At 38.8% G+C, this 497653-nt stretch overlaps 1 protein-coding gene across 3 annotated transcripts; it reads left to right on the forward strand.

Annotated features, from left to right (window-relative positions):
- Positions 1 to 47583: 47583 nt before the first annotated feature.
- Positions 47584 to 486249, forward strand: SGCD (sarcoglycan delta). 3 transcript variants are annotated; one of them, XM_017960078.3, is made up of 9 exons: positions 47586 to 48586; positions 50892 to 50937; positions 65046 to 65234; positions 240842 to 240943; positions 324353 to 324440; positions 330066 to 330185; positions 375602 to 375674; positions 474614 to 474737; positions 476540 to 479651. In XM_017960078.3, exons 2-9 carry the CDS (start codon positions 50935 to 50937, stop codon positions 476711 to 476713), a joined length of 873 nt encoding a protein of 290 aa, XP_017815567.1. In that variant the 5' UTR covers positions 47586 to 48586; positions 50892 to 50934; the 3' UTR covers positions 476714 to 479651. The 3 variants fall into 3 exon arrangements, with proteins under 3 accessions (XP_009207734.2, XP_017815567.1, XP_021795926.1); XM_009209470.4 differs by lacking the exon at positions 50892 to 50937 and having other exon boundaries at positions 47584 to 48586; positions 476540 to 486249; XM_021940234.2 differs by lacking the exons at positions 47586 to 48586; positions 50892 to 50937; positions 65046 to 65234 and adding an exon at positions 113804 to 116673 and having other exon boundaries at positions 476540 to 479655.
- Positions 486250 to 497653: the final 11404 nt, after the last annotated feature.

Here is a 497653-nt window from a genome sequence, read left to right on the forward strand (position 1 = left end):
CCAGTAGCCCTTTAGTGCTGCAGGAATAAGGAAGCATTTAAAAACTGCATTCCTCAGATTTCCATGTACAACATTTCCCTGTATGTTTTTAAACAAATACATATATAACTATGTATAGATCTACTAATATTTCCTTTTTTTTTTTTTTTGAGACGGAGTTTCGCTCTGTCGCCCAGGCTGGAGTGCAGTGGCACGATCTCAGTTCACTGCAAGCTCCGCCTCCCAGGTTCGTGCCATTCTCCTGCCTCAGCCTCCAGAGTAGCTGGGACTACAGGCACCTGCCACCACACCCAGCTAATTTTTTGTATTTTTAGTAGAGATGGGGTTTCACCATGTTAGCCAGGATGGTCTTGATCTCCTGACCTGGTGATCCACCTGTCTCGGCCTCCCAAAGTGCTGGGATTACAGGCATGAACTACTGTGCCTGGCCTACTATATCTTCTTAATGGTGACATAGTTTTAATTTATTCTTCATGCATTCAACACATATTTATTATATACCCTTTATGTACCCCATACTGTTCTGGAAACAAGGTCTCTGCACTCATGGAACTTATAAGCTCTCTGTTATGAAAACAGACTATAAGTACATTTTAAAATGTGTAGGAAAATATGTATAAATAATAAAAATGTATACCACATCAGTTAGCAAAATTTATAATAATATTGATATAGTAATAATCCAAAGCATAAATGTACCAAAATTTACATAACATCCCTCTAATGATAAACATTTAGGTTGTTTTCAGATTTTTGCTTTTAAACCACAAAATGATGAGCATCCTTGTGGCTGCCTCTTTTCTTTCATATGCAAATGCGTTACTGTGAAAGAACTTCATAAAGTTTCACAGTGGTGGATTTTATTATTGGTAGGAAATATTCACATACCCGATGGTTATTTGGACTATGAAATGTAAGGCCTTGCCAGGCTGTGAGACTTAGTTCTAATTCCAAGATTGAATATCTTGAGGAATTTCAGACCAGTGGTTAAAGGGATGGAGAGTGAGATGGGTCCCAGTGCTGGGCGTGCCCGGCAAGACTTACCTGTCCCTCTGCCCCAGGAGGATGTCTTCACCAAAATTCAAGGAGGCTCCTTTCCCTCTTAACAGCTTCCCCTGCTTCTTCCTTTCTCCTTCTTCCTGCTATTATTAACGGCGGGCTGGCAGCAGTGCAGGCAATGTTATTGTTACCTTTCTTGGCCCTTGTCATATTTTATTCCGGAGCTTGAGGTTTTGCCGATTGTTAGCAGCTAACAGGTATAAAAATAGCCCACCTGTAATGAAGGACATAAAAATGCAAAGAGGGTTGTGGGCTCACAGAGCTGGCAGGTTAATCTTTGCAGGATTTACTGTAGAGTATTGACCACAGCATAATAAAACTTGGGTGAGTAAAAGAGGGACAGAAGAGAGCACTTCGATGACAAATGATAGATCAGTTTACCCTTCAGAGAGGTGGGAAAGAGACTGAGTAGGTTTGCAATCAAACTCTCATTTATTCTCTGCCTCTACCTTAAAAAGGAGCAGGCTGGATTTTATTTTCTTTGGAGTAATGAGGTTGTTTTTGCCTCAGTGAATAATGTTTTGCTTTATAGGCAAACTAGCCTTTCCCATTATGCTTAAGAGACTTAAAGGTAATGGAAGATTGAGGAGTAATTGATCATTAATATCTCCAACTATTTGTATCTCATGCTTGCTATGGGTGTGTTGCTGAGTTGTCGACAGACATAAACAAGACATATGATCCCTGATCTCATGAAACTGAAGGTCTGATCTGAGAAATGGACATTATGCATACAATTTTATAAGTAGTAAAGGAAGCACTGAATGGAAATATGTGTTATAAGGGGAAACAATAGGTTGCTGTAAACGAAAAAAGGGGAGGGAGCTTCAGATTGTGTTGTAAGGAAAGGTGATGCTTGAGCTGGAACTTAAAGATGAGAAGAAGCCAATCATGTGGAAATAAGAACATTTTGGCAGAGGAAGAATATATATCAAGGTCCTGAGACAGAAGAGAAACTGAAAGAAGGTCAGTGTGACTGGTGTATAGTGAGCAAGAGATAACGTGATTATATGTAGGCTGTGACCTGATTCTGGAGGGTTTTGAACCATGGTAAGAGCCTTGGGCATGTTCTAAAGGAGTACGACGTTATTGAAGAGTGTGAGGAAAAAGACTAACATGATCAGAATTAGGTATTTTTCAAGGTTCCTCTGGTTACTCTTGCTTGCACTGATTGAAGTGAGACAAGGATAGATACAAGGAAACTACTTGGAAAGGTATCGCTGAACAAGAGACGCTGATGACTCAATCTAGAAGGGTGGTAGAGGACTCGGAAACAAATAAGTTCAACTCAAGATAATTGTTTTTTCCCCAGAAAAAATCAAGGTGACTCGATGATGGATTGAAAGTCAGAAGTAAATAGGAGGAAGGCTTTGTGAAATGTGGAACTCAAATCACTGTGATTTCAGTGAAGTAATTCACAATGCAGTCATTTTGAGGCAGGTTCACAAGTACTTTTCAAACCTATCCTCTTGGAAATTATAGGATGCTTTTTTTTTTTTAAATTTATTTATTATTATTATACTTTAAGTTGTAGGGTACATGTGCATAACATGCAGGTTTGTTACATATGTATACTTGTGCCATGTTGGTCTGCTGCACCCATCAACTCATCATTTACATCAGGTATAACTCCCAATGCAATCCCTCCCCCCTCCCCCCTCCCCATGATAGGCCCCGGTGTGTGATGTTCCCCTTCCTGAGTCCAAGTGATCTCATTGTTCAGTTCCCACCTATGAGTGAGAACATGCGGTGTTTGGTTTTCTGTTATGAAAAAATGCTCATCATCACTGGCCATCAGAGAAATGCAAATCAAAACCACAATGAGATACCATCTCACACCAGTTAGAATGGCGATCATTAAAAAGTCAGGAAACAACAGGTGCTGGAGAGGATGTGGAGAAATAGGAACACTTTTACACTGTTGGTGGGATTGTAAACTAGTTCAACCATTATGGAAAACAGTATGGCGATTCCTCAAGGATCTAGAACTAGATGTACCATATGACCCAGCCATCCCATTACTGGGGATATACCCAAAGGATTATAAATTATGCTGCTATAAAGACACATGCACACGTATGTTTATTGCAGCACTATTCACAATAGCAAAGACTTGGAATCAACCCAAATGTCCATCAGTGACAGACTGGATTAAGAAAATGTGGCACATATACACCATGGAATACTATGCAGCCATAAAAAAGGATGAGTTTGCATCCTTTGTAGGGACATGGATGCAGCTGGAAACCATCATTCTTAGGATGCTTTTTTAAATTTACCTTTGTCATTGCAGTGTAACTGCGGGACGCGCTACATAACATAGTTAACTCTTCAAAAGTTATCAATGATACAGACCCAGTGTTTTCCTCCAGGGTTTCCTTCCATGTGTCCTTCCATGGTCTCTTTGGCATTTGGAAAAATGGCTTGCCATAGGAGGGACTGAATTTCCATTTTGCAGACTACCAAGTATTTATGTTCCAGGTATAAATTAGATCAGTGGTTTTCAAATGAAAGCAATGTTGTCTTCCAGGCGATGTCTAGCAATGTCTGGAGTTGATTATCACAACTGGAGAGGTGTTAATGGCATCTAGTGGGTAGAGGCCAGGAATGCTACTAAACATCCTGTAGTACACAGGACAGCCCTCACAACAAAGAATTGTTCAGTCCAAAATTTCAGTTGTGCCAAAGACTAGAAAAACTGAACTAGAAGAATGTTTACTGCCTTTGTGTTCTGCATGTGGCTGGAGAGAACTTGAGCTTGATCTGTGTTTATAGTCTGTTATGGGCAGGGTAGGAAGCACAAAAAAAAAATCTTAAGTTCTTTGTTGTAGGTTTCTGATAACAGTGTTCAATACTATAAAATTTACACTGTAAATTTTAAAAATTACATGTGAGAAATCAAATACAGAGCTGTAGACTATGAACAGAAATCTAAATATTCAATTTAATGGCTTGTATTTCAAATTTAGATCATGTGTTAGGAAGCCTATCTATTGGGTTTATACCCAATAGATACCACCTCTAATTTCTCCCGAATTGGATCTTTACTTCCTCCCTACTTGTTAATGTGACTTCATGGGAAATACTCAGAACGACCCTATGATGAAATGAACAAAGTGCATGAATAGACAGTTCAAAAAGAAGAAATATGTGAAACTCACAAACATGTAAAGTCTATTCAAAAACTTCTCATAACCACCAAAATGTGTTCCTCTTTTTGGGAGGAACAGTGGGTTGGGAAAAGTATTGGAAGAGTAGAAGTATCCTCGAGACATTTTTCCCTTTTTTGGTGTGTGAGTAAGAACTGTACCATGCTGTTTTCGAAGTCATATTCCTGGAGAGTAGGAAGTTATAAAGTGATGAGAATAAAGAAAGGCCCCTTTCTACATGACTCCCCTACACATGTGAATCTCCAAAAAGCTCCACAGAGGTGAGTATAGTTTTGTACAACATTCAGGCAAAATAATACCCATACAGCATCAAGTTGTGATGGCTATCCCAGAAATAATTTACATAGGAATTTCCAACGCTCTGTGAAATGTTTGGAGCATAAGTTGTATACTAATGAGTACTATTGAAACACACATACAAACGCACACACAGACACACAAACATATGTGTGGGTTTTTTTTCTTGTCTCCCTCATTTCTAAAAATAGCTTACTATGGATGCATTGTCTAGTCTTTCTCTTTTCCCAAATAAGATGTTGCATTGACCAATATGTGCCAATTTCAACAGTCTGCATTTTTGCTGTGTTTTAATGATAATTAAAAAGCAAAAAGTCTCATTGGCCAACAACTGGCAATAGTGTCATGCCCCTAGTTTGCTTCTTGTAACGCTGAGAATTGCTCATCCAACAGATTGGGTTTTCCACAGCACTGTATTAATAGGCATCCAATGCCATTGTCAGTGGAAACCCATAGAGTGTGTCTGATTTCAGAATAATGCACATGCAAAACAATGTGCAATTAGAATGGGAACTTTTAAAACATTCACCTACAGGATCAGGCTGGAAAGTGCCTAGCAATTTTAGGAATTCTTCCTGAGCCACAGAGACTTTTGAATATTTTATGTATCAGAAGACTTCCTAATGGCATTTTTGTTTCCTGGTTTTCAAGTTGACGTTTATTCAATCTAATGGGAAGCCAGATTTTAGGAAATATTTCTTCTCTCTTTGGGTTCTGCAATTACGCAGGGCAAAGAAGAAACAGTTTTAATGCTCCACTGGATATTTACAGTTGGATGATATTTTTCTTGTTCAGGGGCTGAATATACCCTGGTGTGCTGTTTTAAAAATCAATCATAGATACATTTACATAGTTAGTACAAGCACAGGCAGTCCACAGAGGGGGACCATTTCAGTGTTGGGGAAATAAGAATTAAGAATAGAATTCCTACCAGCAACACTTTAGACCCAATTTCTACCCATTTTTCCTTTAATGCAGAGAATTTTTTATAGTGCATTAGTTTTCCCACTGCATTGTATTAATTGGAATAAAAGTCATTATTAGAGCAAACCCATAGAGCGAGGTTGCTTAATTAGGAGGCAGTTCCTAGAATTAAAGACATAGACTTTCATAAAAACCCAATATAGTATAACAAAGTGAAATTTTAACCAATTAACTTACATCTATACAACATTAAGCAGACGTTGATTGAGTACATACAGAATTCAAGGGACTATCTAGGTGATGTTTATATAGACATAAATGAGAGGGAAAGGAAAAGGAATTTACATGTTGGTATTTTTGAAAGTGTTATGTTTAAGAATATAAGTACTGGGTTCCAATTCTACCACATTCATTTAGGGATTAGATTACTAATTTAACTATCATAAGCCTTAGTTCCTGTTTTGTGTCCCCCTCTCTCATCACCCCACCCCCCCACCAAATAAAACATATCTGGATACTGACTTCTTACATCTCTTTGTGATAATGAGGATCAAGAAACAATGTGGACAAATTTTATGGATGGAATGCAAGGAATGACGATCCCAGAGGATTTTGGGCACTGTTAGCAGGGTCGATGAGAGGGTGTCCTGTGTGCATGTGTATGGAAAGCGGGGAGTGGTAGTCATGGAAAAGAAGGTTAGGAACAACATCATGCTCACTTATTTTTTCAACAAATAATTATTGAGGCACCTGCCAGGTGCTAATTCCTACTCCAGAGGAAGGGATGTGATAGTGAACAAAATATATCTCTTCCTCTTCTGCCAAGAAAAAACTTTCATGAATCTTATATTCTGGTGGAGGAAAGGTCTGACCAAAAAATGCATATATAAAACATATAAAATATCAGGTGTAAATAATAAAGTAGGATGAGATGGAGTGTGTATGTGTGCCTTCTAATTTAAATTCAGAGGTTAGCTCTAACTTCAGGCATGGTTAGATCCAGGAAATGATAAAATGATGTCATCAACACTTTTTATTTCTCCATCTGATGCTTGATTTTCTCATTCCACCATAGGCCCTCTCACTATAGTAACTCCAAGAGTTCCAGGCTTATATTTTCACAGAGCTAGTGATTTCAGTGGATAAATTCTGTTTTCCACATGAACCCGGGAGGTGGAGCTTGCACTGAGCTGAGATCGCGCCACTGCACTCCAGCCTGGGGGACAGACAAACAAACAAACAAACGAACAAACAAACTTATGTTCTCCAGTAGTTTTAACATACATCTGAAATGTTAAGTCTTGTTAGTGTGATGCAGGTCAACTCCATAACATGAACCAATCACTGGTGGAGAGAATATGTTGATAGACTAGGCCTGGGTCATGTGAGCATTTCAGGCACCAAAGGGTTCTCCAAGTGGAAATGCAAATTCTCCTACTAGATTATGGCAGAATAAGTGTTTGGAAAGCAGAAGCAACAGACATCTAATACACTTTAACTTGTTCATCCTGATTTTATTTTCTGATGCAATGCAAAATAGAGTTGTAGTGTTTGCATTACTTGTGTAGGGGGAAAGGGTTGTTTATCTTTAAGAGCATTGTATCCCTCGCAGCAGAGTCGCTGTGAAGTGGTAGGCACTCAAATAGTTGTACTAAATAAATGAGTGAGAAAATGAATGAATGTGTGGTTTTGAAACCTGATTGCGGGTGACCTGGTTAAATAATATTTTCAACCACTGGTAGCATAACGAAATTGTAAAGCATTTGTGTGTATTTCACTGCCTTACAGTGTGAATAAAGAAACATGGCTCAACCAGTTGTAATATGGTTAGATGCTCTTCGATCCTTAATTGAATAATTACTGGTGTGAATGTGTTTTCCTTTACTCTGATTACCTACATGTGGTCTATATGTAGTCTTAAAAATTCTTCTTTATAAAGGAAAAGTGAATTTCCTTCTATTAGGTTGGTGCAAAAGTAATTGCAGTTTTTGCCATGACTTTCCATTTAATATCAAAGAGAAATGTTGGCATTATCTGTCTACACTGTCTGTGATATTCCATTGAATATTTATAATGTAATATATGCATTTTAGTTTAATAAAAATACATGATCCAACCAGTAAATACCTTATGAAAAGGAAATACATTTTTGATTATTTCCATACAAGAATTTCATGGCTGAAATTCTTAGCTGTGTTTACTGTACTTCAGAAATGATTCCAGGTGATTAAATTAGTGTTGTTAGAAAGATGAAAAGGAACACTTTTTATTATGTCTAATAAACTCTCCAGGCCTTTAGTTCTTAAATTATTCCCCAGAGAACTTCATATATAATAAATATATCATAAGGAGGTTTAACTAATGAGAAACAAAATCACAGATGGTGGTTGTAGAGGAGAATGGGCAGGGTTTCTCCATGACTGTAGTCTATTAAAGAGAGAGTGATCAGTATTGGTCCATAGAAAGAGCCACACAAGCAATTTCATTCATAAATTGCAGTTGGAAACTGGAAAACTGAGTTGCTTTCCTTGCCCCAATTTGAACTGTACTCTGGTGTAACTCCATTATGCACAGATCAGTCACACCCAGAATGGTAACACTGAAGTTTAACCATATTTCTGCCAGTCTTCTTTAATATTTCTTGACACTTATTCTGCCATCCATTGCTTATAGTATATTTTTCCAGAAATTTACCATGGGGCAGAAACTGTGATGAGCATTTTATTACACCGTCCCCTACTGTTGCGATCTCTGCTAATATTGTGACATTCTTTAACTGTGTTGTCTGCAGGAACCATTGCCCAGTGCATTCTTCCTTAGAAGTAGTATTTGCATTTTAACAGTGGTTTGGTGTCCTAACTTAGTAGTTCTCAAATTTGAGGATGTACCAAAATCACCTGGAGGACTTGCTAAAACAAATTTCTGGACCTCTTCCTAGAGTTCTGACTCAGTAGATCAGGGGTTATGCCCAAGAATTTTTAACCAATTCTCAGGAGAGGCTGATGGTGGTAGATCACATGTGGAGAAGCAGTGTTCAACCTCAGAATACAAGATTATGCTGAATATCTGTTTGCCATTGAGGAGAGTTAGAGGTAGAGTGAAAAGTGCTGAGCTCTCCCCAGTTCTTTCATTTAGGGACTAGGTTGCTAAGTTAACTATTCTCAGCTTTGCTTTCTTGAATTGTCAATCTGTGTATGTGCATGGGTGACTTCTTAGGGATTTTGTGGAAATTAAAGTCAAGAAAGGATATGAGATACTTTGGAGAACTGTTAGTATTATCTGGAAGAAAAGTACTGAAAATAATTAAAAGAGCCCATAGAATGCTGAGATAGGGTCAGTCAGGGTGTCTGTCGGAAAGTGGATGGTAATAAGGAGGGAAATTAGGCAAAGGATGGTCTCTTTTTGATCCTTCATTTATTCAACAAATATTATTGATTGCTCTGTATTAATGGACAGATACAGTTGTGAATAAGAGAGACAAAAACCCATGCTTTCAGAGGGTTTACATTCTAAAAGGGAAATACAGACAACAAAGAGGGTAAACAAATAGCACATTCAGTGGTAACAAGTGTTATGAGGGCTTGGGTGTATGAAGGAAGCAATTTTAATTTATACCTAGTACATGGGCTATTATAATAATCAAAATAGCAGTTTTCAAAATTTGCTGTGCAACATAATCTCTGGTGGAAACTTGATCAGAATACAGAATCTCATACTCCACTCCTAGATATTCTTATTCAGCAGATCTGGAAGGGAGCCTGAGAGTTACCCTTTTGACTGAGAGATAGCTCTGATGCAAACAGCTTTCTGGGATTCACTGGGAAATAGTAAACTAGTGGGTGTTAAGAAGGTTTAGAAATGTCGCTAGAGAGAGTTAGGTTAGAAAGGAGCATGAAACTGAAGGAACAGAAACCAGGAGAAAAAATGAGGACTGAAATCCCAATAGAGAGATGTACTGAAAAGCTAAGGCAGTGCATCAGAGTGGAAAGGAATAGATGGTAGGTTAGAGTGACCCAGGTTTGATTCTGGATTCTGACTCTTCCTCATCAGTTAGGTGGCCCTAGGCATGCAACTCAGCTTGGAACTTTAGTTCCGTTTCTCTCTCTCTCTGTGTGTGTGTGTGTGTGTGTGCGCGCGCACGTGCGCGTGCGCACATGCACACTTGCATGTATATATATTCATCCATACACATACTTTTTGCTGACATTGTTTTAAAGGTTAGAGATAGGCTGGGCATGGTGTCTCTCACCTGTAATCCCAGCACTTTGGGAGGCTAAGTCGGGAGGATTGCTTGACCCCAGAAATTTGAGGCTGCAGTGAACTATGATCACACCAGTACACTCCAGCCTGAATGACAAAGTGAGCCTCTGTCTCAAAAACAAACAAAGAAAACAGCTAGAGATAGAAAACATATGCCAAGTGCCAGGTACTGCGTCTGGACAAAATATAGCAATGATAGCGATCTTTATTTGCAGTCATATGCAGTTGAGTTAGAATACATTCTCAAAACGTTATATGAGGACTAAGAGAACCTAAAAACATAGAAGTTGCTCAAAGAGAATCTTGACACTTTCCATGTTCTTCAGAATGTCTTTTGAATGTAGGCATATGCCAGGAAAATTTTCATGTCAGAAAACAGTTTGAAAATAGTCAATTTGGTAGAACTCTCGGGAGCTTTTCTGCCACTGAATTCTCTTTCTCTGTGTTTTGTGAGTACTTGTCAAAGACATAAGGAAATCAATAGTTCTGAGGCCATCATTTGGCACATAAAATATCTAACATAGTGGAACTAAGAGTTTTTACATTATTTTATTTGTACCATAAGGGCCACTTTCTCTTCCCAATTGAATCCCAGGATGGATGAAACATTTCTTTGCCTGCCTGAAATTAACTTTATTTGGCATCCTTTCTGGCTTTTGTTGCCTATTCTGAATGTTTATGTTTTTACAATAAGCATTATATGATACCCTTAAGAGCATCCATCATCATGTTCGGTATTTGTCCAAAAGAGAACCAACTAGGCTTTTTATTCCTGAGACTGAACGGAATCTCCAACATAGTGAAAAAAAAAAATTAGAATGGCAATCTCAGTGTGTTAGTGGTTTCATGGGACTGAAGGTCAGAAGAAATGCTCTTAGTTCTTTCCTACAGATGAATAAATGACAAATTTGGACTTTTAAATAAACATGTTTTTAGCTCGATTTTTCTTTTCCTGACATTTTTCAGATATCCAGCATTTGTTCCAAGTAATCTGTTTTGTGCTTTGATTCTAACTGTAAGAATGTTACTGCCTGATTATGTCCATAGGATCTAGACACTGGCCCCTTGGGTCCCACTTTCTGACTTTACACCATTGGTTTTTAAAGTGACATGTCCGTTTTTTTTTTTTATCCTGCAAAAAAGGATAAAATGCAGGGAATTATTTTTTGTCCCCATGGCCTTCTAGCACAGAATTTGGCACATTATTGGCATTAGGTAAATTATTTGATTAAATTTCACTGATTAAAACAAGGAATTAGAATCCTTGTTAGCTCATCTATTTCCTCTGCAATGGAATTTTCCTGAATGTGTTCTACAGAAGATTAGTCCTATAAAGTTCTCTGTTAAAGAGGAGTTTGTGGTCATATAAGTTTTAAAAATACTGTGTGTATCGATCCCTTCATGGGTATTCATAGTACACAGTGGATACAAAGCTCTGAAAAAAAAATTAGCATTTAGGATCCTATTTAACATCATATAATTAGTTAGCTTCCCAAACAAAATTGATCAGGCAACCCCTTATTTTTACTTTAATTTTTATTTTATTTTATTTTAAGTTCCAGGATACACGTGCAGGATGTACAGGTTTGTTACATAGGTAAACGTGTGCCATGGTGGTTTGCTCCCTTACCAACTCATCACCTAGGTATTAAGCCCCACATGCATTAGCTATTTATCCTGGGCTCTCCCTCCACCCCTCACCACCCACAGGCCCCGTTGTTTGTTGTTCCCCTCTCTGTGTCCATGTGTTCTCATTGTTCAGTTCCCACTACATCCAAGCAACCTCTTTCTATTGCTTCTTTTTTTTTGCTTTGTCTGTGAGAACTCTTTGAGAAACCCTGCTCTACCACACTTGAGCACCACAGTCAATTTTTTAATATTATGTTTAATTTTTTAAAGACAAGGTCTAGGTTTTGTTGCTCAGGCTCGTCGCTAACCCCTGGCTTCAAGCAATCCTCCCGCCCTAGTCTCCTAAGTAGCCAGGATTACAGGTGTGAGCCACCCTGCCTGGCTGCAGTTCAATTCAGTATATGTTTTCTGAGAACCTACTGTATGCAAAGTAGTATGAATGTCTAGTCTCTAGAATTTCCCCATCTTTATATATAGGTGATAATACTGAGTTATATGGAATCAAGTGCTGATTTCATGTGCTGTAAAACAAATGTGATTGATAAAGAAGAAAGACCATCTTATAGGCAGGGGCAATTAGAGAATGGTTGAATACTGGAAAGGTTTTTAAATGGGTTTTGAAAAATGGAAAAGGCTTTGTACATTAATATCAATGATGATAATAATAGCAAACAGTGCTAGGTACTGTGGTGAGAGTGCTATGGGTCTTTTGATCTCTCCAACTACCCTAAACATAGGTACTATTATGACCTGTATTTTACAGTGAAGAACACTGAGACAGAGAAAGCTTAAATAATTTCCCAGGTATGTGGCTGGAAGTGAAGGATGTGAACTTGGGAAGGCTAACACCAAAGCCCATGTTCTCAACTACTGTGCTAAGCAAGACAGTTCCACAGTGGTCATTATGTTCATAAGTTAACTGCATCTGTGATCATTGCCTAGTTACTCCCTAGTATCTTTTTCAAGAAGTAAGAAAGATTGCTCAAGGATCTGAGTTCCAGTGCTGCTCCAACACTTACCCAGCAGTGTAGATTTTGCAAGGTACTTACCGTCTCTGAGTCCTAGTGTTCTTACTTCTGAAACAGGTAGGTTGGCAGTATCTGCCCCATGAGGTCCTGGTAAGAAATGAAAAGTTGCACATAAAGTGTTGAACATAGTTCCTGGTACATATTAAATGTACAATATATAGTGGTTGGCTGTGAGAAAGTTTTAAATTTTAGATTTTACATAAAGCGGCATCTAATTTTGCAGAAATTAAATTCTTCACTGGTTTGATAGGTATACCTCTTCTTTATCCATATGATTTACCCTTTCTTTTTAAAATAAGGTTCTGAGATGAATACAAAAAAAAATGGAAATGAATTTAAGTAAATATCCCTCTGTAATCCCTGAACACATCTGACTTCACGTTTATTTTGATCCATAAATCCAGAATCACAGACTTGTCTGTAAAGGGTCAAATAGTAAATTTTAGGCTTTGTTGGACATAGTGGCCCTGTTGCAAACTACAGTCTTCCTTCCGTATCAATAGGATAATAGTTCTAGGACCCCTGTGGATAACATAATCTGAGGATGCCCAGGTCTTAGAGCTGGCCCTTGACATCCGCACGTTCCGCATCTGCAGGTAAGGACAGGCCATTGGTAGGCCAATGGTAGTGACTCTGCCATTGTAATACAAAAGCAGCCAAAGATGGTATTGAGTTGGTTCAGTGGGTACAAACATATGGTTAGACAGAAGGTACAAGTTGTAATGTTCAATAGCAGAGTAGGATGACTGTACTTCGCAATACTGTATTGTATATTTCAAAACAGCTAGAAGAGAGAACTTGAATTGTTCCCAAAACAAAAAAATATTTGATACTCAAGGTGATAGACACCGCAAATACTCTGTCTTGGTCATTTTACATGCTATGCATATAAAAAAACAACCAGATGTACCCCATAAATATGTAAAATATGATGTATCACTAAAAATAAATAAAAGAATAAATGAATAAAATGGGCATAACTGTGTTCCAATAAAATGTCTTTACAAAAACAGGCAACAGGCCAGACAGTTTGGTTCACAGACAGCTTTATCAACCCTTAGTCTAGAAAAACAAACATTTTCATTAAAATTTATCCCATACTTGTCTATTTGGTTATTCATTGATTTAACTGTTTTCCTTGTGGTAAAATATCCACAACATAATATTTACTATCTTAATCTTTTTTTTCCTACTCTCTGAGAAGAAGGGAGAAACTGGCTTTTCTCACAAAACTTGCCTTTTTGTTAAATGCCTTTACTCTCTTGATTTTTTTTCCTTATATACTATTGTTATTATCTTTTTAAGTTGACAAATAAAAATTGTATGTATTTATGGTATACAACATGATGCTTTGAAATATACATACATTGTGGAGCTAAATAACATATGCATTATCTTATATGCTTACCATTTATTTGCAGTGGGAACACTTAAAATCTCTTAGCAATTTTCAAATATATAATGCATTGCATTAACGATTTGTACAGTAGATCTTTTGAACTTATTCCTCCTGTTTAACTGAAATTTTGTACTCTTTGAAAAACATCTTCCCAACCCCACCCTAACCACTAGTAACCACCATTCTACTCTCTGCTTCTATGACTGACTTTTTTAGATTCTGTGTATAAGTGAAATCTGCAGTATTTATTTTTCTGTGTCTGACTTATTTCACTTAACATCAGGTCCTCCAGTTTCTATCTTAACCATTTTTAAGTGTACACTTCACTGATATTAAGTACATTTAAATTATTACGAAAGCATCACTACCACTCGCCTCCACAGCTCCTTTCATCTTGCAAAACTCAAACTCTATACCTGTTAAACAGTAATTTCACCTGCCCCCCAGGCCCTGGCAACCATCATTGTACTTTCTATCCCTATAATTTTGACTAAGTACCTCGAACAAGTGGGATCTTACGTATTTGCTTTTTTGTGACTGGCATGTATTTAGCATAATGTCCTCCAGGTTTATTCAGGTTGTAGCATATATCAGAATTTCTTTCCTTTGAAGGCTGAATACTAATTCCATTGTATGGATACCCACATTTGTTATCCTTAAATGTGGTTGCTTCCACATTCTAGCTATTGTAAACAATGCTGCTATAAAACATTGGTGTATTAATATCTCTTCAAGACTCTGCTTTCAATTACTTTTTGAGTATATACCCAGAAGTAGAATTGCTGGATTATATGATCACTTAATTTTTAAGTTTCTGATAAACCACCATACTATTTTCCACAGTGGGATGTTCTGTTTTAGATTCCCACAGGCAGTATACGATTCCAGTTTCTACACATCCTTGCTAACACTATTTATTTTCTCTTTTGCTGACAGTAGACATCCTAATGGGTTTGAGATGGAATCTTATTGTAGTTATAATTTGCATTTCCCTAATGATACTATTTGGGGCATCTTTTCATATGCTTATTGGTTGTTTGTTATCTTCTTTGGAGAAATGTCTGTTTATGGAAGTCTGTTCCCCAATTTTGAGTTACTTTGTTTATTTTTAAGTTACTGAGTTTTAGAAGTTCTCTCTATATTCTGAATATTAATCCTTTATCAGAAATATGATTTAGATGTATTTCCTCCCATTCTGAGAGTTGCCTTTTTTTTTTCTGTTTTTTAGAAGTGGGATCTTGTTATGTTGCATAGGCTGAAGTGCAGTGGCTATTCAGAAGGCACGATGATCATAGCGCACTGCAACCTCAAACTCCTAGGCTCAAGTGATCCTTCTGCCTCAGTTTTCCAAACAGCTGAAACTACAGGTGTACAATGCCATACCTGGCTTTGTGGGTTGCCTTTTGACTCTGTTGATAGTGTTTTTCAATGCACAAAATTTTAAAATGTTCATGAAGTTACATTTGTCTGTTTTTTGTTTTTTTCTTTTCTTGCCTTTGCCTTTGGTGTCATATCCAAGAAAGCATTGCCAATTTCAAGGTTGTAAAGCTTTTGTTCTATGTTTTCTTCTAAGAGTTTTATAGCTTTAGCTCCTGCATGTAGGTGTTTGATCCATTTTGAATTACTTTTTGTATATGTGTTATGGAGGGGCCAGCTTCATTCTTTTGCATGTGGATGTCCAGTTTCCTCAGCACCATTTGTTGAAATGATTGTGTCTTCCCCATTAAATAATATTGAAATCTTTGTCAAAAATCATTTTCCCATATATGTGATGGTTTTTTTATTCTATTTTATTCCATTGGTCTATATATCTGTATTTATGCCTTTACCATATTGTTTTGATTATTGAGGCTTGGTAGTAAGATGTGAAATCAGGACATGTGAGTCCTTTAGCTTTCTTCTTCCCTTTCAGGATTGTTTTGGCTCTTCAGCCTCCCTTGAGGTTCCATATGAATTCTAGCATAAATTTTTCTATTTCTGCAAGAAACAAAGAAAGAAAAGAAAAGAAAAAAAGAAAAGAAAAGAAAAAGATATTCTTGAAATTTTGATGGGGATTGCATTAAATCTGTAGATCACTTTGAATAGTATTGACATCTTAACAATATTAAATCTTCCAATCCAGGAACATGAGTTGTGTTTCCATTTATTTATGTCTTTTTAAATTTCTTTCAGAATTGATTTGTAGTTTTCATTGTAGAAATATTTTACCTCTTTGGTTAAATCATTTTGAAGTGTTTTTTTTTCTTTTGATGTTATTTTAAATGGAATTGTTGGTATTGTTTTCTTTCATTTTTGAATTGCCATTTAAGTGCATAAAATTGCGAATGATTTTTGCATGTCGACTTTGTATTGTTTTACTTTATTGAATTTATTGTTAGTTATAACAGAGATTTTTTGGTGGACTATTTGGGTTTTCTACATATAAATCATATTTGTGAACAGAGATAATTTTATTTCTCCCTTTCAAATTTAGATGCCAGCTGGGCACAATCGCTCATTCTTGTAATCCCAGCATTTCAGGAGGCCAAGGCAAGAGGATCACTTGAGGCCTGGAGTTCAAGACTAGCCTGGTCAACATAGAGACCAAATCTAAAAAAAAAAAAAAAAAAGCAAAATAAATTTGAATACCTTTTATTTTCTTTCCTTGCCCAATTGCTCTGGTTGTGACTTCCAGTTCCATGTGAAATAAAAGTAGTGAAAGCAAGTCTTCTTGCCTTGATTCTGATCTTATAGAAAAAGCTTTTGTTCTTTTACCGTTGAGTATGATATTCACTGTGGGTTTTTCATATGTCTTTTGTGATGTTGAGATAGTTTCCTTCTATTTTTAGCTTATTGCATGTTTCTGTGATAAAAGGGTGTTGAATTTTGTCAAATGCTTTTTATGTATCAGTTGAGGTGATCATGTGGTTCCTCCTGCCTTCATTCTGTTAATATGTTATATCAAATTGTTGAATTTTGATATGCTAGATCATCCTTGTATTCCAGGAATAAATCCCACTTGGCCATGGTTTATAATCTTTATGATATACTTTTGAATTTGGTTTGCTAGTATTTTGTTGATAGTTTTTGCATTAATATTCGTAAGGAATAATTATCTGTAGTTTTATTGTAGTGTTTGTCTGTCTTCCATATTAGGCCAATGCTGACCACACAGATTAAGTTAGGGAATGTTCCCTCTTCTTCAGTTTTTTGACAAAAAGTTGAAAAGGATTGCTATTAGTTCTTTAAATGTTTGATAGCATTCCCCCAATGAAGCCATCAGGTTCATGGCTTTTCTTTGTCTGGAAATTTTGATTATTGATCCAGTCTCCTCACTAGTTATACATCTATTCAGATTTTCTGTTTCTGCCTGGTTTAATCTTGGTAGGTTTTGTGTTTCTGGGATTTTGTCCATTTTCTATAAGTCATCTAATTTGTTGGTGTACAATTGCTTATAGTATTCTCTTTTTTATTTCCGTGGCATTAGTATGTACTACTTTTGTTTTTATTTTAGAAATTTGAGTCCTTTTTTGCTTAGTCTATCTTGCTAAAGAGTTGTCAATTTTGTTGATCTTTTTGAAGAACCACCTCTTGATTTCACAGATGTTCTGTATTGTGTTTCTTTTCTCTATTTCATTTTTTCTTTGCTCTAATTTTTATTATATCCTTCCTTCTGCTATCCTTGGGTCTCCTTTATTCTCTTTCTAGTTTCTTAAATCATAAGACACTGTATTTTTCTTCCATTTGGTCTGGAGGACTCTCACAGGAGAAGTGGCTATGAACTCTCACCCTGCACTGACTGGGATCTAGGGGATTTGCTCATGGATGATTACAATGTGCTTTTCATGGAATACTTCTTTATCCTAGCAGATGGCCTAATGCATAAATGTTTGACCATGGCCTGCTGTTCCTCACAGGAAAATTGTTTGTACTGGCACACACAATATTAGCTTATTTAACCTGCATCTAGTTTATTCCTACCAAAATATCCACTCTCTAGGAGAGGCCTGATGAGGAAAGAAGCTAATTTGGGATGTGTCAGTCAGGTGACAACCAGAAGAAGCAACTCAACGAATCACGTAAAATAACAAAAGCAGTGTATTACTTACAAATCCCAGCTAGAGCATGCCTCGCAGGGCCAGTGGGAAAAGGGAACCTTCTAAGACATGAATATTAAATCGGAGGATAGGAAGCAAGAGAGAGAAAACGGGACCTGCGAGCCAGAGCCTCTGTTGGGGTCTAAGGCATTGCTCAAACTGATTTCTCATGGGGCATACTAATTGGTGAGTTTAGAGCAAGCAGGCACAAGTTCTGTGGAGTCCCACTGTGATGGAAAGGTGATCACTCACATATTTTCATAGTCCACTCAGAATGTGGGGGTCAGTGGAGAAGGTCAAGTGAGTTGTACGTAGCTGTCCCATGGGGAGGTGGATGTATAAGGCAGACATCTGTATCTATCACCTTGAGGAATTGGAAGGAGGCAGAGAACTAGAAACAGTGTCAAAGGTGACCAATTCTTGATTCTTGTATAAGACAGTCCAATTTATATTCAAAATGGATGTTGAGGCACCATAAATTGTAGGAATTTACTGCATACATTTAGGTTGTCAATAGAAGATCTTTTTTGTTTTCTAATATAAGCATTTATAGCTATAAATATACCCCTTAACACTGCTTTCACTGTGTCCCATAAGTTTTGGTATATTGTTTTTTCAATCTTATTTGTCTCTAAGTGTTTTCTAATGCCTCTTGTGATTTACTCTTTCATCTGTTGCTTGTTTAAAAGAATGTTGTCTAATATTCACAAACTTGTGAATTTTTCAGTTTTCCTTCTGTTGTTGAATTCCAATTTAATCCTGTTGCAGTCACAGAAGATACTTTGTATTATATGCATTGTTTTAAATCTAATGAGTCTTAATTTGTGGCATAACATATGGTTTATCCTGGAAAATGTTGGAGGAGCATTTGAGAGAAACGTGTATTCTGTTAAATCTAGTTAGTTTAGTGTGTTGTTCAAGTCCTATATTTTCTTATTATCTTCGGTCTAGTTCTGTCCATTACTGAGAGTGGGAAATGTCTACTTCTCCCTTCACTGTTTTCAATTTTTGCTGCGTATGTACACACATACACACTATATATGATATATGAACATTTATATGTACATATATACACACACTATAATATACACGTACACACACTATATAGTTTTTAAATTTTTAATTTTATGTATGTATAGCATATATATAGGATATATTAGATATTTTGATACAGGCATGCAAAGCATAATAATTACATCAGGGTAAATGGGGTATTCATCACCTCAAGAATTAATCATTTATTTGTGTTACAAACATTCCACTTATACTCTCTTAGTTATTTTTAAATATGCAATAAATTGCTGACTGTAGTCACCCTGTTGTGCTATCAAATACTAGATCTTATTAATTCTATCTAACTATATTTTTGTGCTCAGTAGCTATCCCCTGCCCACTCCCAACCCCACAATTACCCTTCCCAGACTCTGGTAACCATCCTTCTACTCTGTCTCTACAAGTTCAATTGTTTTAGTTTTTAGCTTGCCCAAATGAGTGAAAATATGCAAAGTTTGTCTTTCTTTGTGTGGCTTATTTCACTTAATATAATATCCTCCAGGTCCATCCATGTCACAAATGACAGGATCTTATCTTTTTTACGGTTGAATAGTACTCTGTTGTGTACATGTACCACACTTTCTTTATCCATTCATCTGTTGATGTACATTTAGGTTGCTTCCAAGGCTTGGATATTGTGAATAGTGCCGAAGTATCTCTCTCTTTAAAATACTAATTTCATTTCCTTTGGATAAATACCCAGTAGTCAGATTGCTGGATCATATGGTAATTATATCTTTAAATTTTTGAGGAACATCCATACTATTCTTCAGAGTGGTTGTACTCATTTACATTCCCACCAACAGTGTACAAGGGTTCCCTTTTCTCCATATCCATATCCTTACCAGCATTCATTATGGCCTATCTTTTGGATAAAAACCATTCTAACTAGGGTGAGATGATATTTCATTGTAGTTTTGATTTGCATTTCTCTGATGATCAGTGATATCGAGCACCTTTTCATATACCTATTTGCCATTTGTTAAGTCTTTTTTTCTTTTCCTTTCTTTTTTTTTTTTTTTTGTTGGAGACAGAGACAGAGTTTCGCTCTTGTTGCCCAGGCTGGAGTGCAATGGCGTGATCTTGGTTCATTGCAACCTCTGCCTCCCAGGTTCAAGCAATTCTCCTGCCTCAGCCTCCTGTGTAGCTGGGATTACAGTCACCCGCTACCTTCCCTGGTTAATTGTTTTTTTTTTATTTATTTATTTATTTATTTATTTATTTATTTATTTATTTTGAGACAGAGTCTCGTTCTGTTGCCCAGGCTGGAGTGCGGTGGCATGATCTCAGCTCACTGCAAGCTCTGCCTCCCATGTTCACGCCATTCTCCTGCCTCAGCCTCCTGAGTAGCTGGGACTACAGGCACCCGCCACCACTCATGGCTATTTTTTTTTTGTATGTTTTTTTAGTAGAGATGGGGTTTCACTGTGTTAGCCAGGATGGTCTTGATCTCCTGACCTCGTGATCTGCCAGGCTTGGCCTTCCAATGTGCTGGGATTACAGGCATGAGCCACCGTGCCTGGCCAAGTTTTTTTGTATTTTTAGTGGAAACAAGGTTTCACCATGTTGGCCAGGCTGGTCTCGAACTCCTGACCTCAGGTGATCCATCCACCTCAGCCTCCCAAAGTGCTGGGATTACAGGTGTGAGCTACCACACCTGGCCCATTTTTTAAGTCGTCCTTTGAGAAATGTCTATTCAGATCTTTTGCTCATTTTTAATTAGATTATTAGATATTTTCCTATAGAGGTATTTGAGCTCCTTATACATTTGGGTTATTAATCCCTTTTCAGGTGGCTAGATTGCAAATTTTTTCTTTCATTCTTTGAGTTGCTTCTTTACTTTATTGTTTATTTTGACATGCAGAGACTTTTTAACTTGATGAGATTGCACTTGTAGTTTTGCTTTGGTTGCCCGTGCATGTGGGGTATTACTTAAGAAATCTTTGCCCAGACCAATGTCCTGGAGATTTTCTCCAAAGATTTTTAAAATTAGTTTCATGTTTGAGGCCTTAAATTTAAGTCATTAATCCATTTTGATTTTATTATTGTATATTGCAAGAGATACAGATCTAGTTTCATTTTTCCGCATAGAGATATCCAGTTTTCCCAGCACCATTTATTGAAGAGACTGTCCTTTCCCCAGTGTATGTTCTTGGCGCCTTTTTTGAAAGTGAGTTCACTATAGATACATGGATTTATTTTGGGGTCCTATGTGCTGTTCCACTTGTCTGTGTATCTGTTTTTATGCCAGTACCATGGCAATTTGGTTACCATAGCTCTGTGGTATCATTTGAAGTCAGGTTCTTATAGTTTTGTTCTTTTGGCTTAGGAGAGCTTTGGCTGTTTCTGGGTCTTTTGTAGTTCCATATAAATTTTAAGATTTTTTTTTTCTATTTCTTTGAAGAATGTCATTGGTATTTTGATGAGGAATTGCATTGAATCTCTAGCTTGTTTTGGGTAGTATGGACATTTTAACAATATTGATTGTTCCAATTCACAAACATGGAAATATTTTTTCCATTTTGTGTATGTCTTCCTCAATTTATTACATCAGTGTTTTATAGTTTTCATTATAGAAATCTTTCACTTTTTTGGTTAAGCTTACTCCTAGGTGTCTTATTTTATTTGTAGTTGTAAATTGGGTTGCTTTCTTGATTTGTTTTTCAGGCTGTTCATTGTTGGCATGTGAAAATACTACTGATTTTTGTATGTTGATTGTATATCCTGTAACTTTAATGCATTTGTTATCAGTTCTAATCTTTTGTTGGTGGAGTCTTTAGGTGTTTCCAAATATAAGATCATATAATATACAACCAGGATAATTGGACTTCCTTTCCAATCTGGAAGCCCTTTATTTCTTTCTCTTGTCTGGTTGCTCTAGCTAGGACTTCCAGTACTATGTTGAATAACAGTGGTAAAAGTGGGTATCCTTGTCGTGTTCCTTATCTTGGAGGAAAGGTTTTCAGTTTTTTCCCCATTCAGTATAATACTACCTGAGGGTCTATTGTATATGTCTTTTATTGTGTTGAGATATTTCTTCTATCCTCAGGTTTTTTAGAATTTTTATGATAAAGGGATGTTGAATTTTATCACATCTTTATTCAGCATCAACTAAAATGATTTAAGATACATCATTAGATTATTTACTTTAAGTGTTTCCTTTTATTTATTTTTTTTGTAGGCACTTACAGCTGTAAACTTTCCTTTTAGTACTAGTACTGCTTTTGCTGTATCCCATGTGCATTGGTATATTTTGTTTCCATTATTTGTTTCAAGAAATTTTTCAGTTTCCCTCTGTAATCTCTTTATTGACCCACTCATCGTTTAGGAGCATATTGTTTAATTTACCTGTGTTTGCGTAGTTTCCAAAATTCCTCTTGTTATTGACTTCCAGTTTTATTCTTTTGTTGTCAGAGAAGATATTATTTCTATTTTTTGGAATGTTTTCAGACTTGTTTTGTGGCCTAACATATGGGCTATCCTTGAGAATGATCCACGTGGTGAAGAGAAGAATGTGAATTCTGCAACCTTTGGATGGAATGTTCTGTAAATATCTATTAGGGCCATTTGATATATAGTTCAGTTTAAGTCCAGAGTTCTTTATTTGATTTTATGTCTGGATGATCTCCCCAATGCTGAAATGGTGGTGTTGAAATCTCCAGCTATTCTTGTATTGGGAGCTCTCTGTCTCTTTAGTTCTAATATTATTTGCTTTGTATATCTGAGTGTTCCCTTGTTGGGTGCATATAAATTTTCAATTGTTATATCCTGTTGCTGAATTGATCCCTTTATCATTATATAATCTTTGTCTCTTTTTATAGTTTTTATCTTGTAATCTATTTTGTTTGATATAAGTATAGGTACTCCTGCTCTCTTTTGATTTCTATTGGCATAGCATATCTTTTTCCATCCCTCTGTTTTCAATCTATGTGTATCTTTATAGGTGGAGTGTGTTTCTTGTAGGCAACGTATCATTGAGTCTTGTTTTTAAATCTATTTAGCCACCCTATGTCTTTTGATTGGACAGTCTATTCCATTTATATTCAATGTTGTTATTAATAAGTAAGGACTTGCTACTGCCATTTTGTTAATTTATTTTCTAGTTCTATTGTGGTCTTCTCTTACTCCCTTCTTTCTTTCCCTTCTTCCTTTTAGTGAAGAAGATTTTCTCTGGTGGTGATTTTAAATGGTTTACTTTTAATTTTTTTGTCTGTATTGTGGGTTTTTATATTTGAGATTACAATGAGGCTTGCACATAATAAGTTTAACCCATTATTTTAAACTGCTGACTACTTAACAATTGCTATAAAAAGAATCAAATAAACTAACAAAGAGAAAACTAGTAAAAACTGTATGCTTTAACTTTCCCACTCCCCTGCTTTATAACCTTTGTTGTTTCTCTTTGTATCTTATTATACTGTCTATGTTTTGAAAAGTTAATGTAGTTATTATTTTTGATATGTTCATCTTCGTCTTTTTACTCAAGATTTAGTAGTTTAAATACCTCAATTACAGGGGTTATAATAGTCTGTATTTGTCTGTGTGCTTACACTTACCAGTGAGTTTTGCACTGTCACATGTTTTCTTATTGCTAATTAATACCTTTGTCTTTCAGATTGAAGAACTCTCTTTAGCCTTTCTTGTAAGATAGATCTGGTGTTGATAAAATTCCTCAGCTTTTGTTTGCCTGGGAAAGTATTTCTCTTTCATGTTTGAAAGATGTTTTCACTGGATATGCTATTCTAGGATAGAAGGTTTTTTTTTTCGTCAGCACTTTACATATGTCATGTCACTCTTTTCTGGCCTATAAGGTTTTCACTGAGAGAAGTCTTCTGTCAGATATATTGAAGCTCCTTTGTATGTTATCTGTTTTGTTCGCTGTTTTTGGAATCGTTTCTTAATCCTTGACCTTTGGAAGTTTGATTATAAAATGCCTTGAGGTAGTCTTCTTTGGGTTAAACCTGCTTGAGGTTCTATAACCCTCTTGTACTTGAATATTGATAACTTTCCCTAGATTTGGAACATTCTGCTATTATCTCTTTGAATAAACTTTCTACTGGTATCTTTTTCTCTACCTCCTTTAAGGCCAATAACTCTTAGATTTGCCCTTTTAAGGCTACTTCCTGTATCTTGTAGGTATGCTTCATTCCTTTTTATTCTTTTTTCTTTTGTCTCCTCTGACTATACATTTTCAAGTAGCCTGTCTTCAAACTCACTATTCTGCTTGATCAATTCTGTTGTTGAGAGACTGATGCATTCTTCAGTACTTCAACTGAATTTTCAGCTCCAACATTTCTGTTTGATTTTTAAAAATCATTTTAATCTCTCTCTTACATTTATCTGCTAGGACTCTGAATTTCTTCTATGTTTTATCTTGAATTACTTTAAGTCTCCTCAAAAAAGGTATTTTTGTATTCTCTGAGAAGTCACATATATCTGTCACTCCTAGATTGGCCCACTAGTGCCTTCTTTATTTTGTTTAGTCAGGTCATGTTTTCCTGGATGGTATTTGTTGCTGGTGGATGTTTGTTGATATTTGTGCATTAAATATGTAGATATTAGATATTTATTATAGTCTGGACTTACTTGTCCTTATCATTCTTGGGAAGGATTTCCAAGTATTTAAGAGGAATTCAGTATTATAATCTAAATCTTTGGTCACTGAAGCTGACTTGTAGAGGTACCACCTTGGTGGTCTTGGGTTATATCTGGGAGAATTCCCTGTATTACCAACTTGTTCTCTTCTCTTACTTTCTCCTAGACAAATAAGAGTCTCTCTTTTCATGCGGAGCTTCCTGGAGCTGGGGGCGAGGTTATACAAGCACCATTGTGGCCACCACCACTGGGACTGTGCTGGGTCAGACCCAAAGTCAGCATAGCACTAGGTCTTACCCAAGGCCTGCAGCAACCACTGCCTGTCTGCCAAGGACCAAGCATTCTTCAGTCAGCAGTTGGAAAATTCAGCCAGACTTTTGTCCTTCCCTCAGGGCAGTTAGATCCTCCAACCCTCCAGCCTAGGACATGTCCAGGAATGCCATCTGGGTGGTAGGGTCTGGAGTTAGAGATTTTAGGACTCTACTTGGTGCTCCATTCTGTTGCAGCTTAGCTGGCACCCAAGCATCAAGACAAAGTCCTTCCCATTCTTCCCTCTCTTTTCCATAAGCAGAGGACTCTCTTCCCATGGCCACCACTGTCCCAGGCCCCTAGTGATTGCTACTGGGCTACCACTGATGTTCACTATAGGCCCAAAGGTTCTTTAGTCAGCTTGTGGTAAATGCTACCAGGTCTGGGTCTCTCCCTTCAAGGAATTGGGCTCACCTCTAACCAAGGATGGTTCCAGAAATGCCACTTAGGAGCCACAGCTTAGAATCTGGGACCCCAGGACCCCACTTGGTAATCTACCCCACTGTGGCTAATCTGGTTCCCAAGCTGGAAGACAAAGTCTCCTTTACTCTTTTCTTTCCTCAAGCAGAAGGAGTCTCTCCTCATGGTCACCATAGCTGGTAATGTGCTGGGTCACACCTCAAACCAGCACAGCCCTAGGTCTTACCTGAGGCCCTTAGCCACTGAGGTTCATTCATGGCCCATGGGCTCATTAGTCAGCAAGTGATGAATCCTATCAGGACTAGTAGGATTCCCAGGGAAGCAGCTTCCATTATGGCCTAGGGTGTGTCTAGATATGTCATTCTGGAGCCAGGGCCTGCAACGGGGGCCTCAGGATTCTACTTGGTAACCTATTTTAAGGGCTGTGGTTGCACTAGTATCTAAGTTGCAAGGCAAAGTCCTCTTTACTGTTTCCTCTTTTCTCCTCAAGCAGAAGGAAGGAGTCTCTTCTAGAAACGTGAGTTGTACTGCCTATGGTTAGGGGAGGAGTGACACAAGCACTCCCTTGGCTGCCTCGGCTGGTGTCTCACTAGGTCATAGGCATCCAAAATTCACTGGCTCTGAGCTCAGCAAAGCATGAGTACTTGCACAGGAATTGCAGTCCTTGTGGCCTAGACTGCCTTTCAAGTTTACTTTGGACCACAGAGCACTTTAGCCCACAGTGGTGGGCTAGGCAGAATTCAGGTTGTGACTGCTGAGATGGGTGACTTCCCTCTGGCTAGTCTAAATGCTCCCTCTGTTGTCACCCACTGAGTTCTGCTTTATGTTGCTTTTCGCTGTGACAAGTTAGTTGATCCAGTTTGTGTCCCCACCCAAATATCATCCTATATTCTCATGTATTGTGGAAGGAACCCAGTGGGAGGCAATTGAATCATGGGGACAGGTCTTTCCCACGGTGTTCTTGTAATACAAAATAAGTCTCATTAGATCTGATGGTTCTATAAAGGGGAGTTTCCCTGCAAAAGCTCTCTCTTTGCCTATTGCCATCCGTGTAAGATGTGACTTGCTCCTCCTTGCCTTCCACCATGATTATGAGGCTTCCCCAGCCATGTGGAACTGTAAGTCCATTAAACCTTTTTCTTTTGTAAATTGCCCAGTCTCAGGTATGTCTTTATCAGCAGTGTGAAAATGAATTAATACAGTAAATTGATGCCAGCAGAGTGGGGCACTACTGATAAGATACCTGAAAATGGGGAAAAGACTTTGGAACTGGGTAACAGGCAGAGGTTGGAACAGTTTGGAAGACTCAGAAGAAGACAGAAAAATGTGGGAAAGTTTGGAACCTCCTATAGACTTGTTGAATGGGTTTGACAAAAATGCTGACAGTGATATGAGCAATAAGGTCCAGTCTGAAGTGGTCTCAGATGGAGATGAGGAGCTTGTTGGGAGGTGGAGCAAAGATGACTCTTGTTATGTTTTAGCAAAGAGACTGGTTGCATTTTGCCCCTGCCCTAGAGATTTTTGAAACTTTGAACTTGAGAGAGACGATTTAAGGTATTTGACAGAAGAAATTTCTAAGCAGTAAAGCATTCAAGAAGTGACTTGGGTGCTGTTAAATGCATTCAGTTTTATAAGGGAAGCAGATCATAAAAGTTCAGAAAATTTGCAGCCTCACAATGCAATAGAAAAGAAAATCCCATTTCCTGAGGAGACATTCAAGCCAGCTGCAGAAATTTGCTTAAGTAATGAGGAGCCAAATGTTAATCCCCAAGACAATGGGGAAAATATCTCTAGGGCATGTCAGAGGTCTTCAAGGCATTCCCTCCCATCACAGGTCAGGAGGTCTAGGAGAAAAAAGTAATTTCATGGGCTGGGCCCAGGGTGTCTGTGCTGTGTGCAGCGTGGAGACTTGGTGTCCTGCATCCCAGCCACTCCAGCCATGGCTGAAAGGGGCCGACATAGAGCTTGGGCCATGCCTTCAGAGGGTGCAAGTCTCAAGCCTTGGCAGCTTCCATGTGAGGCAGCTTCCATGCACCTGCACAGAAGTCAATAATTGAGGTTTGGGAACCTCTAACTAGATTTCAGAGGATGTATAGAAATGCCTGGATACCCAGGCAGAAGTTTGCTGCAGGGGTGGGGTCCTCATGGAGAACCTCTGTTAGGGCAGTGCAGAAGGGAAATGTGGGGTCAGAGGCCCCACACAGAGGCCCTACTGAGGCACCACCTATTGGAGCTGTGAGAAGAGCACCATCATTCTCCAGACCCCAGAATGGTAGATCCACCAACAGCTTGCATCATGGAAAAGCACCTGGAAAAGCCACACACTCAATGCTAGCCCATGAAAGCAGTCAGGAGGGAAGCTGCATGCTCTAAAACTACAGGGTGGATCTGCCCAAGACCATGGGAACCCACCTCTTGCATCAGCATGATCCAGATACAAGACATGGAGTCAAAGGGGAGAGATCATTTTGGAGCTTCAAAATGTGACTGTCCTGCTGGATTTTGGACTTGTATGGGACATGCAGCCCCTTTGTTTTGGCCAATTTCTCCCATTTGGAATGGCTGTATTTACCCAATGCCTGCACCCCCATTGTATCTAGGAAGTAACTAACTTACTTTTGATTTTACAGGCTCATAGGCACAAGGGACTTGCCTTGTCTCAGATGAGATGTTGGACTGTGGACTTTTGAGTTAATGCTGAAATGAGTTAAGACTTTAAGGGACTGTTGGGAAGGCATGATTCATTTTGAAATGTAAGGACATGATATTTTGGAGGCACCGGGGGTGGAAAGATATGGTTTGGCTGTGTCACCACCCATATCTCATCTTGAATTCCCATGTATTGTGGGAGATACCTGGTGGGAGGTAACTGAATCATGGGGGGCAGGTCTTTCCCATGCTGTTCTCATGATAGTGAATGAGTCTCATAAGATCTGTTGGTTCCATAAGGGGGATAGTTTCCCTGCACAAGCTCTCTGTTTGCTTGTTGCCCTCCATGTATGATGTGACTTGTTCCTCCTTGCCTTCTGCCATGATTGTGGGGCTTCCCCAGCCACGGGGAACTGTAAGTCCATTAATCCTTTTTCTTTTGTAAATTTCCCAGTATCGCGTATGTCTTTATCAGCAGCATGAGAAGGTACTAATATAGTAATGCTGTGTTCTATACAAAGTCTCACCATCAATGCATTCTGTCTCCCCCAAGCACACAGATTTTTCCTCCATGCCATATGGCCATTGCTAGGAAGATGGTAGAGGGATGGTGTCAACAATTCAAGACTATTTTTTATAGCTTCTTCAGTGCCTCCCTTCTTGCTATTATGTTAAAACCAGGTACTGTGATCACTTGATTTTTGGTTCTTGTGAAGGTACTTTCTTGTGTGGACAATTGTTCAGTTTCATGTTCCTTTGTGGCAGGAATGATCACCAGAGGGTTATATTTGGCTATCTTGCTCTGTCTCCTTTCCTATGCTTCACATATTTTAATAGGCTATTTTTGGGCACATAAATTTTTATAATCATCATGTCTTCTTGCTGTATTGAAACTTTTATTAATATGTAATTGCATTTGTGTTTTGTGAATTTTTTTGAATTAAAATCCATTTTTTCTGATATTAATACAACCACCTGTGGTCTCTTTTGGTTGCTATTTGCATAAAATATAAGTTTTCTTTTCTTTTTCTTTCTTTCTTTCTTTTTTTTTTTTTTTTTTTTTGAGTTAGAATCTCACTCTGTTGACCAGGCTAGAGTGGTGCAGTGGCACGAACACAGGTAACTGCAGCCTCAACTTCCTGGGCCCAAGCAATCCTTCCATCTCAGCCTCCCAAGTAGCTGGAACTATAGGTGTGTGCCAACATGCCCAGCTAAAATTTTTTTTTCGTATTTTTTGTAGAGACAGAGTTTCACCATGTTGCCTAGGCTAGTCTTGAACTTGGGCTCAAGTGATCCATACACCTTGGCCTCCAAAAGTGCTGCACAGATGTGAACCACTGTGCCTAGAAAATTTTCTGTCTTTAAAATGTCTTTGAATGTCAAGTGTGTATCTTAGACAGCATATCATTAGATCAGATATTTAAATCCATTCTGCCAATCTGTCTTTTCTATTAGAGAATTTAATTCATTTACATTTCAAGTAATTACTGATAAGCAGACACTTTGGTCTTTCTTGTCTGTATTCATTTTAACTTTTTTTTTTTTTTTGTCTCATTACCTGAATTTGTGTCTTCTTTTGTGTTTAACTGATTTTTTAAAAATGGTAAAACTATACTTAGATTTCTTTCTCATTTCTTTTCATGTTATTCTTTAACTATTTGGTTTATAGTTATCATGGGAATTACATTTAACCTCTTAATGTTATAACATTCCTATTTTAATTTATACCAGGTTAACTTCAATAACACAAACAAGTCTGCTACTTTAACAGTTCTGCCCCCCACTCTTTCAGCTGTTGATGTAACAAAATTATATATTTTCAGTTTGTGTGTTTAAGAAACATAAACTAATAATCTTTTAATGCGTTAGTCTATTAAACTGTATAAAATGTGGAGCGAAAAACAAATGTTACAATAACACTAGCTTTTATACTAACTTTTTAAAAAATGTATTATTTTCTTAAATCATGTAGGAAACAAAAAGTGAAGTTACATACCATTTTTACAATAGTACCAACTTTCCTAATTTCCCTTGTATTTACCTTTACTAAGAACTTTATTTCTTTATATGCTGTATTAGTCCATTTTCACACTGCTATAAAGAATTTTCTGAGACTAATTCAAAACGAAAAGAGGTTTAATTGACTCATAGTTCTGCATGGTTGGGGAGGTCTCAGAAAACTTACAATTGTGACAGAAGACAAAGGAAAAGCAAGGCATGTCTTACATGATGGCAGGAGAGAAAGAGAGCAAAGGGGGAAGTGCCATGCTTTTAATCCATCAGGTCTCATGAAAAGTCACTCACTATCAAGAGAACAGCATGGGGACAATCCACACCCATGATCCCATCACCTCCCACCAGGTCCCTCACCTGACATGGGGGGATTACAATTTGAGATGAGATTTGCATGGGGACACAGAATCGAACCATATTGTAGGCCTTCAGTGTCCTTTCATTTCAGCTTGCAGAATTCCCTTTTATATTTTTTACAGAGCTGGTCCAGTGATAATGAAATTGCTCAGCTTTTGTTTATCTGGGAAAATTGTAATTTTTTTCTCACTTTTAAGTTACAGATTTGTAAAATATTAGATACTTAGGTGACAGTATTTTTTATTTTATTTTAGCACTGAATGTATCAGCCCACTAATTTTTGATGAGAAAGTTGCTAATAATTTTATTGAGAATCCCTTGTATGTGGTACATTACTTCTCTGTGGTTGCATTCAAAATTCTCTTTCCCTTTGGCTTTTGACAGTTTGATTATTATTTGTCTCTGTGTGTGTCTCTTTGAGGTTATCTTCTTGGGTTCATTGAGCTTCATGAATGTTTGTGTTAATGTTTTTCATCAAATTTGGGAATATTTCAGCCACCATTTCTTCAAGTATGTTTTCTGTCCTGTGCTCTCTCTTTTTTCCATCTAGAAAATGATGCATATATTTATCTGTTTGATGATGTCCCACAGATTTCTTAGGTTCTGTTGATATTTCTTCAATTATTTTTTCTTTCTGTGCCTCAGACTTGATCATTTTTATTGGTAAAGTCTATTGCTTATATTTTCTTCAAAATTGCTGATTCTTTCTTCTGCCCGCTTAAATCTGCCTTTTAAATTCTCTAGTGAATTTTTCATTTCAGGTATTATACATTTCAGTTTCAATTTTATTTTGGCTTCAAGTTTTCTGTATTTTTATTAATATTTCTATTTTGTTCATACCTAATTTCCTTGACTTTCATTACATCTTCCTTTAGGTATTTGAGCTTTTTTTTTTGAGACAGAGTCTCACACTGTTGCCCAGGCTGGAGTGCAGTGGCGTGATCTTGGCTCACTGCAACCTCTGCCTCCTGGGTTCATACGATTCTCCTGCCTCAGCCTCCCGAGTAGCTGGGATTACAGGCATACTTCATCACACCTGGCTAATTTTTTTGTATTTTTAGTAGGGACAGGGTTTCCCCGTGTTGGCCAGATTGATCTAGAACTCCTGACCTCGTGATCCACCTGCCTCGGCCTCCCAAAGTCCTGGGATTATAGGCGTGAGCCACCACACCCCACCCGATCCTTGAGTATCTTTAAGACAGTTGTTTTAAAGTCTTTGTCTAGTAGATCTGCCATCTGGTCTTTTTTTTAGTGATATTTTCTGTTGTTGTTGTTGTTGTTGTTTTTCTTTCTTTCAAACGGACCACACTTCCCTGTTTCATTGTATTTCGTATAATTTTTTGTTGAAAAATGAACATTTGAATCTAATAATGAGGCAAATCTGGAAATCAGATTCTCTTCCTCAGGGTTTGCTGCCTTGTTGTTATTGTTTTGCTTTAATTATTACAGGCTATTTTTGTGCCTAGTATTAGCATTAGGTGTCAACTTAAGGTCTTCTAAAGTAATTTCTGAGCCTGCAAATTTACCTGGGCATGCATAATGACTTTCTGTATCCTCCCATATATACAGTTGCTTTTGAATTTGAATGTCCTAGTCTTTAATGCTGGACTCCCAAGAGTAGGAAAATAAAAAGAAATATAAAGTTGATGGTGAGGCGCTGGTCCTTTACATCCCTTGGAAGTCACTTTTGTCAGAGGAAGAAGAGCTTGCAAAACTGGAGGGATGTGCAACAGTTGCTGCTATATTTTTTTCTGCATCACTGTGATGCTAGTCAGAACACAGGTTTCTAGATATTTGGAAGACAGGATCCTTTTTGCCTATCCTGGTTCCTGAAAGCTGTGTGCAAGCTACTCCATGAGCATCTTGCCAGTGTCCTGAGCAGTCAGGGAATGGGTAGCTGCTACTGTGTTAAGAGCTGAAATTGATCAAAATTAACCACAGTTTACTGTTCAACCCTTCCCTGGAAGTAGCAAGCCTTTAGTAGACTCCAAAATAATTACATCAGATAGATTCTTTCAGTGAAATTATTGTCTAGTTGAGGAGAAAAATTTCTGGTGCTTCTTACCTTACCATCTTCCCATAATCATCTCTCTCTATGTGTGTGTGTGTGTGTGTGTGTGTGTGTGTGTCTGTCTGTGTGTGTGTGTGTGAATGAACAGATTATTTGAGTGCTTGGTATGTTTTAGACACTCACTATGCAATCCAGTGTTCAAAAATGAGAGAGAGAGAGAGACAATATTCTTGCTCTCATGAAATTTCACTTCCCTGGGAAGAAACAAACATATAAAAAAGTTACAAAACTAATTACTTGTAATTCTGCAGAGGAGTACAGGGTTTTGGAAAGCAAACCAGGGGACACACATAGTGAATGGCGAGACAGGAAGCTTCCCAGAAGTGTCTTGTAGTGTCAACCAGGTAAAGAGGAGCAGTAAAAACTTCTAGTTAGAGGGAACAGCATCTGTGAAAGCCCTAACATCAGAAGAAACTTGGTGAGTTGAAGAGGTGAATAAACACAGAGTTGTGTTAAAGGTGGATGAAATTCAGGATGAAAAAATGTTTTATACCAACTATAAAGTGGTTTATACCAACTATAAAATGGTTTTTCTAAGAAATGTTTTCCTTTCTCTCCAATTCTCTAACACCTGCTATTTTACCACTCCCTGCTTGAGACTAGATTCCCTGCTGTCTTAAAATCTGTCACTTCATATGAAGTTTTGCAATCCTAGCCGTAGCCATGGTATGAAAGACTCAATGTCACCATGAGATAGTGTAGTTATTGACCCTGAACAGGAGTGGTCATTTGATTAGGCACACAATTAGCTAGGAGACTATGTTTTTTTAATATCCTTAATTTTTTCCGTATTGCATTGGTTAGAAATCTAATTGGTTTACTAAAATGGTACACATATATAGAAGTAAATCTGTTCTAAAAATTATCAAATAAAAATATGTCTTATACTATCATAGAATACAGTATCTTAGAATGAGAGTCCTACAAAGACCTTAAGATATGACCCACTTGAATATGTTCTTCAGCAATGTCTTAGGGATCTACACAGAGGAGGGGAGGAGCTGGGTTTAGGGCAGGGCTCTGTGCTCCACTACCCTTCTCTACCAGCAGAGTTCTAATCATATTGGGTTTCTGTATTTAAGTTCTATACAATGTCAATATCAGTTGAAAAATGATTTTTCTTTCATAAAAAATTTGAAAACCCCTCATCTAATATCACAGTTTTACTCAATGTTGTGCTAGACCCAGCTCTTACCCATTGATGGAAACAAAATGAGCTTATTTCTTCTCTGCTCCATGTTTGCTGACATCATGTTAGTTATTTGAAGTTAGCAAATGCTACAGACAGGGCTTTTATTTTTTTATTCTTTTCTTGAGAGCCAGTTTATCGACCTATAGTTACAAATGAATGTGAAGTAACAGTTCCATGCCATAGCTAGCTAAGGGCATGAGTAGGAAAAGAGCACAGATCTTCTGACCCTGTTTCTAGAGCTGTTTCTGAGATACCCAATATCATAGGAAGGTGAATTAAATTTGCACATGTTGCATGCCTACATGTACCAAAGGCACTTATGTAGGTTAGGTAGTTTTATTCTCACAAAGACTCTGAGAAGTTAGAATACTGTCTCCATTTTTCAGGTGTAGACACTAGTCAGAACAGAAATTTTTTGGTCCCAAAACATTTATTTATTGAGTGGAAGGACCACAGTTCTCAGATACATAGAGCCAGCTTTTTCCCTTCTACCATACTGACATCTATTTTGTGACCTTGATTCTCACTTCATTGAACACAAATTTCTTTACTGATATACTTAGAAAAAGGTAATCCTTAGCTACCACATAGGGATTCTAAAACCCAAGTGAAACACTGTGTGTGTGAATGCATTTTATAAATTACAAAGTGCTATTAAAATTACATTAGTCTATTAGTCATATAAAATATTAAATCATGATACCACTCTGCCTCAATTTCATATTCATTAATAGCAATGAGAAGCAGTTTAGCATAGCAATTAAGGACACAGACGTCGTCATCAGACAGACTTGAGTTGGATCCCATCTTTATCTCTTACCCACTATTCCACTATGTGATTTGGGGCAGCTATGTAACCTCTCTGTACCTCAGTTTCCTCATTTATAAGATGGAGATAATTCTAAAACCTAACTCATAGAATTTTTGTAAAGATTAAATAATACATGAAAAGCACTTAACATGGTGCCAGGTGAAGCATTAGCTCTTAAGAAAATTAATTGGAATTAGAATCATTATCTTATTCACTGCACTCACTTAACCAGCCCCATAAGAAAATTGTCTCAGCTCGCTATTTCTTACAGACACTGGCTAGATGACTGTTCTTTTATTTTTTAACCAACTTTGAGCTTAATTTGTTTACAAAGCCCTTGAGAGTACTTCTCTTTCAATCCATACTTGCTTTTTTTTTTTTTTTCTGACTTTCTTTCTTCTCTCATCTTCTCTAAGCCATCTGTCCCAGAACTGTGGAAATCTAGCTTTGTCCCTCATGGCTTAAGCATTTTCTTTGCCTCCTCTTTCTTCTTTTCCCTCTGCCTTCCCATCTTCCTTGAGAATTTGTTGACTGACCTCACATCCATTTAACAAATAATGATGAGTTAATGATTCATAGTGCTTGAAGTTTCATATGTTAAGAAAAAAACTATCTTTCATCTTAAAAGCTATGAAGACATTTCTCTTAAATTTTAAAAGATTCAGATTTAAAAGATAATTTTAAAGTGATACATAATTTATATTTGATTTCTCACCCTTTTTTGTTTTCTATTTCTTTATTTTTTGTGCTTTTTCTCTAGAAGTAGTTGTCTACATCGTTTTTGATTCTGTGTGTGTGAGATAAAGAGAGATACTGTCATTAAAGCAGCTAGTACACAGTGAATACTTAGTAAATGTTGGCTGCTATGGTTATATGTAAATATTATGCTGATAAAGACAGTGTGTGCATCTTCTCCAATTCTAACCACAAAACATTATATCCATAAGGGTAAAGTCTCCTGAAATAAATCTAAGTACCTCTGAATGTCTGTGGGAAATCCAATTTAAGGTAGTAAAGCTATCTGAGTCTTAATAGCTGAAGGAGGTTGTTACTTAAATGGCTAGTTTGTTGGTTCATAACATTTTAGGGTACTAGGATCATAGTCTGCTAAAGTGGTAGATATCTCCAATAAGTAAATGCCAGTAACAACTTATTCATTAGTAAATGTAGACTCCACAATTGGAATTTTAGATTTCACTACTAATGTATAAATTAGTCTGGAATTTATAAATGTTGTTCATTTTAACTTCCTGAAAATATGCATAAAAATGCAGCACAGGCCGTGACATCTACTTTTTTTCAATTAAGTATTTGGGCATCTTTTCTATTGTCACCTTTTGATACGTCCTGAAAATCTTAGCCCACAACTCCTGAAAATCTTCAGAAATTGCAATTCTATGATCATTGAATTGGTGATAAGATGGTTCATGATCCCTATAGTTACTCACAACGAAGAGCAAACAGTGCTCAGGGAAAAAGCCAGTTTAGTCAAAAATATAAAATTAATGAAATATAAACAAAAGGCCAAATTTATAGGAGGCTCACTGTATTGATGAGATTTATTCCAGTTGAACTTTAAGGATGTGATATTCAAGGCTATACTAATCAATATAGCAGTTTAAACATTTTCTGTCTCCAGAAACTTAGTCTATAAAGACTAAACCTGAGAATAAAATTTAGATGTAAGCTACATTGGTTGGTAAGCACTTTAGGTATTTAGGCAGGGCATAAATTAAATTAAAAATTTAAGATTAAGATTTATGAATCAAAATTAACTATAATATAGATATTGCATTGTAGTAAACTGTCTATTCTACTAGTATTGTAATTACCAACGCCATCCCTTTGGGTACAGTTTTCAGGTCTTCTGTCCATCCCTTATTCCATCATCTAACAATTATTATAGTGTCTACTCCAGTCTAGGCAGTATGCCAGGTGTTGGTGAACACAGATGAACAGAACAGACACAGTGCATTGTTCTCAAGAGCTGACAGTCTAGCTGTATATTCAGATAACTAAGTGATAACAATAAATAATGGCAAGTAGTATGAAAGGAAAATTATAAGATTTTGGTAGAGAACATAGCAGAGGACTTAACATAGAACTGGGTAAAGAGAGAAGAGAGGGAAGAGAAGTCTTATGGAAGAAGGAACCTGACAACTATTTCCTTCAGCAGTTATACAGGAGGCATAAGGTGCATTCCATACACTGCTTTATAATTCATATGAGTAAGATTATGGATTTTTTCAGTTGCATTACTTTTGTTCCTAGATTCATTGAGGTATGATTGATAATTAAATGTGGTAGATAATTAAAGTGTGCAATGTAGTGATTTGATGATTTGATGTATGTGTATGTTGAGAAATAATCACCACAATCAATCTAATTAACATAGCCATTACCTCACATAGTTACCATTTTGTGTGTGTGTGTGTGGTGGGTACACTTGAAATCTCTCTTAGCAAATTCCAAGGACACAATGCATTATTATTAATTACAGTTACCATGTTGACCATTAAGTCTCCAATACCTATTCATTTTGTAAGTGATTATTTGTACTGTTTCACCAACATCTCTCCTTATACCCTATCTACAACCTCCTTGTAACCACCATTCTACTCTCTGTTACTTTGAGACTGAATTTTGTTTTTTAGATTCCACATGTAAGTAGAATCATGCAGTATTTGTCTTTCTGTGTCTGGCTTGTTTCACTTAACATAATATCCTTCAGATTTATCCAGGTTATCTCAAATGGCAGCAGGATTTACCTTGTTTTGAAGGCTGAATAGTGTTGTACTATGTGTATCAATCACATTTTCTTTAACTACTCATCGGTTGATGGATGCTTAAGTCATTTTCATTTTGTGACTATTATGAATAATGCTGCAAAGAACATGGGAGGGTAAGCATCACTTGAAGATAGCGATCTTTCCTTTGGATGTATACATAGAAGTGAGTTTGTTGGATCATCTGATAGTTCTATTTATATATTTTTTAGGAATCCCATGCTGTTTTTAATAATGATCACACCAATTTACTTTACTATCAGCAATAGGGGTTCTCTTTTCTGTACATCCTTGCCAATGCATGTTTTTTTGTTTTGTTTTTTGTCTTTTTGATAGTAGCCATCCTAACAGATGTGAGATATCTCATTGTGCTTTTGATTTGGATATCCCTCATAAGTGACAACTTTGAGTACCTTTTCATATACCTGTTAGCCATTTGTATGTCTTTGGGAAAATATTTATTCATATCTTTGTCCGTTTTTATTCAGGTTTTTTTCCTTATCAAGTTTTATGAGTTCTTAAATATTTTGGATATTAACCCCTTATCAAATACATGGTTCTCTAGCCAGAGCAATTAAGGAAGAAAAAAAGTCATCCAAGTCAGAAAGGAAGAAGTAAAACTGTCTCTGTTTGTAGAGTATATTATTTTATACATAAAAAGCCCTGAAGACTTCATCAAAAAAACTGCTAGAACTAATAAATGAATTTTGTGAAGTTACAGGATACAAAGTCAACATACAAAAATCAGATGAGTTTCTTTACACTAATAGCAAACTATCCAAAAAAGAAATCAGAAAAACAGTTCCCTAACATCAAAAATATAACTAGAAATAAATTTAACCAAGAAACTGCAAGATCTATACACTGAAAACTATAAAACATTGATGAATGAAATTGAAGAAGACATAATTAGATAGAAAATAGCCTATGTTCATAAATTGGAAGAATTAATATTGTCAAAATGTCCATATTACCCAGAGTGATTTACAGATTAAATTCAATCCCTACCAAAATTTCAATGGTATTTTTTATAAGAATAGAAACACACAAAAATAATAGGAATCACAAAAGACCTCAAATAACTAAAACAATCTTGAGCAAGCAGAACAAAGTTGGAGGCAGCACACTTCCTGATTTCAAATTATATTATAAAGATGTAATCAAAACAGTATGGTACTTGCATAAACACAGACACATAAGCCACATAGAACAGAATAGTGAGCCCAGAAATAAACCCATCTGTTTGATGTGTGGTCAACTATTTTTTAACAAAGATGCCAAGATTACATAATGGAGAAAGGATAGCCTCTTCAATAAATGGTATTGGAAAGTTCACACTTTATCCTGTGAGAGATAGGAACTAAGAGTGAAACCAAAACTGTCTAAAGATTGAAGAGTACATTGTCAAAGAGCTAAATGAGGGCGATTGGAGGCAGACAGTAAATGATTGTCCAACCCAGATGATTGATAATAGAGGCCTGGATTCAATTAGTTTTAAGAGAGGATCCATTGAAGAATTGTTATTGAACATTGTTTTCTTACTTAAGAAATAAACTAGAATGACATAGTTTTGCTATCTAGAGTTACAATGAGTCTGGCCTGTAAATGTACTCTCTAAATCATAAGAATTAATTGTGGTAATTAAGTCACTGGAAAAATGGCAAAAATAAGGATAGAATTTGGTGGGCTTTGAGTGTAAACACTTGCTACCAAATCATACCTGTTCTGAATCCATTTAAATATCAACTAATGGGGTGGCTCACAAAATAGATAATTTAGTAATATCTGCTAATATTTGAACATTTGCCATGTAAGAGCACAATGAGCACTCGATGCATGTTTGCTATGGTTATGTATGTAAGAGCCACTTTTACTGAGATTATTTTGTTAAGGGCTTGCATAACCATAGGAGACGGCTGCTGTCCTACTTTACAGAGGAGAACTCAGGGATAAGAGAATTTAATAACAGGATCTTCTTCTGTTGAAGAAGACGATAATCTAGACTGCCAAATTCCACACCATGGCCAAGAAATTCTAACTTCTACAAATCACAAACATGATGGCAATTTCAAAAGTTTTGCCTTACACAGTTTTCCATAACTGAATGTTAAGAATACCTTCAGGTTAATGGTGTTAAAACTAAAAGGCTGTGAGTTTCAAAATATATAAAGTATTCACATGATGTGTTGAAATGCAGTGAACTTCAAAAATCTTTCCAAAACCCCAAATATAGTTTTCCAGTGTGGAAACGTTCTATGTTTTGATTTTGCTCTTAAAAAGCAGAAATTGTATTGATACTAATCATGTCACTACAAACTGATGTTTGACTTCACCTTTTACGTTGAGCTCTAATACTGCTGTGGCTCTTCTAATAATAGAATCTTTAAAGTGTTTCTTTAGGATAAAATATTGATGTATGATAAGATCTTAGTGAGAGAGGATGAATGAAGTGGCTCAGAACCCATGATCTCTTATAAATGTGACAAATGTCATGGGTAAAGAATTGACCCATTTATCTAACTGTAAACTCCTGCCAATTCATTATTCTATATGCTATGTCTGGGAATTTGAAGATATTATAGTAGTTATTTATGAGCAAGTCCCTTTCCTTGGAGTTCTCACAGAATGTCTTTCACAAGTTCAGTGAAGAGACTTAGAAAGCTGATTCTATCAACTCAGCAAGAGAGGTTCTATCTCAATGATAGACACACATTAACCAACTTCATGAGATTTATGTCTAAATTAGAAATACCAATTTTTAAATTTAGCATGAGAAATAGTATCACATGCATAGGAATAGCTAAATCTTCTCTCCCCCTAAGAAGATCTACGCAACAAGAAGGAACATAATGAAAAGGATAATTAATGCATTTAAACTCAGAAAAAGGAGTGTTAGCTAAAAAGGATTCTTTAATGGCAGCAGGCTAAGTCAGCCCAACAGGTATAATTTTGTCAGGGGTACTAGAGACAGTGAAGGTCCTCCCCACAAAGTCTTGTTAAGTACCTTGAGGGTAAGGACCCTGTTTTGTATCTATCATATCTCCAATCCCTGGAACAAATCAACCACTCACTAAACATGAGGAGAGTTCATTGGCTAAGACTCTTTTATTCAGTGCTTGAATGAACTCTTCCTACTTTTTTATGGCTCTCATTTCTTCTATGTATCCATGAATGACCTGTTTTTTTTTTTTTTTTTTGGAGATAAAGTCTTACTCTGTCACCCAGGCTGGATGGAGTGCAGTGGTGTGATCTTGGCTCACTGCAACCTCTACCTCTTGGGTTCAAGTGATTCTCCTGCCTCAGCCTCCTGAGTAGCTGGGATTACAAGCATGTGCCTCCTCGCCTGGCTCATTTTTGTATTTTTAGTAGAAATGGGGTTTCACTATGTTGGCCGGGCTGGTCTCAAACTCCTGACCTCAGCTGATCTGCCTGCCTCGGCCTCCAAAAGTGCTGGAATTACAGGCATGAACCACTGCATCTGGCCTCATGGATGACCTCTTGAATGCCACATTCTTTCATTAGGTGTGCCAGCATAGTTAAGTTGGAGTCTGATATGCTCATCAAGTAGCCAATCTGTCTCTTTATGCTTTTATATTTCTGTTTTTGTCCATTTCTTCCTGCTTTTTGGCGGGAAGAAGCAGGGCATACCAATAAAGCCCCTAAGTGTATTTTACATGAAATATGTTTCTTTGTATCTATTATATCAGCACTCCATCCTAAGATACGATACAATGCAGCTTAGCCAGATTGGCCCAGTCTGTTGCTTCTAACAATTTCTGCTAATTACGAGAGATGAGGCTCAGGATGTTAAAACTGTGTTGAAGTTGATCAAAATGGAAGCCTTGGGGAAAATACCTTACATTAAACCCTACAATCCACTGAAGATACAGGAATGTGTTTCTTCAATTCATTCCAGCAGATATTTAATGAGCACTTGATCTGTTAAGTGCAGGGTTAAAGGCAAATGAGACAAGTTTTACCTGCCTTTACTTGGAATAACATTCTATTTTTGGACTCATGTTTTAATTTTTTAATAGCCTTATCTATTTACATTTAGTTTTTATTAACTTACTACTTAGGAATCCTAAAAAGGACTTCCTCATTGCTTAAGAAGAAGTAAGGAGAGATGTAGGTAACCAGATAATACATCTTGAAACACAAATTGTATTTTAGGAAGTGAAGTCCCAGCAGAAATTTCCCCTAGTGAGTGAAGAGGTGATATAGCGAATCATCTCCTAGAATCAAAATCTTTGCCTTACGAGGCAGCTAGGTATCAGAAAATGGGAATCTTTTGCCCAATTCCTCTATTATCTATCTGTGTGATTTTGACCATATCACGTCTTCTTTTCAGTTTTCAGTTGTCTCATGCAAGTAATGAAAAGGTTGGACTTGATGAAATATCATTTCCTTTTACATCAGAATATGCCACAGCTCACCATCTGAGAGATTTAAAATTATATAAAGTTATTTTCTCTGCAATCCATTGCAGAAAGGATATCAGGAATTACTAGCAATGTTCATTATTCATGAAATAATATTTATGAAGCAACTATTATGTGCTAGGCACTGTGCTAGTTGTGGATTTGCTCAATTATGCTTCTCTCACATATCTAATAAACCCCTTCTAAAGATTAAATCATTTGAAATGTATAATGCTGAATTATTTGTCTTTAATAGCCTTTGACATGTATATGTGTGTGTGTGCACAATTATTGGGTTTTAGGGTTGGATTTTGAGGCTTGGCCTTTAGCATCAACCAGCACTCCCCATTCAAGAAGTTTACCATTAGCTTGGAATTCCTGCAGCCAACAGTTGTCTCTTGTACCACTGAGCACTGATATGATAGTAAAAATAAAGATGAGTGATGCTATGCATTTTTTAAGCACAGGTCTTATTTATTTCTGCCTATTATGGAGTGCCTATCATGTAGTCTAGCCTCCTTTTATTGATCCATAAATTTTATTTCCAAATAAAAATGTGATATTTCAAGAGCTTACTTACATAAGCTATAATGCAGTGAGAAATTATGGACCAGAATGAACGTTAAAAGAACTGATCAGTGTTTTTCACTGAAAAGAAACAGAGTACATGGAGCCATGTATTCGGCTCTATCAGTATTTGCTTCGTGCTCTTTAATTAATTTCTTTTAAAAAGGTATGTTTGCCATACATTTCATTACTAATCACATTAAACTAATTATCAAATGTATGAGTTCCTTCTGAAAGTAATGACTTAGCTTGAGAATCCCTCATTGTATACCATGTATATATTTGAATTTCCAAACCCGAAGATGACTTCAGTTTAGACACTGTGTCTGGCCAATAGAGATATTCTCAAAATGTTTGGGTCACTGTTTTGTCCCCGAGCCAAACTTCCTGGTCCAGATTCCTTCCATAGAAATGTCTCTTCAAAGTCAGTCAGATAATTTTGCCCTTGGCCGTGGAAAAGTAGCATTGGATTTACTCTGTTTTGAAGAGCCAAAGCAGAGTGAGTGTCATTTCCCATCAGGCATTATTTACGAAATGAACTCTCAGATGAAAGATTGGCATCGTGTTACTGCCCTAATCATCTGCCATTAGTTTAAGTCTAACTCAACTGTTTTGGGCTTTCATAGAATAAATAAATACTGTTTCTGTCCTTTGCCTAAATATTGCCTCATAATATTTCTGAAAAACAAATTTAAAAAATAAAACCTTCTCTGGGCAAGATACTGAAGTGAGTCTTTGGTATTTTGTCATCCATAATTCACCTGATACTTTAATCTACCCACCACCTTTACTCAATTTCCTAATAACCCTACTCAGCTGCTCTGGTAAGGTGGCGGTGACCCCTTCTTTTTGCCTCCAGGGTTGTTATGGAGCCAAATAGGACCAACTTGAGGACACCATTCTCCTGGTCACAGAGATTTGTTCTGGGATGAATGAGCATGTGACTCAATCTGGAAAAGATCTATTTTCCTAGGGAAAGTGAGCATGTGACTACCAGTGGGTGTCTTACCACCCAAAGGAGAGAGCAAAACTGTGGGTGAAGCCAAGAGAAGCATACAGAAGAAGAGGGAGATAGAGTCTTGATTACATTTCAGCTGTTACTCCCAGTCCTGCCTTCACATCCACTTCTTGGCTTTATAATTTTATGATTGAGTACATCTCTACCCCCATCCTATTTTTTCCTTAGGCTAATTTGAATGAGTTCCGTCTGCTGTAACCAAAAGGGTCCTGATGATCGCCTCTTTTCAGGCTTTTGCTGTAACTGCTCTGTGCCTCTCTCTGTATGACCTTACTGTGTTACCTCAAACTACCCCACCCTCCACCCCAAGTCAGTGGCATAACAGACCACACTCCCTATATTCACAGCCTCGCTGGTATTTCAGGCCTTACAGATTTTGCCTGACGACTGACTTGCTAATATCGCACAAGTCCTTTGGATAAATGTACAAATGGCTTATTAGTTTTTGAGATTGTTTACATCTTATGAGACAAGCTAGTTTGCTAGTACAATACAATGTTTTAACAGGTCACAAGGAATAAATGAAATCTAAAAAGTCAAGATATAGAAAGTTGGGTTATATGCATGTTCCTGTACTTGAATTTTTTAAAAACCTGTATTCACTTACTTAAAAATATCTATTGTGTACTTCCTACAAACTAGGTATGGTGTAAGGAATAGGATACAACCTGGGGAAAGTAGGCCAGGTCTCTGCCCTCATGGAGAATACTGTCTCTCAGGAAAGATTAACATGATCAGATAAAAATACAAAGATGTATCTACAACTAAAATAGGTGCTAGTCTCTAGGCTTCTATAACAGGGGACTGTTGGGTCTGAGGGTTCAGGGAGAAATAAATTCTAGAGGAAGTGATAATGGAGGTTAAATTTAAAAGCTGAGTAAGAGTTAACTGCATGAACACAGAGTGAGGGCAATTTCTAGGAAACAGTAATATCTGTCCAGAAGGTGAGAACAGCTTTTCTTCAATCTCCTAAAGTGGAAAGATACATGATTTATTTGAAGACTTAGAAGAATGAGGGAGTGGCAGCAGGTGAGGCTATAGAAGGTGTGAGGGACCACTTGAGGATTGCTGCTGTCCCCTTTCAAGCAGTGGTCAGCCATTTAAAGATTTGAGGTCAAAGAGCGCCACAATCAGGTTTATGTTTTAAAAGATCCTGTAACTTAGTAATTCTTAAGTCTGGCTCACATTGGAATCATCTGAGGAGATTAAAAAATACTGTTGCCTGGTGGCCATCTGATTCTAATAGAATAAAAACCTCTGGGGTGGGACCCTGGTGCTAGACAGCTTAAAAGCTACCCCAGGTGATTCTAACATAAATCTAGGCTTGAAAATCATCGACGTAAATAGTGTGGGAGATGAGGTTAGAACTAGCACCTGTCATAGAGTGGGCCACACTGACATGACTCAGTATAACTCCAGGTTCTTGCCTCTAAACCTAACACGTTCATGGATTGCATCAACAGAAGTATAGCTTCTGAATGAGAGAGGGAGTTCTTCCTGCTCTCTTTGCGTTAGACCCAGTGTACCTGCAAAGTTTGTTCACTTCTCAGCACCACACTCAAGGAGGAAATTAAGGAAACTGAAATATTCCCAGAAAAAAAAGCCATCCAGGTGACAAAGGGAATCTAAACCACAATGGAGAGAAGTAGTTCAGTAGCTCCAGATATGTTTAATCTACAGTCAAAATATCCTTTGAAAAGGATAATGTAGGAATCTCAGTTTTCAAGTAAGTCAAAAGATGTTATTTATTCAATGGGCAAAAATGAGGGTCTACTATATACCCATCCTAGACATTGGAAAAATGGCAGAAAAATGAAGTAGACAAAAATCCTTGCCCTCATGGAGCTTATGTTCAAGTGAAGATTGAAGTTTTCTGGTTCATATGATCTTCAATATCATAATTTTTAACCGACTTCTGTGATTAGCAACTATAGAATATGTTATAGGGAGACATATTTTAGTTGTAATTTTAGAACATTAAAAGTGGAAATCTGTGAGAAGCAAAGAGGTCACCATGTATGGAAGGATTCTAGCAGGAACAGCCATTGCAGAAGGGATTCAGGAATCTAATGGTAAGAATAAAAAGTGTAATAGGAAGCAGACTGATGAGGAGTCCTTTGCAAAACTGAGAACCAAGTAGTCCTATCGTATTAAATACTGGCAGTGCTTACATAGTTTGAGCATTTACTGTGTGCCATGCATTTTGCTAAGTGCTTATCACACAATATCTCACGTAGTACTCATAACACTCATATAGGTGGAAAGAATAAAACTGTCAAATTATAATTTTTAAAAAGTTAAAAACGTGACGTATAAATATGAAATGAATATGTCAGATATTTTACTTGACTCCTTAATTAGTAGGGGAATTGGTGTGATGGTAAGACTGGTTCCAAGAACATTTGAAGAGCTTGGTATTTATAGGTTTGTTAACAAAGGGATGCTAGCAGAGATTGCTACGTTAGAAACAAGACTGGTAATGTCCTGGGGGGCAATAAATCATCACATTTGAGGTTATTTTCTCTACTGGAAAGAAATTATTTGCATCTTTATCAGATAAAAGTCTCCAAGTTAACATGTACCTGTAATAAATCTGGAAACGTTTTTCAATAGCAAACTAATTTCAACAAATGACATTCCCTTTAAATACTTCTTGAGAGGGCCTGTTAAATAATTCCCACATATGATATTGGGGAAAAAAAAAAAAAAGACTACATTTTGGCTTTATTTTTCAAGTTTTGCATAATGTTTCTTAACCTTAGAAGAATTAATACATTTTCAGGATTTTCTAGCTAGCAGTAATAAAGCTGGGTTTCAAACTGAGATCTCTCCAGATGCCCACACTGAAATGAGCCATGTAACAAGTCTTTCGGGAGACATGAGGGCAGGGTTTGTGAATCCTATCAGCATTGTTTGGTTAGGGCTAAGCATCAGCTTGAGTTTTTTTTTTTTAATTGATTACCAGAACATTCCAAATTAACTTCTTCAACTATTTAAAACTTATTTTTCCCCCAAAAGAAGCAGGGCATAAAACGTGAATAATAAACAATAAGCGGTTCATTAGCCATTTGCTACCACTGGCTCTAAGACAAAAGCTGTGGAACCCCATGTAGAAATCTGATTCTTTAGAATTTGTAGCAGCTATTTTCTCCGAAAGATTTCTTCCTCAACTTGTGGGATTGTATTTTGCTGTTGTTGTTCATTTAGGACTTTGCCATTTCCAAACATGGACATTGTAATTGTTAATAGTCTTCTATTTATGGAATGATAATTTTGAGCTCTTAAGGTATAAAGACAAAGGCCAGTTCTCTAGAATGACACTTTGTTCAGCCTCGTGTAACTGACTGCAGATTTGATCTTGCTGTTTTTCTTTTCTGTGAATTAATCTCAAGGAAAGACTTCAGTGTTATGTTTAGGGAATAAATGGAAAGTAGTGGTGTGGCTGGCTTAATGTTCCAATAAGGCTTCAGGACAGTTCTCCAAGTTTAAGGTGATAGGCCCCTATTACATAAAGTTAAAGCAGCAGAAAACTAGCCACTCAAATACTTTATTCTAGAACTCACACTAGATGGGAGAGTACAACTTTGCTTTTAGGTTAGAGAAAAGGTTTGGCTTTTGCTCCATTAAAAAAAAAAAAAAAACAAAATGTATTTATAGGCAGTCATAAACGCTTTACACAGATTATCTCACTGAATCCATAATAATTCTGTCGATAGATTCTATTATTGTTCCCATTTCACAGATGAGGAAACAGATCGAGAGAGGTTAAGCAAGCTGACCAGGGTTTATAGCCAGTAAGATGCAGAGCTATGATTAGACCCAGGCTATCTGATTAGAAGGCTAGGTGATATCACCTTCCCAAATTATGCTGCAGTAGAGAAAGCACACAGAAAAAGAGAGCACCAATCCCATTTCCAGCTTCAGCTCTGGTATTAACTGTCTTTCAAACTCTGCACAAGTCATCTCATTTGTCTGGGCCTCTACTTCCCTCTGTAAAATGAAGGGTAGAAACAATTTGGATTGGATGATCTCTGGAGTGTCTTCCAACTCCAAAGATCTGATTCTGTAATTGCATCTTGGCCTTAGATGTGCACACACACCTCCCCACACTGCCCCCCCCCCCCACCCCACTACTTGCCGAGGTGAAAATCTAATCCTGCTGAAAGCACCCACTGTAATTTGATGCTAAACTCAAGACCCCTGAATCCTATTACTTACAACATCCCCTCAAGAACATACAACAGTTAAACTCTGGCAAGCCAGTTCTTTAGAATAAGTTGCCAATGGGATGTGATTTTTGGAAGTAAAATGTTAATAGCAAAACAGAAAAAAGAAACAGTTCAAAACAAATGTTCCTGTCTCTTTAAATCACCTCTTTTCTATAATGTTACCTTGACAACTTAGTCTGGCTCTTTAGATATGGGGGTTTTTCAGTGTGGGAGGAGAGGGGTGTCCTCCTCCTGTTTTGAGGTTGCATGGAAAGGGAAAATGTCAAAGGCAGAGCACCAAATCCAGCAGAATGTACACAGGGCATCATGAGGGAGTGTCATCCAGAAATACTCACAGGTGTACAGAATTAGGACGCATTCTGATTCAAAGTACATTCTTTTCTGTTTTCCATAACCATAACACACATTGCAACAGCCTATAAAATGTTACATTTTTGGACCAGCACTTTTACAGAGCAGAGAGCAACAAAAGTGCCTGAAAAATAATTGCATTATTTTTAGTTGCTGTAGCAAAAGATGTACATATCAGGTTGAGGGGACAGCTCCGAAGAACTGTACCAGTGTGGAAATGCTAAAAATATTGCTCCCCCTCCAGCAATTGAAATTTTGAGCAAAGACTTAGGAAGCGGCAGGTAGGGAGATCAAATTAGAATTTACATCTCTCAGCTGTAATAAGCTTGTTATCAGGACTGGCAAGAGCTCAGGGGGCTGACAGGGGTCAGCTGGGGACTCAAGGGTAAGGAGCAAGTGAAAAAGGAGCAGTGTTGAGCAGAAGAAAGAGAGGACTTATCTCCAGTATCTAGCACTACAGAGCAGAGGCTGTGTGGAGAATGGCTGAAAAATCAGAATTGGTTGTAGAAGCAGTTTTCTTTCTGGTTGTGAGTATGAGCCCGGCAGACACCATGAGCGCTGTTGCAGGGGAGTGAGCCGGTGCTTGACACATGTGTTTCCCATTGATAACTGGAGACAGCCCAGTAGCTGTGAGTCGGTCTGACAAAGTCATATTGAAGTACGGAGTACGGTTTCAAAGCAGTCAGAAAAAGAACGGGAATGCTGTTCAGGAAATTCTTCAGGCATGGGCAGGGACTTGGCTGCAGTTCTGCAGTTGGAAAATCTGACTGGGGCAGCTTCTGAGCACAGGCTGGGCCTGCTCACACTCAGCGGGCCGAGTGGCCACCTCCTTCAGAGCTGCTCAGCACGCCCTGGGATCACGGGCGGTTTTCATCGGCCGGTTTGTGAAACGGACAAGAGAGGTAGGGTACTGTTCAGTTCTTGCGTTTGCAAGCGTCTGTTCACTTTCTAAGCTGTCTGTCTGCTATGTTTGCAGCCACTCCGAGTTTTTAGTGTGTGCATGTGTGTGTGTGTGAATTAGCAAGTTAGAACTCGGTCATGTAAACAATTGGCGTGGGGCTCCAATCTGTGCGTTTCCCCCTTTAAGGTCTGATTTTCAGCAGGGCAGAGACTTTTTTTGAAAGTTAGGATTTAGCTGGCAACATTATTGTGTAAAGAGAAGTATGTGAATTCCTTATGCTGTCACCCTGCTCCAACCATCTGTAACTTTTCCTTTCTGCGTGGAAGGGCCGTTCACTGGCAAGGAAGATAATTTTAGATGAAACTGTGTGCTTCGCTTCACAAGAGTTTTAACGGGGAGGTTTTTTGTAGTTTTTTTTTTTTTTTTTTTTACATAGCAGAAAATGGCTCTCATTTAGGAGGGAATCAGAGTTTGAAGTTTCTACGTTGGATGACACTTTCAGAGTGTCGAAACAGATATGTGTGTATGGATTTCTAAAATCTTTTCTATAGGAGTTTGACTGTCATTATCTGGGATTTGACTGTCAGTGATATATTTGCCTAGAAGTATGCTGGATCAACGTTTGTAATTCTGTTTCTATAATCATTTCTAATTTTCTCACTTGAAGTAATTTGCAGTTTTACTCTCAAAAATACTTCTGTATTTTAGGAAACATAGATAATAAAAAAGTAACAGAAAATGGCAGTTTACTCAAAATACTTCTTAAAGGACAGAGACATAATGGTGTGAATTTTATTTCATTGATTGCTTGGTCTTAGTTTGCACCTTACTGAAAAAGAGCTTTTTATAAAAATCAAAGTTTTGAAAATTTTCAGCACAACAGGGGTCTCAGTTTTCTTCCTCAGTTTTGGTGCTTCCTTATCAACTCTATTGCAATACAGATATTCTCTCATTGGAAAGCTATACCTTGTTTTAAGTACAGCATTTAGAAAACACACAGTACAATGTCATTGCATTTGAGAGACTGGTTCGGCCCAAAGCCAAGCTAAACCTTACAACTGCTTTACGATTACTAGCGCAGCAATCTGTGACAACATTGGTTTTTTCCGAAGGGGGCTTGGCGAAGAGTGTAGTTGGGGAGATGGGCGAATGAATGGAATCTTGGATACTTCTTGAGTAGCTGAGGAGTGACTAGACCTCTTAGGGTAGATCTCTGTGACAACAGGTGTGCATTTACTTGTGTCCTACAATCTTTAAACAAGTAGCTAATAGAAGAGCCTGAGGTTAATGCTGAAAGAAAAGTGGAGAGCCAGCGTTTCTCATTGCTTCTTCTTCATAGGACCTAGAATGAGAAGGCACACATTCTGTCCTATTGGTAGAAGGTCAGGATTTTCAGCCAGCAATTTTCTTTTTTCTTCCACAGTGTTGTACTTGGAGGAGGGAACTGGGACAGGACTGGCAGCAGGATATCTTTATTCTAAGAGATGGCTCATGAACATTTTCTTTTATTAATTTCATGCTTGTATTGGGGTGGTGTGGGGAGGGTTTGGGGACCTCAGGACTTGAGGAAAGGAAGGGGGTGTAGTTAGAAGTCAGGATGGACTGTGACCTTATTTTTTTTCTCCTAAAGTGCCTAATGAGTGAGAAAAATGCCAAGACAGATTAGGAACTGCTGTGAACCACAGCCAAGCCCACTGCCAATGAAAAAGGGAGCCTTCCATGAGCTCGGGTGTCATACTCCTCTATATTTAGCGTGCATCAAGCATTGAGCAGAAGAGGCGTGAAATAGCAACTCCAGGTTGCAGGATTATAAAGAGCAGTGCCTGAAACTTGGTAGAAACTCTATAGTTTCTCTCTTTTTTAGAAGTAAAGTAGGGAAAAGTCAAGCTCCCTTTGACATCTGAAGAGAAAAAGTAAGCAGCAGAAGGGAGAAGGATACAGAGGAAGAAATCCAGGGCAGAGGTGGAGGCAGTGAAGGGCGAGGAATGGCCACACCACAAACTGGGCAGTGAGAGTGCAGGGAGGAGCCCTCGGCACAGGAATGAAACACACATATTAGAAACAGCCAAAGCCACCAGGCACTGATTTGTTGGACTGAAAGTGTGCAGATACTCGGTGGCCTTGGTGAAGAGAATTCTTTTAGCCACTTCACCACAGGAGACTGCATGGTCAGCCTGCCCTGCCTTCTGGAAGTAATCAGAAAGCACATTTTGTAAGAATGGCATTGCCTGAGGGTTCAGATTTCCTAGGCAAGGAGGGGGCAGGCTCTTAAGGCCTTATTTTTAACCCATATTTGTTCCTTGCAGAGACATTACTGCCGGGAGTGTTGAGTGAAGGGACCAGGTGGAGATGGTGAGTAATTCCCGGGAGCAAAGCTTGTTCAAGGCCCTGCCCATGGTCATTTTATTATTAACATAAACTTTCGAAAGAGAGAACAAAGTGTTATATATGCCTTATCCTGATGAAGACATGTGTTTAATTTTACTTTTTTATTTTAAAAAATCTCCAGGCCGGGCACAGTGACTCATGCCTGTAATCCCAGAACTTTGGGAGGCTGAGGCAGGTGGATCACGAGGTCAGGAGATCGAGACCATCCTGGCTAACGTGGTGAAACCCCATCTATACTAAAAATACCAAAAATTAGCCAGTTGTGGTGGTGGGCACCTGTAGTCCCAGCTACTCGGGAGGCTGAGGCAGGAGAAAAGCATGAACCCAGGAGGCGGAGCTTGCAGGAGCCGAGATGGCGCCACTGCACTCCAGCCTGGGTGACAGAGCAAGAGTCCATCTCAAAAAAAACTCCAAGGGCATATACTACATTGTTGATTGTACATGTGTTGAGCTTCCCAAATCCAAAAATCTGAACTCTGAAACGTTCCAAAATTTAAAATTTTTTGAGCACTGACATGGTGCTCAAAGGAATTATTTATTGGAACATTTCAGATTTTGTATTTTCAGATTTGGAATGTTCAATTGTAAGTATAATGCAAATATTCCAAAATCCAAAAAATCTGACGTCAGAAACACTTCTGGTTTCAAGCATCTTGGATAGTTTCCTAAGCCACGTCTGAGGAACGTGCTGGTACTAGGAGCAGAAGTGGGGTTGAGAGAGGGAGGAAAGGTAGAGGTGGTCAGAAATCTTAGCTCAGGTTTGGCTCCATTCATCTTCAGATCTCAGATTTCCCATCTGTAAGATGATCTGATACCTCTGAATTGTTTTCTGTTTTCACAACCTATGATTTTTGTAATTCTGAGGCTCTTCCTTTTCTTTAAGAATAACTCTTAGTCTGTCTCCCTTAAGGGTGGGCATCTTGAGTCATTTCACCCATTTCTCCAACTTTTGCTGCTCTCTTTCTTTACTCTTCTCTGAACATATTTCAGTGAGCCTTCTCCTGACAAAAACTATGGCTCATTGAACTCAACTTAGTCATCTGAACAATGCACATCCATGGTAAGGACTTCACACATCTGTTAACCAAAAAGGAAGAGGGTGATTGTAGGGAGAGGAAGCACAGCAAGAAAGAAAAAAAAAACGGAAGGGGATATCATCTTGCTGTGGAAGAAAAGTGGTTATATTGTGAACTGAGCTCAGGGTCTGCCTCAAACGCAGACTGGGGTCCTGGCTGTGTGGCCGTAGGCAAGTTACATCATCTCCAAAATGTGTCCCGATTTCCTAATGTCTAAAATAGACATGACAATAGTATCTGCCTCATAGTGTGTTGTGAGATTGTACAGATAATGCACTTAGCATTGTCCTTTGCACACAGTAAGCACTTAAATATGTCAAATATATTAATACATATAGTTAAGATGAACTGAGATAGCACCAGGCAAATCGACAAAGAGTGAAGAAGGTAGATCGAGGTAAAAATGAAGAGTTCAGACAATCAACAAAGGAGAGGATGTTTTACTCTGAATTGTCTGGGTTACTTTTCCTATGTTGCCCAAATTTCTCTAGAGATTCCACATTTCCCTTTGTTTCACTTTTCTTGCCACACAAAAAGGTCTTCATTATTGTTTCAAATTCCTGTTGCAGAGCGTGAACTGCCTCATATAAAGGAAACCGTGTAAGCTGTAGCCTCTGACCTGCCTCTCAGACAGGTCTGTAGGACTGGGGAGGAGCATGTCACCATGGTTCACTTAGTGTATAAATCCTGTGAGATTAGTTTGCTAAGAAAGCTTTGTTGGAGGTTGTATTAATGGAGCTCAGGATGTGTAGGAGGATATGGATGCAATCACTTTATTCTTCTTTTTCCCCGATAAAGCAATGGCACCTATTAGAGCAAGCACAATTCCCTGATAAAAACTATATTACCAGGGATTAGAAACTCCTTCCTTGCTCAGACCACTTTTCCTTGCCAGTGTGATAGGATCAGACTGTCTTGTGAGCACCTTGACTTCCAAATAATATATTGTGAATGCCTGGAAACCCTGCTGTTACTTGCTGGAGTTGACGTATTCAGCCACCAAAACGATTCTTTGAGTTCAGAGTAAATAAATATCAGGGTAAGCTCCTCTCTCTAAATGAATCACTCGACAAGATCTTGTACTAACCCTCATTGGGGTTGTGGTATTGGCACTGCGTATTCAATGAAAGAAGATTGCTCCAGGGTAAGGACAGCGGGGAACAGAGCCACACTGTGTTCCTTTCATTCCTATTGTTACCTATGGTTGACTTCTCTTCTCTCTCGTGTTCTATAATCTTTCTAGCCCTTTCCTTCTATTTCTTTATTGGATTCCATTCACCCTCGCAAGTTTCTTTTTGTTATTTGTTCAGTGTGTGTTTACCAAAGTACTTATCTGCTTCCCTCAGGGGTCAGGAATATTGATAATAGGCCAGTGTCTGGACAGCATAATTTTTACCAGGTAATGAGAAAGATTAACTCATTGGGTTATGTAGCTAATATCTGTTTATTTTACTAGAAGTAAACTATACCTCAATAGACATACATACGTATATACATATCTACATGAAAGCATGCAAAGTGCTTAGAAAAATGCATGCTGTTTAGCTATTTTTATCATGCTTGTTTCCAGAAACTTTGATTAAAAAACAAACAAACAAAAAAACATAAAATGACCAAAAATGAGATGAGCATTTCCTTTCAGACCACAGGTTTCATTGCAAGCATTTGAGAGCACAGGTAATAGCTAAAGATTCTTGCCAAACATAATTGTCAACGGAGAATCTACTGGATCAATTCTAATTTTATGAAACTATTGAATCACTATAGAAGGATGTGCCTAATTTGTTGTAACTGCTTTTCATGATGCTGTAAAAATGTAGAGGTTTTAGAGACATATCAAGCATGGTTTATGACCTGGGACACAACACCTGTACTTAGAGTAACTTGCACTCTGACTGGAATACAGTAGTCACTCAATAGGTATTCAATAATGTGTCTTAAAATCAATATCCGTATTGAAAACTTCTAGCTAATACAGTCACAAAAATATTGTTTTCATTAGTAATCACATTGTTATAATCAATTATTCACATCTATCTAGAAGCATTGAATATAAGAAATGAACGAACAGATTTTCCAGCCAAACTCTCTGGGTTCAAATGCTTGCTATGCCTTTAACAAGCAAAGAGATTTGGGGTAGATTACTTAACCACTCTTTCTCATTGGCTCAACTGTAAAAATGGAAATGATTGTGAGACAGGTTATATGTCTGTGAGGATTAAATACATGTAGAACAATTATATGTCTGTGAGGATTAAATACATGTAGAACAATGTAGAACAATGTAGAACAATGACTAGTACATAGTACCATTATACAAGTGTTTGTCATTTATGTGTGCTTTCTTTATGTTAGAAAAGTGATTTATTTTTATTTTATTTTATTTTATTTTTTCTTTTGCAATTTGTCTCTAAGTATTGCTCAAAAAATCTGTGTGTAGATGGTTGGTGAAAGTAATGTGAAACCAGGAGTTCAAGCGGAAAAGACAGAAACCTGGAATTTATGGGAAACATTGGTTTTCAGTTTAGCTGACTTTGGTTTTGTTACTGCCTTACTCTGTGACCTTGATTAAGTCATTTCACCTCCCTGAACTTTGTTTTACCATCTGTTAAATAAGGATTTGGATTTTATATTGTCCATGTTCCCTTTAGGCCTTGTGTGTCACTCTCTGATCTCAAGTGTTTGAGTCATGTTCATTATTATTTTATTACACAGCTTGGTCCCCAAGCCACAGAAGAGCTGTAGTTGCTTGACTCCTATTGTCATTATCTGGTTCTGGTGGGAATCATCCATGGGGTTTTAGAAAGCACCGACCTTGTACAACACCAAGTAGCTGGTTTGCTGAGAGAATCTGCCACTACTATTAAGAAAGCTAACCATAGAAGTGGCCATGATGGGGTAGACATAGCATCCTTTCCATATGAAAATGGCACCATTATATCTGCGATCAGATGTTTGAGATTATTTTTCCTGCCCAAGGGCATTCAGTTCGCATATTCTTTTCTGGTCCTCACCTTGCAACATCAAGGACCAGGCTAGTTTTACGTAGAGCCAAACCTTCAACAATTCTTGCAATGCCTTCAAGTCTTTGTTCAACTATAGCCTTTTCCATGAGGTCAACCTTTCCTATGCTTTTAAATATTGAGCCTGCTGTATTCCCCAACCCCTGGTACTGCTGGTCTATTTTTTTTGTGCCTTTTTTTTTTTTTTTTTTAGGAGGTGGGACTTTTCCTCATAGCATTCATCTCCTTGTGACATAAGTATAGTATTCTCTGGTGTTTATGTTTGTTTTCTGTCTCCCCATCACTACCTCTTTCCACCACTATGAGATCAGAACTCTTTGTTCTTGCTCATTGATGTATCCCAGATGCCTTGAACAGCATCAGGGGAGGAACTGAAGGACAGTACATATTTGCAGGTGGTGGCAGCGTTTCAAATGCATTTCACACTGAATATGTGTCTATGGTAATTCTAAATACCTTACTTTGTATTCAGGAAAAGTTAAATCTTTGCCTCAGCCTATGAGTAATGGAGAGAAAACCGGGCCTCAGTTTAAGTTCAGACCCTAACCAACTTACTAGCTAGGGGTCTTTGAGAATACTCTTGCATTCCTTAGGACTTTAGTTTCTTCATTTATGAAATGGTTTTAATTATATTGATCTCCCATAGTGTTGCAGGAATGTATGCACTTGTGTATCTGCTAATTCCTGGTAGAAATATGCATGTGTGTTTCACAAGTATATCTGCCTGAAAGCACCTCAACTAGTACCTCATACATCTGCATCATCTAATATCTTTTGGTTCATCAGAGATAAATATTTTAAACTTAAATACAAGGTATATTACAATTTGTGTGGCATCTTGATAATATTTATTTAAAAACTATACATACACACTTTGACCTGGCAATCTGGTTTCTCAGGACTTGTCTGAGAGGTGTATTTGGACCTTTGTGAAACGTGTATGCTCTATGTCTATGGCTTTCAATAATACTTATATCCTAGAGTCTTAAAGATTCATGTCCCGAAGCCCAGTCTTCCTTCCTCTTGAAGTCCAAATTCGTTTCCAAGTGTCATTGTAGTGATCTGGTTTATCTGTCTCCTTATCATTACCTCTTCCATCTCTTTGGAATCTCATGTGCCTTCAACATTGACACACCTGTCTCTTCCGCCATCATTCCCCTGCACACTCCATCCCCCTTCTGCCCTCCAAGCCTTCTATCCTCATGTTGTTCCCCATGGGGTACCCTTGTGCAACTGGCTGCTTATGCTGAAACCTTGGGGTTCTCCTTGACTGCTGTCCTTTTCGACACCTCTTGTCTCAAGCCACAGAATCCTATTAGCTCTGCTTTCCCACAAGATTCCAAATACGGCAACTCCCCACCTTCTCACCCACTTGTCTGTAGGCCTGGGCCACTGTCACCTCTCTGAAGACGATTGCAGTAGTCACGGGCCCCTGTTCTCTACACTTCATTCTCGCTCCTACAGCCCATTCCCTAGAGAACACTAGAGTGATCCTGAAGTGAAAATCTGATCATGCCATTTCCATGCCTAGGTTCTGCAGTGGTTACTGTTGCTTTCTGTATCATACCTGAGGTTTTTACTGTGGCTCTAAGCTTCCACTTCTTTCCCCTTCTGCCTGTGCCCAGGCTTATTTTCAAACATCCTCCTCTGGTCCACTCTGATCTAGCCACACTGTCGTCCTCGCCTGCCGAGCGAGCTCCTGCCTCAGGGCCTTTGCACTTGCTGGTCCAGTTTCCTCCGACTGAAATGTTTCCCCAGACATCCTCATGCTTTACTCTCTTGCTTCTTCTTGTTTTGTTCTTAGATCTCTCTGGGATGGACAGGATTTCCCCAACCATCCCTTAAACAGGAGCTCCTTAACACCTCAGCACTGTTCCCTTCTGCTGCTTTCTATGTTTTCTTCACAAGACTGATTTCCAAGAGCAAGTAGAAAAAGTCACATGTTCATTATGATAGGTAACAAAAAATGACTGGAAACAACCTCACTGTTTGTCTCTGAGCTGGTTAAGTTAAATATCATAGATCCATACCATTTAAAACAGTGTTTTTTTTTTAAATTTTATGTTTTTATGGGACTATCACTTAGTTAAGTGGACCAAGTTAGATTTAGAACATTATGTAAAATATGCTCTTGTTTGTGTAAAAAAATATATATAAACGTGCGCATGCACTGAACATCTATATTGAATAGAGCCTGAATATGTATTAAGCATTTCTATAAGGATAAGAAATAAGTTGATAATACTGGTTGCCTCAGTGCAGGGAGGCTGAAAGTATGAATGAGAGAATTGTTTAACTGCATGTTCTTTGATTCTTTTAAATACATGCACTTGTTGAATTTGTGAGGTATTACATATTTTAGCTAAGAATTGGAATGTATAACTATTAAGTTAATCTGAATAGTTGTATAAAAAGAAACTGCCATTCCGCCATTCCCGGGCTAGTTCACATAAATAGGTGCTTGCTTTTCTGGATGAATTTTGTAAGAAATGTTGTTACCTCAAAACTAAAAGTGATGAATTTGTTACCATTGTCTAAATTGTGCCAAACATTTGTGATCCAAGACTAATGCCTGATGTGGATGACCGAATAAAAAACCTTGAAAGCAAATAGTTTTAAATCAGAGACCTAAAAACTCATATGGCTAATGGATGACTATTTCTGTACCAGGATGATCCAAAATGACTCAGATTCCACAACAAACTCTGGAAACCGTAATGAGTCTTTGAGGGAACCTATGCCTACTATTTATATAAACTGGTTACAATTTCATAGTTACATAATTCATGTTTACTTTTAAATTCACCAAATTTTAACCTGTAGCATCACCAAAAAAAATAAAAACTTACTTGATTTGCATCACTTGTCTTATTCTTAAATTAGATAATGTAGCCATCAGTCTTGCTGTATTTTTCTCTACTCCTTGTTAGAACCTGGGAGGTTCCCCACCTCTTTCTACAAACTCACCTCTCACCCTCTCCTCTGAGCTCATTCAATCCAACTCTTGAGCTTGAGTTCTTCAGGCCATAGTGCTTGCTCTGTCTTCTGCTGAAAGCTTGCCTCCACCCCCAGGTATCATCTTAATTGTCTCCTTATCAGAATGACCTTCCATAACCAGAGTGAGTCACCTTCTATTCTCTCTTACAGGTACCTCTTTGTTTCTTCCTAGCACCTGACTTTAGTTCTAGGGGTTTCATTATTGTCCATTATTGTTTATTGTCCATCTCTCCTTAAAATATGAGCTTGATGAAAGCAGAATATGATCATTTTCATCCTTTTCAAGGCCTCTATCTCTAGGACCTACTGACGTATATAGTAGATATCAAAATACATAAATATTTTACTGTTGAAAAACAGATTGGGATTGGAATTTTTTTTTTTTTGAAGGTCAACTCTGTACTTGGCCATGTCTTTCCCTGACAGTGCATAACTGAACAGAGAACTGCACTCATAGTACCCACCCCCATAAATTCCTTTATGGAACAAGAGATTATGAAGCCTTGTTCCATAATGTTGGACAAGCAGAATCGAACATTAGTAAAATGCCTGCCAGTGCCCCTTCTTGTTCTCAGCTCTGCTTTATAGTAGAGTTGATCATGGCCCATACAATTTTACAGGCCCAAAAGAAAGATCATTAGGAAACTTGATGGCATTGATGTGTTTTTAGGAAGTTTACTGGGTTTTTTGTTGTTGTTTGTTTACAAATCATCCCTGAAAACATAATGCATTTTTGCACAGCAAATGGGTAATGTAGATACTGTAATTATTTCCAGGGGGCAAAAAAGGAAAACATTTGTTGTTCTCCTGAAGAAGAGCCCTGTGGGAACAAAGATGCAAACAAAAAGTGACCACTTCAACAGTATTAGACTAGAGTATGTGCTTAGCCTCACAAAGCGGACCAGTGGTGGATGCTCCTGCCCCCACGACCCTTTTTCATCTCTATATCTTCTCGATGACCTGTAAGAGGAGCAATAATAGATTTTCACAGTAGCCATTTGAGTCTTACCAAGTATAGGAAGGAAAGTCAGCATGGTATAAAATTAATACCACTTGCATCTGATCAGAGCAGTTTCTCTGTTAAGATATTAAAGACTTGTCGAAGATGTCAGACTCATCACTTTGAAGCTCATGTAGCTTCCTTGATTAGATGGACAATGGCTACGTCCAGGTATCACGTAGGCTGGGCCTGGTTCAAAGATCTCTGTGACAGCTTCACAGTGGGTGAGATTTGTATAAAGGTAGGAGGCTCCTCAGACTGGTGTTGAGCCCTGATGAGGCTACTGGAGATGGCTGTATAGTCATCACAGAGTCACTGAGTTGTTGGTGGTGGCTGAAGTGGTAGAAGTTACACAGGGCCACACAGCCTCGAAGGAGGTTCTTCACAAGCCCAAGTCCGAGTCAACCCTTGAGATTGCTACGTTAAATTAATGTCAAGCCTTGACTCTGTAATGCTATGCAATCCCAGGTAGGAACATTTGCAGTCCCAGGTAGGAACATTTGAATGCCTGAGACCATGAGGTTACAGCTCTCCAAAGTATGCTTTAGTAATATGACCATTCAGAATGACCTTCTTGGGAAACTGTACATCTAAAATATTTGACAACTATTTAATTAATTAATGATTGTGGGCAGTTATATTATATAACATTGTCTTGTCTTTTGGTAGTTTCTTCCTATCCAATGGTAAAACAATAGGAAGTTTTACTGTATTCATTCTTTGGGAAATATAATCCTCTTACATTTTGTGTGCAAGAAACAGATGATCCTTAAGTCAAATGGATTTGTTTATAAACAGGTCAGCACTGAAAATAGCCTTATGAAGGAGTAATGCTTTGGATTTAAGCCTGCTTAGCATTAGTATAATTGTATGTGTCTTTGGAAAAATGAAGCGGTATAAGTTTTTACTTCTTCTGATATAACTATTTACTGATTACTAGAGAATACACTTTACTGTTTAATGTTGGCTTGATTTTTATTCATTTATTCATTGAACAAATGTACATTCATTCACTGAACAAATGTATTTGGCTAAAAAATACATTTGCTTTATTTCCTTTAAAACAAACATGACAATAAGGTGAATCACACAAATATTTGGATTTCACAGTTCAGATAAAGTTTATCTTTATACTGTAGTGTACTATTGTGCAATAGCATTATATCTAAAAATATACACCATAACTTAAAAATACCTTACTGCTAAAAACAACTGGGATAAGAAAAAGCTAAAAATATTAGGAATACAAACAAGTTAACTACATGAATATGTACTTATAATGAGAAAGGAAATTAAATTATTAATTTTTAAAAGACATCACAAAATCAGGAAGGATAATATTGCTAATTAACTGCTTCATATACTTTTTCTGTACTTTTTGGTTGTATAGCCTTTAATTGTCTCTTCATATGACAATTATATGCCATTGTTACTTTCTGTATAGACAATGGAAAGATAATTATTTTTATGGCAATTTTGACAAAACTTTCAAAATACTGGTGGTTGTAATGTAGAATACACACAACTTTACACAGAGATATACATGGTATACATAACCTACAAACCCAAGTATTCTGGTTAATTTTATTTTCCATAATTCCCATACAAAATAAAACACGTATGGAACATTTATGATTATGTATGCCAAATTCAATATATTCTTGACAGATCATTTGTTTTGATGAGGCATCAATGACAGTTGAATTCTACATTTGAAATTTTACATATCTGATGATTATCAAATATACTTTTGACTAGCTTCTGTCTTTTCTACTACCCATGTATTTCTGTTGCTGGCCATTGTAGGTCATGTTTACATTGCATCGTGTCCTTTGGTCCTGTTCCTTCATGTCACCATGCTTGGTGAATTGGAGCTATGGGTGGAAGGAATTTTCCTAGAAGACATTCCTACACCAGGAGATCTAGCAGTAATGTACCTCTACCGGGAAGTACTGCAAACTATGTAAATATATTCTGCATTCAAACTATATGAACCACTAAGCCAGCTTCTTCTTGGATCTCCAAAATGCATGTAAATCCTCCAGAGCTAACACGAGGGGAAGCCAGAGTAGAAAAAGATAGAGTTTAGCGAGTTGCAATGAAAACATCTTTTAAAATTTTTATATCTTTATATTAAAAATTTTTAAAGATATTTAAAATTTTTAACTTAAATTGTATGACCATTGTCATGTTTTACTGGGACCTCTCCTGGGGCCTTCAAAGGCCTGGGGCCTGCCCGAGTGAGGAATTAAAATTTTCACTTCAATTCCCTGGACAGTAAATTTGTTCCAGGAAGGAATAAGAAGAATGATAGATTGGAGATTGTCATTCGTCTTTGTTTTTATCTTTCAACATGTTTTAATTTTTGATTAGAAAAATGAATGTACTCAGCATATCTAAATTTCCCTTTCCATGCAGGATTCTTTATAACAGATGTATCCATTACCATATGTTTGCATGGAAAGGCCTCCTATTATAATTCTTTGTAGAAAAGTGTTCATCCCCTTCACTGTTTCTTTCTTATGTATTTTAATGAGTTGGAGACTGGAGTATTCTGTTCCATGGGACTCATTAAAGGGGGTGTGGTAGAGATGACATGCAATAAGTCACTATACCATGCAGCAAAAGATCCAAGTTATAATCCCTGCTCAGCTTCTAATTTGCTGTATGACTTGAAAGGGAGCTGCTTCCTCCGGGTCTTGAGTTTCACAGCTGGTCAATTTTGTGTTGGTCAAAATTAGTAGTTCCAGGAGCAAAGGATTCTGCGGAGATGCCTCAAGGGTAACCAGACCCTGCTTTAAGCAGAGGAACTCTGCTTTTTTTTTTTTTTTTTTTTTTTTTTTTTGCTATTTTACACACTAGAGTTTCTTTCAAGACTTTGTCTTACAATGATTACCCTTTGAAAAATTGAAAGCCATTTTTTAGATGTCCCAACTGTTTAGAATCTCCTGGGAGATTTTTCACAATGTTTCACCCTGAGCTCCAGATTCTGATAATGGAGCTCAAAATCTGTACCATATTTGTTCAGTTTCTTTTGAGTTTTGATGCATAATTAGGGTTGAGTGGCATTATTCTAGACCAATGGCATGCAATCCTGTCGACTCTTAGAATTACCTGGGGAAGCTTTAATAAATACTGATGCCTGGGTGCTACCTCTGTGATTGTTACTTAACCTGAGTACAGATGTGTGTTTTTTAAATTTAATTTACTTATTTATTTTTTGAGACAAAGTCTTCACTCTGTTGCCCAGGCTGGAGTGCAGTGGTACAATCTTGGCTCACTGCAACCTCTGCCTCCCAGGTTGAAGCAATTCTCCCTGCCTCAGCCTCCTGAGTAGCTGGGATTTCAGGTGCCCGCCACCATGCCCAGCTAATTTTTGTAGTTTTAGTAGAAACGGAGTTTTACCATGTTGGCCAGGCTGGTCTCAAACTCCTGACCTCAAGCGATCTTCCTGCCTTGGCCTCTCAAAATGCTGGGATTACAGGTATGAGCCACCGTACCCAGCTGAGTACAAATGTTTTTAACAGCTCCATCAGTAACTCTGATGTATGTCCAGGGCTGAGAACCCTTAGTCAAAAAATCACTGCATTCTGCCAAGTTCTACCAGTATGTGTACAAAAACAAGAAATCACAAGCATGCTATCTATACCTCCATCCTCTTATAAACATTTATTGAACATGTCGTTTCCATTTTATAACTATGTTTATGTAATGACACCATCGGTTGGGTTGAATGACAGAGAAAAGTCAACTGGCATAGTAGCAATATCACCAGCTTCTGCACACTTATTTGTAAAGAATTTCTCACTGTTTCTCTTGCCTATGAGAATTCCAGATTATTGTTCAAGACCTCACCCTGCCATAAATCCTTTAGCCCTGAACAAGCAGGTTAACTTCTCTAATCCTAATTTGGCTCATTCACAATTAGTTGATAAATATCAAAGGAAATTGCACACGTGATTCTAAGATTCTGTGATCATTTTCTTATTTCACAGAATATGATTTGATAGAAAATAAAAATCTAATTTCTTTCAGGCTTATAAAGCATTCTTTTCACTTTTATTTGATCTTCATGTTTAAAAAGGCCAGTGATTGATGACTGTGTTGTGTTCCCATCTCCTTATAACACATCCCTGATCTGCAGAGGAATTATCAGAAGCTGAGATTTAAAACTGAGATCCTCTTACACCACAAAGCTCACTGCCTGGCTGAGAACCCAGTGCTTTGGGAGCCTGAAGTGAAAATTTGCAAGTATACAAACAAGAACCTGCCCATGGTATTTAGCTTGAACCTTTATATACCCCCAGACAGCAGCAGAGCTAGTAGCAGATGGGAAATCATTCATTGGGTCAGCATTTATGCATTCTGTTTTCCATTCAATCATTCCACACAAATATTCCAACAAGTACTCATACTAGGTACTGATTTCGGCGCTAGGGTATGTGTTTCGAAAGAGACAGATGCCGTGTAGGCCTTCATGGAGCATTTCAGTTAGCCATAAGGAAGAATTCACTCAGTTTTTCAAATGGAATTCCACTGATGCCTAACGGCCATGAGTTCTCTATGGGATTTTTAGATTTTATGTGTCCATTTTAATGATTATCTAAAAACCAAAAAATAATCATATTCTGAACCATCTGGAAGATATCCTAATAACCAAGGATGTGATTTTAGCGCCCTCATTTTGGTTTTCATTATGGCCACTTTGGCACCACATATTACTAATTTATTACTATTGGCTGAGAAGAAAATAAATGGAGTAGGTCTTATTTGTAGGGAATGCAGTGTGTTTACATGACAGCCAAATGTAGTAAAAATAAGGGCTGTACCATTATCTGAATGGAGATAGGCAGTGGGTTATCACATGGCTTATGACAGAGTAGAGATGCTGTGCTCAGGAGACCTTGTGCCAGAGCCCTTGGTACCACATTTATGTGATGTAGTTTAAGGCAAATCATCCTTTATAGTACTTTGTTATTTTCCAGTTTGAGTGATAGGTATTTTCTAGCTTCATTTATATTTAATTTTAAATTTTGTTTTGGTTTTAGAATTGGATAGAAGTGATATGTTTATCTACATTTGTGTTGGCACTTAATTAGTAATTCTAGGATAAAGATAATTTGTGTCAACAGCAGGGACTTGGGAAATCTTCCTTATTCTAAAGGGCATCAACATATTACTTTATAATACATTGACAAATATTTTTCTAATTTCTCTCTCTCTACTGTGCTTAGCATTTAACTAGTTCATCCTCTCATTAGCCTATGAACTAATGTTCACATTTTACTGGACTTTGACCCTCCTTTATGCTTCTTAAATAAGTTGCATAATGATTAGAATTGCCTACCTCAAAAAGACTAACTCAGTGGATAGTTAGGTATTTACTAGACTATCACTTGTTGAAGATTCCCAAATCAAGTGGGATTCCAGCTGTGTGTCTGCAAGGACCCCTTTTAAATCGGAAATAGAGGAGCAGTCAAAGCTGCCACTGTTGCCACTGACTGGCAATACAGAATGACTGCATTCGAAATTTCTTAACCCCCCAAATAAACTGCCTGAATAATATTTTTATATTACTAAGGTGGACTGCTGGGGTTACCTTATTTTCTTCAGTCATTCTAAATTTTTCCTTCAGTTTGGTAGGTCTTTGAGCATCTCCACCACAAAGATGTTGGAATTCTGAGTTGGAATTTGGAAAACGGCCTCCTAGGAGTCCCTTTCTGCCCAGTATGTGTGTGGCTGTGGCTGTATCAGTGCACATCAGAAGTCATGGCTGTGTTAAATGAGAAGCCTCAAGCTAGCATCCAGAGAAGCCACTTCTGTCCAGAGGAAACAGATTTTTAGAGTTGTCGGAGGGTGTAAATGTAGACAGCAGCCAGCCATATCTCTTCATCAGTTGATTTTTTTTCCTTTATTTTTTTTCTCTTCTCTCAGCAGTTTAACGTGAGTGCTTCTGTCTCGCCTCATTTATTTCAGATGCCTCAGGAACAGTACACTCACCACCGGAGCACCATGCCTGGCTCCGAGGGGCCACAGGTGTACAAGGTGGGGATTTACGGCTGGCGGAAACGATGCCTGTATTTCTTTGTCCTGCTCCTCATGATTTTAATACTGGTGAACTTGGCCATGACCATCTGGATTCTCAAAGTCATGAACTTCACAATTGTAAGTAAAACCATCTAGGTTTGTTTAGCTCTCTTTGGGGAGGGGAAGCTTGGGGCAAGATGATGAAGGAATGTGGAAAAGTGATGTTATTACAGTAGGACTCAAAAGATCTGTAACCTCGTGTTTTGGTGAAAGAGCATTTCTGTTCAGATCAAATATGGGTATTGACTTCTATCTAATCTCAATTCTTCAGGGACTAGTAATCCAACTTAGAGATATTTCCCTCCTTTGGAATCTCCTGTGTGTTATCCCTCCATTTTAATAACAGTTTCTGTAGCCTGTAGCTTTCAAGCACTTTGATTAAATAATAAAGAAATAGAGAATAAATTTGAAGTATTAAATTTTCACCAATTGTAGTGATTATAAAACATTTTTTGAAGTAGAGAGTTGAAACATTTGAGTAAAATTGTACTGTGAGCATTATCTATCTAAAAATTTTAACTATTTATGCTTGATTATCCATCACTCTGGTTAGTTACGAATATCCTCAATTTTTCGGAGGATGATCCTCTTTGCCACTGGTCTGGGTAAGACAGAAATTAGAGGAATGTAGCTGTGGTTCATTTTTTTTTTTAAGAATTGAGGTTTATGTGTCTTCAGTAAAACTCTTGCTATTGGTGTTTGGGGTCCCTGTACGGACTGGACATTTACTGTTGTAGTTCAAATGAAAAAATCCTGGAAAAATGACTTTTGGAGTTATTTAGAGGTTTTATACCTAGAAATTCTGATCTATACTAGCAATGTAAGTAGTCTTAACTCATTAATGAGGAAATACTGGGCAGCAGTCTGCTGTATTGAGCATAACTTCCTTTCTTGTTCTGATGTCAAAAGTAAGTAATATAGATTGGCAATACAAATAACTCCCAGGTCAGGCACATTGGCTCATGCCTAAATTCCAGCACTTTGGGAGACTGAGTCAGGAGGATCACTTGAGGCCAGGAGTTCAAGATCAGTCTGGGAAACATAGCAAGACCTCATCTTTGCAACCAAGCAACAAATAACAAACCAGAAAACAAACCACATCACAAACAAATAGGACAACCCTCTTGTTTGGTAAATAAACATGACCTTTACAAAGTAACAGTAAAGTTTTCATGTGACAATCCCAAATATCATAGTGGATATTTGCGTTTTCTAAATTACAAAATTCATTTTTATCCTTGACAACCTATGCATAGTCACACTTTCTTGCCTTTGCTCATACATTTTCTTCTGTTTAGAGTGCTTTTCTCTGTCTTCCCTGTCTGGTAAAACTTGTCTTGATATACCTGTGGTTCCATTTATGTATCTCTTATTATATTTACCACTCCAGATAATAATTTTTACACGTATTTCCCAGACAAACTGAACTTTGAGAAAGGCAAAGCCTGCGTCTTTTCTGTGTGTGGCTTTGTCCATCACTCATGCTAGGGTTTCTTGGTGCTTGACTTAATTAGGACTCTATAAACCAAGGTTACAGATATTGCTTCAGGCCTCAGAATGGCTCACTTTTTAGTATTCGTGGTAAGAGTTAGGAAACTATAAAAACAAAAAAATTACCTTGATGTTACAAATTTCTATCTTGAGGGGAGAAAATAATTCAATTCTTTCTAAAAACATTTTCTTTATGTATGTATGTATTTATGTATAGGCAGGGTCTCGCTTTTTCACGGAGGCTGGAGGACAGTGGTACGATCATAGCTCACTGCAGCCATGGACTTCTGGGCTCAACCAATCCTCCCATCTCAATCTCCCAAGTAGCTAGAACTACAGACACACACCGTCATGCTTGACTAATTTTTAAATTGTTTATAGAGATAGGTGTCTCACTATGTGGCCCAGGCTGGTCTCAAACTCCTGGCCTCAAGCAGTTCTCCTACCTCAGCCTCCTACAGTGCTGGGATTAGAAGCATGAGATATCACGCCCAGCTAAGAGTTCAGTTCTTTTAAAAAATGCAGAAAATCTTCTATATTGCAGTAGTAACTTTGGAAGATTATATGGTCAGTTTCCATGGGGTTGTAGGCATCCAAGGTAATAGTTCTAAAGTATTAGAGCACATTAGCTTCTGTTTCTGAGTTAGACTCAATCAATACTTCTCAACTTGGACTTTACTTTTTTTTTTTTTTTTTTTTTTTGAGATGGAGTCTCACTCTGTTGCCCAGGTTAGAGTGCAGTGGCATGATCTCGGCTCACTGCCAGCTCCCCCTCCCGGGTTCATGCCATTCTCCTGCCTCAGCCTCCTCAGTAGCTGGGACTACAGGCGTCTGCCACCACGTCCAGCTAATTTTTTTTTTGTATTTTTAGTAGACATGGGGTTTCACCATGTTAGCCAGGATGGTCTTGATCTCCTGACCTCGTAATTTGCCTACCTTGGCCTCCCAAAGTGCTGGGATTACAGATGTGAACCACCGCGCCCGGCCTGGACTTTACTTTCTTTAAAGACAAGCAGAATTCAGAGAAATGTTTAAGCAAGAGAGCAAGATGTAATCAGATTTACATTCTAGAGAGCTTGCATAGGTGAGGAAGCAATAGAATGGGGAAAGTTTGTTAGAGCTGAAGGCTCTGGAGGATGCCCTGGGTCCATTCGGCCTTAAGTCCCAGTGACCACGATTGCCATCTGTCGATGTGCATGTTCTGCAATGTTCTTAATTTGTATTTCAAAAACTTGTAAATTAGGAAAACTTCTCTGTTGTAATATTAAGGAGAATACTGAAGTTAGGACAGTAGCATGGACCTTGCATTTAAAGACATTTAAAAGATGGCATTGATATACCTTGACTTCTGGTTGAATGTAGAGTTGAGGGATCAGAAGACATTTTGGAAGATTTCTGGTTTTAGGATGATGAGATGGCTGGGTAGTGGGGCCTAAAAAGCAAAATACAATTTATTACTTTTCCATGGAACTTGGCTGGTACTCACATAGACCTTTAGTCCCCTATTTGAAGCTTTTCTCTTAATCCCTTATTTTTGTGATTTTTACCAAGGCTGTCACGAATTTAATTTGTAGAACTTGTAAGATTTAGGGGTAGAGGAAGTGGAAAATATGAACTGAAACTTTGATAACTGTGATATTATACAAATACAGCTTCTAGAGTGTGTTTTATCTGGAAAGCTTAATAGAAGCATATGTAAATGTATATTGAGCACCACTTATATGACATTAAGGTAATAATCTATATGAAATCGGCTCTTTCCTGTAGTTAACTAAATTGATTGCAAAAGTTGAGAGTCCTTAAAGCTTTACCAAACCAAGTACTTACTGAGGTAAGAATAATGCTGTCATTAGCCGTAATTGGTGCTTTATAGCCGTAATGCATTTGAGCAAATAGAACTGAAGTGTTAGAAAATTGGTCTTGCCCTGCAAGTTAAAAGCATTATTTTCTATCAATCACAGTATAAAGGATATTCTTTTAGAATTATAATTCTCTTGCACAAATAATAATGTACTGACAGTGGAGATCATGGGGAAAAATGAGGTATTAAGCAATGTTATATTGGAGAAAGAGCAAAAAAAAAAAAAAAATGAGATAGCAGTAAAGCAGTTTATGAAGAGATTTAAAAATTTGTGTAGGGGAAGTCCTAGCCAGAGCAATCAGGAAAGAGAAAGAAAGGGCATCCAAATTGGAAAAGAGGAAGTCAAACTGTCTCGTTTGCTGATTACATGAGCATATACCTAGAAAACTCTAAAGACTCCTAGATCTGATAAACTAAATTCAGTAAAGTCTCAGGTTACAAAATCAGTGCATACAAATGAGCAGCACTGCTATATACCAACAATGGCCAAACTGAGAATCAAATCAAGCACTCGATCTCTTTCATAATAGCTACAAAAAATTTTAAATACCTAGGAATATACTTAAGGAGGTTAAAAGATCTCTACAAGGAGAAATACAAAACACTATTGAAAGAAATTGTGGAAAACACAAACAGATGGAATGGAAAACCATCCCATGCTCATGAATTGAATGATTCAGTATCATGAAAATGACCATAGTGCCCAAAGCAATCTACAGAGTCAATGTACTTCCTATCAGAATACCAACATCATTTGTTACAGAATTAGAAAAAACATTTCTGAAATTCATATGGAACCAAAAAGAGCCTAAATGGCCAAAGTAATTCTAAGCAAAAAGAACAAATCTGAAGGCATCACATTATCGGACTTCAAATTATACTGCAAGGATATAGTAACCAAAACAGCATAATACTGGTATAAAAGTAGACACACAGACCAATGGAACAGAAGAGAGAACCTAGAAATAAAGCCTAATATTTAAAATCAGCTGATCTTTTACAATGCATACAAAAACATAAATTGGAGAAAGGACACTCTCATAAGTGATGCTGGGAAAATTGGATAGCTACACGAAGAAGAATGAAACTGGATCCCTTTCTCTCACTGTATTGAAAAAAATTAACTCAAAATGGATGAAAGACTTAATGACCTGAAAAATTCTAGAACATAAAAATTCTAGAAAGAAAAACCTAGGAAAAGCACTTCTGGATATTGACCTAGGCAAAGAATTTATGACTAAGACCCCAAAAATAAATGGAACAAAAACAAAAATAAATAAATGGAACCCAATTAAACTAAAAAGCTTCTGCACAGTAAAAGAAATAATGATCAGAATTGACAGATAACCTATGGAGTGGGAAAAAATATGTGCAAATTATGCATCTGATAAAATGACTAATATTCAGAATTGATAAGGAACTCTGAGCAAGAAAATAAAACAGGTGATCTCATTAAAAAGTGGGCAAATGGCATGAATAGACATTTCTCAAAAGAATTGATATAAATGGCTGAGAAACATATGAAAAAAATGTACAACAGATCTAATCAGGCAAATGCAAATTAAAACCACAATGAGATACCACCTTACCCCAAACAGAATGGCTATTATTAAAAAAAAAAAAAAAATAGATGTTGGTGTGGATGTGGTGAAGAAGAAATATTTATATACTGCCGATGGGAATGTAAATTAGTACAATCTCTATAGAAAGCAGTTTGGAGATTTTTCAAAGGCATAAAAGTAGACCTACCATTCGATCCAATAATCTCACTGTTGGGTCGCTACCCAAAGGAAAAAAGTCATTATATCAAAAAGAGACCTGCGTATGTATATTTTTTGCAGCACATTTCACAACTGCAAAGATATGGAACCAACCAAGGTCCCCATCAACAGACAAGTGGATTAGGAAAATACAATATACATCACCATCAGCCATAAAAAAGAATGAAATAATGGCTTTTACAGCAAGTTGTATGGAACCGGAGGCCATTTTTCTAAGTGACGTGACTCAGGAATAAAAAATCTGATACCACATGTTCTATTTGATAAGTGGGAGCTAAGCTATGGGTATGCACAGGCATAGAGAGTGGTATAATGGACACTGGAGACTCAGAAGAGGAGAGGGTGGGAGGGGGGTGATGAAGGATGAAAAACTACCTGTTGGGTAGAGTGTACACTACTCGGTGACAGGTGCACTAAAATTCCAGAGGTCACCACTATATTATTGATCCATGTAATCAAAAACCACTTGTACCTCTAAAGCTACTGAGGGACACACACACACACACACACACACACAGAGAGAGAGAGAGAGAGACACAGGAAAGAGTGATTATTTTGTATGTTTGGGTTGTTCAACAATTTGAGATTTGGGAAAGCTCACACTGTAATCAAACCCCCTGTGTAATGACGAACTATAAGAATGATGTCATCTGTAAGTGTTTGTGAAAACTTGGTGATCTGTCCAAGACTGAAAATCTGGAATTCTACTTTTTTGTCAGTCTTGCATTCTGTACTGTCCCCAAGGATACATGCTGGAAGAGCCTTTCCAGTATAGCAATCTGGACAAGTATCTTACCAAGTTTTCTTTGTCTCAGAGGTAAATCAGAAGAAAAGTTATTTTGCTTTCCTCTGCTCTTAGCAGAAGATTCCAGTATTCATTATTGGCAGGAGATTGAAACTACATATTTCATTTTCCCCATACATTGGAGAGTGTGTGTTTTACCTACACTGTAAACACCCACAAATAGACCTTAGTTTATCACACATTGTGCTTATACAAAGGAGTTAATATTTATTAAATGTCTCTTCTGTGCTACTCACTGTACATGGCTCTTAAAATCTTTTAATTTTCATAACTCTACCAATTTAATATTGTTATCCTCACTGAAAACCCAATGCTCAGAAAAGTTGCGTGACTTGCTGAAAGACAGCTAGTAAGTGAAAATCTAGTGTTTGACTTCCTGTCTCAACCTTTACACTACACTGTATCTCCTCCTCCAAATTGTAATAATGATCTGGCTCTTCAACAGAATCCTGAAGATGGAAAAATAGCCTATTATCTTTGCCTACCTTGTGTCATAGGTCACTTTCATCTGAGGTACCCAGTGACGTTTTCTGTTTAGAGTAGTTCCCTGGTAGTTCTGAATGTTTGGTTTTTATCTAATTTCTCTTTGTTCTGTAGCTGAGGACCTTCTCCTTGCATTGTTTCCACTTTGTGTTTTGTCCATTTGTTGTGGTTAACATAAGCATTTAGTATAAACTTAATATCTATTCATAGATTGGTGAAGACCCAGTGAGTTAATTCATGTGAAGCATTTTTAGCAGAATCTGACACATAGGAAGACTCAGTGTTGACAACAGAAAGTCATGAGAGACACTTCAGGACAGAACAGTAGTTCAGGGCTCAAACTCTGGAGACAGATGTTCTAAGTACAAGTCTGGATTCTGCCTCTTACTCGGTGATTTTTGATACGTTTCTCAACCTCTCTGTGCTAATACCTACCTCATAAGATTGTTGCAAAGATTAGAGGAAGTGATAAATGCATTGTTTAGAGCTTGGCACATAGTAAGCACTTTATAGAAGTGTTTGCTATCATCGTAGTCGTCGTCGTCGTCATCATCATCATCATCATCATCATTTATTACAGGCTTATTGTGTGCCAGGCACTATGCTGTTGCAGTTACAGTTTGCAAACATTATCTAACTTAATCATTTATCTAGGTTGCTACTATTTGGATACCAACTTTACAAGGGAGAGAGTGGCTCAGTAACTTGATCTGAGGTCACACGGCTTTATGACCGTGAATCAGAGTAGAGATTCAAACCCAAGCAGTCTGACTATGGATTCTGGTCTGTTAGCTAGTTTGTCATATTGTGGGGCATTGCACGATGCCCAGAGCATCAGAAACTGGATTCTCAGCCCTAACTGGCCATGAACTACATTGCCTTTCTCTTCTGGAACCCAGGATAGCACTAAATGCATAGGACTAGATGTCATCTCAGGTATCTTCCTGTTTGGACACTAATTTTTGTCATTTTATATTTCCCTAGGCTGTGTGAAGTCTCATTCTAATAGAGAGCTGTTAATTTTGCTAGTGCATTCTACCAGCCCAATCAAAATAACCTGGCCTCAAAGACCTTCCAAAATACTGTAGTATTGATCATGTAGACAATCATTTAGCACAAGTGGTTATTAAGTGGCAAAACTACAAAAGGCTTACGAGTCATCAATGGATGGCATGATATCTTATCCCGGTACCTGTAAAATTAGATGAAATAGGAACTTTAGGAGTTACCTCATCAGACATCCTTATTCTGTGGATGTTGGCACCAAAGTGGATAGCAAAGTTTTCTGACCCAATTTGACCACCCCAGCTACTCTGGAAACTTCTCTCAGTAGCAGGGATTATTCTCTATACATTGTTGTAGCCCTGCTCAGTGCCTGCTATTCAGTAGGCTTTCAACATGTGTTAACTGTAGATTGCCTTTTGCAGACCACACATATGAGATAATGGATGTCAAGTATCTGATCATGCTGGTCACATGGTGGGACCTCAATAAGTGATAGCTACCTATACCTGTAGTTATATAGATCTCCTGATTTCTATTTTAGTTTCTATTCATTAATATTATAAAATCCAAACCATTGTCACTTGTGATCATGTAAGAAATGAATTTCCATTTATTTCATAAAAACTCATACAGGACTAACTTTATAATGTTTTCACATGATGCACATAAAAACCCGATGAGGTAAGCGCCGTTGTTACCCACACTTGACAGAGGAGGAAGCGGAGGCTCCGAGAAGTGCAGTAACTTGCCCAAGGTCACACAGTCAGTGAATGATGAAACTGGGGTGGGTTGCAGGGAGTCTGGCTCTAGAGTCACTGCTCTTCTTCAGTACACAATGCTGCCCATTTTTCAAGGGCTATTTTTCATGAAGACAAATTGAATTTGTTCAGTGGAATGTCTAAAACATGATTTATTTACCCTGAAGTAAGATAAAGATCCACTGAGGGTCAGAGGAAGGCATTCTAATGCTTGTAAATTGGACACATTGTAAAACAGTAAAAGCCAGAGAGAATGGCCAGCGTGTTCCGTAACTCAGGACGCTGACACATCATCTGTTTTGGGAAAGCTCAAGGAACCGACCCAGTCTTACCCAAGTTAAGGTGAGTGAGGATGCCTATAAAGTACATGGTAGACACTTAGAATTTGTTTATTGAATAAATGAAAGGGAGAAAATTATGAATAGGCAGTCACTTTAAATTAAAATGTATAAAGATGGGTTAATAGAGCTTTATATGACTTCTAAAATGAAGTATTAGTTGATGTATTAAGGTAGACAGATCATAAATGAGATGAGTGCTTGAATTTGATTATGAAAAGGTTTTTTAATATAGACACTCCCTCTGTGTATCAACTACCTGCTACATTTTAATTACATGGGAAAAGAAGGGTAATGATGGCGTGTGAAATAGATTAAAGGCAGAAGACTTCATCCTAGTTAATATACAGATTTGCTCAGTAAATGAGTGAAAGTGATATTATTGGCTTTAGTTATACTTTTCATTTAACACTGTTAATATATTGTGAGTGTGAGTAGCATCCACTTCAGAGCAGTGCCAGCTTAGCTTGGGGACTTGGAAGTGCTTCCTATACTGAGAAAATCATGCTTCCATCTCTCAGTGCTTCGACTCTGTGGTCACTTTTAATCCATTAGCTCAATCCATCCATATGAAAAATTGCCAAAATGTTGTTTTTTAAAAGCACCATAAAAATTGTAATGCAGAAAAACAAAAAACAAAAATTTATTTTTATTCCATGGTCAGTCCTAGGATATGGCTCTCCAATGTCCTATTTGGTTTGAAACTTCCTGTGTTTTATACCTTTGTGAGAATGTAAGGCATCAAGGATGATTTGGGTATCATAATTACTGCAAATAACATGAATCAAAAGTGCTATAAAGTTATACAATCTATTGGGCATATTTGCGTCAATTGAATCAGTATTTCTTAAGCACATGGTTGAGTATACTATGCTTTGTGTAGAAACTAAAGATTATAATAAAACAATCCTATACTTTAAGTACTCATAATTTACTAGGGAAGAAAACACATATATAATTTTAATACTTTCTACAAATTACATATTTTAAAGAAGTATCAAAATTGTAGAATAAATTAGCTAAAGTTAGAGGACACTGAAAGACTTCTTGAGGTGTGTCTTCAAGGATGAATAAGGCCTTTTGTATGGTGGTGAAATCAGAGAAAGCAGTGTGATTATCGTCTGGAAGCTGGTAAGTTTAACTTGATTGGGGAGCCTCAGGCATAATGGTTCTAGTATTGAGAGCTTAGGCCACTAGAGTGGAAAGAGGGGATGGGGAAAGATGAGAATAGGAGCTGACACGAGTGAAGTCAAACAGCTTGCAAATTATAGACTTTGGAGAGGTCAAACTGAAAAGCTTGAATTCCGATTATAAAGAAATTACTGTGTAACTTTATCCTATTATTTGGACAATATTCATGACCTTTTCCACTTACAAGAGTTTTCATACAACTAAAGTTATTTTTACGTCCTAGAATTGAGAGGAACAATGTTAGAAAATCTCCCAGGAAATATTTTTTGTCTCTGTATATCATACATAGCTATTCACACATGGAAATTTTAGTTCTTACTGGTCATGTTGCTGTGACCTCTGAATAACTCTCAGAAATCTGAAGTTGTGGCCACATCGCAAGGATCTGTTCATGCTGACTGAGTTATTACGCAATCATAGAAGAGAAATAGCAAATCCCAAGGGCATACTGCCACTGAGAACTTGCAGGTCAGTCCTTCCATGGTAGACAGGGGTGGGGTTAGATGATTCAAACTATAGAAAGAACCAGTAAATATGAGGTGGTTTCTCATCAGTTGGTTTGCCTGAGAATCATTAGTTAGGATTTCTAGGCTCAGAGTTGTTTGTAAATAGTCTTTCTAGAATGGCATTGTCCACTAAGGATTTAAAATTAACATTAAAGACATCTATTTAGTCACACTAGCCACATCACAATGTTCAACAGCTACACATGGCTAGTAGCTGCCATCTTAGAGCAGATACAGATCATTTTCATCATCACAGGAAGTCCTTTGTTTGAAAACTGGTCCAAAATCTACTGTCCTACTTCTTAGATACATCTAGGATGGCATGGTAAGGCCCTTGAACCAAAAAGTTCTTTGTTCCTCACCATACAACAATTTTTGCCTTTCCTTCCTGTGCCCCAGGCACTTTCCAAGACCTAGAGCCATGGGATTAAGGTAGGAAAACAAACCAAAACCATCTTAATATAAAAAGGAGAATAAATTTTCTCATAATCTGATTAACAGCCAATATAACTGCTATGTTTTTAAATCAGCTTTGTACCTTTTCCATGCATTCATTCTGTCTCCTTTCTTCCTTTCAATATTCTTAATTGGAAAGGTCGTGAGACTGTGCTAGATTTTTCATCTTGCCTGTGAGGAGCAAGGTGAACTTTTGTTGGGTGAAGAGCTGTGTTGAGGAGGGAGTTGCAGGGACTGTTTCTGAGCCATATTCTCCCAACTTGTAAAATAAACAGTTGGATCAGATGATATATAAGGTCCAACACCCTCAAATAATTTTTGTTTTTCTGTGAGACAGTGTCTGACTATGTTGCCCCGGCTGGAGTGCAGTGGCATGATCCCAGCTCACTCCAACCTCTGCCTCCCAGGTTCAAGCGACTGTTGTGCCTCAGCCTCCTGAGTAGCTGGGATTATAGGCGTGTGCCACCATGCCTGGCTAATTTTTGTGTTTTAATAGAGATGGGGTGTCGCCATGTTGGCCAGGCTGGTCTTGAATTCCTGACCTCAAGTGATTTGCCTGCCTTGGCCTCACATAATTTCTGTGTGTGATCACTGGGTCCTCCATATTCCCTGACCCAGAATGAGAAAGATGGACGTCTTGTTACTTCTAGAAGTGTGAGGGTGTGGTGTGTATGTTTGCTCCCTTTGTATCTGCTTAGCCAAAGATCCAATATATTAAGTGCCAGGGAGTATATCTTGTGTGCCTTTTTACATTTCTAATCTTCATTCATTTAATTATTTAATGAATAATTGGTCTGATTATCTATTACTACACAACAAACTCCCCCAAAACTTAGTGGCCTAATACAACAGCAATACTTTATTTTGCTCATAATTCTGCAGCTTGGGCAGAGCTCAGGGGAGATGGCTTGTCTCTTTTCCCTGATGTCTAGCACCTTGACTGGGAGACTCAAAGGCCTGGGGTATCTCAACAGCTGGCCCTGGAATCATCTCCAGGTGTGTTTACTTACATGTGTGGGTGGTTGGTGCTAGCTGTCAGCTGGGACCTCAGCTAGCCAGAACACCTACACACAGCTCTTTCCTATGGGCTAACTTGGGCTTGCCCTTAACATGGTAGCCAAACTCTAGAATATGTGTTCCATTTAAAGAAGATGGAAGTGCATAGCATTGCTATGACCCAGACTCAGAAGTCAGATAGCATCACTTCCACTCGACTCTGTTGTAGGCAGACACAAAGTCCGGCCTAGATTCAAGCAGTGGGCACATGGGCTCCACTTCTTCATGGGGGAATTGCAAAGTTCTAGAGGAGTATGTGGGATGGCAGATTGTAGTGGATTGAATAGTGGCCCTTCCACATTATGTGCTCCTAATCCTCGGTACCTGTGAATGTTACCTTATTTGGAAAAAGGGTCTCCTCTAAATTAAGGATCATGAGATGAGATAATTCCTGGGTTACCCAGGTGAGCCTTCAATTCAATGACAAGTGTCCTTATAACTATGAGGCAGAGGAAAATTTGACACAGAAGAGGAGGAGGCAATATTATCAGAGAAGCAAAGGTTGGCGTGATGGGGCCACCAATTAAGGAATGTTGATAGCCACTAGAATTGAGAAGAGACAAGGGATAAATTTTCATCTAGAGCCTCCAGAGGGCTTGGAATTCTGGCTTCTAGAACTTTGAGAAAATTTATATTGTTTTAAGCTGAGAATTTTATGGTAATTTGTCATGGTAGCCACAGGAAACTGATACCGAGATACTGCTATGGCCCGTTTAGGAAAAGTACAATCTGGTGCAACAGTACCACCACCATCAACGCTATTAAGCATGCAAACACCACACCTTGCAGTGAACGTTGTTTGGACAATGTCAAGTGCCTGGCTTTGTAATCTCTTATTCCTCACAATGACCCTGTAAAAGGGACTATTATCTCTTCTTTCTATGTAAAGAAACTGAAGCACAGAAGGCTTAATTCACCTGTCCAACCTTTTTATCTAGTGGGCAGCCAGGTCAGTATATAGACTAAGATATGTCTAACTTCAAAGCTTATGCTTTTAACTTTCTCTGAAAACATTTACTGTCAAAAAGGTAAATGAATGTCTCATAAACAGTAATGAATTTACTTGCATAATGTTCAGTGGCAATGATGGTCATTGCAGAGCTAGGACGAATGAGGAATGGACATTTTAAAACAACTTCAGTATTGGCTCAGCCATTGGCGACTCAAGCGGTTTTATCCTCATGAATAATTGTAAGGGGTCATACTGACGACATAGCTCATGCCTATGTTAGAAGAATCATAATTTTGTTGCTTTTGAGTTACCTTTGTGCTTCACTTACATGTACTTCACAGTTACATGTAAACTCTTTGTTGCTCTGGTAAATAAAGTTAAAGAACACGAAAACAGTTCTCAGTAGGAGGGCAGCCTTTCCATTTATCGGAGAAACCTCACTGAATGCTTGTGTAGATAAAAATTACGCATTTTGACCGGCTTTTAATTACCAGCCAGCTTTATTAAGTGGAGTACTTCCTAGGTCTCATGCCTAACATGTACTATGGTCAACCCCCCAACTTTAAAATAAATAAGAATGAGCAACGGATGGCAGAACTCGGCAACATTGACTTTCTGCAGAATCAGGCAAGTCACTGAGCCAACGTCCATGAGGTATAGGGTTAAAGACTCAGTACATTCTGGTCCCTTAGCTAATCATTCATTTTGGGTTGGTCAGTGTCTAGGAGTTTTGACTATTATTATACGGGGCTGTTATCTGCCATGTTAGGTAACCATGTTTTCTCTCTTTCTCTCATAATCTCTTAATTACATGATAAAATAGGAAGTATTGTCCCTAAAATGCAAAGGTAGAGGAAAATTATCATTTGGGTCACTCAGTCACTCACTGGGTTAAATCAGCTTTGTGCCATACATAGTTGCTTGCCATTTAATAAATGAATGCTTTATAGTTCACATAAGCAATTTCAGGTAGTCTGAATTGAAACCTGCATTGCAATTCTTGGCAGGGAGGAGAGAGCAGAAATAATTTGTGTCTTGTTCATTCACTAGTGGAAAGCCTTGTGCTTCTGACTTGTTTCCTAGTCTGAATTAAGTGAATGGTTTCTATTGGAAATCCTCACCTCTTCAAGTCAATTATTACCATAATTATGATGTATTGACAGCCTTATGAATGAGAAACAGTAGTTTTATTCAACACGTATTTGTTGAGTTCCTACAGTGGGCCAAGGACTATACTAAGTGCTTGAGATATAAGAGTGAAGAAGAGCAAATGCCGTTCCTCCCTCATAGAGCTATCTGTCTAATGGAGGAGGGATTGGAATTACTAACACAATCAAATAAATGTAAAAGAACAGTCAGGATAAGTGGATGGTGTAAAGAAGGCAGGAAGGGGTGATTTGGCATAATTGAAGAGGGGCTTTCAAGTCAAGATGATTGCACAGATGTTAAAAATGAAAACTGAACAAAGGAAGCCAAAGTAAAATGAAGAAATGGCCATCTAGTAATGTTGTATATGTATCTGCAGAAAATCTGGTGTTTCCTCTGGGAGAGGAGTTGACTAGTGCTGGTGGTGGGTGGGGAGACAGGTGGGAGAGGGGTGGAAGGCAACTTTTTCATGCTACCTTATGCTGTTGAACATTTGGTGAGGAGAATGCACTTATGTAACACTTGTGGGATTCAAGAAAAATTTAAAATAAGAAGCTAAAAGGGAAGAGAAAAGAATCATAAATAGAAGTAGGGACAAGTCATGGCAGTTGCTTTCCTAAGGACTATTTGGCTACCTTGTTGGTATAATTGGGAACCTCACCTGTGAGGATAGAATCAGACTATAATTACTCATACTGAATACAAATAGTTTATGTGTTATGAAAAGGAAACTGGTTTATAACAAGTCTTTTGCTTTCTTCTTTGGAGCTGGTTTGTAACAACTCTTTTGCTATCTTCATTGGTTCAAAACAGTATCTGGCCACTTACAGGTACATCAACATTGACCTCAGGATTCACAGGTTGATTATTGTCATTAATAGGATAACATGTATTAAGGGTTTATTCTGTGCCAGGTATGATACTGAGCATGTAACATAGGACATATTATCTCATCTCTGTAACAGTCCTAGAAGGTGAGTCCTATAATTACCCCCTTTTCCCAGCGATGAGGAAATTAAGGCTTAGAGAAGAGATCAAGTCACTTTCCTAAGATTGCAGTAAGTCACAGAGCTGGGTTGTAAAGCCAGCCTAGACCCAGAATTCCTAACAGCTTTGCACACATCCTCCCTGATGCTCGGCAGTCTGAGAAGATACTGTCTTCATTCCTCAGATCTCTTAGTCTCTACGCTTATGGTGTTATTAAGATGAGTCAGCAGCAGGGCACATGAAGAATGCTGATGGTCTCCAGTATCCCTAAGATGCACTCATTTCTGGAACTTTCTTAATGCACACATATGAAGATGAATACCTATTCACAGCTGGTGCTATACCTCCTATACAGCTTACTGAGAAATTGTTTTCTCGTTGTGTTTTCTAATGGATCTTATTGATTATTTTCTGTCATATTGTACAAATCACCTATCAAACTTAGAAAGGTTAAGAGGCCTCACAACTGGTAGACTTAATTATGCTGGAGCAAATCCTCTCAGTTCAGACTTCTCAAATTCTTGGTTCATTTTCCATTTGACTCTCATTGTCCAGGGTTGCCCTGATCCCACAGTGCAAAGTGATAGTGACAGGAGGCAGCCAAATGTCCAGGCAGACGGGGGTGGGTCCCCAGTGAAACCCTACCTCCAAGCTGAAGACAGTTTAAAGCCTGAAAGTGAAGCTACAACTCAAATTCTCAGATCAAATTGAGAACTTGTCTTCCCTTTTGGTGTGTTTTCCTCTGATCCCTACCCTTCACTTGTTTTACATACACCTACCCTTTCCTAATTGTTTTTGTTTGTTTGTTTGTTTGTTTTGATGAAGCCTTGCTCTTGTCACCAGGGCTGGGGTGCAATCATGCGATCTTGGCTCACTGCAACTTCCGCCTCCGTGGTTCAAGCAATTTTCCTGCCTCAGCCTCCCAAGTAGTTGGGATTACAGACACCTGCCACCATGCCCGGCTAATTTTTGTATTTTTAGTAGACATGGGGTTTCACCATGTTGGCCAGGCTGGTCTCAAACTCCTGACCTCAAGCGATCTGCCTGCCTTGGCCTCCCAAAGTGCTGGAATTACAGACCTAATTGTTTTTTTTTATCCTTTTGTGTCCACTTTTGAGTGCTGTCTTCACTTTAACCTTTATTGCATACTCACAACCCAATAAGCACACACTTCCCATCCTGTGCCTATAAACACTCCAGACTCAGTCGGTAGAGGGAGAGATGGCCAGACTTTGAGGAGGTGACTGGATTTTGGAGAAGAAATGGCCAGACTGTGAAAGAGACAGCCTGACTTAGGGGGAAGACGACTCACCCTTCCCATCCCTTCTCCAGCTCCCCTTTCTGCTGAGAGCCATTTTCATCACTTAATACAAATCTCAGCCTTCACCATCCTTCAGTTGTCTACATGACCTCATTCTACTTGGATGCCAGACAAGGGCTTAAGGCCCACCAAGAGTGTGTACCCTGAAAGGTGGTCACACCGGCCCTTTGATCTCACTGACAGAGGGCAACTGCCCCACGTGATGAGGCAAGGGGCCAATTGAGCTGATAACACACTGCCATCCGCAGATGGCAGAACCAAAAGAGCACTGTAATGCTTTGGGATCATGGGCACCGTAACCTAGGTGCTGCTGCAGGCCCCACATGGAGCTTGCTCCTGCTGGTGCCTGGAGTGCCCAACAAAATCCTGTACTTATTTGTTCATGTACTCCCTCCTGCAAGGGGTTGAGCACGGCAGGCAGGCAGGCCAAGTAAATAGGGCATCCCTGTTGCAAGTTCAGCAAAGGGGCCAAGAAAAATCCTGCATCAAAAGGATGCTTCAGAAAAATCCTGATGTGCTAGATAAATGTGATTTTAGGAGAGAAGCAGTGCAATTTTCCAGGTTTTGAAGACAGACCTGGAAGCCTCTGCTCTGTTACTGATGATCTAGATAATATTGGCAAAGTACCTAACCTTCTCTGAGCCTTCGTTTACTCATTTGTGCAAGTGAGATTAACAATACTTGTATTGAAGAGTTGTAATAAAGATTAGAGATAACCAGAAAGTAAAGTATGGTAGACACCCAGTGCTAGCTGTTATCCCTGTCAACTTAAAACATTTGGAGAATTGTCTTACAAAGAGGAAAATAAGATTCAGTTGCTAAAATTCAGCACACAGTCATAAGCTCATGTTTAAAGGAATGACTAATAGAGTCTTAAAAGCATATGTAACTTGGGTGTTGCTGAAAATCATCATTACTGTAAGAAATATAGTGACTCAAATATTTTATATGTACACATTATTGCTGGTTCTATTTAAAATAGGACTCTGTGAAACACAGTAAACTATAGCTATTCTGGTGGATGAGATGGCCTATAAAGAGGTAAACTAAAATAATTATTGGTTGTGATGTGTCCTCTGAAGTCTACAGAGAGAGATGATAATGTGAAATTGCACCTGGATTACTTTGGACATGGATCAGCATTTGCCTCTCTGGAAAGGCAAATTTTAGTAGAAGCCTAAAGGAATGATAATGAGACAGTCATGGGAAGAGCTGGGCAAGATTTTAGGCAGAAGGAGAAGCAAGTTCAAAAGCCATGATAGAGAACGGACTTGGAGTAGGCAGTCTATGTGTAGTGGCAAGAAAAGGGAGTTGCCATTCAGCAGTCTCCGCTGTAGGAACACACACCCTAAGTAGGAGCCAATTGAGGAACCAACACACATGTACTTGAGTCTCCACACTGCACTATGTCATTCATGAGAGGCATTTTGACCTTTATTGACTTATTTCTGATTTGTATGGTGTGATGTTTATATCAAGTGGTTCAGCATCCCTGCCTTCATGGAAGCCCTCTTTAAAGCCAATATTCCAATTTGTCAATAAAGATTGAGTGTTCAAATGGTTTAGAAATAGCATTTGAGGCTGGGCACAGTGACTCATGCCTGTAATGCCAGCACTTTGGGAGGCCCAGGTGGACAGATCATGAGGTCAAGAGATTGAAACCATCCTGGCCAACATGGTGAAACCCCATCTCTATTAAAAATACAAAAAATTCTAGTTCTAGATCCTTGAGGAATCGCCATACTGTTTTCCATAACGGTTGAACTAGTTTACAATCCCACCAACAGTGTAAAAGTGTTCCTATTTCTCCACATCCTCTCCAGCACCTGTTGTTTCCTGACTTTTTAATGATCGCCATTCTAACTGGTGTGAGATGGTATCTCATTGTGGTTTTGATTTGCATTTCTCTGATGGCCAGTGATGATGAGCATTTTTTCATGTGTTTGTTGGCTGTATGAATGTCTTCTTTTGAGAAATGTCTATTCATATCCTTTGCCCACTTTTTGATGGGGTTGTTTGTTTTTTTCTTGTAAATTTGTTTGAGTTCTTTGTAGGTTCTGGATATTAGCCCTTTGTCAGATGAGTAGATTGCAAAACTTTTCTCCCATTCTGTAGGTTGCCTGTTCACTCTGATGGTAGTTTCTTTTGCTGTGCAGAAGCTCTTTAGTTTAATGAGATCCCATTTGTCAATTTTAGCTTTTGCTGCCGTTGCTTTTGGTGTTTTAGACATGAAGTCTTTGCCCATGCCTATGTCCTGAATGGTACTACCTAGGTTTTCCTCTAGGATTTTTATGGTATTAGGTCTAACATTTAAGTCTCTAATCCATCTTGAATTAATTTTCGTATAAGGAGTAAGGAAAGGATCCAGTTTCAGCTTTCTACTTATGGCTAGCCAATTTTCCCAGCACCATTTATTAAATAGGGAATCCTTTCCCCATTTCTTGTTTTTCTCAGGTTTGTCAAAGATCAGATGGCTGTAGATGTGTGGTATTATTTCTGAGGACTCTGTTCTGTTCCATTGGTCTATATCTCTGTTTTGGTACCAGTACCATGCTGTTTTGGTTACTGTAGCCTTGTAGTATAGTTTGAAGTCAGGTAGTGTGATGCCTCCAGCTTTGTTCTTTTGACTTAGGATTGTCTTGGAGATGCGGGCTCTTTTTTGGTTCCATATGAACTTTAAAGCAGTTTTTTCCAATTCTGTGAAGAAACTCATTGGTAGCTTGATGGGGATGGCATTGAATCTATAAATTACCTTGGGCAGTATGGCCATTTTCACGATATTGATTCTTCCTAACCATGAGCATGGTATGTTCTTCCATTTGTTTGTGTCCTCTTTTATTTCACTGAGCAGTGGTTTGTAGTTCTCCTTGAAGAGGTCCTTTACATCCCTTGTAAGTTGGATTCCTAGGTATTTTATTCTCTTTGAAGCAATTGTGAATGGAAGTTCACTCATGATTTGGCTCTGTGTTTGTCTGTTATTGGTGTATAAGAATGCTTGTGATTTTTGCACATTAATTTTGTATCCTGAGACTTTGCTGAAGTTGCTTATTAGCTTAAGGAGATTTTGGGCTGAGACAATGGGGTTTTCTAAATATACAATCATGTCATCTGCAAACAGGGACAATTTGACTTCTTCTTTTCCTAACTGAATACCCCTGATTTCTTTCTCTTGCCTAATTGCCCTAGCCAGAACTTCCAACACTATGTTGAATAGGAGTGGTGAGAGAGGGCATCCCTGTCTTGTGCCAGTTTTCAAAGGGAATTTTTCCAGTTTGTGCCCATTCAGTATGATATTGGCTGTGGGTTTGTCATAAATAGCTCTTATTATTTTGAGGTACGTTCCATCAATACCGAATTTATTGAGCGTTTTTAGCATGAAGGGCTGTTGAATTTTGTCAAAAGCCTTTTCTGCATCTATTGAGATAATCATGTGGTTCTTGTCTTTGGTTCTGTTTATATGCTGGATTATGTTTATTGATTTGCGAATGTTGAACCAGCCTTGCATCCCAGGGATGAAGCCCACTTGATCGTGGTGGATAAGCTTTTTGATGTGTTGTTGAATCCGGTTTGCCAGTATTTTATTGAGGATTTTTGCATCGATGTTCATCAGGGATATTGGTCTAAAATTCTCTTTTTTTGTTGTGTCTCTGCCAGGCTTTGGTATCAGGATGATGTTGGCCTCATAAAATGAGTTAGGGAGGATTCCCTCTTTTTCTATTGATTGGAATAGTTTCAGAAGGAATGACCCAGCCATCCCATTACTGGGGATATACCCAAAGGATTATAAATTATGCTGCTATAAAGACACATGCACACGTATGTTTATTGCAGCACTATTCACAATAGCAAAGACTTGGAATCAACCCAAATGTCCATCAGTGACAGATTGGATTAAGAAAATGTGGCACATATACACCATGGAATACTATGCAGCCATAAAAAAGGATGAGTTTGCGTCCTTTGTAGGGACATGGATGCAGCTGGAAACCATCATTCTTAGCAAACTATCACAAGAACAGAAAACCAAACACCGCATGTTCTCACTCATAGGTGGGAACTGAACAACGAGATCACTTGGACTCAGGAAGGGGAACATCACACACCGGGGCCTATCATGGGGAGGGGGGAGGGGGGGGGGATTGCATTGGGAGTTATACCTGATGTAAATGACGAGTTGATGGGTGCAGCAGACTAACATGGCACAAGTATACATATGTAACAAACCTGCATGTTATGCACATGTACCCTACAACTTAAAGTATAATAATAATAAATAAATTTAAAAAAAAAAAATACAAAAAATTAGCTGGGAGTAGTGGCGTGCATCTGTAGTCCCACCTACTCGAGAGGCTGAGGCAGAAGAATCACTTGAACCCGGGAGGCAGAGGTTGCAGTGAGCTGAGATCGAGCCACTGCATTCCAGTCTGGTGACAAAGTGAGACTACATCTCAAAACAAGCAAACAACAACAACAAAAAAACAGAAATAGCACTTGATAGCATGATTACTGTGAACTTAGTGGCTAGCCTCTGGGATGGACCACTGTAGAGAACTTTCCCAATAAGGGATACTTGGGAGCAATTCATGAAATAAACTCTATTTGCTTTAATCAGAGTCCACAGCAACCTTCAAACATTGTAAATGGGCTCCACTATCTAATCAGGGAATTATAGCAATATATTAATTGCCATTTCTGATTATTTGCATTTAATTAAGGGGTACTCTTGAGAAAATGAAGGACAGCATAACCTCAAAATACGGCTTTACATCTTGGATAATTGACTATAATTTCTGTCTTTGCAGCTTTCCCTAAATTGTTTTTCTCCAGATGGTTTCTAAAATCTATGAGTTTACCTTTTTTTTTTAATGGGTGAGTAGGGTTTTCTGATAAATGCTTATATGGTTTAGTTTTTGCAGCTAAATTAAAGCTTAATTAGTCAAAAATCCAGATCTGTGATGTGTTTATGAAGTTTATACAAGCATAATTAATTTCAGTTAATTGCACAAATAGCTTTCTGTGTAAACAATAACCTCTTCACTACTGACCTCTAAATGTCAGATTTCAGTTTATCTACATTTCTAGCCTTCCATGGTAACTCACATATTTCTAAAAGTATTATTCTTTCCCTTGATTTATGACTTTTATTAAGGGAGTCAGTGATTACCCCTGCTACCCACATTTCATGTTTTGAAAATGTAGTGAAAAAAAGTATAATGTTGCTTTTGTTTTGATGGAAGCAGAAAAATAATTTAAAATATGATTTTGGTGTGTTCTCCTAAGTTTATTTCTTCTCACAATGTTACCTAGGTTTTTTTAGTTTATTTGAATGACAGCTGAAATTACATTGATCAGCTAAATGTCAAAAAGAATAGCTATTATTTTTTAAATATCCTGATTGTTTCTAGGATTTCTGTTCCTGAGAAGAATAACATTACTATAAACGGAGCCAGATTCTCTTGCTGTATAAGCTGTTGCCTTTGCAGTGGTATTTAAAAAGCCATGCTTAATTCCAAGAAATTATTCTTTGTAAGCATGCCTTCACTTTTGATTGACAATTAAATTTTCTTATTAGTTCCCTTATTTCCCTAATAAATCTTACATATAGATTGAAATTGATGAATCTTGTCTTTTTCCATCCTCCTTGCTCAAGGGAAAGGGGATGTCATCGCTTCAGGAGCTGTTTCAGAAGACCCAGAAATGTCTTTCACAGGAGCGCACAGAAAAACTCACTACCTGTCACATTGGCCTGACTGGAGTCACAATTCCAGGTCTGGACCAATAACTGTACCCAGGGAATGTGATTATGATCATTGGCTTGGTGGTCTCAGTCACAAATCCCACACCTAATACCCAAGGCCTCTGGGCTGTGCAGGGAGGTATGTGCAGCATAGTGAAAATGAGTCATTGCAAATGAAAGAGGAGGGGATGCTGGGAAAGCAATCACAGATCTCTCTCTCAGAACTGAATGTACTGAGTTACGCTGGTATTATGACAGCAGAAGTCTGGGGGAACCTCTTGACCTTAAAGCGACTTTTGCCTCAAAATGGTCAGTATATGTGAATTTGGAATCTGTGAAGTGTTCTTCCTCGCTATATCTCTCCAAGGTTCATTAACAATCAGTCTTACAGAACCAATTCAAAAGGACCATGTTTTTGGTGCCTATCTTATTATTAGCTTCAGGGCTACATTTTTTTAAATGCACAATGAAATCCATGAAATACTTAGCAAGAATACTTTGCAAATTTGGCTTTGGGGGCAGTGCATGGGTTATAGGCAGAAGGAAAAATATCTGACAGTTGCATAAATTGAAAAACCCTTGGTCCATTTCTAGGCTGCAGCTACCTATAAGCAGTTGAAAAAGGAGAAATCTAGTATGTGTGTGACTTTCAAAGATTCTTTAATGGTTCAATACCCTTTTAATTTTGTACACAGACTATAGGAAGGTCATTTTTCCCTATGTGTATGAAGTTGGCCTCCCTCCCTTTGTGGGGTTTTTGCTCATTTCAGAGGATAAGAAATGAGGACTGGCTATTGTTAGTGACAGGACAGTGCTTTAAAAATAATGAGAGTCACTCCTCCTTTTCCCTAAAGATTGGTAAGGCAAAAGTACACACTGGCTTGGAAACTTTTTCTAAATAAGTATCTTTACCATTTTATCTCCAGAACTGTACAGAGCTTCCTTAGGACATTTGAGTTATGGCATGGGCTTTTTCACAAGCTATGAGACCTTGGGCATACTACCTGTTGCCTCTGGGCATCATGATGCATGTTGGTAAAACAGAGAGTTGCAAGAGCATACTCAGATAGCTTTTATCTCTAACATTGCACACTTCTACAATGGAGAGAAGTTTAAAAACGGACTTTTGATTTAAAAATGGCAGCATAAAAATGTGCAACTCAATTTAAAAATGGGCAAAAGACTTGAATAGACATTTCTCTAAGATGTACAAATGGTCATCAAGCACATACAAAGATGCTGGAAATCATAGTCATTAGAGATATGCAAATAAAAAATACAGTGACTTATCGCTTCACACACACATCCTCACACTCTCTTTACCTACTAAAATGAGTGAAGATGAAATAGAACAAATTATCTATTATAAAAAACTAGGAATTGCAATCAATCGTTTCCCAGACTCTGGGAGGGGTCTTTATGAACCTTCAAGGTTTAGGAAACTACATTAATGGACACAGTTAAAGATAGTATATGATATGCTTTCAGAAACAGGTCATTTCTTCCCCTGACCAGGAGTTCTTTAGGAGAAGCTTTATCTTCTGACCTGTATTTGTACCCTGGATGCAAAAATCCAGTGTCAGTAGCAACTGGAAAGATGAGCATTTTCTCTTCTTTCTGCATGGATGTTGTTTTTGAGTCCATCTGCACTTCAGTTTTCTTTCCCCTAAAGGAATACACATACATATGCATACATATATGTAGACACATACATATACACATATATACACGGAAATATTTGTGTATCTGTGTATGCATAAATATGCCTATAAATATGGATGTGTGTGTATGTATACATACCTATATACAATATATACGTGTATACACACCTATTTACATGTATTTATACATATTGCATGTGTATATGCATGTATACATTACAGTAAATATATACACAAATATTTAAATGTACATGTAAGTATATGTGTATATGTATATACATGTAAATATGTAGATATGTGTGCATAAATATGTACCTTTTATACATAAAGTTCCATAAGCAAGAGAAAGTACAAGAAGACATGAGTAGCCCTGCAACCTGGAAAATGTTCTTAATAAATTTCATGTGTTCAGAATGTCAAAGACAAAAGCCTTCCTGACAACCTGAAGGCAACTTTCCAAATGTGAGGGCATCCAGTCAGCGCCCCCATGGGTGGACTGCGCTGCTGAGAGCTGCATCGTACTGGGATAAGTTTTTCCTCCTTGCCATGTGAAGAGAGGGCATGTGGAGTCTCCAGAAAAATACTACCAAGTGAGGAAGAGGAACATCATCCTGAGCACTTGAAGAAAGAGCGCCCTGATGAAAACAATTCACAAATCAGAAGAAAGGTTTAGAAAACTGAGGTCAGGTGGTGGCGGCACAGGGCAGAGTCATTGTGATTTCTCCATAACAAGAGTGGAAATTCTGAAGGACAGATCAGGCATAGACAGAAAGATTTTAAAATCAGGGGAAATCACCCAGGAAACGTACAGGTTCTAAACAGGCAATAGTCAAATTAAAACCCACTTTGGAATCAGCAAATAATTTGTATTGAGAAAAAGTAAATTAGCTAAGTGAAGAATAAGAGGAGGTGCTTTCCAGAAGAAAAAAGTAAAACTGGTTAAAGAAATACATATGATTACTATGGAGGATGGAGAATGAGCTATAGAAATTCCTAAGAACTGTAGAAATTCTTGAGGAGGACGCTAGAACTGGGGCTAACATAGCAATGATACAATGAAGAATATTCTTCTGAACTGAGCCTAGTGTAAGTTTTCGTTGAAAGTCAACAAAGTGAATGAAAAGATGACCACACCCAGATACATCCTGGCAAACCATATGTTACCAGTGTAAAAAAAGAAAAATCTTGCAAACAAAAGTCATGCCTATCAAAGAATTCTCCTTTAGAATAAAGCAGAAACAATAAAATAGACACTTTTGAAGGGAAAAATGAATTCCAAGAATGTTTTAGTCAGATAAATTGTTTATCTTCTATAAAGAAAACTAAGATGCTTTCTCATGTATTTTAAGTGTCACAAAACAACTTCTACACACTCAGTTTGTGCCAGCCAACTAACAGCTAAATACAGAATAGCCCCAAAATTAGAGAGTTGTGGTATAAAATGACAGGGGGAGGTAAGCTCTGGAACTATTAACATATGAAAAATTTCTAAACATTTTCTGCAAATTATAAAATGCCACTTGTAAACTGTTGAGAAAAGACATAAGATGTTTATCTAAAATTCAGTCTCTAAAATGCCAGATTTACATCCACAAAGGTGAGAAAGGGGTAGAAAGAGAATGCAGGAAAGGGCATGGAGATGTGAATTCTGCAAAATGATGTGTATTATGTAGGAGCAATTTAAAAACTACCTTTTTAGTCTTTGATAGTAAGTAAAATGTAGATTGAATTAAAAAAAAAATACCTCTTAAGGGGTATATGTTTTCCAAACCTTGAGAGGAAAGGATAGGAAATTGCTATTCAAAAATAATAGAAAGCACAAAATAGAAGCAAGCTTGAAGTGTATTCAGATTCATTTTTTTAAAAGGCTCGATCTAATTATATGTTAATTCTAACATAGAATCAGCCATGTAGTTTTGCAGCATATTGGAACATACAGAACAACATTTAGGTGTAGATCTTTGACCCTGAAGGGATGTTGACAATCTAGCCATTCCCTCCTACAGTATGGAAGGTCCGCTCTGAATTATTCCATGTGGCAGCCTTGTGGAATGGTCCTAACCACAGCCAGACAGGGAGTTAGCAGTAGGCCCAGCTATGGCCCAGCCTCGCTGATGATTATGCCTGCTGCTTTCCGTTGTGGTTGTGTTGTAAGCTAGGTGGTTGTTGGAGGTGACATACAAGCTTGGTGACACAGCTTGAACATTGTGCCAGGGATAAATTGAATGACTATTTGAGCTAGGTTTGACCTTCAGCAATGTTGTGAAATCTGTGCCCTTATGTAGAAACTATTTGTTCATAGTTTCTCAGCATTTTCAATATTTTTTTTCATTGAGGAGCTTTCCAAAGCATACTAAAACCTATCCTAGCCTTTACCTTTCCAAAAACTGGAGTGCTTCTTCAGTATCTTTAGCGTAAACAGTCTGTGCTTGCTTTTTATTATTATTATTATTTCTATTTTTAAAATTTTATTTTTTTTTTTTTGAGATGGAATCTTACTCTGTCAGCCAAGCTGGAGTGCAGTGGCCCGATGATAGTTCACTGCAACCTCTGTCTCCTGGGTTCAAGCAATTCTCTGCCTTAGCCTCCCAAGTAGCTGGGATTACAGGTGCCTACCACCATACCCAGCTAATTTTTTTGTATTTTTAGTAGAGACCGGTTTCACCATCTTGGCCAGGCTGATCTTAAACTCCTGACCTCGTGATCCACCCACCTCGGCCTCCCAAAGTGCTGGTATCACAGGCGTGAGCCACTGTGCCAGGCCTGTACTCATGCTTTTTAGCACATTATTATAGTTATGATATTCTACCTCACGACATGAAATATCTCTTCCAGAAGAAACCTCTACCCTAGGAAGCAAGAAGACAGGATTTGTTGTTGTTGTTGTTGTTACTTGCAGTACATTTCTTATTCTGTCAAGGCTTCTGTAGCTTCATTTTTTTTTAATGGCAGTACTTCTGGACCATGGACCAGTACTGGCTAGCAAGCAAAGCTTCATCTGTATTTACAGCCACTCTCCATCACTTGCATTACCACCTGAGCTCCGCCTCCTGTCAAATCCGTGGTGGCATTAGATTCTCATAGGAGCACAAACGCTATTGTGAACTGCATACGTGAGGGATCTAGGTTGTGCATACCTTATGAGAATCTAAGGCTGATGATCTGTCACTGTCTCTCATCACCCCCAGATGGGACTGTCTAGTGGCAGGAAAACAAGCTCAGGGCTCCCACTGAGTCTACATTATGCCGAATGGTATAACTATTTCATTATATATTATGATGTAACAATAATGGAAAAAATAGTGCACAATAAATGTAATGCACTTGAATCATCCTGAAAACATTCCCCACAAAACTAGTCCCTCGTACCAGAAAGGTTGGGGACCACTGCTCTATACGCTTAAAGGCAGTGAGATACACCAGATGATTCCCTGTAATTCTTTCCAGCTCTGAGATCTATATGTGTCTGTGGAAGCCTGTGTGTATGAGACAGACGGTTTAAGCTTAATAGAAAAGGTAACATAACACATTATTAACCTCTTCAGGGCAAGGGCCACAAAACTGTGATTTTTTTCACCTACCCCAGTGCTTAGAACTGAGTGGTGAACACAGTTGATACTCCATAAAGACTTTTGTTTGCAGTGTTGTATTTCTTTATGTCCCTTAAGTGTACCAGGAGCAAGTGAAGAGGAATTTGCGGGCTTTGGATTAGGAGTCAAGACATACCACTGGCAAACTCGCATCTAATATGGCCTGAAACAATCCACTTAGAGTTCTCTGGTTAAATTTCCTCATTTTTGAAATGAAAGTCTTGGATTAGATTGGGGTTATGGATTAATAGTTGGCCAGTGTGTCTAGCAGAAGTGTATTATTAGACCTTCAGGGCATTGAATATGTTTCGATTGCTGTTAATTTTAAAGCCTTTAAAGGAGGTGCATGTGCCTTGCATTTCACTACGGTGCTTGCTGCTCCCTGTTGGATAATCCCAGTCTATTCCACTCATTTATGTTTCCCTTACTAGCTTTTATAGGCATTTGAAGGTAATTAAGAAAGGTAGGGGAGAGAGTTGGATTTTAAATCTAAATTTAGCTCCTCTGCTCTGCAAACTCTGGACAGTCAGTGTGCAAAGGTTTGTGGAATTTTTTTTCATAGACATAGGAGGTTGAAAACCACTTGACTAATTAGAGTGGATTGATGTGCGGAAAAAATGTCAACCTAGGAAGGCACACCAGAGAAATTCTAAACGGGGTTTAAAATGGAAATAGAAAAGTTGAATCAGGCTACTTGTTTTCAGGAGCTTTCTCTTCACAGTCATTAGTTTGGTCTGAACTACATCAAAATGGCCTTAATGGCCCCAGTCGCAAGAACTATTACAGGTTGTCTAACTTGGTTAAATTCTTTTCTGCTCTAAATTGTTAATGATTCAGCATTTCATGGCTTGAGTCAGGTGTTCTCAGTGGACACCCTCCATAAAGGTCAGTTGCTTTCCAGATATCAGCATCCAAGTTTAAGGTTGCAGATTCTGCTCAGTGACCTTGAGAAAATAATAATTTATTACACATGGGCTCAGAAGGCACAGTTTCATGGAGGTAGACCTCTGGTTGGCAATGACGGGAAAAGCAAAAAAATGAAAGAGTACTTTTTCATCAGTAATCTGATGAAAAAACAGAGTACTGAGAAGAGTAGGGGTATGGGATTGAGAACAGCTCTCCAACGGGGGATACATGTTACTGTGGAAGAGGGAGGAGAATTCCCTGTATGCCAACCACAGTTAAGAGCTTCACATCACATCTTACCCCTCTCATCCTCTCAGGAGGCCCAAGAAGTAAACACTATCATCACAAGGTCAAAGATGAGGAAACTGAGGATTGAAAAGGTGAGGTAAATTGCCCATGTAAGAGCATTTTCAGAGTTTGCACATGAAATATTTCACAAAGGGCATATTACTATTCTCTGCACACTGGTGCCTGATGAATGATTTATGTACTTTACTTGTTTATGATGATGTTACGGTATCTGAAAATACGTTTCCAGTAAACGTTGACATAAGAATCCTTTTGTCACCAGCATGGGATTGTCAGTATGAAAGTTACAAGACTGAAATATACACATTCCAAGAGGGAGTGTAGTGGATGCATGACAATTTTTTTATGGAGTTGATAGAGATCATTTTATGACATTAAGATTTTGAGGACAAACAGAACATTGATGAGTAAGTGGAATATTAAGGCAGTCAGCAAAGAAATATACTTTTAAAAATAATTGGCTTCAAATTTCTAAGATTCTGTGGGAGACTGAGGGAGGAGTTACTGTATTTTTTCTTATTTGCAAACCAGCAAGTAGACAATTTGTGTACTAGAAGTGGGGTGGGGGGAGGGGAATGATTTTTTTTCTCCCCTCATGACATATAGTTACCAGTCTAGGTTTCTATTTTTACTCTACCCCAGACTCTGTGCATGATTTTCTCTTATTTAGAAAACTTGCAACTACAAATGTGTTGAATTCATTTTCTTACCTTTCTTCTAAATATAGAGAATAATGCCTGTATTTTCGTGCCTAGGGATTATTTTAAGCAGAATTGAGACCAATTGAAGCAGACAGTCCTTATGTGCTTGCATCATGTGAAACCAATTGTTTTGGTTTTAAGTCTATTATTTTAATCCACTCTGGAAGATGTTTCTCTTTAGGAGTAATTTTTTATATTACAAATTGATGAGCAAATCTTTAAGATTCTCTTCTACAGAGACAAATCTACTGGTTTTAGGATTGATGATGAAAACTCTGGGAATTCCTTTCATGATAATTATAAGGAATGGAAAAACAAGGAGAAAACATTGTAAGTCTAGTAGTTGATTGGAAAAATTTAAAGTTTCCTCTTGGAGACCATCTCTAAGTATGATAGGAGCTACAGGCAGGAGAGAAGGAGAGAGAGGACCAAGTATCAGAAACTTGTCACCCTGGCATTGGAATTGTTCCATCAGAGAGGTGAGAAGTAAGCCCAGAATCAAAATGTGAATCTCCTTGATCACCAGCAAACTGCCTTCAGAACCACATTTGTGATACTGACAAAATTCCTATCGTTTCAGGGCAGCTTGGTTACACAGACTTTGAGTTGTCCATTAGACTTTGAGTTGTCCATTATTGGACAGTCTCACACTGTCCAATACATGTTCCCCCATCCTCATTAGGAAGATATATTCAGTGCTCCATGATGTGCTCCTTCTAATCTCCATACGTTTGGGCCTGATGGTTTATAGCACATCTTTGTCTTTTAAGTAACAGAAGATGCAAGACATGTTGATTACACTAACATGTCTTTTATATGTTAAATTTGGACTTTTGTGTAGCAACTAACATTTCAGAGCTACTGTATATTGACAGATATTCCATGTCTCCATCAGGGTTTATGCCATCACTCTAAAAAGGCACTGCATTTCCCTTAGTCCTCTTATCGTAAAAACTGGAAAATCAAACAGTGATGAAAAGCAGAGGTCTGAAGACAATTGAGGCAATGTTGGACATAGGTGAATTGACAGTAGTGAAGCTGTATTTTCTACCAGGCCCTCTTTGGATCTCAGCTAGTTAATTGTGTGAAATTATAATGGAAAAGAGCAACATTAAAGAACATGGAAAGAGGCAGGAAACATCACTGAATATTATCTAAGAGGTATGGTATCATCGGATTTATATTTTGTAGCACATTTATATGTGTTAATTCATTATTTGACTTGCGTATTTTACTTTGGTGCAGCTTTTCACAGATATGTGATGCAATAAGAGATGGCCTGTAGTCATCAACAATGGGTAGCTTTACTATTCTCACCTGTAATGTCAGTGCTCTCCAGTCCATTAAGAAGCCGTCAGCCAGGGCTCATTTGAATTTACTTTCTCCAAGAAGTCAAGAAGTCGTCTTCATTTAGGCTTAGATTTCACCTCATCCTCCCTTTGGGCTGCTTTAAAATTATAGGAGCACATGTAATCACACTTAACATTTACTTGTAGATAACTTTGTATACATCCTCCTCCATCACCAAAATATGTGTTCCTTGAAGGCAGGGCTAGCAATTTATTCAGAATACTTTGGGGGAAACATGGGCTATTTTAGCTAGTTACCGCGGAACAGTGGACATAGCTTTGCCTCCTATAAATTAGATAATTTGAAGCTTTAAAAACTGCATTCAGCATTCCCTCAGCATACTGATTCCTTTCAGTTTGCTGCTACCCATTGGGTGCTAAAATTTTTTGTTCTAAATACATCTCTTTCAGGCTCAAGGAGCTTTGAATAGGGGTTTTGTATTTTCCTTTTATATTCACTTCAGGTCTTTCTAGGTGACAACCATGTACTCCTTTGCCTTTGTGTTTCCACCCTGAGATGCCATAATGTAGATGGCATTTCTCTACATTTAAGATGTAGAGGAATGTAGTGATTTGTGTCTTCTTTTGTACCACCCCAGAGGGATGGAATAGCAATTCTTGATCATCAGAGGTATTTGGCGTTTAAATATGCCATTAAGAGTTACTCATAATTTAGCTGTCCAGACATTAGAATAGGTTTCATTTGTCCTCTTGTTAGCGTTCATGTCTTTTAGATAATTTCCAGAAGAGTGTAATTTTCTCTAAAAAGTTATCTTTAAGGGGGGACACTTGCCAATCCAATTACATTTTCAACTTCTTATTGCTTTTTCTATACCCTCCAATAATTTTGCTGGACTTTTAAAGAAAAATGGGATCTCATATTATTTTTGTATCTGTCTTCAATCAATGCTAATTTTAGTTTTAATGTTCCCTCTTTGGTGTCTCCTATTGATTTGGTAAGAGTTACTTTTAATCACTTAAAAGTAAGTAATGCATTAAGACCGCCCAAGGCTAGCCTATATTTGGAAAAATCTCTCCATTTAAGAATTAATTTAACAAGAGTCTATTACACATTTTACTTTGGAAATTCACCAGGATTCTTTCCTTCTCTGTGAAAGCATTTATTACTCAGAAGAAATTAGGGCTAATTTCAGAGAATGCCACTGTGAGCAAAACTGCCTTACATTTCCAGAAATCTCCATGACTCTGACTTTAATAATAATGTTTAAAAATCACAGAATTTCAGTGCTAAGCAAAAATGAATGGATAGCAGTTGTAATTAGAATACTACCACATAACTTAAGATATTTTGAAGCCATTTAAACAGTAAAATGAGGCACAGACGAAGGGCTTTTGCTAACTCAGGCCAAGAGGGTGTCACATAGTGACATGGATAATTTTGTTTGGGTTTATATTATGTTTGGATACACGTCACCCAGTGGTCAGCATGAAGGGCTAGGTATGGAAAGACCAACCAGACTCTGCTGTGTGGGTGACGAAATACAAACAAAGACCTTAGATGCCTCTTTCATGTTACTTTGCCAAGAAGAAGAGTAGAGAAATGAAACAGCAGTTGAAGGGGCGGGAGTGGAGTCAACAGACATTTTATTTTATTTTTTCGTGATAAGCAGTAACGGGGATAAAAATGGTGCAGTATAGAGAGAGATTAATAATGCTAGAGAGAGGGAACCTTCAGAGCTAAGAAAGCGTTCAAAATACAAAAAAACAAAAATGCATGGCAATATCCTTAGTGTTGAAATTGCTCACTTCAGTCTCCAGCCTAAAATATGTTTTTGATTTAAGGACTTTTCTTTCCCAGAACCGGTGCCACAGAAAATACCTATGAAACAAGTTCACTCATGCCTGGCTTGATCACAGTAACTAGGGTTTTTAGATCTTCCAAGCTGTGGAGAAAATAACACGTGACCAACTGTAGCATGATGCAGAAGTAGTCTGTGGAGTCATTACTGCCAGTCAGCTTCACATGGAAGCAAAATATTAATAGTTTTCTTGTTCTTCAGCTATTGAGTTTTCAATTACTCTTCTCCAAGAGCAACAGAAACCTAGCAAATTGGGCATTTTATTTTTCAGCCCTCAACTAATGGAAAAAAAAATTGATTGATTTTTGCTAAAACAAAGCACACTTGAAAGAAAAAGCCTCAATTGTTTCTTGGAGCAGAAGCTTCCTGCATGAATAAACAATACAAAGCAACACTGTCTTTTTGCCCCCCACACACTGACAGTGTACCACTACTCCAGCCATGGTACGAGGCAGCCAGATTCAAAGCTCACAGTCTCGCTAGTGTCATTCAGCTCTGAGAATAGCAATTTTAAATAAACATTTGTGACATGTTTGAAATGAAACACAAGCAAAATGAATATCAAACCTACTTACTATAGAACATCACTCTTCACAGTCTTTGTTTTGCTTGTGCGTGTAAAATTTCAGATCTACCGAAAAATTGCAAGAGTAGTAAAAGAAACTTTTGAAGATCCTTTTCCAAGATGCACCAATTATTTACATTTCACTTCATTCGCTTATTATCCCCACTCCTTCCCTTTCCTTCTATCAATCTATCTTTCCCTTTCCTGATTTTTTCTGTCTGCTTCATCATATGTGCTTTTTAAAAAATGATCTGAGGGTAATTTGCTTTTAAATACTTCATTGTGTATTTCGTAAGAACAGTAATGTTCTCTTACATAAGCATAGTACAATAATAAAATCTCAGGACACTTAAAATTGCTGTAATTCTATTATCTGATACACAGTCCATCTTCAGATTTCGTCAGTTGCCCCAGTAATGTCCTTCACAGTTTTTGTTTGTTTGTTTTGTTTTGTTTTGTTTTTAAGAATACTTGTGGAAGAATTAATAGTGCTACCTGTGGTCTTGTGGTCTGGCTCCTTATAAAGACAGTGGGAAACTTTGAGAGTGAGAAGGATGGTCACCTGTATGTAATATTAATCTCAATACTGTAGGTGTGCTGTGTGAGCATTTCCCAAAGAGTGCTCCATTAAATGATTGTTTCAAGAAATGTTGTGGGAAATAAAGATGTCGTGTTCAAAGCTAAGGAAAAGCTTAAACAATTCTTGCCCCATGCTTCCTGCATTCACTCCTTGAAGATTTACAAGTGTGCATTGGTTTATAAAAGCATCTGAACATTTACGTATTTATACCATAAGGAGACTGTATTATTTGTTTAACTCAGAAATTTTCTAAGTTAACTGACTATAGAGCATCCTTCTGAAGCCCTCATCTACCTATACAGAGTTTAATTGGGAAACACTGTTCTATATTTTTACACTATTTATTTTGCTTTAAATTTTTCTCTTATTTATTTTTATTAAAATTGTGAGCTCGTCAACCTTTTAAAACATTGAAAATGACATAACAAAAATGTGAGATCTACATTAAAACATTCTTGATTTATCTTATATGTACAGTTATAGATAGAAGATCTGTGACTTCATATCAGTGCCTAACTGTGTGAGGCAAACACTAGATTCTACAACAGGCAAATCCATATCAGCAGTTTCACAAAATAGTTTGTTGCTCACTCACCTGGAAACAGTGACTGCCTGGGATGAAAGCTCTGCTCAGTTACTCAAGAACCCAGTCTGAAGGAGGTTTTGCCGTTTTTATTGCAGTGGCTCCCCATATCATCTTGGGTGTGAACATCCATGCAGCTAACATAGAGTGAGAGAGCACAAAGAATTGTGGGGGAAATTTGCATGGGACTAGCCAATATCATTTACATGTGCATCGGTTGACAAGATTTCACCCACAAGGTCATGACTGATGGAAGAGGGGCTAGAAGTACTAACCCTGGTTGGGTAACTGCTTGAAGTAGCAACTTCAAAATATGAAAGGTGAACATAAATTTTTGATGAACTAATCTCCAGAAGTCTATAATCTTGTATATGTAATTTACAAGTTTAACCTTGTTATTTTGTTAATCATATATTTTCTCACTTGAATCTAACATTGACCCTAATGAGATTGGGAAAGCAGGATAAATATACCCATTTACAAATGGAGCAGCTGAATCCGACTTTTAGGTGATTAGAGTAGAATAAAATGGTTTATGTGTGTCAGATTGTTTTTTTATTTGGTTACTAATCAAGTATCTTTGTGTTTTCCAAAAGTATTTTAGCCTTAATTATACTTTTTAGGAGAAATTTATACTTTCGGGAGAGGAAGCTTACTGAATTTACCACAGTCTCCAAATTTACCAGTGAATTAACAAAAGTGGCCCAAGGCGCTCTCTATTAAAATAATTTAATACAAATAGAATTTTTAAAAGCTATAATTTCCATCTGTTGACAGTGGTGAAAACAGGAAGTTTGTATCTACTGATTCTGGGGTTTCACTTTGAGTCCCATGGCTAAGTAACAGATGAGAGCAAAATTAATCATCAATAAAAAATAATGACTAAAAATATAAGCTTACCTCTCCAACAATTTTTCATAAGATATAAATATCCTGAAACCACTAAAAGGAAAATAAAACATTACAGAGAAAAAACAGTTACATAAAATCCCAAACCTCTATTTTAAAAAATAAATCAGTGTTATGGGGATAATGAACTTAATACTTACTATTTAATTAAACTTTAAGCTAATTAGTCTAATTAATTCATCTGATGAGCATCTTAATATTGCCAACATTAAGCTGAATTTTCTAGAATGTGATTTTAAATTTGGAGGGAGTAATTTAATGATGCTTAACATTGGTTGTTTACACTGCAAAATAAATTTGGTATGTTAATGGATGCCCAACTCCTATTGCATTATAAAATTTATCTTCATTCTCACTGCTGCTACCCTGAAGGCTAGCCTATTCAGTATTCTCACAACACACTATGTTTTCTTATTAGAGCGAATATCACAGCCAAAAAAGTAATTATTTGTTATAATTTATATAATATATGCCTTTATTCTCTAAATCATGTTAAGCTCCATGAAAGCAAGAATTGTTTCTGTTTTGGTCACTGCTGAATTCACAGAGCCTAGTGCACGACAGGCTTTCAGGAGACAATGGAGTACATGAGTGGATGTCCTCACTGAAAATAAAGCCAGCAGTGCACTTAGAGATGGGAATGGTGTGTACTGGTGGGTTCCAGCATTCAAGCCCAGTAAAATGTATGCTGAAACACCCACTCTTTACTACCAATAATATCCATTAGGTGCCCCCATTCTTGGCTATACAATTTTTTAAATAAAATGGATAGAGTTAATTATGTTGTTTCTGGTGTTGCATTTCCCATTAATTGCACATTTATCTCATGAATATGAAATATCTCTGGTATGAGAAAAACTCTGTTAAGGTCTGTGGATTGTGTTTGTTTATCCATTGCTATTTAACGTAGTGGTTTGAAACAACAATCATGCTTATTATCTTCCACACAAATATTTTTATTTCTCCTATGATTTAGCAATTTCACTTCTGGGTATAGATCCCAAAGAAGTGAAATCGGGGATTCAGGCAGATATTTGTTCACTAGTGTTCATAATAGCATTATTCTCACTAGACAGAAGGTAGGGCAACCCAAGCATCCATTGAAAGATGAATGGATAAATAAAATGTGGTATAGACATACAATAACATATTATTCAGCCTTAAGTAAATTATGACCTGTTTTGCAACATGGACAAAACTTGAATATTTTATGCTAAGTGAAATCGGTTATTTACAAAACTCAAATACTGTATAAGTCCCCCTGTGTAAGATAGTTAAAGCAGTCACATTGCTAGAGAAGGAAAGTAGAAGCATGGTTGCCAAAGGGTGAGGGGACTGGAGAGTTATTGCTTAATGATACAGAGTTTCAGTTTTGCAGGATAAAGATTCTGAAAATTAATTTAAAAGGTTAAGATGGTTAATTTTATGTTGTGTATTTTACCACAATTTAATAAACTTTTTCAGTGTTGTGTCTAGCATTATATGATTCCCCCCAACTATCCAGACCCCTGCAATCTCATGACCATCACAATAAGCTCCCAGTATGTTAACATTCTGGTATGAGGCAACTTTTGTTTTCAAAAAAGACTTTTCCTGCCATTTCTCCATCACTCTACATAAACAAAATAATCAGTCCTTTTAGAATTTTTTTCAATTTTTGTCAGTGGTGGTGAGCTATTAGTTTATTTTCTCTTGTGACATGTAAAAAGGCAATATAATTCTATTCAGTGTACGAACAGTGGATAAAAGAAGAGGTAGTATGCGGACAAAATGTATAGAGTTCTGTATAGGTTAAAAATAATTTTAAAAATGTATATTGCATATGATAAAATATAGATAACTCTAAAATATAAAATCACCAACCCGGATACTGCCATTTATGATGAATCACTTTTTTATCCATTCAGTCATTGAATATCTACCATGTGCTAAATGTTTGCATCTATTTCCATTTCATCTACTTACTTATCTACTCACAAACCTATTCATAATTCACTTTATTCATTTATTCTTTTAACAATTATTGACAGTACCTATCATATGCCAATTATTCTAGGTTCCAAAGATGCAAAATAAAAATAAAAGATATCTGCCATAAAGCTTGCGTTCTAATGTGGAATCTGACATTAAACAAGATAAAAGGGAAAATACCTATATTTCAGATAGTGATAATTGCTAAGGAGGAAAAATAAATCATAGATGGAGGTTAGAAAATGTCACTGGAGGATTAGACTTGAAAGTTTAGACAGTCCAAGAAAAGCCCCACTTAGGAGACTGAGTAAAGATCTGCAATAAGTAGGGAAGTTATGCATGCGGATGTCTGGGCAGAGAGGATCAGAGGGAGCAGCATGTGCAGATTCCATCCATATGGCGTGTTCCGGAAACAGAAAGAAGTGTCCTTCGGTGTGGCTGAAGCACTATGATGACAGGATAGAGTAGTAGGCATATGATCAGAGAAGATAGCAGGAACCAGATCATAGAGTATCTGTAAATCAGAACAAATTTGGGACTTTAATTTTTAGTGACAGAGGAAGCCACTTCCTAATCAGAAAAGCCGTGGTTATAGTTTTTATTTAAAGCATCTCTCTGGCTGCTGTAATGAGAATACATGGCAGAAAGAGAGGGGAGAAGGAAGCGGATGAGATAGAACACTATTACAATAATCCAGGCTCACAGAGTGGTTTGGACCAAAGTGATGGTGAAGTAGAGGGGTGGTATTTTTAAAGGAGAGTTGGTAGGATTTTCTGCTGGATAGGATGTTGATTGTGAGAAAAGGAGAAATCCAGGATAACACCAGTCTTTTGACTTTGAAGATTCCTTCAGAATTGTTCAGAAAACTATCTCAGGAAAAAAGAAAAAGCAAAAAACTTGACTGCAAATGAGAAATAGCCCATTGTTAGGATTGGTTTTATGCTGAGTGTATCTGTTGTTTAGCATTATTTTCCTGTGTTCAAATAAGAACAAAGAGTTCCAAAGTGTGGGCTCTCCCAGGTCTAGAGCCCATCCAAGGCACAGCGTTTGTGGTCTTGGGTGTTTCCTGAAGCTCTTGGTGGTTGAGTCTTGAACCCTACCCTTTAATTTTCTGTTCTTGGTGGAAATGATCGTTGCAAACATCTGCTTTAGATTATTTTTCCAGGGTCTTTTAAGCTCATCTGTGTTCCCTCTGTGTCTCAGAGAATTGCTGCAGTAACAAAGAAGTTAATGTAAGGCACACCGTACCAAAGCCAAAGCAGATACTGAAATGCTATACTACTTAACCAAATCTCAGAGAACCCTTACTTGATGAATACATAGTTTGTGTTTCGTATATCTTTTGCTTATTTGAAAAATGTAAATACAGCCTTCCTTCTACAACAGAAGGAGTTGACTGGGAAGAATTTACAAAAGCTGGAGGAGCAAGCAAGGTTTTCAGGCATGTATTCATTCTTTCATTCAAAGAAAATCTTAGCAAATGATTCGCGTGAGTCATTGTGACTTACAAGGCTAGCAGGTGGTTTCATTTGTATTTAGGATTAGTGATGTGTGAGTGGCAGATATTTAGAACGTGGCTTGGAGGTTAAGACTGATGTGGGTTACATACCATTTCAGCAACTTGCTAGCCATGTGGTATTAAATATGTCTGTAAACTCTGAAGTTTGGTTTGCTTATCTGTAAAATGGGGATAGTAGTACTAATCTCTCAAGAGTTTTTGTGTGAATCAAGAGAATTAAAGTTTGGTGTGCTCATCTGTAAAATGGGGATAGTAGTACTAATCTCTCAAGATTTTTCGTGTGAAGCAATGCGTAGTGCAGAACCCAGAGCTGTATATAGACAGGCTGTGGTTTGCATTTTAATTTAAATTATAGGCAAAGCCAAGGTATGGGATGTGATGATGCATCTTTTTCTCTCGTAAGTCGAGTAGAAGACATATGCTTTTCCAGGCATTGTGTGCACAGTGATAGCATCAGAGTTTGAGACACTATTTCAGTAATTTAGGAAACAGAATAAATTGAGAGTAAATGATGAAATTCGCTAAGAAGTCTCTCTCATTCCTCCCCCATGACATCGGCTAAAAATAATGGCAATTGAGAAATCAAAGACAAAAACGTCTCCGGAAGAAATGAGTTGGAGATATCAAAGGAAGCCAGGGTGGAGGCCAAGGTAATCAGGCTTGTGAATTGCCTGCTGCATTCTAGCAGTTCTGAGGCTCTTTAAATAAAAGGAATGAGAGTTATGAAGTGAGAAAATGGGGCTCCTGCAAAGCAAGCTGGCTTGAGCACTCCTCATGATTATGTGACCGACTCCGGAAAAAGAAAATTACTCATGGATAAAAGGAAACGTAAGGCTGCTCGTGCAGAGAATGGGTGTCGTCTGCGAATCCTAATCAAGTTGGAGTACCATTTTTCATTCCTGGCAAGGAAAATCAAATTGGTCTTTTACACAGAATACGAATCTTGATCTCTACCCTGGGGATGGTTAATCTGGGGAGCTGGGCACAGGGGCATGGCAGAAAGTTTTTGTTATTCATCCATAAGCATTAGATTCCAATACAAGTGTAGTACTTTGGTAGGTAAATGTCCTCACGTAAACATAAATGTGCATATTTATAAATTAATCATTATACATTTTATATTGCTGTATGCACATATAGTTGAGCCATCAGTGTCTGTGTTAAAAGGTACACTTTAATATAGAAGTCATAAAAGCGTAGCATTTTAGAGCTGAAAGTGATCTTTAAAGGGTTTGGTACACAGCAGAAAGGGAGTATAAGGCAGTAGTATGATTGGAAGCTCTGGGGACAGTCCGCTCAAAGCTGGGGTTCAGCTCCAACGTTTAAGCCTCTGTGACCCTGAGTAAGTTACCGAAACCCTCCTTGTCTTAGTTTTCTCGTCCATAAAAATGGGATAATAGTAGTATATTCCTCCTATGGGTGTTAGATTGAATGATATAATCTGTATAACTCACTTAACACGTAGTAAGTGGTCAGTGTATGTTTTTATTATTATCATAAACATAATTTTTAATTCCCACAAGCTGTTAAAGTATGTACGATTTTATCCTTATTTATGGCTGCTCAACCAAAGGCCCAGGAATGTGAAATTCCATAAGTAATAACAGTGGAAGCAGGAATCAAACCCAGGTTTTAGAGACTCATTCCAAAACCCATACTCTCAGACCACACAGTGCTCATAGGTCCTTCTCCACATATTTAAGCAATGCCTCTTAGATGGTCACCTGGCACCTTATCATGTCCTTCTCTGCCCTGAACACTCCCTGCTGAAAGAAGCCAGTGAGAAGATGTGAAATTGCTTTGCAGGCTTCAAAGACCTGTAGAAGCTCACTCATGTTACCGTCCATAAGGAATAAAAGCAAAAAGCCTATCAGGGTATATACAAGCATAAGCGCCCAGAAAATGCTGAGGACTGCTTTAATGGAGTAATGGAAAACACTGTTTGGTGTCTTGATGTCCTTGTAAATCGAGGCTAAATGTACTAAGTGTTTCTATTTCATTTCAATGCAAATTCCAATAGTTATTCAAAATCTAAACTTAAAAAATTGTGATTTTCAAGAGCTATGATGAGAGGTTTAAAACAAAAAGTAACAAAAATCAGGACCACGAGTGTGACATGTTATAATAGTAATAGTAGGGATAAAACATTTTCTAAATCTAGTACAGGATATATCTACTCTGGGATATCGTTTGTCAGCTTTCTAAACTCTTCACCAAAGTGTGTAAACAAAGTGAATTTCTCTCATTTGAGGTGTCTAGAATTGGTGATTTATATAAGAAATTTTTGTATTTTCAAAGCGTATAGTACAATTTCAGAAAAAAAAAAAAACAGTTATTAGATTTTAAACTGGGAATTCCAGGTTTTTCCTTATTAGCTTTTAATAAGGGCATTCTGGTAACTAAAACTAAGGTACTCCATTCATGGCAAATAACTATAGTTAGCATAATTGTTTGCACCCTTAGCAACAAGCAAGCTGATTCCCGTGTGTATCGTGACCATCAGACAATTTTATAAGAAGTTGTTAAAGAGTAGATAGGCATTCATGAATACCACCTGCTGCAAAAGACTGATATTACAGCAAAAACAAAGACATGGAACCTAGAAGTTTAACCATGAAACTGTAATGAAACCCAAGCCACGCGCTGTGTGGGACATTCTGCGCTCATCACTGGGGCTTATCAGCGTGGAAAGTTTGATGCTTAGAAATAGGGATATTGGCTGGGCGTGGTGGTTCACACCTGTAATCCTAGCACTTTGGGAGGCTGAAGTGGGCAGATCCAAGGTCAGGAGATCGAGACCAGCTTGGCCAACATTATGAAACCACGTCTCTACTAAAAATACAAAAATTACCGGGCGTGGTGGCGCGTGCCTGTAGTCCCAGCTACTCCAGAGGCTGAGGCAGGAGAATCACTTGAATCCAGGAGGCGGAGGTTACAGTGAGCTGAGATCACGCCACTGCACTCCAGCCTGGGTGACAGGGTGGGGCTCTGTCTCTTAAAAAAAAAAAAAAAGAAAGAAAAGATATTTACTAGAAATACAGGAGTCCTGGGGCTGCTCTGCTTCTGGTCACTGTGGAGCCTGGGTGAGTCACTGTTTCTCTTAGCAGCCTTGTTTTCTTGCTTATAAAAGGGAATTTGACCTATCCAGTACCCATAATGGAGAAAATAGATGGGCCCAAAATGTCCCTTGAATGTCTCTTCACATTAGAAGCTTACATGTCATCACTGCAGAAGTCTGAAACAGTTACTTCATTCCTCTAGTATTGGAACAGATAGTAGCTTCTTTGATGAGGTACCAGATGCCAGATGCAGTAATTTGCTTGTTTTTAGGAGCAGTCGTCAGAATATATGTATATAATGAAATGCCAGAATCATTTGAATATGGCCAGAGACTCTGTGAGAAAGATATGGGGAACTGAGATTGCCTGAGTGTCAAGGCTTCTCTCATGCTCATCCTGGGGTCCACGATGTTTAAATTGTGTGCATGTATATTTACATGTATTTCGGTGTGTACATGTTTAGTTGCCAAGGTTGACTTATTTGCAGCAAGTATATGCTGTTGAATCCATACAAGTTAAATATGTGTAGCACATTCAATGCCAGAAAGAGCCAAATAAGAAGAGGGATGAAGACTGGATACTTTCCATTGCTGGAATGGACCATGTTCTTTTTTACCTCCAAATCTTTGAGTATGTGGTTCTGTCTTCCTGCTTCATTAGTCTACTTTACTCTTTCTTAGCTCCAGTTCTTTTACTAGCTCTTTATTATTATTATTATTATTATTATTATTATACTTCAAGTTCTAGGGTACATGTGTACAATGTGCAGGTTTGTTACATATGTATACATGTGCTCTTAATATAAATCCCTTCTTCCAGGAAACCTTCTTTCCTTCTTTGGTTGCCTAAATCTATGTGAGATGTCCCTCCTGTATGCTTCTGAATGATTATGAATATTTCCTGTCAAAGCCTTTCTTGTTCTGTAATGTAATTTCTTGGTGACTTGGCTCTCTTTCACTAGGATAGGAATTCCAAGAGAATAGGAACTGTATCTGTCTGGTTGATTGAGCTTGTGTGCCAGACACTGTGCTGGACAGTGATAATAGAATAGTGTATGTGTGTTGAATAATCAAATAAATGCACAAATTAAAAAGTTAAATGCCAAGAGATAGTTAACTCTTGAGTTTTACCTACAGAGAGATGCAATTAGAAAACATCTCAACAAAACGTCCATTTTTTCCGCCATCCACTTTTATTGTCAATGGTATCAGATGTGATTTGGGGTAGTTTCTAAGAGATTCCAAGAGTTCTAGGCTCTAGGGTAATGTTCTCTAACGCAACACTATAAAGACAAGTTGTGCTTTTTGTTTATGTGCAAACTTTGTTTGTCACTCCAGGCCTTGGGTGTCTTAAAGAAGGAAGCTGGTGCTTGTTAGGTATTGAAAGCCAGTTATTCCAAGGTGAACCTGCAGTTCTCCTATGTCCTAGGAGGAGGACTCAGGGATGGATTCAGGCAGGAGAGATGGTAGGTTGTGAAAGCACACCAACACTGGGTGGGCAGAATGTCTTCTGAGGCATGGGTGGCTGGTGCAGGCATCCAGCCAGAAATGCACACCATTAAATTCATCAAGAGTCCTCTCAGAAGTCTAGGTAATCAAGAGTCTGCATTTAGATGGAGTGAAGTGTGGTGGAAAGAGCAATAACCCAGGAATTTAGAGACCTGAGCTGTAATTCCACCTTGACTACTAACCAGTCCTATGCCCTTGACAAACCACCTTTCTTTTCTAGCTCCATTTTCTCTTTCTGTAAAATGAGGGTAACTGGGCCACCCTCTGAATTTAAAGTCTAGATTTCTCTATGGGCAACAGGCACCAAAGCACTGTGGTAGCTTGTTGGTCAGTGGGAGGCTTTGAAACAGGGTTCCCTGCACATATATATTCTGTTTTTTAAGTATGATTGTAAGTAAGTAAGAAATTAAATAAGAAATGGGATGGGGGAAGCAACATAGTTCTTCACAAAGATGCTACATTTTGAAGTTAAAGATAAAACCATCAGGGGAAGATTTGTTTAAATTGAACAATCCTCACTGGTATTTTCTTTTCACAATATACTTGGACCAAGGTTTGGACGAGTGATATAGAAAATGTGTGAGGATATTAGAGTCAGAGAAAGAGTCCAGCTTAGACCATCTGGGAACTCTCTCTGGAGGAGGTAAGAGCTTATCTGGGCTGGCAAAGAAGAAAAGGACTTTGACTGGTGATTCTAAAGTGGGAGGGGAGGCAGACAGAATCTTCCAGATTGAGGGAACACCACAAAGAACCAGAGCTTTACATGCTTAGAGTGATGGATTTAGATGCGTTGTTAAACATTACTGACATTCACATTTTTTGAGCAGTCGTCTGCACTGTGCTAAGTGATATTTACATGCATTATCTATACAGTTGCCCAAACTACCCTGACAGGTCCTTTTTATTACTGCCTCTGTTGCTGAATGAGGCCAGGTGGAGATTTAGGGAAAGTAAACATTTTGCCCCTAAGCATACAGTTAAAGTCAGAGAGTGAACCCTGCATCCTCAAATCCAGATCTTCTAGCAGGCAATAATGACTACAGTGTTTCTTATTTTGTCAGGTATAAATATGGTCAGAATGCCTTCCAATCTGTTTAAGTGATAATATAGTTATCAAGCTTTCCTCGGTTTACATATTCACAAGTGTTTCTGAAGCACTGAAGTCCCTGTGCTGAATCAGATTGTGTGGTCAGCAGTGTGATCTGAGGACCCTATAGTGTGTAGGGTAGGGGGTGACAAGGTAAAGAGGGTAGACTCTGTAGCCAGTTTGTCTGTGATTATCTTCTGTCTGTGTGACTCTGAGAATGGCCCCTGGCCTCTCTAAATCTAAACGTTAACGTCCATTAAAGTAGGTGGTATTTTCCTGATGGTGATCCCCTTGGGGCTTCTTCACTCTTTAGAGCTTCAGAGCACTCCACGTGTTGCAGGGATGGGGCACAAGTGTTAGCTTTTTTTGTTGTTGTTTGGATGTCATTACATTGAAATCAGCCCAAACCATCTCAAGGTCATCCCAGTAGTCCAGAAAGTTTTTAACATTCCCAAGAAGTATTTCAAACTGGTCAGCCGACTTAAGGTATATTTATTCATTGTTGATTCTTGTTTTGTTACTTTTTTTGTTGGGAGAGTACACACCCATTAAAAGTGTACTTTAAAAAAAATGCTATTTATGAGCAGTCAGGAATGAACATTCCAGAATGCCTAATGGATTCTGAAATCGTACTGCACTGGAGAACCATCTAGCACACACTTCCAAATCAAGAAGGCCTTGGGGAATGAGTTTGCCTCCCATTTCCCTCTCTTTCATGCTCGGTAACAAATGGTTTTATTGTGAAGCGGGTAACACGAAAGCACATGAGCCTCATGCATTTGAATATGCGACAGCTCCAAATGGTGTTGTTTAAAAGAGCATGCTATGTTTAAGTGTAAGTATAATCAATGTGTGGTGACATTTCAAGGTTGTGGAAATTCAGATTCCGTTTCTGTGTGCAGTATTAAACACTGGATTCAGAAACGACCGTTGTCTCTATCATGCTACACCCTGCCAAATGATTAATGTGCTTTTAGCTTCAATAATTGGGAGGGGGTGCCTCAGGGAATGCTGAACATATATTTAATTGCTATACAAATATGTCATTTCCTTGCTAATTCGAGTTATGCATGGGAGGTTATATAATATCAGAGAGCCTCCAGGCATAATGTATTGCACCTATAAGCTGAGTCAAAGAACTAACAGGGCCCAGCTGAAGACAAAATATTCTTTGCTAACTCTGTCTTAGCAGATGAAGAATTAGATATTGAAGCATGATATGGCTTTATAAAAGCAGAATTATTGTTTGGCAGAGAGTATAGTCTCTAAATAACTTTCTGAGATGTTGGGAAGAAAACGCATTTTCAATAAGAAAAAATGGCCCAAAAACAACCCCAAGAAAAATTTCCTTATTTAGGGGAATGTGCGTGTTGAAAAAGAAGTGAGTATTGCCTTTGACACGAAATAAAATATACAAGACGGTACAGGATATTATTTTCCCTATGCCCACAGTCGTATTATAGTCTAAAACTGACCTTATTCGTTTTGATACCTCTGAAAGCAAAGGTTTCTTTAATTCCAATTCTTGTGTTCTTCCCTTTCTATTTCAACTCTTCATCCCAGAGAGGGAGAGAGATTCTAAGTAAGACTCAATAGGTATGAAGTTACGCTAAATTATCTTTTCAGGCTCAGTTGATATTGATGGATTGCCTTGCTTTAAGAGCTATGTAAGCTGGATTTCACATTCTGAGGTTACAAAGAAGTCATATTTAAATTTTGGAGTGAATCTATTTTTTGTTGACACCACCACCAACCTGTGATTCTGAGTTATCGAAAACAAATATGTGATAGCCGGGCAAGGCAGCTATTGAGAAATTCAAGAAGTAAGTGTAAGAACTGTATTTTTTTCTTTAAAAAAGCCTTCCTATGATAGTTTCCTTGAACACTTCTGTTTGTGCCATAGACCCTGGTTTGTTAGCAGAAAGACAGTAGATGGATTAAACACAGAAGGTAGAGTCATTCAAAGACCAGGTGCCAAGCAAATGGCAATCTTTGGCATATCTGGTGGTCTGATATGGGCAGTAATCAGACAACTATCAGATGTGCCCAATCAGTTGTTATTTTGTTTGCAGGGGCCTGAAGGAATCATTTAATTTAAAGCACAATGGAATCAGAAATCAATTAATGACTGATTGCTGTTTCTCCTAGAAATTGATTTTGGATTTGATAGTCTGAAGACCCCAAAGTGCCAGAGTCTATGCATGGGCTACCTTAGAATACAGGTGGGATCTTGAATCAGTTAATTAGACCAGTTCTTCCAACTTTTGCAGAAAGGTTGTGGTTCTTCTTGACAAAATAAATGTAACTTCTGAAATTTCCTCCCACTTTTTCTAAACTTCCAAGATTTTTGTTCTATAACTTTTAGCAACTGAAGAGGAATAATAGCAATCTATTTGTATTTTAAATCTTTCCCTAAGCCTTTAAACCTAATAGATACTATTTTGAAATATACAATATCGAGACCAGAAAATCTCAATGCCAGCCTTGTAAAATCAATGTTATTTGTACAATCTACTAGGATCTCATCACATGTACATACCGGAAATGTTGATTTGATTCTGTAACGAGTGTAAGACAAGGGGAAGGTACAATACAATTCTTATCTAGAATGAGGCTGACACAGGACTTATATATTACATCCCATCACACTCCCACAAACGTATACACACTCAAATACTTGAATAGGCACAGGTTTTTGAAGCTTCCCCTCTCCAAGCCTTTCAATGGTAAACCTCTGCATTTTATTCCTATGGGACTTCTGCTGGCTACAAAATCTGGGGGCAAATAGAACCTTAACAATTGTATACTTCTGCAAGATATATCCCTTTTTGAAATTGTGCCACAGAGGGCTTGCCCAAAGGTGGGAAGTTGCAGAAATTCCTGGTCTTTGTCTTACTGGTTAGGGGAGACATTCATATATCCCCAAACTAGGGTTTCTCTCCTCATTCAGAGACTGGATGCCTACCCCAGAGACTTAGTAAGAACATTAAAACTCCTACTTTTGAAGAACTGAGACTAACTCCAGAAGGATGTAAGTCCAAAGACATCTGGTAGTTATAGTATTGTTTGCTTTGTTAGCCGCAGTCCCCAACCTTTTTGGCACCAGGGACCAGTTTCATGGAAGACATTTTTTCCATGGTCAGGGCAGGAGGCCGGGAAGGCTGGGGGTGGTGCTAGAAGGTTTCAGAATGAAACTCTCCTACCTCAGATCATCAGGCATTAGATTTTCATAAGGGGCATGCAACCAGAATCCCTCGCATGCACAGTTCACAATAGGGTTCATGCTGCTCTGAGAAACTAATACCGCCACTGATCTGACAGGAGGCAGAGCTCAGGCAGTAAAGCTCACTTGTCCCCTGCTCACCTCTTGCTGTGTGGCCTGGCTCCTAATAGGCCACAGGCTGATACAGGTTTGTGTACCAGGATTGGGGACTCCTGGTATATAGCGTAATGACTAAGAACAAAGAATCCAAAGCCAGGTTTCATGTGATCTTGAGCAAGTGATTAAATTTCTCTGTGCCTCAGTTTCTTCATGATAACAATTCATACATTAGAAGGTTGTCATATGACTAAATAATAGTGGCTGGTATATATTATGTTGCACACACACAGAGCCTTATGCCACATGCTGACAATGGGGTTCCATAAGATTATCGATGGAGCTGAAAAATTTCTATAGCCTAGTGATGTCATAGTCACCGTCTTAGGGTATTGAAACATATTAGTCATGTGTTTGCAGTGATGCTGATCTAAACAAACCTACCATGCTGCCAGTTGTATAAAAGCATAGCACATACAATTATATATGGTATGTAATAATTGATAATGATAACAAATGGCTATGTTATGGTTTATGCAATTACTATACTATACTTTTATCATTTTAGAGTGTATGCCTTCTGTTTATTAAAAAAGTTACATTAAAACAGCCTCAGGCAGGCCCTTTAGATAGGTGTTTCAGAACAAGGCATTGTTATTACAGGAGATGACAACTTCGTACATATTATTGCCCCTGAAGATCTTCCAGTGGGACAAGATGAGGATGTGGAAGACAGTGATGTTGATGATCCTGACCCTGTGTAGGCCTAGGCTAATGTGTGTGTCTGTATCTTGTTTTTATCAAAAAGTTTAAAGTGGGCCAGGCACAATGGCTCCTGTCTGTAATCCCAGCACTTTGGGAGGCCGTGGTGGGTGGATCACCTGAGGTCAGGAGTTGGAGACCAGCCTGACCAACATGGTGAAACCCCGTCTCTACTAAATACAAAAAATTAGCTGGATGTGGTGGCTTATACCTGTAATCCCAGCTACTTGAGAAGCTGAGGCAGGAGAATCACTTGAACCCACAAGGCAGAGGTTGTAGTGAGCCAAGATTGTGCTATTGCGCTCCAGCCTGGGCAACAAGAGTGAAACTCGGTCTCAAAAAAACAAACAAACAAAAAGTTTAAGGCATATAAAAAAAAAACTTTTAATAAAACTTATAAGGGTATAAAGAAAGAAAATATTTGTGTACAGCTGTATAATGCATTTGTGCTTAAGCCAAGTTTTACAAAAGAGTCAAAATGTTTTAAAAAATTAAAAGTTTATAAAGTAAAAGTTATAGTAAGCTAAGATTAATTTATTATTGAGGATAAAATTTTAAAATAAATTTAGTGTAGGCTAAGTGTACAGTTTTTATAAAGTCTACAGTAGTGTTCAGCAATGTCCTAGGCTCTCACATTCACTCACCACCCACTCTCTGACTTACCCAGGGAGAGAAACTTCCAGTTTCCTGCAAGCTCCATTCAAGAAAGTGCCCTATACAGGTGAAACTTTATATTTTAAATCTTTTATACCATACTTTTACTGTATGTTTTCTGTTTAGATACACAAATACTTCCCATTGTGTTACAGTTGCCTACTGCATTAAGTACAGTAATGTGCTATACAGGTTTATAGCCTACAAGCAATAGGCTACACCATACAGCCTGGGTGTGTAGCAGGCTCTATTATCTAGGTTTGTGTAAGTACACTCTGTGTTAGCACAATGATGAAATGGCCTAATGATGCCTTTGTCAGAACACGTGCCTATTGTGAAATGATGCATGGCTTGTATATACAGTCAACCGTCTGTATCTGTGGGTTTCCCAGCTGTGCATTCAATCAGCCACAGATAGAAAGTATTCAAAAAAAAAAAAAAAAGGATAGTTGCATCTGTACTGAACATGTACAGACTTTTTACTTGTCATTATTCCCTGAACAATACAGTGTAATAACTGTTTACACAACATTTGCATTGTATTCGGCATTAAAAATAATCTAGATGTGATTTAAAGTGTATAGGAAAATGTATGTATATTATATACAAAGACTACACCATTTTATAAGGCACTTGAGCATCTGTGGATTTTGGTATCTGCAGGGAGTCCTGAAACCAATCTGTTGCAGATACAAAGGGATGACTCTAGATACACACATGTATACTTGCTAGTACTATCATTTTTTGAAATTTTGTAGGGCAAAAAATATCATCCAAGTCTAATATTTTCTTTTTTGTTGAAATTTTGTTCTTAAATTTTGGACAAGAATAAACTAATGCCTTGTGAAATGTTGCTGTGATTTCATAGGAAGTTGTTTGCTGTGCCACCTTTTAATTCATAGTTAATGTCTACAGCTTTGTATAAACTGTTTGAAAAGGTGTTGCAACTGGTCCCTGTTAGCAACTTTAGTTATTTTAGCACTATGTATATTGAATGTATTAGGAGTTTCTCAAATGCAAGAAATATTAGGTCACACTGATAAAAGACTTACCCTTTTATGGATCCTGTTTCAGACTCCAAGACATTTGCTGTCTTGCAGCGTTACATTATCATCTCAGTATAACAGTGATAGATAGCAACAAGACACTCATATCTACCCCATCCACACATTCAACAAGCATTTTTTGAGGTCCAGACATTAGGAATAAAGTGGTGAAGAATGGACAGAGTCTTCAACCTCTTAGAGCCTACAGTCTAGTGGGACAGGTAGACACTGAATACATGTGGCAAAAGGAAACTGTATAGTAGTAAAATGGGAAAAGTTCGCTTGTCCGCCATGAGGGTGTAGCTCATTTCTTCTGCTTACTGTTCAAACCTCTAAGGGGAGCATACAGATAGGCAGGTTGTAGAGCTCTCACTCCATGGCAGTGCCTAGGGGTGAATGTTTACAGTCAAAGCTCTGGGTGGGGGTGTGTTACAGGGTGAACTTTTAGTTTAGCCATCATAGGCAGCTTGTGTTAGCTCAATTAGACCCCTGCCTTATCACAAGGACAGAAGGCTTTCTGTATCCCAGGGTTCTTGCCTTGGTGTACCGGAAGAATCAGATCACATGTGGGCTTGGAGAATTAGTGCAAGTTTAATTCAGTGGGAGTAGCTCTCAGCAGATAGGGTAGCCAGAAGGCAGATGGTTTTCCCCTGGAGTCGGGCCACTCGGTGGCCTGTGCTCTCCTCCAAGTGCCCCAGCCAAACTTTGCATCATACTGCTGGTTGGTGACCTGCCGGCATGCTGGTGCCTGTCGGTGCATTCCTCTCAACATCCAGCCACCCACGTGCTCCTCTAGACATCCAGCCACCGGTGTGTCTGCCTGCTAGGTCTCAGGGATTTTTATAGGCACAGGATGCGGGCCTGCCGGGGAAATGCAACATTTGGGTAGGAAAACAAAAATGCCTACCCACACCTAGGTCTGTGGGCACAGGCCCAGGGTTGGAACCCTAGCCAGGGACCATGCCCTCCTCTACCCAGCACTTCCCTGCCCCGCTTCCATTTAAAGGGACCACACCCTTCCCTTCTCAGCACTTGCCTTCTGTATCAGTAGGGAAATAAGAGACAGGGACAGGATAGACCTGCCTGAACAAATGAAATGTAATTAAGCAGTTCCTTTACTATGTGGTGATCTAAGACCTCAAATGTTAGGGGTATTTATTTTCACAAGAGTCCTATAGACTACATTCATACAAGCTTCACACTGTTTGTGGTGCAGTGAAGCCAGCTCATACTGGCTCATGAGAGCCAATTGTTAAATTTTCAAGAATTTTACCAATAAGTCAGTTGTTAAACAGCTATCACTAAAATTAAATTATGTATAAACATACAGTTAAATAAATTAAAAGATAATAAATACTCAAAACTCATTTCTTCCTACATTTTATGGTTATTGATGCTCTTGCTATGATTTATTGTATCTGTATAGCAGTGGAAGCACCACATGATAGTGTGCTCCTGTGCATCTCTTCTCAGCTCCGTGTAGAGTGAAGTCATTAATAGGTTGAAATTAGCCATAGTGAGAGTATTTACACCACAGAAATTAGCAAGCACTACAAATTAAGATTGTCCATCTCCTAGAGCCATTGGTAAATAGTTACTAACAAAGGGCTATCTTACTGCAATGTTTGACATCTAGAGCATCCATCTGCCTCTGAGATTTGACTATTCAGATGTTGTGGGATGAGCTGAGAGGAGCCAGAACCAGGAGCCAGGTGACTCAGATTCCAGTACCCACTTTGCTACTGGTAAGTTTTGCACTGTGGGTATGCCACTTAACAAATGTCAGTCGTTGACACTCAAAAGAGATGGATAAGACCTGATTCTTGCCCTGAAAAAGGCCATATTCTAAGCAGTAAAAGAAAAAGATACATCTAACTAATTATAATCCATTGTGATTTAATGGTGCTTTGGCAGTAAGATGAGTCTCATATTGGACACTTGGGAGGAATTCATGAGAATACAATACGTGATGTGGGAACTGAGCAGAATGCTTTGGCACACAGTAGGTGGAGGAGAACCTTGGCAGGTTATTATTTAGTCATGTCTGGATCAAGGATGGGAAGCTTTTTTTGGAGGGTGAGGGAGTGGTAGTAGTGGGTGACGTATGTTTATAAATTAAGATCAGATTGTGATAAGCAGTTGTGTAATGCCAACAGAGTTTATAAATTATTTTTTATGCATTGAGTAATGATCTCTTCAGTATTTTGAACATAATAGCTCCAATAACTGAAGAAGGGATAAGTTAAAAGGATTAATATATCAGAAAATACCTGGAAAACCAATTTGGGAATTAACATGATGGAGAAGAGACATTACAAGAGATTGTAAGAGGGAACCTGTACTAGACAGTTGATAGTGACCATCACTTATCCACAAAAAAGGACAATTATTACATCTGTGATCAGGGCCCTAATTCAACGACTTAAGTTTCTAGACATTTTCACTTTTGGGGGCCCCTTCCTCCACAAAATATGTATACGTATTATATTTTGCAATTGTGTTGGTATTAAAAAGTAATATGTTAATGTGATATAAAGTATTTTCTTTGACCTAAATGTCTGCTTTTTTTCCTTCCAATTTTAAAAGAAATTAAAACATTTGTGTTTTAATTTCATTCCCCTAAAAATATTGTGACCCTTGGCTTTGTGCCTGCTGTGCTTTAATGGATAAGTCAATTCTGTCTCTGACTCTTTCAAAAAGTTGATAGCAAATGAGGGAACAGTTGGGTAAGCTATTGGAAGGAGAGGAAACACTGTATAAACATATAGTCTTTTGAGAATTCATATTGGCTAGAACAGGCTTACATAATCATATTGCATTAGTTACTTCCTTTGCTATTGGCTTTATCAGTGGATTGAAAAATCACAATACTGGCCGTATCTGTCCTTAATTTACTGAATGACAGGATGTGTGTGATTATGCAGGGTATGTGCAAGGTAAGTGTGTGTGCATTGTGGAAATGAGTGAATGCTAAACAAATGGGAGAAGCAAAGGCTATTTATTCTGAGCTTGCTATCGCAAGAGAGTCAAGCCATCACTTTCATTTTGGCAGAGACTCAAAGGCAGGCAGAGGGCTTTATAATGGACAAAAGGGAAGACTTTAGGAATGCCTTGCTTGGAGGCTGTGCCATGGAGAAGCTAGATGCAGCTAACTAGGACTGAAGCACCCTATGTGATTAGTTAGGATGCATATTTGGCTTTCTCTGGTTGGTCCTAAGTTGGAAGCTGAGACAAAATTAGGGAAGCTGTCAGTTATTTATCATGTCCTGGACATTTTAGGCCAGATTGTTAGAGTTATTGTTTAGCTTCCTGGATAGTCAGTAGAGACAGTAGTCTGGCTTCCTGCGAGTCTGACTTTTAACTGACTGGCTTCATGAGTTGTTTATTGTAGATGAGGGAATGGTTTTCTGGGAAGGCTGCTAGATTTTGTGGGACTCAGTTCTGTTTTATATATGGTCTGACCATCATCCATTTGTATATTCAGTCTTTCAACATGTACCAAGCTCTGTGCTAAACTTTACATCTCATCCTCTTCGTGATCCTGTGAAGAAATTACTCTAACATTTGCAGAGAGAAAATGGATCATTAGAGAGGTTACGTGATTTGTTAGGAAGAGGCAGAGCCTGGTTTCAGACACATAGATGTCTATCTGTAACCTGTGGGCTTCACCACCACGCTCTACTGGGATACAGCTTCCTTCGTTGCAAAATGAAGAGATAAACTAAGATAACCTCTAGAGTTCCTTCTAGTTCAAATTTGCTAATTCAAAACTTGACACAAGGAGTCACCCTTCTTAGTTGCGACTGTAGTTGGTCTACCAGAGCAACTATTTACTGCCAACACAATGATACTATGAATTTAATTTTGGCATATCCATGGGACCTTGAATACGTTCATATTTCTTTACTTAGAATTTTGAAAACTCAGAAGAACTGAAGTCAAGCTACCTGGGTAACTGAACCCTTTTTATGAAGCAAGCCCTGGAGGAGTTATGCTTCCACACTCTCCCCACCACAGCAATCCATTTTCCCCTGGAACGATTTAATTTCATGCACAGAGAGAGATTCCGCGTAGGCGAAGAGAATGCACTATCATGTCATTCAGTCATGTCTGCGATTTCTCAGCTTCTCCCCAGTGCCGTAGAAATGATTAATTCCTTGGGAAGGAAGCCAAGAAAATCATGAAAATAGCAAAAATATTTCGACTGCAATTGTAGAGCACATAAACTTGTCAGTGGAGTGATGAGAAAACTGCTGGGTTGCCTCTCATTAGCAGCAAAATATTTTATTTATATATGTGGTTTTTTGTGTGTTTTTATTGTTGCAGGGTGGAGGGTATCAGGAGGGTTTGGGGCTTAGGTAAGCAGGGTTTTGGAGAGAAAATATTTCATGCCCTTGTTGGACTTCTCAACCGAGGGATGCTGAGCTTTTTGCCAACAGTATTGATTGGTTAATATGTTTTGAGTGTTCCCCGGTGTGGAGCATGGTAGGGTAGTTTACAACATGTGACTTATTGACCCCTGGACAGTATTGTTGAAGCTGTTTCAAGAGGCAGGCATGTGTGAGAGACAGAAAAAAGAGTGTGTTCTCACAATAATAATGATAGCTTACACTGCCTGACATCTTAGAGTATGGCAGGCCTTCTGCTAAATGCTGACCATGCACTATTTCACTGAACCTTCACTGGAACTTAGAAGGACCTACTATCATGATTTCTATTTTGAATAATTGAGGTGATGTAATTCACCCATGCCTACAGGTAGTAAGAGATAAAGCTGGGGCTCAATCACAGTACTCTGACTCATAAGCCTAAGCACTAACTATTAGGACCTACTGCCTCTCAGAAACAAAGACGACTGGGGCCCAAAAAGGGCTTTACAGATATTTTGGTCTGAGGCTTTCAGGATCTATTTCTAGGAGGCTAAAGGGTTGCAAAGGAGCCCTGGAGGAAAGAGTATTGATCAGGTTCTCATCCCCGCATCAACCTGAGCAGGCTGGCATTTGGATGATATATTCAGTATCTGGACTTCCTGTAAGATCTCCTTTGGAGAGCTTATTCCAAAAAAGGAGTAGGGAGAGAATGAAGTTTGAAAGAAAACATTTTTTTTTCTTTGTTTTAGGGCAGTTGATCTGCAAACTTTTTCTATAAAGGATCAAAGAGTAAAAGTGTTATACTTCAAGGTCCACAGATAATTTCAATTGCATATTCCTTTTTGTTTTGCTTTTTATACACCTTTAAAAATGCAAAAACCATTCTTAGCTCACAAGCTGTACAAAAACAATCCCCAAATTGGATTTGACCCACAGGCTATAGTTTGTCCTTTCTGTTCTAGAGGACAAATTCAATGTTCAGAGAAAGAAAGTGATTTGCCTGAGGTTACACAGCCGGGACCAGAACTCAGATTGTCCAGAACAGCTTTACAGGCCCTGTTGACCACACTGGGCAGTTAGACGTTCACTGTGACCTACGGCATGCCAGACACAGTGCTAACTGCTTGGAAGATTAACATGTGGGAAAAGCATCCCTGTCTCCCCCAGCAGCTTAGAGTCTATGGAGGGACAAGTCTTAAATGTATGATAAGTTAACCAGTCACACAGAGCCCTCCTCAAAGCAGTACATAAGTCATTGCCAAACAAGTGACTGAAATTTTAAATGCCGAGTTCCAAGGAAGCAGGGTAAAATGATTTTTGACAGCTCCCAACCAAGAACAGGCACAAATTTGGTAAGTTTCTAGGCAAAAGGATCTGATGTTCTCCATCTCTCTTGCCTACTGAAAAAATGGGTTTGAATCTGTCCTGAGGCTGATAAAGAGGCAGGATTTATTAACGTAGTGCCCTTTGCTTCTGCGTCAGCATCCAAACCTTTTTAACCCCTTTTTACAAGTGTTCCAGGCAATTTAAAAGCTGTCCCTATAGGCTGGATACATCTCCCCCGAGGCCCTGCCTGAAGTTCCCACGTTGGTTATTCCTTCTGCTTAGGCATTGGCCTTTGGTTTAACGTGCAGATGTGTCATCTATGAGACCTGACAGTCTGAAGTGATAGAGTTGTGGGTATCATTCACGTGTGAGTGTTCATCAGAGTAATATCATGATCCAGCTAAGTTCTAAAAGGAAGTGCAGGTAAGTTTGACTTGAAGGGAAAAAGCAGTGGAAAACTTGGAATGAAGAATGTGTGGGCAGAACAAGCCTCCCTCTAGGTTTGTTGAGGAATCTATTTAGAATCAGAAAGGCCTGTTGGAGGAATGTTCTAGTGGGAACTCCCTGAACATCTGATACACAATTGAATGAAATGATCTATTAGTTTTTACCCAGCTCTAGTATTTTATTACTAAGATTGTTGGGAGGGGAGCAGGTGATAAAGGATCCTAGAAAACAAACTTCTTTCTTTATAGTTATTCATGGTAAAGTTGGCTATTCACCAAAATAATGGGTGCCTTCCTTCCATAATGTGGAGCTGTGCTGGCAGGTGGTTACACACCCAGAGACTACATTTCCCAGCCTCTCTTGCATTCAGATGTGACCAAGTGCATAGTTCTCACTCATATAATATAAATGGAAATAATATGTACCACTTATATGCCTGGCCCATAAAATTGCTTTACCAGTACTTCCCCATGCTCTTTTCCTCTTCTAATTTGCTGGACAGAGAACTTCTAGGGTAACCTTGAACATCATATATGGAGGGTGGCAGAGCCCACATTCGCTTGGATCCTATACCTCTTTGGGTGTGTTGTCTAAAATGGTAGGCACTAGATGCATGTGGCTGTTTCATTAATATTAAACTTCACTTCCTCAGTCATACTAGGCATGTTGTAAGTGCTCAATAGCCAGGTGCATGCAACTAATTGGCTACCATATTAGATAGCACAGATGTAGAACATTTCCATTATTTCAGAAAGTTCTATTTGGATTGCTATGCTCTATTGTATATGAGTTTTTGTGTATTTTAACAATTATTGTTGTAATAGTTGATCTATTAATATTCCTGTTAATACAGAGATAAGTACAAGATTGACAGAGGTTTTGTTGACCCCCAAAAGACAAATATTTGTTGTGAGCCTACTTTGTGTTAGGTAGTCTTCTAGAGTTTGGGGAGTTGTCGGTAAATACAACAGACAAAATTCCCCATACTCAACGAGCTCATTGTTATAGGCCATGTGACTTAGCTATAGGATTTCTCAAGGTGCAAATTTGGGCAAATCCAGGTTTTTAAAATCCATTATAGCAGCAATATGCTCTATAACCAGTTTTTCAAATTTCAGCTACATTCTAAGCAGCAGGTCCACCAAACCAGAAGCCTGCCTTTAGGAGTCCAAAAGATCAGAGGACCTAAGAAAATAGTTCTGTCGGTGAGGATGTCGAGTGTGGCTTTACTGGCCAGCTTCCTTGGTGACCATGACCTTTCCAGGGCTCTCGTACTTGGGGCTTCCTGAAAGTGTGTCTGAGTGGAGTAGTCTTATTACATCTGCTGGAGGCAGATGCTTTTGTTCCCTTGGTTAAGACAACAGAGACAAGAGAAAGATGAAAATAGCTTTCAAAGCAAATTAATGACCCAAGTAATGCTGAATTGTCCATTTCCCTTCTTTTTTTTTTTTTTTTAATTTATTTATTATTATTATGCTTTAAGTTGTAGGGTACATGTGCATAACGTGCAGGTTTGTTACATATGTATACTTGTGCCATGTTGGTCTGCTGCACCCATCAACTCGTCATTTACATCAGGTATAACTCCCAATGCAATCCCTCCCCCCTCCCCACTCCCCATGATAGGCCCCGGTGTGTGATGTTCCCCTTCCTGAGTCCAAGTGATCTCATTGTTCAGTTCCCACCTATGAGTGAGAACATGCGGTGTTTGGTTTTCTGTTCTTGTGATAGTTTGCTAAGAATGATGGTTTCCAGCTGCATCCATGTCCCTACAAAGGACGCAAACTCATCCTTTTTTATGGCTGCATAGTATTCCATGGTGTATATGTGCCACATTTTCTTAATCCAATCTGTCACTGATGGACATTTGGGTTGATTCCAAGTCTTTGCTATTGTGAATAGTGCTGCAATAAACATACGTGTGCATGTGTCTTTATAGCAGCATAATTTATAATCCTTTGGGTATATCCCCAGTAATGGGATGGCTGGGTCATATGGTACATCTAGTTCTAGATCCTTGAGGAATCGCCATACTGTTTTCCATAATGGTTGAACTAGTTTACAATCCCACCAACAGTGTAAAAGTGTTCCTATTTCTCCACATCCTCTCCAGCACCTGTTGTTTCCTGACTTTTTAATGATCGCCATTCTAACTGGTGTGAGATGGTATCTCATTGTGGTTTTGATTTGCATTTCTCTGATGGCCAGTGATGATGAGCATTTTTTCATGTCTCTGTTGGCTGTATGCATGTCTTCTTTTGAGAAATGTCTGTTCATATCCTTTGCCCACTTTTTGATGGGGTTGTTTGTTTTTTTCTTGTAAATTTGTTTGAGTTCTTTGTAGGTTCTGGATATTAGCCCTTTGTCAGATGAGTAGATTGCAAAAATTTTCTCCCATTCTGTAGGTTGCCTGTTCACTCTGATGGTAGTTTCTTTTGCTGTGCAGAAGCTCTTTAGTTTAATTAGATCCCATTTGTCAATTTTAGCTTTTGCTGCCGTTGCTTTTGGTGTTTTAGACATGAAGTCTTTGCCCATGCCTATGTCCTGAATGGTACTACCTAGGTTTTCCTCTAGGATTTTTATGGTATTAGGTCTAACATTTAAGTCTCTAATCCATCTTGAATTAATTTTCGTATAAGGAGTAAGGAAAGGATCCGGTTTCAGCTTTCTACTTATGGCTAGCCAATTTTCCCAGCACCATTTATTAAATAGGGAATCCTTTCCCCATTTCTTGTTTTTCTCAGGTTTGTCAAAGATCAGATGGCTGTAGATGTGTGGTATTATTTCTGAGGACTCTGTTCTGTTCCATTGGTCTATATCTCTGTTTTGGTACCAGTACCATGCTGTTTTGGTTACTGTAGCCTTGTAGTATAGTTTGAAGTCAGGTAGCGTGATGCCTCCAGCTTTGTTCTTTTGACTTAGGATTGTCTTGGAGATGCGGGCTCTTTTTTGGTTCCATATGAACTTTAAAGCAGTTTTTTCCAATTCTGTGAAGAAACTCATTGGTAGCTTGATGGGGATGGCATTGAATCTATAAATAACCTTGGGCAGGATGGCCATTTTCACGAGATTGATTCTTCCTATGCATGAGCATGGTATGTTCTTCCATTTGTTTGTGTCCTCTTTTATTTCACTGAGCAGTGGTTTGTAGTTCTCCTTGAAGAGGTCCTTTACATCCCTTGTCAGTTGGATTCCTAGGTATTTTATTCTCTTTGAAGCAATTGTGAATGGAAGTTCATTCATGATTTGGCTCTGTGTTTGTCTGTTATTGGTGTATAAGAATGCTTGTGATTTTTGCACATTAATTTTGTATCCTGAGACTTTGCTGAAGTTGCTTATTAGCTTAAGGAGATTTTGGGCTGAGACAATGGGGTTTTCTAAATATACAATCATGTCATCTGCAAACAGGGACAATTTGACTTCTTCTTTTCCTAACTGAATACCCCTGATTTCTTTCTCTTGCCTAATTGCCCTAGCCAGAACTTCCAACACTATGTTGAATAGGAGTGGTGAGAGAGGGCATCCCTGTCTTGTGCCAGTTTTCAAAGGGAATTTTTCCAGTTTTTGCCCATTCAGTATGATATTGGCTGTGGGTTTGTCATAAATAGCTCTTATTATTTTGAGGTACGTTCCATCAATACCGAATTTATTGAGCGTTTTTAGCATGAAGGGCTGTTGAATTTTGTCAAAAGCCTTTTCTGCATCTATTGAGATAATCATGTGGTTCTTGTCTTTGGTTCTGTTTATATGCTGGATTATGTTTATTGATTTGCGAATGTTGAACCAGCCTTGCATCCCAGGGATGAAGCCCACTTGATCATGGTGGATAAGCTTTTTGATGTGTTGTTGAATCCGGTTTGCCAGTATTTTATTGAGGATTTTTGCATCGATGTTCATCAGGGATATTGGTCTAAAATTCTCTTTTTTTGTTGTGTCTCTGCCAGGCTTTGGTATCAGGATGATGTTGGCCTCATAAAATGAGTTAGGGAGGATTCCCTCTTTTTCTATTGATTGGAATAGTTTCAGAAGGAATGGTACCAACTCCTCCTTATACCTCTGGTAGAATTCAGCTGTGAATCCATCTGGTCCTGGACTTTTTTTGGTTGGTAGGCTATTAATTATTGCCTCAATTTCAGAGCCTACTACTGGTCTATTCAGGGATTCAACTTCTTCCTGGTTTAGTCTTGGAAGAGTGTAAGTGTCCAGGAAATTATCCATTTCTTCTAGGTTTTCCAGTTTATTTGCGTAGAGGTGTTTATAGTATTCTCTGATGGTAGTTTGTATTTCTGTGGGGTCGGTGGTGATATCCCCTTTATCATTTTTAATTGCGTCGATTTGATTCTTCTCTCTTTTCTTCTTTATTAGTCTTGCTAGTGGTCTGTCAATTTTGTTGATCTTTTCAAAAAACCAACTCCTGGATTCATTGATTTTTTGGAGGGTTTTTTGTGTCTCTATCTCCTTCAGTTCTGCTCTGATCTTAGTTATTTCTTGCCTTCTGCTAGCTTTGGAATGTGTTTGCTCTTGCTTCTCTAGTTCTTTTAATTGCGATGTTAGAGTGTCAATTTTTGATCTTTCCTGCTTTCTCTTGTGGGCATTTAGTGCTATAAATTTCCCTCTACACGCTGCTTTAAATGTGTCCCAGAGATTCTGGTATGTTGTATCTTTGTTCTCATTGGTTTCAAAGAACATCTTTATTTCTGCCTTCATTTCGTTATGTACCCAGTAGTCATTCAGGAGCAGGTTGTTCAGTTTCCATGTAGTTGAGTGGTTTTGATTGAGTTTCTTAGTCCTGAGTTCTAGTTTGATTGCACTGTGGTCTGAGAGACAGTTTGTTATAATTTGTGTTCTTGTACATTTGCTGAGGAGTGCTTTACTTCCAATTATATGGTCAATTTTGGAGTAAGTACGATGTGGTGCTGAGAAGAATGTATATTCTGTTGATTTGGGGTGGAGAGTTCTATAGATGTCTATTAGGTCTGCTTGCTGCAGAGATGAGTTCAATTCCTGGATATCCTTGTTAACTTTCTGTCTCGTTGATCTGTCTAATGTTGACAGTGGAGTGTTGAAGTCTCCCATTATTATTGTATGGGAGTCTAAGTCTCTTTGTAAGTCTCTAAGGACTTGCTTTATGAATCTGGGTGCTCCTGTATTGGGTGCATATATATTTAGGATAGTTAGCTCTTCCTGTTGAATTGATCCCTTTACCATTATGTAATGGCCTTCTTTGTCTCTTTTGATCTTTGATGGTTTAAAGTCTGTTTTATCAGAGACTAGGATTGCAACCCCTGCTTTTTTTGTTCTCCATTTGCTTGGTAAATCTTCCTCCATCCCTGTATTTTGAGCCTATGTATGTCTCTGCGTGTGAGATGGGTCTCCTGAATACAGCAGACTGATGGGTCTTGACTCTTTATCCAGTTTGCCAGTCTGTGTCTTTTCACTGGAGCATTTAGTCCATTTACATTTAAGGTTAATATTGTTATGTGTGAACTTGATCCTGCCATTATGATATTAACTGGTTATTTTGCTCGTTAGTTGATGCAGTTTCTTCCTAGCCTCGATGGTCTTTACATTTTGGCATGTTTTTGCAATGGCTGGTACCGGTTGTTCCTTTCCATGTTGAGTGCTTCCTTCAGGGTCTCTTGTAAGGCAGGCCTAGTGGTGACAAAATCTCTAAGCATTTGCTTATCTGTAAAGGATTTTTTTCTCCTTCACTTATGAAACTTAGTTTGGCTGGATATGAAATTCTGGGTTTAAAATTCTTTTCTTTAAGAATGTTGAATATTGGCCCCCACTCTCTTCTGGCTTGTAGAGTTTCTGCCGAGAGATCTGCTGTGAGTCTGATGGGCTTCCCTTTGTGGGTAACCCGACCTTTCTCTCTGGCTGCCCTTAAGATTTTTTCCTTCACTTCAACTTTGGTGAATCTGGCAATTATGTGTCTTGGAGTTGCTCTTCTCGAGGAGTATCTTTGTGGCGTTCTCTGTATTTCCTGGATTTGAATGTTGGCCTGCCCTACTAGGTTGGGGAAGTTCTCCTGGATGATATCCTGAAGAGTGTTTTCCAACTTGGTTCCATTTTCCCCCTCACTTTCAGGCACCCCAATCAGACGTAGATTTGGTCTTTTTACATAATCCCATACTTCTTGCAGGCCTTGTTCATTTCTTTTTATTCTTTTTTCTTTTGGTTTCTCTTCTCGCTTCATTTCATTCATTTGATCCTCAATCGCTGATACTCTTTCTTCCAGTTGATCGAGTCGGTTACTGAAGCTTGTGCATTTGTCACGTATTTCTCGTGTCATGGTTTTCATCTCTTTCATTTCGTTTATGACCTTCTCTGCATTAATTACTCTAGCCGTCAATTCTTCCACTTTTTTTTCAAGATTTTTAGTTTCTTTGCGCTGGGTACGTAATTCCTCCTTTAGCTCTGAGAAATTTGATGGACTGAAGCCTTCTTCTCTCATCTCGTCAAAGTCATTCTCCATCCAGCTTTGATCCGTTGCTGGCGATGAGCTGCGCTCCTTTGCCGGGGGAGATGTGCTCTTATTTTTTGAATTTCCAGCTTTTCTGCCCTGCTTTTTCCCCATCTTTGTGGTTTTATCTGCCTCTGGTCTTTGATGATGGTGATGTACTGATGGGGTTTTGGTGTAGGTGTCCTTCCTGTTTGATAGTTTTCCTTCTAACAGTCAGGACCCTCAGCTGTAGGTCTGTTGGAGATTGCTTGAGGTCCACTCCAGACCCTGTTTGCCTGGGTATCAGCAGCAGAGGCTGCAGAAGATAGAATATTTCTGAACAGCGAGTGTCCCTGTCTGATTCTTGCTTTGGAAGCTTCCTCTCAGGGGTGTACTCCACCCTGTGAGGTGTGGGGTGTCAGACTGCCCCTAGTGGGGGATGTCTCCCAGTTAGGCTACTCAGGGGTCAGGGACCCACTTGAGCAGGCAGTCTGTCCGTTCTCAGATCTCAACCTCCGTGTTGGGAGATCCACTGCTCTCTTCAAAGCTGTCAGACAGAGTCGTTTGCGTCTGCAGAGGTTTCTGCTGCTTTGTTGTTGTTGTTGTTGTTGTTGTGTAGCTGTGCCCTGTCCCCAGAGGTGGAGTCTACAGAGACAGGCAGGTTTCCTTGAGGTGCTGTGAGCTCCACCCAGTTGGAGCTTCCCAGCAGCTTTGTTTACCTACTTAAGCCTCAGCAATGGCGGGCGCCCCTCCCCCAGCCTGGCTGCTGCCTTGCCGGTAGATCACAGACTGCTGTGCTAGCAATGAGGGAGGCTCCGTGGGTGTGGGACCCTCCCGGCCAGGTGTGGGATATGATCTCCTGGTGTGCCTGTTTGCTTAAAGCGCAATATTGGGGTGGGAGTTACCCGATTTTCCAGGTGTTGTGTGTCTCAGTTCCCCTGGCTAGGAAAAGGGATTCCCTTCCCCCTTGCACTTCCCAGGTGAGGCGATGCCTCGCCCTGCTTCAGCTCTCGCTGGTCGGGCTGCAACAGCTGACCAGCACCGATCGTCTGGCACTCCCCAGTGAGATGAACCCAGTACCTCAGTTGAAAATACAGAAATCACCGGTCTTCTGTGTCGCTGGCGCTGGGAGTTGGAGACTGGAGCTGTTCCTATTCGGCCATCTTGCTCCGCCCCTCCCATTTCCCTTCTTAATGTGCCCTGCCTTCTCCCTACACTGTGTGGACTTCACACATAACATTCTCTACACGTTCATTGTTTATCTTTCTTCCTTACTGGACTGTATGTCCTAGAGAAGAAGGGATTATGTCTGTCATGTCTAACATCATATTTCTGGGGTCTGGAACATAGTAGAATACAAGAAATATTTGTTCCTGTCACTATGTATTGACCATCATGTGATAAAAATATTTTTGCTTTTTCATAATCTGGTATAGCAATTTCTAATGTGTAAATGAAAGTTAATAGGTATTCCATAGAGTCTATGGAAGTTAATAGATGTTACATGAAACAGGGTGAGGAGGGTAAGTAAGGCTGCTTTGAATAAATGTGTTTTGTTGCTGCAGGCTTTTCTGAACCACTCCTATGGTAATACAGTGGTTCTGCAGCTTCAGTGAGCAGCAGACTCACCTAGAAGGCTGTGAAAACACACATTACTGGACTCTGCCCCCAGAATTTCTGGTTCAATACTCTTGGTGTGGGCCTGGGAATTTGCATTTTAACAAGTTCCCAAGTAATGCTGCTGCTATCAATGAGAGCCAGCATGGAGGTATGTTATTGACACTTGGAGAAAATAACACAGTTTCCATCGTTTCCTGAAAGTGCTTGACTAAAAGTCTTCTTAAACTATAGTCCTGTCTGACTTGAGGATATGGTGACCTACTTTAGACTCAAGTGCCAATGAATTATAAATTAATGCATCCACATTTTAAAGGGGACATCTGGGCAGATAACTATTGAAGCATAAATAATGTGTTACTACTAATAGAATTTAGATTTCATTACAGAATAATAAGCACAAAAGTTTTGGGTGGAGTATTAAAAAAAAAAAGATCATCTACTCCTTCTAGTTATAAAATGAATTTGAACACAACCTATATTGCCTGGAAAAGAACAGTTTATGTATGAAATCATTGAAATTGCTATTGTTTAAAGCAATTCTTTTGCTTTGTATCTGCAGCTGTTCTAGTTTAAACACACATTGCTTGGCCCTGACAACATGCAGCTTTTTACTTCTTGGACTCTCCTATGATTTGAAATGTGTTATTCATAAGTTTGCTAAATTCCAAATATTTGAAAGAACAGATGTGGACCTAAAGGAATAATCAACTCTTGCTGATATTGCTCCAAAAGGCAGTATATAGAGTTGCATTAGAATGAAGAGCTGCATTTGGCTCTTGATGTTTTGAGATGCTGGAATGGCGGAGTATCTGTAGGATAACCCAGTACTGCATGCCATTTTATGCTTATAAGAATGTTCATCATTCAGCTCAGTGCTGATTAACCTCCTAGACACTTCAGATAATATACAAAGTATATAAGACGTATTTCTTGCCCTCACAGAGCTTATAAGCTAATTTGGGAAGCAAGACATACTCATGAAGTGATTAGAGCAGAGGTTTCCAAATTTATTTGCACAGTAACTTAAGTGAATATGCAAACAGAAATTAAGTTTCCCAGGACCCATGTGAGTCCTATTAAAGCAGCTATGAAAAGGGCAGTGCCAGATAATATGTATTTTTAATAAGTTCCCCAACTGAGGCTGATGACTAGGCAGAGCTGGAACCCATGGGCTATATTAACAATTATTGGATAGTAAAAGATGCTCTATCGTTCACTATTACAATAAATTCCTCGTAATCCAGACAGAATCTTCTGTATTCATTCAACATCTTCTGTATTCATTCATTCATTCATTCATTCATTCAACTCTACTGTAGGTAGAGTCTGTACTATTTAATCTTGTTCTTTCACTGGCAGATAGAAGTGAAAAGTGGCAAAGCCATAAAGGGCCTTTATTAGCCTAATTACAGAGGGCTGCCTAGTGTAGAGAGCTGCCATGCAGTTAAGAGACAATGAATAAATTGTCAAAAAGAAGATACTGTGACAAAGCCACAGGTGGTAGCATTTTACAACATTGGACCATAGTTGGTTAATTAGATATTTATTGAGAACTCACTATGTGCCAGGCACTGTGCAAGGTACTGGGGATATGATAAACCAAGTGGCCTCAACATTCATAGCCCCTACAGTCTAGTGAAGATACATATAGGAAATAAGTCGTCATGGTCTTTTCCCTCTTCTTAAAAAAAATTGTGATAAACTATACATAAATTCATGATTTTAACCATTTTCAAGTATATAGTTCAAGCGACATTAAGTACATGCATATTATTGTCCAACCATCATTATCATCCATCTCCAAAACTTTTTCATCATCTCAAGCTGAAACTCTGTACTCATTACATAATAACTCCCACAAAACCTGGCAACCAGCAATCTGCTTACTGGTTGTATGGATTTGACTACTCTGCCGACCTCATTTAAGTGAAATCATGCGGTATTTGCATTTTCGTGTCTGGCTTATTTCACTTAACATAATGTCATGAAGGTTTATCCGTATTGCAGTATGTATCAGAATTTCACTCTTTTCATACTGAATAATGTTCCATTGTACGTAGACACCACATTTTGTTTATTCTTTCATCTTTCGATGGACATTTGGCTGTTTCTACTTTTTGTCTGTTGTGCATCATGTTGCTATGAACATTCATGCACAAATATCTGTTGGAGTCCCTGTTTTCCATTATTTTGGGTATATCCCTAAAAGTGGTATTATTGACAGCGAGTGTGAGACCTTGGTTCTTATCTTCTTGGTTAAAATAATTTAAACAAGAGACACACAGCAAAGGAGATATGGCATGGAGCAATTTTTTGCAAAAGAGAATGCACACTCTGAAGGTTAGGTGCAAAAGAGAAAGTACACTCTGAGAGATGATTCAGCGCAGCCTGCTCAAAATGAGACAGCGTTGCCTGTTACTGGGGAAACTCCCTTTATGGGAGTTTTACATAATTATTCCTAAGGGAGGGGAAGAGGTGTTACCAGTAAGCATGTTCTGGGTGGCCCTCTGGATGCACATGTGCAGTAGCTCTACTTGCTTGTTCATACATTCATGAAGTTGCAAGAATGCTTGCATGTCTTGTTAACATCTTGAATCTCCACCCAGGGGTGTGTTTTTATTATTATAATAATCAAAGGGTCAGTCTGAAGACAAGTAATCAAAATGTGTGTGCTCTCTGCGGGGGAAAGTCCCTACTGAAGCTAGTTCTACTTGGATGAGCTTGACTATAATGTGAGCACTAGGTCTCTTTGTGTTGATGCGGCCACCATGGTTACCGTGTCCCTCAAATACGTGGTTACTTCCTTGACTATCTATCCTGCCTCAGTACTGCTGGATCATAGTGGTAATTCTACCTTTAATTTTTTGAAGAACTGCCACACTGTTTTCCCCGGCAGTTATACCATTTTATAGCCATGGTCTTTTGGTAAGATAGCAGAAGTCAGGTATTATTCCTGTGAGGAGTTTATGTTTATCCTAATTGTTTCAGAAATATGAAAGTTGACTACTTTGGGGCCACAGTGCGGCCCCAGTTCCCCAATCCACATCTCCTCCAACCCACCCTGCCACCTTTTCCTGTTCGCTCTTCTATCCATCCTCCCCAGTGAGGAAAAGCCACAGCAGTGCACTTCAGCTTTCAGCATAAAAGATCGAGACAAGCTCACGATCAGGTGCCCTGTAACGTGTTCTTAGAATCACAGTTCCTCTGTTCCTGGTACAGTTTTCTGTAATTCTGTTGCCATACCCCAAAGGAAAAGCTATGCTTTTAGAGAACTCGGGGTCTATTAAGGTTGAGAAAAGGCCTTGAGCATAGGCACTGGGGAGTTCTAATCTCAACTCTGCTCCATATTGCGTGGCAGCCCCAGGCAGGTCATTTAACCTCCACAATTCCTCATGTTTTCTGACTCTCTGAGATGACTGTAATGACCTCCCTTTGGAGCTGGTGCTAAGGAAGCTGTAATGATAGATGGAGAAATGTTTGTGAGGTTTTGCCAGATGTTTCACTAGGCTGCAAAAGATTTGGACTTACTTGCTCTTGTGTCTTTGTGTGCACATCTAGAATTGGGGTCCCACATACCAGTCACATCATTACTCTCAGATCAATTCCCCACTGCCTTATGAGGATTGATCTAGGCCTTGATGTTAATCTCCAGCCTTTGAAGTTAAACATCTGGTTTATGGAGGTTTTTTCCTTTAGTTCTCTGAAAAGATAGAAAAGAACCTGGGAGAAAGGGGCATGATATTCCCTGACTTCTTTTTTTTTTTTCTTTTTTTTGAAATGGAGTCTCACTATGTCACCCATGCTGGAGTGCAGTGTGATCTCGACTCACTGCAACTCCCACCTCCCAGGTTTAAGCGTTTCTCTTGCCTCAGCCTCTCGAATAGCTGGGATTACAGATGGTGCACCAACATACCCAGCTAACATTTGTATTTTTAGTAGAGACAAGGTTTCATCATGTGGGCCAGGCTGGTCTGGAACTCCTGACCTCAAATGACCACCCAGCCTCAGCCTCCCAAAGTGCTAAAATTATAGGTGTGAGCCACTGTGCCTGGCCTTCCTGAAATCTCTTTCACCCAGAATACTCGCGCACAAATATTCTTAAGAATGTTGTTCCCATTCCCTTCATCAGCTTACCTGTATGTATGTATGTGTATATAATGTCATCTTCACAGGCATTCTCTCTGTTTGTCCCACACTATCTTTGATGCAGAACTCAGTACTTCTTTGTATTTGTCAGGGAAATGCCAGTCTCACAAAATATTAGAGAGAAATGCAGATTCGACTGAAGATTTCATAGGGGAGCCAGAGCAAGGAGTTCACCTCTCACCTCCTGCTGCAAATATCTTAACATTTTCATTGATGTATCTTTCCTCCTAAGTCAGTGTTTCTCTTCTGAATCACTGTGGGGGCTCCCTGCCTCTGCCTGTCACCCCTAGTACATCCAGAATATTTTGTCTTATTTCTTCCGTCCTGCATTTCACTTTTTAAACCTCAAATTCCTCCTCCCTCCCCATGTCATACAGAGCAGCTGCCTGACCAGCTTCTGTTTCAAAACACTTTATATGTATACCCTTTCTCAAAATGCAATGGTAGATCATATATATTTTTCTTTTACTGATGGAAAAAATGAGTTTTCTATAACAACTGAGATAAATTTTGTATTTCAAGAATTTTAAAAGATATTCTTTAAAATATTTTGGTATGAATTTGGCGCTTTATTTCTTTGGAAGATGTATGTCAATGTAGACAGATATCTGAGATGGCCATCAAGATCCTTGCTCTCTGGAGTAAATACCTTATATCCTTTCCTCCCTTTCAGTGAGGGAGGAACTTGTAAATATGATGCAATGCCGCTTCTGTGATTATGTTATTGCCTAAGGGATTCTGCAGATGCAATTAAGGCTACTAATCAACTGATTTTGAGTTAATCAAAAGGGAGATTTTCTGGGAGTCACCAGCCTAATCACATAAGCCCTTCAAATCTGGGCATAGAGGTCACAGATGAAGAAAGTCAGAGAGTGGACGTGTGAAAAGACACACATGGCAAAGAACTGAGGTAGCTTCTAGGACCTAAGAGTGTCCCCAGGCACCAACTAACAAGAGAAAAGGAGCCTCCGACCTGGGAGAAAACTTTGATTTCAACCTTGTAAGACCCTCTTCAGAGCACCCAATTCTCTGCCTGGGCTTCTAAGGGACAGAAACCAGGCGATGATAAATAAATGTCACTAAATATATCATCTTCTACACAGCAATAGAAAATTATTATGTGGACTTTATTTGGAGCTTGTTTCCCTTCCATTTTCGATGTTAGAATATTCTTGCTTTTATGAAATGATCGTCCTAGAAGAGGATAGCTTTTTCTATCTTAAACAACATCTTCTTTATTTAGAAAAAAAGTTTACAAACCCATGTCAACGCTCCCTGCCTTATAGAGTTTGTTTGGGAATTTTAGTAAACAGTGAAATTGCCAAATCTAGAAATCACAGATTGAAAATATCTCCTTTTCCCGTCTGTCATCTAAATTTTACTGCTCTCCCAAGCTCTTTTCAAGGCAACTTCTTCAGGGGTTTTGCGGTATTTTCTGCCCCTGAGAAATTGTCTTGCTCTTAACAGCAAGTTCTTAAATTCTGTGCCTGAGTAGTAACTTTAATTTGTTGTCAAGATGGTTTTGAGTCCTGTGCTGTTTCGTTTCCCACTTTTTGTCTTGCCTCCCTGGCTATAGGCCTGGGGCAGGACCACAGTTTCAAGCTCCTGAGTCTCCTGCTGAGTCTAGCCAGATACCTGAGGCCCAGTGGGTGCTCCCACATCCTTTTGGATTGATTGATTTTACAAGGCAGGGGCTAAAGCTCCCTGCTAAATAATTGATCAACACACCTTTTGGATTTTGTATCCACTCCTGTGTGTAGATATCACCTGCTGTATTTGGCCCCATCTTTGCTTAAAAAAAAAGAAAAAAAAAAAAGCCCTCTGGGCATAAATCCCTCTTTCAGAGAGAGAAATAATTTTAGCAGCAGCTGGTCCGTGGCATTAAAGATTGAATGACTGTAATGTGTTCAGACCATGGTTGACTTGTTAGGAATTCTGTAAGGCAAGAAATAACCTGAGAGCCAGAGACCTTGGAGACTGCACGAAAAAGATTGTTGGTGGTGATGTCCTTCCTTGAAGCATCATATTGTAATTCCTGGGCCATTAACACAGCTACCCTTCAATGGCTTCTCATTAACTGCAGGAGAAGCTCCAGTGTCTCTGTGTGTCACTGCCAGCTTCTCATCCCCTTCCATCCTCATTCCGGCTGCCATCCTTGTGCAGTCAGTGGTAAGTTTTACTCACCTACTTGCTGCTCTCCTGTGCCCCCTCCTCTTCTCTTTATTTTGGTGCATCCAATTCCCTCTTTTGGAGTGAAGTTTCCTACAGCCTTTTCTCTAGTCTCGTTCACCCAGTGATTTCTACACGTGTCCTTCAAATCCATTCAAGTTTCACCTCCACACGGCCTTCCCTGACCTCCCCAGGGAGTGGACTTTTTCAAAAGCACTTAGAGTGTTTTCCCTATGGTAAGCATTTTATACAACTTCTCTTTCAGAATGCTTATAACAGCCCAATGAGGTGGACGTTATCTGTTTTTACAGAGGATGAAGCTAAGGTTTAAGGAAGTTAAGTTACCTGCTGTATTAGTCAGGGTTTTCTAGAGGGACAGAACTAATAGGAGATATATATATATATATACACACACACACACACACACACACACACATACATATACACATACACACATACATACATACACACACACACACACACATATGAGTTTATTAAGTATTAACTTACATGATCACAAAGTCCCACAATAGGCTGTCTACAAGCTTGAGGAGCAAGGAGAGCCAGTCCAAATCTCAAAACTGAAGAACTTGCAGTCCGATGTTTGAAAGCAGGAAGCATCCAACATGAGAGAAAGATGTAGGCTGGGAGCCTAGGCCAGTCTCGCTTTTTCATGTTTTTCTGCCTGTTTTATATTCACTGGAAGCTTATTAGATGGTGCCCACCAGATTAAAGGTGGGTCTGCCTTCCCCAACCCACTGACTCAAATGTTAATCTCGTCTGGCAACACCCTCACAGACATACCCAGGAATAATACTTTGCATCCTTCAATCCAAGCAAGTTGACACTCAGCATTAACTAGCTACCACTCAGTAGCCTCCGTTTTTATGGCTACTAAGCCAGCACATAAGCCTGGAACTGTTATAATCCCAACCCATGCTTATGATGTCAAGGCCTGACTTTTAACCTCAGAGCTGTGGCGCTTCCTGGGCCCTCACAGTGCTTTATGCATTGTCTCTGAAGTAGCATTCTTCCTTTCCTATCGCTGTTGAAATCTGTCTCCCCCATTGGCCTGTGAGCCTTGGCGAGGGAGGGGATCGTTGTCTCTTCATCTGAACACATATCCCCAGAAACTCATAAAATGTTGAACAAACTTGAGCTTAATAAGTAAAGAATTTTTTTAAAACATTGCCAAAAGAAACAGAACTTGAAGAAAAAAAACTGTAAGGGAAATTATAATCTACTCAGTTAAATTTTCTATGGTAAGGCCATTACTGGTTTCATGAGGAGTGCCTTGACTTGAGCTTTTGTTTAATTGAAAGAAGAAGGAGATTTTTCAAGGGGAAATCCCACACGAAGTGGGGGAATAAAGGAGGAAGGGGAGCAAGTCTATTTCTCTCACAGGTATATGGTTTTTATTGTATCAGTGGTGTTTAATTTTGCTTATTTAATAATTATTGGATAAGGTCTGCTATATGCCATTGTGGAGTGTTCAGGGGATTGGTTTTAAGACATTCTACTCCCAAAGCGCATTTTTACAAACTTTCCACCTGATGGTGTCAACTATAACACATGTAGAAGAGGAAGATTTTTTTCCTCTAAAGTGGAGGGTGATGGCATTTAATACTTGGTTTCGGGAATGTTCATGTCTACCTCAAAGATGGTATTGTAAAGGAAGAGTAGCTGTGAAAAAGTGATATTTACATTCTCATCTTAATATTGCTGTTGAATATGTAATTTGAGATTATAAAATTATAGCACATGCTACCAAAAATGTATTACTATCCTCTTAGCTCTTTTGTCTTTTCATCTTGAAGTATGAATGTTTCTTGAAGCTTTAAGCATTTTGCAAGGGATAAGAGGACATCCAGTAACAACAAAACGAGGAAGCCACGTTGCACTCCTTGGACCTGTACATACAGGACGTGTACTAGACGCAACCCTGAACAGCCTGGTTTAACCTAATCAGGCTCCAGTGCAAGAACCCATGTTGGATTTCATTTTTTTAATTTTTATTTTTTGAGATGGAGTTTTGCTCTTGTCACCCAGGCTGGAGTGCAGTTGTATGATCTCGGCTCACTACAACCTCTGCCTCCTGGGTTCAAGTGATTCTCCTGCCTCAGCCTCCCCAGTAGCTAGGATTACAGGCCCGTGCCACCACACCCAGCTAATTTTTGTCTTTTTAGTAGAGATGGGGTTTCACCATGTTGACCAGGCTGGTCTTGAGCTCCTGACCTCACGTAATCCACCTGCCTCCACCTCCCAAAGTGCTGGGATTACAGGTGTGAGCCACCTCCCCCAGCCCCCATGTTGAATTTCATGTGCATATCACCCCTTGTCTTCTGCCAGCTTCCTCTTTGTCCCCTTTTTCCTCTATCCTTAGTCATCCTCTCTTTCTTTCCCATTCCCAAGGATGTTTTGCCTTCTTTTCCAAGGCTAAAACCTCTGTGTCTAGGAAGAAGTTGACACTGAGAGCTCTTCAGTCAGATTTACCACTTCCTGGTGACTTTAGGCAAGTCCCTGGGCTTCTTCGAGTCTCAGTTTTCACACCTATAAAAAGGGGGATAACAGCCCCTCTGTGACTCACAACTACAAGCTCTGCTGTTGTGTTTTCTCCCCGATGAATGGGGCTTATATTCTCCAGGAAGTAGGAAGACAAACACTAAACAGTAACATAGTAAAAAGTACTTACAAAAATATACTTAACACTTCTTCATTCTTCAAAAAGAAGTGAGTTTCTTTGACTTTGACTCTGTGTCTTAAGCCATGCTTGCTTTCCTGACTTTGGCTATATTGCAAAAGGAAAAAAAAAAAAATCCTTATTTTCTGTCTCAGTGGCTTCACCACCCATTAATTCACTCCTTAATCTGCTACAAACCCCTTTTTTCCTTCCTTTCCTTAATTTCCAAATTCAACACCCGTTGTTCATTTTTCTTGTCTTTGATGTCTCTGTAGTATTTTTGCTGTAATGGTCAAACTTCTCTGTTTTAAAACCACTATGAACATTCTTCTCTTTGTTCTGTCCTAAAGGAGGGCTTCCTCCCTATTTTTGTTAAAGATAACACAGCTCTTCAGATCGCCCACGCTTCAGACCATATCATAAACTTTGAATCACCCATCGCTTTTATTTGCTCCATCCCAAGCAATCCCCAGGCCCGGCTGGGCCCTTATTTGCAGCATACCCCTTTCCTTTCCTTGTGTTTCCTTCCCTTCTCTCATTATCACATTCTGTAGACAGATTAGTTGCATTGCATCTATGCCCAGCCTCAAAATAATTGTGTGGCCTTTGACAAACTACTTAGCTTGTCTCAGTTTTGGTTTCCTAATAGGTAATAGAAAAGTAATGATACTTTTTACCTCTAAAAGTTAATGTGAAGATTAATCAAAATAATGGATAAATAGTCCTATCTACTCCTATGCTAAATAGCTGACACATGGCAGCTATTAATATTATCTGTCTCACACCATCCCAACCCCCTCATTAGGTTCTTTTTACTGGAACAAGGACCAGCAGTCATCTCATTTTCATCCTATTATTTTGCTTTCCTCCAGTCTTCTCTATCGAATACCGCAGAGCCCCTGTACAAATACTAGATCAATATTACCACTGCATAGTTGGGAAGATGTAGGAAGTAATATGTTACCACAAGAGTATGGGCTTTGGCTTGAATTTTTATTCTGTATCTTGATAGCCGAATAATTTCAATATGGCTTCTGAACCTCACTGAGTTTCAGTTGCCTCATTTTGAAAATTGCAACACTTTCACAACTGCTAAGACATGGAATCAACTTAGGTGCCCATCAGTGGTGGATTGGATAGAGACAATGTGGTATATGGAATACTACACAGCTATAAAAGAGAATGAAATCACATCCTTCACAGCAGCATGGATGCAGTTGGAGGCCATTATCCTAAGCAAAACATAGGAAGAGAAGACAAAATACTGCATGTTCTCACTCATAAGTGAGAGCTAAGCATTGAGTACACATAGACATAAAGATGAGAACAATAGACACGGGGTCTCCTGGGGAGCGGGGCAAAGACTAATACCTATTGGATACTATGCTCACTATCTGGGTAATGGGATCATTTATACCCTCAGTGTTGTGCAATATACCCATGTAACAATCCTGTGCATGTACCTCCTGAATCTAAAATGAAAGTTGAAATTATTTTTTTGAAGTTACAGCTACCATGCGGGGCTGGTGTAGGAATTAAAACTATCAAGCACCTAGCATTGTGCCTGCTACAGAGTTCCCAGTCGGTAGATGGTAACAGTTGGTGTTATAGCAGCCCCCTGCTCTCTTTAACCCAGAGAATGAACTCGTGAAACCTTTGATGTACAGTCAAGCTCCCCCATGGTTTAGCCTTTATCTCTGCTTCCAGCTGCCATTGCTGTCTTACTTGCTAGTATCCCTTACATGAGCTATTAGACCCATGAAAGGGGCCTCATTTTTCTGTCTCTGTCCTGCTGTTTTTCCCACTCCTCTTTTCTGGAATCCCAATCCTCCCTTCTTGTTCTCCTTGGACAAGATCAACTGTCACTTCATGAAATGAAAAAACATACAAAGGATTTAAGATTGTTACTGGTCTAGACCTTATTATAACAGTCTGTAATTGGGACTCTTTCACATTTATTGTATAAATGCATGACTTTAGGAAATTATTCTACAGTCTTTGGTATTATTTTAAAATCATTGCTTTTACATGATTTGCCCCCTTGACGTTTTATTTCTTTGATGCCAAGTGTTGAGCAGTTACACAGTAAAAACTCAGTAAACTCTTATTGGTGATTTTCGAGGTTGATTTTCATGGAATTCATAGCTCATGAACCATCTGATCCTTAGGTCACACCATTTATTTCTTGGCCTCTGCACAGAACCTTTTTCTTCAAGATGTTCCATCTGCTTTGCAGAAATTAGCTCATGAGTCATTTCCTTTCCCCACCCTCCTTGTAAACTGTAGGAGCAGAAAGGCAGCCCCTTTGGAATAAGTGGACATACAGGAGTCGCATGGAGCAGTAGGGAGTTAGAAACAGGCTCAAGTCTGTCAATTCCTAGTTCAGGGTTATTATCCCCCAAAACATTGAGAAATTAGGTAGGGACAGCTCTATTCAGTGGAAAGAAAGTGCTTTGGAGCCAGACATGACTGGGCTCAGATCCTGGCTCTGCCTGTTGTATGCTTTGTGATCTTTGGCAATACAGTTAACCTCTCTGGATCCTTGTTTTCTGTTTCATAAAGTGGGGATAGTAATATCTGCCTGCCAGGGCTATTGTACAATAAGATAAACTGTATGAAAAGACACTAGCATACTACCTAGCACAGAGTACTATTTCATAGTATTATTCTTCTGATCCAGAAGGGTTTCAGTGCCCTCCAAAGAGAACACTGCAGAAATTATTGATACATACACCAAAAACTTTGTAAATAACTTCTCAGCCACATTCAGGCTTGTTGTAAAATCATGTTTAAAAGTTGATTATTTTGCTCTTCTTGCTTAACAGGACGGAAACTTGATAAAATACACCTGTGAGTTAGGGTGTTTTTTTGTTATTTCCTACCTGATGGCCAGAAAGAAAAGTCTGAAAATTACATTTTTCTCTTTACTTTGAATGTTCAAGAGCTGATCAATTTTTATGTTCCCTAAAGAGGGGAACTCAATAAGGCAGTCATGAATCCGGCTAATAATTTTTAGTCATGCATTCTAGGGTGGACCTTGATAGAATGTTTGTTCTGTCTTTGTGTTTTATGTTCCCTCTTTTAAACTGACTTTGGAAAACTGGATGTTGAAATTTTAGCCTGGGTAGGGGTCAGAGTAGTACCTGCTTGGCCACATCCTACCTAGGTGAGACACAGCAGTGCTGTAGCCTTGAGTTTCCTCATCATTACCATTCAGGATGGTTAGCGTGAGCATCAGTTGACCAAACTTCCAAGAATTTCAAAGTGTAAAATTAGACCAGGTATATAAAAGTTCTTTAAAACACTGCAGTTGTATATGAATACAATCAATCAAATGGCTTTTTTCTACTTATGTTTATAAATTGGAAAATAACATAGTAATAGAAATAGCAACTGAGGGTAGCTATTTTTTGAGAATATTCTTTGTGCCCCAGGACCAAACTAATTTGAATCTCAAAAAATATAATCCTACTGGATTAGGTTTTAGGTTTGTTTTGCCTTTTACTCATGAGGAAAATAAAGTTACTTTTGTCCGTAGTCTTACTTGTAACAAACATAGGTGCCAGTACTCAAATGTGGAGAGACTGTCTCCAGAGTCTAAGAACTTGGAGATCATATAGAGAAATTGCTCATTCTAGTATTCATTCCTTAATGTGGCAAATATTTATTATTCACACTTATTATGTTCCAGGTGGTGCAAAGCACAAGAGATGGCAGAGTGAATCAGACAGGTTTGGTTCTTGTTCTCATTGAGGACACAGCCTTAGAGAGTAAAATAATAAACATAGGAATGATGAAATAAAATAATTGCACACTAGTAAATGCTATAATTAAAAACAGGAGCTACTGAGATAGAGAGCAAAGGGTCAGGAGAGGGCCCTATTTGGGTCAAATATTCAAAGAAGGTATCCTGGGAAGAGTGACATTTATGCTGAGATGCACCAGATGAGAAGAAGACATAGGTGACATGTCAACTTAGATGTTACATAGGGATACAGAGCTCAGGGAAGACCACACCTAACATACTACTTTAGACTATGCAGGCATTTCACCCTCCAAACCTAGAAGGCGAAATGCAGGATGAAAGGTCGTGTCTTGCCGTTGAAACCTTGAACTTTGAGATAGGATCTCTCTCTGTCGCCCAGGTTGGAGTGCAGTGGCAAGATCATAGCTCACTGCAGCCTCAACGTCCTGGGCTCAAGCAGTTCTGCCTCAGCCTCCTGAGTATCTGGGACTACAGGCACATGCCACCATGCCTGGCTACTTTTTAATTTTTGTTTTTTGGTAGAGACGGGGTCTCAGAAATCTTGAACTTTTTATAGTAGTTGTTCAATCATGAGTTACCTCTTTCTTGAGCCTTCCAAACATGTAAAACAAACCTTTTCTTTGCTAGCCCAGACATTTGAAATGGATTTCTAATAGGTTAGCTTCCTTGGACTGAGGCTAGAAAATTGGGAAAATGATTTTTTTTTCCTTTTTTTGTAATAGCAAGTGTCTTCACAGAGAGCTTAGGACTTGGAGATGGAGGACACAGTACTGAAGTTTTGGAGATGAAAGTCATACGAGTTGCTTTCCTTGAAATGGTGATACGGAAGAGATAAAACTGACTCGTTTCAATTCAGGGAATGTACAGTTTCTTAGTTTGCAGAAAGGCTGAATTTTGAACTGTACTCTGCACCCCATTTTCTCGGTTAGAGCATAACATGGTGTCTTGGCCACCCCTTTCTCTACTTCCAGGATTTCTGGAAGAAAAGTTAAAATACTCAAAGTAGCATTCAATATTTAACTATTCCAAAGCACTCAAGGTAAAACCCAGTCTGAAGTGGTTACACAAACATTTTATTGCATTTTCTAAAGCACAGTTCTTATATATCTCTACCAGGCTCAGTCTTTAAATGCCTTTTGATTTCCTGTTTCTTGAAATTTATAATCTCAGCCTATAAAAATAATTTTAAATATCCATAAATTGGATATCGGTTAAATTAGAAAATTTTTACAAAACTGAATGATGCGTGTCTTTTAAAAAAATGAGGTAGATCTATATAAAATTATCATAAAAGGATATTGTTGATATAACATTGACAGGAAATAAAGGTTATGGAGGAAGAATTGGCACATGTTTTCTGTAAAGGGCCAGATAGTAAATATTTTCAGCTTTGCAGACCATATGGTATCTGTTGCAATTACTCATCTCTGCTGTTTTGGTGTGAAAGCAGCCACAGACACTATGTAAACAAATGAGTGTGACTGTATTCCAATAAAACTTTTCACAGGCTTTTACAAAAACAGGCAGTGGACTCACAGGCTGTACTTTGCAGATCCCATTATAAACTATGCAGAGTGGGAAATAATCTGTTATTAAACAACAATTAAATATTTGGAAGGATATGTACCAGACCGTTTCATGATCCTTTTATTCTAAAGATAGAATAACAGTGATTTTTCTAGCATTTGGTATGTTACAATGAGCAATGATTGCTTTTATACTGAGCAAAAACAATGAAGGCACTACTATTTTGATGAAAAATCAGATTTTGCACTATTCTAGGTAGCTTAGTCCTAATAAGTAATATTTAACTATAATTTTACTATGCCCTCAGAGCAGTTGCCAGTATTCTTTGGAGGCAACCAGAAGTATAGAATTAAACATTAAATTTACACAAGAACAGAGTATAATTACCATCAGTGGTGGCCAAGTTTTCAGTCTTGAATGGATTAATATCTAGATATACAGTAAAGGTCTCTCTTTAGTTATATTCTATCTCATATTCTAGAAGAAGATGAATCTTAATACAAACTCTTAGGGAATGAAAAACTTAAGATATAATAAAACCAGACCAGCCACAGTTTTAAGGTATTTTTGTGAAACCCAAATTTTGCATTGTCAGAGCATTGCCTTGCTCTTGCATGATATTATCCTAGATTAGAAGGTACCCTTCATTTTTTTCCCATCATATGGCATTAATAAACACAACTGAAAGGAGAAGGCAGCTTATCTAAAAATCAATTTTTTATGATTATGTCTTTCACCTGATGGCAATGTTGAAGATGGGATTTGAGCAAGTGGTCTCAGGTGGGTGTGACAGCTCTGTAGGTCCCTACTGACCCTGAGGCACTCTGATTTCATGATTCAGCTGTTGATAGGATTCAGTGCTTTGCAAGGTTTAAATCCTTGACGGGTCTTGAGATGAAATGAGTGACCTTAATTCTGCATTTTAGATTCAATATCTGGGTGCAGTTGACCAAAAAAGAAAACTAAAGTGTAGCCTGAATTAGAGCTCATTTTAGTGAAAAAGGAAGCAGAAAGTAAACTCTTACGTATTCAATGGCCTGCCCTCTGCTTGATTCCAGAATGCCAAGCCAAATATTTCTCCCACCTGGTAGCATTTCCATATTGGTGAATCCTGCTTTTGGTGGATTTGAAATAGGGGTTAAATAGAGCAAAACTATGTTTTCTAATTTATTCCTAATGAAGGAAAAGTCTCTTTAAAACTTTTAGCTAAAATAGGCTTAGTGTTTTCAAATACAGAAACATGGATTGGCAAATATATATTTAGTGAACACATATGTAGTGGTTCATCAAATTGCTGAAAAATTAATTAAACAATTTTTCTCTTAAAGCAGTTACAGTTATTCCACTGTCTTTCCACAGTTACAGTGAATTCTCTAATAAACACCGCTGGACATATAAATTTGTCCTCCTTTTAACTGCCCTGGACAAATGTCTGGGAGGAAATGCTGATCAAGCAAGTGGATAAAGGAAACGAGCTATGTATGTTCTATGGAATACTACTCAGTTGTAAAAAGGAATGAAATAATGGCATTTACAGGAACCTAGATGGAATACGAGACTATTATTCTAAGTGAAGTAACTCAAGAATGGAAAACCAAACATTGTATGTTCTCACTCAGATGTGGGACCTATACTATGAGGACGCAAAGGCATAAGAATGATACATTGGACTTTGGGAACTTTGCGGAAAGGGTGGGGGTGGCAAGGGATAAAAGATTACACATTGGGTACAGTGTACACTGCTCAGGTGATGGGTGCACCAAAATCTCAGATATCACCACTAAAGAACTTATTCGTGTAACCAAATGCCACCTGTTCCCCCAAAACACTGTTGAAATAAAAAAAAAAAAAAAACTAAAAATTTAAAAAAATGTCTGGAAGGAGAAAAAAGTGCTTTGGCACTTTAATTTGTTTATTCATTTGTAAACATTTAATAAGGATCCCACTGTACGACAAGTCCTGTGTTATGTGTTGGGGATGAGTCACCAACTTGTTGTGTCATCTTGGACAAACTCCTTCGTCTCTGGTCTCCTTTGTTCTATTGGTGTCCTTAAGAAATCATTCCAAGGATATTTACAGTCTCAGGAGGATCCTAAGGATCCATACTGTCAAGTTGCTTCCAAAAGTTTTAGGCAAATTTGCAATGCTATCTGCAGTCTCAGACTGCATTAATTCCATCACAACTTTGCCAACAAGGACTTTGTGCCCCATTTAAAATTTTAGTCATTTAAATGAGTGGAAAATGGCATGTGATTGGCTGTTTTTCTTCTTCTTAGATTATTAATGAGATTGAAGAATTCACAGCTTTGGCTCTAAGTCAAATGTAGTTTCAATTCCATATCATATTCTTAGATTTTCTTTGCCAAGAAACATTTTTTGTAGTGGCAGGAAGTAGAGGAAAGGACAGGAGAGAACAATGCTTTTTTTAAAAAAAATCTCATTTTAGAGAAAAATCTATTTGAGAAAACTATTTCCGTAACACATTGCACATTGATAATGTGATGATGCTTCAAATGTTTTGATTGAATTATTTCATCTCATTCCCTAAGGAAAATCCTCAATTTCTGTTTTTACCCTTGTTCCAAATACCACATGTATATTTCCATCCCTATTTCCCTCTTGGAGATAATGTCCCAAGCAATAAGGCTGTTGCATATCTTTCTAGTCATTAATAAATGATCTTGAACACTTCAAAATGCAAAATACTATATCAGTGTTTTGGGGTGATGATGACAAGAATACCTCACAGGTAAATGGATAAAGCAAATGAATTAAAGTTTGCTTAATATGTGCAAACAGTTTTTAGAGAAAGACTTGAGTGTCATCTTAGTCTGCTTGGGCTGCCATAACAAAATTCCAAGACTAGGTGGCTTAAACAACAGAAATCATTTTCTCATATTTCTGGAGTCTGGAAAGTCCCAAATCAAGGTCTGGCAGCATTTCACTTCTGATGAAGGCTCTCTTCCTGCCTTGTGTCCTCACATGGTGGAGAGAGGGAGCGCTAGTGTCTCTTTTCTTACAAGGGCACCAATTCTATCAGATCAGGGCTCTACCATTATGACCTCACTTAACCTTAATCAACTTCTCAGAGGCTCTATACTTAGTTCAGTCACATAGAGGATTAGTGCTTCAACATATGAAGTTGGAGCAGGTATCTACACAGGAACTGAACTACTGCTGGTCTAGAGCTCAGTTGCCAAGATAATAATACCCCTTGTCACAATTCTTTCATAAGCATCAGAAATGTTTCTACTTTTCTCCCCTCTGGAAAGTATGGACTGGATAAAAAGATTCAAGATGGTTTGGGTGACTTCGTTGTCCATTGTCTTGTCGATCACAAAAGGTATTTACAAGGATCATGGAAGATCATAGACATAGAGAAGCTGAGGCCCAGAAAGTTGGAAAGGTTTGTTGTAGGTCCTTCTGATAAGCAGTTACCCAAATGATCCTGGAGGTCTTCGAACTCCTATTACAGCGCCCAATCTGGTCATGGATGTGATTGTGCTTTCAAATGGAAGATTTTGTAAAAATGAGTTTCAACTTCATGGACTAAGCCTTGATGTGAGTTAGGATATATTTGGTTGCAGATAACATAAATTGACTCTGATCCTAAGCAGAAAGGATATTGAGAGCTGACTGCATTGGTGAGGAAGGGAGGACTTGGTTTTGTGACTAGACATGGTCCCAGGTGGGCTCCAGCAGCCACAGAGCAGGAAGTATTACCAGCATTATGTATGGGACACCATCTCTGCTGCTAGAGGGCACAGCCTCCACCACCATCACCTAAAGTGAATTGAAATCATCACTTTGTCTTTGAGAGACCTCATAGGATGTCAGAGTGCCAGGTAGAAAGTTCCCAAATGTGCTTTTGTGGATCTTGCATTTATGGCTTAGACTGGAAAGAGAAAAAGATCTGACCCTTACATCTTCCACAAGGAGATGGAGGAGTCCTATTTTTACAAAGAAATAGGACATATCCCAAAATATAAAGTGGTTAGGTGCAGGACATTCAAAAAATAAAATAAAGCAAAACCAAGTATCTGCTGCAGTCTCCAGTGTGAGAGCTTCTATAGTGGAAGGTGGTTTGTGCCAAAGTAAGTCCATTTCAAGCAAAAGTTTCATCTTTCAGCTTTCCCTAGAGCTCTCTCTTCTATTGCTAGGCAGTGTACATTTGGCATTACCTTTTCTTTTCCCATTCAGAATGAAACCCAATGTTGAATTTTCTTCTTTTATATTTGTTGGTTTTAGCATTCAGCTCCCATTACGGCTCTAGAGTTATACAGCAACTTGTATGTTTCAGAACGCAAGTAAGCTTTCTTAACCTACTTTGTTAGTTTATTCATACAACTAAGAGAAGTATCTCAAGGCACACTTGGGGATGTTTTTTTCAACCACTGACAGAATGCGGGTTTATTTGTTCATTGATAATCTGGCTATGAAGAAATTATGTATGCATCTTGAGTATTTGACCACATGGGTTCACTTTTTCACATGTGGAATTGACTGAAACACAAGTAACAATCTCAATCACCTGCCCCTTAAACAGCAAGAGATATGTTTATCTTAGCAAAAGAATGGGAGTTTTTCAGCAGCAATATTATCTCAGATGATGTGTCTTCTGGGATTTCCTACCTTTCACCGTACAGCCTATGGTCATCTGCTGTCTCCCACAGCATAGCCAAGAAAGGAAGCTAAGGAACTGGTGTTCTGTCGGTGAGATAATGTATGGATCTTTATTTAGTCACTGACATCAGCACCTCCATCAGTTTCTTTTTTAGCATCAGATTTATAGTTTCTGCTGAATAGGAATACAGCACTGCCACTCAGAATGACACCTGGCTGCTCTTCATGGATTAGCCTAAGAATCTGATAAAGTTCTTCCCCTAGTTGCTGGCAAGTAACAAAAGCAATATGGTGGTGCGTTAGCAGCTGGCTAGAGAAGCGAAGGGAGGTAGAGATTGGTGGCTACCATTTGCAATATTTATTGGTTTCATAAGTGGGCAAGAGAAAATGGACTGCCTTCATCCTTGTTTTTGATCTTTTACTGAATTATTTTTTCAAACATCTTTCTGTACTAAGATCTAGGCCCATTCCCATGGTTACATGGCAGAATAGGCATTCCATCTGCATAAGATAAATGATAGTTGCCAAGGTGAGTGTGTGTCTGTGTGAGTGTGTACAAAGCTTTGAGAATAAACTTGTAAACTCACACAATAAGCTGGTTTTCTGTGTATCTGAGCAGGGTAACTGTACACCAGTAGGTGGAAGAGCCTATGAAGACTCTTGCGACATGGCCTTGCCCCTGTCCTTCACCTCAGCCTCTCCTTCCAGAGACTTGAGAACAGTCCATTGGTCTTGGAGTATCTTACTTTAGTTTTCTCAACCTCTGGCCATGGCAACATTGTGAAAATATTTACTCACACTCTGCCATCAACTTTACCATTTATTTCCCCCTTCATAACACCTGAGTCTTCCCTTTCTAAATATTATCTATATCCTACTGCAGTAAGTTTAGCACACTGATGGAGCTCTCTTTATGGTTTGAATGGAGTCAAATTAAAAATGTCCAGAGAACTCCTGATAGGTGATTTGACATCTGAAAATGTTTAATATAGCATAAATGCAAGAGTAGCTCTTTCAAAGGTGAAGCTTTTAATATATAATGTGAAGCATGAGGAAAGTACAAAGAAAATTACTTCTTAGGGCATTTTTACTAAGCCCATGCCATTAGGAGCTTCAGAAATATTGGAAGAATTCTGTATAATATACCAAATAATTTGTTACTTATTTTGTGTGGATTTCACAGGACTGTTAATTTTTTTGCCTGATATTTCTGTATAATTTGCATAAAAATCCATCTGAACTGAAGCCAAATTTTAATTTAAATTTCTGCTTTACAAAGAAACGTATTTTACTTCTTTTTAGCGTGCTGTGGTGACCGTGCTCAGGTTTTTGCTGAGATAAGAGATCGATGAGATATTTCCACCATGGCTTTTTGAAGAGATTCTTTACTGTGTAATTGCTAAGACAATTAGCTGCAAGCTACAGCTACTATTCCTTAGAAATGAAATAAGCTTCCCACTGTAAGAATTATGTTACTCCTCAGTGGTGTTGACAAGATGAAGAGCCATTTTGGATGGCTCTCTGTTGGTGATCCATGCTTCAACGTGGTTATGAGTCAGTTCTAGTCAACTGACATTTACAGCTTTTAGTTTATAGACTGGGGCTTTCGATTCAGCTCAATCAGGTGTCTGCAAATAAACATCTGTTATATTTAAGTTTTCCAATGTCTTTCTTTCAACTCTTATTTCCCCTAAATCAAATGCTTATTTAGCAGAGCCTGAAAATAAAAAAATAAAATACAATACAATAAACAATTAAGAAATGAAAACAACTCCAAATTGTCTCAATGGGATACTTCACAGAAAACTGTTATGAAAAGGCACAAAGAAAGTATAGGAAAGGGTTTAAAATGGAAATAGCCTAATTTCTTTCATGTCCATTAAACTGTTATTAATAAAGAGGGTAATAACCCAGGCTAGATTACACAGTGCATTCAAGAATTTTCTCTTAGATCAGTTAAAATAATAGTCATAATCAGGTTATGATACGTTTGAGTAGCATAGAGGAAACAGTAACACTTTCACAGCATGGATTTGCATCCTGAATCTGCAAACTCTGTGACTTTGGATAAAATGGTGATCTCATATTAGCACAGGTTTCTTCGAAGAAAATCTGTAAACTGGATGCAAACAGGCAATGACTTTGACCACCATGGGTCAGCACAACTGTCCCTGTGACTAACAAAACTCAGCCACACATGATTTTATGGTCTGTAATATCATCCTCATACTTGGTACAATCATCTCTTAAGTGAAGATGTAGTATAAAGGGCATTATTTCAGAGGGGGAGAATGGTTGACCACCTGAGCAGACAGGTCATAACTCAATAGAATTTAAATTGCTAAAAGAGCCCTTAAGTAAATGAGAGCTTTTAGCAGCACTTGAACCTCTCTGTTGGGGTCCATTTACAGATGCTACTGAAGAGGCAGGGGAAATTCCTTCACTTACTCTTTACTGCCTTTGGAAAGATTTCTGATTATGCTCTGGTTTAGGGATAAGTCCTAATACTCAATCTGTGAGCCTTTACCAGGCACAGCATTCAGGATAAATGTGAAATGACAGCGTGTGCCCTCCGGAAATTACAGAGATAAATACAGCCTCATATTATGCTGGGCCCGCAAGTCCATGGAGTGCTTTTGGAAACATACACCTTCCACCCACCAGCTCAGAGTGTTTTATCAGCACTTTACTAATGTGATTTCCAATGAAGGTCAGAAAGTTAAACTTATCACCCGGTAGCCAGGGTTGATAGTTCATATCTTGGTCTTATCACTGGGCCTCTTTTTCCCATTCCAATTGCTTTTTGAGGGCTTAGCACTGTTCACTTGGAGGAACTGTTTGTTGTGAGCAAGAGCTTAATAAAAATAAAAATCTTGTTGTATAAGGCAAAACCAAAATGTCCAAAACAATATCGCAGTTTGCTCCCCAAATGTGGAATCTGACCCATCAGTTTCCATCAGAATGATGTGACCCAATTACAAAGTCACTGCTTTTTTTTTTTCTGTATTTGGTTCTTCTTTTCTCACATGTCAAAGAAAAGCCAGTATTGAGCAGGTATCTGTCAAAGGATTCCTCTTTTGCTTTTTCCACTTCCCATTCAAATATAATTGATTGCAGCAGCATCGCAACAGCTTTTTAAAGGAATCTACACTTGAAATGCAGAAGGATTTGCTGAAAATGGCTGTGCCAGAAGATCCTTGATATCCATAAGCAAGATAACCTGCCATGTTCTAGAGTCTCCAAATTCGTGAATGTCATGGTGTATAATTTTTCAGTTTCCTTATATATAAAGCAGGGTTTCTCATCAACAGCACCGTTGACATTTTAGGCTAGGTAACTCTGTTGTGGTACATATCCCATGCACAGTAGGTGCTTAGCAGCATCTGTAACCTCTGTCCTGCTAGTTGCCAGTAGCAAACCCCCTACCCTATTGTGATAACCAAAATCGTCTTCAGACATTGCTATATGTCCCTTGTTGGGCAGTTGTTCCCTTGTCCCAGTTGAGAACCATTGATGTAAAGTGAGGTTAATATTTCCTCCTGTAGGTTGCTAGGATCATGCAAGAAAATTTAGTCCTTTATTAAAAGAAATAGTACACAGGGTGAGACCAATAAATCGGCAAGTTGTGAATGCCAGAGGCCAGGAGTCTTCACTCACAAATGGATTGATTTACTCAGACAGAAAACTCATGTTGCAAAATTAGTCTTGCAAAGGCATATAAGCTCCATTTCGCAAGGGTCATTAGAAACAACTGAAAAAGGAAATATTAAATTGGCAAAGCGTACAGGTCTACAGGAGTCCCCTGTACCTTCGATGTGAAGGTTCAGTTAATATCTGGCATCATTTCTTGCTTTGAATTTTACAATTTGCATCATGAGAACACTGACACTTAATATTTGCTCAAAAAATGTTAAATGGAAGGAGGGAGGGCAACCTCTCAAGAAAAGCCCCAAGATCCAATGATCACACAGGCCCGGGCTAAACTTCAGCATCCTGAAATCCTCTAATCAATCACTGGGATGTTGTCCATGCTTTGTTTATGTCTTGACTCGAAAGTCTACTATGTGACCTTAGTAAGTAGCTTTACTGTTCTGTGCCTTAGCTTTCTCATCTATAGGATATTAACAGTGCATAGCTCCAAGAATTGTACTGAGGAGTATATACCTGGTACTTTAGAAACTCAGTGTTGGTCAATGCAACTATTGTCATCATCACAGTCATATTATAGTTTTAGGGTGAAGTAGATTTTTTTGGATCTCAGGGACAGAAAGATGAGTTGATCCTACTCCTCTGTTTGTGGCACATCACTATTATTGATCTGTATAGGGCTGTAATCTTATTTTAAAAGTAAAATACTTTCCTTCATTTCTATATCGCATTTCCACTTCCCCTTCCCAAAACCATATTGTTGGTAACATAGAAAATCATTCTAATGTAGCTATTGAGTACCTTTTGTTTGTATACGTTCTTACAAAATGCATATTGTCTTGTATGCATGTATCTGTAATTTTCATAAGTAAAATGGTGCTATATCTGATTTTTTCTTACTCTTTTTACTCTGCCCGTTACTGCATGTTCGTATATTCCTTTGTAGTTGCCTGATGATACACATCAACACATTTTACCCCTGTATTTTCCAGTGAAAAGCACCCAAGTGGCCTCCAATTCTCCACAAATAACAATCATGAATATCTTCATTCATAAACCCTTCAGATGTGTGTGAGGATGTATTTGGGATATGCATTGTGCACACATCTCTGTTAAAAAGCTGTTGTAGGAAACTATTCCAAATTTTTGGTCTTGCCACATCAGCATCACTGTCACCTGCAGTTTCATTCAGAGTAATAGCATCAATATATCAAGATGATGGCAGAGATAAATACATTTATTTATTGCATGCATTTTTATTTGCTAGGGACTATGCTAGGTATTTTATGTCCCCAAGACTTCACATTCAGTAATTCAAGAGGAGGACTCAGGGCACTCAGCATGTGGCCGTACTCGTGGCCATGACTTTCTTCCAGCAAAAGGACACTAAGCACAATCAGCAGAGGAAAAAGGTGCATGGGACACCTTTTCGAGAGGAAATCAGATGAAATTATTCGGAGTCCTCTGCCAATGGAGTCACACCGAATGCACTTAATTCTCCCAACAACTAAGTGTGACATTATGTGTGAAATGTTGCCAACCAGAGGAACTTTTTTTATTGAGGCTGGTCATGTAGGCATCCTGTGCCTGGGATATACCAAAATCCCAGATTCCCAGAAGGAAAGCGCACGTTCAGCATAAACCTTATTGTCGAGGAATAGCTTGCCATTTTTATCATTTCTGAGAATGCTGAGAAACTTTCCAAAATCCAACTTCCCAGACCCCAGTGAAAGCCAATGTTATAAGCAATCCTTTCAAAGGACAGCAGTCAGGTGCAATACATTAACTCTTTTCTTGCCCATTTTGTTTTCATTGTCTGTCAGTGCACTGAAAAGCTAGTAATTATGTTTTCATTTTTAAATGAGAAAACGGAGAAGTAACTTACCCCAGGTCACAGTTCAGAAGAGGAGTCAGATGAACCCCCAAGCTTTCTAGAAACCAGCGTCCTTTTAAAACTGCCTTCAAGAATTGATGTTCTCTCTGCTATAATTTCAGCTCATAATTAGCAATTAAACACACAAAACAATCATTTCTTTCTTTGCTGAACATAGCTTAATCTGTCATTTTCTTCTTTTAGAAGCAGCTTCTTGGAAAACTTTTAAGTTATTACATTGACGTAAGTGGAGGGTTTGGTTACTGCTACAGTCCTGAGAAATGGACATTTTTTCACTACTTGTATGCTGTTTTGTTTTTTTTTTTTAAATTTCCATAGTTTTTTGGGTACATGTTGTTTTCTGTTACATGGATAAGTTCTTTAGTGGTGATATCTGAGATTTTGGTGCACCCGTCACCCGAGCAGTGTACACTGTACCCAGTATGTAACATTTTATCCCTCACCCACCAACTCACACTTCCCCCCAAGTCCCTAAAGTCTTTTTATATCATTCTTAGCCTTTGTATTCTCATAGCTTAGCTCCTCCCTACTAGTGAGAACATACGATACTTGGTTTTCTATTATTGAATTACTTCACTTAGAATAATGGCCTCCAGCTCCATCCAAGTTGCTGCAAAGGCCATTATTTCATTCTGTTTTATGGCTGAGTGGTATTCCGCGGTACATATATACCACATATTCTTTATCCACTCATTGGCTGATAGGCATTTAGATTGGTTTCATATTTTTGCAATTGTGAATTATGCTGCTGTAAACATGCATGTGCATGCGTCCCTTTCATGTAATGACTTATTTTCCTTTGGGTGGATACTGAGTAGTAGGATTCCTAGGTCAAATGGTAGTTTTACTTTCAGTTCTTTAAGGAATCTTCATACTGTTTTCAATAGTGGTTATACTAGTTTACAATTTTACTAGCAATGTAAAAGAGTTCCCTATTCACCACATCCATGCAAACATCTATTATTTTTCAACTTTTTAATTATGGCCTTACCACCTTACTCCTCAAGGTGGAGGAGTAAGGTAGTAAGTCATTGTGGTTTTGATTTGCATTTCCCTGATAATTAGTGATATTGAGCATTTTTTATGTTTGTTGGCCATTTGTATATCTTGAGAATTCTCTATTCACGTTCTTTAATCATTTTTTGATGGGATTATTTGTTTTCTCTCTTGCTGATTTGAGTTCCTTGTAGATTCTGGATATTAGTCCTTTGTCGGATGCATTGTTTGCAAATATTTTCTCCCACACTCTAGGTGCTCTCTTTGCTGATTATGTCTTTGGCTGTGCAGAAGCTTTTTAGTTTAATTAGGTCTCATTTATTTATTATGGTTTTAGTTGCATTTGCTTTTGGGTTCTTAGTCGTGATTGTTTTGCCTAAGCCAGTGTCTAGAAGAATTTTCCTGATGTTGTCTTGAAGAACATTTATGATTTCATCTCTTAGATTTAAGTGTTTGATCCATCTTGAGTTGATTTTTGTGTAAAGTGAGAGACGAAGATCCAGTTCATTCTTCTACTTGTGGCTTGTCAGTTTCCCCAGCACCATTTATTGAATAAAGTGTCCTTTCCCCACTTTATGTTTTTGTTTGCTTTGTTGAAAATCAGTTGGCTGTAAATATTTTGCTTTATTTCTGACTTCTCTATTCAGTTTCCTTGGTCTGTGTGCCTATTTTTATACCAATACTATGCTGTTTTGGCAACTATAGCCTTGTAGTATAATTTGCATTTGGGTAATGTAATGCCTCCAGATTTGCTCTTTTTGCTAAGTATTGCTTTGGCTATGTGGGCTCCTCTGTGTTTCCATATAAATTTTAGAATTGTTTTTTCTGGTTCCATGAAGAATGGTGATGATATTTTGATGGAAATTCCATTGGATCGGTAGATTGCTTTGGGCAGTAAGGTCATTTTCTCAGTGTTGATTCTACCCATCCATTAGCGTAGAATGTGTTTCCATTTGTTTCTGTCACATATGATTTCTTTAAGCAATGTTTTGTAGTCTTCCTTGCAGAGATCTTTCACCTCATTGGTTAAGTATATTCCTAAGTATTTTATTTTTTGAAGCTGTTGTAAAAGGCATAGTGTTCTTGATTTGATTCTCAGCTTTGTCATTGTTGGTGTAATAGCAGTGCTATTGATGTGTACACTGATTTTGTATGCTGAGATTTTGATGAGTTCATCTATCAGATCTAGGAGCTGTTTGAGTCTTTAGGGTTTTCTAGATGTATAGTCATATCGGTGAACAGCGACAGTTTGACTTCCGATTTTCTGGTTCGGAGGCCCTTTCTTTCTTTCTCTTGTCTGATCGCTCTGGCTAGGACTTCCAGTACCATGTTGAATAGAAGTGGTGAAAGTGGGCATCCTTGTCTTGTTTCATTTTTCAGGGGGAATCCTTTCAACTTTTCTCCAGGCAGTCTGATGTTGGCTCTGGGTTTGTCATAGATGGCTTTATTACTTTGAGGTATGTCCCGGCAATGCCAATTTTTTTGAGAGGTTTTATCATAAAGGGATGCTGGATTTTATCAAATGCTTTTTCTGCATCTACTGAGATGATCATATTGATTTTTGTTTTTAATTCTCTTTATGTGATGTATCAAATTTATTGCCTTGCATATGTTAAACCATCCCTGCATCCCTGATATGAAACCCACTTGATCATGGTGAGTTATCTTTTTGATATGTTGTTGGATTCAGTTAGCTAGTATTTTGTTAAGGATTTTAGTGTCTGTGTTCATCAGGCATATCAGCCGTAGTTTTTGTTTTTTTGGTTATATCTTGTCCTGGTTTTAGTTTTAAGATGATGCTGGCTTCATAGAATGATTTAGGGAGGGTTCCCTCTTTCTCTATCTTGTGGAATAGTGTCAATAGTATTGGTACCAATTATGTTTTTAATGTCTGGTAGAATTCTGCTGTGAATTCATCTGGTCCTGGACTTTTTTTGTCGGTAATTTTTAAATTACTATTTCAATCTCGCTGCTTGTTACTGGTCTGTTCAGGGTATCTAATTCTTCCTGATTTAAGTTAGGAGGGTTGTATCTTTCCAGGAATTTATCCATCTCCTCTAGGTTTTCTAGTTTATGTGCATAAAGGTGCTCATAGTAGCCTTGAATAATCTTTTGTGTTTCTGTGGTATTGGTTGTAATATCTCCCATTTCATTTCTAATTGAGCTTATTTGGATCTTCTCTTTTCTTTTTTAAGTTAATCTGTTTAATGCTGTGTCAATTTTATTTATCTTTTCAAAGAACCGCTTTTGGTTTCATTGATATTTTGTAAATTTTTTGTTTCATTTTCATTTGGTTCTGCTCTGATCTTTGTTATTTCTGTTCTTCTGCTAGTTTTGGGTTTGGTTTGCTCTTGTTTCTCTAGTTCCTTGAAGTGTGACCTTAGATTGTCTATTTGCGCTCTTTTAGACTTTTGATGTAGTCATTTAATGCTATGAACTTTCCTCTTAGCACTGCTTTTGCTATAACCCAGAAGTTTGGATAAGTTGTGTCACTATTATTCATTTCAAATAATTTTTAAATTTCCATCTTGATTTCATTATTGAGCCAAAGGTCATTCAAGAGCATATTATTTAATTTCCATATATTTGTATTGTTTTTGCGGGTTCTGTTTGTGGTTGATTTCTAGTTTTATTCCACTGTGGTCTGAGAAGCTACTTGATGTGATTTTGATTTTCTTAAATTCATTGAGTCTTTTTTTGTGACTTAGCATATGGTCTACTTAGAGAATATTCCACATGCTGATGAGAAGAATGTATATTCTGCATCTGTTCAATCCATTTGTTCTAGGGTATAGTTTAAGTCCATTGTTTCTTTGTTGCCTTTCTGTCTTGATGATTGATCTAGTGTTTTTGGTGGAATATTAAAGTCCCCCAGTGTTATTGTGTTACTGTCTATCTCATTTCTTAGGTCTAATAGTAATTGTTTTATAAATCTGAGAGCTTAAGTGTTAGGTACATATATATATTTAAGACTGTGATATCTTCCTGTTGGACAAATTATTTTCCTCATTATATAATGTCCCTCATTGTCTTTTTTTTTTTAAGTGTTCTTGCTTTAAAGTCTGTTTTGTCTGATATAAAAGCAGCTACTCCAGCTCACTTTTGGTTTCCATTTGCCTAGAATATCTTTTTCTACCTCTTTACCTTATATTTATGTGAGTCCTTATGTTTTCAGTGAGTCTTTTGAAGATAGCAAATACTTGGTTGGTGAATTTTTATACATTCTGCCATTCTGTATCTTTTAAGTGGAGCATTTAGGCCATTTATATTCAACATTAGTATTGATATGTGAGGTCCCATTATATTCATTATGTTAGTTGTTGCTTAAATACTTTGTTTTTTTTTTTTTTAATTGTGTTTTGTTTTAGAGATCGTGTGAGATTTATGCTTTAAGGAGGTTCTATTTTGGTGTATATCGAGGTTTTGATTGAAGACTTAGAACTCCTTTCAGCATTTCTTGTGGTGCTGATTTGGTAGTGGCAGATTCTCTCAGCATTTGTTTGTCCAAAAAATAATTTATTTCTCCTTCATTTATGAAGCCTACTTTCACTGGATACACAATTCTTGGCTTACAATTGTTTTGTTTAAGGAGAACAAAGATAGGACCCAAAGTCTTTCTGGCTTGTAAGGTTTCTTGTGAGAAATCTGCTGTTAATCTGGTAGGTTTTCCTTTGTAGGTTGCCTGATGCTCTTTTGTCACAGCTCCTAAGATTCTTTCCTTTATCTTGACTTTAGATAGCCCGATGACTACGTGCCTTGGTGATGATCTTTTTGTGATGAATTTCCCAAGAGTCCTTTGAGCTTCTTTTATTCGGATGTCTAGATCTCTAGCAAGGCTAGGGAAGTTTTCTTCAATTACTTCCTCAAAGTTTTTCAAATATTTTTATTTCTCTTCCTCAGGAACACCAATTTTTCTTAGGTTTGGCCATTTTACATAATTCCATATTTCTTGGGTACTTTGTTCATTTTTTAAAACTCTTTTTTCTTTATCTGATTGGTTTAGTTCAAAAGTCTTGTCTTCTAGCTCTGAAATTCTTTGTTCTCCTTGTTCTAGTCTACTTTTGAAACTTTCCACTGCATTTTTTTATTTCCCTTTAATTTCCAGAAGTTCTGATTTTTTTATGCTATCAATTTTTCTGGAAAGTTTTTTATTCATATCCTGGATTTTTTTAAGTTGGTTTACCCCTTTCTCTGGTATCTCCTTGAATAGCCTAATAACCTTTGGAATCCTTTATTGGAAATTCAGAGATTTCTTCTTGGTCTGGATCCATTGCTGGGGAGCTTGTATAATGTTTTGGGGGGTACTATAGATCCCTGTTTTGTCATATTGTTAGATTTACTTTTCTGGTTTCTTTCCATTTGAGTAGACCATTTCTTCAAATTGTTCTTGAATTTATTTTTGGTTGGTCTATTTTTTTTTTTATTTCATTTTTCCTCTCCTAAGGATTGGACTTTAATGTTTATTTTAGCTTAATTTGATTTTTGGTGCCTTTAGGGGTGAAAATTTTGTATGTGTTTCTTAATTGTAGGGATTATTTGTGTGCTGGCTTTCCCAGATGTGGTTGTAGTAGTTATATTCTTGGTGTGTGGGAGAGTTCACTGTCTTCTTTGGGGGTGAAATGGCAGAAATCTTTTGAAGCTTATCTCATTCTCTCATGGTATACACTTAACTTAATTTTTTCCTAGTATTTTGTTGACCAAGTTAATGATTCAGGCTTCGGGCCAATGGGAAAGGTATCCCTGGGTAGGGACTGGTTGTAGCTAAGGCAGGTGGGTAGATGTAATACTCAATGGTGGGCCAAGATCCCAGTCTTGATGAGGGTAGCTAGGGCAGCTCTCAATTAGATGTGCTGAGGTTTCATCAGGGTAAAGAGGGAGAGCTATCCCAGCTCCCCTGCCAGGCCAGCAGGAAAGCTATCTACCTCACAGCCTCACTCCTATTTTAGTGTTTTGGTTATTCAGATCAATCAGGCACCTCTTTTCATCTGTAGGAATGTTGGTGTTCCAAGCAGGGAGGAATTGTGACTCTGCTTCTCGTGCAGGTCTGACTCTGTTGTCTTTTTTCTTTTTCTTAAGATGTGATTATCTCGATTATCTCCTCCTGTGGGGTTGCACTCACCCTGAATTGCTCCAGGAAAGCTGTCTGTAGGTGCATCCATGCTGCATTCCTGTCGGAGAAGCCCCAGCTTTGTCTGCAGTGGTGTGCCAGAGGGGAACAAGGACCCCTTCTCCAAGTCCCTTCCCAATCAGAGAGGCTGCCTGCCTGTCAGGGTAGAGGTGCAGACTTTCCCTACTGCCTCCAGCACTGCAGTTATGTCTCTGCTGTAAGAAACCTCCCACCAGCAGAAAGATCTGGGACTCAAGGCCTGCTGTTAAGATTCTTTTGTCCCACGGGGTAATCCCTTGATGTGGTACTGTCTCCCCTTCCCTCAGGAATAGGGCTTCCTGAGAGCCAGACTGCAGTCATTTTTTTGTTTTTTGTTTTGTTTTGTTTCTTGAGACAGAGTTTTGCTCTTGTTGCCCAGGCTGGAGTGCACTGGCATGATCTCGGCTCACTGAAACCTCTGCCTCCCCCAGTTCAGGCGATTCTCCTGCCTCAGCCTCCTGAGTAGCTGGGATTACAGGCATGTACCACCATGCCCCACTAATTTTTGTATTTTTAGCTGAAAAGGGGTTTCCCCATTTTGGCCAGGCTGGTCTCAAACTCCTGACCTCAGGCGATCTGCCCCCCTCAGCCTCTCAAAGTGTTGGGATTACAGGCATGAGTCACTGCACCCATCCAGACTGCAATGATTGTTACTGCTTTTCTGGGTCTAGCCCACCCAGTGAGGCTACAAGGCTCTGGGCCGGTACTGGAGAATGTCTACAAAGGGTCCAATCAGGTCTCCCAGCAGTGAATACCAGCATCTGCTGTGATGGAGGTAGCAGGGGAGTGACATGGACTCTGTGAGATTCCTCCGTTGTAGATAGGCTAATGTGCTGCTTTTCTCATATGCTAGTTATGCTAGTAGTGAAGTTGTCACATGGATGGACTCAGGACCTCTGGTTAGCCAGCATGTTGCAGGTGGTGGAATTAGGTGTTATTTTCTTTTTCCTGGGAGCAGTGTTGCTCTGTCATGGGTTGCTGTAAAGTCCTAAGTTGGTTGGCCTCCAGCCAGGAGGTGGCACTTGCAAGAGAGCACCAGGTGCGGTAGTATCAGTGGGATTTGACCTTATCCAAAGTTGGCCGGGGGAAGTATTCTGGTCTCTCAGGCAATGGGTGGGGCCATAAAGCTCCCCAAGAGTTTATGTCCTTTGTATGAAGCTACCAGGGAAGGTAGAGAAATACCATCAGGTGGGGTCAGGGTTAGGTGGGTCTGAGCACAGACTCTCTCTCCTTGGACAGGGAATGCTGTGGCCACTGTGGGGGATAGGGGTGGTTCCCAGGCTGCTGGGGTCATGTTCCACAGGGAAGTATAACTGCCTCTGTTGTGCAGAAGAGTTCACAAGGGGAGTAGTGAGTAGCGGGCAGTGACAGGCCCCACCCAGCTCCCATGCAGTTGGTGAAGCTGGTCTCACTCCCACAGTGCCCTATTAACAGCGCCGTATTTAGATCCAGGCAGCCTACACACAGAACTCAGGCCTGCCTCAGGCCAGAAGCTTCCTTGCAGAGATAACAAACAGGGCTTTCAGACCACACCCCTTCCCATATGCCTGTAATGCCAGGCACCTAACTCCTGCACGTGTGTCTGCAGCACTTCCTGCTCACTTGCAGATTCTGTTCAAGGAAGTTCATCCCCACTCAAAATTGTATCACAGAATTCAGTTGGGAGCATCTTTCAGTGATGGGTATTTTGAACCACAGATCGAAGTTAAAATTTTTGTGACTTACAACAAATATAAAGTTAGGTTAATTTTTACATTGCAATCACTTTGGAAAACAGTGTCTCTTTTCTGGTTGAGAAAGAACCACTCACTTTGCGCTAATCATTCTCTCTCTGTTCTCACTCTCATCAGTACAGACCCTAATGCTTCCAGATGTTGAATTTCCCAAATGGTATCTATCTAGTAAATCGGGGAGTGGGGATTTGGACCAGGCAGATACCAAAACCATAACCTATTCACATGCTCTACTGCCTTCCCCAAACACCATTCTAATGGTGATCCAAAGTAAACCAGGTCGGGAAACAAGTTCTGTGAACTAAGCAGAAGAACAAAGGCCCACGTTGATGGTTGACCACCTTGAAACCCCAGTTTAGCACTCGTTTTTTGAGCATCAGCAAGCCCCTCTCTCTTTGTGCCTCTGTCTTCTTGTTTCCAAAATGAGGCTAAGGATTCCTGCCCTACTACCTGTACAGTATTAGTGTGGCAATCATGTAGGATGGCAAATCTAAAAATATTTTGAACAGCACAAAGGGGCTTATATCAGTTATTTCTCTTTTAGTTGTATGTGGTGTTAGGCAAAAAAAGTCTTTTATCAGGGCAGAAAGCTGACAGTACCAAGGGATGGCCTGGCACCATATGCAGCTTGATAATATGGGGTAAACATTGTCAACACAAGTTGGTTTCTCCCTGTGCAGCTTTCAGGCCCCATTTTTCTTTATGTAAGCCCCTTCTCCACAGTGTCTCCCCTTGTGGTTACAAGATGGCTATAGCAATTGTTGACCTTATGGTCTCAATGTCCAATACCTCAGGAAAGGCAGAGACAGCTTCTTACATAGCTAAAACTGAGATTGCCAGAATCAAGTCTCATTGCCCATGATTGGCCTCCACTGGGTAACATGCCAGGCTATAAACCAATCCCAGTTACCAGGAGATGCCAAATGCTCATTGGCTGGGCCTAGGCCACGTGCCACTCTTGCAGCTGAAGATGCCATCAGAACCACCTGGAAAGGCAATATGGAAGATGTGCATCTCTAGCTAGCTAATACCAAAAGAAGGATGATTACGTTGGTAAAGAAGTTTCAGTGACATCTTCTGAATGCTGTGTGTGTATAAAGCAGTCTTATTAAAATATCATAGATCTAAGAAAGCAATGTATTCCACAACCTGGCTGGAGTAAGGCAAAACTAAGATACACTGTTCTGAACAGAGTTTAGATGGGAGGGATGGCTCCCCACACAAGCATACCATTTATTAAACACCCAGAGGGGAAGTGTAATTCAGCAGTGGTGGGGCTCCCTCCCTCTCCAGTCCCATTTAAGCCTTTATTTTTCAGCCCTTGTCATATTGGCCCACGTAGGGGAGGGTAAGTATAGAAGGTAATTACTAAGATAGTATTTAATTAGTTTTGGTTTCAAATAAAGGTATTTGCTGCAAACCTGGCCAGCAATGCTGACAGACATTAATGAATGAAGCCGTATGATTAAAACATCTGTCACTGTCAGGCAGGGTCGATTGAGGGTGGGGATTGGCCTGTCACTGGGAATGTGATGATGGCCACAGAAAGCCAAATTAGCCAAACTTAATGTTTCCCTAATCATTAGGCGATTGAGTTGACAGTGATTGGTCGCAAACATGCACCGGTGAGCAGTAATGAAGTTGCTACCAGATCAGTTCAGCATAGGTTTTTCAGGCTAATTAGCTAGACAAAAATGTTAATTTAATCAAAGAAACTTGTATTCATTAAAGGTGTATAAGAGAGCTGGAGGAGAAAATTGGCTCAGTCATTGAGGAGGTAAAATTATAGCTGCCAAGCAAGTCATCTTGCTTCATAAAATCATTCCTCAATTTATACTATCTCTTAGAAAAGTCTAGTTACACTTAAGTGTGTCATGTGGGCTTTCTTCTTAAGATCCGATTATCGTAAAGGAAAGATCATCTGCAGAGCAATGTAGAATAAAAGCAAATACTTAACTCATTTTATCCCCAGAGGATTAATTAATTCCTGTAGAAATGTTCTTTTATTTTGATTCGTAGACTGTAGGAATAGAAACAGTTTTTAGAGATTATCTAATTCATGCCATTCTATTTACAAGAAGAAAATGAGGCACAGAAAGGCAGTATTACTTGCTCAAGGCCACACAGCTTAACGTATTTTAATTTGTGCCCTAGACACAAAGATTCCCTGTGTAGTTAGTAGCGTGCAACTTGTGAATTAAACATTGCAAATGGGATTTCCCCCTTTGCAGTATATTTCCCTGAGGATATACTAAGGACATCCTCAGATATTTTTACAGAGAGACATTCATCTCAAAAGATTACAATCTGTCTGTACTTGTAATTGTGACGAAAATGAAAAATCTATATGATGGACAAATACAATTTGTTTATTTCTTGGCATGGAATCATATATGTGGAAGTGCTAGAAGTAATAAGTGCTATTTAGATATCAGCTGTTGCTACATCAAGGGCTAAAATTATTTTCTGTACCTGCTCTTGAATATCTCCTTGGCAGGTGATAGGGAGATGTAGACTTTCCTTTGGAAGTTCTGTATCCTGTTATTAATACTAGCATAGACCTCCTGAGTCCAGGTATGCTAACATGCATGGGCTACTAACTGTTTAAAGAATTGATGTATTGATTTGTCCATCCATTTAGTAATTCCACTAATACTTCTGAAGAGGGGTTGTGGTGATACATTGTTCAACTCAGGCCTTTGTAGAATTCTCTCTGGATTGGGACAGGAAGAAATCCTTATCTCCCAATGTTTATGCAGGCTACCTTCTGTCCAAGATGCCGTTTGACGTTATCTTGAGCTGGTGAAATTCTATTCATCTTTCAGCGCTCAGTTTGAATATTCTTTCCTCCAAGTAGCTCTCCCAAGTTCCCAAACCAAGTGTGGACCCCACCTGTGTGCCCCTAGCACCCAAAGTCTATGCTTATCAGGGAAGCTATCACTCAATTTGTCTGTAGCCTGTTTGTTCAGAAACTGGGTCACAGTTTCTCAGTGTGGATCAGGTACCACCCACATCAAAACTGCCGGGATTCTTTGTCAAAAATTTGAATTGATTTTATGTGATCCACATTTAATCAGAGGGGACGAGGTATAAAATGGGTTTTGATCAATTTCGTAGGTTATCACACACTATAAGATTTTAAAATGCTATGTTGTTCTCTCAGCTAGCTGAAGCATGGCTAGGCTCGCAGAAAGTGCTCAAGATGTATTTGTTGAATGAATGAATGAATGAATGAATGAATGAATGATTGCACAAACAAATGGGTTCTGGTCATATCAAAATCAGTTGTCAAATCATATAGTCAGAACTCTCCCAAGGAATTTGACTCACGGCTTTGCTAGTGTACAATTCTGTTCCTTATCTCTGATGCTGTAGAACCTTAGGAGTTATAATATTTTGGAAGCTAAAAGGGCCCTTGAAGATCATCCAGTCCACTCCTGTAATGGAGATGACCAGATGGAAAGAGGCTTGCCTAAGGTTACAGAGCACATTAATGACGGAGACTGAATCAGAATCCATATTTCCGTGTGAGTCCATTGCCTTTCCTGTTATATCATGCTCCTGCTGCGGTGGCTTTACCCTGTGAAGAAGCAATGCTGTTCTTGCTCTGATACCTCTGGAGAAAATGTCCAAACTCTCTGGTTTTATAAAGAATTAGAAACAAATTAAATTTTTGATAGTTGACATGTAACTAACATCTACCCCTTCCAGAGACCCCTCCTTTAGAGGTAACCAACTCAGCCAAGTCTGATATATGGAGAGGTGCTTGTGAAAGTGTCAGGGTGCTGATTAATTCAAGTCAGCCGCATGGAATTGGAGCATCCTATGGCCTGAAAGTTCCTGGCTGTCATTTCATTCAAATCCTCTGTGTCTCATTTTTTTTTTTTTTAATTCCCATTCATTTCTCACAGTTTTTGCTATATTCAAATACCAAACATTATCCTTTGAAATAACTTTTAAAGAAAGATTGAGTTCATCTTGATTAGTAGTATTCATGGAATCTTGTGTTTGATGTGCTAGTTTTCTAATACTTATTTTCAAGTACTATTTTAATTGCCATCCTTGTACCATGTAAGTCATCTTACATCCATTGTGGTTATATACATTTTGGTTTGGGATGCAACTTCCTCATTATTTTAGTTGGATTCTGTCATCTTCCCATTATACCTCAAAGGGGAATATTCATACATTTTCAGAATAAATGCTTTATGGTCTAATTTAAATGAAAATAAAGATGTTATCCTAGAGTCATCTTAGTTCCTCTGTAGTATTGTCTATGGCAAAAGAGAGCTGACAGTCTTTTATTTTAAAATCACACCCTGAGCTAGTTGGTTATTATTAAAGAATGACAGATGGCACAAAGGATGCTAAGGTAGAAATTAAGGTTTCTTTGTAGGTTTGGCAAATTTTATAGCATACAAGGGCTGCTTCAGTGCTGTGATTAAACAATGCAAACAGTATTGCATTAGCATCTAAATTTTACATCTTTTTCAAGAAAACAGAATCCTGATAACAGATGGAAAAGACTGATATTTATCTAACAACAAAGGGGAGTCACAATTTGACTGCTGGATATTTAAATCTTAGCCAACAAGGGAGATGGTAATTCAGGGAAAATGAAGAGGAGATAGCTAGTATCACTCTTTTGGAGAGGGAAGAAAATATGTGTGTTTTTTGACTTTCAGAAATGATGGCCAAGTTCCAGTTTTGGAATCACCTCTGTGACTTATTACAAGTGGATATTTGAGCATTTCAGATCATTTCCAGATACACATTTTCTAGGTTTGATGCAGAGAGGCTATGAGAATCCTTGAAGCTGAAGGAAAATTACATTTAGAGGGACTGAAGGCTTATGCCTAAGCATGCTACCTGGAGGATACATTGGGGAGGCTGGATTTGCAACCTTAAAATGGCCCCACACTCAGTTGGAAATTTCAGTATCTCCGTTAGGATTTTGAATTAGGAGAGCATATTTGTCAGATTTGAGGACAGTAGGAAATCAAGCATTTTTGGAAAACCATAAATGAGTTAATGTAGTGTTCAGGACAAGCTGTGAACTTGCCTCTCAAAGGAGGTTTGTAGTAATAACCTGCTGTAAAAATTACCCCTGCTTTTCTGGCGGTTTTGACCATATGCTCCTGCTCTGAGAGCTGACATTTTCTGGCAGTCACTGTAGCTTAAGGACCTATTATTCTGTGCGGTGGATTTTGGCTCTGTTTTCTATGTGCTTTCAGGTGGGCAGTTTGCAGCAAGGGAGGGAAGCCAATGCGAAGTTAAGTAAAGATGGAAGGATCTTTTTCAAAAGCTTGTTTTCACGCACAGCAGCAAGGACAACAGAGCCAAAGAGAGGTGTTTATATTTCTGCATGGTAGAAAGAAAACTCCACTTCAACCCCCACCTCTCCCAGGACACTTTCTTTTAGCTCCTCCAGCTCATGCTGTTCTCTCCTGTTTACAAAATTGCAAAGTACCTGTAATCCCACTGCACTGTTTAGCAATTAATCATATTCTACCATCTCTTTTCTTTTCTCCTTCATTCTTCACGGGGAACCCTAACCAAATGGTGTCCCATTTTCAACATTTTAAAAAGTCTTTTGTACCCTCTATGGCACCTAGTTTCATTATGACAGCCAGATAGGCTAACAGTCACAATAATAGCTGCAGTAGTAATTGTGATCATAACAATCATAACAACTCAACACGAACTAAATGCATTTAAGGTGACAAAGGCTGTTTAAGCTTTCAAAGAATTAAGTTTTTTAATCAAACAAACCTAAGACAGTTACTGTTATTTCCTACATTTGACAAATTGTAGGGGCATTGAAGGCAAGAAATGTTAAGAAATTACTCAAAGTCAGAGCAAGTACTTAAGCTCAGGCAAATATTCTGTCTTCAGAGACCCCACTCCAAACCACTGGGCTCTTTCCCAGGTCATGAAAAATAAGGAATAGCAGCTAACCTTGACAGAGACGTGAGACTGCTCCAGGCACTATTCCAAGGACCGTTAAGATATAATCCCATTTAATACAGCAACCCAATGAAGGAGGTGCTCTTTACAACCCATTTTTTCCATTTGAGGAAACTGAGTTTCAGAGACATTATTAATTGCTCTGTATAATGCAGCCAGTAAGTGAAAGAGCTGAGGAGTGTCTTCTCTTAATCGTTGTGTGACATTGTGCTTCAGGATATACTTGAATTTATCTGGATGGCAAACAAATATTATTTACTTGACGATTCCTTCTTGGGGAAACTTAGTTCTTAAGAGAAATGGATTGTTCCTGGTTTTCTTTCTTTATCTAGGGTAGAGTTTCTCAATACGTTTTTTAATTATTGCCCCCATCAGGAGCCTGTTTAAATCTTTTTGCATAATTGCTCCCCAGCCCCCACTGTGAAATGTTAATACCATTTTATTTATTGCGTAGCTGTTTGGGTACTACATGAATATCTGTGCTTTATACATGAGAAGAATAAGAAATTTTAACCATCGGGAACCAATTCTTATCCTTTGGGAACAATGTTACACCAATAAGAATGCATGGTTATATCTTTCCACACTCCCATTTTTAAGCTGCTTTAGCATGAACTCTTGAAAAGCAATGCATAGGAACATTTTGATTAAAGTGAGAGCTCACTGTGCAGGATGCTCCACTTAATTAGCCAGGAATCCTTTATGTTTATACCATTAATGAATATCTTGTATCAGATTGTTGTGGGAAAAAAATCATGGAAATCTGCAAGTTTTCCCATCTGTGCCTTTCACTCTATCTTTTGAGGCCCAGAAAGCATTGGAAACCCATCCTACAGAAAGTCAGTGCAGTTTTTTTAATTGAGGTGAAATTCACACAACATAAAAATACAAAAATTAGCCGGAGCGCAGGGCGATGCTTCAGTTCCAGCATTCGGCTGAGGCAGGATGATGCGGAACCCGAGGCGGATTGCACGACGAGATTCGGGCCACTGCACTCGAGTAGTTTGCGGATTGAGTAAGATTTGTTTCTAAAATCGAAGTGAATATTTCAAGCCATTTGCTATATCTTAAATGCGTTGTCTAGCTGCCATCTCTACGCATCTTCTGTTTTTGGTTTTGTTTTGTTGTTTTTTGTTTTTAAGATTTGGATCACTCTCCCAGGCTGTGGTACAATTCGATCACCGCAAGCTCCGGCCCCGGGTTCACGCCATTCCCCTGCCTTCGCCGCGCCGCCCCGCGCGCGCGCGCGCGCGCGCGCCGACCTCTGCAAAACGCTGCACTCTCGCCACCTTTGCACAGTAGAGATTTGGGTTTCATTTCATGTTAGGCCAGGGGATGGTCTCATCTTCTGACCTCGTGATCTGCTCACCTGGCCTCCTAGTGCTGGGATTACAGGTGCATGAGCCACTGCGGGCCTCACTTCTTTCTATCATCTTAATTCTAGCACTTTCATCATCCCGAAAGGAAACCCCATGCCCACTTAGTCATTCCCCGATCTCCCCCTCCCTGCCCACCAATCTGCATCTGTCTCTATGAATTTCCCTATTTCAAATATCAATATGTCATATAGATGAAATCATACATTTGGCTTTTGGTATCTGGTTTCTTTAACATAGCCTAATGTTTCATCCATCGGTACTTTATTCTTTTTTATTGCTGACTAATATTTCTTTTTATGGATTATGCCACATTTTGTTTATCCATTTATCAATTGTTGGGCATTTGGGTTGTTTCTGCTTTTTGGCTATCATAAATAATGCTGCTATGAACAACATTTATGTACAAATTTCTGTGTGGGCATATGTTTTTAATTCCCTTAAGCATAAAGTGGAATTGCTGGGTTATATGGCAACTCTAGGTTTAACTGATTGAGGAACTGCTGTACTATTTTCTGCTATGGCTGTACTATTTGGCATCTCTGCCAGCAAAATAAAGGGTTCTAGTTTTTTCACATCCTGGCCAACACTTATTATTCATCTTTTTTATTATTGCCATCCTAGTGGGTGTGAAGTGGTACTTCATTGTGTTTTGATTTGCATTTCCCTATTGATGAATGGTAATTGAGCATAATTTCCTGCACGTATTAGCCATGTGATATACCTTCTTCAGAGAAACATCTATTCAAATGCTTTTCTCCTTTTTTTAAAAAATCAGGTTGTCTTTTTATTAAGTTGTAAGAATTCTTTATATATTCTAGATACTAGACCCTTCCCTTATCAGATATGAATTACAAATATTATCTTCCATTCTGTGAGTCATCTTTATACTTTCTTGGTGATGGTTTTGAAGCACAATAGTTGTGAATTTCGGCCAAGTAAAATTCATTGATTTTTATTTGGTTATTGTTTGTGCTTTTGGAGTCCTGTCTAAGATGTACTGGCCTTTCAATGGGAATCTTTTAGCTATTAGATCCTTAACCTATAGGACTGAAACTTTAATATTGTGATTTTAGGTCCCCTGTTAGGTGGTGTCAGGAGCAGAGTGTTGGTGGGAATGGCTTTGGAGCAGCATCTTTCTAGTTGACACATTATTACCATCCTAATCTGAGCATAATAAAGCCACCATGAGGACATGGAAGATTCGCCTCTAACAAGCCTAATACATTGGTCATAGACACAGCATTGGAGGCAAATACACCTGAGTTTCAATCCAACATTTGCTTGCTAGCTGCATGTCCTTGAGCAAATTAATGTATGTCTCATAATTTTTGTATTCTTTAAAGGGAGGATAATAATACTGTCCTTCATGACGACATTTTGTAAATAGGTAAATATCACATGTGATACATAGTGCATGCTTGATAAATGTTATCATTGTTATCTATATTGTTAATAATTATGACTGTATTCTTTACTAATCATTACATATAGTACAGAACTAAAAATGATCATTTCCACATTCAGTGGTTCGGCATTGTCTATGCAACATTTATTCTCTATTAGTGTGACTAATTGAAAGATGATTGCACAGATAAACCTCCTTTATTTTCAGTCAAAATTTGCTATTGCCAGGTAGCTTAGTTATATCTTTCTCCATGGGTTTTATAATGAGAGGCCTATTGGTCACCTGTATAAGTATGAAGTTATCGTGGAAATGTGTGGAATCTAGCCAAGGCTGTTTCCTTACCTCAGCTCTCTGCAATTTATTATTAGGACGTCATGAAACCTTGGGGGTTAATTTCATGCACTTCCTGAGTGGTGCAAATGAATAAGTTGCTCAAAGTCACCTGAGGTGGAAATGGCTGATTTGCATGGAAGAAATGACTGTGACTGTGCACTTACTGTCATCAGAGCACTTTCCTAACTGTGAAGTTAACTCATTCTCCAAGGAAGGAGGTAGCAGGCAGCTGTTTGAGAGGAAGATGGTTCTAAATCTGGCAGTCCACTTTGGCCCCAAATAATGGTGTACTTGCTTAGATGGCAGTAACAATTTAACAGGGTTCAGGAAGAGGAAATAATAGATTTAGCTCAGAATTCGGCAGCAGGGTTGTTTCTTCAGGGCAGAGCAGTGATCGAGTGTAATTACTTTTTTTTTTTTTTTTTTTTTCTTGAGACGGAGTCTCGCTCTGTCGCGCAGGCTGGAGTGCAGTGGCCGGATCTCAGCTCACTGCAAGCTCCGCCTCCCGGGTTTGCGCCATTCTCCTGCCTCAGCCTCCCGAGTAGCTGGGACTACAGGCGCCTGCCACCACGCCCGGCTAGTTTTTTGTATTTTTTAATAGAGACGGGGTTTCACCAGGTTAGCCAGGATGGTCTCGATCTCCTGACCTCGTGATCCGCCCGTCTCGGCCTCCCAAAGTGCTGGGATTACAGGCTTGAGCCACCGCGCCCGGCCTCGAGTGTAATTACTTTTAAGAAATTGTGCATTGTTTTTCTTTATTCCCTGAGCGATGAAATGTATGCAAATCAGCTGAGTATGTTCTGCAGCTGTGGCTGGTTTAACAAGTAAGGACTCTAAGACCCTCCTTACCCTAGAAGTATGGCTAATAGAGTAGAAAGGGCAATGAGATGAAATTGGCTTACATTGGTTTAAACCGCTCTACCGTTTCCCTTCTCTGGACCTTTTGTAAGTCCCCACATCTCTGGAAGTCAATTTCTTCAACTGTAGAGTTAAAAAGTTCTGTTGGTCATTGTTAAATTATTTCATTTTGAAAAAGACAATGCATATATACTGCAGAATGAAATTCGAAAGTACAAGTGTATATTTCAGCCCACAGTATACATGCACTTTTGTAGCCTGCTCATGTCTCTTTCCATTGTATTTTGAGCAAATACTTCCATAGGTTTCCAAGTCATTTTTGTAACTATCATTTATATTCTTCCCTAATAAAATAATCATTTATATTCTTCTATTATAAATGCTTTGAATTTTATTTAAGTTAATAAACATACTTTGTGTATTTACTTTGTATCAGGTACCAGGGAAGGTATTTAGGATTATGATAGAAAATAACACAGAAAATCTCCTTGCCCTTATAGGGCTTATGTTCTAGTGGAAGACGCAGATAGTACATCAGAAAACACAATGATTTTATACTGTGGTTGGTATTTTGGAAGGAAACAGTAGCTGTGATGGAGCAAAAGAGGGAGTGGACCTACTTTGTAGAGGATGTATATATTAATGCATGTAGCCTTTTCTATCTAATTTTTTTTTTTTTTTTTTGAGACAGAGTCTCACTCTGTCACCCAGGCTGGAGTGCAAGTGGAGTGATCTCAGCTCACTGCAACCTCTGCCTCCCGGGTTCCAGTAATTCACCTGTCTCAGCCTCCTGAGTAGCTGTGATTACAGGCATGCACCATCATGCCTGGCTCATTTTTGTATTTTTAGTAGAGACTGGGTTTCGCCATGCCAGGCTGGTCTCAAACTCCTAACCCCAGGTAATCTGCTCGCCTTGGCCTCCCAAAGTGCTGGCATTACAGGTGTGAGCCACCGCACCCGGCCTTCTACCTTCTTACAGACTGTTTCTTTTTAATATATTTGAGCCTGACACTTCAAAACATAATAACAATTTCACAGACCCTTTGTAGCAGGCACAGGTAATTAATGTTGGAAATAGTTTTGCCAACATGAATAGCAACAGCGTCATGTGGTTCTGCAGTGTTTCCACCCCAGGAATCCTCAGAGTGAGTCTCTCTCACCATTGTCTGGTACTGTGAGTGTTAGAAATTGGACTGAGCTGATTAAAAGCTGACCTCACGATCATCTATTGAAGTTTGGTTTGCAGGTCTCTGTTTTATTCCACCCTGGGTCACTGCTAATTGGGTGTAATTAACACCTTCATGACATGTAAAGACTCCAGGATTAGGAGAAAGGAGGCACAAGAGATCTCTTCTCATATCGGGCACTAACTTGCTTTGTGTCTTTGAGAGAGTCATGAACTTCTCTGGGATTCAATTCCTCTGCTGTAAAAATGGGGGGGGGGTTATTTGTTATGAAATAACTTCTAGATTTCATCCCATGTGCCAGTGTTCCTCTGCATCCATGAGAAAGAACACATAGCAGTGGGCTGTCAGCAAGGAACAGGGGAAGATGCCCCACACTTGACTTGCATTTGCTAACCCCAAATTAGGCAATCTTTCTAGTTTCTTATCTAACTATAAAAATCTGCTATGTTTATAAATCTGAATCTCAATTCATTGAAATTTTCTGCATCCTAAGAACCCACCTAACCAGAATAGATACTTGATACTTGCTGATTTTTGATATCCCACCACGCTTTGGAGACTCTTTCTCTCTTTCTCTACTTCTCTCTTTCTCTCCTCTCTTTCTCTCTTTCTTTCTTTCTCTCTCTCTCTCTTTCTCTCCCTTCCCCCCCTTCTCTCTATCTCTGTGTGTGTGTGTGTGTTTCTGTGTGTGTGTGTGCGTGTGTGTGTGTTTGCTTTTCCCTCTAGTGGTCAACTAATCATCATTAGAAGAATGACTGTAACTCTCAGGCTTTGTGTAACTCCTCAGAAGCCTTAAAACCCTACACAAAAAATAATATTTCTATCCTTTGGGATAGACAGGCTGCCTCTGCTGAAATGCTTAGCTTAGAAGCTTGGTTAGGCTTCCAGATGTGTTCTGACTCAGGAGGCAGTTTGCACTTTCAAAGCTGGGTCTCCAACAATGCTGGTTGAAGCTACACAGCTGGCTCAATGTGCTTATAGGCTTGCTTGCTTCTGAAAGGTGATTTACCTGAAAAGGTTGACATTCCTGAGCATAAGAATCCCTCTGTGCCTCCCCAGCTCCCACCCCCCACCTCCAGACCTCCCTGCCACCCAAACATATGCTTCTATTGGAGGAAGAAAAAGATTCTCTCCTGAAACTACCATAAATAGCTTTTCCTTTCTGTAGACATTATGGTTAATTTCATTACAGTATATAATGAGTGAAGGACATTCAGCATGAAAATGTATCCATCTATCCACTGTAATTACATCAACAATTTTAAGCTTAAAAAAAGTTAGAGAAAGAACTCTTTCACATCTATAACCAAGAATGCTCCATGTGTTTTTACAAGAGGATAATAAAGACACTAAATGGGATAGATGGGGCTAAGTAGTTTTACAGATGGTAGTTGCATATTAAAGATTAAATTGCTGTCTATAAATAAAACCACTTTTACATTAACTAGGTTACTGCTTTATCTTAATTTAGGTATAATTGAGAGCATTAGCGTTCTTCATAATAGCCCAGTGAATGTTCCTGCAGACTGTAAACAGGACTCCATGGAATGCTAGCTGATGAATTTCCTTTGCCACTGAGAAGCCCTAACTTAAAAGGTTGCCCTAGAAACTGCTGGTTTCCAGTCTTCTGTTTGACTACTCTGACCTAAAGGTGGTACATATCTTTTCATTGCCTTGTATCAATGAGTGTGTGTATACATTGTACACTGATATGTTTGGATCCCCAATATTGGCTTTTCTTCTGTATTTTTATCAATATTACTATAGGTATCCAGAACTATTGATCTTCAAATCTTGACCTCCTATCTTGAGATAGGAAAACCATAAGGTCAAAATGGTTACAAAGTAGGAATGTATTTCGAAGTGTATTTATTTAATTTGAGGATGAGAAAAAAATGTGAAATACAAAATATCACCTTTAGAAAGGGAAGGGGGAGAAGTAGAGCTATAACTCCTCACTTTGATTGTGTTGTCACTTCCCTCAGTCCAGTGTTCACAATTGAGAATGAGACGTTAGTAACGTGATTATAAGTGTGGTCTAAGGAGCTGGACTATCAGATTTTAGTTCTCCCTGTACTAGTTGTGACCTCTGTGACCTTAGAAAAGTGACTTAATCTCTCTGTGCTTTGGTTTCCTTCTCTGCAAACTGACATCATAACAGTATCTGTCACACAGGATTCCTGTACAGATTAAATGGACTTATCCATGTAAAACTGTGGAAGCAATTGTGATGCATAGTGATGACCCAAAAATGTCACACACACACACACATACACATGCACTCATGCACACACAAACACTGTTTTTAGCCATCGTGTACTCTTGAAACAATTTTATTCGTTCATTCCTTCACCAAATTTCAGGGGAATATATACTATGTAACCTGTACTGTGCTAGTTGCCAGGGAGAGAAAAATGTAAAAATAGAGTCTGTAATCTCTAGGAATTATTATAAGAATATACATTCCGAAAAAGCAGGGGCCTTGTCATTCTAATCCAGTAGCCTCAGTGCCTGGCATGTGATTGGTGCTAAAACCACTTGCTGAACAGACAAAACGGGTCATCTGAGATCCTGAACTCCACCCACAGAGCCCCAGGAAATGCAGGCAGGAGGTTTCCCTTGAAGCAAAATTAATTTACTTCTGTCAAAAGAAGGCATTATAGGTGCTGGGCAGCAAAGATAAGTGTCCCCTGCAGACACAGAAAAGTGAAGTCAATGCGTGTGAGTTTAAAAAACCAAATGGAAAAGATGCCTTAAGACAAAGTGAGTCATAAAGACAGTTGCACTGGGATAGGAGGTAAGAGAAGCTCATTGTAGGAGGGAAAATTCTGATGGACCTTAGGGTGTGGAGAGCGTTTTGATGGCTTAAGAGAACTGGACTAAGATATTGTGAGAAGCAGGGGTCTAGACACTCAGCCAGCTTCAGGGTTATAGAGAAAGACAAATGTTAATCAACAGCCCCTTTTATTTACTGGTTTTGCAATGTATTTTGTGATTTCTCCCACAGGGTTTACTTTCCTAATTAAATTTGTCTTAGGCAACCATTCAAAAACAGCGTCTTTAGCATAAAGGGACAGATGGCCAGAGTTCTACCTCCGCCTTCCCTGGCTGAAGGAGCTGAGTCCAAGAAAAGGCGGGCTGGATAGGAATAATTGTTGTGCAAATTACCCTTTGGTAAAATTCCTGGAATGAAATGATTTCATGAGGATGAGATAATAAGGAAAAGAATGTGAATCCCAGACTCCTCACACAAGAGCTCAGCTATAAAATCATAGAATTTTAGTTGGAAGATATCTATAAGCCCTCCTCTCCAGCTCCTTTATTTTATAGTTGAGAAAACTGAGGCTCAGATACATTATGCAAATTTCCCAAGGTCATCCATCAAATAGTGGCAAACCTAGAGCTTTAGCCCAGGTTTCTGCAAGCATCAGCAGAGACCATTATGCACTGTGCCTGAAAGAAAGCTGAGAACACAGAAAGGATGTTAAACAGATCTAGACAGGACTCTTAGGATGGGATAACATAGCTCGTTAAATGTCTGCAGGGAATTTCACAGTATTTTATTGGGAATTCTTTAGAATTACAGAACAGATTCTTCAGTGAGGTTAATTTACACTACTTCTACTTACCATCAAATCATTCCTTAAATCTGAGCTGGGAAGGTGTGATTTGGAGCATACTGTTTCTGTATAGAGAGAACCATACAAAATTTCGAATCAGTGACTATTTTGGACACTCAGAAATGGAAGTTTCTGTAACATTCAATCTAATACAATATAACACACAAATGAGTGCTTATTTGCTATTCTAAGAATACAGCAGTATGACCAGGCATAATTCATACTTCCTGAATCCCCTAACCAAATTTTCCAGTCCTGCTGTGGCCATGTTGCCTTAATCAAAATTCATCTTTCTCCTATCATCTTGGTGTGCCTCATAGAATATAAATACCCTATTGGGAAACCTAGATATTTAAAAATCTGATAATGAAAACATATTTTAAAAGGCATAGCGTTCTCACTTACAAGTGGGAGCTGAACAAGAACACGTGGACACAGGGAGGGGAAAACACACACACACTGGAGCCTGTTGGGAAGTTGATGGGGGGAGGGAGAGCATCAAGAAAAATAGCTAATGCACACAGGGCTTAATATCTAGGTGATGGGTTGACAGGTGCAGCAAACCACCATGGCACATGTTTACCTATGTAACAAAACTGCACATCCTGCACATGTATCCCAGAACTTAAAATAAAAGTCATAGCAATCATTACCTGTTACTGAGTACTTACCATATATCAGGTGCTGTGCTGAATGCTTTATGATTGTATTTTAATCTCATTGTTACCCTATGAGGTACAAAACACCTCTGTTAATCTCTGTTTTACAGGAGGGGAAAATGAGGATCAATGAGTTTAAGCAATTTTGTACAAAGTCAAACTAGTATTCAAACCTGGGAGACAGAATTCAAACTCAGGTCTGTCTGAATTATAGATCTGTACTTTTGGCTTTCACTGTATTCTGCCTTTGAAAAATACCATTGTACCACATCCTCCTCTCAGGTCACTTTTTCTGTATTTGTTGAAATCCTCAATGCAAATGACTTGCATTTCCTAAGGCACTACTATCATTAGATGGTCTTGACTTTTCAAAAGTTTATCCTAATCTCTTACCCAAAGTGCCTCCCATTCTCTTTCCACTCAGCCCTCGGTATACTTATTACAAAAAGTCATCAATTTCAGTTTAACCACCTGCCTGAGTCTGCACAAGGTAAAATGAGATCACATTAATTAGAATACTCTTTTGGGGATGAAGTATATTGGTCTCTCGATCAGACCATGAGGATGAGAAGTAGTCCTTTAATTTCTTTATTAGTGTGATCTCTGGTATAACACTAGGCAGCAGCCACCTCTCCATGGAACAGCTTTGGCAATCCCATCTTTTCAGAGTTCAAAAGCATAAGCTGGAATGACTGGTTTAAATAGCCTCACATTGCCTGGAAATTAATTTTCAGGGCATTTCTGCATATACATAAACTTACCCTCTTGGCAGTTGCCTGTTCCAGGGACAGGCAACTAATGGTGATGTGTTTGGGCAGAAATAACATTATCCATTGGGTTGCTTAAAGGGTAAAAGAAGTTTCTTTTTCTTTTCTTTTTTTTTTGACAGAGTCTTGCTCTGTTGCCCAGGTGAAGTGCAGTGGCACAGTGTTGGCTCACTGCAACCTCCGCCTCCGTGGTTCAAGCAATTTTCCTGCCTCAGCCTCCCAAGTAGCGGGGATTACAGACACCTGCCACCATGCCCAGCGAATTTTTGTATTTTTAGTAGAGATGGGGTTTCACCATGTTGGCCAGGCTGGTCTGGAACTCCTGACTTCAAGTGATCTGCCCACCTCAGCTTCCCAAAGTGCTGGGATTATAGGAATGAGCCACTACGGCCCAGCCAAGTGTGGAAGAAGTTTCAAGTCTTTATTTTGCTTTTCTATAAGGGCTTTATCAAAGCACCCAAAGCATCTGTGCTCTCTCTTCTTTTTGACTGAAGTCTTCAGCCCCTAACTGTGTGTTCTTTAAGAGATCAGTTCTATGTGATTGAGTGGGTTTTACCATGAACAAGCGTCTGTGACCAGGTAAGTGTATTTAACACAATGAAGCAGACTTCTTCCTCTCAATTCAAAATGTATCTTTATTTGTTAAATTATTTGGATCATGTTTGTTGCACACTAGACCATAAGTTTTGTATGGGCAGAACTAAGTCTGAATTTTCTCACCACTGAATCTCTAGTAACTAGCTCACTGCCTGAGAAATTCAGTATGTTTGTGAACTGAACAAATAAGTGAGTAAAAGAGTGAACTGAAGGGACGTAGACAAGGAAGGATAAGGAAGGGGCCTAAGAATCTACTAAGAGGAGGAAAAGGGAAAGATTAAGACAATAAAAAAGAAGGTCAGGCGCGGTAGCTCATGCCTGTAATCCCAGCACTTTGGGAGGCTGAGACAGGTGGATCACCTGAGGTCAGGAGTTCAAGACCAGCCTGGCCAACATGGTGAAAATCCGTCTCTACTAATAATACAAAAATAAAATAAAATAAAATAACCAGGCATGGCGACTGGCATCTGTAATCCCAGCTATTCTGGAGGCTAAGGCAGGAGAATTGCTTGAACCTGGGAGATGGAGGTTGTAGTGAGCCAAGATGGCACCACTGCACTCCAGCCTGGGCGATAAGAGTGAAACTCCATCTCCAAAAAAAAAGGAACTTTTTCTACTTCAGAATTTCTCCAAAGCTGGTCTTGCTATCAACTTTGTGTATGCCTATTTGGGTTATTTGGCTTCGTTAAGATGGATGGTTATAGTTATTTGTAGTGTCTGAAAGCCAAAAGCTACCTATTCTCCAGATGAGAGGGAGGATGGGAGCGTCTGGGAACAAACTTACCGTGAGCCCCCTTCTTTTGTAACCCTTCAAACCCTGGCAGCTGGTCAGAGGAGCCTGGTTAGAAGTTGCCACTGCATTTCAATATTGTTCTGTCTTATTCCTCTAAGAAAGCTTTGGTAGGCTACAATCTGGATTGTCCATTTTTTCCTGGAGATTGGATTTGCCACCTTTGCTGGCAGCTTGGCTGATATCATTGCCTAAAACAGCCGATTTTTCACGTCCACATCATCAGTGGGAACCTACGTGCAGAGCTAGGAAACAAAAATGTGGACACAAGTTTAAAGCCTGTCCCGGCTCACATAGGTCCTAAGTACACTGGATAGGGGGTTTAAGGAGACAGTAAAGCTGCCAAAGGCAGGAATTTGGTTCAGAAAGAGAGTTCTTAAAGCTGTATTTAAAAGTCATCTGTAGTCACTCTGCATTTTTCCAGCAAATGTAAATAAACCAGAACAAGAATTGCATACAGTAAGCTGAGACATTCACACAAAAAAAAAGAAAGAAGGAAAGAAAAAAAAGTCGGATTAATTATGTATCTAATTTGGAAGGATTTTTTGTCTTCCAGATTAAGAGATGTAATAAACAGTATTCTAATTGTTTTCTATTGTTATGGTGGGAGGTGTGGAATCTCATTGCCAGCAAAACACTGGCATTCATTTTCAAATCATAATAAATACTGTGTAGAATTTCAATTGCTTTTTAAATGAAAACTAATTAAGAGGAGGTAGCTGGAACTTAAACAATGTAGAAACAAATTAAATCAGTGTGTGTGTTTGTATGTGCATGTATGTGTATATATGATTTGAAAAGTACTTTCTTTTTATATTAAGGTGATGTAGACATTGTAGAGAATTTCAAAAAAAAATGAGCAAAAAATAAATGAATAAAATGTATGCAGAATTCAATCATTCCTGAATGAAGGGTTTTATTTACTGTTTATCCAGGGATGGGCAGACAGATTGGACAGTCCATGTACTTTCTTTTTTCCTTTCTTCCATCCCTCCCCTCCCTTCCCCTCCCCTTCCCTCACCTCCCCTCCCCTCCCCTTCCCTTCCTTCTTTGGGTTTGATTAGTAGATCAGTTTAGTGCCATAGATGTGTGGGTCTGGGTTCAGTGAGGCGTTTAACAATGTCTCTTATTACATACTTGTGGACAAGATGCAGAAATATAGTCTGGTTGGCAGCATAATTAGGTGAGTTCATGGCTGGCTGAACAGTCATACCCAAAGGACCTTGATTAATGCATAGATGTCAACCAGCAGGGAGGTCCCAGTGGTGCTGATAAGAGTATGCTTAATAGATATTATGTTCAGACAGTCGCCAGGATTTGACCTATTAAGAAATTTTTAAAGAAGTGTTGATTTGTCTACTCCAGATACCAAAATCTTGGCAAAACTTCCCATCAGAGTCCATTAGGCAATGATGGAGCAGTCTTTGAATAATGGAATCATAAAAGTAGAGATGATAGCCTTGAAATTGCTGTGGACACAGAGAAATCTGCCCTCCAGTGCTTAGTTTTGATAACTAAAGGTTTTACCAAGAAGACAAAAGTTATGAAATATTAGCTAAATCCTTACCTAGTGAACTCCTGAGTTTGCTCAATAGTTAACCTGATGTGCAGTAGAAGAATATCAAACTATAATATGGCACAGGCAATTACTTACACTTTATTCTATCTGCACTGAGAAATTAACATACTTAGCTAATGAATAATGAAACTATCTCTACCTGGTTCCATGTTAGATAACAAAGCCATTGGCCTTTGTTGAGCTGTCACTCTGTACCAGATACTGCTCAAGACTCTATATAACTTAGCTCATTGATTCTTCAAGCAACTCTATGATACAGGTATTAGTGTTATTGCTATTTACAGAAGAGAAAACTGAGGCAGAGAGATGCTACTTCCCTTGCCCACGGTCACACAGTTGACTTAGGGCATAGCAGGCATTCCATTCCAGGCAGTCTTACTCTTGAGCCTGTGCTAGTCACCCCATGTGATTGTAGTAGCTTCCCTTGACCTCCTGAGTCAGTCATACCCACTGTGCTTCAGCTGAGTTTCCACTGCCCAATTCTCATGCTCATCTCACTTCCAGTGACTGCTTATTCTTACCACAATTTTTCATCCTCATTGCAGAAAGCTCATGCTCCTTGTAGGTCTTCAAAAATTATTTGGTATAGTCTCTCACTAAGTTTTTCTGAAGTTTCTTTCTTTTCCCACATTTTTCTTTGGATAATGCCAGCTGCAGCGCTCTGCATTTCTCTCTGACCACATTCTCCATTTGCTTTCTTCCCATTTCTCAGATTATACAATCACACTTGATAGGCTTTTTAGATCCCAAAGCTTTTGGGAAGAAGAAACAAAGTACCCTCCTTAGGTTACACATAAAAAGATATTCAAATTGTGCAGAAACAAAATGTTTCTTCTTAGGTAACCCTCATGACAGCCTTCCCTTTTATAGCCACCAAGTTTTTTAGAATACACCCAATAAATGCATATGCCAAATCAATGAAAGCTATCAGGGTCCTTGGGTTTTCTTTCCTAACATTTATTTTAAAACATAGGAGTTAGAAATTACTTTTAATAAATTTCTGAATGCCACAAAGCTAAGACTCCGCAGTGAATGATACAGTAAAGATTCAAATTAACCCTGACATGCTGGAATGATGGCTCATGTCAATAAAATGAAAGGTAATGTAGATAAATGTGAGATATTATATTTGTGCTATCTCCCAAATAGTTGTACAAGAATAGAATAAAGAAAAGACCCTAATTAATAGGAATTTCCATGTAAAAGATTGGAGATAGAATGACTTGACCATAAATTTACTATGACCCAGCTCAATCTTAAGCTACATTAGGTAGAATGGTTTTACTCAATGATTATACACATTCATCTTTTGTCTACTATTAGATAATATTTGATTCAGTTTTGAATACTGCATTCTAAAAATGTCATTGCCAAATGACATGTGTCCTAGAGAAGACAAATAGAATAGCATGAACCTAGAAACTGTGATGTATGAAGGAAGGCTGAAGAAACTAAGGATTTTTATACTGAAAGGGAAAAGAATTAGAGGAGAAATAAGATAACCTGACATTTGAAGCACTGTCACATGGAAAAGGAAACAGGATTGTCTTGTCCCGCTAGTGTAGAGCAAATGGACAATTTCTCCTTTATGTAGAAAACAAGATGGGAACTTTATTATAAGGTTCAGTTACAGAACTAGCTGTTTTACAAAGTAGTGAGCACCCCACCATCACAAGTATTCAATTAGAGGCTGGAAAATTATATACCCTGGATGCTGTGAAAAGAAGTGTTCTATGTAAACATGAATGTTCATAGTGGCTTCATTCATAGTAGTCCCAAACTGAAAACAACCCAAATGTACCCCAGTAGGTGGGTGGATAAACCAGTGATGCTCAGCCTGGGGTGGTTTTGCTGTCTGGGAGGGACATTGTACAATATCTTGAGACACTTTTATTTGTCAAAATCGGAAAGGGAGGTACTATCAGGGTAGTTAGAGACCAAGGATGCTGCTAAATATACAATACATAGGACAACAGAATTGTCTGGCTCAAATGCCAATAATGCCAAGGTTAAAAATCCCTGGAATAAAAAAGAAGAAGAAAAAAAAAAAACAAACAACTCTGGTACATCCGTACAATGGAATTAGTCAGCAAACTGCTGATACATGCAAGACCATGGATGAATCTCCACACCATTACACTGCATGAAAGAAGCCAGACATAGAAGAGTATAGACTGCATGACTTTATTTGTACAACATTCTAGAATATGAAAACTAATCTACAATAAGAGAAAACAGTCCAACAGTTGCTTGGGGCCGATGGTGATGGGAGAGAATGTATTGCAAAGGGTCATGAAGAATCTGTTGGGGTTAGACGTGTTCTGTATCTTGTTTTTGGTGGTGCTTTCACAGGTCTGTACAACTGTCAAAACTCAATGCATTGCATACTTTTTTAAAAAAGTATGCTTGATTATATATAAGTCAGACCTCAAATTAATTTTTAAAGTAAGGATGTCTACATTGGAAAGGACTGCACTCAAAATATTGTGTTTTGTTTGTCAACTCCAAGATATTTTATTTAGGTTCATTGTGTTACCAATCCAGTGGACAGAGAAAAAGTCTGTATAAAACCTTGTATCAGTGTGGGTCCAATCATGAGATAGAAACCACACAATAAGTTAAAAAGGGAAAGTTTACTTTAAAAAAATAGCTATTTAAATCTGATGAAAGAGTAACTAGAAGACGTAAGGAAACTTTCCATGGTACCCTGGTGCTGAAGGCTAAACTAGAAGCGAAACTTCCCCCCAAGGTTTGGATTTATACTTTGTTGGAGAAAATGTGGTGAATTCAGCTCACTGAATAGCAAAGAAGTTTGCTTGTTTGTACAGATGAGAGCTGCTCTTCAGTCATTGGCCAAGCAGCAAGAAATCCTCTGGAGTACATACAGAATATAGCAGATTATCAACTGGTGGTGGGAGTATACAAAGGGAAGAGTTCATGGGGTGCGGGTGAGCCAGGCATAGTTCTACAGAGAGAGCATTGGCATGGTGGCAAGAGTGGTGATGCTCCTGGCTGCAGGAGAGTTGAGTGTGGACTTGAAGATGGAATCAGGCTCTAATGTGAGGGCAGGAGAGCTGGAGCTTGTGATGTGCCTGTCAGGAAAACTGCTGCTAAGTTATTGTCAGGCAAGGCAAAGGTTGTAATGTTGAACCGTGTGCTCTGGATGTAATGTAAAGAACTGTATACTCTGGACAGTGCCTGGGTCAGAACTCCACTGGAAGTCCTCATACCCGCAATGCTGATGCACTGTGCAGCAGGCAAAGACAGCAAGAAGCACCTCCCTTCTGCAATGTGCCTTCAGGAGAGAGTTCAACATCATCTTCCCTGTAAAGAAGGGATGCTTAAAGAAACTGACCATTATTTAAAAGCACAGCACAAATTGAATGGTGACTCTGGAGTTGAAAAGCAGTAAATAGATACTTGGCATACTTTTTTATTGTTAGGGTTGAATTCTGTCTTGCATGAAGATATACCAAAGTCCTTAGGCAATTATAACAGCTTTACATGACAGGACTCATGAAGGAAAGCTGCCCTGCCCACACCACGCTTGGGGCATAGCCAGTGCATGGCAGTCTCCAAAGGGAGTTGCAGTCAAGGACCCAAGGTCCCTGGCCACCTGTGTTCCTACTCATGTCTGCATTCCTAGCACAGATGCCTTCATTCAGAGACCTCTTTATCAGAGCCCTCCTGGGCTAATATCTTCCCCAGGTACCTTTGCTGAGGCCTTCTTAATGGGAAATGGGGGAAAAATTCAACGACTTTTTTTTTTTTCACTGTGGCTTAGTACTCAGTGCTTTTCCACTCCTATTCCTACCCTCTCTCCTTTCCTTGGCCCCCGCATCCATAACATGACAGGAGCATTTTTGGAGCCTCCTTCAGCAGGAAAGGTGATTTTCAGGTCTCTGCTGACTACCCGACCCTTGCCTGGAGCCTTGCATAAAGGAAGAATGAAACATTGGGGAACCAGCACTTTCTCCTGTCCAGCTTCTTGATAGGCTATTACGGTGATTGAAGGCTTGATTTTTATTTTAAAAAATGTTTCAAAGTCCTAACTCCAGGTGCCTGAAATGTGACCTTTTTTGGAAATAGAATCTTTGCAGATATAATCAAGTTAAGATGAGATGGACCCTAATCCAATATGACTGGCATCATTATAAGAAAAATGCCATGTGAAGACAGAAACAAATGGATAGAATGCTGCATGACAACAGAGGCAGAGATTAGATTGATGCAGCTATAGGCCTGGAATGCCAAGGATTGAGGACCATGGCCAGAAGTGAGGGAGAAGTCTCAGAGGGTGCATGGTCCTGCTGACACCTTGATTTCAGACCTCCAGTCCCCAGAACTGTGAGAGAATCCATTTCTATTATTTTGAGCTAGCCAGTTTGTACTACTCTGCTATGACCATCCTACAAAACTAGTGCAGTTTGGTACCAGGAAATAGGGGACTGTGGTAACAAATATCTAAAAATGGAGAGGTAGCTTTGGAATGGGATAATGGATAGAGGCTAAGAGAGTTTCTGGCACTTGATAGGAAAAGCTTAGATTGCCTTGACTGTTGGTAGACACGTGCATGTTTAAGGCGATGCCGGTGAGGGCTCAGAAAGAGAGGAGAGCTGAAGAGACAGCATCTTTCCTCTTAGACACTATGTGTATCATCATGAACAGATGTTACTAGCGGTATGGATAATAAAGGTGCTTCTGACAAGGTCTTACACCAAAACAAGGAGCATGATATTGGACATGAGTTAAGACCATCCTTGTTGTAAAGTGGCAGAGAATTTAGCTGAATTATGTTCTGCTGTTGGAAGGAAAGTAAAACTTGTAAGCTAGGAAGGTGAAGAGATTTCTAAGTAAAAGTTTAGAAGTCTCAGCCTGCTGTCTCCTTGCTGCCTATAGTAAAGTGCAAAAGAACAGAGAGAAATTGAGGAATGAATTGTCAAGCAAAAAAAACATCTGGGATTACCAGAAGCTGGAGGAGCTGAAGAAAGTTTCTGTCCTCCAGGATTTACAGGGATTGTGGTTTTGCTGATGCCTTGATTTCTGACTTCTAGCCTCCACAACCATAAGATGATAAATGTCCATTGTTTTTTTTTGAGGCGGGTCGTGCTGTCGCCAGGCTGGAGTGCAGTGGCGGATCTCAGCTCACTGCAAGCTCCGCCCCGGGTTCCGCCATTCTCGGCCTCAGCCTCCCGAGTAGCTGGGACTACGAAGAGCTGCCACCTACGCCCGGCTATTTTTTGTATTTCTTAGTAGAGAGCGGGGGTTTCACCGTGTTAGCCAGGATGGTCTCGATCTCCTGACCTCGTGATCCGCCCATCTCGGCCTCCCAAAGTGCTGGGATTACAGGCTTGAGCCACCGCGCCCGGCCTGTCCATTGTTTTAAGGCAACAAGTTTGTAGGTATTTGTTACAGGAGGCTTAGGAATCTAATACACTTGGTAGGATTCATTCATTCATTCAAGTTTTGAATTAAAACACATTTAGCAATTACAGTTGGTTTGTGGGTTAGAATATAGACAAAATTTTATTTTTCTGTATTGTAATAAATCACATTAATCCAAAAGTAATTTGGTCTCAATGAACATGTCTTGATTGGAGCATTTGCCTAAGGAAATATTTTTAGTGTCTAAAGTTGCAACATTCTTCAGTTATTTACATTTTACTAGAACAGAAACCAAAACCACATTTTTAATGCTAACTTTCTTATTTGCTTTCCCATATGTGAAAATCTTTATTCTACTCCATTCAATAGTAAGGATTTCAGCAGGGACACATTATTTTCTTTAAAAATACAAATATTTCTAAAGCAGCATTTTTAAAAACCTGCTTTCATACTTCAAGTTGGTCACTCTTGCTATGCCTTTGATCCTCTAAAATAATTTCTGACATATATAAAAGGGCAACTTGACATTCACTGATTGAATATGTAGTAGTTGTTCACAGGAATTTAAATTTCTTTTATAACCTTTACAACTTCCAAAAGTTAAATGCTTAAACCAGAGTCATTTCCATAAAAAGCACAAAACAGTAAGTATTTGACACATCCATTCAAAAATGTATCAAATATCCCATCCCTGAATGCTGGCTTTAGATATTTGGGGATATTTACTGAAGCACCAAATTTATACAATTGTTTTGACTCACATTCAGGAAAACACAGAAGCAAATAAAATTCTCTCCACTGTTATTTCTGCCTTTGCTTCAAGGCCCCTGCCCAATAATATCTGAGCCTGGGGGGCACACAGTAGTCCAAGAAGATACGAAAGCTGAATCCTTTCCCTATGCCACTTGTAGTAAGGATAGAAAAATGTAAATGTCCCTCATGCCCTACTTCACAGTTGGTTGGGAGACATGTGTTCTAGTCCCTGTTTGAGAGCTTGGGAACTGTGAGACCATTTAACTTCTCTGACTTGTTTTCTCATTTGGGGTATGTGTGTGCAAGTGATGGAGTCTGAGAGACCTGGAGTCCAGTCCAGGCCTTTCTACAACCTAGCTGAGTGACTTTGGGCACCTTGATTAATGTCTCTAAACCTTAGATTTTTATTTGTAAAAGTGAAAATATACAATATTCATGCAGATGTTGTAAGAATTAAACGAGATAATCTATATTAAGGATAAACACAAGTGACCTTGTTAAGAGCTCACTCATCATCATCATCACCATCATCATGATCATCCACCTGAAACACAGGGATGATGATGCTTGAATTTTGAGAGTATGATAAGTATCACATGAGAGAGCCTTTGTAAAGTGTTTAAACAAGTGACTAGAACATGGTAGGTCTTCAGTGGATTTTTATTTCTTCTTTTCCCTCAAAACTTGAAACTCTTTGAAAGATGGCAATTTTAGCAGGGTATTTTTTAGAGACTAAAGATAGGTTCCTTTTTTAAAGGAATTTAACCTGAATCATGAATAAAATAAAGCCCTTTTAAAGAATATTGTGATTATCTTATTTTTCATTCAACAGAAAGCATCTAAGAGTGCAGGATCTCTTGATTAGATGCCACAGTGAGGGGGGAAAAAAAAAACACTTGAATCCAAGCACCCTGAATAAAGTACTTTTTTGCCCTCTTTCCTTCCTGTCTTTGTCTTTTCCCTTTGTTCCCAACCTCCACTTTATAAGTACATAATTATGTGCATACTAGATGGCTTACACTGTTCTGAGTGCTGAGACAGATGGACATTAGATACACAGGTTCCCTGCACTCAAGTGTCCAATGTTCTAGAAGAAAGCTTGTAGCCTAAGTGGAGAGTTAATAATCTCTCTTACTATCCCAGTCATTAAATCCTTAAAACAGGACTTTTCAAACTTCTGTGTGCATAAGAATCACTTGAATGATTTGTTTAAAAACAGTCTCTTAATTTAAGAAAATGAGAGTCAACGGTTTGGCAACTATTTCCCATTTTGCCTGTGTCTTGGAGGAATTGTTTTGTTTTCCTGGGACTCAGAAACAGCTCAGTGGCCACATCTTACACAGGAAGAAATGAAGAGCTCTTTCTTTGCTTCCCATGTCTTCTCCCATGTTTTAAAGAACTGTAGTAAATATTTATTAGCTCTTTGATAAGTGCTTGGTGATTTAAAGAAGTGTATCTAATCCATTTACCATTCCATCATTGCATTGAAAATTAGAAAAGGCCAATTAACATCTTGACTTAACTGTTTTAAGTGAGGTGATTTTCAAGGATTAACTGAACTGATGTGTAAAGTCATAGGTTCAGTTGGACAGCATGCATTTACCTCCCGTTTCCTTCTACAGATTAGCTAGGATTTATTTTCTATGTTCCCTGGAGGTTTGAACAAGCAAGAGATAAGATTTCATGCTCATTTACAGGGAAATCTTCTTTAGAGAACCCTTCCTCCTTTCCCCCCAGACTATTCAAATATGTGTCTTTATTGCATATGGCACCTTTATAATGAAACCAAAGGCATCACTAATGGATTGATACCATCAATAAAGCTTCTTGTTTGGCTGAGGTCTTTCCTTTCAAACCTGAGCTGAAGGTCAATTAGAACAATGATGGAAGGCAGTTAATTTCCTGTTTATAAATAGAGACTAGAAAATGTAGTATTGATTGCTGCATTTCAAGGAGGGGGACTACCCTCAACTGTGGGCAGTCTAGGATGATGTAATTTATAAAGCCAGAGAGGACAGTGTTGCTGCTTATATCAACTGAACAATGATTTATTTGACCAAGACCACATTAAGTCTTTGAGTCTGAAATAAATAAAAATATTGCTCTGCCTTTTAAAGGATTAAAATTTTAGGCATTAAATCAAGATCTGGAAATCATTATCATAATTGTGCATATGCTAATGCTTTTGGAGTTCAAAGATGGGAAAGATCCACTGGATAATAGACATTGCAATAGAATTCATAAAAGAAATGGGATTTGACCAGAGCTTTGAAGAGTGGGAAAGGTCCCAGGCATGCATGCTACAGACAGAGAGACCAGACAGTGATGGATCCAGCATGAGCAGTCTTAAACGTTGTTCGGTTATCAATGTTGTTGTAAGAATGAGTTAGTGACTGAAAGAAAGAAAGAAAGAAAGAAAGAATGAATGAATGAATGAATGAATGAATGAATGAATGAATGAATTATATTCTGGGGCCTGTTATCCCTCAGCTCATTTATTTCATAGCCTGAGATAGTTAAGCTAAGGGGTGACTCACTCTAGTATACCACAACCCCAGAGTCTTAAACTAAGAGATATAGCATAACAACATCTATAGGATGTTAAAAGATGGTTCACAAAAAGGAGTTCCCTTACCAAATACGTTTTCAAAACATTGGGGTGAAGTTAAACAGATCACATTTTACCGCAGGCTTCTTGGAACCTCGAACAGGTGGCTATGCCTTGTCATTCTTCAAGAAGTTAATAGAATACACAACATTTCCCAAAATGTTTTGGCCACAGAAAGAATGAAATTAATTAAATATGTGTGTAAATATAGACAGATATAGTAGAGATTTTTATTTCCAGAATAGCTCCTAGGGAAAGTGTGTCCAGGGCACACTTCGGAAGGTGCTCACACAAAACAGTTTTCTTTTGCTAGGCTTTTCTTAAACCATAAGTACCTTTCAATGTGAGTTTGTGCCTATGTTCAGACTTTTCATTTCTTATAGCAACTCTACCCCTTTGTAATGTCAATTCTAACAAGCATGTAAAAATGTCAGAATGTTTGTGGTATAAGATGTGCATTGCATTCTTATTATAAAAGCATATTGTTTTTTAATAGTTTATAAAAGATACATAATTAGGCTATTTGATGTACTTGGTCTTTCCTGTCGAGTTAACTCAACAAATGTCAAAAAATCCATCATATATTCAAAGGAGTTTCTGTAACAGGATAACATTACCAGAAATTCTGGAAAAAAGAAAATAAGGAGAACTTTATTACTATGAAATGAGAATAAATTTAATGTGACAAACAAATGGGTAAAATGAAACAATTTTAATTTTGTATTAAAGATTGCTATAATGAAATATAATTTTCTTAGAGGGAAAAACCTTTCATGCTATAAATTAGTTTTCATATATAAAATATTGTTAGTAAGTTCATTTTTTCCATGGATTTTCACTGTTTATTTCTGGGTCCTTTACCTTCTTACTTGCCAGGAAAGACGAGGCCTCTACTCTGGAGTTAATGATTTATAATTTTACCTCACATAGTTAAATCTCAAGTTATTCATATTTACTCAAGGAGCAATAAGCCTTTAGGTTCTACTTAGGAGGGAGATATGAAGTAGAAATCTCACACTTACTCATTTGACTTTCTTCCTCTGAGAATATACTTTATGACTGAGCAGGTGAATGTTTCTTTCCTTCCTTCCAAAAAATAAATTCTGCATTGTCCCTAGTGCTCCATATTAAATCAAAAAAGTTTGGACTTTAATTGTACCTTGATACCTTGAGCTTCCTACCTGCATAGTTCTTACAAATATTAGAGATTCAGACTAGAGGAAGAAGTATGAGTGAAGGAAGAAGTATGTGAAAAGCTGTTTATACAACAGTAACACTAAATTTTATGTACTGAAGTTCAATTATATAATGACTCAGAGGACAAGAGAAATGGATGGGAGGAGGGAGTGAAAAGAGGAAAATAAATATTCTGTGCTCTTCCTCTTGTTCAAATGAGACCTTGACCTTTTCGTTCCATGGGCCAGGAATCCACAGCCAAATGACAATAACAATAAAAGCTAACTCTGAAATGTTAACGTTTCTAAGAACTCAGCTTCTGGCTTGAAGGAACAATGATTTAAAATTCCAAACGTAACCAAGACTATGTGCATGTATATATTTGTTTCTACCTTATGACTTCTGACACCTATCCCTACTTAAGATGCTACTGTACTGAAATTCACATTATATAACCTTAGAACTAAAGGAAACCAAAGAGATTTTTCTTGGTTTAATAACTCTTACTTAACTATTGGAGAAATCAAGACACAAAGAAAGGAAAGGACTTAATTTAGTAAATTTTGGGTGGGTAGATACAATTTTGATCTCCTTCATTCTAACAAAGTATCCATTTCACTGTGCTTATAAATCAGATAACCAAACTTGTTAGAATTATGTATAGAAGAGGACTAAGTGGATTTTAACTGGCTAGCAGTAGAAATCATAATGAGCAAAGTATTCTTTTATGAATAAAACACAAGTGTTTAGAATATAGAGATTTTTCTTTATTTTCACAGTAAAATTCTCAACAGAAAGGCTGTAATAGTCTTCTGTAATTTTATAGATTTATATTAGGTTGGTATAAAAGTAATTGCAGTTTTGGTCATTGAAAGTAACGCACCACCCTTATAGAATTGTATGAGTTTAACCTTTATAGAAGGCTATAATTTTATGGGCTATGAACTTATGCAGACTTATGAATAATAGACAATTATAATTAATATGAATTCTGATGAATTATATTCTGATTCATCAAGAGTTTCTTATTCTTGAGAAAAGTTCAGAATGAAATAAACCCATCTCTCTCTTCTATCAAACTCTTCCCTCAATTTCGAAAGATTGTAATGACACTTTGAAAGAGTAGCCCACTCTGAAAAATATTAGAGATAGTGTGTATTAATAGCAGTTGGTTTTTTTCATTTGTTTTTTGTTGTTTCTTGTTTGTTTTTTCGAACAGAGTCTCACATTGTCACCCAGGCCACCACGCCTGGCTAATGTTTTGTATTTTTTTAGTAGAGACGGGGTTTCACTGTGTTAGCCAGGATGGTCTTGATCACCTGACTTCGTGATCTGCCTGCCTCAGCCTCCCAAAGTGCTGGGATTACAGGTGTGAGCCACCATGCCCAGCCTTAACAGCAGTTTTTAAAAAGGTGTTGACTTTTCCCAAAGAAATCCCTTTCAGGGAGCAGACATATAGTCTTGACTTTCAAGCACTGATAAATTTGTAATAAAGTTCTATGGCATTTAGGCTTTGAGGCACAATTTTTTTTTTTTTTTTTTTACCTGAACTATATATTTTTTTGGATAAATTAACCTCAAGAGGGAATATTTTTTGTTGAAATCAGTGTGTTGTTTTCTGAGGTATGGATGGCTCAAAGGAACAGCAAGGGAGAATTGAGTAGATCTTTGTTCTCTTAATATTGAGAGCATTAAGATTGTGCATTTGTCACTGAAGTTCTCTCTCCTTCACTTACTTCTCTCCAGATGGGTGTGATAAAAACTGCCCAGCTAAGGCCAGGTGCAGTGGTGCATGCTAGTAATCCCAATACTTTGGGAGGCCCAGATGGGAGGATTGCTTTAGCTCAGGAGTTCTAGACCAGCCTGGGCAACATAGCGAGACCTCATATCTCAAAAAATCAAAAAATGAGCCAGGCATGGACAGGAGGATTGCTTTAGCCCAGGAGGTTGAGGCTGCAGTGAGCCATGATCCTGCCACTGCACTCTAGCCTGAGTAACAGAGAAAGATCCTGTCTTAAAACAGAACAAAACAAAGCTGCCCAGTGAATGATGATGATGAAAAACAAATTTTAGCTAAATTTACTATGTGCCAAGTACCGTGCTCAATACTTTGTATGCACTGTCTTATTTAAAACTCACAGCAATCCTATGAAATAGTCACTACTGTGATATCCATTTTACAGATGTGGAAACTGAAACTAGAAAAGATTATGTAGCTTGCTCCCAAATCACACCGCCAGTAAGTGGAAGAAGGAGGAATCTAGATTTGAATCTCTACATACTTTTTTTTTTTTTTTTTTTTTTTTTGAGAAAGAGTCTCACCCTGTTGCCCAGGCTAGAGTGCAATGGCATGATCTCAGCTTACTGCTACCTCTGCCTTCCAGGTTCAATCGATTCTACTGCCTCACTCTACAGAGTATCTGGGATTACAGGCGCGTACCACCACACCTGACTAATTTTTTGTATATTTAGTAGAGACAAGGCTTCACCATGTTGGCCAGGCTGGTCTCAAACTCCGGACCTCGTGATCCACCTGCATCGGCCTCCCAAAGTGCTGGGATTGCAGGTGTGAGCCACCGTGCCCAGCCTTGAATCTACATTCTTAGGCACCATTTTATATGAGAGCATCTTCAGAACAGAAATATAGGGAAATGTTTCTTCATAGTGTTCTGAGAGACCCTTGTTGAAATCAAAGCAATGGTAAGAAAAGGTGCTGGATTCACCAAATCCCACTTTTAGAAGCAAACTGGGAATAGTACTTTAACTTCCTCTTCATGCTTTCTCTTCCCCTTGAACGAATATGGCTTGCACAACACACCACAGTTCATGAATGTTCCATGTTATGTTTGTCAAATAATGTAATGACATTTAGAAGTGGGTGGAGTGTAGCAGAGGTGTTGTGGCCCCCAAATAATTGAAAGGCTTTTATATTACTATTAATGTTTTTAAAGTCAAAACTCCAACCATTCTATGGCTTTAACATTACAACATTTTTTCTGTAGTTGAACCAAAATGCTACTTAGGATAAGGACATTCTGCACACTTCAGATTTGTTGAGCTCTCTTAGAAGCAAATTTTCCATTGTCTCAGCTGCAACTTGAGAATAAATTGCATGTTACTGGGCACTCATTCACAGTGCTGTATCCAGGAGCGTGTATGATTACCAGAGGGATTCAGGGAGGGGCGTGGATGATTACCAGAGGGATTCAGGGAGGGGTGTGGATGACTATCAGAGGGATTCAGGGAGGGGTGTGGATGATTACCAGAGGGATTCAGGGAGGGGTGTGGATGATTACCAGAGGGATTCAGGGAGGGGTGTGGATGATTACCAGAGGGATTCAGGAGGGGGTGCGGATGATTACCAGAGGGATTCAGGGTCACATCTTCTAGGATTCCCTCCAGAAAACCTACCTACCTGGTACAGGTCAGGACTTTAGGTGTGTTCTTAGGTGGTGGTTCTCAAACCTTCATGTGTGTATGAATTACTGGGGAGCCAATGAAAACACAGATTAAAATTCTGTAGGTCTGGCATGGAGCCACGTGGTGCTGATGCTGCTGATCCTCCTAGATATAATGAAGAAAATTTTTGTTACCTAGTGAAAGGAATTGATGTACCTTGTTAACTTGGGGAAAATAAAATCTTTAGGCAACAGTCGATAGTTACTTCTAGTGAGGTTCATGAGAACATTGTGAACTTGGCAAAATTTCTTTCTAGACGTCTACATAAGTACAAACACACAGCACAGTTTGTTTCCTTTGGTAACTCTCACTGCCCAAGCCATTAGGTATTCATGATCTTCTACCCCGGAGGCTGCGTCCAAGAGCATCTCTCTTTCATTCCCAGTTGGCTCCGTATCTCGAAGACTGTTGCCACTCTTGGCTCTTTCTGACCCACGTCAAAAGTTAACTTTCTCTTGTCCCACGCTTCCAGAGCCTTACCTTCAGGCTGGTTCCAATTGAATCAATTCAAAGCCTTTATCTAAAAACAAACCAATCAGGGAAGTTGGATAGAGAGAGATTTGGGACCAGAGGAAATTCCTGGGACCTTTGAGATGATGTCACACAGATACTGGTTATTGTTTGCAGCTACAGGATTCAGCACTTTCTACTAGGCCAACAGTCCCTTGTACTCATTACTTGAGACCACGGACATTTTCTTTTTGTTTCAGAAGTTCTTAGTTGGTATGTGTTTGAAAAGAAAAAGCAATATACTTATTCCTTCCCCTTTGGGACAATATCTTTCAAATCTCTCATTTCTGTGCAGCCTCCTAAGCTTTTTCTGCAGCCAGCGATGTCCTATACAAGTTGTAGATAACACCGGAAGGCAGTTTGAATTATTTTTCAATATATTGTGAGAGTGAAAACGCCAAGTCATATATTTTAGTGAATAGATGCAACTACAAAAATTCAGTGTTTCCTTAACTGGCGAACTATAGGGGAGGACTAGGTGACAGGGGAAGTCATTTAATCTCTTCTCTTGGTAAACGCTTCTACAAAGACTCCAGAGAGTAAAATGTTTCAAGAAATAAATATATTTAACCCTCATACACAACTATTTATTTTAAAACATGTTACAAACACTGATTAAACTACCTGCTAGCTTAAAGAATAACGACGACTACAGGATGCTCAGTTGGTCCTCATGTCTTAATGAAAAAGTTTTTCTTCTGTTTCTGGTAGGTTTTCATTCATTTACCCAACTCTCCCCTCAGTCACTTCAGCACAGTGCAAGTCAGAGAGAATGTATGGGAAAGTGATTAATAGTACACACTCTTTGCAGAGTCTGGCAAGACTTGGATTTGGGTTCTTACTAGATGTGTGGGCTTGCAAGGATAACTTTAGATGCTTTAAAATTTGGTTTCCACATCTCTATAATGGGTGACTACTGGGAGACAGAAATGTTATGACATAGAAGGATTGACTTCTCCGTTAAGAAGAGTAGGTGCGGTATCCACAGTACTTTTAGATCCCCCACAAAAGTATTTTATTTGAAAATTATACTAAAAAAATGAACTTCCCAGTCAAAGAAAATGTTTTAACATATGTTTGATTTATACCAATGTAGCCATAAAATACATTTTTTAATTTTTTTTAATGAAAGCGGCCACAAAGACAAAAGTGCCTAGGACCCACAAAAGTCAAAAAGGGCCTGGGGTGTAGGCCGATCACTCAACACAGCAGCTGGCACATGGGAGACATGTGGAAGGCTGATAAACATAGAGGGTCAGACAGTATTTTTAGGCTTTGCAGGCCAGATGGTCTCTGTTGCAGCTACTCAACTTCGTTAACGTAGTATGAAAGCACCCATAGACAAAGTGTGAAAAAGAGGGGAAGGCTGTGTTCTAATAAAACTTTATTTACAAAAGCAAGCAGCAGGCTGGATTTGATTCATAGGCCTTATTTTCTCACTCCTGACTTAACACTAACAGTTTTCTTATTGGTAGTATTGAAAAGAATTTTAATTTTATTCATTTAATTATCTATAAAATACCCTCAAGGGAAAAGGATATACCTGATACATTTTGGAGTATTCCAGACAGCCAAATAAAAGAGAATTTTGTTAAAATCTCAGTTATTCAGGATTCATCTGGTTAGAACAAGCCGTCACATTTTTTCTCATTGTACTAAAGAAAGAAATCAAGCATAAGATGATAAAATTCTATGATTTCACCTCAATGTTCCCAGAGACACCCGTATGGAAAAATAAAGTGCTAATAAATGCAAACAATCTCTCTTGAGGTGTAATATATATATTTATACAAATCCATAAACAGAGATGGTGCATGATGACATATGTAGTTATGCTCTGCAACTATCATTGTATTAATACTTGCAATCTCGAGAAAACTTATTCCTGTGATTTCTTTGGCAGATCAGGCACTTGCTTAAAGAGATATGACACATGATAATTAAATTGGAAGGGCAGACAAATCTTCCCACAGACTAAGCCTTCAGTATAAGAATTGTGAGACCAAAAGAGGTGGGCATGAGCCCATACATTGAAGATATGTATTTATAGACTATAGGTTGCTGTTCACAGTCTCTGGAAGCCAGAACTTTAGTTCACATCAACTTTGGCCTCAGGAACAAATGGCTGGCTTTTTTGGAAGTGCATATGAAGAGTGGTGGCTTCCAAAATCGACCACATCGTTGGAAGTAAAGCATTACTCAGCAAATGTGAAAGAACAGAAATTATAACAAACTGTCTCTCAGACCACAGTGCAATCCAACTAGAAGTCAGGATTAAGAAACTTACTCAAAACCGCTCAACTGCATGGAACTGAACAACCTGCTCCTGAATGACTACTGGGTACATAACGAAATGAAGGCAGAAATAAAGATGTTTTTTGAAACCAATGAGAACAAAGATACAACATACCAGAATCTCTGGGACACATTTAAAGCAGTGTGTAGAGGGAAATTTATAGCACTAAATGACCACAAGAGAAAGCAGGAAAGATCTAAAATGGACACCCTAACGTCACAATTAAAAAAACTAGAGAAGCAAGAGCAAACACATTCAAAAGCTAGCAGGAGGCAAGAAATAACTAAGATCAGAGCAGAACTGAACAGAAGCAGAGACACCAAATACTCTTCAAAAAGTCAATGAATCCAGGAGCTGTTTTTTTTAAAAGATAAACAAAATTGATAGATGGCTAGCAAGACTAATAAAGAAGAAAAGAGAGAAGAATCAAATAGACACAATAAAAAATGGTAAAGGGGATATCACTACCGATCCCACAGAAATGCAAACTACCATCAGAGAATACTATAAACATTTCTACACAAATAAACTAGAAAACCTAGAAGAAATGGATAAATTCCTGGACACATATACCTTTCCAAGACTAAACCAGGAAGAAGTTGAATCCCTGAATAGACCAATAGCAGGCTCTGAAATTGAGGCAATAAGTAATAGCCTACCAACTAAAAAAAAGTCCGGGACCAGACGGATTCACAGCCGAATTCTACCAGAGATACAAAGAGGAGCTGGTACCATTCCTTCTGAAACTATTCCAATCAATAGAAAAAGAGGGAATCCTCCCTAACTCGTCTTATGAGGCCAGCATCATCCTGATACAAAAGCCTGAGAGAGACACAACAAAAAAAGAGAATTTTAGATCAATATCCTTGATGAACCAATATCCACTGATGCAAAAATCCTCAATAAAATAGTGGCAAACCAAATCCAGCAGTACATCAAAAAACTTATCCACCATGATCAAGTGGGTTTCATCCATGGGATGCAAGCCTGGTTCAACATACGCAAATCAATAAATGTAATCCATCTTATAAACAGAACCAAAGACAAAAACCTCATGATTATCTCAATAGATGCAGAAAAGTCCTTCAACAAAATTCAACAGCCCTTCATGCTAAAAACTCTCAATAAACTAGGTATTGATAGTACGTATCTCAAAATAATAAGAGCTATTTATGACAAACCCACAGCCAATACCATACTGAATGGGCAAAAACTGGAAACATTCCCTTTGAAAACTGGCACAAGACAGGGATGCCCTCTCTCACCACTCCTATTCAAAGTAGTGTTAGAAGTCCTGGCCAGGGCAATCAGGCAGGAGAAAGAAATAAAGGGTATTCAATTAGGAAAAGAGGAAGTCAAATTGTCCCTGTTTGCAGATGACATGATTGTATATTTAGAAAACCCCATCATCTCAGCCCAAAATCTTCTTAAGCTGATAAGCAACTTCAGCAAAGTCTCAGGATACAAAATCAATGTGAAAAAATTAACAAACATTCCTATACACCAATAACAGACAGAGAGCCAAATCATGAGTGAACTTCCATTCACAATTGCATCAAAGAGAATAGAATACCTAGGAATCCAACTTACAAGGGATGTGAAGGACCTCTCCAAGGAGAACTACAAACCACTGCTCAACAAGGTAAAAAAGGACAAAAACAAATGGAAGAATATTCCGTACTCATGGAAGAATCAATATGGTGAAAATGGCCATACTGCCCAAGGTAGTTTATAGATTCAATGCCATCCCCATCAAGCTACCAATGACTTTCTTCACAGAATTGGAAAAAGCTACTTTAAAGTTCATATGGAAACAAAAAAGACCCCGCATTGCCAAGACAATTCTAAGCCAGAACAACAAAGCTGGAGGCATCACGCTACCTGACTTCAAAGTATACTACAAGGCTACAGTAAACAAAACAGCATGGTACTGGTACCAAAACAGAGGTATAGACCAATGGAACAGAACAAAGCCCTCAGAAATAATATAACACATCTACAGCCATCTGATCTTTGACAAACCTGACAAAGACAATAAATGGGGAAAGGATTCCCTATTTAATAAATGGTACTGGGAAAACTGGCTAGCCATATGTAGAAAGCTGAAATTGGATCCCTTCCTTACACCTTATACAAAAATTAATTCAAGATGGATTAAAGACTTAAATGTTAGACCTAAAACCATAAATACCCTAGGAGAAAACCTACGCAATACCATTCAGGACATAGGCATGTGCAAGGACTTCATGACTAAAACACCAAAAGCAATGGCAACAAAAGCCAAAATTGACCAATGGGATCTAATTAAACTAAAGAGCTTCTGCACAGCAAAAGAAAGTACCATCAGAGTGAACAGCCAACCTAGAGAATGGGAGAAAATTTTTACAATCTTCCCATCTGACAAAGGGCTAAAATCCAGAATCTACAAAGAACTTAAACAAATTTACAAGAAAAAAATCAAACAACCCCATCAAAAAGTGGGTGAAGGATAAGAACACTCTTCTCAAAAGAAGACTATGCAGCCAACAGACACATGAAAAAATGCTCATCATCACTGGCCATCAGAGAAATGCAAATCAAAACCACAACGAGATACCATCTCACACCCATTAGAATGGCAATCATTAAGACGTCAGGAAACAACAGGTGCTGGAGAGGATGTGGAGAAATAGGAACACTTTTACACTGTTGGTGGGACTGTAAACTAGTTCAACCATTGTGGAAGACAGTGTGGCGATTCCTCAAGGATCTAGAACTAGAAATACCATTTGACCCAGCCATCCCATTACTGGGTATATACCCAAAGGATTATAAATCATGCTACTATAAAGACACATGCACAGGTATGTTTACTGCAGCACTATTCACAATAGCAAAGACTTGGAACCAACCCAAATGTCCATCAATGATAGACTGGATTAAGACAATATGGCACATATACACCATGGAATATTGTGCAGCCATAAAAAAGGATAGTTCGTGTCCTTTGTAGGGACATGGATGAAGCTGGAAACCATCATTCTGAGCAAACTATCGCAAGGACAGAAAACCAAACACTGCATGTTTTCACTCATAGGTGGGAATTGAACAGTGAGAACACTTGGACACAGAATGGGGAACATCACACACCGGGGCCTGTCATGGGGTGTGGGGGAGGGGGAAGGGATAGCATTAGGAGACATACCTAATGTAAATGACAAGTTAATGGGTGCAGCACACCAACATGGCACATGTATACATATGTAACAAACCTGCACGTTGTGCACATGTACCCTAGAACTTGAAGTATAATAAAAGTAAATAAATAAATAAAAGAAGTTGCAATATTGTTAAGACATCAGTTCACCCTCAAATTAATCTAAAGAGTCAGTGTAATTTAATCAAAGTCTGAATAAAACATTTTTTGGTAGAAATTTGTGTTAAAAAATAAAAAAGAAAAGAAAAGAAATAGGAGAAAAGGGAAAGATCATAGCCTGTAGGAGTAACTTCAGAGTTTGCTGCTTGCTCACTCTGTAGTGTTAGGAACTTATTTAAGTCTGGGTTTTTGTAACTATAAAATGGGGTTAAGAATATTTATAAATTGGCCAAGTGTTGTGGCTCATGCCTGTAATCCCAGCACTTCGGGCAGTCAAGATGGGAGGATTTCTTGAGGCCATGAGTTTGAGACCAGCCTGGGCAACATAATGAGACCCTATCTTTGCAAAAAATTAAATATGCATGGTGGTGCATGACTATAGTCCCAGCTACTTGGGAGGCTGAGGTGGGAGGATCACATGAGCCCAGGAGTTTGAGACCACAGTGAACTAAGATTGTGCTACTGTACTTCAGCTTGGGTGATAGTGAGACCCTGTCTCAAAAAAAAAAATTATATATATATATATATATATATATATATATGTGTGTGTGTAAAATAAATTGTTTATGGCCACTGAGAGGATTGCGTGAGATTTTACATGTAAAGTCTTTATATCGTTGATTGGCATAAAAGAGGTACTAAGTAAATGGTTATATTTTAATATTTACTAAAAGTAGAGATAATTATTGCTGAGTTAAACTGCAACAGAGAAGGGACAACCTAAAAAGAACATGTGTTAAAACTATGGGCTCTAGAATTTGAATCATCCTCGTTTAATTGTTAAGTGTTTTATACTGCACAGGCTTCCTTTGTCTGATCTTGAATTTCCTCATCTGAAAAATGCATACAAATAGAACATACCTCATAAGACTGTTAGGTATATGAAATACGATAATGCGGCCATGTGTGGTGGCTCATGCCTGTAATCCCAGCACTTTGGGAGGCCAAAAAGTGTGGATCACCCAAGGTCAGGAGCTCAAGACTATCTTGGTCAACGTGGTGAAACCCCGCCTCTACTAATAATACCAAAACTAGCCAGGCATGATGGTACATGCCTGTAATGCCAACTACTCAGGACGCTGAGGCAGTAGAATCGCTTGAACCTGGGAGGCAGAGGTTGCAGTAAGCCAAGATGGTGCCACTGCACTCCAGCCTGGATGACAGAGTGAAACCCTGTCTCAATAAATTAAATAAATAAATAAATAAAACCATAATGTGTATAAACCTTGGCCTAGTGTCTGGCATGGTGCAAAGTTCCTGATATATTGTAAATATTTATTTACATCTTTCTTCTTTGCTTATTGCAAGGTATGGGTTCTTGGGATTTCCCTAGAGACACATGAAGAGCATATAAATCGTCTAGAAACTCTGTGTATACCAGAGCTTGTGTTTTTTGTTGTTGTTTTGAGGGTTTTTTTAGTCCATATTTGCATTTTTCTGGAGTTGAAATTCATAGGTTCCATCTGCTTCTCAAAGATCCATGACACAAAAAGATTAACAAATCGTGTTATTGAACAGTTAAAAAGCGTACACTTTGAGGGCATCTGCCATAGCCTGTATTATGATTGCTTATGATGATAATCCAAGCAATTAAGAAGCCATTCCCTAAAATTGGTATACCATATTTAAAGAGCTACCCAAGTACAAGTATGCATAGTAATATATCTTAGCAAGATTTCCAGATACTGAAGAACAGATTTTTATATTTTTTATTTATTTAAAGCTGTGAATATTAGTATTTTGGAAAATCAGTTGAAGTGAAACAACTCAGGCTTTAATGATTCTGGATAAACCACGGGGCAGAAATGCAACAGCTAATATGCATTTATCTTTTTCTAATATCTTCCTTACAAGTGACTTATATATGTATTATGCCATTTAGTCCTCACTACAACCCCAGGGTAACACACGGTCATTTCTAGTTTCCTGATTGAGATTAGCTTTTGCATATGTTGGTGTCAGATGACAGCTCGCCATTGATTTGATTGCGAATGAAAGTACTATTGTTCTCTACTGTTGGTAATGACTACTTGGTTTGACTTGGCTATGAGAAGAAATGCTGTGAGAGACAGATCTGTCAAATAACACCTTCACAGATGCATAGACTTGGGCCAAGTTAAGCTGAGGCCTCTCGTGCTGCTAGTTCTCAAGTCTCCAAAGTTCACACAGGTTTAATAAACTTAGAAAATATGCTGATTATAGAAAGGGGCACAGTTTCTGCAGTAATCAGCTTCTACTGAGAAATATGTATACATTATATTCAGTGTTTCCATCCCAGGCTAGATTGCTAAGGGCCTTGGGAAAAGAAGTTCACTTATATGGTAAAACAGCCTTTTTCTGGATGTAAACAAGCTTTCTTCAAATTCACTTACTTCTTAATAACATGAGAGGAAAGATACATTTATATATAAAAATACTTGTATATTCACCGTTAGCTTCTCAGCTTACTTCTGGTATATTTTGTGAGAAGAATATTAAAACAGAAGAATTACTTCATATGCTGTTTGTCTAAATATGAATGATTGTTACATAATTCATGAAGTTGCTGATGAGAATTTTTTCTATCTTTTGCTCTGAATTTTTCTCAAAAAGACATTTTTTTGCTAATACAAATTTGTAGTATAACAAAACATTTGAACATGAGGAAATACAGAGGATCTCAAATCATAATAAGGGCTAATTTTATTCAAATTGTGTTCATCTCTAATAATGATAAATGTTGCATTAGAGTTTTGGTTATAAGCAACAGTTTCCTTAAAGAAATATTTGGAAATGTATTGCATAACTTACTAAACTAAAGGAAAATCTTAATGACTAAAGTATATGGAAGTATAAAAGCTAGGTCATCTCTAGGGAGCTCAATCAAAATCCCTAAGCCTTCTTTTTTTTTTTTTTTTTTTGATGTGGAATCTGAAGGATTCATCTATTCAAATTGAAATTTTGAAGAAAGGGATTTAACTAGGCGGCATTAGCTGGATGACTTCTCACCCATTGCTAGGTTATCGGTAGCATTATTACAATAGACAAATACAGCAGGATTGGCATGGAATGGAAAAAAGACTATTATCTCGGAGAGAAATATTAAAAGTCATAATTAAATAAAGAGGTATACCATATTCATTGAGCAGAAAACTCCATATTTTTAAGATACTTCTCATCACATTCATCTGTAGTCTTAATGTCATCACGATCAATGCCAAACAGGCTTAAAAGAAAATGACACACTATTTCTGAAATGTATGTAAAGATGCAGAGAACTAAGATAGCCAAAATAAATTTTTAAAAAGAAAAGTGTTGAAGAACTTACACTGCCAGATTTAGTACAAACCTAAAGAATTAAGATAGGTATGATGTTGGCAAAAGAACTAATAAATTGAATAATAGTACAAAATATAAAGCCCAGAAATTGACTCATACATATACAGTCAACACATATACTGTCAATTGATTTTTTTATGAGAGTGCTAAGGTCATTCAATTTGAGGAAATAAGTCATTTTTACAAATGTGTAGAAAAAAAATTTATTTTAAAAGAAGAACTTCAACCTCTACCTTACACTATAAAAAATAATCTGAAATAGTTCATATACTAAAATATAAAAGCTGAAACTATTAAACTGCTAGAAGAAAACATAAAGAGATTATCTTTATAAGTTTGAGAGGCAATGATTTCTTAGGACATAAAAAAGCACTAAACATAAAAAAAATTAATTAGACTGTATCAAACTAAAACCTTCTCATCAAAAGACACCATTAAGAAAATGAAAGGGCACAAGAAACTTAGAGAAAAAATATACATACACAAAGAATTTATATCAATAGTGGAGAAATAATTTCTTTAATCAAGAATAAAAGACAAAAAGACAATGATTTTTAAAAGGACAAAAGACTTAAACACTGCACAAAAGAAGATTTATGAATGTCCAGTTAAGCACATGAAAATGTCCTCAACATCATTACTCATTAGGGTTATTCAAATTAAAACACCAACTCGATAGTTTTCCATACAGTAGAACAGCTAAAATGGAAAGACTGACTAAACCAAGCGTTGAGGATATGAAGTAACTGAAACTCTCATACCTTGTTGCTAAGAGTGTAAAAAAGTGTAACTACATTGGAGAATTGTTTGGAATTTTCTTAAAAAGCTAGACGTATACCTATCTTATAACCCAGCAGCTAAAAGAAATGAAAACGTATGTCCAAAAAGGGCTTTTAAAAGAACACTTACAGCAGCTTTTTCATAATAGCTGAAAAAATAGAAATAAATATTCATCAACAGAAGAATGGATACATTTTGGTATATTCATTCTCATCAATAAAAAATAAAGAACTAATATATACAGTGACACAGATTTTTTTTTTTTTTTTGAGGCCGAGTCTCACTCTGTAACCCAAGCTGGAGTGCAGTGGCATGATCTCAGCTTACTGCAACCTCTGCCTCCTGGGTTCAAGGGATTCTTGTGCCTCAGACTCCCAGGTAGATGAGATTACAGGCATGAGCCACCACACCCAGCTAATTTTTGTATTTTTAGCAGAGATGGGGTTTCACCATGTTGACCAGACTGGTCTCGAACTCCTGACCTCAGGTGATCTGCCTGCCTCGGCCTCCCAAAGTGCTGGGATGGGATTACAGGAGTGAGTCACCATGCCCAGCCATGATACAGATAAATTTTTTAAAATGCTATGTTGAGTGAAAGAAACAAGACACCGAAGAATACATACTGTGTGATTCAATTTGTATGCATTTCAAGTACAGATAAAACTAATCTATGTGATAAAAGAGGAATGTTTGTCTATGGGATGTAAGAATTGACTAAAAGGGATAGGAGGAGACTTTGGAAAGTGACAATACTAGTTGAAATGGTGGTTTCATGAGTGTATATGTTTATCAAAATGTTATAATCTGTGTATTTCACTGTATATAAATTTGCCTACAGTAAAAAAAGAAGTAAAATAGCTGGTAGAGTTCAAATATGTTATCCAACATAATGTACTTCATTTATCCAATGCCTACATTGAATAATTACAACTAGGAATTTTGATCTCAAGTCTTACAAAAGAGTTGAGTTTCAGCCATTTGCTTTTTATCTTAGCAATTTTGCAATACTTACCACCTGTACTTAATGATATACAATCAATGTTGCTCTCTCATCCACAGGAGATAAGTTCCAAGGCCACCAGTAGATGTCTGAAACCACAGATAGTACTGAACCCTATACAGATGCTCCTCAAGTTTCCATGGGGATACCTCCCACCAAAACTATCATACACTGCAAATATTGTAAATTAAAAATGCATTTAATACACCTAACTTACCAAACAGCATTGCCTGTGGATGCACTGGACAAAGGGATGATTCATGCAAGAAAGAGAGGGACATTGTGAAATTTCATCATGCTCCTCAGAATGGCACGTAATTTACAACGTATGAATTGTTTACTTCTGTTATTTTCTATGTAATCTTTTTGGACCACAATTGACGGTGGGTAACTGAAACCACAGAAAGAAAGACCATAAATGAGGGGACTATTGTGTGTTTTTTATAAATTGTTTTCCTTCAAAGAGATTGTAAATTCCTTGGGAGCATCATCTGTATCAGTGGCTCTCAAACTTTAATATACAAAAGAATTACCCAAGGACTTTATTAAAATGCAGAATTTTAGGCGTCACCCTGAGGATATGGTGATTCATTCGATTTGGCATTGATCCACAGAATCTGTGTTTTAAGTAGCCATCGAAGTGATAATCCACTGACCACCTTTTGAGAAAAAATGATCTATATTGTATTTGAATCATATCCACAAGGCTTGAGTGCTGTATGTGTCAGGAAGTAACCTATCCAATAAATAAAGTAGAGGAATTTTAATACCTTTGATACCAGCTTTCAACTGTAGCTCTGTGTGTGTGTGGGTGTGTGTGTGTGTGTATGTGTGTGTTTGACACTGTTAGATAGCCTTCCAGGAAAGGACCCTAAATTAAAAGATAATTTTCCCCAGCCCCTTCATTTTCTCCAATAGGGGAGTACTTTGTCTCCCACAAGACACTTGGCCTGTCTATAGATGTCTTTGTTTATCCCAACATGGGTAGGGATTGGCATGGCTGGCATTTATGGGTGGAGGCTAGAGATGCTGCTCAACACCCACAGGACAGTCCTCGTGTAAAAGAACTATCCCAAAATATCAATAGTGGAAGATGGAAAAACTGTGGGATAGTCCTTGTGGAATTTAATGAACCCAGATACTCTTCAGAGTGATTCAGCGTTGTGCAAGCGCTGTGTGTCAGGATGTCCCCCAGGCACTCTAGGCTGTGCTATGCACTTATGCATACCCTTCCTGGCCTGGGACCTGAGGCCTCGCTGCTGACACTCCTTTCCTGTAGGTAGCTTGAGCCGACTCCTTAGCGCTTCTATGGCAGCTTGTCTCATTTCTTTGACAAAGCATCTGCCAGCAGCAGGGCAGGGAGCCCTGAACAGGGACCGCTCCAGCCTTGCCGACAGCTCTCTTTAGTGAGGCTGGAGATGCTCCAGCTGGTCGCAGAAAAGAGGCAGCCAGCTGGGTTTGAAAGGAAAACAGATTTAATTTTGGTCCCCATTGAAGCAGAAACCAATCTAGAGATGTGCCCGCTCTAATTTTGAATTCTTAAAAGGATAATTAGGGAAACAGGTAGAAAAAGAACCACATAACCCAGGATATAAGGAAGGATGGATGCCCAGGGAGTGGCAGAGTTAGTTTGGCCTATTTTGCCATGATATTAGGGTGGGATTAACTTGATATATGTGCATTGGATCTCAGTGGCTCAGCACTTACTAGCTATTGGACCTTGGAAATTTAATAAACTGCTATAAGACTTAGTCTTCAGACTACAGAATGGCAATAATAATAATGCTAATTCTATAGGGTTGTTGTAAAGACTAAATGAGCTAATGCATGTAGAGAAAGATTTTAATGTGGTGACTGGCATATAATAAGCATTCAGTAAATAATAGCTATTAGCTATTATTCTTCTGCACCATTAACCCGCAAAATATGCCAGGCTCCACCAGCCTCTGACTATTCAAAAAGGCCCCTTCTACCCTTTTATACCAACAGTATGTTGGCACAAACTATCCCTGCTTTAATAACTGTAAGTTAGCCATTCTTCAAGATACCCATTCGTTATTTTTTATCATCCATTACAGGGTCTCTTCTATGTGCCCACAAATCAGTGTTTCAGCTGCAGCCGCCATTATCCCTGACTAATCTTTCTTACCTGAGCTGGCTTCCCCTCCCCACAAACCCATTTGGAACTGTCCCGGCTCTGTCAGTGACAGTTCGGACTGTGGGTCCTTCCAAAGCTGCTGGTGTTGGGGAGGTCAGAGTCCAGCTGAGATTCATGCAGAAGAGAAAAAGTCTCTGCAATTCTGTGCCTTTTTGTAAATAGACCACGGCACAGTACATCTCTTACTTAGAAATCTTTGCCGACTAATTTCATCATTTTGTTCCTTTAGCCCCTCTCTCCAAGAGAACCTCAGTCTAGCCAAAGGATAGGAAGGAGGAGACAAGATACCTTGTAATTCCTGTTTTCTCCCAGTTCCTCCCTGAAGCCAACACTTCCAGCCAGTACTTCTAGCGAGCCTGCCGCTAACCAAGCAAACACCTCCAGACAAACCAACAGCTGCAAACAATTCCTGGAGAGTTCTGCAGAAGTGTATATTTCTTGGATGGTTTCAGGTCCCCCAACTCAGCACATTACAATTACAAATAATTCTATTAGAATACTAGAGGATCAGGACAGGGACCCAGAAAGAGGAGCTGTGAAGCACTTGGAGGGGAAGGAGACCAAACCTGGAGAAGGCAGAAAGAAAAGGAGAAAAAGATGCGGGCAGAAAGAAAAGGAGAAAAAGATGCGGAGGACAGGCAGCACATTACTTGCAGCAGGGTGCATTGGAGCTTGAAGGTTAACCTTCCCAGGGCTGCAGAGTGAGAAATCAGGGAGGAAGGCAATTGTCTGCTTTGTTTTGACTTGCCCTGGCTGAAGGTAACAGTCAGCTGTGACCTCCTCCTCATGACTAATGCTGAGCAGGCTTGGCTAGCCTAGGTTCCCATGTAACTTATCATTAAGCCAAGCCAAGAACTGGACAGCATCTAAGTAGTCCCCTGCACGGCTGTTTCTTGCGGTATAGGAGAATAGCATGGAGATTTGTGGGGACGCTGCAGGCCTGTCAGCAACCTCCAGTGCAGTTCTGAGGGATCTACTTTTTAACCAAGTAAAACAGTGAGTTTTCAGTTAATCTCTGAAAAAGTTAGTAAAATCCACAAAGTAGTGAGAAAAGAGGACATTCCAGAAAGTTGACTGTGAATACGTGAGAGCAGCCAAAGTGGAAGCAGAATTAATTTGATAGAGAAGCTGACAGGGAGTGAATTGAAAGAGATAAAAGATTCCATAATCTTTATTTTTTACCTGTAACAGCTAGAAAGACCAAATTCTAGTACAGTCGTTCTTTTCAAACATGGCCATAGCAGACTTAAAATTTAAGACTTTTAAAGCGAAGCATTTGAAATAAATTGTGAAATCAGGGCATAGAAGAATTATATCTGAAACTGGAGAAAAGAAAAAAATGCCTTCAAGAAAATAGGTCATAGTATAATGCTTCTGTAGCTAAATGTTGCACACAAGGGAATTGGAAGACAGTGAATGGTAAATCCCGAACCTCTTCAGCAAGATCATTGTAGAGGAAAATTGTCACCCGAGGGAGGAACCCATCCAGGCTGCTTCAGTTATAACAATGACTCTGGGAATCCTAATCAGGTGTCTGATAGGTAAACTAAATCCTTGCACTTGAAAAATACACCTCCAGTCTGGCTGATACTACCCATCTAAGTCATAGGTTTGTCTCGAAATAGATCTTAGCACTGTGATCTCAGCAGGGATTTCTTCTTTAGAGAAAGATATTTTATGGGCCCAGAAGCAGCTTTGTTGGAACTCGCAATATCCTTGAACTGCAAGCAACAGCAATTTTAGACAGAGCGTTAATTCAGTGAATTTCAGGAGAAAAAGAGAGAGAGAAAAAAAAAGGAAAACGCATACAGTTGTCAGTGCTAAATGAACTGAAAAGTAGTTTAAAAGAGCGTTTCAGAGTCGGTGCTTTCTATGTTCTGTTGTTATGTTTAAGGAATCCGTTAGTATTGTCGAGCCCCATTGAGTAGAATGGTACCAACAAAATATGGTATTTGTTTAGATATGTACGTTTTTATATAATACTGAGGGAGATCCGGTACACTGAGCAAGTGAGACTCACAAGATGCAACCAGACAGTGAGGTTATTCTTCCAAGTACAGTATAAGCCATAGAACCCACTCTTTATACTCAGTATTTTCCTCATCCTTGGATAAACATAGGACAGGCCCCAGGACTTTTCTGGCCACTCTCAGATAATGAGGAGTCATCTGACCAATTTGAGTCACAAACAATGTCATTTCAGTTATTCTAGACAGAAGATATAAAAGGAAAGGGAAGCCTTCCTTAGCTAGACTTGTAGCTGGTAGCAGTGTGCTCTGCACTTGTCCTCTATTAAGGGGACTTTCTGTCTTGTGAGGGACTTTGCAGGCACCTCTCACAAACTGTTGCCTTGATACCAACAATAGCATCATCCTGGTTTCTTACAGAAAACACAGCTTAAAAGTATTTGAGCCAAAAATTAAAAGTGATGTCAAGGTCATAGGCACTTCATCTGAATTTTATTTTAATGATTTGAACTAATAGTAATGGAGGTAAAATGGGAAGCTGAAATTTCCCTTTAAATCCATTATTTTCTAGGTCATTAGGTGCAAAATGCAGCATTTCTGCAAGAATATTCTCTGGAACGTGGGTTCCATGAATGGTTAACAGTAGAGAAAAAATAATGTTTTAATGAAATGCTTGTGGAATCTCTGGATTAAACTGTCATCACCATTTAGGCAGTGCAGGAAATCATAAAGAATGGAAGCAATGTGGAGAGGCATGGGAAATCCTGGGAGAACAGTCAGAGAGGGAGCATCGGTCAGTGGGAGCTGGGTGCTGCAGTCAAGGGTGGGGTGTTGTATAGCATTTCGCATCCTTACCTCATCTGTTAAGTGGAAATAATGGTTCCTACTGCAATGGTTATGGCTGCTTCATGCCAAGTCAAATTTCTTTATTTTTGTTACTTATCTCCCTGTAATTTCTGAGTGTACTGTCACTAAGATTGATGAGGGACCTATATCAGAAATTTGGGTGCGCTCCTTTCACCCAGCCAGGAGTTGAGCTCAGCCGCAGAGCTTAAGGGCAGTCACTGATGGTGTTAACGCCGCACCAATGAGGTCCTTTTGAGATCAGGCACCTGTGCAGGCGGCTCTGCTCCCCCTGTGCTACTCTCAGCCACAGGCATCTTTGTGAGAGCTCCCGCGATTACTCAGTTGAGCTTTCAGTCCTGAAAGGAATCCATGGAGCTGTCCTACTCAGCAATTCTGTCACTTGGTGTCTGTGTTTAAGCAGTTTGGGGGAAACTGCAGGCCCTCCATTCACCTTCTACATCTGGCTGAATCATTCTCCAGTTGCCTTTTTTTTTTGTTTTTTTGTTTTTTTCTTTGAGACAGAGTCTCGCTCTGTCTCCCAGGCTGGAGTGTAGTAGTGCAATCTCAGCTCACTGCAACCTCCACCTCTCAGCTTCAACCAGTTCTCCTGCCTCAGCCTCCTGAGTGGCTGAGATTACAGGTGTGAGCCACTTCACCTGGCTAATTTTTGTATTTTTAGCAGAGATGGGGTTTTGCCACATTGGCCAGGTTGGTCTTGAACTCCCGACCTCAGATGATCCACTCACCTTGGCCTCCCAAAGTGCTGGGATTACAGGACTGAGCCACTGTGCCCAGCCCAGTTGCCATTCTTAGAAGCCAAACCCTACTACCTCTTAGTCCTTTCTGATAATTCAGCCAGCTCCTCTGATTGTCTTTCACCTGGGAGCCAGATCGGCCCACTCTCATGTTTTATTTGATCTTGTCAGTGTTAGGAGGGGATATATGTATACACACAAAAAAAATTAAGATTAAGACACTTTTACATTAAAAAATAGATTTCGAGATTTTTTTTTTTTTTTTCCTGAGACAGTCTGGCTCTGTCAACCAGGCTGGAGCACAGTGACATGATCTCGGCTCACTGCAACCTCCACCTCCCAGGTTCAAGCCATTCTCCTGCCTCAGCCTCCCGAGTAGCTGCAATTACAGGCACACACCACCACGCCTGGCTACGTTTTTTGTACTTTTAGCAGAGACAGAGTTTCACCATGTTGGCCAGGCTGGTCTTAAACTCCTGACCTCAAGTGATCCAGCCACCTCAGCCTCCCAAAGTGCTGGGATTACAGGTATGAGCCACCACGCCTGGCCAGATTTCATGATTTAAAGATATTTGACTGGAGCTGAGAAACTCTGCCCTGGTAGCATCTCTTCTCTCTGAGTTTTCAAGTGGGTGCCTGCTTCAGTCATTAGGCTCATGGGCCCAACCTCTGTAGGCATTTGAGTTTGGGACCCCTGTCTTAGACTTTAAAGCAGTAAGACCTCGGGAGTATTTGCCCGTTTTGCTCCTGCCCCTGTGGCATCTTACCTGTGCTCACAACTCCAAGAATCCCTGCATTTATCCTTTTGTTTCAGTACAATGGAGAGTAGAAGAAAGAAGATAGGAAACAGGCCTGACTTTTCTAAAAGTCTTGGAGTGATTTCTTTCCTCTTCTTTCTTTAATTGTGTTCTTAGAGAGGAGGCAGAAGGTGTTGTTGACACAAACCACCCATTCACAGGTTACTGACTGATACAGCAAGTTTCAGAATCTGGTCTCTTGGTTCTTCCAAAACTTTCCATAAAGAAGTTACCTGCTTTGACCTGAATATAGGCAGTTGCTACAATTTCAAACCAAAGCAGACACCACCAGCTGCTGTCTTGCCAAGGATAGTGCCCCAGCAGGAGCCCCTGTGGGTGGAAGATCAGCCCTCCAGCTGTCTTGGCTTGCATTTCTTCTCCACCTGACTGGTATGGCTGATGTAACAGCAAGACAAGTTGCTGTCACAAACACTCTGAGTAGTCAGTAGGGAAATGTGCTGGTGAGTATGTTCCCTTGGTCTGGAGAGTTTTCTGACTGTCATTTCTCTGAACTTACCTGTACAAGTATGTTCAACTCTACCTAACAGCTCTGCCTTGACTAGACAGACTGTAATGGACTGGTAAGTAATGGAAGAGTTCAGAGGAAGTGATGCTTTGATTGGAGTTTTGATTCCATTCATCTGAAACTCCCTCAGTTGTATTGCCGTGTTTCGTTGGATTCTTCTCAAATGCTTTCACTCATGATAGCAAAATGGCAGCAGCTGCTCTAGGCATTACATCAGCATACCACACATCTACAGTATGAAAGAGCTTGTCTTTCCCCAGTCTCTCCTTGAATAAAAATCCTGGGCTTCACTCTAATTGGACCAACTTATTTCACATGCCCAACCTGAACCAGCCACTGTGCAAAGGAAATCAGATGCCCTTGATGGCTTTTAGTTGGGATCTTTCCTTGATACTGGTAGTAGAGTCAAACTGCATGGCTGCTACCCCAAATGGTGCATGGGCTATCATAGTAAGTGTTCTAATGACTTCTTTAGTTAACTAGATTTGTGGGGGAATGTAATAATGTGATTCTGAAACCCTGTTCTCTTCTAGAGATAATGCTGAGTGCTTTACTTACTTTGCAATTGCCGCTACTGAAAATCAAGTGTTCTTTTTTAATTTCTCTAGAAAACTCTAAAAGCTAAATCTTAGGAGATTAAGGAACGTGCTCGATGGGTCTTAAGAGGTCCATTAGGTATTAACACTCAAATTTTATTGCCTTCAAAGGCCACACCTACAGAATACTATGTAAAAGGTCACAATATATCTGAGAATTTGGTGGGAGGAGTGCTATAAAGTAATGGAAAGATGATTCCAGGATTGAGTTCCAACCCATCCACTAATCATTTTACATTATCACAGTGTTGAACATATTTCTAAATTTCTCAGGGCATTGGTTTTTGTCACCTGACAAATCAAGAGCACAGTAATAGTATGATTCCATAATGTTGGGGGAAAGATTGATATAATTAATATGGTATAAAAGCACAAAGAAGGTTCATAACAAAAGTAAGTATTCTCTCACCCTAGAATATTGGTATGTGAAATTCCACCCTGAGATCTTTATTCTTGTAGCTTAAAGTCAGCCTCATTAAAAAAAAAAAAAATATATATATATATATATATATATATATATATATATATATGCCCTCAAAGTCTAATGTATTAAGCTAGGGCCACAAACTCAAAAACCTATAAGGACTGGCCAGTGACAAGTAGATGAAAAGGCCCTGAGGAAAGCTGGGAGATGGTAGGGGTCTATGTTATTGGGGAAGGCTGGGAGATGGTAGGGGTCTGTGTCATTGATATTTTGGACCTGATGTCCCTGACCCTGTGAAAAGGTGAGTGGCTGCTCAGCCAGTTGTAATAATGTGGGAATTCGGGTCTTCTTGCTAAATCTTACGATTTTTCAAGAGAAACTCAATCTAAGTGTCTTAGTTTTTGCTTTCCTTTATTGTTTATTTAATACACTTTGTGGATCCAAAAAAAAACTACATCTGCTAGCCCAAAATAGCCCATGGGTGCCTAATTTGAAACATCTGTTATTATATGTCTCTTGATCTGCATGACCCTGGGGTTTTCTTATGTGCATCTATCAGAAGAGGGAGATAATAATAGTACCTGCCCCCACAGGATTTTAGGGAAGAAGAAGAAATGTTTCTACTGTGAGTTTCAGATCCCTTACTAGGGAGAGTTATGAAAGGAGCCTGTTTCATGGAAACATCTGAGGGCAAGGAGCACACCTGGACACAGAACCCAGGATCAGGGTCGGAACCCGGGGCCAAGGATTCACTTTCTCTACTCCCTGTGGCCTCTATGAGCAGGTCTTTGAAGAGGTGCCAGCTTCCTTTTGCATCATTAGTCCTGACTGATCAGATACACCTGCTTATGCCACGTTCAGGGACAACTGTAAACAGTGACTCAGGAACCAGCGGGATCCACAGACCAGGCAATCTGGTCCCAGGCCCCTGAAAGAGAAACTTACTCCTTTCCCACATCTGTGCCTGGGTGTCACAGTCTGAATGTCAGGTATTTAATGAGATGTTAACGAAATCAAAGCAGTTGCTGAGACTGAAATATCAGCATTTGAGCCAAGGAGGAACCCAAGGGATTAGGTGTTGGATTCTAGTGCTATGGGGTGAAGGAAGTTTTGCAAGGTCATTGCAGCCTGAAAGATCACTGTGATTTCAGTTCTTGCCGGAAGTTTTCAAAAATCGAAATCCTGAACAAAAAAATGCTAACGTATAGAAGATGCTTAGATCTCCACTCTCCGATATGGTGGCCACCAGCCACACATGATAACACTCAGCTCATTGTCTATTATACAGGAAGGGTAATATTGTTTCACTTTGTTGTTAGTGTTTTACACATATTAGCATCCCATAATAATTATTGAATCAGTGAATGAAATAACTATAACTTCCTTTTTTTTCTTGAAGAAAGGATCCTGTGTTTCTTCTGCCATATATATTTTTTAATCTCAAAAATAGGGACAGTAATGGTTGCTAACTAGGCTTTGATAGATAAGAAGTTCTATGTTCTCTTTAGGAAAATTATCCTCTTTAAAGTCAAAGTACCATAATTCCATTGTAAATGAGTAAGATGATAAATGCCTTTTAATCCTACTTGTATGATCTGAAGAAGTATCAAGAGCTAAAAAGAAAAATAACATTTATAAAACACTTTTCAAGACACTTATGTGAACATTATCAATTTCTATCCTCCCTACAAGATAGTGAGTTAGAGCAGGTGGTATTATCCTTTTGGTCAGTTTAAAAAAAAATGCTGAGACTAGCCATATTTGAATTGTTTAGGGCAGGATTTCTCAACTATGGGACTTTTGACATTTTGGACTAGAGAATTCTTTGTTGTGCAGGGCAGTTCCGTGGATCATAGTATATTCAGCAGCAACTTCAGCCTCTACCCACCAGATGCCGTTTGTTGCCTCACTCTGCTTGTGACAACTAAAAATGTTTCCAGACATTCTTGCCTCATGTAGGCCTCATGAATGCTATTTGAGCAAAGGCCTGAATCAAGTGAAGGAGTCAGCTGTGCAGAGAGCCTGGAGAAGAGCCTTCCGGGCAGAGGGAGTAGCAGATACAAAGGCTCCGAGGTCGGAGCCGTTTAGTGCATTCAGAGGACCAGTAAGGTCAGTGTGGCTGGAGTGGAGTTGTATGCTTTCCACTTTGCCTCCTAGCCCTCACGATCAAGCACTTGCCTTAGATGGAATCCTTCCTTTGCGTAGGTGCCTGTTCAATATTTAACAGGTATCAGACTGCGACATTTTTAGAAGACAACAAATTTCAGATGTCTGACTGTGAGGGAGAAGGGAGTCACCCCAAGATTGAGGAGAGAGAATTGATATAAATTACAGTTGACACAGTACACAGGAGCAAACTTGCAGTCAATGCTTACTGACTTCTGCTACACACCCACGTTCATGTCACCTCACTTTTGCATTTGTGTGTTGATAATCAAACAGAAGGTGAGGCCTGGGCATTTGGCAGCTTCTTTGTATGTGGAGTCAACCATGGGGTACATTCGGATTATTTCTTTTCTTCTGCATTTCTTAATCTCTCTTGAGAGCAATCACCTCGGTAACCACCCTGGTGCCTTGCACATGGACTATGGTGAGTAAAATATGTTTTTATGACCCTCAAAATAAGAGCCAAATGCTACTTTATCCATTAAAAATGAGATTCACTCTTCTCTATGTGCCATTGTGCCCAGATTTTTAAAAAAAAATACCTGGTTTGGGAGCATTCCCACTAACATTCTTACCAACTCTGAGACAGAGCTCAGAGCAAGTGCACTGAGCTAAATCGAGATGAAAGAGGCAATAACCTGCTACCTAGTAGAATGGCTTTTGCAGCCTGATGTTAAAAGTTTCAGGATTTGAAGGTTAATCTGCAGCAGCAGAAAGAAAGTGTTAGTACTTCCGCTAGTCTGAAATTGACATCCCAGAAACCAGCTCTTTCTAATAAACAGAGAAACAAACTCCAGTGAATCCCACATGTCAAGCCTAGACCTAAGGGAAATTACTCTGTAGGCTTCTGTCTGAATCCACTAAAGAACTCATACTCCAGTCGATGACATTGTCATTAAAGAAAAGGGAAACATGAAATAATCCTAGCCTCAGAAATCTCTACCATTAACAGAAGGCCTTCTTTTTCCTGAAAAGATAGAGCATGTGAAGGCTGCATCTCTATTTTTAAAATAAAGCAAGAGAAGTAACATTTATGGAGCATACACAGCATGCCATGTGTGACACTAGGTGACTTAAATATGTTGTGAAATACTTTATCGAGGAGGAAACTGCAGATGAAAGTATCAAGTGACTTGCCCAGGGTCATGTAAGTAATCAAGAGCACAACTGGCATTTGTGAATGGGTCTTCCCAGTACTAAAGCTGCTACTGCAATACTCTGTAAAAGACGTTTATAACTTCAAAGTTAAGGAAGAAGGTATTGAGTTATTCCCTAAGCTAATATCTTAATTATATAATTGCTTGTTAAACTGTGCATTTTTTCAAGCTAATCATACTCCCCTCTCATCCAGATACTCTGAAATGGCTTATTTGTATTTCCTGGTCCTGGTCTCATTCTCACTTATATATTAGTCATGGTTACAACATACAGTTTTTAAGACTTTCTCATTAGAAGACATGGTGTGATGAAAAAGGTGACTTAAATGATGGAAGATGATTGAAGAGTTTTTCTTGAGTCCCCTTGGAATGAATAACACACAGCCATTTATGTCACAGTGTTTCCTTCTACACGAGCCTGGTAATTTCCAGAGGTCATCTTGGTCAAATTAGTTTTTAATTCCAAAATATCGTTGCTGGAAATGTTCCCACTAGCCAATTCATATCTCCTGAATCACAGGATTTGAGCCAAAATTGAAAAGTGCTAGTAAAGTAAATGAGGAATATCTGTCATATAACCTTTGGAAACAAGCTTTTTTCTTTTTCTTTCTTTTTCTTTTTTTTTTTTTTTTTTTTTTTTTTACATAAAGAGTTTTACAAGCATAAGAAGCTGTTACTGCAATGCATGTGTTTGACATTCCTGAGAAACAGAGGTACTCTTCAGAACATTTTCCAGCCAACTTAAGGTCTCCCTCGCCATACCTTTTAGACATGGACTGAGGGCTATTTAATTCTATGTACTCATTTTGTGCATCTCTTTCTGCCACATTTTGAATATAAGGGAGGCTTCTTGCTTGTTAATTTTTCTGACATACTCATGTTGTACAGAATGCAGGAAAAAGTGAATCTTACTATTTCTTCCTTATACTCAAAGTATATATAGAGAGCCACTAATAAAGGTGGAAAAAGGAAATGCTAGAGGGGCCTTCAAGATGACTGTGTGGGCTGGACATGGTGGCCCACACCTGTAATCCTAGCACTTTGGGAGGCCAAGGCAGGTGGATCACCTGAGGTCAGGGGTTCAAGACTAGCCTGGCCAACATGGTGAAAACTGTCTCTACTAAAAACACAAAAAATTATCCTGGTGTGGTGGTACATGCCTGTAGTCCCAGCTACTGGGGAGGCTGAGGCTGGAGAATAGCATGAACCCAGGAGGTGGAGGCTGCAGTGATTGCGCCATTGCACTCTGGCCTGGGTGGCAGAGCAAGACTCCATCTCAAAAAATAAAATAAAATAAAATAAAATAAAAAATGCTGTGTGTGAAGATGCCCAGCATTTGCCTTCTTCACAAAAAAAAAAGAGGACAGAACAGCAGGTAGGTAATCCCACATTGAAGGAGCGTCTTTGTGAGAACACTGAAACTCAGCAGGGAAATGATAGTGGAGCTCTGAGGCAGGGAAGGAGAGAGAATTGAAGCAGCCAGCCCAGCTGGGATCAGTTCAGAGCCAGGAAAAACTCCCCAGCGCAGAGAAAAGGTGAGAGATTCCCCAGCAGTTCATGTTCCCATCAGGGATTCCTGCAATCCTAGTTACAGAAGAGCTCCTCAGTTTTTGCAGGTCCTGAGACTAGTATAGAGAGCTGATCATGCAACAGCAGCGTTCCAGAGAGGGAGTGCACACTAGGTCCCACATCTCTCCAAAGACCCAAGCAATTATAGCATGATGCCATTTTGAGATCCCAGCTCTCAGCAGACTATATCCTGCCCTGAAGCCCAAGAACTCCTGCATCTCCACATTCCTGGAGCCCACTGCCATCCCCTCATGTCCACCCAGAAAACTGGTTTCACAGTTTTCTGGGTGGACACGAGGAGCTAGTGGTGCATGTGGATCCTCAGCACTCTATCACACACGATGTCCCTACTCCTTGGGAAATGGGCAATGCAGGGTATGCCAGAAAGGCTGCCCCTGAGACAAAGGAAACTGAAGTGAACACTTCCAAAAACATCAGAGCTGACTGCCTGTAACCAATGCCACTGATAACAACCCTGCCTCCTGCAGTAGCAGGGCTGTTGTGCACCTGTACAAGACTTCAAGGGGTCTTGGGACTGGCCCTGCTGGAAGTCCTTTTGAAACCGGAGGACAGATCTCCCCTGCCTATCACCACCCTACTAGTGCCCATGTGTACCATCCAGGAGCTAGAAGGTCACCCAGCCCCAACCACTGATGCCAAAGCCTGCATACACCTTTGCAAACCTGAGGACAGCATCAACTCACCTGCCACTGCCTATGCATGTTATACAAGGGGCTGGGAATAGACTTGTCCCACCTGCCACCATTGGCACCTGCACTTGCCTTCCAAGGGCATGAGGATGGACCCCTCTTGCCTGCTGCCACCACGTGCATGTGCCTACTGAAGGATCTTGGGACTGGCCTGCCCAGCCTGGAACCACCACAGACACCCACCCACACGTGCCACTTGGGGGCCTGAGGACTGGTCCACCTGGCCAGACTCCACCACCACTTATGCCTATGTGTGCCCTTCAGGGTTCCAAGAATTGGTTCACTGCCCCTGTTACCACCACTGATACCACACATGCCACCCAGATGCTTGAGGACCCTCTGTCATCCAAACCTACCTCTGCCACTGTCAGTACCCAAGTACACCACCTGGAGGCCTAAGGACAAGCTCACTCATACTCATTACCACCAGACGTGGTATATGCTGCCAGGGACCCAAAGGCACATACCCAGCCTGCTGCCATGATTATAAGTGCTTGAACACTAGTCCAGCTGGGATCCCTGTCTCAAGCAAAGCCTCACCACAGCTTTCAGTAATAACTTTGGCCCAAGCCACTTACAGCATAAGTTATAGACACCATTCATGCTAATTAAAACTGAAGAAATCATATAGAGACTACTGCACCTACCCAGAATCAAAGCCAAACATCCTACTCAATCAATACCGTAGATGCATGTAGAGGAAAAAATCTTTCCCTATGGTAGCCAAGACATAAAATAGGAAAAAGCCACTATTACACCAGATGTGCAGATAAAAGTGTAAGTTCAGGAAACATTAAAAAGCAAGAAAACATGACACCTCCAAAGGAACACAATAATTCTCCATACAAGAGCTTAACAAGGCCAGGCATGGTGGCTCATGCCTGTAATCCCAGCACTTTGGGAGGCTGTAGGCGGGTGGATCACGAAGTCAGGAGTTCAACACCAGCCTGACCAACATGGTGAAACCCCATCTCTACTAAAAATACAAAAATTAGCCAGATGTGGTGGTGCACCTACATTAGCCCCTTCTGGGAGGCTGAGGCGGGAGGGTGCTTGAACCCAGGGAGTCAGGGATTTGCAGTGAAGCTGAGGTGTGCCTGCCCTCCAGCCTAGGCAACAGTGAGACTCTGTCTCAGAAAAAAAAAAGCAACAAAGAGAAATCTATGAAATGCCTGAAAAAGAATTCAAAGTAATATTAAAGTCAGTTGAGATATAAAAGAACAAACAATACAAAAAATTCAGAAAAATATCATAATCTGAATAAGAAATTTAACAGAGAGATATATATATCAAAATGAACCAACAGAAATCCTGGAGCTGAAGAATGTAATGAATAAAATAAAAATGGAAAGCTTTAACAGTAGACAAAATCAAGCAAAAGAAAGAATTTCTGAACTTGAAGACAGGTTTTTTTTTTTTGTTTTTGGTTTTTGGCTTTTTATAACCGAACTAGACAGAAAAGAAAAAGAGTGAAGAAAGTCTACCTGACATATGGGACACCATGAATATTAGAATTTTTGGAGTTCCCAAAGGAGTTGAACAAAGGCATAGAAATCCTATTTAATCATGTAATAGCTGAAAACTTTTTAATTTTTACAAAAGATATAAGCATCAAATAGAAGCTCCAAAACCTCCAAATGGATTAAACCCAACAAGATCTTCTCCAAGGCTTTTTATAGTCAAATTGTCAAAAGGCAGAGTGAGAATTCTAAAAAGCAAGAGAAAAGGCACATATGAGGGAATTCCTCATCAAACTAACAGGAGATTTCTCCATATAAACCTTACAGATAGGAGAGAATAGGATAATATATTCAAAGTGACGAAAGAAAAATAAAAAGCTGCAGCCAAGAATACTCTACCAGGCAAATCTACTGTTCCAAAGTAAAAGGGAAATAAAATATTTCTCAGAAAAGCAAAAACTGAGGAAATTCATTAGCACAAAACCAGTCCTCCAAGAAATGCTTAAAGGAGACTTACATCTGGATGCACGAGCATGATATCTGCTATCATGAAAACACACAAAAGTATAAAACTCACTGCTAGAGAAGATACATAAATCAAAAAGAGAAAAAAGTCAAACATCACCACTACAGAAAACCACCAAACTGCAAAAATAATAAGAGGGGAAGAATGGAACAAAGTGTATCCAAAACCAGAAAACAACTAACAAAATGAAAGGAATAACTTCTATCAATAAAAACCTTGAATGCAAATGGATTGAACTTTCCACTGAAAACATATAGACTGGTTGAATGGATTAAAATTAATAATAACTATATGCTACCTACAAGAAACTCACTTCACCTGGATAGACACATTTACGTTGCAAGTGAAGGAATGGAAAAAGATATTTCATGCAAATGGAAACCAAGAGAGGCGCAGGGGTCACTTTTCTTATATCAGATAAAACACAATTTAAATCAAAAACTGTGAAAAGAGACAAAGAAGATCATTATATAATGATAACAGGATCAATTCAGCAAGTGGATATAATAATTCTAAATATGCAAGCACCCAAAACCAGAGTATCTAGGTAATATATATATAAAACAAATATTATTAGATCTAATGAGAAAGATAGACTGCTATACAGTAATAGCTCGGGACTTCAACACTGCTCTGAGCGTTGGAAAGATCATTTGCACAGAAAACAAAGACATCAGATTTATACAGTATTTCAGACATAATAGACCTAACAGATGTTTACAGAACGTTTCATTCAACAACTGGGTAATACACATTTTTCTCAACTATACATAGAATATTATCGAGGATAGACCATATGTTAGGTCACAAAACAAGTCTAGACAGTATTTTCTTTGAGAAATCAAACATATCTTGTATCTCCTCAGACTGCAATGGAAAAAATAGAAATTAACAACAGCAGGAACTTTGGAAACTTTGCAAATACATGGAAATTAAACAACATGCTTCTGGATGATCATTAGGTCAATAAAGAAATCAAGAAAATCAAAAACATTTTTGAAACAATGGAAAATGGAAACACAACATACCTAAACTTATGCAATACAGGAAAAGCAGCACTAAGAGGAAAGTTTATAGCAATAAGCACCTGCATCAAAGAAAGTGGAAAGATTTCTAATAAACAACCTAATGATACACAACCTCAAAACAAGAAAAGCAGGAATAAACCAATCCCAAAATTAGAAGGAAAAGAAATAACAAAGATCACAATAGAACTAAACAAAATAGAAACTAAGAAAAAATACAAAGGATCAATAAAGTAAAAATTTGATTTTTGGTGAGATAAAATGGATAAAGCACTACTTAGACTAACCAAGAAGAAAAGAGAGAGGACTCAAATAAGTAAAATTAGAAAGAAACAAAGGAGACATTATAACTGATCCGACAGAAATGCAAGGATAAAGATCATTATAAACAACCAAACTCTGACAAATTGGAAAATCTAGAGGAAATGGATAAATTACTCGACACATAAAATGAACAAAGATTGAACCAGGAAGATACAGAAAACACGAACAGAAAAATAATGAGTAATGAAATTGAATCAGTAATTAAAAATCTTCTAACAAAGATGAGCCCAGGACAAGATGCCTTTACTGTAGAATTCAACCAAACTTACAAAGAACTAACACTAATCCTTCTTAAACTGTTCCTAAAAATCAAAGAGAAAGGAATCCTTTCTAATGCATTTTATGAGGGCAGCATTACCCTGATTTCAAAACCAGACAAGGACACAAGATAACCGGCCAATATTTCTAATGAACATAGACTCAAAAATTCTTAACAAAATGCTAATAAACAAAATCTAACATATCAAAAAAAAAATACACATAATCAAGTGTAATTTATCCCAGGGATTACAAGGATGGTTCAATATATGCAAATCAATAAATGCAGTACAGCACATCAACAGAATGAAGGACAAAAACTATATAATCCTCTCAAGAAATGCAGGAAAAGTGTTTGATAAAATTCAACATCCCTTTATGATAAGAACTCTCAACAAATTAGGCATAGAAGGAACGTACCTTGACATACTAAAGGCTGTATATGACAAACCCACAGTTATCCTCATGCTGAATGGGGAAAAGCCGAAAGCCTTTCCTGTAAGGACTGAAAAAAGACAAGGATGCCCACTTTCACTGCTCTGATTAAACATAGTACTGGAAGTTCTAGCAAGCTCATTCAGTCAGGAGGAAGAAATTAAAAGGTATCCAAATTGGAAAAGAGAAACTCAAATTGTCCCTTTTCATATAGAATGATCTTATATGTAGAAAAATCTAAATACTCCACCAGAAAACTCTTAGAAATGACAAATGAATTCAGTAAAATTTCAGGATACAAAATCAATATACAAAAAATTAGTAGTATTTCTAAACACCAAAAACAAACTAGCTGAAAAAGAAATAAAGAAAGCAGTCCCATTTATAATCGCTACCAATAAAAAATGAAATAAAATACCCAGGAACAAATTTAACCAAGGAGGTAAAAGAGCACTACAAGAAAAACTATAAAACACTGATGAAAGAAATTGAAGAGAACATAAGCAAATGGAAAAGCATCCCCTGATCATAGATAGGAAGAATTAATATTGTTAAAATGACCATACTACCCAAACTAATCTATAGATTTAATGTAATCCCTGTCAAAATACCAATGACACTCTTCACAAAACTACAAAAAATATATATATATATCAAAATTTGTGTGGAACCACAAAAGACTCTGAATAGCCAAACAAATACTGAGCAAAAAGAGCAAAGCTTGAAGCATCACACTACTTGATCTCAAAATATACTACAGAGCTATAGTAACCCAAATAGCATGACATTGCTATAAAAATGGACACATAGACCAGTGTAGCAGAATAGAGAATCCCAAAATGGATCAGTGTATTTGCTGCCAACAGATTTTCAAAATATGTGTACTCCATAAATATGTACAGTTGTGTATCAATGAAAATTTTTTAAAAACATAAACATAAAAATAAACGTAAATCTTTTAAGACTCTTCTAGAAGCATGTAGACTACAAACCTAATGAGAAGCACCCTACTTTAATTTCTAATTGGCTGCAGTAATTGTAAATTCTTACCAAACTATGCCCAACATGTTTTCATTTCATTAAGCAGTTATCAGTACCTATGGTAGTCCCATTCCTAGCAAGATCAAGATTACCCTGAGTTCTTTGTAGTCGTGACATAACTCATTTTTATATAGCTATATTTTCATCTGGAACCTGGCATCCCATTCTGGGAGGGATCCTAAAAAAAATTTTAACTTGTTGCTTGAGAACTCTTGATACTGTTCTATAATTGGGTTTCCCTGTCATCAGAAGTAAAGGTGACTGACAGTCTGTGGCAATGATGGCTATTGTTACCACAAAGGCTAAAAAAAGTCTTATGTCCTCTAAAAGAGAGAGAGAATGATTGCATGTCTTTAAGGAGTAGAGATTGTGTAGCATGTATGAATCCTTTTTGAAAGTTACTTTTAATTCATAGTCATGCTTACTTGCCTTTTTGATAAACATGTCTTTCTAGAAACTATATCTGGGGATAAACTTCTCTAGTATGTAACTTCTGGAGTTCTCCAGAGTTGCATAATTCATAGAATACCTGTGTATATGTGTGTGTATGGATTTTTATCATAAGGAATTGGCTCATGTGGTTATGGAGGCTGACAAGATCCCACATCTGCAATCTGCAACCTGGAGACTCAGGAGAGCTGATGGCATAGTTCCAGTCTAAGTCCAAATGCCTAAGACCCACAAAAATCAATATTTTGATCCCAGTCTCAAGGCAGGAAAAAATCCTCAAAGACAGTCAGCTTTATTTACCTATTTTAAATGATAAAATTAAATAGTATAGACATTTACTGTGTACAACAGGATTTTTTTAAAAAATTATTATACTTCGAGTTCTGGGATACATGTGCAGAACATGCAGGTTTGTTACATAGGTATACACATGCCATAGTGGTTTGCTGCACCCATCAGCCCATCATCTACATTAGGTATTTTTCCTAACACTATCCCTATCCTAGCCCCTACCCCCTGACAGGCCCTGATATGTGATGTTCCCCTCCATGTGTTCTCATTGTTCAACTCCTACTTATTAGTGAGAACATGTGGTGTTTAGTCTTCTGTTCTTGTGTTAGTTTGCTGAGAAGGATGGTTTCCAGCTTCATCCATGTCCCTGGAAAGGACATGAACTCATCCTTTTTTTATGGCTGCATTGTATTTCATGGTGTATATGTGCCACATTTTCTTTATCCAGTCTATCATTGATGGGCATTTGGGTTGATTCCAAGTCTTTGCTATTGTGAACAGTGCCGCCATAAATATACATGTGCATGTGTCTTTATAGTAGAATGCTTTATAATCCTTTGGGTATATACCCAGTAATGGGATTGCTGGGTCAAATGGTATTTCTGGTTCTAGATCCTTGAGGAATCGCCACACTGTCTTCCACAATGGTTGAAACAACATGACGTTTTGATATATTTATACATTGGAGAATGGCTGAATCAAGCTAATTAACATATCTATTACCTCAGATACTTAGTTTCCAGGGTGAGAACACTTGAAATCTGTTAGCAATGTTGACCATACAATAAGTTGTTGTTAAATATGGTCATGTACAATGGATCTCTTGAATTTACTTTACCTGTCTAACCCAGAATGTTTAACCAAATCTCTTGGCACTCCTTTGCCTAATCAACTTGATGCATACAATTAGCCATCACAGCCACTATCCCAAATAAGGCTTAATAAATATTTATGATTGGGTTCCCTATAGATTTTTAATCTTCATTGTTACCAGGCTATCTGCCCTTCTTGCTGAGGGAATTACCCCAAATCTGGATCCCTGAAAACTTCTCAGACTATTAATGATTCCCTTTTAAAAGAATGGATTGGCTGGTAGGAAGGCTGTGGGTGATACCTGGCATGGTAGTTAAAACGGCAAAGGGAGCAAATTAAGTTCATTTAACCAATTTTGGTCTCTCAGTATTTAATGATTTGTTGATTTCCAGGTAAAATTATTCAACAACCATCTTACCCAGGGAAGAAAGCAGCCTCAATTTTGGCAAAGTAAAACAATCTCTTCTGCTTTCATTTTCTTCAATAGGTAGGGATATTGGGTGAGTTCTAATTTTATTCACTTTCTGCTAGGAAATGTCTAAGACAAATTTTCTGGCACACTCCCTTTCACATCTTTGTACCTGCCCTTCACCACCTGCATCCCGCATCCTCTTGACACTGGCAACTCCACCATAGTCCTCTTTTCTTTTCCTCTTAGACAAGCCTCTCAGAGCATATCAAATCAAGTAAGTGCTAAATTAGTGTGGCAGAGTGTAACTGCCATAGGAAGTCAGAGAAAATAGTTTGAAGAGGAAGCAAGAAGGGGATGAATGTGGGATCTGGGGCCTGGAGGATGGATGGGGCCAGCAGTCAGTATAGGGCTGCTATTGAACATTTACAGTGTTCCAGGCACCACACTAAGCAAATCAAATGTACATGCATACACATAACCTTCCAAGAGAGATACTGTGAATACCCTTTCACAGATGGAGAAAGACCCAGGGAAGATTCTATGACTAGTAAGTGATGGGACCTGGACTCAAAAAACTGTTTTTTTAAAACCCACCCCCCCAAACTTTTATTTTTTTTTAGGACTCTAACACTCACACCTATGGTTTGAACTTTTGGATTCCAAAACCTGTGGTCTAAACAATAGTGTCTATGGATTTTACTAGGCAAAGGAAGGAGGGAATACATTCCAAAAAATTATTTAAGTTTAACAAAATCACAGGATCTATTATAAGCCAGTTCTTTACTAGAAAGTTACTTTTGGAATTTATTATGAGGCAGTGAATTCATCAGAGTTTGTTTCCAAACTTTCATGGAAGTCTTAGAATATAAAATGTAAATCAGCTCCCATCATTCCCCTGCTTAATATATTCCACTGAGGTCTAGTCACACAAATAATAAAAAATCCAAATTCCTGGTGGCATCTTCTTCAAGATGCTCTATTGATCCTTCTCCCTTCCCACTTCTCTGAATTCATCTCCTATTCCTCCTTACCTTGTGTAGAGGGTGTGTGACTCAACTATGATCACATTGGCTGATGCCATTCTTGGTGATCCTCAAATGTACCATACTCATTCTCCCTGTACTCAGACCTTCCCAGGACTGGCTCCCTCACTTCATCTGGGATTCTTCTTAGAGACAACTTCTTGGACCTCTAGTCTTAGGTATATCCTACCCTCTCTCCTCCTCCTCTGCCTCATTCTTCTTTAAGGCACTTTATAGTTCTGCCTATGCAATGCTCTAGGAAAAGTGAGGAGGAGAGAAAGAAGTCATGTCTTTCTTCACTGAGCAATCAGGATTCTCCACAGGTACAGTGATTTCCCCATGCAGTATCCACTGTTCTGTTCTGAGAACACGTGGATGAACTATGGGAAGGATGTTAGAGCTTAGGAGTGCAAGCAAGAGAACAGCAATAGATGTCTCCTCTGGACCACTACTGCTTCTCTTTACTTAAGGCTAAACATAATTGTGTAAATTGGTGACACATCTGAAAGATTGGGAGTATATCTGATGCTACCTTTTAGAAGGCCAATTTGGACATGATAGCTTGAGGAGATGACCAAATTAATAGGTAAGATAGCGCTAGGGCCAGGTGTATGCATACTAGCTTTCATATTTCTGAACTTATCCCTGGAAACCTTTCTCACAAGTATCAGAATGGCACTGGGCCCTTTGAAGCTGTAACTTGAAGTCTCGTAAAAGACACTGTCATGTACCACTGACAACTTTTCCAAATGAAAATAGAAGACAGGACAGGTGGCTCCCTTGGGGTGCATACCCCGTGAAGGAATCTATTCTGGGAGGGATTTTCACAGTGTGTATTTTTAATATCACTCAGGCCAGCATCTTAATCAGACTTTACTGGTGGGAAGCACTCACCTGGCAGGAGTGATTGTGATGGTAGGAATTTAATCTGAACACTTGGCATAGGCCTAATCATATTTTGCTTATTTTCTTTTATGTGTCTTCTTAAGATAAATGAGTCTCCTCCTTTATCAACAATAGCTCAGGATTTATAAGCTCACATTTTTCACCAAAGACAGGGAATGTAGCAACTTGCACTTTATTATCCATCTCTCATTTTCTTCCCTTCAAACAATCGATAAATTCCCCGCCATTGTCTCTTTTTAAAGGTTGCTTACAAGTTTCTATTTCAGAACAATGTGCCAGCATTGGTTTTTATCCCTAAGTCCTTTCTGAATCCGAGTGCTCATTGGGAGTGATTTGCAAGAGTTTTTGCAAGAATTTCTTCAGCAAAACTACAGTTCACCCAAGAGGGCCTAAACATAGCCTGTCTGAGTTGTGGGCATCAGTTCCTGACAACAACTGACATGAGTTGTTGTCCAGGTAGCATCTCATTCCTGTGCATCATAGAATAGAATTTTTTACAAGTACAAATGACCTTAATGTTTCTTCTATCCAACTACCTATTATGGGTGAGATGAAACAGATTCAAATGGGGATAGGGTTGTCTGTATTTGACCTGACAACTAGAGGAAGGGTTGAGAACAGAAGTGCTATACTCTTCCTATAATTCCATGGAATGTGCTTATAATTTCTCAGAAACATCCCTTAAGGATAATCTTTAATGTTTACAAGTATACAGCAATTTCCATGCTGACCTACCTGTTTTCTTGGATGGCCAGCAAGCAGAGTACTGGTCTGCGTAAGTAGTATCTCCAGGGTTTGTTAACTTTTAAGCCAGACTTGACTGTATGTGGGAGCTGTGATTTTGATTCTTTTTGGCTAATAGAGGCTTTTCATCTGTAAGTCAAAATGTACTGTCTTCTCTGAGTCAGGGATTATGACATGAGATTGGGATAAAACAGATAGCTGCAATACTTGCCCCTCCCTGCTGGAAGCTTGAAGTGTAGAAAAAAAAAAAATAATAATAGGAGAATATAGCCAAATATGCAGTGGTTCTTAGAACATCAGCTCTGAGTTGACTCTGAATTGCTTGTTTTTCACTAGCCAAACCAATCATATGTAGGAAAATATAGTCCTGCACATACCCAAAGAAATAAAGAGCAGCAAAGTGCTTAAAATTGTAACTGCTTTGTCTTCTGTATCCCTAAGTGACCACCCTGTTAACCCTCCATGGGCATGTAGCTTGGGTGAAAAATAAATCCTTGTTCTTCAAAGTCACTGAGATTTGTGTTGTCTGTTACTGTAGTATATTGACTGATCAGCATGGATTGTCTGATTTAATCCTCGATTTAGAAGTTAGAATTGTCTTGACTGCCTAAATGTTCATATTCACAGCATGAGCCTTAGAAAGCGTACCAGGAAGTTGTTGAAGCAGCACTCTAACCCTTGCAGTCTGGTTCCAAAGCTTATATTCTTAGCTGGGATATCAAAATTCTCTCTCTCATTTTCTTTCTCATTCTCTTGCACACTGTGTGTGTCTGTGTGTGTGTGTGTATGTGTGTGTGCTCTCCTGTTATTGAGGAAAGATGGTTTCTAAAGAGAATCAAGGAAGACTTCCCAAATAAATTGATAGCTAAGCTCTAAAGGAAAAGTAGAAACTAGGCAATTCAGTAGTAAAGAAAATTATACTTATTCCATGTCTGTGTGGAGGCAGGGGTAGTCCCCGTTGTTTGATTTACTCACACCCAGAAAAGGTGTAGAGCAAAGAATTCCTGTTTATGCATTACTTTTGGAAACCATGAAATATGGAAAGTGTTCAAACACAATAGCCTTGAATCTGTAAACCATTAAAAGCAACCTTATGAGATTTTATAAAACGGATGAGAAATTACAGTTTTGATCCACTGAGGCACCAAAGCAATCTGACAGTTACATATGTATAAGGCTCTCTAGCTCGCTCTCTTGCTCTTACTCACTCTCTCTCTCTCTCCCTCCCTCTGTCTCTCTCACACACACACACACACAGAAAATGATCTAACCAATATATGAGCTTTAGCATTATGGTAACTAGAGAGTAAAAAGGAAAGGAAGGAAAACTATATATCAACATCATTGGCCAAAGAAAGAAAATATGAACAAAGATGAGATTACATGCCAAATGACAAAAAAGATCAGCAGCTCTGACCCAGACGATGATGGGGTCATCTGGTCCTCTCCCTTGCTGTTGGGTTAATCATGCAGGACTGATGATGTCACCATTTATAATGCTCCCTGGAAAAGAAAGCCAGTAGCTGCCTCAGTAGCCTGTCACACAATTTAATTGCCTTGATCACAAAACATTCCCTGTGTCTTATTCAGGTCTGGCTTGCTTCACTCTAGAAACCCTTCATCAAGTTGGACTTTAATGGAAACAGAACATTGCCCAGCATGTCCCTTTAGTAACCCCACACAAAATGTGGACAAATAACAGTCATGTTTTAACCTCTTTAACCTACTACCTCTTTCCCCAAGCACATATCTCTAAATCAGTTCTCTTTATGGATTAGAGGAGTTCCAAAGCACATCACTGCATGTCTCTTGAACTGGATTGCTTTTTTTTTTCTTGGTGAACGTCATATTTCTCTTAAAAAAAAGAAAAAACCACCTTGTTAGGGTTGTATTTGTATGCTGTAAGATTCACTCATTTTAGGTATACAACTGAGTGATTTTTAGTAAATTTACTTTTATACAGCTACAACCACAATCTGATTTTAGAGCATTTCTGTCACCTCAGTAAAATCCCTTGAGTCTATTTATAGTCTTCTCCCATTCCCACTGTCAGCCCTAGGCAACCACTAATCTACTTTCTGTCTCTATAGATTTGCTTTTCTGGAAAATACATAGTTGAGATCATGCAATATGTGGTCTCTTATGTTTGTCTTCTTTCATTTATCATAATTTTTGAGGTTTGTCCATGTTATAGCAGGTACCTGTATTTCATTTCTTTTGATTGCTAAATAGTATTCCATTGCATGGATGTAGAATATTTTACTTATCCATTCATCAGTTAATAGGCATTTAGGCATTTTCCACATTTTGGCTCTGATGAATTATGTTGTTGTGAACCTTTATGTATAAGTGTTTGTGAGGACATAGGTTTTCATTTATGTATAAGTGTTTGTGGGGACATAGGTTTTCATTTATCTTGGGCAGAGAGCCCAGAGGGGAATTCTGGGTCATGTGGTAACTCTGTGTTTAAATTCTTAACAGGCAGGCCCTTTTCCAAAGTGACTGCGACATTTTATGTTCCCCTTAGTGGTATATAAGAGTGCATGATATTGCCACATTCTTGCCATCATGTGTGCTACTCGTGTGTGTGTGTGTGTGTGTGTGTTTTGGAAACTCCCAGAAGGAAGGAATGCAATCTGCAACTCTTCTTGCCTTTTCATATAGTGTTTAGCACAGGACTGGCACACAGTAGAAGCTTAACAGTGTAGCATGACATGTGATGGTTAAGAAATTTTGTATTGGAGTTAGACTGCCAGGTTCTGTAAGCATTGGTTTCCTCTACTGTTAAATGGGGCTAATGGTGCCTACCCTTTTGAGTTACAATGAGGGTTAATGAATACATTGCAGACCATATGCTTTGTCTAACATATATGGAAATGGTAGCTTTTGTTACTAATGCTTTAAAATTCACATGGATGAGCACTTTCTGAACAATCTCTAGTTTAGCCAATTTCTTTTTTTTCTCTTGCAATTAGATATTTAGGTATAGGCAATGTACTGAGCCCCCAAGATGAAATAATAAGTAGCACCTTATTTCTCATTGCAAGAAATTTGAAGTTTAGTGACTGATGACAGATATAAATGGGCAATTACAATGTATGTAGTATAAGATATAGAAGGAAATATGAGATGAGAGATATGATATGAAAAATCCCATATGACCCAGAAAAGACATTTAATCATAACCAAAGGACTGCAGAGAGGAGCAGAAGCACTGGGAAGAGTATTGCCGGCCAAGGGAAGGACATGAAACATTTACGAAGACTCAAAAAGGGAAGGGGTTTGGAAAAATCGCGAGCATGTTCTGTGACAGAGTGAAGGGAGACTGTTGAGAGACAAGGATAGAGAAGTGAGCAGGTGCAGTCATGAAGTGTGCTAAAGATTACATTAAGAAGTTTGTTCTTTACTTTTGTTGCTATCGTTCTATTAAGTGTTAATGTCTGAGGAGCTACAAAGAAGATGGTTCAATATTCCAAAGGTAGAAGTAACCATTTATAAAGAGAAGAAAGCTAGAGCAGTCTCAAACTTTATAGTAGTCTAATATAGCATTTCTCAACTTAAAAATAAACATTGCCCCTCCCCCCAGAGGATGTTTAGCCATTTTTCCCTATTTGTCACCACATGAAATGTCAATATTAAAGATATATTGCATATATACTTCTTATGTAAACATATTTGTGTTTTCTAAATTAAAAAAATAAAAATTTTGTATGCCTCCAGCTCCCCAATAATTAATTTTTGTCCCCTGGGGACTGTATCCCCCTGATTGGGAATACATACTCTAATAAATTGGAATCTGAAGTAGGAACAGGTATAGATGTTAAGATTTTTGTCATTCCCCACACTACCTTTCAAAATACAACTATTTGTAATGAATAAATTCTGTCACTCTACAGATATTTTCTGAGCACATAATATTTGCCAAGCCGTAGGAACTGAGACTACAGCAGTGAATAAAACAGTCAAAAATCCCACCCCTCATGAAGATTACATTCTACTGCAATCTATATATAATTGTTTCACTCTTGGATCCAAACTAAGTAATGCCTGCCATTAAAACTGCTCCAGCAAGGGATTATCTTGAGACTTGTTTGTTAAAACAGGTCTTGGCATTTCTTTCAAGCCTGAAAATGTGCTGACAGAATTAAAAACCCATCCGATGCTGATGCAGGGGGAAAATCAGAGGAGCAAGAAAATAGCACCTTTTTCTGTTAATAGATTTTATTAGTGGGAAAAATTGTTTTACACACATATCAAAATATCAAAAATTGCACAATAGGGCTGCAACCTACTCATCTAACAGCCATCAATGTTTGCCTTTTTCTGAATAAATATATCAACTCTGGGTGTTTTTACGTCAGTCTTTAATCTGTACACATCCCTAGGAGTCCTGGGCATGGGATGGATCCTGGAACAGATCAAAAATGCCTTTTCAGCAGTGTCCAGTGGAATGTGAAAAATAGCACTATCTTAAAAACAACATAATAGCAATTTCCAGCCCCATCCCACAAGAATCAACAGAAGTCCACCTCACCCAGAATTTTGCAGACATCCTGGTATCTTACCCTGCACCAGTGGAAAGGCCTCTGGGACCACTGGTCACTGCCCTGCACTGGCCATGCTGAGAGAACACTGGTCCCCACCACATGATCCCTGGAGTCCAAATGTTCTGCGGCTCCTGGTGAAGGGAAACTTTGGTGAGGTTACAGCCATTTCCTTTGGAAGCCTTAACCCCTCCTTGGGACACTGGAAGGAAAATGGTCTCTAGAGTACATGGGAGGCACAGATCTTTTGTCTACCGCCCCCCACCCATCCCAGTGGGAAAATATCTCCTCTTCTTCTTGCCTCCTTTCCCAGCACATCTAGCACAGTTCATTCAATGAGATTCAATTAGATTATAAAAGATAGGAAACCCCACTGCTGTTAGGCTACTGCTGCTTCATTCTCAAAATCTCTAAGCCAAGGAATTACAAAGCCCAAGAACCTGTTTGAAATGGTGACAAAGGGAGTCAGGGGCAGGAGATATGAGGAAAGAAAGAAGTGATGTGGAAAGAACCAATATTTCAGTCTATTATCCTGCTACTCAGAATTCTCTTTATTCTGTACTCATCTTGTAGAAAACTATTCAAAACAATTAACCAGTCTAGACCAGAGAAAGGATGAGGAGCAAATGCTGTAGTCCTTGGACCAGCCCAGAGGGTGGTTCCCCAGATTCCACCTACCTGTGCCCCTGTTCCTCTGCCCCTAGCCTCTGCCTGTTCTGAAAGATCTAACTGAGGGCTTAGGGGAGACTCTAAATTAGACTGGGAAAATAATAGGATTTGCTCTTGTGTTTTTGAAAACTCCTATTCTGAGTGAGTACCACACCCAGTATGGGAATCATCACTGGTGATCCTGCAATGAGCAGGGCTTTCAGAATTCTTATCTTCACTGGGATTACAGTGGGAGCCTGGCCTCCTCCTTCTATCTCAGATGTACCTTACAGACTTCAGGTAAGCACTTCATTGGACAGCACTCATTCAGTCAAGACCTGCTATTCCCCTCTTGGGCTACTATAATTTTCATGCTTGCCTTAATGAAAATTAGTTTCACCATTTAAAGAGGAAGGTAAAATATCGTCTATTTTTCTACATGCTTTTTCTAATTATTCTAGGAATGATATTCTCTCTCCTTTTTTTTTTTTTTTTTTTTTTTTGAGATAGGGTCTCACTCTGTTGCCCAGGCTGGAGTGCAGTGGCACAATATTGGCTCACTGCAAACTCTGCCTCCTGTGTTCACGCCATTCTCCTGCCTCAGCCTCCCAAGTAGCTGGGACTACAGGCGCCCAATACCATGCCCGCCTAATTTTTTGTAGTTTTAGTAGAGACGGGGTTTCACCGTGTTAGCCAGGATGCTCTCAATCTCCTGACCTCGTGATCCGCCCGCCTCAACCTCCCAAAGTGCTGGGATTACAGGCATGACACACCGTGCCCAGCCCTCCCTCTTTAGTTTTTTGGAGAGAGGATTTTGCTGTTGCCCAGGCTGGAGTGCATTGATGTAATCATAGCTCACATTCCTGGGCTCAAGTGGTCTTCCTGCCATAGCCTCCTGAGTAGCTGGAACTACAGGCATGTGCTACCATAACCAGCTAATTTTTATTTTTATTTTTTTAAGAGATGGTATCTTGCTATGCTGCCCAGGTTGCTCTTAAACTCCTGGCCACAAGAAATCTTCCCGCCTCAGCCTCTCAAAGTGCTGCAATTACGAGCATGAACCATTGGGCCTGGTCTGATTCTCAATCTCTTTTACATCTTATTGGTAGAGAAGCTGTAGTTCATAATTGACCTAAAACTCCAATCTTAATAATACCCAAAACTTCTTATGCAGTAAAAGGTGAAATGTTTTTTAGTAAAGGTGATATCAAGGTACTTTGATGGGTTTCCAATCCAGCCTGACTGTTCCAAAGCTAGAAAGGAGACTATAAATGTGGGAACATATTAACATTTAGTTGGCTACTCTAATAGCTTTGTATTATATTTTGGAAATAGAGGCCAGTAACACAAATTCACACTATTTGATAGACCTTTCCCACCAAATCCATTAGGCAGACCTAGAGACAGGGAAGTAGGCTAGAAAAGTGAAACTGATCATGAGCAAGAATAGGAAATCCTGTAAGTGGAAAAATGATAGAGATTTGGTACGTTTGGGATAAGTTTGCTGCCATGAGATATATGTGAGGGAAGATTACATTACTTATTGCAAAAAGAGTTACTTGGCTTGGATTGGATTTATATTTCTTGAACTGTGGTCATTTTTGTACCTTCTTCACTGTTCTTATTTGGCTATTACAGACTGTCTTCCAGGGTGGGATTTGGAGGGGCCTTCTCTTCTTGTAACTTGTCATGGCACATAGCACTTGATTATACACAGTGAGTTCTCCAAAAATAGCAGAAGATTCCTTCTGATTATGTCTGGGGGTGGGCAAATGTTGGGTTGTAGTTAGGATCCCCTAGACCCTGGGAAGGTGTAATAAAAGTACCATAAAAATGAATGGTGTTAGGCTTAGGATTAAAGATGGTTCTATCTGTTAATATTGCTGACTGCAGTTACCCAATAAGCTAAAATCAAAGTGACATTAATAAGAAACCCAGCAGTAACCATAATGACATTACTTTTGTGTATATTGAGGATTGGGTTACACTTAGCTATTATCCTAATGGCTATGAATATAAAGTCTCAATTGGAAAGAGTTGAGTTCAAATTCATTGTTCTGTCATTAGCTAGCTGTGTAATTTTGAGCGAGTTACTTAACAACAAATTTGCTCACTTGTAAAATAAGGAAAATAATAACTATCTCATAAGAACATTGAAGAGATGACATGGGATAATTTATATATAGCACTTCGTACATGAGATATAGTGTACATTCTAGATAAGTGTTGATTTTTAAAATAAATCACCAAGGAAAGCTTTATTTTTTGTTACTTAAGGGCTTTTATTTAAATTATTATTGGTGTTTCTAGAAGATTTTAGAAAATTAGAACATACAGGCCAGGCATGGTGGTTCATGCTTGTAATTCCAGCACTTTGGGAGGCTGAGGCGGACGGATCACCTGAGGTCATGAGTTTGAGACCAGCCTGGCCAACATGGTGAAACCCTGTCACTACTAAAAATGCAAAAATTAGCCAGGCATGGTGGCCTGCACCTGTGATCTCAGCTACTCAGGAGACTGAGGTAGGAGAATCTCTTGAACCTGGAAGGTGGAGGTTGCAGTGAGCTGAGATCACACCATTGCACTACAGCCTGGGCGACAAAAGCAAAAAACTCTGTCTCAAAATAAATAAATAAATAAATAAATAAATAAATAAATAAATAAATAGTACAGATAAGCAAAAAGAGGAAAGTAGAAAGCACTCATAACTCAGACATACAAAGATATTAAATATTAACATTCGAGTATATTTTCCTCTAGAATTTTTCTCCAATAAAATTTCCTTGAGAATTTTTTGTTATACCCACATGAGTATATGTGTATATATGTATCAATGTGTATGTATATTAAACAGTTATTTTTAAGTGGGCTCTCTCTCTCTCTCTCTCTCTATATATATATATATATATACCTCCTCAACTGATTGCTTCAGTCAATAATGCATCATGAATATTTACCTGCACTCTTACATATTCCTCTGCAAGAACTACATCATTTTCCCTTATAGTATGTTCAATTATTTTAACATGCGACTTTCGATAGTTTTTTTTCTTTCTCTTATTAAGTGACATGGTGATGAACAACTCTAAAGCTAAATACTTTCACATTTACACAGTTTTTCCTTAGGATGAAATCCAAGAACTAACATAATAATTTTCGGTAACAATGAAGGAACTGAGGTAAATCGTGAAAAGCACAGAGTATAGTAAGTCAGTCATCAATAAATGGGGGAGGAAAGGGGATATACATATGTAGTGTAAGAAAAGAAGTTGTTTGGAATAGACTTGCTGTAGTACCCCAAATGTAATCTTTTGTTTAAGAATATTTAGGAGTTCTTGTTTGTTTTGTAATCGTATCATGCATGTAATCATATGCGTGTAAACATATCAATGTCTTCTGAACTCAGTGGGGAAAAATGTCAACATAACATGCAGACAGATGAAGCAGCATAGTCAGTTTATAGAATTCAGGTTTAGTATGTGTTCCTGTGAAAAGGTTTGCCTCTCCAGCTATCAGAAATGAGGACTAACAATCCAAAACACAAGCTAATCCGTCTGTCTCTTTTGGGAGGGTTGGAGGTGCCTTTGGACATCCGCATTGTCGTCTTTCCCTTTGTTGCAGGTTCCACCTGCTGCGGGTGAGACACGTGCCATGTCCCCCAGCCTGTTGCCTCTCACACTGGGTTTCATTGCCCAGTCGGGTTCTCTTGGCAGAACTGTCTCCATGAGTGCCAGAATAGAAATATACAGATGGCACACTATCCATGGAGGAACAATTTTGACCTGCAGGATCTGTTCTGATCCACAGGCTGAAGCACATTTATGAAGACAGAATGGGGAAAAGTACCCATTTTCCACTTGGTCATTCAACTCCCTGTGTGGCATCCATACTGAACGTGTTGAGATATACAGCACAATGGCAATGGCAGACAGAAGAAGCTTCAGGAGGCTGAAATAACATAGATAACATAGTGAGGTAGGTTGGGTGGAGACTGTGCAAACTAGAGACCGTATGGTGTGTCTAGGCAGAGGCGGCTGCTGCTCACCTCAGCAGACTCTGGCAATGGGAGAGCAGGCCCAGCATGGCCATTCCTGTTTAACTGGAGAAACTGGAAACCTGGATTTTTCATTCATATATTTTGCTTTTCAAATGTTATTAGAAAATAGAGGAACACATAAGAAATAACAAAGCATGTTCATAGTGTGTGTGTATATACACCAAACACACACGTGCATGCTCATACACACACACACATACACATTCCTGGGAGGAGAAAAAACACGGTGGAGGGATGAAAATAGAAATTTGACTTATTTGAATATTTGTTATTTTGTAGATTTGACTTTGGTGCCACATACATAGTTTACATAAAACAAAATTGGACTTTAAAAAAGCTGTCATGAAAAAATGAGAAGAAAAAATGAAACAAATCTCACTGGGTATCGTGTTAACAGAATAACCCCACAGAAAGGAATTATTTCAAGTGACTTTGAAATTCCATGGTTGGACTGTATTTTCCTAGTAGGATATACTTTAAAGGTTTTTAAAAACTGACAAATTCTACATTGTTTTTTTATTAACCATAATGTTAGTGCAGTAGTGACGCTGGTGTTCTGAAACTATTCTGTGTGTGTTGTGAGTTAAATGAATAATCGTGTTGGTATTATTCAGAAAAGGGATTTTTGATATGAAAGAAAGGTAGTAACATTATAAAATCCATGAGATAAAATGGAAATATTCAAGTCCTGAATTTGAGTTGAAGTTTCATGTTAAATCATATTATTTTTACTAAACACACAACACACACACACCTTATTTTCCAACTCTTTCCGCAGAAACAAAGGCTCACCCAGTAACAATCAGTATCCAAAGCTCCCAGTTGTAGTTTCTAAATACCAGTTCTCACTGAAATGAACCAGGGCTTATTATTAAAAATGGCTGATTACAGTCATGGGGAAGGACTGTAGGATTACCCTATAACATCTCACATAGAAGAGAGACGAAGGACTGTAGGATTACCCTATAACATCTCACATAGAAGAGAGACGTCCATCAAAGACTACGTGGTTGTATTAAAAGGGTGCAGCAGTCAACTGGAAAAAACTCCTTTACTGAAGTAGGGAAATTAGAAAATTATAATGATAATAATTGGGCTATAATGAAACAAGTGAAAATGTTTATAGTTAAAAGTAGAATCCTCATTGGTTTGGAAGATACTAGGTGGAAGATGTTAAATAGCCAATTCAGTATTTTAAAGATCAACAATAAAGGAGGGAAAATACAGCTCTGTCAATTCCTCTGTCAACTATAATTTAGAGTTAGCAAATAGTTGATGAGATGAAAGTAAATTAAGAATAATAGAATTATGATATAACCAGTTTGAAACCTCTAGTGAAATCGTCAGTCCTCTAGGCAAAGACTACGTTGGCTGATAACTTCATGGCAAAAAATGTTATGTGCCTACTGATAGAAGAATATCCCATGAATTAAGTAAAAAATGTCCCTCACTCCACCTCAAAGATGTTCATGTATAATCTCAGAACCCATGAATGTATTACATTACATGGAAAAGGGGAATTGAGATCGCAGATAGAATTACAGTTACTGATCAGGTGATCTTAAAATGGGGAGATTATCCTGGGTTATCCAGATGTGCTCAGTGAAATCACAAGGGTCCTTGAGAATGGAAGAAGGATGCAGAAGATTCAGTGTCAGAGTGATTTTATGTGAGAAAAACTCAAATCAGCCACTGCTGACTTTGGAGATAGAAGTGAGGCCATGAGCCCAGGAGCCAGAAAGAGCAAGGAAATTGATTCTCCCTTTAGAGCCTCCGGAAACGGACATAGCCCTTCTGACCCCTTGATTTTAGCCCATTGTGTCCTGGTCAGACTGCTAACACACAGAACTGTAAGATAATAAATCTGTGTTGTTTTAAGCCACCAAGTTGTATTATTTGTTACTGTAACAATAGAAAACTAATATACCCCATTTCCTAGGATATATTCTTTCTAGAAAATTGCACCTGAGTCTGATTAAGCTTCTTGATGTAACCACCAATTTATAGGAAACATAACGAATAGAGGAACACATTATATGAAAGTATGGGAATGTTCAGCAAAATCTGAACTCTGGGTAATTCTATTTTTAAAATGACATTTATCAAATAAAGTATATGTGTATATATTTGTATATGTGTGGATTAATGAGAGAGAAAATGACTGGAAATTTTAGGAACTGATCTAGTATTTTATGTAGCAAACAATTGCTGTAGGGAACTTAATTCAAAAAAGCAAATTATAGAGAAAAAAGTATTAGTGAAATTTGAACATTGACATTGGGTGTTTGATATTAAGGAATGATTGTTACTTTTCAAGTATGTGTGTGGTAATGGGATTATGGTTATATTTAAACAAAGAAGGGGAGCGTAGGTGGCCATAATAGATAATAATAGCCATAAATTGATAATTGTTGAAGATGAGTGATAGGTACATATGTGTTTGCTATCTGTTCTTTCTACTTTTGCATTCATTATTTCCATAACAAAATATTTTTAAAAAATATTAGCAACTAACTTGACTCTTTAAATGTTTGTGACTCAAACACACATGTCCAAAGTCTGGATTTAACCAACAGGCTGCCAGCTTGAAATATCTGTAGAGTTTTGGAAATAGGATATTTTACTTTTCCTGGAGTATTATCCTTTTCTCTCCTCCTACTTACCTTCTCCCTCCATTCTTTCTGTGCTGCCTAGCAAAATTGCCCCCTGCCCCAATCTGTATATGTGGATGACTAGAGGGCATTCAAATTGCTTGGAATAGAATTTTCTCAGAAAGAGTGAAAAAGATAATATGCATAACTGCATTGAACAATACCTTCTAAAATTTTACATGTTCTTTGAATACTCGTCCTCATTCCATGGCTTCAAAAAAAAAAAAAAAGGCAATAACTTTCCATTTTTGACAGCCCGAGGTGTTTTGAAATTTTGGCTAATCATATCTTCCTTGTTATCTCTGTGTTCTATTTCAGGATGGAATGGGAAACCTGAGGATCACAGAAAAAGGTCTAAAGCTAGAAGGAGACTCCGAATTCTTACAACCTCTCTATGCCAAAGAAATCCAGTCCCGACCAGTAAGTTTCTGCTGAGAGAAGAAGGCGTTATTGTTGTTCTAGAATCTGAATCTAGAGGAATTGATCTTGCTATCAGCTGGGTACAGAGGACTGGGATGGGGAGTAATGCTGGTAGTAAGATGAATTCGCTTTCACTTCTGAATCTTTGAGTATCATCACAGCAGTGGTAATGTAAGCAAGTGAGATGACCTCTCTGAGCCTCTTTCCATTCCTGCTGAATAGAAGGTAACAACCCCATGCTACCCAACTTTATAAATTGTGTCGCAAATAAGGCAAGACAGCAAATGTGGAAAAGCCATAAATAGTATACAAATGCATGATAATATTGCTGTTTATTTTATTCATCAAGTGCTTCAAAGCCATTTTTAGAAACACAGAATTAAGAATTAGAATTTTGTTTTTCATTAAGACTTTACACTATGTAGCCGGTGTTGGTTAGGATCAATTCAATATCAGGCTGAGTGCAGTGGCTCACACCTGTAATTCCAGCACTTTGGGAGGCCAAAGTGGGCAGATCACCTGAGGTAGGAATTTGAGACCAGCCTGGACAACACAGTGAAACGTCGTCTTTACTAAAAATACAAAAATTTGCCAAGTATAGTGGTGAGCATCTGTAGTCTCAGCTACTGGGGAGGCTGAGGAAGGAGAATTGCTTGAACCCAGGAGGTGCAGGCTGCAGTGAGCCGAGATCACGCCACTGCACTCCAGCCTGGGCAACAGAGCAAGGCTCCATCTCAATAATAATAATAATTATTATTATTATTATTATTATTATTCAATATCAACAGCTACATTCTGAAATGATATTTAAATAATCACAACAGAGTGTGTACCCTGTTCTAGGCATATTACTGTTTTGCATGCAGTCTCATTATCTAATTTAGTTCGCAGATTTGTCCACTGAGGTGGGGACTATTGCTGCCTCTATTTTGTAGATTAAATAACTGAGGCTTGGAGAAGTTTCATGTCAAAAGCTTCATATTTGTAGCAGGACAGAGATTTCAAGCCTTCTCTGTTAACCATTATTTCCTACAGAAGCCTTTTCTTTCATTCCTTCTTTTCTTTCTTGTTGCTCTAGCAGTGATTCCTACATATATACCTTGCCTTTATTAACCACTGTTATTCCAAATTGTGTGGAGTTCTTTTAGTGGTTTTGTTTTTTGGTTGGTTGGTTTCGTTTGTTTAGTTTTTATTTTTGTTTTTTAGTGGGGTGATAGAATTTGCTGCTTGAAAAGGATTATTAATGCATTTGCTCTGCCTCGGATTGATCCCCCTTCACCTGCGAGCATAACGTGAAAGTTCCCCCAAAGCATTACTTGCATTGTGTGCATTGATTAGCATAATTATGGAAATTCAGCAACTTGGTGCAGTGGCTAATTTTATCTGAATGTTATCCAAAGTCTTCAATTGTATTAAACTAGTGCCACTCTAAATTTCAAATAGATTTGCTTTCTTGTGTGCTTAGTAAAAGAGAGGGAGTCAGGATGTTAAAACCATCCAAAATAGCAAATGAATTTAGCCATCCAATGATTATTTATAAACTGTAACTGGAACCTATAGTACATTGTCTTGGGTACTTAAAGTACACAGAGTATTGTGAACATATTTACTGTCACTGAGAAACCTATACCCTAGAAAGAGTAATGAGGTGACCCTGTAACGTGGAGAGTCAGATGATAATTCTGCCTTGGACAGAATAGAGACAGTTTTAAGCATTTAAGAAATACCTGTTCTATGCATTGCTCTTAATTTATATCTTGTTTTCCCAACCTGGCAATTTGGTTAGTTGTCATAGACCTGTTTCTAGTTGAACTTTAGACAAACAGTCTTACCTGTATTAAACTTGTTTAACTCACTAGTTTAGTTTGGTCGTTTCCCTCTATGGATGTTGGCGTACGTTTTCTGTAAAGGGCCAGAAAGTAAATATTTTAGTTTTATTTTAAACTTTTTTTTTTTCTTTTTTACCACTCTCAAAACTTAAACAGCATTCTTAGTTTGGGAGTCATACAAAAATAGGCCACAGGCTGTCATTCACCAACCCTTCTAGTCTATATTAGGAATAATTCCATAAATATATAAATGCTCTTATTAGACTGGAAGTGGTAAAAGGTAGATTTTAAGAACATAAGAAGAACAGCTGATATGTGTTAAGTAAAACATTCTGAAATAAGTTTCCTTGGTAAAGAATTAGTCATGTCAAGATATTAGGAAATGTGTTTTAGAAGACTTGAAAACAGGGTACTGGGTGCATCTGTTGGGTCTGTATGCAGGAATTGCATGTCTAGCAAATGCGTTAGCCATCCTTTCTGGAAATTGACAGACAACTGATCTCAACTGAGAGATACACCTGCTTGTAAGTTTAAAAAGTAGTAATTACTTACTTTTACATTTAATTACTTACTTTAATACTGAAATATATGAGCTATATGCAATGCTTTCAAATCACTGTTTAAAGAAAATAAAAAGCCCTCAAATTCACTATTTTCCATTGTTTTTAATAACTTTTTTCAAAAATAGTGAAGTTTTATAGCCTTATATGTTTCTAATAACAAAAGAAAAATCTTCTAACTGAAGGAAAAAAGACACACAGTTATGCATACATAATAAAATCCATAAGTCATGTGATCTCTACCTGAAACCTGTGCCCAAATTCACTCGCCCTTCTGCATCACACACCACACCTTAGGTCAAGCCACCATCCATTCTCACTTGCACTACTGCAACAGTCTCTTCACTGTCTGCTGCCTTACGCTTTTAGCCTCATTATACAAATTGTAGCCAAAGTAGTCTTCAAAATGTCAAATCGCTCCACCTCTTCGCAAAGGATTTCCCATTGATTTCCTGTTGCATCTGGAATAAAATCTAAAGTCCTCACTAAGGCCTATAAAATGCATTATTAGACGTTTTCATTGAGGGCTCCTCTGGTCATCTTTGTGTCAGCTCAGATGTCACCTGTTTAGAAAGATTTCCTTCACCCAGTCAGTCCATTTAGCACAGTAGCCGTATATAAATAGCACATTGGTTTTTAATTCCTTATAACTGTCATTCGTTCACATTCTCATCATGTTTATATGTTTGGAAGAGCAGGAGATTGTCTGGATTGTCCCCACTGTATTCCTCAGACCTCTTGCTGTACCTAGCACACAGTATATGCTCAGTAGATGTTTGAGAAACTGAACCAGTGAATCACTGAAAATGAAAGTGTCTCTGAAATCTATTCTGCAGAGGCAAGCACTCTCAACAATTTACTGTTTTGGCTGGGCGCAGTGGCTCACACCTATAATCCCAAAACTTTGGAAAGCCGAGGTGGGTGAATCAAGAGGTCAGGAGTTCGAGACCAACCTGGCCAAGATGGTGAAACCCATCTCTACTAAAAATACAAAAATCAGCCAGGTACGGAGGTGGGCAGCTGTAATTCCAGCTACTCCAGAGACTGAGGCAGGAGAATCACTTGAACCCAGGAGGGGGAGGTTGCAGTGAGCTGAGATCGCTCCACTGCACTTTAGCCTGGGCGACAGAATGAGACTCTGTCTCAAAAAAAAAAAAAAAAAGAACAGTTGACTGTTTTATCAAACATTTTCCATGCATATGTATTTTTTAACAAAACCATACCTTGAATACTATTCTGTACTGATGCAATGATGGTCTCATAAGATTATAACACCATAACACGATTTGTATTTTTACTGTACTTTTTCTATGTTTAGATAGATACTTCCATCTGTGTTCCAATTGCCTACAATATTCGGTGCAGGAACATACCATACAGGTTTGTAGCCTAGGAGGAATAGGCTATGCCATACAGCCTAGGTGTGTAGTAGAGTACACCATCTAGGTTTGTGTAAGGACACTCTATGATGTTCACACAATGGCAAAATCACCTAATGACATGTTTCTCATAACGTATCCTCATCAAGTAATGCATGCCTGTATTGTTTATTTTGTATACCTTACATTTAAAATTTTAACAGCTTTCCTGAAGTACACTTCTGATAAGTTACAATCTGATAAATTCTAAAATATGTCTGTTCACATGAAACCACCACAACCAAGATAACGAATGTATCCATCACCCCTGAGAATTTCTTCTTGCTCCATTGTAATCCCCCCATCCTGTTGCATCCCTCCAACTTCCCCACCCATGTTCATTTCCTGGAACTTTATATAAATGGAATCATATAGTAAGAGTATCTAAATAATGTTAATAATAAGTTGTCAGTTTATAAAGACCTTTTTTAAAACCATCTATTTAATGTCTAACTTAAGAATATGATTTTTATTTATTTATTTATTTATTTATTTATTTATTTATTTATTTTTTTGCCTGCAATGGGGCTATGTCTTGATTTTCTGGGGAGAGATATTAGAAGTGGTCTGCTTCATAAACATTCAGTATTTCCCTTCTGGATAACATCAAAGCATAGAGAACAGAATACAGAATAACATATTAGGCATGGCATTGAAGGAAGAATTAGTATTTCTTTGATATGTCCACAAAAACTGAAATCAAGTATGTTGGCATGAAAAGGTGAAAGAAAAAGATTTCTAATATGATAATTTAGTCCACAGGGCTTGTTTCTCCTTAAGCACAAAGGTTATTGCAAGCTGAAAGAAACTGAGGTTCTGGTATTAAGGAAGGTGGGAGGAAAGAGTGGTTGTCAGGCAACCAATTGGATCTGCCATGTTTACTGAGTCCTAACCTCACATGATGCTCATGAACCTCACATGTAGTTTTTATCACCTTTCCATTCACTCCTTTGTTATCTTCAGCTTACTGATTGTTTTCTGATGTATCTGACTATTTTCTGTAGACTACCCCGGGAGACTCTCGTCTGCATAATTATCTGCAGTGTCATTTCTATGTATATCACAGCTGCCTCCATTTTATGGGGTATCACCTTCTGCTTTTCCTATTGAAAAGAGATCAGTGTCCAGTTGAACAAGATTAGTCAACTACTCAAAGTGAGGACAACTAATGAAGCAACACTTGACTTTATTGTGGTTTTATGTTTCGCTGATCTGAGAGGAGCTGAGATTAGTTAAGCAATTCACACAGTGTTCAGCATTGTATCTGATTTCATTACTGAAGGTTGCAACCCTAGTAAAGTCACTACAAATTGATTAGTGTGATAGCAATCACTTAGGAAGATAAATTAATGAGAAATGTTCATCTTTATAAAGATTTCCATCTGGGAGTTGAATGAAAGCCCTAGGACATTCTAGCTTTCAGCCACATGGATGTACAGCTTCTAAGTGGTAAAGTATCATGCTGTCCAGAAAATAGATTGAGAAGGACACATGCTAAATTAAGTATTCAATCATGACTTCCAAAGACAACATGTCTTAGAAATACCACTTGAATGCATTAGCACAGAAGTTTGTAAAGTTAAGGGATTTAATGCTATATAACTCTATATTTGAATGCTATTTCAATGTGTTTGGATATATTTTTGATTGCTAAGTATAACTGCAAGTTTTTGGCAGGAACTACTAGTAGACAGAAGGAATGAATGGGTACAAAGGAAACCTTTATTACTACTTTGTGAGTAAAGGTCTCCTTAGTATTCATTCATTCTTAGACAAAGTTGTATATCACTACTTCCTCAAAGAGGCTTTTTACCTCGCATCTTATGGCAATAGGATTAGATGACGCTTTTGCATAACTTAATGTGAACTAGCAAAGGAAAGGAAAATAGCATTTATTAAGCACCTATTATTGTTCCACACCTACAGCAATAGGAAAGTCGTATCATGAATTTATCTTCATGTTCACCTCAAACTACATTTGAGAGTGGGTATAGGGCTCCTAGCCCATTGCTGTATTGAATTTAGAAGTTCAGGAGAGGAGAGGGTGGAAAGAAAGTTTGAATGGATCAGAAAAATTAATTTACATTAGGAGAATAAAGGGGAAAATTATTATGTAAATATTGTTATGTAAAAAATTATTATGTAAATATATGTTTTTTAAAATATTTTATCCAGTAAAAAATCTTGGCTATGCCTATCTTAAGATATTCTCATGTATGAAAACCAGCACATAAAATTATAAAGTCATATATAAATAAGGATTTTAGAAGTTGCTTATACCAAGAGGCAGTGTAACAACATGGATTTGAGCATGTGCTGTCTTGTTGGACTTGGGTGGCAACTAATGCTGCCATTTGCTCAGTGAGTAATCTTCGAACAATTGTTAACCTTGCGAATGCTTGTTTTCTTACCTGCACAGCTGAGATATTAACACTTGGTTGTAAATAAGCAAGATAATGTTTGTTAACTGTTAATACAGAACTTGATGTAAAGTAAGTGTCCAGAAATGGTAGCCGCTACCTTCATCCCCTTCTGACAATGATGATAATGATGATGACTTTCACATCATCATACAGTCCAAATTTCACCTGATGCTTGGATTTCCTCAGAACCAAATGGTCTTGCAACCTCTGCTTGAATATCTTCTTAATGACAGACTTACTACTCTCAAAGAAAACCCATTTTATATTCAGTAGCTTTTAGTTTAAAATTTTTCCTTTGCTGAGTTACCTTCTTCTAAAATTTTACTTTTCTCTCATTCTTCTTAAACATTTTTGCTGGGTCTAGCATTCTTGGCACAGTCTTTCTGAAAAAAAAGAAGCTTGATGATATATTTCAAGTACCTTAAAAATGTTTATGCACTCTGATTCAGTAATGACATTTTCACTCATTTTATAACATAACAAAAGCAAAATAAAATATTTAAAGATTAAAACACACATGGAGGGGCCAAGATGGTTGATTAGAAGTAGTTGTGGTTGGCCGCTCTCACCGAGAAGAATGAAGACGGCGTGTGAATCCTGCATCTTCAGCTGAGGTATCCAGGCTCTCTCACTGGGACTGACTAGCTGTTGGTGTGACCCACAGAGAGTGAGGATAAGCAGGGTGGAGTGACGGCCCACCCGGGAGCCGCACGGGCAATCGGGAGTTCCCACCCTCAGCCAAAGGAGTGGTGAGCGATTGTGCTGCCCAGCCCGGGAAACCAAGCTTTTCCCACATATCTGTGTAACCCATGGATCAGGAGATACCCTTGTGAGCCCACGCCACCAGGGTCTTGGGACCCAAGAGCACAGCTGTGCAGACTCTCAGCAGCTGCACGAGTTGTGGCCAGCAGTAGCATGCCGGAGGCTGCCAGAGATGACCAAGTTCCAGAGGGGAGGGGTGGCTGCCATCACTGTGCCCCAGTCGTTTTCCCCTGCTGGTGCCCTGGAGACTAGGTGGTTTGGATGGGAAAGAATTCCCCACAGTGCAATGCAGCAGCTGTAGCAGGTTGTGGCCAGACTGTTTCTGTAGGTGGGACCTGGATCCATCCCTCCTCACCAGGCAGGGCCTCCCTGCGGGAATTTCAGCAACTGCAGCCAAAGATTTACAGACAGAACTCTAATTGACCTAATTGACCTGGGATGGACCCCCAGGGGGAGAAGCGGCTATGGTCTCCAGGCTCAGTAGAGTTAGTCTACTGGCTCTGAGGAGGCCAGGCAGTCCAGACAAGGGAATTCCCCTGAGCACAGAACACCCACTCTGCCAAGGGGCAGCCAGAGTGCTTCATTAAGCGAGTGGCTGATCCCATGCCTCCTGACTAGGTGAGGCCCCCCCTTCACCAACCCCGCAATAGGGGTTGCCAGATATTTTATGCCGGAGCATTTCAGCCAGCATCAGGTCACTACCCCTCTGGGACAGAGTTCCCAGAGGAAGGAGCAGGCAGCCATCTTTGCTGTTCTGTGGACTCCACTGGTGACACCTCCAGGTGCAGGAGGGACCCAGGAGAATAGGGTCTGGAGTGGACCCCAGCAAACTGCAACAGCTGTACAGAAGAGGGGCCTGACTGTTAAAAGCAAACAGAAAGCAGCAACAACAGCATCAACAAAAAAATACCCACAAAACCCTATCCAAAGGTCAGCAACCTCAAAGACCAAAGGTAGATAAGCTCACAAAGATGAGGAAGAATCAATGTAAAAAGCTGAAAACTCAAAAAGCCAGAGTGCCTCATCTCCTCCAAATGATTGCAGCACCTTTCCAGTAAGGGTATAGGACTGGGCTGAGGCTGAGATGAATGAACTGACTAAGCAGGCTTCAGAAGGTGGGTAATAATGGGCTGGACGAGGTGGCTCTCGCCTGTAATCCTAGCACTTTGGGAGGCCGAGGTGCATGGATCACTTGAGGTCAGGAGTTCAAGACCATCCTGGCCAACATGGTGAAACCCCGCCTCTACTACAAATACAAAAATTAGCCAGGCTTGGTGGCATGTGCCAGTAGTCCCAGTTACTTGGGAGGCTGAGGCAGGAGAATGGCACGAACCCGGGTGGTGGAGCTTGCAGTGAGCGAAGATTGTGCCAGTGCACTCCAGTCTGGGCAACAGAGTAAGACTCTCTCAAAAAAAAAAGAAAAAAAAAAAAAGAATTAAGACCACACATCTACAACCATCTGATCTTCAACAAACCTGACAAAGACAAGCAATGGGGAAAGTATTCCCTATTTGAGAAATGGTGCTGGGAGAACTGGCTAGCCATATGCAGAAAATTGAAACTGGACCCCTTCCTTACACCATATACATGAATCAACTCAAGGTGGATTAAAGACTTAAATGTAAAACCCCAAATCACAAAAACTCTGGAAGAAAATCTAGGCAGTACCATTCAGGACATAGGCATGGGCAAACATTTCATAATGAAAATGCCAACAGTAACTGCAACAAAAGCAAAACTTGACCAATGGATCTAGTTAAACTAAAGAGCTTCTGCACAGCAAAAGAAACTATCATCACAGCAAACAGACAACCTACTGAATGGGAGAAAATTTTTTCAATCTATCCATCTGAGAAAGGTCTAATATTCAGAGTCGACAAGGAACTTAAACAAATTTACAAGAAAAAAACAACCGCATTATAAAGTGGGCAAAGGACATGAACAGACAGTTCTCAAAAGAAGGCATACACATCGCCAACAAAAGTTTTAAAAAAGCTCAGTATCACTGATCATTAGATAAATACAAATCAAATCCACAATGAGATACCACCTCATGTCAGTCAAAATGGCTATTACTAAAAGTCAAGAAACCACAGATGCTAGTGAGGCTGTGGAGAAATAGGAATGCTTTTACATTGTTGGTGGGAATATAAATTAGTTTAACCATTGTGAAAGACAGTGTGGTGATTCCTCAAAGACCTGGAAATAAAAATACCATTTGTCCCAGCAATCCCATTACTGGGTATATACCCAAAGGAATATAGATGATTCTATTATAAAGATACATACATGTGTATGTTCATTGCAGCACTATTTGCAATAGCAAACACGTGGAATCAACCCAAATGCCCATCAGTCATAGACTGGATAAAGAAAATGTGGTACCTCACGTATGTTTATTGCAGCACTATTCACAATAGCAAAGACTTGGAATCAACCCAAATGTCCATCAATGATAGACTGGATTAAGAAAATGTGGCACATATACACCATGGAAGACTATGTAGCCATAAAAATGGATGAGTTCATGTCCTTTGCAGGGACATAGACGAAGCTGGAAACCATCATTCTCAGCAAATTATCACAAGGACAGAAAACCAAACATCGCATGTTCTCACTCATAGGTGGGAATTGAACAGTGAGAACACTTGGACACAGAGCAGGGAACATCACACACCGGGGCCTGTCAGGGGGTGGGGGGCTGGGGGTGGGATAGCATTAGGAGAAATACCTAATGTAAATGATGAGTTGATGGGTGCAGCAACATGGCACATGTATACCTATGTAACAAACCTGCACATTGTGCACATGTACCCTAGAACTTAAAGTATAATAGTAAAAAAGATACAAAAAAGAAAATGTGGTACATATACACCATGAAATACTATGCAGCCGTGAAAAGGAATGAGATCATGTCCTTTGCAGGGCCATAGATGGAGCTGGAAGCAATTATACTCAGCAAACTAACACAGGAACAGAAAATCAAACACCGCATGTTCTCACTTAAAAGTGGGAGCTGAACAATGAGAACACACGGACACAGGGAGGGGAACAACACAAACCCGGGCCTGTTGGTGGGGAGTTGGAGGGAGAGCATCAGGAAAAATAGTTAATGCATGCTTGGCTTTAAACCTAGGTGATGGGTTGATAGGTACAGCCAACCACCATGGCACACATTTACCTATGTAACAAACTTGTACATCCTGTACATGTACCCCAGAACTTAAAAAAAAGACAGCCCTATCCCCCGCCTACACACACATACATCAGTGCCTTACAAAAGCCTGTGTAAATATTGGTTCTTATTAAAGTCTAAATTCCACATATAAAATGGGGCATGACGGTTTCCAAATGTGTCAGTATTTATCAAAGTTGAGACATATCTGTATACCTTTTGAAACCCTAAGTCAGTCATCCTCAAAATGAATTGTTATTTTTGGATCAATCATTATTTAGTGAAGAGTGAGATTTTTTAAAATTCATTTTGATTTTAACATGATGTCAATTGAGATTTATTCCATCATCCCTAATTACCAAGATATATCTAGGCTGAATGTTAAAAAGCACCTAATAATTTAATTAGACCAGTTACTTCATTTACTGGTTGGGGCACTAAGGCTCAGAAAGAAAGCAGGATTTACCAAATTATACCCAGCTAAATTTAGAACTAAAATCCAGAATGGCAGTATTCTTCCCTGTGACCAACCTGATTGTTAATTGGTAATTTTTTCATGATACCATGTTTAGTGTGATAAGTGGTTACACGTGGCAATTTACCTGTCATGAGGAATGACTTTGACTGAAATGTATGTTTGAACTCATGAGAAGATTCACAAGCACTATGAGAAGGAAACTGGAAACAACAGTGGATAATGCAGCAGAACTGAGCTTAATTGCAGATGATCTAATCACTGGGATAATATATTTCTCATAAGAGTTAAGTGAAATAATTTTAGTGACCTGCCTTAGACAGTATTAAGTGAGGTTATGACAGAAGTTATAAACTGAATCCAGGTCACAGGTGTAGTCTATTTGCCTCACACATTATGTTTCTTTTACTATTAATATGTGTGCTTCTACTATTTAAAAATCTGAGAATTTAACATTTTAAAAAAATCTACATTTTCTGATTCTTATGAAGGAGCAAAAATATGGTAGAGTGGTTTGATATTCTTACAGGGTAGAGTTCAGGGGCAGCCTTACATTTTGTAAACTTCATACTTTATATGAGACATCTGTTCTTCAGTTTGGCACAGTCTCACCAGTCACTACTGTGTCACACCCAGTTGCTTAACTTATTTATACTACAGACCTCTGAAGTTCCTTGCAGGTGCAGTCCCTGGTTTATGGAGTTGTGAATGTACAATACCTTTTTACTTGATGTCCTCAGTAGGTTCTTAGAAACTGCAACTTTAAGTAGAACAGCATATATTAGGTCCTTGGGAGACATTGTTTTGTGCAGAGTCATTTTGTTATAACATTGGTGAGAAAAAAAAATGCTTTTGTTGCATGTTATTTCACTTAAAGTGGCAGTTTCCAAGAATCTATGGATATATATCATCATCATACAGGAGTTAAGAAACTAGGTTGATTTCATAGGATTAATATTCACTCCTAGTTTAACATTCCTTACTTCTTGTTTCTCTCTCTTGTGACCCAATTTCTCCTAGTGCTGTAGCTTGGGGGTTGCCCTACTGCTTTATTGAGGTATAATTGACAGGTAAAAATTGTATATATTTAAGGTGTACAAACTTAATGACGTTTTAATATACATCATGAAATGACTAACATAATCAAGCTAATTAACATATTCATCACCTCACATAACTACCTTATTTCATGCATGTGGTGAGAGTACCTAAGGTCTACTTTCTTAACAAATTTCAGGTATATAATACATGATTATTAACTATAGTCACCATGTTGTATATTAGGTCTCCAGAATTTATTCATGTTATAAATGAAAGTGTGTACTCTTTGATGAACATCTTATTTCACCTGCCCCACTCCCACCCTCACTAACAACCCTTCTACTCACTGTTTCTGTGTTTGACTTTTTAAAATTCTACATAAAAGTGAGATTATGCAGTATTTACCTTTCTGTGACTGGCTGATTTCACTTAGCTTAATGTTCTCCGGGTTCATCCATGTTGTTAAAAATGCAAGATTTCCTCTTTTAAGGCTAAATAGTATTCCATGATGTATATATACCATATTTTCTTTGCTCATTCATCTGTCAGTTGACTCTTAGATTGAATTCATATCTTGTCTATTGTGAATAATGCTACAGGGAACATGGGGATGCAGATACGTCTTTGAGATAATGATTTTCTTTTTTTTTTTTTTTTAATTTATTTATTATTATTATACTTTTAAGTTGTAGGTACATGCATAACGCAAGGTTTGTTACATATGTGTACTGTGCCATGTTGGTCTGCTGCACCCATCACCTGTCATTTACATCAGGTATACCCCAATGCAATCCTCCCTCCCCCTCCCCCATGATAGGCCCCCTGTGTGTGATGTTCCCCTTCCCGAGTCCAAGGATTCTATTGTTCAGTTCCCACCTATGAGTGAGAACATGCTGTGTTTGGTTTTCTGTTCTGTGATAGTTTGCTAAGAATGATGGATTTCCAGCTGCATCCATGTCCCTACAAAGGATGCAAACTCATCCTTTTTATGGCTGCATAGTATTCCATGGTGTATATGTTAATATTTTCTTAATCCAATCTGTCACTGATGATTTGCTGATTCCAAGTCTTTGGTTAGAATAGTGTTGCAATAAACATACGTATGCATGTGTCTTTATAGCAGCATACTTATAATCCTGTATATCCCCATAATGGGATGGCTGGGTCATATGGTACATCTAGTTCTAGATCCTTGATGAACGCCATACTGTTTTCCATAATAGGTTGAACTAGTTTAAATCCTGTGTAAAAGTACCCATTTTCCACATCCTCTCCAGCACCTGTTGTTTCCTTGACTTTTAATGATCACCATTCTAACTGTGTGAGATGGTATCTCATTGTGGTTTTGATTTACTTCTCTGATGGCCAGTGATGATGAGCATTTTCATATGTCTGTTGGTCAGGTATGAATGGGTTCTTCTTTGAGAAATGTCTGTCTATCCTCTTTTGCCCACTTTTTGATGGGGTTGTTTGTATATTTAGAAAACCCCATTGTCTCCAGCCCAAATCTCCTCATTAAGCAACTTCAGCAAAGTCTCAGGATACAAACTAATGTGCAAAATCACAAGCATTCTATAACACCAATAACAGACAAACAGAGTGCTAAATCATGAATGAACTTCCATTCACAAATTGCTTCAAAGAGAATAAAATACCTAGGAATCCAACTGACAAGGGGATGTAAAGGACCTCTTCAAGGAGAACTACAAACCAATTGCCTAGTGAAATAAAAGAGGACACAACAAATGAAGAACATACCACGCTCATGGATAGGAAGAATCAATCTGAAAATGGCCATACTGCCCAAGGTAATTTATAGATTCAATGCCATCCCATCAAGTTTTCACCAATGAGTTTCTTCACAGAATTGGAAAAACTGCTTTAAAGTTCATATGGAACCAAAAGCCCAAGAGATTCCAAGATAACTTAAGTCAAAGAAGAACAAAGCTGAGGCACTAAACTATATCATAAGGCTACAGTAACCAAAACAGCATGGTACTGGTACCGTAAAACAGAGATATAGACCAATGGAATGAACAGAACCTCAGAAATAATACCACACCACAGCCATCTGATCTTTGGACAAACCTGAGAGAAATGGAAATGGGGAAAGGATTCCTTATTTATGAATGGTGCTGGGAAAATTGGCTAGCCATATAGAAAGCTGAAACTGGATCCTTTCCATTCTTATACAAAAAATTAATTCAAGATGGATTAGAGACTTAAATGTTAGACCTAATACCATAAAAACCTAGAGGAAAACCTAGGTAGTACCATTCAGGACATAGGGCAAAGACTTCATGTCTAAAACACCAAAAGCAACGGCAGCAAAAAAGCTAAATTGACAAATGGGATCTAAACTAAAGAGCTTCTGTACAGCAAAAAGAAACTACCATCAGATACCAGGCAACCTACAGAATGGGAGAAAATTTTGCAATCTACTCATCTGACAAAGGGCTAATATCCAGAACCTACAAAGAACTCAAACAAATTTACAAGAGATAATGATTTTCTTTCTGTTGGATATATTCCCAGAAGTGGGATGACTGTATCCTATGGTAGTTCTATTTTAATTTTTTGGGGGGAAGCTCCTTGCAGTTTTCCATAATGGCTATACCAATTTACATTTCAACCAACAATACATAAAGGTCCTCTTTTCTCTACATCCTTGCCAACATTTGTTATCTTTCATCTTTTTGGCAACAGCCATTCTAAAAAGGGTGAGGTCATAACCAATTGTGGTTTTGATTTGCATTTCGCTGATGATTAGTGCTGGTGAATACCTTTTCATATACCTCTTGGTCAGTTGTATGCCTTCTTTGGAAAAAGATTTATTCAGGTTATTTGCTAATTTTTAAATTTGGGTTATTTAGTTTTATGCTCTTGAGTTGCATAAGTTCTTTATATAGTTTTATTATTAATCCATTATCAGGAAGGTAGTTTGCAAATATGTTCTCACGTTCCATAGATTGCCTTTTCATTTTTTTTTATTATTGTATGGAAAACTGTTAGTTTAATATAGCCCTACTTGTTTGCTTGATTTTGCTTTTGATTCCTATGCTTTTGGCTCATATAAGAAAAAATTCATTTCAAAGACCAATGTCATAGAGCTTTGCCCCTATGTTTTCCTCTAGTAGTTTTACTGTTTCTGGTCTTATGCTTAAGCCTTTAACCCATTTTGAGTTGATTTTTGTGTATAGTATAAAATAAGGATTCAATTTCATTTTTGTGCATGTGGCTATCCTGTTTTCCCAGCACCATTTATTGAAGAGACTATGTTTTACCCATCACATATTTTGGTAATTTTGTTGAAAATTAGTTGATCATATCTGTGGGTTTATTTCTGGGCTTTCTATTCTGTTCAATTTATCTGTACATCTGTTTTTTGCTTGTTTTTGTTAGTACCATACTGCTTTGATTTCAACAGTTTTGTAATGTAATTTGTAATCAGGACATGTGATTCCTCTAGTTTTGTTCTTCTTGGTTTTGAAATTGTATGCAAGTTCAATGGCAGATAGTAGTTGTCTTAGAATTTCTAGAGTCTGAAGTATAGCCCTTTATAGCCATTCTCTACTCGGAGTCTCCTAAAACGTGCTTCCTTTTTGTTCCTCTAACCACTAAAGAACCTAAGCTGGGGAAGGAGGGAGATAAAGATGAGGAAGTGTGAAGATTTGGATTCTGAGTGCTGTTTATGAGGAAAAAAAAAAAAAAAAAAACACAACTATCTTGGAATGGCAGACACACACACAGTCTGAATAGGTTCCATTGATAAATTAGTTGCAAGGAGCAAAGTCATGTCTCTGGTTAGTTTAGAAATAAAATGAAGGCTATGATAGCTTCTCAGTAAGCAAAGCAGCTCCAACTCCCAAGTGAACATACTGCACACAAAACAGTATTTTCCATGCCACTTGCATGGAACATGAGCATCTTGCTCTCTTTAATTAAGAAGTTAACTGGACCATGAAGTATTGCCTGAGTAAATAAAAGTGATTTGTACTAAGTCAGAAGGGTGCATTAGGCCTCTTTGCATTTCTTTGCTCACACATAAATTATGGATATTATTAAAAATTGGAAGGGTCATCTATAAGCCCATCTGTACTATGAAGTCAGTTGCCATTCCCCAAATGTATCTGTCTGTTTTCCTGTTATAACTTATTGTGGACAATAATGTGAACCAGCTGCTTACATTTTTTTTAAACAGACTCATAAACTTTGAATAGTTCAACATGTAATACTATTGTCAGTTTATTTGGGAAAACAGAGATAGGTATTCAGAGGCTTTGGTTGCAATACAATTAACACGGCTGATGGGAATAAATTGACTGTGCATGCTTTTCTTAAATGAAGCTTATACTAGAAATGTAAGTTACTGAGGACTTTGGTCAGATCTCAGCTATAACTATGTCAGCCACAGTTCTGGTAGGAGAAGTGTCTTCAAACTTCAAAGGAGCCTGAGAATGTCTAATTGTATGAGCTGAGGGCCACTGGACAGGTAAGATTCCTCAAATTCTTCCTCATTGCCTCTCATGGTACAGAAGGGTCCATCATTAGAATCTCATTTATTTGAAGGCTTCTGGGTCTCTCAGTAATTTTTATTCAAGCAGACTCATACTGTAAACACTCCTTTCACTGATGTACAAACACATTTCCCCAAAGGATTGGAAGTAACTTATAAGAAGTACATACAGCAACATAGTCACAAAAGATGTAACGGTTTAAGATAAAAAAAAAAAAACATGAACTATAATTGGAGGCAAAGATGAGGACAAGCTAATAGAATATAAGGGTAGTCCATAGCATCCCAGGAGTTTGCTCTTACTAAACCTGGAGTTTGGCTATGAATTTTTGAAAGAGAGAGACAGTGTGTTAGATGAAACCTTCTATCTGTACTTTCCAGAGATTTGTTTAAAATGTCCTGGATGTATCCTGAGACTTTGCTGAAGTTGCTTATCAGCTTAAGGAGATTTTGGGCTGACAATAGGGCTTAAATACATACAACGTCATCTGCAAAGAGGGACAATTTGACTCTCTTTCCCAACTGAATACCCCCGATTTCTTTCTGCCTTGATTGCCCTAGCCAGAACTTCCAACACTATGTTGAATAGGAGGGTGAGAGAGGGCATCCCTGTCTTGTGCCAGTTTCAAAGGAATGCCCAGTTTCCTTTTTGCCCATTCAGTATGATATTGGCTGTGGGTTTGTCATAAATCGCTCTTATTATTTTGAGGTACTGCTCCATCACTGTAATTTATTGAGCTGCTTTTAGCATGAAGGGGCTGTTGAATTTGTCAAAAGCCTTTTTCTTGCATCTATTGAGATAATCATGTGGTTCTTGTCTTTGGTTCTGTTGATATGCTGGATTAGTTTTATTGATTTATGTAATGTTGAACCAGCCTTGCATCCCAGGGATGAAGCCCACTGATCATAGTGGGATAAGCTTTTGATGCTGCTAACTGGTTTTGCCAGTATTTTATTGAGATTTTGCATCGATGTTCATCAGGATTATTGGTCTAAAATTCTCTTTTTGTTGTATGTCTCTGCCAGGCTTTGGTATCAGGATGATGTTGGCCCTCATAAAATGAGTTAGGGAGGATCTCCTCTTTCATTGATTGGAATAGTTTCTGTATGAATGGTACCAGCTCCTCCTTGTACCTCTGGTAGAATTCAGCTGTGAATCCATCTGTTCTGGACTTTTTGGTTGGTAGGCTATTAATTATTGCCTCAATTTCAGAGCCTGCTATTGGTCTATTCAGGGATCTGAACTTCTTCCTGGTTTAGTCTTGGAAGAGTGGGGTGTCCAGAAATTATCCATTTCTTTCTGGATTTTCAGTTTATTTGCATAGAGGTGTTTTTATAGCATTCTCTGATGATAGTTTGTATTTCTGTGGGACAAAAATTAATGCAAAATCACAAGCATTCAGATACACCAGTAACAGACAAACAGAGGGCCAACCATGAATGAACCTATCTCACAATTGCTTCAAAAGAGAATAAAATACCTAGGGAATCCAACTTATAAGGGATGTAAAGGACCTCTTCAAGGATGAACTACAAACCACTGCTCAGTGAAGCAAGAGGACACAAACAAATGGAAGAACATACCATGCTCATGGATAGGAAGAATCAATTCATGGAAAAATGGCCATACTGCCCAAGGTAATTTATGAGGTATGATTCAATGCCATCCCCATCGCCAATACTAACAATGAGTTTCTTCACAGAATTGAAAAACTGCTTTTAAAGTTCATATGGAACCAAAAAAGAGTCTGCGATCTCCAAGACAATCCTAAGTCAAAAGAACAAAGCTGAGGCATCACGCTACCTGACTTCAAAACGAATGCTGGCTACAGTAACTAAAAACAGCATGGTACTATACCAAAACAGAGATATAGACCAATGGAAACGGAAACAGAGTCCTCAGAAATAATACCACACATCTATACAGCCATCTGATCTTTGACAAACCTATAAATGTAAGAAATGGGGAAAGATTCCCCATTTAATAAATGTGCTGGGAAAATTACAGCCATAAGTAGAAAGCTGAACTGATCCTTTCCTTACTCCTTATATGAAAATTAATTCAAGATGGATTAGAGACTTAAATGTTAGACCTAATACCATAAAACCTAGAGGAAAACCTAGGTAAGCATCCATTCAGGACATAGGCATGGGAATCCACTTCACGTCTAAACACCAAAAGCAATGGCAAAAAGCCAAAATTGACAAATGGGACTAATTAAACCAAGAGCTCTCTGCACAGCAAAAGAAACTACCCATCAGAGGAACAGGCAACCTACAGAATGGGAGAAATTTTGCAATCAATGACCTGACAAAGCCGGCCAATATCCAGAACCTACAAAGAACTCAAACAAATTTACAAGAAAAAAACAAACAACCCCATCAAAAAGTGGGCAAAGGATATGAACAGACATTTCTCAAAAGAAGACACATTCATACAGCCAAAATAGAGACATGAAAAATGCTCATCATCACTGGCCATCAGAGAAATGCAAATCAAAACTGACAATGAGATACCATCTCAACGAAGTTAGAATGCAATCATTAAAAGTCAGGAACAACAGGTGCTGAAGAGGATGTGGAGAAATAGGAAACATCTTTACAATTAAGGTGGGATTGTAAACTAGTTCAACTATTATGGAAAACAGTATGGCTTATCTCAAGGATCTAGAATCAGAGGTACCATATGACCTACTATCCCATTACTGGGTATATACCTGATTTATAAATTGCTATGGTAGCATATATGCATATCGCATGTCATTAAGTGCACTATTCACAATAGCAAAGACTTGAATCAACCCAAATGTCCATATCATCAGTGGACAGATTAAGAAGAAATGTGGCACATATACACCATGGAATACTATGCAGCCATAAAAAGGGGATGAGTTTGTGTCCTTTGAAGGACATGGATGCAGCTGGAAACCATCATTCTTAGCAAACCATCACGTTGAACAGAAACCACCACCCAGATGTTCTCACTCATAGGGTGGAACTGAACAATGAGATCACTTGGCTTGGGAAGGCAAACATCACACACCGGGGCCTATCATGGGGAGGGGAGGGAGGGATTGCATTGGGAGTTATACCTGATGTAAATGACGAAAGTTGATGGGTGCTGATGAGTTGATGGGTGTAAGAACAGCAACATGGCACAAGTATAATATATGCAACAAAACCTGCACGCTATGCACATGCCAAAAATTCTAGAACTAAAGTATAATAATACAAAATTTTTAAAAATAAAATAAAATAAAATAAAATGTCCTGGATGATGGAGGGAGTTAAAACTAGCAGCCCAGTGTTATAGAAAGTAGACTAGATTCAAAGTCAGAAATTCAGCTCTCTACGTCCCAATTGGATCATTCAAGCCCTGAGCAAGTTACTTCTCTTCATGTCTCAGTTTCTTTATCTGTGAACTATCTATTTGTGAAAGAAGTTGGATATAATCAATGGTTTTCTGTAGCTTTTTAAAAAAATCATGAAATATTTTTAAGTCTAATTTTACTTTGAACCCCCAAATCCAAACCAGTTGGAAGCTGAGCTGCTGTGGTTGACCAGGAGATGGTCCTGCACCTGTTGTCCTACCCAGCCAGTCTTCCTGTCACCAGCAACAGGGGGCTGAGTCTCTTGCTGGGATTCCACAGACCACAGTTTAAAAATAATCAGACTGGATCAAAAACTAGCCTCATTTTTTCCAGGTCTCTGTTTCAATGCCATTTTCTCATGAAGACCTTCCCTGACTGCCTTATCTGAAATATATCTCTGACTCACTGGCTTTATCTTGTTATATTATATCATATCAGATTACATATGTATCATATAATTATATATTTTTACATTTACCTGTTTGTTTGTTTCCAATATTGCTGTATAAACTCCATGAAGCAGAGACGGAGAAAGGCAGTACTATGTGGTATTTGGGAGCAGGATCTGGAACACCAACTTCCTGAGTTTGAAACTTTGCTCTGCCATTTACTAGCCTTGTAATTTTAAGCAAGTTACTTGACCTTTTCTGTGCCTCACTTTACTCCTCTGAAAAATGGGCATAATACTAGCACTACCTCATAAGCTTCTTATGGGATTATAAGAGATAATTTATGTAAAGTTTATAGAATACTGCATTGGATACAGAACACTGTATAATATTTGAAAATAATAATATTTATTAATACTGTTGTCTTTGTTTGCCACTGTATCCTTAGTTTCTAGACTAGTTCCTGTCACATGATAGGAAAACAAATTGTTGTTTGAATGAATGCATGTTCTATTAGGATCTTTCTCACTCAAAGATTCTCTAAGAAGTTTTTGAAGAGACAAGCATCTCTTCAAAAGGATCTTATACATTTATTAATTATCTGTATTAGCTGCATACTAAGAATTCAACTATGTAGACAGTGGCACGAGGATCTTTGTGGTGTGAGGCCATGAGGGAGTAAGAACAGACTTTAGGTGGAAGAGCTAAGAATGGACTAAAGGTAATACGGTTCATCTTTACCTACTCTGCAGCTTTAACGTCCTATATGCCTTGATTCATGCCATTCATAAGCTAATGAGAGCTCCTAAGTGTTGAGCTGTGTGTTATAGATAGGACATTTTAATAGAACAAAATTAGCATTTCCAGTCCTTCAAACCTTTGGGTTTCTCATCATCATCACTATGGCATTTCAACATCATCTAATACTTTTGATTTCAAGAACATCCCAACTGCCTAGAATGATTAGTTGGTGCTGAGACTGTTTCTTGCTTATTTCATAAATTGCGTTTATGAGAAAGAAATGCATACCAGAGTCCACTGTAGCTTGGTTTGTTCCTTTAGCAGTAAGAAGATTCCTACCTAGATTAGGAGGCATTCCCACCGACAGTAGTAACTGCTGAGTACACTTGAGGAGAACAATGGAGGGCAAGTAGCCTTAAGAAAGGCACATGGGCCGGGTGCGCTGGCTCACACCTGTAATCCCAGCACTTTGGAAGCCTGAGGCGGGTGGATAACAAGGTCAAGAGATCGAGACCATCCTGGCCAACATGGTGAAACCCTGTCTCTACTAAAAATACAAAAATTAGCTGGGCGTGGTGGCGTGTCCCAGCTACTCAGGAGGCTGAGGCAGGAGAATCGCATGAACCTGGGAGGCAGTGGTTGCAGTGAGCTGAAATCATGCCACAGCACTCCAGCCTGGCAACAGAGTGAGACTCTGTCTCAAAAATAAGAAAATATAATAATAAAAAAGATACATGTTTTAATATGGTCATATGGTCTTAAAACCTTTGTTTTTCTTCACTCCTATATTGTTGGAAAAAAAAAATGTTGCTGTAAAAAAATGCTTTATTTCTTAATGCTTCAGTCAAAACATATTCATCTTCTGGCAACTCTGGCTGTACCCAGTGCTCTGTCATTGCTGTGAATATGTTATGCTGTTAGTCTTAATTTTAAAAAACCTATTCCTTGTCATAAACACTAATTTTTCAGGAGACACAGTTTCAGAAGCTGAAAAAACTTTTTTGCCATATGAAATTATAAACATATACTGTTACTTTGATTTTGTGATCTCTATCAGCAGCTAAGTGTAACCTTTTGATGCAGCACTCTGTGAATTATTACCCGTGATGTTTTAAATGGCAGTGGCCTAAATTATGAGAGTGGGACTTTGCATTTCCATGAATGATTCTGTTTTTATTAGCAATGATTCTTCCTCTAAGCAAATACCAAATGGTCTGCAAAGTAAATGAGGCTTTTAAGATTGATAAATATTTCACAGATGCACTTGTTGCATATCGGAGGGGGAAGAGGAAGAAGAGAGTGACAAAAACCACCATGTTGAAAGAATGAGTTAAGCAGACTGCCATGTTTTCTTCCTGCTTGGTGCAATAAATAAGGTGGATTTCTCAACCTCGTAAACCACAGCTTCCATTTTGCAACATCAGAGTCCTGAAAATAAAAAGTAGCATCACTCTCCAGTAAAAGACAAGTACGGATGGTACAATAATTGATGTTTTCCACCATCAAGCTGTGTAGATTGGTTTTAGCCCTCGGTTAAAGCTCAGCGGTTATGTTTAAAAATATGAGAGGAATATTTATGGAAAGATTAATTATCCTTAGGTGGTAGCTCATTAAGAGATGTGAAATGAAGTTGAGTTTATTTTAAAATCATTAATGCATAGGTATGTATATTATTGGATGAATGTATAGTTCCCATATTTATTGCTGACTTCAGTTGCTAACAAGCCAAAGTCTTTCACTTATTTCTTAGCATTCTCAATGATTTTTTGTGTTGTCTTGCCATGTGAATTTTCTGAGATATGAGGTTCACCGCCATGGTTTATCTCCTTTTTTCTTTTCTTTTCCTTCCCCCCGACCCCCACCAAATGGACTCTCACCCTGTTGCCCAGACTGGAGTGCAGTGGCACAATCTTGGCTCACTGCAACTTCCACCTCCCTGGTTCAAGCAACTCTTCTGCCTCAGCCTCTTGAGTAGCTAGGATTACAGGCATGCACCACCATGCCCGGCTAATTTTTGTATTTTTTAGTAGAGATGGGTTTCCCCATGTTGGCCAGGCTGGTCTCGAACTCCTGACCTTGTGATCCACCCATCTTAGCCTCCCAAAGTGCTGGGATTACAGACATGAGCCACCGTGCCCAGCCGCCATGCTTTATTTCTATTGCTGCTAGAAAGAGCTTACTAAATAACAAAGAGTTTCTTTCTTCCTCATCATATCTTATCAAAACTCGGGTTAGGGAGTGCTGTGGTTTGAATGTGTCCCCTCCAAAATTCATGTGTCAAAACTTAATGACCTATATGATAGTATTAAGAGGCAGGGCCTTTAGGAATTGATGAGGTCATGAGGGCTCCTCCCCACGAATGGGGTTAATGCCCTTATGACAGAGGTTTCATGCAGTGTTTGGCATTTTTAGCCTCTCCTGTCTCCTCTTCTGTCATGTGAGAACATGGTGTTCCTCCCTTGGAGGATGCAGCAACAAGGCAACATCTTGGTAGCAAAGAACAGCCCTCACCAGACAACCCAACCTGCTGGCACCATGATCTTAGACTTTGTAGCCTCTAGGACTATGAGAAAGTTAATTTCTGTTGTCTGTAAATTACGCAGGCTGGGGCTTTTTTTTGTTGTGGTTATAACAAGAAACAGATGGACTAAAACAGAAATGTACAGGAAGTATAAAGAAAACAGGATTTGACAGCATTATGATAGATGTTACACAAAGTATAAGAAGATGACTAACCCCAATGCAGTGGTAGATAGTAAAGTAAATTGCTTTCTTTCTGTGGGTGAAGATACTGGAAAGTTTTTTTTTGTCAGAGTTCTCTCCACACAACACATCATAGGGTCAGTGGTCCTGTGGGATCCAGCAACATTGATTATATAGTAAAGCTTCACATGTCAGTTTTTAAAATTGACCCATATGGCAAATAATCAATTCTTAAAATTTCTTTTGAAAAAACGTTAAATTGCCCACAAAATATAGTAGCCATAATCTTATATGCATAGCTTTATACATAAATCTAATGTCCAGGAGAACCACTGAGGCTAAGCTAAGTAATGGGGGAAAAAAAGACTACAAATGTATGGACACGGGCTGGGCACGGTGGCTCATGCCTGTAATCCCAGCACGTTGGGAGGCCGAGGCTGGTGGATCACCTGAGGGAGTTTGAGACCAGCCTGGCCAACATGGTGAAACCCCGTCTCTACTAAAAACAAAAAATTAGCCGGACATGGTGACAGGCTCCTATAATCCCAGCTACTCGGGAGGCTGAGGCAGGAGAATCTCTTGAACCCAGGAGGCAGAGGTTGCAGGGAACCGAGATTGCGCCATTGCACTCCAACCTGAGCAATAAGAACGAAACTTTGTCTCAAAAAATAAAAATAAAAAAGGTATGAACACTAAAACTGTTCTGTTCTTGAGATACTAGCAAATCACTGTCAGGAAATGAGGAATGCTTGGGAAATTTTAAGGTGTTCTTAAGTGTCTGCAGAGTTTTGCTGTTCTAATATTGAATATCTGTAACTTTAATACATATTAAAATATTTGCTGCTGCAGAGATTGAGTGAACTGCTAAATGCGAAAGTACTTTGCAGAGGGCCCAGCCTATCATGATTGCTCATAAATGTTTGCTGAATTTGAATCCAAATACTATGTGATTAGAGCCTTACATTGTAATAGCTAACAGATACAGTGCTAATGTAAAATTATCTTGTTTATTTTATTTATTTATTTTTTTTTTGAGATGGAGTCTTGCTCTGTCGCCCAGGCTGGAGAGCAGTGGCATGATCTTGACTCCCTGCAAGCTCTGCCTCCCAGGTTCACGCCATTCTCCTGCCTCAGCCTCCCGAGTAGCTGGGACTACAGGCGCCCACCACCAAGCCTAGCTAATTTTTTGAATTTTTTAGTTGAGACAGGGTTTTACCATGTTACCCAGAACGATCTCGATCTCCTGACCTTGTGATCTGCCCGCCTTGGCCTCCTGAAGTGCTGGGATTACAGGTGTGTGCCACCGAGCCCAGCCTATCTTGTTTAATTCTTATAGTGACCTTATAAAGGCTCTATCACTTTGATCTTCTATTTAGAGATGAACAGTCAAAGGCTTGGAAAGGCACAGAAAGAACATACCTCTAAGACTCCAACCCAGGTTGATTCTCACACCCTATCCTTAACTGAAATGCCATCCTATCTTGGAATAGTAGACAGCAGTTACAGGTTGGCCTGTGCTGCTTACCTGACTTGCTTGCTCGGTAGCCATGCAGGATACTTGCCAGTTTTGTGAAGAGGAGACCATGTTATTTCCTTTCTCTACCAATTGTGGTTTCTCTGATCGTTCCTCACACCCCTTCTGATGGCTTTTGTACTGTAGTTTTTCTTCATGTAGTCACAGTTTCCTATGGAGTCCATTTTTTCTCCACTCAAACTGCAGATCTCCTGAATTGTACCGTCTCCTCCTATGCTGTTACTTCTCTCTGTCCGTACCTTTTGTTAGAATTGCATTATAGTATCTACTTGGAAATAATCAAGGACCCATGTGTGAATTTAGTCCCTGACTCGGGAAAACACGCCAGGATATTCTAAGGATAATATGCTCTATAGATATGTTTTCATCCAGAACCCCAGACTATAAGTTTTTTTACTGCAAATTTTTAAATGTGTAAGTGCTCTACTGGTTTCTCGGAGTTGAGCAAAATGAAATAAATAGGAGAAAATAAAAACTTACACAAATTCTAAATTTCCAAAGCCTTGGCCTTTCTTATCTCTGATTCCTTATCTAACTACAGAACATAGAAAATAAGAGTGACTCTTTTCTTTGGTCTTCCAGTTGTCCAAATACCTGTGCCACTCTCGATGCATAACGGAGATGTTAATTTATTATGTATAATGGATGCCTTAGGGCTTAACTACCTCTGGGACCTCCCTCGGAGAAAGGATTGTCTTCATTCTAAATTCATCTTGCCTTATAAAATTCTTCTCATAAATAATAAGTGCAAGAACCCACAATGATTCTCATTCCTTGAACTGTTCCTTCATTTCTTATTAAAGTGGTGTACTCAGAGTATAGTTAAAAGCCCACTGCCCCCACATATACAGTAAATGTTCTTGGACGAAGTTTTCTTTCCTCTTTTAGGATGCAGACTTTTCTTTTTGTTTCCTTCAAATGTTGTGGTAGGCATGCATGTCAATCAGTGTAACACTATAAATTTGTGTGGGTTTTTTGGCCAGTATTCATTAATGGCAACCTAGGGAATAAGAGTTTTCCTGATCATTTGTATGAATTATAATTAAATACAGACAGTATATTTGAACACCATCTGTATGGACATCATTCTTTTTTTTTTTTTTTTTTTTTTTTGCATGCAGATTTACATGAAGAAATTGTCTGGTTCTACTCAGCTCCATGGAGCTGCCAGACACGCCCCCACATTATGCATTCAGCAATGTACAAAAGTGGAAATCTAGACTCTCCATGTGTTCACAGTCTTAGGCCTCTAACGGCTTGCCCTAGCCCAGTTTTTTTTTTTTTTTTTGCCATTTCCTAATCTACCCTCAGCCTTTCTCACTTCCAAATCATCCTTTTGTTCATGGCCTTGCCGTATCCTGATTCTTTATACTCTCTTCTGCTTCTTGGACTTTGATGGATACTTCATCTCTTGATTGTGGCATGAGTTCTCTCTGTTTAACTCCATAGCCTTCAGCCATGCAAGAAGGTCCTCTCCCATTCCTATGTGGAAATGCTTTCTGTGGATATCTTCCTTCCCATGGGAAGACTTGCATCAAGGGCTTGTGAGGGCAATATAGCATAGTAGCAAAGTACGTGTAATTTAAAGTCAGACAAAACTGTATGTGAAGCTTGGCTTTGCTTCTCACTAGCTTTGTAACAGGAGGCATATTACTTGACATCTTAGTACTTCAGTTTCTCTATCCATAATGTGGGTAACTAATAGTATCATAGAGTTGTTAAACTAAACATATACAGGGTGCCTGCAATAGTGTCTGCCACTTAACTCACTATAAATGACCACTATTATTACTAGAGGCTTCATAATAGAAGAAAACCCTGACATAAGTATCAATGGATTGGTAGTTTGGATACTCCTATGTTGTTAAAAATATAAATAAGATTCCATATAGTCATCTCCATTTATTAATTCCAGTTGCAATGCTCAGTTGACTCATTTTGAATTCTGCCAAAATTGTACCTTCTGAGCTGAAGCCAATTAAAATAAAAATCTCTCTTTTCCAGAAGCCAAAAGCCATTTCCCAAGAGGTTCTTGTTCAACCCACACATGCAAATGCAGCTGTGATGGTTTTGTCAAGAGATTTTTTTTCAGAATATCACACACCAATGTTAGCCTTAAAGAATGATACCGGGGCTCTCTGCTTCTTGGTTCGTGGGGTATACCCACAAGCAAAATAGAAACAAAGCAAAGGTAGGTAGCCCCACTTGGCACAGTTGATTGACTTTAAGAGATCCTGATTATGCTGCTCATATTCCATGAAATTAAAAAGCTTACAAATGTTATGAGCCATTACCCTTCCATTTAAGGGAGCTTATGACATGTTAGCAACGTTTAATGAAATTCTTTTCAAAATGCCATTGGCAGACTCAATGAGATTCCATGTTGAAACTCAGCTTGAAGAATTGTGTGAGGAAGTTTGTTCTCTACCTGCCTGTCTTTGTAATGTGTGGGACCCGCTTCAAGGCCAAAGGAAGTTCTTTATCAGTTAGAGGATACTTTGCATGTATCCAGAAGTCTTTCTGCTTTAACCATGAGAGTGTTTTCCTGTTGAAGACAACATTGTAGAGACTGCCATGTTAATGTTTGTGCTTAGAGAGCAAGAACAGTCTGTATTTTTACACAATAATGAATTTTAAAATTTAAGTCATTTCTGTTCAATTCTGTCTATATTTATTGACAGTCTAAAACATTCTAGTAAATATTCCAAAATGTTATTGCCTGTCCTGTCTTTGATGAGCCATTATAGTATAATTTGGGAAATAAACCTTTGCACAATAAGGCAATTAAAGCATAAGAATGAGGTGATTAAATACTATATTGTATGGTCCTTATTGTTCAAGAAATAAAAAATACTGCAGTGAGTTGAGGGATAATTTTTTTAAAGACTAAGAAAGATGAGTATGAGACATAAATAATTTAGGGATCATTGGTTCTTTCTGTTAAATAGTTTTTTGTTGTAATTTTTATAATGGGGATATTTAATGGCAATATTCATTTGTCAGGGTACTAGCCATATCAGCATCTTGTTGGTGATGTTCTCCCACTACTTTCTGAGATCTTATGGGTCAAGAAGGATACTATGTGTTTTATATGCCTTTTAAAAATCCTCCTGACATTCTTTTTAGGTCATTTATATTATCTCCTTTTACAGGTGAAAACTGAGATGCTAAGTAGTTAGGCATTGGTCTCTAGTTAGTGTGTGGAGCAGTTGGAATTCAAAGCCAGGTGTGAACTACCCCAAAGCGTATATTTTGTTGATATTAATCTGCTTTGAAAAACAGATTATGCCAGGGAAGCCCCCATTGTGAACTCTTTGCAGGCAAAATTCCTGTTATAGGACTTAGTCACCATTGTATTTATTTGGCCATGTCATTAATATATTAAAGAATCGCAACTCATAACACAATTAAAATTCAGCTTTATTTTTGTCATCACTGTTCCTTTGAGTTTTGAGGTTTTTGTTTGTTTGTTTGCTTGTTTTTTGGCAGGGGATATGTGGAGGGAATCTTTTCTTCTTCCTCCCACACAAAAACGTGGACAGTTCCTAGGGTATTTTCTTTTCACTGAAAGGTAGTAAAAACTCTGGTGGCTCATTAAGAGGCAAAACACAGTCTCAGTTCCAACATTTTAAACATTTCATCTAAAACGCTTACCGATGTTTCAAACCTCATTCAAAGTTAAGCATTTGTTTCTTTTTCTCAGATACAGCCTTGACTTGGTGGCTGTCTGCCTTTGGCTGTCTGTGCCCCCTTCATCATCTTCTGATGTGCGAGCTGCTTTCCATAGTCCTAGACCCTACCAGGATAGTAGTAATGGAGGATGAGGCAGTTCTTGCATGGCTCAGTGACTTTGTGCCCCCTGGGACTGGTAAATATTTAAGCTGACTTTCTCCCTCGTGAAGCATTTTCTGGGTTCTTTGGAGATTTCTGGTCCTGAAACTGCAAAACATCTCCTACAGCACCTATGGGAAAAGCCAGTGAAGCATTCTGTTCATGAACAGGCTGTTTCCCCCGTTACTCTATTCCATGTGGAAATTTCTTGTCTCCCGGAAGTCTCCTTGGGGAGGACTTCAGATGTCTCCAGGACAGCACTCTCTCCCCCTTGGCCCACCTTTGTGTTGTGCAAAATGATCATCCACCTTTTACCTGACAAACTCTGAGAGTCTGGTCTCTGAAGCAGGGGCCCTCTCCTGCCTCTAATACCTTCTGCATTCCTGGAGGAAGTCTATGGTGACTTTGTGCATAGAGAACACATGTTAAGATATCCGATTGGATTCACTGAAGCCTGTTCTCACTATATATATATATATATTCACAGGTCCCCTTTCCTCCATTCCCTTGACCCTTAGATCTTCTTGAAACCAGTGAGGGTGTTCTTTGATATTTCCTCTAGCAAATCATCATATTTTATCTGATGCCTTACGTTGGAATTCTACATCAATTTTATTTCCATGCCCATTTGAAACCACATTTTTAACATCCTCCTAAATGTGCACTGTAATTTGTTGACTTTCATAGTAAAACTGTTAGATGTGCTGCCTTACCTAGTCCCATCCCATTGTATGCAAGGTCTTTGACACATGATGGAAGGAAGAAAATGTTGGTATTCACCCAGGATACACTAGTAAATGGAAAGAAAAATAAAGATGCTAGTGGCTAGATACCTCTGCTTTCCCTTCTGCCTTCTCATGGCTCTGTGCCTGGAGAGACACACTGACTTTTCTTCCTGTAATGGTTAACTAAACAAAAGATATCTTTTCCTTGCAGTCAGATTTCTGTGGGCCTGTTCTGGTGGTTCTGGTGGAGCTTTCACAAGACATCTTGGTTAGTGACAAATCCTTCTTGGCTTTCTCGGAGCCCCCAGGGTCTCTAGAATAATATATCTGGAAAAAGATACCATTGGCTAAGGATAAACTAAGTGGTTGGCTGAAGGTGCTTCCACTGGAGGTTATGGTAATGTCATCTGGAGCAATTCACTTTACATTTTTAAGGAGGGAAACCATGTATTTGAAGAAAATTTCAATGAAAGGATGATGTTTCTAATGGAACTAACCCAGAATTTGAGTTAAATGTTTTCGGATTTTCTGTTTGTTGCTTGTTTTTGATACCTTTCTTTGATGACTCTGTTATCCTGGAGAATTTGAAAATGTAAGTCAAGAATGATTTTTTTTCTCTCTCTGTACCTGGCGACTTCTCTGTCATTATTGACTGGAGATGCAGCCTGTGAGTTTACAGCCATCACAACCCGATTGTCTCTGCTCCCAGAGCTCTATAACTGCTCTGCTCTCAATGTCTTATATAGAGTAGGTATTTAGCAAATTTGTGGACTTAATTTTTTTGCACTTAATGCTAATTAAGACACCTTCATTTCTTCTCACCTGTTTTGCTTGGTATGTAACACTTTAAAAAACCTCTCTGAGCTCTTTCTGCTTATCTAGGATTGTGTTAAGTGTTTGAATACATTTTACAGCCCAGAGTAGATGCTAAATAAATGATTATTGTAGAAATAGAGTTAAAGAAGAGAAGAGGAACTAGAGAACAGAGGCATACCCTCTCCTGTGATATCTTGCCCTACCTCAATATTGCAAGTTTCACACTGTCCCTTCATCTTTTCAAAATTGCTCTGTTCCATTATTAATTCCTTTTCAGGCCATTCCTAGTTAGAATTTAATTTAAATCAGGGGTGTAGATACCAGCTAACAGTTTTATATATTGTACTCAAGGGATATGTGCATTGTGGTTAAGCACGAAAGGGATTCAAAAATCAAAACAATATTTTGGGCACTTTGGCAGAGCCTTTGGGGAGACTCTGACAGAAGGTGCCCTGGGGTCCTTCTGAAATCATGGCAAAGAAAACCACTTACTTTGCTGATATCTATGTCTAATCTTCGTGTATTGAGTGGTCCTTCCCAGTACACAAAGGGAAAGAAGGGATGTGTCTGGACTGGGCACACTTGGGTCTCCCTCTTTACATGATTTCCAACTCTGATTGATACACACACACATACACACAAATTTTATATATATATATATATATAAAAATATATGTAATATATAATATATATTATATATAAAATATATGTAATATATAATATATATAATATATTATATATAATATATGCAATATATAATATATATTATATAATATATATAATATATATTATATATATATATAATATATATTATATATATTATAATATATTATATATAAAATATATGTAATATATATAATATATTATATATATAAATATATGTAATAAATATAATATATTATATATAAAATATATGTAATATATATTATATATATTATATATATAATTTTTATTCTTGCCTAATAGTTTGGGTAGTACAGGTGGTTTGGGGTTACATGAATAAGTTTTTTAGTGGTGATTTCTGAGATTTTGGTGCACCCGTCACCTGAGAAGTATACACCGTACCCAATATGTAGTCTTTTATCCCTCACCCCCTCCCATCCTTCCCTCCGAGTCCCAAAAGTCCATTATATCATTCTCATGCCTTTGTATCCTCATAGCTTAGCTCCCACTTATAAGTGAGGACATATGATATTTTATTTTCCATTCCTAAATTACTTCACTTAGAATAATAGCCTCCAGCTTCATCCAAGTTACACCAAAAGACATTATTTCATTCGTTTTTATGGCTGAGTAGTATTCCATGGTGTGTATATACCACATTTTCTTTATCCACTTGTTGATTGATGGGCACTTAGGTGGTTTCTGTATTTTTCCAATTGCGAATTGTGTTGCTATAAACATGCTTGTGCATCTATCTTTTTCATATAATGATTTATTTTCCTTTGAGAGGATACCCAGTAGTGGGATTGCTGGATCGAGTGGTAGTTCTACTTTTATCAATCCTGATAGGTTTTAAAGCATAGTCTTTATCTGAAGGGCAACAGGATATGTTGGAAAAACCATGGTCTTTGGAACCAGATGGGCATGGAACAAATTGTTGAACCTGTCTAAGCTTCATTTTACTCAATTATAACATGTGAATATCAGTTCATGGAATCAAAAATCTTATAAGCATCATGCAGAACACTAAGTGAATACACTTTCCCTTTAACATATGCCACCCCTTAAAATATAAACAATTATCAATTTCATCTTTAGTGAAAGAAACAGGTTCTGAGAAGTTTTTGATTTATCCAAAGTTGTAATAGTAGTTAGGACTTCTAACTCTAACGGCCTTGACTCTAAAGTCTGTATTTTTGAGCGTGATGTTATATTGTCTAATTGTTTCAAACTCATTATGGCTGTAATAAGATAGAAATATTGTAGGTAAAGCACTTACTATGGTTCCTAGCTCCCCTAGGTACCAAAGTGGTAGGAAGCTATTATTATTTGTCGCTTATTTTATTTAGGATTTTTCTGTGTGTTTAATAGCTAGTCATTTAGAGGGGAAGTAAAATTACTCTCTGGGGCAAGGAATTGACATTCAGTTTTTGTTTTATTTTATTTTCTCCATACTTTTGTCTATGGCAATGCTGGGAACTAACAAGGCTAGAGAGAAAAGAAGAAATGTCTTCCCTTTTGTATGTGCAACCTTGGCTAAGCTGCATAATTTAAATAGACATTTAACACCTGTTCCTCCCTGAATATTTACATGAGAATCCTGGCCTTAAATGCTTCTGAGCCTTGGTAGACCTTAAACTTGTCATTAATTTAACAAATATGTATTGATTCTTATTTTGCATAGTTTGCTGCTTTGTCTCAGCACATACCAAAGTGTTGATGAAATCCTAATGAGCCACATTCTCCATGATAGAAGCAGAAATGCAGAAGTGTGCTTTTTACCCAATTGCCTTGCCATCAACACGGTCATCCTGATTGATTTTAATAGCAGGCAATTGATCACTTTTCCCACAAAGATGTATTGGGCATCCCCTGAGTGCTGGCCAGGGAGCTGTGGGCTAGGGATAAAATTTTTAAAAATACAAACATGTTCCCGCTTCCATGGAGTTAATAATCTAGTGGAGAAGATAAACAACAAGAAACTAGCAAGTATCCATTTTGTTAAGACCTATGAAGAAGACAAAGTGTGACGTAAGGAGAAACTAATCTATTGTTCTTACGACAGATATCTCTGAGACCAACAGAAGCTAGCCATGGCAAGAGTAGTGAGGAGAATTTCAGGCCAAAGGAATGTGAATGCAAAGATTCTAAAGCAAAGCACTTGCTGTCTATGCTCAAAGAGCAGAAAAAAAGCTGATGCGATTGGATGAGTAGTAACACAATGGAAGAGCAGACAAGTTGAGCAAGGCCGTGTAGGTTATGTTGGAGGGCTGGGGTTTTGCCCTAAATCAGCTAGAAAGTCTGGCAGAGGAAGAATATAGATCTTACAAAGTTGATTGTGGCTGATGTGCAAAACAAATGTGCCTTAGAGTAGCAAGAGTGGGAACAAAGAGATCAAGGAGGGAGCTCCTCGGTGGTTCAGGTGAGAGACAATGGTAATTCCCAGTGGGATGGTGGCAGAAAAGATGGAGAATTGAGAGATTTGAGAAACATTTTAGAGGTACAGTTGACAGGAGCTGCTGACAGAACCACTGGAAACAAGGGAAATGAAAGAAAGGAAAGAATAAAGGATGATTCTTTTTGGAATTATTTTTAAACAAATGTGTGTTAGTCTTGTCTGGGTCATAAACTAAGTTTTTAGCATCAATGGATAGTGGTGAAGGAGGGCATCATAAGAAAAGGGAAAAGAGACCTAACATTTATGGAGACCCTAAAGTGTGTCAGGAATTGTGCTAACTTTGCATATGCTATTTAATCTTCCACTTTATAGAAATCGTATAAAGTAAAAATCATGACTTGCACATTTTACGTATGATGCAGTGAATCTTCAGAGATGCTAAGTAACTCAACAAACGTCATAGCGTTGGCAAATACAGGAACCAGACATTGAGACTGATCTCCAAAGTCTTTTTTTTCTTCCCACAACATTATACTATTTCCCAGGGCTAAAATAATGCCATACAACTTGGTATTTTATTCCTTGAAAAGTGACTAGCATTGTGCTAGGCATGTGTTGAATGTTCATTATATACTGGTTAAATTTAAAATCAGTGCAAACATTTGACTTTCTTGAAATGCCAAATGTTTCTAAGGCTAGTAAACCTAAAAAAATAAAGTGTATTTCAAGATGAATTGATCAAAACAGTAGACAGGTTATTATTAATTGGCAAAGTTAGGGGAAAAAGGAAGATGAGTTATTGAAACAGTAGAGAGGAGTTTACAAAGAGTAAGACAACAGGTGCAATTGGAAAGGTGGGTCTGTGGGTTTTTCTGGAGGAAGAATAGAGTATTAACTTTAAAAAAATTATTTGGACAAAGCACACTATTTTCCAGATTTCTAAAACCCCACCACTCTTTTTTGTCTTAATCCAACCATTTCAGTTATTTATAAGAACTGTTGTGCCCTTCAAGATAGTTTAGTTTGCATTGGATATATTAAACAGAGTCACCTTTGAATTCTACATCTAAATGCAAGAATTTATCAAAATGATTTATCTACATTTTGTGAGTGCAGTCTGACGTTCTGGAACCAGAAGTGCAACCAGCTTTCTGGAAAAAAATAAGCCCTCTTTCATATACTGCTAGGCAATATGCATTACACATATTCATGTAATGCTCCTAGTAGCTCAATGAAGTAGGTACTATTATTATTCCGATATTATAGGTAAGAAAACAGGAAAGTGAACCTCAGAGAGATGGAGTAACTTGTCTTGAAGCTTATGAGCTGCACAACCAGCATTCCCACTTAAGAAGTGTGACTTCAGAGAAAGCCTCAATCTCTATTCTTTGCTGCCTCCCCTTAGCAATAATCATATCCTTAGGTTCTGCTTTGCTGCCTTGCAACATGCTGGCTCAAAATAAAGAATTGTCTAGAGTATCACAGCAAATCAGGGGTAACTGCAGAGCAATTCCAAATCAGAAGAGCCAGGCACTCCTTCATAGTCTTTTGAGATCAGAACCTGCAGACCATGTAATCTATGTATGTGAATTCAGATAAACAGAGGCAGGCCTCTAAGATATAACAAAAACACAGAAATCTGCATGAGGGCGAGATCAGGTCTAGAAACCAAAGAAGATCCTGATTCTAAGAAACTTCTCAAGGCAGAAGCTGCTTTATGATCTGTAGATATAATAGCCTGGCTGGTTTCATGTAAGCCAGTGTTTCTCAACCTCAGCACTTTGGACATTTTGGGCTGAAAGGTTCTTTATTATGGGAGCTGTCCTGTGCACTGTAGGATCACTGGTTTCTACTCAGTATGTACCAGTAGTACCCCCCATATACGCTAGTCATGACAGTTAAAATAAAGTCTGCCGGATATGCCTCCCTCATTTATAACCACTGATCTAGGTAAAGAAAGAGTTCAAGGAATCCGTTTGTTCATCTAACAGGTGCTTACTAAGTGCTGCTCAGTTTTCAGCATCGTGTGACTTCAGGTCCCTTTCCTGGTAGTAAGGCAGGACTCTCGAAGTATAATACTAGTCCGGAGACCTCAGGCAATATGGTGCTATTATGGAGGGCATGTGCTCTGAGCTTGACTGTTGTGGGTCTAATCCACTTTGGGCATCTTTACCTTGGGCAAGTCACTAATTCTTATTAAGCCACAGTGTCTGCTCTGCAAGATAGAGATAGTAGTAATGCCAGACATGGGTTTGTTGTGAGGATTTAATGGGAAAATAAATGTAAGGGGCTGGGCTAAGTGCCAGACACAAAGTGCTCAGGTGATCCTTATGATGATGATATCTTCACCTCTTCATCCAAAGGGACTGAGAAATAGCCTTTGATCCTCCAAGCCTGCAGTTTCAGAAACCATATTTATGGCTGTCCTTTTAGGATAAAGGTTAAATAAGTGGCCAGTGAAGAGGTTATTTTCCTGTGATTGTAGGGAAACTTTTTCATAAACTCTGGTAGACCCTATGGAGTTAGTCCAAAGAGTGGACTGGCTCAGCTTCCACTGCAGTTTTGTGATTAAAGGATTTAGGAGATTAACAGCATCTCTTCAGGAAGTAGCTCAGAGAGCTCAGTTGGGTATATTCCAGTAAAGAGGCATTTTCTGAATTAAATCTCTTCTCTGAAAAGCGAGATGTGTTTGTACATAGAAGTGAGGAACAGGACCACAATTTCAAGTTAACAAGGAGTTGGATATCCAGTGTAAGCAATATCCCTTAGTCTAGGTGATATTAGCAAGAATATCAAAGATAGGTAAAAAACAAGTTGCATCATTATTCTTTCTTTCCCTAGTTGGGAAAATTTTGAATATCATGTGATAAAGAGCTAGCTAAATAGCTTGCCTTCTAATGCTCAGTCCTGTGAGTAATTTCCTGTGGGAACTTTGGTGGATCACTCAACCTACGTGATAATAAGGTTACCTCTCAATTGAATAAGAGGATTATTTGAGAACTGCCAGATTGTGAAATTTGAAAACCGCCGAGTCAGAAAATCTGAAATGTGTTACTTTGCCAAATTATGGAAGAATTGCCACTCAGCCGTAAGCCCCAACTCCTAGCCCACTCCCTATGTGCTACCTACCACCCTGGCCATAGGGTAGCACGTGGGATATGTTGGCTGATCAGAAATGCCTTGCTGAGTCATGTCACGTGAATAATATTGCAAAGTGATCACTGGAGAAGTACTAGGTTGTCAGAATTTATTTTGGTCAATGTTACAAATTTCCCAGGCCTTAAGCTTAGCCTGGGCAGCAACCCAGGCTCAGAAGAACTCCTCCAGGTAGTATAGGTTCAGTTTCTAGTCATTTCTTTTTTTTTTTTTTGAGACGGAGTCTCGCTCTGTCGCCCGGGCTGGAGTGCAGTGGCCGGATCTCAGCTCACTGCAAGCTCCGCCTCCTGGGTTCACGCCATTCTCCTGCCTCAGCCTCCCGAGTAGCTGGGACTACAGGCGCCCGTCACCTCGCCCGGCTAGTTTTTTGTATTTTTTTAGTAGAGACGGGGCTTCACTGTGTTAGCCAGGATGGTCTCGATCTCCTGACCTCGTGATCCGCCCGTCTCGGCCTCCCAAAGTGCTGGGATTACAGGCTTGAGCCACCGCGCCCGGCCTTCTAGTCATTTCTTTCCTTGCAAGTTTGGAACATCTAGATGGGAGTAGTGCTCTTTCTCCAATCCATATTTCTCAGTCTGATCCTTCCAGCCAATGCAGAATAAGGGGTCCAGAAGGTTCTAGAGCACAAGATAGGCTATGGATGATCAGGAGAGGCACCTTCTTCATTCCCCAGGACTAAAAGTAGATACTTCCTGAATTATGACTACCGACTACAGACTGGGGACAGGACAATATTGTAGTAAGGGTTTTCTAGGGACGGCAGGAAGAATCTAGCAAAGGATGAAGAGAAAAGAAGGGGGCATTTATCAAGGGCAAGAAATTAAGAAGACTTCTTTTGCATTACCTCAGATCTCAGGTTCAGCCCCTACCTGAGGCCTCTCATGGAGTGTTTGCCGTCCCATGTGTTCAGAATGTTGAATTTAAAGGTCTTCAGGTCAATGTGTGTACTCTTATCAATCTTAGGCATCACTGTGCTCTGTTGTTTGGTGCTTGAAGACATTGAGTTTTCTACCAGATTTGGAATAAATACAGTGTTAATGTGTTGGCAGCAGCAAACAGACTAGTAGAAAAAAAGTAGAAGTAAGGGTGGTATTACCTTTGGCCAAGAAGTTTGAAGGAAGGTAGGTTGTTTTTAGAAGGCCAATTAAAACAAAACAAAACAAAACAAAACAAAAAACCTCACACTAGACAAAAATAAGATTTTTCTCATAAATATGGGCATCGAGTTGTTTTGGCAAGAGGTAACAGTGATGATGATTTTGCATCGTAAGCTTTAACATACACTCAAAGGTATGTACACAAATAGCGGTAATAATAATAGTAATTACTAGTGTTATCATTGACCATGTTAACTTGCTCATATATTGTCTCCCTTTATCTTAATGAGCACTTGGAACTGAATGTTAATAACATCATTCATCAGAAAAGAAAACATCGTCTTAGCAAGATGAATTGACTTGGCTAAGTTTCCATAGCTAGTTTGTGGAGGAGTCCAAGCATTCTTCTGACTGGGTGACCCTTCAAATGCTGGCTGAGCCTCTGGGTTGGATGTTTTATTTCCTTTCAGCATGTCAGTTTCTTTGACTGTTTGATGAAGAGGTTGGACCAGACAGTTTTTCAAATCCTTTCTTGCTTTAATATCTCTTTATTCTTCTAGGCAGTGAGTTTTTTTGTTTGTGTGTTTGTCCTATTAGTTACCTTGTAATAAGACTTCTATGTGTTTTCACTTCATATGGAGAGGCAGTAGTTATCTGGAGAGGCAGTAGTTATACCACCCACAACCAGACTTGTCAAATAGTAACTTTTTTTCAATACAGTGAAAGGAAAGAGAAGTTTATCATTAACAGTGGATTGGCATGAAGTCTGGAGTCTCAGGTTTCTAATCCCAGCACTGCCACTGTTTCCATGGTTGTGAACAAGATGCTAAGCCTCTTAAGGGCTCAGTTTTGTCATGTAGCATAGCAGACCCTAACCTTTTTGACACCAGGGACCAGCTTTGTGGAAGACAATTTTTTCATGGGCGGGAGTGGGGGTTGGAGGATGAGAGGGTGGTTGGGGGATGGTTTCAGGATGAAACTTTTCTACCTCAGACTATCAGGCACTAGACTCTCATAAGGAGCACACAGCCTAGATCCTTTGCATGCGCAGTTCACAATAGGGGTTCCTGCTCCTATGAGAATCTAATGCCACTGCTCATCTGACAGGAGGTAGAGCTCAGGCAGTAATGCTCACTCGCCTGCCACTCACCTCCTGCCATGCGGCCTGGCTCCCTGTACCATCTTCGGCCCGGAGGGTTGGGGACCCCTGATCTAGCAGATGGGAACCACAGGTGCCCAGCTTGTCACATGTGATTTGGAAATGGAAGTATGGATATGTCTGCAGGAAGCCCAGTACTGGGGACATTCAAAGAATGTTGAGAACACAAAATAAATGGAGTAGAGAAGGATTCCACAGCAGCAAATCTGGCTTTAGCTCCAAGTTTTATGACAAATTACCCAGTGTGTCAAGTACTTGTCAGTTTCTTCATTTGAAAAATGGCAGCATTAGGCTAGATCAGCATTTCTAAAACTATCAAGAATAAATGTCCCTCAAAAATGTCTGAGGGACACACACTTGGAAAACACAGCACACTCTATCTCCGCCTTGGATATTAATGTGACTGTCTTCTGAGATGCTCTGCAATAAAGAAACACGTCTACGTTTATTTAACTCGTTTGCCAAATTAAGTTGACCATGGAACACTGTATTCTGGAATGTGTGTTAGTATCCCATGAGACACTTTTGGAAAATTCAGGCTTAGATTGTATCATTCTCTGAAGAATTATGAAGAAATTATCTGTTGGATATTATATCTACAAATGTTGGAGGTCACTTTCTTTTTCTATTCTTCTGACTTGTTTCTCTCTGTCTCTCATGAAGTTAAATTTACCTTCTTAGTGTGAGGGCCAGCAGGTATGTAGATGTGTGCACATTGTGTATTTTATTAGTGAGTAGTTTGAACACCAATGAACTACTACCATGGTAGATTCTATGGACAATGGAGGAACAATAGGGAATATACTTATTTAACCTACTTCGTGTACCCAAGAAAGAAATCATAGTGCTAGATAACTTTCAGATTGTTTTACTTCATTGAATTCTGTGACCCTCATGCTATAGAAGGAAAAAAAAATGATATCACAATGGGTCAAGATAATTAGAGAAAGCTTTATGGAATAAATGAAATTTTGTGTAGACCTTGAAAATGTATGAAACATGATCTTGTCAGGTAGGAGTTACATGAATTAGACCAGAATGGAGCTAAAATTTGAAGTGCAGGAAAAGTTGTATCTTGACTTGTTACAGTGAACCCTAGCAGCTATCGTAAGTATTTAAGCAAAGAAATAGCATGGGATAAATAAAAGTTTTGGTGGAGAGGGAGCTGAGAGGTAAAATCAGTAGGAGGCCCTTGATGTAATTTCAGGAAAGGCAACTAGATATAGTAAGGCATTGTCAAGAAGGAATACACTGGATTTCAAGTAAGAAAAATTGAACTGTGTTACAATTCTTTTATTGAAAATAATTTCCATCTGTATAAATATTTCATGATTAATTAACTTATTTTAAAGTAGTTTTATTTGTTTGTGGCACCCTTCTGCTTCAGATGCCCATTTAGCCACTACAGAAGCAATTGCCAGTGTATTGTTCATCCTTCCAGAATCAGTTTCTCAGCCTCAGAACTATGATAATACATTTGGGGCCAGATTTCTCACTTTTGTGGGGACTGTCCTGCATATTGTGGGGTGTTTAGCAGCATTCATAGCCTGTTACCCACTAGATTTTCATAACACCCTTGCCCCCTCTGTTGTGACAACCAAAACTTTCTCCTGACTTCGCTACATATCCATTGGGGGACAAAATCACCCTGGTTGAGAGTAACTATTCCAGAGATGTTTTGTAAAGAGGAGATTGCTATACCAAAAGATAGAAGCAATGATTGTATGATTTTTATATAAATAAAAGATTGGGAACACTGAAAATCGGTTTCGAGGACTGAGGCTTGTGTAACTAGAAGACAACTAGCATCCGTATCAGTTACTATACTTTTGGCTGCAGGTATCAAATCTGTGGACTTAAACTGGCTTGAACAAGAAGGAAATATATTAGGTCACTTGACAGATGATCTTGAGGCAAGTCAAACTCCAGGTTTCAGATTTGGTAGCACACAGTGTCATCATGGACTCAGATTCTTTCCGGGCTTTGGGCCAGTCACCCATAGCATTGGGCTGGTTCCCTGCAGTATTATAAGATGCTATCAGCAGCAGCTGTTTCTAACTACTTCTTTATTTATGTCCAATGGTAGACACGTAGCCTGAGTCACTAAAGAGTGAGAATCCTTCTTTCCCAGAAACCACCAGGAATCCTCTTTTCAAGTATTAATGGCCCAAATGGACTTAGCAATCCACCCCACCCCAATAATTGATTCTTTCACTGGCAAGATGAATACGCTCAGCTTTGTAAAATAGAAGTCAAATGTCCCCTTATCAACCTTGGAAGGAGAAGAGTTAATCAGAAAAGTATGAAATATGGTGAAGTCATGCTTTTTGAGCTGGTTGCCATTTAGATAGATTAAGTTTGGGTCAGCAAAAGTACCAAATTGAATACAAATGGGTTCATACAAATTGAAAACATCCAAAACAAAATTTTGCTGAGAGACATGAGCATATGGGGTTAAAGATCACAATCTTGGAGGAAATTGGATATTGATAATTAAGTCATAGTTTAAGAGCTTTGGTCTTGATTCTAAACACAGCTGACTCAGCCACTTGCTGGACACATGATCTTGGCCAAGTCGCTTTTCCTTTCCGTGGATTTTTTTTTTTTTTTAATTTGTCAAATTCAGAAGATAAGAGCATCCTTATAACACTGACATGGGTGGATTAAGTGAGGCAGTGTGTGCAGAGTGCTGAATCAAGTGACAGGCACTGGAGCACACTAATGCACAATCACTAGTGATGGTTGCCTTTGAGCTAGGAGGAATAAAAGGAGTCCACAAAAGGAAAAGGAGAGCTCTGGAAGCACAGGGCCAGTCTCTGATCCCGCAGGAAGAGATGACTGCACAGAGCATCCTTGAGAACATTAAATAATGTTCTAAAATACCCTGTCTCCAGGTAAACATCACAACACTTTCAAATTTGATTCAGCCTTGAGCTCCTTAAGGTTCTGTCAATTTAGAATACTTGCCAGTTCAGACAGCACACTGCTTAGATTATGCCTCCCCTCCCACCACCTCATTCCCTTCCCCTTATCAAAACACAATATTCAGTTATGCAAAGTCCAAAAATGAAAAAAAAAAAAAGTCCACTTAAATCTGGGAATTATATTCAACATTTTAGGACTATTTAACATTCTATAAGCATTTAAATATGATATTACCTTGCCCAAGGTGTGATATCATCTTTGATCACAGATTGGTACTGAGGGAAAACATCTGTTCCATGGGATTTTTCTGTAAAACAAGATGTAGAGTATTTCTATCAGCAAAGCAGGATGAGCTTACTTTGTCAGCCTAGATGTGAACATGGTGGTACTTTATAGGCCAGGATTGTATAAACCTGTTTAAAATATTATTCTTCTGTTGAACATACTTCGCTGCAAATATCCATCTCTTTCATCAAACACACATTTGTCAAGCACCTGCTAGATGCAAGACATGGACTTAGCTTGGCACCAGTGCAAAGTGAGGATGGAGCACTAGGAGGAATTAATGTTCATTAGGTATGTCCTCTAGTAAATGGGCTAGAAATAAAACATGCTAGGTAGAAATATGTGTTATTTAGTCTAATGCATTTCACTACCTTGTTGCACTAGGCCACATTCATGGCATTTGCTATTAATTGTGGCATTAGTTTTGCTTTGGTTACATGATCTTCAGCATTCAACTGCTGAATGTGCATTAATAGCTTCTCAGACTCTTGGCGTTCTGTACCATTGCCTAAACTCACAGAGTCAATAAGCAGTCAAACTGAAATTCTACTTCATGGATGTCTAACCATGGTACCCAAACCCTTTCTACTAAATAAATCTGCTTCAGCTATGAATCAAGAAGTAGTCACTGCCATCAAGAAATTTATCATTTCATATAAAAGTGAAAACTGAATGCAAATAACCCTTATCAACATAAAAATAATAACTGAGAGTATTGAACTATTCTATAGGCCAAATGCTTCGCATACATAAACCCATCCTGTTTTCATGTAAACTGCCATGAGGTTTCTACCATTATTATGCCAATTTCACAAATGGAAAAACTGATATGCAGAAAACTGACATGAAAGCTGATACACAGGGGTAGAAAGAAGTAGATCCAGGATTTAAAACCAGGAAACCATTTTATAGCTCTTAATCACACCGCTACCTCTGATAACCATTTCACAAGGTTACAAGTGACACAGAGGTTACAGGAATTGTAGATAAGTTGTATTTCTTATATGAGTAAATGGGCAGGGTGTTGGGGTAGGAAACGAGATTTGGTCTGATCTTTAAGGAACATTGGTTGTGCAGAAGTGGAGGAAATGGGCATTCTATGAAAAGGGCTTTCCATTCATGAGCAGAAAGGGAAGAGGTGCTGCTGTCTAGATGAGTTGAGTGTTTCACAACACTTCTGCGATAACCTGTGGGATGGTCTTGTGCCCCTGCTTACCCATTCTCACTGCAGCCATTGCTGCCTGGGGCCTGCCGGTGCAGCTGGTAAGAGCTAACTTTATGACCATTGATTTATACTCAGATCCCTTGGTCCACAGATACATCACCAAGCACTCTGGCTTCTGAAGTCAGTGAAGGGAGGTTTATGACTCAATTTTATTCGTTTGCTTGTGCAGACAAGTGGCTTCAGTTGTGGAGGAGTTTCAGATAAAACATCATTATTATATTCCCGGTCTCTGAGCCTACTCTCTGGTCCCGTAGTTACCTTCGCGCTAAGGCTCAAACAAAGGACCTGGTTGAGAACGGTTCTTCTGTGAACAAGAGAAAGTCATCCATTAGGTAGTAGAAATTTAAGAATTGGAGGCATAATGCTTTTTAAAGGAGATAATGAAGGGCGTAGGAATAAGCATGCTTCACAAAGATGGTACTGGAATTGTCACTTTGTATTTCTGCCTTTGTAGGTCATCTTGTTCACTTTAATTTTTGAAAAGAGACACCTTATTTAGTGTACATGTTTCTTTACCACCTGGCTGTCTCAGTCTTCCAGTATTCTTACACATACTCATTCCTAAATACTAAGCAGGATCCTCCCCCATATCTTTTCTGACCTTGTTGCCACACTCGCCCTGTCAGCTCTTTTGCCCTTGCCCCTCCAACACAATCATCTCTGACCTCAAGGCCTTTGCACTTGTTGTTCTTGCTACCTGTGGTATTTTAGCTGAGATATCCACCTGTCTCATCCTTCGCTTTATCCAGATCTCTGCCAAAATTGCCACAATTTCAGAACATCTTTTCTATGAAAACTATGCCATTCCCAACAAACGCCATTTTATTTTTTTCCTAGGACTTATTCCCACTGAACATATTATTTGCTTTTTCAGCTTTCGTCTATCTCCTCACAACCCTTCCCTACACACTCAAATACACACACTCTTTCCCCCCGAATCCTCTCCATGATCATCCATATTCTCACTCTCACAGTGTCACCATCCAGTATGTTATTCCTTGCCTCTCTTCTTGGATGTGTGTGTTCATGGGAACAGGGCAGGGTTTAGGGGGGCAGGGGGCATATCTTTAATGCCTAGAACAGTACTTGGCACATGGTGAAAATTCGACAGTCATTGAATGAAAGAACAAAAGAAAGAAAAAAAGGAAGTGGGGGAGGAAAAGAAAAGGGAGGGATAAAGGCAAAGGAAGAAAGAAAGCATACATGATCTTGGTTTTTTCACATATGTTAGCTAAACCTGGTTACGGTGACTTCCAGTTCTAAGAGCTACCTCCCATGGTCTAGTGATCCTGCTATTAATACTTGCTGATACATTCCATGCCGTCCCTGACACAGAAGTTACCATTTCCTGACATTCCCATTCCGTGCATTCTTACATATTGCTTTTACCATGACTTCTACCAGTTTTCTCCTGTTATTCTAAAGCCTGAAAAAAGGTCATGTCCTCCAGAAAGCCTTTTCTAACTGACCTGAAAAAAATGGGGTTCTTGTTTATTTTCCTATTTGCTTGACCTGATCACTCATACCAGGGCATTTGATTTGGCTTGTTTAACCTTAAGGAAGGGTGACATCTGTTATGCACTCCCCAGGTCTTTGTCCATAGCATGGACATCTGTAAGCAGGTCTTCCCCTCTGAGGATTTGCCATTCAAATTCGGAGTACCAACGAGAACTCCCGTCCCCACTCATGCCACAGACACACAGCACATGTTTCTCTCTAGCACTGTATTTCCCTCTTTCTTTCCCCTGATAACATCAAGGTGAGAGCCTGTAAGGCAAATGTATAAGTGGTTTCCTCTTGGTGACCAACTCAGATAAATCGGTCCTGTCTGCCTGTAGTGCTATGTTGAGAAGATGTGAAACGGAGTCTGAGCACAGTGAGAAAGTGAGCAATTACCAGTTAGCAATGCCTGTCCTAGGTACAACAGTGGGGATGTGGTGATACCATGGTTCATGTTTGTCATCCCTTCCCTGGTAGGATCTAACATTCTGTATGTTTGTTTATAAATAAGTCATAGCAATCATGCTTATATTACTCATTTATCTTTTATTAGAGGCGAGCCCAAACAGAAGAGTTTTCTTTGCCTGCCACCTTGTACAAACAAGTACAAATGGATTTGGAGCCCCTGTGAATGAAGGAATATCCTACCATAGTAAGAATGAGGGTCAGCTCATTTGAAAATAACATCCTCCTGCAGTCATTCTAGGATACCACATCTGTTATTTCTCCCTGAGATAGCAATAACATGATTAATGACAATAATACCAATAAAAGTAGTATAGACTGTTATACAGTAGGGCACAGCTGTCCTCTGTTTTAGTCTTCAGCCCAAAATATTGTTAGATTAGTTTTCAGAATCCCTTTTCATCATTGCTTTCAAACCATCCCAAATCTAACTTCATCTTTAGCTCCTTCCACCTAAAGAGTATGGTATTAGTCTATTTAGTGTTGTCATATAAAGAAATACCTAAGGCTGGGTAATTTATGAAGAAAAAAAGGCTTCCTTGGTTCATGATTCCGATGGTTGACATGTTCAAGATAGAGCATCTGCATCAGGTATGAGCCTCAGACTACTTCCGAAAGGTGAAGAGGAGCCAGCGTGTGTGGAGATCACATGGTCAGAGATGGAGCAAGAGAGATGGAGAGATTCCAGGCTCTTTCTAACAACCAGCCCTTGTGGAAAATAGCAGAGTGAGAAGTCACTCACCCCCAGGGGAGGGCATTCATCTGTTCATTAGGGATCCAAACCCATGACCCAAGCACCTCCCATTAGGCCCTAACTCCATCAGTAGGGATCACATTTCAACACGAGGTTTAGAGGGAAAAAACATCCAAACCATAGCAGATACTAAGTTTTTCAAATGTGTTTCTTCTTTAAGATGCTGTTAAATCACTTGTTTCCCACACTTTGAATAAGTTTCCCTGATTTGATCTATTTGAGCACCTGCCCAGGCCCATCTTATACTAACCTCTCAATTCTTTTTTTTTTTTATTGAGATATAATTCATATAACATAAAATTCACCTTTGAGAATAGTACACTTCAGTGGTTTTTAGTATATTTACTATTTTGTACAACCATCACCACTGTCTAATTCTAGAATATTTTCATCATCCCATAAAGAAACCCCGTACCCATCAGCAGTCACTCTCCATCCTCCCCTCCCTACAACCCCTGGCAACCCTAATCTGCTGTCTATCTCTGTGGGTCTAGTCTGGATATTTCATACAAATGGAATTATATAGTGCATGACCTTCTGCATATGACTTCTTTCCCTTAGCATAAGGTCTTCAAGGTTCATTCATATTGGAGCCTATATCTGTACTTGATTGCTTTTTATGGCTGAATTACTATTACATTTGGGTACACCACATCTTGTCTATCCATTCATCAGTCGATGGACATTTGAGTTGTTCCTGCTTTTTGACTATTATGAACAATGCTACAATGAAGATTTGTGTACACATTTTTGCGTAAATATATGTTTTCAATTATCTTGGTTATATATAGTAGCTCCCCTTAATCCATTGTTGTACTTTCCATAATTTCAGTTATCTATGGTCAGCTGAGGTCTAAAAGCAAATGAGTGCAGTGCAACAAGATGTTTTGAGGCCAGGTGCAGTGTCTTATGCCTGTAATCCCAGTACTTTGGGAAGCCAAGGCAGGCAGATCACTTGAGGCCAGGAGTTTGAGACCAGCCTGGCCAACATGAAGAAGCCCCATCTCTACTAAAGACACAAAAATTAGCCAGGTATGTGGCGCACACCTGTAATCTCAGCTACTTGGGAGGCTGAGACACAAGAATGACTTGAAGTCGGGAGGCGAAAGTTGTAATGAGCTGAGATCACGCCACTGTACTCCTGCCTGGGCAACAGAGTGAGGGTCTGTCTTAAAAACAAAAAAGAATTTTGAAAGAGGGGCACCATGTTTACATAATTTTTATTATGATATAATCTATTTTGTCATTATTATTGTTCATGTGTTACTATGCCTAATTTATAAATTTAACTTTATCATAGGTATGCAGGTATAGGAAAAACTGTGTATATGTGTGCGTTTGTCTGTCATATAAACATGTGTATCTATGTTTAACCAAAAAAAATAAAAGTATGCATGTGTATATATGCATATAATATATATATAAACATGTGCATATAATATAGATATAAACATGTGCATATAATATATATTATATGTATATTATATGTCTAAATTCAGTACTGTGGGTGGTTTCAAGTGTCCATTGTGGATCTTTGAATGTATCCGCTGCAGATAAGGGAGGACCACTGTACCTAGGAGAGAAATTGCAGGGTCATGTGGAAATTCTGTGTTTACCTTACTGAGGGAAGCAATCCAAGTGTTTTCCACAGTAGCTGCACCCTTTTACATTCCTTTCAACAATATGTGCGGTTTCCAGTTTCTCCATGTCCTTACCAACACTTGTTTACTGTTTCCATTACAGCCATCATAGTGGTGTGAAATGATATCTCGTTGTGATTTTCATATGCATTTACCTAATCACTAATGATGTTAGGCATCCTTTCATGGACTTATTGGCCATTTTTATATATTCTTTGAAGAAATGTTGATTCAGATCTTTTGTCCACTTATTAATTGGTTATTTTATTGTTCAGTTGTAAGAAGATTGTATATATTTTGGACACTAGACATTGAAGAGATACATGGTTTGCAGAATTTATTTCCAAGGAAGTTTTTACTTTCTTGACAGTGCCTTTTGCCCTGAAATGTTTTTATTTTTGATGAAGTCCAATTTATCTACTTTTTCTTTGAATGATTGTGTTTTTAGTGTCATATCCAAGAACCTGTTGCCTAATCCAATGGCAAGCACATTTACATCTATGCTTCCCTACAAAGATTTCACAGTTTTAGTTCTGATGTTTAAATCTTCAATCCATTTTGAGTTAATTTTTGTGTATGTTGTTAAGTAGAGCACCATATTTGTTCTTTTACATATAGCTATTCTGTTGTCCCAGCATCATTTGTTGAAAAGACTATTATTTCTCCCACTGAATGGTTTGGTACCCTTATTGCAAATCGACTGACCATAGCTGTATCAATTTATTGCTGAATCTTCAATTTTATTCTATTGTCTTTATTGCTACCTTTATGTTAGTAACATACTGCCTTCATTATTGTATCTTTGTAGTTAATTTTGAAGCCAGGAAGTGCAAAGCCTACAAATTCGTTCTTTCTTTCTTTTTTTTTTTTTTCCCAAGGTTGTTTTGACTATTTGGGGTTTTTTGCCTTTTGAATTTTTTAAGATTGGCTGTCCAAGATTGCATTTAACCTGTAGATCAGTAGGGAGTATTTCCGTCTTCATAATATTGTCCAGCAATCCATGAACACAAGATACCTTCCCTTTTATTTAACTCTTTAATTTCTTTTAGCAGTGTTTTGTAGTTTTCATTGTACAAGTCTTTTACTTTTTTGGTTAAACGTATTTCTAAGTATTTTTTGATGTTATCAGTGAAATTGTTTTTCACAATGTTTTAGGGCTTACATAAGTTTCCTTCCAAAGATTCATCTTTCTGTCTAAAGAATCCCATTTCTCAACTTGGTCGTCTCATATCACATGCTTATTTAATTGTCTTAACAGTGACTTGAACACCTGATATCTAAGAAAATACTTTCTGATACAGATAAGAAAAAAAAAAAGATATTAGAGATGGGCTCAGAGTCAGTCTTTATGAACTCATTTTCCTTCCTCCAAATAAGCCAAGCCAAGTCACATCTCACTGTGTTCCCTATTAGAGCAGAGAAACCATTAGGAAGATTCAATGGCCCATGATTATTTGTTGCCTAAAGCCTCTGTATCATTTTTGTCACCCTGTGTCTTTTTTGAAGGTTCTTTTTCTAGAAATCTTTTCTGCGATTTCCCAGACTCCTGCTGTCCCAGTGTCCAAATTGGGTCCGTCCTTTCTTGCTACTCTTCTGTTATGTTCCAGAGTTTTCCTCCCTCCACTCTATCTTCTGTTTACGACAGATCTCTAATGCATGTCTAAAAATCAGGAGATCATTCGTGTTTAGCAATAGCTTAAAATAACTAACGCTAATGCTGAGATCCTCATGGGTTTTAACTTGGTTTTATTAATTTGTACATCTCTACAACTCCTCTCTTTGCTGGAGTGTATGCTAAATATATATTTGTGAAATCGACAAGAAAAGAAAAGAACCGTTTCTGTAGACTTTCATCAGTTTAAAGCAAGGACCAATGCAGAGTCAAATCATGTGCATTTTACTCTCAGATTGGCTGAGAAACAACTTAGGCTTTTCTTAAACATTTTCTTTTTTGATGGACAATTATGTAAATCAGCAAATAATGAGAGAGTTTTCATGGTCTCATAGAAAATAGCCGCTTTTCTGTAACTGTGGTTGCAGGCTATGCTCCAGAGAATGACATTTACAAATACAGAGTCATATGTTTGACCACATGATAATGTCTACTGTTTGAAAGCAAATTTCACACATTCTAGAGTTAAAAGGTCAGTGTGAGCTGTAAGTGTACTTTGCTCTGTCTGTTCTTAATATCTTGTGCTTTCTCTAGTTTTAGTGATTTCCTGGCTTTTAAGGACTAGAGCCTTTGATTTCCCTTTTTGCTAACAAGTATTCCTTATTTGAGAAAATCAAGCATGGCTATGAATTTTCCATCTTGCAGAGTATTTCTATCTTTCAAATATTTTCCCGGGAAGCCACCAGTTAGTTGATCATTTTCAGCCTGCAACCCGCATAGCTACATCTGCAGCTGAAGATGTTGAAGACTCCACAGCAACACCATCTGTCCCTTCACAGAATGTTTTCTTTCAGATAAAGATGGGAGGTGTTAATCATAATTAGGCAAGTTGCATGCTGGGATCAGAAAAATGATTTGATTTCCCAGGAATTGTGCACCAATAAGTACTGCTGGCGATGTGGTTATTCATGAATTTGGGGGAAGCCGAAATTAACAGTAGTATCATGGGATATCATTTTTAATACTAGAATAGGAGTCAGCAAACTAAAGGCTGTGGACTAAATCCAGCCTGTGACCTGTTAATATAAATAAAGTTTTATTGAAAATAACCATACTCATGCATTTATGTATTGTCTGTGATTGCTTTTAAAATGTAGCAGAATTGAATAGAATTGCCTACCCCTGTACTGGAAGATTATTAGAAGAAGATTTACTTTCACTAAATCTGTATGATCTTTATGAGAAGCACATGACCATTTGAGATTTGAAACTGTTAACTTAAAACAGAGTAGCCCTGTCTCCAGGAAGTCTTCCATGATACATCCCCTCTGCGTCCTCATCAAGCTGTACATAGTATTCTTTCCCTGTCCTCCTCGTATATTGTGGGCAGGCCTCAATTACTGCATATATCTTATTATATAACTTTAATAACTTAATATTTAAAATTATCTCTGTGCCTTTTATTTTCTCTAAACCTGTGAAAATTCTCACGTTATATCCTGATTTGGAGAGTTGTCCATCAAAAATGGAAACATTATTCTTGAGGAAGGACTGTATCTTTTTTGTATTCCCAGTGCCTCATATTAATACCTGGGATGAAAAATGGGTTCAAAAATGTTGAATGAGTGAATGAATGGACTGAGTGTGTTATTAGTAAATCTATAGATAGATAGATAGATAGATAGATAGATAGATAATTTAACTCTCTTTTAAGGACAGTTTGAGATATTAATTAAGCATGTGGTCTCTGGACTCCAGATACTTACAATGAAAGCCCATTCCACCACTTACTGGCTCTGAGTCTTTGGCCAAGTTGCTTACCCTCTCCCATGTCAGCTTCCTTACCTGGAAATAGCAATATTGCCTCCCTCCTCCATTGGTGGAGAAGACAAAATCATATAATCCATGCAAAGCGATAACATGGCACCAGGCACATACTAGATATGCAACATTTCATGGCCATTACTGGTGATTATCATTTCTTTTTTTTTATTATTATACTTTAAGTTCTAGGGTACATGTGCATAACGTGCAGGTTTGTTACATATGTATACTTGTGCCATGTTGCTGTGCTGCACCCATCAACTCGTCAGCACCCATCAACTCGTCATTTACATCAGGTATAACTCCCAATGCAATCCCTCCCCCCTCTCCCCTCCCCCCTCCCCATGATAGGCCCCAGTGTGTGATGTTCCCCTTCCTGAGTCCAAGTGATCTCGTTGTTCAGTTCCCACCTATGAGTGAGAACATGCGGTGTTTGGTTTTCTGTTCTTGTGATAGTTTGCTAAGAATGATGGTTTCCAGCTGCATCCATGTCCCTACAAAGGACACAAATTCATCCTTTTTTATGGCTGCATAGTATTCCATGGTGTATATGTGCCACATTTTCTTAATCCAGTCTGTCACTGATGGACATTTGGGTTGATTCCAAGTCTTTGCTATTGTGAATAGTGCTGCAATAAACATACGTGTGCATGTGTCTTTATAGCAGCATTGATTTATAATCCTTTGGGTATATACCCAGTAATGGGATGGCTGGGTCATATAGTACATCTAGTTCTAGATCCTTGAGGAATCGCCATACTGTTTTCCATAATGGTTGAACTAGTTTACAATCCCACCAACAGTGTAAAAGTGTTCCTATTTCTCCACATCCTCTCCAGCACCTGTTGTTTCCTGACTTTTTAATGATTGCCATTCTAACTGGTGTGAGATGGTATCTCATTGTGGTTTTGATTTGCATTTCTCTGATGGCCAGTGATGATGAGCATTTTTTCATGTCTCTGTTGGCTGTATGCATGTCTTCTTTTGAGAAATGTCTGTTCATATCCTTTGCCCACTTTTTGATGGGGCTGTTTGTTTTTTTCTTGTAAATTTGTTTGAGTTCTTTGTAGGTTCTGGATATTAGCCCTTTGTCAGATGAGTAGACTGCAAAAATTTTCTCCCATTCTGTAGGTTGCCTGTTCACTCTGATGGTAGTTTCTTTTGCTGTGCAGAAGCTCTTTAGTTTAATGAGATCCCATTTGTCAATTTTGGCTTTTGCTGCCATTGCTTTTGGTGTTTTAGACATGAAGTCGTTCCCCATGCCTATGTCCTGAATGGTACTACCTAGGTTTTCCTCTAGGGTTTTTATGGTATTAGGTCTAACATTTAAGTCTCTAATCCATCTTGAATTAATTTTCGTATAAGGAGTAAAGAAAGGATCCGGTTTCAGCTTTCTACTTATGGCTAGCCAATTTTCCCAGCACCATTTATTAAATAGGGAATCCTTTCCCCATTTCTTGTTTCTCTCAGGTTTGTCAAAGATCAGATGGCTGTAGATGTGTGGTATTATTTCTGAGGACTCTGTTCTGTTCTGGCTAGGGCAATCAGGCAAGAGAAAGAAATCAAGGGTATTCAGTTAGGAAAAGAAGAAGTCAAATTGTCCCTCTTTGCAGATGATATGATTGTATATTTAGAAAATCCCATTGTCTCAGCCCAAAATCTCCTTAAGCTGATAAGCAACTTCAGCAAAGTCTCAGGATACAAAATTAATGTGCAAAAATTACAAGCATTCGTATACACCAGTAACAGACAAACAGAGAGCCAAATCATGAATGAACTTCCATTCACAATTGCTTCAAAGAGAATAAAATACCTAGGAATCCAACTTACAAGGGATGTAAAGGACCTCTTCAAGGAGAACTACAAACCACTGCTCAGTGAAATAAAAGAGGACACAAACAAATGGAAGAACATACCATGCTCATGGATAGGAAGAATCAATATCGTGAAAATGGCCATACTGCCCAAGGTAATTTATAGATTCAATGCCATCCCCATCAAGCTACCAATGAGTTTCTTCACAGAATTGGAAAAAACTGCTTTAAAGTTCATATGGAACCAAAAAAGAGCCCGCATCTCCAAGACAATCCTAAGTCAAAAGAACAAAGCTGGAAGCATCATGCTACCTGACTTCAAACTATACTACAAGGCTACAGTAACCAAAACAGCATGGTACTGGTACCAAAACAGAGATATAGACCAATGGAACAGAACAGAGTCCTCAGAAATCATTTCTTTTAAACAAAATTCAACAACTTGCATGTGTACATGACTATATCCTTCATGCAAATAACCAGTTTTTAAATTCTGTTCTATGTCAGACACTGACTGTACCAATCACTAGGGATAGAAAGATGGATCAGATGTTATTATGATCCTTAAGTAATTCATAATCTAGTACACTGAGCCTAAATCTGCCACTGAGGAAAGTATGTGAAGCTCAGTCACAAAAGGGAACAGAGATTGATCATAACTGAGAATTACTGACCTTTAATTTTTATAAACAGAGAGCAAAGCCCTAAGTGAATAAAATGATACTGTGTGTAAGGAATTTTAGACATCAGCCAAGGAGTCTGGTGTTGTGGGGAGAGAAGCATCCAGATCCCCAATGAATGTGAAAACACTGTTTCTGGCTGTACTTGCAGATGACTCTGAGTAAAAAGACGCTCAGGTGCTCTGACCTGAGAAAAGTCTATACTCATTGACCTTCAGTAACATGTGATTAACAGGACATTAGAAGGCAAAAACCGGCATTTTGGTGGATGGATTACCAAAGTCATTTGCTTTGCAAAGAATAGGACTAAGAGCTCCTGTTCTGCATCTGAGGGATGTGAGTTGAACCCCAGCTCTACTACTCACTGGCTAAATGACCTTATACAGATCCCTTTCTTTCTCAGATTTCTCATCTGTAAAATGAAAATGGTCATTGTATCAACTTTATCAGGTGATTGATATGGGTTTCAGCCTACAGCCTTAGGAACACAGGCCCAATTTCAAAAGTGCTCCTGGCTCTCTCAGACTGGGAGGTTTTCCATCATGAAGGCATCCAATTTGGAATACCCCCATCTGCCATCCCCTCTTTCTCTAGGCTTAGTCTCTGCCTGGCTGCTGCTTCAGGCTGTGACCACACCAATGTAAGAAAGGTATCAGTAGGTCAGACAACAGTGCCTCACTGGTACCATGAAACTTGCAAAGTAGAACTTGGGTTTAGTGTATTGTAGAACATTAAAACAAAAAATGTGAGCTGTCTAGATAGATGTTGAGGGTACTTCTGCATGAAAAATCTATGGTGACCCAGGTAAAGTATTTCCACAAGAGGCCGTCTAGAATAATTAAAAACACAAACTAGAGAATAGCAAGTTTCGAATTTTCTACTTTCTAATAGTGAGACTGGGCAAGTTACCAACTTCTTGTCAGCTTCCTCATCTGTAAAATGGGAATAATGAAGCCTGACTCTCTAAGGATACCTTGAGAATTAAAGGGTATAGCATAGTCCTTAGTAACAGTGGTTGTTAGGCAAGATACTGAATTTCTAAACTTCTACAGGAGACAGGCATACTATTCACTAATCGTTAGTCTATTAGAAAACTGTGCCTGTGTAAAGGAATTTACCTTCCCGCAGACTTTTCAAGAAGATTTTGAGCTTCAGATTCTGAGGGTACTGAGAACACTGCATTTATTCTAAAGCAGTGTCAGTTTCTGTCTAATGATATTTATGAACTCTAAGGAGTAAAGTTATGGGTCTTTTATATTTTTCCCTCCAATGGAAGAGAAAAAAGGACAATGTCAGAAGTTTCCATAAATAGCTTCCAATGGTAATAGAGGTTAGAGGTTAGAAATGTAAGTATGCATTGCCATGGTGATGGAGTTAGGATTGTTATGAGCTTTTTTATTTATGGTTAGCTATTTCTGTCAGTTTTCTTTCATCACCTTCGTTTTTTCTCAAATTACAAAACAATTAAAGAATTTGGCAAGGAAAATGAGCCAGATGTAACGGTTTCCTCTTACATCTCTTAATAGAAGCAAACATGCTGTAATGAGATTTCTTTTTCCTTCCATCAGAATTGCACCCTCCTGCAAGTTCTCAGCTGCAGAGCAGTAACAAAGTCCCTTGAAAGCAGAAAAACCCTTACTTTCTATGGAATGTAATTAAATTTAAATAATGTTGCATCAGCTGGTTGAAGAGGGAAATCTGGAAAGAAAATCTTCTAATTTCTGAAATTTACTCCAAGCAACACCCAGAAATTCAGCTAAGTGTTGACATGAGGTTTCCATATGATGATGGCATTAATGCACCTGTAGGCTGTATTTATGTGGCAATGAAGGAGACTTAAGAAATTCATAAAACTGGAAGACTATGTAATAGAAAGCAGTTTAAAATTCAGATTCAGATGGAATTTATAACCCATTAGTAAGGTTGTACTGGATTATTGTTAGTGTTTAGGATAAGACTTCTTTTTTTTCCCTCACCCTCTATGTCCTAGGCAAATGAAATTTACTGGAGAAAATTTTAATAAGAAACACTAGAGTGTAGTAAAATGGTTACGAACAGTGGCTTTGGAGTTAGACAAACTTCTGTTCATTCAAATCTGTGTTCTGCCTGTGGATTTTTTGGATCAACTTAGGTAAGTCAGTTTATATATTTGATCTTCAGTTTTCTCACCCAAAAGACAGATGTGGGATAATAAAGTCAGAAACTACTGACGATATTATTAGGTTGAAATGGTCCAATGAATGTAAAGCTCTTACCTTGGCATATACAATATACTCAATAATTGCTGCTATTGTAATTATTTATTAGGCATTGACATTCAGTAACCTCATCAATTAGAATTCCTTTCAAGGGGAAGAAAATTGCACAGATACAATCAGTCTTAATGAAGGATATGATTGAATTCAAGAAAATATGGAGAGACATACCTTTCTATAACTCCCACCTCCACACAGAGCATATCACCCTTCCATTAACAGGATTTGATTCTTCTACATTACGGGGCTTTGGAAGTTATTTCCTAACCCTGGCCCTCGGGTTTACTTATCTGTAAATTATGCAGTCAGAGTAGATGCCCTCTGAGGACCCTTCCAGGTCTGGCTTTCTGTCCTTCCAGCAGATTCTCTGAGCAGATTCCAAGCCATTTTTGAAACCATGGCTAGAAATAATCATCATTGCCCAAATAAATTAAAAATAATGAGTGGCTCTTGATTTGAAAGAATTAACCAGTAAAATCATAGCAGAAGACTGGCTGAAATGTGTGCAATTTTGTGTTAGCCCTGTAAGCAAAGCAGTGAAACTTGTAGAGAGGTTTCTCTGATGATTCAGGCTCTGATAATTTGTTTTTGATGAGTTTGAAACATAGATCAGAACTGTTCCCGTTAGGGTGGCAGCCAGTGTCACCTGCTTTTCTGAAGGTAGAAATAATTAACCTAATGGTATTGAATGAACTTAAGTGATTTTTCAGTGTCTGAGTAGGTAACTCAGGTCACTCCTTCCAGTAAGAGTGTAATCTGCAAATGGACCAATTTTTGTTCTATATCACATAGTTAGGTGGTTTTTTTTTTTTGTTTTTTCTTTTCATGTTTTAATGTGGTCTTATGGAAAGAAGGCTAAATTTAGAATCAAGAATTTGGGTTTAAATCTCAGCTCTCACATTCATCATCTTGGATAAATCACTTTACTCTTTCATTAAGTTTAAGCTGCTTTATCTTTCAAATAAAAGTAGTCTTCCTTATATTAAAGGATCACCGTGAAGATTAAATAAGAGAACTCATGCAGAGCCCTCAGGCACCTGTATTGTACAAGGAGGACACTGAATAAATAAACAAATGACTCTTCATATATTCTTTAATCAACAAATATTTACTGAACACTTATGATGTACCAGGTACTGTTTTAGCTACTTGGGAGACATTAAAGACCAAAATAGATCAAGATTCTGTACCTATGGAGCTTAATTTCTAGTGAGGAAAACGGGTAATAAACAATAACCATAGCAAAGTAAGTAAATTATGTAATATATGCAAAGATAATAGTTACTGTGGGAAGAAAGAAAATTGTAGCATGTTATACAGGATATGAAGGGCCCAGGTGATTTTGAGGAAGGTTGTAGAATTAAGGAGAGTGGTCATAATGGGTCTCTTGAGCAGTGGCCATTTAAGCAAGCACATGAAGGTGGTAAGGAAATAACAAAACGAGGGTATTTATTGGAAGACATATCCTGGCCAAAGTGAAAGGCAAGAGCATCTTGTCACATTGAGGCACAGCCTGGAGGCCAATGTGGCTGAAGCAGAATGACCCGGGGGACTGCAGCAGGAGATGGTCAGGCAGGTGGTGTGGACCTCCTAGGGCCTCGGAGGCGATTGTGACGGTGTTAGTTTTCACTCTGAGAAAGAAAGGGAGACATTGAAAGATTTTGAGGAGAGGAAACACAGTATTTGACATATATATATATATATTTTTTTTTAAATGACTACTCAAGTTGCTGTTTTAGGGCAACAGTGGGGCTGGGAGCTGAGAGAGGCCATTGCAGAAATCCAGGTAACAGGCGATGGTGGTCTGAGCCATGAGGTGGTAAGGAGTGATCTGATGCTGAATACAGTTTAAAGGTCTTTAACCTTTATGTAGTTAAATATATATATACACACATATATATGTGTATATATATTTATATTCTTATATATATGTTACATATTTAAATATAACTTAAATTATACTTAAAGACCTTTAAACTACCTTCCATTTTTTGGATTGTAGTAACAATATTTACCTAATTAAATTAAGAAACCAATTAACAAGTATATAGTAATGATAGATTATTATTATTTTGAGACAGAGTTTTGCTCTTGTTGCCCAGGTTGGAGTGCAAAATTGCATGATCTCGGCTTAATGCATCCTCTGCCTCCCAGGTTCAAGCGATCGTCCTCCCTCAGCCTCTCCATTAGCTGGGATTATAGGCATGCCCACAGCCACACTGGCTAATTTCTGTATTTTTAGTAGAGATGAGGTTTCACCATGTTGGTCAGGCTGGTCTTGAATTCCTGACCTCAGGTGATCCATCCACCTTGGCCTCCCAAAGTGCTGGAATTATAAGCGTGAGACACCATGCCCAGCTGAGAAACCATTATTAACACTCTTAAGTAGGCACTGTGCTAAGTACCCATCACCCCCATGAGATAAGTATAGTCATTAACTCTTTTTAACAGATAATAAGTCTGAGACACAGAGAGACCTAGGTCCCATGGTATCTCAGTGGTAGACCCCTGTGGGTCTGACGCTGGAGCTTTTCTGTGAGGAGGCTGTCTTCTGCAATGTGAATAGCCATGTAAGGCGACATTCTGCCTTTCCCTCTTTTTCCCTCCAAAGATAATTCTTACTGTATGCCCTCAAGTTCTTCAGACTAAATTACAGAGAGATTTGCCATACTTAGTCTCTTTCCTACCTGGAATCATTATCAAAGAAGGAAGCAGCTACATGCATTGCTTAATGGAAGCTGTTTCCCCTTTTAGGGGACCAGTCGGTCAGTTCTGATCCAAAGACAGTTCTTCCCTACTCCCTCAAGTTTTTCAAACTAAATTACAGAGAGATTTGCCATACTCAGTCTCTTTCCTACCTGGAATCATTATCAAAGAATGAAGCAGTTACATACAGTGCTTAATGAAAGCTGTTTCCCCTTTTGGGGAGGATCAGTTGGTCAGTTCTGATCCAAAGAAAGTTCTTCCCCTACTCCCTCAAGTTCTTCAGACTAAATTACAGAGAGATTTGCCATAATTAGTCTGTTTCCTAACTGGAATTGTTATCAAAGAATGAAGCAGTGATGCTTAATGGTAGCTGTTTGCCCTTTTGGGAAATCAGCCAGTCGGTTGGTGAATTTATTTATTGGAAAAAATAAGGAATAAACAATTATATCAAAACACAGTTGTTGTTTTTTTTTTTTAGTTCTCCCAAGATTACCATAAATTTCTTAAAAATTTTTAGTTGTGGGCCGGGCGCAGTGGCTCACACCTATAATCCCAGCACTTTGGGAGGATAAGGCGGGCAGATCACAAGGTCAGTAGATCGAGAGACCATCCTGGCTAACACAGTGAAACCTCGTCTCTACTAAAAATACAAAAAAAATTAGCCAGGCTTGGTGGCGGGTACCTGTAGTCCCAGCTACTCGGGAGACTGAGGCAGGAGAATGGCACGTACCTGGGAGGCAAAGCTTGCAGTGAACCGAGGTGGCAACACTGCACTCCAGCCTGGGTGATACAGCGAGACTCCGTTTCAAAAAAATTTTTTTTGTTAATTGTGGTAAGTTATACATAACGTAAAACTGAATCACCTTAACCATTTTTAAGTGTGCAGTTGAGTGGCATTAAGTACACTCAGTGTTCAACCTCACCATCTTCTCTCCACGGAACTCTTTTCATGTTGTGAAACAAACTCTGTACCCATTAAAAAAGAACTCCCCATTCCCTATTTCCCCAGCCCCTAGCAACCCCCATTCAGCTTTCTATTTCTATGAATTTAACCATTTTAGATGCCTTATGGAAATGGAATCATGTAGTTTTCATCATTTTTTGGGCTGGCCTATTTCAGTTAACATAATGTCCTCAAAGATTCTTCCATGTTGTAGCATGTGTCATAATTTCCTTTTTCTAAAAGACTGGATAATATTCCTTTGTACATATACACCACATTTTGTTTATCCATTCATCTGTTGATAAAACAGATTTTAACAGTCTTGTAGCACATTGACTTAACAGCTTGAATTTGAGAAGTCACATCATCTTAGAGATTCAAAGTCAGAAAATCGCTTCTTTGCTCCTAGCCTGTAAACAAGGATAGATATGAAAGATCAGAGACTTAGCAACTGACTTACTTAAATTAACAGGACAGTATCACAGTTCCTGGGACATAAATTTCTATTGACTTTCATTTCATAGTATCATAAATGTGGAGCATTTCTCCCTGTACATTATCATCTCATGTATAATGTTTCATTTGTCTTAAGTTAATCATTTTGTTTGCACAATTTGCTTATTTGGGTTGTATTTAGGTTTTGTGAAATGTTACTTTCCACAGTAGGTAATAGATTTCTTCAAATATTAGCCTTTGGGAAATGTGATTTGACAGTTCTTCAAAGAATGTATAAAACTAATTATAAGTGAAAGTCATTTCAATTTCAATAGTACTTTTTTAAAAACCTGTCAGCCCTAGATTATTCTCTTTCAACTCATATCATAGACCTGTCCATCATTATGGTCCTACACATGCCTATTGACCAAATTACGTAAATCAAAGTAGTTGTTCACTACAATTAATCTTTTGGGGGGATTTATTCATATTTTATTTTAAAATAAAATTAACATAAATTTAGGGGTTTTTTAAATTATGCTTTAAATTCTGGGATACATGTGCAGAACGTGCAGATTTGTCACATAGGTATATATATGCCATGATGGTTTGCTGCACCCATCAGCCCGTCATCTACATTAGGTATTTCTCCTAATGCTATCCCTCCCCTAGCCCCCCACCTACCAACAGGCTGCAGTGTATGATGTTCCCCTCCCTGTGTCCATGTGTTCTCATAGTTCAGCTCCCACTTATGAGTGAGAACATGCAGTGTTTGGTTTTCTGTTCCTGTGTTAGTTTGCTGAGAATGATGGTTTCCAGCTTCATCCATGTCCCTGCAGAGGACATGACCTCATCCTTTTTTATGGCTGTGTAGTATTCCATGGTGTATATGTGCCACATTTTCTTTATCCAATCTACCATTGATGGGCATTTGGGTTAGTTCCGAGTCTTTGCTATTGTGAATAGTGCTGCAATAAACATATGTGTGCATGTGTCAAAAAGTGGTCAAAGGATATGAACAGACACTTCATAAAAGAAGACATTTATGCAGCCAAAAAATATATGAGAAAAAGCTCATCATCACTGGTCATTAGAGAAATGCAAATCAGAACTACAATGAGATACCATCTCACATCAGTTAGAATGGTGATCATTGAAACAGGTGCTGGAGACGATGTGGAGAAACACGAACACTTTTACACTCTTGGTGGGAGCGTAAATAAATTCAGTTTCTAAAAAAACGTATCTACCAAAATAAAGATATTGCCGGCATTTATTTACTTTTGAAAGTTACTCATGTGGCTTATTTCCTGTTTTAGATGGCATGCTATTTTAATACTGCAATAAGATCACACCAATTTTAAAGGCCCCAGCATGTCATCAAATCCCTGGGTTAGAAGAAACATTAAAATTTAACCCCATGCTAACTTGAGCTGAATCTACTTAGCAGTCTGTGGTCTTTCATCCTTTACTTGAATGTCCGGTCACCTGCTTTCCCAAAAGTTAGTCATCTGTGTACCCCTGGCATGATTTAAGGTATAACTATGTCTCTTCCTTAATAATATTTACTTAATACGTTCCTTTTAATAAACCCCTGTTTTTCTTTGATAATCAAAAAGAGAAATGTAGCACTATTCTAAGTGAAAAATCAACATGACTTTCCATGAATACATAACAGGTATAAAAATAAATAATGAGATATTAAAATTAAGGCCGTTTCTCCCTTTGATAAAAATATAAATGTGAAGGTGTTACAGAGGTATGAATGTCATCATAGATCTAAAATGAGACATTATATTTACTATAATCAAAGATATTAAAAAGGAAATTGAAAGGAAAATGACCTTCTCGTACATAATGCCAAGCATCATGATACCTGAAACTATCTTACATACTACTGAGTTCCAAATTTTGGGAAACATAGCTTCTTCCTCTCGTTGCATCCTTTGAATAGCTTAGCTGTTAGAAGGTCCTCTTCTCATTACGTTGACATCTATCTATATCCATGAAGCATCCACAAATGATCCTGTACTTCAGAGCCATTCAGATCAAGTTTGATCTCTTGAGCAAGATTCATGACAGTTTTTTGGATACTTTGAAGTATTTTCCCTTCGCTAAACTACCTCAGTTCTTCCCATTTTTCCTTATATGAAGCAATTATTTAGTAGTACTCACCTACTTTCTGCTTTTCAATATATTTACTACCTTTCTCAGTTAGGATTCTTCTGAGAAAGAGAACCAATAGAGTGTGGAGGGGGTGAATGGAGGGATGGATGAAATAATTGGGGAGGGAGGCAAGAAGGGGGAGAGAGAGAGAGAGACAGACTAGCTCATGTGATTACGGAGGCTGGCAACTTCAAGATACGCAGGGTGAGAAGAGCCATTGTCTAGTTCATGTCTAAAGGCTATCTGCTGAGGAATTTCCTTTTGCCCAGGAAAGGTCAGCCTTCATCCTATTTAGGCCTTCAACTGAATCTATGAGGCCTACCCATATTATGGAGAGAAATCTGCTTTACCGAGAGTCCACTGTTTTAAATGTAAATCTCATTCAAAAATATGTTCACAATTGACAACGTGAGCTCAGAATAGTAAAGTGATTTGTCTAATGCATACTTTGCAGCTTATTAGAATGGAGTAGACTCCTGCATATTAAAAATTTAATACTCTCCAAAACTGTTGAACAAAGCAACCCAAAGATTGCGGTCAGTCAGTGATGGATGTGGGATGATGGCAGTGATATGATCTTTATTATTAGCCATGTCAACAACAGTAGCTAACATGAAATTGAGAGTGTGCTATCTGCTAGGCACAGTTCTTATTGCTTTTCTGATATTATGTCATCCTCATATTACCCTGTATGTTGGGTTCTACTTTTATTTATTTTGAATGGATCCAGAACCTGAATGATAGAAGAATTAAGTAACTTGTCCAGGTTTACATGGAGCTTCTAAGAGGTAGGGATAAGACTCAAACTCAGGGGCCAGGTGTGGTGGCTCACTCCTATAATCCCAGCACTTTGGGAGGCCGAGGCAGGCAGATCACTTGAGGTCAGAATCACTCCCTGGCCAACACGGTGAAACCCCTTCTCTACTAAAAATACAAAAATTGGCATAGTGATGTGCGCCTCTAGTCTCAGCTACTCAGGAAGCTGAGGTAGGAGAATCGCTTGAACCCAGAAGGCAGAGGTTGCAGTGAGCCAATATCATGCTACTGCACTCCAGTCTGGGCAACAGAAAAAGACTCCATCTTAAATAAATAAATAAATAAATAAATAAATAAATAAATAAATAAAGACTCAGATAGCTGTAACCACTAAATGGCCCTAGTCCCTACTCTTCCCCCACTGAAAGCACTGACTGCAGAATGTAACCGATGGCCACAGTCTGGAAATGTAGGTGCCTATTTGACTTATTGAATCATGTTAGATGGATAATTGATGTCCTAGTTGACTGGCTGGCAAGTCACTCAGAGTGGCTACAACAGAATGGCATACCATCGACACACTGTTGACTGATAATTTCTAAAGCCTGAATTGGGCCATGTGCACATGTACAGTGGGGTTTGTGTGTGCCAGATCCAAACCCTTCTGACATGCTAAAAGTGCAGATTTGCTTAGTGAATGTCAGAGGCAAGAATCACCTGGGACAATGCATCATAGATATAAGTTCAAGGAGAAGGGAAATGTGTTAATGAACCACATTTGTTTCAGTTTCTCACAGTTCACTAAACTGTGCTTTGCTAATGAAGAACAACACAGTAAACATGTTATCTAATATCACTGAGCACATCACGTACTGTAATAGAATACCACGAAATCGTTATGATGAATGTACACCAATATTTACAGAATGTATGGCCATACAGTGGTCACCATCTCGGTTTTCACCTTTTTCAATATCTTTCTTTAAAGTGTAGGGTCTGGATCTGAACATAGTATTCCAGATGTACTCTCACTGTAGTGAGTAAAGCAGGACCATCCTCCCTTCTTTTTAGGTACCACAGTCTAAAAGCTTTCTGGCAGTCAGTGGACTCAGCGAACTCATATTGACTTTGATATTTATTCATATGAAAAGTATTTTTTGTACCCACCATGTATGAGACACTCGTTGTAGGCACTGGGGATGCATGGGTGAACAAAAGAAAATCCCTGCCTCATTGATCTTTTATTATAGTAGGAGGAGACAGATTTAAAATACAGACAATCAGCCAGGCATGGTAGCACACACCTGTAATCCCAGCACTTTGGGAGGCTGAGGCAGGCGGATCACCTGAGGTCAGGAGTTCAAGAGCAGCCTGGCCAACATGATGAAACCCAGGCTGTACTAAAAATACAAAAATTAGCTGGGCATGGTGGCATGCACCTGTAATCCCAACTACTCAGGAGGCTGAGGCAGGAGAATCGCTTGAACTCGGGAGGCAGAGACTGCAGTGAGCCAAGATCGCCCCACTGCACTCCAGCCTGGGCAACAGAGTGAGACCCTGTCTCATAAAATATATATATATATATATATATACACACACATACACACACACAATCAGACTTATAATAAAATTCTAAGCTATGCTAAGTGAACTGGGGAAAGAGAAAGCAAGAGTAAGAGGATGGAGAATAAAGAGGCTACTGTGGTAGGCAAGGAGGTCAAGGCAACCAGGTAGGCATGGAGGACAGAGGGAGGCACTTCAGGCACAGAGAAAAAGAAGTACAAATTCCTGTAGACAGGAAGGCACGTGGATTGTTTGAAGAACGGAAAGAGGCCAGTCCTGCTGGAGAAGTAGTAATATGGAGAAATCCAGTAAGAAAGAAGAATATTGAGGAGGTAGTAGCAGAGTGGATCATGTAGGGTCTTGTAGTTAGGAGTTTGAATTTAAGTCTAGCTGTGACAGAAAGCCATTGAAGGATTTTTCCCCCATGAGAGTGACATAATCTGTGTTAAATTTGAAAAGGATTACCTGACTGCTCTGAGGATAATAGAATTTAGGAGGGCAAGAGTAGAAGCAGGGAAATCAATATGGACTAAAACAGCTATGTTTACATTTCTAAGATACGATCATTTTTAATTATCTTTTAATTTGATTTATAATTTAATGGCACTAAAGTCAGAAAATGTGTTCTGTGTGGCACTGTTGTCTGGCATTTCTTTGTGAACTAGGACATTATTTTTGCAAATGCTTTAGTGTTATTGAAAATAACATAGATCCTCAATTTCTTGGGTGCAGAGCTCTACACATCCATTAGTTCAAACTAGTTAAATATTATTATTCAGAGTGTCCATATTCTTGCTATTATTTGGTCAGCAGAATCTATCATTTTCTAATAGACTTTGTTAAAATTTCATGCTAGCATTTGCTAAATTTCCTTCATACTTCTGACAACTTTTAATTAATATGTTTTAAGCTACATTGATAGATACATGCCTGGTCATGATTTATAGCTTCTGGTCATATTTTGTTGTTTTATGTGCAGTCTCTTTGGAGTACGTGAATGCTTTTTGCCTTAATTACTGTTTTGTCTAATACTAATTTTGATACCCAGCTTCCTTTTTAACTTTTATTTTAAGTTCAGGGGTACATGCACAGGATGTGCAGATTCGTTACATAGGTAAATGCATGTCATGGGAGTTTGTTTTACAGGTTATTTCCTCACCCAGACATTAAGTCTATTAATAGTACCCATGAGTTATCTTTCCTGATCCTTTCCTTCCTCCCACCCTCCACCCTCTGATAGCCCCCAGTGGGTTTATGTTCCCCAGCTTGCTCTTTCTTAGTAAGACTTTGCCTGGGGTATCATTTGCCATATCTTTATTTCCAGCCTTTCTATATTGTTTGGCTTTAAATATCTCATTTATAAGCAGCATTTACTTGCAATTTTGTATCTGTTATAGATATTTTCTATTCCTACTGTCTTGGTTTGTATTTCTTCTCTACCATTCTCTTTCTTTTCTCCTTTTTTTTTTTTTTTTTTTTGTTTTTTGTTTCATTTTGTTTTTGTTGAGACAGAGCCTTGCTCTGTTGCCCAGCCTAGAGCGCAGTGGTACGATCTCAGCTCACTGCCAACTCTGCCTCCCAGATTCAAGTGATTCTCCTGCCACAGCCTCCTGAGTAGCTGGGATTACAGGTGCGTGCCACCATGCCAAGCTAATTTTTGTATGTTTAGTAGAGACGGGGTTTCACCATATTGGCCAGGCTGGTCTTTAACTCCTGACCTCAAATGATCCGCCCGCCTCGGCCTCCAAAAGTGCTGGGATTACAGGTGTGAGCCACTGTGCCCGGCCCTTCTTTTCTCCTTTTTAAACATTTTTTTTTTTTTGGTCTTTCTTTCTGGCAGTTTCTTTTGTATTCCTTCTCTTTCTGTTCTACTGGCTTCAGGACCACAGATGGCATTTCATTTATTTTATGGCCACTTTAATTTTTAACATTTATATTTATTAAGTATTTATATTATTTCTCTTAGATATGATATAGGGATCAGTCTGGTTTAACTGTCCAGTAACCTCTCTGGCAACCTTTCCTGTCCCTCCCCCTGAATATATAAACCTTGCAGTGGTGAGCTTCACTGCTGTCTCATCTCTTTGAGAACTCTTAATGCCCTCTCTGATTCACTTGAGCTAAACACACAGTCACAGTCTCCATGGCCTGCTTCTAGATCCTTATGCCAGCAAGTCTGTGACTACAGCCTACATTCTAGTTAGTATTTCTGCTTCTGGTCCACAAAGATGGTAATCCCCCAAAATGTTTTACTGTGGTAAAATACACATGACATAAAATTTACCGTGTTAACTAAAGTGTATAATTCAGTGGCATCGAGTACATTGATAGTGTTGCGTAACCATCACCATCATCTAGTTCCACGATGTTTTTTATTACCCCAGACAGAAGCCCCATATTCATTCAGCAGTCCCTTTTATTCTTTCTCCAGCCCCTGGCAACTGCTAATCTACTTTACTGTGGAATTGCCTACTCTGGATATTTCATATAAATAGGATCATATAGTATGTGACTTTTGTATCTGGTTTCTTTTACTTAGCATAATGTTTGCAAGGTTCATCCATGCTGTAGCATGTATCCATACCTCATTTTTACAGGGGAATAATATTCCACAGTATGGATACATCACATTTTTCTTATTCATTCATCTACTGTTGGGCATTTGTGTTGTTTCCACCCTTTGATTATTATGAATAGTGCTACTATGAGCATTTGTGTACAAGTTTTTGTTTGAACATCTGTTTCCAATTCTTTTCGGGGTATACTTAGTAGAGTTGCTGGGTAATATGGCAATTCCATGCTTAACTTATTGAGGAATGGACAAGCTGTTTTTCATAGCAGTGGCACCCTTTTACATTCCCACCAGCAATGTATGAGGGTTCCAATTTCTCTACATTCTTGCCGATATATGTTATTTTCTGTTTTTTTTTTTTTTTTCTGTTATAATGATTCCAGTGGGTGTGAAGAATTACCCAGTTTTTAGTCTCATTTTGACTTACTGGTTTTCCATTTGTTGTTGTTGTTGTTAGCCTAACATTGCTGTGGGCTTGGAGCAAAAGAGTCAATCAAAACATGACCTGATCTCTCCATTTTTACTGAAACCTGAAGTCTTTTATCAATTCTGGCCATAATTCTTAAGTAGACGAATTGAATGAAGCACCCATAAGCCAAAGTGTCTGATCATATAGCCATTACTTTTCTAAGAGTGTGAAAGGAGATATTCTCTTTGTGGGGTTAGATAGACAAATACCAATTAAAGCAATCAAAGGTTGCTTCAACAAATTTCCTCTTTTGACATCACCCCTTTCCAACCAAACTAATATAATGCAGACATTAGCTAGTTAAATGAGGACAGTGGAGACTATATGTGCTTTTCCTATGAGAATTGAGCTTCCTCAAAGGATTAGTGACAACTACAAAATCACTCTTGTCTCTCTTTTGACCTGTCCACAAAACTAGAAATTTTGGCCAGCCACAAAAGAAATTTAGGGCACACAAAAATAATTAAGAAATGTACATATTACCTGTATTTTTCAATACTTATTTAATAATGGTCATGTTTTTATGAATACTTTTGTATTTTATATTAATGATGTTTATGATTATGAACATATTGTTTATTCATGACTTTTTATGATCATAAAAGCAATACATGCTCATTTCTTTTTCCAATAAAAAAATTGAAAGCACATACTATACTTAAGAACTTTAACGATTCAGCAGGCTTACAATATGAAGGTCTCAGCCTTGGATTTGAATAATGAGCCTGGGATCCAGGTCAGGTTCTGCATGACCTGAAGATTACTGCTTAACTTTTCTATAAATCTGATAATCACTTTGCCTCCAGTCATGAAATATTTTGTTTGAATACTCTCATTTTGTCCTGCCCTCCTTGACTGCCCCACCCAGGTGAAACTGATTTAGGACGCCACACGGACTTAGTGTTTCATGTCCTAACTTTAATCAGCAGTGACCTAGCCTTTCTCCATTCTCCCCGAGCCTAGTTCTTCTATATGGCAGCTGGTGAAATTCATCCCTCCTCTCAGACTGGAAGGCTCATAGGAAAAGAACAGCATTGACTTTGGAACCATCAGACACCTTTTCGGTCAAGGTGCCTTTTCATGTGTCCCTAATCATCCCTAATCATACCATGTCAGCTAGATACACATTCTGTGCAGGGCTCTCTTCTTATTCTTTATTTTTTATTAATTTTTTTAGAGATGGGATCTCACTGTATCACCCAGTCTGGAGTGCAGTGGCCAGACTGTAGCTCACTGTAACCTCATACTCCTGGACTCAAGTGTTCCTCTCAACTCTGCCTCCCCAGTAACTAGGACTATAAGCACACGTCACCATGCCCTGCTAATTTTTTCTTTTTTGTAGAGACAGGATCTTACTATGTTGCCCTGGCTGGTCTCAAACTCCTCGCCTCAAGTGATCTTCCCTCCTTGGCCTCCCAGAGCATTGGGTTTACAGACGTGAGCCACTGCACCCATCCCCATCCTGTTCTTTAATATTAAATATTGTTAGCACATATTGTGTCCTCACCCTTTACTTGGCACTATGCTGTCTGTTTAGCATATGTCATCTTCTCACAGACACCTATGAGGCAGTGCTATTCTCTGCCTCATACTTTAATAGGTGGGAAAATGGAGATACAGCAGTTAAGCTACCCACCTGCACAGCTGGTGAATGGTCAGGTTCTAGTTCCAGCCTGCCTGCCTAAAGTCATCCTCTTAATCACTACATATAAAGCAGAAACCGACTACGTGCTAACATCACTGTCAGTTTGATGGTGCTGACAGAGCTTAGCAACCATCAGCGCCAAATTAACCCCCTATTTAAAAATATAAGTTCGGAGGTACAAACATGATGCTAAATTCCTTATCCATGCAATTTAATCCACTTAGTTCTGTAAGGGAGGTACTGTTATTATCTCCATCTTGTTACGTTATTGTCCCCATTTTCCAGCTGAAGAAACTAAGGCTGTGTAATCTAGGGTTACTAGTTCAGAAATAGCACAGCTAGGATGTTAGGTCCGGATACCTCCAAAGCCCTAACTAACCACAACAGCACACCACAAAGAAAGGCTAGAGTAACCCCAGGGTTAGTAGTCTGGGCTTTGGGGGTTTTTTCCCTATGTTATTCTGATTTTTTAAGAGGTCATATCTCCTTCAAACCGGTCAGCATTAGACTGGGTATATTTCCTCTACAGCAAACCAGTTTGTATCCCTCCTATGATCAGCCAGTCTCTATGTAGTTGTTTTTCTCTCCATGTTAGTAATTCCGATCTCAACTTGTACTTCTCCCTGAAAGACTCACATTGACTTTATCCAAACTTTTCCTGAAAGAGGGGTACTGACTCCCCAGAATGCCATGCACTGTTCTGTGAAAGGTCAAAATCCAAAGCAACAGGCCCTCACTGATGGAGGGAGGAAAAATAGGCAAAGAGAACCAACAAAAGTGTGGGGGCCAGCCACAAAGCCCAGACATGTGCTCTCAGATCTGCAGGAGCTCTTGACCACTGCAAATCCAAGCATACCTTGCATGGAAGAGCCCTGTTTGCAAATGTGGCCAAAAGCCAGAGAAGTTGGCCCACAGAGTTTCTGCAACAAAGAATGGGGTGGAACAGTCTTGTCTGTATTGCAGTCTGTGCCATGAAATTAACCTTCCATGTGAAAAGCACATCTTATTCTTGGTATCAGTCAAGTTTTAATGCTTTAATATTGGAATGTGATTGACCTCATGGGGAAGAGACAGAGCTGCCTCCTTGAACTGCAGGAGTCTCTCTGCTTACTGGCTTTCTCAGAAACCCAGGCAAGTCTCTCTCCCTATCTATGAAGAATTCTCTAACTGTCCAACCAGTGCTGAAGTCTTTTCTTCATCACAGCTCTTAAACTTTTCTTAGACTACACATTCCACTGTAATAGAACAAGCGGAAAGTGCTCAACTCTACAGTGCTAGTCCTGTCTTTGCAACTTACCAACATGAAAGTCTGGGTAAGTTGTGCCCCACACCCAGCCTCAGTCTCCCCATTTATAAAATGGCAATTATACTTATTCACCAGTATTGTAGACATTAAGCCATCCAACAAGCTCTACTGAGAGTCCACCAGAGGTGAGGATAGCTACGAAGCCCTTTCATGTTTTAAAGAGCTAAACGAGAGATAGCTAAGCCATACTTGTATATATAAAGCAATCATTAAAGTAGCATTCCCTAAAACGGGTCCCGTTAACATGTACTTTAAAAAAAAGTACTTTTTTCCTGTAAATTTGTTTAAGTTCTTTGTAGATTCTGGATATTAACCCTTTGTCAGATGGGTAGATTGCAAAAATTTTCTCCCATTCTGTAGGTTGCCTGTTCACTCTGATGGTAGTTTCTTTTGCTATGCGGAAGCTCTTTAGTTTAATTAGATACCATTTGTCCATTTTGGCTTTTGTTGCCATTGCTTCTGGTGTTTTAGACATGAAGTCCTTGCCCATGCCTATGTTCTGAATGGTATTGCCTAGGTTTTCTTCTAGGGTTTCTATGGTTTTAGGTCTAACGTTTAAGTCTTTAATTCATCTTGAATTAATTTTTATATAAGGTGTAAGGAAGGGATCCAATTTCAGCTTTCTACATATGGCTAGCCAGTTTTCCCAACACCATTTATTAAATAGGGAATCCTTTCCCCATTTCTTGTCTTTGTCAGGTGTGTCAAAGATCAGATGGGTGTAGATGTGTGGTGTGATTTCTGAGGCCTCTGTTCTGTTCCTTTGGTCTATATATCTGTCTTGGTACCAGCACCATGCTGTTTTGGTTACTGTAGCCTTTTAGTATAGTTTGAAGCCAGGTAGCATGATGCCTCCAGTTTTGGTTTTTGTTTGTTTGTTTGTTTGTTTGCTTAGGATTGCCTTGGCAATGAGGGCTCTTTTTTGGTTCTGTATGAACTTTACATTAGTTTTTTCCAATTCTGTGAAGAAACTCATTGGTAGCTTGATGGGACTGGCATTGAATCTATAAATTACCTTGGGCAGTATGGCCATTTTTATCATATTGATCCTTCCTATCCATGAACATGGAATGTTCTTCCATTTGTTTGTGTCCTCTTTTATTTTGCTGAGCAGTGGTTTGTAGTTCTCCTGGAAAAGAGGTCCTTCACATCCCTTGTAAATTGGATTTCTAGGTATTTTATTCCCTTTGTATCAATTGTGAATGGGAGTTCACTCATGAATTGGCTCTCTGTTTGTCTGTTATTGGTGTATAGGAATGCTTGTTATTTTTGGCATATTGATTTTGTATCCTGAGACTTTGCTGAAGTTGTTTATCAGCTTAAGGAGATTTTGTGTAGAGACGATGGGACTTTCTAAATATACAATCATGTCATCTGCAAACAGGGACAATTTGACTTCCTCTTTTCCTAATTGAACACCCTTTATTTCTTTCTCTTGCCTGATTGCCTGGCCAGAACTTGCAACACTATGTTGAATAGGAGTGGTGAGAGAGGGTATCCCTGTTTCCTGCCAGTTTTCAAAGGGAATGCTTCCAGTTTTTGCCCATTCAGTATGATATTGGCTCTAGGTTTGTCATGAATAGCTCTTATTATTTTGAGATACGTCCCATCAATACCTAGTTTATTGAGAGTTTTTAGCATAAAGGCTGTTGAATTTTGTTGAAGGCCTTTTCTGCATCTATGGAGATAATTGTGTGGTTTTTGTTGTTGGTTCTGTTTATGTGATGGATTACGTTTATTGATTTGCATGTATTGAACTAGCCTTACATCCCAGAGATGAAGCTGACTTGATCATGGTGGATAAGCTTTTTGATGTGCTGCTGGATTTGGTTCGCCATTATTTTATTGAGGATTTTCACATCGATGTTCATCAGGGATATTGGTCTAAAATTCTCTTTTTTTGTTGTGTCTCTGCCAGGCTTTGGTATGAGGATGATGCAGGCCTCATAAAATGAGTTACAGAGGATTCCCTCTTTTTCTATTGATTGGAATAGTTTCAGAAGGAATGGTACCAGCTCCTCTTTGCACCTCTGGAAGAATTCAGCTGTGAATCCATCTGGTCTTGGACTTGTTTTGGTTGGTAGGCTATTAGTTCTTACCTCAATTTCAGAGCCTATTGGCTATTGGTCTATTCAGGGATTCAGCTTCTTCCTGGTTTAGTCTTGGGAGAGTGTAAGTGTTCAGGAAATTATCCATTTCTTCTAGCTTTTCTAGTTTATTTGTGTAGAGCTGTTTATAATATTCTCTGATGATCATTTGTATTTCTGTGGGATTGGTGGTGATATCCCCTTTATCGTTTTTTATTGCATCTGTTTGATGCTTCTCTCTTTTCTTCTTTATTAGTGTTGCTAGTGGTCTATCAATTTTGTTGATCTTTTCAAAAAACCAGCTCCTAGATTCACTGATTTTTTAGAAGGGTTTTTTATGCCTGTATCTCCTTCAGTTCTGCTCTGATCTTAGTTATTTCTTGCCTTCTGCTAGCTTTTGAATTTATTCACTCTTGCTTCTCTAGTTCTTTTAATTGTGATGTTAGGGTGTTGATTTTTAGATCTTTCCTGCTTTCTCTTGTGAGCATGTAGTGCTATAAATTTCCCTCTACATACTGCTTTAAATGTGTCCCAGAGATTCTGGTATGTTGTGTCTTTGTTCTCATTGGTTTCAAAGAACATCTTTATTTCTGCCTTCGTTTTGTTATTTACCCTGTAGTCATTCCGGAGCAGTTGTTCAGTTTCCATGTAGGTGTGTGGTTTTGAGTGAGTTTCTTAATCCTGAGTCCTAATTTGATTGCACTGTGGTCTGAGGGACAGTTTGTTGTGATTTCTGTACTTTTACAATTGCTGAGGAGTGCTTTACTTCCAATTATGTGGTCAATTTTGGAATAAGTGTGATGTTGTGCTGAGAAGAATGTATATTCTGTTGATTTGGGGTGGTGAGTTCTGTAGATGTCTGTTAGATCTTCTTGTTGCAGAGCTGAGTTCAAGTCCTGGATATCCTTGTTAACCTTCTGTCTTGTTAATCTGTCTAATATTGACAGCGGGGTGTTAAAGTCTCCCATTATTATTGTGTGGAAGTCTAAGTCTCTTTGTGGGTCTCTAAGGACTTGCTTTATGAATCTGGGTGTTCCTGCATTGGGTGCATATATATTTAGGATAGTTAGCTCTTCTTGTTGAATTGATCCCTTTACCATTATGTAATGGCCTTCTTTGTCTCTTTTGATTGATCTTCGTTGGTTTAAAATCTGTTTTATCAGAGACTAGAATTGCAACCCCTACTATTTTTTGTCTTCCATTTGCTTGGTAGATCTTCCTCCATCCCTTTATTTTGAACCTATGTGTGTCTCTGCATGTGAGATGTGTCTCCTGAATATAGCACACTGATGGTTCTTGACTCTTTATCCAATTTTCCAGTCTGTGTCTTTTAATTGGGGCATTTAGCCCATTTACATTTTAGGTTAATATTGTTATGTGAAAATTTGATCCTGTGATTATGATGTTAGCTGGTTATTTTGCCCTTTAGTTGATGCAGTTTCTTCCTAGTGTTGATGGCCTTTACAATGTGGCATGTTTTTGCAGTGGCTGGTATGGGTTGTTTCTTTCCATATTTAGTGCTTCCTTTAGGAGTTCTCGTAAGGCAGACCTGGTGGTGACAAAATCTCTCAGCATTTGCTTATCTGTAAAGGATTTTATTTCTCCTTAACTTATGAAGCTTAGTTTGGCTGGATATGAAATTCTGGGTTGAAAATTCCCTTCTTTAAGAGTATTGAATATTGGCCCCACTGTCTTCTGGCTTGTAGAGTTTCTACCAAGAGATCTGCTGTTTGTCTGTTGAGCCAACCTTTGTAAGTAACATTTCTCTCTGGCTGCCCTTAACACTTTTTCCTTCATTTCAACTTTGGTGAACCTGACAATTATGTGTCCTGGGGTTGCTCTTCTTGAGGAGTATCTTTGTGGTGTTCTCTGTATTTCCTCAATTTGAACATTGGCCTGCTTTGCTAGGTTGGGGAAGTTCTCTTGGATAATATTCTGAAGAGTGTTTTCCAACTTGGTTCCATTCTCCCCGTCACTTTCAGTTACACCAATGAAATGTAGATTTGGTGTTTTCACATAGTCCCATATTTCTTGGAGGCTTTGTTCATTTCTTTTTACTCTTTTTTCTCTAAACTTCTCTTCTCACTTTATTTCATTACTTTGATCTTCAATCACCAATACCCTTTCTTCTACTTGCTCGAATCAGCTATTGAAACTTGTGCATGTGTCATGTAGTTCTCATGCCATAGTTTTCAGTTTCATCCAGTCATTTAAGCTCTTCTCTACACTGTTTATTCTAGTTAACCATTCGTCTAATCTTTTTTCAAGGTTTTTAGCTTCTTTGTGATAGGTTTGAACATCCTCCTTTAGCTCAGAGAAGTTTGTTATTACTGACCTTCTGAAGCCTACTTCTGTCAGCTCATCAAAGTCATTCTCCATCCAGCTTTGTTCCATTGCTAGTGAGGAGCTGTGATCCTTTGGAAGAGAAGAGTCGCTCTGGTTTTTAGAATTTTCAGCTTTTCTGCTCTGGTTTCTCCCCATCTTTGTGGTTTTATCTACCTTTGGTCTTTGATGTTGGTGACCTACAGATGGGGTTTTGGTGTGGATGTCCTTTTTGTTGATGTTGATGCTATTCCTTTCTGTTTGTTAGTTTTCCTTCTAACAGTCAGGTCCCTCAGCTGCAGCTCTTTTGGAGTTTGCTGGAGGTCCACTCCAGACCCTGTTTGCCTGAGTGTCACCATCAGAGGCTGCAGAACAGCAAATATTGCTGCCTGATCCTTCCTCTGGAAGCTTCACCCCAGAGGGGCACCTGCCTGTATGAGGTGTCAGTTGGCCCCTACTAGGAGGTGTCTCCCACTTAGGCTATACAGGGGTCAGGGACCCACTGGAGGAGGCAGTCTGTCGTTCTCTGAGCTCAAACACCGTACCGGGAGAACCACTACTGTCTTCAGAGCTGTCAGACAGGGATGTTTAAGTCTGCAGAAGTTTCTGCTGCCTTTTCTTCAGCTGTGTCCTGCCCCCGGAGGTGGAGTCTACAGAGGCAGCAGGCCTGGCTGAGCTGCATTGGGCTCTGCCCAGTTCAAGATTCCCCAGCCACTTTATTTACCTACTCAAGCCTCAGCAATGGTGGACACCCCTCCCCCTGCCAGGCTGCTGCCTCGCAGGTTGATCTCAGACTCCTGTGCTAGCAGTGAGCAAGGCTCCATGGGTGTGGGACCTGCTGAGCTAGGCGCGGGATATAATCTCCAGCTGTGCCATTTGCTAAGACCATTGGAAAAGTGTAGTATTTGGGTGGGAGTGTCCTGTTTTTCCAGTTACTGTCTGAAATGGCTTCCCTTGGCTAGGAAGGGGAAATCCCCCAACCTCTTGCACTTCCCAGATGAGGCAATGCCCCACCCTGCTTCAGCTCACCCTCTGTGGGCTGCACTCACTGTCCAACCAGTCCCAATGAGATGAACCAGGTACCTCAGTTGGAAATGCAGAAATCACCCTCTTCTCCATCAGTCACGCTGGGAGCTGCAGACTGGAGCTGCTCCTATTCAGCCATCTTGGAACAGACCTGGGGGCTTAAATTTTTTTAGCTTATATTTTAAGAATGGCTACTTACATATTATGGGAAAGTTTTTTATAGAACACTGGAAAATGCTAGCAAGAAGGCTCAGGCAGTTAGCAGAGATGTTGTTTTGTATGTTGTGAAGATGAGATTGTCACCTGAGAAACAGAAGAGTGCATTGTTCATTGTCAAGTGCCACCTTCCCAGCCTGTCTCTGATCTCACAGGGGTTTGGGATTGTTATATGAGTGTTAATTTTGTCTTTCTAAATGCAGAACAAAGATCTAGACTACCTTTTATACTCCTGTTATAGTTCCTGATACTGTGATGGTTGCATAAAAGTGCAACCAATTGAGCTCTAGCATTCCTGATCACAGCCATGTAAGGATAAAACATCTGCCTCTTTACATACCCAAAAGCAACCTCTGTGACAACTGCACTCCCACAGAACTGAGTCCAGGTTACACTCCGTTACTTTGGGCTCTTGGGTTGGATGTTGAGGAAGCCATTCTTAGCCAGGGCATCCCAGTTAATCCTCTTATCTGACCTTACCCCTAAAGAAGAAAATGTATCGGTATTTTTTTCTCCTATGCAGTTTGCTGCATTTCAGGAAGCTTGACCAGCAAATTAGAATTAAAACTTTATGTCTCCTTCTGATTTCCTTATTCCTAGATACATGTATGTAATTCAAGTCCATCTCCCCACTATCCTTTGGACACACACAGACGCACACAGGTGCATGCGTGCATGCACACATGTGCACAAACACACATACACATAGTAGGAGAACCACTGATTTTTCACTTCCTGAGAAGTTTCTTTGAATTCTTTGTAACCTTCAAATTATGAGAGATTTGCCTTGAGATACTACCTTTACGTTAACAATTATGTTTTAATATGTCTGTCCTCTTAGAGGAGCCCCACTGATGATGTCTAGAGAGAGCAAAAAGCAAATTTTAAGCTGCCAGAAAGAGTCAACATGGAAATGCACAGAATATTGTGAGAGTTGACAGCTGAGATAGTGTAATTGTGAACATTTTTATAAAGGAGTTTTAGTATACTGTAGAAGGCACAGAGAAACTTAAAAGACATGATGTAGGATTGAAGGAAATGCCAACTGTGCACCCTAATACATCAGACTCCTAGGCATTTCACACTTTACATTTCCAAAGCTAAACCTTCAAACCCCAAACCTCCCACCTACCAAACTCTCCCTTCAAATATTCACTCCCTCACCTCCTGCTCTGTAGCTCAGTAAATGGCTGTTGCCTCTCCAATTGCCAAGCAATACAAGGGTTATCCCTCACTCTGCCTCCTTTCTCATTCCCAAGCCCCATTAGTTACCAACCCCTGCCAGTTCTAAAAATGTAACTTTTCTTCTACTACTTCCACTTCAGTTCAGGTGGCTATTGTTTCTTAGCTGGGTGACTACAATAATATACCTGGCCTCTCAAACCATGTACTTCTCTTTCTAGCAGACCCCACAAGGTAACCAGAGTGATCATGATTAGTTCACACCTTCTCCTGCTTAAAACTCTTCAGTGACTTATCATTTCTGAAGAAAGCTCAAAACCCTCAAAATGGAGTATAAAAGCAAAATGGGTAGATAGACTTGCCAGATATCTGGACATACCACAGAGCCACAGAAACAAAGATAATATGGCATTGGTATAAGAATAGATAGACAATAAGACAGTCTACAAGTCTGAGTCAGACTCAGATATATTTGGGAATTAATATGTGCCAAAGTGATACCACATAATAGTGGGGAAAAAATAATGATTGTTCAGTAGATAGTGTTGAGGAAACTGCTTTCCATTTGAATTCCTGTGTAAGTACATACTGAAGTAGACTTCAGAGAGAATAAAGACTTAATATGAAAAGTAAAACTCAGATGTTGATAGAAGAAAATATATAGAATTAACTAGGAAAGGAAAGGATTTCTTTGTGAAAAATCCCAAGACACAATCCATTAGGAGAAACAAATGTTTTCTTACATCAAAAGTAAACATTTCTGTTCATCAAAGAACAGCATGGGCAATGTTAAATTGTTCTCTCTCCCTTGAGCATCAAACTCCAAGCACATAGTCTTGCTCTCTGTCCCTTAAGTATACCAAGTTCTTTTTCGCAGAGGGCCAAATACACTTGTCTGTGTCTCTGTCTGAAAAGTTCTTTGTTTTCTGGTTCAGCTAGTCAGTTCTCACTCATCCCTGTGATTTTTGCTAAAATGTCTTTCCCTTAGTAAGGCCTTTCGTGACCACCTGAGTTAGAGGAGGTCTCACTGCGTGTGATCTCATTTCACCTTCTACTTTGTGTTCACTGCACACATTGAGATTCCAATTATATGATCACTTACAGAACTCAGTTCAGTGTCTATGTCCGTTAGTAGTTTGTAAACTCTAGCAGACCAGGGGCTACCTGCTCAGCCCTGAGGACAGTGCTTTATGCTTAGAAGATACTTGAAAATATTAATACAATGGATTAATGAGGGGCAGTTGGGGCACATTCACTACCACATGCCAGATGAGTGCTACATGACCAGCATAGATTCCAGGCATCTTTTGACCTTTATGTCTGCAAGAATTTGAGTAATAATGTGTGCTGCTGCTTCTTTCTGTCACCTAGAGACTCAACATCTCAAGTCTAATTTGTATCTTCTACCATTCCTTGCACTGCATTAGGAAGTGAACAAATATTTGCTGGCTGTATATCTATATGGCCTCCTCCCATCACACTAAGTTTTCTATGTTTAGATTATCACATCATTCATGCTTAATGGCTTGCCTTTTGAAAACTGACAGTTACTGTCAACCTTTCTTTAATTATTTCTTTTGTTGACAACTCTCACTCTCTGTTGACTCTTAATTTGATCTGAGCATTCAGTTATTCAGCAAATATTTATTGAAAGCCTAATGGGTGCCAAGAATATGTGGGGCACTAGCAAAGCTGGCAGTCCCCTTGCAGTGGTGACAGATGAACATGACCCCTCAAAGGAATCATTGAGACAAAACAGCTAAACTTAGTGAAGTATTGAGAGAGACCAAAATGCTCCCAAATTTGGGCACAGTGCAGAGAGTAGTTGAATAGGAATGCTACAATGGGAAAACTGGACTGTTTCCCAGCTTATTTTGAGAAAGAGCTTCACAGTGTAGCTTCATTATTCATGACTGGAAGAAAACTTTCAAAACAATAGAAATCTACCCAAGCATATTTATAAAAAGAGACTCCAAGAAAATAGAAATAACTGTACTATAGTATTGTTCAGTAACTTGTTATGCTTTTAAAAGGATCAATTCAGAGACAAAGCATCCTATCGAAAATAATAATGTTAATAGTAGAGATATTTGATGCTTGCTGAAGAGAAACAAACTATCCTTTGAAAGTGATTTTAATGACCAATCTTACTTTGTAGAAGTCAGTTTTTTTCCAGGGGATATTCAAAGTTGCTATTATTTTAGTAAACCCAGATCACTGCAACCAATGCCTTTGGATAATGACTGCAGAGAAGTCACTGCATTCTGACTACCCAGTGTTGCGAGCCTTCCAGAAGAATGGTTGTGCAGAGAGAGCCCTGGGTGAAGAACTTGCTGTGAGAGGACCCATGGACTATTCCTTTAGTATTTCCAAAGGCAAAATCTCATGGAAATATATTTTGTCTCAGTATAAGGGAGAATTTTCTAATGTGATCAAAAGTGAAATCGTTTGTCCACAGTGTATGAAACTCCCCGCCTACTCAAAGATGGGGTCCTTTCCAAGGTCTCTTCCTGAAACTCAAGATCTTAGAATTTTGCAGCCTAATACAGCTTTCAATTATATATAAAAATACTTTATATTTTATGATAGTTTTATATGTATCATAAAACTGTGAAGTGAGTACAGGGTGTTTCTATACATACGAAACTCAGGCTTTCCTATTAATATCTAACATTGGTAGGTGAATTTTGTCACAATTAATGAACCAATAATGATACATTATTATGAAAGTCCACCCTCTATTTCGATTACCTTGGTTTTTTTTTTTGTTTTGTTTTGTTTTGTTTTAAGTAATATCCTTTTTCTGTCCAAGGTTTCTATCCACGTTATGTATAGCTCTCATGTCTCCCTACGCTCTTGGCTGTGATGGTGTCTCAGATTTTCTTTGGTTTTGATGACCTCGACAGTTTTGAAGAGTACTGGTAAGGTATTTTGTAAAATGGCCATCAATTGATATTTGCTATTTCCTCATGTTTAGATGGGGATTATGAATGTCGAGGAGGAAGAACACAGAGGCAAAGTGCCGTTGTCTTTTTATCATATGAAGGGAGCATGCTATCAACATAATATACCAGTCTTCATGTTGATTTTGGTCAGCTGGCTGAGGTAGTGTTGGTCAGATATCTCAACTGTAAAATTACTCTTTTACTTCCCTTTCTATACGGTGCTCTTAGAAATGAAGATACTAGGCACAAATCACCATTAAGGAGTGAGGAGTTCATCCATGTAGATTTTTTGGAATTCCTCTATCTGGGTAGATTTGACTATTCATCCTCTTTTATCTGTTCATTTATATCTGTATACACTCATGGATATTTATTTTATGCTCTGGGTTATAATGCAATACTGCATTATTTGTTTTGTTCCTCAAATGCTTTCAGCTTTAGCTGTTGAGAGTTCTTTCGATTGTCTTCTGTGTCGCTTTGACATACCCCTGATTGTAAGGTTTTTTGTTTTTTGTTTTTTAAACACTTCCTTTCTGGCATTAAAAGATGCTGCAGCCTCATGTTGAGGATTTCTTGCCCCAGAACTAGTGTCAGCCATTTCTCTAAGGAGCTCACCTAATGTAGCTTTTGTTTGTTTGTTTATAGTTTTAAAGTATTTCTAGAGTCATTGCAGGTACTTTACACCTATTTTTCTTGATTTTGAGGGGTCTTTTTTTCAACATCATTATGTAGCCTTTAACTTCATTTCACGGATGCAGAAACTAAAAGAGAAATGATTTACCCAAGGCCACACAGTTACCATAGAAGTAGAGTTGCTATAAAGCCTAAATTGTTTGACTCCAAAGCTCACACTCTGCACATATACTTTACAAGGTCAGTCTAACTTGTTACCTAAGTTAGTGTTAGATAGAAACAGTGCTGCTGTGATCAGCCTGCCCTTTTGTTAGGAGGAAAGGTGAAAACCAGCTGAGCTTTCCTCTGGTTAGTCTTCCCTCAGGATTCCAGCCACGCTGAGAGTTCAAAGCCTTTCCTGAATGTGGGAGTTGTTGTGTGCTATCTCGTGGTTTTCACTATTTATCTGAATTCCCAGATCAGATTGTTAGCTCTTCAGAGAGCAAGGAAAATATACTACACTCTAGGATTATTAAGGTAAGTAACTTCTGGCAGCCACATCATATCAAAACAGGCTGTGATGATATGGTTGCTATCAAATACAAATATCAAAATCTGCACCTTTCATACCAGGAGAGCATAAATCTTGATTGAAGTGATATCACATTCCCTCCCCTTTCCTCCACTTTTGAAAGCCACCTGGGGATGGGTGTTGGCTGCCATTCTGCCGTGTGCAGGTGGCTGGACTGGACTGGTCAATCCAGTCTGCATCCCCACCAGTTTTAGAAGGAAAAAGACATTAAACAACCCACAATTTTCTTACCTCCATGACCTTCTTTTTTCATTTCAATAGATACAATTGTGTCTATTCTTTTCAAGGCTTAGCCCAAGTATTCATTCCGTCAGGAACTCTTCTTTGCTTCCCACTCCACAGCCCAAAGCTGAGAGTAATCTCATCCTTCAGGGAAGTCCCCAAACATCTTGTAGCTCCGTAATCACTCTTGTTATTCTCTGCCTAGCATATTTGTGACCATCTCCTAGTCTCCATTAGAATATAAGACTTAGAAGGTAAAGACTGAGCTTTGCCTACCTTCTGCTTGCTCACAACTTGTAGGACAATGATTTTTAGGTATGTGGGGCTCAATGCATTGAGTTATTATTGAATTTTCAGGCAGGTATATACCATATGGTGACAAAGGTTCAGAAAGATAGGAATGGCTGCCAGATTCCTTTTTCCATGTTCTTTGTCAGAGATTCATCCTTTAATTTCTGGCTTTGCTTTACCCTAAGAAAATGACAACTTCTAAACCAAGGGTTGGCACGCAATGGCCTTTGAGCTACATTCAACCCTCTGCCTCTTCTTGTATCACCAGTGATCTAAGAATGGTTTTCATGTTTTTAAGTGATGGGAGGGAGAGACAAAACACAAAAAGAATAATATCTCATGGCATATTCAGTTTATATTAAATTTTAAGTATAAAATTGAAATTTTATGAAATTTAGATGTCATTTTCCATGAATAATATTTAATGAAATACAGTTATACCCTCTTTGTTTATGTATGGCCTAAGACAAGTTTTACACTGAAACAGCAGAGTTGAGTAGTTACAACAGGGACATACATCCCATGAAACCTAAAATATTCAGTGTCAGGACTTTCAACAAAACGTGTGCGGCCGGGCGCGGTGGCTCACGCCTGTAATGCCAGCACTTTGGGAGGCCGAGACGGGAGGATCACGAGGTCAGGAGATCGAGACCATCCTGGCTAACATAGTGAAACCCCGTCTCTACTAAAAATACAAAAAAAAAAAAAAACTAGCTGGGCCTAGTGGCGGGCGCCTGTAGTCCCAGCTACTCGGAGGCTGAGGCAGGAGAATGGCGTGAACCCGGGAGGCGGAGCTTGCAGTGAGCCGAGATCGCGCCACTGCACTCCAGCCTGGGCGACTGAGCATGACTCCGTCTCAAAAAAAAAAAAAAGGGGGGGGGGGGCCAAGTCCTATTCTGAGTCATGCTCAGAAATGTGTACCACTGTGTGAAAGAGTTGGGGAGCCCTTTAGATAAAGGGCAGAGTAGATACAGGCACAGACGGCCTGTAGGAAGAGGAATCTGGAGACAAGAAAAGGAAGAAAAGGCAGGCAGAGGCATACCTGGGGACATCACATCTCCTGGGATTTTCTGCATGCATTGCAAACATCTCCACAAAGGATTCTTATAGTTGGTGGGTACGGCTGAGGGGCAGATCCTGGGTATTTTACAGAACCTTCCTGCTCTTCTGTAAGGACTCTGCATGACTCCTTTGGAGAAAGGATGACATTAGGAGACTATCATTCATTTCCGATCATTCTTTGTACCAAGACTAACTAATATTTTCAGTAAGATCTAATGGGCTTTGTGTCTTAATTGTCTCTGATTCAAACATAATAATGTGTGTGTGTTCTGGGGGAATCTATACTGTGTGTGTGTGTGTGTGTGTGTGTGTGTGTGTGTGTATGTGTGTATTTCTTTGGAGGAAATCTGTTTTAGATAGTTGCTAATTAATTATCATGTATGTAGGGATCATTAAACATTTGGAGTTTTCGAGTAAAGACACACTGATTGGAACTTGGCTAAAGCCATTTCAGCAGAGAGTTGTAATGACAGTTCTTTTTGTTTAGAAATACATCATTTTCATGTGTTTCTCTTATTTTCTTATCGTAGGGTAATGCCCTGTACTTCAAGTCTGCCCGAAATGTTACAGTGAACATTCTCAATGACCAGACTAAAGTGCTAACTCAGCTTATAACAGGTAAGAAAAGGGAGAATTTAGCAGTGCCTGGCCCATGCTAGGCACTCAGAAAACAGAATTAATGGTCAAAGAAAACACCATATGAACTTGAAAATAAAGTGTGCTAACACACTGTGTTGAGAAAGAGAATGTAGCATGTGTTCCGTGATTCTACTAGAGGGTAGAATTCCATCTGTACACAATTTAAACTTATGAAATCTAATGATACCTACTTAGTGGGCTAAGGAAAAAACTGCTACCTATTTAGTGGGGTAAGAAAAAAAATTTTTTTTTCTAAGCAGATTTTCACAGAACATGGCCCCTAAATATAAGCCAGCTGCTTCATCTGGTGCTCAACCAAGGAAAAGTTTCTTGCTCCAGTGCTGGAGGAAAAACAGGCCGTGTTGGATTGGTTGAGAGAAGAACGCAGTATCTACAAAGCCAGGGACCATACTTTATGGGCTGTGAAAGGGATTTTTAACTATAGTTTGAACCCATGCCATATTTGCTGTACGTGCTGACTTTGAACCTAACTCAATTGCAAGATGTGGATGTATCTTTACTGAGTATGTTTGTGTGTAATTCCTCTTAATATAGCAGATCTGCGTCTAACAGCTGTGGAAAACACCCACTGGGTTTTAAGCTATAAATTCCTGAAATCTAAACAAGGACTGGTTATTCACAATCATGATTATAATGATAAACATGGACCTCATGATTTGGTAACATGTTAAGTAGCACAATCAATGCCCACTCTGTAAGCAGTGAACAGGGAGGCATTATGCACCCCCACAGTGGAAGGGAAAAGGAATGTATGCGTGAATGGCATTGTTATACTTACAGACAGAAAACGCCATTTGTTTGGCTTCAGGGATAAGAGAAAAGTATACAGATGGACATTTTGAGAAGCCAGTTACCCAAATGCCTTGAAACTTTACTGTTATTGTGAATAAAATATCTGGAACCCACTAATAAGCCATGGGGAAACAGGTACCTTTGTGCCCAGAGTCTTCACTCCTGGTGAGACAGCCTCACTCCCACTCTGCCCCTGGACTGCTGCATAGGGATATCTAGAGATTCACAGCCAGTGGGTGATTTGGACCATCCGCCAATCAAGAAACTCAGGGATTGAAGGAACTGCTGCCCGGCAGAGCCCATAATCCATAAACATGTTGTTTCAGCGTGTGACTGGATCTTCCGCCTTGCTTATATAACATCTGGTCCACAGTCACAATGCTAAATAATTAAACAGCTTCAGTAAGCAATGATTTAAGCAGCTTGTGTGAAAATTGGCTCCAGGAGGGTAATAAATCCAACCTCCAGCTCCCAGATTTTCACATTCAAAAGGAACTTATTTAGCCTGTTGATCATTTCCCATTTATTTGTAGTGAGAGATTTGGTTTACTTGAGAGATTTTGTTTTGATAAAGCTGGAACTGCCCAAATGACTATTACTCAGCAAAAGAGTGAGTCAGTCTATTTTTCCCCCCACCTCTTCCTCTCCCTACTCTTCTGACGCCCCTTTTCCTCTCCCTTTCAGTGCTTCTCTCCCTTTTCCTTCCCCTCTCTCCTCTCACCCCTTTATCTCTCTGCTTCCCCTTCTCTCCTCTCGTCTCTCTTCTTCTTCCCCTCTTCCCTTGTTTCTTCCTCCTTCTCCCTCCTCCTATGTCACTATTCTTGACTCTATCCCTCCAATAATATTTGGTGTTTGTTTTCTGTCTCCCTACGATGAATTCTGGAGAAGATAATAGATATGTTTAAAACATCATTCTAAACACACAATACACACACATGCAGCACATACACCCTTAAAAGTTTTCCTTCAATACACTCCTTTTACATTACATTAATGCACACAGTGGAAAAGCACCCAGCCATCCCAGCAGACAATACCTTCTAATGCCTGTTGTGCTGGGTGCTGTACTTACTGGAAAACAAATCACTCCTGTCTTCTCAGTAGTGAGGTCTACGAAGGCAATCCTGAGGAATAAAGAATTTTACTTACCTAAAGAATGTCTCAAAAACCCATTAGCAATTCTAATGTTAGATGTCCAGGAAGTCTTTTCACAGGAAACAATGTTTCACATGACAGTTAAGTTCTCAAATTAGAACACAAATGCCTATTTGACCATAAGGCAGGCTGCTGATTTAGTATCTCAATAGTGGGTCTGAATGGGGAACCCTCCTACCTACATGGAGGAAAGCAGTGGAGATGCTTTGGACAGCATCATGAGGGAGTGGGGAAGGGTCCTAGTATTAAGAGAGTTGGGGAGAGAAATTAGGTTTGAAGGCCACCAGGCCTTTGCACCTCCCAGATTCATGGAGACTGTTAATGCATCCTGACGGGACTCCAGTTCTCCTCCCTGTTTAGGAGATTAATTAAGGAGGGACTCCACACATAGACTACACAGAGGGGGATTAACTCAAGATTAGTTTCACATTAGTAATAGTGGTTTTTTCCATCCTGGAGAACAGTGAGTTCAACATGTGACCTCCTGAGCTGTCTCCAGCTCCATGTGCATTTTTCTCTAGAGTCATTTTTAAGGATTCCAGCCATGTCCAGGGAATTTGGCAGCCCCAGGTGAAATCAACAAAGGACAAGCGGTCTGCACCACTGAGTCAGCAGTTGCTCTGTGGGGTTTTGGCTAAAATTACCAATTACTGAGCTTTAGATACCCAAATGGTTGTGGCTCTTGGTAAATTCCACTTTGTGTTCTGTGAAGCCCTGGAAAGCAAGATAACTTAATTGTACTTTGTGTTCTCTGATTGCTGAAGCATACTTTCTATACTGCTATAGTCCTTTAGTATATGCTCCTGTATGCCTCACAGCTGTTCGTAAGTTCAAAGTAACACAGGAAGGTGTCCTTAACTCCTCAGGGACCAGGTTGATGATACTGCCCAGGTCCACAGAGAAGAAGTCCAAGCATGTGTGTCCCCAAGTTATACAACCGCTTTTTTTATATGAATGGATCAAAAATGGGCAAACTCTGCTCACCCTGTGCCTATCCTGAGGTCATTCATTCATTCATTAGTACTTCATTAACTTCCCATTCTCAATCTACCTCCTCACAAAAATAAAGTAATAACCCTAAAGCATTGACAAATATAATGTAGATTTTATTCAAGGTTTTGATTCCATCAAGAAGAGAGCTGCATCTTAGCCTTTGCAGAAAAACTGAAGTCAAATCCCTCACTGGACATCTCACCTCTTTCAAGATTTCCTTCTGGCTCTTGTCTCCAGTTTTCTATTTCTATTTCTGCTTATCCTCACAGAGCTCATTTCCTGGATGTTCCAGATGTGCTGGCCCCAGACCCCTTCTCCTTCCTAGACAAATAAATACCCCTTGCCTTCTGTGGAATAATTCTCAGAGCTCCATTCCAGACCCAGACCTGCCATTGTCTCTAACTTTGTGAGAGCCCTCCACCACGCTGCCATTTGTTCTCATCTGCAGCATCAAAGTGGTCAGATAAGATGACTTCCAGGTTCCATGATGCTTGGACGTGCTGTCCTATCTCTGCTGTTTCAATCTCCTACTCATTAGGGAGCCTTTCCAATGTCCTTCTTTGTGTTAGAGGGCTGGTGTGGACATACTGGCAAGGGATGAGGTCTGCCTAATAGACGTGATTATGTGAGTAGGAAAAGTGCACTAGTAAGTACTCATCATGCATTCTTTTCCATGTGTTGTCACCACTGCAGTAGAATGGGGATGTCCACTCTTTCCTACACTCACAGCACTTTACCACCCTAGATTTCTTTCTATAAACACAATGTCATTCAATCCTTTCAAACTTTCTATAGAGTCGATAGAGTAGGCAGTGATAGTCCAGTGTTATAGATGCAGAAACTGAGGTTCAGAAAGATCAAATGATTTGCCCCAAATCATGTTGCCACAGAATAAGACTGAGATGAGAAATAATTCGTGTCTTCTGATTCCTAGTCTGACAGTCTTGACAAAGAGAAAAACCACCCCAGATGCCCAGTGGCTGGCTGGCACTATCACCCTGGCCTTAGCATTTTCCTGCTTCAATGTATATAATTTCACAGAACACGCGCACCAATCAAGGCTGTTCAGTGGCCCTGGTGGATCAAGACAAAACACAACACAAACACACAAACACAACTCTGGTCATGTGTGTACATAGCAAAACTATCAACATTTTCCAGATCACAAAAAAGACCAAACATCCCCCTCTCCTGGCTAATATGAGTGACTCTGTTTCTTTATTCGCCACATTTTTAGCATTTCCCTGGTCTATCTTTCTTCTAGATAAGATTTACTCCCATTTCCTGATAGTATTTAATCCAGGGGAAAGCCTTATTTCCCTCAATGTTCCCCAAAATAATCTAATATAAGGTCACATCCTCTGAGAAGTCCTTTCTCATGGCTTCTTTCTGAGATGCCCTATGGTTTTCCTTATGTTGTATGTTGTCCCTCACTGCAGTGAGTAATAAACCCAATTTGTTCAACAGCAGGTGTGTTCCTAGTGGTCCTTGGCTGAAAGGCACTGGGACTCTCTCATTGCTATTTATTATTAAGTGACACTCTTTTGAGAAATATCAGAAAGAAAACAATTCCATGTCAGAATCTTCTGAACAATTTTGGAAAAAATACAATATTTCTAGACTCTACCCTCCCTAAAATATTTTTCTGTAGGAACTTCTAGATGAAGAGATGAATTTCTTTTGATCTGAGCTAGGTTCGGTGAGAATGATTATACTCCTGCATTATTCCTGTGCATTTCTGTAGACCAGCTTTTGAGAACCTCATGAAATTCGGGTATTCAGGTAGATCCAGTAGATCTAGCTCAGATAGATTAGAATGCTTTCTTCTTTTAAAAATTCTAATTCATCAACCTGTTTTACTTTTTGCATAGTACCTAAAACTTTCTGCAGTTTTATGGTTTAATAATAAAATTTTAAATGTATATTGGTGTGTGTCCATCAGAATATAGATGCTATGGAATCAGGGGCTTGACTTCCTTGTGCAGTATTATAGCTCCACATTCAAGAACAGCATCCATTGGCATCTGATAGACCATCTAAATTTAGTTTTCACTGAACAAAATCCTAGTATGAAAGATTGGACAACTTCTAAGACAATTAATTACAATAACCATTTCTGCTAGGAAATAATCTATATACTAAGGAAATAGATTTCTCTTGGTGTCAAATGCAACCAGTAGGTTAAGGGTACAAAGTTAAACACATTTGAGCTGAATTTTAAAAAGTTCTTTCTGATAATTAGGGAGGGCCAAAGATATGTGATTGCCTCAAGAAGTGTTGAGCCTCTGGTGCCTTGATATATACAAGCAAAAATCCACAGCTATTTGACAGTAATTTGGTGGTTAGCTGAAGGAAATCACAGTCAAGGATTAGTTAGGAGGAAGGGCTTGGTGGTCTTCAAAACTATAGCCCAAGAATAAATTATTAAAAGTAATTGACAAGACCTGGCTAAAGTCATTAGACTGATTTTCATGGTCAGCTTTTGAAAACCAGTCCACTGAACACTGAACTCCCATGCAATCTTGTTAGATGTGTATGTTCTATGAAAAGCTTTTTGTAGTCAAAGTGATGAGACTAATGGGGTTTTTTTGTTTGCTTGTTTCTCTCTCTCTCTCTCTCCCTGTCTCCTCTCTCTCCTCTCAGGTCCAAAGGCTGTAGAAGCTTATGGCAAAAAGTTTGAGGTAAAAACTGTTTCTGGAAAATTGCTCTTCTCTGCAGACGATAATGAAGTGGTAGTAGGAGCTGAAAGATTACGAGTTTTAGGTAAGGAAATCATTTAACTTGTTTGATGTTACTATGTACATGTTAGAGGAGAAGCAAAATGGTGTTACGAACAGGATGTGTCCTCCCAAAATTCGTATGTCAAAATCCTAACTTCCAAGTTAATGGTATTAGGAGGTGGAGCCTTGAGAGGTAATTAAGTCATAAGGGTGAAGCCCTCATGAATGGGCTTAGTGTCCTTCCAACGGGATGAAAAGACCAGAGATCCCTCTCTGACATGAGAGGGTACAAGAAGTTAGCAGTCTGCAACCTGGAATAGGAGCCTCACCAGAACCTGACCAGGCTGGTATCTGATCTCAGACTTCCAGCCTCCAGAGCTATGAGAAATCAATTTCTGTTGTTTATAAGCCACCCAGGCTATGGTACTTTGTTACAGCAACCTGAACTGACTAAGACAAATGGTGTCTAGAAGAGTGATTTAGGCCAGTTTCCTGGATTCTTTTAAAACAAGGCAGTTGAACCTCTCTAAGTCTTGTCCCCTAGTGGAAATTTCTCAAGCTGTCAAGTCTTTTTGGCACATCTTTCAACACTGAGCTTTGTGTGAGAACGAGTGCTTATCCAAAGAAGTCTCATTTAGCACATCCTGTACTCACAGACTGGCAGTCGTGCTTGATGCATTCCAGACTTGCATAAATGATACAGCGATTCCTAAACCTGGTTGCAACTGAAGAATCATCTAGGAAACTTTGGAAGGGTTTAGGTTCATAGTTCCAACTCTGATTTACTGAATTAGAAGCTCTGGTGAAAACACTGGGAATTCGTTACCAAAAATATTTGCAGAAATTTCTATGATCTCACTGTTGGAATTATTGAATTTGAGCACATAACAAATGAATCTTTGATGGCTGTACACTGAAATGATCTAGCATGGTGATTTAAGGGTCCTGGAACTCAAGCTGACCTGGCTTTTAATTCCTGCTGTCACCCACTAGTTTTGTGACTTTGAGCAAGTTGCTGGCATCACTGAGCCAGTTTCCTTTTCTGCTCATTAAGGCTAAGAACATCTCCCATCTTAAGTTGTCCCTAAGATTAAATGAGACTCTGTTACATCCACTTATCACAGCCCCTAGCACAAAATAGTACTCAGTCAACCATAGGTGCTGTTGCTACTGTTACTGCTTGTACTACTATTACTATTAATGCTAATGCTACTTTTCCTTCTTTAGCTCCCTGAGATTCACTGTAGCACAGTGATTAAAATCTCAGGCTCTAGAATTAACCCATTTTTAACCCAATTTCTATCCTTTACTAGCTGTGTAACCTTTAGCAAAGTATCTAACCTCTCTGTGCCTGCTTGATTACCTGTTAGTAAAATTGGTATAATAGAAGTATCTATCTTCTGAGACTGCTAAAATGATTGAATGAAATCATCTATGTAAAGTACTGAGTTGGCCAAAATCCTAAGTGTCCAATAAGTGCTAGGTGTTATTATCTTAAATTATTAGTATTATTTATTATAAGGTACTTTTACTTGAAATTATATTTATCTCTGCATTATTATTTGCACTCTGCATCTTCTTTGTCTTCCATTACTCCTGTATTTTTTATTGGTATTTACCTCCTCCCACAATCAGCTTGTCTGGTCTATTTCTCTCTTCCTCTCTCAGTACACATACATGTCTAATTTCCTTTCTGGATGACTCTTAGAGCTTCATCTCCAGCCTAGTATCTTCCTTGAATTCTGGATCTTCTTCACCTGGATATTTTGCCAGCCTCTCAAATTCAGTGGATCTTGAATGCCTATCATGGTCAAATGCACACATATGTACATGTATGAACATATATTTTATCACCTCACCCCCGACTCTCACACTTGTATTTGCCCCTGACTTCCCTAACACTCTTACTGGCCCCATTATACTCTCCTGTCCCAATCTCATCCTGGCCATCATGAGTTCAGCATAGTCAAAAGATGGAAGTGACCATCCTTATGGGGCTTTAATGGAGCCAAAAATGCAGGGTGCAAAGACGATAAAGCCAGGTGCAATCTAATCCTATCAGTGGTCAACCTGTGGCATGATCTGAAACAACTCCCTTTGTCTTTCAGGGCCTTGCTTTTTTATATCTGTAAAATTAGAGTTACCTAGAGAAGACATTTTTAAACAATGTTTTCCAGTGACCAAAGCTTTTAAAAATAAAATTTCATACATAGTCCCAATAAATAAAATAGATAAAGGACCAAGATTTATCTGGGTTGTAGGCAAGTGTGTTAGTCTGTTCTCACCCTGCTAATAAAGACATACCCTAGACAGGGTAATTTATAAAGAAAAAGAAGTTTAATGGACTCACAGTTCCAAGTGGCTAGAGAGGCCTCACAATCATGGCAGAAAGCAAAGGAAGAACAAAGGCACATTTTACATGGCGGCAGGCAAGAGAGCATGTGCAGGGGAACTACCCTTTATGAAACCATCAGATCTCGTGAGACTTACTCATGATCACGAGAACAGCATAGGAAAAACCCGCCCCTATGATTCAATTACCTCCAACTGGGTTCCTTCCATGACACATGGGGACTTATGGTTGCTACAATTCATGATCAGATTTGAGTGGAGACACAGTCAAACCATGTCAGTGAGGATTTGAAAGGGAAAGGTTGAGACATTGGAGTCTTAGTATAGTTTGATTCTTTTCCACCTCTGTATCCTCTGGGGACCACTTATAACTAATTTTTTAAAGCTCTTTATGTGGATAATCTTTTTATAAAAAGTCTGTTGATTACTTGCTATGATTTAGGTACTGTGCCTGATATGCATTATTATATTTACACCTCAGAAACACCTTGTGGAGTAGACACCGTTTTTATCACCCCTGTTTTACAGATGACACAGTTGAGCTGAGCCATAGGGAAAGGTGAACCAAAGCATGGCTGACAGCTAGAATTCCCAACCAGGCATGTTGGACATAGAGGACTTTACCTTAAAGCCCTATACTTGCTGCCTCCTCTATTTGGTCTCATTTTCAGAAGGGGAACATTGCCCAAGATCAAGTGCCAGTAAGTGGTAGTGCCCATGTTCAAACCCCTGCCTATAGACTCCAGCCTCAGTGCACTTCATTACATGTAAATATGTTAAGACCTCCTTTTTTCACAATTTATGCTTTTCTCTTTTTGTAGAAATGGCATTTTCTGTTTTAATTCTTGGCTGGTGTGGAGGGAAACCCAGAGACTTTGAGCTATCCTCATGTTTAAGAGCGCTTTGGGCCAGGTGCACTTGCTCACCTCTGTAATCCCAGCACTTTGGGAGCCCCAGGTGGGTGGATCATGAGGTTAGGATTTCAAGACCAGCCTGGCCAACATGGTGAAACTCCATCTCTACTAAAAATACAAAACTTATCCAGGTGTGGTGGCACACAGCTGTAGTCCTAGCTCCTGGGGAGGCTGAGGCAGAAGAATTGCTTGAACCCAGGAGGTGGAGGTTGCGGTGAGCCAAGATTTTGCCACTGCACTCCAGCCCAGGCAACATAGTGAAACTCCATCTCAAAAAAAAAAAAAAAAAGAATACTTTGCTGTACCAACTGTAAAAAAAATGCCTGGGGAAAAAAATGGTGTCATCTCACACCCAGATCATTCTATCCGAGTGAATTTGGCACTTCCTGTTAATTCGTTGGTGCATCATGAGTCATTTCACCACTTTAACTTTAACATCTGACTTTGCAAAGACACAGGATAATTTTAAACGTCCAAACACTTTGGCTTAATCTTAACATACAAAACTCTGTGATGGTATCACTTCAGAACTTAACCTCTATCCTGCCCTACTCCATAGTTACTTAGACTGAAGCCTGAGAAATGATGATAGTTTTTGGTCACTTCAAAGCAGGTGGGTATTTTCGTTGTTGTTTGCAGCTATGTTTGTGGTATTTCATTTAGAGAATAATGCAGCATAAAATCTGTCTCTCTTCATCATTAGGAACATTTGCTTTTTTATGTGAAATGTAGAAAGGAAGCATCAAAATAAATATCACTGCTGCTATCATTGCTAAAAAGACTTGGAAATGACCACCCCACAAATCTTGCATCAACCTACTCAGTGAAATGAGCCCAGTGTGTTGCAGAAATGAGCTTCCTGTCAGCTGGGATTTAGCCATATGGTGTGGAATGACAAGTCTAGGCAGTTTCATTTTCAGCATAATGAGAAGTTTGTCTTTTTGAGTTGTCAGACCATATAAACTCTTGGGAGATTTGAATCTGGTTGCACATTTCATGGTAGCATCTAACATAGGTGGGTTTTTCCTTATCAGGACCACATAGGAGCTGAGTGACCGTATTCAAGTATGTTTTCTCTCTAAGCTTTAGTTTCCATTTGCATAGACAAAGAGAAAAAAAATAACAAAATAACAAAGGGAAGGAAGAATGAATATAAGAAACATAAGTAAATGCTATGTGAAAAGTCAATTATTTAAGTTGATAGCAAGTAGAGGAGAAATAAGCAGTAGAGACCTAAAAAACATAATGTCTCTTGTATGTAGTAGCTTTACTTGTGGATTCAGAACAATTTTAAAATTTTTTCTCTGGAAAACCACACCCACCTATTCAGTTTTTCGGACAATGACAACCTTGAGCACTTTCAAGGGATCTTGAATAGCATGGCAAAAAAGACTAGAAGTTCAATTATTTGGAAACTTTTATTCTGTAAAACATATAGGAGGAGTAAATGTAGGTAGACTGTAGTCACTGATCTCTCATACATGCATGACTTTCCTGGGGGAAACAGAGCAACCAAGAGCCATGCATTTGAGTAACTAAAAACACATGTTTTGTAGCTAACTATATATCCTGGTTTCTGTTGTCAGATAGTGCTTTGGGTACATTGCTTCACCGTTCTAGGGATCCTCTTATAACTCTGTGACATAGGGTAATAATGTCTGGTGCTCTGTGCTGTTGGGAGTACTGAACTGCACAGTGTGTGTAGAGTTAGTAGTACAGTGTGTGCAACACAGTAAGCATTCAGTACACACTAACTGTTGTTGGTAACCGATTTTTTTTTTCCGATCAACACATCACAGGCAAACATACAATTTGATTTTTTGATACATGTATCCATCATATAATGATGAAACTAAGGTAGTTAGCATATTCAACACCTTGTGCATTTAACATTTCTTTTTGATGACAACATTCAAAAACCTGTTTTGTAGCTATTTTGTAGCTATTTTGTAATAATTTACTATTAACTATAGTCACCCTACTGCACAGTAGAACACCGTAACTTATTTCTCCTATCTAAATGCAACTTTTACCTATTAACCAAACTCCCCATCCTTCTCTCCTCCATCCCCTCCCAATTTATGGTAACCACCTTTCTATTCTCAACTTCTATGTAATATAAAATCAACTTCCACCTTTCTATTCTCAACTTCTATTTAATATAAAATCAACTTTTTAAAAATTTCACATATGAATGAGATCCTGTGGTATTTTTCTTTGTATGTCTGGTTTATTTTACTTAGCAAAATGTCCTCCAGGTTTGCCCATTTTGTCTCAAATGACAGAATATTATTCTTTTTATGGCTGAATAGTATTCCGTTGTGTACACATAACATATTTTCTTTATTCTTTTTTTATGTATTTATTGTTGGCCATGTGGGTTGATTCCAAGTCTTGACTATTGTGACTAGTACTGCAGTAAACGTGGAACTGCAGACATCTCTTTGATGTATTGATTTCATTTACTTTGGGTATATATCCTGTAGTGGGATTGCTGGATCATACGGTAGTTCTATTTTAATTATTTGTAGAGCCTTCTTACTGTTTTCTGTAGTAGTTATACTTATTTATATTCCCACTAACAATGTTAAGGATTCCCTTTTCTTCACATCCTCATCAATACTTGCTATCTTTTGTCTTTTTGATAATACTCCTAACTGGAGAGGGATGGTACCTCATTTGCATTTCATTTATATTTAAATGGTTAATGATGCTGAGCATATTTTCATATACCTGTTAAATATTGGTATGTCTTTTGAGAAATATCTATTAAGGTCTTTTGCCTATTTAAAATTGGATTATTTTGGTTTTTTTGCTGTTACCCATGTATTCTAGATATTAACTCCTGTCAGATGTATAATTTGTCAACATTTTCTTCCATGCAGTCAGTTGTCTCTTCATTCTCTTGTTTCCTTGGCTGTGAAAAAGCTTTTTGGTTTTATGTAATCCCATATTTTTACCTTTGTTGCTTGTGCTTTTGAGATCTCACCTAAAAAATCCTTCCTTAGCCCAATGTCATGAAGTATTTTCTCTACGCCTTCTTCTAGTATTGTAGTTTTGGGTTTACATTTACATCTTTAAATCCATTTTGACATGATTTTTATATATAGTGAGAGGTAGAAGTCTAGTCTCATTCTTCTGCATGTGGATATCCAATTTTCTGGCACCATTTATTGAAGAGACTATTTTTTCCTCAATATGTGTTTTTATCAACTTTGTGAAAAGGCAATTGGCGTAGGTGTGTGAATTTATTCCTGGGATCTCTATTCTCTTCCATTGGTGTATGGGTCTACTTTTATGCCAAATACCATGTTATTTTGGTTATTATAGCTTGGTAGTATGTTTAGAATTGTAATGACTGCAGTTCAATTCTTTTTGCTCACAATTGTTTTGGCTATTGAGAGTCTTCTGTGGTTCCAGATGAATTTTAAATTTTTTTTTCCTATTTCTGTGAGTAATGTCGTTGGTATTTTTGATAGGGATTGCATTAAATCTGTAGAATACTTTGGTTAGTAGTGGAAATTTTAACAACTTAAGAATTAATCTGGCCGGGCGTGATGGCTCAAGCCTGTATTCCCAGCACTTTGGGAGGCTGAGACGGGCGGATCACGAGGTCAGGAGATTGAGACCATCCTGGCTAACACGGTGAAACCCCGTCTCTACTAAAAAATACAAAAAAAACTAGCCACAGGTGGCAGGCATCTGCAGTCCCAGCCACTCAGGAGGCTGAGGCAGGAGTAGGGTGTAAAACCCAGGAGGATGGAGCTTGCAGTGAGCTTGAGATCCGCCACTGCACTCCAGCCCATGAGCAGAGGCAGACCTGGCCCCAAAAAAAAAGAATTAATCAATCTGTGAAATATGGAGTCCTCTTCATTTATTGCCTTCTAATTTATTTCCATCAATGTTGTATAGTTTCTACATAGAGATCTTTCTAACTCCTTGCTTGCTTATCTACAGGTATCTTTACTTTTGTAGCTATTTTAAATGGATTGCTTTCTTGATTTTCATTAGTTCACTGTTAGTATATAGAAAATGCTTGATTTGTAGGTATGTCCATTTGATGTCCTGACCCCTACTGACAAAACTATCACTCCTAGATTTCAATTTGCTACAATTTTTGCAGTGTAGAATCTTTAGGGTTTTCTGTATGTTATATATAAAATCTTATAACCTTCAAACAGTACAAGCAACTCTGATTCTCCTTTCCCATCTTAGTTCTTGCTTTTCTTCTCTTGGTTAATTTCTCTGGCTACAACTTCCTGTACTTCATTGAATACAAGTGGTGAGAGTGGGCATTCTTGTCCTATTCCTGGTATTAGAGGGAACTTCCCATTCATTATGATGTTATCTGTTGATTTCTTGTATATGGCCTTTATTGTGTTGAGGTACATACCTTTTATACTTAATTTGATGAATTTCTTGCAATTGGATGTTGAATTTTGTCAAATGCTTCTTCTGAATGTATTAAAATCATCCTATGTTTTTGTCTTTCTTTCTGTTAATATAATATATCACACTTATGGATTTGCTGATGGTGAATCATCCTTGCATTCCTGGGATGAATCCCACTTGATCATAGTGAATAATCTTTTTAATTTACTGTTAAATTAAGTTGGTTAATATTTTGTTAAGAAATTTTGTATCTATGTTTGTCAGAGATATTAGCCTATAATTTTCTTTTTTTGTTGTATTCTTTTCTGGTTTTGATATCAAGGTGATGCTGGCCTTGTAACATGAGTTTGGAAGTGTTTCCTCTTCTCCAATGTTATGGAATAGTTTGAAAAGAATTGGTATTTCTTCTTTAAGTGTTTGGCAAGAAGTCAGCAGTGAAGCCATCATGTCCTGGGCTTTTCTTTGATGGAAGACTTTTTATTACTGATTCAATTTCTTTACTCATTATTGGTCTGTTCCCATTGTCTATTTCTTCATAATCCAGTCTTGTTAGATTGTATGGGGTCCAAGAATTTATTATTTCATCTAGATTGTCAAATTTGTTGGTAGATAGATAGTCATATAGATATATAATAATCCTTTTTACTTCGGTGGTATGAGTTGTAATGTTTACTTTTTCACCTCTGATTTTATTTGAGTCTTCTCTTTTTGTATTAGTCTAGCTAAACATTTGTCAATTTTGTTTATATTTTCAAAAAAATAACAACTTTGTTTCATTGATCTTTTAACTCTAATCTCTATTTTTTAATTCTAGTGGATCTTTATTATTTACTTTCTTCTACCAACTTTGGGTTTTGTTCTTACATTTCTAGTTCCTTGAAGTGTATCTTTAGATTGCTTAATATAAATCATTTTACTTTTTTGATATAGGCATTAATTGCTATGAAATTCCTTCTTATGACTGCTTTTGCTATGTCTCATAGGCTTTGGCATGTTGTGTTTTTATTCTTATTTCTCTCAAAAAAATTTAAATTTCCTTTTTAATTTCATTGTTACCTTATTGAGGAGAATGTTGTTTACATGTATTCATAAAGTTCTGAAGTTTTCTTCTAGTTCATTTCTAGTTTTATACCATTGTCAGAAAAAAAAAATGCTTGATATAATCTTTATCTTCTTTGTTAAGACTTGTTTTGTGGCCTAACATGTGATCTATTTTGGAGAATGTTTAATGTGTAGTTGAAAAGAATGTATATTCTACAGCTTTTAGATGGAATGTTCTGCCAATGCCTATTAGGTCTGTTTGGTCTATGGTGCAGTTTAAGTCCAATATTTCTTTGTTAATTTTCTGTATAAGTGATCTTTCCATTGTTGAAAGTGAGGTGCTGAAGTCTTCTATTATTACTGTTTTGGAGCCAATCTCTCCCTTTAGATCTAGTAATATTTGCTTTATATATTTGGGTGCTTTCATATTGGGTTTCTATATTTACAATTGTTACATTTTCTTGTTGAATTGATTCTTTTATCACTATACAATGACCTTCTACTTTCTTTTTATAGTTTTTGACTTAAAGTCTACTTTATTTGATATAAGTATGGCTACTTCTGCTTGCTTTTCATTTCCATTAGAATGGATTGTCTTTTTTCATTTCTCCACTTTCAGTCTATGTGTTTAATAATGAGGTGACTCTCTTGTAGGCAGCATATAATTGGGTCTTGTTCTTTAATCCATTCAGTCACTGTATATATTTTAATTAAAGAATTTTATCCATTACATTCAAAGTTATTTTTGATAGATGAGAACTTACTCCCTCTCTTTTTTCCCTCTGTAGTGTAGTGGTTCTCTGTGGTGCTAAGCTTTGTTTTCTTTCTCTTTCTTGTTTGTGTATCTGCTGTAATTTATTTGTGATTACTATGGGGCTAACATGAAGTCTTATAGTTACAATAGATTGTTTTAAGCTAGTAACAATTTAATTCCAGTCACATGAAAAATACTCTAGACTTTTTTCCTCCCTGCCAAAAAGTTACATTTTTGATATTTTGTTGCCTTAAAATATACATTAATATTAGTATATATAAAATATATACATTATATATACATTAAATATATATACATTATATATATACACATATCATATATACACATTTTATATGTATAATATATAAAAATTATATGTACACTATACATAGATACACACTATACACATATATACATAATGTGTATAATATATACTTCATATACATATGTGTGTGTGTTTCTTAACTACTAATTGTAGTTGTTATTGTTTTTGACTGTTTGACTTTTAACCTTCATGTTAAGGGATTGAAAGATTTACATAGTACCACTGTAGCAATAGGGTATTTTGAGTCTGATTATGAATTTACTTCTACAGTGAGCTTTATACATTCCCGTGTTTCATGATAGTTTGGATAGTTTGGATAGTTAAGGATATTTTGTAAGTCCAGGCAAGTTATGACAAATTCCCTCAGCTTTTGCTTATGTGCAAAAGTCTTTTCTTCTCCTTTATTTGTGAAGGACAGCATGCTGGCTATTGTTCTTTTTGGCTGGCAGTTATTATCACTTAACACTTTGAATATATTATTTCATTCTATCCTGGCCTGCAAGGTTTCTTTGAGAAATTTGCTGGTAGTCTATTAGATATTTTCTTATTTACAACTTGACACATTTTTCTTGCAGCTTTTATAATTCTCTCTTTTGCTTTGACTTTTGAAAATTTGATTATAATGTGCCTTGGAGAGAATCTTTTGGGGTAGAATCTAATTGGGAATCTTTTAGTTTCCTGGATCTGGATTTGCATATATCTTTCTAGACGTGAGAAGTTTTCACCTATTATTTTGTTAAATAAGTGTTCTGTGCCTTTCTTCATCTCTTCCCCATCTGGCATTTGTATAATGTAAACATTTGTTAACTTAATAGTGTCTCATAAATCCTGTAGGCTATCTTTATTCATGCTTATTCTTAAACCTTTTTATTTGACTGGACTACTTCAAAATACCTGTCTTCGAGTTCAAAAATTCTTTCTTATGCTTAACCAAATTTGTTATTGACACTGTCAGTCATATTTTTGGTTTCATTTATTGAATTTTTCAACTCCAAGATTTCTGGGATTTTTATAATATTCTCTGTTGAATTTCTCATTCAGAAGATGAATTTTTTCCTATTTCATTGAATTATTGGTCTGTATTTTCTCGTAGCTCAATGAGTTTCCTAAGATCATTATTTTGAATTCCTTTTCAGGAATTCTGTACATTTTATTTTTGCAGGGGTCTGTTACTAGAGAATTATTGTGTTCTTTTAGAGGTATTCTTTTGCTTTTTTATATTTCTTGTACCCCTATGTTGATATCTGTGCATCTAGTGGAATAGTCACCGTTTTCAATTTTGTGGGGTAGCTTTTGCAGGGAGAGACTTTTTCCTATAGATGCATCCTAGGATGTTGGTTGGGAATGGTGCATTGGCTTTGGTTCTGGGTGGACCCAGTAACATAGCCTCTGTGCAGTTTCTTTAGCTGAAATCTTTGTCAGTGATAGCTGTGATTATGTCAGTGACCTAGGGTACATGAGTTTGTGATGGCAGTAGTGAAATTTTGCTGAGAGCTGGAGGTACTGGACTGGCGGCTGGGTTTGGTGCATTTGGGTACTATGGGCTGGTTACTCACAAGGTTTTCTACTGGCAGGCCCACCAGCAAGCTGACTGTTGGGCTGGACATGTGCAGGTACAGCAGGTCAGCCAGCTGTGTGTCACCTTTCCCACCACGCAGGTCTGCCTGTGTGGGGGTAAGGGTGCTGGATGGATTTTAAGGCAGCATCTCAGCTGCTCCACTGAGCCTACACTCTTAGTAGCCAGGGTTGTGGTACTGTAACTACCCATGTGAGTATGGTGGTATAATGGCAGTGCCTCAGAAATGGAGAGAGGCAATGGCTACCAACCTCCAGAGCAGCGTGCACTCTGGTAGTTGATCCATTGTTAAGATGCTGTGGTGCTGTAGCAGCTTAGGTCACAGTGGATGGAGGTTACACAGTGGAGAGTCCTACTCTGGGGCAGTGCACCTGCATGACCTCAACTCCCCAAACTGGATTCGGGGCCTACAAAGACCACCGAACTCTCTGGCAGCAACGACTACAGGTGTGTGTAGCAGTAATAAGGACCACTGGGGGTCTCCAGCTTACTTTTTCCCTTAAAAATAAAATCCCTCCTGGCTGCAAGTTAATCCCAGTAAAGGAGATAATGTGGCAGAGGTAGGGTGCTTTGCTCCTCTCTCTATGGTGCTTTCCTGGGTTTCCATGTTCCACAGGGATCTTGCCACTGCCCTAGTGATCTCCATCGTACTTCCTCAGTCACTCCAGTTGAAATATAGCTCTTTGTTTGTTGTTTGCCTCCTCTTTTTGTGGGAAGATAAGCACCTGACAACTCTAGTCAGCCATCTTGCTGTTTGATTGTGGTAATAGCTGAGTTTCAGAGGATCTATCAAATCCTGAAATTGGACACAGCCCTTGTGTGTTCACAAAAGAAATTTGCTTAAAACTTGTAAGGGTATTCATGTATCAAGTACATTTGGATCAGTAGATTTTGTTGACATAGTCAGGGCCAAAACAGAAAACACTTTTACAGGCTAGGAATTATTACATAGCCCTTTTCATGCATGTGTGAGTAAGGCTGGTCTCACTATCATATGTATTCTCCAGTTGGACCTTAAGTAATGGAGAAATTGAAGGCCAGGCTGACTTTCCACTATTCCCCCAACTCACTAGGACATATGGTTCTCAAAAATATGGTCCTGAGAGGAAGGATATCAGCTGTGGTCTACTTGTTAGAAATGCAAACTCTCAAGCTATACCCCAGAGCTACTGAATGAGAAACTCAGGGATAGACCTCAGTAAGCTGTGCTGAAGCAAGACATCCAGGTGATTCCGATGCCTGCTACACTTTGGGAACCACTGACCCAAGACTATGATAGCAAAATCATTTTGCCACAAAGCTCCTGGTAACTTTCAAGTGAGTTCAGGCTCAGCTTTTACTATTTTGCTGCAACATAAATATAGCTAGCGTATGTGAGTGCTTAGTCTCTGTAAGGGGCTGAACTAATCACTTGCCCTGAATAAATGCATTTGATCCTCACAATAACCCTGTTAGGAGGATACAAGCTTGTTTCCTTCCTTCCTTCCTTCCTTCTTTCTTTCCTTCCTTCCTTCCTCCCCTCCCTCTCTCCCTCCTTCTCTCCCTCTCTCCCTCCTTCCTTCCCTCCTTCCCTCCTTCCTTCCCTCCTTCCCTCCTTCCTTCCCTCCTTCCCTCCCTCATTCCCTCCTTGCCTCCTTCCCTCCTTCCTTTCTTCCCTCCTTGCCTCCTTCCCTCCCTCCTTCCTTCGTTTCTTCCTTCCCTCCCTCCCTCCCTCCATTCCTTCCTTCCTTCCTTCCTTCCTTCCTTCCTTCCTTCCTTCCTTTCTTCCTTCTTTTGCTTTGTCATCCAGGTTTGGGTGCAGTACTGTGATCTCTGCTCACTGCAACCTCTACCTCCCAGATTCAAGCGATTCTTGTGCCTCAGCCTCCTGAGTAGCTGGGATTACAGGTATGCACCATCATGCCTGGCTAATATTTGTATTTTTAGTAGAGATGGTTTCACCACATTGGCTAGGCTGGTCTCAAACTCCTGGCCTCAAGTGATCTACCTCCCTCAGCCTCCCGAAGTGCTGGGATTACAGGCATGAGCCACCATGCCCAGCCAGGCTTCTTACTTTCATTAACAGATGAGCAGATTGAGGCATAGAGTGGTATAATAACTTGCTCAAAGTTCCACAGAGAGCACATGGCAGGGTCAGGATCTAAATTCAGGCAGTCTTCACCACACTCTATGACTTCTATCAGTGGACTCTTCTTTTCCCAAACTCCACAGCACATTGCTCTCACAATGAGAGGAAAAGAGAATGGGGCAACAGTTTCCAGATATTCCTCTCCTTTTTGGCTACTGGATGCTCCACTGTTCCCTAAGAATGCTCCACAATTCTCCTAAGTCTCTGACCATTCCCTGATCCCTTCTCTAACTCTTCTTTCACCTGGTCACTTGGATTCAAACCTGTAGACTCCCCCACAGTTTAGTCCTTTTTTTTAATGTTCAGATTTCTGTGGGACATTCTGCATTTACAGATGTCCTACTTATGGTTTAAATATTTGCTTCTTTTCAGATGACCCCTGAATTTGTACTTGCCTCAAACTGTCTTCTCAATTCCAGTTTCAAATTCCCGCAGCCTGTACTTTTCCTCATGGGGGTCTTTACATCACTTCTACTTCCTTACTTGCTGCTAAACTAATGTCTCCTCCACCAAACTTCCAGAGATTTATCCCCTAATTTTCCTTATGGGGCTATCATTCTCCTAGTCTTCAGGGCCTTGCTTTCATTCAGGTACCAGTCTCTGTCTTTTTTCACATGAACAAAAAATGCTTTTGCCATCCCCGGTTTTTCCATGTTACAAAGGTCTCTGGCACAAAAGAATTAGGCTTACAACTTGGCCCATTCATTTAATTACCAAAAAGGTGTAAACTTAGTATGCAAGATGAGGCATGACATAGTTTAGCTGTAATTTCAGAACACAGTTTTAAAAGATCAGACCGTCATGGCCTTTAAAAAGCAGCAAGAAGGTAAGCAACATAAAGGCCAGTGCAACTAAGAGGCATCTTCAGTGACAACACCAGGGAAAACATGACTTTGGTTTTCATTAATGACCAATTTCGTTGAACAAAGAATTGGACATTATAGCATTTATAAACAAAGTACAATTATAAATTGCTATTATAATTGTTAATTAGGTATATTTATACTGTAGATTAGTTTTTTTTAATTTATCCTCTAGATGCCACTTGATGCTAATTATCCGAGTTACATTATTATCAATTGAAAAATATTTTAATTAAGTACAAAGCTGTTTAAATTAGCATAAGACTTACAGAAATTCAAATATGGTTTGATGCTTAACTTATTTTTTTAGGACTACATCAGATGGTACATTTAGCCTTTTGAATTCATTTTTGATGAAACTCTATTGCAACCTGGCAAATGATAATTACAGTGAAAGGGTTGGGAGTGTTCTTAATGATGTTCACTCATTAAATGTGTGTGTCTATCATATGTATATGATGTTGCCAAATCACTGCTACAGGTGCCACAAATATTCAGCAATGATTATCACTGTTCCTGCTCTCTATGGGAGCTCTCTGTCTAATCAGGGAGATAGACACGTATGGTGGATCGGGGAGCCCAAGAAGAAAACAAGCTATCTAAGAAGGATAGAAACAAAGTGCCTATAAAATTCAGCTGGGGTTAGGTGTAGTGGGAGAGAGAGAGAGTTTAGAAATCTTGTTAAACTTTCAATTAGGTGCATTTGAGCTAGATTTTGAGTATAGATGAGGAGGGAAGAAAAATATAGAGTCTTGGCTTGGTGAATGGAGTCAGACGTGTTTATCATTTGGGTCTCACTTGGTTGTGATATAAATCCAATTCAAAGGGAGAGGCAAGGAAATTTATTGCCTCATGTGATTGAAAAGCCCAAGAGTAGTTGGCTGCAGGCTAGATTCAGTGACTCAAATAATGAAATCAAAATTTAGTCTTTCTCTCTTTCTTTTAACCATGTCTCAGCTCTGTTTTCTAATCTTGTATTCTGTCTTCAGCTCTGCTGGTGAGCAGAAAAAGTGGTTACCTTCCCAATACAAATCCAATGATGTCCTGGGATTTATTCAGTATGGAATGTCGTGGACCATGTGTCCATCCTTGAACTAGTTAGTCACTGTGACCAGGATGATACAGTGTGCTGGTTGGCAAGGCCTAGGTCATATTCCCACTGCTAGAGCTAGGGTTGGAATGACTGAGAGTGAAATAGAGCACTTCTCCAAAGGAAAATTGGGGTGTTGTTATCAGGAGAGGGAATGGGTGCTAGGAAAAATATGCAAATACTTGTTATAGTAGTCAGATGTATGAGCATGGAAAATCATGATAGTTGGATGGTTGTATATGAGACAGTGGAACCCAGGGATTGTGAAGGGTATTAGTGGAAAATACTTGATAAGTTATCTCTCCCTTTGTCGCTGAGCTCCTAACACACTGGTGCCAAGCATGTTTTTACCTCCTAGCATTTTTACTTACTGTTCCCTCTGCATAGAATCCTCTTTTCCAAGATGTGCTAATGGCCTCTTCCTTCATGGCTCAAACATCGCCTTATCAAAGAAGTCTTCCTTGACCATTTTATAAAAACAGCATGTTCGTGGTACTGGGCGTCTGTAGTCCCAGTTACTCAGGAGGCTGAGGCAAGAGAATGGCGTGAACCTGGGAGGCAGAGCTTGCAGTGAGCCATGATGGTGTTACCGTACCCCAGCCTAGGTGACAGAGCGAGACTCGGTCTCAAAAAAAAAAAAAAAAAAAAAAAACATGTTCCTATCATCACTGTCTACAATAGGAATTGGTCAACTATAGCCTGTTTGCCAAATCAGACCCAAACCACTGCCAAGTTTTGTAAATAATATTTTACTGGAGCATGATCATACTCGTTTAAGTTTGTCTGTGGTTGCTTTTGCAGTATAGTGGCAGAGTTGAGTAGTTGAGACAGAGATCATATGGCCCAGAAAGACTAAAATATTTACTATCTGGCCCTTTACAAAAAAAGTTTGCCAATTCCTGGTCTGCATCTCCATTCTGCTGTATTCTTCTTCAGGCCAGTCATCACAACGTGACATGATGTATATTTGTTTATTTTCTTTCTATCGTTCCTCATTCGATGTAAGCTTTCTGATAGCAGGAAGTTTTGTTTCATAGACTTAGAATAGCACCTGGCACATAATAACTGCTCAGTAAAATTTGTTGCATGACTGGATTGAAAGATTTTGAATATTGGAATGTCTCACAACTCACCTGACAGTGTAGTAAAAAGAAGCAGGGGAGAGCATGCCCCTAAGTTGCGAGAATATTGTAATACATTTGTTGGAGAGTCATAAAGGCCTAAACTAGGATAGAAAGAGAAGAGAGAACAAATAGACACAATACCTTGAGATAGAACTAATGAAACTTGGCAAATAATTTAATGTGGAGGATCGGGGGAGGGAAGTTGGGGATACCTCTGGTGTTGTTAGCCTTGTCGATCAGATAATTGTGACATCATTAACAGAAATTTATAGGAGCAATGGCAGATTTGGGATTAGAGATTAATAGTTCAGCTTTAGATGTACTGGTTCTTGGAGTTTGGCCTCTGCCTTGGAGAGGTCCACTGCCCAGTGGGAAAAGCCAGGCAAAAAGCCCACAAGAGATGCCTGGCTGAGGAGAGGGATCAGAGAGTCATTCACATACCTTAAACAGTTGGAAGTGCCCCAAAGCAAATACTCAGCAAAGCTCATTAACTAGAGCTTCACCAAACAGCCCCTGGCCACCCAGTCCATTTCTTTATCTGAAGAAGCCTCCAGGGATGGTTTACAGGGCCATGATTGCCCTCCCCAGTGTATCCTCAGAAGTCCAGCACCCTATCCCATGTTCCTGTGCTTTTCCTCATCCACTCTGCCTTTTACCATGACAAGGTGAAGCAACTCAAAAGACTTTAGAATGCAACAAAACTTGGTTCTTACCAGCCACGTGAAGTTGGCCACATTGTTCAAGTCACCCGGCTGTTAATTAAATGTATTCAGGTTCTAAATAAACAGGGTCTCCTCCTTCCTTTCTCTGTGCTGCTTTTTCCTTTTTTCTCTTTCTTTCTGAAGTATTTCATCAGTACACAGAAGGAAGCATGAGAGTGGCTGAAGGATTATATTTTAGAGTGGAACATGGTTTCTCAGATAGGGTAATGAAAATAGAATACTTCAAACCTTGATCCCTGGGAGATGAGAGCCTACCAATCTAATAGAAACATTTGAGTAATAAATCAAAGGAGCCTAAAACTCACCAGGGCCCACCTTCTGCTCCCAGTTATCGTTAGCAGAGATAATCTGCTTAGTATTCAACTGTTTAGAAAGAATTGCTGGTTGTCTAGTTCTTCTGTGGCACCTCATTTAAAAGTTGCTTTATTATTTACAGGAATAATGTATTAGATCATAAAGATACATTTCCCATAAATAATGCAGCGAGAAAGTCACATACACAAGAGTCTCAGATGAACAACCATGACCTAATAAACCAGAGATACTTAATGAGAAAAAGCAAAATTCTACAATACAGAAATAATAATGGGGTTTCATTTGAAATGCTACAGGGAGTACAGCACTCATAATTCTCCAAAAAAAAAAAAATTAAAAATAATCAATCCAAAAACCTAGGCGATTTCACGGCATAGTAGCGCGCACTCATCCACCCATGTCCGTAGGCAGCATAAGCTACAGTGGTTCAGTTTTTCCCCGCAAGCTTGAGGGGTGAATTCCTGATGCAGGAGGAAGAGGTTTTGGGGCCCCACACAGTTTTCCCTTTGGCAAGAGGGAAATGTGATTTAATATGAGCATCGTGGATTTATGCTGCTGTGTAAACTTCCACGACCATCCCAGCAGCATTGCCTCAGCAGACCTTCCCAGCTGCTCAGCCATTGCAGCCCTCAATGGTGCTCAGGGGGAGTGGGAAATAAGGAAGTTGGGGATGTTTGTCAGCTTTCTAGTTTGATTAAAGAGTTGATGAGGTTCACTGTGTGGCTGCTTTGAAGAGAGCTAATTCCAACACTTAACAAGGGAGGGAGAAGCTTTTGTTTTTTTGTTTGTGGAACTGACACAACTTTAATTTCTCTATCAAGCCATAGTCAGTGTGTTTTCAAGCTTCTGTTGGCCTGTTTTTATTGTCAGAGTTTTCTTCTAGCCAGTTAATCCCAAGGACAGAGTATTTTCAAATGAGGAGATAAACTTCTGTCAGGCATCTTCAATGTCAAGATCTAGGTATATTGTCTCCTTTCTTACTAATTATATTACCCTTGCAGAACATTCTTTTGCCACCAACAGTCACCTGAGTAGAATTTTTTCTTTTTTCTTTTCCAGCAGAGGCCAAGGGGAATGTTGGTATTCCACTGTGATACTAGGAATTTAATGAGATGACAATGTGAATAAGAAAATCTCAGTGCACAGAATAGGGAAGGAAATTAACTTTGTTCTCCTTTATTGGAAAGACTTGGATTTCATTTGCTTATTTGACTGGGAGAAAAGAGTACTAAAAATATTCTCTTAAGCTCCTTATGCTTCACCTCCTTGCTTGCACTCTACTTTTGCCAGGTACTGCCTTTTAATCTTAACTCCTTTTGCACCGTCTTCCCTGGGAGTAGTGGTTAATGGGGTAAGGGTTAATCCAAACACAGGAAAAAAGGAGAGACAGAGGAGAAAATGCTCAGTCTTCTTCAAGGTATAGAATAGAAGCAAATGTCAAAGTTTCTCCCCTTTAGAACAGTAGTATAGGTCAGCAGAATAAGTGAGTATGGGGTGAGGGCACAAACTTCCTGGGTTGAACTTCTGGCTCTAATGGTACAACACTGGGAACTGGTTTCTCATCTGTAAAACAGGGTTCATAAGAGCACTACATAATTATGTCAAGCACTCAGTGTGGTGCTAGGCACCTCATGAGTACCCGATATATTAATGGCTGTTTTCTTCCTTCTACATATTCCTGTTGAACGCGATTTGTACAACTATCACCAAACTAAGTTCAGTGCAGAGATGTAAGGACATAGAACAAAAGTTCCACTTTATAAGTTCTCAAATAAGTTATATTCTTGTACAGCCATCATACCCAGTGAAATATTAAATAACAGTGAACATGTTTTTAAAAACTTGAACAAAAACATACGATAGAACTTGGACATGCTGAGAGGATTAAGTAGATGGTAAGTGCTGAAGACAAGGTAGGAAGAGACCAGGCCTACAGAGTTGGTCAGGAGAAACTTCCTAGAGGAGAAATAGGGGGAAGTGTAAGGGATGGGGACAGAGTTTGACTTCACAAGTGCAAGGGAATGAGAAGCAGCTTCCTATGCAGCAGCAAAAACAGGGACTGTGGTGTGACAGAGGAGGTGGAATGAGCTGCCATCGATTTTTTCAGCAAATAAGCACAGTTAGATTTCTTTATGGGAAGAGACTGTCATGTATCAGCATGTAGTAAACAGGAATTACTTACTTTCCTACAAACTGAATTAAGGAGATGTCTCAGGGTTGTGCTAGACCCTCCCGGGGACCTTCCTGGCAGTGTACTGTGCAGGATGTGGTGGAAATGAGAATGGGAATATTTAATATTATTTTGGCTCTGAAAGTCAAAGAGAAAAGACAAGTGTAGTTACACATTATTTATGTTACAAGAACTCTCATGGTTCAAAAATGAAAGGAAGTGGCATAAACAAGAAGCTTGACATTATTTAAGCTGTAGTGTAGGCTGTTCTCCTTTAGAAAGAAATTCACTCACATTCAACAAATATTAATTGAGTTTTTACTCTGGCCAGCTGCTGTGCTGAACAAAGGGACACTCTGGGTCCCTGCCTTTCTAGGATCCACAGACAAGCAAGAAAGTTAGATTTTCTTTTTTTTTTTTCCTTTGAGATGCTTTTCTCACTCTATCATCCAGGCTGGAGTGCAGTGGCGCAATCTCAGCTTACTGCAACCTCTGACTCTCGGGTTCAAGTGATTCTCCTTCATCAGCCTCCCAAGTAGCTGGGATTACAGGTGTGCTGCCACCATGCCCAGCTAATTTTTGTATTTTTAGTAGAGACGGGGTTTCACCATATTGGCCAGGCTGGTCTCGAACTCCTGACCTTGTGATCTGCCTGCCTTGGCCTCCCAAAGTGCTGGGATTACAGGCATGAGCCACCACATCTGGTCAAAAGACAGATGTTTTAAGCATTTACATTTTAAAAAATGTGTGTTTTGGGAGCAAAGTATAAAATGCTATGGAAACATAAAATTAGGAGATTAATTTAACCTAATTTTATAAGTAGGGAAGCCCACCTGAAAGAAATGATTAAGTTAAGACTGGAAGGATGAATTAATCAGTCCAAGGGTTGGAAGCACTAAATGTGGAGTAGCTATTTCGAGCATATACAAAGTCCTGTTGAAGCATGAGGAAAAAGTTTTCGAATTCAACACAGACAGAGAGTAGAGATGGAGTAGAATGTCCAGATATAAAAGGGGAGAGGTCATCATTAGAATAGCTGACATTTCTTAAATGCTTATTCCATAGCAGGTCATGTTCTTATCTCTTTGCGTGTCTTGATTCTCAGGACAGACCTCTAAGATATGTTTCATTCTTATTTTCACTTTATATATGAGAAAACTGACAAATAGGAAAGTTTCCCAACGTTTTATTGCAAGTTAAAGGGTGGAAGTAAGCTCTAAACCCGGGTAATCAGACTCTGAAACCTATATTTTGTTTTTCTTTAAATAACAATTTTATTGAGATATAATTTGCATATGCAATTTACCCATTTAGAGTGTACAAGTACATTTTTTGTATAAAGTGTGTATACTTTTCACATAAATCATGTAGGAGGGCCGGCCGTGGTGGCTCATGCCTGTAATCCCAGCACTTTGAGAGGCCAAGGCGGGTGGATCGCTTGAGGTCAGGATTTTGAGACCAGCCTGACCAACATGGTAAAACTTTGTCCCTAGTAAAAATACAAAAATTAGCCTGGCGTGGTGGTGGGCGCCTGTAATCTCGGCTACTTGAGAGCCTGAGGCAGGAGAATCACTTGAACCCAGAAGGCAGAGGTTGCAGTGAGCCGAGATGGCACCACTGCACTCCAGTCTGGGTGATAGGGCGAGACTCCGTCTAAAAAAAAAAAAAAAAGAAAAAAATATCATTTAGGAGAGGAAAAGTCATATCTTTTCTTCACCCCTTGCAAGTCTCCGTAACAAAAACAGATTTAAAAAGGAGAAAAAGAAAAGCATAGCAAATTTAACAAAAATTTTCTATGGCATAGGAGCCTTCATAAATGAACACTCAAAGAAACAGGGAAAACCATATTTTTATGTGTAGGTTTGATGAAGAGTAGACAATCATGTAGAAGTATGATTGCACAAAGGCAGGTGTGAGCTAATGGTAACGAACTGGGAGAAACTTAAAAGGACCTGTTTTTTCTGATTCTTCTTGGCATCTCTTTGACTTCATTCCTTTCCTCTGGGTATAGAGTAGGACGAAACCTGTTGCATGAGTATCTCTTAGGAAAGAAGGGTGGGAGAAGATCAGAGGGTGACTTTTCTAGGTTTTATAATCAGCTTCAGGGAAGAACGGTGGGAGCAAGTCAGAGTCCTTCTTGCTTCTGCTGTTTTCTCAAATGCCAGGGAGCCATATTTTGGGGTAGTATGTCCTGAACCCCGACAGTCATATTTACATAGCCACAAATATACATATATATGTTTGCATTGTGTGTTTTATATGTATCTAGTATACATATATTTGTTGTATTATATGATATATATGTATACATGTGTATACACATATATACTAGATAAATATATACATATACATGGATCATTATATATGTGTGTGTGTGTACATAAATCTCTTTTAGAAAACCACAGTATTGCAGTGGGCACTGTGTGTCATGTTAAGGTGTTCAGACTTCTATTTTAAGGCAATGAGGATACATTGAAGGGCTTCTAATTGGGGACCAGCAAGATCTAATTTGTGTTTTACAGGACACTGTGATGAGGATCAGCCAGGGATGGGCTGGACAGATCCAGAATCATGAGCCCAAATACATCCTTGACATCTATGTTCAGTGTTTTAATTCAAAACGAGATTTTTAACAAAAGAGTCGTTCAGCCTGCTCTACAAAACTGTAGCACTCACAAACAACTCAGATTGTTCTTTTTGGCTCAGCCCAAAGAAAAGAAGCTGAGCATATGAAGAAGGGCAGGACTCTCCCAGTTGGAAAGAGCACAAGCGTATACGATGAGTGCTGAACACAGTGCATTGTTCTTCCCGCTTAGTTGCTTGATGTGAGCTGATCAGAGGTCAAAGCACATTTAAAGTACTTGTATTGTATCATGGGCTTGTGGAAAAGATTGCATTGAACTAAACAAAGCAAAGAGCCAATACGAAATCAATATGCAGGGTGCCTATGAGCTATGAAGGAAGGTAATGTGCTTTTCTTCTTTGGCTGTTAAATGCATCTCAGCTGCCAAGGAAAATGACTTTCTCTCTTGACTTCCTATCTGTCTAGCTGACTGCTTATTGGAGAGTATTCAGGCCCTAGTGGTTCAACTGTATGTTTAATGAGGGTGTCCTAGCACAAGAGCCTAAGTGAGGTCCTCTGGCCTAATTCTTCCTCTGAGGACTCTGAAGATATATCTCTCCTTAGCAAATTGTGATCAAAGATTGCTGGTGGAGCAGAGAAAAGGGCCAGGGCCTTAGACTTACACAGTGCAATCTCTACCTGTCATTGGGAACTTATGCTGCAATATGATGTCTGAGAAATGTACCAGAGAGACTCATATGCAAATAGCCCCGAGAATTAATTGCAGACACAGGAATTTCAAGGAGAGGCCTTCACTGAGAAGTGGAAATTTGAGTTAGCTCTTGAAGGATTTCCGCGGGTGAAGCTGGGGAAGAAGCTGTTCCCACTGGAAAGAAATAACATCAAAAACCACTCTTAGGCCTGGTGCAGTGGCTCACGCCTGTAATCCCAGCACTTTGGGAAGGTGAGGCGGGTGGATCATGAGGCCAGGAGATCGAGACCATCCTGGCTAACACGGTGAAACCCCATCTCTATTAAAAATACAAAAAATTAGCCGGGCGTGGTGGCAGGCACCTGTAGTCCCAGCTACTCAGGAGACTGAGGCAGGAGAATGGCGTGAAGCCAGGAGGCGGAGTTTGCAGTGAGCCGAGATTGCGCCACTGCACTCCAGCCTGGGAGACAGAGCAAGACTCCATCTCAAAAAACAAAACAAAACCACTCTTAACTCTTGTGGTACAGCCTCGTAACAACTGAAGTTTACAAATTTAGTCCTGTCTTCTGAATGAGGGATAAAAAATGAATTCTGGAGTACGAGGTGAATTCACTTTTTTTTTTAAAAAAAGATCACTTTCCTTATTCTCGCCTCATCCTTTTTCTACCCTCTTTTCATCTGTGATTCCTAGACAGAAAAATGATACAAGCGAGAAACGCCAAGTCTGAGTCAAGTCTGCTACCACAGATTGCAAATAGGCTGATGAAGCATAAGAGCTGACAAATCCTAGAGAACTGAACACATGATCATATCTGCATGGTAGCATTAGCTACAACCGGATACTTGCACATTTGCCTCTGTCATTTGATTTGATTCCCAAAAGCATCCTTAAAGGTACTCAGGATATGGGGTAGAGGAAGATAAATGAAAAAACAATCAATCACCTTCTTAGACATTAAGAGGATAACAGGCTAGGGATGGCACCTACGCCTCTCCATAATAGCAGTTAGGCCCCTACTAGGAACAAGCCCCCTCCCCAGCACCATAGGAATGATGCATGAAGTTCTTAGAGACTGGCTATGATTTTAGGACTTTGGCAGTGTTTCTTCACTTTTTTCTTGTCATGGGTGCCTTTGTCAAGCTGTTGAAGACTACAAATCCCTTCTCAAAATTATATTTTTAACTGCATTGAACAAAATGTCCAGGATTACCAAAGAAAGCTAATTAGACACAATTGCCAACACATAAAAAACAATGTTGTGATAAAATAATATATGTTTCTCTTTGATGACTACCATCATTTCAAAGGAGATTTTGAGATGTATGCAACAACTTGACTAGGATAGGAAATAATCTGTGAGTTCTGTTGGTGACAGAGTCCCAGAGTGATGATTATTATAGATTATTTTCTATATTCCCATCAGAGGAAATGCTAGATTCCAGTTAGAGGTTAACCAAGAGAATGATGTAAAATCTGCTCCTTCAATGATCACAAACCCACTGAATTCTATCTGTAAATCTCTGGGGTCCATTGTCCCAGGTGAGGCTCCCTGTCCTAATGTAAGTGCTTACTTAGGGAACACCTATTACGTGCAATTACTGTGATAAGCTGGGGATTCAGCTAGAGTATAACAAGAATAGGACATGAGTATAAACCCTGACATGTGTCTATATTGTTTCATGCTTAATATCATGGACCAGATGAAAGGAACTCCTGTATCATGTGGAGCCTATCATTAAATTCTGAGGATGGGGTTAGTCTGGAGTTGGAAGCGGGGGTATGTTACAACACACTAGGACCAAACAGTGATTCTCAACAGGGGTGTGTTGATGGGAGTGGGTGGAGATTTTGACCCTGAGAGCAATACTTGGCAATGTCGAGAGACATCTTTAGCACAATTTGGTGGGGATGGAGGTGGGGGGTTGCTACTGACATCTAATGGATAGAGGACGAGGATGCTACCCAGCATTCTACAGTGCACAGGACAGCCCCCTACAACAAAGAATGATTTGGCCCTAAGTGTCAGTAGGGCTGACGTTGCGAAGCCATGGGCCACAGGAAAAGTATACAGAGCGCTGACTGCAGTGCCACTGTAAATAACCTGTGCGTCCCTGTTTCGGTGCCCTGCATGCCCTTGGAAATTTGTGTGTCCTCCTTTCTCATTCTTTGAGGTTGCAGATTACATTATTTCCTCCTCTGTAGGGCCCAGTGTCAGGCCATGCACACAACAAGTGAGCAATTAATGTTAACCATGGGTAAGTATGGCCCAGCTATCTCTCTAGCCTGAGCCTTGGTCACAAAGTATTGACAGAAGCAAAAAACTCGAGATGAGAGCTCTCCAGCAGAAAGCTCTTTGGAGTGGGGAAGGCAGAAGTGATGTGCATAGTGGTTTGAATCTCTGCCTGCTGTTCAAAGCGGTGTGAGCACAATGACCTATTTTTGTCTGTGCAGCAAGGAATGTAGAAGCCTTGGTAAGACAAGTCCACTTCTACTTGGTACAGCATAACTTTTGCCTTTCATATAGGATGGTTATTCAGTTTCCTTATTTATATAATCTTATAGTTGAAGTAGACCTCAAAATGCATTTATGACAATGCTGAAATTTGTTAAGCAACCAATATGTAGGTAGATTTGTTTTATACTCTTTACATTCACCCATTACTTAGGGCTTACTTTTTATAATCCACTCCCCGCTCCCTTCTTTTCTATTGAGAACCAGAGTTATTTCTTCAGCTAAAAAAGTAGCTCTTCTTGGGGTAAAGGATAAGATGGGCCTGTCATCCCAGGCATGTAAAATGGCAAATGCTAAGCCATGTGTTAAGTTTGAGAAGCACACCTTGTAGACCACTACAGTAACAGAGGTGTGATCTCATAGTTCGACTTCTTTCTTTAAAATTCTGAATTGTGCAGAAGTTAGTGACATTTCCTTCTCTTCCTTTAAGGCTGCTTTGGACCAATCCTGAAATGATTTTTCAAGGTATGATCAATTGCCCTGTGGGAGCATGATTTTAGTGGGGTCCATGGATCTCTAAAAGTTCTTTGCTCTAATGAATTAGGAGGAACGTCAGCTTCATCCATTTAGTGCGCTTCTCTGTGAGCTGTTTCCGTTTGTCATGAAAATGTGGAAGGTGTTTTTGCATTGCCTGAGTTAGAAGGTTCAGAAAAATGAGCCTGGACTTATTGATTTGTTAGTGTCCAATGTCCCTAAAATTGGGCCTTGAGGTAAGGTTTTTTGACAACTATAAAAACATACAGAGCACTTAACAGACCTAGATAGACATCTTACCTTTAATCTCAAATTAATCATACTTACTATCTAACTCTTCTGATTTTAATGGAATTTTCTTATAAAATGGGCAGTTTCTAAAGATTAAAAGGGAGTCTTTATATGATCCAGAGGACTTCCTGAGTGGTGCCATTTATCACTAACATTTGTATTTTGCTGTACAGGTTGACAAGCTCACTCACCTCTCATTTAGTCTTCATGATAAACCTGAGCCTTAGGTTGGTGGTGGATGATGCCCACTTTATAGGTACAGGAACTATTCTTAGAACAGTTAAAAGGCTCTACATTCATACAGTACGTTTGGTGGGAAATCCAAAATGAGAGCCTGGATATTAGAACATATAATATTAACAACAACTATGCTATGATGTGTAATTAAAAAAAAAAACTAAACAATTAGTTTGAAGACCCAGATTCTGATGTTAATACTACTATAAATTAAGACTATATCACTGCTTGGTAAGGTTTAGAATCAAAATTTGTGATAAGGAAAGACTATCCCATCACCTGCAAAGATGAAGTGTGTGTTAGGCCATTCTTGAATTACTATAAAGAAATACCTGAAACTGGGTAATTTATAAAGGAAAAAGGTTTAATTGGCTCACAGTTCTGTAGGATGTACAAGAAGCATGATGCTGGCATCTGCTCAGCTTTGGGGAAACCTCAGGAAACTTACAATCATGGTGGAAGGCAAATGGGGAGCAAGCACATCCCATGGCAAAAGCAGGAGCAAGAGGAGACTGGGGAGGTGCCACATACTTTTAAATGACCAGATCTCACAGGAGCTCACTGTCACGAAGACAGTATGGGGGAGGGGGGAATACTAAAACATTTATGAGAAATTCAACTCCATGATCCAGGCACCTTTCACCAGACCCCACCTCCAACATTGAGTATTGCAATTCAACATGAGATGTGGGTGAGGACACAGATCCAAACCATAGCAAACTGGCAAGAGCCAACTTGGTTCAGTTATCAAAATGTACAGTCTGAAATACCTTGAGAATTTGAGATGTAAAGGAAATGCCTTTGTTCAAATTCAGTAGCCCATTGATAACTTCTCATTGGAGAATGTTTCTTAATGTACAGGAGTCCAAATATTTCTCTTCCCTTACCAATCATACTTAGTTTACAATGAGAACATGGGCGGGGATTTGTTTTTAAAGTAACTCATAGTAAAGAAATCACTGGGATCTGCCACCTTGACATCTTTGACAACTAAAACTGATTTACATTTTAGCAGAAAGCATCATCATGCCAGTTTTTGTTTTCTACTTCTACCATTCTAATCACCACACCTCAGAAAAGAAATAACTAAAATATTTTACAGTTGTCTACTCAATAAAGGGGCTGCATGCAGGCACTACATTTGATTTAGTAGGGAGGAAGTGGGAGGGGATGGGTGTCTTTGTGACTGAACCACAGGATACCTTCCTGACCTCGACCAGATTTTTTTAATATAAGGTCTTAGTGCTTCCACTTAACCAAAGTTGGGATCATAGCAAGTCAGTAACCTCACTGCACCTTATAAGTACAATGAAGATATCAACAGTGCATTCCTAGATAGTCACTGTGGAAATTAAATAAGACAACCCATGTAAAGTTTATACTCAGATATATTAAATTCTCAATAAGTGTAACTATGTTTATTATTTAAAAAATTAACTCTCAAAACTTCAGTTTCCTCATCTGCAAAAGGAAATGATGAGAGTATCTAAATGTTATGTTGTTACAATGATTAAATAAAATAGTATAGGTGAAGTGATTGGCATTGGAGTAAGTCATTGTTCTTGTTAGAATCTTGAATGTTACCATTCAAGGCAACACTTAAATGTATACTTAAAACACTCATGCAAAAACAATGTTAAAGAATTTCTTACTACCCAATGACATGTCAACATGCACAGACTTGAGCAATAAAAGCCCAAGTAATACTGGTCAAAAAGAATTCTAACAGAGAAACCCAGGAATGGTGCCCTCTGCCCAGTCAGTCACATAATGGTAAAAAAATAGGCCAAACATGAGATCATAGGGGAGCCAAGGGTTGCTGATAGTACTGGGGGCATAATAAGGAGATAAATGGGAAGAAAGCAGTAGGACCACAGAATAATGAGTTCATGCTTTGGAAGAATATTTTTACAAGGTTATTTTGCCTCCTGTAGAGGGCAATGGAGAAAATCCCCCCAGGAAAATGAGTAATGTCAAAATCATGAAGTACTTCTCCGCAATTAGGACATGTTATCAGATGTAAACAAGTTGATTGGCCCATGCAGGCAAGCCATCACCTTTTTATTTGTTTTCAATTCCAAGGGATGATGAGGTAAAACAGCTAACAGGATACAAAGATGCAATAATCCAGGCCAGAGATCTTTTACACAAAGGGCCAGATAGTAGATATTTTAGGTTTATGGACCACAGGGTCTCTGTTGCAGCTACTCAACTTTTCCACTGCAGTAGGAAAGCAGCCATAAACAATATGTAATCAAATGAATATAGCTGTGTTCTAATAAAACTTTACTTTACTTAACAAAAACAGGTAGTGAGAAAAATTTGGCCCATGGGTTCTAGTTTGCCAATCCCTGGTCTAGGCTCTGGCTCTGGTTTTCAGACCTTTTCTTTTTTTTTTTTTTTTTTACGTGGAATTTCACTCTTGTTGCCCAGGCTGGAGTGCAATGGCACGATCTTGGCTCACTGCAACTTCTGCCTCCCAGGTTCAAGTGATTCTCCTGCCTCAGCCTCCTGAGTAGCTGGGATTATAGGCACGTGTCACCATGCCCGGCTAATTTTCTGTATTTTTAGTAGAGACAGAGTTTCACCATGTTGGCTAGGCTGGTCTCAAACTCCTGACCTCAGGTGATTTACCCACCTCAGCCTCCCAAAGTGCTGGGATTACAGGTCTGAGACACCACGCCCGGCCCTAAGACCTTTTCATCATTTAGTCTGTGAAGTCTGATACAAAATACAGGTGCCAAAGACTGGAAATCTAAACTGTGAGAGGTGTAAAAGCATGGACTTATTCAACATTAAATCTTCAGCATCTCTTGTAGTGCCTGACACACAACAGGTACTCAATACAACTTTGGATGGATGGATGAATAAATGGACAGACAGGCAAACTGACACTAGCTTATGATTCCCTGTTTCTAAACAAGAATATCATCACAGTCAATAATAAATTAGCATTTATTGCATTCTTACTATGTGCCATGCACTATTCCAAGTGCTTTGCCTGTAATATCTCATTGATGTTTTGCAATAACCTATGAGGTAGATACTATCATAGACCATTGGATTTTAGTAGTAACAATTTGTTGTCCTCAAGTTGTTAGTTGCTTAATCTTAAATGAGTTATTAAAGCTCATCTTCCCTGGTTCCTTCATATATTAATAGATATTTATGAGAATTTAAAGTACATATGAAAATCCCTATAAACTCTAAAGTGACATTCAAAGATTAAATAATTGTTGTTTCCAAACACCGCATGTTCTCACTCATAGGTGGGAACTGAACAATGAGATCACTTGGACTCGGGAAGGGGAACATCACACACCGGGGCCTATCATGGGGAGGGGGGAGGGGGGAGGGATTGCATTGGGAGTTATACTTGATGTAAATGACGAGTTGATGGGTGCTGACGAGTTGATGGGTGCAGCACAGCAACATGGCACAAGTATACATATGTAACAAACCTGCACGTTATGCACATGTACCCTAGAACTTAAAGTATAATAATAATAATAATAGGAAAAATAGATAAATAAATAAATAAATAATTGTTGTTTCAGCCCTGCTGGGTGGTTGAGCATGGACCCGTGAGACAGTGCTGGATAGTAAGATTTTTACATTAGGTGTTTATAGGCCCAGTTGGCTCTGGACAAATTGGGAAACCTTAGGGCAAATTGTGGGACCTAAATATTACTACTATTGTTCACCATTATATTCTTAGAACCTAGGTGAGTGACTAACTCACAGCAGAAATTAAATACATATTTCTTTATGGATAAACAAAAGGAGGGCTAAATAACAAACAGAGAAACAAATAAATGAGAAAATTTACCTGCCCCAGCCAAGGAAGGGCAATATGGTTATAGATATTCTGAGTCTTAATAGGTCCTCCCAGAAACTGAGGTATAGATCACTATATAAAATAATGGAACATGTCTTATCTACTTACTGCTGCCTCAAAAGCTGAGTCATTTTCATAATGGGTCAGAAAGACATTTTTCAGGACACCTTGGTAATTCATCTTTATTTCCTTGTATACACAGTACATTCCATTTAAAAAGAGATGCTAATGCATTTACGTTAAAGTATATAGATTTACAGCCTGAGATGAAATATATTCATAGATAGTATACCTTAATCCTGTTTAGGGAAAGTGAAGAATCAACTGGCATCAGATTAGTATTGATGAACTGTCACTCAGATTGACAAAGCAGCACAAGATACACTTCGCAAATACCCAAATCAAGCTAAAAAGCTCTGCAGATACAGGTTTTGACCCATGCTTTTTTTCTTTTTTCTTTTTTTTTAGATAATCAGTTCAATATCTAAGAACATACTCTTTGGCACTGACTACTTCAGTCTTCATAGACACTGTTTTTATTTATGTGATGTTTGTAGGGATAGAGGAACAAACTATTAAAGACTCACAAAATGTGCTTGCCCCTGGATTGGTAAGCAAAGGGAGGGAGATACTAGATGCCCTCGAAGGTGTCATACCAATTCAGACTGGAAGAACACCTTTTAGCATACCTGTTTTTACAACTCTTGTCTGGTAGTGAAAATTGACTAGCTTCTGCTATCCTGTGGATTTCCATTTCCTATTAAGCAGGCATTTAAAATTGAGTCATACAGGAGTGATGGTCACTCTTCAAAATGGACTTCTTTGTGAGCTCTAAGGAACGATTCTTCCTGCTTTAGTGATGTAAACTGTTAGGGACAGACAGTCAAGACAGAAGCCTCTACCCTGTGAGAAAAATAATGAATTATTTAGGAGATGTCTAATTGCAAGTGACACAAAGCAAAATTATTCTGGTTTTTAAAAAATTTCTTTAAAAATGGGAATTTGCAGACTTATCAATCACTGAGAAGTCTAGATATAACCGTCCCAGGTGCTTTTAACATCTTTCTCTCTTTTACAGGTTTTCTTTAGGCAGTTCTTCAGCAGAAACTATCTCAGAAGGAGAGACAGAAACACCTTTATTCAGGCAGCCATAGCAATCTTTGAAAGTAACTGATTAGCCCTGCTTGGGTCACATGCCCCTAGACCAAACACTCTTTCCAAGGAATCGGATATTCTGATTGGGAAGCCTGGATCGCATTCCCTTCTATATCCTGGGGGTTGGGGAGGGCGAAGTGAGCACCAGCCCCGGTAGATTTCTGCAAAGCAAATAAATGTTCTAGTATCCAAAGGAAAGCTAAAGGATGTTGGATAGGCAAAAACATTCCTTCCTCCTTTGTCTCAGATAGGACACCTTATTTTGAAGACCTTTCTTAGTACTTTGTTTCTTGCTAAGTCTGGAAGGCTTGCATTGGTCAGTGAGATGGTTAAATGAAGCTTCATTTTTTATTGCCCTGTCTTTTCTTCATAGCTATATTTTCTAACCCTGGTTATAAGCTAGAGTTTGATGCCTCTTATGAAGCATTGGAGGGAAAGGGAAATGGGAACTCAAGACTATTACACTTGCCATGGTTTGGGTTTATGTAACAAAGCGAGTGACCTGGAAAGTCTCTACCAGGTTTCAGAGGCCTTCATTCACTGAAGAACTGCCTTCTGAGTGGCATTTTCCCTTCAAAGAGGCCAAGCTCAGTTAATGCTACTATGGCACGTGTACCTTTAGACCCCACAGAGTGTCAAACATGGGTGTCTGGAGATGGGGGAAGCATAAAATACGATCATGGAGACATGTGAAATGTTCATTTTTACAAGAAACAGAATCCACCCCAGCTAGGTCATGGGAAAAGTGAGAGTATTCATTGCAAGGTTCTGAGAAGATAGTGCAGGAGCAATTTACATACGTTCAGTTAAGCATTATGAGATCTTCAGCTTCTAGAATCAAGGTTTTCCCTCTGCCTCTCAGGGGCCACGTGACTTCTTTTTTCTCTGCTTTGCTTTCTCACATTTTCTCACAGAGATTGTACCTCTTGCACATCTTTCCACATGGCTGCCATGCCACAGAGAGGGCCTGGAAATCTTTGCTGAGGTGTGGGCCAAGGGTACTACCTTCTAGGGGCATGACACAGCCATCCTCTCTGAGAGATGGTCACCTCCCTAGTGATGACTCTGGTCTTCCAAGGAGCCCAGATCTCTAAATTTTTCTAAGTGTTCTAATTCTTCTAAATCTGCCTTCTCTTGAGCTTCCTTCCAAGTCACTCTTCTCTCCCCTCTTCCCCACAGGACAACCGGCCTACTCTCCACTAAGGTTAGGTGTTTACAGATGGCAGGAATAGCTATTGCTTTAAGGCAGTTTCTGCTTTTGACCCAATGAATGCCTTCTGTGGTAAAATTCAAATGCATCACTGGGGTCTGTTTGGGTGGGGTGGGAGGGAGAACACCAGGAAGAATAGCTAATGGATGCTGAGCTTAATTCCTGGGTGATGAGTTGATCTGTGCAGCAAACCACCATGGCATGTGTTTGCCCATGTAACAAACCTGCACATCCTTGCACATCCTGCACATGTATCCTAGAATTTAAAATAAAAGTTGAAGAAAAAACAAAGGAAAACAACAACAAAAATGTCAGATGCATTTTACTGAGTCAGAGAAGCCAGACCCAAAACTCTTATCTACTGAATGATCCTATTTATGTGACATGGTAGAAAAGACAAAACCATAGGAGAATGGTGGAAGCCAGGATTTGGGGCTCAGGGGATGGATGGAATACAAAAGGGATAGCACTAGGGAATTTTTGGAGTGATAAAATTGGGCTGTATTTGCTTATTGTGGTAGATACATGACTCATTTTCCTTTATGGAAACAACTAAACAAACATCAAGGATATGCAAAGGGCCTTCCTACATGCTTGAAATGGAGAGGAGAGGAAAATACAGAAACACAAATTGATGTTTTAAAAACTTATTAAGCTGCAGACAAAGCTAAAGACATGGGTTATGTCTGATTGTCATGTTAAATAGTAGGACTTCCTGGCTGGGTGCAGTGACTCATGTTTGTAATCCCAATGCTTTGAGCGGCTGAGGTGGGAGGATTGCTTGCTTGAGCTCAGAAGTTCAAGACCAGCCTGGGCAACATGGTGAAACCCTCTGTCTACAAAAAGAATTTTTTTAATTAACCAGGAATGGTGACATGTCCCTATAGTCAAGCTACTCAAGAGGCTGAGGTGGGATGATTGCTTGAGTTTAGGAATTTGCGGCTGCAGTCAGCTGTGATCACACCACTGCACTCAGCCTGGATGACAGACCAAGACTTTGGCTCTAATTTTTTTTTTTTTTTAATGCAGCTTTCTGTTGCAGGACACACGAACTCATCAAAGGTTGTAAACCCAGCCAAAGACCTGTCACAGTGGGCTTTGGACACTAAACTGAGTGATTACAGAAGAAAATAAAGAAGCTAGTAGAATGCTATTTCACTGAGACCATTTAACTATAGGTTTAATTGTTTACTTACTTACTTACTGGAAAAGAAGTTATCCAGTATTGCAGTGGTATAGCTGATACTGACAGCTCATACCTCTCCCCTACAGAAGCTTCTTTTTCATTCTTCAGTTTTTCTGGCTTAAGTAAAATAGAATTCAAAATATCTAAGCTCCTGCTGCTTATCTAGAAAAGTACAAAGACTCCCATAACAGGGTCCTTGACTTTAAGTAGCTTATTTTGTGGAGAAGGCAAGACATAGTCAATGAAGACAATAAAATAAATGCTCATCCAAGACTTAAGTTGGGTATTATGGAAGCACAACAGAGGGAGCAATTGGTGATAACTGAGGGGAGACCAGGGAAGGCTTCATGATGGAAATGGCATTTGACCTGGGCCTTATAGGATTCGATGCACTGTGGGGAACAAAAGGAAAGGAAAAGTACTTTCTGGCTGACAACACTGTAAGCAAAGGCAAGGACATGGGAAAACCCAGCCCCACTCAGCAGTCAGTGAAAGGATGCCTCGGTACATAAGAGCAAAGTGTCCAGCTAAATAATCACTAAAAAGTGATTGTCAACTTTTGGTCATCTGGCTTACTACCGCTGAAAAGCTTTAAGTGAAGAACATGGCCATATGGAAATGTCAGTTTACTTCTCTTTCCTTCGTCATGGATAGAATGGTATTAAACCTTAGGCAGGTTGAGCAACAAAATTCTCTTAAGGTGTCTCAAACAAATAATAAATAGGGACTTATTTTTCTGCCATAAAAGTAAGGTGATATGGTTTGGCTGTGTACCCAGCCAAATCTCATCTTGAATTGTAGTTCCCATAATCACCACATGTTGTGGGAGGGACCCAGTGGGAGGTAATTGAATCATGAGGGCATTTAACTCCTTGCTATTCTTGTGATAGTGGGTTCTCATGACATCTGATGGTTTTTTAAGGGGCTATTCCCCATTTTGCTCAAGACTTCTCTTTCCTGACACCATGTGAAGAAGGACGTATTTGCTCACCCCTGCGCCATGATTGTAAGTTTCCTGAGGTCTTCCCCCAGCCATGCTGAACCATGAGTCAATTAAACCTCTTTCCTTTAGAATTTACCCAATCTTCGGTATGTCTTTATTAGCAGCATGAGAACAGACTAATACATAAGCCAGTGGTAGACAGTTGCTGGCAGCTTAGTGGTATCTGGGTGAACATATCTGAACTCCTCTTGGTCTTTTTCTCATGGTCAGAAGATAAGATGGCTCACGCAGCTCCAGATATCATGCTGATATTCGGGTAAAAACACTGAAACTAGCCACATCTATACCCTCCTATGGACAGTAAAACTTTCTCGGTGCTCCTCCCCAGTAGAGAGCTACCTACATCTCTTTAAACAAAGTTGTGTCATATGTCCACCCCTAGCTTCATGGGAGCCTGGGAATGTAATTATTTAGCTGGGCATTTTGCTCCCGTGAATAATACTGGGATTTTCTTGGCCAGGGGAAAGGGGGAAATGGTTGGTGACAAGTAAATGACATGCTGGCCATACTGGGGATGAAGTCAGTGGACAAGGTAAAAAATTACATAATCAAAATTATCTATAAATCACCTATAAAGCATGCTCATTTTAAAGCTTTCATAACAGGATTGTATTCAGAAATTAAATTATTTAAGTGTTTTAATGCTTTGAAACCTTCAATACTTTGTTAAGATTTCAACTTGCTGGTTCTTACCTTTCAGGTCATCATCATCTTTATCTCTCATAAATGATTTTGTAAGTTTCTCCAATTATTTTTTAGACAGTGTTTCTCTGTGGTCCTCAATTAATGTTTCAATTTCCTTCTCCATAGGAAGGCATCACCACCCACTTGCTTGGTCACAGGAACAGCATGTTCTACTTTTTCAAAGACCAGCAAATTCTTAAAATCATACACGTGTGTGTGTGTGTGTGTGTGTGTGTGTGTGTGTGTGTGTGTGTGTTTTAGGTCTCACTGGCATCCATTGGCAATCATCACATCACAAACCATGTGAGTCTTGATTGCTCTCACACTGTGAGAGACACTTGACAACTGAAATCTCCACTGAGGACACAGCGTATCATGGCTCCCATCTCACCCTCACTCCCAGGTGGAAGGGCAGGCAGAATCAATGTTCTTTTTAACTTGATCACATTGTTCATATTTATTCTCTTCCTCTCCCTCTACACTGTTGGCCTGATTCTGGCCACCTGTCCCACTGAGGTCTGGAGGGTAGATATGGATGGAGAGCAACATTTACCTCATTCTTAGGACATACAGTGCATCATGTTTGAGAACCAAGAGGTCTCCCTTGAGCACAGCTCTCTGACGGTGATGTCAAGCAGTCTTCTCAGCTTGTCACTGATGCTTTGTTTGCCTATACTATCCTTACCTGGAGGTTGCCTTGTTCCAGAATGTTCCATCAGTGTTAAACACAACCAGTGAGTTGAAATTGTTTGTTATACTGTGCAGTTTTATTTACTATCAAAAATGATGTACTCATAAGAAACTGAAATGAAATTGCTTGCTGCTTGGATGGTTCCTTTTATTTTTTTTCAAGTTTTGGCTTAATGATACACAGAGCATGAGTTCCGGTCTATTGATTTCCAGAGTAGAGTTTACTTAATTAAACTACTTGTCTCTTCATATCTTGCCAGGATGTTTTTATATGTGAATCTTAAATTGCCCTGCAGTTTCACATCCTACACAATGTTTAAAATGTGTACTTTGATGGTATGGCTAGTTCAGTTAAATTGTTAGAGTATTCAAAAGCGAACATCTTATTTTATCCTTCTCCATTGTTAATATTCAAATTATTGAATGATACTCTTTTATCTTTCCGGCTTTACTGTCTATTCTTGTCTTCATCACTATCTTTTATCATAATAAAATATATCTACCATATACTTTGATATGCCAGACATATATAGCATTTTATGATGTATTGCGCTTTTATAGATATGTAATATATCTCATATATACATGTGTGTATATGTGTGTATATGTATGTGTGTGTATATACACACATATATAGTCACTAATCCTCACAATAGCTTTATGAGAGAAGTATTACTCTTCCATTTCACAAAGGAGGAAACTGAAGCTAGAAGAAGCAAATTAACTTCCCTAGTATCATATTCCTTTTCAGTCTTCGTGGAGAATCCTGAACTTTCACACTGTGTTTTCAGCATTCACATGTGTAAAAATTCCCAACCTAAATGAATCCAAACATTCACATTATGCATGCCTATGTTCAGGCAACTGAACACATGCACCTCTATCCAGCCTGTGCCACAAAGCAGGCTGGTGCCTATATAAAAATGTGGTTACTAGCCACCGCTAGGTCTTCAGTATCTGGCAGCCAATATCCAGTACCCAGCTACCTCATGGTACTTCTCTTGTCAAAAAGTTGTAACTCTTGCTGTATTCATTTCTTCATCTTTCACCTCTTCTTGTGCCCACACAGTTTGCCTTCAACTTTTGATAGAATGTCTCTTGAGATGTAAGTGTCTTCTATGTTGCCAAATCCAATGGACTTTTCTATTCCTTTCCTTAATTTCCAACACTGTTTAACACAGATAAACTGTTCCCTGCTTCTTGAAATACACACTTCTTTCTCTTGGCCTCTGTGTTACCCCATTCCTGGTCTTCTTTCTACCTCCCTAGCCTTTATTTATTTATTTTTTTTCCATTTTCCTTTGATGGCTCATCCTTCCATACCCAAAATTAAAATGTTGGAGTCCCTTAAAATTCTGACGGCTCTCCTTTTACATTACTCTAACCATTCCTTGGATCGTAACACCCTTCTCTTGGTGTCCACACTCACCTACATGCCAGTGACTCGCAATAATAGCACTTCCCCAGCAAAACCTTCCCAGGTCCTCTGCTGCTAGGCTAAGCCCCCTGTTCAGTGTTCCATCAACTTCTTGTCCTATTTCATAGCATTTGCAACAGTTTCTCAGTTCTTTTTCCAATAGTACTCTTCTGAGGAATTTTTTTTCAGGCTTTTTTCTTTTTCTTAATCACACCCCTCCCATGAAATCTTACTATCACAGATATACTAGATATCCATTTATGTACTATGTAAAGTATTTATATAGATGTTTATATCTATATATTGCTATATATCTGTAGATATAGATATACATCTGTGCTTTATACATAAATACAGTAAGATTTCTTTTGCTCCCCAAGAACCAATTTTTGTCCCCTTGAGGATAACATCACCCCCATTGAAAATGTGTGATTTACAGTATTCGTTATTTTTAAAAATAGATTTAAATATTTTTGTAATATCCACCTGGATTGCTACAATAAAACTTATTAAGAGCAAAGATTGTCTTCTTACTGAACATTGCCTCAGCACTGTGCCATTCACATAATAGGTGCTTGTTAACTATTTATAGACAACAAATATTACAACACTTTGAATGGCTGTAGATTTTATGTGCATTTAAAAAAATTTTTTCTTAATTTGCAATTCCTAGATAAGAAAGTCCAAGCCTACTTCCCCCCCACAAAATCATGTCTGACGTAGGCTCTACATAAATATTTGTTGAATGAATTAATTTTATCTGTACTTTTTGGATAAGAAGAATCTGTCCTGATTCCTAAAAAGAAAATATTTGGTATGTATCCTAGAAACTATTTGTAATGACTGCAGATGTTTTGCATTAGAAGTTTATTAAATGCTACCAGCAGCCTGGGGAGACACAATGGGATTCAATTACCTCAAGTGACTATTTCTACTGAAAGTTACTTTCTAGCATCTGTGCATTGTTCATGACTGGGAAGCTTTTCAGAAGCTGACAGCCACCTACCATGTGCTTAATCCCAACACTTGTGGAAAATCTGCATCCTCGTTGATCACTCAGTTCATTTTAAATCTTTGGTTAAACATAGCCCAACTCATTTCCTTAAAAATAATTTTTCACTTTTAGGAGAAGGCCAAAAATTCATGTTAGGAATTAAGTACAAAAACCTCTGTTTCTAAGGCATTTCCTGTGGTTAGTTGTCCCATAACTCACTCTTCTACAACTAACATATGTGCTGTAGAGAAGACTGGTTTGTAGGAAAATGGGTCTCAGATATTAAAGAGTATTTAAATATCAGATTGCAACCATGTTTACTAGCCTGGACTTATAGAGACAAAAACTATATCTCACATATGTTGGAAATCTTTAAACAATGGGAGCTACATGAAGATACCTTTAGCTAAAACTTTGGAGTAACCAGAAAATTATCTTGCACAGAAGACAGTGTTCATTACTCAAGAATTATTAGTTTATTCATAATTTTTCAAAAATATTCCTGGTAAATATCATGGGAGATTAAATTTTCTTTGTCATGGTTCTTGCTCCTTCATAAGAAAAATATAGTTGGATTCAGAGCAGCTTCCTTTATTAAGTAAAGGCAATTTCTATTGTGACTTAAATATCAAATACCAAAATAGCTGAATATTATTTGTGGAGTATAAAGTTTCAATGGGCATGGCTGGCTTTGAGCATTAATTACTTGGCTTTGACTCTCTGTTTCATCTCCTCCTATGGGCCCTGTGATCATCCTTCAGTTTTCTTCTTGTCCAACACATCACCAGATCCCATTGGTTTTCCTCTTAAATATTTCCTCAGCCATCCACTCTTCTCTGTCCTCACTACCAATCACATGATCCCATCTACCACCATCTCTCGCCTGGCTTCTCCTTATTACCCTTGCCTTCCTTAAGTGTCTTTTCCATGACATAATGTCTCAGTCAGTCTGGGCTGCTATAACAGATACTATAGACTGGATGTCCTAAAAAACAGAAATTTATTTTTTACAGTTCTGGAGTCTGAGATCAGGGTGCCAGCATTGTCAGGTTTGGTGGGGTCCTTCATGTTGGCTTGCGGACATCCGTCATCTTACTGTATCCTCACGTGGCAGAGAAAGAGCACTAGTCTTTTTTTCTTCTTCTGAGGACACTAATCCCATCATGGACACTCTACCCTGATACCTCATCTAAACCTAATTATTTCCCAAAGGCCCCACCTCCTAATACCATCACATTGAAGGCTAGGGTTTCAACATCTGAATTTTGGGGGGACACAAGTAATTCATAACATGCAGCCACAGTGATCTTTGAAAAATGCCAGGTGGATCAAGTCAGATCCCCTGCTTAAAACCTTCACTGTGGTCTCTGAGGCTCTGCACTCCCTGGGCCAAACTTTCTCTCTAGTCTCACCACATAATGTTCATCTCTTGCTAAGAATGGCCTAGCAACACCAGTCTTTTTTTTTTTTTTTTTTTTTTTTTTTCCCCAGACGGAGTCTTGTTCTATCTCCCAGGCTAGAGTGCAGTGATGGGATTTCAGCTCACTGCAACCTCCAACTCCCAGGTTCAAGCAGTTCTCCTGCCTTAGCTTCCTAAGTAGTTGGGATTACAGGCTAATGCCACCACACCTGGATAATTTTTGTATTTTTAGTAGCGACAAGGTTTCACCATGTTGGCCAGGGTGGTCTCAAACCCCTGACCTCATGATCTGCCTGCCTCAGTCTCCCAAAGTAATGGGATTACAGGCGTGAGCCACTTCGCCTGGCCCAGTCTTCTTTATTAGTGGGAATTTCCCAACTGTGAAGCCTTTCCATAGTCTTTTCTACTGCTACATTCAGCTCTTGACTAGTTAAGTTCTAATATTTTTTCAAATATCAGCAAAACTTCACTCTTTTAGGAAACTTATCTGCCAAACCAGGTTGTGACTTCAAGTTTTATACTTTCAAAGACACATTTCTTTATCACTACTATATATTTTCATTTCTGAGATTAATTACTAGGTTTTTTGGCATTTTTTGTTTTGTTTTTTGTTCGGTTTTTTTTTTTTTGAAATGGAGTTTCACCCTTGTTGCCCAGGCTGAAGTGCAAAGGCACGATCTTGGCTCACTGCAACCTCCACCTCCTGAGTTCAAGCGATTCTCCTGCCTCAGCCTCCCAAGTAGCTGGGATTACAGGCATGCACTACCATGCCTGGCTAATTTTATATTTTCGATAGAGAGGATTTCTCCATGTTGCTCAGGCTGGTTTTGAACTCCTGACCTCAGGTGACCCGCCCACCTCAGCCTTCCAAAATGCTGGGATTACAGGTATGAGCTACCCCGCCCAGCCGATTACTAGTTATTTAAACCAATTAGTGTACACTAGTGAAGGACACCATATTATACTGTGAGCTTCTTACCTCTTTGCTTCTCCACTAGAGCCTCGTGCTTGATATAGATTTAAGTTAATTGAACTTTGAGTTCACCAACATACTGTGCTCCTCTCCTAGTGCATAGAGTTTATCCAATCAGTTATATCTGGAAAATAATAAAATAACAGGGGTGGAAGGAACCTTAAAGATTATGTAATCCACCCAAATGGAGAAATAATGCTAAAGGGAAAGTTGTGAAAGGCCATACAATGAATATGCAAAATTAGAACCGAAAACCAGGTTTTTGGTTTCTCAGTATTTGGATATTTCAAGAAACAAAATTATTTTTCTTCCATTTTCTTATCACCATTCTCTAGATTGACTTCCTTTCTCCATTTTATAATCTAATATGGGTATAAAACTATATCCTTATCTTGTCAAGTAAAATATTGTTATTAAAGTTATCATTCAGGTTCTATATACCCAAGCAATGTGAAGTAGAAAACTGACATTTTTACCTCAAACCTTATTCATCAGATATTTTAACTCCGCCTTTTGAAACTGTTGAACATTTTGGCACCGAGGTTTAAACACAAAGATGATTTTTAGCTCATATTCATTAATACAAAAGCACTAATCATAATTATACCAATATTAATCATGTTCGTCAGGAAAAAGTTTATCAAAGCAAACTCTGTTAAGCTAGTTTAAATTCTTAATCAATTTTATAAACAGTATACTTAAGTAATTTCTGATTTTTAAAAGAACATTTCTTGAAATTCTTACTTTTGAGATCAGTTCTTCATGTACAAGAAGTGATTCATCATAAATTTTCTGTATCAAATTTCAGTGATGGTATTTGCTGTCCTAGTAATTTTTCTGTCCAGTGTTTCTCCCAAATCCAATTTTCCTGTGTGACATTTTGCAGATCTAAATTTTTCTTTCAGTATTTAGTCCACAACAATTTTTACATGTATATAGTTTTAGATAATTTGTCATTTTTCATAAAATTTAATTTTCTCAGGTCAATCGGTCAATCTTTGGAGTTTTAAAGAATTACACTCAAGCCTGTAATCCCAGCACTTTGGGAGGCCGAGACGGGCGGATCACAAGGTCAGGAGATCGAGACCATCCTGGCTAACCCGGTGAAACCCCGTCTCTACTAAAAAATACAAAAAACTAGCCGGGCGAGGTGGCGGGCGCCTGTAGTCCCAGCTACTCTGGAGGCTGAGGCAGGAGAATGGCGTGAACCCGGGAGGCGGAGCTTGCAGTGAGCTGAGATCCGGCCACTGCACTCCAGCCTGGGCGACAGAGCGAGACTCCGTCTCAAAAAAAAAAAAAAAAAAAAAAAAAGAATTACAGCTTTTTTAGGGTTTTGATGTTTTAAGTTTCATTTTTGCTGTCTGCCATTTTATCTATTATGAGGTTTATTTTCTGGTGATTATTTCTACCTATTAAATGCAGTTTAAATCGGATAAAAATCTGTTTTTTTCCCTTAAACACTGAGAAAATGTTTTGCGATTTCCTTTGATACTACAGTATTATTTTTTCTTCTCATTAGAAAAAAGAGGTTGCTAAAGGCAATTGTCTGCTTGGATAAGATTGTAAATCTCATAAAATTTTAGATTTGGGGCAACAGTTTAACTCTGATGCTTATCCCTCATTTAAGAATTGGGGAAATCCAAAACCAGAGATTTTTATCTGACTTGCCTAAGATCATAGAGATAGGACTAGATTTCAGTTCTGTTGACATCCAGGACACTTTGAGGGAAAAGTATGACAAAACTGAGATCTGTACTTGAGTATCCTTTCTGGAGAGGAGAAGCTGGCTTTTTGTTACTAAGGCAGTGGAGTGCATTTGAGATTTTATTTTATTTTATTTTTTTACAAGTTTACCCCCTACCTCTGCTAGCAGGGAAAAGAGCCATTGAGCTGATCTTTATGGTGATTCAGAATACTTTAGATAGATCCTGTCACATGCTTGATAAGTTCCTGATTGATTGTACGGAATTAAGTTATTGGGCAGAGAACCAGCTAATGGAAACACATTGATGAAATCATTTTTGAGAGACATTAAATGGAACTTAAAATAAAGCTGAAATGACTTTATGGATTTTTCACTCAAACTGTTTATGAACATTTATTGCCATCAAATTATATTGTGTCAAAAGAGGGAATCAATAGGTATGGTTTTAATAGAAACCTTTTTGAAATAATAAAATTGAGAATAATTCATTATCTGAGAAAACGGAGAGAGGATGGGATGGGGAAATTCATCCTGAAGGATGATTGTCTACTCTGGAGCTTCTGTGAAAGTGAAAAATGGTGTGAAAATCAGAAACCTGATAGCACTTGGAAAGAAATGGTCTTTTTGAGGAGTATTAATATCTCATCTCATTATAGATGTGAATTGTTTTGAGAAGAAAGGTGATTGAGGATTTAGCAAGCATTGCATTGCTTGATGGCATAAACATTGATATTTGCTCATATCTCATAAAAAGATGAAGATGTAAAGGAGTGACAATCTGCTGAAGGAGACAGTCTAGAGGAGTGATCAAAGGCATCAGTTTTAGAACGGAAAGATTAGAGTTTAAATCCCACTCCTCACTCAATCACCCCTCCCACTTCCACTTAGTTGTGTGACCATAGGACAAATTTCCTGACTTCCCTGAACCTCAAAGATACTAACAGTCTCCACTTCATAGGGTTATTCTGGTGATCATATGAGAAAGTAGAATATCCAGTACAGTTTCTAGTTCATAGTAAATACTTTAAAAATGTTCTTTTGGAAAGAGTCATAGAAGATCTGGATAAGAAGAAGGACAAATAAGAATCATAAACATTATATAATATTACTGCTGATTGCTTTGTGACAGAGATCTCATTCAGCCTTCCAAGATTCCCAGGAGATAAAGGTACCATCAACACACTTTCTTTTGAGAGAGGGAAACTGAATGTCACGGAGGTTGAACTTCATGCCCAAGGTCACTCCACTAATGAGTGGCTTTGAAATCTTTCCCTAAGAAGTCTTATCAATGAGTCTGCCCTCCAGTATGTGGAACATATGGACCCCCATTGGCCAAAATCCAGCAAGAACATAATCAGAGTATTTGGTTGGACCGTGGGAGCTGAGGGAGTGGGAGCTGAGGGAGCATGAGCATCTTGTTCTTCACTTCCTTTCTACATCCAAAACCTGTCAATCATTTGCCACCTCTACCTGTCAGAGCCTATCCCTCTAGATTTTGCTGGCTTGCCATTCAGTGGGCACCAGCTTACCCTGGCACTGAGAAAGCAATAATTTAATACTCCCATAGAAGCATCAGTACCATTTGGAAATGAGTCCAGTAGAAGCCTTCAGAACCTAAAATCAACCTGGCTATATCCCATATATGACCTTGTCTCTGCCCACACAGAGCTTAAGATCTAGTTGACAGAACACCACACCATTCTAAAGCATGTTCTTTGTTGACTATAATGGAGCATTTATAAACATGATAACAATGTAAGAGGATTATAAAAATTCACACATGGAAGCAAGATATTCTCCCCTCCTTACAGCATCAAAGTACACCAAATGTATAAAAAAGAAACACTTTTACTTCAAAGTACAGGATACTGCCTCAGCTAAGTTTAATTGAAAAACTAATATCTAGTGCAGTTGTCTGTGATAAACTGAGGTTTAAATGATTTGAAAACACTTTGGGAGCAGACAAATCAGATAATCGCTATCTTTATGGCTGCAAAGGTTCGAATGGTGTTGACAAGTTGTAAAGATAAAAGCTTATAGCACAGTCAAGAGCTAAATGTCTAGATTGGGTTTGGGATCAATGTTAATACTCAAAGTGTAAAAGCTCTGAACTTCAAATGATCTCTCATAGTGTTCTGTTTTGCTTAACTTTTCAAGATGATAATGTTGAACTTTATTTACTGAAAAACTTTTGGTAGTCGTTAGGCGAATACTAACCCACTGCGTAGATGTCATATGTGTTATGTGATTTGTGCCATGCATTGCAATAACAGAGCTTTGGTTGCTGTTTTTCAAAACATTTCCAGTTGAGTGACTATTAATAGTTTCTGAGACAAGAGTCAGACCTTACCATTTCTAGGCATCTTTTCCTTTCTGAAGCCGAGATGGAATTTGCCTCATGGCTTCACTCTGATCTCAGAAAGAATGTTTTCGAAAGACGTTCCTTGTTTTTTCAAAAGCTGTTTGCATGAGTGGTTCAATGCTTTCCTATCATGGAGCTCTAAAGCTGCTGGAAAAATATGTGGGAATTGGGTTGTATAATGGATTCGCTGCATTTAGCTCCAATCAGTGTGCTGATTGTGACTCCAGTATCTCCAATCTCTGTTTGCTTTTCTCTTTTGTTTACAGGAGCGGAGGGCACAGTGTTCCCTAAATCTATAGAAACACCTAATGTCAGGGCAGAGCCCTTCAAGGAACTAAGGTAAACTTCTGACTTTGGTTTGCATTGATTAATGGCTATCGCCTTGCTCTGTGCAACTGGCCAATGATTCATTCTGAATAAATAATAAGTGTCACAACGTGAATACATAAATTAAAAGAGGTTGGAGAGAACCAGAAGGTAAGCTACAACCAAAAGAAAATTTTCTTTGAGAACTTAAAATTGAGGATCTGGGTGGGGTAAAAGGTTGCCCACTTTGTGAAATTTAGATTCATTCATTTGGAATGTTTGTTATCTGCTGTATTTTGTGGTATCCAAAATCTATCCAGTTAGAGAACTAGTTGGTAATTGGTTCTGATCAGCCCAAAGAAAAATGATATCTAAAAGAAGCTGAAGTCTAAATATAATACAGATGTCTTACTGTGTAACAAACTCTCCACTACTTGGGGTGGTATGGTACTAGACAGAACCCCCTTCTGCAGATGTTCCAGGTGCTGATGTTAATCTTCAAATATTTATAAATGTGCTGCCTTAGCAGAGAATGACTCTGAGATGCTGTGTACTCAGCACTAGCAACTAAGGAAAACACAAAAGAACAGATAGATGGATAAACAGACAGACAGACAGACAGACAGAGGGCCTGGAAACCATTCCAGCCACCAAACAACCATCTGATTGTCCCTCCCCACAAAAGGTATTTAAAACGGTATGTTGAAACAAATAGAACTATTCTTTCTATTGCTTCAGTTATTCATAATTGTGATGAATTCAGTGAACACTGGCTTTTTTTTTTTTTTTTTTTTTTTCCATTTCTGGTAGTTCTTTTACCTAAAAGCAATCATAAATCACCAAATGACCATATATGGCACTGAATAACTATTTCATAATAGACATCAACCATAGGCACATGTACTTGCATTGCACAAATCATATCTACTCTTTCATGATGCAGTCTGAAGATCTATGCTTTGCTAAAAAAGCAAGAGCCATGTTCGAGCTTGTGTTTCTCTTAACAGAAGCACATGCTCGGTAAGTGGAAAATGTATCACCTCATTATAAAACCCATAGCATTTTTTGCAAAGTCTGTAAGTCTGGGTGGCTGTAAGGAATAAATTGGGCCAAAGGCAGAGGACAGTTGGTGGAGAATGAGTATCTTTTCATAACAAAATCCCACATAGAGCGGGCTGTATTTTTAAGATTACACATCACACCACAAGGTTCTACTTTTTACTAGCATAACCATCTTCAGCAGAGCTTCCACATGAACTTACCTGAGTCTCTGTCAGCTAGTTCCTATGTTTCATATAAGGTACTGAAGCTAGAATCTTTTAAGCAAATGTATCTGAGAAAACTTGCATTTTAGGACTCTATGAGAAAGAGTTATTGCCTGAGAGTGCAACGAACCCTCGTGTCTGTGACGGAAGAGGTCTTTTGAGACAAGCTAATGAGTGGCCTTGTTCCCTTTCTTTTCACAGTCCTCTGTAGAAGCAGGTTTCTTACAGAACTAGTCAGTAATTAGTGATGATTAGCCCCAAGAAAAAGTGCTGTCTAAAAGAAGCAGGACTCTAAATACAATACAGATAATTTTCTATGGAACAAAGCTTTTCATTACCTAGAAGATTTGGGAAATATAAGAGGAAAGGAGTTAGGCTGCCTTATCTTTAAGCAGTAAAGTAAATCTTCTGTAGTTAAAAACAAACCCAACCCAAACCAGTGAAACAAAAAGACAACTCTCCAAGCATTAGCCCACTCTAGAGATGCATAGCCTAAAGAACATGGAGCAGAGTATTTGCACATGTTATGCTGGAGACATAATTGTAGTGTTTGTTACACAACTTTTAAACAACCTTGAAACTTGCCTTTAAAAAGTTAAACCTCCACAATTTACACGTAAATCTCCTAAGTCCAGTGCAACAAAATAAATAAAGATTTTGTGTAGTTGGTTTATCTTCCGTGCTTCTTCTAAAGTTATAGGTATGTCCCACAGAGGCTAGAAAGCATGAAATTTTTAAAAATAATTTCAATTTTCATTTTAGATTCCAGGATACACGTGTAGGTTCGTTACATGAGTATACTGCATGATGCTGAGGTTTGGAGTACAAATGATCCATCACCCAGGTAGTAAGAGTAATACCCAATAGGTAGTTTTTCAGCCTCTTGCCTTTTCTCTCTCCTCATCTAGTAGTCCCTCAGTGTCTTTTGTTCCCATCTTCATATTCATGTGTATCTAGTGCTCAGCTCCCACTTATTAGTGAGAATGTACAGTATTTGGTTTTCTGTTCCTGTGTTAATTTGTTTAAGATAATGGCCTTCAGCTATATTCATGTTGCTGCAGAGGACGTGATTTTGTTATTTTTTTTATGGCTTTGTAGTGTTCTATGGTATATATGTACCACATTTTCTTTGTCCAGTCCATCACTGACAGACACCTAGGTTGATTTTTGTGTCTTTACTATTGTATATTGCAATGAATATACAAGTGCCTATGTCATTGTGATAGAACAATTTATTTCCCTTTGGGTATATATCCAGTAATGGGATTGTTGGGTCAACTGGTAATTGTGTTGTCAGTTCTTTGAGAAATCTCCAAATAATGACTGAAGTAATTTACATTCCCACAGCAGTGTATAAGCGTTCCTTTACTCCACAGTGTCACCAGCATCTGTTGTTTTTTGACTTTTTAATGATAGTCATTCTGACTGATGTGAGATAGTATCTCATTGTGGTTTTGATTTGTGGTGTGCAGCATTTTTCATGTTTTTTGGCCATGCGTATGCCTTCTTTGGAGAGGTGTCCTTTTATTTCTTTTGCTCACTTTTTAATGGGGTTGTTTTTTGCTTGTTGAATTAAGTTCTTTATAGATATTATATCTTTGTCAGATATTAGACCTTTGTTGGGTGGGTAGTTTGATAATATTTTCTTCCATTTTGTAGACTTGCTGTTTATCCTGTTGATAGTTTATTTTCCTGTGCAGAACCTCTTTAGTTTAATGAGGCCCCACTTGTCAATTTTTGGTTTTTATGCAATTGCTTTTGAGGACTTAGTCATAAACTCTTTCCCAAGGCCTATATCCAGAATAGTATTTCTGAGATTTTCATATAGAATTCTTATAGTTTGAGGTCTTCTATTTAAATATTTAATCCATCTTTAGTTAATTCTTAAATATGGGGAAAGGTAGGAGTCCAGCTTTATTCTTCTGCATGTGATTAGCCAGCTATCCCAGCACCATTTATTGAATAGGGAATCCTTTCAACATGCTTATTTTTGTTGACTTTGTCAAAGATTAAATAGCTATAGGTATGAGACTATTTCTGGTTTCTCTATTCTGTTCCATTGGTCTACATGCCTATTTCTGTATGAATACCATGCTGTTTTGGTTATGGTAGCCTTAAAGTACACTTTGAAGCTGAGTAATGTGACAGCTCTGGAGTTATTCTTTTTGCTTAGGATTGCTTTGGGCTCTTTTTTGGTTCCATATGAATTTTAGGATTTTTTTTTTCTCTAATTCTGTGAAAAAATGACATTGGTAGTTTTTAGATTACATTGGGCAGTCAGACCATTTTAACAATATTGATTCTTTCATTGATCCCATGAGCATGGAATGTTTTCCCATTTGTTTTGTCAACTGTGATTTGTACAAGTGGTGTTTTATAGTTCTCCTTGTAGAGATCTTCTTCCTCCTTGGTTAGATGCATTCCTAGTTACTTTATTTTTTGTGTGGGATTGCTTTCTTGGTTTGGCTCTCAGCATGAATATTATTGATGTATAAAAATGCTACTGATTTTTGTAAAATGATTTTATTTATCTTTATCAAAGTCATTTCAGTCCTAGGAGCCTTTTGGTAGAGTCTTTAGGGTTTTCTAGCTATAGAATCATATTGTTGGACTGGGTGTGGTGACTCACACCTGTAATCCCAATGTTTGGGGAGGCCAAGGCTGGAGGATTGCTTGAGCCCAGGAGTCTGAGACAAGCCTGGGCAACATAGTGAAACCCTGTCTCTACCAAAAGAAAAAATAAGCTATAGCCAGATGTGGTAGTGATGCATGTCTACAGTCCCAGCTGCTTGGGAGGCTAAGGCATGAGGATAGCTTGAGCTCAAGAATTTGAGTTTGCAGTTAGCTATGATTGCACCACTGCTCTCCAGCCTGATGGCAGAGCAGGACCCTATCTCTATGTCTCTCTCTCTCTCTCTCTCTCTCTCTCTCTCTCTCTCACACACACACATACACACACACACACACACACGCACAGACACACACAGAGAATCATATTGTTAACCAAGAGAGATAATTTGACTTCTTTTTTTATTTATTTCTCTTGGCTGATTGGTCTGGCAAAGACTTCAGTACTGTGTATAGAAGTGATAAAAGTGGGCATCCTTGCCTCATTCCTGTTCTTAAGGGGAATGCTTCCAGCTTTTGCCCATTCAGTGTGACGTTGGCTGTGTGTTTGTCATAGATGGCTCTTATTTTTTTGAGGTATGTTCCTTTGATGCCTACTTTTGTTTTTTTGTTGAGGGTTTTTCTCATACAGGGATATTGGATTTTATTTAATGCTTTTTTCTGTATGTCTTGAGATGATCATATGGTTTTTGTTTTTAATTCTGTTTATATGATGAATCACATTTATTGATTTTCATATGTTGAACTATCCTTGCATCACAGGAATAAAGGCTATTTAATCATGGTAAATTAACTTTTTGATGTGCTGCGGGATTTGGTCTGCTAGTATTTTGTTGAGTAATTTTGCATGTGTGTTTGATGAACAGGGATATTAACCTGTAGATTTCTTTTCTCGTTTTGTCTTTGAGAGGTTTTGATATTAGGGTGATGCTGGTTTCCTAGAATGAATTAAGGAGGAGTCCTTCCTCCTCAGTTTTTTAGAATAATTTCAGTAGAATTGGTACCAGCTCTTCTTTGTACATGTGGTAGAATTTGGCTGTGAATCCATCTGGCCTGGAGCTTTTTTTGCTAATAGGTTTTTATTACTGATTCAGTTTCAGAACTTGATCTTCACTCTGTTCGGGGTTTCAACTTCTTCCTGATTCAACCTTGGGAGGTTGTGTACTTCCATGAATTTATCCATTTCCTCTAGATTTCCTAGTTCGTGTGCATAGAGGTGTTCATAATATCTTTGAGGGTCTTTTGTATTTCTGTGGGGTAGCTTGTAATGTCACCTTTATCATGAAAACATAAAAATAATTTTCTTATGTAATTCTAAAGCTTGCTTTTTTTTTTTTTTTTTTTTTTTTTTTGCCCCTGTTGTTCAAATTGTGATAGCCTGGACTGAGTCAGGGACCTAGAATGCCATAATTTAACTCCTTCATCCTTTTGAAATTTTTTAAAATGGTATTTTATAGGAATATCTCTGACCAATTGAAAAGATGAACAATTATTGATAGATTAGCCCAGACTAGTGTGTCTGTCAATGTTTTATATTTGTCATTTCATGGTGCCACATGCTACTCCATGCTATTGATTGCTATTGACCTTGGATATTGTGTAAATTGTTAATGAACTTGGTGACTAACTCTTCTGGTCTCTGACTTTAGCACTGGGTCAGTCTTACTTGGCCACATTCACACTGCTATGTCTTCTAGATTTAAGAAAATAGAATAAGTGAGGTTCCTGGACTTGTACTAGCAAATAAAGCTAGATAGACTCTTTAGGTGAAGCAAAAGTGGTCCATTCTTCAGTGGTAGCAAAATAGAGGGAAAAGAGCACTGTGCTAGGAGTTGGGCACCTAGTGCCAACCCACTGTAGGGGCCAAGGGAAAGCTTCCCTTTCACTATTTGCAGATTCACTAAAAATAAACTGACAACAGGCAGATTAAAAGCAGAAAAGGCATAATAAAAAATTTACCTTAATATGTACAGCACAGGGGGATTATAGGAGAACAATTACCCAATAACCCAATGAGATATAGATGCTTATAGGCCTTTCTTCATCGGGGAGGGGAGATGAGGAAAATGTAGCATTTGGGGAGTAGTAAATGATTTTAGGACAAAATAAATGGACTTGGGGAACATAGAATGGTCTGGGACAAAGTTTGTTGGGCCTGCAGAGCAGATGATGTCTGCCAAATGATTCTCTTTGAAATACTGAACGGGACTGAAACAGAAAACAGTGGTTTGTGACAGAATTCTGTCCAGGTGTGTTGCCGTACTTCAGTCTTTCTTCTTATAGTGTGAGTCATTAATAAAAACTCAGGGAAGGAACCAACAGTAATTGTTTTTTTCTTTCCTTTGGGGGGGTCCAGACTTTAGGCAGATAAGGGAACTTCAGAAAATAGCTTCTTCCAGACTCTCTGCTGATCTCCAACCGCCTTAAATTTAAAATAGCAAGCCAGGGTGCCATATTTTGTTGTATTAGTTTCTAAGCCCTAATATCCCTCTGTGGCCTTGAGCTAATTGTGCAGCCCTGTCTGTGAAAAGGCAGGGCACTTCTAGCTCTAAACAGCAAATCCTTTTGTATCATTTTGACTCTTGGTTTCAAAATAATTTTAAAGTTGAAGAAGAGTTATAAAATTTATACAGATAATTATCATCTACCTTCACCCAGTGTTCTCCAAAGTTAACATCTTACATATCTGTGGGATAGTTACCACAACTAAGAAATTAACATTGTAGCCCTATAATATCATGCTTTACATAAGATTTGTTTAAAGGAATGAAATCACCTGAATGACTTATAGATTTAAAAATATGTAAAAAGGACTTTAACAGAAAAGCTATTTGTTAAAAGGTGAATGTATAGATCCTTAAAATTCTCACTGCAGTTAAGTTGGAATGTTTTTATTGAGGGTTTTTTTTTTCTTTAATATTCTATATCCAGATTTTCTTGGTCTTACTTGTCAATAATAGAAAACAAATGGATTTAAAAGACCACACCTTATTTATACACAGACTGTCTTTCAAAATAGACAAGCAGAAACTTAAATATACGTGCTCCTCATCTAATCAAACGTGAGAAAATTACATCTATTTTAAAAAGCTTCTCCATCGGAGTAACATTTGTGTCCTCAAACCTCTCTCTTGGCTGCTAGATGTTTTCTGTTTGTTCTTATTTTTTTGTTGTTGTTGTTTGCTCGTTTGTTAACAAAAACCAGATTTAAGTCTTCTGGTATTTCTTGCTAGAAGATGTCAGTTGAAGGAGAGGTAGCTTCCTCTTTGCTACAGTTTTGGTTCATTGCCTTTTTGTTTTTGTTCTCAGAGTTACTATATTTGCAGTCTTTGGTCAAGATGTTTGCAAATGATCCAGAATTGAGCCCAAATTTTCAAAAACCCAAAATGCTTTTCTCCATACAAATAATGAGTGTCACAAAGGTCTATGCCAAGCAGCCATCTCAATGTTTGTTGACTTTATTCCTGCAGGCTAATTCTAAAGTAAAGACACGTTCTGGATTCCAGACTATACTTAAAATTATACCGGGCACTATACCCATCCCTTGAAATAAGAAAAACTCATCTTGAGTTGAAATCGTATTTTAATAAATTCATGATCTTAAACTATGAATAGCTTAAATGTTCACTTATTCACTGTTTCCCCCCACCCCCGAAGTCTGTATAAAGACAAATGGAAAAATCACTGATCTCAGACTGTTCATGATCTGAAACAGGAAATAGGCCATTCAGTTTTGCATATGTATTTTCCATAGGAACAGAGGCTTCCTTTGAATGCCTTCCTTGCTCTAAAGATTCCTTTGAACTGTAAAGTTTCCTTGTAGGATTCTGATCCTACAAGAATAGGAAGTAGACTGTGAAATCTTCTTTCTCAGGTACATGCCATGGCAAATGTTAAAAAAGAAAGTTATATAGACTACTACATTAACTAATATAGCCAACTTTGTTGTCCTAAATATGCCCCAAAGCTTGGAAGGAACTATGAAATGAAAAGTCAAAATGTCTTTATAAAAGAATTATTCATATTCACACTCAGTTAATATGCTGATGTGCTCTTACATTACATAAAATTATTTACATAAAGTAATTTTTAAAATTTCTTGGAATGCAGAAATAAAATGAGAACTCAAATAATTGATAGTTAAAGAGAATACAACAGAAATGTCATCCCCCAATACAATGTCGTGTGATAATTAACATGAACTAAGCCAGAGGAAAATGGAGAATTACAAAATCTACTTAGAAGAGTTAAGTAAAGTTGCCCAAAGGAGTTGGTGTTTTGATTGAAAGAAGAGTGAAAAGGTAAAAACCAACAAATCCGTCTAAGAATTCAAAAGGAATGGTTCTCTGGAACCATTTAGCATAGGGGCAAACAGCCTAGAATATTTCTGTAACTCCTCAAAATGTTACTGGGTATTTACAAAACTTGAGTTTTATAATGTAATTTTCCTCATAACAGTTGCATTCTTTAAAAAATTGTATGAAGGCAAATTCAGATATGGTTGCAGAAGACTTTAAAGATTTTTATAAGTTTTAAAATTCAGTGCACTACTTAATTTAGAACTAAAAATTTCACTAATCTCAAATCTATTGAAAAGAGCTTGAAATAAATAAGGCATTACTCTGTTATTATTTATTTTTCCTCATAATACTACCAGAGTTTAATGACAAAGCAGAAAGATTGTAAGATACATCTGTCACTCCCACTATTATGCACTTGAACATCCTGTAGGGTTTCTTTCTTTTTTTTTTCTTTTTAATAGAAACATACTAAATCTGAACTCCTTTGGGAATGTGTGAGATTTAAAGTCTGTGTTTATCATTGGGAAACAAGGATTAGACAAGGCTTGCACAAGTTGACAAAAATGAATTTATTTCTTTAATTTTATGTTAGAATGTCTATAGCCAACTAAATATTTATAGGCTGTCTGTGATTTATAAATTTAAACTATCAAAACAGTCTATTAGAGCCATAGGGCTGAATTAATTAGAGGCTTGGTAATTCTCCCCACACCACTGACAGTTACAGTACCAAAATATTGGATGAATAGTCTGACTTTTAAAAACATACAGGTTGAGGCCAAGTGTGGGGTGGCCCATGCCTGTGATCCCACATTTTGGGAGGCTGAGGCAGGAGGATCACCTGAGCTCAGGAGTTCTAGATCAGCCTGGCCACCATGGTGAAACCCCATCTCTACTAAAAATACAAAAATTAGCTGGGTGTGGTGGTGCATGCCTGTAATCCCAGCTACTGGGGAGGCTGAGGCAGGATAATCACTTGAACCCAGGAGGCAGAGGTTGCAGTGAGCTGAGATCACGCCACTGCACCCCAGCTTGGGTGACAGAGTGACTTTGTCTCAAAAAATAATAAATTAAAATTAAAATTAAAAAAACATATAGGTCGAGCATCCCAAATCCAAAATTCAAAAATCCAAAAGGTTCTAAAATCGAAAACTTTTTGAGGACTGACATAAAGCTCAAAGAAAATACTCATTGGAGCATTTCAAATTTCAGATTTTCAGATTTGGGATGCTCAACCTGTAATGCAGATATTTCAAAATCTGAAAAAAATTCATAATTCAAAACACTTCTGGTCCCTTATTTCAGATAAAGGATCCTCAGCCTGTATAAACATACATATTGAAAGTGAGACAGACACATACAAAGAGACAGAGAGACAGACACACGGAGAAGTGTATATTGAGCTTCTTAGCTGTGGGTACGTGGTATATGGGGCAGTATGACTGAATACCATTGTGGAAGAAATCCCTAAATTTTCTCCCTTTTGAACAGTTTGCAAACATGTTCTGTAATTGTCTTCATCTCTACTTCTCTCCCTTTCCCCACACACCCCAGTAATCCATATACTTACACTAAAGTTTTTAGTCTCATTTTGCATTTATAGGATTAATAATTATTTGGTCATAAGCACAAATACTGAAGTGATTAAAGGAGAAGGGAACACTATAGTGGACCAAATAACAGCATAGTTATTCAAGGTAGAATCGTGAACGACATCCATGTTGGTCAGCAGTCTGTACTTTGAAGGCATCCTGCCCTGGGTTTGAATTTGGCCTAAATGCCTATCTGCTTCGTGAATTTGGGCAAGTCTCTTAAGCTCTCCTAGGTCTAATGCCTAGAACATAAGACAAGTTCTGAATGTAACCTCAACAAATGTTAGTGTTTTGGAGGAAAAGGCAAGCAGCTGTCTTTCATCAGGGCTCAAGAACTCAGACAGGAATTCTCAGAGCTTAGAATGTCATCAACCAGTACAAAGTTTGTATCAAATCATGGTAACCAATAATTATCTTTCAATTAAGGACAAAATAACTACCGTGCTTACATTTACTATTAACAACACGCACATAAGAAAGGATATTTCAACTAACAGAGTTCACGTAATCTTAGAATAAAACACAGTTCCATAAGTCAGATCCATTGAACCATATTAATATATTAACATGTCATTATGTTGCCTCTATTTTCTCATTTTGCCAAAGATCCAAGTGACTTCATCACAACTGTCCTCGTCGCATGTTGTGTAGTGCCTGCCCAGAAAACAGGAGGGTCCAAAAGCCACAGACTAAGGCATAATGTAATCCTCTTGATTTTAAGATCACCCATCCCCCAAACTGACATACAGTTGTCTCTTTCAAGACTAGTTAACCCAAATATGTATGTTCCTTTTCTCTCTTTCTTTCCTTTCCTCTTGTATCCCAACATTCTTCCTTCTCCTTTTCCCTATTAGTATCAGTACTAGAGTTTGAATTTGACTACATATTTCATTTTTCTCCCTTAGCCCCAGTATTTCTCCAGGATGCCCTTTTCATCCTAGAGTTCTCTTAGAGTGTAGAAGGCAAAAAAACAAAACAAAACAAAACAAAAGGGGCAAAATAAAAGTGATGCTTCAATATTTGAGCCATTTCCATCTTCTCCCTTGATCTATTTATCAAAAACTCTTATACAAATGTGACAGAAATTATATTTTGAACAAATTAAACCTATGTGTTATATATTCATCTCCTGTATACATTGTAACTCTTCTATTAGAGACCAGGGAAGAATACATAGCAAATAACATCAAAGAGGAAAATGAGGCAAGGACATAGGGAAATCCATTTAGAAAGGAGGAAGAAGTTGAAAGCCCATCTCTTCTGTTCTCTGGTGAAGTGTAGGAAGAAGATGGGACATGTAGGAAAAGCAAGGGGTGAAATGTATACCCTGATGATGTCTCTCCTCTGCATCATGAAGGAGGGAAGTCAGTTAGATAGAGTTTAAGGAAAGTTGAAAGCAAAGGGTCATTGCATATTTTCAATTGAGACTCTAAGAGGAGGCCAACTGCAGAGTGGTCCCATGCCAGCTGGATTGTTAAGTGGCTGAAGAGGAAAAAAGGGCATGGGACAGCATTCTTGAATCTCCTTCAACTCCTAGAGGAAGGGTGAATGGTTTGTCAAATGGCCCACATGGAGTCCTGTCAAGGAATGCTGATGGACAACTGGTGGTGAAGGCTGGCAGGCAGCCTTCTAGAGAGACATCCTGCAATAGGGCTAAAGGTTCAAAGGTCCAGCTTCTGGGTGGAGTGGGTCTACCCTCATGGTCTACCCACACCCTTTGCAGCTGATCCTCAGTGAGCACTGAGTGGGTCCAGAGAGCCCACCACCAAATCCACTGCAGACTTCAGCACAGACTGTTAGCCAGACACTAGATGCTGATTATATGTACATTTCCTGGAATCTGAATTTTCCTTATTCTTGTCATCAGGAGGTCACATAAGCCCTTTCCCCTCTATCTTGATAATGATATCCTTAAGAAAGAAAGGAAATGTGAAAGACTGATTATCTTAAAGAATAAATGTAAACTTCTGGATCACAGATAGGTTGACAAAATAAACTCAATTTAATTTTTCCCTACAATCCATAAGGATAAGCAGTTTGAAAGAAAAAGTAATTCAGGTAAGGACAATAAAGAAATGCCATTTGCTTTGCGTGGATAAAGATGATTTGTCAAATAACCAACCTTCAAGATAGGGTATCATGCTGGTCATAAAGTATCTTATGTGACTTTGCCAAGCTTTGAAGGCCATAATTCTTCTCCTCAGTATCATGTAGGAAGCACAAATATGATCAAAGGAAAAATGAAACACTTTCAGAATCCATTGTTAGGCACCTGCTATTCGTGATTTTCATTTCTCTGTAGGTCTTGAACCAGGATCGATTAGAACTGTGGTCCATAACTGATGCTCTAAACATCCTCCCCAAAAGTAGTCCTAGATATTTTTAAAATCTTTTAAATTTAACTAGGTATTGGGGAAAATGTCTTGAGTACCAAAATGTTTCACAAGCCGCTCAAAATCATGACTAGACATTACTAGACCATCTATGAAAGCTAGAGCTGTTAGCGATGTGCAGTGATTGTCCCTGTCATGATCAGCCCCTTTTCACCTGAATTTGAGAGGAGCAATGTGACATCATTCTCATCATTCCCAGACAAGTGAATTTTACTTAAAAAGTAAAATTATATCACCTAGATTAATTTTAATGTAAAGGATTAAAATATGAAAAAGCCCAAAAAGATAAAAATCATAATGAGAGGGTATAAAATTGTGCTTTTATCCATGTGGTCAGGACAGACGTGACATTGTAAAAATAAATGATAACCTCTCAGCTTTTTAGAGCAGAATGGGCAAGTGTGTTTATTTCCCGAAATTCCTAAGTTGTGGCCATTTTCTTCCTCAGAGTAATGTGACTTTATTGTTGTTTTTATCTTGATTAAAATGTCAGCCCCTGTCATTTATTATGGAAAGTGTCTGGGGTATATTCTGTTATTCTTCAGCAACACACAATTGCTTTCGACTCTTCCCTTTTTTCCCCTCAGTGGGATGCCCCTGCTGGGTGTATAGACAGAAAATCTTGCTTAATTACCCCTTTCATGATCTTGGCTTGAAGCCAGCTTTGTTTTATTCCACTTATAACCTTTTCAAAACAAAGAGTAATGGGAGTTTAGAGGAATAAGCTGACAACAGTTTTTACCTGAAATAAGTTGAGAACCAGAAAGTGCAGTTTTAAAAAATATCAGCCAAAGGGGTTCTTGTTTTTTCCTGGATCCAGAACTTTCCATGGATTATTAGAATATAATATGAATGAGAGTAAGACTATCAGATCTCAGGGAAAACTAGAGAAGTCTGCCTAATTGCCTGGCCATGGGCTATGTGCCATGTTGGGCTAGATGTCGCTTCCGTGTTTGCTGTCCTTCAGTGACTGTCACTAACTTGAAGGTACAATTTCAAAACAATAGCATTCATATACAACCTTAGACATTGCTCGAGTCATCTCCTGTTACCCTTTCCCCCTCCCTTCACCTTTTCTTAGTTGTATTTCTTCTTCTGCCCTTTCCCTATTTTCCATTCCTTCCACTGAGCATGTAGTTCCTGCTGTCATATTTTAATTTCCAGTGTTCTTTATACTATGGTGGTTTCCTTTTATAGCATCCTGTATTAATTTCATAGAGGTACTATCTTCTCTTTTCTCTTTGAGTCTATTAACAATAGTTTCTGTCAGGTTTCTTCGGTTTTCCACATTAAAAAAAAAAAAAAAAGAAGAAAGAAAAATTCAGGTCTCTGGCTTTCCGATTGGAGCTTTATCAAATGGTTGGTGATTCATGGATGTCTAGTCATTTTTTTTTTCATTCTTTTTTATTTATTTATTTATTTTATTTTTTGAGACAGAGTCTCACTCTGTCACCCAGGCTTGAGTGCAGTGGTGAAATTTCAGTTCACTGCAATCTCCGCCTCCTGGATTCAAGTGATTCTCCCACTTCAGCCTCCCGAGTAGCTGTGATTACAAGCCCACACCACCATGCCTGGCTAATTTTATTTTTTTAGTAGAGATGGGGTTTCACCATGTTGGTCCGGCTGGTCTCTAACTCTGGACCTCAGGTGATCCACCCACCTCTGCCTCCCAAAGTGCTGGGATTACAGACATGAGCCACTGTGCCTGGCCCTATTCATTTTTAAGAATGAAGCAGTAAGAGTCTGCTGGAAAGTTTTATGTACATGAATGGGGCTTATTGGGTGGGGGGCTTAGAGGTAGAAGGATGAGCTGGGATTCTTAGGTGGATGCTTTGTGTGAGTGCATTTTGCATTGCCATAAAGGAATACCTGAGACTGAGTGATTTATAAAGAAAAGAGGGTCATTTGGCTCACAGTTTCCCATGCTGTATAAGAAGCATGGCACTGGCATCTGCTTGGCTTCTTATGAGGCCTCAGGAAGCTTTTACCTGTGGCAGAAGACAAGAAGAGCTGGCATGTCATATGGCAAGAGAAGGGGAACAAGAAAGAGATGCTGGGCTCATTAAAATAACCAGCTCCCATGTGAAATAATAGAATGAGAACTCCACTGTGAAGGCACAGTAGAGTTTATTTATTAGGGACCCGCCCCCATGACCCAAACACCTCCTTCTAGGCCCTGCCTCCATCACTGGGAGCCACATTTTAATATGAGATTTGAAAAGGATAAATATCCAAATTATATCAGACCCCAAATGTCATAATCTGTAGGTATTTTCTCTTGGGCTGGTCAGCTTCGCCAGAGAGAAATCCTAATCCCTTGCTTAGGATAAACCTGGTTGTCAATATTGTTCATATTGGAGTCTTGGAGGTTTCACTCTTCAATACATAGTTTTTCATGTAATTCCATTTTTAGTCCAGCACTGCTACCCTCAGCTGTCCTGCTGTCACAGATTCCAGAGTTAACCTCAAGTCTTATACAGTGAGGATGGTCTGGTTGCCAGGATGTACATAGTGAAGAAACAGTCTCTAGGGGTCTTATGGTTTCCCACAGAGACCTAAACAAATCTTCCTGAGTGCAGCCCCACCAGATGCTCCCAGCCACAGAGGTGCCTGGTAGCTATGATTCCTGGGCCTGGCTATGAATTTACAGCTTGAATCAACCCACAGCTCGGTCTTCACCAAACCCACAGTCTCTTAGCTTTTAGCTTCCCATCATCTGCCAAGGAAATTAATATTTGTTGCTTGCTTTTCAACTTCCAAAGCATTGTTGACATGTTTCTTCTGTTCTTCTCTCTCCCTTCCTCCCTTCATCCTTACAGGTTTGGGTTTAGGTTCCATTTATAGCCATTGTGTGAGTGTTTCAGGAAAGAGCGGAGGTAGACAAAGGTGTTCAGTACAGTATTTAATCAGAAGTCCTCTCTCCCCTGTCTGTAGGCTTTAGACATCCTGCCCATTTCTTGTTTGCTGTAGACTGCCTTAAAGCCTTCATGTTGCCGTTCTCTTTTCTTGAAGCACTCGTCTCTACTTTTTTCTGGATAATCCTATTTATGTTTCAACTCTCAGCTTAAATGTCTTTTCCTAACCTAAGGACATCTTTCTTGGTACGCCCCAGGCTCACCGTACTTCCCCTATTACACACATACGCAGGGTGTGTGCCCTGCATGTGCCCTACATGCTCACAGATTCACTGACTGAAATGTCTTCCACCTTTGCCATTGTCTGCAAGGGGTTTCAAGTTAGATGAATCATGACAAATCCATTCCCCTCAGAAGTGTGTGTTCAGCCAGCATAAAGATGAGTAACTGTCTCCAACACACTGTTTATGAAGGAGGGCTATCAAAGCTTTCCTGGGATCTGTAGGTATGCCTAAGCACATATTTATCCCATGGCTTTCTTTTTTCTATTCATAATATGTCATTTCCAAAGGAGAATAATCCATTCCTCTTTCATTTACTGAAAGCAGTTTTAAAACTTCACATTCCTTTTTTGTTCATGGGTTGTGCAATAGTCACGCTTCAGCAGAGCTGTGCTTAATTTGAAGCCCCTGGCCTACAGTTCCTATTCATCTTCTCAAGCATGGTTGTCGTAAGTCACAGAGGAATGCCAAGTCCTCTTTTACCCAGTTATACCTTTCATTGCCGCTTCTTATTCACAATGGAAGATGAGTTTCCAGTTCTTTGAGCTTTTTTCACAAGTACAACCTGACTCATTAATGATAATTTTCCTTGCCTGGCATCTCGACTCAAACACACTCACTCCAGAATAACAAAGCACAGAGGAATTTGAATCCCTTGACAATCCAAGCACCATACCCCTAACCTTGAATAGAAAATAGATGCTAATAAATTCAGGGTCTTAAAAATGTGAATTATAGTCATTTCACACTTCGTGGCAGCTTCATGCTGAAGAAATAGCTTAAAACTTAATTACAATGCTTGTCCCTTCCTTAAGTGCAGATGGCATTCTTCAGATAGATTTTTGCCATGACATGTGAGGAACAGAGTGGAGAAACTAATTAGTTATTCATGATGGAGAAGATTGACTGTGGACTGATTAGAGGAAAGTGTTGACACCTTCCTAACATAATGCATCTGTCTATTAGTGTATGGTTCTCCCTCTGGCTCTCATAGAAAGCTCTTTGGGAAATGATGAAAATGCCATTCAGCCTTTGAATGCAGATGTAGGTATTAATAGAAAATGTGCCTGATGAGTGGGATTAAAATGGGGAGCAGAAGGCGTTAGGCTTCTTCTGATTGCCTACCCCCCCAAATGACTAGGCTGCTCTTTGATGGCCATTTGTGAGACACACAAACGTAATGAATTGGACATGGCCCACTTTTGGCATTGGAGAAGCTATGACAATACATTCAATACTTTCATGGCTAATTGTAAAGCAAGAAGTCAGCTGGAAAAGGATGATGTATGAAGGATTCTGTTCCCTGTTACATGTGATCCCATAGCGTGAGCCATGCAGCAACTAAGTTAAGAACAGGTAAAGGCCCAATCCCTGTGTCTTTGTGCAAGGTGCGATGCTGTTACAAAGAGAGAATTTTCCTCTTCATTCTTATGCCTTAGAATGGCCCAGAAGCAAAAGGGGCAGAGCCAAAAGTGAGACAACTTGATATAAGAAAGCAGTTTCTAATGGACCGAAGTGGTAAACAATCTCCCATAGTCACGGACGTCCTATCACTGAGAGACTCAAGGCAAGGGGGGGACTATCATAGCAAGACTATCACAGAGATGTGTCAGGCATCAGAAGGAGAGAAGATTTTAGCTAAATAATACTCAAGTCTGCTCTCATATGAAGATTCTAAGACTCAGGCTTCAAGTGCTGCTCAAAAATACAGTTAGATGAGGAACCTCTCATTAAGTTTAAATTCTTTGCAAAGCACTATTCCTTGAGTAGTTGAAGGACAGAATCTGTGACCGGCATTGACTCCTTTTTATGCCTTATACTATGGGTGTTTAGAAAACAATTCAGATTTTTATAGTGGTTTATAAATTTCAAGAGAGCATTTTCACAAGTACTCCTCTAAGAATTTCCTGAAGCAGAATGGGACGCAGTGACTTCATTCCCATTGTACTGATGAGAAAACTGAGAGGTTAATGTGAAATGCCTCCTGTTTGACATAATGAAATGCATATCCTTTCTCACAGCTCCATAAGACTTTAAAGTGTTGGTGGGTGACCCAGAATCTCTGTGATGGCAGCACTTGGTAAAGATGAGCAGAACCGTGGGGTCTGACTGCTGGACACCAGATCCTGCCTTTGTCACCTCCTAGAGTGTGACTCTGGCAAAATTTAAAATCCTCTTTTTGTCTCAATTCCCTCCTTTGTGAAAAAGGGACAAGAACAACGCCAGCCTCAGAACAAATTTTTGAGAATTAAATGACATCATAGACATGAACTACTTCAAACATTACCTAGAATGTAGAGCTTAATAAATGTTAATTTCAGGGGCTTCATTTTTGAAGCAACAGATTGTTACTTATTCTTGAGAAAGGCCAAGGAAGTGGTCCCAGGCCAAGGAAATGGTCTTGACATTAGCTTCAGACAGTCCTAACCCTATCACTTATTACCAGGGACTTAACCTCTCTGAGCTTAGGTCTTCCCATTTGCAGAATGGGGGTGTCAATACCATTAAGTAAGAAAATCCAGGCTGAAATGCACTGAAAATCCAGGCTGATATAGGCACAATAATGTGCCTATATCTTCTGCCTTATAGATAATGGTCAGCAACAGGTTAATAGCCTATTTTGTACCAGTCCAGATAATCAAGACAGCACTAAAACAAGGATGGACCAATTAATTTGCCAGACTGGTCCCAAAATTAAAACTGAACTTTAACCCTGCTTGTGAAATGTTCTCATAGCAAAGGTATTTGCCTTTATATGAAGGCACGAGAGAGCCAAACTGTTGCTAAGGAGAGGCAAACTCAGAAACTTAAGCACTACATAGACAGTATGAAGTGGTAAGCACTGTGGCTATGAATAAAAAGGTGAATTTTGTAAGTATTCATACTGCAAAGAGTTTTTGAACTTTTTCTGAATTGAATTGCAGTATGATGAGAGACAGAGTGGCAGCATTGTCTAAAAATGAAAAAGAGGCTGGGCGCGGTGGCTCATGCCTGTAATCCCAGCACTTTGGGAGGCCGAGGCGGGTGGATCATGAGGTCGGGAGATCGAGACCATCCTGGCTAACACGGTGAAACCCCGTCTCTACTAAAAAAAATACAAAAAAAATTAGCTGGGTGTGGTGGCGGGCGCCTGTAGTCCCAGCTACTCAGGAGGCTAAGGCAGGAGAATGGCGTGAACCTGGGAAGCGGAGCTTGCAGTGAGCTGAGATCACACCACTGCACTCCAGCCTAGGCGACACAGCGAGACTCTGTCTCAAAATAATAATAATAATAATAAAATTAATTAAATAAATAAATATATAAGAAAAAGAATAGAATTTAAATATTAATATTTAAAAATCTAACTCTAATACTAAAGTGTGGTAATGACCAAAATACTTTCCTTCCTGACTCCTTCAGTCATTTGTAAGAAGGAGATGACTGATTAAATCAAGCTCCTTAGAGGACCAGACCAAGCAGAAATCTCAGAAACAAGACGCCTTGTCTGGCTACGTTTTATTCCTGTTGCCAACTGCTGCCAGGAATCAATAGCTCTCTCTTAACCATAGCATGGAAATGAAATTACACATTAAACTCTAATGAGATTTATTTAATTTTTCAAATGGAATATTTCATATTGTCCAAGATAATGTCCATTTATTTTTCAATACGTTCATAAAGTTTTTGATCCTCCATTAAGTTGCGCCCTTATGAGTTATATTGTGTTCTTTTCCCCAAAAGCCAAGTGAGTACCTATTTTTCATGTGGCTTGGGTAGACTTTTGTCTCGTAACCCCAGGTTGTTGCCACAGAACTCCTGGTCCCTGCCTGCAACCTGTTGCTGGCCCAGATTAACCTATGAGATAAAGTGGCTGCAGTGTTTTTTCCAGGAAAATTAATTATTTTTGGTAATAACAGGTAGACACCCTCTGTGGCCATTAAAAGCAAACCCCAGCAGTATTTTTCAAAGGGCTGGTGTCACTTGAACAGACACTGTGAATGAGTTCTACTGGATAAATAGCACACAGTCAAAATGCTGGTTCCAGGGGCTTTCTGGGGCCAGCTCTTGAAACAGGGTTGAGGGCTTTAGCCTGGGACCTCAAGACAAGGCAAGCAATGCTGGCCTTGCAGTTCATGAGCAGCTCTCACATCCCACCCAAAAACCTTGATGAGTCCTGGGGATACAGCCTAGCAAGAAGGAAAAGGGACAGCAGCCTCAGAATGTCATTTCACAAGGTGAACCCATTCATAATGCTTTGAGATGACATCTGATGCCAAAATCTGTACATTTCAGCCAAATGGATGAACTCTAGCTGAACTTGCCATGCTAAACACATAATACCACCCAATAGAATGCATTCCTTACACAGATATTTGAATGCTTGCTATGTGTCTGCCTATATGTGCTAGGGAATCAATGATGAGCAAGACAGAAGTGGTCCCTGCCCTCATGGAGTCTGTGTTCTAACCAGGGAGACCTTAAATACCCAGGCAAGGTGATCAGCATTTATTGAGCACATTCCTGGGCCTAGCATCAGCCTGTTTACTTTGTAAATATTATCTATTTAAACTCATTAGGAGAACCTCCTTTGGGAGAAGGCTCTTTAATCATCTCCATTTTCCAGATGAGGAGTCAAAGACTTGTAGAGTTTCAGGGGCATGCAGAAGGATGTTGAAACAGCCATCCCATTACTGGGTATATACCCAAAGGATTATAAATCACACTGCTATAAGGACACATACACATGTATGTTTATTGCGGCACTATTCACAATAGCAAAGACTTGGAACCAACCCAAAGGTCCATCAATGATAGACTAGATTAAGAAAATGTGGCACATATACACCATGGAATACTATGCAGCCATGAAAAAGGATGAGTGCATGTCCTTTGAAAGGACATGGATGAAGCTGGAAACCATCATTCTGAGAAAACTATCACAGGGACAGAAAACCAAACACCGCATGTTCTCACTCACAGGTGGGAATTGAACAATGAGAGCACTTGGACATAGGAAGGGGAACATCACACACCAGGGTCTGTTGTGGGGTGGGGGAAGGGGGGAGGGATAGCATTAGGAGATATACCTAATGTAAATGACGAGTTAATGGATGCAGCATACCAACATGGCACATGTATACATATGTAACAAACCTGCACGTTGTGCACCTGTACCCTAGAGCTTAAAGTATTACAAAAAGAGTCTGGTGGAGAAAATTTTATATTTGGCTGACATTAACCCATATTCTTCTTGCTAAACCCTACCACCATGCAAAAGGAGTCCGCTCTCAGCTAGGGGACAGTAGGAACCTCAGTGTCACATTGCATTTCTTATTATCTCTATTGCATTTATTTAGGAAGGTTTTCAGACTTCCTGTTTAACTAGAAATAGCCAGAAAGAGTGAAACACCCATCTCCATGGCCTTTTGCATCATGTAGTTATTATTTACTTACTTGCTTTATTGTTCATCTTATTTATTGGGTTGTAAATGCTAAGCCAGTGATTCCCAATGTTTGTTTCATTTTGGGACCAACTGGGGAGTTTAAAAATAATCCCGATTCCTAGTCCACATCCCAGAACAATGAAGTCAGAATCTTTAGGAGTGTGACCTAGATATCAGTATTGATCAGAACAGGCCTGTGATGCCAGGTGATACCAGGCTATGGCTGAGGTTGAGAACTGGGTTCTAACAGCACAGATCCTGTGTCAAGTGCTCTCATCACCGAACATACGGATATTGTAAGGTGTGAAACAGTGCCCGGCATATAATTGAGCACCTAGTAAATGTCTGTTGAATAACTGGGTAGGTAAAGAGACAGAGGGATGGGTGAGTGAGTGAACAAAGAAACCAATGATTGCAGCAGTTATTGGAGGTAAAATTTTAGAGTAACTATTAGATAATTCTTTACAGTTGACCTTATAAAAGTTCAGATTCTGTATACTACTGCACCAAAAAAATCATGGAAGGTTTTAGATAAATACATCTGTGTGTGAAAAAGTACACAGCAAACTGCAGGGTGCTCACATCATCCAGAAGTGAAATTCTCTTCGCCTTCCTTAATATGCATTAATCTCCGATCTTGGCACACTCCCATCTCGACAGTGCAGGCAGCTGTTACATCAAAGGTAATGGTTCATTATTATTTCTTCAGTGAATCATTGTTTGTCTGAAGGAAGCAGAGATAACAAAGAGGAAATTATAGTTTGTGTGGAATGATATGATTACTTGTAAACCGAGCCATAAAAAGGAAGTGTACGTGAGCAATTGAGAATTCCCTCTCTGTCCTCTCACTGCAGAACTGAGCAAAGGGAGCAGTGTATGCCCTATTAACATTTTAATTAGGGTGGGAGACAGACACTGAAGCATTTTCCACACCTGAGAAACCCACAATTTTCTTGTTACAGTGTTGATTACACCCCTGGATAACTCTGTGGAATACCAATGCCATGTTGGGCGAATCAATGTTTTATTCTAGTTCTGATTAACATAAAAGTTCAGGTGAGTCTGTGAACATGGGAGGGAGCAACAGAAAGACCAGTGGAGAATGCAGCATTTGCATGGATTTCTGCTGATGTCCCTAGTACTGCTTTGTCCATGTATTACTTGGATGTCAGCTGAGATTATCCTCTCCTGTAATATCTACCTAAAAGTGATTGATGCAAAATGCTTTTGACAGATTGTGGAAAATCTAATGTCTTTCTAAGGACCTCCTTCTAGTTTCATGATCACCTCTGACTTTGAACTCCTGTTCTGTCATCATATTCAGTTTAAGACCCAACACCACCACTAGACCATATATTACCTGTGTTTAAATTAGAAAAGGATACCGCCTCTGAGGTTGTTTACTTCCATATGTCAGAACATTGTCATGACATGGTGATTTTGTTAGAACAAGACACTGCCATATAATGGAAAATTCTGAGAAATGCACAGATCTGCCACACCTAGAATTTGAATTGCCTGTCCACACATACATGCACGTGCCACCCTTGAGCAATGCACAGTCTGTATGGAGCCCTGGAAGAGCATCTCCCCATCCTGCTCCAGGGGCCATCTCATAACACATTAGGTGGGATTTGGAACTCAGCATTTTTCATTTAATTTCCACCAAAAAGACTACTTACATATGGCTCTGATGTGCACAGATTTTGCTAAAATTTTGAAAAAGCAAAACAAGCTAAAATTTCATAACAAATATTCTGTTTCAAAAAATCCCCAGGCTACATTACCTAGAACTCTATCTTCTGTAGCAGACTTTCCTTCTTTCTTGCTTTTCTACTCCACTTTTCTTGCTTTTCTTCTCCACTTTTTACTCCTAATACCCCCCAGATTTCTAGATTCTTTCTCATATGTATCAGTTTAGTTATCTTCTTAGTTATTCAAGTGCCTATAGACTAATGCCTCAGGGTTTTACCATTTCTTCCAACTGCCTATCAAAGTATTGTCTCAAACAAAGAGAATTCCTTCCCTAAGAGAAATTTTGGGGCAAGCAATCAGAATTTTACTTTAAATTTGGTTGCAAATATTCAAAGTATTATTAGGAGTAGTTCAGTATAGCAGCTTGTTTCTATTTACTTAAAATTCTGTAGGCTGCAAATAGGAAGGAAACTTTAAGGGAAAATAATTATTAATAATAGGAGTTGAGGATGCAAATGGCCTTTGGATATTAGCTGGTTCAATTCTGTCATACTACAAATGGAGAAACCAAGGCATAGAGAGATGGAGTGACCTGCCTCAAGCACGCAGCTAAGTAGGTTGTTCAGCATTGGAACCAAATTTTCCTGACCCGTGGGACTGGGTACTTTCTGGTACCTGACTTTCTCGAACACCATTTAATCTCCTGTTTGTATTCTGATCACATGCCACCCTGATCTTGTGACTATTAGAATCTTGGCATTAGCTTCAGACAGGCCTAACCCTATCACTTATTACCAGGGACTTAACCTCTTTGAGCTTAGGTCTTCCCATTCGCAGAATGGGGGTGCCAATACCATTAAGTAAGAAAATCCAGGCTGAAATGCACTACTGGGTTTTGGAAGGCTTCTCAGAGTTCTTGGAGTCCTGTATTTCATCCACTCAACTAATAAGCACATCTTACACACATTTAGATATTAGAAATGCAAAGATGAACAAGCCTTTGTCCCACCTCAGTGAACACATCACCTAATACATGTGAAAGTCAGTCTTATAATAGGCCTATGTGAAAGGGGAAAACTAGGAACAGATGTGTGTGTTGTGTCTCAAGGCAGAGTCAAAATTCACCAAGAAAACGACAAGACAGAAGCACTTCAGTAGGGAGAGGTAACATTATATGGTATGGCATGGAGACATAAAAGCACATGCATGATGCTGAGATGGGATAGTTTCCTTGACCCCCTTTATGGGCAGGAACTGGACTCATTTCACTCAGCTTGCCACTAGCCACTCCTCGTGGGAGGAAGTGTGCCAGCGAGTGAGTGTGGGAACCAGAGTGAAGGAACACTGCGACCAGCCGGTCGCGCCTCTGGCAGGAGCAGGCTCTCTGTGGGGCCCGCAGCAGTGTCCAAGCATGGTATAGCCAAAGGTCATTCAACTCTGCCATCTGTGGAGGGCCAAGTGCCAGTCAGCTCAGTAGGGGATCAGGGTCAGCCACTGTCCTCTCAGCACCCAGGTTCTTGTCTGGCATTCAGGAAGAATCAGGTCACAGGAACTGTTTGAAACGTGATGAATGCAGAAGACTTTACTGAGTGGTGGTGGCTCTCAGCAGAAAGGCTGGAAAGGGGATGGGAAGGTGATCTCTCCCGGAAGCCCAGCCATCTCCATCCAGGCCCCTCTCTGAAACCACACCGTCTGAAGTTAACCGCACCTATCCGTAGTCTCCAAGGCTCAGTTGCTTCTCTGCTCACCGCTCAGCTGCTCGTATCCTCTCCTCACAGCCACTGGTGTTGCTCTGCCAGCTGAAGTCTTTTATGGGCACAGGATAGGGGTGGGGCAAGCCAAAAGCAGCATTTAGATGGAAAAATAGGGTCAGCTGTTTTCACTTAGTGCTGCGGTTCCAGGCTTAAGGGTGGGTTTTAACTGGGAGAATAGCCCTTCTGTATCAATATGTTGGAAGTATGATGAAAGTGTCAACAGGGTTTTAGGGCAGAGAGTAATAGATGATTATGTTTGATGCTGGAGAAGAACATTAGGTCTGGATGATAAAGAGTCTTGAATGTCATGCCAATAAGTTTGGATTTCAACCTATAGATGATGGGGGAGAACACACATAATTGCAAATTAAAAGAAACTCTACCATAGTCATCATTAGAATGGTTTTTTAAAGATATCATTATTCATATTCTTGATTTATTCCCAATTTGAGGTTACTGATGAAGAAGTTCTAAGTTTTCCATCTAAAAATGGCTTATGTCAAATGACGTTGCCAAAGCAAATGCTATTATGAAAGTGAAAATATAATCTCAGCAGGCTTTTATTTAACTGAGAGCTAGCATAATGAAGGAGTTTACTGTTCCTAAAGCAACATGTTCTCAGCCACTGGATTTAATGAAAACCTGCTTAGAGTCTGTACAAAGCAGGGTGAAAAGTGAGGTGCCTTTTCTGTCCGGTATATTTCTCAGGAACTGACTTACAAAGGATCAAATATGACACGTTACTGACTTATTCAAGGATTTATACCTTAAAAAAAAGAGAAAAGATAATGTAGAATGTCACTGTAATTAAAAATACATAGCTGTGGCCAATTATAGCTGTTGCCACAACTATAATAGCATGAAATGCACAAGTAGTAAATGTATAGGTTTCTTCTCTTTGAGAAATAAAATGCTGTTTTCACATAGGATGTTATAGGCATCTGAATATTTAAAAATAAGATTCTGGAAGGCATGAGCAGAAGTGTACAAGTTAAATAGGTTCTAATGTGTACAAGTAGCAAGAAGAAAATTATGTGGAAAACAACTTTTAGGCTGAAAGAAGTAATAAAACACAAATCTGTTGACTTTCACTTGACTCCTGTTCTACAAAATCAAACCGTATAAATGCAAAAGTCTGTTCAGCTTCTGTTGAAAAGGCAATATACTTCAGACTTGCCTTAGGGTTAACACAGTGACCAAGGCAAAAAAAAAGAATGTAGTATGGACAAGGAACATTAAAGTTCTAAGGAGAAAGCTGATTGGAAATGTAGGAAGAAACCAGCATGTCCAACTGTGAAGAGAGTCGGAGGATATCATTTGATCAGCAGGGGCTGGGTTCTTCAGGCCTTTGTGGTATTGGGGGTCAAGGACCAGGGGAGGCTTAGTTTACACTTGAGAACACTTAGTAATGACTTTGGAAGCAACATTAGTACCGAGGGTCTCCAAAGTATTGACATAGAATGTACACATGCACACAGTAGATTAAGGGGCGTTAAGCAAAGCTGATACCAGCATTTCCCATTCCCGTGTGTCCTCTTCTTAGCACACATTCACACAGGAAGTTTAACTTACAATCCCCAAGAAAGCAAAGGATATTAAAACAGCTGAGACATTACAGTGAAATAGGTAAGTTATGGAAGGGAAAGGCATGATTTCACTAATGTTTCTCTGACAGAATGGAGTGGGGTGATCTGAGTGGATAGCCAAGCCTTAAAGGAAACAGATGCCCAAGATATATAGATGTTTAGTTCTATCGAATGAATCACATTAGATTGTAGGAAACACCTGAATGTAGGATTGTTCATGTTGTAAGATTTTATTGAGTTGATAAACTACATAAGCTTTTGAAACAGACACAGGCCCATTTACTTCTGCTTTTGTTGCACATTCACTTTTAGGTGTATTTCCTTCATGTTTGTATCCATAATTAGCCAAAAGCATCATGCGAACATTTTATCCCCAGTGTCAAACGCAGTGCCTAATGCATGGAAGCTAGTAAATATTTGTTGAAGGAGAGATAAATAAGATTAAATCCAAGTCAGCTGATGTGGCTAATCCTAAGAGAAGGGATGAGCAATTCTGTAGACAACATTGTATTTTGCTGAGTTATAGAACTTCTTCTATTTCTCTGGCCTAACACAGGTCTAAATGTCTTTATTAGACAAAAACAAAAAAACCTTCCTGGTAAGTTAATTAAGAAGAATGACAAAGTCAGCAGTTACAAAGCATCTAAGCCCCTATACAGTACCTTGAGCTTTGGATTTGCATAGACCTGAGTGAAATCCCTGGATTTGCCACTACACAGTCACGTGATCTTGAGCAACTCTCCTTAACTCCTGGATGCTCAGTTGTTCCATCTGAAAAGACAAATTGTAATTGATTCATCTCATAAGGCCTCTACAATATTTGGTAGACAGAGTACCAGCACACAGAAACATCTAATGGAATGACATAGGTATTCTAATTCAAGGGAAACTTTCAGGAGTTTAAGATTAATTCAGTGAGACTCCACAAAAAGTTGAGACCAAACTACAAAAATGACAGCTCAACGAATTTTAACTCATATGTTCACTAGTTGATTGTCTCATGTACAAAACTGTAGATTCATAAGCCAGGGATGAAGTTTGTCTTGTTTATTCCCATGTGGTACTAAGTACAGGGCCCTGCACATAGCAGGTCATTAACAACATTTGAATAATAAATGAATGAATAAGTACATTTCCACACATGACGCTGTGAATTACCAAACTAGTTAGTGCTCTGTGGTCTACACTAGAGTTAATGTCACTGAGAGTTAGGGAACCGTAGAAAGGTTGATGGCATTCTGGGTAGTAGAGGTGGGGAAGATGATGAAGTAAGGATGCTATGACAAAAGAGAAAGTGTAACACTGCTGTAGGCAGCATGAGCTCCTCCCAGAAGGTCATGGTCATGGATGCTTTTGATGAGGGCTGAATAGTCTTTCACACCTTGAATAGTCTTTCACACCTGAATAGTCTTTTGCACGTCTGTTTTGCTCCTCTGTGCTATAGATTCCAGCTATGGTGAATTATTTCCAGAATCTCAAATGCTTTCTCTTCCTGGATGGTCTTTGAACAGTCCTCTGTTTGGAACACTTCCATATCCCTTTTATCTATAACTGCTTCTTACTCTGTGGGTCTCAGTTTAGATATCATCCCTTTTGTAAGGCTCCCGTGAACCCCCAAACTGATTTCAGGCTTTAATACAATCACAGCAATTATTCATCTGTATTGTATTTCCATGCTGAGTTGTTCCTTCCCCCCAGCAGGCTGGGAAAAGACCAGGACAGTCTACATTTACCAGCCTCTAATCCATCACAGTCAGTATCCACTGAATGAATAACACCATTCTGAGATGTCAAGACTAAAAGAATCAGGAATGTTTCTAAAGAAATAGGAAAGTTATGGGGGGTGGTTGGGGCTTAAAACTGGATAATTTCAGTTTTTAGTTTTCTTTAAAGTAGCAGAAAACTCAGTGAGTAGAAATGTCTAGTAATCAATAGAGCAGGAGTACTAGGGAGAGAAGACAGGGCTGCAGTGGGTATCATCTGCAGAAGAGAAAGAAAAACAAAGAGTGAAAAAGATATACATGCATTTAGGGAATAGAAGGAAGAAGCAGAGCTGACAAAGAAGTCAGATAGAGAAGCTTAGAGGGAAAGAAACGTTTCTCAAAGGGGTAGTTATCATTCACCTTGAAAGCAGAAATTTAAAAACCCCTTAAAGGAAAGGGGCAGATGCTGAAAGGAAATGGGTGGTAGAGTGGAGTCAGCTGCTCCAGAATCCAGGGGAGATGCATGGCAGGGTAAGAACTCAAGTGGGCTACTCGGCCAAGGGCAGCTCTTATCCAAAGAAGTCAGGCTTAGGCTTGTGTTAAGACAATGGAAAGGGAGAGGTGGAAGATGGTAGAAAACGAAGTTGATGGAGGTGGATATAAGCTAGAAAGTTGTCAGTGTTGCTCTATTTTGTCCTGGATCCTTGTAGTTTCTTATGCTTCTTTCCTGCAGGGAAATGGAGTTAGGCATATGCTGTCTAGAATGCGTTAGAAGTTTCCCAAACATTAGACAAAGCATGCTGCAGAGTGCTGTAGAGTAGAAAGAGCCATCAGCAATCCTGATGAGTATCTTTTTGCCTCGGTTTGTAGCTCCTAGGGATATAGGGCATTTCACTATCCACAGAACCTCCAGCTTGCTTATGTGCTGCCTTGGAACCCTTCCAAGGCTTACCTCATGCATGCATGCCTTGTCAAGAAGCTTACAGTACAGTTGGGGATATTGTCATTTACTTTAGTTTCTTGGCAGTAACCAGTATCTACAGTACCTACTTAACAAATGTTTACTGAAGTGAAGTCAAGTTGGGCTGATGTTCTTTTATGCCATGAGGCCTGACATACACGTTTTTTCTTTTAAGTGAATAGAAAACACTTTAGTGTTGGCCGGGCGCAGTGGCTCAAGCCTGTAATCCCAGCACTTTGGGAGGCCGAGACGGGCAGATCACGAGGTCAGGAGATTGAGACCACCCTGGTTAACACGGGTGAAATCCCGCCTCTACTAAAAATACAAAAAATTAGCCGGCAAGGTGGCGGCACCTGTAATCCCGTTACCGGGAGGCTGAGGCAGGAGAATGGCGTGAACCTGGAGGCAGAGCTTGCAGTGAGCTAAGATCTCGCCACTGCACTCCCAGCCTGGGTTTACAGAGGAGTGAGACCCCCAAAGAAAAACACTTTTAGTGGGAGCTAAATGATGTAGACACGAAGAAAAGGAACAAAAGACACTGGGGCTTTCCTGAGGGTGGAGGGCAGGAGGAGGGAGAGGAACAGAAAAAATAACCATTGGGTACTAGGCTTATCATGAGTTTACTTAAATAACAAACCTGCACGTATACCTCTGAACCTAAAATAAAAGTTTTTAAAAAACACTTTTGAAAGAATTTTACTCTTCCATGAATTACTAAGAATAGCAGCTACTGTCTATTGAACAATGTGTAAAACACTTTACATCTATTTAATCTTCAAAACAGTTTTATGAGGTATTAGTATCCTCATTTCATTGATGAGGAAACTAAGGCCTAGAGAGGTTATGGAATTTATTAATCCAAGGTCATATTGCATATAAATGGCTCAGCTGCCATTCGAATTCAGATTTGTATAAATCTAACGACCCCTAGTTTAGCCTGCTCCTCACATGGTCATTTCATCTCTGGGCCTCTCCATAAGGCATGTACCCAGAAAATGTCAGAACTATGGTAATCTGCAAAGGCACTGCTCTCCTACCTTTTTCCTACTTTGCCCTCCAGCCCTGGTAGAAGCCAAGGTTGCTTTGTGATTAGCACAAACACTGTCTCATTTAGCAGTAGAACCCTGATGGATAGTCTCTCCAGGCAGGCTAGTATCTTGCACACCATGGGTCCCAGCTGTCTTCATCCTTGAACAGAATCCCTGCTGAACACAGAACAGCCATAGTACTTGATACAAAGCTTACTCAGATGCTGACAGGTTTGTAAGTGTCTAGAGGACAAAGCAACAGCTGATTATTAAATTTCCTTTAGATCCATCAAATGATTTAAGCAAGGTGCTTGGAGGTAACCAATTTGAGTAACTCCTCTGAGTAATTGGCGATAGCTCTGCTTGAAGCTCTGATCAGCTTTGCTTTTAGAAATTCTATAGGCAAAGCCAAAGCTACAAGAGAATTTGATCTTTAAGGACTTCACAGGGCCAGTCCTTAAAACTGACCATTTCTTTTCCCGTTGTCAGCCGCTGTCAGAATTTAACAACTGTGGCTGTGATTTATTAACGTGTCTGATTCCCTCTGGGGGCAGTCCCATTTTTCAAGGATATTCCATGCTCCAAGCAGCTCTTTGCACAGTGACCGTCCATCAGAGGCATCTGCTTCAGTAATCAGCAGCTCCAGATATGCTCATACCTCACCAGACAATGCTACAATCTCCTGGGAACTGGCATGCAGAGAAATAATGGATTTATAGAAATATACCACTGTGACAAAGTGGGAAGACAGATTAAGCAGAAAAGGCAGGGCAGGCTAGGGGCTGAGGAACATGAGGACAGAATTATAGGAAACCAAGCCACACAATAGTAGTTCTTAACAGGACTGTAACATCTTAATGCATTCTTCCCACCCAGCACAAATGTGGGGGTCACAGATTATTGGAATGGAGGTGGTCTAAAAATCAGCAGAATTAAAAAGACACATTCAAGTGAAACAGGCTTTCCTTGCTTCCCATCTTTTCATTCCATGTTATTTTCTTTTCCTCTCTGAAAACCACTTGGCAAGGATCATGAGACAGAACAAACAGAAAAGGGGAGGTGAGCTATTTACTGAAGGTGTAAAACTCAACTTGTGTTGGCATTATGTCACTGAACTGAATAGCTATCAGAGACTCTTTTTCCTCAACTTTGAATGGGCCCAAAATGTTACTGTTACCAAAGTTGCACATTGAAGAAGACAGCAGATAATGTACTTGGTAAAATAGGCAGCCTCCACCAGGAAAATGTATAAAGGTTCCATTTACTGACCCTCCCTTACCTCCGCATCAGCTTGTGTCATAAATTGCTATTTGCTGACAAGCTGTGCTGATATAAGCCCAATGCTAGTTGCAGCACAAGAAAAAGATGCCATTTACTTAGTGCCAAGGAACAACAGCCTTGCTTCTCTCGAGCTGATCACCATGTTGCTGGCTGGTAGAGGGAGAATGGATGGTAGCCATGGTTCGTTACCAGTCTAATTTCCGTGTATGTACTACTGTAGCATTAGTGACCAGAGGAAACACATCCGGCCATTCTAGGAAGCATGAGAAATTTTTCTGACACCTACCCCAGCCCTTCCCAATGTCCCCAACATTTGTGCACACACCACCATCTCACTGCATAGCTGGGTGTACTACAGAACACTTCAGCTTTGAGTTGTCTTGATAATATTTTAACTTTTAAGTTCAGGGGTACATGTGCAGGTTTGTTATATAGGTAAACTGTGTCACAGGGGTTTGTTGCACTGATTATTTCATCGCCCATGTAATAAGCTTAATATCCTTTAGTTATTTTTCCTGATCCTCTCCCTCCTCCCAATAATTATTCTAAATGAATTGCTATTTTTAGCATAGTGGCTGACACCTATAAATATTTGGAATTTAAATATTCCTTGAATGAAAGAGTGACCAAATGGATTTTATCTGAATGTATTTATCCACTAGGATATTCACAGCAAGTACTGTTTACAATGATGGGCTTTCGTAGATATTAGCTCATTTGATCTTTATAATAACCAAGCAGCAGCTACTCCACCTGCCCTCTTATTTAGGGTTCTTTGGTAGTAAACAACAGAAACTCATTCTGATTAATTACCTAAAAGGGGATTTTTTTTTAAAGGATGTCAGAAACTCCCAAAATTAACAAGAGGCTGGAAAGGGTCCTAGAGACAGGAGAGAAGTAAGAAGGCTTCAGAAAGTCCGCAGGTAGAAATCCTGGGAACCAGCAGAGTCTGATCACAATGAAGAAACTCTGGTTTCTGCCTCCTTGTCTTGGTAGAGTCATATCCCAGGCAGGGCCGCCAGGTTGTTTCAGAATGGGTTCCTTCCGCACCCCTTGACTCGATGGCTCTATTGGACTGAATTCAGTGAGGAGAAAACCCCCCAAGGAAATCTGCTAAGAAGGGGAAATAGATGCTGGACAGCCAAAAATCCACCAGGGCTATCATATCTCTTGGGCAAACAGAAACATTGAGGCTCAGAGCTTAGTTGATTTCTTCAGTGTTATGCACATGGTGCTTCAAAAACTGATTCAAACCTGGGTTTTCTCACAAATTCCACATTCTTTCCTTTTATATGCCACAGTCATATAATGTGTCCTTTTACGCCTGAAAACAAGTTACTACATACAGTGCACTATCCTAGATTGGATCCTGCATTTAAAAAGGACAAAAGGACATAGAAGATTGGTAAAATCCAAACAAAGTCTGTAATTTAGTTAATAGTATTAGATTGTACCAATGTTAATTTCTTAGTTTTGACAAACATACCATGGTTATATAAGATGGTGATATTAAAGGAGGCTGGGCAAAGGGTATAGAGGAACTCCCTGTGCTAGTTTTACAACTTTTCTCAAAATCTAAAATTAATCCAAATATAAAATGTTGTTTAAAAAACAGGTTGATAGCTCTCCTTGGGCTTCTTTGGGACAAAGTGACACACATTTATGGATAGCCTTCTGATGCAAGGCACATGGAATTCCCGAAGATCTCAGTGTCAGCATTTATACAAAAGGAAGCCATAGTCTAGAAAGGGCAGTACCATACCAAAAAGGAATATGAGGGATAGGCATCATATCCAGAAATTTTGGAGGAGGTAAAGGAGATTTAGGGGCAGCATTAGGGGGAAAGTGGTACTTGAGTTTATCGTTTTAAAAAAATGATGAAAATTGGATCTCCAAGAGAAGGGAGGTAGGAAGCATAATCCTGGATCACATAAGAATGAGAATGAAATTGTCAGTGGTGTAGGCACATGAAAGACTCCACCATCCAAATTGAGAAATTGGGATTTCGTCTTTGTTGGCAATTGGTTGAAGTCATCGGGGCTGTTCTTCAAAAGGATACTCTGACTTGATAAGTAGGAGACTCTGAGCAGGAAGGCAGAAGACAGAAAGGATGCTAAGAAGATTATTCAAGATTAAAGATAAGTGAGAATTAAAGTCAGTTCTGCGTCTTAAGCCCTGGAAATAGTCATCAACACAGTGAAAGTCCGTGTTCATCCAAATATCCAGAACTGTTTGATAAAGACACCAAACATTTCCTGTTCTTTATAGCAGCCTAGAGAAGCAAACTAAATGTAGAATACAGCTCAAGTAGTGTCTTGGTAAATAATTCTCAAAATATTACCCCTTTTATTGTATGAAATGGCTATTTTCAAAACATAATTTTTATGTTCAAAATATGACATTGCTATTTAAACACATATTTAAAAGTTACTACCTTCCAGGCACTGTCCTAAATGCTTTACAAATATTAATTCACTTAATCTTCACGCTGTACACCCTTAGAAGGTAAGTACTATATTTATTAGCCCTGTTCTACAGATGAGAGAGCAGAGGAACAAGGGAGGAAGGAAACTTGCCTAGAATTATGGAGCTAGGAAAGAATAGAGCTGAGATTCAAACCCAGGCAGCCTACTGAGCCCATGCTCTTGATCATGGTATATTACTATTGTTATTACTTAAAATTTGTGGTTAAAACAGATGATGTTAAAACAACGGTGGGACTCCAAGCTAATGAGTCTTGTAACTGGAAGTTTTTCTGGAAAATTTGGGGGAAAGTGAGCACTCAAGGGAACAGAAAGAGGTGGTATAAGCTAAGCTTTCATTTGTATGCTGGTGAGTTGTTTGAGGAGAGATGTACAGCAAGCAGTCAGACTTACAGAAACTCTGCCCAGGAGTTATAGATAGCACCAACTCTCACATCTAAGCAGAAGTTCATCTGCTTAGATGTGAGAGTTGGTGCCATAATAATAAAAGTTATTGTCAGGAAAACAATTATAAATAGAAGACATAGCCAGGTCATTACTAAATGTCTACTTTTAAGAGGAAGAAAAGGAGTATACGATAAATAGAGTTAGAAGGCAATTTAAGACGCACAGAAAGGAGAAAATCATCGGTTTAATGTAGCAGAGATGCCAAGGGAAATGAAATCCAAGAATAGTATATTGGATTTAGTAACATGAAAGCCAGTTGTATGGGAAAAAATAGGATGACTGTTAAAGTCAGATGGTTAAGGAGATGGCAGGATACTGTAGTCTTTGAAAGTCAAAATGAGATCCAGAGCCAGGTGCAATGGCTTACTCCTGTAATCTCAGAACTATAGGAGGCCAAGGTGGGTGGATTGCTTGAGGTCAGGAGTTCAAGACCAACCTGGCCAACATGGTGAAACCCCGTCTCTACTAAAAATACAAAAATTAGCCAAGCATGGTGGTGGGTGCCTGGCTGGGGCAGGAGAATTGCTTGAATCTGGGAAGAGGAAGTTGCAATGAGCCAAGACTGTGCCACTGTACTCCAACCTGGGCAACAGAGCGAGACCCTGTCTCAAAAAAAAAAAAAAAAAAAAGAGACCCAAACTTCCATTATAGACAAACTAGAACTACATTGTCTACTAGGTACATGTGGCTATTTAAATTAATTACAGTTAATAAAAATTCACTTCCTCAGGCATGCTGGCCATAGTACAAGACTCAATAGCTATGTGGCCGCTATACTGGACCACACAAATGTAGAGCACTTGCTTTGCAGAAAGCTCCCTTGTACAGAGTTGAACTAAAATAAGGGTCAATAAATTTTTTCTGTAATAGTAATAGTTTAGGTTCAGTGGACCATGTGGTTTGTGACATAATTACTCAATCCTTCCATTGTAGTTCAAAAGCAGCCAAAGAAAATACCTAAAAAAGTGGATGTGGCTGTGTTCCAATAAAACTGTATTTATGGACAGTGATTATCTGAATTTTAAAATTTTCATATCATGAAGTATTCTTTTAATTTTAACCATTTAAAAATGTAAAGCCCATGCTTAGTTTGCATGCCACACAGAAACAGATGTCAGATTAGATTTGGCCGATGGGCCATAGTTTACCAACCCCTAGATTGGAATATTATGCATCCCAGCAACCGAATTAGCATGTGCTGAATATCTGTGTATGTATGCTAGATTTTCTGAACATGAATAAAAGTATAAAATATGTATATATATATATTAGCACCAAGTTTCATCTGTTCTTCATTATCCAAATCGACAATGCAAATCAGAGAAAAATACACATCAAAATTATATGAACTGTTAGACTGTAAAAGGAGAAGCTGTTAATACATCATGATGAAAAGGAATTGATATTAATAAGCTAGAATCACAACTTGTGACTAGGTAACTTTCATTTTCATATAAAAATCAAATTAGAAGTTCACAGTTAAAAAAAAATTCCCACATGAAGCCCAGTTTCCCGAAATAACAGTATTTACAATCCTAAACATTAATCATTCCAAGACTCTTCAAAGCACTTAAAGAAAATGCAGTTAAGTACAATAATGACCTTCCTCATTTATAAGACAATGAAAGTGAGGAGTTTTCTTCTCATCTAACAATTCCCATCAATTGACAGTAGTTGCCTGAAGTCCTGAGATGAGGGGTGTCATGATTGACTATTAATGTCTGCCATGGGTGAGAGCATGGGGAGATGTGGCACAAGTGCTAGATATTTGCCATTCCTGCATCAGCAGCATGATGGAGTGCAGAGAAACAAATTAGATTTTGAACCAGCTGAAGATCTAACTCTGCTACACAGGAGGCTGTTTTTTAACCTTTTATTATAGAAAATTTTAAACATATACAGAAGAGACAATGGTATAATGAACTTCTATGTACCTATCACCAAGCTTCAACAATTGTCAACTCACAGCCAATTTTTTTTTTTTTTTTTTAATTATTATTATACTTTAAGTTCTAGGGTACATGTGCATAACGTGCAGGTTTGTTACATATGTATACTTGTGCCATGTTGGTGTGCTGCACCCATCAACTCGTCAGCACCCATCAACTCGTCATTTACATCAGGTATAACTCCCAATGCAATCCTTCCCCCCTCCCCCCTCCCCATGATAGGCCCCAGTGTGTGATGTTCCCCTTCCCGAGTCCAAGTGATCTCATTGTTCAGTTCCCACCTATGAGTGAGAACATGCGGTGTTTGGTTTTCTGTTCTTGTGATAGTTTTCTCAGAATGATGGTTTCCAGCTGCATCCATGTCCCTACAAACGACACAAACTCATCCTTTTTTATGGCTGCATAGTATTCCACGGTGTATATGTGCCACATTTTCTTAATCCAATCTGTCACTGATGGACATTTGGGTTGATTCCAAGTCTTTGCTATTGTGAATAGTGCCGCAATAAACATATGTGTGCATGTGTCTTTATAGCAGCATGATTTATAATCCTTTGGGTATATACCCAGTAATGGGATGGCTGGGTCATATGGTACATCTAGTTCTAGGTCCTTGAGGAATCGCCATACTGTTTTCCATAATGGTTGAACTAGTTTACAATCCCACCAACAGTGTAAAAGTGTTCCTATTTCTCCACATCCTCTCCAGCACCTGTTGTTTCCTGACTTTTTAATGATTGCCATTCTAACTGGTGTGAGATGGTATCTCATTGTGGTATTGATTTGCATTTCTCTGATGGCCAGTGATGATGAGCCTTTTTTCATGTGTCTGTTGGCTGTATGAATGTCTTCTTTTGAGAAATGTCTGTTCATATCCTTTGCCCACTTTTTGATGGGGTTGTTTGTTTTTTTCTTGTAAATTTGTTTGAGTTCTTTGTAGGTTCTGGGTATTAGCCCTTTCTCAGATGAGTAGATTGCAAAAATGTTCTCCCATTCTGTAGGTTGCCTGTTCACTCTGATGGTAGTTTCTTTTGTCACAGCCAATTGTTATTTCATTTTTCCATTTCTGTATTGTTTAGAAGCAAATCACAGACATCATAGCATTCACAAGCTGTTTTTTTGACCAGTGGCTAACTCTGCCTAACGTGCTTTGGTTGTTATAAAATAAATGCTTTTAAATTGCTAAGTGATTTTCAGTGTGTTATATTAAGAAATCAGACTGAGATATGTTGTATTTTACAAAGGGTCTAAAAATTAATGATTTTTTTTAAATTAACTGCGTTGTAACCTAATTAGCCTACAATATTGTATGTACAAGTTGGTAGACAAAATTTACAGTTTATGTGCTTGGAAGTACACGAAATCCTCAGGCTCAGCTTGCAATTATTATGCACTGACTGTGTGCCAGACACTATACAGAGCACAGTTACCTCCTTTTATCCTCTTCAGAGCCCTGTAAGACATTGCTATCACAAGACAAACTGAGGCACACATGTGCTAAGCAGTGAATCTGAAGTCACTCAGCCCAAAAGAGGAAAAATCACAGAGTAATGTACTGTTTTAATAAAACAAGGCTTCCAATACACCTAAACTTCCTTAACCATATTCAACCAGACCTTGTAACTTTCTGATGTTCCATTTGGTAGATTTTACTTTTTCTACTCAAGCTGTCTTTGAAACTGGAGTCCAATAGCTACACAAAGTTCAGATGTGTCTGACAAAAACCTTGAAGAGAGACATGGAGGGGAACAAGTAAGTTTAGAACTAATATTTGTTTTTCATTAATCATTTGCTTTTCTCACTGACCCTGTCAGAGAGATAGGGCACATGCTCTGACTACCTATAGAGAAGGAAACCAGTGCCTGCTACATCCCCAGACTTCAGAAAAGAACTACATGAACGGACCTGTATACCTTCTTTATGCTCTTTCATAATCGTTTAATTTTTATCTTGAGAAGTGGTTGGGAAGGTGAAAATGAATATGAGAAAATATTCTTAACTTTAGGAATCTTAGGGTGCAGACACCCATTTTATGTTAAATATCTAAAATGTTGGGGACATCAATATATCTGTTCAGCATACTGTAGTGATGAAAAGGAAATTGCTTAGAGGCAGAAGGAACTGACCTCTAATTGTCTGGTTGCTCCTGAGCTAGTCACTTTTCTGTGGTCTTGTTTCCTCGGTAAAATCAGAAGGGTAGATTGTATCAGAAATTGCAATTGACAGTCTGTAGGTGTTTAATTTAACATATGGATAGTAGTTTGGTTTTGGTTTTCTAATAGGAATTAGCTGCCAGTACTTAAAAATTGAAGGATTTTCTATCTTTTCTGGACCCTGCTTCTTACATGGTAAGAATTGGGGATCTTCTAACAGAGTTTCTGCCTTCAGAGAGGATGGGTAGCCTATTGTTCTCCCTAGTCTTCGTTACTTCTTATTGTTTCCCTGACACAGGCTGAAAGTCAGGTGCTTTTTATCATTGTACTTGCAATGACTTGTGACGTATTTCAGTCTTACATTCCCTGCCTGGACCCTGGAGACATCTGCAATTGCAACCTAGACTTTCTGAACTCTAAGAGGTTCTATGGTTGTCTGGTAAAATATAACATCTCCAGTGGCTAAGGCTGCAATATGCTGTCTAATTAAAGTTTTCCAGCAGTGGGAGCTTTGGAGTCTAAACTGCAGGACTCACTTTCTCACCCAGGTCACTGTAATTTCCAAAGGAAGTGCTGACTCCCGGATCTGGGAGTTGAGGTGAGCTTGTTGGATTCTGTTTAATTACATCTCCTCTACCTTCTCTTTGCCTTGGTATTCAGCATTCACTGACAGTTCCTTTAAACTTCTTGGGCATTGACATTCAAATCTGAACAACGGCCAACTCGATTATTCTGACCACTTGCTTTTTCGTTGTCTGTATAGTGCCTTACAATTTTTAAATTTTTTTCTAAATATCGTTTGCTTTTCACACTAACCCTGTCAGAGAAATAGAGCAGACATTGTGCCCACTTTATAAAAGTAAGGGGAAAAAAGATATTATTAACACAAGTTTTTATTCCTCAGCCTTTTCTCTTAAAACCAGACCCTGGTACTTTGTTTTTAAAGCTATTTCCTAAATACAAAAATAAAAACGTGTTTATTTAATTAAAACATCATTCTCCAAGGCCTAAAGACTTTTAGACTACATTATTCTCCTCCCCACTGAGACATAATTGAAGATTGATATGATACATTTTATTAATTAGGCCCGTCTGGTTTTCCCACTGAGAAAAAAAGGAATGTGTCATCTTCATGCCAGCTGATTTAAATAAAAATCCACTTGGATTTAGCCTTTTCATGCTGGTGCTACACCAAAACGACCAGAATGTGAAATGTGAAATATTTACCTTTATCTCATCCTGGAGAGAAACTGTGAATTATTATAGCGAAATATATTCTTTCTTGGAGCACCGAGTAAGTGAATATTAATGCAGGATTTCTGTGTTTTCTTCTTTCTTAACTGCAAACCAAACAAAATGAGTTAAGAGAAATCTTTAGGAGGAAAACAGGGGAGAATGCCATGTTCTTGATTTCAAAGGTCACTGTGTGTGTGTTGGGGGGGGGGGGGTGTGTATGTGTGTGTTAATTTTATGTGTAAACTTAGCTAAGCCACAGTACCCCAATACTTTGTCAAACACTGGTCTAGATGGTTCTGTGAAAGTATTTTTTAGATGAGACTAACATTTTAAATGGTAGACTTTGAGTAAAGCAGATTAGGCACCATAATGTGAGTGGGCATCATCCAATCAATTGAAGGCCTTAATAGAAAAAGACTGAGGAGCAAATTCTGCCAAAAACTGCCTTCCAAATTGCATGGCAACTCTTCTCCAGCCTGCTGGCCAGTCCTGCTGAGTTTGGACTTGCCAGCCTCCATAATTGCATAAGCCAACTCCTTAAAATAAATCAATCTCTCATAGATAGATAGATAGATAGATAGATAGATAGATAGATAGATAGATATCCTACTGGTTCTGTTTCTCTGAAGAACACTGATTATTACAGTGTATTCATGTGGTGTGGGTGTGTTATATCCTGTAACAATTAAGGCTCTACATCAGAAATTGACAAATCACAAATTTCTGTAAACGGCAAGAAAGTAAGTATCTTAGGCTTTGAAGGACACATAATTGTTGCAACTACTCAATTCTGTCATCTTTGTTGCTCCAAAGCAGTCACAGGCAGTTGCTGTAACAAACAGCATAGCTCTGTTCCAATAAAACTTTATTTATAAACATAGGGGCTAAGAAGAATCCCATGTCTTCCTGACTTGGAGGAAGATGTCTGGTCTGTTCATCAGACTTGTCCATTCTCTTGAGATGAGCTGCTGGTTTTAAGTATCAGTACCTGTTTTATCAACATGAAACACTTGTGCTTTCTTTATCCCAACCATGAGGCCTCTCAAGGCCTACCAGCCAATTCTTAGCCATTTACAACCTGTTCTGGGTACTTGGGAAATTCTAGGATGCCCCTCACCTTGAGACTCTGGAACTGTTCATGTGGGGCCAGGAAATTGGGGATTTATCTCCCTACTTATGCCGCTCAGTCATTGCTACTCAGATACCAAGAAAGACCTGAGATTTCTCATTGAGACTTAGTTTCCAACTGTGAAGCTAAACAATGATTGATTTTGTTCTAGGAACTTTTCCCATGAATTAGGAGAAGTTCCAGTTTGTTGAAGCTGCACTTCTCCGTCCAGCATCCCAGAGTTCTGGGCCATAGGCAGGATCTACATTTTGAATATGTTCTCCCTCTTACTCTTCTCCTAAGAACTGTTTTGGCTATAGGAAAACTGTTCTTATGTAAATATGTATGCTTGGAGTTTCCAAACTCTTTCGCTCTATTACATGTTTGAGGGCTTAACAGAAAACAAAATCCACTCTCAATGCTTACAATTTAAATACTTTTGATTTTTTTTTTTTCTTTTTTGAGGGTAAGTCTCACTCTGTTGCCCAGGCTGGAGTGCAGTGGCACGATCTTGGCTCACAGCAGAGGTTGCCTCCCAGCTTCAAGCGATTCTCCTGCCTCAGCCTCCTGAGTAGCTGGGATTACAGGCATGTACCACCATACCTGGCTAATTTTTGTATTTTCAGTAGTGATGGGGTTTTGTCATGTTGACTAGACTGGTCTCGAACTCCTGGCCTCAAGTGATCCGCCTGCCTTGGCCTCCCAAAGTGCTGGGATTACAGATGTGAGCCACAGCAACCTGCCCAACTTCTGCTTTCAAGAGCATATTTTGGAGTTAAAATTGAAGAATCTGATCTATTATTCTAAGATCTCTTAGAACCCTTTTCTCTCCCCATCTTCTGTACACAGAACACACACACACACACACACACACACACACACACACACACTTCCTCATAGAACAACATCCTGGGTTCCAGACGCTTGAGTGTCTGGCTATTCTCTGGACCTATTAAACAGCACTTAACACTGACATCTTTTTTTTTTTTTTAATATCTGAAGGTCACTTGCGTGTGTAAAACGTATTGCCTTAGGGGGTAACAGCTAAAGATTGGGGGCATTTCCTTTAGGAGTGATGAAAATGTTCTAAAAGTGATTATGGTAATGTTTGCACAACTTCATAAATACAATAAGAGTCACTGAATTGCACACTTTTCATGAGCAAATTATATGCTATATAAATTCTATCTCAATACCGTTGCTTCAGAAACAGTATTTAGCGTTTTGTTGTTGTTGTTGTTGTTTTAATGGTGCAGCTCCCTTGGACCCCTGAGTGTGTGTCTGAGGAGATGGACATGAACTGCTTAGAGATGTTCTGCTCCCCGCACATGTACTTTTTTGTCCTCCTCACGTTTCCTATACTTCAAAACCCTCCCTAACTCACTCCTTGCCCCTCTCCCTCAAATCTCATATATTTGTGCTTAATCTAGAGAATCCTGACTCCTCCTTTGGGAAACAATTTAAACATGAGCTATTTCTGTGAAGTTCTCCTTGACCAGCCAAATGTGAGTTAAGGAGCCCTGCCATGTGCTCATATGCTACCTTGGAGTTTCTCTGTTTCCATACATCTAATTGCCTCGAGACTAGTCTGCAGGCTTTGCTTGAAGCAGGAATGCATTCATCATGTTCACTGAAGTATATGCCGAAGTTCCTGGAGGGTGGAAATATCGGATGGAGTGGAGGGATGGAGGGATGGATGTGGATGGATGGATGGATGGATGGATGGATGGGTGGATGGATGGATGGATGGATGGAGGGATGGATGGATGGATATGGATGGATGGATGCTGGATGGATGGAGGGATGTGGATGGAGGGATGGATGGATGGATGGAGGGATGGATGGAGGACCCGGAGGATGGATGGATGGATGGATGGATGGATGGATGGATGGATGGATGGATGGATGGATGGATGGAGGGATGGATGGAGGGATGGATGGTGGGATGGATGGAGGGATGGATGGACGCATGCATGACCCACTCTCTAATATATAGTTTGGGATTTTGTTTCCATGGGATAAAAACTGATGGAAGCAACAAAGAAGGTATTTCTCCCTCTCAAGTCAGGAGAAAGAGGGGAGGAAATCACAACTTAGATTTGTCATTTTGTTTTCTCAGAATCTTAATTTTTTTAAGTAATGTGTAATGAAGGTTTTCTCTGGGCATAGTGGCTCATCCACATTTGCTATTATAATTGACCTAGCTCTGCTGTCCTGCTGCTTTCCCTGCTTGTTTATAAATTGGAGAACATCTTTTAACTTGGTGGGAGAGCTGTAGTCTAACAGGAACAGTAAAATGGCAGTATGTATAGGACAATTTAGAAACCTCATTTCAGCTCAGATGGGATGGCCCACACTTTCTAGGCATGAAATCACTCATAAGAACAGAATCAAACAGAATGAGAACTTATTTACAGGACCAGCAGCCTCTCACCAGGCTAGGGGCAGATATGACATGCTGAAAAAGTAAAGATTTCTCTGGCAACTGCCTCTTCTCTTTCTGTTTTCTCCCTCGTGGTTCCCACCATGATCTCACCTTGCTGCTAATTCCGTATCTCAAGCCCAGCTTTAAAGTATTCCAACCCTTTAGCAAAGTGTAGCAATCAGTTGGAAGGAACCTCAGAGGCCACATGGCCCAACCTGCTGCTAATGCAGAACAGAAGTCCCTTCCACGGGTATTCCGAACAGATGGTATTTGGGTTGTGCTCTGTGCGTCTCTAGCGGCGATTACGCCTTACCATGGGAGACGACTGATTTCCCTGTTGGAGAATGACTTAGAAAGTTTGCTTCAGAGAAGCAGAGTCTTAAAATGCACAGCTCTGAAGACATACCAGCCTTGGAGTCCTGATTCTGCTCCTAACCCACTGTGTGCCCTTGGGCAAGGTGCTTAGCCTATGTAAGCCTCATTTCTCTGTCTGTACAAGAGAAGTCAGTAATATCTGGCTTATTATATTTTGAAGACTAAATTAAAATACACAACACACACACACACACACAGCATTTAGTGTGTTGCCTGGAACCTAGGAAATATCCAATAAGTAGTAGCTTAAAAATTAAACCAAAGAGTTCTAAAAATACTGCTAAGATTGACATGACATTTGCAGATAGAGGTTAAGAACAGAATAAGCTCCAGCTACCATGACTGTTCAAGTCATCCCAATATCTTATTCTGCTATGTATGGCATCCCGTGACTCCACCTGGAATTGAAATTAAACATTCTGAACACTTTCTTAGTGAAAGAGACTTAAGGATCAAGACCTACTCAGCAGAGACACTTTTGTATGAGAAATTGCTTGATGGCTGTCTAGACACAGAGAGGATTTTTCTATTTTAATGGGAATCAGGTATAGAGTGGGGTATCTATTTTTTTAAGGGAAAAGTGGAGTGGAAGAAGGTAAAAACTCCTGAGGTCCTGTCTGTGCCTCGGAGTCATCTTGCTTTGGCAAGCCTGCTGTTAGTACCACCACTGCTAGTGAATACCACTTAACAACACAAAATCAAACAAATTAGTTTACATGGAAAGACCATTTCTTTAGTATCAGTACCTGCATGCAGAGTTTGATGACTACAATTGTGATTTCAGTTCATTTTTTTTCTATTTCTGAAGCTTGAAATTACCTAGCCAGTCAAGGTGATAATTGGAATCTCTGCCCAATCTCTAAAAGAAATTGGCTTGTACTTCTCAAACAAAGGACTATTGTTTTTGATTTTTTTCTAAATGTCCTTGAATTATAATCAAGAGGTATATTTACAAGTAAGAAGACCATGCATGACTTAGGACCTAGCTCTCAGTTCAGCAAACCAAAAAAGAAATAAGGTTTATAAATGACCACAAGATCTGCAATCAGTCACTTGTACTTCCTGAAAGGTGAAACAGCACCAGACTCTGTTCTTTAGAGTAGCTCTGAGATATACAGGAGAGAGCTCTTGAGAAATATTCAAGTGTACTTTGATGGGTGCAAGGGACATACCCTTTTCAATGTTTAGTGGCATTGATCAAGATGCCAGGCGCATCCTACGAAAGTGGCATTTAAGATAAGTAGTAGCTAAGTGAACGGGGGGGGGGGGAAGTGTTTATTGGGAACAGAGGAGGATCAGAGACAAAAGAGGGCATGAAGAAAGAAGTCCAGTCTGATTGCAATGTGGAGGGTGGTCTTGACTCTTGCATGTCCCTACTCCATCATTCCTGCCCAACTAAACTCCATCCTCGGTCAGTCTAATTCTTTGTCTACCCCCCTGTCTTCACTGAGGCAGTAGACAATGGCCAAAGAACAACATACACTCATACTAACTAGTCTCTCTTTAACGTCATGATTTCTAACCTCAAGTGGGTTGACCGGACAGTCCAGAGATCCTCCAATGTGTCTTTGGTCTGTTCTCTGTTGTACCCCTCAAGAAAGCTACTTCATACCTCTCCTTTCTCTTCAAACTTTCACTATTTTCTTGCTATACCTCCTTCTCTTCTTGGTAGCTTTGTTTCCTTTTTCTTTTTTTTTTTTTTTTTTAATTATACTTTAAGTTCTAGGGTACATGTGCATAACGTGCAGGTTTGTTACATATGTATACTTGTGCCATGTTGGTGTGCTGCACTGTTTCCTTTTTCATGGGGAAAAAATAGGTGTGGTCAAAAGATATCTTCCATACATTCCAACTGCAACATCTACCTGTGTGGCTACCATCTGCTTTCCTCCAGTTACCAGGATAAACTGGTCATGTTCCTCTCTAAAACATCTTCTCAACGCCTGCAACGAATCTAATTCCTTTGCACACCTATTCAAGGATGTTATTTCAACAAGTACCCACCGTCCCCTCACCTGTATCTTTGACTTTTCCCCCTGGATCATTACCATCAGTTGTAAAATATATTCTCATCCCCTATTTAAAAAAAAAAAAAAAAAAAAAGCTGGGTATGGTGACTCACACCTGTAATCCCAGCACTTTGGGATACTGAGGCAAGAAGATTGCTTGAGGCCAGGAGTTAGAAACCAGCTTGAACAACATAGTGAGACTCCATCTCTACAAAAAATAGAAAATTAGCCAGGTGTAGTGGCACAGCCCTGTAGTCCCAGCTACTCAAGAGGCTGAGGCAGAAAGATTGCTTGAGATCAGGGGGTCGAGCCTGCAGTGAGCCATGATTGTGCCACTGCACTCCAGCCTGGGCAACAGAGTGAGATCCTGTCTCAAAAAAAAAAAAAAAAGGAAAAGAATAAACCTTCCTTAATTTGCATATTGCCCCTTGCAATCACCCCATTAATCTGTACAGATTAATTATCTCATCTGCTTTCATGGTTTTAAATACCATCTCTCTGCTGATGACTCTTCATTACTTACCTCTAGCCCAGGGCTTCTCCTGTGGACTGCAGATTTGTATGTGTAGAGTCCATGGAAATTGGATTTCCAACAGGTAAATCAAATGCTAACTTAGAACTTCTGTTTTTTTCCACCAAGCCTGATTTGCTACAGTCTTTGCTGTCTCAGTGAATGGCAATTCTGTTCTTCCAGTTGCTCAGGCATGCGTAAATAAATAAATAAATAATCTTCCTTTCATGCTTTACATTCTTTTTGTCAGAAAATCCTGTTATTTCCATCTTAAAAATTATATCCAGCATCTGACCACCTCTCATCATTGTCACTACTACTCTACTATTCAAGCTGTCATTATCTCTTGCCTGGATTGTTGTATTGTAAATCATCTTCCTGCTTCCACAATTGACTGTTTATGCTTTTTGTGTTTCAGCCAAAGTCAGATCTTATCAGTTCCTTGCTCAAAAGTATCTAACTGGGGATTGGGGACACCTGCGATAGAGAAGGGAAGCGAGGCAGGGGAGGGAAGACCAGAGGCAAAGAGACTAAGTGTTTTTAAAGAATTAGACCATCATTCTCAGTAAAGCGGAAAGCCTCTGAAGAGATTTAACAAGAGACTCACCCAGATTTTCATTTTATAAGAGTGTTTTGATAATATGTACACACCTGGAAAAACAGTCTGAGGATTTTTAGTACCCTTTAAGATTTGAGAACTTGAAGATTCCCAATAACCAATATTATAATGTATGTTTACAAAAAAAGCTAAAAGTGATAGCATCTGCATGAATTGACTATGGTTTTTCTTGAGGACATTAAATAGATTCAATCTCTCTCAATTATTAATGCTTTTATGAAAAGATAAAACACACAAAAAATCAGATAGGTTGACAGAAAATCCATGAAACCAACTCAGTCTTATATTTTGAGATTATATTAGGGTTGCCTCTGTGATTTGAATCTCACAGACTTAAATGATATTGCTCCCCTGTTTGCCTTGTTTGTAAGAATGAGGCTTATGCAGGTATAGTTCTTATCAATCAGTTGAAATTGCCTTATCCTTCTCTGGGTCTATATGCATTTATGCTGGTATTACAGGATGCAATTGATAATAAAATGTTGACTTCGTACTTTAACTATTGTTTACAACAGTGTTTAAGGGCTGGGTGACTAAAATTTGCTTCATTCATGCCACTGTGCCCTCTGCTTGGGATTAATTTTCTACTCCTAAACATGGAGCCCTACATTTCTAGTCTTCCTTAACAAGTCCTTATTGCTCAGTTCAATATTCTTCTCTTTATGAACCCTGTTACCCTTTTGTTATAAATTTTACCTGGGTATCAAGTTAATGGTCCAGTCAAAATGTGGATACTTTTTCTCCCAAGTCATCCCCAAACATACTTAGGGCAGGGAAATGTATTGAAACTCATCCTAATAAAACCAAAACCAAAAGAATCTAACTTTCTTTGGAAAATGAATCTCAATAAAAAGCAATATGATTTTTTGATTTTTTTTCATCAGGAAGCTGCCAAGTCAAATGACTTTATACAGCTTCTTTTTCTTACGTGGCAAGAGTTATATTTGAGGGGAACTTAAATATCCAAGTTTTAATAAAGTGAGATTTTAATATTTTAATTTAGATTTTTTGTTACCTCTCTTACTATGAGTGGGAGACCATTTTCATGGGTCTCTTGTATTTCTAATGTCTTGTGAGTGAGGCATTAGCTGTCCTTTGCTTTAAACTCTCTTCTCAATGATGTTTAAATGGTGAACAGCTTTAAAATATATAGTGTCTCCCTCCAGAGCAGAGTGCAGCCATGCTTATTGCCCAGTGTAATGAAAATTAATATCTCCCTCCAGAGCAAAAGCCAGTAAAGTTACTGCCCATTAAAAAAGATTTGGTCTCCCTAAGCTCAGCGTTCTGCTCCTATAACATAAGCCATTGCATTTGTGGGCATCCATCTGGGCACATTTATGCTGACCCCCACCCATGGGATTCGGGCAAGGGAAATTGACTCTGACATGATGTTACTTGCAATGCTTGCCATACTATCAGTAATAAAGTCCCTTGTTTCTGACCTGGAAGTCTCATGTCTCCTGCTAGCATCCATGAAACTATGTCAGGCTACCTTGTTAGCTTGCAAGTAGGATGAAATCTTAGATTCTTCACAGTTATTGCTAACTATGAAAAACATACTTTTAAATACTGTTAAAACAAGAGAAAATAAAACAGATTTAGAATCTATAGTGGGTGATTCTGGAACATAAAACATATGCCTCAGAGTTTGCCCATACTTTTCTTTTTCTTTCTTTTTTTTTTTTTTTTTTCTTTTTTACTTAAGCTATCCCTCTGCCTGGAATTTCCTTCCTACCACACGTTTATCTAAGTCATTCAGCACTGGCATTTGGAAAGCTTTTTGGATAGCATTACTTTTAACATGCATTTTAAAGATCAATGGCTCATGATGTGAAAACTGATTGAAGTAAAGGGATTTATCCTTAGTTACAATTTTATACCATGCTAGGCAACACTTTTACTAAGAAATGAATCATTTATTCTTTTACTTGAACATTTATTATGTACCTAGCTTGTGCCAGGTAGTGTGTTGAACCTTGAGGATACAGAGATAAGAAATTCTCCATTTAATGAAGCCCAGGAGTAAATGAATATTATTAAATAACAAGATAATTATGTGACAAGTTCTATGACAATATAGATCTTATAATTTTCTCCCACTGTGTATTAATGCCTTGCAGAGAGCAAGAGGTGGAGTCCCACGAACCATGGCTTTGAGCTGCTTTCGTGGCTCAGTGTGTAATGATGTGGTACCCTATGACTTTTAACCTGCCACACCTTCTTGTTTCATCGTCATATACCACTGAGGGAGGAATGAACCACCATATAGACACATTATCAGTGAGAACTCTGGTTGCAAGTGAAGGAACACTGAAATTGAGTGGACTCTTAAAAGGGTGGTGGAAGGTAACATTTGGCTGACATCACTGAAATGTGATGTGAGAAGCAAATATTTTGATACGAATGTCCAAAGGTGAAATGTCCAGACACTTTTGGATTCGGGCATTTAAATGATGTAATTGAAATTCCACTTTACTCTTTCCTTTCCCAAGTTCCGTTTTCCCTCCTGTGGCTTCCATTCTCAGGAAGACTCTTGCATAGTTCTGTCTGGATGTCCACCAGGCTTCTATCCAGATCTGTCATTGATCTCTGAAAGAAAGAGAAATAATCTCAACAATTCCAGTAAAAATTCTGGTTACAAGTCCCAGTCACATGACTTGGATCACATGCTTATTCCTAAATAAATAAGCCAAGGGAGTCCAGTGCTCAGATTTGCCAAGGAAAGGTCATGTGACTCTTCCTGGAGTTGGAGGGAAAAGTAGATCCACTCCAACCATGTAACCTGAACATGTGGAAGAGGTGGAGCCCCACAGAAATTCAGTTTGCTATAGCTAAATGAATGGGAAATGAATAATGGGCAGGTAAAAACAACAGATGCCTATTTACCTAAAGATATTTTTATTCAAAATGTTCAAATTTAGAAATTATATATAAAAATACCTTGAAGTCACAAAATAAAATAGAAAAGTGGTTTATTCAAATATTTTAGTAAAGCAGGTATCAAGCAATGATTGACAAGATACAAAATGGTATCTTCATTTTATATTGCTTTAAATGTTAGTCTAAACTATATAATATCATTAAAATACAGTGAAAGATTAGCTGCACATTTTAACTCATTTTATTATTTTTTAAATTCAGCTAATAATACCTATAGGATGCCAATGTAGTTATGCTCAAAATACTGCCATTCACTTTGTGGTAGCTTGCTTAGATTAAAAAGAAGAAGAAGAAGAAATTCTGAAGTACTAGCTAACCTCAAAACCCTACCCAACTATTTTTTTCCCTATTAGCATCAACCCAAATAACCAAATCTGATGTGAAAGCTTGAGATAGTATAGAAGAAGAGAAATGACATCTTAGCTCTTCCTTGAAGGTCTGTAATTTAGAACAATTCATGCATAATAATGATTCAGCAAACTTTTATTAAAAACTTCTCTATATAAGGCACTGTTATAGGTATCCTTAATGTGATAAAGTAGGTACTTTCTCAGATATTAAAGTTCTAATTTATAAATCAAGCCATCTTCTTTTTATTATAATTTTATAAGTAATTGCTAAAGAAATTCACTTGTGATCATCGAAATAAGGATATCTTTGGCAAATTGTCCTGTTGCAAAATATATTTGCTACCCTTTCTGGGAGGAAATTTATTCTGTCCTGCCCATGTCAGGGAATCATGTGATTTGCTTTGACCGATCAAGTATGAGCTAAAGTGGCACATGCAACTTCCAGCCAGAAACTTTAAGAGCCATTGCTTGGTTTTGCCATTTTCTCTCTTCCCCTCTGCTGGGATATCAGCAATTTTTTTCATATGTCATTGAAATACTGGTCCTTGTTATTACAACATAACAGCCTAAACTGATGGATACAAATCCAAAGATTTTAGAAGATACTCTATCATCTTAAATGTGATTAGCCTTTTGATCTACAAATGGAGAGCCCTTTTGCCACTCCCACCTGAAGGTCAGAGAGATATAGTCTGTACTGATTAAGAACTCAGTGTCTTGGATATTGGTGATAAGCTGTGTGTGATTAGCTTGCATTGATTCTGCCTAGACATTGCATACATCTGAAAGAAGATGAGTCTGTCAGGACTCTGTGATCACAGGCATTGAATAGTCCCTTACTAATTTACTTCAGAGAACACTAATATTTGATTTTGTGTCTTGGCCAGTCCTTTAATAGTGATGTGACTTACATCTTGTCCTTTGCTACATATTTTGTTTGTAGTTTCTTGTTTTCATTCGTGGTGAGTTCAAATATGTTTACTAAAATACTTCAATCAACCACCTGCTATAATCATATTCAATTTTGTAAGAAATTCTAAGGTTAAAGTCACTTGAAAGATAAATTTATACCCTTACTATTTTCTTGCTCATCTCTATGAAGGATAGAGTTTAGCATATTATCTACCTTCTGGATATATAATTTCAAATTATATGTATCTATAGCAGGTACGAGTTCCAACCCATAAGGATGCATTTTTTTAAAGACTTAAAAAATTCATGTAGAACACCCATTCTTCTAGATAGCATAAATTTATTATCAGTTAATTCAAGACATCACTGTCTTCTCATCTCACTCTGATTGTTTATCTCAATGATGGTGGGAGTACTAATATCATGCAAGGCTTTTGGACAGAAAAAGTTGAGTCCTTGTCATTCTCCACCTACACTGTCACCTGCCATGATGCTTGTATTTCCCCTGATCTTTGATCATTGATCTTTCATCATGATCAGGGTGTTGCTGTATCTCCTTAACCCCGCCTTAAGACCCCACACTACATCCATTTTTGATGTCGCATTTCTGCGACCGTTAGGTGGTGGGAAACATTTTGCTCCTTCCTATGCCATACTCAGAGGCACACTGAGTATGCCTCTGGGTATGAGCCTCCATCAGTTCTCTCTTCCAGGAAGCCATTTCTTCTTGAAATCTTGACACTTTGCTGGCCTTTCCTGGGAAGAGGGTGTTCTCTCAGCTCTCAGATTCCCCAAACTTACCCAGAGGAGTCAATAGTCTGCTCCTCCCTGCACTGGGAATTTTCAGGGAAACTGAGAATAGGGACTAAGGCCCATTCTCAGGAACTCCTTATTCTCTAAACTTTCCTCTGTTGTTCTAAGGTATCCTTTATCTGCAGATTGTTGATTCAGTCTGGTATGTTACTCTGAGTCTTCCACTTAGCTTTCAGAACCCATTGTTTATACCCTAATCCAGCCTTTTTGAGATGCAAAAGCCAAGAACTTGATGTCTTATTGACTTCATCCTTCTGTCATTTCTTACTTAAAGTAGTTTGCATAGAATATAGTATTTGTTACCTGAACAGGGGAAAGGTTACAGAATAACAGAAAGTAACATATGTTCCAAAAAGCACAACCACTTTTATATCAAAATATTATTCTATCACAGATGCATACATAAAAATGCATAGTCACAGATTAAGCAAAACTCACAAACTTTGGGCTCTTGGCATAGCATGTTTTAATCAAAGGCCATTTTTATATACAAATTAATATTTGTTTTCATTGGCCCTTCCATCTATTCCTGTCTGTATAGCAGGGTGGTGTTTTAGAGCATATTAGAAATCTATGCCAACCAGCATGTCATGGAACACATTAACTGGCTTCACGCCTATTCTATTCAATAAAGTTATCTCTTTAGACTGATATCCTCTTCATCTATTGTAATTGTTACTCTCAATAAAGAGTGCTAGAATGTGCTTCAGTTTTACACATTTTAATGCATTATCAGAGCTTACGACCAGACCCAGTTTTTTCTCTTTTAATAAGGAAAGTTTCATGGTGATTCTAGACACTAAGCTCTTGAACTAACATGAAAGAAAACAACCAAAATGAATGAAATCAAATTAAGGATACAAGAAAATAGAAATAAATTTGAAATAATGTGTTCCTTGTTTATGAAAACTAGTCTGTATTTTTAAAACAAACAATGAATTATTCCTTTCCTTTTAGGGATAATTATGAGGAAAATGTTAGAGTAGATCACTGGGCAAGCCATTAATAATGTAAATTGAATCAATAACGATAGACACTCGTGACAGTGAAACTGAAAAATAACCTTGAAATGCCATTTTTCTTTTTTCCCAAATGAGAATTCTGTGTACCTGAAAAAGAAAACTGGATTAACGGTTTAAAAGAGGTACTGAGTTTGGCTCTGCTAGTAATAAGTAACTCACTTTATTTCTCTGAGCTGTATTTTCTTCAACAATAACAGAAGAGATTGGACTATGTCAGTGTTTCCCTAAGTGTGGAGAACATACCACTGGTGTCACTCAGGATAATTTTAGGTCATATATCAAATAACAGAGTGAGAGAGCCATTCTTTTTTGAATTCCACCATCCTGATCCTGATTAAACCAAGGATTAAGTATTGTGGTGCTAGTTTTGGGGTTCTGTTTTTTGAGGATGAGAACAGACTTTGAAATCAGAGCCTTTTGGTATGTAATAGCTTCTAGATAAAGCATTGTGTGTTTACTGTATTAATTTTTTGGTTATCTTCTTTGGGACAAGGGATGTTGATTTCCCATGTATGATAATAGAATAAAGCTGCCTTTAGTTTTAAGAAAAGCATTCATTAAAAAAGAAAAAAGAAAAATAAAAGGAAATGACAATGCAGGTAGAATGTCCATGACTAAATTTTTGATACTGCTGGAGAGGTGATCTCTAAGGACATTTCATGGAGTTCAGTTTCATTTTGTTTTATTTTGAGTTTGGTCAAGGCAAAAGACAGCATTATATAAGTTAAGTTGTCCCCCCTTTGGCTTATTAAGCAGAGTACACAGCAGTAAAATGAAGTTCAGAATATAAATTCAGAATATAAATAATACACATCTTCTGGAACATCAATCTTACTTGAAGACTTCAACAGCTGAATTCACAGACACATAACGAATATACAAACAGATGTATTGAGGAGTAGATGCTAAATTTATTTGAATTTGCAGGATAAAGCACTAGTCTTCAAATACATTGATTGTAAATAGACTGAATTGAGCAAAGAGGAAGTGCACTGTTTTGAAGGAGGGAATGTAAATACACGTGTGTGTGTGTGTGCATATGAGAGAGATTTCTGTGTGGTGAACTCACAGAAATGAAGTGAAAATCCCAAAGAGACGTCAGATCCAGAGGTTTATATACCATTTTTTAAAACAGCAGTAAATTCTTAGAGAAGTGACAAGACAAAGGAAGACCAAGACAGAGGGTTTTGAGCCTATAGGACAGTGAATTCTGGGAAGGTAAACATATGGGGAAGCTAATGGAAGACAGGGGTTATTTTAGCAGAGTTTATTACATATATTCCTCTCCTCTTGGTACCATCCATCAGCTAATAAGAGCCTAGAGTCTTGCTGAGAGCAGGTAGGGGGAACACCTTCACAAAGGGAAACTTATGCCCCTCTTTTAGACAAAAAAGGTGAAGATAGAGAGCTGCTTTCTGTGTCTGATGTTTCTCAGTTGCCTTCAACTCAAAATAATCCTTATGGCAGAGTAACATATTTTGGATGGCATATTCTGATCCCCTTCAAGGACAATATGCAGAGGTCATGAAGACTATCTGGTGCCAAAAATAATAGAAAGACCCTGAAATTACAGAGTATTTCCACTGTGAGCACAGAAGTGATCCAGTCATGAATACATCTTGGAGTTTGACCAAAAGGAGCAGGGTCTGAATAAGGTTAAATTGCTCCCACTCCCTCCTTTGTTCACCTCCTCTCCATACTAACACTGTTGTAATGAGAGTAACTGCAAGTAAAGTACTTGCACAGAATCATAATGGCTTGAGGCCTAGCCAGCTCTACCTTGGGAGAAAATCTGGGAAGAAAATCAGGAAAAAAGGGTTTGTGCTGAAGACAAAAACTGAAGAGAACAAGGGCTGGAGGGAAGAATTCAGTGATATGAAAAGGATTAAAATAATCCTATACACTTGAGAGTGTCTGGGGAACTAGTTTTATATCCCTGCAAGCTACAACTTGTATAAACAATGAATTATACTCTTGCACACTTGCTTTTGCTCCTTTCTTTGACCCATTAGTAATACTGCCAGGAAAGAAACTTGGGTTTGAAAAGAGCAGAAATCCATTCTCCAGGTGATCTGTGTTGTGTGCTTAGAATGGAGCAGTTGAAACTTCTTGATGCTTATGTTCCCGCTGCCCTCCACCCTACTCTGGGGAAATCGGAAGGGAATCAAGAAGAAAAGCATACTGCATCTGTAAACTCCAACTTCATAGTCTTCTAGTCATAAAGGACTTTTGATAGAAGAGTTTGAGAAGCACTGAGAAAGGGACCAGGCTTAGAAAGTCCTAAAGCCCTTGTTTAGCATTGCAGCTGTGGGATCTTGGGAGAGTTTTCTTGGATCCCGAGTCCCCTCTTTCCTTATTAGTCTTATCCACCAAAGGTTGCAGGAGGTATTCCATGCCTGATGGAATAGTGGTAGACAAAAAGGAAAGCTAGGAGCTTTTTAAAAATTCAGAAAATGCATAAATTTATACATAAACCAAAGCTTGATGGAGAAGAGGTGCTCAGTAAACACTTGGTGAATGACTGGATGCCAGTGCCAATTCTGACACTCTCAGAAAAACCAGCCAAAATGTGCCTCTTTTAGAAAACAATATATTGATACCCTGGGGCAGTATTACTTGGTTACACCAGGTACTTTGAAAAATACTTCCACTTTTCAAACCCAGAGCAACATTCTGATGTGTACTATGAAAAAGCCAAACTCTGCAAAATATTTGAAGAGATTTATGCTGAGCCAAATGTGAGGACTATGACCCATAACACAGCCCCAGGCAGTCCTGAGAACACGTTCCCAAGGTGGTTGGGTTATGGCTTGGTTTTACACATTTTAGAGAGACATAAGACATTAATACATGTAAGATGTGCAATTGGTTTGATCTGGAAAGGCAGGACAACTCAAAGCAGGTAAAGGTGGATTCAAAGATGTTCTGATTGGCAGTTGGTTAAGAGAGTTATTATCTAAATATCTGGAGTCAATACAAGGAGTATCTTGGTTGAGATAAGGGACTGTGAAGACCAAAGTTCTTACTATGTAGATGAAGTCTCATAGGTGGTCATCTTTAGAGGCAATAGATGGCAAATGTTTTCTCTGCAGACCTTCAAAAGGTGCCAGACTCTCAGCTAATATCTTCAAGATCAGAAAAAGACCTGGAAAGGGAAGAAGATTCTCTACAGAATGTAAATTTACTCCATAAGAGACAGCCTTGCAGGGCCATTTCAAATTATGTCAAAGAAATATATTTTGGTGTAAAATACTTTTCTTTCTTTCAGGACCTGCTATTTGTCATATGATACGATACTAGAGTCAGGTTAGAATTTGGTATCTTATTGCCACAAAGGGTCTGTTTGGTCAGTCTTAAGATCTCTGTTTTAATGTTAATACTGGTCAGTTGTCCCTGAATTACTGAGGGAGAAGCATCTAATGAGGCAAGTTTGATGTCCCCTTCCTATCACAGCCTGAACCAGTGTTTTAGGGTTTTTTGGAATCCCCTTGGTCAAGAGGAGGGGTCCATTCAGTCCTTTGGGGACTTAGAGTCTTATTTTTGGTTTGCAGGTGCTTTACAGTGTTTGCCCCATAGAGGCAGAGTTCTAGAATTTCCTACTTTAGTAACATTTAGTAAACATTGTGTGTCCACACAGTCACCACTGAGATAGCATCGATGACTTACTACTAAGTTCCTGCAAATGTATCTCTCAATATATTCCTTAGAGAGCAAGCACAGATAAGAAGGAAAGTGAAGATGGGTAAAAACTAACTTTTTGATGCAAGCATTCCTGGCACCCTTCAGTATCAACATAAGTATTTTTAATCAATTGTATTTTGCCAGAGGATGGGCCTCTGTTAGGAGTAGTAATTGCTGCACTTCACTTCTTGCCGTGACTTCAGGGAAAGTTTGACCCCAGGCACTGACCTGAGTTTACTTGGTGAGAGCCCTGAGGGCTTTCATCTAGTACAATTTTTGAAATCAGCTTTTATATTTTGTTGACTTTCTGAAATTCTCCAAAGCAAAATACATCTCTCTGTAGAGGTGTTATAGGAAAAGAGTACTGATCCAGACCCGAAGAGAGGGTTCTTGGATCTCATGCAAGAAAGAATTCAGGGCAAGTCCATAGACTAAAGTGAAAGCAAGTTTATTAAGAAAGTAGAGGGATAAAAGAATGGCTACTCCATAGACAGAGCAGCCCTGAAGATTGCTGATTTTTATGGTTATTTCTTGATTATATGCTTAACAAGGGGTGGATTATTCATGCCTCCCCTTTTTAGAACACATAAGGCTAACTTCCTGATGTTGCCATGGCATTTGTAAACTATCATAGTTCTGGCTGGAGTGTAGCAGTGAGGACAACCAGAGGTCACTTTCGTTGCCATCTTGGTTTTGGTGGGTTGTGGCCGACTTCTTTACTGCAACCTGTTTTATTAGCAAGGTCTTTATGGCCTCTATCTTGTGCCAACCACCCATCTCATTCTGTGACTTAGAATGTCTTAACCATCTGAGACCAGGTCTCAGCCTTATTTTATCCAGCCCCTATTCAGGATGGAGTTGCTCTGGTTTAAATGCCTCAGACAGAGACATGACAGCCTAATATATTTCTCTGGCAAGTGGTTCCAGGATGGGGTAAGGTATGCTGCAGGCTTGGCAGATCTTTGGAAAACATGTTCAAATGAGCTGTTGGTATAGAGTGTTGTGGCACTCACAGAACACTGTCTTCATTTTATGAAGTCATATTCGAAAAATTAAACTTTATTTTCCTAGCCAAGGTAATGTTAGCATTTAACTATAGCAATCGACTTTTCTATTAGGTAGGAACTGTTGTTTGCAAATATTACAAACTAGACAGATGTGTGTTAAGAAAAAGTAGAGAGAAATATATCAGCTTGCCAGGTTTCTCACAGAATCCAGTTTCTCAGGAAACACTAGAGGCAAGGTCTGGACTCGACTCCAGCTCCTCTTTCTGCTCCCTAGTTCACGCAGCAGAGCAAACCCGGGTCTTCGTGGTACACACCAAGTCCTTGTGCTCCTCCCTGCCCTTGGCTGTGCTCCACCCTTGGACTTGTGTGCCATTCCACAGACCCCTCTTCCTTCAGAGCAGCATTCCCCAACCCCTTTTCCAGGAGAGCCTGGCTTCCCACCCACTAGCTATCTATCAATCACCTCACTTTTCCTATCATTGCACTTAAACCAATGGGAAACTGATGAGTTTACGTGTTATCTATTCCCCATACTTGAATGTAAGCTTCATGAGAAGCTTATTCACATCTCTTCCCATCATCTAGAGAGACAAATGCTTCTCACATGGTAGGTTCTGAATAAATATATAAATACAGGTTCAGCTATGAGGGACCCACCAATCAACTTTCCTATCAGGTAGAAATCACCTATGATTAGGGGTAACCGGGCAGGTACAGGAGACTATTATGAGTGAGGAGATACTCCCTAAAATGTCCACTACCACTTGGCTAGGTAGGACAGACCAGAATTTCCTTCCCTACCCACCAGTGAATGTTTGATAATTTGAGTTTTAAAATAAACTGACAACAGTTAACAGGAAAAAAAGGTATACACATTTATTAACACATGTATGGACATGGGAGTTATACACAAAGAATGAGACTCAGAAGAAGGGCTTAGATGACTGAAGTTTTTATACTATCCTGGCAGGACAGGAAGAATAGGGACTTTGAACATGTCAGGAGGGGGTTATGGGAGGTAGAAAGGAGGAAAGGCCTGGGAGTGAAGGGGTCCTGTTAGGCAGAGGAAACCTCTCAGGTAGCAGCTCTCAGAAGGAATAGACGGGAGCTTGTGGTAAAAGCTTCTCTATCAGAATCTTATATTGTCAGACTTCAGCCTCCTTTTCCTGTGAGTTAATCTTTCCTAGATCCAGATAAGAGGTCCTCAGAGAAAGTCTGTTTGCATCTGTTGTTTACTTCATTTTACTAATGTGGATTTCCTCTCCAGATGCAAATCTCCCCAGCAAAAGGGCAGCTTTTCAAGGCTGTTTTTGTGATCTGCAGCCCCTCGGAATAGGCATCTCAAAATATGCCAAAGGAGTTGAGATATTCTGGTTTCTTTCAGCTATGTTAGCCGACTTCTAGTGTTTTCCCAACTAAACAAGGAGATATGTATTACACAGTGGCCTTGCCTTTGAGCTACTTAATCCTAATCCCTTCACCAATCCAATCAGCGATTCCACCAACTCAAAGAGCTAATTGTGCCATTCATAGAGGATCCTGGTATGAGTCCCAGTTATGTCAAATAAATGCTTTAGTTTCCTATTCACTCCAACATACGTGAAAGGAATTGCAAATTATAAGTTTGGGATTCATATTTATAGTTGACCCTCATTATTCACAAATTCCATACTTGTGAATTTGCCTCTTTCTGAACTTTATTTGTAACCCAGAATCAACATTCACTGTGTTTACACATTTATTTATGGACATGTGTAGAGCAGTAAGAAATTGGAGTCATCCAACATACGTACTCCCAGCTGAGGTAGAACCAGGTGATGTTCTGCCACCTTGTTTCAGCTCTTATCGTAAACAAGCATCTTTCTTCGTGGTCCATTGATTGCCACATTTTTTTGCACTTTTGTCCTTTGATTTTGCTGTTTAAAATCGCCCCCAACTACAGTCCTGAAGTGCTGTCCAGTGTTTTTAAGCATAGGAAGGCTGACATGTGCCTTATAGAGAAAATATGTGTTAAATAAGCTTCATCAAACATGAGGTACAGTCCTGTTGGCTATGAGATCAATATTAATGAATCAATACTATTTATTAAAGTGTCTTTAAACAGAAACACACAAAAAACAAAGTTATATATTGATCAGTTGACAAAAATGTCATGACCAGAGGCTCACAGAAACCTAAGCCTGTGTTTCCCCTAGGAGCAGTGGCTCAAAGGAACAAGGACTCAGTACCCGTGATTCCAGTATTCAAAGTGACTTGATAGAACATAACTGTTGTGATTAATGAGAATTGATCTGGTATGTTAATCCAGTGAAACTTAGTTCAAGGGATTTTCATACCTGTTTTTGTTTGCTACATCATGTAGATCTCAGTTGAAGCACATCTTTTATTTTTTTTTTAAATATGCATCCTTTCAAAGAATCATTTTGTTTTTCTTTACCGCTTGTCTGAGTTGATTCCAGGCCATTGGTGTCATGTTTGTGAGAACTGTATAAACATATCCATAAATATTGGGAACGCAAGCACTGTTCTACTGTTGACTGGAGAGAGAGAGATTCTATTTCTTTAGTTCACTGTTGACAGGCTCAGGAAAGGGCTCATTGAGCCATGAAAGTTGACATTTGTCACAATTCATTCCACCCTCCAGAGTAGCGAAGCTGCAGGAAACATCTTCCATTCTTTCTAACGTTTCTGGTCACTCATCATATGGCATGCCACTTGTCTTGGTCCTAAAATTAATTAAGAAATAATAATGGAACGGGGGAGGTAGGAAATAGGTAAGATGAATAATGATTAAATTCAATGCAATTATTATGAATTGACTGTAGAGTAAATGGAAAGGACAGGAGATGATAGCCTTTAAGACTGGTGGAAACTCATCAGCAAAGGGTAATTTGGTTGCTGAAGTCAGGCTTCAAACTCAATGAGGATTATGCAGGGCACAACTGAAAAGAAAGGTGGACTGGTTACACTTGCACATTTAGGATTTGCAAATGGTCTTTTTCTGTCAGCCTTGGCTTGCTCATTATGCTGGCTTTCCCCCATCCTGAGTGACTAATCCATGTTGCCATTTCATCATCATCAATCTTTCCTTTATTCAATGTGCATTTACTTGGAGCTGTTATGAGTTGCTAGACAAGATGAGACTGAGAGATGCTATACTGTGTGAAGTTGAAGTGTTTGGACTGTAATTCAAGAGTGCCTGGATTTGAATTGCAGCTTGCCACTTATTAACTATGTCATTTCAGTCTGGTTAATTAACCTGCTTGGGCCTCAATTTCCACAACTGTGAAGTACAGATAAACACCAGGTCCCATAAGGCTCTTGTGAGGATTAAAAGAGATCATCCTCATATTGATGCTCTGTGCAGTGCCTGGCATAGAGCAAGTACTTGTCTGAGAAACAGAAGAGTGGCCACTGTGCCAAGGTGTCCTTAGAAAGAATGGTGCAAGACAAGGGTCAGCAGGCCAGAATCCTGCAGGGCCTCACAGGGAGCCAAGGCTAAGATGTTTAAACAAATTCTTAAATGTCTTTGCATGGTTTGAAGCAGAGCACTGACAACATTGTTTGCAAGAAAAGAACGTGTATTGCAGAAATTATATTTAGTATAAATGATTTTTTAACTAGAAAAATTTGCATGACAGCCTTAATACTCCACTTTTCTTCAGCCTGGGAGTGAAGGGGTCCTGTTAGGCAGATGAGCTACCCTACAGTGCTCCTAAATACCCTCACATAAAGTCCTGCTAGGATGCACTAAGTTTGATGTTGATGATGAAAGCACCGGTGAAAGAAGCATTAACAACTAATATCCATGACATGGCTTACCCTTGTCAGTTTCACGGGCATTATTTTACTTAAACCTCACCACTACCTACCACTGTCTTATCCCATTTTATGGATGAGGAACTGAGGCTAGAAATCTCACAGCTAGGAAGCACCTGTATTTCCACTGCACATTTTCTGCTCCAGGGCTCGCTGGTTTCTCACTGATTTCTAGAGCGGACTCGAATGTGATGGAGACAGCCCTGAGGTCAGACAAGTTGTCTTAGCTCTGCCTCTTGCCTTTGTGCCCTCAGTCTTCCTATTTGAAAAATGTGCATAATACCACCTACTTCAGAGTGGTTGTGAGGAATCACTGTGTACAAAGCAGTCAGCATAGTGCCAGGCATATAGTAACCACTCCTTAAATGTTCTACTATGGTCATTATTTTGCGGCATTGCCAGTTCACTATTGTGTTCTCCGGATGTAATTCACAGAAGGATTAGAATGCTTTAAGTTGTTTCCTTAAAAGGCTCCTCCTTCCCATTAACTAGCTCCCTTGCCTCTGAGACAGCATGTCATGTATGATAGAAACACAGCCCACCCCCGTAAAGGACTGCTATGTCATTTACACATCTGTTCCTCCTCCCTCGATAGGGGTGGAACAGAGAAGCTCTCTATGCACACATTCAGGAAGCTAAGCCCCAATTCTTTCTAAACTAGTTTTCTCCATATTATGCTTTTTAATTAAACCTTTCAAGGTTTAATTATGAAACAACATGAGTCATCTTTGTTTCTGAAAATGTATTTGTGGTTTGGCTAATTATGTAGTGAGATTTAATATGATTTCTCCTCATGTGTGAAATTAATACATTGAATATTTTTAAAAGGAAAACATCTAAAGCATTTACCTGGGCACCAGATGGCGAGCAAATAATCGGTTCAAAGGAGTTCCTCTTAAAGTAATGCTAAGAAAAGCTGTGCTGGTTTTAACTGGGTCACTTTACATGGGATGCCTCAAAGAGAAACACTGTGTCTTAACCAATACATCTAATCCTGCAGCCTCTAGTGTCACTCCATTGCTTGGAGATAAGATCCAGCTTTCTTTTCAAAGTGCTTCACTCTAATACTGACTCCCACGCAGCTCCTGAATACTATTCTCCAACTACATCCTACACTGTCATTCTTCAAAACTGCGAGGCTCCTTCATGCCTCGGTGGTCTTGTACATGGTGTGGTTCTCCCTGCAGTGCCTTGTCTCATTGTTTTTGGATAAACTTATATGCATTTGTGTTGACAATATCTTTGTTTTCTATATTCTGATCCTTTGCCATTATGGGGGAATTGCTGATGCTGGAGGAACTGCCTCTTGCAGGGTTGGTGAATTCCTAGACATAGCAAACAGCTGCCTACCTGCAAGCCTCCCTCTTTCATATGCAAACCATCTAATCCAGGGAGCACATCCAACCACCTCCATGATCAGACTCTCACTTTCTAGCTCCCCTAATCACTCTAGGGTGCCAGACAACTGGGGACAGCCCCTCCACCCAATGCCACTAAAAATCCCTCAAACTAGCCCATCCTAAGCTTGATTACTATGTCTTTGCTTGGTCTCTGCATGGAACCCACAATAGAGGCTCCTGCCTACATTTTCCCTTTACTCCCTGTGCCTCCTGACCAACCCCAGGGCTTTTCCATGTGACCCCTCTTGAGTGGATGATATGCCTGTGCCTCTAGGGATCTGTAGGTATAAGGTTCTTCCATCCTGACAGTCATTTCTGTGTCTGCCTGTTTTAACTGTAACCAAGGTTTGTCATAATTGGGTATAGTAAAACATCTTTCCAAGTGCAGCTCAAAAGCCACTTTCTCTGTGTCGGCTTCCCCATTTCTCTTCCAAAGAGGCTTACTGTTTGCAGGCTGCATTGTAATACAAACATCTCTGTCTTCCTCATTAGGCTAAGCTAAATGAGGCTAAATTTAGCCTCATTAGGCTAAATTCCATGCTATGTTTGTCTCTGAATTCCCAACCTTTAGCGTGAGGCCTGGTGTAAGTATGTATGCAGTACACATGAGGAATATGTGAATGAAATGAAAATAATATACCCTTTCAAGCTGAATCCATTAGTAGCAGATGAGTCAGAAAATAGTAGGGTATGAATGTTTCCCTAATTCTCCCAATATGAATGGGCACTGTAACTTGTTAGTTCAAAGCACAAGTCCCTCAATTTCAACTATGCCGTGTCCCAAGTATGTGGCTTTGGGAAAGGTGTTTCTTCTCGATGCGCTTTGGCTTTTTATCTTAAATATAGGGATAATAGGCCAGGCTCAGTGGCTCACACCTGTAATCCCAGCACTTTGGGAGGCCGAGGTGGGTGGATCACTGGAGCCCAGGAGTTGGAGACCAGCCTGGCCAACATAGCAAGACCCAGTGTCATAAAAAGAAAAAAATTTTTTTTAAAAAAATAGGGATAATAATAGTATCTATCTCCAAGTGCTTTAAAGATGAAACAGGCATGGTGGTTCACACATATAATCCCAGCACTTTGGGAGGTCGAGGCAGGAGGATCGCTTGAAGTCATGAGTTCAAGACCAGCCTGGCAACAAAGTGAGACCCTATTTCGCCATAAAAAATAAAAAAAATTAGCCAGGTGTGTTAGCACCTGCCTGTAGTCCCAGCTACTCAGGAGGCTGAGGCAAAAGGATCACTTGAGCTCAGGACTTTGAGGCTGCACTGAGTTATGATAGCACCACTGCCTTCAGCCTGCGTAACAGAGTGAGACCCTATCTCAAAAATATATATATATAAAAATATAAAAAGATGAAAAGAAGGAAGGCTACAGGTCTTTTCACAAACTCTTTGCTCTGCCTGTAATACCCTTTTCTGCTCCTCCTCTACTGCCTTACCCCTCCTTACCCTTGATGAGAGAAACCTTCTCTTATGTTTATGTATACAAATATGCACACATACAGAGAGAGAGAAGTGGAAGGTGGGGAAAATAGAAAAAGATTTATTTTAAGGAATTGGGTCACACAGTTGTAGAGGCTTGGCACACACAAAATTTTCAGGGTAGGCCAGCAGGTGGAAACCCAGGAAAAGGTTGCCGTTTTTTGAGAAAAGACTGCCTTTTGACACAATTGTTGTTCTTCCAGGAGGTCAGTTTTGTTCTACTCAGACTTTCAACTGATTGAATGAGGCCCACACACATTCTGGAGCCTAATCTGCTTTATTCAAAGTCCACTGATATAAATGTTAACCTCATCATATATTTTATATGCATATATGTGTGTGTGTGTATACACACACACACACACACAGAAACATCTAGAATAATGTTTGACCAAATATCTGGACACCATGACCTAGCCAAGTTTACACATATAATTAACCATTAGAGATTGTAACCTGAATGAGGGCAAGATTCAGTTTACTGTGGCCAACTGCTGAATCTAGCACATTAATAATTATTTTCCGAGTGGACATACAGCATTGCAGAGTGTATACCTAAATGTGTCATCTGTGGTGGATGGTGTTACACTATACAGTAGAAACTTAGGAGACAGCCAGGACCCAGGAATTTAAATGGCTGTCATATGATGAAAGGAAAGTTCCCAGAACATCCACTAGTGAAGGTCTGTAAGAGGGGTGATAGGTAGAGGGAACCAATAAGGCGACCCTTTAAGCCTAGGCCCTAAGCACAGAGGGTTTTGGCAGTCAAAGGAACTTTTTTTTTTTTTTTTTTTTGCTAGCTGTTGGTTTTTATTTCCAAACCCCAATGTAGACTGATAAGCAGAGCTGGATCACACTTGGGTCATAAGGATTACACAGTTCTCCTTTACCAAGGTTAGTCTCCTTTACCAAAGACTGACCCAGAGAGAAACACTCTCTAATAGAGAGAGTAAGTCACCTCAGATGCCTTATTGCTTCTTCCAAGTACTTGGCTCTTACCCTTGTAGTCCCAGAAGCTCCATCCCTGCCTTCTCTGCAGGAGGGAATGAGGACTGGCAGAACTTTCAGATGCCACAAGGAGCCAAAAGAGACCATGTTTGTGTCCATTGCTTTTTATCTAAGTATCAATGAACAGTCACTGAGCATCAGTTCAACAAATGGATATTAAGCACCAATTATGGGGAAAGGAGATGTAATGACCATATAACTAATAAAAAAAGGTCAGGCAGGAATAAATATTAGGGAGGAAAAAGAAAGCAGGACCAGTAGAAGGTGAGCATCTGGGGAGGATTCTGTTTCAAATGGGTGGTCAGGAACCACCTTTCAAATCAGCTGACATTTGAGCATATAACAGAAGGGGGTAAGCCAAGTATATATTTGGGGAAATGTGTTTGTGCAAAGGCCCTGTGGATTTATCATGCTTTGTATGTTCAAGGAAGAGCACAGTAACTGATGTAGCTAAAACAGCATGAACAAGGGGCAGATATTCTGATAGGAGGGTGGAGAAGCAGCATGGAGCCAGATGCTATGAAGCATTCTGGATGATGTGAAGAATGGACCTCTTACCCTGTCTGAGGTGGCTACCACCTATGGGTTTTGAGCAAAGAATCAATGGGTGCCCAGCAGAGGGCCTGTACTCTGAAACAAAAGGCAATCTCCCAAAGAAAGCTTTATTTTCTAATTCACTCAAAGTTACCTTTTGCTCATAAAGTTTGCTTTCTAAGGATTACACTTTGGTCCAGATGTGCCACCTTTATTACATTCTGGCTTCTGTGAGAAGAAATGACTATGGGGGCAGGGAGGAAAGCCAGGAGACCAGTTAAAGAGGCTTTTGCAAAATCCAGGGAAGATAGGATGGTGGCTTGGACTAGGATGGCAGCAGCAGACATTTCGAAAAGTGCTTAGATTTTGAGTATATATTGAATGCAGAGATATGGGATTTCCTGACATGTTAGTGTGTGGATGTGAGACAAAAGGATTAGGGATAGCCTCAATGATTGTAGCCTAAGCAACTGGAAGATGAGGCTGCACACAGCAGGAATGGCAGGGAAGGCAGCAGGTGGGGCCTAGGCCTGGAGAGTTGGGGAGGGGCAGAAATCAGAAGTTTGGTGTACATGTGTTAAGTTTGAGATGTTTCAAGTTGGATATACAGAAGGAAAAAACAAGTAGACAGTTGGATGTACAAGTATGGAGTTCAAAGCAGAAGATGTCAGTATAGGAGTAATCTGTATAGAGATGGTAACCATGCTAGGATACTGGTTAAGATCACCTAGGAAGTAAGTATTGAATGATGTCACATGCTGCTGGGAGATTGACTAACAAAACTGGCACTAGACTGTTCCGTTTTTTCCCCATCATGGAAATGGAGAGAGCTAAAATAATCAAATATTTAAAGGAGTTTTGATATCAAAGGGACAGAAATTAGGCAGTAGTTGAAGGGGTATTTGGGGGTCAATGAATCTAATGGAGCACATCTGTATGCAGATGAGAGTGATGCAAGAAAGGAAAATTGATGATACAGAAGAGAGGAGGGGCTAACAAGATGGTACAGTCAAGTGGGGAAGAAAAGACCCAGAATGTGAGCAAGGGCTGAACCCTAGCAGCATGGAGAGTCCATGCAGAGCAACAAGGTGGGAGACAGACAAGGTGAGGACTGATGCAGAGTGAGTGGGTGGTGGGAATATATGGAAGTCCTCTTATGATGGTTGTCTTTTTCTTAGTGAAATAGGAAGCAAGGTCATTAGCAAAGAAAAGGAAGACTGTCACGTCCATATCACTTTCTCTTTTGATTCTAGTGTTTCCTAATTGGACTCCCAAAGAACCAGAGCAATTGATCACAAAAATACTTGGCACCTGAAAAACAAGCATGATCAATCACAGAAATAATGATTATTTCTTGAATGACTATGTGATCTCTATAAGCCTTGAGTGCCCTGTTGTTTATTCCTAGAGTGAAATCATATTTCCCTGGTGAAGTAATTTAGGAAGGAATGCCATTCTGCTAACAAGGTAGTCGATTCTCCTTTTGCCTCCCCCTTGTCTCTTTTTTATTAAGTAGATCAAATTAGCCTCTCCTCTCAAATTGCGTCTCCCAGTACTGAAAGCTCTGGAAAAAAAGAAAAGAAACCCCCCCCCCCCCCCACACACACACACAGAGTAGTAAAGACAAATTCTGCAAATGAAGGGAACAGAACAGAGGAGATAATCTGAGCAGGCAAGACCAAGTTTGTTTTTTGGCAGACATAGTAGAAGGAAAGCTGTGAACACTCACACATTAATGATTTTTATATTGTCACAACTATAATCAAAGCCCCGATGACAGTGTTGTCATAAAGTCTATACAGCCACTACTCTTGGCTTGGGTTTACCGTGTATCCTGGGCTACAGGTTCAGAATTCACCATGATAAATCATTCCATGGCTGTTCAAGCTCCCCTTATCACACTGTGTTTTAGTATCTCTTCCCAAGCCTAAAATACAACGTGTACTTTTACACCAAATATAGAATCTCAGAGAAAGAAGCCTGGAGTTTATCTTATCCAATGCTTCTTCCAGTTCCAGAATTATTCTTATACATTCCCTGGCAGCCAGCCATTTGGACTTTATAAACAGCCTCAGCTATAGGTCGACCACTCCACTTATGGGATGTTTTGCATTATAACAAGCTGAAATCTCTCCCTTCTACTTCTAACGTGTGAATCTTTGACTACTCTCTGGGGCCACACAAGACAAAACACATCCTATCACCTTTCTGTGGGGACCCAGCCACCATCTTTCCTCCATCTTGCCCAATAAAGGTGCAATCAGTTTCTGAATCACATATGTCCTCATTTAGGGTAAAAGCTTTTTGTATAATCTCTCGCTAGTAAATTAGACATTTAAAAAAAAAATGAATATGCCTATTGGATGTGAAGTCCTGAGTAGTCCTTTGCCTAGAGAGGGTAAAAAGCTTCTGTAATGCCAGCACTACCAAATTTAATGGAAAGGACAGAACTGGATGAAATTATATTTTAAATGATGTATCTGCCAGGATTACTACAAGGAATGAAAGGGAAGGAGAGCCAGGTTATCTGAGATTGAAAGGTAAAATGAGGGAGAGTCACTCACCCTGCATCCCACTGAACTGTCACCTCCATCCTGCTCCTGAACATCTTTCTTCTGTCACATATTCATTCAGTGGCGGCAGGCTCCAATCTTTGAGCTAGGTGCCAGAGTTTGAATGGTGAGCATTCTTTCACTTCTTCAACACCTGTTTATTACAGACCTAAACATTGCCAGCATCGTCCTACCAATAGAATTAGCAGTGAACAAAACAGGAAAAAACATTCCTCTCTTTGTGCAGTTAATATTCTAGTGAGGAAAATAAATGAATCAAATAATCCCACAAATATATGCAAAGTTGCAGCAGTTAACAATGCTATGAAGGGAAGATTCAGGATGCTACAAGAGCATGTAATAGGAGGAACCTGAGCTAGTTCAAATGATGAGGAAAGCCTCCCCTGAGGGAGTGATGCTTGACTTGCGCTCTTGAGGATGAGCAGGAGAAGAGCTGGCACAGGAGTGGCATGTGTGAGAGCTGAAAGGAAGGCACGATCCAGATCAGAGATCAGAGGTAAGGAAAATCCAGACAACGTAGGGCTTGTGGGCCATGTTACGATTTTTCACTTGTTAGCCGATGAGCAGTGAGAGTCCACTGAAGTGTTTTAAGCCAAGTGTGTGTGTGTATGCATGCATATATAATATGAGCAAATGTATAAGAGATCACTCTTCCTGCAATGTAGAGAGTGGATGGGAAGTGGATGGTGAAAATAGAGTTAGGAAATTATTCTCATGTTTCAGAGGAGAAATGACAGTGAAATGGATCAAGGTGATAGCAGTGGGTTTAAAAATACAGTGACAGATTTGCAAGAGTTTGAGGAGATAAACCCAAATCACGGTGATTTGAATCTGGGAGGCAAGGGAGAGCACGAAGACTGCAGAAATCCCTGGCGAGGCCTGTCATGTGCACATTTCGGTCATCTGGCATGGAAGATAATGCACTGCACCAGGGTAGGCACTGTCCATTGTTAGTTTAATACGATGTTTGCATAGGACACCTAGTTACTGTTATGTAACTTCTGGACAATGGAGCAAGATGTAACTGTGGCATAAGAAAATATAACTAGATATTATTCTAGTGATTTGGCTTTCTAAAGACGTATTGTGGTGGTTGTTTACAAGTATGTGAGTTAATTGTGCTAGAGTTTCAGAATGATGTGTTTAAGGGGTATAAGTATCTGCAAGCCCCCAGTTAGGTCTTACTGAAAACTGGCAGGGCTACACACTGAACAGACGCAATCCCATAGCCATCAATTCATGCCAATCTGGAGAGACTTGAGAAATTTCTCTTCTGGATATTTAATCCTCCAGCTTGAGATTTCTTACTTTGCTGAGAATGTGTTTTTTGTACTTAGGGCAGTAAAATATAACTTAAGATGACTGAAATTCCAGGATGCTCATTTTTCTGAGGCTTTCACATAGCGTTCTGCTGGACTTCCACAGCATCAGGAATGGAATCCTAGGTAGTCACTAAGGGCGGTGATGCCACTCACTGGGAAAGGAAGTTCTGTAAGAGTGTCAGATTTGGGGAGGAAATGCCCCAGTTAATTTGGGGCATATTGAGTTTGGATGTCTAAGATGAAACGCAGTCACAGAGATGTTGATCAACAATACGAGTCTGGAGTTCTAAGGAGTTGTCTAGAATGAGAGCTCTAAGAATGACATACACTGTCTCAGGGGAGAATCATACTTGATCAAGAAGCATTGCATATTAGAAATGCTGTCGAGAGCCATTTCTGCAAGGAAGGTTGGGCCAGGGCCTCCCTACTCTGAGGTTCTATGATTTATTAATAGGTATTCTTAAAACCACTGAGTGTCTGAGTAAAGCTGTGTTAGCCCTGGATGAATTGGTTAGAAAGAAACAAGACTACTTAAGCCAGCCTGTGGAAATATATGAGGAGGAAACAGGAGTGTGATAGAGTCCAGAGCCAGCTGGGCCTGATGGGTTCCATAAATAGGAACTGGACTCCATCTGTAAGATAGATGATCCCTTTCTCTGGAGGGAAGGGTCCCTGCTTTTGTTGGCAGTGAAACAAAATGGCCACCCCAGCCCTAGCCAGAGTGGCCAACAGAGACTGGCCAACTCCACACTCTTGCCCTAGGTAAAATATCCTACCAGCCCATTTCCAAGTATCTCAGTCCAGGGAGTATGCCCACTGCCTGCTCAGCAGGGGTTGTGGGAACAGAATTTCTCAGAAAGGGCATTGGCAGGCTTGATAAATTGACTAATGTGTCTGCACACAACATAATGATCTTCCCATCTTTGAAGAAAAAAAAAAAAATTTCTTTCCAATCAACAACTCTTAATTTGCACATCCATGTTTCTCTTTGGTAATTTATTACTCTTATGCTTTCTGTCAACTATTTTCTATCTGTCACTTTCCAGTACTGGATATTAATATTTCCTTTCTCAAATTCTAGTCATCTCTGAAGCATTTTGCACTTCTCAATTGTATTTATGTCACTGTTTGATCTTGTTTTGTGTCTAAGTCGTTATCGTCATGTAATCCATCTTGAAGATGGCCATACTGAAGCATTCTGAATTTCCTGAAATATTTTAGAGCTATTTGCATCTTTTCTTTTCAGAGACCTGGCCTATTACAATAATTATGAGGAGGGTCAGCCTCAGACCCTAATAAAACTGCCCCCTAAGAATGTTTGTCTCTCCTGAAAACAGCACGGGCATCTGGACATGTCCAAAATCTAACCCTTTAGGTTCTTCCCTGCTCCTTGTCCTGTGTTGCCAGACTTAGGACATAAATCTGGTTGTCATTCCTCTGTGCGTTAACCTCTATTTACTTTCTAACTTGTGTACCATACTCTGCAATATTTTCTCTGTCCTGAAGCCAGATGGTCTCTCTAAACACAGTCTTACCATGTCTACCATGTAATTCACTGTTTAACTGCCTTTAAAGGAAAGACCCCATACTCCTTTCTCCAGCCAACAAGGTTCTAATGGCCTGCTCACCCCTCTCCTACTCCTTGGGCTTAATAACCTCTTTATGCTCCTTCAGCCTGAAGAAATCTTTCTTCCGTCTCCTGTTTCCTTCTCCTTAAGGTCCCCTCCCTCAAGTGTGGGTTAGCCCCACCAAGCCCAGCTCAGATTCTCCATCTCATTCTAATCCTCTTACAATAACTGCTTTTTCTTATATTTCAGTTGTCAGGTTTACAGGTTTATCTTCCACAGGAGAGGAAGTGCAATTAGTGCTGATGTTAGGGCCAGAATGGTTGGGTTCAAAACCAAGTTTTGCTGCTACATATCTGTATGATTGTGGTCAAGTTACTTAACCTCTCTGTGCCTCAGTTTTCTCGATGCAAAACAGGGATAGTAATAGAATCTGTTAAACAGTACATCATTATATTCTCTACATTTAGTACTATGGTAACACATAACCAAGCCTCAAATATCTATAGAATAGTGTTCCAAATGAAGGTAATGTTTATTTAGGACCACTGCAATGGGTTCAGGGAGCACTGCACCTGCGGTTTCACAGCCAGGGAGAGAAATTGGGCTCAACTCTAAACACAGCAAGTTGGGAATGTACAGCCTAGAACCAGGGTGAGGCTCAATGGATGGAAAATAACTAAGAGGAAGCATCAGGGGTGAGGGAGATCCTGACTCAACTGACCCAGCAGGATTCTTGCAGAAGAAAGACCAGGTGATCAGACCCAGGGGGATGGTGGAGGATGAGGAACTCATACTGATAACAAGGGTAGCATAGGGAGTTATTGCTAAAGCTGGATTTTACAAGGATAGGGGAAAAGAGGCATGAGAAAGTTCAGATGCCCGACTAAAATTTGGTCAAGCAAGAAATCTTTATCAATGGACAGTGAGTGTTCAGTATTTCATTGGAGACAGACCAGTACTATCTTCTGGTCAATTGTTAAAAACATATAGAACTGAAGAATACCCAGGTTCTTAAATGATTCAAAATATTAGCAAAAGTTGGCAAAAATAATGTTAGAATAGCAGTGTTTCCAAGTATATGCTAAAATTAAATTCTTAAGCACTCTGGAAAGAATACAAAACTGTGAAGTTAGATCTGGGTTTCAGCCTTATCTCTGTTATTTATCTATGTGTTCCATAAGCTAAATCCCTTTTTTCTCTCTGTCTTGGTTTCTTCATAAATGAGAATAATAATGCCAATATTATATAAATCATGAACTAAATAAGATATGCATAAATTACCTATCGTAGAACTTAATAGAGAAGGTAATTAATATACTGGGTTTCCCTTGGTAAATCACCTTCCGTCTTTTATACAAATTTATTTTCAATGTAAAGTACAAAAGGCAGTTGGAAGAGATAAGAACAGGTAAAACTTTCCTGTTTATCCTGTGAATATTAAATAGTTAAATCCATAAACAATAAGATAGCTAACATTTTAAAATAGCAAAGTGTGCTGGGCACTGTTCTATGTATCTTATATTAAATACCTCAATTATCCTCCCCACAATCTTGTGAGGTCACTACTAGTGTTATCCTCTTGTAACAGTTGGAGAAGTTTTCAAAGAAGACCAAAAGATAATCAGAAATAGAGAAGAATAACTTCATGACAAATCTCAGAGTCCATTCTGAAACCCATGGTAGCATTGAATGGGGAAGGAAGCAATCATCAAAACGATAGATTTTCCTTTGCTTGGAAACTGGAATTTTCATAGTAATGGTACCTTCCTCTCTCTCCTCCCACATTCAGAAAAAAGTTACTGCATGAGGTAGAACAGCCTGGCCAACATGGCAAAACCCCGTCTCTACCAAATACACAAAGGTTAGCCGGGTGTGGTGGCAATGCCTGTAATCCCAGCTACCTGGGAGGTCACTTGAACCCAGGAGGCGGAGGTTGCAGTGAGCCAAGTTTGCACCACTGCACTCCAGCCTGGGTGACAGAGTGAAACTCTGTCAAAAAAAAAAAAAAAAAAAGGTAGAGTCACTGCACATGCTTAGAACTTATAGAAGCTTGATTCTTTTTTATCAGCAGTGCCCTCCACCACCCGAAGATAAGACTTTTTAAAATAGTGATTGATATTTTTCTGACATAGTTATTTCTTAGCCAAAAGATAACCCAACAGTTGCTTAGAGTAGCATTTTTTTCAACTTCACCATGCACAATGGTCTGTGTGACTTCTTCCCCCACTACCCCAGGATTCAAACACATTCATAAACGTGCTCCAAAATCACCTGGGTTGCAAAAACATCACTTCTATAAAAGAGTTACACCATAACTGTTGGAAATTAACTGATGATAAATGTTGTCTAACCCAGAGAACTATATTGCAATGAAGTTGAGGATTTATCGATAAATGTGATAATAATCCTCTATCTTTGTTTACATCTGTAATTAATGCAGTTCAGGAAGGAGCCCTTGAAACCTTATATAAACAAGATTTATCCTTACTGGAATAGATTACAGCCATATGTCACCATTCAAAAGGTAATTGGTGCATTTCATTAGAAAGTAATTGAAAAAAATTATTTTAATACCTTGTAATAAATAATCTTGATAAACATTATTAGCAGAGATATCTGTACCATGTAGAGAATTTGCTTTGCATCAAAAGATGGCATATGCTATATATCATTCTTGGATTTTTCTGAGGAGCTTTTACGTACCTTGTGATTGAATAAAGACTAGTACATAATTACATACTGAGCTTTCCTTTGAGAACAAGTCCTCCTTATAGCCGCATGCCTTTAGCATTCCCCTGATTGGCATTGACAGTAAGTCCCTAGTTTACTCTCTATCTCTCCGGTGAAAATCTCCCACATGTATTAACAAATATTTCTAACAAACAGTGGCTTAAAGCAAAGGCCTCAGAGGCAGTGAGGCAGTGAGACTAGGTTATGAACTCTCATATTTTGACTACATGGAATTGATGATAGGATCTATCTCTCAGGGTTGTAGCAAGCATGAAATGGGATGATACACATAAAGGATTTAAGTAATTCTTGGAATACAAGAAGCATCCAATGAATATTAATAAATAGTATTATTATCTTTTCTATCAGTGTCTTACTGCCCTGATCTTTTAAGATGAGACATCCTAGGCTGATCTTTTATTTAAAATACATTATAAAATCAAGGTTAGTATATATAAGCAATTTTTCTCCATTTCTGTGTTAGAAAACAGTAAAATGTACAATATTCTCATTGCCATCCATAGGCAGAACTGAAAATAACTTCTAACATCCCATGTCCCCTTCTCCTCATCAAGGCCCTGAAGTGAAAACAGAACAATTCTTTTTAGAGTTTCATAACTTTGTGAGCTACTATGTAGATTAAAGTCATTCCATTTAGGTCTTCAACAAAGGAAGTGTAAAAATCCCAAGAGACCAAGTAGAATGAAATTATACTTCTGACAGAGAACCACCTGAAATATCAAAACAATGGCTGAAAAGAGACGAGTTAAAATTTTTTCATTGTGCATCTCCGATAATTAAGCAGCATTTGAGAGGTTTTCTCCACCTCCTTTCATAATTGTACCACAATATACTCCAGACCTATACTAAAGACAATGTACACATATATTACAAGGATATAATTAGAATTTTTATTACGTTTATTTTTAAGTTAAAATTCAGAGAAGTTGAACACTTATCCAAAATCACAGGTCTACTAAATGTCAGACCCTAGATTCTGTGAGGTTTTTTTTTTTTTTTTTTTAGCTTTTAGTTGAAGTTCAGGAGTACAATTACAGGTTTGTTACATAGGTAAACTTGTGACATGGGTGTTTGTTGTACAGATTATTTCATCACCCAGGTATTAAGCTTAGTAACCATTCATTATATTTCCTGATCCTCTCAACCCCCGAAATGCCCCAGTGCATGTTGTTCCCCTGTATGTATCCATGTGTTCTCATCATTTAGCTCCCTTTTACAAGTGAGAACATGCAGTATTTGGTTTTGTTTTGTGTTAGTTTGCTGAGGATAATGGCCTCTAGCTCCATCCATGTTCCTGCAAAGGACATGATTTCTTAGTATTCCATGGTGTATATGTTCCACATTTGCTTTATCCAGCCTATCATTAATGGGCATTTAGGTTGATTCCATGCCTTTGTTATGGTGAATAATGCTGTAATAAAGATACGTGTGCATGTGTCTTTATAATAGAATAATTGATATTCCTTTGGGTATATACCCTATAATGGGATTGCTGGGTCAAATGGTAGTTCTGTCTTTAAGTCTTTAAGGAATTGCCACACTACCTTCCACAATGTCTAAACTTATTTACACTCCCACCAACAGTGTATAAGCATTCCTTTTTCTCCACAACCTCACCAGTATCTATTTTTTTTTACTTTTTAGTAATAACCATTCCGACTGGTGTGAGGTATCTCACTGTGGTTTGGATTTGCATTTCTCTGATGATTACAGATTGAGGTTTTTTTCATGTGTTTGTTGGCCACATATATGTCTTCTTTTGAAAAGTATCTGTTCATGTCCTTTGCCTATTTTTAATGAGGTATTTTGCATCTGACAAGAGCAAAGTTTGCAAAAATGTTCTCCCATTCTGTAGGTTGTCTGTTTACTCTGTTGATAGTTTCTTCATTTCTTTGGCTGTGCAGAAGCTCTTTAATTACATCTCATTTGTCAATTTTTTCTTTTGGTGTTTCATCATTACATCTTTGCCCATGCCCATGTCCTGAATGGCATTCCCTAGGTTGTTTTCCAGGGTTTTCAGAGTTTTGGGTTTCACATTTAAGTCTTTAATCCATCTTGAGTCAATTTTTATGTATGATGTAAGGAACAGGTTGTTTCAGTCTTCTGTATATGGCTAGCCAGTTATCTGAGCATCATTTATTGAATAGGGAGTCCTTTTTCCATTGCTTGTTTTTGTCAGGTTTGTCAAAGATCAGAGTTATAGGTGTGTGGTCTTATTTCTGGGTTCTCTATTTTGTTCCATTGGTCTGTGTGTCTGCTTTTCTACCAGTACCATGCTGTTTTGGTCACTGTAGGCTTGTAGTATAGTTTGAAGTCAGGTAGCATGATGCCTCCAGCTTTATTCTTTTTGTTTAGGATGACTTGGTTATTCGGGCTCTTTTCTGGTTCCATATGATTTTTAAAATAGTTCTCTAGTCCTGTGAAGAATGTCAATGGTAGTTTAATAGGCATAGCATTGTATCTATAAATTGCTTTGGGCAGTATGGCTATTTTCACAATATTGATTCTTCCTATCCATGAGCATGGAATGTTTTTCCATTTCTGCCATCTCATTTCTTTGAGAAGTGGTCTGTAGTTCTTTAGAGACATTTCACTTCCCTGGTTAGCTGTATTGCTAGGTATTTTATTATTTTTGTGGCCGCTGTGAATGGGAGTTCATTCTTGATTTGGCTCTGGGCTTGACTGTTGTTGGTGCATAGGAATCCTAGTGATTTTTTGCACATTGATTTTCTATTCTGAGACGTTGCTGAAGTTGCTTATCAGCTTAAGAAGCTTTTGGGCTAAGACCATGGGGTTTTCTAGATGTACAGTCATGTCGTTTGTAAACAGGGATAGTTTGACTTTCTCTCTTCCTATTTGAATGCCCTTTGTTTCTTTCTCGCCTGAATACCCAGGTCAGAACTTCCAGTACTTGAATATGAGTGGTGAGAGAGGGCTTCCTTGTCTTGTGTTGGTTTTTAAGGGGAAATACTTGCAGCTTTTGCCCATTCAGTATGATACTGGCTATGGGTCTAATATTTAGTTTATGGTGTTTTAAACATGAATGGATGTTAAATTTTATCAAAAGCCTTTTCTGCATCTATTGAGATAATCATGCTGTTTTTGTCTTTAGTTCTGTTTATCTGATGAATCACATTTGATTTGCATATGTTGAGCCAAACTTGCATCCCGGGATTAAGCCTACTTAATTGTGGTAGATAAGCTTTTTGATGTGCTGCTGGATTCAGTTTGCCAGTATTTTATTGAGGACTTTTGCATCAATGTTCATCAAAGATACTGGCCTGAAGGTTCTGTTTTTTTCTATCTTTGCCAGGTTTTGGTATCAGGATGATGCCTCATAGAATGAGTTAGGGCAGAGTCCCACCTCCTCAATTTTTTGTCATAGTTTCAGTAGGAATGGTAGCTCTTCTTCATACATTTGGTAGAATTCAGCTGTGAATCTGTCTGGTCCTGGGCTCATTTTGTTTGGTAGGCTATTTATTACTGCCTCAATTTCAGAACTCATTATTGGTCTATTCAGGGATTCAGTTTCTTCCTGTTCTGTCTAGGGAAGGTGTATGTGTCTGTGAATTTATTCTAGATTTTCTAGTTTATGAGCACAGGTGTTCATAATATTCTCTGATGGTTGTTTGTATTTCTGTAGGGTCAGTGGTAACATCCCCCTTGTCATTTCTGATTGTGTTTATTTGAATCTTCTCTTTTCTTGTCTGCCTAGCAATCTATTTTATTAATTTTTTTCATAAAACCAGCTCCTGGATTCATTTTTTGGAAGGGTTTTTCATGTCTCTCTTTCAGTTCAGCTCTGATCTTGGTTATTTCTTGTCTTCTGCTAGCTTTGAGATTAGAGAGCTTTGTAACTTGTCCATGTGGGCATTTAGTGCTATCAATTTCCCTCTTAAGACTGCCTTAGCTGTGTCCCTGAAATTCTGATACATTGTTCTTAATAATTTCAAAGAACTTCTTGATTTTTGCCTTAATTTCATTATTTACCCAAGAGTCATTCAGGAGTATGTTGTTCGATTTCCATGGAGTCATATGGTTTTGAGTGATTGTGCTTTGGTTTGAGAGATTATTATTTCAGTCATTTTGCATCTGCTGAGGAGTGTTTTACTTCTGCTCGTGTGATCAATTTTAGAGTAACTGCCATGTAGCGACAAGAAGAATGTATATTCTGTTGTTTTGGGGTGGAGAGATCTGCATATAAGTCTCAGGTCCAAGTCATTTAGAGCTGAGTTCATGTCCTGAATATCTGTCTCAATGATCTAATATTTTCACTGGGGTGTTAAAGTCTCCCACTAATACAGGAATCTGGGTCTCTTTGAAAGTTTCTAAGAACCTGCTTTATGAATCTGGGTGCATATTTATTTAGCTTTGTATTTTTAATCTTTATTGGCTTAAAATCTGTTTTGGCAGAAACTAAGATTACAACCCCTGCTTTTTAATGTTTTCCATTTCCTTGGTAGATTTTCCTCTTTATTTTGAGCCTATGTGTGTCACTGCATGTGAGATGGGTCACTTGGAGACAGCATACAGATGGGTCTTGGTTCTGTATTCATACATGTGTATTTGATCCTGCCATCATGATGTTAGCCGGTTATTTTGGAGATTTGTTTATGTGGTTGCATTATAGTGTCATCAGTGTGTTTTTGTAGTGGCTGGTAATGATCTTTTAGTGCTCTTGTAAGGCAGGTTGGTGGTAAATTCTTTCAGCATTTGTTTGTCTGAAAATGATCTTATTTCTCCTTCTCTTATGAAGAATTCTGGGTTGGAATTTATTTTAAAGAATATTGAATACCGGCCCCCAATCTCTTCTGGCTCATAGGGTTTCTGCTGAAAGGTCTTCTGTTAGTCTGATGCATTTCCCTTTGTAGGTGACCTGTCCTTTCCCCACAGCTGCCTTTAACACTTTTTCTTTCATTTCCACCTTGTAGAATCTAATGATTATGTGTCTTAGGGATGATCTTCTCATGGAGTATCTTACTGGGGTTCTCTACATTTCCTGAATTTGAATGCTGGCCTCTCTACCTAGGTTGGGGAAGTTCTCATGGATGATACCCTGAAACATGTATTCTAAATTGGTTCCATTCTCCTCATCTTTTTCAGGTGCACCAATCAGTCATAGATTTGGTCTCTTTACATAATCCCACATTTCTCAGAGGTTTTCATCATTCCGTTTCCTTCTTTTTTCTCTATTCAGAAAGGCAGTTTTTTCAGGCTCTGAAATTCTTTCTTTCTTCTGCTTGGTCTTTTCTGCTGTTAATACTTGTTATTGCATTATAAAATTCTTGTAGTCTGTTTTTCAGCTTTATCACGTTGGTTGCATGCTTCTCTATACTGGCTATTTCATCTGTCAGTTCCTGCAGTGTTTTACCATGATTTTTATATTCCTTGCATTGGGTTACAATGTACTCTTTTAGCTCAGTCATTTTTGTTCCAATCCATATTCTGAATTCTACTTCTGTCATTTCTAACCCTTGCTGGAGAGGTAATGTGGTCATTTGAGGGGAAAAGGGCACTTTAACTTTTTGAGTTTTCAGTGGTTTTGCACTGATTCAGTCTCTGAGGTTGCTGACCTCTGGATGCCTTTTTTAAAAAAACAAAAAAAAACCAGTCTGGCCACTTTTCTGAAGTCCTCCTGCAGTTTTCTGGGTATCCACTCCAGTTCCTAATCACCTCAGATTTTCCAGTACCTGGAGGTATCACCAGTGAAGGCTGTGAAACAGCAAAGATGGCAGCTTCCCTCTTTCTCTGGGAGTTCCAGACTTGAAAAATCAGTACTCTAATGAAAGTTGAGAAGATGGAAATGTACATCATTTCTTTGATATTCAGATCAATTATTTAGTTTCTATCTCATTTTAGAAAGAATCACAGTGTAAAGAATGTGAGGGTATGGGGAGGACCATAAAGAGAATCCCTCATCCCTCTGGAAACTGCTACTATGATGTTTGTAGTTTCATATGTAGTCACCTTGGAAACCTCAATTTCTGAGGAACACCATTTGCTACAAAATCCCAGCTTCTATTCACAGTTCAGAAGCCATGTTAGGCTACTAAGGCACAGTATTTATGATCAATTTTTGACCTCTGGCAAAAGTAATTGACAAATTCTACATAGAATCTGTCAAGCTTTTCCTCTGTCATAATTCTTAAAGTTTTAGTAAATTTAACAGTCAAAAACATAGCATGGAAGAAGAATGGACTATTTTTGGTCACTTACCTTTGAACAATTTGGATTAAAATTACTGTCTGCATTCAAATTCTTTGCAGTCTGTTATGTGGCCATTATGTAAAACAGGGTGCCTCCTGTGGATCAGGAACACCAGAGAGGGGATTAGGAACAAAAGGAATCATCAGTTCTAACCAGTTTGAGGGGGGAATGACTACACTACCACCAATCACTTACTGCCATATCCTGAGGCTTCACCTACATTTCCACATTTCATCTTTATAACAGCACTACAAAGAAGACACCAGTATCTCTTCTGAACATGAGAAACAGCTCAGCCTCAAAAAGCCTTCTCCAAGGTGAAACATTCAGCAGATGAGGTGCTTCAGCTCAAAATCCTGAGCCTGAAGCTCAAGCTTTAAAGAACTATCCTACATTCCCTTCCAAGAAATTTGGAATAAAAGATTGTAAGGTGGCATGAAATTGCTAATAAGTTAGAAGAATAAGGTAATTTAAGATATATTAACAGGGGGAAATTGTGGCCCTTAGGGAAAATCTAAAAGGTAACATAACAAAATATGGCCCTAGCATCATATTTTTTTCCTAAGTTCAGTGAAAGATAACACTAATGAGACTGCCAATTCTAATGCAACTAGACTGCAATAATACTCTTAAGTTGTTCAGAATCGTACCAAGAAGGGAAAGGGTGCTCATTTGGCTATGGCCCTTGCTCAGAACATAGCAAGAGCATTGCATTCAACACGAGGCAGCAGGTTCTAAGAGGGAAGTCAATTCAAACAAATATTTACTGCACACCAGGCAATATCTTTGATGCTGGGCATAAATCAAGTAGAATTATCACATTTACAGAGCTTAATCTAGAGGAAGAGAGAAATTAAGAGACAAATAATTGCAATTGTGTTCAGTGGCATGAAGGAAATGTCACTAAGTGATAGAAGGGATGGTCAGGGAAGGCCTCTCTAAAGAAGAGACATCTAATTGAGTCTTGAAGGATGAGAAGGAAATTGATATATCAAGAGTGAGAGCAGAAGGTGGGCCTCCCATTTCCTGCAGGGTAGGATGACCAAGAAGATAACTTTAGTCTACTTGCTGGAGGATCTGTCAACTATCCTCTTCAGCCTGGATAAAGAAAACTTGAAATAAACTGTGTGTATTTGCCTATGAAAGCTGCAGATGACATATGTTATTGGAAGATATTTCTACCCAATATAAAAGCTACTTTTAAACAATCAGAACCATGGAATATTATTAAAACATACTAGTGAGGAGTCAGAGACCTGGGTTTCATCTACAAGTCTCTAAGCACATGGTCTTGGCCACAATGTTTAACCGCTCTGAACCTCCCTTGCCTCTTGCCACAAATGGAGCTGGTACAGAATACCAGCTAGAATACCTAACTCAAAAAGCACACCCATGGTATATAATATGGATTCATTTATGCTGTATGAATCTAAATCTGTCAGTGATACTTGCCATGGACTTTAATTGGAAAACCCTAGGCCTCTGTGATTCCTTTGAATCCAACTCTGAAAAAGCTTAACTCGAAAATAGAAGATGGGTCACAAGTGTTGCAGGAAAATGTCATAATTTTATTGTCAAAATTATTAACATCCAGGCAGAAGACTAATTGGACCATGGAGCTGAACATGATGGTAGCCAATATCATGTTCTTAAAGTTGCCTGGCATTAAAATCTCACTCACCATTACTTCAAATGTCCCATTACACTGTTCAAAATGGCTGTCGGTTCATTAGTGTTGATCAAACAGCACAGCTAAAATATGGGAACAATTTTTCAAGTGGTTTTCTGGAAGTAGAAATTAAACTGAGCTCTTGAAGATTCAGTGAGTGCTAATGAACTTCAGGTCAATGAAGAAATTGTTTGAAAAATGTATACACTTTAAAGACTGCCGTGAATAATGTCACCTTCTTAGAGATACACAACTTTTGAATTAAAGAATCCTACTCATTTGCTCAAGTTTTATATAGACAGCAGCATTAGAGTGGCAACACAGATGTATAATGGACCCACACGGTGGGCGTATGTTAGCTTAGCTATTGGGGTTGTAACTTGGGTTACCTGTCCTCAGAAGCAACATCCTAAGCATGCTGTTCTCATCACTGGAATGCAGGATTCCCTATTAACGTTTGAAGATCTGCTAAGTCAGTCTACGTCAATGGTTCTCAACCACCTCCTTAAAGAAAAAATTCAAATCAATAAATGCCCTGGCATTCTGATTTTGTGTGGGTTGTGACCCAAGTTGCAAAAGCTCCCCTTGTGATTCTGACCATATTGAAATCTCCCACCCAATCTGAGAACTCCCCAAGTGCAGCTGCTTTGATTGGCCAAAAATACACCAACTTTACACCTTCCCACCAGTTTTTTCGAAGTTATTTCCCTTTCAGTCATAACTTTCTCTGATTATTATTTTTCTCAAACTTATAACACACAGAGTAATCCTAGGTGTTGGTGTGAAACTGCTGTTTCCTAGGAAAGACCAGAGCTAACCTCTTCTATTTCAGCTACCACATATATTATTTGGCTTTTATGAGGTTCTGAAGGTCGCTCCCCAAAGTAACAAAAGCCATTGTCTCCATTCTCTGAGGATGGAAACAGAATATGATCTAAAAGCTTGTCTAGGTTTGGAAGTGATTAATGTAGATTCTTATGATGAAGGAAATGAAAACGAGAAATCTGGGTAAGTAATCACTGTTTCAACAAAAACAATTTCAACAAAAAATGAGCCTGAGACAGAGAACAAACTGATAATGCCAACAGCAAATAAATTATTCTCTGAGTTTTCAAAACAGACTTTGTGATAACATTTAAAGTTTTGTAGGATTTTTTTGATTCATGAGACTTCCAAGTACAGCCAAGAAGGAAACAGACCCAGTTTCCCCATGTTTCACAGGTCCATTAAGTGGAATTTGAGCTGAGCAGAGGTTTCAACTGAATGTAGAAATGTGCCATGAAAGGAAGGTTTGATAGAGAAAAATCTCAGAGCTTGATAAACCTGGGAGAGATGACCAATTTTCTCCTTGTATTCCCTGGGCCAAAAACTACACGTCTTCAAACACAAGCTATGAAACCCTCTAAGAGGGTAACAGAGGCTGGGCACTTTGGAACTCTGGTCAGAGCTTTGCCTCATGTCTAGCTATAGAAATGAGAGCATTTCAGAGGAAGTGTTTACCCTGGGAGGATGCAATGTGCATGGCAAATTGGCTAGACAATCAGTTCCTCAACTGCACCTTCCTAGTCTCACCAGCCAAAAAGAGACAGTGGATGCTCCATGGAATTCAATTATGTTTTCAAGTTTTTTTTTTCTTTTTCTTTGAGACGGAGTCTCGCTGTCATCCAGGCTGGAGTGCGGTGGCTCAGTCTCGGCTCACTACAAGCTACACCTCTCAGGTTCACGCCATTCTCCTGCCTCAGCCTCCCGGTTAGCTGGGACTACAGGCGCCCGCCACCACACCCGGCTAATTTTTTGTACTTTTAGTAGAGATGGGGTTTCACCATCTTAGCCAGGATGGTCTTGAATTCCTGACCTCGTGATCTGCCTACCTCGACCTCCCAAAGTGCTGGGATTACAGACGTGAGCCACCATGTCCGGCCTCGGGTTTCTTTTTCTTGGGGTTTTATACACAACGTACCATTAACTCAGTGATACGAAAATACTCCACCAACCACGATCACATACACCTCCCACTTTACTATCTCCAGCCCTACATGTCCACATTTCTGCTTGATGACTCACACATCTTCAAATTGATGTATTTCAAACTGAACTCACAATTTTCTGTCCTTATATTCTATAAGCATTCTGCTTATTCTCTTCCCTCTCTGTGGCTGACCTCCACCATCTACCGGTAATAAAATCTACAGCACTAGAAATCAGCCTTGATCCAGTACACCACCAAATCCAAATCACCATCTTCTCCCACGTGGATAACAGACTCCTAGCTACTTTCCTTGCAGTCCTCTTGCTACCTCTTGTGCACTCTCCACTCTGTTAGAGAAACAGAAAAAACTAGACATACATAGATTTACTATAAGAAATTGACTCACACAATTACAGAAGCTGAAAAGTACCATGATCTGCTGTCTGCAAGCTGGAGTGCTGATGGTGTTGTTCTAGTTCACGTCAGAAGGACTGAGAACCAAGGAGTAGATGGTATTTATATAAATTCCAATCTGAAGGCAGAATACTGATGTCTTAAGTAGGCAGACAGGCAACGTTCTCTCTCACTCAGTTTTTTGTTCTATACAGGTTACCAATAGATTAGATGAAACCCACCCGCATTAAGGAGGAACCTGCTTTACTCTTCAGATTCAAATGTTAATCTCATCCAGAAATACCCTCACAGACACACCTAGAATAATGTTTGACCAAATGTATGGGTACCTTTGGTTTAGTCAAGTTGAAAAATAAAATTAACCATCACAGGAATCTTTTTTGCTCCCTTATATCACCATTTAAAATCCTTATTCTGCAAAGCCATACCTCACTTGCTTCCTACTTTTTTTTTTTTTTTTTTTTTTTTGAGATGAAGTTTTTGGTCTGGTGCCCAGACTGGAGTGCAGTGGCACAATCTCAGCTCACTGCAACCTCTGCCTCCTGGGTTCAAGCTATTCTGCTGCCTCAGCCTCCCCAGTAACTGGAATTACAGGCACCCACCACCACACCTGGCTAGTTTTTGTATTTTCAGTAGAGACAGGGTTTCACCATGTTGGCCAGGCTGATTTCAAACTCTTGACCTCAGGTGATCCACCTGCCTTGGCCTCCCAAAGTGCTGGAATTACAGGCATGAGCCACCGCACCCAGCCCTGCCTCTTATTAATACCACATTATCTACTTTGTTTAAATTTCTTTTAACCCACAAAATTACTTTCTTTCTACAAGTCTTTATGCTGCATGCTGGTCCCTCTGCATTTCTGTGTCCCCTTAAGCCCAGTAGAATCAATGTTTATTAAATAAATCAACTAGCTCTACACTGGGAAAGAAGAGTGGATTCAAAATAATGTTTTGTAATGGCCAAGCTTGCCTTTCATAAAAGCAAATCTCGAAATGGTTTTGCTCTAGAGGACAGAATATCACTGCTTTCTGAGAGAAATAGTCTTCAAATGGGACTAACCAATCCATTTCTTAAATCTTTAGAGCAGAAGCCTAGAATATTATGCATAGATTTTTCTTTCAACAGCTCTCTACAAACCTAGCAGCTTCATTGATAAAATTTAAATACCTATTTGAGATAAGAAGGAACTTGAGTTTCAAAGTGACCCTTATTTGACTTAAAAGTAGAACTTAAATAATTAGAGAAGATTCTGTTCCTTCTTCCTATTTTCTGGTGCTTATTTTTTTTTATTTTTTTAAGCCAATTTCTATAATGCAAGTTGAAATTGGTTCCCCTGAGTACCATGTGTTCAAGCCAAAGCAGGCAGTTAAAACAGGGATACCTGAGCCAGAAATAGTGGTGCACACCTGTAATCCCAGCTATTCTGGGGGCTGAGGCAGGATTGCTTGAGCCCAGGAGTTCAAAACCAGGGCAACATAGTGAGACCTCTGTCTCTAAAAATAAAACAGGGATAACAAAGTGGGGTGGATTTATAATGTATCAACCTAGCTGAGCTGGAACTACATTTCCCAAAATCCTTTCCTGAGTTAGCATGGCTGCATGACGTTTGGAAAGTGAGAATGCAGCATCTGCCACACTCCTTTGGGGCTGGTAAATCAGTGAAGAGCCACAGGCACTGTTGGAGATCACCTGCTCGATTACCTTGCTAGTGTGGGGCAGCAGCCCGAGACTTTAGTCTTTTGGCTCCCACCATTTCTCTTCTAGCTTTTCCAGCTCCTGGGCTAGGTACATGCTGAGTTTCAGGAAGAAAGACAGAAGTGGTGGGAGATTGTCGTGGGTTCCAGTTCATCATCATTCTTCCCTACTTCACACCCATCTTTTTTTCCTGACTCCCACCCCACTGACTTCAAGCTCCAGCATCAGACACAAAGACAACCTTACCTAGATTGTTTAACCAGGTGTCCAAAATGTGTAAGGACAAATTCCTATAATACACGGAATTATATATCTCATTCATAGATGTTATCTTTCTCTAATGGAGCCATGATCAACAAACCTCCATGGAGCTTTCTAGCTAATTGATGACTCTTCAGCTGGATGTGATTCTCAGAAAGTTGCCACATCCATAATTTAAAAAGAAGTTGCCAACTTTTAAAGTTGACTTGATTTTACCATACCATGTCAAATTCCATAATCTTTTGAAAAATCAGAAACCTGGACATCTAGGGCAACACAGATGGTAGTTTTAAGTTCCCTAACCAGTCCACCCTCTGAAAACAATTAAGATTATTCAACATTCAAGCCCTAAAGGAGCATGAGAACACAGAGACATCAACTGATCATTGCGGCCCCTTTAATTTTATAGATTTTGCTAACCTAGATGAAATTTAGCTTCAGTTTTCATGGGCTCCTGGGTTATGGGAACAAAGCAAATCTTGGGGTTCACTGAAGTGGGGAGTCTTAGAGATTTTACAGATGAAACTGGGGCCCCCACGTACCAAAGCCTCAGTGTAAGGGTGAAATAGAATCTAATCTGCCTAGTCTTCCCTACCTGGCCCTTCCACTCAGAGGACTACAAGGGAAATTGCCTGTCTTAAACCTCTGCACTGAACGAAAGGGAAAAAAATAAATTTCTCTACCACTTGATAACTTCGAACTGGCCTTCACTCTGGCTTGTAGCCTGGCTGAATTCTTATTACTTGGATGGGCCTGAAACCTCAAGCAGAGAAATTAGTTTACAGTGGGTCCAAGTTCATGGTGGTACCAGTGTGTGATGGAAACAAATGCAAATCCTCTCTAGAGAAAACCATCTTAAATTCAGGCTTCAAATAATTCCTGCAGATAAAAATCCAAGCAATATGAACTCATAGTCAAGAAGTACAAAATACACTCAGAAACAAGGCACCGTGAGCAAGAGAGCAGGCAGGAAAACAAGGCAGCCAATGTAGACCCACAGAGACTTCAGTTATGAGAATTAGCCGAGGAAAAAACAAGGTAAGTATGTTTACTATGCATAAAGAAACACATGAATAAATTAAAGGCATATAAAAATAACTGATTAGAAAAGAAATGAAACAGAATTGCTAGAAATGAAAATATAATCTCAAAAGGCAAAACTCCAATGAATATGAGAGATAGAGAAAAATAAATCAATATGAACATATATCTGAAGAATTACCTCAAAATCAGAGAGACAGAAGAATAGGAATGCTAGAGTAAGAACATCTAATCCAAATTGCAGAATGAATGAGGAGAGAGAGACTAGGGCAAGAACAGTTTTCAAAGACATATAAGGTGAGTATTGTCCTAAAGTGATGAGAGACACAGAACCACAAGTTTAAAGAGTAAAAAAAAAAAAAATTAAAATACTGCAAATAAAGTGAAATTTACATGTAAACTTATCAGAATGACGCTATAGACCATCAGAGATAAAAAAGGAGTAGGAGAGGAAAAAAAAAAAAAAACAAGTAGAAGTTCTGGGATTGAGGTTAGACTGACAGCTGATTTCTTCATGACAACAGTGAGAAGCAGAATATGAAGGAACAGCATCTTTAATACCTGAGAGAAAATGATTGTCAGTGCAGTGTTGTGGATATAGCCAAAGTCCCTCTCACACAGGAGGGCAAATTAAAGATCTGTTCCAGAAAAACAAAACTGGGGGCTTACCCCAGAAGACATCTCCTAAAGGAAAATGTCAAGGATTCTTTTGATATTGGAAAGCCTAAGGTAACAGAAGGAATACGTAAAGAGTTAAATACATAGACATAAATAATGTTGCTTGTATAAACAATAGTCTTGCAGGATTAAAGAACACAGAACTAAGAGAATTAAGACAGCCAGGTAGTATCCTGAGGCCAGATAAATAGATCAGGGTGTTTAAAAATAGATCAACACATATATGCTTAATTGATTTTCAACAAAAACATCAGTGCTGTTCAATAGGGAAAGGATTATCTTTTCAGCGAATGAAGCTGGAACAACTGGATAAACCTATTAGAAAAAATGAACACTATTCTTAAAAATTAATTCAAGATGGATCGTAAATTTAAGCATAAATGCTAAAACTATAAAGATTCTAGAAGAAAACATGGGAAGAGTATCTTTGTGACCTTGGGGTAGTCAATGGTTTATTAGAGAAGGCACAAAGTAGTAAAAATTACAAATATTAATACATTGAAATTTATCAAAATTAAAATCAAAATTTAAAGCTACTCATTAAGAGACACTGCTTTAAAAATGAAGGAAAAAAAACTCATGGGTTGGGAGAAAATACTTGAAATATATATGAAAAAGAATTTTTACCCAGGATATATAACAAATCAATAACAAAAATACAAATACCCTAATTGTAAAAAGGTTGAGGGAGAGATTTAAATAGACCCCTTCCAAATAAACGTAATGAACACCCAATAATCACATGAAAAGGTGTCTAACAACAGTAGTCATCAGCAAAGTGAAAATCATAATAAAATACTATTATGTAGCCACCAAAATTTCTATAATTAAAAAGGCACTCAACATCAATGGCGATAGGAATGTAAAACTGCAAAACTATCTTGGAAAATAGTTTGACAATTTCTAATTGTGTTATTAATCTATTGCTGTGTAACACATTACCCCTAAACTTAGCAGTTTAAAAGCACAGACATTTATTCTTTCATTTTCTGTAGGTCAGGAATCTAGGTGCAGCTTAGCTGATGCCTCTGATTCAAGATTTTTATGAGGTTGCAGTTAAGCTATTGGACAGGGCAGTGATCTTATCAAATGCTAGACTAGAGGAGGGTCCACTTCCAAACGCGCTCCAGTGGTCATTGGCAGGATTAAGTTCTCTGTAGACTGTTGGACTGAACACCTTAGTTTTTCTTGGGTTCATGGCCTCCTCTCCCTCAGTTTCTCGGGCCTCTCCACAGGGCAGCTATCAACATAGTAGCCGGCTTCCCTCAGATTGAAAGAGTGAGAACAAGAGCCTAAGATGGAAGCCACAGTCTTTTTACATCTTAAGCTCATAAGTGATATCCCATTAATTTTGCCATATTCTATTTGTGTAGAAGCAAGTCATTACATCCAGTCCATGTTGAGGGGTGAGAATAACATAAGGGCATGAATGCCAGGAGACAAGGGTTCCTGGGGACCATTTTAGATGCTGCCTCACCACACACATTAAAGACAAGCCTATTTTGTGACCTAGGCATTCCACTCAAAGCTGCCTATTCAAGAGAAATGAAAACTTTTCTTCAAAAAGACCTGTGTAAGAATGTTCATAGTACTTTCTACAAAATAGCCACAAACTGGAAACCACCAGATATCAATTAACAGTAGAGTAGGTAAACAAATCATGGTCTATTCATGCAATCAACCACTACTAAGCAATAAAAAGAATGAACAACTGATGAACAGAGCCACACGGAAGAATCTCTAGTTTCAAAAGTCATAAAAGAGTAAAAACTATTGTTCTCATTATATGAAGTTCAAAAACAAGCAAGACTTATCTGTGGTGCTAGAAATCAGAAGAATCGTGCCACTGGAGGGTGGTGGGTGCGAATGCAGAGAAGCATGAGGTGACTTCCTAGGGTAGTGGTAATGGATGCGATGGTGATTACCTGAAACTAGACATTTATCAAAATTCATCAAAGTATATTATTAAGATTTGTGCACTTCACTGTAAGTTTTACCTCAATAAAAAGTCATCTGAAATTTTTAAAAATTCAGTTATATGAAAGACATCTAAAACAGAATAGTTGATATTTAAAATGACAGAAAAATGTGTCCAAGTCAAATAACAGAAGCATAGTGGAACAACTACACAATAGGCAAATAAATTTTAAGACAAAGCACTACAAGAAATAAAGAGTATCACTGTATATTAAGATAAAGAAGATAGAACAATTCTAAGCTGGTATGTATCTAATAACATGGCTCTTTTAGTAAATGATAAAACAGATAAAAATATATATGGATATTCAAAAAATTTGAGTGGAACAACTAAATTACTTGAGTTAATAAGACATGTAATATGGCACCAACGACTGAAGAACACACATTCTCTTCAGATAAGCATGCAAGGTTTATAAAAATTGATACATACTGAGCCAAAAAGGTGGTCTTTTTTTTTTTTTTTTGAGATGGAGTCTTGCTCTGTTGCCCAGCCTGAAGTGCAGTGGTGTGATTTCAGCTCACTGCAACCTCCACCTCCGGGGTAGCTGGGATTACAGGCATGCGCCACCATGCTCAGCTAATTTTTGTATTCTTAGTAGAGATGGGGTTTCACTATGTTGACCAGGCTGGTCTCGAAATGCTGACCTCAGGTGATCTGCCCACCTCAGCCTCCCAAAGTGCTAGGAGTGCTAAGCGCCCGGGCTCTGTTTTTAAAGAATTCATGTTATACAGAAAATGTTCTCTATTACAAGATTGTCAGTTCAAAAACTGACAGTCTATACTAGAAATACTAGAAATCTATACTAATAAATCTTACATATTTCTAAAACTAAAGAACACCCTTCTATAAACCTCATAGGCCAAAAGAGAAGTCATATTAAAATTAGAAAACATTTACACCTATATTATAAATATTCCTTTGGGATGCCATCAAAGAAAAATTCATAACCTTAAATACATATATTAAAATTTGGAAAGGCAAAAATTAACAAAACAGCACATTTTAGAACTTAAAACTGGAGAATTATCTGGGACAAAACAGATAAATTTATGAACTAGAAATAAATAGATCAGATTGACAGACCCAAAAGTTAGCTCTTTGAAAGGACTAATAAAATAAACCTCTGGAAGTACTGTTCAAGGGAAAAAGACATGAATAAAAACATGTGGGACCAAAAAAAAAAAGACAGCTACAAATGCAGGGGGCATTTTATTTTTTATTTTTTAAAATCTTTATCAGTGTACAAGAGAATAGCATTTTAAAATAAGGATATTATTTTTAAAAAACTTTGTCAATAAACTTTAAAACTTTATATGAAATGGAAAAAAAAAAAAAAGCTAACTTACAAAAACCAACTGGAGAAGAAACACCAAACCTCTATGAGGCTATAATTATTCTTTTTAGTGGAAAAACATATATTTTTCATGCCAGAGGGTTTATCAATGTGTTTAAGCATACAAGGCACAAATAATTCTAATCTTTCGTAAAAAACTCTGGATTATAGAAAAGTGATAGAACCTGACATTGGTATTACAAGAAAGAAAAATTATAGAACACACTCTTATGAATACAGATGCAAATTACCAAAAATAATGAAATATTTTCAGAAATATATAGAAAAGATAATACATAATGACAAAGTTGGGCTCAAGCCAAAAACACAGGAATGGATGGTTGTTGGAAAATTAATATAATTCACCACATTAATATATTAAGGAGAAATATATTATCTTAATAGATATTCCATTATATATTATAAAATAGCACTTGATTAAATAGTATTTGAGAAAATTCACATTAATTAATGATAGAAACTTTTGGCAAAATGAGAATAGAAGAGAACTATCTTGTTAAAAGGCATTAGGGGAGAAAAATCCTAGAACAAAAAACATACTTAATGGTAAATTGTTGAAAATTTCCTTTTTAAAGTGAGGAAGAAGCAAGGTTTTCATTTCTTCTAATCAACACTGTATTGTATGGTTCTAGAAAGTATAGTATAAAAAGAAAAAGAATTAGTATAAGAAATGATAGCCACACGCAGTGGCTCCTGCCTGTAATCTCAGCATTTTAGGAGGCCAAAACAGATCACTTGAGTTCGAGATCACAGGAGTTCAAGATCAGCCTGGCCAACATGGTGAAAACCCTGTCTCTACTAAAAATACAAAAATTAGCCAGGTGTGGTGGTAGACACCTGTAGTCCCAGCTACTTGGGAGGCTGAGGCTGCAGTGAGCCAAGATTGTGCCACTGCACTTCAGCCTGGGCAATAAGAGGGAAACTCTGTCTAAAAAAAAAAAAAAAAAAAAGATATAAAACTTTCACAAATTAACAATTTATAGTTGCAATGAAAACCTAAAATAATCTACAGACAGATTATGAAAAACAGCTTATCTAGGTGTTGACTTTTAAGATCAACATACCAAAAAAGTCAATTAGATATCTATATTTCAGGAAAATAGGATATCTATATTCCAGGGAACAGGAGAATGAGAAATACTGTTTAAAAAAATACTCTTTTCTTTTTTTATTATTATTATTATTTTTGAAGACAGAGTCTTGCTCTGTTGCCCAGGCTGGAGTACGGTGGCGCTATCTCGGCTCACCTCAAGCTCCGCCTCCTGGGTTCACACCATTCTCCTGCCTCAGCCTCCCGAGTAGCTGGGACTACAGGCACCTGCCACCACGCCCGACTAATTTTTTGTATTTTTTGCAGAGACAGGGTTTCACCGTGTTAGGCAGGATGGTCTGGATCTCCTGACCTCGTGATTCGCCCACCTCGGCTTCCCAAAGTGCTGGGATTATAGGTGTGAGCCACCGCGCCTGGCCAAAAAAATACCATTTTCAATAGCTACAAAAGGTTAAACTATTGAAATACATCAAAGAAAACATAAGTAATTAGAGATAGCTACAGTGTTCACAGATTGAATTTGAATCCCATCCCAATTCCAACAGAATTTCCTTATGAAACTTAAGTTCATTCCAAAATGTATGTGGAAGACCCAAGAATTGCTAAGACATTCTTGAATAAGAATAAGGTAAGAGGACTTGCCTTATGAAGTATAAAGAATTTTAAAACTCAAATAAGTAAGCTCCAAATTTTTTTTTTTTTTTTTTTTTTTTTTTTTTTTTTTTTTTTTTTTTGAGACGGAGTCTTGCTCTGTCGCCCAGGCACCATTCTCCTGCCTCAACCTCCCAAGAAATTGAGACTACAGGCACCCACCACCATGCCTGGCTAATTTTTTGTATTTTTTTTTTTTTTAGAGACAGGGTTTCACCATGTTAGCCAGGATGGTCTCAATCTCCTGACCTCATGATCCACCTGCCTCAGCCTCTCAAAGTTCTGGGATTACAGGTGTGAGCCACCGTGCCCGGCCTACAATTTTTAATTAAATAATATTTTGCAGGGATAGACAAAGAGAATAGACTAGAAACCCCCAAAACAGAGCCATAAACGTATAGGAATATTATTTATGATGGAGCTAAATATTGGCTTTTTCAACATCTGTTAAGATAATCTCCATCTCTTTCGACCCCAACCTCAGACTATAAACAAAATTAAATACCTGATGAATTAGAGACATAATGAAAAAAGAAAACATAAAACCTTTGAAAACAATATAGAAGAGCTTCATGACCTCAGTGTAGGGAAGGAATGCTCAGGTAAGACACAGAAAGCACAATCCCTATTCCAAAAATCATAAATTTGTCTGCATTAAAATGTAAAACCTCTGTTCATCCACAAATGCTAAATATAAAAGACAAACCACAAACGGAAAGAAATTGTCAACACATAGAACTGCTAAATATTTTTCAGATTATATAAAAGTATTCCACAAACCACACAAAAATCAAAATAGACAAAAATAGAAATAAACAAAATGGATGAAAATATTTCACTGAAGAAAATCCCAAATGGCTTACAAATGACAAGATGCTTAACTCCATTAATAATTAGGTAAATACAGTTTTAAAAGACAATGGCATCCCATTTCACACTCATTTCATACTTAGCAGTATCAAATGTCAGCAAGAAAGTGGAACAACTGGAACATTATACACTACTAGTGGGAAAGTCAATTGGAGCAACCACTTTGCAGAGCTATTTGTCGTTATCTAATAAAGCTGTAGATATGCAGATCCTTAGGAGTAGCAAGTCCACTCTCCCACATGAGTCTGAAAGAGACTTTTGCATTCAGGCATGAGGAGCTACACACAAGAATGTTCATGGTTGCACCATTTGTAAGAACAAAAACCTAGAACCAACCCAGTGTCCGACAGTAGAATGGACAAATAAATCATGGTATATAGTAACACTAGGGAAATTGAATAAATTACAGCTATGTGCTGAAATGTAGAATAACCTCAAACATCATATTGAGGGAGGAAAAGGAAAGTCATTATAGAATTATAAAGTGGAATTGTTCTGTGTGTGAAGTATGCAATAGTAGTATATTGTTTAAGGATGCAAATTTAGTCATTAAGAAAAGCAGGAAAACAGCAAACAAAATTCCTAATAGTTGTTACTCCCAGGGAGTGAAGGAAATAGAAGGGATAAGGAAGAGGGGCTCAGGTTGCTACAAAATTTGTTTTTTCTTTAAAAAGATGATAATTATACAAAACCATTGTCATTCTTTATAACTATGTCAAGAAACATTGTCATTCTCTCTCCCCCATCCCCCAAGATGGGGTCTTGATCTGCCTCCCAGGCTAGAGTGCGGTGGCTCAACCTCACCTCACTGCAACATCTCCCTCCCAGGTTCAAGCAATTCTCCTGCCTCAGCTTCCCGAGTAGCTGAGATTACAGGCACCTGCCACCATACCCGGCTAATTTTTTTGCATTTAGTAGAGATGGGGTTTCAACCATGTTGGTCAGGCTGGTCTTGAACTTCTGACCTCAGGTGATCCACCCGTCTTGGCCTCTCAAAGTGCTGGGATTCCAGGGGTGAACTACCGCGCTGGTCAGCATTGTCATTCTTTATACCATATTTATAATTTTATATTACTTTGTTTCTATTCCTAAAATGTAAGAATTCAGATCAAAATTCAAAACAGTTTCCATTTGGAAACACTAAAATCAGAAGCCCTGGCAACCACTGGCCACGTTAGATAGAACAGCAGCTGTTCCTGTAGACAGCATCTCCATCACCTCATTCACATTTAGGCCAGTGCCACATACCACATGTTACTGTTCTGGTAATGTCATTTTATTTACAGCTTTCTTATGGGTTACTCACTGACATCACCTATTTAAGTCTTGGTGGGGGCACCTGAGTTTATGACCCTTGGACTAGAGCAGTGCTTCTCAAAGTGTGGTCCCCCAAACAAGCAGCATCAGCATCACCTGGGAACTTGTTTCAAATGTGGATGTGTGGGCACCCCTCTAGACTTACTGAATCAGTAACCCTGGGGGTGGACCCAGCACTGTTTTCATAAGCCCACCAGGTGACTCTGATGCTTACATTTGAGAACCATTCTTCTTGAAGATATGGCACAGCCTGGCCCAGCCTAGCTGCAGCTCCCACCCTTCCTGGCCACTCCTCCTTTCTGCATCTCTTCAGTGAGGCTCTTCTTTCTCCTCTGAGAGGGTTGCAGTTTCTCCTAATGGAAGTCGTGTTCATTTGCAAGAGCCAGCAGGACCCTTAACTGCCACCCCCATCAGGAGGAAACCTTCTTCCATTTTTCCTTACTACGTGCCATCTAAACAATTTTGTTGTGATCATTAATCTACGGGCAGAGGGTGATGGTCATCACTTCAGGAGTGACGCTCTCTGCAGTTTCCACAGGGCTTTTGTAGGAGCATATTAGTCCATTTTCTTACTGCTATAAAGAATCAGCTGAGTCTGGGTAATTTATAAAGGAAAGATGTTTCATTAACTCACAGTTCCCCATGGCTGGGGAGGCCTCAGGAAACTTACAATCATGGTGGAAGCTTAAGGGGAAGCAAGGAACCTTCTTCACAAGGTGGCAGGAAGGAGAAGTGCCAAGCAAAGGGTGAAAACCCCTTGTAAAACCATCAGATCTCATGAGAACTCACTATCATGAGAACAGCATGGGGGTAACCACCCCCATGATTCAATTACCTCCCACCAAGTCCCTCCCATGACACGTGGGGATTATAGGAACTACAATTCAAGATGAGATTTGGGTGGGGACACAGCCAAACCATATCAAGGAGCTTTATCTCAGTGGAAAGATTAGCATGGGAACAACTTCTGTTAAGTCTGCCTGAACATCAGAGGACATTAAGCTGGGTTGTAAAACAGAAAGCCGGTTACCTTTTTTGTCTCTGCTTCCAGGAAATCATCATTTCTATTTTGTTGCCTTTCACAATAGGACACTTTCGGAGTAGTGCCCTTTCTCACCACCCTGGTTCTTTCACAGCTGAGATGTGGGGAAAGGCAGGAGTCATTTCTGAGTCTACCTCTCCGGCCTGGGTCCCTCCTACTAATCTCAGAGACCTAGGCAGTGGGCAAGAATAAAGCGAATTCTAATGCCCATCTGAAATGCCAGTCCTGCATCTGATAAAACTCTGTAAGCTCCACACTTTTTTCTATTTCAAGCTTTCTTTTTCACCATTCTGTTTGTACTGAATCATTCACTTTGAACTCTCTGTACCAAGTTTGAACACATTCCAAATATCCTAAATTTGATGTTGCTGAAGTAGACTGTTCAAGTTATAAGAAATACTGTATAACCATGAAGTATGCATCACTCAGCCATATATACTACTATTACCTCACTATTGTTTACATACATTGGTTTTAGAAATGTAAGCATTAATTTCTTGAAGAAAGGATTACAGAAAATGGGGTAAAGATACGATAGATGGAAAGAAATAGTTTTTCTGGAACTAATATGGTATAAACAAATATTAGCTCTGGAGTCCACTAAATTGAATTCAAATCTTTTTTACTAGGAGTATAACCATGAGCAAGTCACTGTACCTTAGATTCCTTGTTTGTATAATCGGGACTATAGAAACACCAGATTGATAGGTTTTGGTGAGGATTAAATGAGGTAACACATGTAAAGCCCTCAGCAGTGTCACCACCTAATAACTAACCCCTCAATAACACATAGCTGACATTGAAGGCAAGAAATAAGACCAGAAAAACAGATCAGAACAAATCCTAAATGGAGTTCAGATCTCTTCTAAGGAAACTGTAGAACATATTCTACAAGTTTTGATAAGTAACATTTTCAAAACTTACTTCAGGAAGATACATTTTTGTGTGAAGTTCACTGGGAAAAAGGAAAAACTAGAGACAAAACTTGAGAGACAGTTACAATAGTCCAGGTTACAGGTGACCCTTTCATAACCCCTCCCATTGATTCTGATGCTCACATTTGAGAATGATTCTAAGAAATTTTAGGAAGAAAAGAGGAGGGAAAGGGAGAAAGATTTGCCCATGGTCATTTAGTGGCCACTCCATGGCTTGATTCTGAGAACAGAGAAGTTCTGAGTTAAAAGCCATGTTAACTGAGGGAAAGAAGGAAGAAAGAGAAAAGATGATAGGAGGACTGTGACCTGGGCAAGGGGGATGATGGCAGTGCCACTGATAAGGGGCGAGCAGGCAGTATAGTAAGAGCGCAAACTCATCCTACAAGGAGAAAGGTATCGACATTAGTGCAAACAGGAGTTAGAAAACTTAGGATATACTGTGTACATCAACCAGACTGTATAGGAGAGAAAAAATAGAGAGTGGCCAAAAACCATCTTCATATCTCAAAAGTGAGAGGGAGTCAAGAGCACAGGGGCAGCTCTAGTTAGTTGGATTAGGGTTCTAGACCAGGCCATACTGCACAGACATCACTTTCGGTTGTCCTACTAATGAGTCCCCTTCTCTGTTGCACTGACATTATCAAACCAAATGCAAACGAGATGAACCACAATAATGGGCAGAACTGCACCTGGTTCAGCACAACCTGGTGAAGGCCTTAAGAGGAGGGGAGGTGGGGAGTGGAGGATTTTTGCCACACCCAAAGGGGTAAGACCACAGAAGAAAAAGTTATCTACAGAGACACTTAGGCCAATCCTTTCATAAGTACTCCAGGACTACTGCTTCTCTTGATGACTTCAGTTGACTCATTGTAGGGGGGACAATTCAAGGGAGAAGGCTGCTGCCTGGAAGCAATCCTCAAGAACCTAGACCTGAAAAATGTGGATGAGCTCTCTCTTGGTGTTTGTGCAATGTGGCTGGGGGTTGCCCCGTAGTGGATCTTACTGGTCAGCTTGCTCTGTTTGCCACTTACTGAGGCCCAAGAGACTTCACCCTATTCAGAGGCAGTGGCAAAAACAGAACAAAGTCAGCAGTGGGCAAGGAGAATGATGTTCCTTTTTAACATGTTTAAGGTGTCTGGAAGTTAGAAGTACTGAAATTAAACTCAGGAAACTGGTCTGGATCAGAGAGTTTTAAGAACCATTGCTGAGGTCTCTGTTCCTAAGTTAGGATACTTCCTTTGTAACAGAGAGGAGGATCTTCATGCATTCCTATCTAGTAATAGTATCAAAATCAATTGGGTATGATGGTTCATGCTTGTAATCCCAGCACTTTGAGAGGCCAAAGAGGGAAGATCACTTGAGCCCAGGAATTTAAGACCAGCCTGGGAAAACATAGCAAGACCCTATCTCTACAAAAAATTTAAAAATTAGCTGCACATGATGTCACATGCCCTGCTACTCAGGAGGCTGAGGCCAGAGGATAACTTAAGCACAGGAATTTGAAACGGTAGTGAGCTATAATTGCGCCACTGCACTCCAGCCTGAGCAACAGGTTGAGACCCTGTTTCTAAGAAAAATAAAAATAAAATCTAGAATATTTAGGGGATGGTTGGGTTTGAGTTAATGTTTTTCTCATTATATGAATTAGGCAAAAAGCTTCCTGAGGAGTATTATCCTGTTTTGCCATCATAATTAGCATAGAATGTGGCTGATTCTCCTCTCGATTTATTTTTTATCTTGCATACCATAAAATTCACTCATCTGGAAGTTTTCACAAATACATAGAGACCTGTAACCACCACTGCAATCAAGTTCCATGACACAAAACATGTTTTTCTTATGCTGTCCCTTTGCAGTCAGACTACCTCCCCTCCCCAGCCCCTGCCAGGCACTGACCCTTTCTGCAATGCAGAAATGACAGCTGCATTGAAGGTTAAGGCCTGAGGCTTTCTTATGATTGGTTGGTATTGTAACAATAGCAACAGCAGTAATAGTAATATATAATACATATTTGAATTTCTATTGTGTCAGGCACTATTTGAAGCACTTTATAAATGAGGAAACTGAGGCTTTAAGAGATTTTAGAAAAGAAAGAGGAGGTAAAGGAAAAAAGACTTGCCCATGGTCATTTAGTGGCCACCCCATGGCTTCACTCCAAGCATGTCAGACTCCTACACCCATTTTCTTTATATGATTCTGCCTCCATGGAAGATACAGAAGCAGGACAAAGTAGAAAGGATACCTACCAATTCCAGGAAGCTCAGTTTAGACCCGGGATTTTTTTTTTTTTTTTTTTTTGGTAAACTTATATAAGAGTTTGATTAATTATACCAGTAAAACAACAATTGGATATAAGATAAAATGAAGCCAGGATCCTAGAACACCTTCCTTACAGCTTTTGTAAAATGCAATGAACATAAAACCTTTACTTATTATGTTCCCTGTCATAAACTTGACCAGGTTTGTAAAGCAAAACTTTAACAAATTCTCTGATCAAATACTGGAATGCTCTGTTAATGTCCTTGAGGATGAACTTCCTTTTGTATTAAAAAGAAAAAGGGATCTTTATTGTTGATCTTTGGTGTTTTTCAGGTTGGAGTCCCCAACCCGGTCTCTAGTGATGGAGGCCCCAAAAGGAGTAGAAATCAATGCAGAAGCTGGCAATATGGAAGCCACCTGCAGGACAGAGCTGAGACTGGAATCCAAAGATGGAGAGGTGAGGGGTGAGAAAGAAGTTCAAAGAGCTACAGCTCCAGTAGGCCAACCCTTCCCCTAACTGGTTGACCTCGGAGTTGGATCCTATGGCATATCAAGAAAAGGAGCCAAGCAGGTTTTATTTCTCAACAATTAATTGAGCAGCATGATTATAAGCCAAACCCACAATCCATCAAAGTGATGATTATTTGTAAAATGCAGAGATAACGGCATGTATTCCAAGTACAGAATTATATGACCATGAAAATGAATGCTATTTTCAAATTCCCTCTTGTCACCTTAAAATAAGATTTTGTTAGCCAACATAATTAAGCTGTATATATTATACACATCTGGCTCAAGAGGAACTTAATTTACTTGTTGTTACTTGGTGTCACACGTTTTCTGTTTTCATTGAAAATGGGGAGGCAGATTGAACAGCTGTCCCAACCAGAACAAGCCAAAACTTAATAGGGTAAGACTAGGCAGCAAGGGAATGAAACACTGCAGATATTCATTCTCTTATGCCAACACAACCCCAGTTGGGTGAACAGAAATGCTCCTTGTGTTTTTCCAAGCAAGACAAGCCACTTACTACCCACCCCCAAAGTATGATTTGTCTGTAAACTTTTTAAAATGCCTTCAGGCGGGCACGGTGGCTCACGCCTGTAATCCCAGCACTTTGGGAGGCCAAGGCTGGTGGATCACGAGGTCAAGAGATCGAGACCATCCTGGCTAACACGGTGAAACCCCATCTCTACTTAAAAAATACAAAAAATTAGCCAGGCGTGGTGGCAGGTGCCTGTAGTCCCAGCTACTCGGGAGGCTGAGGCAGGAGAATGGCGTGAACCCGGGAGGCGGAGCTTGCAGTGAGCTGAGATCACGCCACTGCATTCCAGCCTGGGCGACAGAGCAAGACTCCGTCTCAAAAAAAATAGAATAAAAATTTAAAAGTAAAAATAAAAATGCCTTCAAAGTGTTTGTAAGTGGACTTTGCTATTTAGTCATAGAGTAAAAAATCCGTTTAAGAAAAATGCTATTCCACCTGACTATTCAATGAGAGAGGTTATCAGTCTCTACCTGCTTCTGTATATCCACTCCATGGATATGAAAGTCCCCCTTTGGATTGGTATGGCATTTGCTGTTTTGTTTTAGAAGAGATAGAGCATTCAATTATCACAACTGCCTCTTCAAGCAGCCACAAACTGCAAACCACACACATATAAATATAGTGGCTACTTCACATATGCAGTTTATAGCTATCAGAATTTGAACTCTGGAGGAATCAGTTATAATCATAAATCTAATGGCACCTTCCACCACTGCTTATTTTTATAGGCATGTTTTCCTCAGAGTATATTCTATAGACCATCAGCCCCATAAATTGTTAGAAAAAGAAAAAAAAAAAAGCAGAAAGGCTCACTAGCATTTAAAAGTTGGAAAATGTTACATACTCTATTCTCTTCTTGAGCACTCACCTTGCACACAGTCATAGTAGGATCTGAGAAGTCCCATAGTAAAGAAAATTGTTAAATGTCACATTTTCAAGTTTATGTGACTCTAGGACTCTATTCACATTCTGTATGACTTTTTTTTTGCAAAATGCTAACATAGACCAATGCAGTATTATCTTGCTGGAATCTAAGCTTCTGTGAACGTAGAAACTTTCCGTCTTGTTAGTATCCAAATCTCCAGTACCAAAAATAATCAACACAGTAGGTGCTCATTAGATTTCAGTTGAATTGAACATCTGTTGTTTCTGAATGTCAAGAGAAGAGATGACGGTCTCTGACCGATGCTTTCCTTCCTATTCTCTCTCTTTAGATTAAGTTAGATGCTGCGAAAATTAGACTACCTAGACTGCCTCACGGATCCTACACGCCTACAGGAGCGAGGCAGAAGGTCTTCGAGATCTGCGTCTGCGCCAATGGGAGATTATTCCTGTCTCAGGCAGGAGCTGGGTCCACTTGTCAGATAAACACAAGTGTCTGCCTCTGAAAGACTATCCATAGTGGACATTGTCGGCAGCATAAAGGCCTTTTTTGGCTTCAGACACTGGCTGCCAGCTATTTTTACTAGAACACAGAAAGCCTATCAAAGACCTTTTGTGTGTGTGTATGCGTGTGTGCGTGCTTGAGTGTGTTTGCGTGTGTGGGTGGATATAAATATATATAAATATATATAAATAAATATATATATCCTCTGTATAAAATGAGGTTTCAGTACAAAAGGAACCATGGGTGACCCTGTGATATCCACTGTCATTTTCCATCCCATCCCCACCACCTGTGTGACAAAAATCTAAACACACATCTGTCCCAGCATTCCCCAGACTATTCAGAATCACACAGCGTATTGGACACTGACAGAAACTTCATCTAGATGTTCAAGTAGCAGATCTTCTCCTTTAGTGTCATCACAAGGGAGTGATGGCGGGAATCTCAAAGTTGCACTCAAGCTCTGAGACCTTTATATATCAAAAATAGGCATTTGATTTCCTGCTTTAGCTTTAGTAAGGCTGGCTAACTTCCCCCTCTTCAAGCTAGGGACTAGCAATGCTGTAGAAGTCAGCCATAGGAACTCAAAATGGCTGGCCTACCTTGGCTACCAAACCTATTGGGGTTTTTGTAGTTGAATGAATGAGGATGAATTTCAGCAAAATTTTGAACTGCTCACCCAACTTCTGCTATCTTGCTCCCTCCAAACTCACAGATTCTCCCACAGTCAAATTAGGAGCTGTAAATCAGCACAAAATAAGATAACAGCTGCTCCTCAGTCAGCTGGAAGCTACTCAATGGCCTGACGGGCAATGAACAAATGGGTGATATGTCTCTGTTTAAAGGAAAAATGGCTTAAAAGCTGTTCTGTTCTCCCTTCTGACTTTAACCAAAAGATTTCAACCCACAACGGTCAGGTCAATCAAAATCCCTAAGAGCAGAACTCCTACCCCAAAAGCAGCCTGGAAGTCTAATTAAGAGTAGCATAAAGAACCTACTTATGTTTACTATGTTTCTTGGGATTGGTGGGTAATGTCAAAACATGCCCTTTATTTTTAAAGGCATGCACAAACTCTGACTTTGATCTTCTTATATATTTTTTCAGTGCTGGTATATTCATATTCCTAAATACACTATTATGTTTTCTCTAAGAAGCACTACATGCCACCAGAATTGCTCACTGAAAGATAATACAAACTGAGTGTCTTTATTAGAATCACTGTGTCCCCTGGGGCCCAGCAGTACCTGCTTCTGTGTATGTGGAAGCAGCACCCTCATTCCCGCCATCAGCTACCTCTCATCACCCCACCTTCATCATCATGCTCCAGGGTCACCCTGGCCAGCTCTTGTGCTGGGACAGGGGATTACACCATCTCTGTTCAAAGAGGGGGAAATGTGCCTATGCCTTAAGTCAATGCACTCAGCAAGGAGAAGCACATCTTATTTATCTTGTTACCTATCATTTATTTTGGGTAATTGGAGGGGAATGATTTAGTTATGACTGGACATCTTAAAAGCCAATAGACAAGCCAAATGGCTGGCAGATGTGGACTTCAAAGAGCGCAGAATGAACTCATCACTGGCTTAGACAGTCCTGGATGCCATTTGGAAAGCAGTGGCCCCGCAAGCCTAAATGAAGTAGTATTTGTAGGCCTGGGTGGCATTTGGATTTTTCTTTTCCCTCAACAAGGTTTTACTTTTTCTTACTTTACAAGCAAGGGAAGTTTTGTGATAGGAGAGAAATAAAAGATTTGATATTTTTTGAGATGACACTCAAGCATCAGGCTGAGATTTGCACACATGGGATGTAAAAGCAAGCTGCGTGTTGCTTAGTCACTTAGAAGTAGATGGTGGGGGACAGCAGCGTGGGTCCCAGCCTGGCCAGTGATGCTGCTGGTGTCCAGACCCCAAACTCACTCCAAGCACTCTTGTTCAATATCTCATGCAGAAGAGTTGGGCTGGTCAACTCTTAGGGATGAGACCCGGTGATAGGTTGGTTTGTAGCACTAAGGTCTAAAAAGGAAAACCATAAAAGACATCAGATTACTTTGGATCAGTATAATTAATATTCCATAGGGCCATGCTGCCAGAATCTGTATGTATCAATATAGGGTTTTTCCAAGCCGGGAAACGCCCTCCTTGGCTGCTAGGAGCACCTATCCCATATCATTCAGATGAACAATAATAGCTACAAAGTCGTTTGTGGCTAGATAGGTTAAGACAGGTGATTTTTTTTAAAGTGGACTGTCTTTGTATTTTGCCTTCTCAAGTTCATTATCTTTAGATGACAAAAAAGCAAAAAGTTCCCAGAACCTTTTTCCTTAGATTTTGTTCTGATTACCACGTGAAAGAATGAGCTTAGCATCAAAAGTTTTATGCCAATAAAAGAGACTGGTGTGATCCCACATGCAAAATTTAATCCTAAGGGTAGTGAGATCACAAATAGAATAAAAATAAGAGCAATCAACAATATAAATCAAGTACCTGTTGGGAACAGATATAAAATTCTATTTTTCATTTATGCTAAGTGACCACAATATACAAAGTAATAAGCAGGAAATTTGATATGGGTTAAATTATGCATTTTGTTCAGATTTCAGAAATTGGTAGTAAAATGCATAAGTTTCTCAATGTACATCTTTTTATCCCAACACCCTCAAACTAGAATATTTGTCCATGGTCATGAGAAAAAATTTTACCTGAATTTTTGGGCGGGTTGGGGGGGAAGCTTTTACATTAAAATCTACTAATGCCTACTTTTTAAAAAATGAGATTCTTTCTAATCTTTATATATGATATTTTCTAGACAATCGTACCTTTGGGTATATTAAACAGCTGGTATCATAACAAAGAGTCCAAATGAATCTTCAATATACTAGAAGTTCTAGTATGTTAATATTGTTCAGAAGATTTTTACAAATTAAAACCTGATTTCCAAATATGTTCAACATTTACTTCTATTTGATATCTGTTCAAGAAGTCATAGAAGTCTTGGGAAACTATTCAAGTATCACAGAGGTTTTCAAAAGCCCTTATAGTGACATCTACCTAGGTATATAGTGACATCTACCTAGGTAAAAGCCTGACATGTGGCTTTATAATTGTTATGTTACGCAAGGGATAGATGTTATAAACTTCAACTGGCTTTGAACATCCTTTAGGTCATTTTCTCTTTGGATAATTTTCATCACATATCCAGCAACCATAGACCAAAGTTTGCTTGAGGTTTGACCCTAGAGCAGAGGTTGGCAAACTATGACCTGGAAACCAAATCTGACTCACCACCTTTTCCTGTAAATAAAGTTTTATTGACACATAGCCACATACATTCATTTACCTGTTTTCTGATTTTACACTACAGCAGCAGGATGGAGTAGTTGTGTCAGAGACTATGTATCCCACAAATCATAGATTACTTACTGTTTAGTCCTTTACAGACAAAGCTTCCTGACCCCGACCTAGAGGATTTTATGGTATGCATTGGATATAGCAGGAAAGAAAGCACAGTTCCAAACAGCACTGAGTACACTTACATTTCTGTGTAAGCTTGGGAATATAGTTACTTGGCAAAGTCTTTCAGGAAGGAAACCCTTCCTTATGTTACATGTGGAAAGCCTGCCTTCCAAGACATGTGGAAGTAAGTGATCCACCTGCCAGAGAAACACAGGCTCAGAGGATTCCTGGGAACAGGGAGGATGGGATTAGTGGAAGCTCAGTGAAAAAGGAAAGTTATGATCCTCCAAGACCCTTATAGATAGACCATACCAGGTTCTGTAGGTCAGCATCATTGTGTAATGAGAAGTGAAGTAGGGGACCCTGCGGTTTAAACTTAGAATCTCTTTCCTGTAGGCTCTTTCTGCTGTCTATATTTCATATAAAGTTTTCCACCTCACCCTCCCATAGTCCAGAGGAATGCCCATTCCATGGTCCTCCGGAGAATAGTTTTGACTTAACATATCTTTTTAGCCCACATCACTTCAGTTATCAACACTGCCACTGTGTGTACTGTTCCTACAGCCACACCAGGCTTGAAGGGTTAGTGGGACCAATAAATAATTGGAAGTATTGGAAAAAGCAACTTAAAATACATGGGGACAAAAAATACAGTAAAATTCTTTTTATCAAGCTGATGCTGTGAGAAACAAGATGAATGCCAGTTTGGCTTTATTTCTAAGAATCTGGGTCTTCCTTCTCTGGTGTAGAAGGAATGCAAAAAAAAAAAAAAAAAAATTAAAAAAAAAAATTTTTCAAACATTTTTGCTTCCGTGGGGAAGGGAGGTTCCTTTAAAACTTTTCCCCTTGTTCACTTTCCCTTTTCTGCTTCCAGGGCTTTATACTAAATATTTTTAAAAAAAAAAAAAAAAAGTATCAGCTATGGATGATTCTTTAGAAGTATGAGTAGCATGGTGGGGAGGAAGGATTTTTTTTTTTAATGTAAAAAAAAAACCCCATTTACCAGACCCTAATCAAAGTCACTTAAGGGAATCACCTCAGCCTTTTATTTGGAAACAGCTGAAATAAAATTAAATTGGCAACACTGCCCTAAGCAGCAGCTAGATCAGAGTATCCTGCTTTATTTCAGGCCAAAGGTAGTATGAGGTTTGGACCAAAAAGGTAAATAGATCCATTCCAGCACCTGATACTGATTTTTCAAGGCTCTATGAAAGGTCAAAAATTTCATTAAACAAGACCAGTGTCTCCCTCTTCCCCCTGTCCCAAGAAATATTAGGCACAAAAAGGATAAGGAAACAGCTCCTGGAATGATACATTTGCATGGTGCCCTAGTAGCAGGTTGGGAAAAAGTTATAAGAAACAACCTTCGAAAACAGGCCTTTTATCTCGAAGATAAAATGTCTCTCTTGTGGTCTTTCATCACTATCTCCTTGGTGGACGGTTCCCCTAGTTCCAACATATTTCCATTAAAATAGTCAAAGCCACGGCATTGGGATGTCAGATGCATCTCTTTCTTTGCAGTAATCGGAATTTAAAATTATACAGTTGCCTCTGAATTTCTCATGCACAAAGCCAAATCACTGATAAGAGATAAAGCAGTCTGAAGCCTGCTGCTTCAAGTCAGCACAGCACACCACACGCGTTCGCACTTTCAAAAGCAATGTGATTTCTATGGTTCTTAAAAGCTTTCTTCATAATGGAGTCCTTGAAATTTCTCAAGGCAGGTCTGAATGGCAAAGGGAAAATAATTACTCGTTGGAGGTCCTCCTTTTGAGTATTGTTAGAGCACACATGTAAAAGAAAATAACCTTTTGGGGGTAACTCATGCTCATACATGCTGTTTTCTTTGGTTCTCCGCCTACCTTCCTTTTGTAGATATTGACAGAATAGGAGGAAATTAGCATCCTTATTTGAGAAAGAGCAAGAATGTCATGAGCCCTTGATGCAATAGTGTGATGTCATAATACAGTACTAATGATGCTATCAAATCCATCAATAAACAGTCTCAAACCTTCCAACAACAGTGCTCACTGCTGCTCCTCAACTTCAGCCCAGCAAGCAGTAATATCATAACCCATTTTGAGATTTGCAGGTGGAATAGAACAAAGAAACAGTCACTGTAAACGAGATGCATGTTTAGTGTCTAAATCCACCTGTTGCAATAGGAAGCCAGAGTGGGGTTCCAAATGCCTCATTAAGTATGTGGACAGCCTCACTAGTAGGTGAGTGAATTTGGCTTCATCACTGAACATTAGCTAAGGTCAGCTTAATAACACAAATATGAGGCCGATTTCGTTGGGAGAAGAGAAAACATCTGCTTAATCTAAAATATACCCCACATGCTTAGAGTTGTCTAATAGTCCCTCACCTTCCAATGTCTTCACATTCTACTTCTACATTTGGGGTTTTTTGGTGAAATCAGAGATAGCTCAGAATTTGATAAAATGAGATACTCCATACTGGTTTATTAGGTTCCATGGGAACACTGTAGCCAAAAGATTGTCTGAGGGCAGGAAGATGATACTTGTCAACAAGGAAGACAGTGTTTCTTTAGTTCCCATATTCATCTAATTCATGGGGTTCTAACATTTTGGGGGGCCATGGATTCTTTTGACAATCTGAGCCAATCTATGAAACTTCTCCCCAAAAAGAACCACCCCACAAAATCTTGCAAAATATAAGAGATTGTCCTGGATCTGAAGCCTACCCTAAGACATGGGAAGAGTTGCATTCTATTCTTCAGTTTAAAGAATATTTATTATTCATGGAGCTATTGCTAGGCACTGTGCTAAACATTTTACATACATTCTTCTATTTCATCCTCAATACAATCCTGAGTTGGGTTCTAATATAGTTCCAATATTCAGATGTGAAAACTGAGGCTTACAGTGGCTAAGAAACTTGCCCAAAGCCACTACCTAGAAAATGGCAGAGCTGGAATGTAGGTTTAACTCCTGACCACTATGCCATAAAGTCACCACATGTCAAACTAATTTTCAAGTTGTTGGGACATGTCCCCTACTAGGTTTTAAACTAGATCTTCTTTGGTAGATGAAGCTATAGAACTGCTATTTCCCTGCTTTCTGTAGTCTCTCACAGTGACAGCATCTATACTAAAGTATAGATACCCAAGGGGAAATATAGAAAGCCTGCCTGAATAATAGAATCTAGAACAACAACAAAAAATTAATTTGTTCTGTGTATGCTTTAGTCAAGCTTAAAAAAAATAGATAGGAAAATACCTGGGTTGTTAGCCTCACATTTAGGAGACAACTGTAATACTCAATTACCTGTGGGTGTGGCTAAACAAGGCAGCATTTCTGCACACATACATCTCTTTCCTTTATACTTCCCTTCAAAAGACACATATCTTTTGATCTTTGAAACTATTTGGTCAGTATTCTTCTCTACCTTTACTTGTGGTAAAACTCAAGGAAGGGATCAAATGGAAGCTCATTTCTATCACTGTCTCTGTTTCCCTATAAGAAAGAACTACCAGGATTCACTGTCTGCATTAGGCATACAATGTCAGAGCTGAGCTGACCACTCTGGTTCCGTAATGGCTTCGGCCTCACACCTTGGCAGCCATCATTAACGGGCCATACCCTTCCCAGGTGCAGAATTAGCCCCCCCAGAGCACTCAGGCCATCACTACCAATTTATCTGAGTTGGAAATGAGACTCATTTGCCAATTCTTATTTTTAAAGTGGCACTCTTTAACTTTGAACCTGTATATTTTACACTGGCATCCTAGATTCAGCAATGAGGTTGGTGGCGTTTCTACTAGGAAAGGAGAAAATGAATGCATCTGAAGTTCCTTACGGCTTGGTTTCTTTGGAATGCTTTCATCTTCTAAGCAAAGGGATCAGGGTTTGATCTGTAAGAGTTAAAAGACAAAGTCATTTTGAAGATTAGAAACCAGAATGCCCTTGTTAAAGCCCTGCTGTCAACCTGCCTTCACCCAGAGCTTAGAGGGCTCCAGCAGCAAAGAGGCTGGGGTCCATCCCGCTCTGATGTGCTTTTTCCACAACACATATCTGGTCCTCTGGGAGGATTGTGGATAGAGCTCCTCACCATACCCAAAAGACTCAGCCCCAGTGCCAGTGCTTGCCTGACTCAACCACCCCCTCCCCCCCGGCAAAACCTTAGTAAAGGGATGAGTCAAAAATGAAAAAGACTCTACAGTCAGTCAGTCAAGGATTTCCTATTTAATAGTTTAGACATCCAAATGGCAAGCCAGGAATAGATACCATTAACAGGTCTCATAGGACTAACCTCAGCAGAGCCAAAAATCTGGCTCTCTGGAAGAGATGCAAGATTCTAGAAAAGTAACAGGAAGTGTTGCTACATCTAAATTTAGTGAACACAAAATTAACTTAATTGTAATCTAGGCTTTCCGTGAGGGAGGGAATAAAGATTTTCATGGATCGACCACCTCCCCTAGTCAGGTTTCTCCTTTTTTGAGGCTATGAAGAAGCTGAGACATACTTCTTAAGGAATTCGTGTTTTAGAAGGAAAAGGCAGAAGCTATCCATCATTATGCTGGCTAGATGCACTTCTGAAGAAGCCAGATTCTGATGTTCTTAACAGAAATGGTGAGGTCACAGAAGTCCCATTTGCTTGGAGATTTTGAAAAAGAAACCCCATTCCCATAAAGCAATTGAGTTCAGCCTTTGGGTTATTTTTGGTTTGGTTTTTCTCTGGTTTGGGGTGTGATGTAAGAAGAGCTTTTTAGTTTTGTTTTGAATAACATCAATCCTTGCACACTCTATGCAAAAATTTTGTAAGCATTGCAATAATGCTATGAATTACAAGGAACTATTTTAACTTTATTACACTTTCTGTATAAAAAATTTGTATTTAATATTATTTCGACCGCAGTCTTGTAAAATATATTAATAAAAATAATGATTGGTAAGAAGGAAAGCACCCTTGTCCACTTCTTTAGGGAATACCTCTCTCACAGTTAATAAATCAGTCACTCCTATTGACTCTACCTCAGAATTAAATTTTCAGATTAACAGCTCTTCCATATCCCTTTGATCAGTTGGGTAAGCCATTTTGCCTCTCGGGAAGAAATTCACACCAGTTGCCTTATGAAAGGAGAGCTTACTATAAATAAAACATGGCCTGGAATTTGGGAGTCCCCAGGATTTGGAGCATGTCCAGGGAACAGCCATCCTCAATTTCTTTTCTAATGACCTACATAGGCTTCTCTGGCCACAGTTTACCACTGCCCTCTCCACTGCTCCCTTCTCTGTCTCTGAAGAAGCAAGCCAGATTGGTTCCTATTAGGTAAAACCTTTACAACCAGGCTACTTTAGTGCTCCTGGTTAGCCTACAAATAAGCTGTCTTTGAGTCAGGTGCTCATCCCTCGTGTTCCCCTAGATGGGGCCATAGGTGAGACAATCGATGAGAGAAGGCATCGTGGCAGAACCACTTGGATCCACTCACCACAATTAATTCTTCATTTTGAGCATCTCATCTCTCCTGGTCTTCCACAATGACAAGTCAGTGGACATGCTAGAATCTGCCTAGAATTTATTCCCATCTAGCACCACCCACCCAAGGATATCATCCTTCATGATCTCATCCACATATCATCTTCTCTCCGTGGCCCTTGTCATTCTTCCTTGATTCCCTCATTTGTTCTAATTTCTTGTATAACCCTACATTGTACTATGATTTACCCATTTACCTATCTAACTGGGACCCCAGAAATGCTTATATACATTCTTAAAGTTTATATAGAATCAAATATATATCTAAATTGATCTTCACAACCTTATAAGGTAGATAGGTAATTTCCTCATCTAGAACATCTAAAACAAATTTTACATATCTAACATGTGACAGAACCAATGTCTTTTCCCAACTGGATTTTCGTCTAAGACTACCTCTTATTAATTTACGTCCTGACTCCAAATATCACTGAAGCAACATTACAGAACTCCCAAGATAAAAGGATATGATAAAAATATTATTCCCAGGCAGAGCACAATTTATTTCCAAAGATGCAGTAATTTTATTACCTGGCTTCTCTTTGGGGAAAATGTACCAAAAAAAAAAAAAAAAAAAAAAAACCGGAAAGAAAGAAAATCTAAATCAAAGGTAATGAAATCACAATTCAAGAGACTTGGTGAGAAAAACCATTGAATCTTAGCTAAAAAGATAAACTCTAATGAGAGACAGAAAGGCTGTTACTGACATGTTAAATGTATTGACATCATTTTGAAACAAAATTAGAAAGCAGATAAAATACCAGGAAGCTAAAAAAAAAAAAAAAAGCTCTATGCCTTGTCTTCCAAGGAAGGAAGGTTTAAAAAGTAGCAAATAGGTATAAATCAGCAACTTTGAGATTTCTTCTCATCTTTACCCCTTTAAAAGAGATATAAGATTATGTGGCTCACTTTACACTAAGAGAGGAACCCAGGGTAGAGTGGGGGCCGGAATAGGAATCAGAGTGTAAAGGAATAAGCAAAGTGCATTTCAAAAAACTTGTGAACAATGTGTTGAGTCCTATGATAGGGTAATTTTAATTTGTGAATGTGAAATGTTAATTACTCTCAATAACACCAAACTCTTGCAGCTGAGGCTCAATATACAGCCCCCTTCAAGAAAGACCGTTATGACCCATCAATGGACAGACGATAGATGAGCCTTTAAGACTCTCTGGCAGAAATAATTAAACATAAATTTTAAAAAACACTTGTGAGACTTTTCCAGATAACTCATACTAGAATCTAAAATGGGTGCATAAAATGTAAGAATAGAACCTTCCAAATTATATTATATTTTAATAGGAAGTAAGCATTTGGAACAGCTAAATTTAGGATAATAGATATTAAATCAAGGGTAGAAATTATAAGAGTACATAACAGATTTTAAACTGTTAGAAGATGAAGTCAAACATTGCATTTAAAAACATTTGGTGCAAAAAATTAACCTATTAAAGGAAAATCAATATTTTAAAGTAGACACTATGGCAAAAAGTATAGGAGACGTTCAGATTAACAAATTTATAATGATAAAATGCCCTGTCTTATTGATTATACATGATTAAACCACTGTACTGAGCAGGCAAGTAACCAAAAACAAACATCCAAAGCTTTGAAAAGTAAACAGAAGAAACTTGACAAATTTAATTGTAAGGGAAAATTTTTAACTGCTCTCCATCTGATAACTTACAGATTGGCAAAGCAAAAAAATTAACTCATAAACAGACACACAAACACCTCTCTACACATGGCAGGAAAGAAAGAAACTTCATTGTCAATGATAATATAAATGAAATAAATATCATCTCAAAATGAAAACATTAAACTTTTCAGACTATATTCTCTGAAAGTAAAAACAGACAATATATTTTATATTTACTTAAAATCCCAGGAATTTAAAAACACTTCCCTAACTGGTGATTTGAGAAAGAAAGAAGCCTATTTAAAGAATAACCGTTAAAAATGCTACAAATGATGAAATTTAGCCAAAGCAGTCTTTGACATAATAAGAGCGTTTAAACTTGTCAATAAAGAAATGAATAAATAAAGCATTCAACTAAGATTCCAGAACAATCAAGAAAAGAACAAAAATCAACAAAACTAAGATGGAATAAGTGATTCTAGATTTTATATCATGAAAAATTAAAACTAAAAATCTAAAAAAATGCTGATAAATGGTTTAAAATGTTAAAATATGTTTAATAACATATAAAATAAAAATGTGTTATAGCAACATAATTCCTTGTAAGAAAAATAGAAAACCTTGATGAAATGTACAATTTTGAAAAATTAACCATAACAAAAATTGGTAAAAATTAGTAAAATTAGTAAAAATGAGTGCTTGTTTCTTAAGCAAAAGTGAAATAATTTTTGTTTAGGAAATTCTACAAAAATATACCTTTTCGGACATAAATAACATTACATATATAATGTACATGGCATACTTATATATGTTCATAAATTAACATGAAAAAAATGCCATAATTGATCTGCTATAACCTATGCCAGAAAAAATTTTTAAAATTTGAGAGACATAAATATTAAATAAAGAGACCAACTGTCAACTGTATAAACTAAAATTGATAAAGATTGTCTTGTTTTCTTTTAAGTTGATTTACACATTTAACAAAATGCCAATACTTTTACATCTCAACAGAAATTTTCTGGGAAGTAAACAAAATAATTCTAAAATTTACCAGGCAAAATAAAAGAGAAAAAAAAGGTAAATATATTCTCTAAGAAAAATCATTAAAATTACAAAACTCTAACAGACTGTCTAAAAATTACAAAATAGCAGTAATGAAGATAATAACATTTCCACATCAGACACACAGATCAATTGCATTTGGTATTATTTTCCTACCTGGAAAATACCGTTCAACTTTCTTTGCCTGGCTTTCCCCTGCTCACTTTCTAAGATTTTGCTGAGATATCTTCCTTCAAAAAGGCTTCTCTGACTTGTTCTCTTAATAAAACTTCCCCTGTACTTTCAGGGCACACTGGACAACCATGATAGAGGGCAAGTTCTATCACGGTTGACATTGTACTGAAACAACCTATTCATTCTTCTGTTTAGCCTACTAGAACATGGCTCAAGAACAGATGCACGGTTTCTTCACTATTTTCTCACTCAAACCTAGAGAGTGCCAGGCATGTAAACTGAAATGGTTGAATTGAACAGACCAGAAAACCCAGAAATAGACTCAAGTGAATATAAGAATTCATCATCTATCAATTTATCAGTTCAATCTACCGCTTACTCTTAAACATTCCAAGACAGAGAGCAAGAACAAGATGGTGGTCTCTGTACTCAGCTTACAAATGGTCAATCTTACAAAGAAACAAACCGTTGCAAGTGTGAAATAAGTAGTGATCCAGGAGAACATAGTTCTCCAGGGAAGCTGATAGCTGGAACACCATTACAAACCAAGGGAAGAGGTAGTGATTACTTGATTGTTATTAGGAAAACCATTCTGCAGTTTCCTTGGTGGTCCAGTGGACCAGAGTCAAATATGTTTGTTCATCTGGCATCTATTGAATGCCTATTCCCTTCTAAATAAATAACACACTCTTTACTCCTGAATACATATCTCAGAGCCTAATGAAGTAAACAAGGACCTGAAATGATCACTTACAACATAGTATGAGCTGTGAATAAAAGACAAAATAATAGACCACGGAATAACAACCTACTTAGGATCTGTGGAAGAATGACAAGGAAAATCTCAAAAAGAAAAAACTGTCACATTCACACATATACAATTCCTTTTCTCTCTTTTTTTTTTTTTTTTTTTTTTTTTTTTTTGAGACGGGGTCTGCCTCTGTCACCCAGGCTGTAGTGCAATGGCAAGATCTTGGCTCAATGCAACCTCCACGTCCCAGGTTCAAGCAACTGTCAAGCCTCAGCCTCTCGAGTGAGTAGCTGAAATTACAGGCGTGCACCACCACGCATGGCTAAACTTTTATATTTTTAGTAGAGATAAGGTTTCACTATGTTGGCCAGACTGGTCTTGGACTCCTGATTTCAGGTGATTTGCCTGCTTCTGCGTCCCAAAGTGCTGGGATTACAGGCATGAGCCATGGCACCCAGCCCATATGCAATTCTTAAGTTCTTTCATCACCTGTCCCACTCTCACAAATAAGAGAACTTTAAATAATAATCATCAAGTAAATAGGAGAAAAGGTTAGAATTTATGAACTTTGATGAGTTAATGCAAATTAATTCTTATTAAACCATCAAGATGTCAATAAATACATGAACAAAACAGATAAGCACATAATGCACACAAGTGAAAATGTACATTGTTTCCATTCTAGAACACTAGAAGATAGCACAATTAATAACACTTTTCAAGAAAAACAAAGGAACACTACCACATTAAATATTTGCTTGATTTTGAGATGCAATGTGATTTTACAAATGGTAAAAAACCCAACTTCGACTCTACTAAATAAAATGTGGTTAAATCTATCAAATAAATGTGGTGAAACCATGGTCATACCCTTGCAGAAAAAAACAATAGGATTAAAGTGAGTTGTTTTTCCTTAACCTATCAAGACTGTTTAAATAGTGACTTTATGAAGGGCAATGTAATAAAATTGTTTTATACTATACGTTTAGTCCTGAAAAGAACTCTGTAAGGTAGGCAGCATTTTCCCAGTCTTAGAGAAATCATGCTCAAAGAAATTAAGAAACTTGCCTGAAGTAATTCTACTAGCAAATGGCAGAGCTTAGTGTTAACTTCAAAATAATTCCTCCCATTATTTGAAGTTGTCTACCTTTCCTGTCAAAATGCAGTAAGACAAACATTTGCACACTGATGCAATGGGCACTGGTATATTCTTTCAGAAAGTAACTGGTCAGTATTTTTAAATAGTCATAAAAATGTTTATACTACCTCACCTAGTAAACCTATTTTCAAAATTCATCCAGGCAACAGTATTTAAATAGGAAAATGTTGTTAGTAGCAGCCATGTGCACTGTAGCAGAATTTAAAGATGGGAAAAATTAGCAATGCTTCCTAACCAGACAAAGGAGAAGGCCAACTAGATTACAGTTATTTTAAATTTATGGAATATTATGCTGCCTTTAAAAAGGTTTGTGAGGATTTCAAAATGGCAAAATTTGATGTTAAATATGTAAAAGTGATGTATACACATGAGTCAAGACTGCTAGGGAAACTGAAAGATGAAGCAAGTTGATTTATTTGGATGGTGATATTGTAGGTATTTCTTATCATTTTTGTGTTTATAATATTTGTATAATAAAACATTTTCAAAAAAGACTAGTATCTTTTATTTTTCTACAAAATGGAATTAGTGGCACATACTTTACCCTACAAATGATCCTCATGAAGAAAAATTCATAAACCTAAAATTGTTTACCACAGTATAAATTGGAATTTTCCTTTTTTCCCAAAAAAAGCAACAATAGGTAAACAAATTATAGTACACCCAATCAATGAAATAAATATTAATTTTGGAAATCATGGAAAAATGTCATGTTTAAATAGGTTTAAAATACCTAGAATTACATGAAAGATAATTACATTTATGGTTTAGTCAGTTTGATATCCTGTAATAAAGTACCGAAGAACAGGTGGCTTAAAAGCAACACAAATTTATTTCTCACAGTTCTGGAGGCTGAAAGTCACAGATCAGGGTCACGTTCTGGTGAGGGCCATATCCAGGTAGCAGGCTGACAACTTATTGTATCCTCCCATGGCAGAAAGAGAGCAAATGATTTCTCTGTGGTCCTACTTATGAGAGCACTAATCCCATTCATGAAGGCTCTACCCACATAACTTAATCATTTCTCAAAGGCACTACCTCCTACCACTACCACATTGGGGCTTAGATTTCAACATACAAATATGGGGGAAAACAAACATTCAGAACCTTGTAAGTTATGTTAACAAATATATATATATTTAAGGATAAAGATCACTGATCATTTTAAATGATGGCATTAATATGAATCAGGCCGTTTACTTCTGTTTTTCTAAGTAGAGTTAGTTTATCACCATTAATTTTATAAAATGGATGAACAAAAGTGATTTTTAACCTTAGCTTTAAAAATTATTTAATTTGTAATTTTCAGTTCTTTTATTCAAGTCTACCAACGAGTCAAATTTGAAAAGACTTCTGAACACAGAGGATACCTGGGGATTTAAGGTTGCTTCTCCTTCTATTCCACAGAAGAATAAAACCTTTGAAAATGTTCTGCTGGCCTCTGTGATGGCTACAAAGCTCCACTACAGATTTGACATCAAAGGACAAGCCACACATCTAAGCTTAGTTTGGGCAACAAGGTGGTAGGAGCTTAGCTCCCCTACTGGATTTCAGGCAAGGGCTAGGTGAGAAAGGGCCCAACCCTTCCCCCTTTTAAGAGACATGAAGAGAAACCAAAGAAAAATTAACCACAACTGGAAATGGATAGCTGCCTATGAATTGTGACTGTAATAACTGATGTAGTCAGGTCTTGGACATCTTTTCTGACCACTGTTACCTTTCATTCACTTTCATTCCTCAAACTCCCACAATTACTCCTCCTGTCTCAATATTCCAGGTTTGTTTTGTCAAGTTAAACCTTGCAATTCTAATTACAAATGGTTTCATACAGATGAGTACATCTTGAATCCATCCTTTCCATTCTTTTCATTTCCATGGAATCCACCTTTCCATGATTTCTACACTTGATAACCTACCTCCCCTCCAAAATCTAACCGATCTTGCTCCTCTCTCTGAGATCCCTTCACAGATAATCTACCAAAGGTCCCCAAAATTCTATAATCAACCCCTTCTCCAGTTCAGTTACCATACAGCCCAGACAGTTACCAGAGGGGTCCTTCTCTACTCTAAAAGCTAAGTAACTGATACACTATAATCTGGCCCAACTAGCTCATGTTTTTAAAATTGTTCTCCTCCAGTCAAATGGATATTCTCCAACCAAATGATGCCCCGTAAGAGGAAAGACTTAACACAGAGTAATGGATACAGACATTGAGGAAAGGTATTGGTTATGTTGTCAGCTAGACCTGTGTATTAGTCCATTCTTACACTGCTATTAAGAAATACCCATGACTGGGTAACTTATAAAGGCAAGAGGTTTAATTGACTCACTATTCCATAGGACTAAGGAGGCTTCAGGAAACTTACAATCATGGCAGAAGGAGAAGCAAACATGTCCTTCTTCAGATGGTGGCAGCAAGGAGAAGTGCCAAGCAAAAGGAAGAAAAGCCCCCTATAAAACCATCAGATCTCATGAGAACTCACTATCATGAGAACAGCATGATGGTAACCTTCCCCATGATTCAATTACTTCCCACAGGGTCCCACCCACCACATGTGGGGATTATGGGAACTACAATTCAAAATGAGATTTGGGTGGGACACAGCCAAACCATATCAACCTGTGTCTAACCTAGACCAGTGTTTAAGACCACATTCCCTCCTATAGAATGCCTTCAAAGTTCTGATCTCAATAACCTGGACTCCTGACACCTTCAACCATCCCCACTCAGTGTTTAAATGCAGTTTTCTTTAGCACAGTGTGAAGAGTTTGCTCTCTTCCTTGAGGAAGGAAACATTCCTTCTCTTCATTCCCTTTTTTTTTCCTTCTCCTGAATCTTACCACATTGGACCTACCAAAATTGTCAGATCTTTCCTATTTGTAGGAAAGGTCCTTTGTAATACACACAGACCCAAAAGTATTCTCTCAATCCTGCCCACCTCAAGAAAGTCACCGGCCTTTTTCTTTTTTTTAACAGGGTCTTGCTCTGTCACTCAGAGCTGGAGAGCAGTGGAACAATCACCACTCACTGCAACCACTGCCTGCCAAGCTCAAGTCATCCCCTCCTTGGCCTCTCAAGTAACTGGAACCACAAGCATGCACCATCACACCCGAGTAATTTTTGTATTTTTTGTAGAGAGGGGATTTCACTATGTTGCCCAGGCTGGTCTTGAACTCCTGGGCTCAAGCAATCCGCCTACCCTGGCCTCCCAAAGTGCTGGCATTACAGGCATGAGACACCATGTCTGGGCTCACCACCCAAATTCTTAAAATCATAGTCTATGTTTACTTTTTCACCATTGGCACACTTAAAGATATCCTCCAATCTAATCATTGTCCCAACCTCTAATATAATATGGTTCTCTAAACTCACCACTGACCTCCTAGAAGGTTTTCCAATGTCCATGTCTCCATTTTGACACAATCTAGTCCCAAATTCGGGTTGTAGTAGACTCTGTTGGTGGCCTCCTCAGTATCTACTTACCCATCCTATTTCCTTACAGAACTCATCTGGATAAGGCACCCACCCCGTCCCCATGACATCCACATAACTCAGGGAAACATAAAATGTTATCCATAAATAATAGACAAATGAAAACACTCATGCTTCTTTGGCTTTTATTTTCCATTTTGAGAAAAATTTGCTGATTGCCTGGCAACCCAGACAGATCTCTGACATATGTTTTACAATTTGCATAGTTAATGTTATTCCTTCTGACAGTTCTATTATGATTCTGATAGCTACAAAAACAGTGTCTTAGAGAAACCAAAGAGGGCCCACTCCCCAACTCCTCAGTCACAAAGATAAGTTTCTAACACCAACATTTCCTCATGCCTTTCTCCTTACCTATTGCTATGGTTTGAATATTTGTTCCTTTCAAAACTCATGTTGAGATTTATTCCCCTGAGTCATAAAACAAGACTAAGATTTTTAAAAGAGTAAAATAAAAAAAAGAAATATATTCCCCAACATGATATTACTGAGAGGCAGGGCCTTTGAGAGATGATTGGATCATGAGGGTTCTGGCCTCATAAATGGATTAATAAATTAATAAGTTATTATGAAAGGAGAATTGGTGGTTTTATAAGAAGAGGAAGAAAGCAGTGAACTGACTTGGGAGGCTGAGATGGGAAGATCATTTGAGCCCAGAAGATTGAGGCTGCAGTGAGCTGTGACTGTGCCACTGCACTCCAACCTGGGTGACAGAGTGAAACCCTGTCTCAAAAAGAAAAGAAAGAGGAAGCAAAAGAAAAAAAAAAAGAGAAAGAAAAGAAAAAGGAGAGAAAAGAAAGGGAAAGAGAAGAAAAAAGTCCTTAGCTGGCACACTGTGACACTCAGCCCCCCTCACCATGTGATGCCTTGCACCACTCTTCAGAGAGTCCTCATCAACAAGAAGGCTCTCACCAGATGCAGCACCTTGACCATCTTGGACTTCTCAGCACCCATAACTGTAAGCAATGAAGTCTTCTTATGAATTACCTAGTGTCAGGTATTCTGTTGTAAGCAACAGAAACTGAATTACTATGCCTATTAACTCTTTCTTCAGGTCTTGGGGCTCCTGTAATATCTTTCCCAGCTCTTGGCCATCAATCATTCTTTGCTATACAAAATTGGTGACACAAGAGCAGTGACATTCTTTTTATATTCTTCTTTTACTGCCTCTGTCAAAATACGTTTTCACATGCATTGCCAAATAATCTTTTAAATTACCTTTTAAATTACAAGACACCTATATCATCTTGCAGACAGAGCAACTAAGTCCCAGAGAGACTTAGTGATTATTCAAGTTGGGATGTGTAAAAGCAGCAGAGGCAGATTTGGAATCTGTTCAGTGCTTCGGTATTTACTGAACACCGACCATGTGGCAGGGATTCCAAGGGCTAGCATTCCTTAAAAACTACTGATGTCGCATGAATAAAAGAAATTCAACCTTGTTTCCAGTATGGTCATCACTACCTACTGTGACAAGTGACAAGACTTGTGACAAGACTTGAGCCTCAGTTCCTCTGTAAAATGAAGGTGTCAGATGAATGATCTCTGCCAGCTCTCACATCTAGTGATTTTACATGGTGCTCTGTGAACTATATATCATCAGAGTAACCAGTGCTGAATTGAACAAAGCTAGCTCATTCATTCATTGTCCAAGTATAGAAAGAACACATAATGAGGGCTGGCCATTCTTCTATGTGTTTGGGGATTATAACAAAACAAGGTAGGTGTGGCCTCCACCATCATGGAGTTTACAATCTAATAGAAAGAGGCAATGTAAAAACATACCAGCAAACAATCAAGAAGAACTTCTGGACAATGCAAAGTACAGTAAAAGAATTAAACCCCTCCCTGAGGAGGTGACATCTGAGATTTGATGGATAGAAGTCAGGCACACAGAGATTTAGGAGAAGAGTGTTCAAGCAGAGAGAATGGATGGTTCTTAGAAAAATGTGACAGGTAATTAGTTGCATTACTTGGAAAGACTGTACATTCAAATGCTTTGCCCATCTTCATTTTCTTCTGTGAATTAGACATGTGAGATGCAGCTATTGCCTTTCACCTGCTGGGAGAGTGTGTATATTAATCTGTCCTCCAGGAAAGGAGAACACATTTTAGGTACTAAGTACAGCTTCTGTAATTGACCATCAAGGACAGTAATAAAAGAACCAAAAGATACAGAGAGTGCTGTTAAGGCCAACAAGCAGGGAGAGAAAGAGGTCCTTTGACGTTTACAAGAAGAGGAGGAAGACAGAAGTCACTAGTAGCAGACATTTCACACCACACCAAGATAGAGGCCAAAACTTCAAAAGCCAAGATTTAGTAAACACCATGGATTGCCAAGGGTGGCTGGACCCTGGGACCAGAATCTCCCACATCAGGAGAAAGTCCTGCACTTTCAAAGACCAGTCAAGGTGACATAATGAGCTTACATCTCAAGGCCTGCTCTCTGCCTTAACCGCAAATCAAAACTAAATATAAAAAGAGGAAAAATATAAAAAGAGATAAAATTGTCTCTAAAATAAGATAAATATAGTGAAAAGCAAACACTGATGAAAATGCCAAGTAAGGATAAGGCTGCAGGGCTGCTGGGGCCCAGGACTAGGAGCTGGCAGAGGTTGCCTGAGGGCAATATGCTCACCACTTATCACTGAGGACAGGATAGAGGAGAGGGGCAGAGAGCACCTGAGCTCCTGCTTCCTACTACTGCACCTACACAACAGGTAAAGAGAAGCTCCCCGCCTACAGCAGAGACTAGACACAGCCTCATTACCACTCCTGGAAGGATGCAGAATTGCCTCCACATTGCTCAGGAGAAAGAGCCTTAGTAAGTAATTTAAAACCTGGCTCTGGACAAAGAGGACTACGGGGGACCTGAGAAAAAGACAGATTAAAAAAAATCACTTGAGTCAAGAAAATCATCAAAACAAAAATCTCAAACTAGAAAAATATCTAAAACATACACAGGAAACTAATACAAAGATAAGCAAGTGGTAAGCCAGCAATGACACATTCAATCCGTAAGAATTAATGTTATAGAGGAGTCTGAAAAGGACTTTAAAATCCTCAAAGGAAAAATGAAAGATAAACATGCTTAAAAACAGAAAACAATTATAACAGAACAAGAAAAATTCCAGCTGGGTGCGGTGGCTCACACTCCTGTAATCCCAGCACTTTGGGAGGCTGAGGCGGGTGGGTCACGAGGTCAGAAGTTTGAAACCAGTCTGACCAACATGGTGAAGCCACATCTCTACTAAAAATACAAAAATTAGCCAGGCATGATGACACGTGCCTGTAATCACACCTACTCAGGAGGCTGAGGCAGGAGAATCGCTGCAACCCAGGAGGTGGAGGTTGCAGCGAGCCGAGGTTGCAGCCAGTCGAGATCAGGCCACTGCACTCCAGTCTGGGCAACAGAGCAAGACTCCATCAAAAGGAAGGAAGGAAGGAGGGAGGGAGGGAGGGAAGGAGGGAGGGAGGGAAGGGAGGGAGGGAAGGAAGGAAAGAAAGAAAAAGAAAGAAAGAAAGAAAGAAAGAAAGAAAGAAAGAAAGAAAGAAAGAAAGAAAGAAAGAAAGAAAGAAAGAAAGAAAGAGGAAGGAAGGAAGGAAGGAAGGAAGGAAGGAAGGAAGGAAGGAGGAAGGAAGGAAGGAAAGAAAGAAAAAGAAAGAAAAAGAAAGAAAGATAGAGAGAGGAAGGAAGGAAGGAA

The sequence above is a fragment of the Papio anubis genome, chromosome 5 (assembly GCF_008728515.1).
Source record: "Papio anubis isolate 15944 chromosome 5, Panubis1.0, whole genome shotgun sequence".
NCBI classification, from domain to species: Eukaryota; Metazoa; Chordata; class Mammalia; order Primates; family Cercopithecidae; genus Papio; species Papio anubis.

Coding starts and splice junctions, on each gene's coding strand:
- SGCD (XM_017960078.3), top strand. Junction 65,235..240,841: donor AAGTCATGAACTTCACAATT/GTAAGTAAAACC, acceptor GTTCTATTTCAG/GATGGAATGGGAAACCTGAG. Junction 324,441..330,065: donor GCTAACTCAGCTTATAACAG/GTAAGAAAAGGG, acceptor CTCTCCTCTCAG/GTCCAAAGGCTGTAGAAGCT.